The following is a 485,171-nucleotide window of genomic DNA, read 5'->3' on the forward strand; positions in this document are numbered from 1 at the left end:
TCCCACACACCTTTCCCCAGGTCAGGGGCATTCACTCTCCTCTCAGTTCCTGTTATTTTGGGAGGATTCTCCCTGGAGTCCACATGCTCCTGCCCCAGTCAGGCCCGTGTTGTCCAGGCCTGCTGCCCGGCTGCCATTCCCTTTCCTTCTCTCTTGTGTTGGAATCCTATTTCCTGGATCCTATGTATTTTTCTGGGTTTTCTCACTCATGTTGGGGAGGCATATCCCTCATCAGCTTCATGAGAAAGGCATGGTGGGTAAATTTTGTGAGACCCTGCATGTCTAAAAGGTATCTTTATTGAAGATCACAGTTGATTAATAATTTGGGTATTGAATTTTATGTTGAAAGCAAATTTCCACTGGAATGTTGAAGGCACCGTTTCTCTACCTTTCAGCTCCTGAGGTTGTGGTTTATGAGTCTGATGGCCTTTTTATTCCTGGTCCTTTGAAAGCCTCTCTTTCTCTCTCTCTCTCTCTCTCTCTCTCTCTCTCTCTCTCAGCTTTAAAGCTGCGCTCTTTAAACTATTGTACTGAAGTTTCACAGGTATGAGTATCTTCATTCATTGTGGCCCTTCACTTTGGAGATGCATGTCCTTGAATTCCGGAAAGTTCTTTTGAGTATTTCTTTGACCTCTTCCTCTCCTCCTTTTCCTCTGCTTACTCTCTTTTGGGAATTCCTGAGTGGGTTGATAGGTATCCTAAGTTTATCTTCCAATTTCCTATCATTACCAACTATTTCCCATTTCCTAGTCACATTATTCCACGCTTTAGAACAGATCTTCAACTAGGTCTTTAAAAGCGAGTGAAGTTCCATTACAATTACCACCTTTCTCAACACCCAGAGCAGCTCTTTCTAATTTAGTAGTGGCCTCTCTTGTAGAACCATTAGTTCTTGCTTAAAGGAAGTAATTCCTTTCCTTATCTCTCTGAGGAACAGTTTTCTTCTGTTTCCTCCCAATGCCTTTTGGCTTGTTTGAACTTTTAAAGTGGAGTCAGCCTTTCCTGGCTCCTCTAAAACCATTCTTAAGGAAATGGGCTTGCTATGTCAGCAGGTTAGGACTTAAACTGGGTAATCAATGTCCAGAAACAAAGCTCCCAGACAGGTCACCTATGTCAGGAGGAACGAGGCCCCACAGAGCCACTCCACGAGACAATAAACCACGGAAGCAACGGTGCCAACTCTTAGCCATCTTATTTCTCAAATTATTGCACCTACACTATTTAGTTCACCTTCGACCACCAGATTTGTTCTCTTTTCTTTTTTTCAGTACCATCGTGAACGTGAATGACATGGCTTGTGACATATGTGAATGCATAACATAATGACTAACATTTTTATATTCAACTGCTTATTGAGCAAGCACTTACTGAGTACCACTGTATGCTGCGCACTGTGCAGGGCACTGGGAAAAAACGCTCCAGGTCATGAACCCTGCCCTCCGGGATCTCGCTCTCCAGGGCAGTACCCACACTTCGCAGAGCCCACGAGCCTGGGAGGCAGCCCCTGAGAGTCCCATGTCACACATGAAGGATGTGAGGCTCAGGGGCTTCCCTGGTTTGCCCAAATGACACACAGCTACTTAGAGACCACGCTGCATCATGAATCCAGATCGTCTCCCGCATTCTATGCACTAACAGAAGCTGGAAGAAACGAGCCGTGAGAGGAGGGTTCAGAGGGACCAGGGAGAACCAAGAGGAGGTTGAGCTAGTCCGGGTTCCCTAGAGAAGCAGAACGGATAGGATGCTTAGAGATGCCGATGAGGAGGTTTATTCTAGGAATCGGCTCACGCAGCTATGGAGGCGAGAGTCCCACGATCTGCTGCCTGCAAGCTGGAGACCCAGGCGCAGGCAGAGTCTTTCAGTCCAAGTCCGGGAGCCTGAAACGGGGGGCCGATGGGGAAAGTCCCATCCGAGTCTGAAAGTCAGACCAGAGGCCCGGACATCAGGGAAGGAGAAGACAGTTCACTCTTCCTCTGCCTTTTCGTTCAATTTGGGGCTGAGCCCACCTGCCTTTGGGATTTACTCAGTTCACCAATTCAAATGCTAATATTTTCAAGATACACCCTCACAGACACACCCAGATAACGGTTTACTAGCTATCTGCCATCATTAAACCCAGTTAAACTGACATATAAGATTAACAGAAGCAAAGGGAAAACAGTTTCAAAGTATTTGCTCAGGCCCTACGCTTCCCCACCCCAGTTTACACGTTAGCAGGGACTAGCTCAGGGCAAGTGTCGGGGAACAGGGGCCACGGCGCATACTATGCTCGTTTTATAGCGGCAGGGAGCACCTCTCCATCTCTCCCAGCAGGGGATCCTCACCGTTGATTAACTTGCACACCAGACGCAGAGGGCGGCAACCCATGTGTCGGAGCCTTCTAGGGCACGACTCCCCAACCCCCACTGCCAAGGGAGGGCCAACTAGTGCCCCTCCGTTGTGCAAAAATGCAATGCGCCCTGACTCTGGTCTCCCAACCTAAGGCCCTGGAGCAGGAAATTCTGGAGCTACATTTTGCTAGAGATGGAGCAAGGCAGTGACAGATTGCAAAAACAGCCTCCGAGCAAGGCGTTGAGCCAAGTTTAAGAGCAAGAGAAGTCAGCCTCACACCAGCAATGAAAACGCAGAGAATCCCCAGAGGCCTAAAGTGCCCTTCTGGCCAGGCACTTCCTCCTCCCACAGGAGCCCTCTGAGCACACAGGTGAGAGGCGGCCCTGCCTCCCTGCAGGCTAGTGCAGCCTGGGGGGGAGGGAGAGAGGGGGACACAGCTCACCTCCCTTCACGGAGGGGTCAGACGCTGGCTTCCACTGGCCTTCCCCAGTGCACATAAATATGTGTCTTTAAACTGGAAACCTGAAACAAATTCTTCCTTTGCTGCTGGCTGCCATTATGTAATGTCTCACAGCGCCTCCCTGGGACTCTCCAGGCGGGCTCATTTACTGCCTTGGTTGCGCTTCCAGCTTTGTTCATGACTTCCAAGCTGCTTTCCATAAAGTTGAGCCATATGTACATTGGCTGCACTTGACAAAGTCTATACCTTTAAAAGTATGCATAGATCGTCGCCAGGCCAACGCTGAGACTGGCGTGCAAGGCCATAGATTGGATTCCTTAAAAAAAAAAAAAAAATGGCCACAGTTCAAGCTCATTAAAAAATGTTTTTGAAATATTTTTAAATTTACAGAAAAGTTACAAAAAGAGTTCAAAGAGTACCCATACCCATATACTCTCCACCCAGCTTCCCCTAATGTTAAGCTCTTATACAACCACAGCACAATTATCAAAACCAGACACTTCACATTAATATAATACTACTGAGTAATCGACAGACATTACTGGAATTTCACCAGTCTTCCTACTTCCTACTACAGTCCCTGTTTTTTAAACTAAACTTTTAAATTTTAGAATCATTTTTTTTAAATTTATTAAAAAATTGACAAGATAATACAGAGAGTTCCCATCTGCCTCCTAAGCAATATCCCCTTTTATTAACAGTTTACATTAGTATGGTACATTTGCCACAATAAATGAATCAAGGTTGATTCATTATTAATAACTAAAGCCAATACTTTATTCAGATTTCCTTTGTTTTTATCTCATGTTGCTTTTCTGTTCCAGGATCCCATCCAAAACATCACCTGACATTTAGTTGCCTGTCCTCCTCAGGCTGCTCTTGGCTGTGACAACTTCTGACTTTCTTTGTTTTTGATGACTTTGACAGTTTCCGGTATTGGTGAGGGTTTTTGCAAGCTACCCCTCTATTGCACTTTGATATTTTTCTCATGAGTAGACGGCGGCGGGGGGCGGGGGGGGGGGGGAAGGGGAGGGGGCGGTGCGGTATGTGTTTTTGAGAGAGACCACACAGGTGAAGTGCCTTCTCGTCACACTGTATCAAGGATCCAATAATGTCCTTTGCCTGGTCCAGGAGCCAATCCAGAATCCCACATTGCATTTAGTGTTTTTTTGCTATGTGTGGTGTTTGTTTGTTTTTTTTTAATCTATTTTTTATTGATTTCAGAGAGGAAGGGAGAGATAGAAACATCAACGATGAGAGGAATCGTCAATCGGCTGCCTCCTGCAGGCCCCACACTGGGGATCGAGCCCACAACTCAGGCATGACCAGGAATTGAACTGTAACCTCCTGGTTCAAAGGTCGACGCTCAACCACTGAGCAACGCTGGCCGGGCTGCATTTCGTTTTCATGTCTCCACAGTCTCTTCCATCTCTGAGAGGTCCTCAGTCTCTCATGACCTTGACAGTACTTCGGCGTGCTCAAAAGTGTCGCTTCATTTGGCTTTGTCTGATTTTTTTCATGACTGAACTGAAGTGATGAAATTTTGGTAAGAATGTCGGAGAAGCAGTGTTGTGCTTCCTGTCAGGGGTATGTGATGTCACTCTGTCTTATTTTACTCCTCATCACTTGGTTAAGACGGTATATGCCAGGTGTTTCTACTGTAAAATTACTATTTTCCCCTCATAATTAATAGCTTGGTGGAGAAACATTGAGATGGTATGAATACCCTGTTTATCTTCAGATTTTCACCAGCGAATTTTAGCATCCATGAATGAATCTTGCATGCAACAATTATTGCTGTAGTGTTCTAAAGGTGATTTTGCTATTTCCCTTATTTATTCTCTGTTAATTGCAATTAGGAGGATTCTCCCCATTAACTTACTCAGTTATTTGTTTACATAAGTATGGGGTCATGAATACTTATTTACTGTGTGGGTTTTATCCCAATACTCAAATTGTTTTAGCTTTGGCCATTGAAAGCCCCTTCAGGATGGGTCCCGGGTCCCTTCAACATGCTCCCATCAGTTTTTGAGCATGTTCTTACTTCCTGGTACACAAGGTGTCCTGGGACTATCTTGCATTATCCCTGTCCCAATGATAAAATCAATACTTTCTCCAAGGATTTTGGGTGTATTTTTTCAATTGGAAATCATTTTTAGAAACCAAAATATGGGCACTAGGTATGCTCATTGCTACTGGGTGCTGCTAGCCCTCTCATCAGACAGAGCTAGTAAATTTGTATGTGCATGTATACTAACACACATATACAGACACCTATGTTTATCTCTGTTATCTATATGTACCCGGGTTCTCTAGGCCATCTGTTCGTACTTCCACGCCTAATAGTAAAAGTTAATGGAAAACCAGCAACCAAGACAGGCCGGACAATTAAGTCCTTAGAGTCTTAGAGAATCCAGACCTGGGCCACTCTACCAGGTAAAGAATCCCAAGCAGCTGCCTGAGGGTGAGGGAAGTACTGAATGGGCAGTGAAGAAGGCAGTCACAGACATCAGTTACAGCCTCCGGGCTGGTTCCAGGAACTACAGTTCTATTGGCTTATTATACATGTGTTTATTTGTATGTGCTAACCATTTCCTTCCTCTTGTGTTTATTTCATACTAGAGGCCTGGTGCACGAAATTCGTGCACGGGGGAGGGTGTGTGTCCCTCAGCCCAGCCTGTACCCTCTCCAATATGGGACCCCTTGAGGGATGTCCGACTGCCCGTTTAGGCCCAATCCTACTGGGCAGTCGGACATCCCTCTCACAATTCAGGACTGCTGGCTCTCAACTGCTCGCCTGCCTGCCTTCCTGATTGACCCTAACCGCTTCTGCCTGCCAGCCTGATCATCCCCTAAGCACTCCCCTGCCAGCCTGATTGATGCCTAACTGCTCCCCTGCCAGCCTGATTGCCCCTAACTGCCCTCCCCTGCAGGCCTGGTCCCCCCCAACTGCCCTCCCCTGCAGGCCTGGTTCCCCCCCCCCCCACTGCTCTCCCCTGCAGGCCTGGGTCCCCCCAACTGCCCTTCCCTGAAAGCCCAGTTGCCCCCAACTTCCCTCCTCTGCCAGCCTGGTCACCCCTAACTGTCCTCCCCTGCAGGCTTGATCACCCCCAACTGCCCTCCCTTGCAGGCTTGGTCCCTCCCAACTGCCCTCCCCTCCTGGCCATCTTGTGGTGGCCATCTTGTGTCCACATGGGGGCAGCCATCTTTGACCACATAGGGGCAGCCATCTTGTGTGTTGGAGTGATGGTCAATTTGCATATTACTCTTTTATTAGATAGGATAAAAGTTGTTGATGTTAGCTTTACAGTTCAGTCTTTAGGCAACAGAATCTTCAGGGGGACTGTGGCTGGATGGAAGGAGTAACTAACCCAGCCGTCAATGGTCACAGTAACTGTGGGGCCTGAGTGTCACCTGGCTGGGAGGAGCAGAACTTCCTTTCTAAGATAAGCAGTTGTTCTTATTGGGTGGGATTATGGAGAGGTTTCGTTGTGGAAGAGTTCAAATGTCTGTAAAAGGGCGCATATAGCCAAAGGGATGGACTCTGCCTGTTATCAATGTATTGCCTCTCAAGTCCAAATTCACCCTTCATTCCCTGATAAGCAGAAATTGAGTTCATCAATTTAGTTTCCCTTGTCAGCTGGCACCAGGTTCTACATTGTCAGGAGAGGGCGATGGAGAGACGCTGCGGGAGGAAGAGGAAGACCTGGTCTCGGGTGTCCTCCTGGCAGCAAGAGTAGCTTTTCCAGCACGTGAAGTGCAGGCAGCTTCTTCCCTGTGCAGACAGCACCCCCGACGCCAGATTCTAGCCGCTGGCTCCTGCCACACACAGCAAGAAGCGCCAGTGCCCAGCAGCTTCCCTGGACCTCTGTCGGTCAGTTTCATAGCAGAATGCCACCTCCCCTTCCACACGAACAGCTTTCCTTACCCCACAGGGGGAGGATTTCTGGCAATTTCTGACAGCACAGCACCACAAGGACTTGTCTGTCATTTAGTGAGCCGCGCCCTCTCCAACAGGGTCTGGATCCACCTTGGGGGAGGCAGGCTCTTCCCTGGCTTGTCTCTCTCAGCCCTAAGAGGCCCGGTGCACGAAATTTGTGCACTGGGAGGAGGGGGGAGTGGGGGAGTGGGGGTGGTGGTGTGTGTGTGTATGTGTGTGTGTGTGTGTGTGTGTCCCCTCAGCCCGGCCTGCACCCTCTCGCAGTTAGGAAGCCCTCAGGGGATGTCCCACTGGTGGCTTAGGCCCGCTCCCCAGGGAGTCTGACATCCTTAGCGCTGCCACGGAGGCAAGAGAGGCTCCCGCCACCGCCGCTGCGCTTGCCAGCCATGAGCCCAGCTTCTGGCTGAGTGGCGCTTCCCCTGTGGGAGTGCACTGACCACCAGGGGGCAGCTCCTGCATTGAGCATCTGCCCGCTGGTGGTCAGTGTGCATCATAGCAACTGGTTGTTCTGGCATTCGGTCTATTTGCCTATTAGCCTTTTATTATATAGGATTCTTTAGCATTCTCTCTACTTCTTACCAGTCAATCCCTCATTTCTCCAACCTCTTGTTAAACTTTCCTTATTCAAAATACTGTGCGGTTTGTGTCTCCTAATGGGACCCAGACTAGTTTGCACATAAAATAGTTCTGAATTATAGTTCACTCCTCTGTGAGAGCCGTAGAGAGAACCAAATTTACTAACTAAACTACAATCTTTGTGTACAGTCCTTTTCATCTTTAGTCTCATAGTCTCTAGTCAAATTATTGTGTTGCAGAGTTACTTAGGTTATTTCTCGCCTGCCTCCTCCATACGGTTACATTATTTATTTGTTGTACACTTAGATTCCTTATTGTTGGTGTTCTGTTTTGGGGTTCCCTTCTAATCCTGGTTGATTTGAATGATTTATTTATTTTGGAGGTATGTGAATCCTTGCCTGGTTCCAAGAGTCCCAGCTACATAAAGCGTGTAGGTATACTCAGAGAAGTATTTTGGCATCTCATTCTCACTACCTGTTCCCATTCCTTCCTTCTTTCCTTCCCTTTCCCACCCCCTACCTTCTATAACTAACCAGTCTTCTTCTTAGCATCGGGTTTAATTTCCCTGGATTTCTTTTGCCAGTTAACACATGGGGGCCATATATGAATCCTAAGCCTTCTTAGAGGGAAAGACAGATTCATATTCCTCCTGTCCCTGCTTTGTTTGGAGCCCAGGGTGAGCCTTTCCCAAAGCTTATTAAAAAGAAATATTTGCTGGATCTGATGAAAGTCATGTTGGAAGGAAAATTGATCATTTCTATTAAAATAAAACATGAATAATTTCCAATTTCTACCCCACATCCATTCTACTTCTTGATATTTAATCTCAGCGGGGGTGGGGGGTGGGGGTGGGGGGCGTCACATTTGTGCACAGGTACAAACTTGTTTTCTGCAACATTATTATTATTTTGAATGGTGAAAAAGAAACAAAAAAGAAAAACAGAAATAGCCTTAATGTTTATCAATAAAGAAATGGCTAAAAACATAACATGGGCCTGGCAGGTTTGGCTCAGTGATTGAGCATCAACCTATGAACCAGGAGGTCATGGTTCAATTCCCAGTCATGGCACATGCCCAGGTTGCAGGCTTGATCCCCAGTGCAGGGCATGCAGGAGGCAGCTGATTGATGATTCTCTCTCATCATTGATGTTTCTATCTCTGTCTCCCTCTCCCTTCCTCTCTGAAATCAATAAAAAATATATATATTTTAAAGAAACATAATATGAAATAGCCAACCTGGCACGCTATCCAATGTAACAAGTTTGTTTGTTTTAATAAGGTAAGCTATGAGGAGCTTAGAAAAAGCATTTTTACAAAACCTCACCTGAGGATCTGTTTTGTTGTGTTTTTTTAGTATAGCAAAGGTGGAGATTTATTGAAGAACAAGTACAGACTCCCACATGGGGAGAGGGAAAGAGTCCCACAGAATGGACTCCCGCGTGGGGAGGGGGGGAAGGGTCCCCTGCTGTTGTTTTTTAAATTGATGTTAGAGAGGGAGGAAGGAGAAGGAAAGAGAGAGAAATACCGATCTGTTGCCTTCTGCATGCACCCCCACCGGGGACTGAACCCACAACCTTTTGGTGTACAGGTCAATGCTCAATCGGCTGAGCCACACGGGCCAGGGCCTTTAATACTATTTACGAAAAACCAACCATACCACATAATTAGGTGGGTAGGTATATATGTATAAAAATCCGTAAGAAAAAGGTTTGTAAGCATGTAGAGCAAACTGAAAATGTAATTTCATTTGGTGGGGAGGGGGGTGGGGAGACTGGGATTTGGGGGGCAAGGGTTTCAAAGGAACTTTTATTCGTAATGTGTTCATTTTTCAATATTAATGTGTTCACATATTATTTGTATAAGTGAAAACAGACAAATACACAAAATACTGACTACATTAAATCTCAAAACCCTTAAAAAGGGACCACAACCTATTGTGGAATCAGGTGACATACTCAAATGCTCAGTATCTGCTTTTCCTACACAAAATTCTGGAAAATGACAAGCCCCTAATTCTCCCTCTTCGATAAAATGTAAGAATCCTTTTCTAAACGTTGCCTGCCACGAAGGCTTGTTATCTGCTAATAAAACCAAGTAATGTAAGACAAGCAATAAATAACCTAGACTCTAGATGTACAGTGGACACCATATATCTACCACCTGCGATGTATAGTTCATATTTGGGCTAGTCCTGCTCTCTCAGGTTAGATCATTAAAATGTAAAACCCCGCTTCTCCTAATATACACTGTCTGCTTTGATTCTTTTCTTTGCTGAACTGCGGGGTGGATGTTTGACTTGAGGAGAGCAATTAGTGGCTAAGGACAGAGTCCCAGCATCCCAAGGCCTTTGCCTTCTATTTCAACCACTTGATGACGGAGGTGAGAAAGGAGACTTGACACTCCCACATCAAGGTTGTTAAATATTTACTAAAGATAAGAAGTATAAAAAATAACGTTAAGCTTGTTTTTAAGTTGTTTTCTTCTGGAGGAAAATAAAACTAGAATCTTAGCCTTATTTAAAAAAAAAAACAAAGCAATGGTTATGAATATAGTGAGCCCGAAAGCTGACTAAGCCACTCATCAAAGACAGAGACACAAGTACAATTAGTGTCTTGGGCAAGTTGCTCTGAGGATTCCGGCTAATCCCGAGACTTCCAGAGGCTTCGCAGGGAGAGCCCCAGTCCCGCCAGGGCACAGAAAGGCACCTCCTGCCGCTGCTCCTGTGTTTGTGTGTAGCCTGAGGTAAGGCCGTGCAAAATAAACAACGGAATTTTGCCCAAGCATCACATTCCCTTCTGGGAGGAAATGACTACACTCATGCTTTAGCTACTCTGTTTGGAGTATATTTTCTGGAACTTTAATTCTTAAATCCCCGAGCCCCTCCCCTGCCTTTTAGGAAAATTACTTGTGTTTTCTAACTTTCTAGACTCAAAGCTATGTCTTTTGAAAACCTTTCTTTGACGTAGACCATTTGCATAAACAGTAAAGAAATCCTCTTGAGTCAGATTGAGCTTCCCCGCATCGAGTTTAGATCGTGGAGACGCCTGGGATCAGGCTATTTACTCAGTGAGAACAGCGCGTTATAAGGTAGCATGTGACGTGCGGTGGGGTTCGACTTGTGCATGTGTAGAGTTATGTCTGCGAGGACACTAGTATCTCGGGGTGGTGGGATTGCTGGTGACTACTTTTTTTCCAACTTTCCTGTATTTTAAAATATTAAATATTGAGAATATATTATTTTCATAATAAAAAGGACATTTTCATCTTGAAAAACAACATGGGGGTGGGGGGGAGCGGATAAAATAACAAAAAGAAGGAAATGCAAACAGTTAACAGTCTGATGCACCAGGAGTGAAGTTAACACTCACACTCCTCAGTCTCAACGGCTGTCCAGCTCCCTACCCATGCCCTGCCCGGCCACCATCTCTTTTGGCCTCTCCCCCTCCTAAAGCCTCCTGGTCTGGACCTCCTGCCCACCTTCTTGCCTTTCAATAATCCTTTTTCCATAGAATAGCCAGAGTGATGTTCTTAAATTGGAAATCCGATCTAGATCTATAGCGCCTGCCACGTCACACTTTCAGTGGCTTCCAGTCACACTTAAATGAAAACCCAATCTCCTTGTCTCTGTCCTCAAGGCCCCACCGCTCTGGCCCTGACTCCTTTGTCTCCTGCCCCTTTTCCTTTTGCTCACTTTGTGTATAGTTCCCCCAGCACTCTTTCCTGCCTCAGGGCCTTTGCACTTTCTGTTCCCTGTGCTCAGACAGATCTTCCCTCCACTCCTCACATGGTCAGCCTCTGATTCTCAGATTCTGCAGGGGCCGGGGCCAGGGATCTGCATTTTAAATGTGTACTTCACATGATTCTCGTGTTGGAGAGTCCCTGTCCTCAAGCACTGGCTTTTGCTAAGTATCCAAGGGACAGTAAGTTCCAGAACAGTCTCTGACAGACACCTGGAGTGCTGTTCTTCTCTCTCAGGTTCTGTGAGGCCACATGGCTGCTCTGGGCCAAGATGTTCCTCAAGAAGAACCAGGCTGCGTCCGCTGGGAGTCTTCGGTCTCGAAGTTCCTCCACCAAAGGCCACGATGCTCACAAATTCAGTGTGGGCTGTTGCTTATTCATCTACTAATAATTTAAGCATAAAGTGCCTAGAACAAATTAGCCCTTCTTTTCAGGTGGGGTTTGGGGACTGAGCCAGGAAGCGTTCTGAAACAGGAATATCCACTTCCTGCCTGAGAACCGGTGCACTCTGGGGTTCACGGAGGACACACCGATGATCTTGGTCAGAGTAAGGGGCTCCCCTAGAAGGTACTGGAAACGTTAAGCAAACGTTCTCTGCGCTTATGCTAAGGGCAAAGCTCCTGTGCTGGGAGCAGGTCTATGGGAAGGAGGACACGCCCAGGTCTGCCCAGCCTGCCCACGAGGGCTTACAGCTGCTCAGAGGAACTTGTCAAAGCTGTTAGGGTCATTTTGCCTTTTATTGCTTTGAGGAATTTACCTAGTCATGCCCGGTGGGCACAAACAGAAGTCAGAACTTCACAAGTCGGCTGTGGCAGGACAAGCAATAGAGAGTCATTACTCCTTTGTTGGTCTCTCCTCTCTATGCTGCCTTTTAGGACTCCTCCCACCCCCACTCCCTAGAGTCCTAGGGGGGCCCTTTCTCTCCCACCCCAGGAGCTGGGCCTCCTTGTCAGATTCTGGGGTCAGGCTCTTTCTGCTGAGCTTCCTAAGTTAACCAGAGGTGAGCTGTGTACTGTCCGATCCATCATGCTCACCCAGCAGAGAAAGTCTGAGCAATGAAGAGAGAGAGCGCCAAATGACAGCATCCAAGCCTCCAGATCGAGATAGACCTGAAGCTAAATCCACTCCTAGTCTTTCCATGATAGGTGCCAATAAATCCCCTTATTGCTTCAATTCGTTTGAGCTCAGTTTCTTTTCTTGCAACAGAGAGAGGCCTAACGCACAGGCCCCAGGCTGTTTCTTTCATTATTGTTCCAAGTCTCCAAATAAAAAATGTGCTATTGGCAGAAAATCATCTTTTTAATGTAAAAGTGAGGCCAATCTCAGGACGTGGATGGGCAATGTTACAGTCTGACAGGGTGTGGGGCTTCTATAAATACTGGGCCAGACACAACCCTGCCATTCGCAGCTCTCTTGAAGCTGTTCCTGCGTGCGGGAGCAGCAGTCACTTACCGCCACCCGCTCTTCGAGTCCACACTGACACTTCCATTCCTAACCCTTCCTCCGGCCTTCCTCCCTTCCCCTCCTTGTAACTTCCTTTCCCGACATGAGAAAACCAGCCCCCATTATCCTTAACATATTCACTTGCTCAAACCTATAATGCATAGAAAGTAGTGCTGGAATTGCGAATCCATACCACTACAAAAAGCAAGCCTACCAACTAGAATTCAGTATTTGTTTACACTTCTTTATCTTTAGTCTGAGGCGATATAGGGAAAACACGGTGTGTGAAAATCACCCCTGCTCCACTTCAGTATGCTTGTTATTCACTTGAAAGAATATTGTTGCTTCTGCCTATATTCAAATTTGAGGTTTTCTTTCTCCCACGTACATTGTAAAACATGGAGACTTGCTTCTTTCACTTGGCATATTTTGGGGATTCACCCCTGTTTTTGTGTGCACCAGTAGTTTGTTCCTCTTTACAACCCAGTAGTAGCCCATTGTATGGATGCACCACAGTTTGTTTATCCATTGAAAAACATTCAGATTGTTTCCAGTTTTTGCTGACTATGAATAAAATGTCTATAAACATCTCTTGTACAGCCCTAGCTGGTTTTGCTCAGTGGCTAGAGCGTCAGCCTGCGGACTAAAGGGTCCCGGGTTCAATTCAGTCAAGGGCAAGTATCTAGGCTGCAGGCTCTGGTTGGGGCACATGCAAGAGGCAACCAATCGATGTGTTTCTCTCACATTGATATTTCTCTCTGTCTTTCTCTCTTTATTCCACTCTCTCTTAAAAAAAAATCAATGAAAAAATATCCTCGGGTGAGGATTAAAAATATATATATCTTTAAGGTAAATATCTAGAAGTAGGATTGCTGAATTATGTTTACCTTTGTAAGAAAATGCAACCATAGAACTCCTAGAAGAAAACATAGGTGGTACGCTCCTTGACATTGGTCTTGGTGATGGTTTTTGGATTTGACACAAAAAGCAAAAGCAACAAAAGCAAAAATAAACAAGTGGGACTAAATCAAACTAAAAAGCTTCTGCACAGCAAAGGAAATCATAACAAAATGAAAAGGTAACCTACTGAACGGGAGAAAATACTTGAAAACCATATATCTAATAAAGGATTGATGTCCAAAATATATTAAAAACTAATACAATTCCTTACCAAAAGAAAAGAAAACAAACCAAATAAAAACACACAGCCCAAGCAATGCAATATAAACAGGGGCATAAGAACTTACTAGACATTTTCCCAATGAAGACATACAGATGGCCAGCAGGCACAGAAAAAGGTGCTCAACATCACTAACCATCAAGGAGTTGCAAATCAAAATCACATGAGATATCATCTCACACATATGAAAATGGCTATTACAAAAAAGACAAGAAAAAGCAAGCGTTGGCAAGGATGTGGAGAAAAGGGAACCCTTGAACACTGTTAGTGGGAATTTAAATTGGTGCAGTCACTATGGAAAACAGTATGGAGATTCCTCAAAAAATTAAAAATAGAACTACCATATGATCCAGCAATTCCACTTCTGGATATTTATCCAAAGAAAATGAAAATGCTAATTCAAAAAGATATTGCACTCCCAGGTTCACTACAGCATTATTTACAGCCAGAGGCCCGGTGCATGGATTCGTGCACTAGTGGGATCCCTTGCTTGGCCTGTGGAAATCATGCCAAAACCGGCAGTCCGACAACCCCCGAGCGATGTAGTAGTGCGTCAGGCGGCCGGGGAGGAGCCCAAGCCCACTTATCCCAACCCTGCTGCACCTGCCACCGCCACCACTGGGTAGGCTCACTGCGGCTCCACTGAGGTCTCCACGCATTTGTCCTAGGGCGATCTTAGTGCGCCCATGACCGAGAAGCGGCCGTGGGCTCACACCCAGTCAGCCCCGATGCCATCCCGGTTGAAATGGGGGAGGGGCACGCAAGGGGAGTGTCTGCGAGAGAGGCTAGCACCGCTACAGTGCACTCGCCAGCCATGAGCCTGGCAGCTGGCACCCGTTGATCAGCTGAGCGGCGCACCCACTGTGTGAGCACACTGACCATCAGGGGGCAACTCCTGCATCAAGCGTCTGCCCCCTGGTGGTCAGTGCGCATCATAGTGACTTGTCAAATGGTCAAACGAATGGTCGGACACTTAGCATATTAGGCTTTTATATATATAGATAGCCAAGATATGGAAAAAAACCTAAGTGTCTATCGATGCATAAATGGATAAAGAAAATTTTATATATAATAAAACATTATCTATATATATGAAAGGCTAATATGCAAAGTGTCCCCACGGGAGTTTGACCAGGAGACCAGGAGTTCTATTGTTTGCTATGATGTGTGCTGACTACCAGAGGGCAGCGCAGAACAAAGGGAGGCCCTGGCCAGCAGCTGGAAGGAAGGCCTCGGCCAGCAGCCAGAAGGCCCTGATTGGCCCTGATTGCTGGCCAGGCCTAGGGACCCTACCTGTGCACGCATTTCATGCACTGGGCCTCTAGTTTAGCCATAAAAATGAATAAAATCCTAACATTTGCAACAACATAAATGGACCTTGAGGGCAATATGTTAAATTAAATAAATCAGAGAAAGACAAATACCATATGATCTCACTTATATGTGGAATTAAAAAAAAAACAACACAAAAAACCCCCAACAAACTCATAGATACAGAGAACAGATTGATGGTTACCAGAGGCAGGGGTGGGGAGGAACAAAATGGGTAAAGGTGGTCAAAAGGTTCAAACTTCCAGTTATAACATACATACATCCTGGGGATGTAATATACAGCATCGTGACTATTGTATATAATAAAAGGCTAATATGCAAATCGACCGAACTGCAGAACAACCGGTTGCTATGATGTGCAGTGACCACCAGGGGGCAGACGCTCAATGCAGGAGCTGCTTCCTGGTGGTCAGTGCGCTCCCACAGGGGGAGCACCTTTCAGCCAGAAGCTGGGCTCACGGCTGGCGAACGCAGCAGCCGTGTCAGTGCTAAGGATGTCCAACTGATGGCTTAGGCCCGCTCCCCACAGGGAGCCGTCAGTTGGACATCCCCCGAGGGCTCCTGGACTGCCAGAGGGCACAAGCCTCACTGAGGGACCCCGACAAGTGCACTAATTTCTTGCACTGGGCCTCTAGTATTTAATAATACTGTATTACTATATTGTATATTTAAAAGTTGTTAAGATAGGCCCTGGCCTGTGGTTCTCAGTGGTTAGAGTGTTGGCCCAAGCACCAAAGGGTCATGGGTTCTATTCCCAGTCAATGGTATGTACCTGGGTTGCAAGTTTGATCCTTGGCCCTAGATGGGGCATGTGTGGGAGGCAACTTGTTGATGTGTCTCTCTCACATCAATATCTCTCTCTTTCTTTCTTACCCTCCCTCCCCCCTTTCCTCCCTCCCTCCTTCCTTTCCACTCTTTCTAAAATCAATGGGAAAATATCCTGGGGTGAAGATTAAAACAACAAAAGTTGTTACAATAGAAAAATCTTAAAAGGTCTCATCACAAGAAAAAACATAATTTGTAGCTGTGTGGTGATGGATCTTAACTGGACTGATTGTGGTGCTCATTCAGCAGTACATGCAAATATTGAGTCATTATGTTGCATACCTGAAACTAATATGTTATATATCAATTATATCTTTTTTTTTTTTAAAGGAAAGAAAGGGGGTAAAAAAGTCTTTGTCAAATATTTCCAACATCTGAGTCATCTTGGGACTGGTGTTTGTTGATTTTCTTTTCCCATAAGATTGGTCAGACTTTTGTGGTTCTTTGTATGTTGAGTGATTTTGGATTGTATCCTGGCCATTTGAATGTTATGTTATATGATACTCTGAGTCTTATTTCATTCCTCTGGACACTTTTTTTAATCGTCCTGGCTAGATTCAGACTACAAGTTCTGATCTGCCTTCTATGGTCTGTGTTTTCAATGTCAATGCCTTTGTAGGCCTATCCTGCATGTTTGCCACCCACAGGCCAGGTGATATTTAGGCACTTACCTACCCTGTTGTTTAGTTCTCAAAAGCTTTGGTGTTCTGTGAGGATCAGATACATGCATGTGCAGCACCGGGGACGTCCAGGAGTTTGTTCACAACCTTGTGAGACAGTGGTTCTCAACCTTCCTAATGTCGCGACCCTTTAATACAGTTCCTCATGTTGTGGTGACCCCCAACCACAAAATTATTTTCGTTGCTACTTCATAACTGTAATTTTGCTACTGTTAATGAATCATAATGTAAATATCTGTGTTTTCCGATGGTCTTAGGCAACCCTGCTAGCGGTTCTCAACTTGTGGGTCGCTGTAGAGCCTAAGACCATCGGGAAACACAGATATTTACATTACGATTCATTAACAATAGCAAAATTACAGTTATGAAGTAGCAACGAAAATACTTTTATGGTTGGGGTCACCACAACATGAGGAACTGTGTTAAAGGGTCGCGGCATTAGGAAGGCTGAGAACCACTGTTGTAAGATGATCTTCTCAGGTGTCTGGTGATTTCACCCACACTGTCCTGTTCATAGGTGCTCCCCTTCTAGTCCTGGCCAGATAGCGCTTTTGTCTCCGTTCTTTGCTGTGTACTTTCTGTGACTGTATCTGCTTCTGTGGCCAAGAAAGGATAAGATATGGAGATGTGAGAGGAAAATGGGGAGGGGTGAATCTAATGGGATGTGGGGTGGTGGGAGTCACCAAGAGCTAGCTGCTGTGGCTGCTGGGCTCCTGCTGTGGGCTGGTGCCCCAGCAGGAGACAGAACAGCCAAAATGAGCATTAAATTTACCCAAAGGCACACAGAGGGGTTTTCAGTCCTATGGGGCTCAGTGAAGTGGAGATAGCAAGTCACCATCTGTCATACTTTGATTTGGGTTCCACATCAAGTAAATGGACTAGCAAGAAGCTCCCTGCCTTTAGAAGTAAGTGCCAGGCCCAGGTGATGCTATTTGTTGGGTGTGGTAATGGGGAATTGATGCCACTCTTGTGATGCATGATAAAATGCAGGGGGTGAAAGCACCTATTAACACTGATTAACTCAAAAGCTGACCACCAGCACACACATCCATTGTTCCCACCAGCACTCTTTAGCTAAGATGGGCTTTGTCTGGCTGGCTTCACAAGAGACCAATGCCATTACAGGAGACCAAATAACCTTATGTAGGCAGTGGCCAGATAATAGAGACGCTCCAGGTATTAGCCTGACTGCATTAGTTTGATTTGTACTACTGTTCACTTTGTCCTGGGCATTAATGGAGACAAAGGCTTGGAATTACAGGAGAGAGATAAGCTGTGGACGAGAGCCTGTGTGCTCTGAGGGAAGGATAATTCTATCTTGTGTTTTCATTTTCATCGTGTTTGATTTTTCCTCACAGTTAAAGTCCAGTCTCCTCCCCTCCCCCAAATATCCACATATTCTCTCCAAATTACCATCAATTGTAACTGATAAAAAAATTCACTGGTTCATTATTTTCTTTAACAAGATCAGCATTTATGGTTTAGGTTTTTAGAAATGATTTTAGGGGAAAAACACAATTGATCTTGCATATTATCTTGCTTCTTAAATATTCTTACATATAATGGGCTCAGTTCACAATATTTAATGATATTGTTATTAGTCTGAAAATGTAAAAGGATGTGTAATTACATTCATAGTTACTTCTTTAGTATTATAAATTCTAGTATTTAAATTTTTCTGACTTCAGTTATTTGTTTTAATTATAAATGCGTTATCTCTATTATAAAGTATTTCGGTTATGTATGACTTCATTTATAAACAAAATTTATTTCAGTTATAGACAAAATTGAATTTTATTTAAAAAATATATTTTTAATTCTCATCCAAAGATATGTTTCCATTGATTCCAGAGAGAGAGAGAGAGAGAGAGAGAGAGAGAGAGAGAGAGAGAGAGACAGGGGAAGGGGGAGAGAGAGAAAAACATCCATCAACTTGCCTCTTATTCAAAATAGTACGGGAAGTCCTAGTCATAGTGATCAAACAAGAAAAAGAAATAAAAAGACATCCAAATTGGAAAGAAGGAGGTAAAACTGTCATTATTTGCAAATGACATATTGTACACAGAAAACCCTAAAGAGTCCACCAAAAAACTACTTGATTTAATAAGTGAATTCAGCAATGTAGCAGGATACAAAAATAACCCAGAAATCGATGGCATTTTTATACACCAACAATGATCTCTCAGAAAGAGAAACTTAAAAAAAAAATCCCACTTACCATTGTGACAAAAAAATTAGGATACTTAGGAATAAACTTATCTAAGGAGGTAAAAGACCTGTACTCAGAAAACTATAGGACATTGAAAAAAGAGATAGAGGAAAATATAAACAAGTGGAAGAATATACCATGTTCACAGACTGGTAGAATTAGCATCATTAAAATGTCCATACTACTTCAAAACAATCTATAGATTCAATGCAATCTCTATTAAAATATCAATGGCATATTTCACAAATCTAAACATTTATATGGAACCAAAAAAGACCCTGAATAGCCACAGCAATCTTCAGAAGAACAAAGTTAGAGGGATCAACATACCAGATATCAGGTTATACTATAAAGCCACTGCAATCAAAACAGCCAGGTACTGGCACAAGGCATACAGATCAATGGAAGAGAACAGAGAACCCAGAAATCGTTCCAAGCCATTACGCTCAATTAATATTTGACAAAGGAGGCAAGAGCATACAATGGAATCAAGACAGTTTCTTCAATAAATGGTGCTGGGAAAATTGGACAGATACATGCAAAAAAAAAAAGAAAAGAAAAGAAAAAGAAACGAGACCACCAACTTACACCATATACAAGAATAAACTCAAAATGGATAAAAGACTTAAGTTTAAGTCGTGAAACCATAAAAATCCTAGAAGAAAACATAAGCAGCAAAATCTCAGACATCTCTCATAGCAATGCTTGCTGATACATCTCCTAGGACAAAGGAAACTAAGGAGAAAAATAAATGGGACTACATCGAAATAAAAACCTTCTGCACAGCAAAAGAAACCATCAACAAAACAAAAAGGGAGAACATATTTGGCACTGATACATCTGATAAAGAGTTAATATCCAAAATATATAAGGAACTCATAACAGAAGGAAGACGAACAATTCAATTAAAAAATAGGCAAAGGACCTAAATAGACACTTTTCCAAAGCGGACATACAGATGACCAAGAGACATATGAACAAATGCTCAAAGTCACTGTTCATCAGAGAGATGCAAATTAAAACGACAATGAGGTATCATCTCACACCTGTCAGAATGGCTACCATCAACAAGTGACAAGTGCTGGCCAGGATGTGGATAAACGGGAACCCTAGTGCACTGCTGGTGGGAATGCAGACTGGTGCAGCCACTATGGAAAACAGTATGGAGTTTCTACAAAAAATTAAATATGGAACTGTCATTTGACCCAGTGATCCCACTTCTAGGAATATATCCTAAGAAACCCGAAATACCAATCAGAAAGAATGTATGCACTCCTATGTTCATAGAAGCACAATTTACAATAGCTAAGACCTGGAAACAGCCCAAGTGCCCGTCAGTAGACAAGTATCACATGATCTCACTCATATGTGGAATATAAGTAACAAAATAAACTGATAAACGGAGTGGATCCAGAGACATGGAAACCTGGAGCAGAGTGAGGAATCTTGGAGGGAAGGTGGGAGAGGGTGAATGGGTGGGAGGTAATCAACCAAGGACCTTGTATGCATATATGCATGGCCCATGGACACAGACAATGGGGTGGTGAGGGCCTGGGGTAGGGGTGAGGGGCGTGGGGGGAGATGGCAAGGGCAGGCTGGAGGGGGTCAAGGGGGGGGGGGAATTGGACATATGTAATACTTCCAACAATAAAGAATTAAAAAAAAATAGTGCCTCACATTTTATATTAATGAAAGCAGTTCTTTATATACTGGAAAAATGGCCCAGTCTGGCAGTGGAGTCTTCCTTGGAGAACCTTTAGTGCCTCTGGTCTCCCAGTTACTGCCCTTGGGGCCCTTCTGACCTCCTCCCTCCCCATCTCAGCAATAGCGGAACAGAATAAGTGCAGCTCATTGCTGACCAGTTGTTGAGACACAGAGCTCTCTGTCCCCAAATGTGCTCTCAGCAAATGATTTTTAAGAGCTTCAAAATCTGAGTCATGCTACTTTTCCTCAGCAATAATATGCAAACTCCCTCTAATCTTTCTCATGCAATAGGAAAAAAAGAAAAAAATTCAATAAGAATCTTCTACTCTGGTTATCACTGGGACAGGAAAGGACAGAGGCATGGGAAAGAAAGAAAAGGGAAACAAGGAAGAATTCAATTCAAATGGGCAAAGTCGAAATAGGCTTTTAGGAGACAAAGTCAGAGCCCTCAAGCTAACATTTCAAAAAGAACACCCACTTTGGCCTTCCATTAATTAAGTGGAAAACAAATACCCAGATTTTCAGTGGTTAGACTCCTTTCTTGGGATGCTATTTAATTCTATTTGCATCTTTAATTGACAGATACAAAGCTGAAACTGGCATTCTATAAGGATTGTATTGCTATCTGGTGAAAAATTTTCACTGATTCATGCCAGAAATCAAGAGAAAATAAGATTTATGAATAAATCATATTTGGTAATCTATTAAAACATAACCACTCATCAAAATGCATTTGAAGGAAACTAATTGAAACAAGTCACACCTTTGTGCCATTCTCCAGATGATTTTACTTGAATTATTTTTGTAAATGTACAGTAATTCAGTTTGTGGAGCCACTTAATCACGAGTTTACTGATTTTAGCAAACTAATTTATTACATTAAATTTGCTCACTTAAAAAAATAGCTGGCTGTTTCTGAAAATGTTTATTAAAATATATAGAAAAAGCCTTTATTATATTTAAAAGTGCCCAAGTATAACAGGTACCATGATATAGTAACTATTTACAATATATTTTCAGAAAGTGACAAGGTTCAGATTAAATGCAGAAAATAAAACATCACATTTTAAAAACTTGGTATTTCCATTGGTTCTTCGTGTTCTGCAATTGGAAGATAATTTCACAAGTTTAGTTTTCTATCTATTCCAAGAGATTTGTGTTGAAGTTTTTCTTCACCATTAGAAACTGTGATTCTCTGTGAGACCTCCTCAGTTTGGCACGCCGATTTTGGAACCATATCTAAAATTAAGAAGAAATAAAATAGATCTCAGAAACATTATATCATTATTCTTAACTTTTCAATAATTAGGAATAACAACTAAATTTGAAAATTACCTGGATTCTGTCTTCCTCTAGATTCAATTTTCGAGCTAAGTCTTCTCTGATATCAATGCCAGGATAGCAGTTTACTCTAAAGACATTTTCCAACACTTCAATCTAAGAATAAGGAAATAGTTATTTAAAATGTTGCTTCTTGGAATGTCATTATAAAATGGACTTTAATTTGTATAGCAAAATAATTTCATTTAAATCTTGGACAATTATTTCGTATGTCTTTTTTTTTTTTAAATGACTACCCACAAATTGTTAAAAATGATACATTCTGTTGTTTCATTAATAAGACCTAAATTGAAATCCCAAAGTGAATGGGCTTTTGCTCAACAGGGTGCCAATTAAAGTCTTTGTATTATTGTTATTAGTTGAAAAAACTTCCCACCTGGTTTTGAGTAAAAGCAGTTCTTGGTCTTCTGCCTCTATACCAACTCAACTCTCTTTTCAAAGACAGTCTTTCTGAGGTTGAAAAGTAACTTTCATATTTCATAACTCTTTCTTCTGGCACTGGGTGATCCACAGTACAAGAGAATAAGAGCCCATTTGGAAGGCTTGGGACATGTAGACATAGGTTAACATCTTTCTCTAAAAACAGAAAAATAAACCCCCTCTTAGAAGTCCAATCCTACATTCCACAAAGTTCTATAAGAATTTCAGGAACTTGACTTTAATTTTTCTAGTGACATTCTTCTGCGTTTCACAGGAGACTTGACCTCTCATCAACCAAAAACCAAAAAGCAAATCAAAATGAAGATCCTGCCTCGGTGATAGAGGACCTTTAGGTCTCTGAATGCCATTTGTTTTTCGGTGAAAAAAGACTTAGAATATCTGCTGTGTCACATAAACACAGAGATCTGCAGGTGCCTGGCCTTTCCTGTGAGTGACCTCTATACCCACTGGATTCAAGGCTGATAATCTTTTTATTTCCCATAGGACTCAGCTGTAGATATTAAAAGTCCTAGATAGCTTAGTTATGTAACTGGATGAAACTGCAGTTTCTTTTTAACTCTAGGTAATATAAAATTAGAGGCCAGATTAAACTGTGCAAAAAAAATGAAAGAGTTTAAAACATTGAGCATACCTGAGGAGCTGCAGGTGTCTGCCCAAGGCCGGTGGGGTTTCATGGATGGAGCACCGTCTTTCTTCTGGTCCAGTCCTAAAATGCTCTCGATTGAAAAGGAGCAGGGCGAGGGTTTGCTTTCCCCAAGCCGAGCGCCCTCCCGAAGGCTAGGAGACATCGTCTCGTGGGCTGCACAGGTCGGCCGCTCTGGCCTCTGTGCACCTCTTGGCTGGCTCTGCCCCACACGTACAGGGCGGTGATCTTCCTGCAGGTCACGTTAGGGCTCTGCTGACAAGGGGGCTGGATTTAGAATGTCACTAATTAAAATCCCGTCTTAGAAAGTTTTAGCAAGTCAATGAACACCCGGTCAGCAGCTTGAGGAGTTAATTGTTTATTTGTTTGCAAAGTAATTAGCAACTAATGGCTACACCAGGGGGGCCACCTACAGGGACAAAATGTGTTATCTCTCCTAAGCAGAACACAGACTTAACTTTCTCAAAAGAAGTGATGCACAAACTAGCACTCCTCTTTTATTTGAAACCATTAATGCATAAAATCATGCTTTTATTCTGAAGTTTATACTTTCATGGACTCCAGTTACCTAAACATACAGGCAAGATAGGAAAGCAGTCAAGTAATAAATAATCTAATTTAAGTGAATTTCCTTCCAAAGAAATTGGAAAAAGTAATAATCTCTTAATGCTATTACGGTAATTCTGATGAAAATTCCTGTTTTTCATATGCATATGTAATAGTAAATGTTGTCAATGAAAGCACAATAGTATTTGGAGTGCAGCATACTGGAAAAGGTTGGCAATGTTATTAACACTGAGTGTAATTGTCTTCCAAGTGCCTGGATTAATTCATAAGAAACAGTTGCACCAAGTATTTTAAATAATTAATGAGAAAATTCCCTTCTTTCATCTTTTGTTTTAAATGAGAGAGATAGAAATTTATATAAAGATTCATATGTAACTATCTCCAAGCAATTTAAAAGCATGGCTTCAACCGAAAGGGAAGGATTTCTCTCACCATAGTTATTTCAAAGAAAAGAACATAGTGTACTGTATTTTTTTAAAGAAAAATTTCCCTCTGAGGGATTGGGGGGTTTCCATGAAGACAATAGGTTTGTGAAAAATAACCAAGAACAGAATGTTTTAAATTTGTAATCCTAAGAAAACTTGAGCCCTAGCTGGTTTGGCTCAGTGAATAGAGCATTGGCCTGCGGAATAAAGGGTCCCTGGTTCGATTCCAGTCAAGGGCATATGCCTGGGTTGTGGGCTCGACCCCCAGTAGGGGGCATGCAGGAGGCAGCCGATCAATGATTCTCTCTCATCATTGACATTTCTATCTCTCTCTTCCTCTCCCTTCCTCTCTGAAATCAATAAAAACATATTTTTTTTTAAAAAAGAAAACTTGAAATTAAGAGAGAAACATAGCTGCTAATTGGGAAGATTTTGAAGTGGCCGCTCCCTGCAAAAGGTACGGTACTTTCAGTTCTGTGCTCTGCTGCAGCCCTTCTCCCAGTCCCTTCCTGATGGTCAGCTTTATCATGCTTTTAAACAACTCCTGGACTTTTCCTCAGGAAAAATAGGCTGCTCGTAGAGGAAATAGCCTTTACAGGATGGAATTCAACCTCATCAGATTTTATCCCCTCATGATGTCATAAACATTACGGCTAAATTCTCCTATGCAAGCTCTAAGTGAACAAAAGATTCACATACCGAACATCAACAGGCACAGGTAGGATGGTGTGTAGATATACAAGTCATGCTGAGAACTGTCAGACAGACGTGAGCAGAGCAAGGACCATGGGCCAAGTACAGAAAGCCCAATGCCTAACAAGGGGCAAAACAAGAACCTTGCTCCAAGGTAACAGATCTTCCCCTCGCATATCATTGGTCATGAAGTTTAGACCCCCTGACCTTTTCCTCCCTAAACATAACATCTAGGCTTTAGTTGTATTTCAGCTCCAGGCCCAGAAAAGTAGCAAAACAGACAAGTGAGCCCGTGGCTGACCTCAGAACCAGCTCACTGACTGTGAAATGACCCCCTGCCTGGCATAGACCAAACAGTGGAGACCACGACCCTGAAGAGCACACCTGGAAAGCTGATGAGTATTCTATTGAGATATTCCCTGAGACCTCCCCTAAGATTTCAGAGAGAGAGAGAGAGAAAGAGAGAGAGAGAGAGAGAGAGAGAGAGAGAGAGGGAGAGAGATGCTCAGGACAAAGGCCCAGTGGGCACTCTCCTATCCCTCTCCTCTTCCCCCACAGGCACCTATCTCCTATCCTCTAAGGGAGCCCATGAGACTTGCAATCAGGGGAGCAATGGACAGCAGCAGCTCCTCCAGGCTACCCCCCTGACCCTGTCTCCAAGGCCCCCTTTTCTCTGACTTTTCAGTGAGTCCAAGCAGCCCAGGCTAAGCTTCCCTGTTCCTTCTTTTATGACTTTGCTTGTTTCACTGTCCTAAGTATATTTTTGCTGCCATCATGGACCCAAGACCATTTGGCTCAGTGCTGTGTACCACTTCCCTTTGGATATCTCCATCAACCAACACCTTTTCCTTAAATAAATTCAATTTTTCTTTATTCGCCATCTGAGAAGGCTACTTAGCCTGTCCAGCACCACTGACTTGAACCTTTCAGGAATGAATAAACTAGTAAACAATTATACCTAATGGAGGTTTTACCTATAGTAGATAGGCTGTACGAAAAAGGGGGTGAACTTAATCTGGGATGACTTGGAGGAAGAGAGACTTCATGCCCTTCCCAGATTCCTTTCTCTCCTCTAAAACATTCATTTATTCATCCATTCATTCGACAATTGGTTGAGTACCTACTCAGTACCAGAATAAATAGAATAGAATTTGTGCCCTCATGAAGCTCACCATGGTGCTGGGTGAGGTAGGGGTGGAAAGACAGGTAACGAACAATAGTAAATAAATAAATAAATTCATACATTAATTAGAAGAATGAAAAAAGGAAGCAGGTGAGCCAGGTAAGCTGGATCAACAGTGCATAAGGTGGGAAAAAGCCTCACTGAAACTGTGACCACCACAGAGTAATGCCTCAGAGGTGCAAGTTGAAAGGATGCTATAGCACATGCTGGAGTCACTCCAGTCCCCAATTTCTTCTTTATCAAGAGGACATTCCAATATTTTTATTTGTCTTGAGTTGATTTTATCTGGATTTACATGCCAGTTTATATATAGATGAGTTGATAAAAATCAAAGGTAGGAAAGAATTCCTCTGAAAATGGGGGTAAATGTTTTCTCATATATTCACTCAACAGATTTTTACAGAGCACTTAACATGTGCCAGACACAATTCTAGGTACTAGAGATCAACGTTGAACAACACAAGGTAATCAGAGAGTGATAAACTCATTAAAAGGAATAAACAAGGTGATGGTGATGAAACATAACAGGGGTGGGTGGATAGGTAGGTGGGGAGAGGGTCTTTAAGTATAATAGTTGGGCAGGCCTCCCTAAGGAGGTAACATCTTAGCCGATGCTGAGGATGAGAGAAAGTCAGCATGCCAAGATATTGAGAAAGAACATTCCAGTTTAGGAAACAGCAAGTACAAAGGTCTTGCAGCTGAAAAGCACTGGAATATTTGAGAAAGAAAAGGCAATAGCCAAAGGGAAGTGAGTGGTACCAGATGCTATTATTTGGAGAACCAGGCCGGGATAGAAAATGGATGGCTTTTATAAAAATCATGGTAATGAATTCAAGTGCAAGGGGAAGCCAGGGTAGAATTTTAAGCTGGGAATGACAGGATAATCTGAGCAGTTTTTTCCCCTCTTAATCCTAACCCGAGAATATTTTTTCCATTGATTTTTAGAGAGAGTGAAAAGGAGGAAGAGAGAAAAGGAGGAGGGAAGGGGGAGTAGGGAGAGAGAGACAGAGAAAGAGAGAGTGAGAGACATCAATGTGAGAGACATTGATTGGTTGCCTCCCACCAGGTATGTGCCCTGACTGGGAAATGAACCCTTCAATGCGATGCTCTAACCACTTAGCAACACTGACCAGGGTGTCTGAGCAGGTTTTACTCACAAAACTTCTGACATGAAATGTATATGGGTTTTCCATTCCAAATAATTCTCCCAATTCTCTGCAGACAACAACTGGGTGTCCTACAATTCAATTCAATTCTGACACTAACTACCAGGAGTTAGCACAAACCCCACAGGTTCAGTCCCACAAAACTGCATCCACTTCAGAAATCAGTCACAAACCCTAGGTGGCCACTTGTACTTCTGACCAACTGGCCACAAATCCAGGGTTTCCATGAGCCCTCCTCAGGTTCAATTATGTGCTAGAATGGCTCCCAAAACTCAGGAGGCACTTAGCTTAGTTTCCTGTTTTATTATAAAGGATAATAACGCAGAAACAGTCAAACAGAAGAGATGCATAGGACAAGGTATTGGGGGAAAGACACTCTCTGAGTCACCACCCTCCTAGCACCTCAACGTGTTCAGCAATCAGGAAGCTCTTTGAACCCAGTTGTTTTGTGGAGGTTTCATTACGTAAGCTTGATTGTTTAAATCATTGGCTATGGGTGATTGACCTCAATTTCTAGCCCCTCTCCTCTCCCCTGAGGTTAGGAAGTGGGGCTGAAAGTTCTAAACTTCTAATCAAGGTTAATAAACCTGGAGGCAGATTGATCAAGAACAAAAAAACACAAATTACCAATATTAGGAATAAAGAGGTGTATAACTACAGAGACCACAGACATTAAATAGGTAAAGGATTATGAACAACTTTATACCAATAAATTCAATAACTTGCATAAAATAAATATCTTTAAAAGCTATGATTACCAAAACTAAGGTAAGATGCAATAGAAAATATGACTAGTCAAATATCTATTAAAGAAACCAAATTGGCCCTGGCCAGTTTGGCTCACTGGTTAGAACGTAGGCCCGTGGATCAAAGGGTCGTGGGTTCAATTCCTGGTCAGGGGCACATACCTCGGTTGCAGGTTCTATCCCTGGGGTGTGTGTGGGAGGCAAGAAATCAATGAGTCTCTCTCATGTGGATGTTTCTCTCTCTCTTTCCACCCTTGCTCTCCCTCACTTCCACTCTGTCTGAAAATCAATGGAAAAAATATCCTCAGGTGAGGATTAAAAAAAAGAAAAAGAAAGAAAATTGATTATCAAATTCTTTCCCAAGTTCACTGGTGAAATTTATCAAATATTTAAACAATACCAATCTTATACAAACTCTTTCAGAAAATGGAACAGGTCCCTTCTAAATTTGTTTTATAAGGCCTGAATAACCCTGATAACAAAACAAATTATACATAAATATCCTTTAAGAACACAGACTTTTGCCCTAACTGGTGTGGCTCAGTGGATAGAGTGTCGGCCTGTGGACTGAAGGGTCCCGGGTTCGATTCCCGGTCAAGGGCATGTACCTTGGTTGCGGGCACATCCCCAGGTGGGGGTGTGCAGGAGGCAGCTGATGGATGTTTCTTTCTCATTGATGTTTCTAGCTCTCTCTCCCTCTCCCTTCCTCTCTGTAAAAAATCAATAAAATATATTTAAAAAAAAAAAAGAACACAGACTTTTTTTTATTTCCTCAAAATATTAGCAAATTGAGTGTAAAAACATACAAAGAGGATAATGCATTATGACTAAGTGGGGCTTTTCCAAGAAAGGCAAATTTAATATTTAAACATCAATCAATGTCATCCATCATATTGACAGAAAAAAAAGCAGTGATCACATTAACAGATGCAGAAAAATATTCATGACTTAAAAAAGTCTTTCAGCAAATTAGGATTAGAAGTAACTTCCTTAATTTGATAAAGGACATCTATAGAAATAATCAGGTAATATATATTTAATAGTGAAATATTGAATGCTTTCTCCCTAGGATTAGTAACAAGGCAAGGATGTTTACTTTAAGCATTTCTATTTAACACTATATTGGATCTAAGCCAGTGCAGTAAGGCAAGGAAAAGAAATAAAAGTCAAATAGATCAGAATGGAAGTAAACTGTCTCTATTCACAGATGACATGATTTTTACCAGAACAATTTTAAGAATCTATAAAATAAATTCATTAAAAAGTATAATGTCATTTATGTGATGTTCTAGAATGCACAAAACGAGTTTATATTGAAAAAATCAGAAGGTGAGGATGGACTAAATGGGAAGAATGAGAAAACTTGGGGGTAATGGTAGTATTTTATATCTTGCTCGAGTTTGGATTACAAAGATGTATACATTTGTCAATTCTCATTGATTGGTACTCTTCACTGTATGTAAAATTTTATCTATTAAAGTATAAGCAAGTATTGAACTATAGTTAATGATATGCATGCTGATGAGTTTAAGGGAGAAGTTGTTGATGTCTGCAACTTTAAAATAAAAAATAAATAAGATGGGTGGATGGATGGATAGATAAGTGATTAACATTAAACATCTATAATAATAAAAGCATACCTTCCAGACGAAGCCGGGGTTGCGAGGGCCGAGGCAGCCATGCAGCTACGAGGGCCGAGCCCCTTGCACGACTTTCATGCATCAGGCCTCTAGTTAATCTATAACTACAGACCAACAGAACTTCTAATGCAATGGAGTTTTCTAAGATAATGGAAATGTTCTATATCTGCACTTCCCAATATGGTAGCCACAAGTCACACGAGGCTAATGAGCACTTGAAATGTGGCTAGTGCAACTGAGGAACTAAACTTTAAATTTAACTTATTTAAATTTAGTTTGCCCACATGTGGCCAGCATAGACAGAGAACACTTCCATCACTGCAGAAAGTTCAGTTGGGCAATGCTGGTCTAGAAGTATAGAATAATGTTGAAAATAGTGATGATGAAAACAGACACCGCTCTTTTGTTCCTCACATGAGAACAGTGTTTCACCATTAACATAATATCTACAGTTGGTTTCTAATAAATGTTATTTATCTATCTAAATTGCTTTATAGCTTCTAAAGCATTTTAGCATAGTATATGTATTTAATCCTTTCACAAATCCTCCACTGTATGTAGCTGAGAAAACAGAAACTGAGAGTTCACTTGTAATTTACAGAAGTCACCAGCTAGCAAGTGGCAGAGTCTTGACTTGGATTTGCTGTTGGAAATTCCCTATTTTATAGACATTATCAAATCAAATAACAACCACTGTAACATCCTCACCAATGATCTCATGATATAAAGTGTACTGATCAGTTAAGAAAAAGGTTGTGAAACCTTGCAAATGATTTATCCTCAATATCTTTTAACAGTTGTTTTGATATGAGAAATACAAGTTTGTCAATTGACATTGAAGATATTTTAGGAATCATAAGTTATACAGTCTGTATTATAAACATCTACATGTACAAGATAAAAGTAAAAATTTAGAGGTTTATGTTTTATAACTTCTAAATCCACCCAGGTCTTTACCATTTATTTTCTAATTGTGTATTACAATTAAGTCCCAAATCATTAACATCAGGAAAAATGCCCAATGTCTTAGATGTTTTGGCAGAGATTTTTTTATAAATCAGCCATATAATTATTATGCTCACAATCTGTGAGCATAAGATGGAAATGCAATAAGCAAAGCTCTAATGACACTTGTAACTTATTTTTGCATAGGAATTACACTGTCCTATTTGAGACTGTCAGTATTTTTAAATGTTAAAATGTGTTTTCGAAAATAAAAGTTTATTTTTTACTGTTATACATTCAGTGTTTCCTAGAACAATGTCAAAGCAGACATTCAATAAATATCTGTTAAATGAGTGAACAAACAAATGGATGGATGGATGGGATTAGGAAGACGACATCTGCAAACTGGACAGGAAATGTAACTGCTGTGGGTTTACTATTGTTGCCATTGTTTTTTTTTTAATTTTTTATTTTTCAATTAAGTTTACATTCAATATTATTTTGTATTAATTTCAGGTTTCAGGTGTACAACATAGAGGTTAGACAATTATATACTTTACAGTGTTCCTCCTGATACTTCCAGTACCCTCCTGGCACCATACATAGTTATTACAATACTAGAGGCCTGGTGCGTGAAATTCATGCATGGGGAGGGGGGTTGTCCCTCAGCCCGGCCTGCGCCCTCTTGCAATCTGGGACCCCCCTCCAGGTAGGGTCCCTAGGCCTGGCCAGCAATCAGGGCCTATCCAGGTTTTCCTTTCCCTGGCTGCTGGCAGCTGGCCCCGCCCCTGCCACTGCTTGCCATCTGTGCGGTACTGTCCCCTGTCCCCTGCCACTGGTTGCCTCCCTTTGTGGGTGACAGGCTTGGCTGGCCTAGGCCTCCCTCTGCGAGATGATCACTGGCCGGCCCTGCACACCTGCCACAGCGTCACTGGCCAGTGGCCTGGGTCTCCCTCTTGGGGTGATCGATCATGGGGCCCCCAGATTGATCTCCCCGCAGAGGGAGGCCCTCCCACAGAGGGAGGCCTCACCCACCCTCCCTCTTTGGGGCGATCGTGGAGCCCAGCTCCCCACCCTCAACTGATCATCCGCCAGCTGGTGGCCTGGGCCTCCCTCTGTGGGTGATCATGGGGCGATGGTGGGGCCCCCCAACCAATCACATTGCACCCACCTTGGCTGGCCTGGCGCCAGTGCGTGTCTTAGCATGGTTGTCTGGAAGGAAAATGCAGGCCCTGCTGGCTGTGGGAGCGCACTGACCACCAGGGGGCAGCTCCTGAGTTGAGTGTCTGCCCCCTGGTGGTTAGTGTGCATCATAGAGACTGGTGGTTCCGGTCATTCTGGTCACTTAGGCTTTTATATATATATATGTATATATTATTGACTATATTCCCTTTGTTGTACTTTATATCACTGTGATTATTTTGTAACTACCAATTTGTTCTTCTTAATCTCTTCACTTTTTCACCCATTCTTCCAATCTCCCTCCCCTCTAGCTCTTAGTGTGTGAAGGTACTCCTAGTTTTCTGTGAACCAGTTATATATCAATCCAGGGTAATCCACAAATTAGAAAACATTATGGCAATCTGTAATGAAAATTTAATAAAAGTGAGATGCAGATTCACTTTAAAAATATGAGCTTGAAATTTAAAAATCTCGAGTCCTGTTAAACAATTCACATTTGTGGGACTCTGTTGTTACATTGTTGTTCCTTGTGACACAAGGGATCTTTCCCAGTGATTACAAGGTTTGGGAGAGTTCGGGCTGTTTCATACACTCTTCTATCTTTCCCAGCACCTCTCACAGTGCCTGTCACATAGGAGATATTAAATAAAGGTTCACTTTATTTGTAACATTTAAAAACCTTTCAGGCTTTATTCACAAATCTCAAGAGCACAGTTTTATATTTTTATATTTTCAAATCAGTTAAAATGGTCTTCAGTAAAATATGGTGTTTTGCACATAGCAAGCCCTTGATTTTAAAAATTGATATGAAGTAATTTGAGGCTTCCTGTCAAGATGGCGGTGTTGGTAAACATGGTACTCGCATCTTCCCACAACCACATCAAAATTACAACTAAACTACAGAACCACCATCATTCAGAACTGCCTGAAATCAGGCTGAATGGAAGTCCTACAACTACAGAATTATAGAAGAAGCCACATTGAAACTGGTAGAAGGGGTAGAGGGATAGAATGTGCTAGTCTGACATCTACGTGTGGCATATTTTTAATTGGGAGGGATGTTTTGGCTGCGGAGGTCTCCGTGAGGATCAAGGCATCCCAGTCCCACACCAGGTATCTGAGGCCAGGGCTGCAGTGCCAGGAAGAGTAGTCCCATAACTTCAGGCTGTAAAAACCAGTGGGGATTGTGGCTGAATGACACAGAGGCTACTGGAGTCCCAGGCAGTTCCTCTTAAAGGGATGGTGCACAAACTTACTCAGACTCATTCCCTCTGAACTCCAGCACTTGGGCAGGAGCTTGAAAAGATCCAGGGACACATGGGGAGGAACTAAACTGTCTGGCATCAAGGCAAGAATTGGGGGAAAGTTTTGTCCCAGACAAAAGTGCTGGCAGAGGTTATTGTTGCTTTGCTGAGACCTCCCAGATCCAGTACTGACAGGCATTTGCCATATCTGAGTCTCCATTAACCTGGCCCAGACTATTCGCCAGGCCCTGATAATTCCCTGAGACACTGCTCCACCCAAAGCTGTATGCAGTGGCTTTTCCATATGAATAGCCTGTCCTAGCTCAGGTTTCAGACTTTCCCAAAATCTCTCAAACAAGCAGCAGCTGGCATCAGTGTGCCCCATACCTCATGATAAGTGGCCCCAGGCCCGGCACTAGTAGTAACCTGCCTTGGTTCACAGCTTGGTCTCTCCTGGGCACCTCCAAGGCCAATAGAAGTAGCAGCCATCTGCAGATCACTCTATATCTCATGCTGGGTGGCCCCGGGCAGTAGCTGACTTTGCACCTCCAGGGAGTCCCCAGAGCCAGTGCATCCAGTGTTCATCTTCAGACCAAGCCAGATTACAACCCTACCACATCCATTAGCAACACACTCAAGGGGTAGATTTGGAGAGCACCAAAGCCCCACTGAAGCAAGTCTTGTACAGCATCTCCTGTACAGCAGCTCTTCTGCGGTAGTTGCAACTGGTCCTCATAGCCAATTGGCCTGGGACTCAATCCCTCCCAGTGATGCCAACAGCAATGAAGGCTCAACTACACCAGGATAGTGCACACAGCCCACACAGGAGTGCACCTAGAGTGCCTATCTCAGTGACTGGTGAGGCTGAGCCACTGGGCCTGAAGGACACCTACCACACAAGGCCACTCTACCAATTCCAGGAGACATAGCAGCTCTACCTAATACATAGAAAAAAAAACACAGGGAAGCAGCAAAAATGCGGAGACAAAGAAACATATTGCAAATGAAAGAACAGAAGAAATCTCCAGAAAAAGAACTAAATGAAATGGAAGTAAGCAAACAGACACAGAGTTCAAAACAATGGTTATAAGGATGCTCAAGGAACATAAATGAAAACTTCAAGGAACTTAGTGAGAAGATCAGTGACATAAAAAAGGACCAGTCAGCCTGGCCAGTGCAGCTCAGTGGTTGAGTGACAACCTATGAACCTACAGATCACTAATTTGATTCCCAGTCAGGGCACCTGCCAGAGTTGCAGGCTCAATCCCCAGTAGGGGGTGTGCAGGAGGCAGCCAATCAATGTCTCTCTCTAATCGATATTTCCACCTCTCTATCCCTCTCCCTTCCTCTGTCTCTAAAAAAAAAAACACACACACAAAAAAAATCAACACATATTAAAAAAATTATTCAATATCACAATAATAGAGTTAAATATGACAGTCTCCTTCAATTCTACCCATTTTTACTCCGAACCCACTGATTACTACTACTAACAGTTTAGTGCCTTTCCTTCCTGTCTTTTTTAAATGCCTTCACATAAATAGGTGGACACACACAGACACGTTTTTATCCACATGGAGTCAGACGTGTATTTTTCTGCTAGTGGTTCACTGCCCCCTACCCCCATCTTCGCCCTATGACACACTATGTCAGTACGTATAGCTCTATCTCATTTTCTACAGTTGCTTGGTGCTAGATATCAAATGGATGAATCATAATTTATTGAACAACACTCCTGGGCACTTAGGGTTGTCTCCATTTTAAAAAAAATCTAATCATTTTAGATGAAATGGGAGAGCCTGATTGGCATTTATAACATTGTTTCTAGGGAATAAATGTTATGGTTCTTATCAACTTAAAAACAAACTTTTGAGTCATAACAAACATTTGCTAAACTCCAACATATATCAGGGGTGCACTAGGGACCCAGGAGATGAGATGATTTCTACCCTCAAGAAACTCCTGATCAAGAAGATAGTAATTAATATTAATTTTGTGAGGTATGATTATGATTATATTAAAAATGCTCATAAACTATAGACAAGTTTAGTATAGACGATGTTAATTTTCCCATAATTTATATCACTAATTAATTCAGCTTCCTCAACATTTTTTCAAATCTTACTTCTATTAAAGGTATTTTTATCCAAAACCAGGTAAAAGTCAAAGTCCTCACAATAGGTCACAAGGTTTTACACAACGTGGCCTCCTCTTCCTCCCTCTTCCGAGTCAGACTTCTCCTGGCTCATTCCTCCCCTGTCACCTTGGTCTCTATGCAATTCTTGAAAACAGGCCAGACAACTCCAGCCTTAAGTCTTAGGGCCTCAGCCCTGGTGAGCCTATTTAAAATTGCAACTGCCTCATCTCATTTTCCCTGCTCTATTTTCTATAGCGTGCACCACTTTCTAAAATACTATACTTCTAAAGACTTACTATGCTTATTTTTTATCATTTTTCTTTCTTCTCACCATCCTCACAAGGGCAGATTTTTAATATTTTGTTCATTACACAGTAAATAGTTGTGGAATAAAGACAACCATTTCCTGAGGTAGTACTTTGAATCTCAAAACTAAATTTATAGCACCACCTAGTGCTTTTGGAAGGATGTGCTGATTAACGCTGATACTTATTTGCACTAGCCATGGTTTACTCAAATTCTCACTATTGTTTTTTTGTTGTTGTTTTACTGCCCTCTGTGGTTCTGTAAAAATTAAAATGTTTCCAATGATTAAACAGTGTGGAACACACTGACTTCTCTAAGGGCCACCTCTTTTCTAACCTGCCCCAGAATTCTAGTGGGGGTAGGAGTATCATTAAGTCTTATGTCTTTTAAACTTAGGGCATCTACTCCTCCCCATTGCCAAAACCCCAGAACAGGATAATAGTCTTTGTTGTTTTGGTACCTACAATTGTTTTCCAGAATATCAAAATACATATTTATTAATTTTTAAATTTTTGTTTTGGCTATAAAACCCCCTAAGTCAAAGTGATAAAACACTAGGAAAGATAATGGTAATGTTTAAAATAGTTTCAGGATTCTATAAAAGAATGAGCACAATCTTCTAACATAGGAAATATTGGTTTCTTTAGATATGAAAAAAGGGAAAAATTAAGAAAACGAAGCTGCCTTAAAAGCATTAAAATATTTAAGATTAAAAAATGAAATTAAGCTAATTTTTATTGAATGCTTATTGTACTTAGCACTATTTTGAAAACTCATTAATCATCTTCACAACCTTATAATGTAGGTTCTCTATATTAGGTCCCATTTTTCAGATGACGGAATGGAGACACAAAGTCACAAAACTAGTAAAGAGTACAGCCAGGAATCAAAGACGGCCAGGCTGGTCTAGGCTTTTATCCATCTCCCCACAGAACTGAGAAGGACTCTGCTTTGATTCAAAGTTCTTGGCCTGGCCAAATAAATAAATTTAGTAATGTCCTCTTCTTCCAAAATGGAATCAAACAGAAGCATATACAGTTATTCTAGGAATAAAGTTTTATTCTTTGTACAGCCAAGAATGCAGAAGCTACAGAATTTAAGGATGCTTGGCAAAGAGCAAAGGCAATATCAACATCAAGGTCAAAGGTGGAGGATGGTTTGCAGTGGCACAGTGAAGAATCTGTTGGTTCTTGCTGCTCATCCACCTCTTTTTGAAATCCACTCCTCAGGACTTTTGCGTCTACCCTCAGATTGCCCAAAGCTTTCCCCTATTTGACCACTGGTTCTAATGTTTTAAGGTGAATAGAAATGACTCAATTTCCCAAATTACCAATTAACATGCTCATTTCTTGGTTCATTTTAGCTGTATGTTAAGAAAACAACTGAGCCCCAGCCAGGTATCTCTGTTAGTTAGAGCACTGTCCTAATATGCCAAGATTGTGGGTTCGATCCCTAGGCAGGGAACATACAATAATCAACCAACAAATGCATGAATAAGTGAAACTGCAAATCAATGTTTTTTTCTCTCTCTCTGTCTTTCTTCCTCTCCCGTTCCTCTTTCTCTAAAATCAATTTAAAAATCCCACTTCTAGGAATATATCCTAAGAAACCCGAAGTACCAATCAGAAAGAATATATGCACCCCTATGTTCATAGCAGCACAATTTACAATAGCTAAGATCTGGAAACAGCCCAAGTGCCCGTCAGGAGATGAGGGGATAAAAAAAGCTGTGTACATTTATACCATGGAATACTATGCAGCAGTAAAAAGAGAATATCTTACCCTTTGAGACAGCATGGAGGGACCTGGAGAGGATCATGCTAAGTAAAATAAATCAGTCAGAGAAAGACAAGTATCACATGATTGCACTCATATATGTAATCTAAGTAACAAAATAAACTGATGAACGGAGCAGATCCAGAGACCTGGAAGCATGGAATAGAGTGCGGAATCTAATAGGGAAGGGAGGGGAGAGGGGAGAGAGGGCAGGTAATCAACCAAAGACTTGTATGCATATATGCATGACCCATGGACACAGGCAATAGGGTGCTGAAGGCCTGGGGCCGAGGGGAGGGGGCTGGCCGGCTGGAGGAGTCAATGGGGGAAAAAAGGGAACATATGTAATACTTTCAACTATAAAGAATTATAAAAAAAAGTTTAAGAAAACAATTACCTGTTAAAGTGAGTCCATTAACAAGTGATTTACTAGGTAACATCCAGAATTATTTGCATTATACATTATACTTTTAAAAAGAGTATGAATTCCTCAGAATTTCAGATTTATTGGGTCTTTCAGGGGATATGTGTGAAGACAAGGCTTCCCCTACTCTCCGAGTGATTCTGAAAATGGTGCCCCTGTCCCTATTCTCAGATGGAATCTAGGACCCTTTTCTTAAATGTTTACTTGACTCTTTAAATTTTCTGAAATACAAGGCTACTCTGGAACGGAAAATGGTTATTCTCCATTTTGGATGGAGTTTTTCAATATGTGCTTTGAGGATCATTTGCTTTGACTCACGTGGGTTAACTCCCACCCCGTTTCTGACCTCTGGCATCAGAATCTTCCAGCTGTGCTAAGAAATATGTATTCTAACAACCTTCCCCAGATGACTTGTATGACCTAGGGGGATAATTTTGAAAAGTAAAGTATCAGAATCATTTGTGTTGTTAGATTCTTTCCTATTACAGACCACAGACCAGAACTTGAAGGAGTATCATGTAAACACCTAATTATAAGATCAAATATAATTTTAAGAGACTAATAATTAACAAATCTATTTACAGGATTGTATGTCTTTTTATTGTAAATTACATGTATGAAACGTCTCAAAGAATTGTGTGGTGAATGTTGTTTAATCCTGCCTTGCCTTCCATAAAATTAACCAGCTGGCCAAAGTTTTTACTATGCTCCCCACATGTGAGTCTCCAGTAACCCCTGAGGCATTCTCTCTGAACAAGCCTCATTTCCTGTGTAAAGGGAACTGAGTTTGGTCAACCATACAGAATCTAGTTGATTAAACTTAAATTGGTTGTCAGAGGAGGCTGTAATTCTGCAGTTGTGGAGATGTTTTAAAATAGAAAATACAATAATCTTTTTGGATGAGCAGAGTAGTAGCCTAAAGATATAGGATCCAAACAGAAGGCCTGTTAAGATTCTTTTTAGTTTTATGATTTGACTAAACTGCCTCTTCATTCAATTGAATGTCAACTTGTTTTTTGTTTTTGTTTTTTTTTTAATCAGCAGAGCCCAGTAAGAATTCCTTGTCCCTCTTTGATAATATCGTAGCCTCTTGAGAATCCATTACAAAAATACAGTTTAGGTGCATATAACACACAAAGGAGGAAACCATTTAACTTGATGAGAATATCCCACCCAGATCCTTCAGATACCTAATAGAATTTTTCTCTGAAATTACTGGGTTTGGCCAACTGGCCAAATCTCTTCAATTAACACCCTAGAATTACTCTTCTTTCTTACACTTCGTTTTCACTTGTCACTTACTCTTGATTCTTGTCAATTGCCACTACCTTTCTTTTCCTTCACTTATAATCGAAATCACAGTTGCACCAAGAAGGTCCCTTACCTTGCAAGTCTTCCTCCGGTCGAGCCAGGTTGCATGCCGCTGTGCTGCCAGAGTGGAAAGAAATCAGGGAGGACAGACGGGTTGCTGAGACCTGGAGATGCTGTGGGTACATCTAAGCAGCTGGGAACCAGCAACGCTGGGTAAGAACGGACTCCGAACACCTTTCAAAAACTAAAGATCTCTGCGAGAGGGTGACTAGTTGATAAAAAAAAAAAACAATCTAAGGGGAGAGCTTTTAGTTCAAGTTTATAACATGAAGGACACTTCCGTGAAACTACTGCAAGTCTACCTGGGAAAACATTTAAAGCCTGATTTTATCCTTAAGAGATCGTGGGAAAACCTAGCATCAGTTGAAAAGTAACTTCCACTCCTGTCGCTGTATCTGGATTTGTTCCAATGTGTCAGCGGAACCAGGCAACGGATAACCTTTATGCTCAGCATTTCTTGAATGAAAATGGGGTGGACCGGTGGGGTGCATGGCTAGATGTTTAGGGGACACTGTGATTTGCCATTTCACCTGCGAGGGAGGAAAGCTCCTAACGCTACAGCGAACTAAACAAGGCGGCGGGAGGCCGATGGGGCGGCGGGGAGGTGGATAGGAGGCAGGCGTTCGAGTCCGGATCACGTCCTGGGAGCAGCGCTGCGCTCTTGTCCACTTACAACCAGGCCCAAGAAGCTCCTCAAAGCTCCTTCCAAAGCGTTCACCAAACGGAAGTGCTGATCAGTCACCAACATAATGGACTAGGGTATTCTGATTTGTAAAAGGTGTTTTCTTTGTGACTTTAAAGAAATATGGACGTCTAAATTGTGGCCTGTCAGTCCTTCAAGACCAGGTTAAGAATTGATGATTTGGCGACAAAGGCACACGTTTTAAGCTGAATGAACTGATATCCAAATGTCCAGAAAAATAATGGAGAACCTACTGTCCACGAATTAGCCGGGAAAGCCCGGTTAGTGACACGACTTCGGACCCCACAGACCTCCGGTGGCGAGCCCGGTGGTGCTGGAGCGGGGAGACGGGACGCTTCGGGGAGGGCTGGGAAGGTTCAGTTTGAGCAACTAAAGGGAAGGCAGCAGCCGCAGGGCCTCTGGCACGGTCTCTGACGAAAAACGGTGAGGGAGGACTAAAGCCGCCCCAAACTCCCCAGGGTGGTCCTCACTCGAGCCTCTGGTTCCCGAGACGCGCGCGGAGACGGGGGACGGCGCCCTACGAGTTACATCCGAGCGCGAGCGCGCACGGTAGGTGTCCGCGGAAGCTGGGCGCGCCGCCGGCGGGGCCCGCTCTCGCCGCCGAGCTCGGGGAGGCAGGGAAACCTCCCGGCCAGCCCGCCGCGCTGACAGGCGTCGCCGTGAGCCAATGAGCGCGCCGGGAGGCGGGGCATGGATACCGAAGGGGCGGGATTTCCCGCCTGACCGCCTGGCTCCTGGCGAGGGCGGCGCGGGAGGGCCGGCTGCAAAGACTGCGAGAGAGGGTGGGTCGGGGTCAGCTGCTGTGGGTGGGTCGGCGTGGGAACTGTGGGCGGCCGCCGCGTCACCTGCCGTTGCCCTCCCTCCGCCACGATGCCGGGGATCGACAAGCTGCCGATCGAGGAGACTCTGGAGGACAGCCCGCAGGTGAGGCGCGGGCGGCGGCGGGAGGCGAGGGAAGGAGCCGCGTGGGCCGATCCCGAGCCTGACGTCGCTGCGGCCGCAGGTGCCCGCCCCGGTCCAGGTGGGCGCCGCCGCCCCGTGCCCCCGCCCTTGGCGTGCCGCGCCCAAAGCCATCAAGGCCGGGCCGCCCGCCCGCAGCCCGCGTGGGCCTGCGCCGCTAGGCCGAGAGTCGCGCGCGGGGTCTGGCACCTCTGCGGCCCGGCCGTCACGTACGTTCGCAGGGCTTCGTTCTATTGACGAAAGGTGCGTTTTTATCGCCGTGATGGGCGGTGGTAAATCCTGATCCTGGGATTTTCTCCCCGAAAACCTCTTCCGAGAAAATCCCCGGGAAAGAACCCGGTAGACTCATTAGGTGATTTCTGAGCAAGCTGGGGAAAGAGAGCAGTGGTTTTTCCCCGGGAGATGCTGAAAGGCTGAGCATTTGCCCGTGTAGAGGAGCCCGACTTGGTCCTGGAGCCTCCCCGCCTGGTGTGCCCAGTGTCGTGGCCGCGACCGTGGCCGCTGTCACTCGAGCTGTGCACGGGCGTGTGATGGACCACGACTCCTGCGCCGCTCCTAGCAGACTTGGCCCTGAAAAACTCATCAAAATAAAGCCCGGTGTTGTGTGTTTTGCGCGTTGGGAATGCTGTTGCGAGTGCTTTAGCTGAAGACAATCTAGGAAAACAACCATTTGTTATGTTTTTAGCACTGAAGAATGAAATCAGCTATGTTAAAAACACGTTGGTGGGGGCTGTAACTTGCATAGAGAAATTTCATCCTTAAGCCTTACACAATAATTTAAGCTATTTAAGACCACGTTGATGGTTGGTTACCACTTAGAATGAAGACAATGTTCTTGAAATGTTCATTTGAACTACAGTTCCATGTATTTCATGTGTCTTGGCAGTTTAATATGCCCCTTGCCTGGGCGGCACGTCTGCCGTGCATTATTTTAAAATGAAAATATTTATTTATTTATTTATTTGAGAGAGAGAGAGGGAGGGAGGGAGGAAGGGGGAGAGAGAAATGTGGATTTGTTGTTCCACTTATCCATGCACTCATTGGTTGATTCTTGTATGTGCCCTGACTGGGGATGGAACCCGAAACTTTGGGCGTGTCAGGAGGACACTCCAACCAACTGAGCTACCCGGCTTGTGCCAACTTTAATTGCCAAGTTGAAATTGGGCTCTGATTGTGGAATTGATTTTGATTTTTCATGCTGAAAGTTATCTTCACTGGCCAGTTGCCTGCTGGTAATGTACTCTTATCAGCCAATACTGACACAAAGAGAAACCCACATCTTGGCTAGACTGCTAGAATAGCCAGTTCAAATTACTTCTGTAGTGTAAAGTTATAATCTATATCTGTTTCATACCCTTTGCAAAAATTATGTGAGGTGTACTGGTTAGGTGCACTTTGTCCTTTTGCTTTTTTATTATCTAAGACTCAACAGGTTGCCGTACCCTTCTTTTACCTGGCCTGGCTTGTACAGCCCATAAAGACATATACACAGCTCAAAATAGGCTGTACAGTGCCCTGGCCGTGACTTGTGAAGAGGATATAATCTCTTGACTTATTTCTTGAACTTTTCACACAATTAGTTTACCACTTGAGCATTAGTTTTTTTTTTCTTTTTTACAAGAATGTGCCACATTAGTGTCAGTTTTACAGTAATTTTTAATGAAATAGCCACATTGATATTTCAATTTCTAGAAGTGATCATTTTGAACTAAATAACATTTATTTGGGAAAATTAGTTGGGGACAACTGGGATTTGGAAAGGGAGGACACTTGTAAGTGACTCTTAGGGAGAACCTGTGGCAGAATGGAAAGTCCTGGATCTGGGATTAGGATATAGAGGTTTTAATCTTCACTGCCACTTAGTCCCTTCTGGTTTAGGGCAAGTTACTCAACTTCTCTGAATCACAGCTGTTTATAGATAGCTATTTTATTTTTGTACCTGGTTATAAAAATAATGTTTACTTCATAAAAATTGGAAGTACAGGAAAAAAAGCAGTAAAATGCCATGTACCCAACCGCAAACCCTGTTAATAGTTTACTTCCTTCTTTCTAATTTTTTCTCTCATACATTTTAATGTAATTGAGATTATGTTGTGTATACAATTTTTATTTGGTTTTAATTTAACATAGTTTAAGCATCTTCACATATTATTACATTCTGAATAAAGGAACTTAAAGGCTGCACGTTTCCTTAGCTGACTTAATAGTTGTCTTACTGGACTTTTAGACTTTTCCCCCCAAATTTTGCTTTTATATATTGGGCTGAGATTCATGCTTGGGCATAAATTTTTGCTCTCATTTGGGTTACTTATTTAGGATGGAGTCCAAGTAGTGAAGTAACAAAGATTATGGAAACTTTTAAAGCTCCTGATATGATAAGTTAGACCATTTGACCCTAATCATTTTTAAAATTTTAAAAAAATTGAGGCTTTTTTCTTTTGCATAATATGATACTCCTAGATTATAGTTGCACAGTGGTCGGCAAACTCATTAGTCAGCAGAGCCAAATATCAACAGTACAACGATTGAAATTTCTTTTGAGAGCCAAATTTTTTAAACTTAAACTTCCTCTAACGCCACTTCTTCAAAATAGACTCGCCCAGGCCGTGGTATTTTGTGAAAGAGCCACACTCAAGGGGCCAAAGAGCCGCATGTGGCTCGCCAGCTGCAGTTTGCCGACCACTGTTATAGCACATACTTATTTTCACATTTTCACATCTCTGTTAGCAAGATGCCTCTTACAGCTGATGATGTTTTACTTCTAATTGCCTGCAAATGTACACACCTGTCTTTCTCCTAGTGGCATGACCGACCAACTGCAACCTCTAAATATTAATAAACCAACAAATCAGTTTAATGACTTGAAGCATTACCATTCGTGTTTGTTGTTTGAATATATTCCTTTGATACCTGATGAGATGAAGCAAGTGCCACCATTAAAACCTGCTATATGGGCCCTGGCGGGTGTGGCTCAGTTGGAGTGTCGTCCCTTGCACCAAAAGGTGGTGGGCTCACTTCTGGTCTGGGTGCATACCCAGGTTGAGGTTTCCATCCCAGGTTGAGGGAGGCAACTGATCATGATGTTTTTCTCTCTCCCTCTCCCTCTCTCACTAAATTCAATAAAAAAAGAAAAAAACTTGCTGAATGGTATCTGATGAAATGGTTTGTAAGAAAATATGTATTGGGGACAAAAGTGGAGCGTGTTTAAGAAATATTTGTACAGAATAATAGTGGATGAGAAAACATGGATATTGATAACTGTGTCAAAAAGTGACTTACAAGAGTTAAACTCTGTGAAGAAATTTTAGGGTTACTAGTATATTAAATTTATGCTGCTGTGTTTGTTTTCCTTTTTATGTTTATAGGGGCATTATATGTAAAATTCTATCTAAAGGTGTGTTTTCATAAAATTTAAATTAAAAATTTCAAGACATTAAAAAACCTTAAATTATAACTTAATTGCCAGCATTGTTTTGTTTGTTTTAGTAGTATATAAAAATGGTGCAGCTCACAGTGGATGCCATCAGAGACTCAGTGAAATGGTATTGTATTTTTATAAGTTGTTAATTTTAAACAATCATACAGTGTTAAACTTGATATTTTAGTTTTAATTAGGGTACCTATTTCAACCCTCTTTGGGCTAAGATGATCTTTTTCTTTTTTTTGAATCCTCACCTAAAGGCATTTTTTTTCATTATTATTGATTTTAGAGAGAGAGAAACCAATTCGAGAGAGAAACATCAATGGGTTGCCTCCCATATGCACCCCAGCCTGGGATCGAACTGCAACCTGGGTATGTGCTCTAACTGGGAATCGAACCCGAAACCTTTTGGTGTATGGGACTGTGCTCCAACCAACTTAGCCACTTGGCCAGGGCAAGAGGACCCTTTTTTAAAAAAATGCTTTTATTTTTTAGATTTAGATTTAGAGTTGATTTTTTTTTAAGGGCAAGATGATTTTTTTAAGTGAGAAAGTTCACTATGATTGAGATTTAATTAAAAAAAATTTTTAAGCCCTAACTGGTTTGGCTCAGTGGATAGAGCGTCAGCCTGTGGACTGAAAGGTCCCAGGTTCGAATCCGGTCAAGGGCATGTACCTTGGTTGCGGGCACATCCCCAGTAGGAGGTGTGCAGGAGGCAGGCAGCTGATTGATGTTTCTCTCTCATCAGTGTTTCTAACTCTCTATCCTTCTCTCTTCCTCTCTGTAAAAAACAATAAAATATATTTAAAAAATTAAAAAATATTTTTATTGACTTCAGAAAGAGAGAGGGAGAGAGATAAAAACATCAGTGATGATAGATAATCATTGATTGGCCACCTCCTGCATGCCCCCCCGCTGGGTATCGAACCCACAACCAGGTATGTCCCCTTAACCAGAATCGAACCCGGGACCCTTCAGTCTGCAGGCCGACGCTCTATCCACTGAGCCAAACCAGCTAGGGCCAAGCTGATCTTTTAAATTTAGTTCCACTACAGGTTTTTACATAAATGTATTCCTTGAATTAGGATGATAATTTTTGGAGGAAAAAACAACTAAGTGACAGATTTTTCTTAAAAATGGCATAGCCAAGGCCTGGCTCAGATGTTGAGTGTTGACCTGTGAACCAGGAGGTTCAGTTTCAGGTCTGGGCACATGCCTGGGGTTGCGGGCTTGATCCCCCAGTAGGGGATCTGCAAGAGGTAGCCAATCAATGATTCTCTCTCATTGTTGATGTTTCTCTTTCTCTCCCTTCCTCTCTGAAATCAATAAAAATATATATTTTTAAAAAATGGCATAGCCAAACATGATTTTTTGATGCTTTTCTTTTTACATTTAAAAAAAAATTTATTGTGTTTTTTACAGAGTGGAAGAGAGAGTGATAGTTAGAAACATCAATGTGATAGAAACATTGATCTGCTGCCTCTTCCACACCCCTACTGGGAATGTGCCTGCACCAAGGTACATGCCCTTGATTGGAATCTGGGACCCTGGGACCCTTCGACCCTTCAGTCTGCAGGCCGATGCTCTATCCACTGAGCCAAACCCGTTAGGGCTCTTTTTACATCTTAAAATAGCACTTTGAGAGGTAGGAGTTGAGGTACTAGAGCTAAAAAATAAAAAAAATTCTGTCAGATCTAAATCTCTGGGGCATGGGAAGTAGAGGACTGAGAATGTGGACTTTGTATATTGGCATAATGATTTTGTGCTTTTTCCCAAAAACTATTCACTTAGCTTTCTCTTCTGAAAAGAGGAAGCTAAGACTAAGTTGATTTTTAAAAACCAGCTTTTAAGGTTGAGGCATTATTTGTAGAGTAAAATACAAGGTCATCTTTTAGATTTTAAGCTGCAGTTATGGCAATAGTTTTTGGTATTTTAATTCTTCCCTGCCTTTGAGATATAAAAAGCTTAGCATACTTTGCCTTGATATGCTGAGTTTCCTTGCCTCTGAAATCCTTTTTATTGACAGTCTTAAATTTACTTACAATTTTTCCCCTTAAAATGAAAAAATTTACATACTCATTGGAAAAAAAAGCCTAACAATATAGAAATGTATAAAGAAGAAGAAAAAGAATAACCCCAAATTTCGCACTCAGAAAAACATAGTTAATGTTTTATAGGCAATGCTGGAGAGGGGCACTATGGTATTATTTTTGGATTAGGATAGGGAGGGGTTTGGCACTCCTAGAAGATACCACAGAGAAAAAGAAATAATCATACTAAGTTACCTTGAAATAAGACATTTAAAGTATTTACACATGAAATACTATTAAATTAGCCTTGAATGTTTCTTTTGATTTGTTCTTAAGTTTAATTGCAGACTTTTTACTTCATAAAAGTATATCTTTGTTGTTCCTTCTAAAAGTTTGTGTGATGTATTTGGAAAAACCCTTTGTTTTAATGAAGTGAAACTGAGAACAAAGAATCCTGACATCTTGGCATTACTATCAAAAGAGAAAAAATAGATTAATACTCAGGATAATTAGAGCTCTGATGTTCTAGGATTTTTCCTTCCTTAAAAAATTTCCTTCTGATTAATGTAATGGTTAACATAAACTTATTGCTTTTATTTTATATAGACAAGGTCTTTACTGGGTGTATTTGAAGAAGATGCTACAGCTATTTCCAACTATATGAACCAATTGTATCAAGCTATGCATCGGATTTATGATGCACAGGTAACAAAGCTAAAGGCTGACTCCCTGCTTTTAAAAAATGAATCTTTAAGCACAGAGAGTGTCTGTATTGTTTACTGGTGCCTAGTGCTGACCTGGGCTCATAGTAATAAATACTTGTTGAATGGATGAATGAACATTATTTTGTATTACAGAGCTCACATTTCAATTACTAATGCATAGTTTGTAATACTATAAAAGTTATGAAGATTGAAGCTTCTGGCCCTCCTCCCCAAACCCAGTAAGGGCTTATTGAAACTTACTAATAGTGACATTGGCCTAAGATTTGACTGAAAACCCCATATTGTCACCCATATTTTCCCTAATCATGCTTTTGATCTTATGGAATACTTCCCTTTTTAAACAAAGGATTTGAAAGTATTTTGCCTCTGTTTTGTTAATAGAAGGTAATAAAAATTACTTGTAGCTCTGGGGCATAGAAGATGAATTTAAGAAAATAGAAATGACTAGATGCTTTTGTTGAACAGGAATAAGATTTGAGGCTTTGTTTATGAAATTTAATTATAAGCCTTAACAACAACCTGGGTTCTATAATAAACTTTCTTTGGGATTAATTAAGTACTCATTTTTCCCCTTTCTAATTTTCTCTTCTTTCTGGACTCACATTTTCATTATGTACTTAAAAGTTGTGATAGTTATTTTATTTTCTTCTAGTTGGTCTCTCAAATTAGAAGACCGATTGATATGTAAAGGAAATGTTATTTTTGTCATATTCATCACTGGAAAAAACCCTTTAAAAAAGTATTTCTGTTGCTGTATTTTATGACTAGGTTGACCACATTTTGGTTGTATGTTATTAAATACTTATCATGGACTAATATCAGTATCTAGAGAAAGGGATGATCAGTTTTCAATGTAGAATCTCTCAAGATTTTGCTAAGATATATACAGTTTATTCCTAACTTTAAAGCTTTAACAATATTTAATTTAATGCCTAGTTTTTATTAGTTAAAAACAAGCATGCACCAGGAACACTGCTGGTGTATATTTTATGGTTTGAGTTTCCTTTTAGTACTTTAATGGTAGTTCTCTTTCCAGTTATTTAGTGAGGGGTTTAGAGAACATGTACGATATTTTATGTTAAGTGATAAATAAAAATGGTGTAGGTATCTTTAACTAAAAGTTTTTCTTATCAGTAATGTCACATTAATTTGAATTAATCTTTTTTTATAGAATGAATTAAGTGCAGCAACACACCTGACTTCAAAACTTTTAAAAGAATATGAAAAACAGGTACTGTATATGAAAGTTTTAAGTGCATAATTTAAAATATGCAGTGATACCGTATCTATATAGTTAAGTAGAATTTCTCATCAAGAATCATAAACTTTTTAGAATTCACAGAAGTTAATTTTGATATGCCATTGAAATTCCTTCATAGCACTTATATCTAATTTTAATGACTTAATGTTAGCTACAGAGGTTATCTGATTGACCTCTTCTTTTTACTGAAGCTTGCTTAAGTTACACGGGTGGTTATTGGAGGAATTGGAGCTAAACACCAAATCTTTGAACTCCCAAGTATGGTGCATTCCTATATACCATGTTAATTGGTTGTTTAGCAGCATTATAATTAATGCTTACTATAACTATACTAGTTTATTAAAATGATACTTTTAGAGCTTATTCAAAGTTTAGAAGTTTTCTGAAGTTATTTAAAAATCTAAATTTCAATGTCATTCCCAAAAGACATACAGCATTGGTCCTTTACCGCATCTCTGTTTCTCACCTTTTAGCGTTTCCCATTGGGTGGTGATGATGAAGTGATGAGTTCTACTTTGCAACAGTTTTCAAAAGTTATAGATGAGGTAAGTGTTTATTTTATTTTGCTTAAATAAGTGGTCTTATAATTAAGTTATTCAAGTTGTTTAGCTTTTATTTGGAACTGTTATTATGATTATATGAGTAAGTCTCTATTAAAAAAAGATTACTGTTTAAAAAGGACCTTATTTCTTGGTGGCTGTCTTGTAAAAACAGTACTTTCTTTGCTTGATTAAAACAATTGTTTTCAAGGAATAAACATATAGATGTTTTCCCAGTCCATGTAACTAACATTCAGTGTTTCATTGTCTTATCTGATGAACACAGGGAGAGAAGAGGCTCTTTATGGTTTTTCTTTTTTTTGCCATCAGGCAACATTTTATCTTCCATTCTAAACAGCCAATATCAACCCTTAATTTCTCAAACTAGTCTTAGAACAAATAACTAAAAAAAGATTGGAAGTTAGGAGGAAGGAAGATGGTGAGCGAGCCCATAACGGTTCTCTACTAGTGTAGTGAAAACTCTTCTTTTCACATGCACCATTGGTCCTGTCTTTTCTAGTCTCTTAACTGGAAAATAATTTTTTGAAATATTTTAATAATCCATTATAGCAAAATATTGGCCTAGCAGATCAATATAAAGAAATATTTATAGGAAATGGAATTTTTTAAATTGTGGTAAAATATACATAACTACAATTTACTACTGGTGACTTTTAGTACATTCACAGTGTTGTGCAACCATTAGCACTGATATTCTAGAACACTTCTATCATTATCCCAAAGGAGACCCTGTGCCCATTAAGCAGTCACTTCCTACTCCTCACTCCCTCAGCTCCTGGCAGTCATAAATTTGCTTTCTGTTTGTTTGGATTTACCTATTTTAAATATTTCATATAAATGGACTCAATATAATTTGTGTTGTCTTTCACTTAGCAAAATGTTTTTAAGGTTCATCCATGTTGTAGCATGTATCAGATTGCATTCGTTTTTTTTGTTTTTGTTTTTTAATTGATGCCAGAGAGGAAGGGAGAGAGATAGAAACATCAATGATCCGAGAGAATCATTGATTGGATGCCTCCTGCATGTCCCCTACTGGGGGAGATCAAGCCCACAACCTGGGCATGTGCCCTTAGCCAGATTGAACCTGGGACCCTTTAGTCCACAGGCGGACGCTTTATCCACTGAGCCAAACTGGCTAGGGCCGCATTCCTTTTTTTTTCTAAATAAAATCTTGTATGAATATACAACCTTTTATTTATCCATTTATCAGCTGATGGACATTTGGGTTGTTTTCCACCTTTTGGCTAATGCAAATAGTATTGCTATGAGCATTCATGTACAAGTTTTTTGTTTTTTGGTTTTTTTGAACACCAGTTTTCAATTCTTTTGGGCATATACCTGGTGTGGGATTGCTGGGTCATATGGTAATTTTGTGTTTAACTTTTTGAGGAACCACAGCTTTCCACAATATTACATTACCACCAGTAATGTAGGAGGGTTCCAGTTTTTCCACATTCTCACCAACACATGAGAATGTGTTATTTTTATTTACGTTTTATTGTAGCCATTGAAGTGGTGTGGAGTCTCATCATAGTTTTGACGTGCATTTTCCTGATGGCTGATGATATTGAGCATCTTTTCACGTGCCAGTTGGCCATTTGTAAATCTTTGATGAAATGTCTGTTCACATCTTCCCCCTTTTCTTAATTGGGTTGTTTCTTTTATTACTTAGTTTAAGGGTTTTTTATTCAAGTTCCTTATCAGATACATCATTGGCAAATATTTTCTCCCATTCTGTGGATTGTCTTTTTTTACTTTTCTTTTTTAAAAATATAATTTTATTGATTTCAGAGAGGAAGGGAGAGGGAGAGAGAAACATCATGATGAGAGAGAATCATGGATGGGCTGCCTCCTGCACGCCCCACCCTGGGGATTGAGCCCGCAAACCGGGCATGTGCCCTGACTGGGAATCGAACCGTGATCTCAGCCACGGAGCCATGCTGGCTGGGCACTTTTTTACTTTCTTGATAGTATCCTTTGGTATACAAAAATTTTAATTGTGATGAAGTTTTAATTTATATATATTTTTTGTTGCTTATGTTTTTGGTTTCATATCTAAGAAATCATTGCCAAATCCAAGGTTATTCTATGTTTTCTTCTAAGAGTTTTAAATGGAATTTTTTTACTGTATATTTTATTACATAATATTGTGTTCTCTTATTATCAAGATCTTTTACTAGATTTTGTTTAATTTACACAACACTCGTTAAATGTTTCTGTTACTTGGCCTTTTTGGTTTTTCTTTTACTAGCTTAGCTCTTGTCATGCGGTACTTTCAACGCAGCTTGCTGATGCCATGATGTTCCCCATTACCCAGTTTAAAGAAAGAGATCTGAAAGGTATTGAAGTCAAGCTTATGTTTACTTTCATTAGCTATCAGAATATTAATGCCTGTAAAATGCATATTACTCTATATCTTAACCATTTCTGAATACAGCTGTGCCACATTTACTTTAATTAGTCACTAAACACTTATTGGAGCTAATTAGTACTAGGTGTTAAATTAGATACTGGGGAATACTGATATGAATAAGATGTCACTTCACTTGAGAAAGTCTAGAGAAGGATATAGGTAAACAGATAATTACAATACTGTTTCATAGGGAATGAGCAAGGTGTTGTGAAAGCTCAGAGGAGGGTGTCAGAAAGCTTCACCAAGGATGTGACATGAGCATTGAGCCATGAAGAGGAGTTGGCCAGGAGAAAAGAGTCATTCTATTAGAGGGACTAGGAAAAACAAAGGTATGGGTTGTAGAAATACATGGCTTGTTTTGAGAATGATAAGAAGTTCAGTGTGGCTGCAATACTGAATGTGTTGGGCATGGCAGGAGACAAATCTAGAAATAGATTAGTTGGGACTAGTTATATAAAGATGTTCCCCTTAAGTTTGTAAGGAAAGTGAAGCCAATGAAGGTCTTTTAAGAAGGAGACATATCCTTTTGTTTTTGGAGGGTGGAATAGAGTGAATTTCATGTCTAGGAGAATGGATTAGGAAGTTGTGAGAGTCCAGTGAGGTATGACCAAGACTTGAACTGAGACAGTGACATAGGAGATGGAGGTGTGTTTATGGGCTGGAGTGGCAGGAGGTAGGTGGTACTGACACAGCTAGCAACTCATCACTTAGTTGTTTATGGTGATTTTGCCCCCATTTAGCATTATTCAGTGATAAAATGAGTCTTACAGAATTGGCTCTGCTTTCTCATAATTTACAATCTTAGAAAATTATATAGACCTATTATTTACAAGATAGGTAGGTAGAATAAAACATTGAATTAATATATCAGTGGATGGTAAAATATTTAAATTATAATGGAATAAAAACAAATGTATTTTAGACATGGAGTTAATATTTGTGGTGATAAATCCTCAAGAATGGTCATTCTAAGGTCAAGAAACAAATCTCTTTTCTCAAAGGGGACTGAATGTCATAATTTTATTAATAAAATGTTCTTTACTTCTTATTCAACATTTGAACTTATTAGAGCCAATATAAAAATGAATTGTTAGATTCTGGAACAAAAACTATTTCTATATCTTAGAATTTACAGTCGTTTTACAATTTGTTCTTGTGTCATATTACTAATTTGTGGCGAGTAGATTTTCTGGAGTTGTAAAGTTGCTAATGATAGTAAATGTTCCATAGGCTAGCTGAAATACAGAGTGGCATTGTCACTAACAATGTCAAAGTATGAGATATTATTTGGAGTTTTAATTATAGCTTAAATGGCAGTTACTATTTTCAAAACAAAATTTAAGATATTTCATAAATATGCTACACTGAAATTATTCTTGAACTTTTCCAGAAATATTGACGTTAAAGGAAGTGTTTCAGATTGCTAGTAATGGTAAGCTCTTAATACTTTACAGTTATTTCTTGTTATGATGCATTTTTAAAATCAACACAAATCTGTGGCAAGATTCTATGCAATAATTGAAAAAGAAATGAACCTAATTAAAAGTTTAAGTGAACATTATTTAAATCAGTGTTGTTATTTAAGTTGTACTGTTTACCCTATAGAAAAATTTAATAAGAAATTAAATCAACTTTTGTGATTTGCTGTCCTCATAATATTAAAGAGGTGATATAATATTTTTCCTGCCTTGTTTTCCTATACATCCCACGTTTTCTTTAATGTATGTTTGCTATTTTGTATTAAAAATATTTATGTAAAATTTTAGTGGATTACAGTTTCCTTTGAATTAAATATTTTTACCAATTTAATAAGTAGAAACATACTTTAGGGGAAATTTGGGTAGGGGAACATTTGTTAAAAGATGCACATTTGAAGCCATTTAAAACATAAGTTTTGCAAAGTACTATTTTGTTGTTGTTAATAGTCATTTCTATTTTCCAGATCATGATGCTGCAATTCACAGATATAGCCGATTATCAAAAAAGAGAGAAAATGATAAGGTATAATACATATTTACTCTTTCAGTATTGCAATTAACAACTGTTTCATTAGGTGGTCTAGTTTTTCCTGTTTAAAATGCTGTCTTTACTGGGGTGGGGGTGTCAATTGGGAAAAAAGGAGACATGTAATACTTTAAACAATAAAAAAAAATGCTGTCTTTAGTTTTGTACATTGATTGCTAGCACATTCCCCGCCACACACACATACATACACATAAAGAGCTCAGGTGGACATGTGCTTCCTTTGACACTTGGGAGAGTGAAGGGTAGGAGGTAAAAATGTGGGAGTCATTGGAATATGGAATATTCTTTGTACTTGATTTGGTATTCTCAGGAGAGCAGGAAGAGAGAAGAACCTAGTATATATTACATAGTAGGTGCTCAGTAAATATTTGTTGTCTGAATACAAGAACTTAAGGGAACACACACATTTTAAGTGTAGGTGAAGGGAAACAAGCAAGTACAAGAGAGAAGGGATAATAGGGAGGGAACCAGGAGGAGAGAGTGGTATGTTGTAAACTGACAAAGTCAAAGACTAATGGCTAAGCTATCCTATCTGATAAAGAGGGAATATGCTAATTGACCCTCACACCATTGCAAAGATGGTGGCGCCCATAGCCAATAAGGAGGGAATATGCTAATTGACTGCCACACCCTCAAATATGGTGTGCCCACAGCTAATAAGGAGGGAATATGCTAATTGACTGCCCCACCCTCAAAGATGGTGGCACCCACAGCCACAAGATGGCAGCGCCCAGTCCCCTCAGCCCTGCCGAGGCAGCAGGCATGTGGCCGCTCCGTGTACCTGCCTCTGGAGTCCCCCAGTTCCCTCAACCCCCCAGCCACCCAGGGCCAGCCCGAGGCACAGGCAAGCCTTGGATGGCGACTGCCCAGCCACCCAGGGCTGCCCGAGGCTCAGGTAACCAGGGCTGGCCGAGGCTTGCACTGCCGGCAGTGGCAGCAGCAGAGGTGTGATGGGGAATCGCCTTCCTCTGATCGCCGGGTTGCCTCCCGCCCCTGAGGGATCCCGGACTGTGAGGGGGCAGGCCAGGCTGAGGGACCCCCCTCTCCAGTGTATGAAAACTCATGCACTGGGCCTCTAGTTATCAAATAATTAATTGTCTGCCTTCCTCTGTGTGGTATACTTTCTCTGGCATGCTTAGTTTATTGTACCAATCTTAGTTATATGCAGAATTCTGCTTTTAATGTGCTTTAAAATGAAGTGGTTGGTAGTAAAACAGGAAAACTATCTTAGCCAATATTTTGCAGGATTTCTAATATCTAAGAAAATAAGGGAGCAGTGCACAATTGCTGGTGATGTGCCTTTTTCCTTGGGTAGGCTCTTCTTCACAGCCACTACTGAAGATAAATTAAAATTAAATAAATAATAGTATTTTTAATTTTTTCACTTAAAGGCAAAGTATGAAGTAACAGAAGATGTCTACACTTCCAGGAAAAAACAACACCAGACCATGATGCATTATTTTTGTGCATTAAATACTCTTCAGTACAAGAAGAAAATAGCATTGTTAGAACCTCTACTTGGGTACATGCAAGCTCAGGTGAATTCTACACTGTGTTTTGGATTATAACTGCCCTAAAAACTTTATATTAAGTATGATATTTATGTTAAAAGTGAGGATATTACATTGCAAACTACAAATTACAATTTTGTGCCTATATTTAAAAAAAAGTAATTTAAAATTGTCATCAGGATGTTATTTTAAGGAAGTTAGGGAGAATGGTTTTCCTTGCAGATGAAGATTTCAAATATTTTATGGTAAGTGAAATTACTTACTTTGTATGTAGATCTTGTTCATCACAATTGAGGACAGCGAACAGAAAGCTAAATGAATTGTGTAGTTACACCTATTGCTGGAGCCTCCAATCATTCTCGTTTCATAATAGATCTGAAAGAAAAGTTTGAGTTTGCTTCAAGTTGCTTGCATACTTCCTGTGTTAAAAATATTAATGAACTCCAAAGTGTCCCAAGAGGTATGCATCAGGAAGGGGGCTAGAAAATTAAATCTGGGTAATATAAGATGAGATGGCAGCCCCCTATTTCTTCAAGTATGAATATTATTATTCCTCAGATATAAAACATTTTAATCTTTGTATTAAACATGAAAGTTTATCAATATGACTTAGCTGAAATGTCTTAAAACTTATTTTCCAATTAAAAAAATTGCTTACCATATGCATGTATCTATAATAATAAAAGTATAATATGCTAATTAGGCCGGATTCCGGATGAAGCCCGGGTGGTGAGGGCCGAGGCAAGCTGCTGTGGCTGCTAGGGCCCAGCCCCTTGCATGAATTTCATTCATTGGGCCTTTAGTTAATATATGAAAGAATGAACAGTGAAATTTAAGTTTATTTCTTCATTGGTTTCATGCCCAGTAGAAGTCATTGTAAACTACAACCTATTTTTACACAGATCAAATAATCCTTTGTTTTTTACTTATCATGCATCTTGGAATTTGTTTATATAATTTATTTAAGTATTTTGTTTGTGTATGTGGGTGTTTCTGTTGTTCACCCTCCCACTCTCACACCCTCTTGCCTCAGATAAGTTTCTTTAAGATGGGTTCTGAAAATCTCAATGAACAACTGGAAGAATTCTTAACTAATATTGGAACAAGTGTACAGAAGTAAGTATTTTCTTCCTAAAAATTGAAAATGAAGTTATGTGAATGATAAGTTAACAGCTAAATGTCATAATCTAAAAATATTTACCTTTTAATTTCCTGCCATGAGAGTGTTTCTTGCATGACTCATGGACACTTTTTTTTTCACCATCTTTTCCACAGAATCTGAACTCTGAATTTCATAATAGTATCAAATCTGCTATTTTATTGATTATAAACTAAGTTTTATGTCTGAATATAACAGACCCATGATAGTAATTATTCATAGTGAGTTATCTTCACGGTTACCTGAATTGTGCGGGATAGATGGGAGATCACTAAATAAATCTTGTTTTTCAAGCTATGAAAACTTAGAGAAAGCAGCTCTAATAAGGTTCAAAAGTCTGAGCTGTGATGTGCAATCTGAGGTAGAGAGGGAGATAAAAATGTTTTAAAGGCATAGGACAGAACAGTTTGAAAATTCCTCTGGAGTTAGGCATTGAATGTGGCTTCATTAAGTTTTTGAATTTAGTATTGTTTCCAAAATATCTGTTTTAAATAAAATGTAAACTGTTTTATAACATGTTCATGTTACTTTAACTACCCATACCACGGTTACTCTGTTTAAGAAAATACATATAAAACAAATTACAGATAAATGTGATTGTGAGGGGAGTACGTCGTTGTGGTTGGTAGTGAATAACCTGTTCTCTGTGCTAGTGTTCGCAGGGAGATGGACAGTGATGTAGAGACCATGCAGCAGACAATAGAGGATTTGGAAATAGCCAGTGACCCTTTATATGTGCCTGACCCTGATCCCACGAAATTTCCTGTTAACCGAAACTTAACCCGAAAGGCCGGATACCTTAATGCTAGGAAGTAAGAAAACTTGTTATTTTCTTATATTGTGTATCATTTAAGTTAGTAGCAAGCAAATATATAATTGATATTGCCTGCCAAATTGTTTTGATTTCACTAAAGGTTGGATCTTTTTAGTTAGTGGTATTAGTATTTAGTTGAACTTTTTGACCTATGGGGTACATGAATAATTTTCAAAAGTAATTATTTAGATATTTGTTGAATAATTTAGAATTATCTAAAAAGTGAAACCAATTTGAGTTTAAATCTAGCATAATGTGAATGCTATAAAATGTTATTTATCATACTTTAAAAATGTATGTAATTACACCATCAGGTCAAATTTTAGTTTTTACCTGAAGATAAGATAAAGCAAGTTAACCCTAGGAGTAAAATAAGTTATTTTCTTTTGAGTTTTGTTTTGAAAAGTTGAACTATATTTTTGAAGCATCATTATAGCAGCTTCAACTTAATAATTTCCAGCCTTGTTTTGGAAATATATGTACACCCACTCACATAAGTGGTCAGGTTACATGAATTTATTTTAGAAACTGAAAAACAGATATATTTTCTAGGCGCTTTGGTGCCTTTTTGCAAGCTGGTTCTTTGTGGTGTGCTTTATCTTGTGTCTGACTTATGATGAGATTTCATGTGCGTTGTAATTAAAGAGTGAATGTACTTTCTTCATTTAGTAAAACAGGCCTGGTGTCATCTACCTGGGACAGACAGTTTTACTTCACTCAGGGTGGAAACTTAATGAGTCAGGCCCGTGGGGACGTGGCAGGAGGCTTGGCCATGGACATAGACAACTGTTCAGTAATGGCTGTGGACTGTGAAGACAGGCGGTACTGTTTTCAGATCACCTCTTTTGATGGAAAAAAGTTAGTATTTTTCCTACTACTAATAAATTATGTAATATTTTAAACTACTGTTCATTCAGACATTTTATAGATATTTTAGGCTTGTTATATATTCAGGTAATTTTCTTATAGAAATGAGTTGAATTGTCCTTTCTGACCTGGTTAAATGATGTCTAGTATTTTAAGGTTACTTAAGTGAGGTCATATGGTAAAGACCTGTGATTTCATGCTGAGACCAGTCACTGAAAATCCTGCATGGGTGGGGAAGGCAGCACAAGTTAGTGTAAAGAGCCCCAACCTTAGAGTCAGAAAGTTCAAATTCTGGACCCACTACTTAGTGTGTGATCTTAGACAAGTTACATAACCTCTCTGAGCTTCATTTTTGTACATATAAGATTGGGGGGAGGTCATAATCCCTATTTTCTTAATTGTTAATGAAAAATTGAGATCTAACATATGTAATGTGTCTAGCATGTATTAGGTGCTAGCAGTAATAAATATTTCTAGCCCTAGCCAGTTTGGCTCAGTGGATAGAGTGTTGGCCTGTGGACTAAAGGGGTCCCGGGTTTGATTCCGGTCAAGGGCCCTGGTCCAGGCTCAGGTAGGAGACAACCAATTAATGTGTCTCTCTCACATCGATGTTTCTCTCTGTCTTTCCCTCTCTCTTCCACTCTGCCTAAAAATCAGTGGAAAATATCCTCGGGTGAGGATTAACAAAAAAATTATTTTATTTCAAGTAAATAAATATTTCTGATAAAATTACTTAGTCCATTAATGGTTACATGCCATTTTAAATTTTTCTGTTATCTTTGTATTAAATGAGAATCTGTAGAACAAATTTTTGAAAAGCATAGAAAAAAAGCTATGATCTCACCAGAGCAACAATAAGCTTTTTAGTCTGTTGCCTTACAATTTTTATTTTTTAATTATAGTTTTTAAATAGTTGAGGAAATACTGCATATGTAATTTGGACCTGCAGTCACTTATTAGAAACATTTTATAATGGCTACATTATAATCTACATAAGGATATATACCATAATTTATAAAATTTTTAAATGATAGATGCTTAAGTTATCTGCAAATTTTTCCTACTTAATTAAGTTGCTTTTGATCTTCCTTCTTGTTCAGAGCAACTCTGGGTGCCCTGAAAGTCATTTCCCCCCTATCTTTACTAGTATGTATAGTAAGATGTTACAGCTCAAAATGGTTATTTAATTTCATATTCCTTCTATAAACATATAATGAATGCCAATTACTATGTATCAGTTATCATGGTAGATGTTGGGAGTCCCTGTATTCACTTGTCAAAATTGTCAAAATGTTAATAACTCACTACATGTACTTACCTTTTTGTATTTTCAGTTTTTTTGCTAATGCTTAATATGATTTTCCATTTCACATTCCTGGTTTGATTCAAGATTAGTAAAAATACTTTTTCGCCGAAACCGGTTTGGCTCAGTGGATAGAGCGTCGGCCTGCGGACTGAAGGGTCCCAGGTTCGATTCCGGTCAAAGGCATGTACATCGGTTGCGGGCACATCCCCGGTAGGGGGTGTGCAGGAGGCAGCTGGTCGATGTTTCTCTATCATCGATGTTTCTAGCTCTCTATCCCTCTCTCTATTCCTCTCTGTAAAAAATCAATAAAATATGTTAAAAAAAATATTTTTTCCCTAACTCTTAAAACATGAACATCTATAGAAAAGCTAAATATCCTTATGTTACTGATTAATATATTGAAAACATTTTATTTAACCACTAGTAGCCCATTTGCAGGAAGAATCCTGCAAGCTGCCGCTGCGGTTGCATTGCGGCTGCCGTGCCTGCACCCGTGGGCTGCTGCGGCCCGCCCCGCTCCGCCCCGCCCCGCCCAGGCTTTCCCTCTGGCAGCCACCTTGCTTTCCGCTTTTCCTTCCTCTTCCTTCTAAGTGGTCTTCAGTCTTCACTCCTCCCTCCCTCCGTGTATGCAAATTAACCGACATCTTGGTTGGGTAATTTGCATACTCGCCCTGATTGGCCGGTGGGCGTGGCTTGGGCATAGCGAAGGTGCGGTCAATTTGCATATTGCTATTTTATTAGGTAGGATATTCAATGAGAAATAATAAAGAATGAAGTAAAATTAATGTTTTATATTAGGGTTGGTTATTTATATTTGAAATATGTGTGTCAGAAGGTTGAAATGGATCCTTAGTTGCAGTGCACCTTTGCTAGAGGCTGTCTTCTGAAAACTAGCACCTGTTTCTTTTTTGGCACATTTTGGCATAGATAGCCAAAGTTAAGAGTTGCTAAAATCTGAGTCCTGCTGCCTCTGGTGGTCTCTTTTTCCTAAGATGTTGGCTATGTGGGGTTTTCTTTGTATGTGTGTGGTTTTTTTCATACTGATTGATTTTATATGTACCTTTTAAAATAAAAAATTTAAAGTACTATTAAAAGTACTTTAAAAGAAGTTAAGGGTCCAATTTTTCTTTTTTTTTCTTCAGATCTTCAATTTTGCAAGCAGAGAGTAAAAAAGACCATGAAGAGGTAAAATTTTATGTAGTTAATGTTCTTTAGCAACATCAAGATATTTTGCTGATGACAAAACATATTAATATGTTCATTATAGAAGTTTGAAAAATTTGGGTTAATTAAAAAAATATTTTTAATAGAAGTTTATCATCCTTAAAAAACATTCTTAAGTTTCACAAAGAATTTATAGTTGGACCTCTGAGGAGAGAACCTTAGAGATCATCTCTCTACTCTCTTTTTAAAGGCTGCAATTCAGAAATGACCTTGTGACTGTTGCTTTCTGACAGGCTGTTAGTATCATGAGGTGACAGTTTAATTTATTCATTCCTCTCACCAACCTTCTAAGACAGTATTTGCTGCATTAAGAATATATAGTGGCAGAAGATTGGCATGGGATGAAGCAACTAAAGCTTAAAACCTTAGGGAAATGAAAGATAGAAAGTGAAAATTTGGGAATATCTGTTTTTCCTCACAAGTATTTTATTTTCGGCTCTATTTTTACTTGTAGTACACCAAATATGGAAGGTAAGTTATTATTAAGAACTGATACTTTAAAAACTGTCTTGAGAAATATTCTTCAATGAAAATGTATTATAGGTTGATTTTGAGCCATCTTAACTGCTATTATAATTGTTTTGGTGAAAGACAAGGTTACCGATTATGTAGAGGTTACATTTATTTACTTCTGGTGGAAAAGAATAGCTATTAAAACTTGGCTTTTGATCTCTGAGGAACACAGACAAATGTCTGCAGCATTTACCAAACAGAATATTAGTTTAGTTTAGTGAGGCTCATCAAGCACTGGAATTCTCAAGAGTGAAGGAGAGGGTGTGAAGCAGGGAGTTTTCTATGTTAATCTTTTATAAACCTGAAAGAAGAGAAGTATGTAAAATCTATTCACCAGGAATATATTTAGCTCCTAACTTTTTTGCATTGGTGTTCATAATGAGATCTGAGTCCAGGCTGTCTTGTTTGGTAGGGATTAAGGGGGAAGTAATATAAAAAGATATAGACTACTAAATTATAACTTCAGATTACTATATTTTTTAATTTCCTTGTATGAAATTTGGCATTTAAAAATAATAAATGTGTTCAATGTTCTGTTATAGCCTCAAACACTATACATATATATGGTTATGTATATAGGATGGTATTTATCTTATAAGAAAGATTATGTGTTACTTCTAATGAAATTTATATCTACTTCAAATATTGAGCATTCTCTTTTAGAAGAGAAGCACTGTATAAAAATATTAATCATATTCTTTTATTTTTCCCTCTTACAGTGGATCTGTACAATAAACAATATATCTAAACAAATATATTTAAGTGAAAATCCAGAGGTAATATTTTATTTTATCATATCTAGATCTGGCAAAATTAAATAATCATGTGGCTAATATAGCTTTTATTAATTAAGTCATAATTCTCAAGTTCTATAATCTTTTAATTTGCACTTGAATGAGTAGCTTTAATGTATCATGTATATAATGAGTATCTGGTCTTCCTGAACAATAAAGGTACTTAAATCAGCCAATAAACATATTTAGTGACCCCTGACCTTGTGTTTAGTGCTGTGTTGTGCACCATGGAGAAGGGTGATGGAGAAGAAAAATAAGCTTATGTGTATGGGAAGACAAAACTAAATCTTTATTTCAAAAAACAGTAGAAATTGAAAACATACTGTGATGACGAAAAGCTTAATATTTAAGAATGTTAAGATCAGTGTGGACTTTAGAGAAAACTGGAGATGATGGAAACTTGTACTGGGCAGGATTGGTCCATGATTTGTGGAAAAGAGAAGACATTGTAGATAAGAACAGAAACAAAAGCACAAATGTGGATATGCTATGAATCTAGCTGTGTAATTGGATTTGGAGGTTCTCGTTGGGGAATAATAGAAAACAGAAATGTGTGTTCAAATAATCTGGGATATTGAAATGCATTCAGTAGGTCTTGGGTGAGGTGGCCTGAGCTCAGCAGTGCAGACACAGCCATAGGTACAATCCAGACATACCGTACAGGCAGAGCCCAGGTGTGCAGAGAGCTCTGGAAGGAGTCAAGTGGATCCGTATTGCAGTATAGTTGGGAAAAGACTTGGCTTAGGACAGGAGCTGCCTGGCCTCTGCTAGTCTTGGTGGGCCCAGCTATGCTGTGAACCTAGGCACCTCCCAGGGCTGGGTGGAGGCTAATGATTTCAGTTGAGGCAGAGGGAGGACTAATTTCTCTAGACAGTCCTCACCTTCTAGGTCTTAAGCTGTTGGTGTAATGGATGATTAGATGGGAGTGTCTGGGGATATGTAGGAGTCCATTATCATAATTCAGGTATGAACTGAGGAAAGACAGAAGAAATAATGAATCATAGAAACAGGTAAAAAGAAATTGACTGGACTAGTTAGCATTGGGACTGATTAAAGGATGAAGGAGAGAAAGATGACTTCCAGGTTTTAAACCCAAGTGAAGGGAAAATTTTAGAAGAGTTCTGTTTTGTTTTTTTTTTTTTTTTGTTTTTAATCATAATGGCTTTGAGGTGCCTCTCTAACACATATGATTTAGATGCCTAGGGAAAAGTTTTGAACCAAATAAACAAACAGACCTCTAAAATATTAGTAATTTCTGACAGTTTTATAATAATCTTATGAGTTTAAGAAATCAGTGCTCACTGTAGAGAAGCCTTTGCTTTTAGTAACTTAATTTCCTACCAATCTAGCTTTTCCTTTCTGTTATGTTAGTTGAGCAACAAAAAATTAAAATGCAAATTAGATGACTTGTAATACCTCAGGAATACATTGAGAATACAATGTTTAGACTTGAAAAATTCAGGCTAATTGTACTTTCCTATCAGTGATTAGAACTTAAGTTTTAATTAATACTTTCTAGGTTATCCAGAATTATTTTATCTATATTAATGAGAAGAAATTTTGATCATTTTGTGGCATTATCTTAGTATTTTTGCTAACTATAAGACACAGAAATGTAAAAATATTTTGTGATTTTTTTTTCTAATGTAAATGCTATTTTATTTAGCTAGTGCTTTAAATAAAAGAATAAGTTTATAAATATTTCTTATGGAAAGCTTTCAATTTTTGGTCTGAAAATTATACATGATAATTTTATCAATTAATAAATGTATAGATATTTCTGAGCATAAATGTATTCTGGAAAATTATGAAAACTTCAGCAGCATAGTTATAATTTTATATTTTGTGACTATTTCCTACTCTTTATAAATTTCTTTATTTAGCGAATGTATTAAGTGTCTAGTATGCCAGACACTGTTCTAGGTGCTAGCAATACCAACTTAGTCCAAAAAATCTCATAGTTAAAAACATAAAAAACACACACCAGTATTTCCTGACCTATTTATAGGAGGCAAAAAATCAGATTCACTCCCCTCACATTTACAGGAAGTAAGAAAAAACAAGTTATAATGCTGCAAAGTTTATTATCTTAATATTAAGACAAAGTACATGGAACTACTTTATTAACTCCAATTTACATTTTATGTCTAACTCAGTTGGAAGAGTTATATTCAAACTTGTGGTTTTCTTGCTTTACTAATGTTAGTCTTTTTTTTTTTTAAAGGAAACTGCTGCACGAGTAAATCAGTCAGCTTTGGAAGCTGTCACTCCTTCCCCATCTTTCCAGCAGAGACACGAGAGCCTGCGGCCAGTGGGGTGAGTAACCAGACTGTGGGTTATTTAGAGAACTACATGGGGTATTGAAAGGGATAGTGAACACTTTGCTTATAGCAGTGCTGCTTAGATTAGTATGAAATAGTTCCCAAACAAAATGGAAAGTTACCAGCCAAGAGTGCTAAATAAAATGATTCCAAATTTTCTTCGTGTTTAGATTGAGATGATTTATGTTTTTGAATTTAATAATTGGAAAAAAAGAAGTCTATTATTAAATAAGTAGCTATGATTTGGGATTGTGTCTATTAAAATTTGTTCTATCCTTCTCATTGACTTACAAAGTTGTATTTCCTTATCTCATAGTTTAAGTGTTCAGTTTCCAAAAGAGAAAACTAAGTGTACCTTCTTGTTTCCTTTTGTGCTTAGACAATCTCGACCATCAACAGCTCGAACCAGCAGTTCAGGATCCTTAGGATCTGAGTCCACAAATTTGGCTGCCCTCTCTCTTGATTCTCTTGTTGCCCCAGACACCCCAATACAGTTTGACATAATTTCTCCTGTGTGTGAAGATCAGCCTGGGCAGGGCAAAGCCTCTGGCCAGGGAAGCAGGTGGGTGATGGCATCTCAGGGATATTGTGCTGTGGTCTGCGAAGTTTATGATCTCATTTCTATCTTTTACATATCATGTGCATCAGCTACGTTGTACCTTATTTAATTACCTAAAATCATTTTGATAGTTAGAGAAGAATCATGGCAGGTTTTTCTCTTTGTTTTCTGCCTTAGATAAATGAGTTAAGATAATTTAGTATTTAAAAATATTTAATTCCGAATTGCTCATTAGATCTTCATAGTATTTGCTATTAAAATTGCAGGAGAAAGCTGACAATCTTATCTTTAGGTCATGACAATATTTTTAAAATTCTTGAGAGTAATACACATGCTATAGATTTATTAGAAAATATTATCCTGTATCAGAATAAGAGATCTCCAGGAAGGTACTAAATCATGATCATACTATGAATTATTAATGAGCCATTTTTTGTTTATATAATGAGAAATATCTTTGTCAAAGCATTAAAATTTTTCTTTGGCTATGGATGAAGGAAACATGACTTAAGGCAAATTATTTATTTAGCAGGTTAGACACCTAATAAATTGATAATATATTAATTTGGGTATACATGGCTGTGATCAAGAAAAAGTAATTTCGCCCTGACTGGTTTGGCTCTGTGGATAGAGTCTCGGCCTGGGGACCGAAGGGTCCCGGGTTCGATTCTGGTTGTGGGCACATCCCCAGTTGGGGGGGGGGGGGGGGTGTGTGGGAGGCAGCTGATCAATGTTTCTCTCTTATCAGTGTTTCTGGCCCTCTGTCCCTCTCTCTTCCTCTCTGTGGAAAATCAATAAAATATATTTAAAAAAAGAAAAAGAAAAAGTAATTTAAATTTGATCACAGAAATATACTTAGCATCTGATATAATAGGTCAATCAGACATGTATTAGGGAGATAATTTTATGTTAACTTCATGCCAATGCTATTTTGGAACCACTTAGCTCTGTGTTTGCTTACAAAACTTACTTTGAATTGTACTTTTTTTCCTTCATGTGGGTGTGCAAGAGCCAAACACTAAAGAGGGAGGTAGCTTCCATCTTTAGGTAGCTTTTCTTGCATTGTTACATATGCCTTGAGAAATACAGGTTTAAAACTAGAAACTATTGAAATTATCAGAGTCAACTTGTGACATATACATAGATAACCTAAAAAGAGTTTTTTATCATCCCAGGAAAGGTCTGGCATTTTTCTCAAGTAGCCAAAATTGAAGCTAAATCAGCTGTTTCTCTGCCCTAGTTTTTTTAAATTCATGAACTTTTGCAACATGGTTTATTATGGTGTGTGTGTGTGTGTGTGTGTGTGTGTGTGTGTGTGTGTGTGTTTGTGTTTGTCTGTCTGTCTGAACTTCCAATCCATCCACATTTTCTAAAATGCAGCAACTTTTGAGTTGAGCCTATTAACTCAATCTGAGGGTTGGGCCTTCATCAGACTAACTTGGTCATCAGTAGTGTTCCTTAACAGGATGGGCTATTTTAGAATTTTATTTTAAATGTATGTACAAGGTTTCGTGATTTACTTTTTAACTCTGGTTTCAGTGATTGATAATCCTTCCATGTGGCTCACTGTAACTAACTGTTGGTTCATAATTAAAAAAAAATTTTTCAGGCGTACAAATCCATTTGGAGAATCTGGAGGAGGCACGAAATCTGAAACTGAAGGTAAAACAGATGTGCAATATTTTTATGTTTTAGAAATTCTAAACAGTAAACTGAATAATTTGTTGTTTATATTTGTTTTGCTGTATGCTATTTTAATGGTATCTTTATTTACTTCACAATTTTCTCTTTTTTCTCAACTTACACTTAAAGCAACAGAACTTAATTGGACTTAAGATTTTGTTATTCACAAAAAATTATAGAATATTATACTTTTGACCTTACAAAGTCTAAATGTATAAGATGTCCTTTAAGCTTTTCCAGTAGATGTTTCTTCTGGTACTGGAGCATAACTTCTTTTATTCCTTTTTCTAGTAGCTTTTTATTTTTATTTAATTTCAAACTTACAGAAAAGAATAACATAGGAATTCTTTTTAGCCATAGCCATCACTTAATAGTTGAAACATAATCTTTGCTATTTGAATTTAACACCTTAATTCTCCTGTAATTTGAACACTATAGTTAGGAGTTAGGTTGAATTTTTCACTGGAAAATCTAAAATGAGGCAGTGTATTTTAATTCTTTAGGTAAAGAAATGTGGGATTTAAAAATACATAATATACCTTGTTCTGTTGTAGATTCTATTCTTCATCAGTTATTTATTGTCCGATTCCTTGGTTCTATGGAGGTGAAATCAGATGACAATCCAGATGTTGTTTATGAAACAATGCGCCAAATCTTAGCTGCCCGGGCCATTCATAACATCTTCCGTATGACAGAATCACATTTATTAGTCACTTGTGATTGTTTAAAGTAAGTAGTAACCTTTCCCTCAAAAAAACTGTAGGAAAAATGTATATATAATTCCAGCCTAATTAAAATTTGTTCAAATATTTCATTATTATTATAGGTTAATTGATCCACAGACACAAGTTACAAGGCTCACGGTGAGTTCTACATGTTTAAAGAGTTAAGTCTCTTTGGGCATAAATACACCTTTAACATCTTTATAACAATCCTGATTCTATATATTCAGATATGGTAGTGTCAACTACAATTGGTCTTTAAAAGGCTGTTATAATTAAGTCATTGACTATCTCTCCTAAAATGTTACAATTGGACGTTCACGTAACTTAAAGAATCAGTGCAATTTGGTGTGATATGTAGTGTTTATCTGTAGCTAGGGAGTATATATCACTAAAGAAACGAATGGTAGGATTGCCCTGGCCAGGTAGCTCAGTTAGTCAGAGTATCATCCCGACAAGCCAAGGTTGCAGGTTCTGTCCCTGGTCAGGGCACGTACAAGAAGCAACCAATATACAAGAATGTATAAATAAGTGGAACAACAAATTGATGTTTCTTTCTTTCTCCCCTCCCCATCTCTCTCCCTCTTTCTCATTAAGTCAGTAAGTTTTTTTTAAAATTTTTATTTAAAAGAAGAAAATAATAAAAATAGGAATTAAAAGGGGAACATGATTGAGTTTATTTTACAATTAGCTACTTTGAAATAGTTGCAAGTATTTGCTTCTATGTAATAATTTCACAGTATAAACCACTTTTGTTATTGAATTTGACTTTGTAAAATGTGTTATGACTAATAAAACAAATTCATTATTCAACAGCCTCTTATTTTGCCTGGAAAGCCAAATCAAATAAGATATTATTTGTTCTTGTATTACCGTTCTGCTAAGAAAAAAAAAATTGGCTTTTATCTTTTATTTAGGATATTTTTATAGCAGCCTACGTTTGTGATATATAAGAGTGCTATTGTAGCCCAGCTGGCGTGGCTTCAGTGGTTGAGCATCAACCTATGAACCAGTAGGTCACATACCTGGGTTGCGGTCTCGATCCCCAGTGTAGGGTGTGCAGAGGGAATCTCTCATCATTGATATTTCTCTCTCCCTCTCACCTTTCCTCTCTGAAATCAATAAAAATATATTTTAAGAAAATTTTAAAAAAAGAGTACTATTGTAATGGCTTGGAAAAATCTCATGTTTGCCTCTGATGTTTTCTGTGGCAGTTTCCATTACCTAGTGTAGTTTTATATGCTACACACCAGGAAAATAAGAGGCTTTTTGGATTTGTTCTTCGGACATCTGGAGGGAGAAGTGAAAGTCATCTGTCATCTGTCTGCTATATATTTGAATCCAACAACGAGGGGGAAAAGGTACCTGACTTTTCAAAATGTGTCTCTGTTGTGAAATGCATATCATAATTAAAGTTCTTACTAAGATTTCTGGAAAACTCAGACTTTGCCCAGTTCAGCTGAGATGCTTGACCAAAGCCTGTTGCTCTGAAGAGAGCTGAGGGGATATATTGGGCCTTCTTAGTTCTTTAGACCTCTGTCTTTCTAGCCATTGGTAGCTGGTGCGATCTTCTGACCTCATTAATTTATCCTAGGAATGCAATAATTTCCATAACCAGCTATTTTTTTCAGATGTCTTCAGCTTAGAGTAGCATCAGCAACTGCTTCCTTTATTCTTTGCAGACCTTACTATTTCAGTCATGAATTTGAGATAATAAGTGCATTATGTTAAAAAGGTGACAGCCAGTAGTTGAAACAAACAGACTGAAGAAAATACACAAAGTCTTGGTTTGGGGCTTGGAACATTCTTAAATCAGCCCTTTTTTTTTTAAAGCAGTGTATTATAATGAGTTATAAAACTAGTTACATTCGCCATTTGGATACTTGAAATTATTAATTTGATAGGAGAACTGCTTAACTTTTTTTCTACTTTTCCCCCTTTTAGATTTGTGATTCTGTTGGACTGGCAAAACAGATAGCTTTACATGCGGAACTGGTAAGAGTCCAAGACACTTAATTATCCAAGAATGTTAACTAATGTAAGGCAAAATTTTTCATAATGACAAATAAAATGATTTTGCTAAATAAGGTTAACATTGGATACTATTGCTGATTTGGTATTTAGAATTTGGGTAAATGGCTAGCATAGAATGTAAATTTTTGGTGTTTTCTCATATATATGCAGAAAATAATTTGAAAAGTTACAAAGAATATTAATTGAAAAGTCTAAAATTTAAAGTTATTTCATACTTAATTCATTAGTTGTATTCATCTGTTCTTCAGGATCGTAGGGCATCAGAAAAACAAAAAGAAATAGAGAGAGTAAAAGAGAAGCAACAGAAAGAACTCAGTAAACAAAAACAAATTGAAAAGGTATGCAGTCCTAATATCTGGATCTTCTCTGATGTGATTTTTGTAAAAAGTTTCCTTAATTCAGCACTGACTTCATTCCAAATGAAGGTCTGTTTCTGCTTGCTCAGCTACTTCATAACCAGAGGACTCATAGCATAGCAGAAAAGGATGACATCTGTCTTCTGATACGATGTTTACATTATAGTTATACCGACATGAAGAGTAACTTGCCATTTAGCAAACATATCTGAACTTTCATGTTTCCATATTCCAGTGAAGGTTGTCTCTGGCAAAGCAGGTCTTTTGAGAAGCTGTGTCATATATACTTAACTGCCATTGATGAAATCTACATTGGCCTCTAGGGATGTATATATTATATATATACACTAGAGGCCCAGTGCACAAAAATCATGCCTGGTCTGCGCCCTCTTGCAGTCCGGGAGCCATTGGGGGACATCCTTAGTGCTCCCGCCACTGCCGCTGTGCTCACCAGCTGTGAGCCTGGCTTCTGGCTGAGCAGTGCTCCCCCTGTAGGAGTGCACTGACCACCAGAGGGCAGCTCCTGTGTTGAGTAGGATCGGGCCAAAACTGGCTCTCCAATATCCCCCGAGGGGTCCCGGATTGTGAGAGGGCACAGGCCTGGCCGAGGGACCCCACTGGTGCATGATTGAGGCTGGGGAGGGACGCGGGAGGTTGGCCAGTCGGGAAGGGACCAAAGGAGGGCTCCAGGACGTGTCTGGCCCATCTCACTCAATCCCGATTGGCCAGACCCCAACAGCAAGCTCACCTACTGGTTGGAGCATCTGCCCCCTGGTGGTCAGTGCACATCATAGCAACTGGTCAGTCAGTTGGCTGTCTTCCCCCTGGTGGTCAGTGCATGTCATAGCAAGCGGTTGAGTGGCCTTAGCATATCATTAGCATATTAGGCTTTGATTGGTTGAACAGATGACTGGATGACCAGACACTTAGCATATTAGGCTTTTATTATATAGGATAGTGTATAAATACATATATATATATGTACATATATATATACATATATATAAATACATATTATATATATATGTATTTATATACATATATATATAAATACATATATAACTATTAATTGCTACCAGGAGTGTCAAATCATTGTCCAATAGAATAATTTTAAGCTAGACAAATTTTAGAACAAAATCTGGAGAATACATTAGATAGGTGATACATGAGATTATAAAAGCCAGTTATGGGGTGTGGCATTGACAGCAGTGGAAAAGATAACTGGATATTTAATGAGAACAGATCAGCAGGAATTGTCAATGGAGTGATGTATGGACAAAGGAGAGGGAAGTGGCAAAGATGACACTGGAGTCAAGGCTTCCTGGGTAGATTAGGCTGAAGGAGGATGACAACTGATTTAGCAAGATAAACTGGACAAAGATGGAGAAGAGGGCGCAAAGAGGGAAGGCAAGGGATGTGCAGTGATCCATTAGAACGTTTTACTGTGGAGTATGGCGATAACAATGTCCTGAATTTGGTTATTGACCATAAAAATGGAGAAGACAGAAGTGTTGGCTTTTATAGGATTTATAGAATGGAACCAGAATTCACTTTGGTGCTGCATTTGTGGTTGTAGCCTTTCTTCTCAGTAAGTTGCCAGAAGTATGCATTATTTTACAACAGAAGGATTGAAGTGATTCTCAAGTATGTATTTTAACTGCATAGTTTTCCATTTGATTGCAAATAATTAACTTATATTTTCTTTTCTGTCTTTTCCACTAGGACTTAGAAGAACAAAGTCGGTTGATAGCTGCTTCCAGTAGACCAAACCAAGCCAGTAGTGAGGGGCAGTTTGTTGTCCTTAGCAGTAGCCAGTCAGAAGAGAGTGATTTGGGAGAAGAAGGAAAGAAGAGAGAGTCAGAAGCATAAACTTATCCTTGCTTTTGGTTGATAATTCTCCCCTTCACATTTATTGACAATTTCTGTGGTGAAATGACTCAAGGTAACAACTATGTTGAAATACCATGGAGGAGACTAAAGTTTATATTGGCTTGTTTGTTTTAACTAAATGTAAAAAAATAAGATTGACCTTGATGACTTAGGTTTGCATTGATTTCTTTTCCTCAAAAATAATATGCTATGCAGTAACATCAAATTCCATATGTCTAAAAGAAACCTGTTCATCTCCCTAAAGTAGATTGCTGAGGAATTACACTTGCTCAAGCCTTTTCCCCTTCAAATTGTGAATTTATTGTGACTGGCTACGACCGTAAGAAATCATTTGTTCTTCAGCTTCAGATATTCATGGTTACACTCCCTCTCTTGCATTAAGAACATTTTGTCGGTGGCACGCTCTCCCTCCCAGGACCACCGCTGCACCTTTCCCTTCTGAGCCCTCTTGTTCCCCCTCAAGCACACATTTCCTAAACTCGAAGGAACCCCAGGAGACTTGCAACCTGGGAGCATGGGCAGTGGCACCCCAGGCTAACCCCTGAACCTCCAAGGCCCCCTTTTCTCTGACTTTCCAGTGAGCTGACAGCCGCACCTGGGCTCACTTCTTTCACTGTGACTTATTTCTCAGTGAGTCCACACAGCCCTGCCGAGGCTGTCCCGTTACTTCTTCCGTCCTAAGCCCTTCCTGTTTCACTGTCCCCAGCTTTAATAAACGTACTCTCAAAAAAAAAAAAAAATTCTGTTGGTAGTGAGGAAGCTTTCGACTGAATAGGTTCAACACTCTTTATACAGAGAATTGTACAAGTTTGCAAATATTTTAACAATATTAAATGTGCAATAGAATTTTATAAAATAATTAGAAAAGACATTTTAGACTTAAGATTTTAAATTGTGGCAGGTGGTACGACTGTTGATTCAGGGTACTTTCTTGGATTGCTCACATTTCTCTGATGTACTACACCTGGTGCCATTGGGAAAGAAGCTTAAATGTCAGTTCAGTTACTGTTACAGCCCTGGGCATTTTATTATCACAGTCTTAGTTCTCAGGTTGGTACTTGAATTATTGCTGCAGAGCAGTAATGGTTAAAATAAGACTTTGGGATTTATAAAAAGGGATTTTTGTTGTTGTTGAAGTACATTTTAGATTAAGATTTAACATGTAAAGATATTGTTAAAGGGTAATACATTGTATTTTCTGCATTGAGTGAGATACTTTTTATTGAAAATCAAGTGACATTTCAAAAGTTCTATAACAATTATGTTTTCTGCTTAAAGTAAAAATCCCCAGAGATTAACTTAGAAAATGTAGTCTTCTAAATTTCAGATTGATACTCATAGTATTTTCATAATCCCATGTTTTGATAACATACTGATCACCACTTTATATCCACGAAGGCAAATAACTAATATAGGAGAATAGAATAAGTTGCACTAATTATTGTAAATACATATATTCTTCAAATGAGTGAAATGTCTCATTCCATGAAAGACTGAAAAGGAATTGAATGCTTGGAATAGGAGGGTTGACCAAGGAAGAATTTTAGCATGGTGTTAAGGTTAAAATGACATTTCTCTACTGCCTACTTCTATGTCAACAACTGATTTTTCTTTCTTTACTCAGATTTTTAACATTGCTGATAAAAATTATGTTCCTGTGTTTCATATGTAAAAGTATACGTAGACAAGTTATATTGAATGAACTATATTACAGTTACACATTTAAAATTTTCGAGAGATCAGCCACTAAGACTAATTTTAATTTTTAAAAATTATTTATTTATTTTTTTAATTGATTTTTTTTTTAGAGCAAGAGGAAGGGAGAGGGATAGAGAAATAGAAACATAAATGAGAGAAACTTCATCGATTGGCTGACTCCTGCATGCATCTTGCTGGGAATTGAGCCTGCAACTCAGGCATGTGCCAATGGGAGAGAGAGGGGGGATTGAACCAGTGACCTCTTGGTTCCTGGTGACGCTCAACCACTGAGCCACACTGGCCAGGTAAGACTAATTTTACAAGGGAAAAAAGCCTTTTTTTTATGTACAGTTAATTTTTAGTTCTGAATTAGAAATGGCATTTATTTAGTTCTTACAATATAGTGTGACTGTTTCACACTTTATGTACACTGTTTTCTGTATGAATGGGATAGGTGTTTATATATAAAGATCATGATACTCTTTTATCCATGTGCCAAATGGGAATTAGGATTACTTGACAATCATTGTGAAGCCTTATGTTACCAAAACATTTAGTAAAAAATAAAAAAGTAGACATTTATGGGATACTTTTTGAAAAACATTTTTTTATGCTTACTAAAGAAAATGCTTTCACAATAATTTGTGTATTGTTCCTTTTATAGAAGGTAAATTTTCTTCTGTGGTCAGCACTTGATTAGCCTTGCAAGTCATGCTTTTGGGACCTTTTTGAGAATTAGTAAGTGTTCTGTTTCATTAAGTCTTTTGTTAATACTATGAAGTTGTCAACTCACTTAGCTCAGATGAAATTTGTCACCCAACAAGGAGAGTGGTCAGCATTAGGAGGCAGTTTTACTAGGCTAGTGCTTTACCTGGTAGCGACATACTGACCTTTGTTAGCACTCTGGTCAGTGAGGTAGAGTTAAGGGTACTGGAAGGCATAGGGCTGCTGGACAGACTTATAGTTCCTTTTAAGTTACATTTTGATAGGAATTTCCACAATCACACAACCTGTCCATAAGTCAGACTAAAGCACATTCCAACACCCTACAGAAGTTATGTGTGGGTTTAATAATTTTAGATGATTCACCTTCTATTCCATTACTAGGACTGTATGAACTATTCCATTACTGCTGATATTTAAGCATCAACTTTAATAAACTCTCTTTTTGATTAAAGAAGGCTGCCCATGGGTTCCTGCATAATGTTAAACTTTATCTTTGTTACCCTTTGAAATCCCTTCTAGGGTTGGGATGCTTTGGTGTTAATTGAATTAGATTTTGGGATCTCTTACTCAGATTCAAACTTATACTTAATGTTTTGTGTTTTTTCTTCTTTTTAAGAAATTAACCAAATAGATTCTTTAAAAGGAAAAAAAATTAAGTCTACCTAATTTGCTATGTACTCTGCTACCTATATGAATGTACCAATGGTAATGAAGTCAATAAATAGGAAACAAGTTATTCCTTCTCCCTTTTAAAATGTTCAAAACTTGCTAATAAGGGACTGAAACCATTACCTTTATCAGAATCCCCAAAGTCAGTGTAGTTTTTGCCATGTCTGTAATTATTACTTTGTGATTAATTTCAAAAGAATTCTTAGCCTCTGCAGTCTAGAGATGGTAGATTTATTTTACCTTTATGCTTGTGCATAACGTTCTATGTAACATATAATCTTGGGTGGTAAAGTCATCAGTTAATTTTGACTTACATGTAGGAACTTGAAGTATTTAAGAGTTAAATTTTATAAATGCTGACAGACCCTAAGAAGCCATGTATTATATAAAACCTTCTGCCACCTGAATTAATAAAGGAAAATATCAACATTGGTTTTGACAGCAACCTCCTAGCATTCAAACTGTACTTTAAATTTTCAAACACACTGACTGTAGGAAGATTTTCATTTTATTACTTGCAAGTTTGGTTTTCTCTTCTTTCATGAGATTTTCTTCTTCTACATTAATAATACATAAAAATTTGAAACTGGAACTATATTATACTTTTTAACCAATTGCTTGTGGCTACACTCATGTAATTCAGTTCATATAAGAACTAAGTTATTAATCTCACTAACATGAGATTAAGTTATAACATGTGTATAACTGCTTTATATATTTGTAGTGATTAATTCTTATTTCACTGATGCTATTAATCATGCAGCACTGAATTCATGCTACATTTACCTTTAGAATTGGATTTGAAGAACTCAATGTAATTGTGGTATACATGTGGGGTGGAGAACTTGTTCATTTTGTCAAAACATATTCTCTGACAAGGCTTCAGAAACTATGCTGTTAGGAGATTTTTAATGTATAATAAAGTCCATGATTTTTGTACCATCATTTTTGTATGAAATATTTGACATGTTCTGAATTTTATTTCTCCAAGTAATTTCAAATGATGCTTATACATCTAGCCCCATTGCAATTCCCTAACAGCTAAAATGAAAAAAAAAAAATTGTCACTCATTGAAAAGTAATACTAATTCTTCACTAGTGACTTATTTATCTTTTAGAAAAATAAAGAGACTTCTTAGTAATTACCTTGGACATGTTATAGACAGTGTGACTATGTATACTTTCTATGTGTGGTTCTATTCAAAGAAATTCCTCTCGTTTAAAGGTTATTGTGTACACCAGCTTAAGTGTCTTGGGCCTGTAGTTGTAATATTACTGCATATTCATCCCATGTGCTCTTTAGAGTTTCCTGTAGCATTTACCAAGTTCTTTTCTGCTACTGGGAGTTTCTGTTCTTGTTTTGAATTTTATAAAATGTATATACACTTTTAGAAAGTCTGGGGGATGGGGTGGTGGATGGAATTAACTTTAGAATTATGATATAAGTGTATGTATCTCCTAAATATCTTCTATATATATAAGAGGCTAATAATATACAAAGTGTCCCATCGGGAGTTCAGCCAGGAGACTGGGAGTTCAATTGTTCGCTATGAAGTGCACTGACCACCAGGCTGTGGCATGGAATAAAGGAAGGCCCCAGCCAACAGCCAGAAGGCCCTGATTGGCCCTTATCACTGGCCAGGCCTAGGGACCCTACCCATGCACAAATTTCGTGCACTGGGCCTCTAGTATTTGTATATTGACATACATATAATTCACCAGTCACTTATAAACAGATACTACAATTTGATGTAAAATAATAAAATCTATGCCAGCTAGTTTTGCAATTTTTGAGAAACTGTATTATTAACTCTTTGCACTCGGATGTCGAGTGTGACTCGACACGGTTAGCAGTAGAATAAAGGAATAGAGAAAAGCAAGCGAGTGCAAAGGGTTAAAAAAAATTAAGTCTGTGCTTATTCAAGTAGTCTATATAGCCATGAATCACCACATGAGAAATATAACTTCAGCTCACCTAAGATGGACTGTATTATGCTAAGAAAGTATACTAAGACTAAACATGTAAATATTAGGCGGTAGCTGATTGGGCCTGTGGTGAAAAGAAGACTATGTCATCCTACCTCTCTGTGCTTCCTGTTGATGTGCCATCTCAATGCTACACAGCTGTGGCTGAGTGAATGTCTTCTATTTCCTTTCTCACTTTCCACACAGAAACTTGTACTTAACATACAGCATAGACAATATAGAAATAAAAATTTAAAACTAAGATCTTGTAACTACTTCTATCAGTGAGCCCCTCCTTATGTCCAGTACTGGTCTAGTGGGCTCAATATAGAAATGATAAGCCATAATCCATTTGAAAACACTTGTAATTTCTATTCCAGTGATCACATTAACCAATAAATGGTAACCCTTAACCAGGGTTTTGTGGAAAGGGATGTATTATTTCCCATTAAAAATGAAATTACAATTGAAGATTCTATTTTAATTAACCCACCTCACCTCAATACTAGACTCTACAGGTAAGCAGATACTAAACTGGCCTTGCAATCACATTTTGTAGTATATGTACTTCTCTATAAAAAGGATTGCTGTTAATCATCTTGCATTGTCAAAGGTACCATCTATTGAGCATGTAGAAATATGTATTCATACACTTAATATTAGATCAATATTTAGAATTGATGTATTTCAGTTAATTGAAATTTTTACTGTTTGGTCTTTTTAAACTACTTTTCAGAATGCTAGCCATTGATATATTGAAAGGCTATGTTCAGAGCAACTTTAAAACCTTTTGCACTCGGATGTTGAGTGTGACTCAACACGGTTAGCATTAGAATAAAGGAATCGAGAAAAAAGCAAGCGAGTGCAAAGGGTTAAAGAATGTAGACTGAAGGCTTTAGTTGCTAGGTAAAGTGAGAAATAGGAATCGTATAACAAGTCAAATTTTAAGGAATACAGCTAAAGAACTATACCTTTTCAACCAGAACAGTTTGACTACCAGGTTCCTGTGAAAAATTCTTGTCCATAAAGGTCATATTCTTTGTAAAGGACATAAGCTTTTAGACGATTGGGTAATGGAAGAAATGACATGAAGACAGGGCAGCGCAAATGCAGACGTCCCATACACTTCCGGATCTTTAGGCGGCACAAATGTTTTAGGGAACGAGGGTTTGCTAAAATGAGAGAGACAGATTATCCAAAAGGAAAAAGAATTGATTTTTTTTTTAAATGACTAGGGTTTAGTTAGCAAATGTATTTCATTATGCTTAAGCCATCAAAATTTTCATTTCCTGTGACAAAATGGGAATTTAATAGGGAAACAGCTTTTTACTTCTCACCCAACCCTTGTAGAGAATGATTTCAGAACCATGTCAAGTTAGAGTCCAAGGACCAGCAACTGCTATGGGTCTGGCCTGTGAGATCTGAAGTTCTTAAATCTGCCACCTCTCCCCAGTCCTGCCCCTCACAATCAGGCTAAAAACTGAAGACCACTACTCAGGAGGAAATTAAATGAAATTCTAATTTGACTTGGTTCTACTGGGACAGAATTTGGTTTGAAAAGGTCATTTGATATCTTTGCTTTTCTCATCTATGTTTTTATTGCCATTTCATACCTTTTAATTCCTCTTTCTACACTGTTACATAGGATTAGGATAAAAATAATACCTACCAATATAATAGTGCTAATTAAATATATTTACAAACTAACATTTTAAAGATAGGAATAGTATTTTTCTTGGTTTCATTAGGTCAAGTTTTTAATGAAGAGAAAAATATTTTATAAACAAGTAAGAATTCAATTAGTATTTTTGATAAACTTCTGCAAGAATGATACTCACTCAAAATATTATGGATTTCTGACCAGAGCCCCTGTTTCTGGAGCACAGCTTTCAACTTAGAACATAGCCGAACTTGATCAACATAATCAAGCATTACTCGAACAACCTTTCCAGAGAGATGTTGCAGCCATGACAAAGTTATTACTTCACAGAACTGAGGAAGAAAATCAGAACTATGAAAACTGAATATTTATTGTTTAGCATAGTAATCAAAAGAGCAGTAAGCTCAGAATGCAAGGTCTCAAGCTTCTCATTTATAAGCCAGGGTACTGAGCAAGAAAATCTATTTCTTAGCTTACTATTTGGAAAAATATTGACTATGTCTTCAGAGCTACGTGAGATGTAATGGAGGTGTGAAAGAGACTATTCTATAGTATCTATTATCCCCTCTGCTTGGCCACGAATAAAGGTTGTCTTTCATTTGTGCCGAGATGTGGCCACCTGGGTTCTAGCCAATGAGATGTAAATGGAAGTGTGAGCAACCCCCAGGATGCCCTGAAAGAAGAGCAAGGTGTGTGCTGTTCCTCTGCCTGCCTTCCTGGTGGCTGGAATGTGGATGCAGGTTTCTCTTGTGAATTTGTGGAGCTGTCCAATTAGAAGGCTATTTACTTCCTGGCCTTTATTTATTTGAGAGAGGAATGAGCCATCTTATTAGAGCCACTGTTAATTTTGGGTTTTCTATCATTTATAACCTCCCACCCTGTTACTTGAGGGATCTGATAGTTTCTATCTTTAATTCACATGGTCTTACAGATGTCCATGTAAGAAGTCGAGTAACACTATGTGAAAAGTCAGAAAATAATACAAGATATATGACTAAATACCAAATCCTAAACTAATCATAGCCTAAAAAATAATAAATCATACAATATTTTGTCTTTTACTTTTCAGAATTGATTCGAAGTACTTTCTTCACTCACTTATTTTCAGATGTTACTTTGTATTCAAGTGTCTAGAGTGCATCTACTGTGTGCTAAGCACAGATCTGTAAGTTGAGGAAAATGGTGAACAAGAGCTTACATTCATTTATTTGTGGGGGAGACAATCAGTAAAATTGAAAAAATTCAGAAATGATAAGTGCTATCAAAGAAATAAACAGTGTTAGAGTGATTAGGGACGGGAACTTAGACAAGGGCCTATTTGAAGAAGTAATGTTTGAAATGAGACCTGAAGGGTGGCAGGTGTGTAAAAGTGGGAAGAGCTCAAGTTGGAGGAAGGGAAAGTCTAGTGTGATGAAAACCAAGAGAAAAATGCCTCAAGGAGGGCATGATCAATTATTGTGATTCTTTTTTTTTCATCAAAAAGGTGACTAAAGAAAGCCATTTAATTAATTGTTAGTGCTAAAAGAGCCAAAAACCTAGGGGTGCAGGTATTGGGAACCCAGAAGCATTTTAGCTAGATAATTTACTCAAAGAAAAAGCATCATGTACACGAGACCACCTTCATTCTTGAAACATTGCTCAGATGTTGCTTCATTTGTGAAACTCCCTACGTTGAGTTAAATTACTGTGGTTTTTGTTGTTCTGTTTCTGTATCTTTTACATCTTTCTACTATTGTGTTTTTCCCATCTAAAATCCAACAATGCACTCTGGAGAGGATGAATGGAGTCTTCCCTAGTGCTATGTCAGGGCCACTGATAATGACAGTATAAGGTGATACAGCCAATACTGGGGACTCACCAGAGTATCTTTGATAACTGTAGATGTCCAGCCCTCAAAAGCATAGATACGATGAACTTTGTCTCCATGAGGACAATCAAAGCATCGTTCTGTGTCATACCCATAATTCAACAGCATCCTGAGCATGACTTCATCTTTCAGGGTGTATTGCAGTGCTGATGGGAAGTGTAACGGGTTGACTTTGCAGAAGTAATTTACGTTGGCCCCATGCCGTAGCAGCAGACTTATCAGCTCATAGTTGCCCATCCTTAGGGCTATCTGGAGGCAGTTAACTGGGTCTTGGTTAGGCAGGGCTCCGGCACGCAGAAGCAGCTTAACTGAAGAGAGGTCACCATTTGATACAGCAAAATACAAAGCTGACTTCCTATGGTCATCATAGTGTTTGCGAATTCTCTGATCTAGCATGAAATTGACATCAAATCCAGCCTGGATGAGAAGTTCAAGGCATTCAGGGTGTGCTCCTGCTGCTGCACAGTGAACTGGACTGATGCCACTCCGCTTTATTGCAACAAAATTCGTAACTGGAATCAAAATCTTTAGAGCTCTGAAAAGAAGTTCAAAGTGCATAAAAAAGAAAAAAATATTTTTAAAGATGCAGCTGGGTAGCTCAGTTGGTTAGAGCATCATCTTGATACGCTAATGTGGGTTCAATCCCAAGTCAGGGCACATACAAGAATTAACAAATCCACATTTCTCTCTCTCCATCTCCCTAAAAAAGATGCAGCATTAAAAAAAAAAAAAAAAAGATGCAGCATTAGCATGTTTACGATTGTTTTATACTAGCACTGGATGGTATTAGTAGTTCTTGATACCAAAAGCTCAGATACCAAGTAAAGCTAAATGAAACTACTGTCTAGATTACAAACTCAGAATTAGCCCAGGCAATGAGACTTGAGGCTCCTCATATTGCCTAAAGACCTGATAATAAAATAGTTTTATGTCTCTTCAGTGGCTACAGAATGTGCCTGACTTTACCACTTTCTAGGTCAAGAGTTTATCTTTAAAAGGGGTATTGGAGCCCTGGCCAAATAGCTCATCTGATTAGAGCCGTGGTTGGCAAACTGCGGCTCGCGAGCCACATGCAGCTCTTTGGCCCCTTGAGTGTGGCTCTTCCACAAAATACCACGGCCTGGGCAAGTCTATTTTGAAGAAGTGGCATTAGAAGAAATTTAAGTTTAAAAAATTTGGCTCTCAAAAGAAATTTCAATCGTTGTACTGTTGATATTAGGCTCTGTTGACCAATGAGTTTGCCAACCACTGGGTTAGAGCATCATTCCAATACACTAAGGTTGTGGGTTCGATCTCCAATAAGGGCACATACAATAATCAACCAATGAATGTGTAAGTGGAATAAGAAATCAATGCTTTTCTCTCTCTTCCTCTCTCCCACCCCCTCTCTCTCAAAATCAATTAAAAATAAAAGGGGAGGGGGGAAATAGATCAACGAAAGGACTTGTATGCATGCAAATAAGCACACCAATGGACACAAGATACTGCGGGGGTGGGATGAGGGCATGTGACAGGGAGTAGGGGAGGCTGGGGGAAGGTCAATGGGGAAAAAAAGGAGATATATGTACTACTATATGTAATACTTTAAACAATAAAAAAATTAAAAATATAAAAGGAAAAAAATAAAAATTAATAAAAGGGATATTGGAGTTGCAGGATCAGAGATGAAGACTATAAAGTTCCCAGAAGCTGCTCCAAAAAAGTAGCTATTACTTATTTCTATTATTTTCAATTATGTCATTGAACTTACGACAAGTGGCCTCTGTCGGCTGCCACATGAATGGGTAGGTGGCCTGAATTCTTAGGGACATTGGCATCAGCTCCATACTCTAGCAAGAGAGTCACGGAGTCTGGATTTCCTCCACGAGCGGCTTCAAGTAAGATGGAAGAAGCATCTGAGGCCTGGCCACGAGCATTAGCTCCTAAAAGGAGAAAGATTCTTGTTACGCTAAAAGTCTTTTCCACTGTATTGATTAAGCATTCTTAAAAACATATCACCACTACCAAAAAGCAGTTATTGAACAGCCACTTCAGCAAAGCACTAAGAATCAATGAAATAAATGTACCTCCTACTCAGGCAGTTTAGAATCTAGTTGGGGAGGAGGGAAATTGTGTAATCTCTATAAATAGGTTGGCTTGCAGAGTAATTTTAGAAGGTTTTTTTTTAACTTGGTAATTCCAGGAAAAATAATTGTATAAAAGGTTGTTTTATTTCCAGACCTGTTTACAAAAGCCCACCTAACTCAAAGCACACGTACATAGGATGTACTAACACTTCTGTTGAACTCTGCCATCTATAGATGCTATGGTGGAAAGGGTCCTTTTTTCTGTTTCAACTTGTTCTTAGGGAGCTGTTCATAGAGACATGAGACATAATTGTTTTTAGTTGAAGTTTTGGACTGCTGATAGTGAAAAGGACAAATTGTAACTCCCTGTATGGGAAGTGTCATGTGAGTGGTGGGGTAATAAAAGAGTGCAGGCATATCTCAGAGATATTGTGGGTTTGGTCCCAGACCACCATATTATAACGAGTATTGAAATAAAGCTAATCGTAATCTTTTTGCTGGTGGAAGGTCTTGTCTTCAATTTGTAAAAAACACAACATTGATGAAGCACAATTTAGTGAAGTGCAATAAAACAAGGTGTGCCCGTGTAGGTACAGGCAAAATGCCCTCCAGAAGATCTCAGGGCTGGGGTTGTGAAAGGAACAGGGGGTGAAGGAAGGAGAAAGGAGTTTGGGGTCAGCTGTGGAAGACCTCTTAGTAAAATGGGCTTTAAAGAAAGAGTAGCATTGGAATGGACAAAAGGAGAGGAGAGCATTCTGGGTACATTCACAGCTCCCATAAAAAGATTCAGTGACTTTGCCCTAGCCGATTTTCCTCAGTGGTTAGTGCATCAGCCCTCGGACCAAAGGGTTGCAGGCTCGATCCCAGCCCCGGTCAGGACACGTGTGGGAGGCAACCAGTTGTTATGTCTCTTTCACATGGGTGTTTCTCTCGGTCTCTCCTCCTTTCTTCCATTCTCTCTAAAATAATCAATGGAGCCCAGCCAGCTCAGAGGTTGAGAGTCGACCCAGGAACCAAGAGGTCACCGGTTCGATTCCCAGTCAGGGCACATGCCCAGGTTGCGGGAGGCAGCCAATCAATGATGCTCTCTCATCACTGATGTTTCTATCTCTCTCTCCCTCTCCCTTCCTCTCTGAAATCAATAAAAATATATTAAAAAACAATAAATGGAAAGAATATCCTTGGGTGGAGAGTAACAACAACAAAAAAGATGCAGTTACTTTAATTTAGGACAGACTCCATGGTCATTAGAATATAGTGCTTGCCCAAGGATCCTATTCCTAGAATACAAGAAGAAATGTCTAATAAACTTCCATGTAATGAGTCATTATGTACTAGTTCCTTTATTTCCACAACAATTTCTAAAGTTCACAACACCCTAAAAAGTAGATGCTAATATCTTCATTTTAAAGATAAAGAAACAGAGGCACATTGAAGCAAAGTGACTTCCCCAGAGATGCACAGCTGGTAAGCAGGGTAGTCAGGATTCATGTGCAGGTGGACCAGGCCAGGGCCCATTTCTCTGATACTATGTTGCTACTCAAGCAATGCAGGTTAGTAAAGTAACTCAATTTGGAATGAGGCAGATGTGGGTTCAAATCTTGATTCTGCCATTTACTAGCTATGTCACTTTGTGCAAATCACTTTGTAAGGGGGTCATTTAAGGGGAATGCTCACTCACACCTCACTTATGTCAACCAATACTGGTTTCTTTGAAGGGTTAAGGATTTAACATCTGTTGGCACTCCTCTTTCTTTATATTTTAATCAATGATCTATAGAAAAGGTTACTCTTTTTGTGTAAAGGATCCAATGCTGCCATTTTAGGATTTTCAGTAGCTAATTTTAACATATACTTCTTCCAAGTATTTATATTAGGCTTAAGTAAAATGTTAACTATTATTATTTTGAAGCTTTCCATGAGGAGGAGAACGCTTACTAGTTTGCCTATGGTAGTGTGCTGACGGTATAGAAAATCTTGCTTTGCTCTAGTCGGTTTGGCTAGACCAGGTGGGCCAGGCCAGGGCCCATTTCTCTGATGCCATGGTGCCACTCAAGCAATGCAGGGTAGTAAAGTAATGCGATTTGGAGTGAGGTAGGTTCCATCCCCTGCCCCCATCGGGGCACATGTGAGAGGCAACCCATCAATGTGTCTCTCTCACGTTGATGTTATTCTCTCGCCCTCCTCTTCTCCCTCCCTTCCCCTTCTTAGTGAGGATTAATTAATAAAAAAGAGAAAATCTTGCCTTTCTGCAGTAATATTTCCATGATTCCGGTGTGCCCACTTTGGGCAGCAAGTGCAAGAGGAGTGAATCCGTAGGAGCTCTGTGGGTCAGGGTGAGCCCCAGAAACCAGCATTAGTTTCACCAGGTCCCGTCTGCCCAGTCTGGCTGCTTCGTGGAGAGCTGTCCTCTCGTTGGCACACTGCAGATTGACATCCGCCCCGTGGCTGATGAGCAAGGACGCCATGTCGTAGGAGTTGTGTAGAACAGCTGGGGAATTAGAAGGGAGGTAGGCATGTGTTCAACAGGAAATTAAGGCCAGAGTGCCCCTCAGGCTTCTTGAGGAGCTCTTCCTATTACCCCCATGTGCCAGCACTTTGTGTTTGGAAACAGATTATAAAATGAGGTGTATATATCAAATAATATTAATAGTGTTTTATATCAATAGGCTATTTGTTTTTCTGTAAGACATGACCAATTATTCATTGTCTTACTGGTGGCTTATGTGGCTGAAAAACAGACACAAAACTTCCATTTATAATTTTTAAGTTTCAAGAGAATCGGAATGTCAGTACTCAGTATAGTCCTAGAAGTGCTTATAGCTGTTTTAAAAGTAGAAAAACAAAAGTAGCAATATTTAGGCAATTATTTTTAAGGTTACATTTTGTTAATTAAAATTCTCTAACTGGCTTTTCTGCATTTATGCTGTTAATCTTTAACCCTTCAAGATTCTAAAACACCTTAATTTATTCATCTCCATACCCATTTGCTAATTATTTGCATGGACTGAGGACTCTTTCGAGTGCCAGATGCTGATGAATTGAGCAGTATGAATTCTGCTCATAATAATGTGCCATAGAAAGGGCTCTAACTGCTCTAAGACTGAAATATAGAGTACCAAGGGTGCTGGGTCATTTTTAATTCATTGAGCCGCACTTAGTGTGCACTTTCATTCTGGAACATATGTACTTTGTTTTGGAAATCTTCTTCTTGACTTATTTCATTGATGATGTACTGCTTTCACCTGGTCTGGTTTCCTTCTAGCATTCCTACTATTTGTCCTTCTAGTTTTCTTATTTCTTTTTCTTTCCTATTTTCTATTTCTTATCTTTTTATCTGGGAGCTTTCCTAAATTCCATCTTCCAGCATTTGTTTTGAGTTATTTCTGCTATCATATTTTTAATTTCCAAGAGTTTTTTTTGTTTTGTTTTGTACCTTAGTTTTTTTTGGTAGCTTCTATTATTTCATTAATTTCTCTGAGGAAAATAATTATAATTTTCTCCTATGTTTTATTATCCCTAAATAATCTATTCCCGTAAAGTTGCTTATATTTGTTTCTTTTTTAAAATATATTTTTATTGATTTCAGAGAGGAAGGGAGAGGGCGAGAGAGATAGAAACATCAATGATGAGAGAGAATCATTGACTGGCTGCTGCCTGCATGCCCCACACTGGGGATCAAGCCCACAACTCAGGCATGTGCCTTGCTTGACCTGGAATCGAACCTTGATCTCCTGGTTCATAGGTGGATGCTCAACCACTGAGCCATGCTGGCCAGGCTATATTTGTTTCTTGAAGACTTTCCTCAGATAGTCCTTGGCTCTCTGCTCATGATTAAGAGTTGGGGACTAAAGAGCTGATTGGAAATTCTAAACATTGGGTGGGACTTGTGGATTGTGGTCTTAACTATAGGTTGATATGCCTAGGCCCTAGGCCATTTGTTGGAGAACCCCCAATTTCACTATTTTTCTTTCTTTCTTTTTGGAGACCAAATTCTTCAGAGAAACCTCCTTTTGGGGGTTAAAGTTCTGGCTGCCAATTTATGGAATCCTGGTCAGGATGAGGGCTGGGAGGTCTCAGCCATATTTGCTTAATTCCTCCAGTATTTTTAATCCAGTATTCTCACCCTTGCCTAATATCCCCCAGTGCAGAATGGCTCTGTTTAAACTATCCAGAGAATAAACCTACAGAATTTTGCTGGGGTAGGGGGTAGGAGATCTGTCCCAGCAGGGTGGATTGGGAGAAGTGATCTAGAGATCAGACTACTTGTTTCTTAATAGTTTTAAACCAACCCTTCTATTTTATTTATTTAAAAAAAATAAGTAAGATTCCGCCCTGACTGGTTTGGCTCAGTGGATAGAGCGTCGGCCTGCGGACTCAGGGGTCCCAGGTTCGATTCCGGTCAAGGGCATGTACCTTGGTTGCGGGCGCATCCCTGGTAGGGGGTGTGCAGGAGGCAGCTGGTCGATGTTTCTTTCTCATCGATGTTTCTAACTCTATCCCTCTCCCTTCCTCTCTGTAAAAAGTCAATAAAATATATTTTTTTAAAAAAAGATTCCTTTATTTATTTATTTTGTTTTGTTAATCCCCACTAGAGGATATTTTTTCCATTGATTTTTAGAGATAGGGGAAGAGAGGGGGAGGGACAGAGAGCTGATAGAGACACATTGATTGACTGTCTCCTGCACACACCCCAACCAGGACTGGGGATCAAGCTTGCAACTGAGGTAAGTGCCCTTGACCAGAATCAAACCTCGACCCTTTAGTCCAAAGGCTGACACTCTATCCGCTGAGCCAATCCTCCTATTTTAGCTGCCTGTTCTTCCCTATGCTCCATGAGGTAACTATTGCCAATAATTTTCAGGTCATTTGATAGAATTGTGTTTTTTTGTCTTCCCCCAATTTAAGATGTGGTTTTCTTGTCACTATTCATTCTCTAGTTGTTTTTTTTAAATGTATTTTTTTCTTTATTGATTAAGGTATTACATATGTGTCCTTATCCCCTTCATTGCCCCCCCCCCACTCCCGTTCATGCCCTCACCCCCCCTGGTGTCTGTGTCCATTGTTTATGCTTATATGCGTGCATACAAGTCCTTTGGTTGATCTCTCCCCCTTACTCCCACCCTCCCCTACCTTCCCTCTGGGGTTTGAGCATCTGCTTGATGCTTCTCTGTCTCTGGATCTGTTTTTGTTCATCATTTTTTTGTTGATTATAATCCACAAATGAGTGAGATCATGTGATATTTATCTTCCTTTGACTGACTTATTTCGCTTAGAATAATGCTCTCCAGTGCCATCCAAGCTGTTGCAAATGGTAGGAATTCCTTCCTTTTTATAGCAGCGTAGTATTCCATTGTGTAGATGTACCACAGATTTTTAGCCCACTCATCTGCTGATGGGCATTTAGGCTGTTTCCAAATATTAGCTATTGTACATTGTGCTGCAATGAACATAGGGGTGCCTATATCCTTTCTGATTGGTGTTTCTAGTTTCTTGGGATATATTCCTAGAAGTGGGTTCACTGGGTCAAATCATTCTGTAGTTTTTAAAAAATTACGTTTTGTTGTCTCCTCTCATGTTCTTCCCGTTCTTTTGTATCTTATCCCCATAAAACAATTACTTAACTATAATTTTAGTGAATACTCAGGAGGGAGCAAAATTAGGCATTTGTATTCAATCTGCCATCTTTATCTGATTTTATCTGGCTGCTTCTTCCTGCTCTGCTTTCTTGCACCAGAATTAACTGGCTCACTTAAGGCACCATGCAAAATTATCAGTGCCTAACCTGGCAGAGATTTGGCATCAGGCCACCTCACAGGCTGGTCTGTGGAGAGCTCCAGAGGGCCAGGTACCTATGTCTGATCCGCTGGATGAAGTGACAGAGCTGCAGCTATGGACAAAAAGCTGCCTTTGACACCTGTGGGCATGCAGGAGACTCAGAGCCACAGACTCTTCTCCAGAGACAATATGTTACTTTACCTGTAAGAAGAGGAGAATTGCCTTCAAAATTCTTGGCATTTGGATTGCAGCCATTGAGAAGCAGAAAACTGGCATTTTCTAAGAGGCAATTGCTGACAGCCAAAAAAAGTGGTGTTTCACCATTGTGGGTGGTTTTCTCCCACATGCTGGGTTTTGAAGCTGAAATAAATCCGTTAGACCACATAGGTTAAGATATAAAAATAAATGTGACATTTATTTCTCAAAAGTATCAGAGGCGTTATAAAGGGAGTTTACCTTTCAGGGTTATTTCCAAAATGTTCGTATTTAATTGCACTGCAGCCTTATGCAGAGGAAGCCAACCTATCTCATCTGCTTCATCAAAAGCAGAACCGTACTTGGTCAAGTGTAGCAATGCATCTTCCTCACCTGTTAACAAGTCAAATCAGAGCAGATTCACATTTGGCACACATACAGGGCAGCCTATGCTGCTCCAGAATTCTACCATCAGGGTTAGTATATGAGACAACGTAATTCCATCACCATCTTTTGTGAAAGACAGATTTAAATGGCACAGGACAAACAAGCAGTATGGCCCTTCCCCTATCATTCCATCCACCATGCCCTGTGAATACCCATCACCTTGTTACATCAGAAAAACAGCCCTGCCCACCAAGAAGCCCGGACTCTTTGCTAAATTGTTCTGAAGTGTTTTCTCCCAGGAAAGACCACACCAGACTCTTGACAGTCAGCTGAGGACCCCCTGGTGTGCAGCATTTGGGAGAAACCGCTTCCAGGCTTACAGAATGTAGACGGAAATCCTGCCAGTTGTCATCATCACCTCTACACAAGTTGAAGGGGATAGAATAGGAAGAGTACTTAACTGTCTCTATTGTTTCCACTATCTTCTTACAGTCCGTGCTCAAAAAGGAGTGGAAGCTGCATAGGAAAGAAAAACATGTAATTCCCCAAACTTAGGAAAACACTAAGATATCTGACATAAAACAAAAGGAAAAAGTAAAGGCAATAGTAGTTAACCAGGGATAACCTCATAGGGGAGGTAATGACTGAGGCTGAATAGAAATACTTCCAAAATGCAGTGGGACCCTCAATGTGTGCATTTGGGGAAACTCCTCTGCCACGTGTCCTCCCTTGTTATAGCAAAGATCACAGAGCCTGGATCAGAGCAAGCCCTTAATCATGTTTTCTGAACGGAATCAAACCTGCTAGGACTGAAATGTCACATTATCCCATGATAAAATTTAATGGCTACTCTATGTCAATGATTCTAGCCAAAATTATTATTTAAAAATATAGAAATTAATCCTGGTGTAAGTTTTAAACAATAATCATGGTCAGAATTTGGGCTAAGAAAACACTATTGGCAGTTTCTAAACTAACATTTTTATTGAAGTATCTATATATATGAAAGAGTAATATGCAAATCGACAAAACGGTGGAACAACCAGAACAACTGCTCAACTAGTCGCTATGCGGCGCACTGACCACCTCTCAGTCCCTCCCCCTGCAGGCAGGCACTGATCTCTCCATGGCGAACAGGGAGCCGGGGGTGGGTGGTAGCAGCTGCCGGCAGCCAGGGAAGATGGCCCTGACCACAGGCCAGGCCTAGGGACCATACCCATGCATGAATTTCATGGGCTGGGCCTCTAGTTTAAAAATAGTTTCAAAGGTCACTTATGAATACATTATTTTTAAACCTAGAAAATAGAGATTGCTACCTTCCCATTTTCTTTGATTATTCAGTGAACCCAACTTGAAGAGAATAAATTTCCTTAGACAATCTGTCCTACTTACAATGTGGTCAATTAAATTCTCTTAAGCATTTAAAACTGTACTTAGAGATTTAGTATGGTATTTGTTTTTTATGGCTGCTGTAAGAAATTGCCATACACTTAACTGGCTTAAGATAACACAGTTTATTATAGTTCTGCAGTTCAGAAGTATGGAATGGGTCTCACTAGGCTAAAACCGAGGTGTTGGTGGGATTGTGTTACTTCTGGAGGCTCGAGGGGAGAATTTGTTTCTTTGTCTTCTCCAATTTCTACAGGTCTCCCACGTTTCTTGGATCATGGACACCTTCCTCCTATCTTCAAAGGCACCGTCTACCCTGCCATCTCTCAGGTTGCCTCTCCTCTGCCTTCCTCTTCCATTTCTAAGGATCCTTGTGATTACATTGAGCCCACCTGGATAATCCAGTCAATCGATTAGCAATCTTAACTCCTTAATTCTCTATTGCAGTGACTTTTAACCTTTTTCATCTCATGGCACAGAAACTAATTACTAAAATTCTGTGGCACACCAAAAAATATACTTTTTGCCAATCTGACAAAAAATAGGCATAATTTCGATTGATGTACAAAACAATAATTAATAATAGTAGTAGTAATTACCTACCCTTTTTGCTCCATAGTGACTTTTTAAAAAATTTGGTGCCTATGCTTGTATATAAGGATTTCTGGTACCAAGAATTGACCAATCAGATGGAACATTATTCGTGACGTGACCAAAAAGTGCAATTCTATTATATGACTCATATATAGGGTGTGCCCCCAAAATGTATACACACATTTTGAATAACTATAAAGGCAGTATTTATTAAAATACATTTTTAAAATTGAGACATCAGCTGTTAAAGTGTGTATACATTTTTGGGGGACACCCTGTATGTCTGGTTCAAGTCAGGCATTCACACCAGATAGCTATTGTTGTGTTGGCTGTTGTAATTTTTTTTATTTGATACTGTAAGGGGCAAAAGGTGAGTGCTCCTGACTAAATAGTCAAGTATTGCATGTTTTTAAAATTCTTGCAGCCTGGCTGACATGGCTCAGTAGTTGAGCATTGACCTGTGAACCAGGAGGTCCTGGTTCAATTCCTGGGCAGGGCACATGGCCGGTTTGCAGGCTTGATCCCCAATAAGGAGTGTGCAGAAGGCAGTCAATCAATGATCTCATCACTGATATTTGTCTCTCTCTGCCTCCTGTCCTCTCTGACGTCACTAAAAATATATTTAAATAAAATAAAATTCTTTCGGTACATTGGTTGAAAATTGCTGCTCTATTGCCATGTAAGGTTACATATTTACAGGTTCTCGGGATTAGGATGAGGACCTTTTTTTTGGTGGGGGGCATTATTTTGCCTATCTCAAGTGTATTCTAATTTCCTAATTCCTTCAAGTGCCTGACCAAATCATCAAGCCTTCCTAAGTATCATATTCAAGTTTAATAAATGAAATTTGTAACTATAGTAAACTATAATTTCTCTAAAACATTTTATTACTCTTAATCAAAATCTCATACCTCTCAACTTAAAATCATGATTTCAAAGTCAATTACTCAATGAACTTAAAAAATTTTAATAACAATATTAATATAACAGATAATCTAACAAACCCAATTTCTTTACAAAACTTTATTTAATGACTATTTCTAAATTTAACACAAAAGTGTAGGATGCCTGGCTCTTCACTTACTAGCTCTGTAACCGTGGGTAAGTCTTAAGTCTCCTTATCTCTAAATAGGGATAATATTACCTACCACATCAAGAGGTAATGACAATTAGGATTTAAATGAGTTAATATTTATGAAATGCTTAAAACATTATGGCCCCATGAGTGTGTTACTTTTTAATTTTTATTTATTTATTTAATAGTTAGTTGATTTTTTTTTTAATATATTTTATTGATTTTTTACAGAGAGGAAGAGAGAGGGATAGAGAGTTAGAAACATCGATGAGAGAGAAACACCGATCAGCTGCCTCTTGCACACTCCCTACTGGGGATGTGCCCGCAACCAAGGTACATGCCCTTGACCGGAATCGAACCTGGGACCCTTGAGTCCGCAGGCTGACGCTCTATCCACTGAGCCAAACCGGTTTTGGCAGTTAGTTGATTTTTAAATGTTTTTTTAAAGAATATTTTTATTGATTTTTAGAGACAGAGGACGGGAAAGGGAGAGATAGAAATATCAATGATGAGAGAGAATCATTGATTGGCTGCCTCCTGCATGCCCCCAACTGGAGATTGAGCCTGCAGCCATGTGCCCTTGACTGGAATCGAACCCATGACCCTTCCGTCCACAGGATGACACTCTATCCAGTGAGCCAAACTAGTGAAGGCGTAAATATATTTCTTATTTATTTGAGAGAGAGGAAGGGAGATAGAGAGAGGTAGAAACATCGATGAGAGACATTGATTGGTTGCCTCCTGCATGCCCCCTATTGGGGATTGAGCCCAAAACCCAGGCATGTGTCCTTGACCAGGAATTGAACTGGCAACCTCCTCGTGCATGGGATGATGCCCAACCGAGCCACACTGGCCAGGATGAGTGTGTTACTTTAAAAAAATACTATAGTTTTGATGTACTTCAACATCCCTCTATCTATACTAATAAAAGGGCAATATGCTAATTAGACCGGGTGACCAGACATCTTCCAGATGTCCGACTTCCTTCCGGTTAGGGGGCGACCAGGCTGGCAGGGGGGGAGTTGGGAGGCGACCAGGCAGGCTGGCAGGGGGGCAGTTGGGGGCAGCCAGGAAGGCTGGCAAGGGTGCAGTTGGAAGGCAGCCAGGCTGGCAGGGGGGCAGTTAGGGGGCAATCAGGCAGGCAGGTGGGTGGTTAGGAGCCAGCAGTCATGGATTGTGAGAGGGATTTCTGACTGCCAGCTTAGGCCCAATCCCTGTGGGCCTAAACTAGCAGTCGGACATCCCCTGAGGGGTCTCTGATTGGAGAGGGTGCAGGCTGGGCTGAGGGATCCCCCCCTGCACGAATTTTGTGCACCGGGCCTCTAGTTTAATTATAAAATCTCTTGGGGTTAAAACACATTTATCCAGTTTTAACTCCATCAGGTACATAGGAGTCAACATCACAAACAAACAGGTTTATCACCCTTGAAAAACAATAGTAACTACTTAGGGGGTTGAAGTTGCTGATCAGCCAGAGAGCATTTGACTAGGTGGGCTCAGCTGCAGACAGCCCATTTCCAGGGAGATTTTCTTATACTATTGAGGTTCTTTTCTAGTGTTGTCATAACAGATCTCTAAATCCACACCCTTCAGAACCAGTCAGTCTCTTCTTCTGAATTTAAGTTTACATAATTCCTCCTTTTGATTTGAGATTAAAGGTTGAAGATAATTTTCTATGTGTCTTGGTTAGATTTATGTGTTTCCTTAGCCCCCCAAAGACAAGATGCACAAGAGTTCTCTAGCCTTTCATATTCTCATGTGTTTCTTCTTTCTGATTATCAGTCTGCATCTCCTGACCCTGATTTGCTGTTAACCTCCTTCAAATGTTTTCTTTTCTTTTCTTTTTTAAAGTATACTTTATTGACTTTTTACAGAGAGGAAGGGAGAGGGATAGAGAGCCAGAAACATCGATGAGAGAGAAACATCAATTAGCTGCCTCCTGCATGCCTTCCACTGGGGATATGCCTGCAACCAAGGTACATGCCCTTGACCTGAATCGAACCTGGGTCCTTTCAGTCCACAGGCTGAGCCAAACCGGCCAGGGCTCAACTGTTTTCTTTACTGCCTAATTAAATTCTAAATTATGTCCAAATTTTCCCTGTTTTGTTAGGCATCAACTGTCATAGATATTTTAAGTATATGTGCAGCTCCTTGGATTCTGACCCTTTCTCCTGTTTTTGTCAAAACACTAGTGTCAACTCTTGAGTACTTTTGCTACATTGGTAATGAGATACCATTACCTCTCATTCCCAGGTGCCTGCTGTGCAGTCCCTGGCTTGCGAATATCCTGTAAACTCTGTTGAATGATGAGTTGAATATCAAAGTCCTTGTCTAAGTCTTCATCACTGGTGTAATTATCCATATGAAACATCTACAGATTTAAAGTCAGAATGAATTAAAAATATTTTTCTAGTTGGGAAAACAGATTATCAACTGCTTAAAATTATACATGAAATTCAGAAAACTACAAAACTGATAGGATTGATAAATGAATAAAATGCAAAATTTAGAAAACAAGATATTCATTTAAAAACTTTTCATAGACTTATTTTTTGAACCACCCAGATTCAATATAAATTAGAAGTTTTCATGTGTAACCATTTACTTAAAGCTTATTCAGGAAAAACGACTTTTCATATGAAACTTAGGTCAGTACCATTGTAACTTTGGAAATGCTTATCTTCATCTATTTTAGACTTGACTTAGGAGTTTTTTTCAGTGATTATAACACTCACTCAAAAGAACATCTTTTCTACATTCAGTGAAAGTTATGCTGAAAAAATATGTTATTTAGTTAGTAAATATTAAACATGAACATGTTATAGGAATAAATAATACAACAAATAATAGGCATAGTAGTAGTACAAACCAATGTATTTTAGTAGGCAATATCTCAATTGTTTTAAAAGAACATTTCAGTTTTAGCATAGAATAAGTTTGATCACATACCAAAGACTTTTTACCTTCTGTTATCACCTTTAGGACAGCACTGGAGTTCTCACTGTTAAAGATTAGCACATCAGAATTTTCATTTATATTTAGGATCTCCACTCCGCTGTAATGACCATTCCATTAATAGCTTTACTATAAATACTTGATCATAAGACAGTCTGGCACGTTCCCCTTGTTTTTTCACTCGAGGTTTAGCTCTGTTTGGAAATATGATCTCTTTTCTTCACTGCTATATTCATCAAGCTTAGAGGATTAAACATTTTAATTCCATTCTTGGAACAAATGCTTATTTTGTAGGGGGATGTCCACATGACGTGAATTCATTCTCTTAAGACTCATGTACACAGCCACTGCAAAAACAGAATCAACTTTCTACTTAAAGAGAAGCCAAACATTTTGCTCTAACCAAATTATGAAAAGTGGTTGTTGTAATGGTCCTGATTCACTGGGTAGCTAGCTGCACCTACATTTTCTTTGGGTTACAGAGCTACAGCCAGAATATCCTGGGAATTCTAAGGAAGGAATTAACTCTACACAGGATAATAAAATTTTGTTTTCGTTGAACTGTTTTAAATTGTTAATGTATATTAATATTCTGAATGAAAACTAAATAAGAACAATATTAACTATTAAAAATAATGAGTCCACGTGGCATCTAAAATGAGCTATGAAGCTAGTGCCGAGAAGCACAAACCACTCAGGTGTGCAGGATCTCACTGCCTTTGTGCGTCCACTTCACTGCTTTGAGTTTCCTTTCCTTGCCTCAGGGATACTGTGAGAAATGAAACTGTTTAAAAGTATGACAGCCCTAACCAGTTTGGCTCTGCATAGAGTCTTGGCCTGCAGACATAAGGGTGCTATGTTCGATTCTGGTGAAGGGCACATGCCCGGGTTGCAGGCTCGATCCCTAGTAGAGGGCATGTAGGAGGCAGCCAATCAATGATTCTCTCCCATCACTGATGTTTCTCTCTCTCTCTCCCTCTCCTTTCCTCTATGAAATCAATAAAAATATATTAAAAAAATAAAACTATGACATAAGAGGCTTAGTTTTATAATTGTTGTAATATTTTCCTTATTTACTACCCACCTATGTATTTTAAATGTCTGTGTAGGTGAGCGAAAAGTAAACTATTGCTGAAGCTGAGGAATGACTTGACAACTTTGCAAAGGAATGTTTTCTGATATTAGTTCAATTTTATCCAGTTATTTTGCTCAAATCTCTTTTCCACATACATATCTAACTAAAAAAAGGAACAAAATAGAAGCTTCAAAAATTGTTATATGCTTCAAAGAAACATTTCTTTTATGTTTTCCTTCCCTAGGTGTCTGACTATGATCTCGAGTCCATCTATGCGGCAACCACGTGGGTAGTAGAGGGAGGGAGGAGGCTATAGGGGGGATAAATGATAATAAAAAAAGAAAGAAAGAACCATTATGACACACACACACACACATAAAGCTCTTTTCTTTTGAGATTTAATCTGAGCTTAAAGGATACCTCTTCAGTGGGGCTTTGCTTAACCAATCTAAAACACACACACACAACACACACACACACACACAAACACAAAACAACAACACACCACACCTTGAAGCTAACTATTGATTATACTACTGATTTTGGATTATCTGCCTAGTATTTGTCATACTTGGTTAATTGTCTGTGGTTGTTTTGTTCTTAGCATAACCACACTCCCCCACTTCCCTCCCCACCCCTGGCCTAGAATGCAAGCTCCATGGACAACAATAAATAAAAAAGAATCAACAAAGGTTGAATGAAAAAAAAAAAAAAAGAGTCCATTTAGAAGGCTGTATTCCAATCATGAGTGATATATCAGGGAGGAGACCTATGCAAAGACCTTTCACAAAGACCATTTAAGAATGATACCAAGATACTTGGTTTTATTATATATATATTTTGAAGTATGTGAAGACATGGCATTTTTTTTACTTCAGATATTTTGTTAAATTTGTCCAATTTAATCATCCAATTGACAAAGCAAAGCAACCCCACGCTTGATCCAGTGTTGAATGGGTTGATCCGTTTTTAACAACATTGCAATGACAAAGTTAGTAGAATGTCCTGTTGTGGAAAGAGTTCCTTTACGTTCACTTGTCTTGTAGAGGGGACAAACATAGGCATTCGACTTCTCAATCTGAGCCTTTTTAGCTTGAAAAAAAAGAAAATAAATATATTCATTTCATAAAGAGAAAAAGACCCAATGGTACTAAAAGAACAACTATCCTATCTAATAATAGACAAATATGCAAATTGACCATACCTCCGATACACCCACAAGCCATGCCCACAAGCCACGCCCACCATCCAATCAGAGCAAGTATGCAAATTAACCCAAACCAAGATGGCTACAGCCACAGAGAGCAAGGTTTCCTAGGTAGCAGAGGAAGCCAAGCTTTCCGCCTGCCCTTGCCAGGCCTAAGCCTCCACTCAAGCTACAAAGTTTCAATTATAGAAGGTAAACAAATTCAAACAAATGGCGGTAGAATGGAGCTTGAGAGAGCAGGCCAGGGTTGCCACCGGCAACAGGGGAAGCAAAGCTTTCCGCACACCCTGGCCGGGCCCACCCGCTTAAGGCAACAAAGTTTCAATTATAACCCCAACAGAAATGGCTGCCAGCCTCGGAGGGAGCCCCAGGCTTGGCTCCGCTCCAGGCTACAGTTTCAATTGTAGAAGGAAAATAAATTCCAGATACCAGGGCCTCTGCTTGGGTTGCCAGGGGGCGTGGCCGGCCTGAAAACCACCACAGGGCCCTCGCTCAGGCCGCCCCACACCCCAAGGGAACCCCCACCTGATCTGGGATGCCCTTCAGGGCAAACCAGCTGGCCCCCACCCCTGTACCAGGCCTCTATCCTATCTAATACAAGAGTAATATGCAGATTGATCATCACTGCAACACACAATATAGCTGCCCCCATGTGGTCAAAGATCCTGCCCCCATGTGGACACAAGCTGGCCACCACAAGATGGCCAGCAGGAGAGGGCAGTTGAGAGGGACCTGCAAGGGAGGGCAGTTGAGAGGGACCAAGCCTGCAAGGGAGGGCAGTTGGAGGTGATCAACCCTGCAGGAGAGGGCAGATAGGGCTGACCAGGCCGGCAGAGGAGGGAAGTTGGGGGCAAACAGGCTGGCAGCAGAGTGGTTAGGGGGTGATCAGGCTGGCAGGCAGAAGCGGTTAGGGGCAATCAGGAAGGCAGGCAGGCAAGCAGTTGGGAGCCAGCAGTCCTGGATTGTAAGAGGGATGTCCGACTGCCCGTTTAGGGATCCGACTGCCCACCGGGATCGGGCCTAAATGGGCAGTCGGACATCCTTCAAGGGGTCCCATATTGGAGAGGGTATAGGCTGGGCTGAGGGACAACCCCCCTCCGTGCACGAATTTCAAGCACCAGGCCTCTAGTCTTGTAATAAAATGGAAAGTGCTAAATCTAAGATTATGGTTATGATATTTGAACATTTGAAAGTTGATGTTGCTTTTTAAAGATTTTATAGTAGTTACTAGAGGCCCGGTGCACGAAATTCATGCACGGGAGTGTGTGTCCCTCAGCCCAACCTGCACCCTCTCCAATCTGGGACCCCTTGAGGGATGTCCGACTGCCCATTTAGGCCCGATCCTACTGGGCAGTCGGACATCCCTCTCACAATCCAGTACTGCTGGCTCCCAACTGCTCGCCTGCCTTCCTTCCTGATTGCCCCTAACCACTTCTGCCTGCCAGCCTGATCACCCCCTAACCACTCCCCTGCCAATCTGATTAATGCCTAACTGCTCCCCTGCCAGCTCGATTGCCCCTAACTGCCCTCCCCTGCCAGCCTGGTCACCCCTAACTGCTCTCCCCTGCTGTTCTGTTCCCCCCCAACTGTCCTCCCCTGCAGGCCCGGTCACCCCCAACCTCCCTCCTCTGCTGGCCTGGTCACTCCTATCTGCCCTCCCTTGCAGGCCTGGTCCCTCTCAACTGCCCTCTCCCGCTGACCATCTTGTGGTGGCCATCTTGTGTCCACATGGGGGCAGCCATCTTTGACCACATGGGGGCAACCATCTTGTGTGTTGGAGTGGCGGTCAATTTGCATATTACTCTTTTATAAGATAGGATAGTTGTGAAATAAGAAAGTGATTTCATAAGGTTCATGATTCTAGGTCTGGAGGACAGGAATTGATTTTAAGCTCTGGATCACTTACAGGCAAGAAAACACTCAAGAGGACTTGGGAGAGAAGGAGTAAGAGAAAGCGAAGGTAGGGAGGAAGGAATAAAATACAGCATAGATAATGGGGGAGATGATAAAAGAGAAACAGTTACTTAGAGCTCTAATACAAGAAACCCATAAATTAGAAGTTGAAGTTACTATTTGTTTTCAGCAGGTTATTACTAAGACAAACACAGCAATACTTAGCTACTCACAAAAGGAAGTTCACATTTCTCAGTTAAACTAGAACTGCATTAATAATGAAAATATTTGATGGTCTGGGTAGTGATTATGGGTGATTATTTTTCATTAATAGTTATTTGAGAATAAATACAGAAGAAATAGAAAACAAAAGAATGAACCTCATTTGTTTAGACTTGAGGAAAAATGATGATAGCAAAGGAGGGAAGGAGCAAGATGCTTTTCCAAAGGGACAAAACTTGGCTGCACCATGTGGCTTGCAGTGTCTACCCTTTGGGGCACCTGACAGCTCCTAGGCCTAAGAGTTTTTTATAGCCAGAAAACTCTAGCTGTTAGCTAGAGACTGTGTCAAGCCTATTTGTGTCTCTGAGAGATGTGCAAAGAAAGGCACTTGAGAATCAAAATATTGATGGGAAGCTCTAGACTCTGAAAAGTAGAAGTGTGGGGGAGGAGCAAAGAAAATGTTACATCCCATGGGATAAGAGCAAAAAAGAGGCAGAATGATATTCCTAAAATAATACAAATGCAACACACAAACGGAGGAACTATTTATTGTAATTGGACAAAATTCTAATAGGCTTGAGCAAAGACTTACTTGGGAGAGCAGTTAAAAATATCTATCATTATCCTCCCTAAAACCCTAAGAAGTTTTGTTAGAAGTATATTTACTTGGTTTTATCCATATGATAGGCATCAGGTCAAACAGAAGTTTGGGATATTGTTCGGCAAGTAATCCACTGTGAGGAGAAATTGAGAGACATTTATTAGACATAAGATGAAATTTGCTTCTCAGAAACTGCTACTTAGATAGTGGCTTTTAATACAAGAGAGAACCAAAGATAAAAGGGGAAAAAATGTAAAAAACAAAAAGAAATAACAACAAAATAAATCCAAGGAAGAGACAATGAAAAATTGAGAGAACCAAAAGAAAACTGTGCAAAGGCTATATGTACAAACAGTGGACAAATATCAATTTCTGCCATTTTTAAAGTGCTGTCCATGAGGCAGACACTGGCCTATAACATTTCACCCTCACAATGATCTTGTCCTCAATCCTATTCCAATTTCACAGGTAGAATGGCGGCTCAGAAAATGTGAGTACTTTTCTCACAGTAACACAGCTCTGAAATGCTAGTGTCAGGATTCAAATATAGATATGCCTATCTAGAAATGTGGCTTCTTTTCCCTATGCTACATTGTTTGTTTGCTTGCTTATTAGTTTGAAAGAAGAAAGAAAGAAAAAGATGAATACATATATAAAGAAAAGTTAAGAGAAATTTCATCACCCAGTAGAGAGATGAAAAAGAAGAGAGAAAGAGTCAAATGAACTATGTGCATCCAAGTCTTCTCATAGCTCTGTCTTAGAATGATCTCTGTAGAACCACCTTCTTGATCCTTAAGCGATTTTCTCTGCTTTGGCCTTTAACGTTCCCTTGAGAGCAAAGTCTAAGTCTGACTCTGAAAACAGAGGATTATGTTTATTAATGAATTTCCAGGGGAAATATGTTCTTCCTTCCTCTCTTACCTTATATATTTCAAACAAGAATAGCATTGCTGCCTTAGCCAGTTTGAGCATCAGCCTAGAGACTGATGGATCCCAGGTTCAATTCTGCATTTTATCAGGTTGTGAGCTTGATCCCCAATTGGGGGCCTGCAGGAGGCAGCCAATCAATGATTCTCCATCATCATTGATGTTTCTATTTCTCCCTCTCCCTTCCTCTCTAAAATCAATAAAAGTATATATATATATATATATATATATATATATATATATATATATATGCATTGCTTAGTTTCCCAAGCTGGAAATTCAGCATTTATTTTAAATATTTATTTATTATGTCATCCAAATACAAGAAAAAGTTTTCCATTTACCAGGAGAAATAATACTTCACTATCACTGTAAATTGTTTAAAAGTGAGGTGCTCCTACACTTTATAAAATGGAAGGTAACTGTTATAAAACAGAAGAAGTAGGAAAATGATGTCCATTAACTTCGACCACTGAAATATTAACTAAAAACTATTCAGAACCTAAAAACCACTCATCACTTGCCCAGCCTGAGTAATGATTTATGGCAAGAATTCTGATACTTATTACTTGACATATTCCCTAGAAGAGGCGTTTTGGTTGGGAGGAGGAGGGTCAGGGAGGAAGGCAGCAGGCAGCTTATCTGACTGAAGATTCAGCTACAATTAAAGAGATCTTTGCTTTGAAACTATGGACCTTGGTCTGTCCCAGCGTGCTCCATCGAGATATAATCCATGGATGTAAACTCCATCTTCTGGTGCTGTCTCGGATGTATCGTAAGGAATAACCTAAAAGTAGAGGCACACACTGGTAATGATCTCCTCTATAGATAACTTTAGTCTCATAAAGAAAACATTGGCTAAATCTTAAGAGCACATTCAGGGAAACTCTGTTATATTAGAGCTCCTTAAACTATAATTTTCAGTAAAGTGTAAATGTAAAAATGTATAATACAGTTCTTTGTGAAGCATTTTATCAAGTTTTACTGTACCTCATATTAATTTTTGCTAAAATAGAAAAGCAGCATTGGATTTTTAAAAGAGAATTTTTAAGAGTGTATTTGAACCAAAACTGACAACATATGCTGAGGAGCAAGATCTCAAATGCTCCTGGATTATTCAAATTGAATATTGAGATATATACATTTCTATTATATTATAGAGATAGTAAGACAAATATATACTTTCTTCATGAAATTCAAAGAATGAAAAAAAAGTCAAATTGTATATAATGGGCTATAAAGATATGAATTCTGCATATCCTCCTTGCTTAACTACATGACTTTGATGTAATGCTGTACAGTGCAATTTAAGAAGTTACTGTACCTCAAATTCATATCCTAGTAAATCAATAGGGATGGTATATTTTCTGGCATAATTCTGCATAGCTCCAGTTAAAAAGGCTTGGGTGAAAAAGAAACCAGAGAGCCAAAATACACAAGGTTTTCCTGAATCATACCAGTCCTGTAAAGGAAAAACAAAATGTTTATTTTTTCAACTTACACAAGTGTCACCTGACATAATTCCTGATTCTGGTTTTCATGTGTATTGCCCACAATTTCCATTACAGGACTCTCTTCCTGTCACCAAACACACTACTTATCTTGGCCCTCCTACCTCTTTTTCCTTCTAGTTACTCTTCTTGGAAAATTCTAACTCATTTTAACATTAACCTGTATAAAACAAAGTTTGAAAGATTCAAATTTTCTTCAAAAAGCCAAATATAAATTATTTAGGGGCTTATTTGTTACTTAATCCCACTCAAAAGCAACCATCTTCAGAAACATTGACTAAATATAGCCCTCATGTGTTGACTCCAGTTCCTTAACCTTCTTAAACTCTCTTCCTCCATGCCCATTGCCCTCACTCCAGTTTAGATATTCATGGTCTTTTTTCTCTATCAGTGTGTACTTTTTCTTGCTGCTTTTCTCTCTTCCTGCTAAACACATCTCTAACAATGCAGCCAGAGGATACCTCACCATGCATGGTTTGGATCAGGTTTAGCATCTTGGCATGATTTTTCAGTGACCTACTGCTATGCCACCAAATTAAAGTCTAAATACACCTTAATGTAAACACCTTAGTCTTCTGTTCAAGATACTTCACAATCTGGCACAAACCTGTATTTCAGCTCTATCCTTTTTAATTCCCTTCAAGCATCTTACGTTCTAACCAGAATGCAACATTTGCAGGTCTCTTCTTCGCACTGGGTGGACATCTGTTGTTTTTTTTCTACTTATCTTAAAGTGAAAATACTCTTAAGTACTTCTGGTGGATGAACCTTCCTACACTCTCACTCCAAGCTCTTCTGGCAGTGGTATTACACCTTCTGGAAGGCAAGGGATTCATTGCCTAGCCAATCATACCTCCAATCATAAGCACTGATTCAGGAATGGACATGTGACCCAATCAAAGCTAGAGATGCTGAGATTCTTGCTGGCACTTTGGAGAAAAGACTCACTCTCAACTCTCTATAAAGTTGTGAGGCTAGAGTTGCTGTTGCTATCATGCTACCATCAGAGGAGAATCTGAGAATACAGTTACCCCACAGAGACTGGAGCCAAGAGATGAAGTGCAAGAAACCAAGATCAGGTGACCATATTTGTACCCGAATTCAAACCCTGCCTGGAGCCACTTTACCACCTGATTTTCAACTACACAAAGAAACAAATTTTGTTTTATCTTATGTCAAAAATTTTACAACAGAACCCATCTAAATTACATCATGCCACAGCTATCTCTCTTAAATCTCGTCCTTTTTTTGTAGTGTCCAAAATCATTCATCCTTTAGACCCAGTTTGAATGCTACCTCACACAATAAACAAACTGCTTTCCTGAGCTAAAAGAACTTTCTCCTCTCTTTGAATTCTCAAAGCACTTTAGTCTTTTGTGACAGATCCCTTACTATACTGTATTAGTTTTTTCTTAGATACATATGCTATCTCCCTATAGGCTATTGGCAACTTGGCAACTTTGTCCAACAACAAGGTGCTTTGGACAAAGTGGAGTCTCAATTTACATTTGTTGACTGAACAGATGAATTAATAAAATGCACTTGTTCTCTGAGTGAGCAGCACGCTATGGGAAGAAGCCAGTTTTGCTTCCTGGAAGAGAACAAACCCCTGCTAGAGATATTAGAACAGTACAAGCTATCAGATCAAGAAGTAGAGAAAGAGATGGAGTTCGGCGAGGGCAAAAGATAGGCAGAACCAGCACCTCACACAGGGAAGCTGTAAGAACCCAGAAGGCAAGTGCTTAGAAAATTCCATTGCTCATTCCACAGCTTCATTTAGTCAAGAATGTCATGAGTGTCTGGGTGAGCTACTTATATACAACCTCTGAATTAGCTACCATTAACTGAGTCCTTTGTACAGACCAGGCACTGTGCTAAGAACTTTACATGCATTACCTCATTTAGTTCTCAAAATAACTCAATGAGTCAGGTATTTTCCTCCCATTTTACAGATGAGGAAACTGGGTCCAGAAAGATGAGTATCTTGCTAAATTTCACACAGATACTGTCAGATCCTGGACTTAATCTGAAATGATAGCCAGTGTGAAAAAAAAAAAGCTTAAAAAAAGATACAGGAAGGAGAAAGGGAAGATAAATAGGGTCAATGGTGGGAGAGAAATGAGAAAAAAAGGACAGGAAACTCCAGATGACTTATTTGCTTAATTTGTTAACTCTAAGAACGATTAAGAAGTGAAGTCAAGAGTCTAGGAGAAAGAAAGAGATGGGAAAATTGTGCAGCTTCTGTAAGGGTAAGGGAACAATGGGGGAGATCCATTCAGGGGAAGATTTGTGGTAAAGGGTGATAAAGTGTTCAATAATGAGACCTTTCTAACTCATTCAAATGGGATGATTTGAAGGGGAAATGCAAATTTCAGAAAGTAGAGAGTTTGATGTGAACTTTAATTGAATTTATCCTGGAGACTGTCCCAGCTGCCATCATGCCAGGACCCCTCTAGGGGACTAAGCTGAAGACTCATCAGGCCCTTCAGGAACAAAGCAGTATATACTGAAATGCAAGCAGTTCCAATAAAAGTTGGGAAATAAATTAGGGTATGAAAAAAAAGTCAAAGTGTGGCAAGGGGAGGATGGAATTAACTATGTCAGATGCTTTTGATAAGGGACAGAAAGAGACTGGTACATATAGGAAGAAGTAAAAGACATGCCTAGGAATCTCCCAGGGTTACACAAGCTCACTTAACAAATTAGCAAAGATAAAAATGAACACTAATTACTGAGAAATAGGCACTCATTCACTATTGATGGGTATATATATAGTTGAATAAATTTTCTGGAGTATGAATAGGTAATGTATATCAAAAGCCCTAAAAATATCCAAATGGAATCAATTAAAACATTAAAAGAATAAGGTACCACTGACCAAGAGGGATTTTTCTAGAAACACAAGAATTGGTTTACATTTGGAAATGTAGTGATATAATTCAATGCAATAATGAGCTAAAGAAGATAAAAAGTGACATCACCAGCAAAAAATGCTGAAAAGGCATTTGATAAAATTCAACAGTTTCTTATTTTACAAAAGAATAGTCCACATTTATTGAATGCTTACCACATATTGTAGACTGTTACACTATGAGATAAAAATGCCCATTTTATGGGTAAAGAAACTGAGGGTAGGAAGTGACAACTCTTCTAGAGCTTTAACACTTAAAACCACTATTCTGTACATTTTTGTTTGTTAAATATTAATCTACATAAAAAGCTCCTATAAATTAAAAATTGCTAAGTAGTCCAAAAGAAAAATGGCTTAGGAGATGAACAGGCAATTCACAGACAAATACAAATGGCAAGCACACATACCAAAAGAAGCACAAGCTCACGAATAAATAAAGAAATTTAAATTAACACAACAAGATTGACAAAAATTGAAAAGTGATGTCTGAAAAAGCCTGTCCCTTTAATCTTTACAAGCACTGGATATTTTATGATTAGCTTCTACAGTGAAACAAATAAAGTTTTTATATAATAAAAAGGCAACTGAACACTGAAAGGTCATATAACTGTGTGAATTTACAAAAAGTATTTTTGGGTCTTTCCCCACCCAATACCCATACATAAATTTCAACCATAAGATGGGAGTGAGCTGAGGAGTTAGTGAGGAAAAATAGCGCCTTGCTCTATGCTTGCTTTCCTGCCCTGAGCATCCTTTTAAGTGTATATTTGGAGCGGGAGTTGGCTGGGAGGGGGTGGTGGTTGGGTGGTGGGGGTGGTAGGGGGAGAGGTTGGGAGGTGGTGGGGAGAATGAGATTTCAAAGCATTCATCTTTTCCCTGGTTTTATGAGATAGAAACAACTGATTTTAAAACAATGCCCAGCCCGGATGGCGTGGCTCAGTGGTTGAACATAGACATATGAACCAGGAGATCAGGGTTTGATTCCCGGTCAGGGCACATGTCTAGGTTGTGGGCTCGATCCCCAGTGGGGGTTGTGCAGGAGGCAGCCAATCAATGATTCTCTCTCATCACTGATGTTTCTATCTCTCCCTCTCCCTTCCTCTCTGAAATAAAAAAAATAATAATAATAAAAAGAGACAATGCCCAATTACTGATAAATCCAAGCCTCAGGCTCTTTTGGTGATTTACCACAAAAGCAGAATCTTTGAAAATATAAATGTCACATATTACTTGGGTTTGAGTAAAGCAAAATTTTAATTCTCTATTCAATGCTTTGAAATATGTGTAATTTTCAATATTCTAAAATTTTGGTTAGATTACCATGAAACTACTAATCACATTCCATTCAACTCAGAGACCTCAAGTGACCATAGCCAATTTCTAATGTCTCCCCTTTATATATAATCTTTTACCTGTAAAAAGTCCAACCGGGCTAGAAAATCTGTGATGTAACTTCCTAGGGGCTTAAGACTTGGGTATGATCGTTGGGCCCATATTTCTGGAACTTTTCCAACAAGCAAACTTCCAGAGAGTGCTTCCAGTGCAGAATCCATTACAACCACACCCTTAATAGCTTTCTCGAGGTCCTGTAGAGTGCTACGTATAGTTTTAATTAAACTGCAAGGGAAGCAATTATGTTATCAACATATATGTGAAATAAATACAACATGGAATCTTTTCAGAAGAAATAGCAGGAATCTCATTCACAGCTTTATAAGGGTGTTTCCCAAAGTATGGTCATTTCTACTTGGCAATGTAAGGTTATTTTAACTTATACTTCAATGAACATTTTTCATTTTAAAAATAATAGTTTAAATAAAGTAAATAATACAACTAGTTTTTTAGATATTATTGCATAGTACCAGGCCAATTTAAGCAGAATGATTACTTAAATAATGTTACAGGTGACTTTTAAATGTGGAAAAAGTTATAAAAGTGTTATACAGTGGTTGAATTTGGGAAACTGCCTCAAAACATAAAGCTTATATTCATTTATGCACTTTTAAATACTCTGCTTCCACTCAGGCCCAAACTGCTAAGAATACTAAAAATACACCTGATGTCAGAGTTTTAGGCTAGAAGCCTAAATATACCTGATGTGAGGGATAATATGTTATTACATACAAGAGGCCCGATGCATGAAATTCGTGCAAGGGGCTCGGCCCTTGCAGCCCCAGCTTCGTCCGGAAGGACGTCCAATCTAATTAGTATATTATGATTTTATTGTTATAGATAAGTTCTTGTGATTACTTATTATATGTATGCTCTTACAAAATACTGAATTAATTAATGTTTTATTTTAAAAACAAGTCTGGAAACCCAAATAAACTCAGAAACACTTAGAAAATTCATGACCAAAACAATCTCCATTCCTTAAGCCTAGACTGAATTGTAGAAAATGCAATTTAAAAATTCAAAGCATATGTAATCTGTTTGCTAGTATGGGGTACCTAATCAACCTAGATTGTACTCAGGAAGAAAAACACGGTGTATATATATTAAATGGAAGAAAAATGTCAAAAGATGTCACTGCACACAGGCCATATTAATGCTCATTTCATCTTTAGTTTCTGAATAGACTAGTAATGGATTGATGAGAAATTCTAATAAATGAATATTTTTAACCAGATTTCTTTTTCATCATTATTTTTACATTACAAAAGATATCCTCACTTCTGAGGCAAAAGGTTATGCAGTTAAATTATGAATTTAAAAAGGGGGAAATTATAAAGAAATGGCAAGTTTTGATAATTTTTTTCTTAAAGCTTTAAGTCAATACCAACTTTTATCAACTTTCGTTGGTCACCTTATGGATCACTGGGGATATAGATCCTTACTTGTTAAATCTTTCCATTTCTTGTACTAACACAGTATTCATGCTCTCTTCATAGCTCACAGGATACTTCAATAGTGCTGCTTCAATGTCAAAATCATTTGGTAGCTAAGAGAATAGATTTTGAAGATCACATATTACTCTAGAAAAGTTTCATTCAGCGATAATACTAATAGCTAGCACTAAGCAGTTACTATGTACCAGCTTTCTATACATCATCTCTTGTTTTGTTTTGTTTTTTGTTTTTTGTTAATCCTCCCTGACCAGAGCTAGGCATCGAGCTTGCAACCGAGGTATGTGCCCTTGACCAGAATCCAACCCAGGACCCTTCAGTCCATGGGCTGATGTTCTATCCACTGAGCCAAACTGGCTAGGGCTCCATACATCATCTCATTTAATCCTTACCATTTCCTTTTAGGTGGCCCTTATTATATCCATTTACAGATGAGGCATTTAAGTAAAGAGAGGATAAGTAACTGCCCAAGGGTACACAGCCAAAAAATGATCTGTTTAAACCCACAGGTCTTTAACTCCCAAGGCCCATGATGCAGGACATAGCACTTTGCAGAAGATAAACATTTCTGAAAAGTAGTATAATTTCCTTTTTGTAAATTGAATCTTATTCGTATTGATAAAACTGATGTACCATTTCATAATTGTTTTATGTTGATTTCCAATCAATTATCAACTGGCTTCAAATAGCTTAGTTTATGCTATCAAATAAATAATGTGTGAATGTAGCAGGGTTCCAGGGCATAGGGAAGAGAAGGCCATCAAGTGTCTGATTTCTATGAGGCACCTCAGGGATGCTTGAGAAGTGATGAAGGGAACTTTAGGACTGATGATCAAGCTGCAAGACATTGGAATTCATACTCCTTAAGGGACAAAAAAGTTTCCTAATCAGGGAAGTATCAAACTAAAAAAAGTTGAGCTGCCCAGAGTTTCTCCAGGTGATGGTCCCTGGGTGTTGTTAAAGAATTATACGTCATGCTAGATGGTGTCACTCAAGGACCCTTTGGCTTAGTACAACCCCTTTACCCCATATAAGTCCCAGATTCCAGTGCCAAGTAACTTCCTGTTAGGGATTTTGTAAGTGCCACCACTCTGCAAGGGTGAGAACCTTCCCCCACAGAGGTAAACCACAGAAATGGTAAGGGGTCAGGGGTAAGAAAAGGCAAACAACAGAAGCAGCATTCCAGGGGTAGGGGTGGGAGGAGGCTGGTTTGCTCTAACTCAGGGGTCACAGGCATTGCTGCTCCACTCTCTTCTCCAGTGGCAGCAGCCAGGTGAGTAGGCTCCTAAGGAGTGATGTCAGACAAGGCTACCAACTGTGAGAGTTGAGGAGTGGTGCTGCCCATGGGCTTTCAAGGCAGATGGACTATGGGTCCGGTTCTGCTATGTCAGAGTGCCTAACACTGTGGCGATAATTACAGTATTTGCCTGAGAGAAGAATTGTGAAGATCTGTGCTTTGGGACCATGATGTTTTTTAAAGTTACATTACTTCTTTATTGAATTTAAGACAGAAACAAAGGTGAGAGGGCTAACTAAGAACAGTGGGTTGTATTATGGAAAAAAGAAAAAGAGTGCTAGCAGCTAATTCTGTGCCTCCTCACTTCCTAAGGTAGCCTAAAAACTATTCACTCCTTGATCCAGTAAGTTCAGACCATTTCCTCCATTTTTTAAAAGTAGGTCCATTAAAATTGCTCTGGCTGGTGTAGCTCAGTTGATTGAGGGGTGTCCCATGCACCAGGAAGTTATTGTTTCAATTCCTGGTCAGGGCTCATGCCCAGGTAGCAGGCTTGATTTTCAGTAGTGGGTGTGCAGGAGGCAGCTGATTGATGATTCTCTCTCATCACCGATATTTCTATCTATCTCCCTCTCCCTTCCTCTCTTAAAACAATAAAATATATATATTTAAAAAAACCTGTTTGTCTCTCATTGATGTTTCTATCTCCCTCTCCCTTCCTCTCTCTGAAATCAATAAAAACATATTTCTTAAAAGTAGGTCCATTATCTTTGCTTAGAAATGACAATAAACCATATATGTTCATTAGCTCATCCACAGCTATAGTTACTAAGAACTTACCATGTGCAAGGTGTTATGCAAAGTACTTTATTTATTTATTTACTTATTCATTCATTCATTTATTTATTTATAACAACTGATAGTCAATTTATTAAAAAGGTTGATTTAAGCCCTAGGTGCTTTGGCTCAGTGGATAAAGAGTCAGCCTGGAATTGAAGGGTCCCCAGTTGGATTTAGGTCAAGGGTACGTGTACCTTGGTTGCAGGCTCAATCCCTAGTCTTAGTCGGGGTGCGTGGGGGAGGCAACCAATTGATGTGTCTCTCTCATATTGATGTTCCCCTCTCTCTGTCTATACTCCTCCCTTCCACTCTCTCTAAAAATCAATGGAAAAATATACTTGGGTGAAGATTAACAACAACAAAAAAAAGGGGTGGGTGGATGGGTGTGATGTTGATTTAATTATCTACAGTGGTGACTTAAACCTGGACTCCTGACTCAATACTGATGAAAGCAATCAAGGATTGTGCAAGTCAATGAGTCGCTTGTGGATCTTCATCTGAAACTGATCCCTCCTCACAGACAGTTTTTCCTGTAGTGATTCTGAGAGCCTGGGCTGGCATCTGAAATAGTCCTTTCACTTTGAGATTCTTTTCCTTTGCTCCTCTGATCAAGTCGGCATGCACCTTCTCCAAAGATTTTACGTTGTGTCTGGTTAGAGTAATTCTAATTAAGTGAATCACCACCTCTGGTTGTATGGGTGTCTTTCCTGAATCTTTATTTTTCAAAAATATATTTTATTGATTTTTTACAGAGACGAAGGGAGAGGGATAGAGAGTTAAAAACATTGATCAGTAGGCCTACTGGGTATGTGCCTACAAGCAAGGTACATGACCGGAATCAAGCCTGGGACCCTTGAGTCCGCAGGCTGACACTCTATCCACTGAGCCAAAAATGGTTAGGGCATCCTGCATCTTTTTTTTTTTTTTGGAAAAAATATTTTACTGATTTTTTTACAGATAGGAAGGGAGAGGGAGAGGGATAGAGAGTTAGAAACATCTATCAGCTGCCTCCTGCACACTCCCTACTGGGGAGGTGCCCGCAACCAAGGTACATGCCCTTGACCAGAATCAAACCTGGGACTCTTGAGTCCACAGGCTGTCGCTCTATCCACTGAGCCAAACCGGTCAGGGCAGCATCTTGCATCTTTAAAAGCCTTGGCTGCAGAGCACTTTCCAGACCCACTTGCTCTTGGGCCAGGGTGAACAGCAGTGAGTCAGGAGCAGGAGCAAGCCAGATGGGGCTTTGCTGCTATGCAACCCAGACTTCTTTATTTTTTTTTTAATTTATCTTTATTGTTGAAAGTATTACAAAGATCTTCCCCCCACCCCCTATTAACCCTCTCTACCCTGCACCCACTCCTCCTGGCCTTCACCACACTATTGTCTGTGTCCATGGGCTATGCATATATGCATATAAATTCCCAGTTTAATCCCTCCCCACCCACCCCCTCTGTCACTCTGAGATTCACCAGTCTGTCCCATACTTCTTGTCACCACTTTACAGATCTGGAAACTAATGCTCAGAAAGGTAAAATATCTCACACAAGGTCATAATGCTCTTAAATGGAGTTTTCAGATTGCCATTTCAGTACCATTTTGATTTATATTATATTATAAGCAACATATTTTAAACAAAAATTACCTTTTGGAGAATATCTCTGCTAATTTCAAGTAGAATCTGGTCAGTACTTCCTGAGGATCCTGTCTGTTTGGAGCCTCCCTGGGTGAGAAGCAAGGACTCAAAGAGGACTTTTGTTTGTTGAAGATCTTTGGAGATATCAACATTTTCATGTAATCCAAATACCTCAGGGTGTTGAGTAAATGGAAGTTTCTACCAGAATAGATTAAGCAAGCATCACATTATCACTGGATACATTAATTCATAAGGTAGACACGTGCAAACCAAAAAGGATTAAAAATCAACCAACAACAATGAAATCAAACTTTTCTAATTTTCAATAATTATTAGAAACAAAAGATACTGAAAATTGATTGAAATAATAATATTCATCTAACCCTATACATTACCTTGGAATTGTTCAAGGAAAATCACACTAAAATCTAACCCTATTTTCAGTGATATCAGTTACCTTAATGAATTCAATGTAATCATTATAGGTGCCTTTGGGAGGTGCAAAATAGTTTCCACTGGGAGAAAATTTATAATGAGGGTTTTCAATTATGTGTGTATTATAAAAGTCAGCCAGCATGGTTAAGAGGAGACGTCTGTCCCAATCATCTGTCACTCTTCCTCCATAGTTACACTCCCCAGTCAGGTAAGAGATAGCTTCAAATGGAATTGTGTCATATTCATTTATAAATAACTGAAACAAATGAAACATAAAACAAGAAAAACAAAGTCTTTCACTTCATTTCTATTTTAAGATGACATTAAATATCTATCTATCTATCTATCTATCTACACACAGAAGTGGGGTTGAAAGAATCACTATGGGTTATCTTGGGTGACTTTTTGGAGGCCACATGTCATAAAGGCCCTGACCACAGCTAAAAAAACAGAAAAATATTAATATTCTGTGTTTGCCTAATTGGGCAAGTTCACTTCCTAGCTTCGGTTTTCTTAAATATAGGAACAGTACCAACCTTGCAGGGTTGCTGTGAGAATTAGAACATAAGTAATGTGCCTAGTTCAAAGTCTGAGTTAGTAGGAACTTCCAGTGGATATTTATTTATTTATTTATTTATTTATTTATTTATTTATTTATTTGGAGGGAGACTGCCGACCTTCTGAATGTCTCACACTGTGAGTCCTAGCCTCCCTTACAGCTAACGCCTAGGCCTCTGACCTGGGCTTGGCTCCTCAGACGCATCCATCCTAGACTGAACTAGGGTTTTAAGCAAAGAAGTAAGACTAGCAAAGAATAGGTTTTTTTAATGATATCAAAGGGCCTGAAGCAGACAAGAGTGTGTGGGGCAGGTATGTGAGCTGCAGTGTCTAATATTCAAGAAAAGTAGAGGCTCTACTCCTACCAGATATGATGTGACTCTGAATATGACTCTGGATGCCTTGGTTCTCCAGCCATCTTGGTGGTTCTGTGACCTGCCCAATATTCTTTCAATAAATTCCTTTCTACTTAAATTAGACAGCCTGTTTCTGTTGACTGATACAGCAAAATTGTAGATTTCACTGAGTGGAGAAGAGTAGAGGATAGTGAGGGCCTGTATAAAGCCAACACTGAGGAGGGCACTGAAAAAAGACAGGGTCCTTGATGACAACACTTTTGCTGAATCAACCAACTTCCACAGCCTGTCCTTCCTCTGCACTTTTTTAAATGTGATATAAGTGTCATTATGGTTTAAGCCAGTTTGAATTGGGTTTTCCATTATTTGTAGCAGAAGAAAAATCCAGATGGAGATAGTGCTTCATAAACCATAGTTGTAATTATTATTGCTATCTACCCACCCAGTAGTGATGTTGGGAGAATTAAGTTTTTCTAAGCAAAGGGCCTGATACACAGTTATCCTCCATTAGTGTTAGTTCCTTTCTAATTTTACCTGCAGTTGTCGAATACTGATGCGTAAGTCGGATTCATTAAATCCATATGGAATGTTCCAACCAAGAGGACCAAATTTCTTTCTCTCTTGTACGAGGGCATGAAAAAAACAAACTCCAAACAGCAACTTCTCCCATGCCTTTAATATAAAAATTATACAACAAGAAAAAATATTCTGATCATATTTCCTTCAGTTAAACAAGGGGAGTCAGTGATCTTTTTCATTGTAAGATCCTGTGATCATATATTGCTAAAAACTTGTACTTAAAAAATATTAATTTTATGACTTAATACCTCCAAAGCTAGACAAACTGCAATAATATTAAAGTTCATTAAAATGTAATGATTCTACCATTTACCAAAGTATTGGCTAATAATACCTTGGTATTGTTCACAGGTATTTATAACTTCAATACTTAACTGTTATCCTATAGACTAATTGGCATATGCTTGAGATTACAAGTGCAGGAGAATATGTAATTATTATCCTATATAATAAAAGCATAGTATGCAAATTGTCCCCTATACTGGGAGTTCTTCTGGGAGTTCGACCAGGGGGTGGTGCCGGCCAGTGGAAGGAAGGGAGTACCTGGCCAGCTACCACCAGCCTCTAGGGACCCTACCATGCACAAATTTCGTGCACTGGGCCTCTAGTGTTATGAATAAATACCAATACATAGTTTCTGATTTTGTGACTTTCCATTTGTAGATCATTTTTGGAAAACATATGTTTATTTACTTTCTCCATGGTAACTTCACATACATGTCACATGGGCCTCTCACTAAGCCTGTGATAGAACTCTGGAGGATGACCTCCTATCCCTTTGAGATCCCCACAAGTAAATTTCAAGTATGCTACACAGTCCGTATTTCAAGTTAGGCCATCTCAAACTTAGCTACAAATGCCATAAAAATCCATCCAGCTACTTTCATGTGATATGATAGTAGAAATTGTTTCTGTAATATTAAAATGAAAGTATAACATGGCTTAACTCAGTGGTCGGCAAACTCATTAGTCAACAGAGCCAAATATCAACAGTACAATGATTGAAATTTCTTTTGAGAGCCAAATTTTTTAAAGTTAAACTATATAGGTAGGTACATTGTTATTAACTTAATTAGGGTACTCCTAAACTGGCCTTTGCTAAAAATTCAAGGGGCCAAAGAGCCGCATGTGGCTCACGAGCCGCAGTTTGCCGACCACTGGCTTAACTGAATAGCTGTATTCTTGAAATGTTGTATATAAACCAAAGCTTATTTTACATATACTAGATGAATGCTGTGGTGATACATTTAATAGGGGAAAACCTTTTGTCAATGAGAGAAATCAACTAATTTAGGTGTGTTCTCCACATATTTTCATATAATGGGTTTCTTGAGGTGACAATTTCAAGTATGCTACACAGTCCATATTTCAAGAATATTCTAAAAACACTCTTAAATATATATATATAATCCTTTTCTGAAGGCAGCATTTCCCTACACCCCATATGTGTTTTTTTCCAACTGATCTCTAAATTACATTTTCCAGGGTACATTTTGTGAATAAACCCAAGGCGGCAGCAGGCTAATATCATAATCTACCTAAGGATGATATCGTCAACCCAGCATCAGTGGCATCTGCCCTTTGGCTTGTTTTCTATGATGTGGTGCTGGTCTGTGTTGACTCATCCAAATTCCTTAGCAATGCATATAAAGATTTTCACAGTCTTATTCCTATATTCTTTCCCACTCTTATCTCCCATCAGTCAAGCCAAAATAAGCTACTTGTCTTTCAACAGCTTTTTCATAATTCTGTGCCTTGAGGCATATTTTCTGTGCCTACTTCAAATGTCACTTCCTCCAAGAAGTTATCCTCAATCACACAGAAGTGGGAAGAGACAGAGTGATCTGGGTACCAACTCCCACCTCTAACACTTGTGAGCTATATGACTTAGACACTTTATTTGATTTGCTTGCGTTTCCTCATTTAAAAAACAAGGTTGTGATGATAATATATATATTATAGAGTTACGAGGCTTGTATATTCCTGCTGGTGTTCAATAAATATTTGTTTCCTTTTTCCCCTCCTTTCTTTGTCCTCCCATAATTCATAATACTACCATGACAATGGTTTCCAAACTAGTTAACATCTGAATTTCCTTTATTATTTGTTTATTTGTACCAGCTCCTGAGTTCCACTTTGGGCTTAATCAGAATCTCCACAAGAGGGCCACTGACATCTGGAACTTTATTAAGTTCTGAGGTCTATGGGGATTATGGTTAAGCTTGCCTTGCATATATTTCCCTTGACTAGGATGTAAGCTCCATGAAGACAGAGATTTTGATATGTTTATATGTTCACTAGAGGCCCGGTGCAAGAAAATTCATGCACTGAAGGGGCGGGTGTCCCTCAGCCCGACCTGCTCCCTCTCACAGTCTGGGAGCCCTCAGGGACGGGAGGTGACCCGGCAATCAGGGGAAGGCAACACCCCTATCACACCTCTGCTGCTGCCACTGCCAGTAGCACAAGCCTTGGCAAGCCCTGGTTACCTGAGCCTCGGTCAGCCCTGGGCAGCTGGAGGGTTAAGGGGGCTGGAGAACTCCGTAGGCAGGTGCGGCAAGGCCAGGCCCGCCCCCAGGCCGCACGCCTTCCTCCCTGGCAGGGCTGAGGGGACTGGGCACCACCATCTTGTGGCTGTGGGCGCAGCCATCTTTGAGGGCATGGCAGTAAATTAGCATATTCCTCCTTATTGGCTGTGGGCGCCACCATCTTTGAGGACATGACAGTCAGTTAGCATATTCCCTCCTTATTGGCTGTGGGCGCCACCATCTTTGAGATGGCGTGAGGGTCAATTAGCATATCCCCTCTTTATTAGATAGGATTACCAGTTCCTAGAAGAGTGCCTTACACCTAAAGTATTCAAGAAATATTTATTGGATGGATGAATTGATAAATGGATTGAAATACAGAAATGTATCCTTAACCTTAAGGGGCACACAGCTGAATATAGGAGACAGATATATAAACTGACAAATAACTAATATGTTATCATTACTAGATAATTTAAATGCCCAAGATGTCAATTTAACTGTGATTGTAAAGATCATATTTACTTTTAATAGCCAAATGATGATAGTTCAAATTATTGCTAGCCCAATGGTCATAAATTAGTCTTATCAAATGGCATCCCAGTTATTTCTGGGAGCCTCCAAAGGAGTTTCATATGTGCCTATAAAAAAAAAAACCAGTCAGCTACAGAAACCCTAGGGCAGTGATGGGCAACCTTTTGAGCTTGATGTGTCAAACTTCGCCAAAAAACTGAGCATAACTCGGGTAGTGTGTCACTTTGAGGAAAAAACATTATTTCGCAAATGTTTCATCCTCAGGAGCAGCAAATGTTTCATCCTCGGCATGCGGCCGCCTCAGCAGCCGTGCATCATCAGAAATGGCTACGCGTGTCAGTGCTGCCACGCGTGTCATAGGTTCGCCATCACTGCCCTAGGGCAACGGTTCTCAAAGTGTGCTTCCAGGACCATCAATATCAGCATTACATAGAGATGCATTTTTTAAGCTCTACCCCAAACCAACTGAGTCAGAAAATCTGGCAGTGGGGCCCTGCCAGATGAATGTGATACACATTGAAAACCAATGGTCACAGGGCAACCACAATCTTTTTCTTCTCTTACCCTAGCTCCCATTTGTTTTCACTACCAGAACAGTTGCTTGGTGAATAAAAATGATGATACAAGGCTAGGGTGCTATCTTTGGATGTTGTACTAATCTCAAAACTTGGGGTGCCCAATGATGTAATATAGGAGAGTGCTGCTTTTCCAACTCAGTACCATTCTTTATTTGGGTCATCTAAGCTTCAAAGCAGTTCTACTTGTGTTTGGAATCTTTAAAAATTTCCCTTCTCTGCTTCTGGCTCTCTCCTCTAATTGCAAAAGCTCAGACCCTGAGTGGGAATCAGACACCACACCTTCTCCATTCTTTTCATAGCTAAAACTACCAAGTATTCTCTTTTCCTTCCAGAGTTACAAACAAAATCATCATTCAGAACTAGGGCACACAGAAAGTACCAATAAGCAGAAACAAACTAGTTTGCATCCAAATTCAACCCTTTACCTTCAATATCCTTATTTTTCTCACTCCAATAAGCAAATCTGATATATAGCATACATGTATTGGAGGTGAGGGCAGGGGATTTCCCCCTTGTACTGATGTCTTCTGCCATGTGGAGAAAGTTCAATTAATGTAACACGCCTGAATTTTCTCCTTCCTTGTACTTATTCAGGAGAGGGGAGTGACCTATCTGATCAGTAAATTTTGAAAAAGTTAACCAGATATGCTTTGCTCAGCTTCTCCCTTTTCTTTCTTAGAAGCGAACTTTCTGCAGGAAGGAATTTTTCTGTTCCTCTGGGTAGATAAGTCTGCTAATTCTGGGTTCAGTAATATGAAGCCCATTTGTTCATAGACAAACTACATCTTCCAACTTGGTCTACATCAATAATTAAGGTTATAATTTGGTTCCCATGCACTTATACTTTTCCCTGTTTCTTAATTGGTAAGAATTTGGGCATGGAAAAAGAGTACTATTTATTGGGACTCCTCGAGTACCCGATACCATTTGCAAAACTGTTCTACATGGATACATTGAAAAGCATTATTAATACATCAAAACAGTATTGCTAAATTTAAGTTCCATGAAGGCAGATTTTTTTGGGGTTGTCTATTTTATTCTCATTGTTTTATATCTAGTACCTAGGACAGTACCTAACACACATACTGTATTTTCTGGCGTATAAGACGACTTTTTAACCCAGGAAAATCTTCTCAAAAGTCGGGGGTCTTATATGCCAGAAAATACGGTACCTGTATCCCCTGCAAGCTGCTGTCCCAGTGCTGGAGCTGAGAGTGAGTACCGTATTTTCTGGCGTATAAGACCCCCAACTTTTGAGAAGATTTTCCTGGGTTAAAAAGTTGTCTTATACACCGGAAAATACGGTATTTGTTGAATGAATAAATGATCTGATGATAAATGATCGTAACAAGCTATTCTTGGGTCTTAATTAAATACACTATTGGGCTTTGGTTTACAAACTAAGATATATTCATTTATTCAACAATATTTATCTGACTGTCTACTACTTGGAAAACAGAACACAAACAAACTATTGGGGAAAAATGAACATGATAGGTAAAATTTCTGTCTTAGAAAATGCCTAATGTTTAATATTCTTAAATAAAATATTTCTATTTCTATATTTTATCACTATAAAACATATTTTAAAAGTTCCAGAAGCTGAATATTACCAACTCCTTTCCATGGCATCCATGATAAAAATGATTATCAGAAACTGGATCAGTGAGATATGATTGGAGGAGATTTAGTCGAAGACCCGTAGGAGGTTCATTAGTCATTTTCACTCCGTTCTGTAGAATTGTTACTGGGAACTAAGACAAAATAAAACAGAGAGCATTACTCAAGATAACTAGCTTCAGTCCTAAAAATGCATGCACCAGTGAATTAAAAATGGGAATAAAAGAGACTCCAGAAATGTGTTTTTAAACCTCTTAAAATTAAGCATTTAAAGCGTGATTAAGATACACATGTAACAGATAATTAAATAAGTGTACTGAACTCCATAGGAAATAAACATACTTTTGGTGATGGATAACTTGTGAGCCAAAGCCTAAAGGATGAGTTACAGACATCAGGAGAAAAATCTTCACATATTTTTTCCAACATGGGCATCCAGGAGACAGCAAGGTGACAATTCTGTAGGCAAACCCAAGTTCCTTCTTCAATTGCTGCTTTAATCATTTTTGTTGCAATTGGTCCTTGTCCCTGTCCCAGTGAAATAGCTTGAAATTTATTTCCAGACATAGCTTTATCATTTGCAAATTTCAGCAGGCCTAAGTGGGCACCAAAAAAATGGTTTCATTGCTTACTCTAACATTATAAAATATGGCTTATATTTCAGTTATAGGTATTTAATTGGAAACTTCTAGTTACCTTTCCTTACAAGTACCGGATTTACTAACTGACTTACAGTCATATAAAAGTGGACATTAAGTATGATGATTTATTTATAATTTCTTTAAAGTTGACAGCATATACACTTACTGGCCATGGGATCTGCTCCAGGAGATAGCACAAAAATTAAGGGAATAGTGCAATTTGAATCCAAGTAACTCTTTGTCAAATCAAATGGTGGAGGCTCTACAAACTTTTTCCCTAGTTTGTCAGTTACATAATTTGTTATAGCTGGAGTTATCTGTTAAAGAAAGAAAAGATATGATCTTTAGAATAATTTTATTTCACATAACAACTTTATTATCGAAAACCAACAAAGAGTAAAATATGAGTTTAATGGCCAAGAAAAGCACACAGCATATCACAGACAATGCATAATATACCTAATGCATAAAAAGTGTCTATAAATTGATGGAACAAGACTAACAATCCAAAAGAAAAATGGGCAAAGAACATGAACAGTTCACAGAAAATGAAATAGAAATTGATTTTAAATACATGAAGAGATGTTCAACCTCATTCAGTATAAGAGACCACAAATTGTGCTCCTTCTTTGTCTCCTTTTGACAATAGAACCTCAAGTTTTCCCAACCTTTTTGTTCCAGCTAGATGTGGTCATGTATTAATTTTTGGCCAGACAAATACAAGTAGAAATTATGAGTGGAGCTTCCAGATCATATTTTCATATGGAAGCTCCCTCTTCAACAGATGTGGTGTTCATGAGCCAGCTTCATCTTGTGATAAGGACCACACTGTATGGGGCTTCTCTAGAATGAGAGAAGGAGCTTGAATCTCTGGATGATCTCAAGACCAGAGCTGGCCTGCCAGCCCTCAAGCATTTGCTCTGGGCTGTTTGGAGAGAGAGAAATTAATTTCTATTTTATTTAAGCTGCTATATTTTTGGTCTCTGCTACAGCAGCTTAGTCTATACCCTATACTCATAAAATACAAATTTTAACTATACTTAGATACCATTTCCATTGATCAGATTGTTATATCAATGGGACAAAAATAGCCTCTGTGTATTCATGCCTAGAGTGTTTGTTTCTTCAGGGCAAGCTGAAACCTGTTAGCTAAAAAGCTCACTAGCACCAAACTCAAATTTTTATGTATTCAGTTGTTTTAAACATAGCCCAAATAATCGTATTTTTAGCCATTTAGAGCCTACCTACATATTGGGCTTTGCACTGAACATCTACTAATCATCTATCCTATATAATAAAGAGGTAATATGTAAATTGACCATCACACCCTAACACAAGATAGCCACCCCCATGTGATCACAAGATGGCCACGCCCATGTGGTCACAAGATGGCCACCCTCATATCATCACAAGATGGCCAGCAAGGGAGGGCAGTTTGGGGCAAACAGGCCAGTGGGGGAAGTCAGTTGGGGGGTTATCTGTAGGGGACGGCAGTTGGGGGGACCATGCCTGCAGGGGAGGGCAGTTAGGGATGACCAGGCCAGCAGGGGAGTGGTTAGGGGGTGATCAGACTGGCAGGCAGAAGCAGTTAGGGGCACTCAGGCAGGCAGGCAAGCGGTTAGGAGCCAGCAGTCCCAGATTGTGAGAGGAATGTCCGACTGCCGGTTTAAGCCTGATCCCACAGGACATCCCCCAAGGGGTCCCAGATGGAGAGGGTGCAGGCTGGGCTGAGGGACACCCCCACCCAGTGCACGAATTTCATGCACCAGGCCTCTAGTGTGTGTGTGTATGTGTGTGTGTGTGTGTGTGTGTGTGTATATGTGTGTATATATACATACACACACACACAAACCTAAGCGACGATTATGACTGGTCGACCGGTCACTATGACATGCACTGACAACCAGGGTGCAGACGCTCAAAGCAGGAGCTGACCCCTGTGATCAGTGTGCTCCCACAGCAGGAGCACCGCTCAGCCAGAAGCCAGGCTCATGGCTGGTGAGCGCAGCTGTGGTGGCAGGAGCCTCTCCTGCCTCTGTGGCAGCACTACTTAGCGGCAGCAGGCGCAGGGGGAATGGGAGGAGCAGCTCCTCCTCAGCCAACCTGCTGCTTTGAGGGGATGTTGGACTGCCGGTTGCCTAAAGGGATCAGTCCGAATCTGGCATCTGACATCCCCCGAAGGGTCCAGGATTGTGAGAGGGTGCAGGCAAGGCTGAGGGACCCCACAGGTGCATGAATCTGTGCACCAGACCTCTGGTAGATAAATAAGCTCCAGGACATTAAGACTCCAACTGCTTTTAGAGTTCTGATACTGAGACTCCCACCCATCAGTGCTGCTAGGCAACATCACCTAGATATCACATGAGCCCCTCTCCCTTGGGAGTTTCCTTGACTCCCCCTCTCTCCCCTTAGAGTAGTGACATCTTCCCAACCCAACCCACTACTCCAGCCTTTTGACAGACTCCTGCTGTGAGAGACCTCTCCCTCCCTAACATGCAAACCTGTCAAAGCATCATCCAATGAAGTTCATGTGGGCTACTGCCACCTCATGGTCATATCTTTTTCCTTGATCAGCCTCCAAATTCCTCAGTCCCTCTCCATAGCTTGTCAAAAATTTGGAAACATATTGTGTGGGCAAAAGTATAGATAAATGGACATTTTCATCCACTGCTGTGGAAGAGTAATCTGGTTTAACATTCATGGAGGGCTATTTGGCAATATCTACAAAATTACAAGTGGGCAAATCCACTTACCCAGCAATTTTATTCCCATGACTTTATTCTGAGAGGGAGTTACAAATGTGAGAAATAACTTAAATATATATATAATTGATTTCAGGGAGGAAGGGAAAGGGAGAGAGAGATAGAAACATCAATGATGAGAGAGAATCATTGATCGACTGCCTCCTGCACGTCCCCTATTGGGGAACAAGCCTGTAACCCAGCATGTGCCCTGACCAGGAATCGAACCCTGACCTCCTGGCTCAAAGGTCAATGCTCAACCACTGAGCCACACTGTCTGGGCACAAATAACTTTTGAATAAGGTTGTTCACTGCAGCATTTATATAGTAGGTAATATGTAAATATTGTAAAGATTGACAATAGGAACTGGTTAAAGAAATTATGGTATATTCATATAATGGAATGCCATGCATTGTAAAGAAGAATGAGAAAGTTTTTAATGAACTGATTCGGAAAATAAAAATATGTAAAACAGTGAATGCTACCATTTGTATTAAAAATAAGTGGAGCCCAGCTAGAATGGCTCAGTTGGTTGAGCATCGTCCTGTGCACCGAAAGGTTGCCAGTTCAATTCCCAGTCAGGGCACATACCTGGGCTGTGGGTTCTATGCCAGGTTGGGATGTATATGGAAAGCAACTGATAGATGTTTCTCTCTCACATTGATGTTTCTCTTTCTTTCTCCCTTCCTCTCTTTAGGCATGTCCTCATAAATAAATAAATAAAAATAAATGGAAAAGTTACATGTATGCATATTTATATGTGCATAAAAGGATAACAAGGAGCAGATGACATTAATTGCCTAAGGGGAAGGATGTTGAATAAGTCAGAGATGAAGAGTGGAGGTACCCTTTTCACTGTATTCATATATTCATCTAATTCAAAATAGTGTTTCAGTTTTGAACCACACGAATATGTTACTTACTTATAAAATATACTAAAATAAATTAACAATAAAATGCTATTCATCAAGAAGATAAGAATGGACTGTCAGAAGAGAGGTCTGATTTAGTTGAGGTAAGAAGACTATCAAGGTGTACCTTTGTCATTATTCTATAGGTACTGAAAAGCCACTAAAGGTTTTTCAAAAAGGAGTTCACAATGATTTAGCAGGTTTTTATTTCTGCCTTTAATAATTTCCCATGAGCAATGATGAAATCTTTTTAATTCTTTTACCATTAATACCATGTACAGTTTTTACCTAGCACAGTAGGTTTTCAGTATACATTTTAAGGAAGGGGAGATGCTGAGAACACAGACCTTGCTTCCAGTAAAGGCCCCAAAAGGGCTACACTTTAGTAGTTGGAGCTAAATTATCTATTGAGTAAAGGCTATTCTCTACACCTGCCCTAACAAATCTTAAAACAATATTTGAAAGGAAAAATCTGAATTCAAGTAATTGAACTATGTAGCCAAAGGGGTTGGCAAACTCTTTTCTACAGAGTGCTAGATAGTTAATATTTTAGGATTTGTGGGCCACATACAATTTCTTCTATGCATTCTTTTTCTCTTTCTATTTAAAAATCTTTTGTATTTTCTTTGTCGTCTTCTTTTTAGAAACAACCCTTTAACATATAAAAACCATTCTTACCTCATGGGCTAGACAAAATTAGGTCATGGGCTGGATTTGGCCCACAGGTTTTGTTTGCTAACCTCTGAACTAGCAGAACAAAATTCAACAATCTTTAAAGGAAGATAACAATTCAAAGCAACCTTCTGGACGAAGCCGGAGCTGCGAGGGGTGGCGAGGGGCTGCAAGGGGTTGCGAGGGGCTGCGAGGGCTGGCAGAGGCAGCAGAGGCTCTGAGGGCCGACGGGGCTGCGAGGGCCAAGCCCCTTGTACAAATTTTGTGCATCAGGCCTCTCTCTCTCTCTCTCTCTCTCTCTCTCTCTCTCTCTCTCTATATATATATATATATATATATATATATATGTGAGAACTTTCTAGTATATATATATACTAGAGAACTTTCTAGAGATGAAACATATAGTAGCTGAATCAAAAAATTAATTGGATGGGATTAACAACAGATTAGACGTTACAAAAGAAGAAATCAGCAAACTTAAAAGATAGCAATAGAGCCCAGCTGGGTATGGCTCAGTGATTGATCATAAACCTATGAACCAGGAGGTCATAGTTCAATTCCCAGTCAGGGCACATGCTTAGGTTTTGGGCTCAATCCCCAGAGGGGGTGGAGGGGTGTGTGTAGGAGGCAGCTGATAGATGATTGTCACTCCTCATTGATCTTTCTCTCCTCTCCCTTCCTCTCTGAAATCAATAAAAATATATTTTTAAAAAGATAGCAATATAAACTATCCAAACCGAAGTACAGTGATACAAAAGATTTAAAAATAATTAACAGAGTATCAGTCATCTGTGGTATAATATCAAGCAGTCTACTGTATATTTAATTGGAATAATGGGTGGGTGGCTAAAAATATTTGAAAAAATAATTGCCAAAACTTTACCAAGTTGAAGAAGACTGTATGTAGATCTATGGTTTAAAGGAGCTCCATGAACCCTTTTGAGCATCTGAAATAAGGGTTAAAGAACCAAATAACAATAACATTAAACCTAGTACTTAAAAATACCAAATTATCTGGTTCCAAATGAGACATATTTGTCTTTTACCTTATCAGGTCTTAAGCACCGAAGAATTATTATTTTCTGTAGTTCATTTAGCCTCAGATTCATTGGTTCTGGTAAAACAGCACTGTGTGGCTCTTTACTGTCATATATTTTCTGCCATTCATCTATATATTCACAAAAATGCGATCTAAAGGAAAAAAAGCTTAATAGTTATTCTTTCATTGGGAAAAATTTAAAGAGACATTGCTGAGCCAGGAGATGAATCAAGACAGCTATAGAACCATTTAAAAATCACTAGATTACAAATTTATCCATCATTATTTAATGCTAAATCATCAAGTTTAAACAATTACCTGAGTCCTTGGAAGGCAGGAAATTCACTAGCACGACAAATTTCCTCCCAGCTTTTATCCTGTAACCAGGTTGGATCAGGATTTTTCTCAGCACTCTTAAGACTCACTCCCCCAGTTAAAAGAAACATAAGTTCCTGGTAGTCAATCTCTTTCTTTGCCCTGTATTCCCAAAACAAGAACTGTTGTAAATTGTTGATTTTAAAATTGAATAAATTTCTGCTTCTATAACTTGGATAAAACAAACAGAAATGACTTCCCTGACTGCTGTAAACAACTAGAAAACTAAAAAAAAAAAAAAAAAAAAAAAAAAAAAAGAATGAAACAACTGTTTTTGGAAATTATACAATAGGCAGTACAGGACTGAGATCCCTTAAAAAAGGGAGACGGATAAGGTGATTCTTAGGATTGCCTCAGCATCTTCCTGGATGCATATTCCAGAGCACAATGCAGAGAGCAGATGAAGCTCTGAGCTTGGCAATATTGCTGAGTTGAAGAGATCTCCATCAGGGTTAAGAAAGGCTGAGGTGACTGGAATATGTGGGCAAAATACCAGAGAGGAGGCAGATACATGGAAAAGGAACTCTGGAAACCTGCCTATATTTACTAAATTCTAAGCTGTGTGTGAGTTAGGTAAAACTCCAGGAGGCCTGGCAACGGATTTCTGGGGAGCTGTGGACTGAATAGCTACCAGAGCTCACACAGAACTAGAAATGAGTTTTTGCCAACTAGAGTTGAATCTTTATTCACACCAGAGGAATTCAGTGCAACATCAGAGGGATCACACCTTAGTAGTGAAGCTAACATAGCATTAGAATTAAACTGCCTTAAGAAAGCTAAAAACAAGCCTTGAAAGATAAAACTACTCCAGTAGTAATTTAATTACCTGAAAAAGTAAAGTCTAATGCTCTTTAAAGGAATACAAAAAACTCAGCATTGATCAATGTAAAATTCACAACATCCATAAGCAGGAGAAAAATGAGTCAATATGCACACAGAAGAGATAGTGATGATACAACAAGCAGACAAAAATGTTAAAAGAGCTATTATAAATATACTGAAGGAGTTAAAATGAAACATAAAGATAATGAAGAGAGCAATACAGTAAACCTGCAAACCTCAATTTAATGGATTTGGAACTTAACGAACAAAATTTCCAGTTTGTATGTCATATGTGAAAATTAATACCCAGTTAATTTAAAAGGCTTTTAACCAAAATTTGCTTAAAATCACCAGGTTATTTTTTGTTATTAATTCACTGTTATTCTTAACAAATTTTAGTGAATAGGCCATATATTGGAAAAATCATTGTAGTACTCTCATCAACATAAATAAACTAGAGGCCCGGTGCACGAAATTCGTGCACGGTGTGTGTGTGTGTGTGTGTGTGTGTGTGTGTGTGTGTCCCTCAGCCCAGCCTGCACCCTCTCCAATGTGGGACCCCTTGAGGGATGTCCGACTGCCCATTTAGGCCTGATCCCACTTGCCTAAATGGGCAGTCGGACATCCCTCTCACTATCCAGAACTGCTGGCTCCCAACCGCTCACTTGCCTGCCCCCCTGATTGCCCCTAACTGCTTCTGCCTGCCAGCCTGATCACCCCCAAACCACTCCCGTCAGCCTGATTGACACCTAACTGCTCCTCTGCTGGCCTGATTGCCTCTAACTGCCCTCCCCTGCAGGCCTGGTCACCCCTAACTGTTCTCCCCTGCTGGCCTGATCACCCCCAACTGCCTTCCCCTGCAGGCTTGGTCCCCACCAACCTCCCTCCACTGCAGGCCTGGTCCCCCCCAACTGCCACCCCTGCATGCCTGGTCCCTCCCAACTGTCCTCCCCTACAGATCTGGTCCCCCCAACTGCCACCCCTGCAGGTCTGGGTCCTGCCAACTGTCCTCCCCTGCAGACCTGGTCACCCCCAACTATCCTCCTCTGCCAGACCAGTCACCCCTAACTGCCCTCTCCTGCTGGCCATGTTGTGGCAGCCATCTTGTGTCCACATGGGGGTGGTCATCTTTGACCACATGGGGGCGGCCATCTTGTGTGTTGGAGTGATGATCAATTTGCATATTACCTCTGTAGTATATAGGCTATTACATATTTACAATATAGTCTATATATTTAAATCCAAGAGTCACCACTCATAAACTTCTGGGAATGATCAGCATGTGATCACATGTGTAGCATGACTTTCTGTAGCAGTTTCTTTCTTTCCTTTTTTTTTTTAAATCCTCACAAATGATATTTTTCTATTAGTTTTGGAGAGAGTGGGAGGGAGGGGGGGGAGAGAGAGAAATATTGATCAATGAGAGAGAGAGACACATTGATTGGTTGCCTCCTACACATGGCCCTGGCACTGGGGATGAAGCCTGCAACCAAGGTACATGCCCTTGACTGGAATCGAACCCAGGACCTTTCAGTCCACAGGCCGAGGCTCTATCCACTGAGCCAAACCAGCTAGGGCTCTGTAGCACTTTTAACACTTGCCAGCAGATGTTCCAAAGTGCACTAAACCACATAGGTGTTGTTTTTAAAATATATTTTTATTGATTTCAGAGAGGAAGGGAGAGGGAGAGAGAGAGACAGAAACATCAACAATGGGAGAGAATCATTGATCAGTTGCCTCCTGCAAGCCACCCACTGGGGATGGAGCCCGCAACCCAGGCATGTGCCCTGACCTGGAATTGAGCCCTGATCTCCTGGTTCACAGGTCGACACTCAACCACTGACACTCAATCACTGAGCCACTGATGCCAGGCCATCCATACTTACTTTTAATTACACAAATGTGTCTGCATAAGTAAAAACAGGTAAACTAATTTGTCAATTTTTTAGCATACACATTAAGAAAATCTACTTTATTATATAATGAACTTTTGGCTTTAATGGACACCCTCTCACCCAAATTAGTCCATTATATTGAGGTTTTACTGTATAGAAAATAATCAAATACTGTTAGGCACATTCTCTACCTTTCCTCTGCACTCCATTATGCCCTGCTTGTGGTTCTTGCCATCCAAGCGTTTTCCTATTAGTCTCATGTCAGGTTTAGCAAGCCATGACAATGGCTTTCAGTTTCCAGTAAACTGCCTCACCCAGTTTCCAGTGGACCACCTACAGGTGGCCTCCTGCACCTCCCGCCTCTCAATGGCACAGAAGATATAAAGATCCCACTCTCCCTACTCTTACTCACTTACACCAATATACAGGTCTCAGACCACTGTGAGAGAATGTAATAACATAGAGGCCCGGTGCACAAAATTTGTGCATGGGTAGGGTCCCTAGTCCTGGCTGGTGATCAGGGCTGATCTGTGGGGTGACCGGTGGGGTGACCGGGGGGCCCCCATTGGCACCCGCCTTGGCTGGCCTGGCACCTCCCACTTGCTGGCTGTGCCCCCAATGCCGCCGCCAGTCACCTCCCTCTGTGGGGCAACCAGTGGGGTGATTGGGGAGACCCCACTGGCACCCGCCTTGGCTGGCCTGGGGCCTGTGGGCTGGGGGAAGCTCCTGTGTTGAGCATCTGCCCCTTGTGGTCAGTGCACATCATAGTGACCGGTCATTCCACCATTCAGTTGATTTGCATATTAGGCTTCTATTATATAGGATTTCTTAAACTCTCACAACATCACCTGGCCTGGTTCCTATTGGCGCAGACCTAACAAATGAAATTTCTAGCCATAAAAAATACAAAATCTAGTGTGCAAGCATATGAGCCTAACCAGCGGTTAAGGACAACAGGGGGGTAGGGGCATGTATGGGGAGGGGTGTGGGATGGGAATGGGGGGATGAGGACAAATATGTGATACCTTAATCAATAAAGAAATTAAAAAAAAAAAACAAAATCTAAAAAAATTTAACTGATTCCCTTTCCCCCAGATGTACAGAACTTGAAAGGGTTCATTACTAGTAGACCTACACTATAAAAATGTTAAAGTTTCAGGTAAATGGAAATTTGGATATACATAAAAGAATACAAAGCTCCAGATATGGTAAATATATGAGTAAACATAAAAGGCTTTTTTTCTTTTTATTTAAGTATCTTTAAAAGATAATAGATTATTTAAAGCAAAATAACAATGTGTTGTGAGATTTATAACACATGTACAAGTAAAATGTATGACTTTATATATATAGTTTTACCTGAGATAGACAGTGAAAAGTTAAAAAGTATACTATAACCCTAAAGAAATCACTGAAAGAATAAAACAAAAACTATAGCTCGTAAACCAACAAAGAAGATACAATCAAATAATAAAAAATATGCAATTAAAAGAAAGCAGAAAATGAGGAAATGTGGAACAAAGAACAGATGAGCAAAACAGAAAACAAATTGTAAGATGATAGATTTAAACATAACTCTATTATCTCATTGAATGAAAATGGTCTAAGCAATTTCCCTAAAGTTAGTAATTATCATATTGGATAAAACAAGCAAGACATAACTACGTGCTGTCTACAGAAAAAACAGTTTAAGTATAAAGGTACAAATAGGTTAAAAGTATGGAACATATAGCCCAGTCAGTGTGGCTCAGTGGTTGAGCATGGACCCATGAACTAGGAGGTCACAGTTTGATTCCTAAGTGAGGCATATGCATGGGTTGTGGGCTTGATCCCCAGTAGGGGGCTTGTAGGAGGCAGCCAATCAATAATTCTTTCTCATCATTTGATGTTTCTATCTCTCCCTCTCCCTTCCTCTCTGAACTCAATAAAAAATATTTTTTAAAAAAGTATGCAAAATATATATACCATGCTATCAGTGTTCAAAATAAAACTGGAGAGACTATACTAATATCATAAAAAGTATATTTCAGAGCAAAGGGTATTACCAGGGATTAAAAAAAGGCCAAGTCAATTAATTAAGCAGATATGAAAGTCCTAAACATCCAATAACAGGATCAAAACACATAGCAATATTGACAGAACCACAAGGAAAAATCTCTGTAGAAATTCCAAACCTTTCTCAATAACTGCTTAAACAGGTAGACAGAAAATCAATAAGGATATAGAAGATGTATGGACCAGCTTGACTTACTTGCCTTTTATAAAAATTCCACCTCAGAACAGTAAAATACACATGCTTTGCAAGAGTACATAAACATTCAAAAAGAGACCACCTTCTGGGCCATATAATGTCTCATTGATAAAATTTCTAGAATAGGAAAAACTATGGAGACAGAAAGCAGATTAGTGGTGAAGGCTTGGCCCGTGGCGGGAATTGGGTTGAGGGGGAAGAGTTGGGAGAAAAAAAGGGAGACACCTGTCTCAACAATAAAGATTTTTTAAAAAATTATTGAACTATACATGAGTATTTTATAAACTTTCCTGTGTGATCTAAAATTTAAAAAACAAAAAAAAACATAAAAACACTAATACTATTGTAGAGAAATATACAGATAAAATCATGAATTAAGCAGAGCAGTCATCTTTAGGTATTAGGTATTCCAAGCAGGCTTTTAAAACAAATAAAGAAAAAGCAAGTAACTTACAGAAGGAGATTCGCACATAATAAAAAGGAAAACAACAGCTTGTCCTTCTCAAATAGTGATCGGCATATATTACAATATAAGTTGTATGTGAAGTGGTCATTTAAATATCGGAGGCGCTTTTCCAAGATTTTTGATCTGTTACTAAAAGGTTTTAAAAAAGAAAAATCTATTTAGTCAAACAAAACTAAGATAACAGTAAGTAAAATATGAATTAACATGCAAGTTGCTTTTATTTTACTGTTAAAAATATACGACACACACATACATACACACACACACACATACACACGCATATAAAACTGATGAAATCTGAATAAGCTCTCTGGATTGTATTAATAAATTTCCTGGTTGTGATATCTATAATAATAAAAGCATAATATGCTAATTAGACTGGATGACCTTCTGGGTGAAGCCGGGCTGCGAGGGAAGCCTGGGTCCCGGGTGCCAGAGGGAAGCCAGTGCCAGCAGCCAGGGGAAGGAAGGCCTACTCTTGCACGAATTTTGTGCATTGGGCCTCCAGTTGTACTATAGTTATGCAAGATGTTACAATTGGAGAAACAAGGTGAAGGGTATAGGGGGGGCCTTCCTGTACAATTTTTGTGTGTGTACAATTTGTAAATCTTTATGTAAAAAGCAGGGTATAAATTCTCTGAGAAAATGAAATATGGTTTAACCATCTCTCTATTTTCAAAATTCTAAATTTCTTTTTTTAAAATTTCTTTATTGATTATGGTGTTACATATGTGTCTTTATTGCCCCATTACCCTCCCTCCCTCTTGCCCTCAACCCCTGTGTTGTCTGTGTCCATTGGTTAGGCTTATATGCATGCATACAAGTCCTTTGGTTGATCTCTCCCCCTTACCCCTAAAATTCTAAATTTCATATTGTACTCTAAAATGACTGGAAACAATCAGTTAATTGAAACACACACCTACTGAATCTTTAAAAATAAAAATATTTTTAATTTATTTCAGAGAGGAAAGAAGAGAGAGAAACATCAATGTTGGGAGAGAATCATTGATTGGTTGCCTCCTGCACACCCTCCACCACAGGGGATGGAGTCCACAACCCGAGCATGTGCCCTGACTGGGAATTGAACCGAATTGAACTATGATCTCCTGGTTCATAGGTCCATGCTCAACTGCTGAGCCACGCAGGCCAGGCCCTACTGAATCTTTATTAGTGTGAGGATCTACGCTGGGGATGGAACTGTATGAGACAAAAAATTATAGCCAGGTCATATATTTAAGAGAAGAGAAAAACAGGACTAAAGCTAATCCTTCTATGTCTAAATCTTGTGTAAATGTGAAACAAAACTAAAAATAGAAAAGCTTTCTCTTTCTTTCTTCCTTTCATTCACTTTTCCATATTTTTAAATGTTCCACATGAATATTACATATTACACAAGTAATAAAAAAGAAATGGAAAGGATGGTGAAAATCCAACCAAAGAGTATGAATGAAGCTAGAGAAAGTTTACCTGTCATGAATAGAGTTGATATAAAGGTTCACAAACCAGGTAAGAGAGTACTGGTACATAGGATCAATGTTAGCCAGGTCTGCAATGCTAAAGAATAATACTGATGAATGTTTAGCAATAGGTCTATATCCTTCTCGAGACTCTGCTATTTTGAGTTCTGTTTTTTCTGCAATCTAGAAGAGGAAAATCAAAATAAAAAAATAAAAAAGTGTTTTAATTATATTTCTCATGTGATGAAGTTTATAGTTTAAAAAATAGCCACTTAACTCAATGACAAATTATAGAAGCATAGTTTACAAGAAAGGGTTTTATTATGTTAAAAGCTAGAAAGGGAAAAAAGGGAAGGGAAGGGAAAGAAAGGGAAAGGAAGGGAAGGGAAGGGAAGGGAAGGGAAGGGAAGGGAAGGGAAGGGAAGGGAAGGGAAGGGAAGGGAAGGGAAGGGAAGGGAAGGGAAGGGAAGGGAAGGGAAGGGAAGGGAAGGGAAGGGAAGGGAAGAAGGAAGAACTATGGAGGGAGGGGAGAAGACCAGAGGTTTACAGATTAAAATTGTGATAACTCACCAACCATCTCTGTCTTATTTGAGAAATAAACACCTGTCAATCTTTGCTTATTTTTTTGCCTGAATCTTACATGTGTCTACCACAGTCATTCACCCTCTTTAAATAGGTCAGAGATAGAGAAGGAGAGGGAGAGAGAGACAGAGAGCAAGTGTGCATGTTTAAGGTGCCAATACGTATGTGTACCAGAACCCAGCACCAAGTTTGGCAGAGTAGGTATTCAGAAATATTTGTTGGCTGATGGTTTTATACATTAAGAATACTTTTTGTCAACTAGCTTCTGATATGTATAACTTTTCTAGACTAGTAGGTTTGTAGATATTCAACTCCCAAAAAAAATTTCTCCAAGATAACAGCTCTTCAACAGACAACTCAATCTGATAGGTTAATATTCTTCAGGAAAAATGTGTAGAACACTTACAACCCACTTTCCCTCTTTGGAAATGCTAGCCACAGACTCTGCTCAATAAATATGCCTATGTAGTCATGTTTATATTGAACTAGAGGCCCAGTGCACAACATTCGTGCACTTGGAGGGGTCCCTCAGCCTGGCCTGGCCCTCTTGCAGACTGGGACCCCTTGGGGGATGTCCGCCTGCTGGCTTAGGCCCGTTCCCCAGGCGGACATCCCCAGGGGTCCTTAGCACTGCTGCGGAGGTGGGAGAGGCTCCCGCCACCACCTCTGTGCTCATCAGCCATGAGCCTGGCTTCTGGCTGAGAGGCACTCCCCCTGTGGGAGTGCACTGACCACCAGGGGGCAGCTCCTGCATTGAACGTCAGCCCCCTGGTGGTCAGTGCACGTCATAGCGACCGGTTGGTTTTTTGACTGTTAGGTCGATTTGCATATTAGCCTTTTATTGTATAGGATGATCCCATTTGTAGCTGGTTCAATCAAGTGGTATGGATAGAATAAGGCCCAATATAAGCTAATCAATTTTCTCTCCAAATGTTTCACCCTTTACGAGCCTCAGAAAATGAAGTCAGGTGGTACTGGGCATCAGTGCTAAAAGGTAATGGGACCAAAGTTGTTTTCTATAGGCCAGATAAATGTAGGAGGAAACAGACACAAAAGTTTTACAGAAGAAATTGGTCTTCAAGTGGAATAGAGAGAACAACACAATCTTAGAGAGAGGGGATGAGACAGAGATCATAGAAACTCAATGCTTTCCATTTATTCCTGAGGCTTGTACATACTTTGTATAATTGGGAAAACAAAATATCTCTTGCATATTTTTAATTTGAGCTTATTTGCGTGGATTTCTCTTTCTTGCAAACAAACTTTCCCTAAAATTATACAGTATTAACCACAATTAAAAGTAAATTTTAAGCCTCAATTTTGACTATAAAAAAGTAAAACAAAGTTATCAACAATGACATTTTACATAAGAAAGCATAATCTTAGTATTCCCGTTTAAACCTATGTTATTTAAAACTGATATTTTTTCATCCATCAGGGGACCCAGCCAGAAAGACATGATTTCTTAAATTTCTTTCTCTTTGTAACATAAAATACTGGAACCAATAAATACTTATATCTCCTTTCCTCTTTGAATCTTAATAAGAAATAAACTGATAAATTCTTCTTATCCTTTCTCCCATTTGAACAAACAGTGTAGTGAGGAGACAGTAAGTTGGTTCTGCTTTGATGGACAGGGAAGGAAGGGAGACATTATAGACTATCTCAGCCATGGTCCCCATAGGATATTACTTTAAGACTATTCTTTTGGCTCTTCTAAAATAAAAACAAGCAAAAAAAACCAAAACCTCAAAAACAACAATACAGAAAAACAGTACATCTGAACTGAAAGTCATTACCATCACTGTCGCACAAAACTAAACCCATCCCAAGGGAAAGTATGCCTATGCCTTTAAAAAAAGTCCTCCAGAGCAGGGGTGCATAGGGTGGGGAACAGCAGAAGGGTACTGAACAATTAGTGCAATTTCTATTTAGGTTTAAAAAAATTTTTAAGTTATCCTAATATTAAGATGTGCTTGATTCATTGGGTGGGTGGGCCAAGGAGGATCAAAAGTTCTGTAAATCAATATTAGCCTATAGAAGTCATTCTGTAATATTTTATTGTGTGCACTTGAGCTTCAACTACTGTTTCTGGACCCTAATTTTCTTAACTATCAAATATAAAAAATAACCAACAGTTAAGGCCTCTCTACCTATAATACTGTAGGGTTCTACTAAACATCCTATCTAATAATAGAGTAACATATAAATTACCATCACTCCGCTACGCCCACGATTGGGTGGCGGGAGGCTGGGGGGCGGGACTCGGGGTGGCCTATCCGGCCATTGAGAGGCACAGATCCACTGCCACTGAGGGGGCCTGCCGCGGACACCCAGTTGCGCCTCTCAACAGCAGGGTAGCCCCCCTCAGCAGCCGCGGACCATTAAAAGTGGGGGAGCTGGGTGCCTGTCCGCTGGTGCACCAGCGGACAGGCACCCAGATCCACCGCGAAAAGCGAAAGTGTGTAGGGGACCCTACACGTGCATGATTCAATCATGCACTGGGCCTCTAGTATATATATAATGTGAAATTACCATTTGGCTGTCATAGATAAAATTTGTAATAAATATTTATTCGTTGTAGATTTCTTATCTTCCTTCCTTCACCTGCCACTCCCAACTCTCATACCTTTCTCCCTGATGAGCAAATGACCAGGCAATGGCAGAAAAGCATTCTTATTAGTTCCTAAAACCACTTAAGGACCAATTAACCAGCAATTACCTCCACACACCTTAAACTTCAACCAGGAACAGAGACAAGCCAAATTCTCAAACTCAGTTTTTATGTGACAGTCAGTTACATTTGAATGAAACAGACTAGCTTGCCTTACCTATGCAATAATAAAAATATATTATGTTTTAGGTATTTTAACAGCTTTACATGTAATATTCATATATTAAAAATTTTAAGTGCTTTTCTCCAATTCAAAAATAAGGCATTAAATATTTGAAAAAAGTACAGATTTATAAAATGTGTATATTCTGTCATGAATTTTTAAAACTTTCATTTTAAATTTATTTCTCTATGTAAGATACTATACAGGTCAGACCAGGTTTTGGATAATTCAACAGTAAGAAATACTCTGTGAGTTAAAAATTAGTTTCTGTTTTTATATTTTTATGAATTCTTTTTCTTTCCCAGTAAGCCTAGTATAGCACTTTCTTAAGGCACCCGGAGCAAATCGTTAAGAATCAAAAGATTTCTAGAATTCTTTTTTCACCTGCTGTTTCTTTGTTATCTCATTGGACATCATTTTAGCAGAGTCTAAGACTTTAATTGCACTTTCATCTTCTAAAATGTTCCCTTCTGAAGACGACAATGTTTCCAAAATTTTTTTCTCTATATCTTTTAGCTGTTTCTTATTAGCTGCAGACTGAAGAATAAGAGCATTTCTTTCCTCTTCTAATTCTGGTCTAAAAGATAAAAACATGCAGTCTAAATTTGTAGTATTTTAGCTAAATTCATATTTAAATATTAGACATCACAATGTTATAGACACTTAAGTAATTTTGTAGACATGTAATACAAACTAAGATGATTAGTCTCTTAATCCTAACCTAAAATTACTTCCATTCAAATAATAACTTGAGAAATTTAAGCAAAAAAGCAATAACATGTACTGTGCTAAGTCTAAGAATATAGTAAGTTTATCCACATGGTGTAGCCAGTTATGTGAGAATAAGAACTGGAGAAGAACTAATGAACAAAAAAAATCCAGAGACATTGAAGCATGCAACAGACTAACATATTTCAGAGGGGAGGGGGAAAGGGGTATGAAGATATTAACCAATGAACTTATATGCATATATGCATAGCCCATGGGAAGACAATAGTGTGGGGAAGGCCTAGGGAGGGGATGGGAGCTGGATGAACAAAGTCAATGGGGGAGGGGAGAAGGGGGACATTGGTAATACTTTCAATAATAAAGATAAATTAAAAAAAAAAGAACTGGAGATGAAACTTTTTATTTATTCCTTGGCATCATCATATTCCATCTAATTTTAATTGTTTCTTCTATAATAGCAGATATAGAAAGGATGGCTTGTTGTACAACTGGCTCTGGGGTGGGGGCAGGGGCAGGCTGGAGGGGGCTAAGGGGAGAAAAGAGGAACATATGTAATACTTTCAACAATAAGGTTAAAAAAGAGAGAGAGAAAATCAGAAGAGTAACCTGAAAAAAAAATTATCTCTTTGTCTTTAACCTTTGGCTTTTAAATTATGATGGTTTTGGTGTGAGTCTCTTTGGATTCCTCTTGTTTGGGACTTTCTGTGCTTCCTGGACTTGTAAGTCTATTTCTTTCACCAGATAGGGGAAGTTTTCTGTCATTATTTCTTCAAGTAGGTTTTCAATATCTTGTTCTCTCTCTTCTCCTTCTAGCACCCCCATTATGTGAATGTTGGTGTGCTTGAAGTTGTCCTAGAGACTCCTTACACTATCTTCATATTTTTGGATTCTTTGTTCTTTTTGCTCTTCTGATTCAGTGTATTTTGTTTCCTCATATTCCAAATCATTGATTTGATTCTCAAAATCTGCTACTCTACTGTTGAATCCCTGTAAATTATTCTTTATTTCAATTAGTGTACGCTTAATTTCTGACTGGCCCTTTTTCATGTCTGACATTCTCACTAAGAACCTTGAAAGTCTTGATAAGTCCCTTGAAACTCTCATTAAGATCCATGATCATCCTTATAACCATTGTTTTGAACACCGTAGCTAGTAGTTTGCTTCCATTTCATTTAGTACTTTTTTGGAGATTTCTTCTGTTCTTTCATTTGTGACATGTTTCTTTGTCTCTGCATTTTGCCTGCTTCCCTGTATTTGTTTCTATGTATTAGGTAGAGCTGCTATGTCTCCAAGACTTGGTAGAGTAGCCATGTGTAGTAGGTGTCCTATAGGGCCCGGTGGCTCAGCCTCCCAGTCACGAGGACTGGGCCCTCTAGATGCACCCCTGTGTGGCCTGTATGTACAGTCTTGTTGTAGCTGAGCTTTGATTGCTGTTGGAGTCACTGGGATGAATTGACCTCCAGGCTGATTGGCTGTGAGGACCAGCTCTGTCGGTTCTTGGGCCTCTGATTGATATGTATGGGGCATGCTGATGCCAGATGCTGCTTGTTTGAGAGATTTCATGAATGTCTGAAGCCTGAGCCAGGACAGGCCATTCATATGGAAAAGCTGCTGCCCACAGCTTGGGTGGGGCTGAAAATTGGATGGAGCAGGGTCTCATGGTGGAGTGGACAGTGTGAGCCAGGCTGATGGAAACTCAAATATGGCTGCCAGTCAGCTCTGCAACAGGGGAGGTCTCAGCATAGGAACAATGACCCCTCTGAGCATCTCTGTCTGGGAGAAAGCTGCCCCTGAGTTCTTGCTCTGATGCCAGACAATTCAATTCCTCCCTGTATGTCCCTGGATTCCCCCCAAGCTGCTGCCCCAGCACTGGATCTCAGAGGGAGCAAGTTTATGTAAGTTTGTACACCAGCCCTTTAAGAGAAACTGCCTGCATCTCCAGCAGCCTCTGTGTCACCCAGCCATAAACCCCACTGGTTTTTACAGCCCAAAGTTATAGGAACTTCTATTTCCAGCTCTGGCACCTTGGGCTGAGGGGTCGGTGTGGGGCTGGGATCCTTTGCTCCTCCAGAAGGCCTCTGCAGCCAAGATATCCCTCCCGATGAAAACAACGCCTCATGTGGGTATAGGACCAGCCTGTTCCGTGCCTCCACCCCTCCTACCAATGTGCTTCCTTCCTTCCTTATCTATTTGTAGGACTTTCATTCAGCCATATTTCAAGTGTTCTGAGTGATGGTTGTTCTGTAGTTAGTTGTAATCTTGATGTGGTTGTGGCAGGTAACAAGTAGGCATTTAACTACACAGCCATTTTGGTTCTCCCCACAGGAAGCAATTCTTTACCATTAGCCCCATCACGTATATTTTTATCATTTAAATAATAACATATGCTATTAATAAAAAATACATCAATTATGAAGAAAATAGTAATAATTACCCATAGTCTTAGCATCTGAGTGATGATCACAGTTAATACTCTGGTGTGATCTTTCTCAATCTTTTCTGCATTCATCATTAATTTTTGTTTTTACAAAATATTACCCATACTGTATATAGTTTAGCATACTACTATTTGTTCTTATCCTAAGTATCTTCTTATTAATATCCTGTATATGTATTTAAACACATTTCTGATTTTATCCATAGCATTCCTATGGTGAAATTTTTTGGCTCAAACAATCAGATAGAAGTCAGAAATTATGGCATGTCACTTGAATCTTACTACCCTTATTAAGAGCCCAATATAACATGGTTGACTTATAACTTGCTTGTTATAGAATGGCTATTTTAAAGAATCATGTAATTATTTAATTTATAATAACAAGATATAAAATTTGACAAGGTTTTGAAATAATCACATAACAGAAGTATTAATGGCCTACAAGTATTTCTCTCTAGGCCACCCGGAAGCAGCTAAGAAAATACATACCTCTCCTTTGCGACAACAATACCTAATAACTGATCTTCAAGTCCTTCTGGAGTTATCATGAAATTGAGCAAAGACAGTTTTGTAGCTAGCTCTGGCATATAGTGTGGATTTCTCAGTTTTGTGGTGATATAAAACTTGAAATCAAAGGAATACTCAATAATGACTTCACCAAGCCTGATGCAATCAATGCCACCTGTATTTCAGAAAACAAATGAATAGTAAGTAAGCCAAAGTTGCATAGCCCCTCCCCCTATGTTAAGACCTTTCCCAGGTTACTAGTAATTTAAAGGAGAATACAGATGTGACAAAAGTCACAGACACAGAAGTAAGTAAACAGTTATACAGCAGGACTATTCATTCTGGGATAGTATAAGACATTTTCTCTGGTCATGGAGCCTTCTAATGAAGATACCTCTTGATGTTACTTCCTCTCTCAATTTTCAGAATCCAGAGTACTGACCATTATACAATGGAACCTCTTTCAATTTTCAATCGTGATTCCAAAGTTATTTGTGTATAACTAAAGCTCTTAAAAGTACTAGAGTTTGGCAAAGATAAAATTTTTATAAGCAGAAAAAATATGAGGTGGGCAATGTTTACTCCCATGGTCCACATTAACCATTACTACTTCTAATAATGGACTTTGTGTGGTCCACAGTCACACAATAAAGGAATTTCAGGCTGCCTTTAACTTTTTTATGTTCTCTACTGAACAACAGTGTAGATAACAGTGATTAAGGCAAAGAAGGGAGGGCAAAGTTCATTCTTGATACTTGTTCCAAATTTCATTTCATACATAACAAAGATACAGAAGTTTTGAGTTATTAACCTCATTATTAAATGTATGTGGTGGTTTTTCCTTCCTCAAAGATAAGCCTCAAAGATAACTATCATCTTTCAGTTCAACTAATATTAATTGACTTCTACCTTGTTTAAAAGTTTGTCTAAGTAGTAAAGGCTCCAAAGATGGGTCCAGTTCTTCACCAACATTTTCTAACAGAAGCGGAGTTCCAAACTGAATACAGTTTTCCAGGGTTCTCATGTAGTCTGAATCTGATAGCTTAATAACACTAAGCTGATTTTCTTTCTCAGAATTTTTGATCCATTTATTGGCTTGACCCTGGGGGTCAATCATTAAAGGCCTAGAATATAATAAGAAAAATTCTGAGGGGAATAAATAGATATTCATATTTCTTTAAAATTATATAATTTAAATAATCAACATCACTATCAATTTGTAAAAGTACAATGTGTTTCAAAAATATTATCAGTATTAATCTTCACAAAAGTCCTGTGATAAAAGAGTGAAAAAGGAGTTTTAGACTTATTTATTCTTTAAATTAAGAAATTTAGTCTCAGGGAACACTTTGATCAAGGTTCCATGGATAAAAAATACTTCAATGTCAGAAGTAGGATCTTGTGAACCTATAAGCTGTGCTCTTTCCAATATAACATAGCATCTTCAAGGTAATTTTAACACATGACATCTGTTAAAATAATATGAAAAATAATTCTACTTATTTGATAAAAATTTAAAGTAAGAGATCTACTAGTCTATAATGGATTTCTTCAGGGTATCAATAGAGTCATTCCCAAGTTTAGTCCAATATATATTTGAGATCTATTTAGAAATTTTTTCTCTGTAAGTATGATAAAGATTGTAATCAAGAACACATGATTCATTGTGTGCCTTCTTCTTCCTCAGTGATAATGCTGTCCTAGGTTTCTTTTGTATTCAGTACAGTGCATTAAATTATCTTTAAAAAATATTAACACAGCCCTGGCCAGTTGGCTCAGTTGGTTGAGCATCATCCCATGTACCAAAAGGTCATCTGTCAGATTCCCAGTCAGGGCACATTCCTGGGATGTGGGCTTGATCCCCAGCAGGGGGAATGTAGGAGGCAGTCAATAATGTTTCTCTTCCTCTCCCTTCTTCTCACTCTAAAATAAATTTTAAAAAAAAAATAGCACAGAAAGGGGAGTTTTCATCCCATGTCAATTTGGCTTTCTCAGACAGTCTCTTTCCGTTTTAACAGCTTGTAGGTATAAAATCTTCTTTTCCTATAAATAAGCTCTTTAATCAACTACTCCCAGATACCTCTATTCTATTTTCTTTCCTTTCCAAAAGACAAAGAAACCTAATACAGCTGCCTGGTTGTTTTCTTCCTCAGCTCATATTGTACTGAAATCCTACTAAAAACACCAAAAGGTCCAGACACTAGTCAAAATTTACTTTTAATATCACAGCAAACAGAAGAAACAAGTTCTGAAACTGAGAAAGTTATTTTACATACAACTGCTTAAAAGTTGCCTAGTAATTAGACTAAATGTATCAGGGTCCTATTTAAGACCTTTTTCTTTCTTATACAGTATACTAGAGGCCCAATGTATGAAGATTCGTGCAAGAATGGGCCTTCCTTCCCCTGGCTGCCGGCACCGCCTTCGCTCTGGCAGGAGCTGCCTTTCTGCCTTCCCACGCTGCTCAGAGGCCCGGACCACCCCAGCCACTCAGTGCCTATGTATGCAAATTAACCCACCATCTTTGTTGGGCTAATTTGCATATTCACTCCTGATTGGCTGGTGGGCGTCGCGAAGGTATGGTCAATTTGCATCTTTTTCTTTTATTAGCATAAATGCTTATTATTAGAAAAACACAGTATTTGTTCTTTCCATTGCAAAAAGTGACAATTTCTATAAATTGACATTTCAATGCTAATCAATATTCTTATTAATGTTTAAATCAATGTTCTTAGAATTGCAAAAGAGATTATTTTTTATTTTAAAACAAATCCAATTCCCACTTAATACAACTTTATGTAAGTATCTATACTAATAAAAGGGTAATATGCTAATTAGACCGTACATCTTTCGAACATCCTTCCGGACGTCCTTCTGGACAAAGCCATGTTGGTGGTGGCCTAGGCAGAGGCAGTTAGGGGCAATCAGGCCAGCAGGGGAGAGCAGTTAGGGGCGATCAGGCTGGCAGGCAGGTGAGTGGTTAGGAGCCAGTGGTCCCGGATTGCGAGAGGGATGTCCAGCAGTCCGACATCCCCTGAGGGGTTCCAGATTGGAGAGGGTGCAGGCTCGGCTGAGAGACAACCCCCCCCATGTGCATGAATTTCATGCACCAGGCCTCTAGTTACAAATATAACTGGAAATTGAGTTGTGTCCATCAGAGAGATAAGACCATGCCATGGTATTTGTAATCCAAGGACAAAACACACATTGTAGCTTGAGCAAGAGCAAAAGAAAAACTTAATTCCAGGGTTGGGGTGGGAGTCTTGGGTAGAAAAATGTCTTGGGCTAAAAACATTATACTGTTACCAACCTTTACCAGGAGAAGGGTGGGAAACTCCTGTTCAAGACCAACCACAGGTAGAAGGCAGAATTAAGCAGTCATAGAAAGGAGGGGAAGAAAGACTGAAAAAGTCATAGCCTGCACAAGGGTCTTCCTAAGACTAACAACCAGAATAACAGAGTCCCAGTCTTGCCCCCAAAACAACCTAACACAGAGTACATCCAGGAAGAGTAAAAATGTAGAGAGACACCCCCTATGTGTCAGGGGCATTCAGGTGCTTGCCTTTTTTTTTTTTTTTTTTTTTTTTTTGCATCTTTGAATGTGATGAAAGGTAAGGATTTAATTTATTTTTTAAAATAGTGATAGCCATTTACATCAGCACTGTTTATTGAGTTACCTTACCTTCCTCACTGATTTGTTTCGTTTTTAATATACTTTTATTGATTTCAGAAAGGAAGAGAGAGGGAGAGATAGAAACATCAATCATTAGAGAGAATCATTGATCATCTGCCTCCTGCATGCCCCACACTGGGGATCGACCCCACAACCTGGTATATGCCCTAACCGGGAATTGAACTGTGACCTCCTGGTTCATAGGCTGACACTCAACCACTGAGCCAAACCGGCTGGGTCTTCCTCACTGATTTGCAATGCAACTTTAATGTATCTCATATTCCAAAAAAAACCCCTGAAATTTTCATTATAGTTTTAGTATGTTTTTATTGATTTTTAGAGAGAGAGGAAGGAAGAGGAATATAGAGATAGAAACATAGATGAGAAAGAAATATCATTGATTGGCTGCCTCCTGCACATCCCCTACTGGGGATAGACCTCACAACCTGGGCATGTGTCCTGACCAGGAATCAAACTGATGACCTCTTGGTTCCTGGGTCGATGCTCAACTGCTGAGGCACATTAGCAGAGCTTCATTTTTAGACAGTGAGATATCTTATTCCACATTTTATTTAACATAATGATTAAGAACAATGATTTGGAAGTTAAATTGCCTGGGTTAAAATTCTAACTCCACCATTCACTAGCTCAGTTATCTTACTTTCAAATTACTAAATCGCTCTGGGTCTCAAGTTCCTCATCTGTAAAATGGAATAATAATAATATGTAACTCATAGGAGCTTGTGAGAACATAGGGCACTTACAATAGTAACTCATGAATATAAGAGCTCAGTAGTACTTATCAGAGTATGTTTGAGATATGGTCCCATGAAAAGACTATTAAAATTAGATGACAACATGACTGAATAAGCATTTATAGGAAACTATTTCTCAGATAAGAGTAATTTTCCAAAGTAATATAAATGAAAGGATAACAATAAAAAACCATTTGGGATATTCATATAATTATCACACTATTGATAGTAATTTTAAAAGGTATCCATGAAACTGCATAAATTATAGTATCTTGAAAATGGATAGAAATACCTAGTTAAGGACTTGCATCACTACTATTTGTCCACCACCCATAACTGAAATATCATTGCTGACATGTACACATCAGGAACTGTTCAATATTGAAATTGGGACTCAAAAGAACTGTTGGCCCAGAAAGAAACTAACTACAAACTGATTCATCTGCCTCTCAGCATAACCATTATGGCTTGTCTCATTTTCGGTTCTTATAAGTGTATTTCTTGTATCATATGATCTCATGCATCTAAGGGAAATAATGAACAACATAGACTGAAGAACAAAAACAGACCCGGTGACAAGGAAGCATCGATCAGACTGTCAAACCTCAGAGGGAAGGCAGGGGAGGGTGGGGGAAAGGGGAAGAGATCAATCAAAGGACTTGTATGCATGCATATAAGCCTAACCAGTGTTCATGGACAACAGGGGGGTGGGGGCATATGTGGGGAGGGGTTTGGGATGGGAATAGGGGGATGAGGACAATTATGTAATACCATAATCAATAAAGAAATTAAAAATAAATAAATAAAGCAAAAGAAAATATTATCATAAAAAAAGAAATACCTAGTTAAAATAAATACACTGAATAGCCAAAAACTAGAAATAGCCCAGGTGTCCATCAACAGGAGAATGCATAACCCATGATATATTCATACAATGAAAACCACTCAGCAACAAAAAATAGGAATATCATAGTGTGTAGAAGAAACCTTGCACAAAAGAGTATGTACAGTATGATTTGTTTATATGAAGTTCTAGAACAGTCAAAAGTAATGAATGGTGGAAAATAATCTTTTTTTAAAAGAACTCATGGAATGGTGTTCTTCAATTTTATGTATTACATGTAATGCTAATTTTACCTCAAAAGAAAAAGTATACTGAACTTTAGTTAATGATATACATGGATGAAGTATTAGGGAAATTACATCCATGTCTTCAACTTATGTTGAAACACATAAAAAAGTATGATTTGTCAAATGGATAGAGGAATGGATAAATATTTGATAAAACAAGAAGAAAAAATGAAATGTTAATTTAGGATCTAGGAAGTGGTAGCTATATGGGTATTTTAAAATCCTTGCAACCTTTCTCTATGTTTGAAAACAACTTTCAAATAAAATTACTGAAAAATAAATATATTTTATGTTCCTTACCAACGCCTGGAGTTATTAACAATCACTCCATTATCTATGGAGAATGTATCTGTTGGTAATCCAGCAATATTCCAAGCTCTAATTTTTACTGGATCACCCAGGGTCTTACTCAGTGAGAACTCCTCTGAACATGGGAATTTTTTCTCCTGTAAGAAATAAACAAATAGCTGATATTTTCTTTCTTCTTGTTGATCAAAATATTTTTAAAATTAAAATATTGATTTGTCATTAGATATCCTATCTAATAAAAGAGTAATATGCAAATTGACCATCACTCCAACACACAAGATGGCTGCCCCCATGTGGTCAAAGATGGCTGCCCCCATGTGGACACAAGATGGCCACCACAAGATGGCCGGCAGGGGAGGGCAGTTGTGGGTGATCAGGCCAGCAGGGGAGGGCAGTTAGGGGTGACTGGGCAGACAGAGGAGGGCAGTTGGGAGGGACCAGGCCTTCAGGGGAGGGCAGTTAAGGGTGACCAGACCTGCAGGGCAGGGCAGTTGGGGGGCACCAGGCCTGCAGGAGAGAGCATTTGGGGGGACCAGGCCTGCAGGGGAGGACAGTTAGGGGCAACCAGCCTGCAAGGGAGGCAGTTAGGGGTGACCGGGCCAGTAGGGGAGGGGAGTTAGGGGTGATTGGGCTGACAGAGGAGGGCCGTTGGGAGGGACCAGGTCTTCAGGGGAGGGCAGTTGGGGGAGACCAGGCCTTCAGGGGAGGGCAGTTAGAGGTGACCAGACCTGCAGGGCAGGGGAGTTGGGGGGCACCAGGCCTGCAGAGGAGAGCATTTGGGGGGGACCAGGCCTGCAGGGGAGGGCAGTTGGGGGTGATCAGGCCTGCAGGGGAGGGCAGTTGGGGGTGACCAGGCCAGCAGGGGAGGGGAGTTAGGGGTGATTGGGCTGACAGAGGAGGGCCGTTGGGAGGGACCAGGTCTTCAGGGGAGGGCAGTTGGGGGAGACCAGGCCTGCAGGGGAGGGCAGTTGGGGGTGATCAGGCCTGCAGGGGAGGGCAGTTGGGGGTGACCAGGCCAGCAGGGGAGGGCAGTTAGGAGCAACCAGGCCTGCAAGGGAGGGCAGTTAGGGGTGACTGGGCCAGCAGGGGAGGGCAGTTGGGGGTGATCAGGCCTGCAGGGGAGGGCAGTTAGGGGTGACAAGGCTGGCAGGGGAGGGCAGTTAGGGGTAATCAGGCCAGCAGGGGAGGGCAGTTAGGGGCAATCGGGCTGGTAGAGGAGCAGTTAGGTATCGATCAGGTTGGCAGGGGAGTGGTTAGGGGGTGATCAGGCTGGCAGGAAGAAGCGGTTAGGGGCAATGAGGCAGGCAGACAAGCAAGTGGTTGGGAGCCAGCAGTCCTGGATTGTGAGAGGGATCCCAGATTGGAGAGGGTGCAGGGTCTTCACAAGGGTCAATTTATATTCAAAATATGTAATAGAATTATAAATGTTTAAAAACAGCCATATATCCATATAACTGCCCTCCCCAGCCTAGCCTGTCCCCTCTCACACCCCTCCTTGCCCAAATTTCGTGCACTGGGCCTCTAGTTATTTAATAACTCTAAGGAACAGAAAATAAACACCTGAATTCAAAGTTGTACTATCTCGAGGCTATAAAGCACAGCATAGGGAATATAGTCAGTAATCTATAATAATCTATAATAATAAAAGCATAATATGCAAATCAACCAAACGGCTGAACAGCAGAACAACTGTCTGGATGTCCTTCTGTATGACCTTTCAGAAGAAGCCGGGACTGCAGCTGTGGGATTGAGACAGCCGCCGCGGCTGTGAGGGAGGGATCAAGGCAGCCACTGTGGCTGAAAGGGAGGGATTGAGGCAGCTGCCATAGCTGCAAGGGATCGAAGCACAGCTGGGAAGGCCTACTCTTGCACAAATTTCGTGCATTGGGCCTCTAGTATACTAATAACCATGTATAGTGTCAAGGGGGTACTAGACTTATTGCGGGGATCATCTGTAAGTTATATAAGTATCTAACCACTATGCTGTACACTTGAAACTGTTGCAATATTGAGTATCAACTGTAACTGAACAATTTTAAAAATTGTAAAGAGAAAGTAAAAAATAAAATATATTAGAAAAAGAAAAAAAAGAGAAAGTTATACTATGGAAGTACTTTACTGATTCAACAAGAGGGAAAAAAGAGACTTTATATTTTCAGTTATTTCCTCACTTCTCTGTCCTTATTATCATCTTTCCCCCCAAAATATCCCAACTTATACTTTGAGTGATCTAAAAAGAAACTTATCCTATCTAATAATAGACAAATATGCAAATTGACCATACTTCAGACACACCCACAAGCCACGCCAACAAGCCACGCCCACCATCCAATCAGAGCGAGTATGCAAATTAACCCAAACCAAGATGGCTACAGCCACAGAGAGCAAGGTTTCCTAGGTAACAGAGGAAGCCATGCTTTCCGCCTGTCCTTGCCAGGCCTAAGCCTCCACTCAAGCTACAAATTTTCAATTATAGAAGGTAAACAAATTCAAACAAATGGTGGCAGAATAGAGCTTGAGAAAGCAGGCCAGGGTTGCCACCGGCAACAGGGGAAGCAAAGCTTTCCACACACCCTGTCCGGGCCCACCCGCTTAAGGCAACAAAGTTTCAATTATAACCCCAACACAAATGGCTGCCGGCCTCAGCCTCGGAGGGAGCCCCAGGCTTGGCTCCGTTCCAGGCTACAAAGTTTCAATTGTAGAAGGAAAATAAATTCCAGATACCAGAGCCTCTGCATGGGTTGCCAGGGGGCGTGGCCGGCCTGCAAACCACCACAGGCCCCTTGCTCAGGCCGCCCCACACCCCAAGGGAACCCCCACCTGATCCCAGACGCCCTTCAGGGCAATCCAGCTGGCCCCCACCCCTGTACCAGGCCTCTATCCTATCTAATAAAAGAGTAATATGCAGATTGATCATCACTGCAACACACAATATAGCTGCCCCCATGTGGTCAAAGATCCTGCCCCCATGTGGACACAAGATGGCCACCACAAGATGGCCAGCAGGAGAGGGCAGTTGGGAGGCACCCTGCCTGCAAGGGAGGGCAGTTGAGAGGGACCAAGCCTACAAGGGAGGGCAGATGGAAGTGATCAACCCTGCAGGAGAGGGCAGTTAGGGGTGACCAGGCCGGCAGAGGAGGGAAGTTGGGGGCAAACAGGCTGGCAGCAGAGTGGTTAGGGGGTGATCAGGCTGGCAGGCAGAAGTGGTTAGGGGCAATCAGGAAGGGAGGCAGGCAAGCAGTTGGGAGCCAGCAGTCCTGGATTGTGAGAGGGATGTCCGACTGCCCGTTTAGGCCCGATCCTGGTGGGTGGGATCGGGCCTAAATGGGCAGTCGGACATCCCTCAAGGGGTCCCATATTGGAGAGGGTACAGGCTGGGCTGAGGGACAACCCCCCTCTGTGCACGAATTTTGTGCACCGGGCCTCTAGTAAAATATAAAATCATTACCTTGCACAACATGCTCCAATCTTCTGTACATGTTTGTCGAAAGCCAGAAGTAAAAGCACCAAGGTAGGCTATTACTCCTGCTGATACCAAGACATCACCAGTCAAATTTTCATATACTATCTGGAGGTCATCTGCAGCTTGAGACCATCTGTGAGATAAACCAAAGGTAAAATAACCTCACCATAGAGAATGATAGAAGACAGTACTTGAAAGGGCAAGGAACTTCTAGCCCAGATTCTATAACAAAAAGCCATGAAATGTTGGACACTTGCTTACCTATAAAATGAGATTAGATCCCTTCTTAGCTCTAGCATGCTCTAACACATATCTATGTTAAATAAATGACAATCCACCTTTCACTATCAGAATATTAGGTGCTGTTGTTATTGTTTTCAGAATTTGGCCCTTCAGAATAAGCAAAAACAAATGCCAACCCCCCCGCTCCAGCTCCCAGTGTTTTGCCTAATCATTTTCTTCAGGATGATTTAGTCTAATTGTTACAGGATAGGAGAGGTCTTCTCCGGTTGCTAGTGTGGTTGGATTTCTTGCGATATTCCAAGAAAAAATTTTCTAAGATTCATATGGGAGAACAAATGATTTTTATTTGGGTGGAATTAAATCCCTGAGTTTCCAAAGTCCCATTTTCCTTAGTCCAGTCATAGAAGAAGCGTAGCTGGGGACAGTATCTAGAGTTTCCTTTCCATATTGGAGCAGAATCAAGTCCAGTATCAGGCTAGCTTAGCTTGTGTTTCCCCACTGCAGTCCATTAGTCCATTATGTATGAGGTCCACATGGCTGTGGACCATACAGCGGATACAAGGAAGAAGGAGCAAAAGGAAGCACAAGCCAAGAGTCAAGTGTAACAAGAGAGAGAATTCCTTTGTTTAGGGGATTATGTATTTCCAAATTTTTGTGGGCTTGCAGCAATGATGCCATTCTGACCAACTTTCTCTGTCCCTAGGTTTTACTGACAGGCACCTCCTCTAGTCCCTGGTCACTCCAACTTTAGTGGGCATGTGTCTATCTTCCTTTTGTTCTGTTCCCTTCTACCAGTGCTTTGCAGGGAACATACTGATGGTTCCCTGGGGAGTGCAAAGTTGCAGCTTCCTGGTGAAGCTGCCTAAATGACATGCCCATAATGTCCGGCTTTCCCCTTTGCTCCTTTCCTATTATTAACAAACTAGGGGCCCGGTGCACGAAATTCGTGCACTGGGGGTTGGGGGTCCCTCAGCCCACCTGCCCCCTCTCACATACTGGGAGCCCTCAGGGGATGTCCTACTGATGGCTTAGGCCTGCGCCCCACAGGGAGCATACCTAAGCCACAGTCTGGCCTCCCATTGTGGGAGGCAACTGGGCTGTTCAGGGGAAGGCACCAGCCCCATCACCCCACTGCTGCAGCCACTGTCAGTCACCGCAGCCACCAAGGTGTTTTCATCAACACGGACTCCAGTCCCTTCACCAAGAAAAAATGACAACTTTCTTTAGGCATTTTCAAGGTGTGTCTTTCATAGGATATGGATTTCTTTATTTATTTTTTATCCTCACCTGAGGGTATGTTTCCATTGACTTTTAGAGAATGTGGAAGAGAAAGGGAAAGACAGAGAGAAACACTTTGATTGGTTGCCTCCTGCATGAGCCCTGATCTGGGCCCCGGCCAGGGAGGAGCCTGGAACCTAAGTACATGCCTTTGATCAGAATCAAACCAAGACCCTGCCGTCTGCAGGCTGAGGCATTATCCACTGAGTCAAACCGGCTAGGGCAGGAAATGACATTTCTTAGCCTTCCAGCAGTGGACCTTCATTTTTTTCTCCAGAAGTGTGGTAGAAAAACCCTAGATCACCTTTTTGGATTCTTATTACCCAATTACTAAGAATATTACCAGTGGCATACAGGAAGCTTAGCCAATGTGCAGTCAGAAAAGGTGTTTCCTCTATAGTTCACACCAATGGAGGGCTGGACCCTGCCTAGGCCTCTCTAGCTCCCTCTGATCACCGGCTAAGCCCCTGCCCAGGCCTGCCCAGGCTGAAAGCCTCTTGGGCAGGAGCGGACCCCCAGCTCCCTACAATCAATCACAGGGGGTCCGCTCCTGCCCAGGCCGAAAGCAGACCCCCAGCTCCTTGCCCAGGTGATCAATCGCAGGGGGACAGCTGGTGTACCAGGCCGAAGAAACTCCCAGCTCCCTGCGATCGATGGCAGGGGGTCCGCTCGTGCACCAGGCCAAAAGCCTCAGGTGGAGGCTTTTGGCCTGGAGCCGGAGCAGACACCCAGCTCCCTGCTTTCGATGGCAGGGGGTCCGCTCGCCACGCCCACCATCCAATCAGAGCGAGGAGCTGGGTGTCCACCACGCCCACCATCCATCGAAAGCGGGGAGCTGGGTGTCTGCTTCGGCTCCAGGCCAAAAGCCTCCAGCAGAGGCTTTTGGTCTGGTGCCAGAGCGGACCCCAGCTCCCTGCAATCTGTCACAGGGGGTCAGCTCAGGGAGCCTATGTATGCAAATTAACCGCCATCTTGGTCAGGTTTATTTGCATACTCGCTCTGATTGGCTGATGGGCGTGGCGTGGCTGGTGGGCTTGGCTGGTGGGTGTGGCTTGGGTGTAGCGAAGTTGCGGTCAATTTGCATATTACTGTTTTATTAGGTAGGATAGCTAATTACAATGGTATCATAGTGGTTTTAGTATTTATTGTTTCAGTGCTTTTTGTTAGTCTGCAATTTATTACCCAAATTATATTTAAGTTGTATAGAAGCTGATATGCTGTTGCTAGGGATAATATTTTTCCATTTAATGAAAACTTTGTGATGAAAGAACATTCCAAAACCATCAAATCTGCACTATAAACTCAAAGGCATATTACTTTATCATGCTAGTCATTCAACAAATATAATTAACTAGAGGCCCAGTGCATGAAAATTCATGCACTGGAGGTGGGGTCCCTCAGCCCGGCCTGTCCTCTCTCACAGTCCGGGAGCCCTCAGGGGCGGGAGGCGACCTGGCAATTGGGGATGGCTAAACCCCCATCACACCTCTGCTGCTGCCACTGCCGGCAGCACAAGCCTCAGCAGGCCCTGGGCAGCTGGGCAGCTGCCATCCAAGGCTTGCCTGCACCTCAGACCGGCCCTGGGCAGCTAGGGGGCTGAGGGGACTGGGGGACTCCAGAGGCAGGCGTGCTGGCGGGGCTGAGGGGGCTGGGCGCCGCCATCTTGTGGCTGTGGGCACCGCCATATTTGAGGGTGTGATAGTCAATTAGCATATTCCCTCCTTATTGGCTGTGGGCGCCGCCATCTTTGCAATGGCATGAGGGTCAAATAGCATATTCCCTCTTTATTAGATAGGATAAGTGAGGTAGCTGGCTGGCCAGTACAAATAAATAATTAGAATAAAACTAACTGGCATGGTTAGATCAAGCCAGTTATATCTTCTTTGAAATAAATTTCAACAGAGTGAGCCATATATCCATTACTCCCCACCCGCAACATTTTTTTCAGGAAAAATATGCAAAACTAGAAAGACCTGTACAGTGATTACACACCTACTCACCATTTAGATTAAAAATTACCATTTCCTGCCCTGGCCAATATGGCTCAGTTGGTTGGAGCATCACCCCATACACCAAAAGGTGATAGATTTGATTCCTGTTAGGGCACATACCTTGGGGCATGTGTGGAATGCAACAAGTCAATGTTTCTCTCTCACATAGATGTTTCTCTCTCTCTCCTTTCCTCTCTCTAAAGTCAATAAAAATAATCACTTCCCTTATTTGCTTCTCTTTTTAACCTTTTGCACTCGGATGTCGAGATTAAAATTACTCTTTGAATGTATCAATAATTTGAAATATAAAAAAATCCAAATAAATAAGTTTGTATGAAAAGAAACTCCAGTTTTTTATTCTACTGCCACGCTTTGTAAAATCTGGGATATTTAAAAAATTAAATCCTGAGTAGAATAAAGGAATCGAGAAAAAAGCAAGCGAGTGCAAAGGGTTAAACATTTGAAAGCAAGTTGCAAACAACTTATTTTGACATTGATATTCTGTTTGGAGAACCTTGGCCAGGTGCTTTGTAGAATGTCCCACATTTTCAACCAGCCATTTTAAAATCAATGATCATAATAAATATCCAAATAAAGTCACATATTCAAGCCTGATATTTTTATATGTTGCTAAAATAAGCAGAAATATGACCTTGATTTTTCTCCACCCAGTCCTCCAATTAGTTTTGAGGCTCTTTCAAGTTTCTTAGCACACAGTTCCACCTGATCTTCTAAACGAGCCTTTTCCTCAGTTTTTTCAAAAAATATATTTTGTAAGGTTTCCAAATGATGTTCAACTTCTGCCAATTCTGCTCTCTTCTGATTCAAAATTTCCATGATCTCAGCTAAGGACTTCTGAGCTTCTGTTAAACGGGCTTTCTTAGGAGCCACTACCTGTTTGGGAACAATAGATGCAGCTGTGATGTATACTCTGTAAAACTGACATTTATATAATTCTTTATAGATATTATGAATTTAAAACATGTATTATTATACATTCACTTGTTACTTATAATAAAAAACATATAAAATAAACATTTTGCCTTAAATCTTACATCTTTTTATACACAAATAAATTAAAGTATCTTTATATATTTTGTAAAATATATAAATCATTCTGAACTAGTACACTGTCATATGTAAAACAGATAAATTATTCTGAACTAACAAAATGTCACAATATGTAGCAAAAAAATGACACAATAGATACCAAAATGTCTCTAAATAAGTTGCCATTGAACAGTTGCCAAAAACAGAGAAAAATATGTAATAGAATTATAAATGTTTAAAATACATGAATATGCTTTTTCTTGTTGTTGGTTTTCATTTTTGCATTTCCAAGTCTGTGAATTTCTCAGTCAGGTGAGACCTTGATGTTCAATTTCACTACCAAAACTGAATTTTCCTCAACAAATCTTGAAAACCCACATTTTTGTTGAGAAAAAAAGTTCTAATTTTATTATGCTCATTAATATATCAAGAAAGGGGTTTGCCAAGCAATATAGAAACAGACTCATAGAAACAGAGAACAGAGGAGAGGAGGGTCAGGAAACGAGGTGAAAAGGTAAAGGGATTTAGCAGCACAAATTGATGGTTGCAAAACAGCCACAGAGATGTGGATTGCAGCATGGAGAATATATTCAGTAATGTTGAGATAACGGGGTATGGGGCCAGCTGGGTGCTTAGGGCAGCCAGGGACCACTCTGAGGAGAGCATAGTTTTCCAGCCACTTTGCTATACATCTGAAACTGGTGCATAATGAATGTAAACTGTGGTTGGAAAAAGAAAAAAAAGAATAGAGTTTGCAATTTTATCTTTGAGTGTATTATAAGCCATTGTTAGGAAGAATTTAGATGACCAAAGAGAGTATGTATATTTGAAATAAGGGACACCTAAGCCTTCTGCCATGAATAAATGTGAAGGCAAAGAGGGAAAAGGGAGGCAAGTTAGCAGACACTGAATGTCCCACTATCTCTTCTATTGGCTGAAATCTTGAAGGAGACATGTTAAATAAATAGATAGAAAGTAGGAAAATCTGCTTTCTACTTTTGACTTTGGAGGAGACCTTGCTGGATACCTCCCTTTAACAGTGAATTAAAATGGTAGTGTGGAGGGGTAGACTGGGAAGTCAGGAAAGAACCTGAATACTGTGGCTTCTGTGCTTAATGGAAAGGATCCAGAAGATTCTACATGTCTTGTGGGTTAAGAGCTTGCAGACCTGGTATGAGACTACTGTGGGGAGGGACAAGAGGCTCAATGGAAGAACATCCCAGATAAAATTAATTTTATTTATTTAACAGGTGTATACAGGTCTACTCCTGTGAAACTAACATTATTAGTAGTACCTACCCAATTGTTACAGCCTGATCACTCATTCTGTACTCTGAGTTTGTTCTAAACACATGTTACCATGTATTTTTACCTGCCTTTTTATTTATATTTCCTGCTTCCCTGGGTAGAATTCTGCAAGCTGCAGTGTTTTCCTGGTCCTCTGCTAGCCAAATTTACAAAATGCTCTTAAAACCATTCTCTGCTCTCCCAGGAAGTTGGCCCCAGGGGCTACTCCATAACAGGTTTCCTATCAATGCATGCCATTGCTTTAGGGGATCTTTCCATGCTCTGCCTCTTAACCCTACTTGGATCTTCTTACTTCTAACGCTTAGAATTAATTTTTTAATCTGTCACTTTGCCCTTGAAGCTTTAGATTTTTCTTTTTTTATGCCCATCCTTCATTAAACTCCAATTCTCTTTTGGCCCAGGTCCCAATGGGTACAGGTCAGTCTGGCCAATTTCAGTGGTCATCCCTGCTCCCACAGCACCAGCACTCACACAGCCCCAACCAGGTATGTCACATGAAAGTATTCTCTTCAGCTACTAGATACTCGATGTCTGATGTCTATGCTTTAGCAGGACAATTCTTTCTGGTAGCACTTTTAGGAAAGTCTTAAATAGCAAATGCATGCATAGATTTTAATTTCTGGGAATGTTTCAATAGAAAATGGATATGTTGATCCTCAAAATACCTTTGCAACTCTGTCATATACTTCCATAGCCATGATCCATTTACACAGACCCTCAGCTGCAGAAGAAGCCTTTGCAATCTTAGGGGGGTCAAACTCAGGGTTTGTTAAATAGTCACCACGAATCTTCTGCATAACATTCACCTACAAAACAAAGATTTAGATCTTAAAGTTTCAACATATATCGCACAATCATAAGGTGAAAAAGAATCACACATAGTAAAAATTTTTCGTATAAAAAAGTTATGTTGTCTTTAAAAACCAGTCAGTACTTCGAAATAATTTGAAAATAAGCATAATTATAGTTGAAATATAAGTCATTTTTGAGCAAAATATCCAAACTTGTTATAGATATTGAGGGAAAATATTTTTTCTAAAATAATTAAAAGACTTTTGTGGATTAAGAAAAGATGAAGACAAGAAGAAAGGACAATTAAACATTAATAAATAAACAAGGGTGCTGATGGAAAAGAATGCTTTATACTTTATCTCACATAAATTTGTGTATCTGATTAATAAATTATTATAAGAAGACACTTAAAATAACTTTTTCATGTCAATATTACACTAAAACAGTAAATTATTAAATGACTTTCAGTGGTTGGAAACAAGAGAGGGTCTATGCATTATGAGAATTCATAGAATAGTAACAAATACAATGTCCCTTTATTTATTATTTTAATCCAAAATGGAATATCTCCTTATGTTTTATATAGTATCACATAATATTAAAGATCTTATACATCTCAGCAAAGTTACATTTAGTAAAAAACAAAAAATTCAATGAAACTCACTGGAATGTTGTCCTTGTCATATTCTTTCAAATCTCTTAAGAAATTCATATCTCCCAGAAGTTTTTTGCTAGGTGCCCAGTAATCAAATATCTATAAATAAAATTTTGCAAACTTATTAAATATATAATTAAAGATGCTTGCTATAAGATTTTTCTTCTTGAAGTTTAAGATATATTTTCCAGAAAAACTATATACTGTGAAAATATTAACTTTTGTCTTCTTGGAAATAAAAGACTCCTCTCCCCAAGATCATATTATATATATATCAAATGTTTAAAATATGAACATGAGATTATACATTAAATTTATTATAAAAATTAAACATTGAAAGAGAAATGATACGTGGTATGTGATTGTTGTACATGAAAATAACTTTGTAAAGTAAGAGCCTATTTATTTTCTTTATTATCTCCAAAGAAGGATAGAATGAAAAAAAAACAAAACACAACACAACAACTCAATTCTCCAATTCAGGGATTCTAACCTAAGTATAAAAACCTAAAAAGAAAGTAAGTCTATAACTTTACTTTAGGATGGATGCTATGCCTTCCTTTTTAAAGGGATATAGCCTTGAATAATAAATGATCTATAAGAAGCTAACTTGTATTGTGAGCTTAGTGTTTGTGAAGCTTTATATATAAGAGCTTTATATGTATTAACTAATCTAATTCTCATATTAATTTTGTGAGGCAAGTACTATGATAACCCTCTTTTTTTCCTTTTATTTATTTATTTTTTGATAACCCTCTTTTTATAGTTTCACAGAGATTAAGCATTTTGCTGAAGGTCACATTACTAATGGGATTGGGATTCCTGAAGACAGGCATTCTGGCCCCAGAGCACATGCTTTTAACAACCTCTCTAGACTGTAACACAGCAGAATTTTGAATGCTCAGAAACAACCCCAATGTGGTTATATATCAGATTTTTGAGAATCCTGGCTGGAAAAGCTCAGGAATTCCAGTGCTCATTCAATCCCAACCCCATGAGATTAGGGAACCCTGCATAGGCAGGAAAGGAGATGGAATCAACTAGATCCACATTTTTCTGATGCCATACTACCTTAGTTTTGCTCTGGAATAAATATAGATAGTGTTTTCCATAATTGATTCTGAATCCATTCAATCTGGAAGACAATGTTTTTTTCCCCTGGACTAGGTACTATTGACATTTAATTTGACAGTAGTTGCTATAAAGTATTCTGTACATTCATGCACATGTTTTAAATCTGTTTCTAGTTATTACCTTTCCTCCAGTTCCTGAAGGATCTGTAATTTTTTCTGGTTTTATATCTTTCATGACACAAATAGCAGCCATAACTAGCTTAACACCAGATGGAGGATTCTTCATTGATTTCACAATTGTAATGTCAGCTGGCTAAATCAAAAGAAAACAGGATATCTTCAGAATAGTTTATTTCTAAATAATAAGCTTTTAAAGTAAAACATCAATTTTCATTTGAAATTGTAATTGTTTTTTGATTTGCATAACTATAATAAACAATATTAACACAGATTAACAGCAATGGTTCTCAAACATCTGGAAGATCATAGATCCTTATGAGAATATTATGACAGCTATAAACCCTCCAGAAAATATATTTTTGCACTTAAACACAAAATTTGTATATAAGCACACACCAAGCCTATACATGGAAGCCAGGTAAAGAACCCAAATTCAGACAAAGACTTAACTCTATATTTTCTTATATGTAATTAGAGGCCCAATGCATGAAATCGTACAAGAGTAGGCCTTCCTTCTCCTGGCTGCCAGCACCGGCTTCCCTCTGGCACCTGGGACGGGGACTTCCCTCTGGCTGCTGGCAGGCACCTGGGACCCGGGCTTCCTTCGCAGCCCTGGCTTCATAAGGAAGGTCATCTGGTCTAATTAGCATATTACACTTTTATTATCATAGATGCTAGAGGCCTGGTGCATGAATTTGTGCACCAGCAGGGTCCCTCAGCCTGGCCTGCAGGATTGGGCCAAAACCGGCTCTTCAACATCCCATGAAAGGTCCCGGATTGCAAGAGGGCACAGGCCAGGCCAAGGGACCCCACTGCTGCACGATCGGGGCTGGGAAGGGATGTGGGAGGTTGGCCAGCTGGGGAGGGACTGCAGGAGGGCTCCAAGGCATGTCCGGCCCATCTCGCTCAGTCCCAATTGGCCGGACCCCAGCAGCAAGCTAACCTACCTGTTGGAGTGTCTGCCCCCTGATGGTCAGTGCACGTCATGGTGACTGGTCAACTGTTTGCCCTCTGGTGGTCAGTGCATGTCATAGCAACTGGTCGACTGGTTGACTGTCTGCCCCATGGTGGTCAGTGCACATCATAGCGAGCGGTTGAGCAGCCTTAGCATACCATTAGCATATTATGCTTTGATTGGTTGAACAGATGATCGGATGACCAGACACTTAGCATATTAGGCTTTTATTATGTAGGATTAGTTTTAACCCCCTCCCCCAAAAATGTAAGAAGAGATAGGTCCCAATTCCAAACTTATTTTTAAAAAAGGTATATATTGTTATGACAGACACAACAGATTCACTTACTTAATATCCACTCCAATATCCTCTGACCTCTCTTGTAATTGCTAGAAAGCTAACAACTATATATTTTAGTTTCCCATGCAGCTAGAGTTGTGAGAGGTCATTCGGTTCCACCATCAGATCACTTGAATGATAAAAGAACTCACAATGAATAAGTGGGGAGATGGGCAGAGTGTGAGACATCTATTTTGCCCACATGGATTATAGTAGAGATGGTGTGGCTCTGTTGGAAGGCACTGCAAGCTTCTGACTCAGAGGGTCCTCTGGTAGACTATTTATGCAATTTGGCTTTGAATCATTCCTGACAGCTCAGCCTATGATCTGTTCTTCAGCTCTTCCAACAATTCTGTAATCCATTTGTAAACTTCCCGAAAAAGTACTATCAGCTTATACTAAATAGAGTCAATTCTCTTCTCTGCAACTGAACCTTAAGTCATATCAAATACAGTATTTGACACCAACAATGGTAAAAGCAACAGACTCACAATGAAATAGCTGGAGGGATTTGAAGACATTAAGAATCCTGTGAGTTTCAGAGAATGGAGTACTGAATGTCCATGATACACAGTGATAAAATAGTTACTTAGATTAATGCTCATGATCATCTACAATGGAGTGCTTATTAAAAACAAGGCTTTGTCAGAATAATTGACTGCTATGATAAACGTCTAAGGAGAAAATGAAGAAAGACCACTGGGTAGAATGTGGCCTTTAAATGTTCCAAAGAGCAGACAGGAAGAAAATAATAAGCTCAGGGTTTTTAATTCCTGACTCACAGCACAGTGAGAGCACTAGGGCATTTCTATAAATGCCCTGAAATAATCTCATGTCTTGCCTGGCTGGCATAGCTCAGTGGTGAGCATCGACCTATGAACCAGTTGAGGCACATGCCTGGGTTGCAGGCTTGATCCCCAGTGTGGGGCATGCAGGAGGCAGCTGATCAATGATTCTCTCTCATCATTGATGTTTTTATCTCTCTCTCCCTTCCTCTCTTAAATCAATAAAAATAAATGATAATAATCTCACATCTTAAAACTACAAGGCATCAGATAGAATTTGATCCTCTGAGATGCTGAATTACCCATAGGTTGAACTCATCATCTTGTCAGGTCTCTTACATAAAAGTTAGGGCACTGATTAGAAAAGAAGGCAAGTAAGTAAATTTAGTTTTTACTCACTACATTATTCTTTGTATTAATTTGCTATGGATATTGAAAACATTTTTATAAATTGGTAGTGGTTCATGGATTGTGGGCAGGCCAATTAGGTCTAGATTTTCTCACTAATTTACATAACAAATACTTAGAGCCCTAGCCGGTGTGGTTGAGTGGTTAGAGTGTCATCCCACACCAGAGGGTTGCGGGTTCAATTCCCAGTCAAGGGCATGTACCTGGGTTGCAGGTTCGATCCCCAGCCCTTTAATATTTCTTTAATATAAGCAAAGCAAAAATAGAGACACTTTTACCATAAATCCTTTCATTATTCTTTCCTATTGATTACAAAGGTTAAATGAATAAATGGCCTGAATCTCTGCCTAAAGTTTTAAAAAAATTTGCAATGTCTAAGTTGTAAATTGCAGAATTGCTTTTTTTTTTTTTTTTTAAATTGGATACAAACAGAGGAACCAAGATGGCGGCAAAATTAAACAACTAAACTGCCGCCTTGCACAACAATTTCAAAAATACAACTAAAAGACAAAACGTCTACCACCCAGAACCACTGGAAAGCTGGCTGAGTGGAAGATTTACAACTAAGAAGAGAAAGGAGCACAAACGCTGAAAAGCTGAGGTATGGAGGTGCGCGAATCGGGCTGGTGGCGGGCGACTGGGCGTGTGGCTTTTCTTCAACCCGAAGGGAGACAAGCTCCCAATCACTCTGAAATCCAGTTTCTGGGGACACTCGGGGGACCCAGACACCTACGGGGAGAAGCTGGACTCTCGGCCATCGGGTGGGAAAGTGAGAGTGACTTTTTTGCAGAGGTGCGCCCAGCAATCATTGTTTACTGCGCTGGAGCGCGGGGCACAGAGACCTGGAAAAGTGGAAAGGCAGAGACGGCTGACGCCAGCCATCGCCGTTTTCCACGCCCTAGCCTAGTGACGCCCTGAGACCCCGCCCCACCCTGAGACCCTGCCCCACACATTCTACAAACCCGCCCAGGCTCCACACAGCGGCTTTTGCATATAAATGGCCTGTTCTGTGGCAGCTCAACCAAATTAACTGCAGCTCCAGTCAGACTGCTCCAAAACTGCCCAAGCAAAGGAGGAGAAAACTAGTCCTTGCTGTAGCTCCTGCTGGGGGACACACAGTACACAAGGGTACACCAAGAGTGTCCACCTCAAGTAACTGGGAGGCTGACCCGTTGAACCAATAGGACACCTAGTACACAAAGCTACCCAACCAACTCAGGGAAGCAGTGAAAATGAGGAGGCAAGGAAACAGATCACAAACCAAAGAGATGGAGGAGAACAAGCGACTGGACATAGAGTTCAAAACCACGGTTATAAGGTTTTTCAAGAATTTCATGGAAAAGGCCAATAAATTCAATGAGACCCTTGAGGATATGAAAAAGGACCAACTAGAAATTAAACATACACTGACTGAGATAAAAAATATTATACAGAGACCCAAAAGCAGACTAGAGGATTGCAAGAATCAACTCAAAGATTTGGAATACAAAGAGGCCAAGGACACTCCTCCAGAGAAGCATGAAGAGAAGAGAATTCAGAAAGTTGAAGATAGTGTAAGAAGCCTCTGGGACAACTTCAAGCGTACCAACAGAATTATGGGGGTACCAGAAGAAGAGAGAGAGCAAGATGCTGAAAACCTATTTGAAGAAATAATGAACGAAAACTTCCCCCACCTGATGAAAGAAATAGACTTACAAGTCCAGGAAGCGGACAGAACCCCAAACAAAAGGAATCCAAAGAGGACCACACCAAGACACATCATAATTAAAATGCCAAGAGCAAAAGACAAAGAGAGAATCTTACAAGCAGCAAGAGAAAAACAGTTAGTTACCTACGGAGCTCCCATACGATTATCAGCTAATTTCTCAACAGAAACCATGCAGGCCAGACGGGAGTGGCAAGAAATATTCAAAGTGATGAATAGCAGGAACCTACAACCAAGACTACTCTACCCAGCAAAGTTATCATTCAGAATTGAAGGGCAGATAAAGAGCTTCACAGATAAGAAAAAGCTAAAGGAGTTCATCACCACCAAACCAGTATTATATGAAATGCTGAAAGGTATTCTTTAAAAAGAGGAAAAAGAAGAAGAAAGATAAAAATTATGAACAACAAATACATATCTATCAACAAGTGAATCTAAAAGTCAAGTGAATTCAAAATCTGAGGAACAGAATAAATTGGTGAACTTAATAGAATCAGAGGCATAGAATGGGAGTGGATTGATAATTCTCAGGGGGAAAGGGGTGTCTGTGTGGGGAGTATGGGAAGAGACTGGACAAAAATCATACACCTATGGATGAGGACAGTGGGGGGGAGGTAAGAGCAGAGGGGGGGTGGGAACTGGGTGGTGGGGAGATACGTGGGGAAAAAGGAGAAACAATTGTAATATGAACAATAAAGATTCATAAAAAAAATAATAAAAGCTTCTGCACAGCAATGGTGGGCAATCAACAGAGTGAAAAAGAATAAAGCCTGTAGAATGGGAGAAAATATTTTCAAACCATATATCTGATAAGGAGTTAATCTCCAAAAATGTAACAGGAACACCTACAATTCCAGAATTAAAAATAAATAATCCTAGTAACCTCATTTAAAAGTGGAGTAAGGACTTGAATAGACCTTTCTCCAAAGAAGACAGAAATGGCTATTAAGAGTAAATATTTTTATATTTGGGGAAAAAAAATTGGATACAAGCATTTTCTGGCTTTGGGCCAACAGAAGCATAAGTTGTTGGTGTTGTTTTTTTTTTAAGTAGTTATTTATCTTTTTAAAAAAATTTTATTGATTTCATAGAGGAAGAGAGAGGGAGAGAGAAAGAGAGAGAGAGAGATAGAAATACCAATGATGAGAGAGAAACATTGATCAGCTGCCTCCTGCATGTCCCCTACTGGGGATCGAGCCTGCAACCCAGGCATGTGTCCTTGACCAGAATCGAACCTGGGACCTTTCAGTTCACAGGCTGACACTCTATCCACTGAGCCAAACCAACTAGGACTAGTAGTAATTTAAATAGATTTTTGTATTAGATCTGAAAATGTTGCCTTTTTAATTGAAAACATATCAATATTTAAATTGTTAACAGCCTTAGGCTGTTAATTTTATGTATGCCATGACAGTGACATACAGTGGGTTTTGATACATGTGATACATGGAATATCGCATTGTGGTAAGGATTTGTCATAACAATAGATTGTTGTGTGCTGTTTAAATAATAACCAATGTATTAAACCAAAGTGTTGGCACACATTAGTACATTTTATGTAAGTTATTTAGAAGTTGCATTCTTTTCTTCATTGGATATATTTTTATGACATCATGAGAAGAAAACAAAGCTATAATAAATTGTCTTTTAAGAAAAATTAAAGTAACTTGGTCTCCGAGGATACATTTAATGTATTGAGAGAATTCAGCAGCCAAGTGTTATTACAGCACCATTGTGATAGCTCTCTGTGTTTTGTTATGAGTTTCTGTTAATCAACAATCTGTTTTTATAGCATAGTTTCTTTCAAGTTATGTTGTTAGAATATTCTGCTTCTGGGATCATGGCTTTTTCTCTGACACTATTGCATCTTTTTAATTCTTCCATAAAATATTTTTTAATTAGAAAAAAAAAAAGAAGGTAGAGAGTGGTCTGAATATACTGAACCACTATACTACACTGGGCCTCCCTAGTCAACATAAGCTATCTTTCTTGCTTCCTTTGATGAGGTTGTTCTGGTCTTGCCTAAAGTCTTATATAATTCTGGCCAGATAGTTCAGTTGGTTAGAGCATCACACGCCAAGGTTGTGGGTTTGATCCCCAGTCAAGGTAGTAGGTTTAATCCCCAGTCAGGGCACATACATGAACCAACCAGTGAATACATAAATAAATGGAACAAACTGACCTCTCTCTCATCACGGAAAAAAAAAAAAAAAAACTATATGAAGTCATATACAACCCACATCTGTATTGGAGATCTTTATGTTCTTCTGTACATGCATGTTCAGGAGGCTGCAGAAGGGTAGCTCCACATTATCTACATATATATCTATATATATAAAAGCCTAAGTGACCATTCTATTGTTCGACCGGTCGACCCGTCACTATGACATGCACTGACCACCAGGGGGAAGACGCTCAATGCACAGGATTGGGATCCCTCCTGTCTTGATGAGCCTTCAGGGATCGGGCTGAAACCAGCTATCTGACATCCCCTGAGGGGTCCTGGATTGCAAGAGGGCACAAGCCAGGCTGAGGGACCCCACTAGTGCATGAATCCATGCACCAGGCCTCTAGTTTAACATATGCCTTCTGGTCCATGTACAGAACTACTTTGACCTCTTGGAGTCTGTTTGTTCCATTTTCATTGGAATATCCTGAATGAAAATTATAAATAATATATGAAAAGCAAAAAATAATATAATATATCAAAGAGGAGCTGTTAAGAGTCAAATTTCAGCCCTGGTTGGGTGGCTCAGTTGTTTGGAATGTCATCCCATACATCAAAAAGGTTGTGGGTTCGATTCCTGGTCAGGCCTCATATGGGAGGCAACTGAGATGTTTCTCTCTCATATCTCTCTCTTTCTCTCTCTCTCTTTCTTTTATCCCCCCACCCCCCACTTCCTCAATCTCTTTTTTTAAAAAATCAGTAAAAACATATCCTCAGGTAAGGACTTAAAAAAAAAAGTCAAATTCAATTTGACTGGACAAAAACAATATAATATCATCCACTGAAATAAAACTACTCCTAATTAAACAAGTATCTGTACACAATTTTACTTTATTGGTGAAACATAAGGTAACTAATGCCAAAGCTTGCCTTTAGTGTATCCAGTGCAGAAAGAGCTGCTTCCAAGGCTGGAATCGCCTCAGCTAAGTCACTTTCACACTCATTTTTCAGAAGTTGGGCTTCTTCAGCCTTTCCACTGGCTATCTCTTCATCTAATTTCACAAACTTTCTTTTTGCTTCTACTTGTGCAGACTCTATCTCAATAACCTAAAGAAAAAAATAAAGACAATTCCTGAAACATTCTATTGCTTTCTCCCTTCTGGAGATAAAATAATGTTTGAAAAGTAGGGAATTTTGAAAGGTAGAAAAGCCCAAGGTAAAATGAGGAGAAATGCAAATACATGTAACCTAATTTGGTAATGGGCTTCCCCCTTCCCTTAAAAAATGAATGAAAGAAACCCGAAGAGATAGCCAATCAAGAGAAAAGGGTAAAGTCCCTAAGATCTAGTGGCAAAAATTGAGGCTTATTTTCTTTGTTAAAATTTATCCTTATTGTTGAAAAGTATTACAGATGTTCCCCTCCCTCCCCCATTGGCCCCCTTCATTCTTCTCCTGCCCCCTCAGTGTTATTTAGAATAGCTAAGATCTGGAAACAGTCCAAGTGCCCATCAGCAGATGAATGGATAAAAAACAACAAAAAACAACAACAAAAAAAACTGTGGTACATTTGTAGCTGTAAAAAAGAAGGATCTTTTACTCTTTGAGACAGCATGGAGGGACCTGGAGAGTATTATGCTAATGAAATAAGCCAGTCAGAGAAAGACAAGTACCACATGATCTCACTTATATGTGGAATCTAATGAACAAAATAAGCTGAAGAACAAAATAGACCCAGATACTTTGAAGCATGCAACAGACTGACTATATTTCAGAGGGAAGGGGTAAGGGGCCAGAAGAGATTATCCAAAGAACTTATGGACACAGACAATAATGTGTTAAGGCTTATTTTCAAAGCTAATTTTACATATTTCAATTGTCTTCTGACATCAATTAAAATAAACATTCACGATACTCTACCTGCATCATATGTGCATTTTCAATTTTAGCTTCCTCCAATTTGGGCTGTAATTGAACAAGCTCCAATTTCATTTCACCAACCTAAATAGACAATTCATCATTAAGTTTTCATAGTTACAATAACTACAGAAACCAAACATAGAAAACCAGAACTTAAATGTATCATAAAGTATTAGGGCCAGAAAATCTTAACTTTTTCTTCCAGTTCTTTACATGATAAAAGAAATAGTGAGAGTATGGCCAATTTCCTTTACAAAATATTTTATCTTCCTTGAGTATATGACAGGGCAGCAGGAGAATGCAGTTGCCACAGAAGAAATGCAGATAGAAAAGAAGGTGGCAGCTTGGAGTATCCCTGTTATACTATTGCTTACATTGAAATAATGCTAATAAGCATTAGAAGTACTTGACTCATTTTTTTAAAAAAACACCAATCTTTTATTTTGCCAGCCATTAAAATAAAAAGTCAACCCAGACTTCTTATATTCTCTCCAAATTCCAAAAAAATGAAGACTAAAACAAGATGTATCTGAGTCTGTGCGGTCTGGGTAACTTAGTAAACTTCTCTAAAACTCACTTTAATCATCTGTAAAATATAGATCATAAAAGTTTTTACCTCATGGAGTTGTTATGAGAGATAATTGAAGGAATACATGTGAAACATATAACACAGTGCCTGGCCCATATTATTTCTTACATTTCCTATTATATATTACCATTTTGAGCTGTCAAATGTACCTGAGATTCAGCAAAAGCTAGCTGGTCAAGCCCATTCACATATCTTTGTTTTGCTTCCACAACAGCTTGTCGCTTCTGAGTCAAAAGCTGTCGAAATGAGGCAATAAGTTCAAGATAAGAAGTAGCAGTAACATAGTTATGTCGTCCTAACTCCTGCAAGAACCTAAAAGAGAGGCAGATCATATATCTTAATATAAGTAATAGGCTTCAGAAAGTAAGAAGTAAATTCAACATAGCATTAACAACAAGCATTTAAGAATAAAGGTTAATTTTTAAAATTAAAAAAATTTATATGTTTTTATTGATTTTTAGAGAGATGAAGGAAGAGAGAAACATCATCAATTGACTGCCTCCTGCACACCCCCTACTGGGATTGAGCCTGTAACCTGGGCATGTGCCTTGACAGGGAATCGAATCATGACCTCCTGGTTCCTAGGTTGACGCTCAACCACTGAGCAACACCGGCTGGGCGAAGTTAATTTTATTTAGAGGATGCTGAGTAATTGAGTTCTAGAATTCTACACATAACCACATTCCAATTTCTTATCTACAAAATATCAAATAGCAATGATGTATTTAAAAAGCACAAATCAATAGATCTGTATCAAAGGTGAACTAAGCAAGAAAGATATAGGCCTTTTTACATGTTTCATAAGCCATGAAGATCTAACCCTGTAAGGGACCCAAGATATTGTGTAAGTATAGTAGGAAAGGGGATTGCAGATAGGATAGTAAGAATGAGTCATCATTCTTTGCACAAGTGTGTCACTTGTCAGCTGAATGGGGTATGGCCAAGAAGTATGAGATTACTACACATACAAACAGAAACAATGAAAGCAATGATGTTTCATGGCAAGTATGTAGACTAGAGCCCTCTCCTTGATGCAACTGTCCAAGCCAACCATGCTACCTGGATAGGCAATATACTCTATTCTATAGAGATATGAGCACTTGGGCTTATGCACCTTTGAAATGAAGATCTCAGAGATTAACAGAGGTAAAACAGACACTTTTGAAGTATCCACAGCCTACCAATCAGCTCCCTTTATCTGAGAACTTCCATTCAGTGCCCCATAGCAATGTTGGTTCTGTGAAAATTGCTATCCTAACTATAGCTGATCAGACCAGAGTTGGACACTGGAGACAAATGAGGCTAATCACATTTTGGAACAAATTTGGAATGGGGAGTTGGAAACAGGCAATCAGTCTCTGCCTATAGCTGGAATTGCAAGAAGTAAATTGAGAATTGAGAGGCAGCCAGTTTCCTCCATATGCCCTGGGAAGCAGAAAATTCAGTCTACAAAGAGAAAGAAGTAAGTAGATGCCCAGACAAAAGCAGGAATGAGAAATAGAGAAAAGGCAGTTCTGGTTTTAGAACGGCTTTCTAATTCCTGCTTCCAGTCACTTCTGAGACCCAGCTGAATTCTTTCCCTTAAGCTTTGTCAGACACCTCTGTATCTTTATGATAAAGTCCACCCCGTTTTTAAAAATATATTTTATTGATTTTTTACAGAGAGGAAGAGAGAGGGATAGAGAGTTAGAAACATCGATGAGAGAGAAACATCGATCAGCTGCCTCTTGCACACCCCCTACTGGGGATGTGCCCGCAACCAAGGGACATGCCCTTGACCGGAATCGAACCTGGGACCCTTGAGTCCGAAGGCTGACGCTCTATCCACTGAGCCAAACCGGTTTCGGCAAACTCCCCTTTTTTTGTTAAAGCTAGATCAAGTAGCTTTCTATGCAAGCTGAGGGTGTTTACTAATTAAGTAATCAGAGAGATCTAGAAAACATAGAAACCCTATTAAAATTTTGGACTTTCACAGAAAGAGATGTTTCAAAATATGACATTATTGTAATTTAAAAATTCATTAACCTTTCTGAAAGATCCATAATAGAAGTGTGAAAATGTTTGCAGATTGGAACTATCTCTCGTCGTTCAACGTCAGTAAGCTCCAGTGTCTCTAAGAATTTCACAGCTACAAGCTCAAGGGCATCTTCGGGCCATGGCTAAAAATAAAAAAAAGAAAACTTGTAAAATTTAAGATGAATATCCTACTCCATGTAAATTAAATGCCTTTCTATACGAGAATAATTTAGGGTTGAGAAAATTAAACCCTAATGGGGAAAACAGGATTAGGGGACTAAGGTCACAAGTAAATCTATGAAAGATCTAATTAATATGTTCATAAACTAAAATTAATACTTCAGAAAATTAACTGTAAGGCTAAAAGCAAGACACCCATGAAAAACACACAAGGTGACAAAACAAGCCAGAGGAAAATCATTTGGGCAAAAATTGAAAAAGGACCCCCAGTCAAATTTATAGAAAATATTCCTTTATTAACTTTTGGTAGAGAATATGTTTGTATATTTTCAGAAAACAACTCCGAGACCATGTGGATTCCAGCAAGAGAGGAATCGACAGGACTACTCCAGCCATGAAGACAGAAGATAAGCAGTCCAGAGACGGAAGACGCTGATGTGGCCTTCCCATACTAGCAGTTAGCAGCTGTGCATCACTGCAGATTGCCCAGGACCAAACCAGACAGAGTCGGACCTGCATTACCACCATTTGTCCACCATCCAGAACTGAAATGTCAGTGCTGACATGTACACATAAGGAACTGTTGGACATTGAAATTGGGTCTCAAAAGAACTGTTGGCCCAGAAAGAAACTCACTACACACTGATTCATTTTCCTGTCACCATAACCATTATTGCTTGTCTCATTTTCGGTTCTTATAAGTGTATTTCTAATAGCACATGATCTCACTCATCTAGGGGAAATAATGAACAACATAGACTGATGAACAAGAACAGACCCAGAAACAAGGAGGCATGGATCAGACTGTCGGGCCTCGGGGGGAGGGTAGGGAAGGGTGGGGGTAAAGGGGGAGATCAACCAAAGGACTTGTGTGCAGGCATATGAGCCTAACTGGCGGTTAAGGACAACAGGGGGGTGGGGGCATGTGTGGGGAGGGGGGTGGGATGGGAATGGGGGGACGAGGACAAATATGTGATACCTTAATCAATAAAGAAATTAAAAAAAAAGATAACATGAAAGGTCAATGATATCCTATATAATAAAGAGGTAATATGCAAATTGACCCTCACGCCATCACAAGATGGCTGCACCCACAGCGGAGGCGGGGTTCCCGTAAGAGCCTTAATGAGCAATCAGCAGGGACCTGAGGCTGTGTGGCACCAGGCCGGGGTGGGGGACCTGAGGTTGTGCCCCCAGCCCAGCAGGGCTTGACTGGGGACCTTGGCCGCACCCCTCACCCGGTGGGGCTTGACAGGGGACCTCAAGGCACGCCCCCGCCCTGGTGCTGGACCGGGGGACCTCAGGCCATGCCCTCCTGCCCGGTGCCAGGCCAGGGGACCTGAGGCTGTACCCCTTGCCCAGCAGGGCTTGACAGGAGACCTAAGGCATGCCCCCCGCCCTGGTGCCAGGCCAGGAGACTTGAGGCTGCACCCCTCGCCCAGCAGGGCTTGACCGGGGACCTGAGTCTGTGCCCCTGCCCAGCGGGGCTTGACGGGGGACAGGCCAGCTGGGTCTGGATCTCACCCAATGGGGGGTGGGGCTGGCCGGGTCTGGGTCTCATGCAATTTCAAGGCGTGTGTGGGTGGGCGGTGCCTTGACTCTGGGTCCTGTGGCACACCCCAGACTTTGACAGGAGGAAGATTTTCATATACATTTTACTAATTTTCTTTCATCTCTGACACTTCTATTATAGAGAAAGGGCAAATGGCAACATTAAAATACTAGGGGCCCGGTGCATGAAATTCATACACTGGGGAGGGGTCCCTCAGCCCAGCCTGCCCCCTCTCACATACTGGGAGCCCTCAGGGGATGTCCTACTGATGGCTTAAGCCCGCTCCCTGTTGGGCTGGCCTCCCTTTGTGGGAGGCGACCGGGCTGATCAGGGGAAGGCACCAGCCCCATCACCCCGCTGTTGCAGCCACTGCCAGTCACCGTAGCCGCCAAGGTATTTTCATCAACATAGACTCCAGTCCCTTCACCATGAAAAAATGACAACTTTCTTTAAGCATTTTCAAGATGTGTCTTTCATAGGATATGACATTTCTTTCTTTATTTTCCTTTTTATCCTCACCTGAGGATATGTTTCCATTGATTTTATCCCCTTCCCTCTGATCCCAGGCTTGGCCTCTGCCCAAGCCTAAAGCCTCCACCCAGGCTTTAGGCTTGGGAAGGGGTTCCCCCCAAGCTCCTCCGATCACAGGCTCGGCCCCTTCCCAAGCCTAAAGCCTCCGCCCCAGGCTTTAGGCTTGAGAAGGGGACTTCCCCGCCCCTCCAATTGCAGGCTTGGCCCCTTCCCAAGCCTAAAGCCTCTGCCTGATGGCTGGCTGGGAGTGACCTGGGTGCCAAGGAGGTTCCTGGGACCCAGGCATGTATGCAAATTAAGCACCATCTTTGTTGGGTTAATTTGCATACTCACTCTGATTGGCTGTGGGCTTAGCGGAGGTATGGTCAATTTACATGTTTCTCTATTATTAGGTAAGATTTCCTCTAATTAATTCCCTTTTAATGTGCACAAATTTCATGCACCGGGCCACTAGTTTTGCATATGAAAGCTATACTTCACTGCTTTCTTAACTCTTCCACTTGGGTGTATAGGCATCCCAAACTTAGTATGACAGTGGCAGAGGCAGCTAATTGCCCACCTAATATCTATAAGCCCCTTTTCCTTAGGATTCCAATTATATTCTAGACAGTAACATGCCCAGCCAAGAGTACATTTCCTAGACTTCCTTGCAATTCAGAGTGGATAAAGACATATACACAGTTGTTAGGTGGGGATTTCAGGAAAGGCTCTTTAGAGGGTTACATCGACGTGGCATGCATCCTTTTTGCCTTATTTCTCATTACTCTACTTCTTGCCTGGAACATAAGATGTGAAAGTTGGAGCTCCAACGTCCACCTTGGACCATAAGATGACTTTAAGATGGAAACTACATGCTAAGGATAGTAAAGCAGAAAAACTTGGGATTCTGGTGACTTTGTTGAGCCACAAAAGCCCCAGTCAGCTTACCTTCAGGTTTTTTTCTATATCAGAGGGAAAACTCTATGGGTTTAGTTTGGGTTTCTGTTACAAATAGCCCATCACAATTCCTAACATTATATCCAAAGCTAATCTTTTATTTTCTTCCTCACAAATTTACTTCTTTTCAAATCTTTCCTGTCTCCATGAAACGGTTCCTTTGCTCTTCGTGGACTATGTCAAGCATGTCCCTGCCTCTGGGCCTTTGAACTTCTGTTCACTCTTAACTAGGACTCTCCTCACCTAAGATTCCCTTTGGTTCACTCCTTCTCATCTCTGTTCAAATGCCAACTTATCAGCAAAGTCTTCCCAGAGCATTTTTTCTAAAACTTCATTCCTTCCTTCATTACACTTTCCCTTATCCTGAATTTATTTTTCTTGGCACTTGAAAGTATCTGATATATAATTATTTGTTCATTTCTTGATTTTCTGTCTCCCTTCTGATTAAAATGTAAAATCCATAAAAGCAAGGACTTCATTTTTCTCATCACTGTTATCTTTAATATCTAAAATAGAACTTGTCAATATATATTTGAAATATTTATTTGATGAAATTACTTATGTTAAATGAGTAATTAATCTTTATTTGCTTATTAGAATATTTTCCAAATTTCCTTTCACTTAGATTTAACAAGATGCTTGTAATTTTTTCCTTTGTAAGCAAATAATATGTATTTTAAGATCAATTTTTTCAATGTCTGACCCTCTTCCTAGTAAAATTCAAACTTTTTTGATCAAACACTCCATTAGTAAAAATGTTTTAAGCACAAACGGCCAATGTATTCATATTTATTAATGTATTATACAGGCATGGACAAAACTAGGTTTACAGTTGTGAGCACATGAAAGTTTATTTATGTATTACATATATTTCCATATGAACAACTTTAAAGCTACTTTTGCCCAGCCCTGTGTCCATATGGTTTTATTGTATTAACACATTTTTTAAACCTTAGTAGAAGCGTGTAAAGATTTATTATTAGTGAATTTTTGTCAAAGGCCAGAATAAGTGTCATATGACTTATACATCATTGAAAACATTACAAAAGTTTATCTTTGCATTCTAAGTGCTTAGTTGTTAATTATCCTGCAAATCATGAAGGTCTAATACTCTCTGTAGCAGTTAGAATGTTTATGGTTAAGACACAGTCTTACCGTGTCTTCAAGGGGGATATTTATAATAAGTTCAGAAGTAGGGTATTTCCAGGGTTGCTTAACTTAGAAGTTCAATCATGTCATTGAGGATCCAGTTTTTTTCTGGCTTTTTGCTCCACCATTCTCAGTGCATTTTATTTCATCCTTGGGCTTGTCCCAGAATGCTGTGGCAATGGACATTACATCCTCAAGCAACAAGGTGGAAAGACAGAAAAGGACCTTTTCCTACCATGCAATACTTTTTCATAGTAAAAAAAAAAACCAACAAAACAAAAAATAACAAAAAAAAACAACAACTTTTCCCCAAAGCAGACTTTAACTCAGGACCCTATTGGCAAGGAATAGGTCATGAACAGACACATTTATAAGCCACGTAACAGTAATATTGAGAGTATCAATATTGATTTAGACCAACTAGGAATCAATCTACATAAAGGGTGATTTCCCAAACAATATCAAAATTCTGTCAGCAAGGATGGGGTGGGTAGAAAATAACTGTTGATAGGTAACCAATAGTGTCCCCATGCCATCATAAGCTGATATTGCATGGCATGAGATACCCTGGGGATAAGATTTATTGTTTAACTAGTTGATATAACTCCATATTCCAAATAGCCTTCTGGAATTTATTTTTACCAGCATCTTGTCAGATCTTATTAAGTAGTCATTGGTTTTGCTTCATGATGTGACTAATAAAGAGCATAAGCTAGTTTATGCCATTCTCTCACTGTCCACTTATGATTACATCATATCTTCAATTTTCAGTTCACTACTGGAATCGCTAAGGTTATCTTACATATCATGCATGGCTATACAAATTGAGCAAGGGTGTCAATGTTAATCCATAGGAAGTATTTCATACAAAATGAATATTCCAATAATTTCTTCCCTTATTCTCTGAATTGTTTTGCCACCTCTGGTAAGTATACACCCCACTTTGGGGACTTGAGATCTATCAAAAAAGTCAATGCCTTCCTGATTATGTGACACACAGTGGTTTACACTCACTTCCTGAATTTCACAAACCCAGGCCCCAAACAATGCCATCAGTTTGTCTGACACAGGTTCTGTGTCCCCACAGCTTCATTGTAAATCTTTATTCCTCTCTGTTAACCACTTAACTTTCCTTATCTATTTGCAACTCCCAGTTCCTTCTTTTAAAAATGTTCCCCAGTAAGTAAGAATCACTTAGAATAGAAAGTCTCATGGTTAAAAAAAGATATCCAAAAGTAGTAGAATTGTATTTATAAGATTTCACAAAACTTATGGTAGGACAGGTTTTCTCTGTGTGTTTGGTTTTGCTTTGGCTACTTAATGAAAGCAGTATTAAGATATAGTTTGCATAAAAAGCAAAATTGTTTCACACAGCTTTTATTGCTGTATAAACACTAAAACATCACTAGCTGAAATAAATGTGCTATCCTCAAATGGACAGAGTTAGTTTCTCAAACATGCAATTGGCAAATAAGCAAAAGAGAATAAAACAGGTTAGTATCAGACATTTATTTTTAAAAGAAATTATCCAGTGATCAATAGTCCACATTCTATTGGACATAAAGCAATAAACAGAAGGCACCATAAGCTACTGTTCTCAAAAGCATAAATACTTAATTGTTGTATACAGGCAGTGACAATTTGCCTTAAGATTAAGTAAGGTGGCAGTCATCATTTGGTGCTGGCATGATCCACTCTAAATCATTCACCATACAGCCTCCAATTGTTTTGCTTTTCTAAAATAAGGATTAGCTAAATATATGTTAATCACCAAGCAGCATCTTTGGAATAAAACCAAATTCCTAGGCATATTTACAAATTCCTTTATAACCTGTCACTGACTTAAAGCTCCAACTTAACTCCTGCTGCCCTCATTGCCAGTCAGTTTTACCAAACTATATGTAGTTGCCTAAATGAGCCATGCCCTCTGCACTGTTATACCTTTGTGCATACTATCCCCATGTGATGGTTGATTTTATGTGGCAACTTGACCATATATTTGGTCAAACATTACTCTGGGTGTTTCTGTGAGGCGTGTTACGAATGAGTTTAATATTTATTTCCACAGAGTCAGAAAAGCAGATTGCCCTCCCTTCTGTGAGTGAGCCTCATCCAATCAGTTGAAGGCCTGCCTGAAAAGAACAAAAAGGCTGACCCTCCCCGAATAAGGGGGAATTCCTTTTGCCTGCCTGTCTTCAACCTGGGACATCAGTTTTTTACACTTGAACTGAAACATCAGCTCTTACTGGTCTCAAGCTTGCTGGCCTTCAGACTGGAACTACAGCTCTCCTGATCTCCAGCTTTCCAACTGCAGGTCTTAGAACTAACTCATCAGCCTCCATAATCATGCAAGCTAATTCCTTATCATATATATGATATATCTGACATAAATATATATATATATATGCACATATATTTCTTTACATACATGTACTAGTGTATATATGTGTATATACATAATACACTCTATTGGTTTCTAATATATCCCTCCTATATGCAACTAACACATTTTCATATGTCAGAGACTCCTAGTCTCAAGTACGACTTTTGCACATCAAGATTATGGCTTTTTTATATAATCATTACTGCTCATTTGCTGATTGCCTTTTCTGTCTTCTTGTCTAGTGGGTGAGCAATTTGTGGGGAACATGTAGTCTTATCAATCCCTGGTGCTAACCTATGCCTTTCATTAGAGTAAGTGATCAAGAAACACTTGCTGAATGTATTTTAATGAAGCTTGAGTAAGGTTTTCGTAAAATTCCAAAATATTTAGTTGCCCTCCCCCAAACAAAAAAATTACAAACCTGAAACCAGTCAATGGTACAGCAATTGATGAGGGATGGAAACTGTCTCAGGCGATTTCGAAAAGCATCTCCAATAGGGCTAAAGGCCACTACAACATGAAGATTATCTTTGCAGCGATTCACGAAGAAAGCAAACAGGGCTAAGGGGCTAAGTTCACCATGTTTATTGCCAGCCTGAGCTACAGGACGGACGCCCTAGGGAATATCAGAAAATAAAAAACTGAAAATAGAAATAGGTAAGCTGATAATGAAATTAATAGATATTAGAATATTAAAAATTTTTGTTACTCCCCTTATAAATACCTTTACATTTTTGTTTTCATACCAATAGAATAGCGTTAATATAGTTTGTACTTAGAAGACTTCTTCCAATTCTGTGATTTTATAATTTAAGAATGAATATCTGCCAATAATATGACATAAAGATATGAACAAAAAGTTCACCAAGATACAGTCAACATTGTCTTTAAGAGGAAAAAATCTAAAGCATCTAGTTAAAATGTTATAAAACATCCATATATGGTAATTTTATAAAACTGTTAAAAATAATGAGTTGTATCAATATAAATGTTATGGCAAGATCAGCAAGATAAAATAAATGAAAAAAAACCACACCAACAAATTGTGCAACAGTACATATGTGACGATTCCCTTTGTTAAATTAAAAAATATATCAGGTGTATGTATAAGCACATACACACCTTTTAATATATATTTAATATATATAGACTGATTTCAGAGAGGAAGGGAGAGGGTGAGAGAGATAGAAACATCAATGATGAGAGAGAATCATTGATTGGCTGCCTCTTGCACGCCCCCCATTGGGGCTCAAGCTCGCAACCCAGGCATGTGCCCTTGACTGGAATTGAACTCAGGACCCTCAGTCCACAGGCTGACACTCTATCCACTGAGCCAAACCAGCTAGGGCCATATACACCTTTTTATGGAAGCAATCACAAAAAAGTGTTAGTAGTGATTATTTTTGGTGAGCTGGACTTAAGGGACAGTGTGAGAGCGAGGCTTTTATTTTTTTATTTTGGACATTTTTCTTGGTTTATATCATTCTTTATTTCACTTTGGACATTCTTATGCTAAATTCTCTACCTTTATACTTATAATAGTTTCATTAAAACATGTAAATAGTGTTCGCTGGTAATGAGATTATGGGTCACTTGTAATTTTCTGTCTTTGTATAGGAAGAAATTTTATGTGAGGTTATGCATAATGGCTCCAGAACCAAACTTTTTTTTTTTTAATCCTCACTTGAGGATATTTTTCCATTGATTTTTAGAGAGTGGAAAGAGAGAGAGAAAGATAGAGAGAAATATCAATGTGAGAGAAACACATCGATTGGTTGCCTCCTACATGCCCCTGACCAGGGTCTGGGCCGAGGAGGAACCTGCAACCAAGATACATGCCCTTGACAGGAATAGAACCTGGGACCCTTCAGTCTGCAGGCCAATGCTCTATCCACTGAGCCAAACCAGTTAGGCAAGAACCAAACTTCTTGGATTCAAATCCCCAGCTTGCAATTTATATCCTACGTGACCCGGGGAAAGTTATTTCACCTCTCGGTAACTTAGTTTCCTCACCTTTAAAATGGGGAAAAAGAGTATCTATATCAGAGAGTTGTTGAGGGATCAAATGAGTTATAACTTAGAATAGTTCTTGACATAGGTAACTGTTTGCTTTTATTTTATATTCTACACTTCTCGTGTTTAAAGCACAAAAGGTTTTATAGTCAATAAAGTGTCTTATAAATAGATTAAAAAATTTTTTATATAAGGAGTGGTCACAATGATCATATATAATTTCCATTGTTATTACAATGAATTTATTTTTCAAAGAATTGTCTACTATAGTTATGTTCTACTTTATATCCATGGAAACCTGTAAATCAACACAGTCTATGCATTCTGATGGTAATTCTCAAATTATGATCACTATGATCAATGTCAGTTTATAAAAAATTATGTTAGGTGGTATACCTGCACCAAACAAAGTAAAGAAGTCACTGCTCCATTGAGAAAAATGTTGCAATAACTTAATTCTGCCAAGAGTGCAAATGGCACCATGGAAAAAGTCATCTGGAAATGTATGTCTGAGGCTGAGACTCTGATGAAGTCTGACAGATGTGCTGAGTCTTTAAGAGATGCCCTGTAGGTAGGGCCAGAGCCAAGGTGTACAGGTCAGTTATCAGGAATGAGGTTTAAAGTAAAATCTTTGGGGGATGAAATAAATGAAGTCCAAGACGGTCTTCGAAGTGGGATGCACAGGATAATGTACAGTGTAGAGAAAAAAATAATAGAACCTCTTTTATATTACCTTTTATATTTAAAAAATCAATATAAAGAAAACAAAAAACAGGGATACATTTCAGTATCCCTGAGTTCTGACCATGGCTATGTCCTTGTGAATAAATTGATATGATGTTCCTAGGCTTGGGTGGAACATGAAGAAAAGAAGTTCTTGAGGCTACTGTTGGATCATACAAAAAATAGTTGTGAAGCAAGTTTTGAAGCAAAATGACAAGAGGAAAAGATAAACAACAGCTAAAATGAGAAGGAAAGCTTAACAAAGCTTAGGAAGTCCTACTCCCCATGGTAGCACATGAGAGTGTGGGGGATGAGTTTATCGTACGTATTAGAAAAATCACCATTCTTTAACAGCCTTGGTCACATTCTTGACATCATCCAGATAAGAGTAGAGAACTTGGGATCTTTTTTGTTTTTCCTCCTTCTCCACTCAGACTACAAACTGGTAATGTTCCATTTACTGGAGGCTTTTTAAGTGTCTGACACTCCACTAAGGGCTTTATTTCACTTGATCCTTAGACCTCACAACAACCCTATGTAGGAGGTATAATGTATTTAATATTTCCATTCCATACAAGAGAAAAGCAGGGTGCTTGAATTACTAGAGTAATTCCATTTTACTCCATTATCACTGAAGGCTGGAATGAAGCATACAGGTGTGAGTAATGTATTCTGTGGGTAAAAGTAGTTGTAGTAATGAGAAAGGGGAAATTACTAGCAGAGATCTCGCAGGAGAAGTTCTTAGAAATGGTGGTGGAAGGGCAGGGTATCTGAAGTAGGGGTGCTTCACAATTGTGTTTTTTGTCAGTTTAATCACAAAGTATGGCACTCGGATATGTTGGAACTATTAAGACAAGTAGTTTTATTATGGGTTTTGGAAATTTTTAACCAGTGGTAAAACATAAAAGCTAACCAAGTAATGTTTCAAAGCTATATTTTCTCATATCACTGTAACCCTAAGACATGATTTGAAAAAACTCTTATCACTCATAAAACATGCTAAATAAGATAAAACTGATGAAACAAATTGCCATCATTATGAAAAAAGGAATTATAAAATAAAATTTTGTCTCACAACTATAGTAAAAGCAATTTAAAATTCACCAAAAAGATGAATTAAAATAATAAACTTAAAATTTTTAATTACCAACATCTTCTGCACAAGCTATATTTATCCTAAAGAGCAGAGAAAAAATTTCAAGCTAAGAACATTTCTATGCTGGGAGAGGCACTCCCTAAAAAAAAGTATTTACCTCCATCACTTCTTGTTTTTCATCTGCTGCAAAAATGTTAGGTACTTCTCCGGTATTGAGTACACTGTCGATATCCTCGAGGAAAGCTTCCTCTTTTATTTGAGTGTCCGTGATTAGAAAGACTGTCTTGTGGCCTCTCATGCCCACATTCCTTAAGAGAACCTGAAAATAACAATGTACTTAAAAGCAGATTGTGGTAGACATTTATCGTTTTTTGCTTTCTCTCTTCTTCTCCTTCTCTTGACAACAATTTCTGAATTTTAGAGCAGTACCTCTCCCCACATCTAGTGAGGATGTCAATCAGGGACTCCATTTTGCCCATCCCCTGGGTGGGAGACCCCCACCTGGTCAGAGTTTCTCAAACCTTAGACATGGTCACTAATTCAGAGGAAGCATACGATTTAAGTGAGCCCAAACATAGTCTTAATTGAGGGACAAAAAGGGACTTGAAAACAGAAAGAAGCTATCATCCTGAGATGGAGAATATAAAGGTCTGTAATTTAGAACTACTAGGGGCCAACAGTGTTGCCACATGGAATGAGTCTGTTGGAAAAAGAAGCCAAATGGAAGCAAGCAGGATATAGAAAGAGTAATTACTGAGGACTTCATTTGAGCCAGTAAATTCAGCCATGACAAAAGCCTATCTACCTCTGCACTCAAATCATGTAAGACAATAACTCTTTTGCTTAAACTAATTTGAGCTTTTTGTTTTGTTTTGTATGTCATTTGCAACCAAAGATTCCCAACTAATATAAAGATATGAACTCAGTGGTATGCTGGAGCTGACTTATTTGGGGTGGTAGAACTGATTGTTACAATTTCAGGAACTTGTAAGTAGATTGTTAAACACAGCAAACATTAAAAATTAAATTATATAAACTTATAATTAAATTTATATTAAAAACAAAGGTAACAAATACACTCCTAGTTTATTATGTTTACTATTACTTATGCTATGGAGGTTATTTAAATTAACTGTATTTATACAGTAAAAACCCATGTAAGGTGTTCAAATACATAACTCTTTACAACTCTGTTTTCAGTGACATCATGTTGATAGCTTTAATCATTCATGGTGGGAGTTTTTACACCATAGAAATTTGCAAATGCTACAAAAGAGAAGTTCCCCTTACCCTCCTGGAGAGTTGGTTGCTATACATTTGCCAGCATACCACTGATATATTTCAAGTGAAGACAATAGTATCACTACTTCTGCAAATAATTTTTAAAATAAAATTTTATGTTTATTTAAAAATAATATATTTAATGTTTTAAATAAGTTATACCACTTAAATAACTGCTGGATTTTAATATTATACAAAACTATCCTTTTTCACTAAAGCCATCTTCCAATATGCAAGCTGTTGAGATTTTAGAAATAATTTTCTATCATCAAAAGTAGGCAAGCTAGTTTTTTTTTAAAGTTTTGTCTCTAATGATGAGTTTTATAATTATTTTATAGTGTTACTTATTATTATTATATAAAAATAGAAAAATACAATATAAAGAAATAAATTTAACTTAATGCCATAAGTACCAGTATATTTAAAAGCCATATTGAAATATACAGTGTGTGAAACTGTTTCCAAATAGAAAAAGAATTAAAATTTCCAAAATACTAATTACATGCCAGGGATAATACAAAGAGCCATACATACATAGTATAATTTAATCACAATGATCTAGTGCCTTGACCAGGAATCAAACCCACAACCTTTTGGTGTATGGAATAACACTCCAACCAACTGAGCCAGGGCAACATCACATTTGATCAGGCAGAAGAAAGCATCAGTGTACTTAAAGACAAGTTATTTGAAATCATTGAGTCAGAGGAACAAACAGGAAAATGAATGAAGAGAGCGAACAGTCTAAGTTACTAATCAGATACCATCAAGTGGGTCAATAGATGCATTATTGGAGTACCAGAAAGAGAAGAGAGAAAGGGGCCAAGAACTTATTTGAAGACATAATGGACAAAACTTCTCAAATCTGAGGATATAAACAGATACAATAATCCAAGAAGCTTACAAACTCCACAAGGTAAATCCAAATAGATTCATACAGCAAGACATATTATAATTCAACTAGAGGCCCGGTGCATGAAATTCATGCACGGAGGGTGTGTCCCTCAGCCCAGCCTGCACCCTCTTCAATCTGGGACCCCTTGAGGGATATCCGACTGCCTGTTTAGGCCTGATCATGGTAGGATTGGGCCTAAACGGGCAGTCGGACATCCCTCTCACAATTCAGGACTGCTGGCTTCCAACTGCTCGCCTGCCTGCCTTCCTGATTGCCCTTAACTGCTTCTGCCTGCCAGCCTGATCACCCCCTAACCACTCCCCTGCCAGCCTGATTGATGCCTAACTGTTCCCCTGTCAGCCTGTTTGCCCCTAACTGCCCTACCCTGCAGGCCTGGTCCCCCTCAACTGCTCTCCCCTGCAGGCCTGGGTCCCCTCCCAAATGCCCTTCTCTGTAGGCCCGGTCGCCCCCAACTTCCCTCCTCTGCCGGCCTGGTCACCCCTAACTGCCCTCCCTTGCAGGCCTGGTCCCTCCCAACTGCCCTCCCCTGCTGACCTGATTGCCCACAACTGCCCTCCCTTGCAGACCTGGTCCCTCCCAACTGCCCTCCGTTGCTGGCCATCTTATGGTGGCCATCTTGTGTCCAAATGGGGGCAGGATATTTGACCACATAGGGCAGCCATCTTATGTGTTGGAGTGATGGTCAATTTGCATATTACTCTTTTATTAGATAGGATAGAGGCCTGGTGCACAGGTGGGGGCTGGCTGGTTTGCCCTGAAGGGTGTCCTGGATCAGGGTGGGGGTTCCCTTGGGGCATGGAGCGGCCTGGGCAAGGGGCCTATGGTGGTTTGCAGGCTGGCCACACCCCCCAGTGACCCAAGCAGAGGCCCCGGTATCTAGGATTTACTTATCTTCTAAAATTGAAACTTTGTAGCCTCGAGAGGAGGCCAAGGCAGGCCAGAGCTGCAGAACCTTGGCTTCCTCCATCTCCGGGGCCAACTCAAGCCTCCTGCTCTCTTCAGCTCAGTGGCTGCTGCCATTATTGTTGGGATTTATTTTCTATAATTGAAACTTTGTAGCCTTGAGTGGAAGCCTGGAGCGGCCAGGGTGAGTGGAAAGCTTGGCTTCCTCCATTGCTGGGGAAACCCAAGCCTCCTGCTCTCTCTGTGGCCGCAGCCATCTTGGTTGGGTTAATTTGCATACTCACTCCTTATTGGCTGGTGGGCATGGCTTGTGGGTGTAGCAGAGTGATGGTTAATTTGCATTACTCTTTTATTAGATAGGATTGTTGAAAGTCAAAAATAATCTTTTTTTAAATTTAATAAATCTTTATTGTTCAGATTATTACAATTGTTCCTTTCCCCCCCCCCATAGCTCCCCTCCACCAGGTTCCTACTCCACCCGCTGCCCTTACCACTCCCCCACTGTCCTTATCCATAGGTGTACGCTTTTTGTTCAGTCTCTTCCCGCACCCCCCACTCACCTTTTCCCCCAAGAATTGTCAGTCCACTCCCTTTCTGTGCCCCTGATTCTATTATATTCACCAGTTAATACTGTTCATCAGATTTTTTATTCACTTGGTTTTTAGATTCACTTGTTGATAGATACATATTTGTTGTTCATAATTTTTATCTTTATCTTTTTCTTCTTCTTCCTCTTCTTAAAGAATACCTTTCAGCATTTCATATAATTCTGGTTTGGTGGTGATGAACTCCTTTAGCTTTTTTTTTATCTGTGAAGCTCTTTATCTGACCTTCAATTCTGAATGATAGCGTTGCTGGGTAGAGTACTCTTGGTTGTAGTTTCTTGCTATTCATCACTTTGAATATTTCTTACCATTCCCGTCTGGCCTGCATAGTTTCTGTTGAGAAATCAGCTGACAATCATATGGGTGCTCCCTTGTAGGTAATTAACTGTTTTTCTCTTGCTGCTTTTAATATTCTTTCTTTGTCTTTTGCTCTTGGCATTTTAATTATGATGTGTCTTGGTGTGGTCCTCTTTGGATTCCTTTTGTTTGGGGTTCTGTGCGCTTCCTGAACTTGTAAGTCTATTTCTTTCAATAGGTGGGGGAAGTTTTCTGTCATTATTTCTTCAAATAGGTTTTCAGTATCTTGCGCTCTCTCTTCTTCTGGCACCCCCATAATTCTGATGTTGGTATGCTTGAAGTTGTCCCAGAGGCTTCTTACACTATCTTCAACTTTTTGGATTCTTTTTTTCTTTTCCAGTTGGGTGTTTTTTGCTTCTTTGTATTTCAAATCTTTGACTTGATTCTTGCGATCCTCTAGTCTGCTTTTGGGTCTCTGTATAATATTTTTTATTTCAGTCAGTGTATGCTTAATTTCTAGTTCATCCTTTTTCATATCCTTGAGGGTCTCATTAAATTTATTGGTCTTTTCTAGGAAATTCTTGAAAAACCTTATAACTGTGGTTTTGAACTCTATATCCAGTCTTTTGCTTTCCTCCATTTCCTTCATTTGTGGCCTCTTTGTCTCCGTATTTTAGCTGCTTCCCTGAGTTGATGGAGTGGCTTTGTGTGCTAAGTGTCTTAGCAGGGCCCAGTAGCTCAGCCTCCCCAGTTACCTGAGGTGGAGACTCTTGGTGCACCCCTTTGTGGGCTGTGTGTGCAGTCTTGTTGTAGTTAAGCCTTGATTGTTGTTGGTATCACTGGGGGGAGTTGACCTCCAGGCCAATTGGCTGTGAGGATCAGCTGTGTTTCTGCTGGGAGGGCTTCTGTGCTCAGCTTGGATGAGTCAGAGTCTCAGGGTGGAGCAGACAACCTTGGTTTCCCATTAGCCCCGCCCTAAGAGGCCTCTGGGTCTTAGCAATGGCTGTACGCACCTCTGGGAGAAGGCTGCTCTTGAGTTTCGCCCGCTACCAGACAGTCCAGTTTCTTACCAGAGCTGGATTTCAGTGCAGTCAGGAGGTTTTGTTTCCCTCCCAAATGAGAAAGCTAGCTGCACGCTTGCTGCCCGCCCTCTCCGTGCGCAGCGAGTAAGCCAGCCGCGTATTCAGCCGCCCGCCCTTTCCGTGTGCACAGGTCTCCGCACCTCCACAGCTCCTCTGAGTCTCAGTGTTTCTCTTTCCTTCTAGTTGTAGAATTTCCACTCAGCCAGCTTTCCGGTGGTTCTGGACGATGTCCACTCTGTCTTCCTGTTGCAGTTTTGAAATTGTTGTGCGAGGCAGCAGTATAGGTATTTACCTATGCCGTCATCTTGGTTTCCTTCTAAAGCAAGAATCTTGAAAGCATGTTCTCACATACAAGGGAGCTCCCATAAAATTATCAGCATATTTCTCAGCAGAGATCTTGCAGGCAAGAAGGGAGTAGGATGATATATTCAAAGTATGGAAAGAAAAAATAACTGTCAACCAAGAATAATGTATCTGGGGGAGAACTAAGAAGGTGGTGTAGGTAAATGCCTATACTCACCTCCTCCCACAACCACATCAAAATTACAACTAAACTACAGAACAACCATATTCAGAACCACCTGAAATCTGGCTGAATGGAAGTCCTACAACTAGACAAGTAAAGAAATCATACTGAGACTGGTAGGAGGGGCGGAAACAGGTTGTTCTGACACCCATGTGTGGTGTTTATTTTTTAATTGGAAGGGATATCTCCAAGGCCTCCCTTGAGAAGCAGGGGGTCCCAGTCCCACACCAGATCCCTAGCCCAGGTTTCCAGCACTGGGAATAGAAGTCCCTGTAACCTCAGGCTGTAAAAACCAGCAGGGATTGTGGCTGAGTGACACAGAATCTTCTGGGGTCCCATGTGTTCCCCTTAAAGGGCCCATGCATGGAACGTACATGGTCTCACTTCCTCTGAGCTCCAGCACCAGGCAGTGGCATTGGTGGAATTCAGGGACATATAGGAAGGAACTGGACTGTCTGTCACTGGGGCAGGAACTCAGGAGTAGCTTTCTCCCAGGCAGGGGTGCTTGCAGGGGTCATTGTTCCTTTGCTGGGACCTCCCCCATCACAGAGCTGACTGACAGCCATAACTGAGTTCCATCAGTGTGGCCCACACTGTTCCCTACACCCTAGTGATTACTTGAGACCCCACCTCATCCAATTTGTAGCCCCACCCAAGTTGTTTGCAGTGGCTTTTCCATATGAATTTCCTGTCCTGGCTCAGGCTTCAGACTTTGCTAAAGTCTCTCAAACAAGGTGCAGTTGGCATCAGCATGCCCCAAACCTATCAATAAGAGGCTCAAGACCCGGCATTAGCACCAGCCTTCCTTGTCTCACAGCTGGGCTTTATCTGGGAATTTCCTAGCTCAATATAAGTAGCAGCCATCTGCAGATCTCCCTGGAGCTCCTGCCATGTGGTCCCAGGCAGTGGCTAACTTTGTACCTCCTGAGAGGCCCAAGAGCTGGTGCACCCAGTGAACAGCTTCAGACCATACCAGATTACAACTCTACACCATCAACAAGCAACACACTCAAGGGGCAGACTCAGTGAGCACCAAAGTCCCATTGAAGCAAATCCTTCTCCATAGGGTGTCTCCTGTACAGCATTTCTTCCATTGTAGACACAGCTGGTCCTCACAGCCAACTCCCAGTGACTCCAACAGCAATCGAGGCTCAACTACAAGACTGTGCACACAGCCCTTAACCTTTTGCACTCAGATGTCGAGTGTGATTCGACACAGTTAGCATTAGAATAAAGGAATCAAGAAAAAAGCAAGTGAGTGCAAAGGGTTAAAGGGGCACACCTAGAGTGCCAAACTCAGGTGACTTGGGAGACTGAGCAACTGGGTCCTATAGGACACCTGGCAAGGCCACTCTGCCAATTCCAGGAGACATAACAGCTCTACCTAATGCATAGAAACAAATACAGGGAAGCAGTCAAAATTCAGAGATGAAGAAACATGTTACAAATGAAAGGAATGGAAGCAAGCAAACTATTGGAGACAGAGTTCAAAACAATGGTTATAGGACTTTAATGAGAGCTTCAAGCAAATTAATGAGAGCTTTAAGGCATTTAGTGAAACTTTCAAGGATCTTAGTGAGAATGTCAAAGACATGAAAAAGGACCAATCAGAAATTAAGCATACACTAACTGAAATAAAGAATAATTTACAGAGGTTCAACAGTAGAGTAGAAAATTCTGAGAATCAAATCAATGATTTGGAATATGAGGAAGCAAAATACACCCAATCAGAAGAGCAAAAAGAAAAAAGAATTGAAAAATATGAAGATAGTGTAAGGAGCCTCTGAGACAACTTCAAGTGCACCAACATTCACATTATGGGGGTGCCAGAAGGAGAAGAGAGAGAACAAGATATTGAAAACCTATTTGAAGAAATAATGACAGAAAATTTACCCTACATTGTGAAAGAAATAGACTTACAAGTCTAGGAAGCACAGAGACTCACAAATAAAAGGAACCCAAAGAGGCCCACACCAAGACACATCATAATTAAAATGCCAAGGCTTAAAGACAAAGAGAGAATCTTAAAAGCAGGAGGAGAAAAACCATTAGTTACCTACAGGGGAGCACCCATACGACTGTCATCTGATTTCTCAACAGAAACTTTGCATACCAGAAGGAGTGGCAAGAAAAGTTCAAAGTGATGAATAGCATAGACCTACAACCAAGATTATTCTTCCCAGCAAAGGTGTCATTTAGAATTGAAGGTCATATAAAGAGCTTTACAGACAAAATAAAGCTAAAGAAGTTCATCACCACCAATCTCTCTCTCCCTCTCTCTTCCTCTCTGAAATCAATAAAAATATATATATATTTAAAAATACCTTTTTAATAGATAAAAGCTGCAGGAATTCAATACTAGTAGACATACCCTTCAAGAAATGCTAAAGGGAATATTTTCTTTTAAAAAAATATACTTTATTGATTTTTTTACAGAGAGGAAGGGAGAAGGATAGAGAGTTAGAAATATCAATGAGAGAGAATCATTGATCAGCTGCCTCCTGCACACCCCCAACTAGGGATGTGCCCGCAACCAAGGCACATGCCCCTGACCGAAATCGAACCAGGAACCCTTCAGTTCACAGGCCGATGCTCTATCCACTAAGGCAAACCAGTTAGGGAAAGGGAATATTTTCAAGTTAAAAAAAAATGCTGGACAGCAATACAAAGCCATATGAAAATATAAAGTATAGAATATACACAAAAGAGAAGGGATCAAAGCATGTTCACTACAGATAATCAACAAAACACAAAGGAAGGCATTAAGAGAAAAAATAAGTGACAAAAAAGCTACAAAACTTAAAGAAAACAAGTAAAAAAATGCCAATAGTATATACACCCCCATGAGCAATTACTTTAAATGTAAGTTGGTTAATCTCCCCAAAAGACATAGCTTTGCTAAAAGAATAAAAATACAAGATCTAAAGTTATGCTGCCTGTAAGAGACTAATTTTATTTATTTATTTATTTTTGAAATTAAGGTTGAACAGTTTTATTTTTGTTAATTTCCACCCAAGGATATTGTTCCATTGATTTTTAAAAATTTTTTTTAAGGAAGAGTGGAAGAGAGAGGGAAAGACAGAGAGGAACATCAATGTGAGAGAAACACATAGACTGGTTGCCTCCTGCATGTGTCCTGACCAGGGCCCTGGTTAGGAAGGAGCCTGCAACCGAGGTACATGCCCTTGACTGGAACCGAAGATGGGACCCTTCGGTCCGCAGGCCAATATTCTATCCACTGAGCCAAATCAGCTAGGGCTGAAAGAGACTCACTTTAGACCTATGGACACACAAAGGCTAAAGGTGAAAGGATGGAAAAGATGTTCAATGCAAATGGCAACCAAAAAAGAGCATGGTGGCTATACTGATAGACTTTAAGACAAGATAGACTTTTAAGTCAAAAACTCTCACAAGGAACAATATACATTATATAATGATTAAAATGTCAATTCATTAGGAAGATATAATAATTATAAGTATTTATTCACCAAACAGCATAGCTCCTAAACTATGAAACAAACATTGACAGAATTGAAGGAAGAAAAGCAATGCAATCAATACCCCAACTTTCAATAAAAAATAGAACAAGCAGACAGAAGATCAATAGGGAATGGAGGATTTGAATAACACTACAAACCAATTAGCCCTTCGAGACATGTACAAAACACTCCACCCAACAACAGCAAAATACATATTCTTCTTAAGTGCACATAGAACATTCTCTACAATAGATCACAAGTTAGGCCTCAGTAGAAGTCTTAACATATTTAAGAAGATTTAAATCAGATCAAGTATCTTTTCTGATAACAATAGAATTAAATTAGAAATAAATAGCAGAAGGAAAACTGAAAAATCCATAAATACATGGCAATTTAATAACAAACTTTTAACTAACAAATAAGACAAAGAAATCATAAATGAAATCAGAAAATTTCTTGAAACAAATGAAAATAAAAACCCACCATATCAATACTTATGGAGATGCAGCTAAACAGTGCTAAGGGGAAAGTTTATAAACACTTTCATTAAAAAAGATCTTAAATGCTACCTTTTCTTTATGTTAACTTTTAGGTTGGAGAAATTTAGTATGTGAAGATCAGTGAAAATGAAAAAAGTCCAGCAATAAATATCTCCCTCCCTTTCTTTTTTACTTTGAGTCATCTCTCTTTGGGGGCCTGCAGAGTTATATACATGTGAGAATGAAAGCCCCAGTACGCATACTACTGTTCTATTGGTTACTGGAACAGCAAGACAGCTCCAAGGAAACTAAGCTCAACTTCAGGTTCCTCATCAGTAAAATACAGCGACAACTATACATGCTGCACTGAATTGTTATACCTAGAAAAGGAGATCATGTATGTAAAGCACTTACAACAGTGCTCAGCACACACAGTAATTAATCTATAGATAATACTAACATCTTCACCAATGTATTCAGTACATAGCTATACAGGTTGGCCCTCTCTTCACAGGTAAAAGAATGCACTGATATTATTTTAGACACTAGATTTTTCCCCCCCATAACTTTACCTTCATATCTTCTCTCCACTCATTCATACCATAGCTCTTAGAAATTTCTGGTTGGAATATCTGCATTTTTGCCATGGATGTAGCCAGACGAGTTAAAGATTGACGACCACTTCCTCCAAGTCCAACAAGCAAAGCATTTCCACCAGACTGCTTTAGAATTCGACATATTCGTGATAAATGTTCCAATACATACCTATAAAATGTCAATATTATACTTGAAAATATTAATGTAAATGTATATTTACACATAACTATTGTTTTACTTTCCTAGAAGGATAAACTGCTGTCTGATACCAATTTTAAAGAAGTGATCATAAAAAATGTGTGATTTTTCAAAAGCAATTATAATTGGATCATTTGACGCAAAGTAAAATTATTTAAAGTACAAATCAGGAAATGTAATATACAAATTATAGAAATAAAATGAAAGTGTAACCTCTTATACTGAAAGTACATTGTTATTTTTATTAAAACTATTTCTCTTAATTTTTTTAATAAAAGGATTTCTATGTGAAAAATAGATCAGTTATTCACAAAATAACAAATTCAGGAAAGATGGCCTCACTAGTAATTAGGGAAATTAGAGTTTACTAGTAGAGCCACTCTCCTTCGATTGGCAAAACTTACCAAGTCTGACAATCCTACCTATTGGCAAGGGAGAGGCACAATATAAACTCTTAAAAACAATAATCATTTTTGAAGGCACTTTGGCAAAGCTTAGTGAAATAGAAGATGCTTACATCCATGGCACAATAATTTTACTTCTAGGAATATAATCTTAGAGAAATTCTTACACAGGTACCCAAGGAGACATGAACATTCTAACTTTATTTATAATTGCAAAACTAGAAGGCACACAAAAGTCTATCTTAGAAGAATGACTACATTGTTACACGTATACAATGGAATACAATGTAGTAGTAAAAAAATCATTTTTTGTGTGTGAATGTTACAAACAATATGGAATAAGCCAACTTGCAGAAGAGTACATACAGTATGATACCATTTATATGAGTTTTAAACATGTAAAATAAAGTAATGCATATACCAGTACATATGTTTAGGAACACATATGTATTAAAAGTCTGAAGACACATGAGTTTTCTTTTACCCCTGCAGGGTTCAATGAGAATGCAGTGACAGAAGGATGGCTACAGAAGGGACTTCAAATAAATTGCTAATAGTTTATGTCTTAAGCTCAATTATGGGAACAAGGTTATTCACCATAGTTTTTCTTATACCTTTTTACACATTTAAAGTATTTCACAATAAATTTTTACAAGTAGTAATTTCAACCATTAATACCAAATATAGGTACCTAAAAATGACAAGATTCATTCTTGTTTTGTGAGTTTGATTATACTCATCCAAGCATTGGTCCACAACGTCACTAAATTTATTAATATTTGGAATTTCAATATAAACTCTGTCATCTCCGTCAAGGTCAGTATTCATATAGTCACCAAACATAAGATTTCTTAAGTCCTTTTCAGTTACCTATAGAATGAAAATCAACAAATTATAAAACAAATTATTTTTCTAAAATAAGTTTAAGAAAATATTATGTAAAATTTTGTTTTGTCCATGTTATAGGATGATTATCAATTACAGAATTCTTTTTAAACAATTAGGGTAGCCCAGCCAGAATTGCTCAGTAGTTGAACATGGACCTGTGAACCAGGAGGTCACGTTGGATTCCCCATCAGGGCACATGCACGGGTTTCAGGCTTGATGCTCAGTGTAGGGTGTGCAAGAGGCAGCCAATCAATGATTCTCTCTCATCATTGATGTTTCTATCTCTCTCTACCTCTCCTTTCCTCTCTGAAATCAATAAAAAATATATTTTTTAAAAGATAGGGTAGTAAATAATATAGTTGTGAAATTAATACCTGAAATTATATTATAACCTTGGAAATTTTTTAAAAAAAATTTTTCTGCCCTAACCGGTTTGGCTCAGTGGATAGAGCGTCGGCCTGTGGACTGGAAGGTCCCAGGTTCGATTCCCGTCAAGGGCATGTACCTTGGTTGCGGGCACATGCCCAGTAGGGGGTGTGCAGGAGGCAGCTGATCGATGTTTCTCTCTCATCGATGTTTCTAACTCTCTATCCCTCCCCCTTCCTCTCTGTAAAAAATCAATAAAATATATATATATTTTAAAAAGTTTTTCTATTTAAAAAAAAAAGTTTCCTCCACTCCCTAGAGCAGTGGTTCTAAACCTTTCTAATGCTGTGACACTTTAATACAGTTCCTCATGTTGGGGTGACCCCCAACCATAAATTATTTTCGTTGCTACTTCATAACTGTAATTTTGCTACTGTTAATGAATCATAATGTAAATATCTGTGTTTTCTGATGGTCTTAGGCGACCCTGCTAGCAGTTCTCAACCTGTGGGTCAGTAGGGAGAGAAAGAAGCATCGATGTGAGCACAAAATATTGATCGTCTGTCTCCTTCACACCCTTTACCAGGGATTGATCGAGCCTGCAACCCAGGCATGTGCCCTGACCAGGAATCAAACTGGTGACCTTTCAGGTCATGGGATGACAACCAACCAACTGAGCAACACTGGCCAGGACACTATTGTACTGTTTTAACTTAATGTTTTTAATCACTAAATATACTCACTGGTGCATTCTCTTTCCTCAAATGTGAAAAGACACTATCAAATGATTCTTTAAAGTGGTCCTTTATAACAACTTTGATTAAATTGAACAGCCAGTATCGATCCTCATCATTAATGAGGCGATCATAAAACACTCGAAGAACCTCATGCACGAACAGCCGGACCATGGTGTGCTTGCTCCCCACGGCATCTCTTTCAATGAGTAAGCAGCCCCGGATGACACGTGAAAAATCCCTCAAGTTGAAAGTGTAATGAGATTTTGTGGGAGTGGGCAAAAGATTTTCCATGGATTGTTTATATATCTGAATATGAAAGAAGCAACAAAGCAAAAATAATCAGCAAAGCCAGATAACAAATTGTATGTTATATAAAATATTTTATTTATCCTATCAGATTATATTAGCTTGGAAAATTAAGTAGTAATTTTCCAAGCTAAAATAGTAATTAAGTCTAGCATGGCATACATTTTTGTTTGTTTGTTTTAGCACACAACCAGGCATTATGAATTTGAAGGAACTTAATATTATCTGATTCCATCTAAGCCCAAAAAGCGACAATGCTTTTATTTCCCCGTTGTTATGACTGTCCCATTTAAAAGTAAATGATCTGATATTAAGTAGTTAACAAAAACTTTAGGAGAAAGTGAAATCAGGTAACTCGTTCTGAAGCATTCCAAATAAAGAGTAGGAGAAAACAATTTCCTTTTGACTACCACTGAATTCAAAACAAACCAATGAGCTCTCTCCCTTCCCTGCTCTTTCTTATTTTCTTTCTCCCCCTTCTTCCTTCTATCATAACTGGCTATATGCTGAATTCACCAAATAAAGTTTAATGTTTTCTTTAAGGAAGATAAATTAAATATTTTTTAATGTAGCCTGAAAAAAACAAATTAAATTATATTTTATTATATGTGTTATATAATTCACCTTTCTTCCCTAACCTCCACACTCGGTAGGTCTATAATGCTTCAAAGAGGGGGGTGGGGAAGGATCCTTTCTGTATCCCATTCTGCCTAACCAACTGCCCCCTCTTTTCAGGAAATGCCTGAAATACAAATATCAGATTTTATAATTAGAAGCACTTTTCTGTATCAGAATAAGTATAGTAATTACAATGTACATTTCTCTGTTCAGTTTCTCTATTTTAACCATTTCTTTATTTTCCATCAGAATAAGAGGAGAAGAACTTTAGAGAGATACAATGGAACAATTCTAGGGGGAGCTTTTTGCTTCTGGTTGCATTGACACCACCCCCTCTCCCTTATCAAGGCTCCTCAAAGCTTAGTTCAATGTGATTATCACTGATTTACCTTGAATACACTTTTTTTTTCCTTTTACCATTAGCAATAAGGCTGGTGCTGGCCTCAAGCAAAGGCAGATAACAAATACACTGAAGAAGTTAAGAGCTGCTCTTTGACCATATGGGTAGTCTTGTTTTTTGTTCCCACCCTTGTGTTTTCTTATACTTTTTTTTTCACTGCTAATCTTAAATTATGGGACCTGGCTAAAAATATATTTATAAGGTGTTTAAGTTTATTTTTTAAGACAAGGATGAAGAAATGGAGGGGAGAGAAGAGAAAATGTATAAACACCAGAGTGGGAACTTAACAATTAGGGAAAACCCACAATGTGGCACATACTTGTTCTGAGTGATTTCCTGGTAATAACCTTGTGGAATAGGTGTTATCTCCCATTTTTGTGATTTAAAAAATAAGTTTCTGGAAAGTCAAATTACTTGCATAAGTCCATATAGCTAGGAAATAGCATTCAAAGCTCAAACCCAATTAGTTTCTCTAATTTCAAAGCCTATGATCTTCCTATTCTCAAGCCTTCATAACAGCTTCTCTGACACTGAAGACCAAAGTAGATGTCTAAGGGAAAACATGTTTTAAAAAAATAAGTAAGGACCCAATGAGATATATATACTGAAATATTTTGTACTGTATTTTTTGCTCACCTCCATAGTCCCACTGACAATTTGGTTTCCAATTAAGAAGAACTCCGGAGGAAATTCACGAGTCCTAAGGTAGAACGCTACAATTGATGAGAAGATTCGGACCATTGTTTCATCACTAAAAGTATTAATGGTGCAGATGTTGAAATGTCGAATAAAACGGGGAGTGACTGGATTTCTTCCACCACCTGGAGGGCCCATGGCAGCAATCAGCTGTATGTCAACCAATGTGATTTTACTTGTGTCCTTAAGGTCATACCTTGAAAGCACATAAAAATTCAAAATGATCAGTTATAAAGCCAATAAGATGGAATGAAATGTAGATCTCCCTAGAAACTTAATCTGATTTTAGCTTCTCTAAAGGGAAGAACCTGAGATAATGCTTCGAACAGGGGAACTTTTTTAAAGCCGCACTCCATTTTTCCTTTCAGTGACACTGATTCTGCTGCCCAGATTCTGGGTATCTAAACTGTTCCTCCCTCTTGCCCTTACCTTTCTCTTCTCATACTCTTTTTTCCAATTTGACTCTTTGCTTTTCCTCTTCTTACTCCAAATCCAGAGCATGGATGAGATATCAATCTTGTTTATGGCTAGTCACAAGTAAGGTGACTATACATCCCCTTTTGCCTAGGACAGTTCTGGTTTGTGCTTGCCCTAGAGTAATTACTGACACTCTCCTTTTACTCTCAGAAATGTCCCAGTTTGAAAATAAATTATATAGCTATACCATGTACAGCAAAGTCCTGATTTCTTTTTCTCATCTCAAATCTTATCTTCAGAGAACATAAGAACATCTAAATAGTAACTACACACTTTTGTTATATAAAAAAGGACTCATTCAGGAGTAACAAATCTCCAAAGAAGTTTTAATCAGAAAGGGATAGCTAAATGGCTCGATTTAGTTGGAATCATTCAGTTGACCAAGTTCTTATTTCCAATAGGCCATTAAGTCCTTTAATATGGAAGTTCTTGCAAAAATCGAGAGAGGATGATAGGAGAAATCTATATAACTAGTACTTAGTCTAAGAGCACACTAGAAAGTATGAAAATATGATTTGGTTTATGGCAGCAACCATAATAGCTGTCATAGGGAACTGGCTAAGTAAATTATGGCAAGATCCATACAACTAAATAGTATTAAAAGCCAATAAAATAAATGAGGCAAATAGCATGGATGGGTGTTTAAGATAAATACTTAAGCCGAAACTGGTTTGGCTCAGTGGATAGAGCGTCGGCCTGCAGACTGGAAGGTCCCGGGTTCGATTCCGGTCAAGGGCATATACCTTGGTTGCGGGCACATCCCCAGTGCAGGTTGTGCAGGAGGCAGCTGGTCGATGTTTCTCTCTCATCGACGTTTCTAGCTCTCTATCCCTCTCCCTTCCTCCCTGTAAAAATCAATAAAATATATATATAAAAAAAGATAAATACTTAAGTGCAAATAAGTTGCAAAACATGTGTAACATGAGTATATTTTTAAAAATAAAAATGTATTTATAAAGAACAAAAACTTGAAGAGGGAATACACTATTAACAGTGATTATTTCCAGAAGACAGGATTCCAAGGGCCTGCAGTAATAACAAAAATGTACTTCGAAAATAGGACTTAGCTTCAAAATTAGTCTACCCTTGCCTTGAGATAAGAATAATGCTATATTGGGTTGGAGGAAGTACAGTTTTCTACGGAATTGCTGTTAAAATCAAACCATTTCAAAGATATAGTAGTCCCAAACAGTCACAGAAAATATAAAAAAATTAAAATGGTAGAAACACAGGGTGTTGATTATAATTACTTAGGTTGGAAACTACCCATAAATTCTCAGCCCTGGGGGAATGGTACTGTGAAAGATATAAATCTATAGATTATTTTGAAAATAACTGCTGAAAAGGAAATAATTTACTACAGCAGTGAATATATACATTGCCAATACTGGGTTATTAATCTGTTATCTAATTCACACATTCAGAGGAAAAACTGGTATAAAAAAGGTATATAAAAGTCTTCTAGCATGGGTTAGTGAGTGAGAGTTGACCTATGAACCAGAAAGTCATGGTTCCATTTCCTATCAGGGCATATGCCCAGGTTGTGGGCTTGATCCTCAGTGTGGGGCGTGCAGAGGCAACCAATCAATGATTGTCTCTCATCATTGATGTTTCTATCTCTCTCTCCCCTCTTCCTTCCTCTCTGAAATCAATAAAAATATTTTTTTAAAAATTATACTCAGAAAAAATATGTAAGAAGTAAATTTATAAAGAAAAAGTCTTACAAAATTTTCTGTATAGGAAAATAAGCAATCAGTTATTTATCTTTCATAAATAACTTGAAAAAATGTATTATTTTGCTCTGAGAAATTAAAATAGAAAAAGAGAATAAAAAACTGACTTCACCATGACTAATTAAGACTTCAATCAAATAGTTACCAATTCCCACAGTCAAAAAACTGTCGTAATAATTCAATAGGAGGTTGAGCTCCATATTTCTCCAATGTAGGCATATTCATGTCATCTATAAAAATTATACACTTCTTTCCCATAGGTGGTCCAAAAACTCCTTTGCGTCTTTTATCCAATCTAGCCATAATAATGTTCTAAAATATAAAGAAGAAGGTATAGTAGTTATACTTAACACCAGAAAAAATAAGGAAGTTAAGTCTAATTATGTAAGAAAATAATGTCAAGCAGCACCATGTGCATGTTTCTTTATATTTATTCACTTTTGGAGTGATATCAAACTTCATATTCAACATTAAAGAGAATTTATTGAAACCCTACAGTACTAAAAATTGTTACTTACATATTTGTATATTTATATTATACACACATGCACATATACACACAAAATATTTTCCTCATTAAATATCCTAACACAGCTATTAATTTTAACTTACTCAATATCTAAAATTACTAATCTAAATTTGTAAGATTTTTAGATAAAGGGAATTCTACAGGTTTAAAACAATGAAAATGAGTCCCACAGGTCAAAAAGAGACTGGACAGACATAAATTTAGGAATGGATGATAAAAATGGTGATTAGAAAAGGCCTCATGCAATACTTCCATGTTGGTACTTTTGCGGGTAAAGGGTGGGACGCATAGCTACACAATTCTTCTCACACAAGGTCTACAATAGTCCATGGTTTGAAATATATATCACAGACAGAGCTTCAATAAGCAGCAAATGCTCCTAAGGATCATCTAGGAGAGTCTAGAAAGTTCTCTCTCCTCTTTCTCTGCCCCCTCCCTTCTCTTATACTCCCTTCCCTAGTTAAGAAATCAATTGCTGCTTCTTCTTGGCATAAAATAAGATGACAAATCTCAATAATCCAGTATTAATGCAAATATGTTCTCTCAAATGTTTGTCCCAAAAATCTGACTTTTAAAACTTACTTGTAACGACAAAAATAAGTTTGAAGTTTAATTTTAATTCATAGAAAATTTGCACAGCTGCTCATTTAATATACAATTTTAAATACTAATCAAATAAGGCAAAACATTTAATAATTATCAACCTATGTTTCTGGCTTTAAACTAACCTGAACCTGGTTGGCACTGGTCCGTGCAGAGAAATTAACATAAAAAGGAAAATACTTGTCCTTTTCCAAGTGATTCATTAGCTTATCCTTCACATACACTGATTTTCCTGTACCAGTTGGACCCACAAAAAGCAGTGGCCTTTAGGAAAACAATGAATATATCATTCAAAAGGGGGGAAATTCAGAATACATTTCTACTAAGGGAAGTTAGAGTTATTGAAATGTAAAAATAATCAAATCAAATTCATCTAAAAACTCACATTTTAATCTATCGTTATATCACAAAAGACTGATAGAGTGAGTAACAATTGGCACACATTTTTGCTTCCTGTTACCAAAACTTTAGTAGTATAGTAAGGAACTATTATTTGAACAGATGTAACATTGCTATATGCAAAAATACTCATAAAACAATAACATGCTTAACTTTTCAGAAAGGAAAAGCAAAATTGGTCTCCTCAGAAAAATTATGTATTTGTATTTTTTAGTTAGAAGTACAGGCAAGAGGGTGCCGTGTGGAACAGACTAATGACATGATGACAAAAGATAGATTTAGGCTGTTTCACAGTTATCTCAATAGCATAAAGTTTGTGTGAGTAATAAAAAACAGTGAATTCTAAATCTAACAGTTATGTATACATGTTTAGCATTTTAGAATCAAGTCAGAATTACTAACTGAAAATACTTGTCTAAAAGCAAATTATAAGGAATTTTCTATTCAGTGGGCTCTCAAGCAGGGCTTCTCATACTTGAGTGATCATAACTAATTAGAAAAGTAAAAAAATCATATGAGTTTATATTCACAGAACTCTAAGGACTTCAAGTTTGAGAAATACTGAATCAAAAAATTAAATACTGTCACATTGCTTGATACTGTAATTTGGCACTATACAATACATAAAGACAAACACAAAACTAAGCAACAGCATTCTGTTAGAAGAGGTCATCTAAGTAACCTAAATTATGCTAATATGTATTACTTTTAAAAATTATCATTGAAGTATAAACATAAAACTAAAGTTCTTTTACAACTATAGTAACCCGTGAATTCTTCTATGTGTCCTAATCTGAATAACTCTTGCCTTCAGAAAAACTGTTTATTAAAGTAATTTTAATAAATAAAATACTGTTCTTAACTTGGGGTCTATGGATCAATTGAAGAAATTCTTTTTTTGTTTTTAATATATTTTATTGATTTTTTACAGAGAGGAAGGGAGAGGGAGAGAGAGTTAGAAACATTGATGAGAGAGAAACATCGATCAGCTGCCTCCTGCACACTCCCTACTGGGGATGTGCCTGCAACCAAGGTACATGCCCTTGAGGGGAATCGAACCCGGGACCCTTGAGTCCGCAGGCTGACGCTCTATCCACTGAGCCATACCGGTCAGGGCAATTGAAGAAATTCTTAAAGTATTCAGAGAATCTGTGAACTGGGATGACAAAAACATTATATCTTTGCTTTCACTATCCTTAATTAAAATGGAGTAATTGTATTAATAGTATCTGTGTGTCTGTTATCAGTAGAAATCATAGATATTATACTAAATATTATAATTGTTAATGACAACTCAATATCACTTATGCCATAATTTCTTCAAAATTATGACAGTCATCAGACTCACTACTGGATCTTATTTAATGTACTAGAGGCCTAGTGTACGAATTTATGCATCAGTGGGGTCCCTGGGCCTGGCCTGCGGGATTGGGCCAAAACCAGCTCTCCAACAACCCCCGAGGAGTCCCAGATTGTGAGAGGGCGCAGGTCATGCCGAGGGACCCCACCGCTGCACAAATGGGGCTGGGGAAGGACTTGGGAGGTTGGCCAGCTGGGGAGAGACAGCAGGAGGGCTCCAGGGCGTGTCCAGCACATCTCGCTCAGTCCCAATCAGCCAGACTCCAGCTTAAGCAAACCTACTGGAGCATCTACCCCCTGGTGGTCAGTGCACATCATAGTGACTGGTCGACTGATCAACTGTCTATCCCCTGGTGGTCAGTGCACATCATAGTGAGTGGTTGAGCGGCCTTAGCATATCAATAGCATATTATGCTTTGATTTGTTGAATGGATGACCAGGTGACCGGACACTTAGCATATTAGGCTTTTATTATATAGGATTCATAAAGAAGCACATGGCCCTGGCTGACATTGCTCAGTGGTTACAGCACTGGCTTCCATACCAGAGTGTTGTGGGTTTGAATTCCAGTCAAGGGCACCTAGGTTGCAGATTTGATCCTCTCTCTCTTCCACCCCTCCCTTCCACTCTCTGAAAATCAATGGAAAAAATATCCTCATTCCTTGGACAAGGGTTTAGTAAAAAGAAGCATATGTATTTCTACTATGGACCAAATTTGTTCAATTTTTAAAATATATTTTTATTGATTTCAGAGAGAGAGAGAGAGATAGAAACATCAATGATGGGAGGGAATCACTGATTGGCTGCCTTCCACACACCCCCTTACTGGGGATCAAGCCTGCAAACTGGCATGTGCCCAGACCAAGAATGAAACCATGACTTCCTGGTTCATGGGTCAATGCTCAACCACTGAGCCAAACCAGTCAGGCCCAAATTTGTTCAATATTTTAATAAATGTATTCTAATATGTGATTTCCCTATGTTTACATTACTCACTTATTCTGACAAATGTTTCATAGCACGCAAAAATTACCATACTAGAATTCCTCAGAATTGGCAAGTTCCTTCCTTGCCTAAGAAAGTTTTAAATATTAGGCACTAAATGCAAAAATGCAGCACTGTCCAGATAGCTTAGTTGGTTAGTATCGTCCTGATATGCCAAGGTTCAGGGTTTGATACCTGGTCAGGGTAGGTACAAGAATCAACCAATGAATGTGTAAATAAGTGGAACAACAAATCAGTGTTTCTCTCTCTCTCAAATGATAAACAAATAAAAATAAATAAATGCAAAAATGCAACTACAAAATAGGGATAAAATAATGTTCCCTCATAAGCTATTTTTTCTGTTTTTGTTTATTAAACAAGATAAAACTGTCACAAAATTCATTCAGATACAAGTTTTTTATAAACAACAAGCCATTATATTCATGCAAATTATGTAAGCTTCTCTCATTCAAAATAGCATTAATAATAAATCATGCCTCATGTTTTAAAAGAAAAATAACTACCAAAACGTTATTAAGGAAGTTGGTATGGATATGCGTATGGTACATGCTAGGCTTTTGATTCAGTTTCATGTACTCTTTTTTGATGTGTTCTTCTGATTCAAGTCTGGGTTTTGCATGTTCATCTTAAGTTATGAAGAACTAGAATAGGATATATTTGAAAAATGCTAAATGTAATGGAAGAATGTGGATCATAGTTAGTCTGACCTCAGGAGTACAGTGAATCTTTGAGTAGAATGCATACCTATTAGCAATAACATTGATTTTTAGTCTGTTACAAATAAAAGAAATACAAGGCAGCTTATGAAGCAACAAAGTATGATGGCAAACACTTTGAAATAGGCAATAGAAAACCTGGATTCTAGGTGTGCCACTAGAAACAGATGTCAATATGGACATGTCAATTAGCCAGTCTCCCAAGGAGTCAGTTATCTGAAAGTAAATGACCTTAAAGCTTACTTCAAATATCCTATGATCCTGTTAGAATGACACTGTTATGGTTAAAGTGTATGTTATAAGAATTTCTTACTTCGCATAGGTAATACTCAAATTCATTAGAAATGTATATCTAACTGTGTCCATTGTAGGGACTATGATATCTTGAATCTTGGTACGTTTATCTCCTAAATTAGTACTTTTAATTAATTCATTCCAATGGATCCAGCGACCTCGGTTTTTCAACTACAAGAGAAATAAGTTTCAAATATTATAACAATGCACTTGCTATCCGAAAGTTTCTTTTAAACACAGTTATCATATTTACTTTTAAAAACCTAATAGTCTTTCTGCTTTTTAGTATGAAATAACAGATTTCTTCAAAATAGGATATATAATATTTTTAAGTCATAAAGCAACTTAATAAACATCCATGAATCCACTACCCAATTTAAGAAATACATTTTTCTTTAATTTTCCTTTCCAATGATAATCTGAAGAACGTAGTGAAAAAGTTATCACAAATTTAACATACCTAGAATTTCAGATATTTTTGCATCTATGTTCTCTTAGCACTCCAATCTTTCCAAAATGCCTTGAAGATGTCCTTTGACATATATCAAGTATTTATTTGAGAAGCACTCTGATGTAACTCAAGTTATAATTTACTAAAGTTTGAATTAATTTTTCATATCCTATCTAATAAAGAGGGAATATGCTAATTGACCCTCATGCCATCACAAAGATGGTGGTGCCCACAGCCAATAAGAAGGAAATATGCGCAGCCCCGCCCACCTGCAGTCGTTACTGTGACACTGTAATGGACAATTTGCATATTACCTCTTTATATATATAGATTACCTAATGAACATAGATGCATAAATACTCAACAAAATGTTAGCAAACCAAATTCAAAATAAATTTAAAAGATTATATGCCATGATCAAGTGGGATTTATTCTTAATTTGCAAGGTTGGTTCAATATCCACATATTAATAAATATGATACACTACCTAAACAAGATGAAGAACAATGCATAACCCATGGACACTGACAGTAATGCAGTGAAGGCCTGGGAGGGCAGGGCAGGAGTGTGGTGGAAGAGGGGTTAATGGGGGGAAAGACAGGACATCTGTAATACTTTCAACAATAAAGATACATTTTAAAATAATGAAGGACAAAATGCATATGATCATACTAATAAATGCAGAAAAAGCATTTGACCAAATTCAACATCCATTTATGACCAAAACCATCAGCAAGGTGAAAATAGAGGCAACACATCTCAACATAATAAAACATGACAAGCCCACAACTAACATCATACTCAATGGTGAAAACCTAAAAGCATTTTTCTTAAGATCAGGAACAAGACAAGGATATTTATTTTCACCACTTTATTCAACACAGTATTGCAAGTCCTAGCCACAGAAACTGGACAAGAATAGAATAAATAATTTTCAAGTACACATGGAACATTTTCTAGGATAGATCACATGTTAGACTACAAAAGAAGTATCAGTAATTTAAGAAGACTGAAATATATCAAGCATCTATTTCAACCACAATGGTATGAAATTAGAAATCAATTATAAGAAGTAAAACGCACAAACACAACATCCAAATTAGAAAGGAAGAAGTAAAAGGCATCTAAGTTAGGAAGGAAGAAGTAAAACTGCCATTTTTTGGTAGATGACATGACACTATATAGAGAGAACCCTAAATAGTCCAGAAATATGTTGCATTTCTATACACTAATAACAAACCATCATAAAGAGAAATTAAAAACAAAGTCCCATTTATAATTACACCAAAAATAATAAAATATCTAAAAATAAATTTGCCGAGACCGGTTTGGCTCAGTGGATAGAGCGTCGACCTGCGGACTCAAGGGTCCCGGGTTCGATTCCGGTCAAAGGCATGTACCTTGGTTGCGGGCACATCCCCAGTAGGGGGTGTGCAGGAGGCAGCTGATCGATGTTTCTCTCTCATTGATGTTTCTAACTCTCTGTCCCTCTCTCTTCCTCTTTGTAAAAAAATCAATAAAAAATATTTAAAAATAAATTTAATCAAGGTTATATATGAACCGTACTCCTAAAATTGTAAGACAGTGAAGAAAGAAATTGAAGAAGATACAAATAATAGATGCATATACCATGCTCAAGGATAGGGAGAAGTAACATTGTTAAAATATCCATACTACACAAAGCAATCTATAGATTCAGGGAAATCCCTATCAAAATACCAGTGGCATTTTTCACAGAACTAGAATAAGTAATCCTATCTACATGGAACCACAAAAGACCCAAAGTAGCCAAAACAATCTTGAAAAAGAGGAGCAAAGTTAAAGGTACCACACTACCTGATATCAAACTATACCACAAGGCTACAGTAATAAAAACAGCATGATACTGGCTTAAAAACAGACACATAGCTCAATAGGATAAAATAGAGACCCGGAAATAAACCCAGGCCTATATGGTCAATTGATCTATGACAAAGGAGGCAAAAATATACAATGGAATAAAGACAGTCTTTTCAATAAATAGTGTTGTGAAAACTGGACAGATACATGCAAAAAAAAAAATAATTAGACCACTTTCTTACACCATATACAAGATAATTAAAAATGGATTAGAGATTTAAATTTAAGACCTGAAACCATAAAACAGATAGATGAAAACATAGGCAGTAAACTCTGACATAGCTCTTAGTAATTTTTTTGTTTATTTTTTATATGTCTCCTCAGGCAAGGCAAACAAAAGAAAAAATAATCAAATGGAGCTATAGCAAACTAGAAAGTTATTACACAGCAATGAAAACCATAAAAACACACAAATAGACAACCTGCTGAATGAGAGAAGATATTTGCCAATGATACATCCAGTAAGAGGTTAATATCCAAAATATATAAAGAACTCAAGCAACTTAACACCAAAAAGACAAATAATCTATATATTGATGGGACATACATATAATAAAAAATATTTCCCCCTAAAAAAAAAAAAGACAATCTAATTTAAAAATGGGCAGAGAGCCTGAAATGGAAAATAGCATGGAGCTTTCTAAAAAATTAGAAATATAATTAAAAATCTACACTAATAAAAGAGAAACATGCAAATTAACCATCACTCCACTACACCCACCAGCCAATCAGGAGCAAGTATGCAAATTAACCCACCAAAGCTGGCGGTGGCCATGGAGCTGGAGTGAGCAGGAGGGTTGGGTTGCCCCTGGTGATGGAGGAAGCCAAGCTTTCCGCCCACCCTGGCTGGCCCTGGCCTCCACTCAAGGCTACAAAGTTTCAATTATAGAAGGTAAATAAATCCCAGATACCTGCTTCCAGCCAGCCCTCGCCTCCGCTCAAGGAGGCGCTGAAAAAGAAAAGAAAAAAAGCCCCTTACCCAGGTTAGCCACACCACCATGGCCTGATCCCTGTAAACCGGCAGTAAGGACATCCTTCAAGGGGTCCCAGATTGGAGAGGATGCAGGCCGGACTGAGGGACATCCCCCGCCCCCATGCACAGATTTCGTGCACCAGGCCTCTAGTCAATTATAAGAAGTAAAGCACAGAATTTTTAAAAAGTGTGTTTTACTTCTTATAATTGATTTCTAGTTTCAGACATTATGGTTGAAATAGATGCTTGATATATTTCAGTCTTTTTAAATTACTGATACTTCTTTTGTAGTCTAACACATGATCTAACCTATAAAATGTTCCATATGCACTTGTAAATTATTATTCTATTTTTGTCCAATTGCTGTGGCTAGGACTTGCAAATATCATATGACCCATTTATGGATATTTATTCAAAGAAATCTAAAACACACATGCAACTCTATATTCATTGCAGCATCCACTATTTTCAATAGCCAAGATATGGAAGCAACCTAAGTATTATCAATAGATAAATGGATAAAGGAGGATATATATATATATATATATAATGAAATATTACTCAGCCATAAAAAAGAGGGAAATCTTGCCATTTGCAACAACATCGATGGACCTAGAGGATATTATGTTAAATAAAGTAAGACAGGTCTGACCCGAGTGACTCAGTGGTTGAGCATAGACCTATTATTCAGGAGGTCACAGTTTGATTGGTTGGATTGGTTGGATTCCTGGTCAGGGCACATGCCTGGGTTGGGGGTTTGATCTCCAGTGGGGGACATGCAGGAAGCAGCCAGTCAATGATTCTTTCTCATCATTGATGTATCTCTCTCTCTCTCTACCCCTCTCCCTTTCTCTGTAAAATCAATAAAAATATTTTAAAAAAAACAAACAAAAATAAAGTCAGAGTAAAAATTACAAATACCATATGATTTCACTCATATGTGAATTCTAAAATACAAAACAAACAAAACACAAACTCATAGATACAGAAAACAAACTGATGGCTGCCAGATGGGAGGGGATTAGGGAGCTAATTGAAACTATTTATTTAAAAGACATTTTTAAAAAATTAATTGCAATCTGTATATATAAAAGCCTAAGCAACTGGACGACGAGATGACTGGACGACCAAGCGACCGGCCAGTAGCTATGATGTGCACTGACCATTGGGGGGCAGATGCTCAATGCAGGAGCTACCCCCTGGTGGTCAGTGCACCCCACAGCGGGAGCACTGGTCAGCTGACAGAGGGGTGCCAGACACCGGGCTGACGGCTGATAAGCGCAGCTACTGTGGTGTGAGCCTCTCCATTGGACACTACCCTGCACATCAGAGAGGCAGGCGCAGTGAGGTCGGGATGAGCGGGAGCTGTGTGGTGCCCAGCACAGGCTCCCCCCCCCCCCCCCGCCGCCACCTGTTGCTTCACGCACTACTTCGTGCTGTGCAGGATCAATGCGGACAGCAGGCTGTAGCCCTATGAGCTGGCGGGTAAAGTAAGGCCGGGCTGTGGCAGCACAGAGGTCCACTGATTCCCACAGGCCAGGCCAAGGGACCCCACCAGTCCCGGTGCTGAGGAATTTGTGCACCAGGCCTCTAGTTTAATATATTAAGGCCTGGTTAACTTACTTGGAAAAGATCAGATCTATGAATAAAATCTATTAGAACACAGCTAAATCACATAGAGTGAAAAAGGTAAAGGGATTAAGAAGTACAAATTGGTAGTTACAAAATAGTCACGGGGAATGTAAAGTACAGCTTAGGTAATATAGTCAATAATGTTGTTGTAAATATGTATGGAGTCATGACCTATTGGAGAGATCATTTTGTAAGTTATATGACCACTATGCTGTACACCTGAATCTAATATAATACTGAATGTCAACTGTAATTGAAAAAACACCAGCAGTCACCCTCTCACTATCATTTTCTCCTTTCCAACAGCAACTACATTTAGCTCTTTAAGCTGGATATTTTGGTATTTTCCTCCAATTATTAAGGAATATGCTGTGTTATCACTCTTGATTTTTAATTTTAGAAATTATTTTATTGACTTCTCATTGTGACTAATGAGGATGAAACTCTGGTCATATTCTTAAAATTTGTTTTTAAGAATGGTTTTGTGGAAAGATTTCTGCATTGGCAATCAAGAGAACTAGGTTCAAGTCCTGACTCTTCTGGCCATTGCCTCTCTAGGTTTATTTCTTAATCTATAAACCTTGAGATTTAGCCAAAACCGGTTTGGCTCAGTGGATAGAGCGTCAGCCTGCGGACTGAAGGGTCCCAGGTTCGATTCCGGTCAGGGGCATGTACCTTGGTTGTGGGCACATCCCTGGTAGGGGGTGTGCAGGAGGCAGCTAATTGATGTTTCTCTCTCATCGATGTTTCTAACTCTCTATCTCTCTCCCTTCCTCTCTGTAAAAAATCAATAAAATATATATATAAAAAAAAAGAAACCTTGAGATTTAGGTAAAAAATCCCAGATCTTATGACTTTATTAAGAAAAATTTGCATGAATCAAATGATTATTCAAATGGTTACTGTTTAAAATAATCCTTTTGTAAATTATTTTAAAAGTGGAGAAAATATCTTAAATTTAAATCTGAAATTATAAACTATTCTTAAAGCAAGTTTATCTGTCTGTCCACAAGTCACAGGAGAAGAAACTAAAGAGAAAAAACTATAATGCTAACCACACAATTCAAAATAACTCTAGAGGAGAAACCAAGGTGGCGGCATAGGTAAACACTTGAACTTGCTGCCTCGCACAACCACTTCAAAACTACAACTGAAAGACAAAACGGACATCATCCAGAACCAAAGGAAGGCTGGCTAAGTGGAAATTCTAAAACTAGAAGGGAAGAGAAAAGCACACTGAGACTCAGAGGAGCTGCAGAAGTTAAGTGCAGAGGTCCGGGGCGCACTCGGAGAAGGCTGGCAACTGAGTATGCAGCTGGCTTTTTTAATCCACAGGGAGACACAAGCTCACAACTGCTCTGAACTCCAGTTCTGAGCGAGACTCTGGGAACTCAGACACACACGGGGAGAAACTGGACTGTCTGGCATCGGGCAGAACTCGAGGGCAACTTTCTCTCAGAGGTGCTTGCAGCGATTACCATGGGACACTGACACACGGGGGCCTCTTAGGGCAGGGCTGATGGGAAGCCATTGCTGTTTGCTCCACCCTGAGACCCTGCCCCAACCAAGCTGTGTATAGAGGCTTTTGCATATGAATGGCCTGGTCCTTTGAAATCTAAACTTACCTAACAAACTGCAGCTTAGTCAGTGAGACCCAGAACATCTAAAAGAAGGCCCAAGGCCCCACAGCAGCTTGCATTGCTTCACAAATGGGCCTCATCTGGGCACCTCCAAAACCCAAACAAAGAAGAGGAATCTGCAGATCTTTCCGTAGCTCCTGCTGGGTGGCCTCAGACAGAGGCTAAATTAGCACCTCCTTGGAGATCCAAGAGCCAGTGTACCCAGGGGTCAGAGTAGGGCCATCCAGATTACAACTCCTCAGATCCATAAGGGACACACTTGGGGGACAGACTCAGTGAGCACCAAAGCCCCACTGAAGCAAGTCTTGTCTCATAAGGGTGTCTCCAGCACAGAAGTTCTCCCTTTGTAGACACAGCTGATCCTCAGCCAATTGGCCTGGAGGTCAATTCCTCCCAGTGATACCAACAACAATCAAGGCTTAACTACAACAAGACTGTGCACACAGCCCACAAAGGAGTGCACCAAGAGTGTCCACCTCAGGTAACTGGGAGGCTGAGCTATTGGGCCCTATAGGACACCTAACACACAAAGCCACTCTATCAACTCAGGGAAGCAGCCAAAATGTAGAGACAAAGAAACAGGTCACAAACAAAAGAAATGGAGGAAAGCAAACGACTGGATATAGAGTTCAAAACCACGATTATAAGGTTTTTCAAAATTTTTCTAGAAACGGCCGATAAATTTAGTGAGAACCTCGAGGATATGAAAAAGAACCAACTAGAAATTAAGCATACACTGAATGAAATAAAGAATAATATAGAGATCAAACAGCAGACTAGAGGATCGCAAGAATCAAGTCAAAGATTTGAAATACAAAGAAGCAAAAAACACCCAACCGGAAAAGAAAAAAAGAATCAAAAATGTTGAAGATAGTATAAGAAGCCTCTGGGACAACTTCAAGCGTACCAACATCAGAATTGTGGGGGTGCCAGAAGAAGAGAGAGCGCAAGATACTGAAAACCTATTTGAAGAAATAATGACAGAAAACTTCCCCCACCTGTTGAAAGAAATAGACTTACAAGACCAGGAAGCGCACAGAACCCCAAACAAAAGGAATCCAAAGAGGACCACACCAAGACACATCATAATTAAAATGCCAAGAACAAAAGACAAAGAGAGAATATTAAAAGCAGCAAGAGAAAAACAGTTAGTTACCTACAAGGGAGCACCCATATGATTGTCAGCTGATTTCTCAACAGAAACTACGCAGGCCAGAAGGGAATGGTAAGAAATATTCAAAGTGATGAATAGCAAGAACCTACAACCAACATTACTCTACCCAGCAAAGCTATCATTCAGAATTGAAGGTCAGATAAAGAGCTTCATAGATAAGAAAAAGCTAAAGGAGTTCTTCACCGCCAAACCAGTATTATATGAAATGCTGAAAGGTATTCTTTAAGAAGAGGAAGAAGAAGAAAAAGGTAAAGATAAAAATTATGTATCCTAAGAAACTGGAAACACCAACATGAAAGGATATATGCACTCCTATGTTCATAGCAGCACAATTCACAATAGCTAAGATTTGGAAACAAGCTTAGGTGCCCATCAGCAGATGACTGAATCAGAAAACTATGGTACAACTACACAATGGAATACTATGCTGCCATAAAAAAGAAGGAATTCTTACCATTTGCAGCAACCTGGATGGAATTGGAGAACATTATGCTAAGTGAAATAAGCCAGTCAATGAAAGAAAAATACCACATGATCTCACTCATTTATGGATAATAAAGAACATTATAAACTGTTGAACAAAAAGATAGATACAGAGACAGTAAAGCATCAAACAGAATGTCAAATTACAGCGGGAAGGTTAGGGAGAGGTGGGGGAGATAAGAGATCAACTGAAGGACTTGTATGCATGCATATAAGCATAACCAATGGACGCAAAACTCTGGGGAGTGAGGGCATGTATGGGAGTGGAGTGTGGGGGGCAATGGTAAGATATGTACACATATAATACCTTAATAAAAAAATGAAGAAAAAAAGATAAAAATTATGAACAACAAATACATATCTATAACAAGTGAATCTAAAAATCAAGTGAATAAAAAATCTGATGAACAGAATAATCTGGTCAATATAATACAATCAGGGGCATAGAAAAGGAGTGGACTGACAATTCTTGGGGGGAATGGGGCGTGAGAGGTGCGGGAAGAGAGTGGACAAAAATCATACACCTATGGATGAGGAAAGTGGGGGAGTGGGTAAGGGCATAGGGTAAGGTGGGAACCAGGTGGAGGGAAGCTATGGGGGGAAAAAGAGAAACAACTCTAATAATCTGAACAATAAAGATTCATTTAAAAAATAAAAAATAAAAATAAACAAAATAACTCTAGAATTGGAACTCAGGAATTTTGCCTGCTGATCCAAAACTGATTTATAGCTTATTATAACAATAATTTTATATCATACCTCATACATGTAATCATATACCAAGCCTTTTTCATCAAAGTGGCATTCCCATTTACCCACAGAATCAGGCACTGGGTTGCTTTCAATTTTTCCCAGTATGATTGATCGTAGGAAAGAATCAAAAATAATGCGACCATTTGTATCACAACTTCCTCCAATGGACCAAATCAAAGAAAACATAAAGCAAGCCTGTTGGTAAAAAACAACAAGAAAAAACAGATAATAGTATGGTGACTGCCAGAGGGAAAAGGGGTAGGGGAAGTCGAAGAAGGGTAAGGGGGCATAAATAGTTATGGAAGGAGACTTGACTTGGGGTGGTAAACACACAATACAATATACAGATGATGTATTGTAGAATTGCGTGCCTGAAACTTGTATAATTTTATTAACCAATGTCACCCCAATAAATGCAATTAAAAATATTTAGTTTAAACTCATTATTTAAAAGAAAATTTTAAAGAATTAATTACAATTTAAGATATTAGGCCTGGTTAACTTGGAAAAGATCAGATCTATAAATAAAATCTACTGGAATACAGCTAAATCATATAGAATCATTTCTCTTGCAATAGTTATCTAAATTTAAAATGTCCATGCCAAATGATCTAAGAATTTCTCTTTTAGGACTTTATCCTGAAATATATTTCCAACTGTTAAAATGATATATGTACAAAAAATTTCACTGCAGCATTATTTGTGATAGCAAAGGAATAAAAGGAACTAAAATGTTCTTCAATTGGGGTCTGTTTAATTGGATTATGCTACATACACTGGAATACATGCAGCTGTTAAGAAAGAAGATAACTCTACTGATATGGAATGATCTCCAAGATATACTGTGAGAAAAGATGTAAATAAGTATAGATGGTATGCTAACATGTATAAAAATTTATATAGCCCTAGCCAGTTTGGTTCAGTGGAGAGAGTATCGGCCTGTGGACTGAAGGATTCTAGGTTTGATTCTAATCAAAGGGCACATGCCCAGGTAGTGGGCTCAAACCCAATAGGGGACGGGCAGGAAGCAGCTGATCAATGACTCTCTCATCATTGATGTTTCTATCTTTCTCCCTCTCCCTTCCCCTCTGAAATCAATAAAAAAATTTTTTTTAAATTTATACACATCAAAGTATGCATCAAATACCTCTAGCAGGCTACCTAGGCACTGGTAATAGTAGTTGACCTGAGAGTGGCTAGAGGACTGGTATGGATGGAAAACCTACTTCTGCCTTTCGAATTTTACTCAGTATACATGCCTTATTTAGTTTAAACATCTATCAAATATATTTTAAGAGGAAATTTTCAGCCAGGTATAGACCTATATTTGTCTAAAAATGATTCTGAACCATTAAAATAATTTTGGGAGTTTAAGTTTACCAACAGAATGAAAAATTCCAGGAAATATATAACATGAAGGTTACATAGGGAAACTATTCCTAAGATACTTTTATTTTATAGAAAGGTAGCACTGATATGTATGAAAAGATATTAAAAACTAATTCTGTGAAATGCAGTTCCAAACTTAGGGAGAAAAAGGGATATGAATAAATTACATTTCAAACATGTCTGTTCAATTTCTTTGAAAGTGGAGGGAAATAAAGACAAAGGGAGAGGGGAAAGGAAGAGATTATGGTTAGCAGGGAACCCTGGAATGTGAAATGTCTGAGGTAATTTTGTGGCAACAGATGAAGGGAAAACAACAGGAAGAAAGTGCCATTACCAGATTAGAAGAGAAGGTAGACTGAGTAAAGGAGATCAAGACTTTCAGGAATAAGGTGGTGGATGGGAAGGTAGCATACACCAGGGAAGAGAGCGAAACCCCTCTTTCCTTTGGCTCCCTCAGAGTGATGTTCTCTGGCTTTCTCTGACTTCTAGACATTAGCCATCCTGGACGACTGAATCCTCCCTACCCCTGTGCTCTATGGATTCTGCCAGCAATGCTCTACCCAACAGGTGTGTGCCTACTCTTGTCGTTTGTAGCCAGCTTCTTGCAGTCTGCATGCTGGTTTGATTAAGACAAAATCAATTCACCTAAAGTCCATACTGGATTAATATTAAGTCACCTTATTGTTTATCAAATTATGATATTTTATCAATTACAGGGTAGATTTGGTTTGTTCTGACATATTTTACTTTCTTTAAAGTGTTTTTTAAACCAAAATACCAGGTCAGGGCAACTTTAATGTCTTCAGCTATTCTTTCAGTGCTCATCAAAAACCAGTTCTGGATCTTACAATGTCATTCTCAGTACAAGTATCCTTTGTCAGAGGCATATTTTATTCTGTAATTAAATACCACATTAAGAATAAAACCAACCATAATCCAAACATGAAGGTGCTTGCTTGAAGGCTCATTTTCTACCACGTCACAGAGGAGTACTTCAAAGAGGCGTGTGAGAGATACAACTGCATTGCTATCACTTGTAGGAATCAGTTCCTGCAAAGTGAAAAAAAAAAAGATACTTTTCTTTCATCTTATTTAAAAAGCAAAAGAAGATAAATATTTTTAAAACTGATAAAAGCATATATGGTTTTCATAGGTGTTTATAACTTTTAAACATAAAGAATTTAAACTATACATGATAAATACATCTCTCAAATATTTTGGTTTAGCATATTACATAGTTATACGTAACATATTCTAAACTCTCTAAGAAATAAAAATTAGCTACTGTAAGAGAATAAACAGTGTTCTAGGGGTAGCAGAAATAAAGTCTCTAACTGCCATATATTCATTTATTTATTCAACAAACACTTATAAAAAACATGTTATACCTATATACCAAGCTAGGAGATATAGAACACACACTATCTGAAAAGTAGTGATATTGAAGTTAAATGGACAAAAGTAATATGGGGTGATACTGACAAGGCAGAGGAAGTACCAGGGTGGGGGAAGGCTACTAGAGTACTTGCGATAAACAATTAGCCCAGACCCAGGGAGGAGGTCAAGAAGGGAAGTGGGAGAGGAATAAATCAAGAAAGGCTTCCTAGATTAAGTAATAACTCAGCTAAATTTGGGGGGCGGGGAGAGAAAGTTAGGCAGGTGCTAAAAGGAAGGACATTCAAGGCAGGAGAAACTTTATATTCACAGAAATGGAAATAGAAGCAGACCCAGAATTAAGGGAATTTTGTAGGTTGTGAAAAATAGGTTGTGAAAAAGGAGTGGCAAGAAATAAGGCTTAAGAAGCAGAAGGGTATCAGATTCTCAAAGGCTTTGTAGCCTGTGGTAAGATTTCATGCTAAGAGGGTTACAATGGAGGATTTTAAGTAGGTGGGTAAATGGAATGAATTTATGTTTTGGAATCTTCAATCTGGTACCCGATGTAGACTGGACCAGAGCAGCTCTATTGTAATGATTCAAGTAGAAAATGATTAAGGTCAGTCATCTGAGAGATGCAAATCAAAACGACAATGAGGTACCATCTCACACCTGTCAGAATGGCTATCATCAACAAATCAACAAACGACAAGTGCTGATGAGGATGCGGAGAAAAAGGAACCCTCGTACACTACTGGTGGGATTGCAGACTGGTGCAGCCACTCAATGAAGAACAGTATGGAGTTTCCTCAAAAAACTAAAAATGGAACTCCCATTTGACCCAGTGATCCCACTTCTAGGAATATATCCCAAGAAACTAGAAACACCAATTAGAAAGCATATATGCACCCCTATGTTCATAGCAGCACAATTTACAATAGCTAAGATTTGGAAACAGCCTAAGTGCCCATCAGCAGATGAATGGATTAAAAACTGTGGTACAATTTCATCTCACGATAAAATTGTGCACCATATAATGAACCTAAAACAGTAATATTATAGTGCAAAAAATTAAAATTTAAAAGCCATCAAGACTACATTATAAAATTTTCAAAAGCCTCCTAACATTTAAATCAAAAAAGGAGAGGATAGTAGAGGAATATCATGTAAGGAAAAATATCCTGTAAGTAAATTACATCTAGAAAATTAATACTTTAGAAAATTAACTGTAAGGCTAAAAGCAAGACACCCATGAAAAACACACAAGGTGACAAAACAAGCCAGAGGAAAATCATTTGGGCAAAAATTGAAAAAGGATCCCCAGTCAAATTTATAGAAAATATTCCTTCATTAACTTTTGGTAGAGAATATGTTTGTATATTTTCAGAAAACAACTCTGAGACCATGTGGATTCTAGCAAGAGAGGAATCGACAGGACTACTCCAGCCATGAAGACAGAAGATAAGCAGACCAGAGACGGAAGACGCTGATGTGGCCTTCCCATACTAGCAGTTAGCAGCTGTGCATCACTGCAGATTGCCCAGGACCAAACCAGACAGAGTCGGACCTGCATTACCACCATTTGTCCACCATCCAGAACTGAAATGTCAGTGCTGACATGTACACATAAGGAACTGTTGGACATTGAAATTGGGTCTCAAAAGAACTGTTGGCCCAGAAAGAAACTCACTACACACTGATTCATTTGCCTGTCACCATAACCATTATTGCTTGTCTCATTTTCGGTTCTTATAAGTGTATTTCTAATAGCACATGATCTCACTCATCTAGGGGAAATAATGAACAACATAGACTGATGAACAAGAACAGACCCAGAAACAAGGAGGCATGGATCAGACTGTCGGGCCTCGGGGGGAGGGTAGGGAAGGGTAGGGGTAAAGGGGGAGATCAACCAAAGGACTTGTGTGCAGGCATATGAGCCTAACCAGCGGTTAAGGACAACAGGGGGGTGGGGGCATGTGTGGGGAGGGGGGTGGGATGGGAATTGGGGGACGAGGACAAATATGTGATACCTTAATCAATAAAGAAATTTTAAAAAAAGAAAAAAAGAAAAAGAAAAAAAAATGAAAATAAAAACTGTGGTACATTTACACAATGGAATACTACACTGTGGTAAAAAAGAAGGAGTTTTTACCATTTGCAACAGCATGGATGGAACTGGAGAGCATTATGCTAAGTGAAATAAGCCAGTCAGAGAAAGATAAATATCACATGATCTCACTCATTTATGGAATATAATGAACAACATAAACTGATGAACAAATATAGCTCCAGAGACAGAGAAGCAGCGATCAGACCGTCAAACCTCAGAGGGAAGGTAGGGGATGGTGGGGGCAAAGGGGAGAGATCAACCAAAGGACTTGTATGCATGCATATAAGCCTTATATTATAAGGCTAACAAATGGACACAGACAACAAGGGGGTGAGGGCATGAATGGGGGAATAAGAACACATATGTAACACCTTCACCAATAAAGAAATTAACAAAACAAAAAAAAGAAAATGATTAAGGTCAGAACAAAGGTTACTAATAGGTAGAAGTGGGTGATCAGAGGAACTGGGATGGAGAGAAGATGGCAAATGTAAAAGTTAGCAAGGAGGGAAAATCCATAGATCTTGGGGACTAACTGAATGTGGAAAATATGGGAATGAATTATAAGAATAAAATCCATCACTCAGAAGTGCATTTTGTATTATTTACAACATATAGTATTAGAGCTTTAAAATACAAGAACTGAAAAGTGACTTTATCTGTATATTTTCTCTATAAAGACATTGTACAGAATCTTCATAAAGTAGAATTTTTAATAGTTTTCCTTTAATGCAAAATATTTTTCCTATCTTATAAATAATATTTTAGGATAAAGAAATCTACTGAATGAATACCCCTTTGTCTTTTCTAGATCAATATACAGTGTGGGGCAAAAGAAGGTTTCTAGTTGTTCATATGAAAAACAATATAATAATTTATAAATAATAATACAATAAACTGTTTCACGTACTCACAACTGGAAACCTACTTTGCCCCACTCTGTATTTATTTATATGTAAGAAACAAATGTGTGTGCATGTGTGTCTGTGTGTATATGTATGTGATGGGTTGAATTTTGGTCCCCCAAAAGATTTTTTTGCCCATGTCCTAATTAATCCCATGGACTCATAAATGTCATCTTATTTGCAAAAAGTGTCTTTGAAGATGCAATTAAGAATCTCAAGATGAGGAGAATATTCTGAATTATTTGATAGACCTTAAATTCAAGGTCCTCGATCTTTATGAGTCACACAGTGGAGAGACAGACAGAGTAGAAAACCAGGTAAGCATAAAGGAAGAGACTTAGAGTTATATAGCTACAAGACAAATAATATCCGAAGCCAAAAGAAGCTGAAAGAGGTAAGGAAAGGCTCTCCCTTATAGCTTCCAGAGGAAGCGCGGCCCTGCTAACGTCTTTTTCTTTTCAATTTAATTTTTTGGAGTGACATTGGTTAGTAAAATTATATAGGTTTCAAGTGTATAATTCTATAGTACATCATCTGTATATTGTATTTTGTGTTCACCACCCAAGGTCAAGTCTCCTCTGTCACCATTTATCCCCCCTTTACCCTCTTCTGTCAGCCCCCACTTCCCCTTTCCCTCAGGTAATCACTATACTGTTGTCTGTATCAATAACTTCTTAAAAAATTTTTTTCTTTATGTTTTTTCTTAATCCCTTCACCTATTCATTCAGCTCCCTAAACAAATTTCAATGGGTCAGAGAACAATAGTGTTACCTTGCATTGTTTCTTACGAAGCTTTAAAGAGGGCCATATTAACCAGTCAAAAAGTCCTCTCAGAAGAGCCTGATGATCATGTTCCTGTAAAGGTCCCTTCAGTGAACTCAACCATGAAGACACAAGCGGTTCCCATCCTAATTGTGAGGGTTCCAAATAAATCATGCCACAGCGGCTTACAGTGGCGGGCTAGAGAAAAAAGGCACATTTTCTTTTTCTATTGTTGCTCTTATAGCAGTAGTACCTGTAAGTTATTTACTACTACTTTGCATGACTTATAAAGCCCTTCATGATCTGGCTCCTGTCTTTCTCAATAACCTCACATACTATTTGAACTATTTAAAGTTACAGTTCCCCAGGCATGCCTTGGTTCAGGTCTTTATATCTTGTCATGATTTGGAATGCCCAGCCCCAAACAATCTCCCTGGAGAAGTCTTACCTCTCAAAACCAGATCAAACACTCAAATGTTTTCCATACCCTTCCTGGGCACTCACCCCCTCCACATTCTTAGAGCACTTACATGTAGCTCTATATTGGGATTATTTATTAGCATGCTTCTCGTCTTCCCTAAATGAGCATACACTGTGTCTTATTCATCTTTGTATTTCTAGTGTCTAACTCATCTTCTGAAACATAATAAAAACACTTATTGATTAAATAAATAAATTAATAAACAAACAAACTACTGTTATAGTAAATTATGAACTTACTGAGGCCTGGGAAAGGTCCATTGCTTCAAAGATTAGGCTCATTTGAGGAGACATTTGAATGATTTCTCCACTCATAAGGCAAAGCTAAAAACAATTATTTTTTCAAATGTTTATGTAAAAATTTTTCAAACTTCTCAAATAAAAATGTATTTTACTTATAAGGTAATATATGTGATATGATGTAACAAGTTAATATGAATACTCATATACTCATATGAATACTCAGTATTAGATTTATCAATGTTAACATTTTGCCATATTTGCTTCTTTAAAAAAAATTATTTTAAAGATCATTACATACCATGACATTTTATATTCCAATATTCATCTAAAAAATAAAGTCTTTTCTATATCACCACAATATGATCACATCTAACACAATTACCAATAATGCCTTAATATCATCAACTTACCCAATATTCAGATTTTCTCAATTGTGCCAAAAATGTCTTTTCAACTGATTTATTAAAACCAAAATTCAATCAATGACCATGAATTGTGTCTGCTATGCCCCCTTGGTCCCTTTTAATCTAAAGTATTCCTTTTTAATCAAATATGTAAAATTAAATTTATCAACTTCTCCCTTTCTGCCAAACTCCTTTCTTGTTCATTATTACTAAAGCCATTCTGTCTTCTTAATATCTTTGGCTTCTAACTTTGGAATTATCAAGTTTTAATAACTTAATAATAATTATTAATTACTGATATTCCAAGTTAATTTCATTACTAAGTCTCTTAAATTCTTCCTATTCATTTATTTTTCAGTATTTCTTCTCTGCCTCTACCATTACAACTGTAGTTCCAGTTTTGTCCCTATCTAGTTATATGTCAATAACATGGCATTTAACATTTCTGAATCTGCTTATAAATAAATGGTCTAGACCTGGACTGTCCAATGTGTTAACCAGTAATCATATGTGGCTATTTATATTTAACTTGAGGCCAGATGCATGAAATTCGTGCAAGGGTAGGCCTTCCTTCCCCGGGCTTTCCTTGAAGCCCCGGCTTTGTCTGGAAGGTCGTCCAGAAGGATGTCTGGTCTAATTAGCATATTACGCTTTTATTATTATAGATTTTAACTAATTACATTTTTAAAAATTTAAAGTCAGTTCTTCAATTGTACTAAGCCACATTTCAGATGCTCAATATGTGAGTAAATACTCAATAAGCCACATGGAACTAGTGGCTACCTTGTTGCACAGTGCAGATATTTATATCATTGCAGAAAGTTCTATTGGACAGTGCTAGTCTAGAATACTATTAACTTTCCAACAGATTATTTCAGCAAACATTCTTCTACTTGCTAAAAATTTGGGAGGTAGAATCAGCGTTCTCCTCATACCCTCATGCTGTTTCTCAAATACTTCTACTCCACCCTCCAGTACAATCCTTGCTCTTTTGACAACCCCTGCTTGCTGCTGTCACTCACCAACACCCAATCATTCCCTCTCCCCCCTATTAGCTACAGCCTTCGGTACTTGGTTTAATCTTCTTTCTCCTATAACTCTGGCCTGATCCAGTGCTAAGTGGGGGAGCATCTCATAAAACTTGGACCCTTGACCACCTGGTCTTCACTTATTATCCTACTCCACTCCAACCATCCACTTATATACCTGGGGCCTTCTCTACTGAAACACTAAATATTCTAAAATACTAAGTTCGAGCATCCCAATTTCTGCCCACAGACTTCCACCCATCCAACTCTCTTGCTCATTAACTTATACCATACTTGCTCTTTATTTTCTTTTATGTTTTATTTTTTAAAGTATTGCATATGTCTCCTTTTTCCCCGTTGCTCTTCATTTTCATATCCCTGTTGTTCTCACTTCCTCCACTATTAAGCAACTTCTGTTCTTTGGTCTAGCACTTCTATCATTCTCATGCCAATATCTTTAAAGTCTTCCTGTATTTCCAGTCTGGCAACATTATTCACACACACACACACCCAAACCACTTACACTCTTAAAGAAAATCTCACAAAGGCAGACCTTGGCACTACTACTACTAATTCATGGTGTTCAACTCAATCAGGTTCTCAGTAACACTCTGGTATGCTTCTATAGTTTCCTAGGCAGCTCTCTTCCCCATTTTCCAAATGGCTAATTTAAATCTTCCCTTTTCTCCTCAAGTGTGCAAAGAAATAGGGCCTGCAACTTCACAAAATAAAAATAAATAACCAAAAAGATTTTTCTTCAAATTTCCACTATCAAATCCATACATTCACCTTTGTCTATATCTATCCTTTACTGCTCCTCTCTTATCCAATATGAAATAATCCTTCTACCTGGCTATGAATTCTTAGACTTGTCTCTGCTGGTTAACCCCTCTCTTGTGAATCATCACTGTATCTTCTCTGTTCCCTCCCCAATCAATATGACTAAATATATGAAAGAAAGAATATGAATAAATGACCAACCACCTATGATAAAGTACTAAAGTATATGTTTGAATGCTAATTAAATTAATTTGCTTGTTTAGTGGTATAGTAATTTCATGTAAATATGAAAATAAATTGTGGTATATTCATACAATAGAATATAAACACATACATAAAAAGAATCTAATCTAATAATAGACAAATATGCAAATTGACCGCACCTTCGCTACACATAAGCCACGCCCACCAGCCAAGCCACGCCCACCAGCCAATCAGGATGAGTATGCAAATTACCCCAACAAAGATGGCGGCTAATTTGCATATCAAGACAGCGTTGAAAGAAGCCAAGAGCTACAGAAGGGAGTAAAGCTTCGAAGAAGCTAGCAAGCCGTGGGGGGGGGGGGGAGAAGGGAGGAGAGAAGTCAGGGCCGGGGGCGAAGGGAAACGCAGGTAGGCTGGCCGAGAAGGCGGGGCGGGCGACAAGGGTGGAGCGGAGGCGGGGCCGGGGGCGAAGGGAAACGCATGCGGGCTGGCCAAGAAGGCAGGGCGGGTGACAAGGGCGGGCGAGGGGGAGGCGGGGCCGAAGGGAAACGCAGGCAGGCTGGAGGAGAAGGCGGGGCGGGCGACAAGGGAGGAACGGAGGCGGGGTAGAGTGCAGCAGGAAATCTTATTGCAGGATTTTTCCTGCAACAGAATGCTAGTAAATAAATAAAATGGAACTATAACAACATGAATATCACAGATACTATACTGACTTAAAGAAAGGAAACACTTAAGAGTATAATTCCATTCCATGAAGTTCAAGAACCAGCAAAACTAAATGATCACAGTAGAAGTCAGAATAGTTATTGCTCCTGGGGTATACTGATTGGGAAGGAACATGAGTTAACTTTGTAAGATACAAGAAATTTTAGGCATCTTTACCTAGGTGATAGTTATGTTGAAGCATCCATCTTATATAAAAACTGCTGTTTGAAATTTTAACCCTGATATTTTGGCTTCTGTAAATGCTTGCTTGCTTAAATAATAAGGAAAATAAGACTACTCCCATTTCAGAGAGGTCATTAAACCTTCCCCAGACGAAGTTATCAGTGCTGGCACCAGGCCAAGCCTTTGGTTGAGGTCTCAAAGCCCCAGTACATAGGGGCTCTTTAAGAACTTGCAAAGGGGACAGGAAAACCCCATTTTTGGGAGACAAAAAGGGTAAAAAGGTATAAATACAGGAAACTTCCTGTGTGACTTGGCCCAGAATTTGAGAGACATTTTCCTCTGGGCCCATGCGTAATAATAAATGTAACTCCATCTCTCTAAGTGTTGCTTGGTTCTTCTCTGGTTTTCTGTAACAATGTGAGGGTACACTTATGTAAAAAAACACATAGAATTGAAACTTAAAGTTTTATACTGTATGTATGTTCTCTCTCAATTAAAATAAATACTAGAAGTCTTCCACTTTCTAGTTCTTTTGTATATGTTATAGATTCTAAGGTAATATACCACATATAGCATCAGTTTTCAAAAAAGAATACAGTCCTTTTCTTTTTTCCTAAAATATTAAAGTTCTGAAGAAACCATAGGTCTACAGTTACTTTACAAATTATTATCAACTATTACATTACTATGCCTTCCTGCTAACATAGTAATTTATACAATATACTTTTATTCTATAAAAATTAAGCAAAGAATTTACTGAAAAAAAATTGTCATTGAAAAGACCATTTATAAAGTTATGCAATTCTCTGCATCATTTATTTCAAATATACAGTCCTAGGTGATTAGTTGTTGAACTTACAACATGCTTTGGCTTTTAAAAATTGTGGTAAAAAAATACATTAAAGTTATCATATTAACCATTTTTAAGTTTATAATTCAGTAGTGTTAGTTATATTTATATTGTGCATGTCTTGTTTTTAATCGTGATGATTTTACCTTTTTATTATCATCCAATACTGTGTTCATGCTCTCTATCCACAAAGTGTCAATGGGACCATCAAATACAACCCATTTCCGGTCAGGTGTTTCTGATAAGGCAAATTCTCTAAAAGTGTTAGCCACAATACCATCAGTCCACTGAGGAGGAAAAAAGGAAAAATTGGAAAGCTTCCTATATAGAACTACAAAGTGATTATATGAAAACATTTAAAATCTCTTGGTTTAATGTGCATTGTCAATAAGAGTTGAGAATGTTTATACTATACATTACCTCATGAGATACTGGGTCAAACTGTCCAAAAAGTTGGCCCATAGTAATGGATTTGGGGTTTACAGTCCTATAAGTGACCTTTTCTTCCTCTCCATAGCCACGTTCATGCATAAGAGTTAGAGTATCAGCCAGCACATGCAGAACTTCTGTCTTAGCAGCAAAAGGTTCTCCTACTAACATAAAACTATTAAGGAAGAGAAGTAATTATACAATAACTCTAAAAATAATAGTCAATTAAATTATTTGCCTATATAGTGGTATGTAAAATTTTACCCTAATTACTACATATAATTTTTTAAATCATATGAATTTTTCTCAGACATGAGTAAAATACACTTAACTTCTGAACTGGTTGATCTCTAAATCAAATTCTGTACATTAATACCATTATCTACAAAAGAGAATACCATAAAAATCTTCAAATGAAAATTTAATAATTGTATATTCTTAAAATAAATTTAAAATGTTTTGGGTCCTTCTAAGGAGAGGAGTAAAGATTCTCTTTCCTCAAGTCTTCACTTGCTATAGTAATTATTAGTGCTCTTAGCCAAATACTTCTGAATCTCCTGCACATAGTGGGATTCCTCACTTTCTGTGGAAGTAACAGGTGACTAATGAGTAATAAGTGGAAATGATGGGTGTTACTTCCTAGCATGGGATAGATAATTGCCAGAGAGGGACCTTACAGAGTTCTCTCTTTTCCCTCTAGCACAGCCATGACCTACAATGTAGAGATGGTGGCTGTTCCAACAGCTTGGCACCCTGTATAATTATGACGAGTAGAACCTCCCTGTTAATCTATGATAGACACAGCATGAAAAAGAAATAAACCTTTGTTTCCTAAGACACTAAAATTAGGGTGCTGATTGTTTCTACAGAATATTCTAGCCCATCCTAGAAAGGGGAAGGTATTCTTGCTATAATAAAAAAGACTAAAATATGTGGCATCAGCTTAGAGGCTAGGCCATGGGTGGCAAATTAACTGTTATCAAAGGCTAAAAGATTGTCAATTAATGTTATGCAATGATTTGGTAAATTTATCACTTGAGGTTAACTGGAAGACAGATAGTATAACTAATAAAATTATAGTTTTCAGAGAAAAGGATAGTAAACAGAGTATTAATATTATATAATGGCCATTGATAGCTGCATTTAACAAGGAACCACAATAAAGAAATAAGCCCAGCAAAAAAAAAAACAGGCAGTTTTCAAGCAAGAATGAAAGAGAATAGAAAGAGTCCAGAAATTCAAGAAACCTGCATGATTGAAAGAGGCTATTTTTTTTCTCATCCCCCATTGGTAAAAAGATAAATTGAGAAAATCTTTGAACAATAAAGATATACTCAGCCTGGCATCAAGGATCATATCAAGGGTAGGGCCATTGTATCACTTTATTAAAACCTATGAAAAATTTATATGGTTCCCAGTAATCATTTCAGGAGGATAAAATAGTTCTGGGAAAACAGATTAAGAATGTGATCCTCTGTATTAAGCTTGATAGGTTAAAGGATACTAAAAGGAAGTTCAGAAACGTATAACTTAAGGACTGTAGTTGTGGCTACTGGTACATAGAGCTGTAGGTAAAAAGCTTATTGTTTTTGAAAGTTTACTGACAAAGAAACCATGAGTCTAGGCTAAAACACATGTGAATATTCAAGACTTAAAAATGATCCTTGGGGGTCCTGGCCAGTGGCTCAGTTGGTTGGAGTGTCGTCCCGTACACCAAAAGGTTTCGGGTTCGATCCCAGTCAGGGCATATACCTAGGTTGTGGGTTCGATCCCCTTCGGGACACATACAGGAAGCAACTTCTTCCTTCTTCTCTCTCTAAAATCAATAAACATATCCTCAGGTGGGGAAAAAAAAAGATCCTTGGGTATTGGATGCATAAGGGTTGATTATATTAGTATTACCTCTATTTTTGCTTGTTTGAAAAATTACATAATACAAAGGTTGTTTCTTAAAAAATCCTGCCTTTAAAATAATAATGATGTTTGAGACCTCAACTTTCTATAGGCGGGGAGCAGGCTGAAAACATCTCAACTCCAAGGACATTTTCTCTATTGTCAACTTCACATGTGACCAGGAAAGAAAATAGAGATGAAAAGACCTCTCAGAAGGTCAAACCAAGGTCCACAGAAAAGTTAACTGGAAAGCCCCTCACAGGGAGAATAAAGCAAATATGGAACCAGGTTTTATGGGGTTTTAAGTTTATACAATTGGTGGGGGAGGCTGTCTAAGGAAAAAATATATATGTAATTATAAATACAAAATGTCCACAGCCACTTTAATGACACACTATATAATAACTTATGACTCCTTGGAGGGGCCCTACAAGTGAGAGGTCCTGAAGTTTAAACTCCATTAGTTTCACTCAATCTGTCTCTGGAATTGGGACCCCATATGCCCACCTGGGTTTCAGAATTCCTACCGGTCAGTGTTGGCTATATCTCCTATTTGTCTTCTATTCTTCTACTTCTGAAGGAGAGTGTTTGCTCTAATAATCCTGTTCTGGTAAACCCACTTCTATAATATTGGGTGTGTAAAGGGCAGATAACTTGTCTTTCTAGTTCCTAGGCGTCTGGATCAAGAAGAACAACTTCCAAATTTGAAACAGAAACTATCATGCATCATCTAGATATCCTGAACTTTGAGTCTAGTTCATTGACTGACTGGAACTTTTAGGTTGTCTTCTGGAGAAGGAAAGAGTGTATTTTGTGAAGGAGATTGAATAACATATTTGATGATCAAAAGGCAAAGTTGTGTTTATCATTAGTGCTATATCACTGAATGAGCCTTACCAATCCTTGTTGGTCATGTAGCATGAGAAAGAAATAAACTTTTGTTTTTAAGCCATGGGTATAGGATTAGGAGGTGGAAGATGTTTCCTCCCTAGCTACCTAGCATATGAAGTTTGCTGAGTCTTTTGATGCACAAATTTAGTTGTTTTAATAGCTTAATTTAAAAATAACATCTAACACTGGCAGACAATGTTAATCTATAATCTTACCCATGTCTAACAATCATCATTTCATATGTCTGAATCATTTTTTCTATAAAAAATTTCACAGGCTGAAGATTGTGTACTTGGCAGATTTCATGAGCACATTCCAAAAATTCCTAAAATAAAAGAAAAATGGAATGCATTTCTATAAAATGGTATTACACTATAAATCATGTCATACTTATAAATGTAGACCTTTTATTTACAAATAAGAAAACTATCCTATATAATTAAAGGGTAATATGCAAATTGACCTTAACAGCGGAATGACCATAACAACCACTTGACCAGTCACTATGAGGCACACTAACTACCTCTTGGTTCCTTTCCCCAGCCGGCAGGCTCCGATCTCCGGATGGCAAACAGAGAACCGGGGGTGGGTGGCGGCAGGGGGCGGGGTCAGCTTCGGCAGCAGGGGAAGATGGCCCTGATCGCAGGCCAGGCCTAGGGACCATACCCACGCACAAATTTCGTGCGCCCGGCCTCTAGTCTTCTTATATTGATAAATTATTTCTTAAAGCTTTATCTTTTTAATTGAAAGGAGGAACAGAATTAAAATACTTTAATATTATCAGTATTCCCCATTAGAAGTTATTAAAAATACTAGAGGCCTGGTGCATGAAAATTCATGCACTTGGGGGAAGAGGGTCCCTCAGCCTAGCCCGCACCCCCTTGCAGTCCAGGACCCCTCGGGGGATGTCCATCTGCTGGTTTAGACCTGCTCCCCAGGAGATTGGGCCTAAGCTGGCAGTCAGATATCCCTCTGACAGCCTGGGAGCCCTCAGGGGATGTCCACCTGCCAGTTTAGGGAGCGGGCCTAAGCTGCAGTCAGACATCCTTAGCACTGCGGAGGAGGCAGGAGAGGCTCCCGCCATCTCCGCTGCGCTCTCAGCTGTCAGCCCGGCTTGTGGCTGAGCAGAGCTCCCCCTGCGGAAGGGCACTGACCATCAGGGGGCAGCTCCTATGTGGAGTGTCTGCCCCCTGGTGGTCAGTGTGCATCATAGTGACCAATTGTTCCTGGTCATTCTGCCATTAGGGTCAATTTGCATATTACCCTTTTATTATATAGGATAGCACTGGGTATATGCTACATGACACAATTCCTTTTAATAGTGTTTTCCAGAATTTTACTTTGGATAGGCCTGTGGTCGGCAAACTGCGGCTCATGAGCCACATGCGGCTCTTTGGCCCCTTGAGTATGGCTCTTCCACAAAATACCAAAGCCTGGGCGAGTCTATTTTGAAGAAGTGGCATTAGAAGAAGTTTAAATTTTAAAAATTTGGCTCTCAAAAGAAATTTCAATCGTTGTACTGTTGATATTTGGCTCTGTTGACTAATGAGTTTGCTGACCACTGGGATAGGCTATAGAATAACATGCCAAACAATCCTTTATACTGTACTAACTAGAAATAAACAGAGAAGCTAAAAAATATCCATAAGTATTTGAAGATACAGGAGCACTTTGAATACAAATAAGTCTAAAAGAATTAAATTTCAGAAAGGAATGAGCCTTTCTTAGGTGAATACATCTCAACAACTAATTTTGCCCCTGGGAGCATTTTTTAAGCGTGAATATAGATGTTAGTGGATTGGATCTGCTATAGGCATAGGGACTTTGCTGAAGTATGGAGAAACCAACAGAGATTTTAATGGTCATGTGTGACAGATTTTAATCTGGAAGAGCCTCAAGTGCAAAGCTTTTTCCTCTGCTTTTGCTGAATAAGGCACATAAAGAGAGAAATTTCCTTAGTCTTGGGATGTACATCCCAAAATTCTGCTAGAGGGAAGGCCCTATAATACAGGACAATTCTCATTCTTAAAGACATTTGAAACCAGAGATAAACTGAAGCTTAACAACTCTGCAACAAAACTCTGACTTAGACTCTGGCTGGCTTGGCTCAGTGGTTGGAGCATTGGCCTGCACAAGGGAACTTTGAAAGACAAAAAGCAATTGCCATGAAGCATAATAAAACATTTCCATTTGTTCTGTCTTCTTTTATAATAACAACAAAAAATACAATGCAATATAAAAAAACACAACTTTACACTTATGCAAGATTTAGGCTGCTTCAATCAAATGTACCATCATCACAAATACAGTAAAAGCATCATCACCTCAGTTTCTAAGTCTATACTTAAATTATTCCTTTATTTTAGTAAGATTTCAAGTGGGCATTATATGCCTATTTATCTCAAAGAGTGTCAAAATTTCCAACATTCCTCCTATGAGCTTAGGCTCACAATGACTAGAAGTTCATTTGATTTTATCATATACAACCTAATCCCTCCAGCTGCAGTAGCTTAAGTCTAAGAATGATATGATGTATGTGTGTATAACCCATTGTGAACAATCCTACTTAACTACCATTTGTTTATTAAGGCATACAATAATAGCAGTTAATTCAGTTCCAGGTTAAATAAAACTGCAATTCCTGAATTTGGTAAAAAACTAAGGATTATGGATTGCAAAACAGTTCTTTAAACTCATTTACATGTTTTACATGTTTGGAATGTGCCTTCACTACAGAGTACTGTAATGCAGACCACCTACTTGCTGTTTTTTATTGAACAGACCACTGCCTTCCCTTTCTTAGCATGAGAATGTTTACTCAATTTAATGTCTTGATTTTACATAATATATCATCAGGAATGGTCATTACACTGTCTCAAATTTAATCTGTCCATTTGCTTGTAATCAAAAGCATATCAGAAATCTGTTAGTCCAGGTAATGAAACACTCCCAAACATCCAGTTTTACTACTGAAGTCCTAGTAATATTTTTCAAACTGGAATCTATGGATCCATGAGTCTATTTCTGTATTCACAGGAATGCAAGAACTCTCCAAGAGAATGGTAAGATTTTTATTTCTAAAAATCATATTAGCATATCCTGAATCATCTTGATAATTATCTGTGGTATAATACAAAAAATATATATGGTCTTTGACACCTCCCCCCTACCTGGCACAGAGCTCCTACAACCCTTGGAATTTCTTGAGTCTTTTGTTATTCACAATGAGCCCTTTTCAATCACACCTGAGTTTACTTAGGTTAAGGACACTAGATAGCCTCAGCATGCAACTAGTCACCAGAAAGACCCATTGATTAGAGAGCTGGACTTTCATCTCTACCTATCAACCTTTGAGGAAGGAGAGGTAGAGGGCTGAAGAGTGAGCTCTACAAAAACTCTGAATGAGATTCAGGGAGCTTCTGGTTTGGTGAACACACCAAGTTGCAAGTCATGGAAGCTCCACTGCTGCCACTTTCCCATCCCTTGCCTTGAGTTGTATCCTTTATAAAAATGAGTAAATATAAATAAACTGTGATTCTGAGTTTTGTGAGCTGTTCTAGCAAATTATCAAACCTGGGAGGCGGGGGGAGGTCGGGGAAACCCCTGAAGTATAGTGGCCTAGAACTTGAGACTGCTATTAGAAGTGAGGGATAATTTTATAGGACCAAGCCCCATTCTGGAATCTAAAAACAATTCCAGGTAGTTAGTGTCAGAACTGAATTGTTGAACACCCAGCTGGTGTCCAGAGAATCAGAAAATTGGTTGTTGGTTGTGAAAAATACCCTAGAATCACCATAATCTGATACTGTCATAGGACATATATTAGTATTTGAGTTTGAAGATTAAAAACAAAAGGAGGCAAAAAGTAAATAATGCTTTAAGTCAAGTGATAACTTAATGATATAAAAGCTCAAATAAAAAAAAGATTTCACAGTAATATCAATAGAAAGAAGGGGTGAAAGAGTTGAATCATCATATGGCATAAAGTAGTTTATGATTAAAGTAGAACTCAAATCAATCTTCACTGTATATTTTACCACAGAAACTACCATAATGTAACAATTTAGTTTTAGCCATAAATCATCCATCTCATTAAATTGAGATTGTTTTGTTTATAATTAATTTTGTTTTACTTTATATTATGTAATAGCTGTAAATAGCATATAGATATCCTATATAATAAAACCTTAATATGCAAATCGACCAAACGGCAGAATGACCAGTTGCTATGATACGTATTGACCACCAGGGGGCAGACGCTGAATGCAGAAGCTGCCCCCTGGTGGTCAGTGCACTTCCACAGAGGGAGCGCCACTCAGCCAGAAGCCGGGCTCATGGCTGGCAAGTACAGTAGTGGTGGCAGGAGCCTCTCCTGCCTCCGCTGCAGGCAGGCAGTAAGGAGCGAGGGGTCCAGACTGTGAGAGGGTGCAGGCCGTGCTGAGGGATCCCCCCAGTGTGTGAAATTTCATGCATTGGGCCTCTAGTATCTGTGTGTGTGTGTGTGTGTGTGTGTGTGTGTGTGTGTGTGTGTGCCTCTTATAATGTCTATAATTTAAATGAATTGGAACTATACACAGTTTGTTTCCTTTTTTTAAAAAAAGAGCAAGCATATTATTTAAATTTGAGAAACAAATCCTTGTTAACTATAAGATGTTTTACCACTTTCAGCTTAGCATATTTTTTTACCAGCTGAAGTATACAACAATATTATAGTATACATAGTATTATTAGAAATCACAAGATAGAAAATATAATACTTATTCTCTTACAATAATCATTATCTTTGACCTGAACCTTGTTAACTCTAATATCATATAACGGAAGGTACTAGTAAAATTTACTCATTTTCATATTAAGGTGACCAAAATAGGGGTTTATCCTCCAAACAGAATGATTTCACCCATTTAATAAAACCTTGTAAACTATTAAGTCATCAGATAAATTTGTTTGCAGAGTAAGTTATTCTCAGAGGTTTACTTACATGATAGTCAGCTTCAGGAAGTTTAATGCCAGGAAATAAGTCACTAGTTATTCCATTAAATAAGGGTATATCATGTGATAAAAACTTTGGTTCATTTACATCTTTAATTGATCGAAGAAGCTAAAAGCATCCAAAAAGTGCAATATTAATTGCCAGTATTTGCCCTCTCCTCCCCCATGCCCAAAGTAAAAGTTTATTTTACATTGTTCCGTGGAATCCCCATACTGAAAAGCCAACACTATGCTTATCGAGCCAAAAGGTCCTTGCATTTACATAAAATATAATGAATAACATAACCCTAAACTATCATTTCAACCTCTTATAAAAAGGCTCAAAGAAAGAATTCTCGTTTTTGCCTATTTATAATTCCTGATCAACCGCACTAAAAAAAAACACTATCTTTTACTCAGGCTTTCTTTCACAATGTATGCATTTAATACTTACAAGTATATCTTCGTTTTCATTTGGAAATTTTAGTTTTAGGTTGCCAGCAGCCACTAAGACGGCTTTCACTGCTCGCATTCCATAGTCATAATGAAACTGCGATGAAAGCTGCTCTGAGCAAAGCCTATAGGTCATTACTATCTTCACAGACAGAGGTTTTGCATTCAAAAATCCATAGGAGTAGAGGGAGATTTCTGCTATGAGGGCATAGTTTGGAACCATCATAGCCACTGTTCTAAAAAGAACCTGAAGTATATAATAAATGAAATATATTATTTACATAAAGGAAACTTATGCTTAATACTAAGCATAAGCACCCAAAGATAATGTGTTGATATTCAAGTTTATTCCCCCAATGCAGCACCTTTTCATTAACTTTGTAATTTTTCACTAGCACTTGAATAGTTTTGTGCCCCTTAATTTTTTTTAGACACCTAAAAGAGTTTTTGGAGGTTTACCATGCAGAAAATAGAAAAGAGAAATTACAAAAACATGTGAGAAAATATACCTTTTGAGTGGGTTATGCTATTACTTTTGATGAACAAATTTACATTCTTAAAAAATATTACCTTAAGATTGTCTGGCAATTCAGAACGTCCTGCATAGCCAGGATTCATGGTAATAGCTACAAAACAGTTGGGATTGAGTTTAAGTTCTGTCCCTTCAAAAACAAACACATCCAGCTTCTGTTGAATGGCTCTCTGAATGCAAAGGATCTGTTGAGCTACCACTGACAACACTTCCAACTCAATTCGATTAAATTCATCAAAGCAAGCCCAGGCACCAGAAGAAGCCAATCCTTTAAAAAACTAAGGACCAGAAAAAAGGGAAATAATGTTTCTTAGGAAAAGGCATCACTTGTTAAAACAAATATTTAACCTTTTAAGTCAAAACTGAAAATTAAAGTTAATAAAAGCCCAAGGATATAAACAATGTCTTTATCTCTAAACCCAATGTTCACGTAATGCTTAAACTACATTCAAATAATGTTTAACTAAGTTTGCTTCAGTTTATCCAGTTAGACCTAGCTGCAAGTTGGTAACATTGAAAATGTAACTTTACCTTTCCCATTGCTAGATAATCTAACCCATCTGAACAGTTGAACACCACACACTGTACAGCAAGAGCTTTAGCCAAGTCCTTGGTGGTTTCCGTTTTTCCTGTGCCGGCTGGCCCTTCTGGAGCACCTCCAAGATTTAAATAGAAGGCACCTATCTGAAAAGAAACATTTATGTGAAAAGAAATCCATGCTTAACTGAAAACAACAACAACACAGATAATCACTTCCAAAATGGATTTAGTTTTAGTTGTAACTTCAGAGAGGCAGTAATACAATTATATTTTTCAGTTAATTTTTAGCACACAATTTTCTAGCTGTACAAAAAATAAGCAGTTTATGGAGTTCAAAAAAAGTGAAAATGTATCAAAATCTCCTTATCCTTTAATACTTTACATATACAGTATTCCATTTGGCTTTATAAACAAAGAAAATCTAGCCTTGAGGTGTTATAATTTGGTCAGAAGTGGCTGTGGAGATGATTATAGAGTCCCATAATGACAATCTCTTGGCTAGCCTCAAAGAGAGTACATATCTGAAAGTGGGTGTTATGAATGGGGGCCCATCAGTTGGAAGAGAAACATATGACCTATTATATAATTTGATCTATGATTCACCCTGGCTATTGATCCTGATACTCTTGGTATGTTCTCTATTCCCATAACACTATTCTATACTTCTCTTACCAGTAGTATTGCTTTCTACCTTGCCTTACAGTTAATTTTGTAGATTTTTTCCTTTCACTTAGTCTTTAAGTTCAATAACCGCAATATCAGCAGTATCTGAATGCTTTCTGGGTTTCCACAATGACTGGAACAGTGGCTGAACATTTTTAGAAGCACATAGATTACAGTCAACTCTCTAACTATGAAGTTTGTTTCATAAAAACCAATATGAGAGTTTGTAAAACTTAACTCCTTTTAGGAGAAATAAAGTTAAGGGACACATGATTGTACATATGGGGAAGCAGGAGGTTTATGGGAACTCCTGTACTTTCTACTTAATTTTATTGAGAACTTAAAACTGCTCTTTTAAAAGACTATTTTAAAAATAAATAAACCTATAAAATAGTATTTTTACATTTACTAAAATAAAACAATAGACATCTAAATAAAGGCAATATCAATGATATTTTATCTATCTTAAATTTATGATAAAAGCTACACTGTTAATGTCCATTCATTTGATTGCTTAGAAACCTCTCCCTTTACAATTTCAAGAAAATGCTTACAAGTATGTTCCTTTTATTATAGACTAGTGTCCTGGTGCATGGATTCATGCACATTGAAAGGAAATTAGTTAGAAGAAATATTTTAATATCACTATTCACTCTTTTTCTGTAATAGAAGTGTCAAGCAAATTTACGACCAACAATGACAGATCAAAATACATGCGTGCAATTGGCTCCAGCAAGAGCTTTATATATATTGCACATGCACAAGTCAACTTAGCCTTTTATATATAGAGAATAAACTTGCTTAATTAGACCTGCTTTCTGATTTAGCTAAACTTTTTCCAGCCCAGTGAAGCACCCCAACTTCTCTTTCAGGTAAGTGTCAGCAACACTGCAGTAAATATCAACATGAAGCAGATTATTATTGTAGATCACGCAGGGAGAACAAAGAGTAAAATATTTAACTGTAGCAGTGTTTGACTATATTCTGTGCAGTGAGAAAACCTGAAGTCATTGTCAAGGTCCACCGATTCTTCTTTTCAGTTAGGTCAAATTTCTAAACTTTCAAAGTCTCCGTTTTCCAGCTAATAAAAAGAAAACAGAATTCTACTGTGTCTCTTATGTACCTGCTCCAGGACTTCTGTGAAGATCAAATGAGATGAAGCACAGGAAAACATTTCACAAACATTTGGTTGAACTGTGAAATGTTTGTACCTGGCTATAAAGCAAGTCGTGTTCCTGGGCTGAAGAAACTGCAGGGAGGCTAGTTGCTAGGGAAAGGAAGCTGGGTATTGCTACATGACATCATCACCCGGCACCCACAGTGACCGTTTTCAGGCTGGGCTGGGCTATGGGCCACATTTTGTGCCAGGGGGTCTTAGCAGCGTTGGCTGCAATTTGGTAGGGTGTTGCTCCGGGGTGGTGGCAGGGCCTGTGTCCCACTTGGGGGAAGCTGAGTGTTGGTTTGTTGGCACCAGGTCCTTGGTGCTGTTTAATTTTAAATGGCCAGTGTGTGTCATGGCAGCTTCTGTGTTGAGCGTCTGCCCGCTGGTGGTCAGTGTGCATCATAGCTACCAGTTGGATGGACACTTAGCCTTTTATATATATACTAGAAGCCCAATGCACGAAATAAATGTATGGGGGGGAGGGTGTCCCTCAGCACAGCCTGTACCCTCTTCAATCTGGGAGCCCTCAAGGGATGTCTGACTGCCCGTTTAGGCCCGATCCTGGTAAGACTGGGCCTAAATGGGTAGTCGGACATCCCTCTCAGAATCCAGGACTGCTGGCTCCCAACTGCTCGCCTGCCTGCCTTCCTTATTGTCCCTAACTGCTTCTGCCTGCCAGCCTGATCACCCCCTAACTACTCCCCTGCCAGCCTGATTGATGCCTAATTGTTCCCCTGCCAGCCTGTTTGCCCCTAACTGCCCTCCCCTGCAGGCCTGGTCCCCCCAACTGCTCTCCTCTGCAGGCCTACCTCCCCTCAATGGCCCTTCCCTGCAGGCCTGGTCGCCCTCAACTTCCCTCCTCTGCCGGCCTGGTCACCCCTAACTGCCCTCCCCTGCAGGCTTGATCACCCCCAACTGCCCTCCCTTGCAGCCTGGTCCCTCCCAACTGCCCCTCCCCTGCTGGCCTGATCACCCACAACTGCCCTCCCTTGCAGGCCTGGTCCTTCCCAATTGCCCTCCCCTTCTGGTCATCTTGTGGTGGCCATCTTGTGACCACATGGGGGCAACCATCTTATGTGTTGGAGTGATGGTCAATTTTCATATTACTCTTTTATTAGATAGGATTAGAGGCCTGGTGCACAGATTCATGCACCAGTGGGGTCCCTCAGCCTGGGCTGCACCCTCTCACAATCTGGGACCCCTCGGGGAATGTTGGAGAGCTGGTTTCGGCCCAATCTCCACAGGCCAGACCAAAGGACCCCACCAGTGCAAGAATCCATGCACTGAGCCTCTAGTATGCATATAAGATTTTTGCTTAATCTCTTCTCACAGTCCCCCCTCCCCCCTTCCCTCTGCGATTCACCAGTCTCTTCCATGTTTCCATGCCTGTGTGTTGAGCATCTGCCCCTTGGTGGTCAGTGCACATCATAGCTACCAGTCGAATGGTCGAACAGTTGCTGAGGCTTTTATATATACCTACACAGGTATATATAAAAGCCTAGCGACTGGACCAGTGGAACAACCAGAACAACTGGTGGCTATGATGCACACTGTGGCACCCAACCATCCTGATCCGGGCCCCGATCACCACCACCCTCGCCAGCTGCCCTGGCCCCCCAATCAGCCCCCAACCCCCTGATTGGGGGCGGGGCCAGCTGGCCAACCGCCCACAGCCCCTACCCACCGCCAGCCTGGCCCAATGGGCCCCCATCGGGGTGGGCCAGCCAGACCCCATCTGTGCACGAATTCATGCACCAGGTCTCTAGTCCTACATAATAAAAGGGTAATATGTAAATTACCATCACTGCGTTACGCCCACGATTGGGCCAGCGGGAGGCGCAGGGGGCGGGACTCAGGGTGGCTGGGGTGGCTGGGGTGGCCGATTGGGCCGGCAGGACGCTGAGCTCGCGTCGCCAGCGGCAGTGAGAGCTCAGCATCTGTGCCATGGCTGTGCTGCGGCACAGAAGGGGCCTCTGGGGCAGCGAGCCCACGTCCTCCTGTGGACCATCAAAAGCGGGGAGCGAAAGCAGGGGAGCTGGCTGTCTGTCCGCTCCAGCACCAGGCCTTTCGAAAGCCTCCACTGCGCCAGTGGACAGACAGCCAGCTCCCCCGCGATCGAAAGCGGGGAGCTGTGTGTCCGCTCCAGCACCAGCAGACCCCCTACCATCAAAAGCGGGGAGCAGGCTGCTAGCAGTGTCCGCAGAGTGTGCTAGGCTTTGCGGGGCAGTAGATATGGCCTGGATGGCAGGTTAGGCCTAGGGGACCCTACACGTGCATGATTTAATCATGCACTGGGCCTCTAGTAGATATATAAAAGGCTAATATGCTAAGTGTCCCTCTGCCCGTCCAACCAGTCACTATGATGCACACTGACCACCAGGGGGCTGATGCTCAATGCAGGAGCTGCCCAGCTGCAGTGACTTGGCAGTGGCGGTTCTCAAGTGATGCACCCAGGAACCAGAGAGGAGGAAGCCCAATTCCTCGCAGGGCCATGCAATTCCACCTTTGGCCATGGGTTATGTTGTTGCTGAGGCACTGTCGGCCCTGAATCTGGTTTACTGCACACTTGCATTTGTATTCCACACCCTGTACGACAGCAACTTTGCAGAGTGCCCTCTCGCACTCCTGGACCCCTTGGGGGATGTCGGAGAGCCGATTTCAGCCCGATCCCCTCAGGCCAGGCCAAGGGACCCCACACTGACTCTGCAGACACCCTTTGAGCCACAGCGCCCCCCAGGTGCAGCCGGCAGGGGAGGGACTGTAAGAGGTTGGGTCCAGGGAGTGTCTGGCCCATCTCGCTCAGTCCTGCCCCATCGGCCACCTTCTAATTAATTGCCTTTCAATGTGCACAAATCTGTGCACTGGGTCACTAGTATATAGATAATACATATCCTAGGAGACTTCTTTTCTTTTTCATTCTAGTGTTGTATTCAAGTGCTTAATGTGCTTTTGATTTTACAACTTCCACCTTACAAGTATTCACAGCTTTTGATTTCTCTCAGGTCCCATATAGGACTTGGAAGCTTGAGATTCATTTACTCAACAAATATTTAAAGAGTAATTATGCACTTGTTCGCACTAGAGTAGAAACCAAGACAGACATGGTATCTGCCCTCAGGTAGCTTCTTGAGTAATGAGAGGGTTTGGTGAAACATTTTATTGTAGATGCACTAATATACCCAGATTCCCTTTACTGACCATTGCATCCATCCCCCACTTGCTCTCACCTGTTCTTTTCTCCTGAAATTGTTCTCAACTAATAGAAGCTACCTCACTGGCAAATGCTGATAGCTCACTTACACCCCTAACCCTAGGATGACCCATAGCCAATGGCTATAAAGGTATATAAAAGCCAGCCCCTTTGCCTTAAAGTGTGGTACCTTTGTGATGCAATTCATGCTCCAAAACTCCCTGTGAGATCAGGCTAAGGATATATATCCAATGAAATCACATCTTTCCTTAGCTTTCGCCTGTTTTCCTCACCTCCTTACAGATTTATACTAAGAGCATTCTCTAGTAAATCATTTGCCCAACAATTGTCATTTCATTTCTGCTTCTAGAGTACTCAAATCAAAGACACTTTAATTTTACTTACTTTACTTGGTGTTTCTTGATGTTCCTCCTCAGTTTCCAGATTGGGTTGTGAGATTTAGCAAATTTAAATATAGGATGCCCAGTTAAATTTTAATTTCTGATAAACAATGAATAAATATGTACCATACAATATTTAGGACTTATTTATACTAAAAATTTGTTTGGTGTTTATTTAAAATTCAAATTTATCTGGGAGTCCAGTATTTTATCTGGCAACCCTGATCCTAATGTTTCTATTTTAATAGTCATAGCTCTATCTTCCATATCTTCCCACCAAACAAAGACCTCAGGGCCAACTCCCTATGTTTCAGGTCTCTCCCTCCTATTCAACAGAACTAACTTGGAGTTCTAAGGCCCAACTGTACTTTCCACATCTTCCTGTCATCTCTCCCAGAACTCCACTGCAAAAACTGATACTGTTTTCCAAAGTTTTGATTTTTCTCTTTAAAATCTTCAGTATTTTCCTTTTTCTATTATCCCCAATGGAAGTGACTCATGATTTTCAAACATTAGAATTCAAACATGCTTGTATTCTACAAAAGCACCCAGAATTAAGTATTCATTATGATAATTTCACACAAAGGAAATTTGGAATTAGAAAAAACTAGCTGTATTCAACTATCACCAATAAGAGAATAAAATGAGGATAGCCATGTTAAATTTGGACAAAAAAATATGACACCAAAAAGTAAACTTTAATGTGTGAATTAAATAATTTAAATGCATACCAATGTTCTGTAACATCTGTCAGTTAGAGGAGTAATGACAAGTCGAGGTGAGTTGCCAAGATATTCATAAGCATATTTAACATTGCAATTAATGATGCGAACTCGAGCATTCTCATATTCCCAATAATATCGAAGCTGAGCAAGCCACTGGAAATCTGTTTCATGTGAGACACCTAAAAAGAATAAAGTAAAACAAGATACATGATCCTAAAATAGAAATAATTTTAAAAATAAGTATTTTATAATCTTTTATAATAGCAAATATTAAAACAATTCATGTTTTCCAATATGTAGAAAATATCATATAAAATAAATTCTATAGTATACGTATAGTATAAGTCTTTGTTGCTAGAAGTTATTGATATTTTATCTTTGACATTAAAGAAAAAAGTCACGTACCCACATCAATCATGTCCATGACCACATCTCTAGCATGGACATCAATAGTAACCAAAGCGCCCAGAGTAGTCCTGGTCTGCTTCGATAGTTTTCCTCTTACCAGACCTACAATATCATTTAGTTGATTCTGAAGTTCCTTATAGTACTTCTTTAATCCCTACAAAATAAAAAAGCAATTAAACTAATGTCATATAGCACCTAAAATATGTGTTTTATATATTTATTCTTATACAAAACAATTCTGACTTCATAATATACCTCAATGGAGAAATGAATTATAGAGTGATTTTTGTCTAAGCCTAGTATAAAATATAATAACAAGTTCTCAAATTTATACTAATAAAAGCCTAGGTGGCCCTCGCGCGTGACGTCGCCAACAAGATGGTTGCCACAAGATGGCCACATGCACAGTGGAGGCAGGGCCCAGCGGCTGCTCCATCTGGTGAGGCTTGGGGGTCCCGCGACTCCATGAGGCATGGAGGAGGCCAGTCCCGGTGTCTTCACTGCCTCACGTGAAGGAGGTGGGTCGTGGCAGGGGAGGGTAGTTGGGGGAGATCGGGCCAGCAGGAAAGGGCAGTTGGAGGTGATCGGGCCAGCAGGGGAGCAGTTAAGCGTCAATCAGGCTGGCAGGGGAGCAGTTAGGGGGCAATCAGGCTGGCAGGAAGAAGCAGTTAGGGGCAATCAGGCAGGCAGGTTAGGAGCCAGTGGTCCCGCATTGTGAGAGGGATATCCGACTGCCAGTTTAGGCCCAAACCTGCAGGGATCAGGCCTAAACCGGCAGTTGGACATCCCCTGAGGGGTGCCAGATTGGAGAGGGTGCAGGCTGGGCTGAGGGACACCACCTCCCATGCATGAATTTCATGCACTGAGCCACTAGTAATTATATAATTTTAATGCTACATGCAGAAATTCAGGGGAAGATTTGCTTTAAAAATAACAGATAAGCTAACTAAAAAACATAGCATATAGAAAAGAATGTTACTTAAAATCAAACAATGCTTTACCTTTGTCCCATCACTTATAACTTCCTGTGTCTCAGAAGTCCAGAACATTTGAGAAACACAAAGTACAACTTGTCCAGGCCACTCTCGAACCCAGTCTCTTCTTGCAGAGTCTGGATAAGCCTGAATAATAAAAAAGCATTTCTAACTTTAAAAGATTTCTAAAGGGAAAAAAAAAAAAAGCTAAATGTCTAACAACAACAGAGAAGCAAAATATTTGTTACATTGTAGGCTAGAATATCATATAGTAATGAAAAATGTTAGGTGACTATTTAAAATACCTAAACATTTTTTATAAATTGTTATTATATTTTTAAAATATGTATATAATTTTTATCTTCTTTTGCTGTGGCGAGTTGTCAAGTTTTACGAATAGAATACATATTACTTCTGTTAGAATACATATTACTTCTATTACAGAAATTAGACTGTAAAAAAATAAATCAGCCCAGCCAGTATGGCTCAGTTGGTTGAGCGTTGTCCCGTGGACCAAGAGGTCACTGGTTCAATTTCCAATCAGGCCACATGCCCAGGTTGTGGACTCAATCCCCAGTGGGGAGCATGCAGAAGGCTGATGATCAATGTTTTTCTCTCATCAATGTTTCTATCTCTGTCTCCCTCTCTCTCTAAGAAAATAAAAACATCTTTAAAGATAAATAAATAGCCCTAACCAGTTTGGCTCAGTGGATAGAGGGTTGGCCTGCGGACTCAAGGGTCCCAGGTTCGATTCCAGTCAAGGGCATGTACCTTGGTTGCGGGCATATCCCCAGTAGGGGGTGTGCAGGAGGCAGTTGATTGATGTTTCTCTCTCATCGATGTTTCTAACTCTATCCCTCTCCCTTCCTCTCTGTAAAAAAAAATCAATAAATGTATTTATAAATAAATAAATCAGTCTAATAAATTATGTAAAAGAAGACTTATACAATTTAGTGGAAAATTGGCCTAGTAGTTAGAGCCCTTGTATTATTAATCCATAGCAATTCTAAAAATTTGTATGACCAGAGTATATCATTTGAATAATCATATATAGGGTGGGGCAAAAATAAGTTTACAGTTGTTTCTATGGAAAATAATATAATTACTAAATAATAATAATCTCTGTGTTTAACATGCTCACAATTGAAAACCTACTTTTGCTTCACCCTGCCTGTATTTTGTTCAATTATATTGAACCATCTGGGCTTTTGACTTCAAAGTATACTTTCATGTCTTTCTAACATTTTTATGTATTTAAAGAGATTTGGTGGTTTAAAAAATAACTTAATTCAAAAGTAAATGATAATAGCAGATCCAAATGATAAAGTGGAAAAAAAAACAGCTACAGAACAAAGTTTGAAGTTGATGCTAATAGAAACTATATATTTAATACATCATCATCTTTAATATAACACCATTTTCAACATGCTTTAGATATAAACCTAAAGCTATATGTGTGTGTGTGTGTGTGTGTGTATTATTATTAAAATACCTTTTGATTAGAAATATTTAGAAATAAATGCAAATGACAAGCTAACCTAAGTTCAAAGAAGGATGATTTTCAAGGAATGGATGAGTCATTGCTAGGTACATAGAAAATACACTTCTATATTTATTAAGGAAATACTTGATGGGAAATGTTGATTCTTTCCTATGTGTTTTAGTTTGTTTAGAGTCATAACTAGGAAAAAAGAGAGGAAAAGTCAATATTTATCTATAGGAACACTGAAGCTGAACATAATATCCACTGTAAGATTATGAGCTTCCTGAGCTCTTGGTAAAGGAAAAAGGATACCTCACTCACATAAAGTGAGTTGCTGGATATAAGGCTACAATGCCTTTTTAAATGATTTTTTTTAAACTACACAACTGTTCCTTTGTGGTCCCCCAAAGCAGATATATACTGAAATTTATCATTCAAAATTAGGTTAACTGGATTAGCATAAGTGAGGTACATGTACTGCTTAGGTGTTATATTTCTTTCAAATATACATCCTCCTTTAATGTTAGTTCAACTCATTTCAAGTTTAAAGTTTTTAGGTAATTAAGTGTAAACCACAGTAAGTGAACTAGATCATGCATTTAATACCTGATTTTGAGTGTTTTTTTCTGATCCCAGGGCCTTTACACAGGACACCAAGATGGTCTTCTATTTGTTCTTTACCTGGTTAATTCCTACTTATGCTTTGGTTATCAGTTTCAATTTTACTTCCTCTAATTATCTATCACTAGAACTACCACCCCCATTCTAAATTATATACACTTTATTATTATTATTGTTTTGTAGCACATAATCACATATTATCATTAATTCTTACTAATATTAATTGTTAGAAACAACAAAAGAGTAAATAAAATAATAAATGGTTGTAAATAGTAAGAACTTTAAATATTAACTTACTGGTACCCATTCAAAACCTCCTAAAAGAAAGCATTTAGAATATCAGGTATACATTAAATCCTAGGAAACGTACCAGCCTGGCTGCAGCAATCACATCATGAATACTCCGGAGCATTAAATCTTCCACTTGAATGAGCCACTTTTCCACAGCACCTCGTGCTGCAGACGTGGAAATAAGTGAAATCAGCTCCACGCGCTCACCTTCAGAACTATACATGGCCTTAATGTCCAAATTGGGAAGGAACTCCAGTTTAGCAATGCCCTCAAAGCATTTTTTTAAATGAGGCTGAACTCTAAGTGGATCTTTGGTCTCTGACAAAATCTCTAACATTTCATCGTTAGATAAGAAGAAAAAACTAGACAAAAAACATGCAAATACAAAAGCTTTAGTTATAATTCATCACACATCAGAAAGTGCTTTCAAGTATAGCTCAACTGATTATCCATCATACCGAGGGAAGAAAAGTCGTTTTTTTTCAAGATATGCATTAAGCCCTTTCATAATTTTCTCCAAAAGTTCATTGCAGTTCTGTAGTTTTTCCAATAAACCTGTTAAAGAAGTAGCAGCAAGAACCTAAAAGAAACATACGCATTCAGTTCATCACTTGTACACTAGATATAATTATAAGACCTAAACATTAATCTATGTTATATGTCAAAAAGGTGTATGAAAATTGTCATAAGATTTTTTGTCAGGGGAAATTATTAAAATTCAATAAACTATGAAAACCAAGATGGCGGCATAAGGTAAACACCTAACTGTTGCCTACCACAACAATTTTGAAACTACAACTGGAAAACAGAGCGCACACCGTCCAGAACCACCGGAAAGCTGGCAGAGTGGAAAACCTACAACTAGAGAAAAACAGAGAGGGGGACGCTGAGCCTCAGGAGCTGTGGAGGTGTGGAGATCCGTGAGCGCGGAAAGGGCAGGTGGCTGAATACACGGCAGGCTTGCTCGTAGCGCGGAGAGGGAGGGCAGCAGACGCTGCGTGGCTAGCTTTCTCGTTTGGGAGAAAAACAAAACCTCCCGACTGCACTGAAATCCAGCTGCGGTCGGGGAGAAACTGGTCTGTTTGGCAGCGGACGAGGCACGAAAGCTGCCTTCTCTCAGAGGCTCCCAACCATTGATTAGGGCACGGAGGAACCGGCCCTCTTAGACCAAGTTTGTCTGCGCCATTCTGAGACTCTGCCCCATCCAAGCTGAGCACAGCCCTCCCAGTGACTGGATTTCTTGTTCGGGAGAAAAACAAAACCTCCGGTTTGCACCGAAATCCAGCCCCAGCTGGGGAGAAACTGGTCTGTTAGGCAGCGGGAGAGGCTCGAAAGCTGCCTTCTCTCAGAGGCGTGCAGCCATTAATTCAGGCACGGAGAAACCGCCCCTCTTAGGGCAGAGCAGATGGGAAACCAAAGCTTGTCTGCGCCACCCTGAGACTCCGCTCCATCCAAGCTGAGCACAGAAGCTCTCCCAGCGGAGACACTGCTGATCCTCACAGCCAACTGGCTTGGAGATCAACTCCCGCCAGTGATACCAACAATCCCAACCACTCTGAACTCCAGTTTCTGGGGACACGCGGGGGACCCAGACGCCTACAGGACTCTCGGCCATCGGTCGGAGAGTGAGAGAGACTTTTCTGTCGGTGTGGACGACACCAGATTTCAACCACTCTCATAAGGGACACATTCAAGAGGCAGACTCAGTGAGCACCAAAGCCCTACTGTGTCTCCAGCACAGCAATTCTTTCGTTATAGACACAGCAGGCCCTCACAACCAATTGGACCGGAGGTCAATTCCTCCCAGTGTACCAACAGCAATCAGGGCTTTTAACTACACCAAGACTTTCCACTCAGCCCACAAAGGGGAGTACCAAGAGCGACCACCTAGGGTGATTGGGGAAGCTGAGCTATCGGCCCCTATAGGTCACCGACCACACAAAGCCACTTCATCAGCACAGGGAGGCAGCCAAAATCCAGCTGTGGAGACATCGAAGTATGTCACAGGTAGGAGAGATAGATGAAAGCAAACTAATGGACGACACAGTGTTTAGAACCATATTTATAAAGTTACTCAAGAATCTTCTAAAAACCGCTGAAAAACTTGAAGAGACCTTCAAGGACCTTAATGAGAATACCAAAAAAATGGAAAAGGACCAGTCAGAAATTATGCATACACTGTCTGAAATAAAGAATATACAGAGTAGACCACCGCACCCAAAGAGTCAAACCAAAGATCTGGAATATGAGGAAGAAAAAAACACCCAACCAGAGAGGCGGGAAGAAAGAAGAATCCAAAAGTGTGAGGATAGCATAAGGAGCCTCCGGGATGGCTTTAAGCGTACCAACATCCGAATTTTTGGGGTGCCAGAAGAGAGAGAGCAAGATACTGAAAACCTATTTGAAGAAATAATGACAGAAAACTTCCCCCACCTGGTGAAAGAAATAGACTTACAAGTTCAGGAAGCGCACAGAACCCCAAACAAGAGGAATCCAAAGAGGACCACACCAAGACACATCATAATTAAAATGCCAAGGGCAAAAGACAAAGAGAAAATCTTACAAGCAGCAAGAGAAAAACAGTTAGTTACCTACAAGGGAGCACCCATATGACTGTCAGCTGATTTCTCAACAGAAACTATGCAGGCCAGACGGGAATGGCAAGAAATATTCAAAGTGATGAATAGCAAGAACCTACAACCAAGACTACTCTACCCAGCAAAGTTATCATTCAGAATTGAAGGGCAGATAAAGAGCTTCACAGATAAGAAAAAGCTAAAGGAGTTCATCACCACCAAACCAGTATTATATGAAATGCTGAAAGGTATTCTTTAAAAAGAGGAAAAAGAAGAAAAAAGTAAAGATAAAAATTATGAACAACAAATACATATCTATCAACAAGTGATTCTAAAAATCAAGTGAATTCAAAATCTGAGGAACAGAATAAACTGGTGAACATAATAGAATCAGAGGCATAGAATGGGAGTGGATTGATAATTCTCAGGGGGAAAAGGGTGTCTGTGTGGGGGGTATGGGAAGAGACTGGACAAAAATCATACACCTATGGATAAGGACAACGGGGGGGAGGGAACCAGGTGATGGGTAGATATGGGGGAAAAAAGGAGAAACAATTGTAATAATCTGAACAATAAAGATTTATTAAAAAAAATAAAAATAAATAAATAAAAATTAAAAAACAAAAAAATAAAATAAATAAAATTCAATAAACTACAACTCTTCTAGTCCAAAATGCTAGTTACAAATGAGAAGTTATGACTGTCATGCATATTTTCATTTATCATATACTTTTTTAAAAAGTGATGTATCTACTAGTATTTGAAGAATCTATTAGGTTGGTGTGTGATACAATTTTTACATTTATAATTGTCAACTACAAACTTAACAATTTAGACGTATGAGTTGGCAAACTGCATCCCATAAGCTAAATCCAGCCTGCTACCACTTATTCTTTTTTCAGTTTTATGAAGTATAATTAACAAATAAAAATTGTATTTAAGGTGCACAACTTGATTTTTTTATGTATGTATACATCGTGCTGCCAGTTTTTTTTATGGCCCACAAGTGAAGAATTATTTTTACACCTTTTTGTTTGTTTCTTTGTTTTGTTAATCCTCACCTGAGGATTTTTTTTCCATTAATTTTTTTTTTTTTTTTTTTTAGAGAGAGAGTGAAAGGGAGGAACGGAAGGGGAGAGAGACACAGAAAGAGAGAGAGAGAAACATCGGTGTGAGAAAGACACATCAATTGGTTGCCTCCTGCATTCACCTGGACTGGGCCGGGATCCAACCTGCAATCCAGATTCGTGTCCTTGACCAGGAAACAAACCTGCGATCCTTCAGTGCATGGACCAACACTCTAACCACTGAGCAACACCAACCAGGGCTGTTTTTACAGCTTTAAAGTGTTAAAAAATTAAAATAATATTTCATGGCACACAACAATGTCAGGGTCTATAAACAATTTTACTTAGCACAGGCACATCCATTAAGTTACGAATTGTCCAGTTGCTTTCTCACTACAATGACAGCAGAGTTGTCTTGTTAGGGGGAAAAAGAGAAAAGAAAAACTGTGTTTCACAAAGCCCAAAATATTTACCATCTGGCCTTTTTCAGAAAAATATTTCTGACTTATGATCTGTAAATCATGTCTCACAAAGGATCTAAAGTCAACATATAAGGCAAAATCCTTGTGACTCATAAATATCAGTATACTGTTTACTCTCAGTAAGTTCAGCACAGCTACTTTTTCATCCAGCATTGAAACAAATTCTTAAGTTGAATACTAGATTTTTTAAAGTGGACTTTGCATAATATGTATATGAAAAATGCATAGTATGTCTTTCAATATTAGACTCACACTAAGTAAGGTACTATACTCACTAGGAGAGAGATAACAAATGCAACCAACTAAGGAAACCTCAGATTCTTTTTTTCCTTCACTCCCAAGCATATAGGCATTGAGTGGAATCACCTGCACTATTCTCTCTTCCATTTTATTTTACTATTTATTTTACAAGAGGAGGGGAACAGTGAGTTAAATGTACATGTGAAGTAAGTTACATGTAAATGTGAAGCAGCTCTACCATCCGATAAGTAGTTAATATCCAAAATATATAAAGAACACATATAACTCAACACCAAATAAATAATCCAATTTTAAAATGGGCAGAGGACTGAACACTTCTCCCAAGAAGACATACAAATGGCCAACAGATACATGAAAAGATGCTCAACCTCATTAGCTATTAGAGAAATGCAAATCAAAACTATAATGTCCTACCATCTCACACTTGTTAGAATAGCTACTACCAACAAGACAAGTAATAACAAGTGTTGGAGAGGTTGTGAAGAAAGATTCCCACTGCTGGTGGGAATGTAAACTGGTACAGCCATTATGGAAAAGTATGGAGGCTCCTCAAAAAATTAAAAATAGAGTTACCATATGACCCAGCAACCCCACTTCTGGGTATCTACCCGAAAATTTTGAAAACATTTCTTTGCAAAGGTATATGCACTCCTATATTCATTGCAGCATTATTCATGGTGGCCAAGACTTGGAAACATCCAAAGTGTCCTTTGATAGAGGATGTGGTACATATATACAATGAATACTACTTAGCCATAAGAAAAGATGAATACTGCCATTTGCAACAACATGGATGGAACTTGAGAATATCATGCTAAAGTGAAATAAGTCAGTCAGAAAAGGTAAGAACCATATGATTTCACTCATATGTGGGATATAAAACTGAAAGCAACAATGAATAAATAATAAAAACTCATAGACACACACAACAGTACTGTGGTTACCAGAAGGAAGGGGTTTGGGGGTAGTAAAGGGTAAAGGGGGTCAAATATATGGTGACGTCTGGAAGATGATTTGACTTTGGATGGTTGGCACACAATGCAACATACAGAGCATGTATCATAGAAATATACAGTTGAAACCTATATAATCTTATTAAACAATGTCACCCCAATCTGATGTAAAAGAATTACAAGTAGTATATCTTATGAATTGAAAAGTAAAATTGCTTTAATGCTTTCTTACATTTTTCTGAACTTTACAGTTTTTATACAATGAGCATGTTTTTATTTTTTTAATCAGAAAAAAGCCAAACGCTTTTTTAATAGCCCAAAATAAAGGTTCCCCTTCAATTGTAAGAGAAAAAACAAATACTACACCTTTGGATCTTTTGCACAAAACTTCATAACATCTCTCCAATGTCTGTCTACTGTCTGAAATTGACGTCCTTCTTCTGGCATCTGTTGCATGATATCCTCAGAGCAAAAAATGGGCTCCAAGTATAGCCATTGAGCTTGTACTTTTAACCATTCATCAATCGTTTCTTGTATTCGAATCAAACGGTCCTCCCAGGCCTTAATGAAAAACATAGTGTACTAAATTCCAGTTATTAAAGAAAAATAATAAGTTATAGCAATAAATGTGTATTTAAATTTTACTGTTATTTTTAAATCAATGCACAACAGCCCAAGATCACTTATGGGTGTCTCATAGGGGTTTAGAAAAACACTAGGAGGTCTGAAGTTTTCCTAAATCATTGGAACTCATAATTGGAAATGACTGTAGTTATTTAGACCAATTTCCTAATCACTAGGTAAACCATCCCACATCCAAAAGGCATCCAGGAATATACCCTGATCTACATCAATGGTTATCAACCTAGGGGCTATTTTGTCCCCCATCCCAAGGAACATTTGACAATGTCTGGAGACATCCTCATTTGTCACAACTGATGGGATGAGGGTGCTACTAAATCTAGTTAGCAGAAGCCAGGGATGCTGCTAAATTTCCTACAATGTACAGGACAACCCTCACAACAAAGAATTATTTAACCCAAAATGTCTTTAGTGCCATGTTTAAAAACCCTGATCCATAGCAACACAATTTGGGAAAGGAAAAAAAAGTCTCCTTACTCTCACAGGTCTCCAAGACTCAGTAAGATATTTCATTAGTTGAAGTCATTCATATAATCTCTCTTTGGTTCTTAAATATTCGGCCTAAGGTCCAATATGTCAAGAGATTAGACCTCACATTTTATTTTTTTTAAAGCTCTAAAAGAGCTTTTAAATTTATCTTGTAAATTCTACCTTGTTAGACAAGAAATTTCTGCAAAAGACATACCAGGAAAGTCTAGGTCAGCCTGATTCATGAGAAAATGTGCAGCATTATGTCCTTTTGGAAGAAAATAACTCTGTCTACTCTGAATATCAAGAGCCAAGGTCTTTCATAAAAACACCATCTATACTTAAATTAAAACCAGTCTACCTTGGTTGTTTTTTTAAATATATTTTTATTGATTTCAAGGAGGAAGGAAGAGGGAAAGATAGAAACATCAATGATGAGAGAGAATCACTGATCAGCCACCTTCTGCATATGACCCATAATCCAGGCATATGGCCTGACTGGGTATAGAACCCTGACCTCCTGGCCCACAGGTTGATGCTCAACCACTGAGCCACCCTGGCCAGGCCTTGGTTTGAATTCCAGCTCTGTCATTTATTAGCTGGGCAAACCTCCTATGCTTTGATTTCCTTATTTATGAATACAGATAATAAAAGTGCCTATGTTAAAAGTCTGCTATGGAAATTAAATGGGCTGGTAAATGTAAAGTGCCTAGAGCAGTATAGTTAAAAACCAATAAATACAAGGGGAAAAATCCATTTGTTGTTTGTATTTTTCCTGTTATATATAATCCCAGTAAGAATTTTGATACTATCTATAAAGGTGTTAGTTATCATAATTTGTTTGCTTTCTGTATTTACCCACATCAACTATAAGGATCCTATATAATAAAAGGATAATATGCAAATTGATCAAACGGCAGAATGACTCGTCGCTATGATGTGCACTGACCACCAGGGGGCAGACACTCAACGCAGAAAATGCCCCCTGGTGGTCAGTGCACTCCCACAGGGGGAGCGCCACTGAGCCGGAAGCCAAGCTCACAGCTGGCAAGCGCAGCAGCGGTGGCCAGAGCCTCTCCCACCTCTGCAGCAGTGCTAAGGATGTCCAACTGATGGCTTAGGCCTGTCAGTCGGACATCCCCCGAGGGCTCCCAAATTGTGAGAGGGTGCAAGCCAGGCTGAGGGACCTCCCCCGCCCAGTGCACAAATTTCGTGCACCAGGCCTCTAATATTAAATAATCTTATAGTCTCAAATATAACTTTTTTCTCAAGTGAAAAATAATTCATTAATTATTCTAACAGACCCTCAAGATAATTGTTCAGAAATATAATTAAAGCATGGTATACAGAACTTCACTACAAATTAAAAGAACATGGAACAGGGACTAGTCTGTTTAATGTTAGAATTAATAATACCAACTGTTTTCCTTCCAAGTCTATTGTTGTCATTGGAGAATTTTTTTTATGGATTTCAGAGAGAAAGGGAGATAGAGAGATAGAAACATCAATGATGAGAGAGAATCATTGATTGACTGCCTCCTGCACACCCCACACCTGGGATCAAGCCCACAACCTGGGTATGTGCCCTGACTGGGAATTGAACTTTGACCTCCTAGTTCATAAGTCAATGCTCCACCACTGAGCCACACCAGCTGAGCAGGAGATGATTTTTTTTTAATAAAACATAATGTGTGCTTTTCAAAATCATTAGAATTAATGTCTCAGATCTGTTCTATACAGTTCCACATGAATTTTTAAATATCTGTTCCTGCATTTCTCTAAAGCTATCCAACAAACTGACTTATTTCCACAAGAGTATCTATACTAATAAAAGGGTAATATGCTAATTAGACAGGACGTCTTCCTGACATCCTTCCAGACAAAGCCACAGTGGTGGAGGCTAAGACAGAGGCAGTTAGGAGTGATCAGGCTGGCAGGGGAGAGCAGTTAGGGGTGATCAGGCAGGCATGCAGAGTGGTTAGGGGCAATCAGGCAGGCAGCAAGGTGAGCAGTTAGGAGCCAGCGGTCCTGGATTAGAGAGGGTGCAGGCCAGGCTGAGGGGCGCCCCATGCACAAATTTCATGCATCGGGCCTCTAGTATATGTAATAAGATTGCAATTTTTGCAAATGACCAGGAGCTATCCTGTTTAACATACCTTGATCTCTTTTTCAAATGGTTTAATGAAAGGTGATCCTCTCATTGTCTGAGTTTTTATAATTTGATCATCAAGGAGAGCCTGAATCTCATCTACTGAAGAAAGAATACAGACTCCAGTTTCACGATATAGACTTATATGAAAAGCAATATCATCCCAAGTTCCCATCATTGTATGCATGGCCTTCTCTAATGAAAATTCCTAAAATGGAGGAAAGAATGTGATTGTGAAAAAAAGAATCTTATTTACTGTATTGACTTTCCCTAATAAATTCAGTAAGTATATGCCTTAACATAATCTGTGGCTACACTTTAATTAAATTAGAAAAGTTTTTAAAATAATTTAAAAATTCCTATAAAGAATGATGATGTAGTTTTAAAAATGCATTTGCTGCCGAAACCGGTTTGGCTCAGTGGATAGAGCTCAGCCTGCGGACTGAAGGTCCCAGGTTCGATTCCGGTCAAGGGCATGTACCTTAGTTGCGGGCACATCCCCAGTGGGGGTTGTGCAAGAGGCAGCTGATCAATGTTTCTCTATCATCGATGTTTCTAACTCTCTATCCCTCTCCCTTCCTCTCTGTGAAAAATCAATAAAATATATTAAAAAATAAAATAAAAATAAAAATGCATTTGCTATGAAAACTTGTCAGTACTAAAATAGACAATAGAATAGAATACCCCCTGGGCTTCCCCTAAAGTATCCTTTCTCCAGTCTATAATCTGAAGATGTTTTCTGAGTATTTCACGAACCCTAAAGGACTATAGTTATTCTGCTAGAATACATACAACACATAACATGCCACACACATTCACCCAATATTATTAATAGAAAGATTACTATATATCAAGATTAGCATATCATCCATGCATATCAGAATGTGGTAGAATTAAGAAGAGGTCAAATGAGCCATTTCTAATTTAGATTCAGTAGAACGAAGTAGGAAGTGTGTATGGGGGGGAAGAGTGATCTATCACTTTCCCACATCTCCTCCCACTGCTAGCCAGTGCTATGCATTCAATCACAACAAAACCACAATTATTTGATTAACAAACTCATTAAATAAAGTATTTCAGTTGATCTTCATGTTCACCTTGCTTGCACCTGCACTTATCACTTCAAATTGTTCCAAGTATTGTGAAAGGTTTAATTTTAAAACTTTTCTCAGTGTAGTTCCAGAGTCTGGAGTCAAGTCATAGCCTACAATTTCTGACATCTGCTTCCAGTGACGTGCTCTCATTCCTGGATTGCATAGGATGGATACAGTAGGGATATTTTCCTAATGGTAAAAATATAAAAATGTGTCACTTAAAATTATTTAATTAGCAGTGGTTCTCAACCTTTCTAATGCCACGACCCTTTAATACAATTTCTCATGTTGTGGTGACCCCCAACCATAAAATTACTTTCGTTGCTTCTTCATAACTGTAATTTTGCTACTGTCAATGAATCATAATGTAAATATCTGTGTTTTCCGATGGTCTTAGGCTCTACAGCAGCGGTTCTCAATCTGTAAAGAGTATTAAAGGGATAAAATAGGAAAGGAATACACAGAGAGAAGCAGAAGGATTGATAATCTAACTTTAAAGCAGAGGGAAGGGTTAATGGGTGTTCATTTTCTTGTTATACTTTATAAGTTATATACATTTTACATATATTCTTCAAATATTATGTAATAAAAATGTGTTTTTAAAAAAGAATACTTACTTATTTTTTCCTCTTCCCAATCCAATTCTGGTCACCTCCTTAGTAAAGCCTTATCTGTTCTTCAAATGGCATAATTAATTGCTCCATGTTCTATTCTCTCACAGGATACTGGTATCCTCTACCTAAGAATTTATTCATTATGCTTTGTATTACAACCAGTTGTTCATAGTCTATTTCTCCTACCATGTTGGAGACCCCTGAGGGTCAAAAGTCAATTTGTATGACCCAGATGATGAAAGTACTGAGCTAGAAGACTCTAGCTAATTTCAATATCCTAGACAATTGAGTAAAATATAAATAAAAAAATCATTTAGTTTGGAAAGGAAGAAGTACTAGTAAAACTATCTCTATTTTCAGATGATCTGATCTTGTAAACAGAAAATCTTAAAGAATTCATTTAAAAACTGTGAGAACTAATAAATGAGTTCAGCAAGGTTGCAGGATACGATATCAATTTATAAAATTCTATTGTATTTCTATAAACTAGAAATAAACAATACAAAATGTAAAGTAAGGGGGAAACCCCAGGTATAACAGCATCAAGAAGTATAAAAGAAGTATAAGACTTATACACTGATAATTACATATAGTTTTTAGAAGAAATTAAAGAAAACCTAAATAAATAGAAAGACATTCCATGCTCATACACTGGAAGAATTAATGTTATGAAGATGGCAATACTTTCCAAGTCCATCTATAAATTCAATGCAATCTCTATCAAAATCCTGGCTTCATTTTTTTTAATCCTCACTCCATATGTTTTTGGTGTGTATTTTTAAAATTGATTTAAGAGAGAGGAAAAGAGAGAGAGAAGAAAAAAATACTGATGTGAGAGAGAAATATTGGTCAGTTGTCTTCTGTACATGCCCTGATCAAGGATCAAACCCACAACCTAGGTATGTACCCTGACCAGGGATCAAACCCGCAACCTTTTGGTGTATAAGATGATGCTCCAACCAACTGAGCCACCCAGCCAGAGCCCCAGCTACCTTTTATTAACGTTTAAAATGTATTTTAATCCTAGCCGGTTTGGCTCAGTGGACCAAAGAGCATTGGCCTGCAGACCAAAGGGTCCTGGGTTCGTTTCCAATCAAGGGCACATATCTTGGTTGCAGGCTCCTCCCCAGTGAAGGCATGGTCAGGATTCATGCAGGAGGCAACCAATTGATGTGATTCTCTCACATCGATATTTCTCTCTGTCTTTCTCTCTCTCTTCCACTCTCTCTAAAAATCAATGGGAAAATATCCTCAGGTGGGGATTTAAATTTTTTTAAATTAATTAATTCTTAATTGACTTCTGATGCCAAGTTGGTTGACTATAGGAGGAAAAGTGTATAAAATAAGAGGTTACAGTTAGAGCTTAAAAAGAGTGTAGGAGCTGGGGGAAAAGTCCTGGAGACTATATTTGTCTATTTTTTTAAAGAAAGGACTGAATACATTTTCCAGACTCTTGAGTTTAATTTAAGTCAAAGGGTCATCTCAAAGGCAAGTGAAACAAACAGCAAGACATTGAGGTGGCTCGGAAAAGAAACTGTGGAATTTTATGGAAAGACTAGAGGACCGGTGAACGAAATTCGTGCACGGAGGGCGGGGTGTCCCTCAGCCCAGCCTGCACCCTCTCCAATCTGGGACCCCTCGAGGGATGTCCGACTGCCCATTTACGCTCGATCCCACCAGGCAGTCAGACATCCCTCTCACAATCCAGGACTGCTGGCTCCCAACAGCTCGCCTGCCTGCCTTCCTGATTGCCCCTAACCACTTCTGCCTGCCAGCCTGATCACCCCCTAACCACTCCGCTGCCAGCCTGATAGATGCCTAACTGCTCCCCTGCCAGCCTGTTTGCCCCCATCTTCCCTCCTCTGCCAACCTGGTCACCCCTAACTGCCCTCCCCTGCAGGGTTGATCGCTTCCAACTGCCCTCCCCTGCTGGCCATCTTGTGGTGGCCATCTTGTGTCCACATGGGGGCAGGATCTTTGACCACATGGGGGCATCCATATTGTGTGTTGGAGTGATGGTCAATCTGCATATTACTCTTTTATTAGATAGGCTAGAGGCCTGGTGCAGGGGTGGGGGCCAGCTGGTTTGCCCTGACGGGTGTCCCGGATCAGGATGGGGGTTCCCTTGGGGCATGGGGCAGCGTGAGCAAGGGGCCTGTAGTGGTTTGCAGGCTGGCCACGCCCCCTGGCGACCCAAGCGGAGGCCCTGGTATCTGGAATTTATTTACCTTCTACAATTGAAACTTTGTAGCCTGGAGCAGAGCCAAGCCTCCTGCTCGCTCCGTGGCCGACAGCCATTTCTGTTGGGGTTAATTCACCTTCTATAATTGAAACTTTGTAGCTTGAGTGGAGGCTTAGGCCTGCAAGGGCAGGCGGAAAGCTTGGCTTCCTCCGTTGCCTGGGAAACCTTGCTCTCTGTGGCTGTAGCCATCTTGGTTGGGTTCGATTGCATATATGCTCCTGATTGGCTTGTGGGTGTGGCTTGTGGGCGTGGCTTGTGGTGTAGTGGAGTTAGGGTCAATTTGCATATTACTCTTTTATTAGATAGGATATTTGTGGGCCTAATTCCGGGTCAAGGGCACATATATCTCAATTGCAGATTCATCCCTGCCCTGGTCAGGATACTGATGGGAGGCAATCAATGTGTCTCTCTCACATAGATCTCTCTTTCCCTCCCTCCCTCCCTCTCTCCTGCCTCCCTTCCTCCCTTCCTCCCTCCCTCCTCCTTCTTAATCTCTTGAAAAGTCAATGGAAAAAAATATCCTTGGGATTACAACAAAACAAAAAATCATAAGATCATCTAAATAGATTCTGAAAAAGCATTTGACAAAATTCAACATCCACTTGTGATAAAAAATAAACTCAACAACGTGGGTATGGAGAGAACATATCCCAACATAATAATGGCTATATATAACAAACCCATAACTAACATTATACTCAATGGTGAAAGCTGAAAGCTTTTCCCCTAAGATCAGGAACAAGATATGGATGCTCACTCTCACCACTTTTATTCAACACAGTATGGAGGTCCTAGCCACAGCAATCAGACAAGAAAAAAAAAGGCATAGAAATTGGAAAGGAAAAAGCAAAACTATCACTATCTTCAGATAACATGAAACTATATATAGAAAACCCTAAAGATTCTAACAACTATTAGAATACATGAACTCACTAAAGTTGAAGGATACAAAATTAATATTCAGTAATCTGCACTTCTGTACACTAATAAAGAGAGATTTTAAAAACAATCCAATTTACAATTGCAAAAAGGATAAAATGCCTAGCAATAAATTTAACCAAGAAGGTAAAAGACCTGTATTCTGAAAACTCTAAGATATTGGTGCAAGAAACTGAAGATGGCCCTAACCTGTTTGGCTCAGTGGATAAAGCGTCGGCCTGTGGACTGAAGGGTCCCAGATTTGATTCCGGTCAAGGGCATGTACCTTAGTTGCAGGCACATCCCCAGTGGGGAGTGTGCAGGAGGCAGTTGATCGATGTTTCTCTCTCATTTATGTTTCTAACTCTCTAACCCTCTCCATTCCTCTCTGTAAAAAATCAATAAAATATATTTTAAAAAAAGAAACTGAAGATGATAAATGGAAGAATATACTGTGCTCGTGGATTGAAAGGATAGTTTTAAAATGTCCATATCACTCAAAGCAATCTACAGATTTAATGCATTCTCTATCAAAATACCAATGGCATTTTCCACAAAACTAGAACAAATAATCCTGAAATTTATATAAAACCACAAAAGACCCAGAATTGTCAAAGCAATCTTGAGAAAAACATAGTTGGAGGTATCACACTCCCTGATTTCAAACTATACTAAGATATAATCAAAACAGTGTGATACTGTCCCAAAATCAGACACATAGATCAATGGAATAGAATTGAGAGCCCAGAAATAAACCCTCCCTTATATGGCCAATTAACATACAATAAAGGAAGAAAGAATACAAAATGGGGAAATTACAGACTCTTTAATACATGGTATTCAGAAAACTGAACAGACATTTGCAAAAAATTAATCTAGACCACTTTCTTATACCTTATACAAAAATAGAGGCCCAGTGCATGATTGAATCATGCACGTGTAGGGTCCCCTACATGCTTTCGCTTTCGATAGCAGGGGAGCTGGGTGCCTGTCTGCTGGTGCACCAGGCCTTTCGGAAGCCTCCAGCTCGGTGGAGGCTTCTGAAAGGCCTGGTGCCGGAGCAGACAGGCACCCAGCTCCCCCGCTTTAGATGGTCCGCGACGGGACGTGACCTCTCTGCCCCAGAGGCCCCTTCTGTTTCGCAGCACAGCCATGGCACAGACACTGAGCTCGAGCCGCCGCTGGCGACGGGAGCTCAGCGTCCCGCTGGCCCAATCGGCTACCCCGGCCACCCCGAGTCCCGCCCCCTGCGCCTCCCGCTGGCCCAATCATGGGCGTGGCGGAGTGATGGTAATTTACATATTACCATTTTATTAGGTAGGATAATCTCAAAATGGTTTAAAGACTTAAATGTAAAACGTACAGCCACAGAACTCTTAGAAGAAAACATAGGCAGTAAACATTTCACATCAGTTTTAGCAATATTTTTTTGGATAAATCTTTCTGGACAACGGTAACAAAAGCAAAAATAAGCAAATGGGACTACATCAAACAATGAGTTTTTGCACAGCAAAGAAAACCATCAATAAAGCAAAAAGATAACCTACTGCATGAGAGAAGATATTTGCAAATGACATATCTGATAAGGGGTTAATATCCAAAATACATAAAGAACTCATAAACTCAAGATAAAAACAAAACTATCTGATTTTTAAAATGAGCAGAGGGCTCAGCCTGGTTGTGCTCAGTGGTTAGAGTGTTGGCCTGTAGACCAAAGGGTTGCTGGTTCAATTCCTGATCAAGGGCACATACCTTGGTTGTGGTGCGATACACAGCCCTGATTGGGGCTCATGTGAGAGGCAACCAATAGATTTGTCTCTCTCATTGATGCTTCTCTCTCTCTCTGTCTTCCTTCCCACTGCCCTCGCTTCCACTCTCTCTAAAAATTAACAAACAAACAAACAAATAAATAAAAAATGGGCAGAGGGCCTGAAAAGATATTTCTTCAAAGAAGACATACAGGTGTCCAACAAACATATGAAAATATACTCCACATCACTAACCATCAGGGAAATACAAATCAAAACCATGAGATATCACCTCATACCTTTAGAAATGGCTGTCATAAAAAAGTTAACAAATAACAAGTATTAGCAAGAATGTGGAAAAATGGGAACCCTTGTGCACTGCTAAGATTATAAATTGGTGCAGCACAATGGAAAACAGTATGGAAGTTCCTAAAAAACAAATTCGAAATGGTGACTCTGCAATTCCACTTCTGGGCATTTATCTAAAGAAAACAAAAACACTAACTTAAAAGGATATATGCATCCTTTATATTCATTGAAGCTTTATTTACCTCTAGTGGCCCAGTGCACGAAATTCATGCACATTAAAAGGGGATTAATTAGAGGAAATATTTTAATATTGCTATTTTCCCTTTATAATAGAAGTGTCAGAGATGAAAGAAAATTAGTAAAATGTATATGAAAATCTTCCTCCTGTCAGAGTCTGGGGTGCGCCACAGAGTCAAGTCCCCGCTCACCCACGGCACCTCAAAATCATGTGAGACCCAGACCCAACTGGCCCCACCCCCATTGGGCAAGATCCAGACCTGGCCGGCCCCACCCCCATCAAGCCCCACTGGACGGGGGCGTGCAGCCTCAAGTCCCCCATCAAGCCCTGCTGGGGGGGGTGCAGCCTCAGGTCCCCTGGCCTGGCACCGAGTGGGGAGTGCAGCCTCAGGTCCCCCAGTGCATGCCAGGCAGGGGGCGCAGCCTCAGATCCCCAGTGCACCTTCAGGTCCCCCGGCCCGGCACTGGGGAGGGGGATGCAGCCTCAGGTCTCCCGTCAAGCCCTGCTAGGTGGGAGGGCAGAGCCTCAGGGCCCCCATCAAGCCCCACTGGGCGGGAGGTGCAACCTGAGGTCCCCCGTCAAGCCCTGTTGGGAGGGGGGCATGGCCTGAGGTCCCCCGGCCTGATGCTGGGGCAGGGGGTGCAGCCTGAGGTCCCCTATCAAGCCCCACCAGGCGGGGGGGCACAGGCTCAGGTCCCCTGCCCCGGCCCAGCGCCACGCCACCTCAGGTCCCTGTTGATTGCTCCTTAAGGCTTGTTATAGGAACTCAGCCTCCACTGTGGGTGCAGCCATCTTGTGTTACAGAAACCCGCCTCCACTGTGGGCGCCGCCATCTTTGTGATGTTGTGATGGTCAATTTGCATATTCCCTCTTTATTAGATAGGATAGCCAAGATATGGAAGCAACCTAGGTGTCCATCGATAGATGAATGAGTAAATACTCCATACAATGGAGTATTATTCAGCAATAAGAATGAAGGAAATCTCAGAATTTGTAATATGGACCTAGAGGATATTGTGTTAAGTAAAATAAGTCAGACACAGAACGACAAATACCAGATGATTTCACATATGTGGAATCAAGAAAACAAATGAAGAAAGAAAACAGGAACAGGCACAAATACTGAGAACAAATTGATATTGCCAGAGAAGATGTGGGTGGATATGGATGAAAAAGTGAAGGGTAATAAGAGGTACAAACTTCCACTTGTGAGATATATAAGTCACGGGGATATAATGTACAGCACAGGTAATACAGTTAATAATATCATAATAACTTTGTGCAGTGACAGATGGTTAATAGACTTATTGTGATGATCACATTATAAGGTATATAAATATAGAATCATTTTATTTATACATCTGAAACCAATTTAATATTAATATATGCATAACCCATGGACACAGACAACAGTGTGATGAAGGCCTGGGGTGGGGGGCAGATGAGGGCTAAAAGAGGTCAGTGAGTGGGAAAAAGAGGACATCTGTAATACTTTCAATAATAAAGATAAATTTTTTTAAATTAAAAGAAACTGATTTAATATTGTAAGTCAACTATATTTTAATTTTTTTAATGGGGGGGAAGGAAATAAAAGGCTTGTGGCATACTCTTTCAATGTCATATGAGGTACGTGCCACCTATGGAAAATTTAAATACTGCATATTGTTCAACTCACTGTTTACTACCTAAAGTCCCAGATTTTGTAAAATTACATGTTGACTTATAGCTTTTTATCCACTATAGATGCAAGTAACTTATAGCTAATTAAAAAAAAATAACTTCAAATGGTATAATGGCAAATTGTTATGGTATATTATCAATACTACCAATCTTTCCTTAACATTCCTTTATTAAATTGCCTGTAAATACTCAGCTCCTCAAATGTTCTTTGAACAAGACTTACCATCTTACTGGTTCTCTCATTAATTAATAAGTAGGATAAAATATTTGACATGTTTATTAATAAAGTTCTTTTTTAAAATTGGAGAACCGTAGAATATCCAACTTTTAATTTCAATTATTAAGGGCTTTGGTTTTTATGCTAAGCGAAATAAGCCAGTCAGAGAAAGGTAAATATCACATGATCTCACTCATTTGTGGAATATAATGAACAACATAAACTGATGAACAAAAACAGATCCAGAGACAGAGAAGCATCGATCCGACTGTCAAACCTCAGAGGGAAGGTAGAGGAGGATGGGGGTAAGAGGGAGAGATCAAACATAAGACTTGTATGCATGCATATAAGCCTAACCAATGGGAACAGACACCAGGGGGGTGAGGGCATGAGTGGGAGGGTAGGGGGGCAATTGGGGAATAAGGACACATATGTAATACCTTAATCAATAAAGAAAATAAAAAAAGGACTTTGGTTTTAACCTTCCAGTATTATTACCATCACCTGTTTTTGCTTGCCATCAGATTCCCCAGGATTCATCAGAACATGATAGAACAATCACTCAATAAGTATTGATAAATAAATAATTTTTAACACCTATAAAGTAGAAAGAACATACTCTCAAAGTGGATAAATTTAGCTTCATTAGAAATTCATTATTTTCTCACTCATGAAAGAAGCTGAGAGAAGTAATGCCAACCTGTGTGGAGAGCACTTCCTTATGAGGCTGGAGAGAAAACAAAAAGACTAATTCTATTCAACTGCTCAACAAGTATGTAAAAGCTCTATATACAACGAGAAAAGGCCTCCAAGACAAATTAATCAAAACAAAGGGGGAAATAGTACTTATAGTGTGATATATTTTATGTAGAAAGATGAAAGGATAAAAAAATCACATTGTTATATGTGTAACAAAACTGTGGAAATATACAAAAGAAAGTAATAACACTGGTAATCTGAGTTACATGGATGAGAAACTTTGGAAAGAAACTTTTCAGATATATCTTTTTCTATTTTTCAAACCATATAAATACATTAAACATTGAAAATAAGTTTAAATAGTTACTTAAAAAAATTTTATACAGCTCATGGAATCCCAGAGCACTAGACAGACAGACACAATACTCAAAATCCCAGAGTTGGCACTCAAGTACATTGACTGTAGAAACTTGGCACTACATTGGAACTACTGTCATTGTTGCCTTGTGAAGGTGGATGCAATATTAAGTGTCATAAAACTATTATCCTCTCTTTATAAATGAGGTGACTGAGGTACAAGAGGCTATATATGTAGAATAAACCTAGGTAGTGTGATATAAACCTAGGTAGTGTGACTCCAAAACTTGCCTAATTAAGTAATGTCACAGTGTTGCTTCCCTTAGTATAGGCTAACTGGTCTGTCCTATTAATTTTTTTATCCTCTATATCACTGCAGCTAGTTATTATAGTTTTTATTTTTGTTAAGTATTGTTCCATGAGGAATTCATTTTGATGACTTCATCAGGAAAGAACAAATCATGGATTCAGGAATAGATCAAGTTTTCTGGATTCACCTTTGGTTTTGCTTCCAAATCTATTTCTCTTCATTAACACTTGATGATGTGAAGAGCTCTCTCTTCCAGGGCTTTAGAAAATACCATTAAGTGTGTTCATACCTTAAAAACTTTTATGTTCTCCATTACTGTAGAGCACATATTAATAGTAGGATTCTCTTTTGGTTCTTCTTCAACTTTCTCTTCTCCCAGAGATCGTCTTTTTGCTAACTTTCTTTTTTCTTGTAATTCCTTCTTCAGTTTCATTTGGAAAAATTTCAGTGTCTTAAAAATCTCTCGGGAAAATTCATCTACATCAGCTTCCATGCTTTCCCCATTAAGATCCAAAAACCCTCCATCCATCCACCTGAATAAAAAGAAAAAACCAGTATTAAACTCAGAAACTTGGTGTTTGAAGGAACCTTAGGGGTTCTGTAGGCTAGATCTCTCATTTTAAAAGAGAAACAAATGAGGACAAGAGTGTTAACAGGTTTTCTTAGTCACACACATAGAGCTGATGGTAGAGAGACAAGATTAAAACCATAAGTTCGGCTATCCTACATGGCTAAAATATGCACCAGACTGCAAATGGATAACTAATAGTATCAAAATAAAGTGTAGATTTGACTCCATACTTCTAATTTTTGGTGTGAACATTCGTCAAATTAACTAACTGCATTAAAAAAGGAATCACCTCTGGAAAACCTAAGTTATCCTTTAGATATTATATGCATTAGTAAGCTTAGGTAGATATTTTAGCAACATCTGATGCTTCTCCTTTAGGATACTTGGTTCTTTTTCAAATTAATAAATAAGTCCTACTTTAAACACTTAACTAACAAAACCAAAAAAATCAATATGCTATTTTATAAAATCCTTTTACATCATTTGCTTTATTTTTATGGCATTACCAGAAATTACCGTTTTTCTGTTCGTTGCCACTTCAAAACTAAATTAAAAAACTTCTGATAGGGCTCAATGTTAACTTTCAATTTATCCAGTTCAGGATATTTTGTCAATTCCCACTTGAAAAGTTCCTCTTCTTTATTAATAAACTGAACTGCTTCTTCAGATTCTTGAATACGTTTTTGCAGTTGTCTTACATCGGTCACATACTGAAAGCAATAATTTTTTATCTCAAAAAATATCCATGTAATTTTATATAGAAACTTTAATTATCAACTTCACAACATTACTATGACAGCAAAAACTATGGTTATATCTTAGAAAACAAAGCCACAAAAAAGATCATATAAATAGTATCAGTTTTAGGCCTAAGAGTCAGGCTCTTGCTTGCTATGGTAAGGACACATTTTTCTTAAACTTATGTAAACATGTCCTGTATTAATCTATGAACCAGCCATAACTACTGTCTTATCCTATCTAATAAAGCAGGAATATGCCAATTGACCGTCACGCCCTCACAAAGATGGAGGTGCCCATAGCCAATAAGGAGGGAATATGCTAACTGACTGCCACGCCCTCAAAGACAGCAGCACCCACAGCCACAAGATGGCGGAGCCCAGTCCCCTCAGCCCCCCAGCCGCCTCTGGAGTCTCCCAGTCCCCTGCATCTGGAGTCTCCCAGTCCCCTTAGCCCCCCAGCCGCCCAGGGCCAGCCTGAGGCACAGGCATGCCTTGAATGGCGGCTGCCCAGCCGCCCAGGGCTGCCCGAGGCTCAAGTAAGCAGGGCCAACCAAGGCTTGCACTGCTGGCAGTGGCAGCAGCAGAGGTGTGATGGGGGCGTTGCCTTCCACTGATTGCCAGGTCACCTCCTGCCCCTGAGGTCTCTTGGACTGTGAGAGGGGGCAGGCCGGGCTGAGGGACGCCCCGCTCCAGTACATGAATTTTCATGCACTGAGCCTCTAGTATATTTATCAAACCTGTTGCATGCGGTCCAGTTCTGCAAATTCTGCAAACTCTTCCATGCGGCGTGATTCCTTTTCTAGTTCCAAAATCAGTTTCTCTCTCTTGGCTATTAGCTCATTTTCTTTTTTATGTTTAGCAACTTCAATTATCTTTTTAAAAGGCAATTAAATCATGTTAATTATTTTGTTACAGAGGAGTTATCAAATCAGAAATCTTAATGCTTTGTTTATTCATAACTATTAAAGAAGCAAAAACAAAACACTGACTTATATTAAAATGCAAAGAATAATAAACCATACAAAAATTTTCCTAGATTTCCAAAGTGACTGTAACAATTTTTATTTATTAATCAGATATAATTTCACTATTTTATCGATTCTAGGATAATAATTAAAAAGCTACCATTTATTATCTACATTACCACAGGTATTATTATTATTCTCATTTCAGAGATGAAGAAACCTAGGCTTACAGAGGTTAAGAAGCAAGTCCAATGTCATAAAACCGTAAAAGTCAAAATCTAGATTAGAACTTAAGTTTACCTGACTTTTCACTACTATAATACCATCTCACTTTCCAGTTTAGAAGAAACTGGTTTACATTAGAACTTTTCAAAATCTAAACTATATTCAGAATCCTGACTCTGCTACTTCTTATCCCTGTGATATTGAACAAGTTATTTAACTTCTCTGAGATTTATTTTTCTCCTCTATGAATGAGGAAAATAAGATTACCTGGGATTTTTGTGAGTATTAAGTTATTTAATAAATGGAAAAAACTTAGTGTAGTACTTACTATTATTATCGAGTTATATCATAGTTCTGACTTATTTAACATTCATCTCACTTCTTACTGTGAGTTAAGCCTAACAGCCTGTCCTAAGCCTGCAGGGCCATAAATGTTGCTAGTCCCAAACTCATATTGACACATGAAGTTACTTTTTAAAGGTAGACAGCAAGTATGTATGAAAACTGAATAAACACTGTGCTTAAAATGTCAGAAAATAAAATATATACTGAAAAATATATTTACCTCATCATTTTCATCAAAGACGGGATTAATTTTCCAAGGCCATAAAAGGACAGTTGAATTCAAAGCTAAATCTTCTTGAGGAAATATAAAAACATCTAAAAAGTAATTCATTCGGCGTTTCGATTCCTACAAAAAGAAACTCCATGTGTAATACACCATATAGAAAATTTAAGGCAATATGAAAGAGAAGAACCAACAACTTCTAATACTCTTTCAAATTTCAATTTGTCTCAGATTAATTGATATTTTATATCACCCAAAATCAGATCAGTATTTTAGTAGCTGCAGGATTTATTTGACCTCAAAACACACAACTGCAGACTTCTATACAAAAAATAAAGCTTTAAAAAATTTTTACTTGCAGATGATTTAATGTAAGATATTCTTGTTCCTCCTTATACGTGACTAAAAAAGGTGACCAAATATATAGCAAGCCTTTACTGTAATTTTGATGCTAAATAATTTTATATATTTTATTCTTATGTATTTGATTTTTAAATTTTTGGTAACAAAGATTGTAGCATTTTTATTTTGTTATACAAAATAAGTAATGTTACCACCTTTTTTGCCTATAGTTAGTCGACTCTACAGGAATTGTCCAGAAAGAATTTAGAGATGAATGGCAAAGGAAAAAACAAACAAACAAACGAAAAACACACCTTTAAAACCAATAGATTTACCTGAGTAGAGAAGTTGAATATTTTTACCCCCTATAGCTTTCATTGATCCATATGCAGTGCTGTAATTTTTAAGACTTGAAATATAGATTCAAAGATGAATTGAAGGTTTTTGGTTTAATCCTATATAATAAAAGCCTAATATGCTAAGTGTCTGGTCGTCCAGTCATCTGTTCAATCAAAACATAATATACTAAGGCCACTCAACTACTTGCTATGACATGCACTCACCATGAGGGGGCAGACAGTGGACCAGTAGATCAGTCGCTAAGACGTGCACTGACCACCAGGGGGCAGACGCTCCAACAGGTAGGTTAGCATGCTGCTGAGGTCTGGCTGATCTGACTGACTGAGACAGGCTGGACACGCCCTGAAGCCCTCCCATGGTCCCTCCCTGGTTGGCCAACCTCCTGTGTTCCTCCCCAGCCCTGATTGTGCACCCGTGGTGGGGTCCCTCAGCCTGGCCTGCACCTTCTCACAATCTGGGATGAAGGACCACCCTCCTCCCCCAAGTGCATGAATTTCGTGCACTAGGCTTCTAGTACATATATAATATATATAATGTACAAAATGCATGATATATATATTATACTAGAAGCCCTATACATGAAAATTTGTGCAAGTGTAAGCCTTCTTTCTCCCAGCTGCCGGCACCAGCTTCCCTCCAGCATCTAGGACCTGGGCTTCCCTCCTCCGGCCTCTGGCAGGCACCCGGGAACCAGGCTGCTTCCCTCCTCCAGGCCATCCACAGGCACACAGGACCCAGGCTGGCTTCCCTCGGACTGCCCACAGGCACCCAGAACCCAAGCTGGCTTCTCCTCCCACGTCCCCCCCAGCCCTGGCTGTCAGGAAGAACGTCTGGAATGATGTCCAGAAGATGTCTGGTCTAATTAGCATATTATCCTTTTATTATTATAGATTCCATGTAGAGGTATAACCTAATAAAGTTATTCCTGTAATTAATTATATTAATAACAGAAAAGAATTTTGATCACTTCAATGAATGCAAAAAATATTGAATAAAATTTAACATCCAATCATAGTAATTTAAAAAATACATAATAAAAGAAAACTTAGTTATCTGATAAAGGTACCTTTTAAAAAACCCTACAGCAAATGTCATACTTAATAGTGAGTCTTTGAAAACTTTCCCTTTGAAGCTGGGATCAAGATGGCTGCTATTCAACATTGTGACAGAGGTTCTAACCAGTCTGTTATAACAAGGAAAATAAAGTTTTGGAAGTGTGTAACGTGATGAGGACAAACCCAAACTCTTATTATTTATAAGTTACATAATGGTAAATTAAGATATTTCAAAAAAATATTCAAATTCCAAAATGGTGGCAGAGTACGTGGAAGCTATGCTGACACTCTCCTAGGACCAAACTGGAAATACAACTAAAATACAGAAAAACCACCCTGAAAAATCAACTGAAGCCTAGCTGGAGAGAACCCTGATAACCGAGGATGGAAAGTGGAGACCACATAGACCAGTGATGGCGAACCTATGACACGCGTGTCAGCACTGACACGTGTAGCCATTTCTGATGACATGCGGCCGCTGAAGCGGCCGCATGCTGAGGATGAAACATTTGCTGCTCCTGAGGATGAAACATTTGCGAAATAATGTTTTTTCCTCAAAGTGACACACTACCCGAGTTATGCTCAGTTTTTTGGCGAAGTTTGACACACCAAGCTCAAAAGGTTGCCCATCACTGACATAGACACTGGTAGGAAGTGTGGAGACTTAAAAGGGCTGCCTGGGCTCCCATAAACAGAAGGTGAAGTTCTAGAGAGATATCTCAGCTGTGGGTGGTTGCCACTGAGAACTCTGGGGTCTAATCCCCAAATTGGGCCCCCCAGCAGAGAGCACCAGAACTGAGAAAGGTACCTACATAACATTTGGCTGTGAAAAGCAGCAGGGTTGCTATCTGCCAGCGAGGTAGGGCTAGAAATTCAGGCACCCTCTTAAAGAGCCAACAAACAAAATTTCAGGTGCAGCGACTCCCTTGGGTTCTGGAAGAGAAAGGGCTGAGTGGACTGAAGCTGTGTGAGGAGAGTCCAGGGTTTCAGGCTCTGGGATTGGAGCTTAGAGGGTGGCCATCCCATTTTCCTGTGCTGAGTCATTCTTTCACACTGTGGAAGATACCTTTCTCTGGTGGACTTTTGCTATCCAGGGTGTGTTTGCTTGGGGAAAAGTCATTGCCCCACCCTATTGGAAGACCTCTTGCCTCACCCTGTAGTTGATAGCTTGAGGCTAATCAAGACTGAGTATCAATTGAACTACAGGCACAGGCAGATCTCTGGAGGTTTAGGTCTTTGACTGATCTCTTTCTGTGCCCTGAGCTAGGGAAAACAAACCATGGTATACATCTTGGTCCTTTCCAAAGGCACCCAGCACCAGAAGAGGGAGCCCACAAGCTGTGTATTCCTGATAGCTCCAAACAGGGTACTCAGGGCCAGTCACAAACAGTGTGCAACACTGTCTTGCACTAGAGACTGGGAGTCATAGCAGATCTACCTAATACACAGACACAAACACAAACAGGCGGCCAAAATGGGGAGACAAAAACAAACAAACAAAAAACTACTCCCAAATGAAAGAACAAGAGAATTCTTAAGAACTAAGCAAAATGGAGATAAGAAATTTGTTAGATATAGCGTTCAGAATAGTGATTGCAAAGATGCTCAACATCATGAGTAAAGATATAGTGACGACAAAAAAAGACCAGTCGGAAATAAAGAATGTCTTAGCAATAATAAAGAGCACATTGGAAGGAATACACAGCAGATTAGGGGAAGCCTAGGATCAGGTCAGTGAATCAGAAGACAGGGTGAAAAAAATAACTCAATCAGAGAACCAAAAAGAAAAAACAATTAAAAAACAAGGCAGCTTAAGAAAGCTGTGGGACAACATGAAATGTAACAATATTCACATAATAGAAGTATCAGAAGGAGAAGAAAGTGAGCAAGGAATAGAAACGTGTTTGTAGAAATAATAGTGGAGCCGAAACCGGTTTGGCTCAGTGGATAGAGCGTCGGTCTGCGGACTGAAAGGTCCCAGGTTCGATTCCGGTCAAGGGCATGTACCTTGGTTGCGGGCACATCCCCAGTAGGGGGTGTGCAAGAGGCAGCTGATCGAAGTTTCTCTCTCATCGATGTTTCTAACTCTCTATCCCTCTCTCTTCCTCTCTGTAAAAAAATCAATAAAATATATTTAAAAAAAAAAAAAAAAAAAAGAAATAATAGTGGAAAACTTCCTAACCTAGTGAAGGAAAAAGTCACACAAGTTCAGGAGGCAGAGTCCCAAGCAAGGAGAACCAAAACAGGCCCACACCCAGACACACCATAATTAAAATGCCAAAAATTAAAGACAAAGATAGAATCTTAAAGGCAGCAAGAGAAAACCAATTTATTACCTACAAAGGAGATCCTATAAGGCTGTCAAAAATTCTGCAGGCCAAAAGGGAATGGCATGAAGTATTCAAGGTAATGAAAAACAAGGATCTGAAACCAAGATTACTATATCCAGCAAGGCTATCATTCAAAATAGATGGTGAAATAAAGAGCTTCCCAAACAAAAAAAGGCTAACAGAGTTTATCACCACAAAACCAGCACTGCAAAAAATGCTAAAGAGACTGCTGTGTTGAGAAGAAGATATAAAGAGAAATAGAGAGAAACATAGGCATACAGAATTAAAATGGCAACAAGTACCTATCAATAATAACCTTAAATGTAAATGGATTAAATGCTCTAATCAAAAGACATAAGGTAGCAGAATGGATACAAAAACATGACCCAATTATAAGCTATCTACAAGAGACCCACCTCAGAACAAAAGACATACACAGGATGGGACAAAAATTTCCATGCAAATGAAAATGAAAAAAAAAAAAAAAAAAAAAAAGCTTGGGTAGCAATACTCACATCTGACAAAATAGACTTCAAAATGAAGGCTATCACAAGAGACAAAAAAAGGTCACTACATAATACTGAAGGGATCAATCCAACAGGAGGATATAAACTTGGTAAACATATATGCACCCAAATATATATATAAAAAAATTTCTACAGGACTTTAAGGGAAAGATTGACAGCAATACAGTCATAGTAGGGGATGTTAACACCCTACTGGCCTCACTGGATAGATCTTCCTGACAAAAAATTAACAAGGAAACTGACTCTAAATGACACACCTGATCAGATTGATTTAATTGACATTTATAGAACATTTCACCCCAAAGCTGCAGAATATACATTCTTCTCAAGTGGACACGGGACATTTTTAAAGATACACCACATCTTAGGACACAAACAAGTCTCTACAAGTTCAAAGAAGATTGAAATCATATTAAGAATCTTCTTAAATCACAATGGAATGAAATTAGAAATCAACTACAGTAAAAACACAAAAACATTCAAACACATGGAGGCTAAATAAAATGTTTTTAAACAATGCATGGGTTACCAATGAGATCCAGAAAGAAATCAAAAACTTCCTGGAAACAAATGAACACACAACAATCCCAAATCTAAGGGACACAGCAAAAGCTCTTCTGAGAGGGAAGTTCACATCACTACAGGCCTACTTTAAAAAACAAGAAGAATTAATAATAAACTATTTAACCCTACAATTTAAAGAATTAGAAAGAGAACAAGAAAATCCCAGAGAACATAGAAGGAAGGAAATAATAAAGATTAGAGCAGAAATAAATGCCATAGAGACTAAAAAACAAAAAATAAATGAAACCAAGACCTGGTTCTTTGAAAAGATAAACAAAACTGTTAGCCACACTAATCAAGAAATAAAGACAAAGGACCCAAATAAATAAAATCAGAAACAAAAGTGGAGAAGGAACAACAGAAACCACAGAAATACAAAGGATTGCAAGAAAATATGATGAACAACTATATGCCAACAAGCTGGACAATGTGGATGAGACTGACAAATTCCTAGGAAAAAATACAATCTCCCAAAAATGCATCAGGAAGAAACAGAAAACCTGAATAGGCCAATAACAACTGATGAAATAGAAGCAGTAATCAAAAAAATTCCCAGCAAACAAATGCCCAAGTCCACGGCTTGGCAGTGGCATTTTACCAAACATACAAAAAAGAACTAACACATGTATTTCTCAAACTATTCCAAAAAATTCAAGAGGAAGAAACACTTCCAAATTTAAAAAAATATATAAATTTTTATTGATTTCAGAGAGGAAGGGAGAGGGAGAGATAGAAACATCAATGATGAGAGAGAATCATTGATTGCTGCCTTTTGCACAACCCACACTGGGGATTCAGCTCGCAACCCGGGCATGTGCCTTGACCAGGAATCAAATCATGATATTCTTGTTCATAGGTTGATACTCAAGCTGAGCCATGCTAGTGGGGCACTTTCAAGCTCTTTTTATTAAGCCAGCATTATCCTAATTCCAAAACCAGATAAAGACACCAAAAGAAAGAGAATTATAGGCCAATATACCTGATGAACATAGACCCTAAAAGCCTCAACAAAATATTAGCAAATCGGATCCAGAAATATCTTAAGAAGATCAGGAGAGAAATCAAGATGGTGGCATAGGTAAACACCTGAACTTGCTGCCTCGCACAACCACTAAAACTACAACTAAAAGACAAAATGAACATCATCCAGAACCACAGGAAGGCTGGCTGAGTGGAAATTCTACAACTAGAAGGAAAGAAAAGCACACTGAGACTCAGAGGAGCTGCGGAAGCAAAGTGCAGAGGTACGGAGGCGCGCACGTGGAAAGGGCTGGCAACTGAGTACACTGTTGTCTTTTTCAATCAGGAGGGAGACACAAGCTCCCAACTGCTCTGAACTCCAGTTCCGGGTGAGACTCTGGGAACCCAGACTCATACGGGCAGAAACTGGACTGTCTGGCATCGGGCAGAACTCAAGGGCAGCTTTCTCTCAGAGGTGCTTGTAGCGATTACCGTGGGACACTGAGACCCGGGGGGCCTCTTAGGGCAGGGCTGATAGGAAGCCATGGCTGTTTGCTCTGCCCTGAGACCCTGCCCCAACCAAGCTGTGTGCAGAGGCTTTTGCATATGAATGGCCTGGTCCTTTGAAATCTAAAATTACTTAACAAACTGCAGCTGAGTCAGAGAGACCCAGAACATCTAAAAGAAGGCCCAAGGCCCCACAGCAGCTTGCATTGCTTCACAGATGGGCCTCATCTGGGCACCTCCAAAACCCAAACAAAGAGGAATCTGCAGATCTCTCCGTAGCTCCTGCTGGGTGGCCTCGGACAGAGGCTAAATTAGCACCTCCTTGGAGATCCAAGAGCCAGTGTACCCAATGGTCAGAGTGGGACCATCCAAATTACAACTCCTCAGATCCATGAGGGACACACTCAGGGGGCAGACTCAGTGAGCACCAAAGCCCCACTGAAGCAAGTCTTGCTTCATAAAGGTGTCTCCAGCACAGAAGTTCTCCCATCATAGACACAGCTGATCCTCACAGTCAATTGGCCTGGAGGTCAATTCCTCCCAGTGATACCAACAACAATCAAGGCTTAACTACAACAAGACTGTGCACACAGCCCACAAAGGAGTGCACCAAGAGTGTCCACCTCAGGTAACTGGGGAGGCTGAGCCACTGGGCCCTATAGGACACCTAGCACACAAAGCCACTCTATCAACTCAGGGAAGCAGCCAAAATGCAGAGACAAAGAAACAGGTCACAAATGAAAGAAATGGAGGATATAGAGTTCAAAACCAGAGTTATAAGGTTTTTTAAGAATTTTCTAGAAACCGCTGATAAATTTAGTAAGACCCTCAAGGATATGAAAAAGGACCAATTAGAAATTAAGCATACACTGACTTAAATAAAGAATAATATACAGAGATCCAAAAACAGACTAGAGGATCGCAAGAATCAAGTCAAAGATTTTGAAATACAAAGAAGCAAGAAACACCCAACCGGAAAAGAAAAAAGAATCCAAAAATATGAAGATAGTGTAAGGAGCCTCTGGGACAACTTCAAGCAAACCAACTTCAAGTGTCTGAATTATGGGGGTGCCAGAATAAGACAGAGAGCAAGATATTGAAGACCTATTTGAAGAAATAATGACAGAAAACTTCCCCCATCTGGTGAAAGAAACAGACTTACAAGTCCAGGAAGCGCACAGAACCCCAAACAAAAGGAATCCAAAGAGGACCAACCAAGACACATCATAATTAAAATGCCAAGGGCAAAAGACAAAGATAGAATCTTGAAAGCAGCAAGAGAAAAACAGTTAGTTACCTACAAGGGATCACCCATACAACTGTCAGCTGATTTCTCAACAGAAACTATGCAGGCCAGACGGGAGGGCAAGAAATATTCAAAGTGATGAGAAGCAAGAACCTACAACCAAGCAAAGCTACTCTACCCAGCAAAGCTATAATTCAGACTTGAAGGTCAGATAAAGAGCTTCACAGATTAGAAAAAGCTAAAGGAGTTCATCACCACCAAACCAGTATTATATGAAATGTTGAAAGATACTATTTAAGAAGAGTAGGTAGAAGAAAAAAGTAAAGATGAAAATTATGAACAGCAAATACATATCTATCAACAAGTGAATCTAAAAATCAAGTGAATAAAAAATCTGATGAACAGAATAAACTGATGAATATAATAGAATCAGGGGCATAGAAAGGGAGTGGACTGACAATTCTCAGGGGGAAAGAGGTGTGGGGTGTGCAGGAAGAGACTGGACAAAAATCATACACCTATGGATGAGGACAGTGTGGTGGGAAGGTAAGGGCATGAAGTTGGGTGGGAACTGGGTGGAGGGGAGCTATGGAGGGAAAAAGAGGAACAACTGTAATAATCTGAACAATAAAGATTTATTTAAAAGAAAGATCATACACCATGACCAAGTGGGATTTATTCTAGGGATGCAAGGCTGGTATAATAATCGCAAACCAAGAAACGTGATACCTCACATAAACAAACTGAAACACAAAAATCACATGATCATGTCAATATAAGCAGAAAAAGCATTCAACAAAATCTAACACCCCCTTTTTTATTGTCTAAAGAATTACATATGTCTCCTTTTTCCCTGATTGACCCCCCCCCCAGCCATTCCCACCCCAGGCAAGCCCCCACCACTCCAGTGTCTGTGTCCATTGGTTATGCTAATATGCACGCAAACAAGTCCTTTGGTTGCTTCTAACCCCCATACCTCCCCTGCCATTTGTCTCTGGATCTATTTTTTTTTTCATCAAATTATGTTGACTATTATATCCCACATATGAGTGAGATCATGTGATATTTATCTTTCTTCAACTAGCTTATTTCGCTTAGCATCCAACACCCATTTTTGATAGAAACTCTCAGCAAAGTGGGAACAGAGGGATAATATCTCAACATAATAAAGGCCATATGTGACAAACCTACAGCCAACATCATACTCAATGGGCAAAACCTAAAACTCTTTCCCCTAAGAACAGGTACAAGACAGGGATGTCCACTTTCACCACTCTTATTTGACATAGTGCTAGAAGTCCTAGCCACAGTGATCAGACAAGAAGAAGAAATAAAAGGCATCCAAACTGGAAATGAGGAAGCAAAAGTATTATTATTCACAGATGACATGATATTGTACATAGGAAACCCTAAAGACTCCACCAAAAAAAACTACCAGAGTTAATAAATGAATTTGGCAAAGTAGCAGATACAAAATTAATATCCAGAAATCAGTGGCATTTTTATATACAAATAATGACTCTCAGAAAGAGAAACTAAAAAAAAAAATCCTAGCCTGGCCTGTGTGACCAGGAGGTCGTGGCTTGATTCCTGGTCAGGGCACACGCCCAGGTTTTAGAATCGATCCCAAGTGTGGGGTGTGCAGCAGGCAGCTGATCAATGATTCTCTCTCATCATGGATGCTTCTTATCTCTCTCTCCCTCTCTGAAATCAATAAAAAAATATTTTAAATATATATTATTGATTTTTTTTTTTTTTTTTACAAAGAGGAAGGGAGAGGGACAGAGAGTTAGAAACATCGATGAGAGAGAATCATCTATTAGGTGCCTCCTACACACCTCCTACTGGGGATGTGTCCGCAACCAAGGTACATGCCCTTGTCTGGAATTGAACCTGGGACCTTTCAGTCCACAGGCTGACTCTCTATCCACTGAGCCAAACCGGTTAGGGCAATAAAAATATTTTTTAAAGGAATTCCATTTACCATTGCAACAACAACAAAACGTATCTAGAAATAAATTTATCCAAGGAGGAAAAAGACCTGTACTCAGAAAACAATAGTACACCGAAGAAAGAAATAGAGGATGATACCAACAAATGGAAGCATACCATGTTCATAGATCAGAAGAATTAACGTCATTAAAATGTCCATACTATCCAAAGCAATCTTTAGATTCAATGCAATTCCTATTAAAATATCCATGGTGCCCTGGCTATTGTGGCTCAGTTGGTAGGGTGTTGTTCCATGCACTGAAAGGGTCAGGGCACATTCCTGGGTTGCAGGCTCGATCTCCCAGCAGGGGGTGTGCAGGAGGGAGCTGGTCAATGTTTCCCTCTCACATTGATATGTGTGTCTCTCTCTTCCTCTCTACCTTCCTCTCTCTAAAAATCAATAAGAAATATTTTTTAAAATATTTTAAAAATAAAATACCAATGGCATATTTCAAAGATCTAGAAGAATGTTCTAAAAATTTATTTGGAACCAGAAAAGACCCCTAATAGCCTCAGCAATCTTGAGAAAGAAGAATAAAGTTGGAGATATCACAATACCTGATATCAAACTATACTATAAGGCCACTGTAATCAAAACAGCCTGGTATTGGCACAAGAACAGGCATATAGATCAATGGAACAGAACAGAGAGCCAGAAATAAACCCACACCTTTATGGTCAATTAATTTTTTACAAAGGAGGCAGGTGCATACAATAAATGTTGGAAAAGTTGGACAGGTAATACAAAACATAAAATAAAAGTAGACCACCAACTTACACCATTCACAAGAATAAACTCAAAATGGATAAAATACTTAAATTGAGAAACCATAAAAATCCCAGAAGACATAGGCAGTAAAATCTCAGACATCTTGCAGAGCAATATTTCTGCTGATAAAACTCCAAGGACAAGAGGAACAAAGAAAAAATAAACAAATGGGACTACATCAAACTAAAAAACTTCTGCACAGCAAAAGAAACCATCAATAAAAATGAAAAGGGAGGCCTGGCCAGTGTGGTTCAGTTGATTGGAGCGTTGTCATGGTATGGAAGGGTCACAGGTTTGATTTCCTGTCAGGGCACATATCCAGATTGCAGGCTTGGTCCCTAAGTTGGGTGCATACAGGAGGCAATGAGACAACCAATTCTTTCTTTCTCTCTCTCTCTCTCTCTCTCTCTCTCTCTCTCTCTCTCTCCCCCCCCCCCTTCTCTCTCATCTGCCTCTCTCTCTCAAACCAATGGAAACATATCCTTGGGTGAGCATTTAAAATTAAAAATTAAATAAAATGAAAAGGGAACTCACTGTATGGAAGAACATATTCAGCAATGATATGTCTGATAAGGGGTTAATTTCCAAAATATATAAAGAACTCCTACAACTCAACACCAGGAAGACAAACAATCCAATATAAAAATGGGAAAAAAACCTGCATAGACACTTATCCAAAGAGGCCAATAAACATGAAAAAATGTTCAACATCACTAATCATCAGTACATGAGTAGATAAAAAAACTATGGTAAATTTATACAATGGAATACTATGCGGCTTTACAAAAAAAGGAACTCTTACCCTTTGCAACATCATGGATGAACCTGGAAATTATTAAGTGAAATAAGCCATTCAGAGAAAGACAAATACCATATGATCTCACTTATATGTGGAATCTAATCAACAAAATAAACTGATGAACAAGGTAGGGCTGGAGGCATGGATACATGGAACAGAGAGGAGAGGGGTTGGAAGCGATTAGTCAAAGAACATATCCTATATAATAAAGAGTTAATATGCAAATTTACCCTCACGCCTTCGCACAAGATGGCCACCCCATGTAGTCAAAGATGGCCACCACAAGATGGCCGGCAGAGGAGGGTAGTTGTAGATGATCAAGCCAGCAGGGGAGGGCAGTTAGGGGCAACCAGGCCAGTAGGGGAGGGCAGTTAAGGGTGACCGGGCTGGCAGGAGAGGGAACTTGGGGCGACCAGGTCTGCAGGGGAGGGCAGTTGGGGGTGACCAGTCCTGCAGGGGAGGGCAGTTCAGGGGGGACCAGGCCTGCAGGGGAGGGCAGTTGGGGGTGACCAGGCCTGCAGGGGAGGGCAGTTGGGGAGGACCACGCCTGCAGGGGAGGGCAGTTAGGGGAGGATCAGGCCTGCAGGGGAGGGCAGTTGGGGGTGACCAAGACAGCATGGGAGGGCAGTTGGGGGTGACCAAGTCTGCAGGGGAGGGCAATTGGGGGCAACCAGCCCAGCAGGGGAGGGCAGTTGTGGGGAACCAGGACTGCAGGGGAGAGCAGTTGGGGGTGACTAGGCCTTCAGGGGAGAGCAGTTGGGGGTGACCGGGCCAGCAGGGGAGGGCAGTTGGGGGCAACCAGCCCAGCAGGGGAGAGCAGTTGGGGGCAACCAGCCCAGCAGGGGAGGGCAGTTGGGGGGGGACCAGGCCTGCAGGAGAGGGCAGTTGGGGGCAACCAGGCCGGCAGGGGATGGCAGTTGAGGGCGACCGGGCCTGCAGAGGAGGTCAGTTAGAGGCGACCAGGCTGGCAGGGGAGGGAATTTAGGGGTGACCAGGCTGACAGGGGAGGGTAGTTAGGGGTGACCAGGTCAGCAGGGGAGGGCAGTTGGGGGTGACCAGGTCAGCAGGGGAGGACAGTTGGGGTAATCGGGCCAGCAGGGGAGCAGTTAGGCGCCGATCAGGCTGGCAGGGGAGTGGTTAGGGGTTGATCACGCTGGCAGGCAGGCTAGCGATTGAGAACCAGCAGTCCCGGATTGTGAGAGGGATGTCCAACTGCCGATTTAGGGATCAGGCCTAAACCGGCAGTCCGATATCCCCCGAGGGGTCCCAGACTGGAGAGGGTGCAGGCTGAGCTGAGGGATACTCCACCCCAGTGCACGAATTTTGTGCACCAGGCCCCAAGTATGCATATATGCATAACAATAATATGTGAAGGCAGGGGGAGGGGAGGGAGACGGGAAGGGCAGCGAAGGCTGGGTGCTGGGAGCAAAGAGAGATTAATAGGGAACATCTCTAATAGTGTCAACAATAAAAAAAAAATCTAAAAATAGCATACATATGTGTGAGTGTGTGTGTGTGTGTGTGTGTGTGTGTATCTGCTCATACATACGGAAAAATAATTAAATTTGACTTCACATCATTCACAACAATAAAATTCCAAGAGGACTGAAACCTAACTGAAAGGCAAAACCAAACAGGTTCTCAAAAAATATACAAGAAGCCCAGCTGGTGTGGCTCAGTGCATTGAGCATCGTCCCATGCACCAAGAGGTCACTGGTGCAATTCCAGTCAGGGCCCATGGCCTGGTTGCATGGCCCAGTAGGAGGCGTGCAGGAGGCAGCCAATAGATGCTTCTCTCTCATCAATGTTTCTATCATTCCATCTCCCTTCATATCTATCTAAAAATCATAGAGTGCAATATAGGTGACTAGGTATATAATCTTGTACTGGGCAAGGCATAAGCATACTACCAAATGTAGAAACTATAAAAGAAAAAATTTAAATCTATGCTGTTTAAGGATGTATGTATAGTTTTTGGAATTAAAGGAAAAATATATGTGATTACTACAGAAACCAAGTGGGAACCTCTAGGAGAGAGAAGTAGCTATAATCACAAAGCCATACTCAAAGTGCTTCTGGGTGCTGGTTTCTTGACCTGGGTGGTGGTAACATAGATGCCTAAGTTTTAACTATTTACTAACTATATGTTTATCATATTTCACAATGAAAAAAGCTATTTTAAAATATGTAAATTAAATATTCTTACCTGGATTCTTAAAACCAACTCCTGAATTCCAACAGTTCGGGCTTTTTCCACATAAGCTATCAGATCCATCATCTCTTCTGTTGTCTCAGGGATTTTTAATGCATGTTCTTTAATTGCTTCAAATTCACTGCAAATACTAACATAATACTGTGCTTTACTATAGTTATGGTAATGAATGCTGTGTTATACTCAATGAATATATTGTTATGATTACTATAAAATAGGAACTGTGATATCCTAAAAATAATTGGTTAATTCACTAAGATATCTTAAAATATTTAAGCATAACTTACCTAGTATAACTCAGCACTATAAAATTAACGTAACATTTTCATATAACATAGAGCATATTTTGGATCAGGCCCTAAATCTAAATCCTGCCTCAGCTATTACTAGCATTGTGAACTTAGGCAAATCTCTGAGGTTTAGTTTTATATATATAAAATAAAGTGAATAACATTAATCTTACTAGATTGTTGTAATATAACAACATATGTAAAAGGGCCTAGTACATAGTATACACTAATCCTATCTAATAAAGAGGGAATATGCTAATTGACCCTCACGCCATTGCAAAGATGGCGGCACCCACAGCCAATAAGGAGGGAATATGCTAATTGACTGCCCAGCCCTCAAAGATGGCAGCACCCACAGCCACAAGATGGCAGTGCCCAGTCCCCTCAGCCCCGCCGGGGCAGCAGGCGTGTGGCAAGGCCGGGCCTGCCCCCAGGCGGGCCCAGCCACTCCGTACACCTGCCTTCAGAGTCCCTCAGTCCCCTCAGGCTCCCAGCCACCCAGGGTCGCCTGAGGCTCAAGTAAGCAGGGCTGGCCAAGGCTTGTGCTGACGGCAGTGGCAGCAGCAGAGGTGGGATGGGGCATCGTCTTCCCTTGATCGCTGGGTTGCCTCCCGCCCCTGAGGGCTCCCAGACTGTGAGAAGGGGCAGGCTGGGCTGAGGGACTTCCTCCAGTGCATGAATTTTCATGCACCAGGTCTCTAGTATGTGTATGTGTGTGTATGTGTGTGTGTGTGTGTGTGTGTGTGTGTGGATATATATATATATAGTCCTCAAAACTAGCCTCAAACAATAGCAAACAAACAAACAAAAAAAAAACAGACCAGGACTGGCTGGTGGGGCTCAGTTGGTTGGGTAGTGTCCTGAGCACTAGAAAAGTGCTGGTTCAATTCTAGGTTAAGGGCACATGCCCTGGGTTGAGGGCTCATCAACAGTAGGAGGCAGCTGATAGATGTTGCATTCTCACATCAACGTCTCTCTCTTTCTCTCTCTTCAGAGAGGGGTAAGGATATCCCTCTCTCTGAAAAATCAATAAACTATTTTTAAAAAGAAAGAAAGAAACCAGATCAATGGTACAACAAAGAAACCTCCCTGGAAGGCAGTTATGGAGAAAAAGTTGTAAGTACTTATATTTTAACTAGAGGCCCAATGCACAAAGATTCGTGCAAGAATGGGCCTTATTTCCCCTGGCTGCCGGCAGCGTCTTTGCTTGGGCCGGAGCCGTCTTTCTGCCTTCCCACGCTGCCCAGAGGCCCTGAGTGGCTAGGGTGGTGCGGAATGCCTGACAAGCATCCCACCCCGCCCCCAGCTGCTCGGCGCCTGTGTATGCAAATTAACCTGCTAGCTTTGTTGGGTTAATTTGCATACTCACTCCTGATTGGCTGGTGGGCATCGCAAAGGTATGGTCAATTAGCATGTTACTCTTTTATTAGGTAGATCTTTTGTTTTTAAACAAGTGTTATTATGAGCAAAATATATCTTTTAGCCCAATACTTCTAAGTTTGGCAATAAATTTCACTTACCATTCATTTTCGTTTCTATGTTTTGAAGCTATGTCATTTAGTAATATATTTGCAAAGGCTCTTGCTTTATTTGTTAGGCCTGTCTTCAAATCTTCACAATCCAAACGAACCATAGGGAAATGAACCCACTGAGGTAAAAGCATTATTTCTGAGGCAAGGTTGAAAAATTTTTCTATAAACTTAAAAAAGCACACACAAAATAATGCTTAGCATTTTAAAATTCATCAGTCATTTTATATTACAGTATTGTGGTATAGTATTATAGTGGACTTCTTAATTATATAATATAAATGTAAACTCATTTCTTTTTGCTAATTGATTAAATTTGTCCCCTTTGTTGAATAAATCTTTTTTCACCTGTCCTTTCACTAAGGAATTTGCCAATCTACCAGTAAATATCCAATATGGTGCCATTTATAGCATCGCTATCAAAAAATTTCAGACCCTGGCTCAGTTGGTTAGAGCACTGTTCCGATACACCAAGGTTGTAGGTTCAATCCCAGTCAGGGCACATTCAAAAATCAACCAATGAAGGCATAAATAAGTGGAACAACAAATCGATATTTCTTCTCTCAATATTCTCACATTCACTCTCTCATTCTCTCTCTCTTTCTCTCTCTCTCTCTCTCCCCGCAACCCCCATTCCTCTTTCTCTAAAATCAATAGAAAAATTAAAAATTTCTTAAATAAAAATTTCTAAAAGTGAAATTTCTCTCAGTAACTATTAAAAAAAAAACAACTTTCGCCAAAGTCAACTCATCTCTCTGTTTAGAAACAAATCTATATCATGTGGTAATTTGTGTAGCTAACAAATATTTGCTTGAGCCATACCTGATGCCTCACTGAAGATTCTAATGCAGTCTTCAGGAAAAGAAATATAAGGAATTTTTGGTTTTGACCAAAATAATCCAAAAAAGAAACATTGTGTTCTGCCATTACCAATAATCTAAGATAATGGAATTTATGCAACTTCTTAATACCCAGACACTGGGATAATTTTTAAAAATTAAACAAAGTAATACAAAGAAAATCTAACAAGTTATGTTGCATTTTGTGAAAGTGAAATATACCTGCCAACTTTGGGCAACTTTGACTTAATTCCATATTCCATCTTTAATGTTGCCTCTCTATCTTCTTACCCCATCTTCATCCCCCACCAAAATGCCCCATTCCTTTTTTTTTCTCCTTAAAGAGACTTTCCCTCTACTTCTCTCTCTCTCTCTCTTTCTCTCAAGGCTACCCTATTTCTCTAGTCTCCATCCATTTTCGTTTCTATGGATGAGATTAAAGTTTTCAGTGTTTAAGAGAGCTGAGAATAGTAATTACTTCAAAGACTACATTGAGCACCTGCCTGGTTCTTGGTTGGAAACATAGCAAAGAGACTAGAAAGAGCTGATGGACACTGGAAAAGGGACATATATTTTCTTATTCTCAAGTACTATCATCTAGTTTTTCTGGGATGTAATTAACAGATATGGAAAAGGAAATTGGCTGGATCAAAGAAAATGTGGTACACTGGAAACACAAATGTCCATTTACAGTAGAAAAGATGGAATATCAATACAATGAAGTGCTATGCTATAATAAACTATGACTACATGCAAAATATAGCATACAAACTGCAATTACAGAATGTCTAGAATTGACAAAGAAATGCAGGGATATATACTAAACCGAAAAGCAAAATTTAAAAATACATTTTTATTCATTTCCTTCCTCTCTGAAATCAATAAAAATAAATATATAGAGATAGATATTTGAAAGATATTAAAATAAATAAATCATATTTATACAGTGGAATACTACTCAGCAATAAAAGGAAGAAGTTACTGATAGATACAACAACATAGCTAAATCTCAAAAACTTTACATTAATAAAAGAAACCAGACACAAATGAGTATGTATGTATGATTTCATTAGAAATGAAAAACCTATAGTTACTGAAAGTATGTCAGTAGTTGCCTAAGGTCAGGTTTAGGGAGAACTGACTGGGATGGCATATAAGGAAACTTTCTGAGGTGGTGAAAACATTTTATATCTTGATTCTGGTGATAGTTGCATGGGTGCATAATTTTGTAAGAACTCATTTATTCAATTAAAATGGGTGCATTTTATTATATGTAAACCAAACCTCAATGAAGTTGATTTTTTTTAAGTTAATAATTCTTGAAATTAATCAAGGATGGAAAAGGGAATGGATTGATGAATAAATATGTGATTAAGCAAACACAGTAAAATATTAGCATCTAGGTGGAACTCTTCATAAAATTTCTTCAACTTCTCTGTATGCTTAAATATTTCATAATAAAATGTTGAAAAATTAAAATGTCTATATTGTACTTTATGAACAAAATCTAAACAGTCAATAGAAAGAGAGAAGGTGAAAAAGCATAGTTTTAACCAACAGAACAAGGTCCCTTCAAAAGGTAGGAATCTTTTCTCATTTAATTACTTTTTCCCCACTGTTTCTGGAATTATCTTTTCCCAACTGCTTCTGGAATTATCATTCTGAAACTCTGATCCAAGTATATTACTTCAATGGCTAAAAACCTCCAAAACAAAGTATAAACTCATAAGTAAAGATACTTGAAGAATTTCACTTATAGCTCCAACTTACATTTCCAACTTCATATTCTTTTTTTTTTCATTTATAAATGTATTTTTATTGTCATTATTACAGATATCTCCCTTTCTCCCCCATCCCCCCTCTCCTCACAGCCCCTACCCACCCCCAAGGTCTTTACTACCCTATTGCCCATGTCCATGGACTGTGTATATAAATTCTTTATCTCTTCTCATTCCCCCCTACCCCACATTGAGCTATGTCAGTCTCTTCCATGCCTCCCTGATTCAGCTAAATCCACCTATAATCATCTACTTCAAAACCTAGCTCACTTACCACTGCTTTTAAAAACCTTTACCAATTTCCCAAAGCAAAAGCAATCATTTCCTCTTCTGTGCTTTCACAACACTTCATCCATATCTGTATTCCACTACTTATCTCAATATTTCTACTAATATGTCTAGCTTCTAGGCCAAGTATGAGCTCCTGAGAACAATGTTAGTGTATTATTTATTTTTACATCACCAAAATCTTGCTAGGTTTCTGAATGTAATGAAGAAATTTTTGTTGAATCAATTACTGAGTAAATGGAGAGGGGGAAACCTCGCCATCTTGCAAGGGAAGGAGGATTTTATTGGAGGCCTGATTTTCCACAACAACGGCGAACACTGAACAGCTGTGAGCACCAGAACACGGTCCCCAATCGGCGCAAACACACGGATTCAAAGGAACTCTTCACTGCACCAAGGAAAGGTCAAATTTTGCCTGGGATAAGGAGAGAGAGAACTACATAATCAGACATCCAGAGAAGAGAGACCATGGGGAGACAAAGAAACACCCCATAAGAAAGAAAAGCAGGCATCACCAGAAAAGGAAGTAAACTAATTAGAGGCAAGCAACCTATCAGAGAAAGAATTCAGAGAAATGGTCATAAGGTGGCTGAAAAGAATGGAAGACAAATTCGACAATATGAGTAAGAACTAAGAGGAAATGAAGAAAAACCAAGAAGAAATGAGTTCTTTGCTGCTGTAAAGAACTCAATAGAAAGCATCAAAAGTAGACTAGAAGAAGCAGAGGACTGCGTAAGTGAGCTAGAAGACAAGATGGAAAAAAATACCAAAGTAGACAGGCTTCTAGAAAAAAAAATTAGAAAGCAGGAGGAGAGCCTAAGGGAACTTTGGGACAACACAAAACAAAACAACATCCGAATAACAGGGGTTCCAGAAAGAAAGGAAACTGAGCAAGGAATAGAAAACCTGTTTGAAGAAATGATGATGGAAAACTTCCCTGATATAGGGAAGAAAAAACCCATATAAATCCAAGAAGCTCAGAGAGTCCCAAGCAAAATGAACCCCAAAAGATCGACGCCAAGGCACATTATAATTAACCCTTTGCACTTGCTTGTTTTTTTATCGATTCCTTTATTCTAATGCTAACAGTGTCGAGTCACACACGACATCCGAGTGCAAAAGGTTAAATTGGCAAACACCAACGACAAAGTAAGAATCTTAAAAGTGGCCAGAGAGAGACAGAAAGTTACATACAAAGGAACCCCCATCAGACTAACAACTGATTTCTCAACAGAAACTCATCAGGCCAGAAGGGAATGGAATGAAATATACAAAGTTATGCAAAGGAAGGGTCTGAATCCAAGAATACTGTACCAGCAAGGCTATCAATCAAAATTGAAGGTGAAATCAGGAGCTTCACAGACAAAAAAGGACTAAGGGAATTTATCACCACCAAACCAGCAATGCAAGAAATGCTAAAGGGTCTGCTGTAAAAAAAAAAAAAAAAAATTAAAAAGAAAAAGAAAGAAAGAAATAGGAAGCAAAGAAGGAACACAGGGTTATAGAATAAAAATGGTGACAAATAAGTACCTATCAATAATAACTTTAAATGTAAATGGGTTGAATGCCCCAATCAAAAGACATAGGGTAATGGATTGGATAAGAAAACAAAACCCATATATTTGCTGTCTACAGGAAACCCACCTCAGAAAAAAAGACGCATACAGACTGAGAGTGAAGGGATGGAAAAAGGTTTTCCAGGAGAATGGAAATGAAAAAAAAAAAGGTGGGGTAGCAATACTTATATCTGACAAATTAGATCTCAAAATGAAGGACATAACAAGAGATAACGAAGGCCACTTCATAATACTAAAGGGAGCAATCCAACAAGAAGAAATAACTCTGGTAAACATATACGAACCCAATACAGGAGCACCCAAATACATAAAAAAAACTCCTGGAAGATATCAAAGGAGGGATTGACAGCAATACAATCATAGTAGGAGACTTTAATACCCCATTATCACCATTGGACAAATCCTCTAAACAAAAAATTAGCAAAGAAACATCAATCCTAAATGACTCACTAGACCAGATGGAATTAATTGACATCTTCAGAACATTTCACCCCAAAGCCACAGAATATACATTCTTCTCAAGTGCACATGGGTCATTTTCAAAGATAAACCATATGTTAGGACATAGGCAAAGTCTCTCCAAATTCAAGAAGATAGAAATCATATCAAGCATCTTCTCAGATCACAGGGGCATAAAACTGGAAATCAACTACAATAAAAACAATCCAAAGAAATCAAACACATGGAGACTAAACAGCATGCTATTAAACAATGACTGGGTTACCAGAGACATCAAGGAAGAAATAAAAAACATCATGGCAACAAATGAAAATGAAAGCACAACAATCCAAACTCTGTGGGACACAGCGAAAGCAGTCCTGAGAGGGAAGTTCATAGCTCTACAAGCCTACTGCAAAAAATAAGAAACAATGGTGATAAATTACCTAACCCTAAAACTCAAAGAGTTAGAGAGAGAGCAACAAGAAAAGCCCAGTGTAAGCAGAAGGAAGGAAATAATAAAGATAAGAGTGGAGATAAATGACATACAGACCAAAGAAACAATACAAAATATCAACAAAACCAAGAGCTGTTTCTTTGAAAGGATAAACAAGATTGATGTATCTCTAGCCAGGCTCACCAAGAAGCAAAGAGAGAGGACCCAAATAAACAAAATCAGAAATGAAAGAGGTGAAATAACAACAGACCCCGACGAAATACAAAGGATTGTTACAAAATACTATGAACAACTCTATTCCAACAAACTGGACAACCTGGAGGAAATGGACATATTCCTAGAAAAATACAACCTTCTAAAACTCAATCAGGAAGAATCTAAACAGCTCAATAGGTCAATAACTATGGAAGAAATTGAAGCAGTCATCAAAAAGCTTCCGGCAAACAAAAGCCCAGGGCCAGACGGCTTCACAGGAGAGTTTTACCAAACATTCAAGGAAGAACTAAAACCTATCCTCCTCAGACTATTCCAAAAAATTCAAAAGAAAGGAACACTTCCAAACACCTTCTATGAAGCCAGCATCACCCTAATGCCAAAACCAGATAAAGACAACACAATGAAAGAGAATTACAGACCAATATCCCTCATGAACATAGATGCCAAAATCCTCAACAAAATTCTAGCAAATCGGCTCCAGCAGTACATCAGAAAGATCATACACCATGACCAAGTAGGATTTATCCCGGAAATGCAAGGATGGTACAATATCTGCAAATCAATAAATGTGATACATCACATAAACAAATTGAGAGATAAAAATCACATAGTCATATCAACAGATGCAGAAAAAGCATTTGACAAAATCCAACACACTTTGTTGATAAAAACTCTCAACAAGGTGGGAATAGAAGGATCATACCTCAACATAATAAAAGCTATATATGATAAACCCACAGCAAACATCATACTCAATGGGAAAACACTAAAACCACTTCCCCTAAGAACAGGAACATGACAGGGATGCCCACTCTCACCACTCCTGTTTGACATAGTACTGGAAGTATTAGCTATTGCAATTAGACAAGAAGAAGAAATAAAATGCATCCAAGTTGGAAAAGAAGAAGTAAAGCTGTCCTTATTTGCAGATGACATGATATTGTACATAAAAAACCTGAAAGACTCCATCAAAAAACTAATAGACTTAATAAATGAATTCAGCAATGTAGCAGGATACAAAATTAACGCCAAGAAATCTATGGCATTTCTATACACCAATAGTGAACTTACAGAAAGAGAGACTAAAAAAGCAATCCCATTTACCATCACACCAAAAAAATTAAGATACCTAGGAATAAACTTAACTAAGGAGGTAAAAGACTTATACACGGAAAACTACAGGACACTGAAAAAAGAGATAGAGGAAGACGTAAACAGATGGAGGAACATACCATGTTCATGGATTGGTAGAATCAACATCATTAAAATGTCCATACTACCCAAAGCAATCTATAGATTCAATGCACTCCCCATTAAAATACCAACAGCATATTTCACAGACCTAGAAAGAACTCTCCAAAAATTCATCTGGAATAAAAAAAGACCCTGAATAGCCACAGTAATCCTGAGAAAGAAGAATAAAGTAGGAGGGATCTCAATACCAGATTTTAAGCTGTATTACAAAGCCAAAAATAAACTCAAAATGGACACAGGACTTAAACATAAGACGGGAAACCATGAAAATACTAGAGGAATCCACAGGCAACAAAATCTCAGACATATGCCAAAAGAACTTCTTCACTGACACTGCCCCTAGGGCAATGGAAGCTAAAGAGAAAATTAACAAATGGGACTACATCAAAATAAAAAGCTTTTTTACAGCAAAAGAAACCATCAACAAAACAACAAGAAAGCCCACACTATGGGAGAAAATATTTGCAAATGCTATCACTGATAAAGGTTTAATCTCCAACATCTACAGGCAGCTTATGCAACTTAATAAAAGGAAGATAAATGATCCAATAAAAAAATGGGCAACGGACCTAAATAGAATCTTTTCAAAAGAAGACCGAAGGAAGGCCAAGAGACATATGAAAACATGCTCAAAGTCACTAATTATCTGAGAGATGCAAATCAAAACGACAATGAGGTACCATCTCACACCTGTCAGAATGGCTATCATCAACAAATCAACAAACGACAAGTGTTGGCGAGGATGCGGAGAAAAAGAAACCCTCATGCACTGCTGGTGGGAATGCAGACTGGTGCAGCCACTCAATGAAGAACAGTATGGAGTTTCCTCAAAAAACTAAAAATAGAACTCCCATTTGACCCAGTAATCCCACTCCTGGGAATATATCTGAAGAAACTAGAAACACCAATCAGAAAGGATATATGCACCCCTATTTCATAGCAGCACAATTCACAATAGCTAAGATTTGGAAACAGCCTAGGTGCCCATCAGCAGATGACTGGATCAGAAAACTGTGGTACATCTACACAATGGAATACTATGCTGCCATAAAAAAGAAGGAATTCTCATCATTTGCAGCAACCTGGATGGAATTGGAGGACATTATGCTGAGTGAAATAAGCCAGTCAGAGAAAGATAAATATCACATGATCTCACTCATTTATGGATAATAAAGAACATTATAAACTGATGAACAAAAAGATAGATACAGAGACAGTAAAGCATCAAACAGACTGTCAAATTACAGGGGGAAGTTTAGGGAGAGGTGGGGGAGATAAGAGATCAACCGAAGGACTTGTATGCATGCATATAAGCATAACCAATGGACGCAAAACTCTGGGGGGTGAGGGCAAGTATGGGAGTGGGGTGAGGGGGACAATGGTAAGATATGTACACATATAATACCTTAATAAAAAAAATTTTTTAAAAATGAATGAGTAAATGAATGACTAAAAAACTATGAGGTAAATCTATAAGTTTACTAAAATGATGTTTTGAATAAATTCTACTAACTTTAATTGAAGCATTTATTTTCTAGAATAAAAATATTATAATTTTTAAAGGATATTCAAAAGGCAATAATGGAAAACAGAATTATCACTTACCTCTGTGTATTCATCAAAAGTATGATCTTCTGCCTGAAAAGTCTCTATCATCTCAACTGCAGTGCCATCAAGGAGCCAATTATATTTTTCAACTGAAAATTAATAATCTAATTTAAATATCAATAATACCCTTTTAAAAAGATAAGGCTTTTTTATAAGATCATGGAATGGAATAGCCTATTCAATTAATTATTGTTATTCATTGAGTATTAACATACTAGTACATTAATAAAAATTGAATAAAATAGACTTAAGCAAACCAGGTTAAACACAGATGTTTTAAAATAAAGATAAAAGTGTATGTAATGATCTTAAAGTAATCCTATCTAATAAAAGAGTAATATGCAAATTAACCATCACTCCACTACATCCATAAGCCATGCCCACAAGCCACGCCCACAAGCCAATCAGGAGCAAATATGCAAATAAACCCAACCAAGATGGCTACAGCCACAGAGAGCAAGAGGGAGGCTTGGGTTTCCCAGGCAATGGAGGAAGCCAAGCTTTCCTCCTGCCCTTGCCAGCCTAGGCCTCCACTCAAGGCTACAAAGTTTCAATTATAGAAGAGAAACAATTCCAAACGGAAATGGCGGCAGCCATGGAGCTGTAAAGAGTGGGAGGCTAGGGTTGCCCCCGGCAATGGAGGAAGCCAAGCTTTCCGCACACCCTGGCCGGCCCAGGCCTCCGCTTAAGGCTACAAAGTTTCAATTATAGAAGATATATAAACCCTAACAGAAATGGCTGCTGCCACGGAGCAAGCAGAAGGCTTGGCTCCGCTCCAGGCTACAAAGTTTCAATTGTAGAAAATAAATAAACCCAAGATACCAGGGCCTCCGCTTGGGTCGGCCAGGGGGCGTGGCCAGTCTGCAAACCACCACAGGCCCCTCGCCCAGGCTGCCCCACACCCCAAGGGAATCCACACCCTGAAACGGGACATCCTTTAGGGCAAACCAGCCAGCCTCCACCCGTGCACCAGGCCTCTATCCTATCTAATAAAAGAGTAATATGCAGATTGACCATCACTCCAACACACAAGATTGCTGTCCCCATGTGGTCAAAGATCCTGCCCCCATGTGGACACAAGATGGCTGGCACAAGATGGCCATCAGGGGAGGGCAGTTGGGAGGGACCAGGCTGGCAGAGGAGGGAAGTGACCGGGCCTGCAGGGAAGGGCAGTTGGGGGGACTCAGGCCTGCAGTGGAGAGCAGTTGGGGGGGACCAGGTCTGAAGGGGAGGTCAGTTAGGGGTGACCAGGCCTGCAGGAGACGGCAGTTAGGGGTGACCAGGCCTGCAGGGGATGGAAGTTAGGGGCAAATAGGCTGGCAAGGGAGCAGTTAGACATCAATCAGGCTGGCAGGGAGTGGTTAAGGGGTGATCAGGCTGGCAGGCAGAAGCGGTTAGGGGCAATCAGGAAGGCAGGCAGGCGAGCAGTTGGGAGCCAGCAGTCCTAGATTGTGAGAGGGATCCCACATTGGAAAGGGTGTAGGCTGGGTTGAGGGACAAACCCCCCCCCCTCGTGCACGAATTTCGTGCACCGGGCCTCTAGTTTAAGAGATAAAAATAAGCCAATTAATATAAGATTTTGCTTAAGATATCAAATAACAATTATCCATCCTGACTTCATACACACTTGAGAAGACTATAAACTTGAGCTGCTATTCTTATAGATTACTTTGCTTTTACCCTTAATTTAACTTTCTTCTTATTCCAGCATTTCTTCTTTCTACCTTTTGGCTTTATCACCCTGATCCAGTTAGCATTCTCTCTTTGGACCAGACAACAGAATTCAATTGTCTTAACTTTGATCTTTGATGCTGCCAACAGCTATGCCCATGCTAACTTCTGGCTCTCCCTGCTCTTTCATGACAGCTCCAGACAACCAAATATCAGACAAATTCTAGTAAAAATAAAATGTCATCCTTTTATAATAAAAGGTATAATATTAAATTTATCACATATACCGTATGTCTCATAGTGTTGTCTTGCACCTTCTAAGTTACGATGTACTGCCACCTTTAGCACATTAACTGCCCACTGTAACACATGTTCTGGAAGTTCTGTGTCAAGATTTACAGCTGGTGAAGTTGCTGATAGCCAAGAGGGTACTGATTGGACATTCTAACATAAATAAAAATGACAGTTTATGAAATAACTATCTATGTAATTGGTCTACTAGTATATATGTAGATCGAATATTTTTGAACATTCTTTTCAGATTTTAGTGACCCAAGAAAAGACAACTTGATGCAAAATAATGATTTAAAGTTGTATAGTTTATAATCCTATATAATAAAAGCAAAACATGTAAATTGACCGTACCTCCACTACACTAACCAGCCAATCAGGAGTGAATATGCAAATTAACCTAACAAATATGGTGGGTTAATTTGCATACACAGGCGCCAAGCAGCCTGGGTCCTGGGAACATCCTCAGGACCCAGGCTGCTCCTAGCCTGTAGGCCCGCGTGTAGGCCCTGAGCAGCCAGGGTCCCAGAATGCCCCCAGCCACTCCAGGCCTACCGGCACAAGTGCCAAGTGGATGTTCCCACTCTGCTGCTGCTTGCATGTGCATCGGTGCCAAACGGCGGCCCAGGTCCATGCCCATCAGCCCAGCGCCCACAATGCGGGGCTGCCGGCCTGGGGGCATGCCCCCAGTGGCAGTGGCCACCGCAGCCTGGGTCCACACAACCCCCAGCCGGTGCCCACAACACAGGGCTGCCGGCCTGGGAGGTGTGCCCCCTCGGGCCGCAGGGACATGCCCCTAGCCCAGTGGTCACAACACAGGAGGTCCTCTGTGCATGAGCTGCAGAGGAAACACCTTTTCTTTTTAAATATATATATATATATATATATATATATATATATATATATATATATATATATATCTTTTTTTTTTTTTTACAGAGAAGAGGGGAGAGGGATAGATAGCCAGAAACATTAATGAGACAGAAACATTGATCAGCTGCCTCCTGCACACTCCCCACTGGGGATGTGCCCCCAACCAAGGTACATGCCCTTAACAGGAATCAAACCTGAGACCCTTCAGTCTTCAGGCCGATGCTCTATCCACTGAGCCAAACCAGTTCTAGAGTAAACACCTTTTCTGACTATGCATTGGCTAAGCTCCCTGTACACCACCACTTGCAGTGCTCTTGGTAACTTGGGTTATAAGAATCCAAGAAGGTGATCTAGGGCTTTTCCACCACACTCCTGGAGAAAAAAATGAAAGTCCACAGCTGGAGGGGCTAAAAAATGTCATATCCTGCTCTAGCTGGTTTGGCTCAGTGGATAGAACCTTGGCCTGCCGAACGCAGGGTCCAGGTTCGATTCTGATCAAGGGCGTGTACCTAGGTTGCAGGCTCCTCCCTGGCCGGGGCCCAGGTCAGGGCTCATGCAGGAGGCAACCAATCAAAGTGTCCCTCTCACATTGATGTTTCTCTCTGTCTCTCCCTCTCTCTTCCACACTCTCTAAAAATCAATGGAAACATATCCTCAGGTGAGGATAAAAGAAAAAAAGAAAGAAAGAAATGTCATATCCTATGAAAGACACATCTTGAAAATGCCTAAAGAAAGCTGTCATTTTTTTATGGTGAAGGGACTGGAATCCGTGTTGATGAAAACACCTTGGCAGCTGTGGTGGCTGGCAGTAGCTGTAGCAGCAGAGTGATGGGGCTGGCAACTTCCCCTGATCAGCAGAGGGAGGCCAGACTGTGGCTTAGGCCCGCTCCCCTCAGGAGGAGATCCCCTGATCAGCAGAGGGAGGCCAGACTGTGGCTTAGGCCCGCTCCCCATCAGTAGGAGATCCCCTGAGGGCTCCCAGTCTGTGAGAGGGGGAATGCTGGGCTGAGGGACAACCCCCCCAGTGCACGAATTTCATGCACCAGGCCCCTAGTCTAACATAAAATTTAAGTTGGGTTAGTTTTCTATCATTCAACAAATATTTATTGAGTAAGTATAATGTCAAAGTGACTATACTAGAAAGCTCTAGAAAAAAACAAACATAACTTGGATCATGTACTTAAGTGGCTAACAACTCAGTAGGGAAGTTGAGACATGCATAAAAATGTCATAACTACAATAAGACTTCTAAAAGCAAACGTTATCTTCAACCAGAAGACTTTCTCCAAGACAAAGCACTTTGTTTTAATGTAAAATGACTTGGAGTATGGAAATAAAGAGTTGTTACATTTTATGTATATAAATACTTTATGGAGCTTCAACTCAATTTAAAATGTTGAAAAAGAGCCATATAAAAAAACCTGATAGATAAGGATGAAATAATACCTGCAGAGCTTCAGCTATTCTCTCTACCAAACCAAAAACAACATCTTCCAAATCTTGAAAGGTAGGGTAAAATTCCATTTTATCTTCATCAAATGTCAATTCCATCTTAAATATTGGCAGCCCTCGTTCATCTTCTTGGTCAAAGAGTTTTACAAATCCTTCTACAGTTCTCTTTAAGAGATCCTTTATCTGCATGATAGTATAAATTACTATTAATTTTAAAATACAAGTTCAACCTTTAACTAAAATAAGTCTATAATTGAGTCATTCTATCAATCCATTTAGTCCTGAAAATTATCTTCATTCAGCACGTATGTTCTTTTGTTGTTGTTAATCCTCACCTAAGGACATTTTTTCCATTGCTCTTCAGAGTGGGAGGGAGTGAGGGGTGGGAGAAGAGAGAGAGAGAAACATCGATGTGAGAGAGACATCCACTGGTTGCCTCCCACACACACCCCAAACAGGTGAGGGGAGTAAACCTGTAATCCAGGTATATACCCTTGACCAAGAATCCTACCCAAAACCCTTAGGTATGTGGGGAGACATTCTAATCACTGAGCCATGCCGGCCAGGGCTCTTTTTTTTAATCCTCACCTGAGGATATGTTTTTATTGATTTTAGAGAGAAAGGGAGAGAGAGAGAGAGACAGACAGACAGACAGACAGACATTGATCAGTTGCCTCCCATTAGCAACTGACCCAGGATCAAACCCACAACCTAGGTATGTACCCTGACCAGGAAATGAACCCACAACCATTTTGGTGTATGGGATGACACTCCAACCAACTGAGCCACCAGTCAGGGCAGCACAATATGTCCTAAATAAATGTAGTCTAAAATAATAAATGAAAAAATATATGCAAACTTTCATATTTTTATAGAATATCAACAATCTTAAAATGACAACTCAGAATCTTCCACACTCTAGTAATTTTGCCCCTGATATAGAAAACATTTCAGAAGTCCAAACAACATGGTGAAGACGGAGGGTAGGGGAGCCCTGACCCTGAGGGTGAGGGTGTCATGGGATGACATGCACATGGGGTGAGGGGCATTGGTAAAGATACAGCTAGCTGCTATTGTCACAAGAGCAAATAGTTCAATATTCATAAATTTTTTGAGCCCATTACTAAACCTTTGGATGCTTGAAAATCATCATGGTGGGAATATTTATGCCATGGAAATTAGCAAACACTACAAATCAGAGTGGTTGTTGTTGTTTCTGGAGAGCCAAATTTCCAGCACACCATTTGTTTAGGGTGAAGCTACTGGAACTTAGAAATGTGCACAATACATGACCAAAGTATGAATAATCTATATATATAAAAGCCAAGCACCCAGCACGCTGAAACGACTGAACGACTGGAATGACTGGTCGCTATGACACACTGCTGCCAGCCAGCCAACCGGCTGGATGGGAGGGGTGGTTCCTCCCCTGTCTGGCCCTGCCCCCAATCAGCCCCCCATATGCTGATCAGAGGCAAGACTGGCCAGTCAACCTCCCGTGTCCCCTCCCCCCAGCTGGCCTGATCCAATCGGCCCCCATCAGGGCAGTCCAACTGGACCCCACCCATGCACAAATTCGTGCACTGGGCCTTTAGTGTATTCTTATCATTAACCAACTGTTTGGAAATTTACCCAAACAGACAAATATAGATCTAAATGATCTTCAAAATGTTCCTCATCTTGCCTGGATGACATGGCTCAGTGGTTGAATCTCGACCTATGAACCAGGAGGTATTTTGGGGGGGACTTTTCAAAAATTTATTTATTGATTAAGGTATTACATGTGTCCTTATCCTCCCATTACCTTCCCAACTCCCCCACTCATGCCCTCACCACCACCAACCCATTGCCTGTGTCCATTGATTAAGCTTATATGCATGCATACAAGTCCTTTGGTTGATCTCTTTCCCTTAACCCCACCCTCCCCTACCTTCCCTCTGAGGTTTGACGATCTTATCGATGTTTCTCTGTCTCTGGATCTGTTTTTGTTCATCAGTTTATGTTGTTCATTATATTCCATAAATGAGTGAGATAAAAGACACTCCAACCAACTGAGCCACCAGGCAGGGCAGCACAGTATGTTCTAAATAAATGTAGTCTAAAATAATAAATGAAAAAATATATGTCATCCTTATCAGGTTTTTTATCTTTCTCTGACTGGCTTATATTTCACTTAGCATAATGCTCTCCAGTTCCATCCATGCTGTTGCAAATGGTAAGAACTCCTTCTTTTTTACTGCAGCGTAGTATTCCATTGTGTAGATGTACCACAGTTTTTAGTCCACTCATCTGCTGATGGGCACCTAGGCTGTTTCCAAATCTTAGCTATTGTGAATTGTGCTGCTATAAACATAGGGGTACATATATCCTTTCTGATTGGTGTTTCTAGTTTCTTGGGATATATTCCTAGAAGTGGGATCACTGGGTCAAATGGGAGTTCCATTTTTAGTTTTTTGAGGAAACTCCATACTGTTCTTCATTGAGTGGCTGCACCAGTCTGCATTCCCACCAGCAGTGCATGAGGGTTCCTTTTTTTTCCGCATCCTTGCCAGCACTTGTCGTTTGTTGATTTGTTGATGATAGCCATTCTGACAGGTGTGAGATGGTACCTCATTGTTGTTTTGATTTGTATCTCTCTGATGATTAGTGGCTTTGAGCATGTTTTCATATGTCTCTTGGCCTTCCTTCTGTCTTTCAAAGAGTATCTATTTAGGTCCATTGCCCATTTTTTGATTGGGTTGTTCATCTTTCTTTTGTTAAGTTGTATGAGTTTCCTGTAAATGTTGGAGATTAAACCCTTATTGGTGATAACATTGGCAAATATGTTCTTCCATGCAGTGGGCTTTCGTGTTGTTTGTTGATGGTTTCTCTTGCTGTGCAAAAGCTTTTTATTTTGATATAGTCCCATTTGTTTATTTTCTCTTTAGTTTCCATTGCCCTAGGAGCAGTATCAGTGAAGAAATTGCTTCGGCATATGCCTGAGATTTTGCTGCCTGTGGATTCCTCTAGTATTTTTATGGTTTCCCATCTTATGTTTAAGTCCTTTATCCATTTTGAGTTTATTTTGTATATGGTTTTACAGTATGGTGTAAGTTGGTGATCTAGTTTCATTTTTTTTTTGCATGTATCTGTCCAATTTTCCCAACACCATTTATTGAAGAGACTGTCTTGACTCCATTGTATGTTCATGCCTCCTTTATCGAATATTAATTGGGCATAGTGGTTTGGGTTGATTTCTGGGTTCTCTATTCTGTTCCATTGATCTATATGTCTGTTCTTATGTCAGTACCAGGCTGTTTTGAGAACAGTGGCTTTGTAATACAGCTTGAAATCTGGTATTGAGATCCCACCTACTTTATTCTTCTTTCTCAGGATTGCGGCAGCTATTTGGTGTCTTTTTTTATTCCAGATGAATTTTTGGAAAGTTCGTTCTACGTCTGTGAAATATGCCATTGGTATTTTAATGGGGAATGCATTGAATCTATAGATTGCTTTGGGTAGTATGGACATTTTGATTATGTTGATTCTATCAATCCATGAACACAGTATGTTCTTCCATCTGTTTATGTTTTCCTCTATCTCTTTTTTCAGTGTTGTGTAGTTTTCCGCATATATGTCTATTACCTCCTTAGTTAAATTTATTCCTAGGTATCTTAATTTTTTTGGTGCGATTGTAAATGGGATTGCTTTTTTAGTCTCTCTTTCTGAAAGTTCATTATTAGTGTATAGAAATGCCATAGATTTCTTGGCGTTAATTTTATATCCTGCTACATTGCCGAATTCATTTATTAAGTCAAATCATTTTTTGATGGAGTCTTTAGGGTTTTCTATGTACAGTATCATGTCATCAGCGAATAAGGACAGTTTTACTTCTTCTTTTCCAATTTGGATACCTTTTATTTCTTCTTCTTGTTTGATTGCAATGGCTAGTACTTCCAGTACTATGTCAAACAGGAGTGGTGAGAGTGGGCATCCCTGTCTTGTTCCTGTTCTTAGGGGAAATGGTTTTAGTTTTTGCCCATTAAGTATGATGTTGGCTGTGCGTTTGTCATATATGGCTTTTATTATGTTGAGGTATGATCCTTCTATTCCTACCTTGCTGAGAGTTTTTATCAAGGAAGGGTGTTGGATTTTGTCAAATTCTTTTTCTGCGTCAATTGATATGACTATGTGGTTTTATCTCTCAATTTGTTTATGTGATGTATCACGTTTATTGATTTAAGATATTGTACCATCCTTGCATCCCCAGGATAAATCCATATTTATATTTAAAATACCAAACTAATTTTAATAACATTATCACTTAAAATACATAAAACATATTTACCTGATTTGACATAAGTGTCGAAACACAGTTATAAAATGAATCCAACTTTTCAGGTTTAATGCCTTCAAGAGCTTCCTTCTTGGTAAAAAGATTTATAACCTTTGGATACCATGTGTTCATTATCTTCTCTTCTGCCTTCCTAGCTTGTATTGATAGATCATTTTTCAGTGATTCGCAATCAATTGGGCCTTTAGCTCTATTAGGAGAAAAATAAAAATGATTTTAAAGCAAATGATAGATACTGGTCTTGATATGTAATTGTTGAAACAAATAAGAAATTTAAATTTTTTTGAAATCTAAAGAAAAGTTCTGAAGATTTATCAACGAGTTTTAAAATTTATATAGTCAAAAATATAAAGACTCAAACAGGAGACATTCACATTTTAAATTTTAATTAATAAATATCGCTTTTACCTAATTCCTGTTAAGTCCAGCAAAACTGTATTAGCAAATGTCTTGTAACCAAGGTCCAGTAACATGTTCATAATTGGATGAACAATGTGTAAATTAGACAGTATTTGATTTCTTGCCTGCACATAGCTACCATGCCAAGGATTGGAATAATCCAGGCCTCTGGAAAGCAATACACCATGTTAAATAGAATTCAAACAATATACTCTTAATTTTAGGAATAATATTTATGACATGGAATTAATATTAAAGAGAGAAAACTGGGGATTGAGAAGAGGGAAATGTGGTCAGCCATGGAAGCCTTAGGAAATATGCATGTAATAAAAATACATCAAGATTTTGAAAATGTATTATCTTCAGAGAGAACAGAGATCATTTAAATTTTTTAAATTAAATTATTGGAGTAACATTGATTAATAACATGGTTTCAGGTGTACAACTTTATAATACAGCATCTGTATATTCCATTGTGTGCTCACCACCCTAAGTCTAGTCTTCTGTCACCAAATATTTGACTCCCTTTCCCCTCTTCATACTCCCCCTACCTCTTTCCCCTCTGCTAACAACTATACTGAGAACAGAGATCATTTGTAGGCAAGGAAGGCTGATGGGCCAGGCATGAGTACCCTGCTAACTTCCACTGTACTCTGGCTCAGTTACCTTGGACAGAGATAAATCAACTGGGGAGAAAGGATGGAGAAATCTATTTGGCATACACCGAGCTCACTTAGTCAAATTGAATTGTGCATCCATATAAATTCCCCTAATTGTATAGACTAAAACTAGATAAGTACAGTATAGAGGATACTTTGGGGAGAAAGAAAAAAACAGCAGTGGTACTATTTTTTTAGGTATGTTCAAAATACCTTTGAGTTTCACAGCTGTAGACTTAAATATAAGATCAGTTTATTTTCTTTTTCTTAAATATTTGTATTGATTTCAGAGAGGAAGGGAGAGAGAGAGAGAGATGGAAACATCAGTGATGAAAGAGAATCATTGATCGACTACCTCATGCCCCCCACTGGGGATTGAGCCCACAACCAGGGCATGTGCCTTGACTGCAATCGAACTCAGACCTTTCAGTCCGCAGGCTGACGCTCTACCCACTAAGCCAAACCAGCCAGGACAAGATCAGTTTATTTTCAATCTATTATCAAAACCTAAGTGCAGCACTGTTTTTAAAATAATTTACTCACACAGGGAATTCAGGTAAAGGACCTCCATCATCTTCAAGCCAGTTAACTGGAGGTTTCACAAGAACACTCTTCACTAAAATACATATATGTATTAATACTTCTTGAAAACCCTTTAAAGATGATCAATAACATTTTGATCCAAGATTTTACAGAGAACAAAATGAGAATCCATCAACTTGGAATTTCATAATTTCAAAAAAATGTTTACTAGGATAGTCCTTTTGTTGATATACTCCAATAAAGCTTATAATCTTTAAGCATGAACCCAGTAATCATTCATAATATTGATACATACTTCTAGACTTTCCTCTCATTTTAGTTTGCTTCAGAAATAGTTTTTTTCTGCTTAGTTTATTTAAATAAAACCATAGTAAAATATTTTCTATAACTCAAATCAAAGTTTCTAACTCTTAATATTGAATGGTACAGTTTACTGTACATTAAAATGAGTATAAGAAAAAATCCCTTTACTAGAAACAAAATCACACTTTTGATACTACTTTGGCCTTGATATTTGTAAATCACACTTTTGATACTACTTTGGCCTTGAATGTAAATTCAAATATAATACAGCTTCAGTAAGTTCTCAGTTTTTCTCTTTCTGTCTACTGAAAAGTGCCTGGCATGGCATCTTAAGAAAATTTATTCCAATAAAAATTGCAAAGGTTAAATCCCTAACAAATATCCCCAAATCTGTTAATATTATCTTATAATCCAGTACATAGTGCAGCAAGAATTATAAAGAAAAAGTGCAAAATTAAAAAGCTATTTAGCTAATCCTATCTAATAAAAGAGTAATATGCAAATTTACCATCATTCTGCTACACCCACAAACCACGCCCACCAGCCAATCAGGAGTGAGTATGCAAATTAACCCAACTAAGATGGCTGCGGCCACAGAGGGAGCAGGAGGCTTGGGTTTCCCAGGCAATGGAGGAAGCCAAGCTTTCCATACACCATGGTGGGCCCAGGCCTCCACCCAAGGCTACAAAGTTTCAATTATAGAAGATAAATAAACCCCAACAAAAATGGCGGTGGCCACAGAGCAAGCAGGAGGCTTAGCTCCTCTCAAGGTTACAAAGTTTCAATTACAGAAGATAAATAAATCCCAAATACCAGGACCTCCGCTTGGGTCGCCGGGGGGCGTGGCCAGCCTGCAAACCACCACAGGCCCCTCGCCCAGGCCGCCCCACGCCCCAAGGGAACCCACACCCTGATCCGGGACACCCTTCAGGGAAAACCAGCTGGCCCCCACCTGTGAACCAGGCCTCTATCCTATCTAATAAAAGGGTAATATGCAAATTGACTGTCACTCCAACACACAAGATGGCTGCCCCCATGTGGTCAAAGATCCTGCCCCCATGTGGACACAAGATGGCCATCATGGGAGGGAAGTTGGGAGGGATCAGGCCTGCAAGGGAGGGCAGTTGGGGGCGATCAAGCCTGCAGGGGAGGGCAATTAGGGGTGACCAGACCGGCAGAGGAGGGAAGTTGGGGGCAATCAGGCCAGCAGAGGAGGGCAGTTGGGGGGAACCCTGGCCTGAAGGGGAGAGAAGTTGGGGGGGACCAGGCCTGCAGGGGAGGGCAGTTAGGGGTGACCAGGCCGGCAGAGGAGGGAAGTTGGGGGTGACCAGGCCTGCAGGGTAGGGCAGTTAGGGGCAAACAGGCTGGCAGGGGAGCAGTTAGGCATCAATCAGGCTGGCAGGAGAGTGGTTAGGGGGTGACCAGGATGGCAGGCAGAAGTGGTTAGGGGCAATCAGGCAGGCAGGCAGGCAAGCAGTTGGGTGCCAGCAGTCCTAGATTGTGAGAGGGATGTCACAATCCCGGTAGGATCGGGCCTAAACAGACAGTCAGACATCCCTCGAGGAGTCCCAGATTGGAGAGGGTGCAGGCTGGGCTGAGGCCCCCCCCACCCATGAATTTCGTGCACCGGGGCTCTAATAAGAACATAAAAAGTTACTAAAAAATGGCCTTAACTTTCAAATATTTTGACATTATAGGCTCAAAATACTTAAATAAAAATATTTAAGAATACATATTGCTAAATATATAACATGCATTATTCATATTTCTGCTTTTTAGCACGGGAGCAAAGGTGCTATATATTACTTACCCAAATACCTCTTCGTGCTTTTTTCAAAGTCACTTGACACCTCACTGATGAGACTTTGAAGGAGTTCTTCTCTTTTTTTCCCTTGCTTTAAAGACTCAGGTACCAGCATTAACATGTGATCCAGCCATTCCTGCTGAATAGGTACTATAGGACTACTTTCTACACATTGCTTCATATAAATATAGTTCAACTGAGAACATAATAAGAAAAAAGTAAATGTTCTAAATGAAGTAGCATTTCAATGTAACTACTAAGCTCTGTTCTCAAGACAAAATTTTCCTTGAGAATAAAAACACTAGTATATTGCAAAATAACATATTTTCAGAATACAAAGATTTTAACCCAAAGTACAATCTACAGATACCATTTTATATTCTTTATTTATGATGAATTCTCACCTAAATAATGTTCTTGGTATATTTCTCCTTTTCTCAAGGCAAAACAAAGACCTTTTATTATCTAACTTCCTTCATTCAACTAATATTCACAAATTCAACAAATATTTAGATATTATTCCAAATGCTAAAGATACAGTAGTAAAAACAAAACATATAAAGATCATGCTGTCTTGGAGATTATATTCTGGTACAAAGAAGTATAGTATAATTTCATAAATTCTCCCCTAACAGTGAGTAGTATAACAAAAATAGACACAAACAAATAGAAAGACAACACTAGATCTTGGTGAAGACATTTTAACATTATGAGAATTTCAGTTTGTGCCAAAGTTAATTTAATGCAATACTAATATAAATATCTACACATATTTTTATGGAACTAGTCAAGTTAAGCATAGAATTCATGTGGAAAAATAAACATGTCAGAATAACCAAGAAATCCCTGAAAAAGAAAACCTACAAGGAAGGACTAGCCCTAGGAGACATTAAAATCTACACTAATAAAAGAGAAAGATGCAAATTGACCATACCTTCGTGACACCCACCAGCCCCTCAGGAGTGAGTATGCAAATTAACCCAACAAATATGGTGGGTTAATTTGCATACACAGGTGCCAAGCGGCCAAGGGCGGATGCTTGTGCCATCGCCATGGCGACAACGCAGGTGTTCCGTACTACCCCAGCCGCTCCAGGCCTCTGGGCAGTGTGGGAAGATGGAAAGGCAGCTCCGGGCCAGAGCAAAGGCAGTGCCAGCAGCCAGGGGAAGGAAGGCCCATTATTGCATGAATCTTCATGCATCGGACCTCTAGTATACTATAAAATTTCTTTAATTAGAACAGTGTAGTACAGGTGCATGAATAGATTAACCAGTGGTAAAAAATGGAAAGTCCAGAAATAGGTCCAGTCCACAAGAAATTTTAGTATATGGTAAATGTGGCATCTCAAATCACTGGAGCAAAGATGTTGTTTCTTTTTTTTTATTATTATTGATTTCAGAGAGGAAGGGAGAGAAAGACAGAAACATCAATAATGAGAATCATTGATTGGCTGTCTCCTTCATGCCCCTTACTGGGGATTGAGCCTGCAACCCTGGCAATTAAACCATGACCTCCTGATTCATAAACCACTGAGCCACACCAGCCAGGCCAAAGATGAAGTACTGGGATAACTGGTTAGCTATGTGGAAAAAGATAAATGTAATCAATACCTTACACTATACACAAGAATAAATTCCAAATAGTTCAAGAATTTAAATTAAACAGTGGAACTATACAAAGACTAGGGAGAAAAGAATAAATTTTTCTATAACTTGAGTGTATAGAAAAATTTCTATTCTTCAAATTCCAGATACAAAAGGGGAAAAATAATTGAAAAATTCTGACTACATAAAAATGTTTGCATGGTGTAAAAAAAAGTCATAATATAAAGGTCAAAAGACAACTGACAATCTGGCATATTTTCAATATATATCTCAAAGTATAAAAAAATACTTAAATTTAGTGAATGGATGAACCTTAAGAACATTATGCTAAATGAAATAAGCCGGTGAAATATAATGAACCTAAAACAGTAATATTATAGTGCAAAAAATTAAAATTTAAAAGCCATCAAGACTACATTATAAAATTTTCAAAAGCCTCCTAACATTTAAATCAAAAAAGGAGGGAATAGTAGAGGAATATCATGTAAGGAAAAATATCCTGTAAGTAAATTACATCTAGAAAATTAATACTTTAGAAAATTAACTGTAAGGCTAAAAGCAAGACACCCATGAAAAACACACAAGGTGACAAAACAAGCCAGAGGAAAATCATTTGGGCAAAAATTGAAAAAGGATCCCCAGTCAAATTTATAGAAAATATTCCTTTATTAACTTTTGGTAGAGAATATGTTTGTATATTTTCAGAAAACAACTCTGAGACCATGTGGATTCTAGCAAGAGAGGAATCGACAGGACTACTCCAGCCATGAAGACAGAAGATAAGCAGTCCAGAGACGGAAGACGCTGATGTGGCCTTCCCATACTAGCAGTTAGCAGCTGTGCATCACTGCAGATTGCCCAGGACCAAACCAGACAGAGTCGGACCTGCATTACCACCATTTGTCCACCATCCAGAACTGAAATGTCAGTGCTGACATGTACACATAAGGAACTGTTGGACATTGAAATTGGGTCTCAAAAGAACTGTTGGCCCAGAAAGAAACTCACTACACACTGATTCATTTGCCTGTCACCATAACCATTATTGCTTGTCTCATTTTCGGTTCTTATAAGTGTATTTCTAATAGCACATGATCTCACTCATCTAGGGGAAATAATGAACAACATAGACTGATGAACAAGAACAGACCCAGAAACAAGGAGGCATGGATCAGACTGTCGGGCCTCGGGGGGAGGATAGGGGAAGGTGGGGGGAGGGGGGAGAGATCAACCAAAGGACTTGTGTGCATGCATATGAGCCTATCCAATGGTTAAGTTCAACAGGGGGTGGGGGCATCTGTGGGGAGGGGTGTGGGATGGGAATGGGGGGATGAGGACAAATATGTGACACCTTAAACAATAAAGAAATTAAAAAAACAAACAAACAAACAAACAAACAAAAAAAAACCGGCAAAAACACCTGCATGTGGCCCACGGGCCATAGTTTGAGAACGCCTGTCTTAGTCCCTTGTTGTTACTCATAGTCTTTTTTTTTTAAATCTCTGACACCTAGCATGTGACTAGCATACAATAGATTCTCAATAAGTAATCATCATTACATTAGTACTAGAGGCCTGGTGCACAAATTTGTGCATATTGAAAGGAAATTAATTAGAAGAAATATTTTAATACCACTATTTGCCCTTTCTCTATAATAGAAGTGTCAACCAAATTCATGATCAATAATGACAGATGGAAACACACCTGTGCAATTGGCGCCAGCAAGAGCTTAATATATGTATATAAACTTGCTTAATTAGACCTGTTTTCTGATTTAGCTAAACTTTTTCCAGCCCAGTTAAGTATCCCAGCTTCTCTTTAAAGTAATTGTTAGCAACAGAGCCGTAAATATCAACACAAAGCAGATCATTATTGTAGATCACGCAGGGAGAACAAAGGGTGAAACATTTAACTGTAGCAATGTTTGACTATATTCTGGGCAGTGAGAAAACCTGAAGTCATTTTCAAGTTCCACCATTTCTCACTTCTTTTCAGTCATGTCAAGTTTCTAAACTTTCTAAATCTCCATTTTCCAGCTAATGAAAAGAAAATAGGATTTCACCGAGTCTCCTATTTACCTTCTGTGAGGATCAAATGAGATGAGCACGTGAAAATGCTTCACAGACATTTGGTTAAAGTGTAAAATGTTTGCACCTGGCTATAAAGCAAATCGGGTTCCTGGGCTAAAGAAACTCCAAGGAGGTTAGTTGCTAAGGAGAGGAAGCGGGTGGTGCTACATGACATCATTACCCGGCGCGCACAGACACCGTTTCTGGGCTGGGCTGGGCTGTGGGCCACATTTTGTACCATGGCATCTTGGCAGTGTTGGCTGCAATTTGGTGGGCTCTCGAACGGGGTGGTGGCGGGGCCTGTGTCCCACTTGGGGGAAGCCAAGCGTTGCTTTGCTGGCGCTAGGTCCTGGCGGGGCCTGTGTCCCACTTGGGGGAAGCCAAGCGTTGCTTTGCTGGCGCTAGGTCCATGGTGCTGTTTCTTTGTAAATGGCTAGTGCACATCATGGCAGCTCCTGAGTTGAACGTCTGCCCCCTGGTGGTCAGTGCGCATCATAGTGACTGGTCAGACAGTTGGAGGGACACTTAGCATATTAGCCTTTTATATATATACTAGAGGCCCAGTGCACGAATTCGTGCATGGGTGGGGTCCCTCAGCCTGGCTAGCAATTGGGGCCATCTCGCCCAGTCCCGATTGGGGCTGGCCGGCCGGGGGGAGGGACTGTGGGAGGTTGGATGTGGGAGCGCACTGACCACCAGGGGACAGCTCCTGCATTGAGCATCTGCCCCCTGGTGTTCAGTGAGCATCATAGCTACTGGCCAGTCATCCAGCCATAACGGTCGCTTAGGCTTTTACATATAGAGATAGATTAGATGCATTTCCTTTGTAACTGTCATTTTGAATTTTCTTTCAGTTTTTTTGAATAACAACCGTAATATTTAAAATGAATTCCCAAATAACAAATGCCAACAATATAACTCTTAAAACCCACATTGCCATCTATGACATGCTTGCTCCTTTGGGCAAAGAAAATGAAATCTTTTTCTAAATTTCTTTCTTTTCAAGAATTGCACTTAGTAGGTGGTCTTAGAAGGAGCTACTTTGTAATAGTTTCTTTGAATATTTTCAAAACAATAAATATAAAAAATTGAACTCACTCCTTTCTTTTTAATTTCACTGGTCATCTGTCAAAAGCAAACAAAAAGACAATTAAATCAAGTAGAAATTTTTAAGTGATTTAATTTTTTAAATACTAAAGTATAGTTTAAAATATATGTAATATTCTTTAAAATACTAATTATATTGAAATTGACTTAAAATAATTAAGAATTAAAACAGCATTAAAATAAAGTTTTTAAAAAGAAAACAAAAACTTACGATTGGAGGATCCTCTGGCTCTGGTGATAAACGTGTTCTTTTACTTAGTGTTTTGTCTAATTTTTTTTTGGCTCCCTCAATTCTGAAATATGTAATTTAAAAATGTATGTATCTCTTGAAGATAATAACATTAGGACATATTATTAAAACATTACAATTTGAACATTTTTTCAACTATACTTAAAGAAGAGAGACTCAAGAGTTCTTTATCTTACCGAATTTTCTATGAGAAATAAATCCCCAAAAGCCATTACCAATGAGATCTTAATTTTCCAATTATTCATGTGTAATGTAAAAGAATGAGACAAAAATCAATTTTTTTTTCAATTATAGCTTATTGAAAATTTTTAAAGTTCATCCTGATGCATTGTGGGCCTTTATATGTATTATCTCTCTTCATTACCATCCTTCAGAGAAACTTTCCCTTACCCCTTATATAAAGTTGCACTTCCTTCACTATCATCCCTTTCATCCTCACTTACTTTGATACATAGCACTTAGCACCACTTGACATAGAATATGTTTTATCCATTTCTATCCCCAGTGCCCAGTAGAGTACCTGGCATAGAGTAGGTGCTCAATAAATAGTATTTAATATACAAACTTATCACCCATAAAATACTCCTTCATCTGTAAGTAAAGTTACATCATCATATAATCCATCACCAAATATGTATTGAATGCTTATGTTATTCAAGACACTTTACTAGGTTTTATTAAAATACTAGAGGCCCGATGCACGAAATTCGTGCATGGGTAGGGTCCCTAGGCCGGGCTGGCGATCAGGGCCAATCTGTGGGGCAACTGGCGGGGCAATCAAGGGGGCCCCCACTGGCACCCACCTTGGCTGGCTTGGCACCACCCGCTCACCGGCCCGCTCCCTGCCACCTCCGGTTACCTCCCTGTGTGGTGACCGGCAGGGCAATCGGGGGCCCCCCGCTGGCACCCACTTTGGCTGGCCTGGGGCCTGCAGGCTGGGACAGCTCCTGCACTGAGCATCTGCCCCCTGGTGGTCAGTGTGCTTCATAGAGATTGGTCATTCTACCGGTCAGTCCGCCATTTGGTTTATTTACATATTAGGCTTTTATTATATAGGATTACAGCAACAAATCTCAAGGAATTTAAACGGAAGTGATAAGTAGATAAAAACAGAGTGCATGGTATGGGACCCTGATGAATCAGAGGAGGGAAAAGTTCACTTCCACCTGGAGATATCTGTAAAAGTTACAGGCTACAAAAACAGGTTAGTATATGCAATGAGCTTCAAAGAAAGAAGAGGATTTCAGGTAGAGATGTGGTTTTCTTGGGTAGATGGATCTACAAACACAAAGACCTCAGAAATAGAAAGGCCAGGAAATGAACAAAGGAAAAAACAGGAGTAGGAAATTGTCTAATTTTCCCAGAGTTTATGAGACCAGATGAAGGTAAGTTTGGAGAAGTGGATTGGAATATCCAGTCAAAGGCCGCAAATGTCAAGCTTTTTTACTCAATAGACAATGGAGAATCACTAAGAGTTTTTGAGCATAGGAACATTAGGAAGAGAAATCTACCAATTTGGAAAGGCTATATTCACTGCAAGAGATGGCCAAAGTAGAGAATATGCAAGGAAAATTAAACAGATTTGAGAAAAAAAATTGGAGGATATCAAGCATACCAGGAAGGAGGAAGAACAACAATTGAAGGAGGTAAAGGAGATATGATTAAAGACAAGAAGAGAAACAAAAGGAATTTTGAGGAAAGGAAAGGAAATTAGTTAATTTTTGAGAAAAGGAAACCATAAAATCACAGACTGGTAAACTCCATAAAGACTAGAACCAGCCAAAACCGGTTTGGCTCAGTGGATAGAGCGTCGGCCTGCGGACTCAAGGGTCCCAGGTTCGATTCCGGTCAAGGGCATGTACCTTGGTTGCGGGCACATCCCCAGTAGGGGGTGTGCAAGAGGCAGCTGATCGATGTTTCTCTCTCATCGATGTTTCTGACTCTCTATTCCCTCTCTCTTCCTCTCTGTAAAAAATCAATAAAATATATTAAAAAAAAAAAAAAAAGACTAGAACCATGTCTGTTTTGCTATGTATACCACTTAGATAGTGTACAGTAAGGTCAATGAATATCTGTGGAATGATCAGAACAGTGGATTTGGAAAAGATCTCACATGTCTAATTCAGTACTAATGTATGAAGACTCTAAAAAATATCAAATTGAACCCCAAGTGGATGAGGGGGATAACATTCATCACTTTCTGCAGTAGCCCAATTTATTGTCAGCTAGCTCATATTCTTAGAAACAAATTTCTTATGTTGAGTTGTAACCTTGTAACTTATATTCTCTGGAGCTATTTACAAAATGTCATATCCTTCTTATTTGCTATCCTCCCAAAACTTAATAATACCTATCCAGTTCCTTCAACTATTCTTGTCAAAAAAAAGTTACTATTTATGGTAAGCTTATTATATTCTAGGTATTGCCTTAAGGTCTTCATATACGTGGACCTCATTTAACTCTCACAAAAATCCTAAGAAGTGAACACTGTTCTAATCTCCATTTGATAGATAGTAAGATGAAGATCAGTAAAGTACCTGACTTGAAAAATTCACATGGCTAATAAGCTGCAGAGATGGAATCTGACCTGAGGCCTAGCTGATGCCAGAGTCTATACTCTCAACCATTAACTGAATTAGCTTCCTTCAAATGAGATCGTTTCAAAATTCCTCACTCCTCTTTATTATGGTTTATCAGTGTCTCATGTCCCTCTTTTTTTTTTTTTTGTCTGTAACGTTTCATTTCTTTTATTTAAATAATATTCTATGCAAGAGGGGCAAAAAGTGAACCTGAGTTAATTCTTTGCATAAAGTAAACAATTCTTCCTCTATGAAACTCTGCTCTTCCTTTTCAAAAAATCTTTTCAAAAAACATAGAACAAAAAGGAAATTAATAGCACTTTAAGGAGACTTATACTTCCCTCTGTATTTCATCACATATTGCAAAAATTAAATGTGATCATAGAAGTGGAGGTTCTAGTTGGGCTAATAGCAATAAGCATCTAATAAACTGTCCTTTATTTCCTTTTACAATTAAAAAGTATTTCAACTAAATTTGACATTCAATATTATTTTATATTAGTTTTGCAGCATAGTGATTAGACATTTATATAATATACAAAATGATCCCCTCAGTAAGTCTAGTACCCACCTGGCACCACACATCTTACCTTATAATAGACAAATATGCAAATTGACCGCACCTTCGCCACGCCCACCAACCAAGCCACGCCCATCAACCACGCCCACCAGGAAACCGTTGCAGGGAAGCTGGGGTGCGGCGGAGCCCAAGGCCCGGAAAGCCGCCCCAGGCTTTCCGGGCCTTGGGCGCCAGCGGGGTGCCTGCTCCGATCGCAGGGGCTCGCTCCTGAGATCGGGTAGCAGGGACGCTGGGTGCAGCCGAGCCCAAGGCCACTGCCCAGGGCCAAGCCGGGACCCTGAAAGAAGGTAGAAGGCGGTGGCCACAGCCAAGGTCTGGGTCCCCGGTGCCGGCAGAAAACTGGTGCAGGCAGCCAGGTGAATGAAGGTCTATTGCACGAATCTTCGTGCAAACGGGCTACTAGTAGTTATTATATTATTGACTACATTCACTATGCTTTACATCCCTGATCAGCATCCCTCTTAAAGTATGATCTCAGAATTTCAGATGTTGTTTGACCAGTGCAGAGTGAAAAATTTCTCTCCCACATTCTACATTTATTTTTTAAATATATACATGTAAATAAAATTTTTTATTGATTTCAGAGAAGAAGGGAAAGGGAAAGATAGAGAATGAGAAACATCAATGATGAGAGAGAATCATTGATCAGCTGCCTCCTGCATGCCTCTACCGGGGGTCGAGTCCACAACCCAGGCATGTGCCCTGACTGGGAATTGAACCATGATCTCCTGGTTCATAGATCTATGCTCAACCACTGAGCCACACAAGCTGGGCAAGACATTCTACATTTATTGAAGAAGCCTGAGACTAAATTAGCCTTTTTGAGTAGCCTTATTTCCCTGTTTAATCTTATTGATCCTGACAAGGCTAAAATTCCAAAGGCTTTTGCACAGGAAGTAAAAAAAATGGGCCTGGAATATTGTACTTCCTCTTTTAACCATCAGGGCCCAGACCAGACTTCCCTTCATCCATCATTATCTCCCTAAACAGCCTACCTCTCGTAATTGATATTTTCAAGGAATTTGCCTTATATTTTGGTATGCTAATTGGCACTAGCAGTCTAGCACTGAAATTATCCCAACATAAATATGCCTAACTTCCCTGAGTTAATATATAAATGCCACCCCCTAATACAGCAAAAAATTCCTGGAGTGTTTTCTCCTATTGTTATAAGCAAAAAGAGCTAGGAAGAATATATGGTGAGCCTTTTTCAGTCTATCTATTTTTGCTTTGTGTGGTAACAATAAAAATAAATAAATAAACAAAAACTGGACAATTTTAAAGGACTGTGTGAAACACTACATGCAGTGAAGGAAAGGATAGTCTGAATAAAGAGGAATATAGTAAACAAGGAAAAAATGGCTCATTCCCAGGACTCTGGAAAGCTACAAAATGATTTTGGCTCAGCCAAATCTTTCCAGAATCTGATCCCAACAGGGATCCCTGTTCTGCCCTCATTCCTGGAACACTAGTCACAGACTTCACCCACCTACCTTTGTATCAGGGAAGATTACATTCCTATTGCCTAACAGGTAGAGGTAAGCAAGGAATGGAGAATAACAAAATCCACAGTCATCCAGAAAAATGTGTTTCTAATGTAAAAACTTTTAATTCCAAATACATTTTCCCAAATAAAACTCATGGCAATTCTAATATCAGCATTATACAGCACTCTGCTTCAGATTTTTTAAAAATTGTTTAATCCTTACCCAAGGATATGTTTTTATTTATTTTAGAGAGAGGAAAGAGAGAAACATCAATCAGTTGCCTCCAACACACACCCCAACTGGGAATCAAACCTGCAACCTAGGTGTGTGCCCTGACCAAGAATCGAACCCACAACCTTCTGGTGCATGGGACAACACTCCAACCAACCACGCCACCTGGCCAGGGCTGCTTCAGATTATTTTGAAGCAGGATTTTTTATTAAGCACCCAAGTGAGAAAGGTACTGCATATAGATCTGTACAAAGCACCATAAAGGTAAAGTTCCTTCTTTAAAATGTCATTCAATCACTCACTCATTCACCAACAATAACATGCCAGACACTGAGCACTTTGTGTTGAGATCTCTGTCCTTGAGCATGTCAAAGTAAAGTAGAAGACAATGACAACTAAGAAAATAAACAATACATTATGTTATAACACATTCTCCCCTCTCTGCTCATGACATCCTGAACTTCTGCTTTATCTCCTGTCAAATTGGAGGCATTTCCTGAGTCTATTTGCTTAGGTTGGCCCTTCTCTATCCAACATCTAAATATTATAATTCTTAGAAGGCTTAGTCCTAGGCCTTCTTCTCCTCTCAATATTCTCATTCTGCTGACTCCTAAATTGGTATCTCTAGCCTAGGCCTCTTCTCTTATATATCCAACTGCCTAGCTAACATATTTCCCCTTAGATGTCACATAGCACCTCGACTCCTAAAAAGAATCATTGCTTTTTACCCCTCACCCCGCATCATCTCCTGGACTTCCAATCTGCTATACATATGAACATTACCATCCACCTTGTTACCAAAGGCAATCCAGTAGCAAGTCCTATGGATGCAGGCTCCAAAACATATCACCTGTAAATCCACTTCTCTGCTCCTCCATTGTCTCCAGCCTTATCCAAACTATAGAAGCTCTCCTCTATGCTACTATCTGGTTTCCTTATTTCCTTCTATTCTTGCCCTCTTCCCTCCACCTCAGTCTATTCCTAATAGCCAGAGTGATATTTTTAAAGTGTAAGTTGGATTTCATGTCACTTCCCAGTTTAAAACATTTCAATGGCTTCTACTGCATTTGAAATGGTATCTGAATTCCTTTTCATGGTCTGCAAAGCCTTTCACAATCCATCCCCACCTTTGTCTCCATATTCACCTGATACCACTCTTCCCACAGCCCTTGATACTCTGGTGACATTGGCCTTTTTAACTTACTAGAACATACTAAAAGCATTCATATTTCAGGGCTTCCATGCTTGCTATTCCCTTTGCTACAGTGCTGTTCCCATGGTTATTTAAATGACAATTTTAGATTCTATACTTCAATAGCATTTCCACAGGCCTTTCCTGAAATGTTCCTGGCCTATCACACTCTATCCCACTATCTTATTTGTTCATAGTACCGACGTACATATAAAAGGTTAACATACTTTTTAAAAATATATATATTTTATTGATTTTTTTACAGAGAGGAAGGGAGAGGGACAGAAAGTTAGAAACATCAATAAGAGAGAAACATCGATCAGCTGCCTCCTGCACACACCCCACTGGGGATGTGCCCGCAGCCAAGGTACACGGCCCTGACCGGAATCGAACCCGGGACCCTTCAGTCCGCAGGCCAACGCTCTATCCACTGAGCCAAACCGGTTTCGGCAACATACTTTTTTTTTTTTTTTTAACATATTTACTATCTGTTTCCTCCCACTAGAACATAAGCTTCTTAAAGATACAATTCTTTTTGTGTTCCCTATAGTCTCCCCAGTAGCAAGCACAGCAGCTTTGTAACAATAGGTACTTAATGTCTGCCAAATGGTGTAAGAGTAATATATCTAGACAGGGTTAAAGATGCATTAAGGGGATTAGGAGAAGTCTTTCCAAAGGTGGTGATCCATAAACTAAGCCTTGAAGAACTAGTGTAATTCAGGCAGACAAATAGTTTCCAGTGAAGTAAACTGCAGGAAGCAACTGTGAAATTTATTTAATTTTTTATTTAAAGATTTTTCTCACTGATTTTTAGAGAGAGAGGAAGGGAGAGGGACACGGAGCAGAGAGAGAAACATCGACATGAGAGTAAAACATTGATTGGCTACCTCCTGCATGCCCCTACTGGGGATTGAGCCCACAACCCTGGGCATGTGCCCTGAATGGAAATCAAACCAGCAACCCTTTGGTGCATAGATGATACTCAACCAAGTGAGCAACATCAGCCAGGGCTGAAATTTATTTTTTACTAAATTATGAAAAATATAATATACTAGAGGCCCAATGCACGAAATTCATGCAAGAGTAGGCCTTCCTCGCCCCGGCTGCCGGCACTGGCTTCCCTCTGGCACCCGAGACCTGGGTTTCCCTTGCAGCCCCAGCTTCATCCAGAAGGTCCTCCAGAAGGACATCCGGTCTAATTAGCATATTATACTTTTATTATTATAGATTCCTGGTACTGCTAGTTCAACATGACAATGTGAGAAAGTGAAAGGTTTTAGAGTAAGAATAATACTTAACTCCTAAGGAACCCCCATCTGTATTCTGTAAGTCTACTGAAATGTTGAGTAGAGTCTTAGAAATGAAGTGGGTAAAGGATCTCTAGTAATACATATACTAATATTAGCTAATATACCTTATAAATTTGGATTTAAACATGATTAGATGATTGATAAGCTAATAAAAATATAAATCTAAAAAAGTTATATAGATCAGTTTAATTGTAAGGAAAATAAAATTTGCAAAAATTAGCAACAATATGATCATTAACAATGTAACAAACAGTAAAATTTAGTCAGTTGCAAAAATATGTATAAATGAGGCAAATCAAGAAGGGAAAGAGAATTCAGAAAGAGAAGCAGAAATCTACCAAGAGAAATTTCCCATTTTATACTTCAGTGTTAGGTTAGAATCGTACAAATAAGCTCACTGTCTTTTTTTTCTTAGTTATCCCCAAAAAACGACAGAGTCAGGTACCTAGGAAATTCCCAGTAACTGCTAAGTTAAACTGAAACATCCTTATCACAGCTTTTGGTGAATGGTTTTAATTTCCACTATATTGGAGAGGAAAGGACAGGATGTTGGACTATATTTTCTTTTGTAGGTAAAAAAATTTAAATACAAGTAGTTTCAGGATATATCATTAAGACCCTGGCTGGGTGGCTCAGTTGGTTTGAGCACCAGGATTTTGAGCTCAATTCCTGGTCAAGGCACATTCAGAAAGCAACCAATGAGTGCATGGATGGATAGAACAGCAGGTCGATGTTTCTCTCTTTCTCTAAAATCAATAAATTAAAAAAATTGTTTTAGGTATCTTAATAAGTATTTGTTCAAATGCAATGTTATTACTAGAGACCCAATTACTTGGTTTTACTCTCAGGAACCAGTATGATCATAATATATAAAGAGGAGGAATCGTATGGTGCTTAAAATATGTGAACCCTAGAACCAGATTGTGTGACCTTGGATAAGTTATTAACTTCTCTGTAACTCAGTTTACTCATCTATAAAACAGAGATAACAGTAGTACCCATCTTATAGGGCTGTTGTGAGAAATATAGGTGAAGTGATAAAAACAATGCTTAGAGTAAGCACTTACAATACATCACTCACTGTCATTATGATTACTTTTCTATTGTTTTCCTAATTGAACTTTAAGATGGTATAAAACTGTTTATGAAACCCTACATAGTTAAAGCTTTTTATTTTTAAATTACTAGATAAATTAAACATTTTAATATGGAAAATACTAGTACTTTGAGGTACAAGAAGAAAATTTAGATATTTTTAATTTGATTTTAGAGGAAGGCAGAGAGAGAAAGAGAGAAACATCAATGAGAAAGAGAAACACCAGAAGAACACAGATTGGCTGTGGATCAAACCCGCAACCTAGGCATATGCCCCAACTAGGAATTGAACCCACCACCTTCTGGTATATGGGAGGAGGCTCCAATCAACTGAGCCACATGGGCCAGGGCAAAAATTTAGGTATTTTTATAACCTTGAAGTAGAAAGAGATTCTTTTATAAAGATGATGTCAAGGACAGAAATAAAAAAGGAAACATTTAAAGTTCTTGGAAATTAAAAAAATTAAAAATTAAAAACAAATTAAAAATTGGGAGAAATATATTTGACCAATTATTTTGGTAAGTGATCCTATATAATAAAAGGCTAATATACAAATAGACCGAATGGCAAAACAACCGAACATCCGGTCACTATGACATGCACTGACCACCAGGGGGCATGTGTGGAACATGGTGGGCATCGGCCACAGTGGGATGGTCGAGCAGGTGAGTGGGGGCACCAGACCATGGCAGGGCGCTGGTTGCTGTCATCAGGATGAGCCTCTAGTAATTCCTGAAAATTCTTTGCTTCTGCGCACCGAGGTCCCACCTGGCGCTCACACCTGCCAGCACCTGCAGCAGGTGCCCAGCACTGGTCCTGATTGCTCAGCGCCATCAGCGGGTGCAAGCAGCGGCTGCCAGCCCTGATCACCCCTGAGGGCTTCTCCACCTCCCCCTGGTCCTGAGGGGTGATCAGGGCAGCAGCCGCTACTCGCACCCACTGCTGGCACCAGCCGCAATCGCTCCGTGCTGTCAGCAGGTGTGAGCGGGGCCGATGCCATCAGCACATGGGAATGGCAGCAGCGGGAGCGGGCTACCAGCAGACGGGACCAGGGCCATGGTGGGAGGGGCTGGGCAGGGGTGCAGAGGATGGGCCAAGACCTGCCCCTGTGCCTACTGCAGCCTCATGGCCCACAGTTCCTTTCAAGGTGCACGAATTCGTACACTAGGCCACTGGTAACTGTATAATAAGCCCTGAAAGAAAAATGGTCCATGGACATGATAGAGAGTTCACAAAGAACTAATCCAAATACTCCCAAAAATATGAAAAAAGTTCTATCCCAATACCAATTAGGGAAGAGCAAGTACAATATCAAGGAGACTTTATTTCCCCTTTTTTACCAAAGATGATAAAACACTAATACCCAATGTTGGCAATGGTATGGGGAAGAGGATGCTCTTTAATTCATTGCTGACAGAAATGAAAATTCACACTTCCCAGGGCAATTTGGCAATATATGAAAAATGTATACCTTGTTTCTAAGGTGTGTGTAAGAAATTAGATATAAAGGTGTGTGTAAGAAATTAGCTACTGGGATATTTATCACAGCACTGCAAAATGTCCAGAGAGGATTGATTATATACTTTGTGGTGTAAAGATAACAATGGAAAACAGTCATTAAACATGATGTGATGGAAGTATACTTACTGACATAAAAGAGCTTCACAATGAAATGAAAATACAAAATTTATACAACAGTAGATTAAGCATGGGTGTATAAAGCTTTTTATGAAAATACTAGTGCCCCAGTGCACAGATTCATGCATATTGAAAGAAAATTAATTAGAAGGTGGCCAGTGAAGTGGGACTGGGCGAGATAGGCCAGACACGCTCTGGAGCCAAACTCCCACTGTCCCTCCCCGGCCTGCCTCACCTGGGGTGGTGCTGTGGCTCGAAGCGCGTGTGTGGAGTGAGTGGGGGTCCCTCTGGCAGGTGGGGTCCCTCGGCCTTGCCTGTGGGGATCGGGCCAAAACCGGCTCTCCGACGGGATGTCGGACCTCCCCTTGAGAGGTCCTGGATTGCAAGAGGGCAGTTTTCGGGTGACACACCCCGGAATCGGGCTCCCTCCTCTCTGGTTCCATGATGCGTCACCTGAGAACCACCGCTGCCAAGTCACTGTAGCTCTTGCGTTGAGCCTGCCCCCTGGTGGTCAGTGTGCGTCATACCTACCAGTCGGTCAGATGGTTGGATGGTTGCTTAGCCTTTTATATATATAAATGAACACAAAATCATTTCACTTGAATTCTAAACAAGAATTATTTACTAATATGCTACTTACACTAACTGATTAATTGTCTTCTTTTGCTCCTTGGATCTTCTATACTTCAGAAGCTTACTTTGTGTTGGTGTATCCACACCTATGTCTTCAGGAGGATGAACAATGGGAGGTAACTTCAAGTTCAGAGCCTCCTTTTCTGCTGCAATGGCAGCTTTGTTTGGATCTGACATCTTGGTCTCCTAAAGATTAAAATACTCTATAATCTGAGGAGAAAAAGTCCATAAAGCCATTATTGTAAAAAACTAGCCTCTATATATTGATAACATACCTTATATATCAATACCCAAAATTCTAGGCCTTTTTATATCTTCCTTCTAAGTATGGTATTAGTCTTCATGGCAGTTGAGGCACTCTCCCTCCCGGAACACGCTGGTGCCTTTCCCTACCCCCTCCTCGTCCAAGGCACATTACCATTAGCTTCCTCACTCCCAAGCTCCACGGGCCCTTCCTTTACCTCTATAACTTGTTTCCTAAGGCCATTTCTTCCAGGAATTACTTTTTCTACCTCTGTAGAAAATACATTTTCTACCAAATAAATGTACTCTTACCAACACACACACACACACACACACACACACACACACACACACACACTAAAAGAAAACAAGAATGGCAGTTGAAATAAATGGGCAGGGATTCTCCTGTTAGAGTTTTAACCATCCACTTGCTTTGAAAAAATGAAAAAAATCACTTCCAGGTTAGGGCTTCGGTTTCCTCAAGGATGAAATTACAGTTCTAAAATTTTCTGTTCAAATTTCCCCTAAGATGCAAATCACAACAACAAATCCAGTTGTTGAGGTATAATCTCTCTCCCCCCAAACCAATTTAATATCACTAATATTTAAATATCAATGTCGTATCTTAGTTTTGCTACCTTCCTAGAAAGTGATATTATAATAAAGCAAAAGTAAATGCTGGACAATTAACTGTGATACCAACTGCATTTACCGCAGATTCCCACAGAATTTGGAGATTCCTGCCATGAAAAAGAAAGTATTTCTGCAGGCATCTATTTGGTGATCTCTTGGCTTTAGAGAGGGGTGAAAAACTGAAGACAAATAAGTACCTGTCTCTTTTTCACTACTTCCCAGCTTCACAAATAAGAGGGAAACGTTCAGTGAGCTTCTCTCCTGGCGAAACTTCAGGAACCCCACTGACTCCCGACTGCCTGCCGAGGTAGGCAGTAACCTGCCACAGATACAAAGTTGTCAGTCGCCATAGAAACTGTCCCTCGCAGTTGGAGAGATTGGGTAAAGGTTGCCTGGAGAGGCAGTTGCTGAGCTGCGACAGATTAGGACTACCTGCCACAACAATAATTCATTACTCAAGTAAATGGAGGGTGCTTGAATGAGTTTTTTTTTTGTTGTTGTTTTTTTACCTGTCTTCCTTGGGAAGGAGTCCAGGGAATCAGAATCTTCAAACTGTGGAAAATGGCAAGACTGGAAATTTGGATCTGTTAGAAAATAGATGTAAACACTCGCTTCAATTGAGGATCGAGTGTTCAAGTGTCCCCATAGTAACTTCTCTATAAATATTGTAACTAATCAGCAATATAATTTATTTTGTTTCTACATTTGGTATTTATTTATATAGCACTTTTTCTTCAGGAAATCACTGGCAAAAAAAAAAAAAGGTTAAGGTGTGTAAATTTTATGAGTCTGCTTGGAATCAGAAATGTGAAACTTTGCTATTTGAGGCTGCACAATGGATATTCCATCTTAAGGATAATAGCTTAAATACTATGTGCACAAATAAATGGGGGGAAAATAAGTCCTGGGGGTGTATTGATGGCCTATTCATTCAACAAATACTAGTATTTGAGCATCTATTTGCCAGTCACCATAGTATAGGCTACACTGTTGTGGCTGGCACACAATAAGTCCTCTATGGGAGTGACTGGATAAAGAAGATAAAGGGATTAGCTAAAGAACATATTTGCAAACCCCATGGGCACAAGACAATAGTTTGATGAAGGCTAAGGGAGGGTAGAGGTGGACAAAGGGTGGGGAAAAGGAGGACACCTGCAATTATGTCAACATTAAAATTTTTAAATAAAAAATAGCTTAAAATAAATAAAAATGTTATCTGAGTGAGCGATAACAAATTAAATGCCGTATTTTCCAGCATATAAGACGACTTTTTAACCCAGGAAAATCTTCTCAAAAGTGGGGGGTCTTATACGCCAGAAAATACGGTACCTGTATCCCCTGCAAGCCGCTGTCCCAGTGCTGGAGCTGAGAGTGAGTAGTATACTTGTAGCTTGTAAAAGCAATCTATCTTTCTGTAGAAAACAAAATATTTGTATGTGATGGTTCTTTGACATATCCTTACAAAGACTAAAGGGAGAACAGCAGTCTTTTATATCCTAGACTAGATGTATCTTCTCCCAGTTATTTAATCAAACACTAATCTAATAGTGCTGTGAAGAGATTTTTGCAGATATAATTCAAGTCCCTAATAAATAAGGAGATTTAGGTGGGCCTGACTCAATCCGTGTAAGTCCTTTTAAAAAGACTTAGCTCTGACCAGTGTTGCTTGCTCAGTGGTTAGAGCATCGGCTGGCACACCAAAGGGCTATAGATTCGATTCCTAGTCAAGAGCAGGTACCTGGGTTACAGATTCTATCCCTACCCCCAGTCGGGGTGTGTGAGGGAGGCAACCAATCGATGTGTCTCACATAGATATTTCTCTCTCTTTCCCTCTCCCTTCAACTCTTTCCAAAAATCAATGGAAAAAAATATCCTTGGGTGAGGATTAACACACACACACACACACACACACACACACACACAGGCTTAGGCATTCAAGGAGTCTGACTCCAAACAGAAGTTAAGTCTACAATCACTCACCCTCTCTGGATTTTCCCTTCCCAACAGCCTGCCCTACAGACGCTGGACTTGCCTAACTAGCCTCTACAATTGCAAAAGCTAATTCCTTGTAATAAATTCATATATATATATGTACATATACACACACACACACACACACACATATATATATACACACACATACATACATATGGATACATATAGAGGACATATGTAATCTCCTGGTTCTGCTTCCCTCATTAAACTCTAATACAATGCATACCTGTTTTAACAGCATAATTTATGTAGGCATAATTTACATACTCTAAAATTCACCATTTTAAAGTATACAATTCAATTATTTTTAGGAAGTTTATATAATTGTACCATCATTAACAAGGTCCAGTTCTAAAATATTTCCATCTTTGCGAAAAATTTCCTTGGGTCCAGCCAGTGTGGCTCAGTGGTTGAGAGTCAAGCCATGAACCAGGGGTCCACAGTTCTATTCCCTGCCAGGGCACATGTCTAGGTTTCGAGCTCAGTCCTCAGTAAGGAGCACCTGATCAATGATTCTCTCTCATCATTGATGTTTATATCTCCCTCTCCCTCTCCCTTCCTCTCTGAAATCAATAAAAATATTTTTTAAAAAGTTCCCTTGGGCTCATATTCACTCAATCCTTACTTCCACCTCCAGCTCCAAGCAACCACTGTTTTGCTTTTGGTCTATATAGACTTGCAATTTCTGAACATTTCATATAAATGAAATCATATATTATGTAGATTTTTTAAAATTTAATAAATCTTTATTGTTCAGATTATTACAATTGTTTCTCCTTTTTTCCCCCCGTATCTCCCCACTACCCGGTTCCCACTCCCCTCTGCCCTTACCTCCCCCCGGCCCCACCCCCCGCTGTCCTTATCCATAGGTGTATGATTTTTGTCCAGTCTCTTCCTGTACCCCCCACACAGACACCCCTTTCCCCCAGAGAATTATCAATCCACTCCCATTCTATGCCTCTGATTCTATTATGTTCACCACTTTATTCTGTTCATCAGATTTTTAATTCACTTGACTTTTAGATTCACTTGTTGATAGATATGTATTTGTTGTTCATAATTTTTATCTTTACTTTCTTCTTCTTTTTTCTCTTTTTAAAGAATACCTTTCAGCATTTCATATAATACTGGTTTGGTGGTGATGAACTCCTTTAGCTTTTTCTTATCTGTGAAGCTCTTTATCTGCCCTTCAATTCTGAATGATAACTTTGCTGGGTAGAGTAGTCTTGGTTGTAGGTTCTTGCTATTCATCACTTTGAATATTTCTTGCCACTCCCTCTGGCCTGCATAGTTTCTGTTGAGAAATCAGCTGATAATCGTATGGGTGCTCCCTTGTGGGTAACTAACTGTTTTTCTCTTGCTGCTTGTAAGATTCTCTCTTTGTCTTTTGCCCTTGGCATTTTAATTATGATGTGTCTTGGTGTGGTCCTCTTTGGATTCCTTTTGTTTGGGGTTCTGTGTGCTTCCTGGACTTGTAAGTCTATTTCTTTCATCAGGTGGGGGAAGTTTTCGGTCATTATTTCTTCAAATAGATTTTCAGCATCTTGCTCTCTCTCTTCTTCTGGGACCCCCATAATTCTGATGTTGGTACACTTGAAGTTGTCCTAGAGGCTTCTTACACTATCTTCAACTTTCTGAATTCTCTTCTCTTCTTGCTTCTCTGGAGGAATGTCCTTTGCCTCTTTGTATTCCAAATCTTTGAGTTGATTTTTGCATTCCTCTAGTCTGCTGTTGGGTCTCTGTATAATATTTTTTATTTCAGTCAGTGTATGTTTAATTTCTAGTTGGTCCTTTTTCATATCCTTGAGGGTCTCATTAAATTTATCGGCCTTTTCCATGAAATTCTTGAAAAACCTTATAACCGTGGTTTTGAACTCTATGTCCATTCGTTTGTTCTCCTCCATTTCTTTCGTTTGGGATCTGTTTCCTTGCCTCCTCATTTTCGCTGCTTCCCTGAGTTGGTTGGGTAGCTTTGTGTACTAGGTGTCCTATTGGTTCAATGGGTCAGCCTCCCAGTTACCTGAGGTGGACGCTCTTGGTGCACCCATTTTTAGACTGTGTGTACAGCCTTGTTGTAGTTAAAGTCTTGATTGTTGTTGGTGTCACTGGGAGGAATTGACCTCCAGGCCAATTGGCTGTGAGGACCCACTTTGTCTATAATGGAAGAATTGCTGTGCTGGAGACACGTTTATGGGACAGGACTTGTTCCAGTAGGGCTTTGGTGCTCACTGAGTCTGCCTCTTGAATGTGTTCTTATGAGAGTGGTTGAAATCTGGTGTCGTCTCACACCGGCCACTAGATACACTAGTGTCTGGATCTCCAATGGGATGCAGACAGCTACTGTCTGAGGCCCTCCAGCAGGAGCTCAGCAAGAACTACAGTTTTCTCTTCTTTGCTTGGGCGGTTTTGGAGCAGTCTGACTGGAACTGCAGTTAATTTGGTTAAGCTGCCACAGAACAGGCCATTTATATGCAAAAGCCGCTGTGTGGAGCCTGGGCAGGTTGGTAGAATGTGCGGGGTGGGGTCTCACGGTGGGGCGGGGCGGGCTCTCAGGGCATAACTAGGCTAGGGCGTGGCAAACAGCGATGGCTGCCGTCAGCCGTCTCTGCCTTTCCACGTTTCCAAGTCCCCGTGTCCCGTGCTCCAGCGCAGTAAACAATGATTGCTGGGTGCACCTCTGCAAAAAAGTCACTCTCACTTTCCGACCCGATGGCCGAGAGTCCAGCTTCTCCCCGTAGGCGTCTGGGTCCCCCCTCGTGTCTCCAGAAACTGGATTTCAGAGTGATCGGGAACTTGTCTCCCTTCGGGTTGAAGAAAAGCCATGCGCCCAGTTGCCAGCCACCAGCCCAATTCGCGCGCCTCTGTACCTCAGCTTTTCAGCGTTTGTGCTCCTTTCTCTTCTTAGTTGTAAATCTTCCACTCAGCCAGCTTTCCCGTGGTTCTGGGCGGTAGACTTTTTGTCTTTTAGTTGTATTTTTGAAATTGTTGTGCGAGGTGGCAGTTTAGTTGTTTAACTTTGCTGCCATCTTGATTCCTCTCCATATTATGTAGATTTTTATCTGGCTTCTTTCACTTAATGATAATTTGTTTGAGGCTCATGCATGAAGTTCATTCCTTTTTATTGCTGAACTGGTAGCCCTGCACAGGAATCCATGTGCCAGTAGGTCGCTGCCACCCTCCTGTAGCTCCCCTCACCCCTCCCTCATAGCTTGCTGCCCTGCCCCCTCCTGTAGCTCTCCACCTTCTACTTGCTTGCTGCCCTGCCCCCTCCTGTAGCTCTCCACCGCCACCCGCTTGTAGTTCACTGCCTCCTGCAGATCCATGATCCAGTCGTTACACGGTCGGTCGTTACTCCTTACGGAGTAATGGATAATTAGCATATTCCTCTCTTATTATATAGGATAGTCTTCCATTATAAGAACATATCACATTTGTTTATCCATTCACCAGTTGATGGACATCTGGAGTGCTTCAGTTTGGGGCTATTATGAATAATACTGCCATAAACATTTGTGTACAAATCTTTGGGTGAACATACATTTTCATTTCTCATCAATAAAAGCATAGAGTAGAACTGCTGGGTTGAATGGTAAGTCTGTGTTTAACCTTTTAAGACACTATCAAACTGTTTTTCAAAGTGTCTGAAAGATTTTACATTCCTACCAGCAAAGATTTTCTATGTTTTCTTCTAGTTTTAGGTTTTTTATTTTGATTTATGATCCAGTTAGAGTTAATATATGTATGTGGTGAGAGGTGTGGATTCAAGTTCTTTTTTTTTCTTTTGCATACATATACAATTATTCCAGTACTATTTGTTGAAAATTGTTCTTTCCCTCACTGAACTGCCTTTGCATTGTTGTTGGGGAAAAAAATAAATTGGCCATAATTTCTGTACACTGATCTTTATGTCTATCTTTATAGATCACACTGTCCTGATTAGTGCAGTGATGGCTATAGTTTTAAAAGTGGGTAGTATTAGTGCTTTAACTTTGTTATTTTATAAGAAGAAGTAATTTGAGGGAATGGAGGTAGCAGGAGGTGGAGGAGGTTATAGGGGGGATAAACAGTGATAGAAGACCTGACTTGGGTGATGAACACACAATAGAGTGTACAGATGATGTGTTGTGGAATTGTGCGACTGAAACCTGTATAATTTTGTTAACCAGTGTCACCCTAATAGATTTAATAAAAAGAAAAAAAGGAAGTACTTCTTAATATTCTAGGTCCTTTGCATTTCCATATAAATTTTAGTATTAATTTATCAATGTCTGTAAAAGAGGCAGCTGGAATTTTAATAAATCTTTTGCTTTGAAGGAAAGAAGAAATATGTTAACTAACTAAAGATATTTAATTTGAGGCTTAAAAATCCTTCCTTAAAAGCTCTATTTCCGAGTTTAAGGGTTAGAAATATTATTTATAAGAGCAGATTATTTATGAGAGCACTTATGGATATGACACCAAAATGTGATTCTCTAATACTACACAAAAAGTTTCATCTACTTCTTTTTAAAAAAAAATATTTTTATTGATTTCAGAGAGGAAGGGAAAGGGATAGAGAGATAGAAAGATCAATGATGAGAATCACTGATTGGCTGCCTCATGCACGCCCCCTACTGGGCGGGGGGGATATCAAGCCCACAACCTGGGCATGTGTCCCTGGCCAGAATCGAACCTGGAACCCCTTAGTCCACAGGCCAAAGCTCTATCCACTGAGCCAAACCAGCTAGGGCTCATCTACTTTTTAATAGAAAATTTGAAGATGCTATGTTTTATACTATGCATTGTTTATTTCAAAATTAAAAAGGAGATTACAGGAAAAATAAATGAGTTCATATGTTTAAGAGTTCTTAATGGAGCTAAACTGTGATAGGTTTCACCTAAGTTCTTTGATTGAATTTTTTCAAACTAATTTTTGATTGTTGTTATATACTAACATTATACCTTATACTAAATGATATAGCTATTTCATATATTATATATACAATGCAATACAGTATAGTATTATATGATATATGTCATCATTATAAATTATACAATCACCAGTTATATTTAATATGAAATATAGTAAAATATAAGAAAGAAATAGAATAGTTGGTGGGAGCCGAAACCGGTTTGGCTCAGTGGATTGAGCGTCGGCCTGCGGACTGAAAGGTCCCAGGTTCGATTCCGGTCAAGGGCATGTACCTTGGTTGCGGGCACATCCCCAGTGGGGGGTGTGCAAGAGGCAGCTGATCGATGTTTCTCTCTCATCGATGTTTCTAACTCTCTATCCCTCTCTCTTCCTCTCTGTAAAAAATCAATAAAATATATTTAAAAAAAAAAAAAAAAAGAATAGTTGGTGGGAGTGTAAAGTGGTGCAACCACAATAGAAAACACTATACAGGTTCCTCAAAAAATTAAAAATAGAACTATTATATGATCCAACAATTCTACTTCTGTGTATATATACAAAGAAAATGAAATCACCATCTCAAAAAGATCTCTGCACCTGCATGTTAATTGTAGCATTATTTATAATAGCCAAGACATGAAAACAACCTAAGTTTAAGCACTTATTGATAAATGGATAAAGACAATGCAAAATATATAGATACAGTTAGATAGAATATTATTCAGCCATAACAAATAAAGAAATCCATCTTGGGTGGTGGCTCAGTTAGTTAGAGCATCGTCCCATGCACCAAAAGGTTGCAATTTTGATTCCCAGTCAGGGCACATACCTAGATTTTGGGTTCAATCCCTGGTAAGGGCACTTATGGGAAGCAACCGGTCAATGTTTCTCTCTTACATTGATGTTTCTCTCCCTTTCCTTCCTCTCTCACTTAAATCAATAAAAACATTTTTTTAAAGAAAGAAACTGAATTCATAAATACAAACAAAAAACAAAAAAACAGATTGGTGGTTGCCAGAGGAAGGGGAAGGTGGCAGGGCAGGGGAGTGCAAGAAATGGTTGAAGGTGGTCAAAAGTAGGAAATTCCTTCATATTCAGTAATGTCATTTTAATGATTTGCTTGTGCCTAATCTATTAAGTTTACAGTAATCTAACCAAACTAAACATAATAAAATAGCTGATTATGCTGTTGATTCTCAAAAAATAAAAATATAGTAAGAAGTTCCAGTTATAAGATAACCAAGTTCTAAGATGTAATGTATACGTAGTATGGTACTAAAGTTCATAAACTGTATAAACTGTACTGTATATTTAAACGTTTCTAAGAGAGATCTTAAGTGTCCTCTCACAAGAAAAAGGTAAAAAATTTTACCTGTGAAATGATGGAAGTTAACTAAACTTATTGTGGTAATACCTGTTTATACATATAACTAATCATTATATTATATACCTTGGACTAATACAATATGTCATTATATCATCATAAAACTGGAAAACTTAAAATTTTTTAAAGAAATAAATAGAAGAGTTTGGTCCCTTAAATATAAAGCAAATAGAGCAAGTAGCTCAGTGGTTTTGATCTCCGGTCAGGGCCATGTTTCTCGTTCTCTCTCTCCATTCCTCTCTCTAAGTCAATAAACAACTAAAAATTTTAAAAGCAAATGAAAATTATTAATTTCTTTTTGTTAATCCTCATCCAAGGATATTTTCCTTTGATTTTTAGAGAGAGTGAAAGGGAGGGGAGAAACAGAGACAGAGAAACACTGATGTGAGAGAGACCCATTGATTGATTGCCTCCCACACCTGTCCCAACCAACCATTGCCAGTGATTGAGCCTGTAACTGAGGTTACAGGGGTTGAAACCGGGACCCTTCAGTCCGAGGACCAACGCTCTATCCACTGTGACCAACTGGCTAGGACATTTTTAAAAGATATGTTTTTATTGATTGGAGAGAGAGAGAGGAAAAAAAAAATCAATCAGGGGCCTCCCACAAGCCCCTCACTGGGGACTAAGCCCACAACCTGCACATATACCCTGACCAGGAATCAAACTCTGACCTCCTGGTTCATGGGTCGAAGCTCAATCACTAAACCACACCAGCCTGGCTATTAAATTTTTAATATATTAGGAAGATTACCCTGAAGTGATATCAGCAGGTACTACTCACAATTTCTGTGTGCTATCACTCAAAACTACAGTATCACGTTGACCTTAAGTAAAAAAAGATAGAAGTATATTCATGATCTATGCTGTTAACTGACGTTATTAACCAAAGGCAATCACAAGAAACTAGTCTGTATACACTAATCTTTGCAGATATATGTGCAAGTAAAAGAATAACCCCATTAACCCTAATTTTTGATTACTGAAAGTTAGATTGTGTTTCTTGGTAAGGACTGAAAATGGATGAATATAGATTTCTACTAGCCCCTTCTTTTGGTATCAGGGAAAGCATAGTATTGGTTCAGTCTTTTAGTCTCAAATTTTAATTATATTTATTATGTATATAATTATGTTGTAATTTAGCCTCATAAACATATATATAGCTTCAAACACACCATTTATTATGTATTATTTTCAAATTAAACTTTCTATGGCAAGTTGTGGCACTTTCGGAACATTTTCAGGTACTTTCTCTTTAAAGAATTGACAAAAGATAGTGAAAGGTACTGAACTATGGTTATAATACAATCCTATTTGTGTAAAAATGTGGAAGGGTATATGTTCATAAATATTTGTGTATGCATATGTGTCAGGGGTAGAAAGATTACTTTTTCACTATAGGTATATTTTAATCTTTCAAAAAATTAAAAAAAAACTAAAAGAAATAACTATGATACTTCAAGACATCTGTCTCAAAACCAAGATTAATACTGATACTGGAATAAATTAGATCAGCTTGCTTAAAGGAAAAGTTACATTTTCTAATTGGGTGTTTATCTTTAAGTAAGTTAAGATTGAGTTGTGCAAAGTTGTATGAAGGAAATTGCTGGGGACAAGAAAAATGCCATGTTAATATTGCTACATGTGGGTGCTATAAACTGGAGTACTAAGACTTATTTTCTTTCTTCCTTAGGTCGGCCAGTTGATGTAATGTATTGACTTTTATCCCTATATTGTAACCCTGGACTACATAAATCGTCAGTATCCAGTCACCCATGGGGGCCGGGGAGGGCAGGAACAGAAATTTCCAATGGCTGCAAAATTCAGCCTCCTTTAGAACACAGTTCCAACAGTTTATTTTCCTCATGGTAAGCCAGGGGGAAAGGTATGGTTTATTATTAAACACCCAATAAACATCCTACTTGTAGAATAAGGTAGTATATACAAATAGATCCTTTGTTCAGAAAAGACTTCTCAATTGGTTCTTTGAATTTTCAAGGGCTTCTTCCCCCCTGCCCCCCATTGAATTAGTCACAGAATAACAATTATATTAAACACAAAAAAATCACTGTTTTTTGAAATACTTTCTTCATTAGGCTTTCAGTGAAGCTAACTCAGTTCTCCCTCCTCACTGGCTATTCCCAGTCTCCTGTCATTTACTCAGCAATGTCTGTGTGACCTTGAACAGGTAACATCTCTTCGGCCTCACATCTGAAGAAGACATTTTTAGCAAAGTCATCGCTCACTAAGTGAGAACTTACTACGTATTGTTCATTGTTATTAACTACCACAAAGCTCGGCTCCGCGCGTCGGCGCTGGCCCGGCCTGAGGCGAACCCGCCACACCTCGGAAGAGGACGAGCGGCGTCGGGAACGCAGTGGAGAAGACTGAGCAACGCTGGCCACGCCCGGAGCCCGACCGACTTTCCGGGCGGAGCTCCCTCGCTCTCGCGCAGTTCAGCCCCAGACGGCGAGAACGGAAAGCCGGAAAGCCGGCGGTAACGGCTCAGGCGAGGCACCTCCTCCTTCCGCCAGGGGAACGCGTGACACCGCCCAGCCACTTCCGGCGTGGTGCACCTTTCCTTCCATCCTCTAACTGCACTTTCGATAACACCATGGAGTCTAATATTTCCCTTTGGCGCTTCTACATTTTCTCAATTTCCCCTCTTTATGATTCAACTTGAAGATAAAAATTAATCTTGGAGCTATTAGAGACAGACGTGGCTACGGAAAGAAAGGAGCTCGTGAGCGGCCTTGGCGAAAGTGCTTGGCGGGAGCACGTCCGCCCTCTCCTCACCGGCCGGAAGTTGCGGGACTGAATGAGTCCACGAGCTGGTGGCGGCAGCAGCTCTGTTAACACCTGAGGCTTAGCGGCCGCTTGTTGTGTCTGCCGCTGGGCCACCAGGTTCATGTGGAGGCTCCCGGGCGCCCGCGCCGCATTTCGTGGGGTCCGCGCGGCCGTGGAGAGACACAGTCGGGCGGAGCCGGCGGTGGGCTCGATGGAGCGCGCCGTGGTGCGCTGTGTGCCCTCCGAGCCTAAGCTAAGCCTGTCGTTCTCGTTGGCCGATGGCAGCCACAAGAACATGCAGCGCGACCAAAGCGAGCCGCTGGGTCGAGTCCTCAGCCGGATAGCCACCAACGCCCTTAAAGGCCACGCTAAAGCGGCCGCGGCCAAGAAGAGCCGAAAGAACCGGCCAAACGCAAGCGGCGGCGGAGCATGTGCGGGGCCTGGGTCCGAGCAGGCTGCGGCCTGCGAGCCCGTGGTGAAGCTGTACTACCGGGAGGAGGCAGTGGCTGAAGATGTGCTCAATGTGGATGCCTGGCAGGACGGTGCGGTGCTGCAGATCGGCGATGTCAAGTACAAGGTGGAGCGCAACCCGCCCGCCTTCACCGAGCTGCAGTTGCCACGGTACATCATGGCCGGCTTCCCGGTTTGCCCCAAGCTCAGCGTCGAGTTTGGGGATCCCGCCGGCTCCCTCTTCCGCTGGTACAGGGAAGCCAAACCGGGATCGGCAGAGCCTGAGGGCGGGGCCCCGTCATCATTGTCTCCCTCCTCGCCTAATACTAGTTGGACGAACACGGGTGTGGACGAGCGCGTCTACACCCCGTCTAATGCCGACATCGGGCGACGTCTCAAGCTTCATTGCACCCCGGGCAATGGGCAGCGCTTCGGACCCAGCCGGGAGTTGGAAAGTGTGTGTCTAGTGGAGGCGGGGCCCGGCACTTGCACCTTTGATCACCGGCATCTCTACACTAAGAAGGTGACGGACGACGCTCTCATCCGCACTGTCTCCTACAACATCCTCGCCGACACGTACGCCCAGACTGAGTTTTCGCGGACCGTCCTGTACCCGTACTGCGCCCCTTACGCCCTGGAGCTCGACTACCGTCAGAACCTTATCCAGAAGGAACTCACCGGCTACAACGCCGACCTCATCTGTTTGCAGGAGGTTGACCGCGGCGTGTTCACGGACAGCTTGGTGCCAGCCCTCGAGGCCTTTGGGCTGGAGGGCGTGTTTCGAATCAAGCAGCAGGAAGGCCTAGCTACTTTCTACCGAAAGTCCAAGTTCAGCCTCCTTAGCCAGCATGACATTTCTTTCCATGAAGCCCTGCAGTCCGACCCACTTCACAAAGAACTGCTGGAGAAATTAGTTTTGAACCCAGCGGCCCAGGAGAGGGTGTTCCAGAGATCTTCCGTCCTTCAGGTGAAGTAGCTCCGCCAGTCTCTTTACATACTCATCCATTTTTTAGGGTCCTGGAAAGGGGGTGTGGGTGGGGTTGCTTCTAATTGAGTAAAACCATCCAGATTTTACTGAAAGGTGTTTGCTCTTGTATCTACAGCACAAAGGTTAACCGTCATTCGTTCATTGAGCAAGTACTTATTGAGCATGCTGCAGGTTGTGCCTTGAACAACACAAACAGGGACTTACTTTATTAGTGCTTATAACCTAGTGGGAGAGATACATGCTAACTACAAGAATAATGGTAATAGCTAATATTTTCTTACTACTTGCCAAGAACTGTTCGGACACATTTCTAACGTACTTTAGTGTCTGACATGTTTTACAAAGTACTCCATAAATACTAGCTATTATTTTAATTTTTGGTTCATAGTAATCCTGCTATTCCCATTACTTAGATATTAGCCTTCCTATTTTGTAAATGGGGAAATGGCCAAGTTTACTTAACCAAGTTCATTAGTCCTGGGTAGCTGTCCTGGGCATCAGATGGACTGTCACAGTACTCATGTTCAAGTAACCCTTATAGTAGCCTCACACTGTTAGCACTGCCTACCTCTTCACCTCACTTCATTCCTCACGTAGAGTACAATACGATATTTTGAGCGAGTTCACATTACTTTTATTACAGTATATGCAGTGTTACATTCTGTTTTATTATTAGTTATTGTTAATCTCTTACTGTGCCTAATTTATAAATTAAACTTTATCATAGGTATATGTGTATAGGAAAACATAGTGTATGTATAGGGTTTGGTACTTTTTGTGGTCTCAGGCATCCATTGAGGATCTTAGAATATATCTCCCATAGATAAGGAGACACTACTCTATTCAAAAACTTTTAGCCCTGGCAGGGTAGCTCAGTTGATTAGTGTCATCCTGATAGGCTAAAGTTTTGGGTTCCAACCCGTCAGGGCACCAACAGGAATCAACCAATGAATGAATAAGTGGAACAACAGATCAATGTGTTTTGTTTCCTCCCTTACCCCTCCGTCTTCCTCCTCTCTCTCCTTAAAATCAATTTAAAAAAAAAACAAACAGCCTAAACCGGTTTGGCTCAGTGGCTAGAGCATCGGCCTGCGGACTCAAGGGTCCCAGGTGAAGGGCATGTACATTGGTTATGGGCACATCCCCGGTAGGGGGTGTGCAGGAGGCAGCTGGTTGATGTTTCTCTCTCATCGATGTTTCGGGCTCTCTATCCCTCTCCCTTCCTCTCTGTAAAAAAAATCAATAAAATATATTTTAAAAAACAAAACAAAAAAAAACAACTTTTAACAAAAGTTAAATTTCACAGTTATGATTATACTTCATCAGTATGGGAAGGATATAGAATAAAATGTTATTTCATCATATAATCTTAGATAAAAAAAACATTCAGGAGATTGTCAGATAACAACTGAAGTCTTGACACTTTCTGTATGTTTTAGGTTTCTGTTCTTCAGTCTACAAAGGACTCTTCTAAAAAGATATGTGTTGCTAATACCCATCTCTACTGGCATCCCAAAGGTAGGTTTTATTGGTTTTCACAAGTGACTTAAACATGGTAACTTAAGGTCAATAAAGCTGTTTTACACAAATATATTTTTTTCTTCAAGTTTTATTGAGATATAATTGACATACAGTACTATACAAGTTTAAGGTGTACAACATAATGACTTGATTTGCATACATTGCAAAACGATTACCACAACAAGCTTATATAGATATCAAAAAAAGGTGGTGTTTTATTTTTCTTGTGATGAGAATTTTCAGGATTTATTCTCTTAGTAACTCTCAAATACCCATACAGCAGTGTTAACTATACTCATGTTGTACATTAAATCCTCGGTACTTAGTTATAACTGAAAGTTTGTACCTTTTGACCACCTCTATCTAATCCCACACACTCACACACACAAATACACATCTTGAATGTCACACAAATGCTGTAGTTTGTGAGTTTCTTTCTTTGCTTTGTTTTGTTTGTTTTAACTTAAAGGCAACTTTAAAAGGTACTTACATTAATGTTTTTTATATTCATAGGTGGGTACATTCGTCTCATTCAAATAGCAGTAGCCTTGGCTCACATTAGACATGTCTCATGTGATCTGTATCCTGGCATACCAGTTATATTTTGTGGGGACTTTAATAGTACCCCATCAACAGGAATGTATCATTTTGTCATCAATGGCAACATTCCAGAGGATCATGAAGACTGGGCTTCCTATGGGGAAGAGGAACGATGCAACATGTCTCTTACCCATTTCTTGAAACTGCAAAGTGCTTGTGGTGAACCTGCTTACACAAATTATGTTGGTGGCTTTCATGGATGTCTGGATTACATTTTCATTGACTTAAATGCTTTAGAGGTTGAACAGGTGATTCCACTACCTAGTCATGAAGAAGTTACCACCCACCAGGCCTTACCTAGTGTTTCTCATCCCTCGGATCACATAGCACTTGTATGTGATTTAAAATGGAAATAGATTTGTGTTTAATGGAATTTAAGTCTGCTTTAATAAGAGATATTTAATATGAATCAAAGTTTATGTGTAACCTTCAAAGAGGAAAACTAGACACTAGGTTCTTAGTTCTTACCCTACTAGTTGTTTTAATGTCTTCATTACATGACTTCATCATCTTTGCATAATATAGTTTCTGTACTCTTCTCCTCCCTCCCCCACACTTGGAGGAAAAACAAATATATTTATGACTGGCAGGGAACATTGAATTATTGTGTACATTTTATAAATACTTTTTTTTTTAGCCTCGCTATTAAGAATTTTGTAAAATACCATTTGAATGATGCTATAATTTTTCTATCATAACATTTCCAATTGAATCATGTTTATATAATTAGGGGGGAATGCATACAAGTTAAGGTGAGAGGCCTAAGTTCTGATATGTGAGAGGAATAACATTAGGGCTTACCTCTACCTCAATTTGGTTAGCAATTTAATACAACTTGAGAACTTTAACAAAAGATTAAAATATTGTTATTGCTTCTCATCTTTCATTTTTCAATTAACATAGTTTCATTCTCTTGTTTTTGGGATTTTAGCTGTTAGTACAACTAAATATGGTACAAATGAACATATTCATATATTTTTTACTGCAGCTCATTTTAACTTTTAGGATGCAAGCACAATTTAATATTCAAAGTGAATAGCAACAAAGTAAACTTTAACCCTTTAAGTACTCTTGCCCATGAAAAGTGTTCATAAATTAACAGAATGTGACCATGTGATACTAGAAAATACAGCACAATACATTATGAGAAACTACTTACTGATGTGGGCTTTAAATTTTGGATGAACTATTGAGCATTTCTATGTTAGAAGTATTTTTGAAATTGTTGGTTTTATAAATAGAAAAGGGAGCAGTGTGGCTTTTGAGGGTCTTGGAAATAAACATCCTTTTATAGGCTTGAGCATTACAATTTGAGTTGCAGGTAAACATTATATATATAATTTATATACTGTAAAAAAAATTTTAATATAAAGCCAAACTTTCTAAAATTAGAAATTACAGTTTTACTGAATGGTATCTGGCCTAGTGTGGTAACCAAGCTTTTCTAACTCAATTATCACCATACCTAATCTGTAATGCTTTAGCTGTTGTTTTTTTGATGTTTGGGAAAACTGTAATATTATCTCATTTCTGCATTTAATTTCCAGCTTAGATATTAAAAGCCCCTCCATTTCAAGAAGAGCTCTTTCCACAGTTCTGAGAGCCTTTGTTCCAAATTCTTTCATTTCCTTCTTCTTAAACCCAACACTATGAGAACTTTACTCTTGATAAAGTAGCCCATACTTTCATATTCTGTTCACTATCCATTGTATTTTTAACTCTTAGTTTAGTAAGTTTGAGAATGAGAAGGTTTTACATGCACTTTAGATTGAACTTTGAAGTACTTAAAAGTACTTGAGGGGGAAAATTAAGGATCTTTTTTACAAAAAGCTATAAATGAAAAATTGATGTTACCAAATTGTGCTTTCCTAAATAACATTTTTGAGAGCATTTTAACATCAGTTTACAAATACATAAATATTAAAGCCAGAACCTGATTCTTTTGAAAAAAACTTTTCTTTTTAAAATTTGGTTTTGGTCTCCCTTCAAATAAATATGTTGACAGGGTCTTACAATAACTTGAGAGAAAACAAAAAGCTTGTAAGCAAAAAGTTGAGAAACACTTTGAAAGAAAAATTATAACATGATATACTCATGCCCAAGAGAAAAACATAGGTCCTATATTAACAACATGGCTAGCTAAATTGAACTCTGGTCAGAAAAACTCTATAAACACTTATAAAACATTCCACATCTGGAATCTTTAAATTTTTTATTTGCTGACTAAACAGTGTGATCAGATAATATATAAGCATTTCAGAATATTTGAATATAGAATATTATTAAGTGCCCATACTCTGATTAAGTCTTCAGTATACAGATAGGTTAGTATGATTTGGGAGTCCAAAGGTAGGGAACACTAAAAAAACAATAAATATCATACCAAAATTTCCTTGTATTCCAGTTAGAATAAAGCATCATTCAGAAATGTTTGTGTTTAAAGCCATCTTTGTGACTGAATTTTTCAATTATATTTGGATTTTTAGTACATTTAATTTTAATAAAATATGGAAAGTAACAAACTATGGTGAACCACACTTTAAGATGTCATTAGTTCTTTTTAAAAATATATATATATTTTATTGACTTTTTACAGAGAGGAAGGGAAAGGGACAGGGAGTCAGAAACATCAATGAGAGAGAAACATCAATCAGCTGCCTCCTGCACACCTTCCTACTGGGGATGTGCCCAAAACCAAGGCACATGCCCTTGACTGGAATCAAACCTGGGACCTTTCAGTCCGTAGGCCAACGCTCTATCCACTTAGCCAAGCCAGTTAGCCAAACCAGATGTCATTAGTTCTTGCTGTAGGAATGAAACAATCTAAAATTTTATATTGATTATAAATAACTAAGAATATATAGGACACATCCTGTTACTGAACTTTTGCACAGTTGCCACTTTAGTATACACTGGTAATTCATAATTCATTAGCAAACATCATTCCTGGCTATAATGTAACGTTCTTACATTATAATGTAAAATTATGAATACTAATATCTGTTTCAAATTTCCAAGAATTTCACTGGGTGAAGACTTTTCTGAGAGAATTAAGACCTGATTATCATCAGAATGTGGTGATTTCAGACTGGAGGTAGATCTCTGAGGAACATAATACAAGAGAGAGAGGTTCCAAAGAATACTGTGGTAAGAGCTCCCTGGTGGAAAGTGACACCTTTAGATCTCATATTCTCCAGCTATGAAATACAGGCAGAAGTTGCCTACAAACTAGTTTGAGACAAAACCAAAACACATACATATTGAAGGGTAAAAGTTTGCACTACTAGTTTATCACAAGTCCCACATGGCAACTCAATAGGGAAAATCTTTCCTCTAAAAAAATAGAAGCAACACTGGTTTTCTAAACATCCCAAAACATTTAAAAAATATATATATATATTATTGATTTCAGAGAGGAAGGGAGAGGGAGAGATAGAAACATCAATGATGAGACAATTATTGATTGGCTGCCTCCTGCATGTCCCCTACTGGGGATAAAGCCTGAAACCTGGGCATGTGCCCTTGACCAAAATCAAACCCGGGACCCTTCAGTCTGCAGGCCAACTCTATCCACTGAGCCAAACCAGCTAGGGCCAAAAACATTTTGTTTTAAAATTTTTAATATTTTGTTCAATATAGTACTAGAAGGAAATGCTATCTAGATTTCATTTGGGAGATGAAACAATTCAAGAGCTTTAACTGATTTGGGTAATATTCCAATGCATAAAGCCTCGCTTTATGTGAAGGTCCATGCTTTAACTTATTAAAGGTATTAGAGCTGTTTTGGGGTGGCTTTTGAAGTACTAACTTTAGAATAACAATACATTCTGAGATGACAGTACCAAAGCATTTTAAAAATATATATTTTTATTGATTTCAGAAAGGGAGAGGGAGACAGAGATAGAAACAATGATGAGAATCATTGATCGGCTGCCTTCTGCACCTCCCCCTCACCCCCCTCCACCTCCCCACTGGGGATTAAGCCTGGGCCCCAACTGGGAATCTGTGACCTGGTTCATAGGTCAACACTTAATCACTGAACCACCACAGCCAGGCAAAAGCATTTCTTTTAATTGAAGTGAAATTCATATAAAACCAACCATTTTAATGTGATTCCATTTCATTTAGTATATTCATGATGTGGTACAACCATCATCTCTAGTTCCAAAACAGTTTCATCACCTCTAAAGGGAACCCCTTATCCATTAAGCAGTCACTTCCTACCCCTCCAGTCTTGGCAACTACTAATCTGCTTTCTGTCTCAATGGATTTCCCTATTCTGGATATTTCATATAAATGGAATCATATAATATGTGACCTTTTGTGTCTGGTTTCTTTTACTTAGCACAAAGTTTTTAAGGCTAATCCATGTTGTGTCAGCACTTCATTCCTTTGTACGGCTGAATAATATTCCATTGTATGGTTATGCCACATTTTCTTTATCCAAATGGACATTTGGCTTGTTTCCACCTTTTGGGCATTTTGTGAATAATGCTGCTGTGAACATTTGTGTACAAGTTTTGTCTGGGCATGTTTTCAATTCTTTCAGTTATATAACTAAGAGTGGTTGCAGGGCCATGTGGATATTGCGTTTAACTTTTTGAGAAGCTACCAAAATGTTTTCCACAGTGGCCACACAATTTTACATTCCCACCAGCAATGTATGAGTTTCAATTTCTCCATATCCTCACCAACTTATTTTACATTTTAAAAAATTTAGTCATGGAAGTGGATGTGAGGTGGCATCTCTACCAATGCATTTTAAACTTGCTTAGTCCGATCAGTTATGTTGTTGCAGTCATGAACTAGATTATTCACAATGGATTATACAACCCCCTATATTTTTTCCAGAGAACTCCTCATCTTCAGCAATTCCTACTTTTACAAGCTTGTGTCAAGCTAGAAAGGTCAGTCTTGTTGCTTCTTTTAAAAAGATTTGGGGAGAGAAACATCACACACACACACAACTCCAAAGCCCTGGAGTATAAATAAATTAGAAAGAACTAGAAGTCTATGATAAAAACAACAACAAAAGTAAGTCTACTTCAGTGATTTCAGAGAATAAATTTGCTTACTAATGTTGGCTTTTAAATGCTTTAGCCAGGTTCCACTGTTACCCACCACTCTTAAAATCCCAATTTAGGTACAGAGTAGAAGCAGATGGCATGAATGCCTGAATACTAATTACTGAGAAAACAGCTGTCTATGGCTGAACATACCTTACCAAGTTGTAATACATAATCATAAAAACAGACTACACTTTGATTTTTAAAAACCTTACATTTTGAAAAGAAATCTTAAATTCAAGATAAACTTAAAAAAAAAAACCATATTGAACTAATATGACTCTCAAAATTATACTATGCCTGGCTGGTGTGGCTCAGTTGGTTGAGCGACCACCTATGAACCAGGAGGTCATGGTTTGATTCCTGGTCAGAGCACTTGCCCAGGTTGCCGGTTCCATCCCCAGTAGGGGGCGTGCAGGGGCAGCTGGTCAATGATTCTCACGATGTTTTTATCTTTTCCTTTCCTCTCTAAAATCAATTAAAAAATAATTTTTAAAAATTATAATATGTTCTATTTCAGGATTAACTTATCAGTATACAAGTCCTTTTTCTATTATGGTTTTTGCTTTAAATTCTATTTATTTTTTAAAATATATTTTTATTGGTTTTAGAGAGGAAGGGAGAGGGAGAAATAGAAACATCAGCGATGAGAACCATTGATCACTGCCTCCTGCATGCCCATAGCTCCACACTGGGGAATGAGCCCACAATCCGGGCATGTGCCCATACCAGGAATCCAACCATGACCTCCGGGTTCATAAGTCGATACTCACCCACTGAGCCACGCCAACTGGGCTGCTTTAAATTCTATTTATATAGGACAAACAGCTATCATAGCTGTTTTTATTTCTTGTTTGCCATGTAAAAATGTGTTATATTGTGAATAGAATGTTTTTTCCATTTTATTGCAAGCTAATTATTTGCAATTCAGAACTTTTTGTATTTTTATAGCCAGCTATATTACCAGGCTCCCTGGATAATTAGAATAGTGTATTGTTGTTGTTTTTTTCAATTTTAGTTTATAGATTTCACTTGAGTCTTTAGCAATAAAGGAAAGAGAATTTATCTTTCCCAATATTTATACCGATCATTTTATTTTATTGCTATGCTATTATTTGTTGAATTATAGTGATTGCAGACTCATGCTTTGGTCATGATTTTAATGGAAGTGGCTTTAGAATTATTTTTATTCTTTTTTGCTAACTCGTCCTTTATCATTTAGATATTTTTTATTTGAGGATTTTTATTTTTTATTTTTTTAATACTTAGAATTTTCACAATTTTCAGGATGTGGTTTAATCATGACAAGTCTATTAGTGGTGATCACATAGTGATATTTTCTTTTTTTAATTTGTTAATGGAAATGATTTCTCTTATAGATTTCCCAATATTGAACCTTGTTGTACTTCTATAATAAATTCTACTTGTTCAAAGCGTAAAAAGAAAACCAAAAAAGTATAATATGGAAAAAATATTTTGTTGTTAGCCATCTTCAGTGTATTGAATCATATGGAAGCCAAGTGTTAAAAATTAACATTTTATATATAAATGATAGTCTTTAAATTGCAGACCTTAAAAATACTAAATCTTTTCATTCAGTTGGCTGCAATCCCTCAATATAACTAGTAATTAACAGATGGATTCATGCTGCTAACAAACTACTTTATCAAAGTCCATGTTCAGTCCTAGCCAGTTTTGCTTAGTGGATAGAGCGTCAGCCTGTGGACCAAAGGGTCCTGGGTTCAATTCCAGTCAAGGGCCCGAACCTCGATTGCAGGCTTCTCCCCGGCCCTGGTCGGGGCTTGTGCAGGAGGCAACCAATCGATATGTTTCTCTCACATCAATATTTCTTTGTCTTTCCCTCTTTCTTCCACTCTCTAAAAATCAATGGAAAAATATCCTCAATTTTCAAACTGAATCATCTCTATCTTCTGTTCATTTTGCATTGATTGTATGTCAAAGGGTTTATATAATGCAATCCATTTTGCCCAGTACTCACTTTAATGATATCCTAGAATGTTACTGTATTAAAATATTCCTAGTTTGCATTTTTGGTGATTTCATCTCATTTTGTTCTATAATTGAAAATGGTTTAGTAGGGAATTGCATAGCCTTTATTTAGTTGGCTTTCTTATATTGGATGACCAATATACAGACTTTTTAAAGTATTGCCTATAATCTCTATTTCCCCTGTGGAATAATTTGAAGAAATGGTGTATCCAGAGATACAATTATTTAGAAACAGCTGGCCCTTCCTCAGAAAATCTGAGTGAAGTATATTGTTTTAAAGGATATCAAACCAAAGACTATTTCTGAAGCTATAGAATGTTTAAGTATTGCAAATAACATTCTTACATTACTCTTTATTACATACCTAAAGAAATCTGGCTTTTTGCATCCTGGCTTGTGTCCTTTTTCTTCTAAATGAAAGAACCCCATGATGCTTTGGCTTTTCAATCCAAAATTGATCTATTTTCTCTTTAAGGACTTTTTGCCCCTGCAGGTCAACTGAATTGGCAAGGATTGGCCCCAAAAAGAAACCCCATACTCATCAATTTATCAATTGATGGATATTTGGATTGCTTCTACTTTTTGGCTTCTATGAATAAAGCTGTACATTTGTGTACAAGTTTTTGATTGGACATGTTTTCATTTCTCTTGGACATATATTTAAAAGTAGAATTTCTGGACCATATGGAAAATGTTTAACCTTTTAAGGAACTGCCACATTTATTATCCAAAGCAGCTGCACCATTTTGCATTCCCACCAGCAATGTATGAAGTTTCAAGTTTTTCCACATCACTTTTTGATTACAGCTATCTTTATATGAAGCAGCACTTCACTGTGGTTTTAATTTGCATTTCCCTGATGGCTAATGATGTTCAGCATCTTTTTTGTGTGCTTATTGGCCAGTTGTATATCTTTGGAGCTCATTTTAAAAACTGAATGTGGACATGCAGATGGCCAATAGAGACGTGAAAAAATGCTCAACGTCATTAATCATCAGAGAGATGCAAACTAAAACTACGATATTACCTCACACCTGCCAGAATGGTTACCATCAATCAATAAAAATTGCTGGCGAGGATGTGGAGAAAAGGCAACACTAGTACCCTGCTGGTGGGAATACAGATTGGTGTAGCTACTATGGAAACCAGTATGGAATTTACTCAAAAAATTAAAAATGGACCTACCATTTGACCCCATGATCCCACTTCTAGGAAGATATCTTAAGAAGCCAAAAACAGCCCTGACCGGTTTGGCTCAGTGGATAGAGCGTCGGCCTGCGGACTAAAGTGTACCAGGTTCGATTCCGGTCAAGGGCATGTACCTTGTTTGCGGGCACATCCCCAATAGGGGGTGTGCAGGAGGCAGCTGATCGATGTTTCTCTCTCATCGATGTTTCTAACTCTATCCCTCTCCCTTCTTCTCTGTAAAAAATCAATAAAACATATTTTAAAAAAAAGCCAAAACCACCAATCAGAAAGAATACATGCACCTCTGTTCAAAGCATTATTTATAATAGCTAAGATCTGGAAACAACCCAAGTGCCATCAGTAGATGAGTGGATAAAAAAGCTGTTGTACATTTACACAACGGAATACTATGCAGCTGTAAAAAAGGATGTCTTGCCCTTTGCGACAGCATGAATGGACCTGGAGAATATTATCCTGAGTAAAATAAACCAGTCAGAGAAAGAAATATCACATGATCTCACAAGTGAAATCTAATCTGTATTTATAAAACACTAATATGCAAATAGACTGAAATGGTGGAACCAAACAATCTAACAACTGGTTGCTATGACGTGTGCTGACCACCAGGGGGTGCGCACAGAACATGGCGGGCGTCGGCAGCAGGCAGCAGAGCGTGGGACATAGCAGGTGTCGGCCGCAGCAGGATGGTGGAGCAGGTGAGCGGTGGTGCCAGACCAAGGCGGGGTACTGGTTGCTGTCATCGGGACAAGCCTCTGGTGGTTACTGAAAATTCTTTGCTCCCGCACACTTCGGTCCCCCCCACCCCCCGGCATTCGCACCTGCTGTAGGTGCCAGCCCTGCTCGCACCCACTGCCAGCGCCTGGCACCGGCCCCAATTGCTCGGCGCTGTCAGCAGGTGCAAGCCCCTCAGGGCTGCTCCACCTCCCCCTGCTCCTGAGGGGTGACCTCTTGCACCTGCTGCCAGCAACGACCCCACTCACACCCACTGCCGGCACCAGAGCCGCCGCTCACACCTGCTGCATTGGTCCTGATCGCTTGGTGCCATCAGTGGGTGCGAGTGGCGGCTGCCGGCCCCAATCTCCCTGAGGGCTTCTCCACCTCCCCCTGCTCCTGAGGGGTGATCGGGGCAGCAGCTGCTGCTCACACCCACTGATGGCACGGCCCTGCTCGCACCTGCTGCTGGCACCAGCCCCAATCACTCTGCACTGCCAGCGGGTGTAAGTGGGCTGGCGCCATTAGCGCATGGGAGCAACAGCAGTGGGAGCGGGGCTGCTAGCAGACGGGACCAGGGGCCGTGGCGGGAGCGGCCAGGCGGGGATGCGAAGGATGGGCCGAGACCCACCCCTGTGCCTGCTGCAGCTCACAGTTCCTTTCAAGGTACACGAATTCGTGCACTGGGCTCCTAGTGAACATAATAAACTGACAAACAAAATAGGTCCAGAGGCATGGAACAGACTGACATATCTCAGAGGGGAGTGAGGGGAAGTGGGGACAGGGGAGATGGGAAGAGGGTAATCAAAAAAATGTATATACATATATTCATAACCAATGGCCTGGGAGAAGGGGGGGTAATTAGGGGACATTTGTAATACTGTCAACAATAAAAAATAAAAATTGGGTTTTTTTGGGGGGGTTGTTTAGCAGCCCCCCCCCCCTTTTTTTTTTTTAAATCATCATTCCCTCATCTCTTCAGGGATATCTGGGAGGCAAACATGGCTTAATATACATCCTTAATTAGTGACACTCAACCCAGCCTAAAAAAAAAGAACCACTGCCAGCTAAGTACTAGCCAGTTCCTGAGAGCCAGCTCCCTGCCTGCAGATGGCAGTGCTAAGCCCCAGGACCCCAACTGAGTACTTAGATGACCAATATAATTTAAAGCATACAGTGCAGAAATCCCTGGCAAGCTCAGTAAGGCAGGCCCCTGACTCAACTGTTCTGTATTCTGTAAAATACAAAAGACTGCCCAGCCTGCATGGCTTGCGCATCCAGGAGGTCATGGTTTGATTCAGGGCACATGCCCCAGTTGCAGGTTGAATCCCGTGTGGGGCGTGCAGTAGCCAGCCAATCAATGACTCTCTCTCATCACTGATTAATGCTTCTTTCCCTCTCCATTCCTCTCGAAAATAAAAAATCATATATATTTAAAAAATAAATAGCCCTAGATGGTTTGGCTTAGTGGATAGAGCATTGGCCTGTTGACTGAAGGATCTCAGGTTTGATTCTAGTCAAGGGCACATGCCTAGGTTGCAGGATCAATCCCCAATAAAGGGCATACAGGAGGCAGCCAATCAATGATTCTCTCTTATCATTGATGTTTCTCTCCCTCTCTGAAATCAATAAAATACAAAGTATCTTGTAGGCATATATTTACTAGTACAGCTGCCTTAATTTTTTTTTTTTTACACTATACTAGGATAGAATGAACCACCTCAGTAACTTCTGAGGCTAATACATTTCTATCACCACAATTACTTTAGCAAACCTGGTTCCCTTCACTTCTGCAACATCAGCCTTAATTATTCTTTACCTGAGTCCAGATTGTTGCTTTTGCTATTGTTGATTTCTCACAATCTTTGTTACTAGAATATAACCACTTAGACATTTTATAGTTTGTGAAAATAACTAAGGTAAAGGGGTCTTTGCCTAAAAGTAATACAGTAAGAAACAAAAGCAGCCAAGTAACCTTCTGGTAGTGGTAACTTCCTTTAAGTTAGGCACCTGAAGGACATGCCACAATGTATATGCTAAGAAAAATTTATCAAGAATCCACTTGTGCTTAAATAACTCTCAGGAGTAAATTTTAGAACCAAGTTCTAAATCAATTTGATGATATTAATACAGCCTTTAAAGTAAAATATGGAGATGACCATAATGAGATTAAGAATGTAAAGCTAGTATTTCATTCCTAACATTTTCCTAAAAATAACTAAGCAGATTATAAACAAATCCTGTATGGGAGAAGTTCTTGGTGTGCCAATACTATCCCAACACTACCAGTAACTGCTGAACCGTGAAAAAGGTCAACTGCTGGTAGTAGACTGTTTCTAATCACTTACTCAGACTTCAACCTTCTGAATAGTTAATCAGACTCTGGACCTGGTTAATTTTTCCCTATAAACAGATCTTCAGATAATGTTCGTGCAGATTTACCAACCATTTATTCTTTATTAGTCAATATAAGTTTTCATATTAATTCTACCAGTTGGTAATTCATATTTACATTAAAGAAACATGTAACATGACACCAGAAAGCATAAGCACTTGTTTCCAGTGATGTCAAAAGTGACTTTCAGCACTAGCTGGTTTGGCTCAGTGGATAAAGCGTCAGCCTGCAAACTGAAAGGTCCTGGGTTCAATTCTGGTCAAGGGCACATGCCCAGGTTGCAGGCTTGATCCCCAGATTCCCCCCTCCTCTCTCTCTCTCCCCCTTCCTCTCTGAAATCAATAAAAATACATTTAAAAAATAAAAAATATGTTAAGAAAAAAAAGTTACTTTCACCTCCATGACCAAGAACCATAAATCCACATTTAAGAAAGTTTGTTCCGGGATTTCTGATTTCTGGTCCTGCATGTAAGAAGCTTGAAAGGTGCCACTCTGTCCTAACAAGTAGTAAAAATTCAACAAACTGAAAAATCAACAACTATTCTTAGATTCAAAAGAGAAATCTCACAGGGCAAACCAGTGCCCCCGCCCCCCAAATTGGAGAGACCAACAGGTGAAGAGTCACAACTTAAAGGAGCAAAAACCTCTGTGGGAACCATTGGCAGGTAGGGAAACCTGAACAGTAATTAAGGAATTGCTGGAGGCTCAGTGTGGACAATTGAAAGCTTAAACTCCAAGGGAACCCAGTCATTGAGGGAGGAGAGGGTCACACTTCTGAGTTTTACTTTCTGGATTTCTGCCAAATTCTTAAAAGAATATTGGAGAAAAATCCCCTCATGCTTCCAGCAAGTTGGGGGGGGGGGGGGGGGAGGGCGTGAGGAGAAAGGAACCATCCTATATAATGAAAGCCTAATATGCTAAGTGTTCGGCTGTTTGACTGGTCACTATGATACACACTGACCACCAGGGGGCAGACGCTCTGACTGGAAGGTTAGCTTGCTGCTGGGGTCCGGCTCTTCAGGACTGGACGAGATGGCAAACATGCCCTGGAGCCCTCCTGTGGTCCCTCCCCGGCCAGCCAACCTCCTGCGGTCCCTCCTCGGCTGGCCCCAATCGGGACTGGGCAAGATGGCTCTGATTGGCCCGATGGGTGAGACGGGCCAGACACACCCTGGAGCCCTCCCCAGCCCTGATCATGCACTGGTGGGGTCCCTCAGCCTGGCCTGTGCCCTCTTGCAACCTGGGACCCCTTGGGGGGAAGCCGGAGAGCCAGTTTCTGCAGGCCAGGCCAAGGGATCCCACCGGTATAGAAATCCATGCACTGGGCCTCTAGTTTTAAATAATGCCAGAACATCCCTGTCTTAACAATGTCTGCCCTAGTGAGAAACTAACCAGACCCTAATTTCCAGGGGTCTTATCAGAGCCTAAATGACCAGCCAGCATAAGGAAATACTCAAATCCAGCCCACTCTAGCCCTCCTGTCCCACCTAAGGAAGAGGGAAACAAAATTGAGAAACATGTAAAATTCAGTCCAGAGACTGAGACCTACTCATAGAACTATAGAATGCTTCCTCTACATCCACACCTTACCATATCATTACAAAAGGCCTATTTATAGCAGTTCCTTTTACCTAGGACATCATGTCCAGTGATTAAGATTATAGGACATACTAAAAGGTGAAAAACAGTTTGCTGAGAGAGCAAGCATCAGAACCAGAATCAGATATGGCAGGGATGACAGAATTACCAGACCAGGAACTTAAAACAATTATAATGATATTAAGGGCTCTAATGGATAGACAATATACAAGAACAGATGGGCAATGTTAGCAGAGATGGAAATTCTAAGAAACAAACCAAAAGAAATGCCAGAGGTAAACATTGTCACCAATGGAGAATGCCTTTGGTGGGCTTATTTACAGACTAGAAATGACTAAGGAAAGACTCTCTAAGTTTGAAGACATCTCAACAGAAACCTCCAAAACTAAAATGCAAAGAGAAAAAAAAATAGACCAATAAATCAATAAACACTAACCCCTAAACAGCAACAACAAAAAACCAGACTACCCAAGAATTGTGGTATAACTACAAAGGGTGTAACATATATGTAATAGGAATACCAGAAGAGGAACAGATTATTTGAAATGACCGAGAATTCCAAGTAAATGTCATGCACATAAAAAAAATTTAAAAAACAACACACACACACCAAGTAGAGTGCCAAAAAACCTACAACTATGCATATCATTTTCAAACTACAGAAAAATCAAAGGAAAAAATCCTAAAAGCAACCAGAGGAAAAAATACCTTACCTGTAAAGCAAAGAATTACATCTAACTTCTCAGAAACCATGCCAGCAAGAAGAGAGTAGAGCGAAATATCATAAAAAGGAAGGGGAAAACCTTTACAAATGTACAATTTTGTACCCTGCAAACTTATCAAGAGTGAAGGAGAGATAAAACAAAAATTGAGGGGATTTGTTGCCAGTAGTCCTGTCCTAGCGTTAAAATAAGTTTAGAAAGAAGGAAAACGACACAAGTCAGAAACTAAATTGATCTAACAGGTAAGTTTGTTCAAAAGAACGACAGCAACACTGTAACTATGTATGCTTATGTGTACGAGAAGTGAATGACTGCAATGATACAAGGAACTGGGAGGATTAGGGTTATTTTATTATTAAGGTACAGGCATACCACAAAGATAATTGTAAGTTCTGTTCCAAACCACTAAAATAAAGCAAGTATTTCAATAAAGTATCTTTTTATATACTTACTAGTGACCCAGTGCACAAAATTCGTGCACATTAAAAGGGGATTAGAGGAAATAATTTAATATTGCTATTTGCCCTTTCTCTATAATAGAAGTGTCAGAGATGAAAGAAAATTAGTAAAATGTATATGAAAACCTTCCTCCTGTCAGAGTCTGGGGCACACCACGGGACCCAGAGTCAGTGCCCACCCACCCACATGCACCTCAAAATCGCGTGAGACCCAGACCCAGCCGGCACCCCTCCATTGGGCTAGATCCAGACCCGGCCAGTCCCACCCTTGTCAAGCCCTGCTGGGCAGGGGGCATAGCCTTAGGTCCCCTGGCCCAGCGCCAGGACGGGGGTGGGGTCGGGAGGGCATGGCCTGAGTTCCCCCGACCCAGCACTGGGGTGCACCTTGAGGTCCCCCGTCCAAGCCCAGCCAGGCAGGGGGGCGCAGCCTCAGGTGCCTTGGCCTGGTGCTGGGACAGGGTCATGGCCTGAGGTCCCATCAAGCCCCGCTGGGCAGGGGTTGTGGTCTGAGGCCCCCCGGCCTGGTGCCGGGGTGGTGGGAGTAGCCTGAAGTCCCCTGTCAAGCCCCACCTGGTGGGGGGCACGGCCTTAAGTCTCCTGTCAAGCCCTGCCGGGTGGGGGGCACAGCCTGAGGTCCCCTAGCCCAGCACCAGGACAGGAAATACACCTTGAGGTCCCGTCAAACCCTGCCGGATGGGGGGTCCAGCCTGAGGTCTCCTGTCAAGCCCCATGGCAGTTGGGGAGGGCATAGCCTCAGGTCCCTGCTGATTGTTCGTTAAGGCTCCTTAAGGGAACTTGGTGTCAGCTGTGGGTGCAGCCATCTTTGTGATGGAGTGATGGTCAATTAGCATGTTCCCTCTTTATTAGATAGGATTTCAAAACATTTTAAAATTTCTCTAACCTTCTTGTCTTATTTAGAAGTGTTTTTTAATCTCTAAGTGTCTAGGGATTTTCCAGCTTTCTGTTTTTGGTTTCCACTCATTTGTTGAAACCAAACAAGTACATAAAAAGATGCTCCACACCATATGCCATCAGGAAAAGGCAAATTAAAATGAGGTACCACCACACACTTAGAATGGCCCAAATCCAGACACCCTCAACACCAAATGCTGGTCAGGATGTCGAACAAGAACTCTCATACACTGCTGGTGGGAATGCAAAACGGTACGGCTATTTTGTAAGCTCGATAGTTTCTTACAAAACTAAACACTTTTACCATTACAATCCAGCAATTGTACTCCTTCGTACCCAAAGGAGTTGAAAATTTATGTCCACACAAAAACCTGCACATGACATTTATAGCAATTTTATTCATAATTGCCCAAACTTTGAAGCAACCAAGGTGTCCTTCAGTAGGTGCTGGACACATAAAAAATATATGTATTTTAGCCGAAACCGGTTTGGCTCAGTGGATAGAGCGTCGGCCTGCGGACTGAAGGGTCCCAGGTTCGATTCCAGTCAAGGGCAGTACCTTGGTTGCGGGGACATCCCTAGTAGGGGGTGTGCAAGAGGCAGCTGGTTGATTCTCTCTCATCGATGTTTCTAACTCTCTATCCCTCTCTCTTCCTCACTGTAATAAATCAATAAAATATATATTAAAATATATACATATATATTTTAAAAGTACTGCATATGTCAACTAATTAGGACAGTGATGGTGATTTTGCTTGCATCTATTGCAAAGCATTAAAATGGATAAACAGCGGTACACGAGCTATCAAGCCATGAAAAGACATGGAATATACTTAAATGCATAATAACTGAAAGAAGCCAATGTGAGAGGCTACATTTTATATGATTCCAACTATACAACACTCTGGAAAAGGCAAAACTATGGAGGCAGTGAAAAGCAAAAAACCTCTTTGGATTTCTTTGGCTTAACGAAAACAAGTAATAATGTAGGTCTTCTGTTAAAATCTAAGTGGCATAACACCAACTTTTGGAAAGCAGGAGATACTGTGTTAGAATCTAAAATCATCGGCTAAGCCGAGACCGGTTTGGCTCAGTGGATAGAGCGTCGGCCTGCGGACTGAAGGGTCCCAGGTTCGATTCCAGTCGGGGGCATGTGCCTTGGTTGCGGGCACATCCCCGGTGGTGGGTGTGCAAGAGGCAGCTGATCGATGTTTCTCTCTCATCGATGTTTCTAACTCTCTATCCCTCTCTCTTCCTCTCTGTGAAAAATCAATAAAATAAAATAAAAAATAAAATAAAATAAAAAATAAAATAAAATCATCAGCTAAGCTTTCACCTTAGGAAATTAGAAAATGAGGAGCAAACTAAATCCAACCTAAGCAAAGAAACAATAAACCAAGAGTAGAAATCAATGAAATTGAAAACAGAAAATCAACAGAGAAAATCAACTAAACCAAAACTTTTTTAAAAAGACGAATAAAATTGATGAGCCTCCAGTCTAAGAGGATACACATCAGAAATGAAAATTGGGATATCACTAGATTCCATAGACTTTAAAAGAAAGTTTGATCTCAGTAAATGTTATGAAACTTTACTATGTGATATAATTCTGTACATATGCTAAAGAAAAACTGGAAGTCTCAGTGAATGAAACACTGATGATCTGGAAAATTAAGATAACATTTCACTTAAATTTTATTTTCAATCAAGAATATATAAGGTGAAGGGGAAAAACCCACAGAAACAAATATGCTACAAATTATCAAGATACATCACAGAAAAGCAACCGAGTGGTTAGAAAATAGACAATGGGGAATATTATGGACTTTTATAAAAAAAAGCTTATTGGACACAGATAGAAAACAGATAATGGTTCTATCCTCAACTCTGCTGCTAGTCAGCCTTTAAGAGAACTACAATTCCTCTTGTTTCTCTATTGACATACTTAATTATTTGCCAGAATACTTTTTAAATCTAGGAATATAATCAATTGTTCTATGTATACTAGAGGTCACAGAGACCTCTTATTGATTGACCAATACTAAGTTTAACACTTGTGTGAACAGTAAGCATTAAATCTTTTTTGTTCTTAATCCTTACCCGAGGATATTTTTTTCCACTGATTTTTTGACAAAGTAGGGAAGGGGAGAGAAAAACATCGATGTAACAGAGACACTGATTTTTTGCCTCACACTTGCCCCTAATAGGGCTGGTGAATCAAACGTACAACCCTGGGAACATGCCCTTGACTGGAAATCACTGGAGATCGAACCTTAGACTCTTCAGTGTGCAGGCAGATGCTCTAACCATTGAAAGTACCAGCCAGGACAAGAAATGAATCTTGATAGTGTAAAGTATTTCATAAAAAGTTCTACATATGGCCCTGGCTGGTTTTGCTCAACTGGTAGAGCATCAGCCTACGGACTGAAGGGTTAGGGTTCCATTCCGGTCAAGGGCACATGCCCAGGTTGCAGGCTTGATCCTCAGTAGAGAGTGTGCAGGAGGCAGTCGATCAATGATTCTCTCTCATCATTGATGTTTCTCTCTCTCTGAAATCAATAAAAAAATTATATTTTTAAAAAGTACTGCATATGACAATTAGGACAGTGATAGCGATTTTGCTTGATCTATTACAAAAAAACATAGGGAAAAGCATTTAGGTATTATCTCTTAATTTACACATTTTTCCAAGTTTACTCCTATTTGGAAAAAAAAATTCTCAATTTGATTTAAAAAACTAAAAAAATATGAAGTAAAATTTTCGGGGTAAAATACATACCAAGTTAATGCTTTCTTTAAAAAAAATAAAAAATAAGCGGGGTGGAGGGGTGAACTCTTGCTAATCTTTTTTAAAAACCCATTTCGTGATAATTAAGCAATTTTAGTTTCTTAATGCAGTCATTTCCAACAATGGTAGCAGAACCGCCTTACAACACAATTGACATTGTATGAATTTTCTTTACTCCCTTTCTTTGACTTACTTGGCTTAATTTTAAAAATTAATACAGTGGTATTTAACTGTGATCCTACACTGAACCTACTGAAGTCTAATATCTCTTGAGCTCCATAAAGCTACACATAATATACTAGATCTTAGTTTTAACCAACAAGAAATGATACATTTCTTATGTGGAGAGAAGACAACTCATCTGGCTGGCTAGGAAGGTTGCACTTACATCAAAATGACAGGTTAAACACAGGCTTTATCCCAGTAACCTGTTTGACAATCATCAACTGCTTAATTCCAATTTCTTTTCACTTCAACCAGGACTTTTTGTTGTTGTTAACAATTCAAAACTATACATTATTTTACAAGCATGTGTTTGGTTTTGAAAATAAAATTTCAATCCACAAATTTACCAAAATCTATGCAAGCCATTAAGAATCATAAAAAAGCAAGGTTTATAAAATACAAAGAACTTTAGACTATATAGACTAAAACTAAGTTATTTATAAGGTTACCAAGTGGAGTCCCTAATAACTTAATATAGTTAATGAGGTATATACCTTTATTGCCTTATTAACAAAAACTTACGTCACATGTAATCTCTCTGCAGTTCCGAAATTTGTAAAGCTAAAAAGAAAAGTGCTGTGAACTTTTTTCTTCTATGTAGAAAAGCAACATCACTAACAGTCTATGTATTCTGCCATGAAACAGCACTTACGTACAGTGTCAAAAATGGTATTTTATCAAATAAATCTAAATTTTAAAAGTTGCTTCCCCACTCTGTCATACACACGATAGCAACCCAAACTTAATTTTCAATTTAAACAATTAATAAAATTCACTGGGATCTGTATTATTATTCAGTGTCAAGTATATAAATCAACTTTACTAAATAAGAAAATCCATTTCAAACATCTTTAAAACTCAAAAAGAACACACACAATTATATATTTTATCATTTTATTAGGAATAATTCCAAATGGGTTATGAAGAAAACTTATTCATTTGAGTTTGATGAGTTTTCCAAAAACTCTTAATGAAGATATGTTCACCAATAAACAATAAAACATCAGCAGAACTATCATATACTGGGCAAAGAGTCAGGCTGATACCAAAAGCAACATGCAACATAAAAAAGATACAATATAAAGAAAGACAATCTGCTGGGTATTAAAAATCATCTCCATATGAACTCTTTGCTACCAGCATAGAACTAATTAGCTATTGAATCCAAACCACACCAAGGTAAGCTTGGCTGATGGAAGCCAGGAATCATAACGGGGGGAGAGGGGGGAGGAGTAATAAGTTCCTCAGTGCAAGAGATCTCAATAGTGTTTTGGAGCATTTCCCTGGCTGGTACAAGCAGTATTAGAAAATCTTTTTGGCAAGGGAGGAAAATAAATACAAATGGAATGCTACATTTTTATTTTTAAATCAGCAGACTGTCCCAGGAATGATAAAGGTATCAGTAAAGTAGCAAGGGGATAACTTTAAAACATTATTTTCTGTGGGCTCAAAAAACATTTAAAACGGATTTATTTAAAGGTGTCACAATAGCTAAGTCCAGGCATTTAGGCTTAAGGGAAGTAAAATTAAAAGAGGGCACTTTTTCCCCTCCAAGTTAAAGATAATTTCTTTAAAACCAAGCATATTGCTAAAGTGCAACATTATACTTGGTAAACAATAATTGGCAACAAAATAAGTTTAAACGCTGTAATATTCTGCCCAAACCAGTCCCAGATACTGTTTAATAACCAAGATGCAAACTAATTTTGTTGTAACAAGCCTAGACAAATTCTATCCAACATGTCCTTGATTAGATATCCAGTTTCATTTAACGTTTTGAAAGCTCATTTGACAGCCAGTCAAGTCCCTCATACAGACCAGTTCCTTGTGTAGCACAAGTGGCTTGAACATACCACTACAAAGAAAAAAAAAACAAGAAAATATGTGATTAACATGAGACTATGTATAAGACAGTTTAAAATTTCTGAATCAGAAAATTATTTCCCCCAATTGCTCAGGGGTATTAGTCAGCAGTTTCCATAAACGTACAGAAAAAAAAATAAGAAAACATAAGCCTGGCAGTGTGGCTCAGTGGTTGAGCATCAACCCATGAACCAGGAGGTCACAGTTCCGTTCCCGGTCAGGGCACATGCCCAGGTTGCAGGCTCCATCCCCAGTAGGGGGCGTGTAGGAGGCAGCCAATCAATGATTCTCATCATTGATGTTCTATCCTTCTCTCCGAAATCAATTTTTTTAAACAAAGGAAACAAAATACATAAAGCCATAGACATAAATGAGTAAGTAGTGTTTTACATCTCAAATGATTACTTTTATATTTAATGATCTCAGTAACTGTATATTGGGAGTTCTCTCATAATTCTTGCTTCTCAAAAAACTCCTCTCACATTTAAAGCTACTACTTCTACCCACACATTAAATTTAACCAACTATCTACTCCTTAATCTAAAAAGCACATTCATGGGAAGATTAGTAACCAATAGACTACCCACCTATTCCTTATAACCCTCTTATTTCCCATTTTTTAAAAATAAGTTCAGAATATAGGAGGCAAAATGTTTAGAGTACGGTCTTGTTGATATTTTTAGAGACATGCTTTTCAGATAATTTCATTATCTTTAGTCTTACGCATTCCAAAAAGTTCTACTTTTTAAAACTGGCAATGAATCGTTTCTCTAATAACTATGTACTGCCATGAAAAATTACAAATACAAAAAGACTTACATTGCAACACCACTGAAAGTATACAATGTTGCCAAGTATTACTTGAATATCAAATACCCCAGAAGGCTGGGAAAAGGCATAAATTTGTATCATAGCATGGAAAACTGGTACCCTTTACAGTTTATTTTATTTAAATCAGCCTGGAACATCTCAAACAGTCTTTACATTATTGCCACAGTACAGTATTTGCCTTGCTGACAAGCTAATGAAAATCTATTGTAAAGCACAAGCCCCACTAATAGTTTGTGATATCATGTTTACATATAAAACTGCACGTTGTGTTTTGCCAATATTTAAATCGCGGATACTATCTAATAAAAGAGTAATACGCAAATTGACCGTCACTCCAACACACAAGATGGCCGCCCCCATGTGGTCAAAGATTGCTGCCCCCATGTGGACACAAGATGGCCTGCGGGGGAGGGAAGTTGTGGGTGATCAGGCCAGCAGGGGAGGGTAGCTGGGAGGGACCAGGCCTGCAAAGGAGGGCAGTTAGGGGTGACCAGGCCGGCAGGGGAGGGCAGTTAGGGGCAATCGGGCTGGCAGGGGAGCAGTTGGGCATTGATTAGGCTGGCAGGGGAGTGGTTAGGAGGTGATCAGGCCGGCAGGCAGAAGCGGTTAGGGGCAATCAGGCAGGCAGGCAGGCGAGCAGTTGGGAGCCAGCAGTCCTGGATTGTGAGAGGGATGTCTGACTGCCCGTTTAGGCCCGATCCCTAAACGGGCAGTCGGACATTCCTTGAGGGGTCCCAGATTGGAGAGGGTGCAGGCTGGGCTAAGGGACACCCCCCCACACACGAATTTTGTGCACCGGGCCTCTAGTATAAAATAAGCTGTTAGAGAGGGAATATTTCTTGTAATTTTAAATTCAAAACTTAGAAACATCGATGAGAAAGGAACATCATCTATAGGCTGCCTCCTGCATGCTCCCTACTGGGGGTTGAGCCCACATTCTGGATATGTGCCTTGACCGGGAATCAACCAGCAACCTTCTTGGTTCCTGGGTCAACACTCAACCTCTGAGCCATACCAGCCAGGCACCACACAAGCTTTTCATATTACGATACAAAACAATATCTAAAATATGGCTCCTAAAACCAAATTACAAATTATTTGCTGCAGTTATTTAAAAGATATAGAATTTAAAATACCAATAATTTCTTAGTATTACAATTTACACATAGGAGTTTCCTACATATTTATCAATACTAAACATTTTGAGGATAAAGTTAACAAACATTAAGTAAAATAAAGATATTTAAATCTTTGGATCCTTAACAAATATTTATTAAAAGTTTAAAAAATGAAGAAGGTATCAGCATTTTTTAAAGTAAAACTGAACATATTTATAACAGTATGAAATAAAGCCTGAAAGGGGTCATATTTGTGTAAGCAAGAGTAAACTATAGTAAAATAATGTGTTCATTATCTGCTTAAAGGGGACAACTAGTGAATAAATTTTTAAACTAAATACTAGCTAAAACAATTATCCTAATAATTCTAATAGTCAAGAAGTTCATATAAACCAAATACTTACTGTTCTGTTACGAAGAGACTGAAGACCTAATTTATCTGTCATTTCACTGATGGCCATAGCATTTGGCAAATCCTGTTTATTTGCAAAAAGCAGCAACACTGCATCTTGCAACTCATCTTCCTGAAGCTGAAAATAAAAGCTAAGACATTAACAACTGTAAAACTGGAATTCAATTATTGTAACAACTAGGTAAAACACTGTCTTCCTATATATATTATTAAATATCAACCCAATTTCTCTACATAAAGTTATGGTATTCCTACAACTTAAATCTCTTATCCTTCAGTTGTTGTGGGTTTTTCCCCAGTACTTATATATATTTTATTTGTAAGTATGCCTTTGCTATTTTTTAAATACATTTTTTATTGTTGACAGTATTTCAGATACCTCCCGTTTTCCCCTGATACCCCTTTTCACCCAGCCTCTACTCCCCGAGACCTTCATCCAAACTACTGTCTGTGTCCAAGTGCTATGCATAGAAGTATTTAAGTTCTCAGGTTTATCTCTTCTCATCCTCCTTCCTCTCACCCTGAGATATGTCAGTCTGTTCCATGCCTCCATCCTCCAGTCTTATTTTGTTGGTAAATTCATTTTGTTCATTAGATTCCACAAATAGGTGAGGTCATGTGGTATTTGTCTTTCTCTGACTGGCTTATTTCACTTAGCATAATAGTCTCCAGTTCCATCCATGTTGTCTCAAAGGGTAAGAGACCCTTCTTTTTTACAGCTGCATATTTCATTATGTAAATGTAACAGGTTTGTTGTTGTTGTTAATCCTCACTCAAGGATATTTTCCCATTGATTTTGGAGAGTGGAATGGAGAGGGAGAGATATATAGAGAGAAACATCACAATGTGAGAGACATATCCATTGGTTGCCTCCGGCACATGCCCCAACCTGGCCGGGGGATCGAGCCTGCAACTGAGGCAGATGCTCTTGACCAGAATCAAACCCAGCACCCTTCAGTCCGGAGGCTGACAATCTATCTACTGAACCAAACTGGCTAGGGTGTAACACAGCTTTTTTTAATCCATTCCTCTAATGGGCATCTGGACTCTTTCCAAATCTTAGCTATTGTAAATAATGCTGCTATGAACATAGAGGTGCATATATTCTTTCTGATTGGTGTTTCAGGGATTTTAGGATATATTCCCAAAAGTGGGATCTTATCCTTCAGTTTTTAAATCCTGAGCAAATAATTATATGCCTTCAAGTAAAGCAAAACTTTTTCAAGCCAATCATGCTATACTCCATTAAGGTAAAACATTTATTCAGCCTTCATGATCATCCACTGAAGGTAAGACTGGCAAGGACAAGAAACACGTATGGCAATAAATATTTATGACAGGATCTTATGGTACTTAATAGTAGAACTATTTAGATAATGATTCTTTTTGGACTTTTATCCTTTCCAGCCAGCTGGACTAGACAACAGTGGGCCAACAATACAATGATTAGGGTATTAATAATATCATAAAAAACGCAAGAATATCACCAAAAGTAGAAAGCCCATAAAAATGAGGTTCTGATACATGATACAATATGAACCTTGAAAACTTATGCTCAGTGAAAAGTAATGAAAATTTTAAAAATTAACGAAAGACCACATGTTGCATGACTCCAATTATATGAATGTCCAGAATAGGCACAGGTATATAGAGACAAAAAGAGGATTAGTGGATGTCAGAGCTGGGGGGCAGGGTAGAGTGGGGAAAGGAATGGGGAATAAATAATAAGTGTTCTACGGGCCAATGAAAATGTTCTAAAATTAGACTGTGGTAATGGTTCTAACATTTTGTAAACTAATAATCACTAACTTGTGCATTTCAAATGAGTGAAGTTTATGGTATGTTACTTTTATCTCAAAACTATTTACAAAAAGAGTAGAAGGGGTGATATGTAACTCATCAGACAAAAACAAACAAACAAACAAAAAACACCACAGCAGTTACTTAATTACACATACACTGACAAAATGGTTTTACAGATTGCACTTGTTTTAGGAGCGATAAATGAGAATTAAGATTTCATTTCAGTAATCGTTTATGGCCATAATTTGAAACCATGGCAAGTTTCCTCAACAACCCCACCCTGCCCTGGCTTTTTAGCAATACAGACAAATGATAACATTAATTCAATACATTGCCAGGCCAAGGTGCCACTGGCAACCAAAATCCTACCTTCTCCGGGATTCTTTATCATGGTTACTATTACAAACATTTCAAAGTATACATTGTAGGCACAATATAGAAAAAACTAAACCAAATGACCTTAGGAGCAAGGAATCTGAACCAGCATCCCTCCCATAAAGTATCAAAACTACAGATTTTATACCTATAAAATAAAAGACTGGACTAATGTAAACATCCTCAATCAGAGATATGCATCAAAAGCAGTCATGGAGCATTCTAAAAACAAGCTGGGCTTTCTAAAAACAGCTAGCCTACTGAAGTAGTTTCTCTTCTGTGTGTTTTTTTTAAAAAAGCTCTATAGATTTTTATGTGCATTCTTTTTTTGATTAAAGTATCACATATGTGTCCTTATCTCCCCATCTCTCCCCCTCACACCCCACTCATGCCCTTACCCCCCTGGTGTCTGTGTCCATATATGCATTCTTTAAGAACCTATGATTGCCGAAACCGGTTTGGCTCAGTGGATAGAGCGTCGGCCTGCGGACTCAAGGGTCCCAGGTTCGATTCCGGTCAAGGGCATGTACCTTGGTTGCGGGCACATCCTCAGTAGGGGGTGTGCAAGAGGCAGCTGATCGATGTTTCTAACTCTCTATCCCTCTCTCTTCCTCTCTGTAAAAAATCAATAAAATATATTAAAAAAAAAAAAAAAAGAACCTGTGATGATAGTTCTTTCTGCCCTGAAAAGTATCATTTGTGTAATCTAATCACAGTTAAAAATGTGCTAATCACTAACATCACCACTGTTACCTAGGAAAAAATGCATCCTGGAAATCACAAATTAAAAAAAAAAAATTCTTACCATTTTTTGCAGCTCTTCAGCTCCTTCCTGAATTCTTTCACGATCATTGCTATCTACCACAAAAATAAGACCCTGAAAAAAATTGTTTAAGAAAATGAGTTAAATTTAAAGGACACACTAAATATGAAACACAAGTATAAGCAGCAAAACCATATCAAAAGGTAAATGTTGAGAAGAAAATGTCCCATTATTTAAAAAATAGAAAAAGAACAGGGCTCTAAGTCCTGAAAACAAATTTGAGCACTATTTTTTACTTCAACATTTGAAATTTTATTTTAAATCAAAAGAAATGACACTCTTAACCAAATGAAATCTTTTCTCAGTTGCGCTAAGACTAAATTACCCCATTCTATTCCTTCCCTGTGCCCTTGCATGTTTAAGTGCAGATAAGTTTAAGTAACAAAATGGCTGTAAGTGGGGACAAAAGGAAAAAAATAAGCCAAAGATTCATAAACTTACTAACTGAACTTATTGAAAGGAGTACAGTGTTTAAAAAAAAAAAAAGAGGAAGAGGCACGTTACAGCAGTTTTTCTATGCTTCATCCGGAAGTTAGCCTTGCTCCAGAATGTTGCCCACCAACTCAATCAGGGTAAGGAAGTTTTAAGCAAAATATATCTAAAATTCATGGTTGACTTGATCAAACAAGAAATACTTAATAAAAAGGAAGGTAGTAATTATTCTTAAAGATATTCACAAATATTAGAATTTTATACTACAAAAGAAATGGAATTGGGAAGCAGTTCGTTGAATTAAGACTTTTCTAAAAAATTTCAAATGGGAAAATATAAGTTTTCAACTTGGAGGGCAGATTAATTTTATAGCTTTATTAAAATATATTCCTAGTAATACAAGTGATTACTTTGAATGTTCTCACAACCCTGATCACAGAGTATTTATGATCATTTGTCACTTTTATCACAAACTGTCTTGTGTTATTACTTATGTAAGTAACTAGATTAAATCCACGGAGGACGAAGGCCTACATCACTTTGTATTTACTCCTAAGTATTACATTGAGTTTGCCAGGGTACTTAATAGTCATTTTAGGCTATGGTTGTTAAATGACACAATATCCTTTTGATCTAGCAACTTTCAAACCCATTTTCTTTATATCTGTTAGAAACCATCCTTTTTACATACATTTTTTAAAAATTGATTTTAGAGAGTAAGGGAGGAGAGAAACATCAATGATGAGAGAAACCTAGATCGGCTGCTTCCTGTACATCCCCTATTGGGGATTGAGCTTGAAACCCATGCATGTGCCCTGACAGGGAATAGAACCCTGACCTCCTCTTCATAGGTTGATGCTCAACCACTGAGCAACATTGGCCGGGTGGAAACAATCATTTTAAGCATCCTAACCTTTGAAAAAAACTTTTGGTACTATGAGAGCCAGTATGCCATAGTATAAAGATACCCAAATTCAGATGTCAGCACTACTTATTAATTATCCCCCCTAGAAGAGTTAATACCTCTAAAATGATCTACTTTTTTTCTGTACTATCAACCCATTTTTATTGTTTTAAAATATAAGTAATGCTATCAGTCCCAAAATAATATGATTGAGAGGGAAAATTATTAGAAATAAATTGTTAAGTTATTAACTTCCTTGGACAGCCTAGAATCAAGAGTGTAGAAAAGTAAAATTCTAAAGATAAGTCTGGCTATTATAAGATTACTTAAATGGCTAAATATTTATTTAATTGTTTAGAACAAAATAATTGGAATTATCTAGTGAGGGAAGAGGAATTTACTACAATAAACACTGTGTCCTGGATTGTTAACACAAGTTAAAATCATGGCATAATTAGTTTCTTTTAAATTTTATAGCTGAAAGAACTGGTCAGCAGTTCTTTCAACTATAAAATCTAGCTATAACAGCTTAGCTGTAATTATTAGGTAACACATAAAGCTTTCTCCAGCAGGCATGAGGTCCCTAGGAAGAAGTACTTGGACTTTTGATTTAAGGTAATCCAAAGAGGTCAGGGATGGATCTAATCTCAAATTAAGACCTTGTAACCAACTTGCGCAGGCTGGGAGGCCCCTAAAACGGGCATGGCAGGGTATCTCTTTGATAAGCACACCCTGGGAGATGGTGATGAGAGCTAAGCCTTAGTCTGGCTTCCCACAGCCACAAGTCACCAAAGCAGTACATGCATGTTGGAGTTACCTTCCCTTTTCTATAACTTGTACCAAATCATTCATTCATGTCTTTCATTTGTACCATTCCTTCAAATAAAGTAATTTGGTACCCTCCCCCCCCCAAAAAAAATCTCAAAGTAAACTACCAAACATGCTAAACAAATCTAGGGATAAAACCAGGGCTACCCTTGGTTAAAAATTATAAGGCTTAAGATTAACAAAGTTTTACTTCACACATAATTTTACTTCAAAAACATGTTCCCTAAATGAAATACCTATGACTTACTTTAAAATAATCCTAAAGGTGAAGTACATTAGAGGAGTACTGATTAAATATAGCCATATCCTAATAATTTAAGTTAATTAATAGATATACGGGAGTTTATTATGTTACTCTCTCTCCTTTTGCGTATATTTGAAAATTTCCAAAACAAGATTTATTTTTAAAGCATGTGACTCATCAAAATATCTTTTCTAACCACATCTATGCTAATGAACAGAAAACATTCTAATTTTTTCAATATATTTGTATTGGTTTCAGAGAAGATGGGAGAAATAGAAACATCGATGATGAGAGAGAATTATTGATTGGCTGCCTCCTGCATGCCCACTACTGGGGATGGAGCCCGAAACCCAGGGAATCAAACCATGACCTCCTGGTTCATAGGTGGATGCTCAACCACTGAGCAACCCGGCTGGGAACATTCTAATTTTTAAATAAATAAACAAGCTACTTACTTAACAGGACATACTACTTAAACCTGGTTGCTAGGGTATTCACTGCCACCTGGTGGCAATGTACCTCACTTGTATACAATGTTATAAGCTGGAGACCAAGAATAACTGCTATCTACAAATCTTAAACATATGAAGTGCTTGTTAACATCGCACATTACTTTGGAAACACAATAGAGTTGGAAGCAGGTTAAATAGAAATGTAGAGCAAGAACCAGCTCTCCAGTCTTAGGTAAGTCATTCCAAGCTTCAGTTTTCTTACGTATAAGAGTAAGACCAGAGCAGTGATTTTCACGAGGGAGCAATTTAGGTTGTTGCAAATGGATTGGGGGGAAGGAGGGTGCTGCTACTGGCACCTAGTAGGTAGAAGCCAGAAATGCTGCTAAAGATCCTACCATGTGAAGGAGAGCTCTCCCTTCACCCAACAACAGAATTTTTCTGCCTGAAATGTCAACAGTGCTGCTGTTGAATTACTCTGTACTAGAGCCTTGCTCCGCAAAGTAAGATCTCAAACAGCAGCATCAGAACCACCACCTGGAACTTGCTAGAACAGAAACCTTAGGTGTTACTTAGCCAGGCCCTAGTGAATTGATCTGTATTTTAGTAAAGACCCAGATAATGAATAGGCACATTAAAGTTTGAGAAGCATTACTAATGCCTAGTTTATATTCCCAGAAATTCTGATTCAAGTGGTCTGGAGTTATGATCAGGATTTTGGGATTTTGAAAGCTCCCCAAGTTACTCTAATGTGCAGCCAAATTAAGAACTTCTGCTCTAATGACTCTTCCATGTGTTATTTATATACACTACACAGTAATATAAAACTATCTTACAAATTAACAGGGCAGATTAACCTTAATATATTTTTGTAATGCTTTTTTTCCTTTAGAATATTTTTTAATCCTCACCTGAGGATTTATTTTTATTGATTTTGAGAGACAGAGAGAGAGAGAGAGAGAGAGAGAGAGAGAGAGAGAGAGAGACACATCAATGCGAGAGAAACATCAATCGGTAACTTCCTGTGCACACCCCAACTGGGAATCAAACCTTTTGGTGTAGGGAACGATGCTCCAATCAACAGAGCCACTCTGCCAGGGTTGTAATGTATTTTAGTAAAGTAAATAATTAACTGGGGTAAATGAAGAACGACTGTCTTACATTCATTAAAAAACTATGACAGAAAGTTATACATATCTTCCTTTCTAGACTAAGAATGAAACCAATAGAACTACTGCTGAAACAGCTAATTCAATCTTGAGAATAACCCACATACTTAAAAATATTACTATGACAGCTATGTAACTCTTCCACCCTCAGTAACTTAGCCTCAAAAGCTTAAGAGTTCACTGATGAATATGGCAGTGATAAGAAGAATGCCAACTCATATAGTAAACACCAACAGCCAGTTAAACAGTAAATATTAACATAAATTTTAGAGCATGAAACCTATAAAGAAAAGTTATAAAAAATGTCTATCATTCCTTACCTGGGTATTCTGGAAATAATGCCTCCAGAGAGGCCTTATCTTATCTTGGCCACCAACATCCCATACTGTGAAACAAATATTCTTATATTCTACTGTTTCCACATTAAAACCTACAAAGAGAAAAACCAAAAAGACTGTTGTGCACAATGTCATTAAGAAAATAAACCCCTTTATTGTGGAATTATCTCAGAATTGCTTTTTTTAAGTCCCACTAAATAATCAATAAACTTAAAAACCTAGGAGTTATAATGATGAATGCATGTTATTGTACATCTGTTTAGACAGAATGTACACCAAAAGTGAACCCGAAGGTAAACTATGGACCTTGGGTGATTATGATGTGAAAATGTAGGTTCATCTATTGTAACAAATGTATCACTCTAGTGAGTGATGTTGACAATGGGGGAAGGGATAATTTGGAATACCTCCCAGTTTTTCTGTGCAACTAAAACTGCTCTAAAAACAAAGTCTTTAAATATAAGGCAGTTTCAAAATTGAGCTCTATTCTATTTCATTTATAATAATCACCTGTAAACTTTCTTACCAATGGTAGGAATGGTGGTGACTATCTCCCCTAACTTCAGTTTATACAGAATGGTCGTCTTGCCAGCAGCATCCAATCCAACTAGAAAAGACATCACAGGTTTTAAATCTAGACCAAAAGCACACACTAAGAAATTATTTTGCAACAAATATATAGTTTGAAAGCTCAACTTGACTGGACAAGGCACAAATGAGTTAGAAATAAAATTACCTCATTTCTGATTTCCAAAGGCAACACTTTCTACAAAAAAGTGTTGCCTTTTCACTTTTTCTTTCTAGACCTAAAGAGAGAGCATGTAGTAGTGAAGAGAAAATAGTATCTGGCTGATTCAGGCAATAATTTCTAGATTTGCTTTGCCACAAACTAGTCAAGTGCCTTTAAACAAGTCACTTTAGGAAACTAAAGCCAGAGGAATTAGCTATAAAATAAGGACACTGGATCAGATAATTTATGATCTCCAACTCAAGTCTGTATTATTTCTATGACCTACCATTTTAAAAAACACAAATTAGAAGTTGAATCAGAGAACACATAAGAACAAGTGAATAAAGAACTAACTTTAAGATTAGTAAATTCAATACTATGTCCTAATCTCTTTAAATGACTTCCAAAGGAAGATAAGGCCAATTTTACTCTCTTACGTTCATTTCAACGTCAAATGTGCAGAAATGAGAACAAAAGACTGGTTAATATGAGTTGTAAAATGACTTTATCATATTCATCTCCAACACATGTCTAAATTCTTAAAATGCTTCCTTGAGGCATATACAAGTGTGGAAGAATGTGCTTGGTTTCTGGAAAAAAAAAATCATATTAAAACAAGAAGTCATGCCCTGGCCTATTTAGCTCAGTGGATAGAGCATAGGCCTGCGGACTCAAGGGTCCAGTTTTGATTCTGGTCCAGGGCATATACCTTGGTTACAGGTACATCCCCAGTGGGGGTGTGCAGGAGGCAGCTGATCAATGTTTCTCTCTCATCGATGTTTCTAGTTCTCTCCCCCTCTCCCTTCCTCTCTGTGGAAAATCAATAAAATATATTTTTAAAAAGAAGTCATACCACTTTATTACAGTGATAGTGAAGAACAAATTAAATGCTTATTTTTAAGTATCTCTCAAAACCTGCATATTCTACATTGTTTGCTCAAGTCTTCATAAATGGAAGGTCAGTATCTAATAATCTCATTGAATGTACCATTGTTTTAAGGATATCACTCACATTTGGCCACTTGAATTTCCACATTACCACAGATTTTGAAATTCAACCGAGTGCTGATTTAAGCAAAGATGTTTTTTTAAAAATTTAAATCAAAGCAATACTTGGCACATGAAACCAATCCTATTAAGTTTTAAAAGAAAACCAGAAATCACCTCACCTATCTAATCTACATTCCTGTGCAAGTAAGTTCCATTTTGATCAGTTACTTCAAAAACAGAACTAAAGGCTATAGGCAATTCATACTCCTACCCTTTCGGCTTTGCTTCCTATAAAGCAGGGATGGGGAACGTCCGTATAAGGCCCTCAAAATTATTTGGTCTGGCCCTTCCAAGGCATTAGGGATGCATTAACTTAGCAGAAGTTGATAATTTTGTATGGCCCGTGAATTATGTTATAAATACCCAAATGGCCCTTGGCAGAAAAAAAGGTAGCCTTAAGATTTCTCTGGAAACTCTGACATCTTAAGCCTTCTTATTTCTGTGTCCTCTAATAAAACTGTGGTCTCTACTTCGTCATACTGGGATTCAGGTTTATTCTTTCCAAAATACTGACACACTTACTAGACAGAGTGAGCAGCCCACTCTCAGCTCTCACTCATGGACATAAGAAAAACCAACTATTACCAGGAAGTGTTTTGTTTTTTGAGTATGGAACATTACCAAAAAATTGAAAACATAACTCGAAAAAAACAACAACACAAATCTTCAGCAACAATACAGAAAATGGGAATAACATATAATCTTTTCATTGTTCAAAAAAGCTGTCTCTTGAGAGCATAAATGCCACTCGTGATTCTGATCAAACTTTAAAATAAAGCAAAAGTCCCCTTTAACTAAGTCAAATATGATTAGGTACAAGTCAGAAGACTTGAAATTGAGACGGTGATTAGGAAAAACACTTGAGTTAGAATTTGAGAACTATGGCACATGCCACTCCTCATTGGGGTCCAAATGAACCTTATTACTGCCATTTAAAAACAATGTAAAGTCAAAAATTTGACAAGGAATGGGAGAAAACCAGAACAAACTATGATTATATAACTACTTTAAGTTCTAGTAATCTAATTTTTATTTTAATAAAACCTTTATACCTGCCTGTATGCATAATTACTATTCTACTTCCATATTGTTAGATTTTTTTTTTGGGTAACACAATAAACACGTGTTAACTTTCATTATAAAAAGAACAGCCCTAGCCAGTTTGGCTCAGTGAACAGAGCGTTGACTGGCCGACTGAAGGGTCCTGGTCCGATTCCGGTTGAGGGCATGGATCTTGGTTGTGGGCTCGATCCCCAGTAGGAGGCGTGCAGGAGGTAGCTGATCAATGTTTCTCTCTTATTGAGGTTTCTAACTCTCTATCCCTCTCCTTTCCTCTCTGTAAAAATCAATAAATATATTTTTTTAAAGAAGTTTACAAAATAGTGCAACCACAAGGATTTTTAAGCAACCACAAGTTATTTTTAAAATAAAAACTATGACAATATTTAAATGACTTGCAGCCACACAGAAGTTTCTAAAATCACGAAGATATCTTTTGAGTTGAACCCAAAATGATAGTGCTATATATATATGCAAACCAAAAGTTTTTTAAAAAGATATTTCTATTGAAGATTTAAGATGCACACATTAATGTTTACCATCATTTAAAAATCATTATACAGGTCTTTACTCATGTTGGTCTAACAATATTGTGCTATTTTAATAATTTCTTAAGTTTGTACTTCTTTAATGTTCCAATGTTTGGCAATGTGACTTCTCCACAAAATGAAAACTATAACCAATTTTTAACTAGCCAAGATAAGACTCTAATCTGTACAGTCCAGTTATGTCCTCCCTCCCTCTCACCCCCATAAACAACTCACTGTATTGAAAGATACACTGGAATTACTTGTTCTCCTTAACTGGACCCACACTTGGACCAAAGTGTTAACAGCAGCAAAACTAACCCCAAAAATCTTTGTCAACCATTAAAAAGTTTGTCTACCAAACTGTGGCAGCAAGAAATATTTATATTTTAAATTAAACTAGATTTCAATTATCTCAACTTGGAGGAAAAAAACAGATGCAGAAAGGAAAAAATTGGGAAGAAAAAAAAGTAAAATTTCAGATATTTTTCTTTATTGTTTCCTTTATCTTTCAAATTTTCTTACAAAGAAGCTTGAAATACAACTTCATAATAATTTAACATTGAATGTTTACTGTGTTCCAACCATATCACTAGGTGATTCCATCCATTTTTATAATTTAAACCCCACAATAACCCTCCATTTTTCAGATGAAGCATCTGAGGTTCAGTAATGCCCCCAGAATCACAGGAATAATAGAGAACAGGTAATTCAACCCTTGGATCTTGTGGAGAAATTAAATCCCTCATACTAGTGGGAATGTAAAATGGCATAGCTGCTTTGGAAAACAGTTTGGCAGTTCCTCAGAATGTTGAACATAGTTAACATGACCCAACAATTCCACTCCTAGGTATTTATTTACCCAAGAGAATAAATAACATATGCCCACACAAAAACTTACTCACAAATGTTCCTAACAGTATTATTTGTAATAGCCAAAAAGTGGAACCAACCCCATTTCCATCAAACAACCCCATTTGAACAAAATGTAGTATATGTATACAGCAGAATTATTGTTCAGTCATAAAAAGGAATGAAGTACTGATACATGCTATAATATGGATAAACCTAGAAAACATGATGCTAAGTGAAAGAAGCTAAACACTAAAGGTCACATATTGTATGACTCCATGATACAAAATATTCTAAGTAGACAAACCCACAGAAACAGAAAGTAAAATAGATGAGAGGTTGCAAGAGGAATTGGGGGATGGGGCAATGACAGACATTTTGGGGGTATGGGGTTTCTTTCTGGCCTGATGGAAACGTTCTAGAATTGAGAGTAGTGATTGTTACACAACTTTGTGAATATACTAAAAACCACTGAACTGTACATTTTAAAGGGATGAATTACATGTTTTGTGAATTACATCTCAATTTTTAAATTAAAAACACCTAGACTGATGCCAGAGCTCTCAAATAGTATTTGTACACTGCCATTTCTGCCTTTAGATTCTTCTGGTGGACACTATATTAATATTTTATCTAATTACTCAGAGTTTGACCATCAGAGGATCCTTTCTCCTAAACCTCTCTGGTCACCCCCACCCCGCCCCCCAATAGTCAAAATGTAAGGGAAAGCAGAACTTAACTGGTATTAGCAATCTTTTAGAACAACATTTTTCAGCTTTTCAACAGTCAAGAAGTTGAAGTTCAAAGAATAGAATTAGTAATTCCCCTAAGAACACATTGGTGGTTTTCAGATGTAAACAAAACGTGGGGATCATTTACTGAAATTACGTATTATCAGATCAAGCTATGTTGACCCTACGGAAAATAGCATAATGAAGGGCTACAGGAGATAAAAGTTGGAAACTCTGAATTTAAGCTCGTATTAGTTACAGGAGTTATTTCTCCTTGCAGGGAAAAAACTACTATGATTGACGGATTTCTGTTAATCTTAGTTTGTTACTTTAAATCTGATATTGTTTTTAACTAGTTTACTGCAAGCTGTAACTTCAAACACCTTTTTAAATTACTTGAACTTTTGGGAGAATGGATATAGGAATAAAATTTAAAATTCTCCACAGTAATTTGGCAAACCAGTATCTTTTTAATTCTAATATTTTAACAGAGGCAGACATCTTGACTATTATTTATGCTTTCACTCAAAAAACTGAGCAAAAATTTCTAAGAATTATCAAACTTCCAAATCACCTATTTCTCTATCCATCATAGGGTTACACTTCATCTGATGAGTTACCATAAAAGTTGTTCTTGTGACTGAAGTATTTTTAATCAGGGAACCTAATTATCCTGAAATTATAATACAAAATAATAGCAAACCTGAGTAATAAATGAATAATGCCAAATCATTACTTCTATGCCCTGCACAAATGCACAAAGTTAAATACTTTTCCTCTTCCATTTTCTTTCCATCATTTTTGAGGAGTAGGGGAAGAAATGCTCCCCTAATATAGTAAAAATAGTACAGTACTTATAGCATTAATTCTACTATTCTTTTCCCTCTTAACTTGTAGCTATCACAAAGATTAAGGAAATGAAGAACAGCAATTTACTTCCAACAATCTTCAGGAAAAGGACCAAACATACATTTCCAGGAATACAAGGTCGTACTAGTTCATCTCTTTAAGGAACAGGCTGAAAATTAATTTATCACAGTCCAAAGTCCTCTCATTGACTTCCGATACTTTTTTAGACTGCCATTTTTCAGTGACTTTTAAAGCCTAAATAACATGTTTGTCCTCCTAAATTCCATCTTCAAAAATGAAATCCAAGAAACACTGTGAAAGAGAAGATATTTTGATTCTCCTTTGTGAGTGATTCATTAACAATTATTCCATGAATTGTGAAGAAGTTAGAATTTTAACAGAGAAGTTAAAAAAAGAACCAAATGTGTTTACCCTTAATCTTAATACACCTTGAAATATTACTGAACCTTGCTTTCGAAAACTTTCAATGGTACAACTTGAAAATAAAACCTTTACCCTTTCCACTCTCTAGAAAACAAGGTAATGAACCAAGTTTCAATTTTAAAGTTAGAGGGGCACCTTTTAGCATTATTGGGGTCCATGGAGCTTAGCTACAATGCAGATTACCTACAGTACTACGGGGCCAAGGGGTTCACTCAAATGACAAGCCCCTCCTCCCTCAGATGGGCGAAAAATGACTGAAAAAAGCAGGTTTTCAAACGCCTATTTCCCAGAAGAATTTAAAAAGAACACCTTTGTAATTATTAAGGCTACCCTAAAATTAAGCGTCATAAAGTTCAGTTACTGAAAACTTGTTATCGGCTTAAGAAAATTACTTTCTGAAAGTTTTTCCCCCCATTAAACCTAGCCAGCTGGGCTACTAAAACTACGAATAAAAAATCAGTTTGAAAACCAAAAAGAGTGAATCAAACACTTTTAGTGTTTGAGAGTGGCTCAAAGAAACATATTCATGAAAAACTCAGTTTTCAGGGCTACTAACGAGGAAAAGAAAAAATATGAAGCGGAACCCAGCGCGAAGCAAAGTTTAGCGAAGTGAGCACAGAGGACCCGGGTCTCTCCTGAAACCCGGGGTGCTCCCGTGCCACCGCGCTGAGCCCGGCCACTTCCGCCCCGGCCAGCTCCGGGCTCTCGGCGACCGCTCGCTCACATACCAATGGAGTGTGCAGTGTGTACACGGGCGGAAAGGGGGAGGAGGGGGAGGGCTGGAGTCGCTCTGCCTTCCTCCCGACCGCTGCCCACACCCACCCGGGGAAGAGGGGAGCCAGATCGCACTCTCAGAAGGGGCCCCGCCGGTATCTCTCCAGGCTCTGCGAGATCCCAGGTCGCTGCCCCCATATCTCCGCCCAATCTCGTTGGCCTTTCAATAAGATCAAGGAGAGGAAGCCAAACGCAGGACGAGGAAACCTTGCCCACGCCGCTACAGGGCCTCTCGGACAGGTCTGGGACGACCACCCACCCTTCACCCCATTGTTCCCCCTTAAGAATTCCTCCCGACCCCCAACCGCCGCCCCTCCCCCACCACGGCGAAATGAGGCAAAACCAGGCCCCGACGCCGCCGCCGCAACCGCAGAGACCGGCGTTCCCCGACCCCCACCGGGCTCGGGCTCAGCTCTCGGTCGCTCACTCACCCATCAAAATGCGCATCTGCTTCTTGCCGAAGAGGCGGGAGAAGAGGGAGGAGATGGTGAGGCCCATGGCGGTAGTTGCACTCGCGATGGGCAGGAGCAGAAGGGGTTTGGAGCTTCCCCCGGCCTTCTATTTTCACGCTCCCGGCAAACTGAGCGAGAAGGAGAGGAGCTAATGAAGAAAGAGGGCGGCTCGCTAGCCGGCGCGCCGGGCGACGCTCCGGGACCGGAATCAGCGGGGCGCGGACCTGCTCGACGACTGCCGCGGCAGCTCCGGCTCTAGTGTTAAGGCTTCGGCTGTGCCACGTCACTCGGCAGCCGCGGCGACTCCGGCAGCGGCCCGGCCCCTCCAACGCGGACAGAATCGCGTCACCGCCGGCCCATCCCCCTGCGCTTCCGGTGCTGCCCGAGCTACTGCGCCTGCGCATGGTACCGAGCGGCCAGCTTTGCTGACGTGCATCTCCAGTCGCCGCCACCTCCGGGACGTGGCTGCAGGAACCGGGCGAGGCCAGTTAGCAAGGCGTACTGGGGGACAAAGTCCCACAATGCCTCGCTTTGTCACTTCCAATCAGACTTTAGGGAGACCCTTCCGCCTGATAAGTGCATCCTGGAGATTACAACCCTTGCTTCCGGAAAGGTGGGTTGTGCATTGTGGGTTAGGAGGTAGTTCACTTCCGTTCTTTATGCCTTTTGGGCGTCGTCCTCCAATGCAACGCGTGTTGGGGATTCCCCGGTCCCACCAACGAACACGTTGCACGCGCTGGACCAGACTCATTCCCTAGTGGACGACGAGCTGGCGGAGAGCCTGTGGCAACCGCTGAGGAAGCTAGTTCTAGCCGCTTCAACCCCCCAGGCGAGGTCATACTGAAGATCCCTAATCCTAGGTCAAGACAAGAGAACTCCTATTTTCAGCAATTATTCAGCTTTTAAGAGAAGCCAACAAGGAAGGCTTACTTTTACTGTCTCCCAGAAGCATGTAAGATTGATTCCTTATGTTGAGGAAGTGGGAAGCCTTCTCACTTTAAAAATATTTATGATCTTAATGTTTTCCTGATTCAAAATAAGGCATACGTCTTGTGAAAAAAATGTATGAAAAAACAAGTTCCCGGTAATCTACGCCACTTCCCACATAGACCCCAACTGTTTTAGCAGTTTAGGATGCTCACCCGTTCTAAAGATGTTTCAATTTTAACTCCCTTGGAAGTACTTTCTTGACTGACTAGATAAATCACTCCCACTCAAAGAATCAAAACCGCTCTTCATAGTTAAGACTTGACTTTTAATATTACCTATTGACAACCCTTTTGCCCACTTGTCTAAAACCTTTAAGAAGGGGACATCTGAAATACTTTCAACAATAAAGATAAAAATTTTAAAAGGAAGTTTAAATAAACGATCAGTTATGAGAATGCAAATCAAAACCACAGTGATATACCAATTTGATACTAAATAAGGTGGCTAAAATAAAAAGATAACTAGTGTTAAGAATGTAGATAAATCAGAACCCTCATACACTGCTGATGGAAACATGAAATGGTAAAAGAACTTTGGAAACAGTCTGGCAGTTTCTCAAAAAGTTAAGCATAGACTTTCCATTTGACTCAGCAATTCCACTCCTAGGTATATAGTCAAGAGAAATGAAAACGTATGTCCATACAAAATCCTGTACACAAATATTCATAGCAGCATTATTCATAACTAGAGGTCTGGTGCACAAATTCGTGCATGGGTGGGGACCCTCAACCTGGCCAGCAATCTGACCAGTTGTGGGGAGGGACCTCGGGAGGTTGGCTGACTGGCCCAATCAGGGGGCCAGGTGAGGTTGGGGCAGGGGACATGGGAGGTTGGCTGTGGGCACACGCACTGACCATCAAGGGGCAGCTCCTGTGTTAAGCGTCTGCCCCTGGTGGTCAGTGTATGTCATGGCTACCATCCAGTAGTGAAGGTCTCTTAGGCTTTTATATATATACGAGAAGCCCGTTGCACGAAGATTCGTGCAATAGACCTTCCTTCACCTGGCTGCCGGCACCAGTTTTCCACCGGCACCAGTTTTCCTCTAGCACCTGGGACCCAGGCCTTGGCTCTGGCCACCCGCCAATCAGAGCGCCTCCCACTGGTGCGATCGGCCACCCAGACTCCCGCCGCCCGTGCCTTCCGCCAGCCCCATCGGTCCCCGCTCAGCGGCACTGCGGCTGATCGCGCCGGCGGGAGGAGCAGGGAACGGGGACTCGTGAGTCCCCGCTGCCCGTGCCTTCCGCCAGCGCGATCCGCCACCCAGAGTCCCGCCGCCCGCGCCTTCCGCTGGCCCCATCAGTCCCCCCTCAGCGGCCACCCCGAGTCCCCGCAGCTCGCACCTCCTGCCAGCGTGATTGGTCACCCAGAGTCCCGCCGCCCGCGCCTTCTGCCGGCCCCATCGGTCCCCGCTCAGCGGCGTGGCGGCCGATTGCGCCGGCAGGAGGCACGGGGGGCGGGGACCACAAGTCCCGGTCCCCGCCCCCCGCTCCTCCCGCCGGCCCAATCGGCCACCCCAAGTCCCTCCCCCCGTGCCTCCCTCCGGCCCAATCGTGGGCGTAGCAGAGTGATGGTTAATTTGCATATTACCCTTTTATTATGTAGGATATAGTAGCCCAAAGTGGAAATGACTCAAATGTCCAACTAGTGAGTAAACAAAATGTAGTACATTCATACAATGAATATTATTCAACAACAAAAAGGAATAAAGCACTGACATATACTACAAACTAGATAAGCCTTGAGAAATTTATACTAAGTGGGGAAAAAATCTAGTCACAAAGGACCACATATTCTATGATTCCATTTGTATGAAGAGTTCAGAGCAGGCAAATCTATGGAGACAGATTTGTGGTTGCTTGGGGCTAGGAAGGATGGGAGGCTTGGGGATTACAGCTAAAGGGTGGAGGGTTTCTTTTTGAGGTGATGAAAATGTTCTGGAATTGATGGTGGTAATGGTTACATGGCTGTATGAATTACTGGAACTAGTGAATTACAAAATTTGAATGAGGAATTGTATGGCAAAGTTGTTAACCAAAAAATAAAATAATTTTAAAAATATTTTTTTTTATTGATTTTTTACAGAGAGGAAGAGAGAGGGATAGAGAGTTAGAAACATCGATGAGAGAGAAACATCGATCAGCTGCCTCTTGCACACCTCCTATTGGGGATGTGCCCGCAACCAAGGTACATGCCCTTGACCGGAATCGAACCTGGGACCCCTGAGTCTGCAGGCCGACGCTCTATCCACTGAGCCAAACCGGTTTCGGCAAAAAAAAAAAAAAAATTTTAAAAACAAACCAAAAGGCAGGACTCTAGTCTGTTTTGTGTGTGTGTGTTTTTTTAATCCTCACCCAAAGGTGTGTGTGTGTGTGTGTGTGTGTGTGTGTGTTGTTTTGTTTTGTTTTGTTTTTGAGAGAGAGAGAGGAAGAGGGAAAGAGAGAAACATCAGTAGGAGAAATGTCCATCCGTGGGTTGCCTCCCTGGTAAGCGCCCTGACCAGGGATGAATCCACAACCTAGGTATGAACCCTGAATGAGAATTGAACCCGCAACCTTTTTGATGAATCACAACATCCAACTGAATCACCCAGCCATGGCTAGTCCGTTTTTATATTTCATTAGCAAGGCGTACTGGGGGACAAAGTCCCGCAATGCCTCGCTTTGTCACTTCCAGTCAGACTTTAGCGAGACCCTTCCGCCTGATAAGTGCATCCAGATCCCTGGATTTGGCACACCATGACACTCATATATGGTTAAATGATAGAGGGTTGGTAAATAAACTATAGTATATCTATTCTATGGGATACTATCAAGAATTAGAATGATGTAGAACTATAAATTCTAATGAAAAGATCTCCAAGATACAATTAGTGGAAAAATCCAAATAATGACAGTACTGTAAAGTAATATAAAAGTGTAGATTTCCCCGGGTGTATGTGTAAATGCACAAGAACTTTGAAGTAGAATCTGTAACAGTGATAGTTAGTGGTTACCTGTTTAACCTGTATAGAGAGAGGAGGGAGCCTTCCCAGAGCCTGAGGGAACCTGGTTTGGGAGTGGTAGTCAAAAGAGAGCTTTATCTGTACTTTAAAAATCCACTTTATTAAGCCCAGCCAGCCTGGCTCAGTGATTGAGCTATGATACAGGAAATCACGGTTCGATTCCTGGTAGGGGCATATGCCCGGGTTGTGGGCTCAATTCCCAGTGTGGGGCCTGCAGGAGGAAGTTGGTCAATGATTCTCTCATCATTGATGTTTCTATCTCTCCCTTCCTCTCTGAAATCAATAAAAATAAAAGTGGGTATTTAAAAAAAATCTACATGTATTAAATTTACATGCAATAAAGTTCACCTATTTTAAATATACAATTTGATAAACTTTAACAAATGTATATAGTAATGTAGCCAACACCAGAATCATGCTATCAATCATATCTATTGCCCCCCAAAAGTCCCTTCATACTCCTTCATAAGTCATCCTCACTTCCAGCCCGAGCCCACCATTGATCTGCTAACACTGTATCTTTGCCCTTTCCAGAATTTCATATAAATGAAATCATGTGGTCTTTTGTGTGTGGCTTCTTTCTCCTAGCATAATGATTTTGAGATTAATCCAAGTTATATCATACATCAATAGTTTATTTTTCTTTTATTGCTAAGTAGTATTCCATTGTGTGGAGATACCAAATTTTTCTATTCATTCACCAGTTGATGAGCGTTGGATTGTTTAAAGTTTTGGGCTTTTATGAATAAAACTTTTTGAACATTTTGGTACAGTGTTTGTGCATCTGTATTAAATTTATTTTTACAAGATGAATTTACCAATGCACTACTTACATAATGTAAAAAGTAATCTTCAAATTTGATGAATGAGTTAATCAGTCTTTGACATATATTCTTCCAGATTTTCCTCTCTGAAATACTAACATCTTTATATAAATGTTAATGGGATTTTACAGTGTGAAGTAACTCCTTTTACGATTTAATAATATACTGTGGACATTTAAAAATATCAGTACTTTAGATTTAACTCATTCTTTTTAAGGGCTGCATTCCATTGTATGCCTGTAAAATAACTTATTTAACTTATCTGTCAAATTGTGAAACATGTATACTCTTTGATTCAAAAATTCCACTTCCAGGAATTTGATGTAAGGAAAATTTCCCTCAAGTTTGCTATGTGTTACTTGTAAGAAGTTCATTACAGAATTGTTTGTAATGGAGAAAATTGGAAGCATCAATCTTTTTTAAAAAGTAATATTTAAATCTCCCTTTGTTTCCCTCACTGATCACTAGCCCAGATATTCTAATTTTGCTTTTGCTTTGCTACATTTCATAAATTCACAATGATAAATTAGGAGAGAAATTAGACCCATTGCCAGGATAAAGATTTAATCTTTTTTCCTAACAGTGGCATTCTAGGTGTTCTGTAGTTGCTTGTTCCAACTGGTGCATTCTGCAGAATGGGGTTGAATAAGAAAAACCTGCAAAGTTCAAAAAGAGTAAGCTGTTTTGTATTGTTGACAGCCTGTTAAGTAAAGCTCCATTTGGTAGAACTACCCTTTAGAAACTCATTTCTCAGTAGTGACCCTGGGCAATCCAGAGCAAAAACTTCTTTATTCAGGTGCATATAAGATAAAGCTATTTTGGACTCTACAATGAGTTTATCCTGCCTTTTTTAAAACTTTCCAAAAATTAAATGTAATTAAATATACAACATTTAAAGAACACCACCAAGAAAATGCAAAGGGAAAGCAATCTGTTTTCTGCACTTACACTTTTAAACTGTTTAAGCAATTTAATAGAAATGTTTATTACTGGGGTGAAGCAAAATACTATTTATTTTGTAATAACTTAAAGACTCGCAATTACCTGAGAGACCCCCACATTTTCCTAGTTAATCTTTTGTTGTTGTTGTTGTTAAATGCAATTACAGACTGTCTCCCTTGAGAAGAACCTTCCTTTGTACTGGAGATACATGTGAAGAGTTGCTTAACAGTTGAGTAACTTAAAATTGCATTTTGGAAGCTTGCTAGATTTAAAAAAAAAAAAATCTGTAGTCTTTAAGTAGCCTTTATGTTTTCAGTTTTATATAGAAGTCCTTAAAATAATTTTTTCAGTTTTATATAGAATTCCTTAAGACAATTTCAAACTGACTCTGTTTCTCAAGACAAATGAAAATGAATCGCCTTCTTCTAAATTTTCATTCATGTTTTCTCTTTACTTAAGTAAAATAGATGGAAAAAACTCTGACCTCCACCTCTAGCTTCTAAATCCTAAACCAAAAATAAAAAGATAAAATAATTTTTCAGATTTCCATTTAAGAGGTGCTACTTATTAAGTGGCCAATGGAAGTTATAAAACAGGATGTCAATGGCCAACTAAAATGTCTCTATGGTAAAGATAGGGAAAGTCAGGGTCAGAGAGGTTAAGTAACCTGCCCAAGGTCTCAGATAATAAGCAGAACTGAGATAAGAACCCATGTCTTCTGATGTCAGTACCCTTAACCATTATACTTAATAATGCTTTCTTATTTTTTAAAATGAGAAAATTGAGTCCCAGAAGGGGGGAAATGCTATTGTTTATTAATCACTTGTCATGTACTAAGTCCTATACTTCATTTAATCCTGACAAATTTGAGGAAAATGTTATGTTAAAGCATGTTATGTTAAAGCTCATAAATAACACACTACACTAGGGATATGTTTTCATCATCCAATTTTTAAAATCTTTATTGTTGAAAGTATAACAGATGTTCCCTTTTTCCCCCCATTAACCCCTCCCTCCCTCTCTCTCTCTCACACACACACACACACACAGCCTCTACCATACTATTGTGTCCATGGGTTATGCATATACGTATATAAGTTCTTTGGTTAATCTCTTCCCACTGCCCCTCCACCCCCTACTCTCTGAGATTTGTTAGTCTGTTCCATGTCTCTGGATCTATTTTATACATCAGTTTATTTTGTTAATTAGATTCCACATATTAAGTGAGATCATGTGATACTTGTCTTTCTCTGACTGGCTTATTTCGCTTAGCATAATACTCTCCAGGTCCGTCCCTGCTGTCTCAAAGGGTAAGAGATCCTTCTTTTTTACATCTGCATAGTATTCCGTTGTATAAATGTACCACATCTTTTGTGTATTTTTGTTCCAGTCCTTTAAATTTAATAATGTAATGTTTTTGTTGATTGTTTATGTCCCATTCAAATTAGACCTTGGGCAGCTTCTTAAGTAAACTGTAAAACTTCTTTTGACATTTTCAAAGCACTTGAAAGTATGTGTTCTAAAATAGTGCTAATATTTACTAGCAACAATAAATGTTATTGAACACTTACTATCTGCCAAGCATTGTACTTATATCCCATTTGATCCTCTAAACAATTTAATCCATGTCATTTCCTTTGTTCTCTGCAAGAATTACTCAGCTGTTTCTAGTCCACTTGTTGTATAATAGTGTAATTTTTGCCCTTATTCCCCACCCCACCCCAACCTTTGTAAACTCCATTTTTATCTCATTATCTGACAACTTATCACTGATCTTGTTTAAAGTTCACGTTCTCTGGACATTGTTATTTACCTGCAATAGTGAAAGAGTATCTGTGCTTCTATGAAGAGTCTTATCCACCCATTTTCTCTCCCAGGAGGGGAGTGGTATGCGAATTCCCTGAGTCTTCGGTTTTGCCCAATCTGTTACTTCTCAGACACTTAAGCCTCTGCCATGAGGTTAAGACCTGCCCCTAGTTTCAGTGCCTTTTACTAGTTCTTTATTTTAAAAGTTTTGTTTATTCCATTTGATATTGTGGGAAAGTCTGTATAACTGGATCTATGCCCTCATCTTTCCTAGGAGGGTTTTATTTGCTTTTTAATAATTTGGGTAAACACTGCTAACGTGGAAGAGTATAAAGTCTGCCTGACTTGACTAAGTCAACATTCACCTACTTCCCTAATTTAAAATATTCCCCCTTAACCTGTTTTAGTTTCTGGCAGGAAACTTTTTAAAAACAAGGAATATAACTCCTTGACTAGTTTCCTTCAAAGGATTCATAGCAATCACATTCCTAACTTCCAGAAGAACTGGTACTCTGTTTTTTTTTCTGAATTCTTTAAAGCAGAATGATTTTATAATGGGAATATATCTTGAGGCCACTAATTCTACTAAGATTTGTATTTACCATCTAACATTTATAATAGTTTCATGGCTAGAGAAATCATTAGATAGGTTAAAGCTAAAAGACAACTTTGTACCATAGCAACATTAATGAAATAAGGTCATTTTACAAATTCTTCCTCTCCTTGCCCAAATCTCCCATCTGTACACATGTTTGAAATGTCTTACAGTAATTGAAATGTTTGACATATTTTCAATGCTACAAAACACAGAAATCAATGAAAGAAAAATACCACATGATCTCACTCATTTATGGATAATAAAGAACATTATAACCTGATGAACAAAGGATAGATACAGAGGCAGTAAAGCATCAAACAGACTGCCAAATTGCAGCGGGAAGGTTGGGAAGAGGGGGTAGATAAGAGATCAATCGAAGGACTTGTATGCATGCATATAAGCATAACCAATGGACGCAAGACACTGGGGGGTGAGGGCATGTATGGGAGTGGGGTAGGGGGGCAATGGGAAGATATGTACACATGTAATACCTTAATCAATAAAAAAAATTAAAAAACATAGAAATGAGAGGATTTACAAACAAAAGTGTTTTTTTCTCCAAAAATTAGATTTACTGACTCATATAATCCTGTCTTCATGGCGAATGATTTATAATGTTAGTGAATAATCACCTAACATTAAATTTATATATCTATATGGTTCTTAAACTTTAACATGTATCAGAATTACGTGGAGGGCTTGTTAAAATCATATTGCTGGACTTTTTGCTTCTAGTCAAGATCAAGTTACATTGACCAGATTTACCTTCTCACATAAAATGAAAACAAAACAAACCAAATAAAAGATAAGAAACAATGATTTTTGAAGACAGTGAACACCAGGCAGTGCAGGGCAATGATTCCTAAAGACGGAAAACAAATGCATTGAGCCCTTAGCCTGAGATTGCCTGTTTACTGCCCCAAGAATGTTTCTAGGCCACAGCATAGAAAGAGGGAGCAGAGGGGGAGCTTGGTAAACTCTGAGCTGACAGTCTGGGGAAACCAAACTTTAGGAGAGAATTACAAAGAGAATAGCATAGAAAGAAAAACCCCTGTACAGAAAGAAATCTGCAGAGGGCTCCCCTGAAAGATTCAGCAGAGAACTGGTTAGTACATGCATATGAGGAAACTACCCAAAGCACAGAACCATAAGAAATAATCAAATGGAACAGTGCCCAGGCTTGGTTGGGAACAATGCCTGTTCCCACCAGCCAGACTGAAAAAAACTCATAATTCATGGGACAGTGGGTAGAGTACTCAAGAAGGTCTTGCCTCAGTAGTGAAGAATAATTAATTCTAGACTGAGCACTGTTTTGGGCCTGACAAAATTAACTGCAATCTAGAACAAAGCTCAAGAAGATGTATAAGAATACAAAAATATCCAATACCCAACAAGGTAAAAGTCTAGCATCTTACCTAAGACAAGGCATGCAAAGAAGCAGAAACACATGGCCCATAATAATGAGATAATCATCGAAACCAACTCCGAACCGACACAGATATTATCTCAAGCAGAAACATGGAAGACATAAAAACAAACCAAGCTTTTAGAAATAAAAACTACAATGTCTGAGATGACAAATAACAAATGGAATTAATGGCAGACTAGACAATACAGAGGGAAAGATAAATGAACTTAAAGGCATAGCAATAGAAACTCTCCAAAATTAAATAAAAAGAGTAAATAAGAAACATGAAAAGCATCAGTGAGCTGTAGTTCCTCAGGCAGTCTAATACATGAGTAACTGAAAGAAGGGACGGACAGAGGACAGAAAAAGTAACCTGAAAAAATAATGGCCAAAACATTTCCAACTTTAATGACAACTATAAAACTGTATATCCAAGATCAAGAAACTCAGTGAGGTAAAAGCCCAAGAAACATAAATAAAACTATACCAAAGCATATTATTATCTAATAACTCAAAATTAGCGATAAAGAGAAAAATCTTAAAAGAGCCAGAGAAAAATAGACTTATTAACTAACTACCTAGGAACCAAGATAATATGACATACTTCTTACTGGAAATATACAAGTAAAAAGACAGTGGAGCAACATTTTAAAATACTGAAAAAGGGGGACAGCCTAGAAATCTATATCCAGCAAAAACACATTTGAAAAAGAAGGCAAAATAAAGATATTTTCAGACCACAAAAGTTGAGAGAATGCATTGACAGCAAATCTGAACTACAAAATATGTTAAAAGGAAGTTCTTCAGCTCTAAGGAAAATTATACCATATTGATCTATGCAGAGAAATAAAAACACTGAAAAGGTTCAATATAAGAACGTATATGCAAGAATTTTTCTTACTATTTAAAACTTTAAAAAATTAAACAAAAATAACAATGTATTATGGAATTTATAACATGTAAAACTCATGAACAAGAATATAAAGTCTGCAAAGAAAAATAAGAACACTATTGTACATTCTTATTCTATATATTAAATGGCATAATATCACTAGAGGTAATCCGGTAAGTTAAAAATGTATACTATACTACAAATCTTAAAATAATGAAGTGTTATACCTAGTAATCTCACAAAGGAGATATGACATCATAAAAATATTCTATTGGTTCAAAATAAGTCAGATAAGAAGGAAAAGGGAAATAAACAGAAGATAGGACAAATAGAAAACATAGCAAGATAATAGATTCAAATCTAACCATATCAATCATATTCATTGTAAATGGTGTAAATTAAAAAGCAAATTTTGTCTGATTGGTTAAGAAAGCAAGAACTATATGCTACCTACAAGAAAAGTTTTTAAATATAAAGTCACAAATAGGTTAAGAATAAAGCGATGAAAAAGCTATGCCATGCTAACACTAGTCAAAAGAAAGCTGGAGTTCTATTAATATCACACCAAGTAGATTTCAGAACAATATACAAATCTACAATTATAATCAAGAGATTTTACTAACCTCTAATTAGAACAAGTAGGCAGAAAATCAGCAAGGGCAGCCCTAGCCAGTTTGGCACAGTGGATAGAGTGTCAGCTTGAAGATTGAAGGATCCCGGGTTTGATTCTGGTCAAGGGCACAATGCCCGGGTTGTGGGCTTGATCCCCAGTAGGGGGCATACAGGAGGCAGCCAATCAATGATTTTCTCTCATCATTGATGTTTCTATCTCTCTCTCCCTCTCCATTCCTCTCTGAAATAAATAAAGAATATATTTAAAAAAAGAAAATCAGCAAGGACATAAACAAACTTGACCTGTCTAACCTTTATAAAACATTCCACCCAACAACAGCAAAATATACATTATTCACAAGTGTACCCAGAACATTTACCAAGATAAACCATATTCTGGGCCATAAAACAAAACTTTATAAATTTACAAGGATTCAAATCATAACAAGTATGTTCTCAAGCCACCGTGTAATAAAGTTAGAAATCAGTAACAAAAACATTTTGGCACCTGGCTGGTGTGGCTCAGTGGGTGAGCATCAACCTATGAACTAAGAGGTCACAGTTCAATTACTGGTCAGGGCACAAGCCTGGGGTTGTGGGCTTGATCCCCAGTGGGTGGCATGTAGGAGGCATCCGATCAATGATTCTCTCTCATCATTGATGTTTCTATCTCTCTTTCCCTCTCCCTTCCTCTTTGAAATCAATAAAAATAAAAATTATTTAATTTTTTTTAAATTAGAAGATATACAACTATTTGGATAAGTAAATAACATTTCTAAATAATCCATGGATCAAGGAAATCCAAAAGTAAATAAGGTATTCTGAACTGAATGAAAAGAAATATAAAATATCAGAATTTATGGCATGCCACTAAAACAGAACTTAGTGGGAAATATTGCAGTCTACAAGATCAGTATAAATATAAACTATCTACTAGTATTTTGAACTGAATAGTTGAATGAAAAATTGAAAGCTGAAGTTTTAAAAAATGGTATCATTTATAGCATCAAATATACAATAGGCTGAGGGATAAATTTGACAGATGTGAAAGATTTTTATCCTGAAAACTTTTTGTATTCAGAAATACAAAATATTGCTAAAATTAAAAAAGACTTAAATGGAGAGACATACTTTGTTCACGCACCAGAGAACAACATTAATTTGTTACCCCAATTTACCAATAGGTTTAATACAATCACAATCAAAAGCCAAGCAGACATTTGTGCAGAAATTCATAAACTTCTTCAAAAGACACATGAAACTGAAAAAAACTCACAATTGGGAAAAATCTTTGCCAACTATATATTTGAAAAGGAACTTGATACATAAGAAAATTCTCTAAACTCAACCTTTAGAAATTAAACAACTCAATATTTATTTATTTATTTATTTATTTATTTATTTTTTTAATATATTTTATTGAGTTTTTACAGAGAGGAAAGGAGAGGGACAGAGAGCTAGAAATATCAATGAGAGAGAAACATCGACCAGTTGCCTTTTGCACACCCCCTACCGGGGATGTGCCCGCAACCAATGTACATGCCCTTGACCGGAATCGAACCTGGGACCTTTCAGTCCGCAGACTGACGCTCTATCCACTGAGCCAAACCGGTTTCGGCGACAACTCAATTTTTAAAATGAGCAAAATATATTAACACTTTACCAAAGAACATATACAAGTGACTAATAAGCTCATGAAAAAAATGTTCAACATCACAGGTCACTGGAAAAATGCAAATTAAAATCTCAATGAGATAGCATTATAAGCCTATTAGAATAGCTAAAATTAAAAAGGCTGACCATACCAAGTGTTGGCTAGGATGTACAGAAACTGGAACTTTCTCATACTCAGCTGGTGGAAACAAATTAGTACAAACACTTTGAAAACATAGTTTGGCAGTTTCTTTAAAAGTTAAACATTTACCTACCATATGATCTAGCCATCCCACTCATATCACTCTAGGAATTTCTATGGTAAGAGGATATATATGATCCATACAAAGACTTGTACAAAAGTGTTCACAGTAGCTTTATTTGTAACAGCCAAAAACTAGAAACAACCCAAATATCAACAGGTGAGTAGATATTTGTGTTATCTATCTATCTATCTATCTATCTATCTAAAAGCCTATATGCTAAGTGTCCGACGACCGTTCAGTTGACTGCTCAACCAGTCACTATGACGCTCACTGACCACCAGGGGGCAGATGCTCCGACTGGTAGGTTAGCTTGCTGCTGGGGTCTGGCTGATCGGGACTGGGCGAGATGGTATCATGTTAAGACATGCCCTGGAGCCAACCTCCCGAGGTCCCTCCCCGGCCTCTAAAATATTTCTTCTAATCAATTTCCTTTCAATGTGCACAAATTTGTGCACCGGGCCTCTAGTAGCCATATAAAAGCAATAAAAATAATGAACTGTTGGTACATGCAACATGAATGAATCTCAAAATCATTATGCTGAGTGAAAAAAGACTGCTCTCTGCATTGAGAGCAGCTCTCCTGCCACAGCCCTTCATTCCCTGAAAATATACTCCGTACCAAATTTATCTCCACCTCCTCCCTGGTCAGGAGCACTTCTCAGCTGCTGAGCCAACCACTCTGCAGCAGTGCTGAAATGATCTGAGACACTAATAGATGAGAACCACAGGAGTTTGGCAGCCTCCTATCTCCTGACCTCACTTTTCCCACGTATCCCTAGCCATAACTCCCAGACCAGCGCCATCTCAAGGGATCTTAACACAGCAGCCGAGTTCACTACGACTGCACTGCCCCAGTAGGAGTGGCAGGCTCTGGGTCTGGGCCTGGAACTGTGTTTGGGAGCCTCTGCATTGGTTCTGCCAGGAACTCTTCTCTGGAGCAACAGCTTTTCTCCTACACCATTCTGGGCTTTGTCATCTTCTAGAGTACATGGGGCTGTTTTTCTTGATGGTAGTCTTTTCCATCCTCTTTGCCATGTTAAGAAGCCCTTTGCACCTTCCATAGTTCTTTATCCCAAGTTTCATGTGCCCTGTATGTTCCTTTTCCTATCATTCCTAGGCAGCATAGGAAAAGCAGATGGCTCTGGGTTTGACAGAAAGAATGAAATATTGTATTATCAAGAAGGGGGAGGAAGCCATAGCCGGTTTGGCTCAATGGATAGAGCATTTGCCTGTGAACCAAAGGGTCCTGAGTTTGATTCCGGTCAAGGGCATTTACCTTGATTGCAGGCTCCTCCCTAGCCTGGGCCCTGGTCAGGGCGAATGCAGGAGGCAACCAATCAATGTGTTTCTCTCACATCAATATTTCTATCTTTCCCTCTTTCTTCCATCCCTGAAAAAAAAAAATCAATGGAAAAATATTCTCAGGTGAGGATTAACCAAAACAAAACAAAAAAAATCGGGAGGAAAAGTCAGACCAAAAAAGCACTGTATGATTCCATTTATGTAAAACTCTAGAAATAAAAAACTAATCTGTAGTAACAGAACACAGATCAGTGGTTTTGGGAGGAGGCAGGAAGGAGTGCAAAGGAGCAGGAGGGAATTTTTGAGGGGAGACAAATATGTTCTTATCTTGACTGTGGTGATGGTCTTATGGGTGTATTCAAATGTTAAAACATCAAACTGTGCACTTGAAGTATGTTCAGTTTATTGTATGTCAATTATACTTCAATAAAGCTAGTTTTTAAAAATACAAATTTCTGGATTCTATCACCAAAGCCACTAACTAAAAAATATTTACCCATTACATTAGATTAAAACCAACATTTTAATAGTTTCCTACTGAAATCTAAAATTCAATTCACTTAATAGTAAGTATGACAATTCTGGAATATAAAGTTACTATTTTTCAAAAAGTATCTCAATCAATCTGAAGCAATTTATATTACAGCTAGAGGCCCAGTGCATGAAAATTCCTGCACTGGAGGAGGGGTCTCTCAGCCTGGCCTGTCCCCTCTCACAGTCTGGAAGCCCTGAGGGGCCGGAGGCGACCCAACAATCAGGTAATCAGGGGAAGGCGATGCCCCATCACACCTCTGCTGCTGCCACTGCCAGCAGCGCAAACCTCAGCCGGCCCTGGTTACCTGAGCCTCCGGCGGCCCTGGGCAACTGGAGGGCTGAGGGGACTGGGGGACTCTGGAGGCAGGCGCCCCAGAGGGGCTGAGGGGACTGGGTGTTGCCATGTTATGGCTATGGGTGCCACCATCTATGAGGGTGTGGCAGCAATTAGCATATTCCCTCCTTATTGGCTGTGGGCACCGCCATCTTTGAGGGCGGGGTAGTCAATTAGCATATTCTCTTCTTATTGGCTGTGAGCGCTGCCATCTTTGCAATGGTGTGAGGGTCAATTAGCATATTCCCTCTTTATCGGGTAGGATATACTCAGACTGGTGGCTATGAAAAAACATGAGACAGGAAATAAGATGAAGGATTCACAAAGTTTAGCTTTCTAATGGCTAAGCCTAAATGGTATTATGACAAAAAATAAATGAGAAGGCAATAAACAGAAGAACCCAAGCCTAGTAATGACGCTAGTAAAATGGAATGAAACCTATGATTACTAGACAACACTAACCTTAATTTGGAGAAAGTCATTCAAGTAATGGGTAGCAGAGAAAGGTTGGTGTTCAAAGCAAAGAAATAACACTGGAAAATAAGATACATTAGAATTCTACTGCCATCTTTTTCCCCCAACATTTGTGTATACCGTAAGAAGCCCTTGTGATAGGCAATGTTATCACTGCAAAATAAATGTCAGAAACCTATTTCATTAACCAATCATCAAGTTAAAACTTGCTTTTCTAAAATTGGTTAAATTTTAGGAATCATGCTCAGCCAGCGTGGCTCAGCGGTTGAATGTCCACCTATGAACCAGGAGGTCACGGTTCGATTCCTGGTCAGTGCACATGCCCAGGTTGCAGGCTTGATTGATTCCCAGTGAGGGGCATGCAGGAGGCAGCCAATCAATGATTCTCTCTCATCACTGATGTTTCTATATCTCTCTCCCTCTTCTCTGAAATCAATAAAAATATTTTTTAAAAGAAAATTTTAGGAATCATGATTCTGTATCTTGTATCAAATAGCTTTATCTATTTCAAACAAACAGGAAATTGTAATTAGAAAATTTTTCTAGATGTTGTTTTATTAACAAATGCCAATTTCTATTTGTATAATAAACACCACAATTCAACCAAGTTGTAAATGGCATATAAATATATTTAGATATATGAAGCATTATCAAATTACTCAAAATTTAGTCATTATTGAGTTAATATATTTTGTTATTTAAATAACATTTATCCATACTTAGAGAAGCTTTCTGTCTTACTCAACTATCTGTTTTTAGAGGACTAATCTTTGCAAGTTAGTAAAATTTGGGTATATAAAAACAAATGAATTGGTATGAGCAAGAGAAAACAAAAGGACAATATTTTAATGGCATCTTTTAAATATACTAAAACATTTCATAGTATCCTTTGAAGGATATTATCCAGTAACTTTAAAAAGGAGTGATATCCAATATATTTTATTATTATTATTTTAAAATGTTTTTATTGGTTTTTAGAGAGAAATGAAGGGAGAAGGATCGAGACATAGAAACACTGATGAAAGAGGAGCATCATCATTTGGCTGTCTCCTGCAAAACCCCCACTGGTGATCGAGCCTGCAACCTGGGCATGTGCCCTGACTGGGAATTAAACTGGCAACCTCCTGGTTCCTGGATCAATGCTCAACTGCTGAGCCACACCGGCCATGCCAATGTATTTTAATATCCTATCTAATAAAAGTAATATGCAAATTAACCATCACTCTGCTACACCCATAAGCCACGCCCACCAGCCAATCAGGAGCCACCTGATTTGCAAATAAACCCAACCAAGATGGCTCTGGCCATAGAGAGCAGGAGGGAGGCTTGGGTTTCCCCAGCAATGGAGGAAGCCAAGCTTTCCACCTGCCCTTGCCGGCCTAGGCCTCCACTCAAGGCTACAAAGTTTCAATGATAGAAGATACATAAATCCAAACAGAAATGGCGGCAGCCACAGAGCAAGCAGGAGGCTTGGCTCTGCTCCAGGCTACAAAGTTTCAATTGTAGAAGATAAATAAACCTCAGATACCAGGGCCTCCTCTTGGGTTGCCAGGGGGCGTGGATGGCCTGCAAACCACCACAGGCCCCTTGCCCAGGCCACTCCACACCCCAAGGGAACCCCCACCCTGGTTCGGAACATCTTTCAGGGCAAACCAGCTGGCCCCCACTCGTGCACCAGGCCTTTATCATATCTAATAAAAGAGTAATATGCAGATTGACCATCACTCCAACACACAAGATGGCTGCCCCCATGTGGTCAAAGATCCTGCCCCCATGTGGACACAAGATGGCCACCACAAGATGGCCAGCAGGGAAGCGCAGTTGGGAGGGACCAGGCCTGCAAGGGAGGGCAGTAAGGGGTGACCAAACTGGCAGAGGATGGAAGTTGGGGGCGACCAGGCCTGCAGAGAAGGGCAGTTGGGAGGGGCCCAGGCCTGCAGGGGAGAGCAGCTGGGGAGGATCAGGCCTGCAAGGGCGGGCAGTTGGGGGGGGATCAAGCCAGCAGGGGAGGGCAGTTAGGGGTGACCAAGTCGGCAGAGGGAAGTTGGGGGCGACCAGGCCTGCAGGGGAGAGCAGTTGGGGGGACCGGGCCTGCAGGGGAGGGCAGTTAGGGGAAAACAGGCTGGCAGGGGAGTGGTTAGGGGGTGATGAGGCTGACAGGCAGAAGCGGTTAGGGACAATCAGGAAGGCAGGCAGGTGAGCAGTTGGGAGCCAGTAGTCCTGGATTGTGAGAGGGATCCCAGATTGGAGAGGGTGAAGGCTGGGCTGAGGGACACCGCCCCCCCCCCCCAACCCTGTGCACAAATTTCGTGCACCGGGCCTCTAGTTAATAAATAAATTAAAATCCAAAGAGTGGTATCATAACTTGCCACTTTTAGAAAGGAAGAAATAAAAGTAATTTGAGATTTAAAGTTAGAAAAGGTGGCAAAGGACAATCTAACAATACCTAGATTATTAAGCTAAATGTTTTTCATCAGGACATTTCATAATCAATACATTGATAAGAAGACTATGAGATCACTTAGTTGATCTGTCTGTTATTAAACTGGACTATTCACCTGTTCCTAGTGAAGTGAACAAAAAGAAGGTTTTCATTTGAATTTAAACAAGTACTTTAGAAAGTAAAAGGAATCACATAATACTCATTTCATTTACAGTGCATTTTTTTCAAGCTTTCCAACCTTACTCAGAAATAACACAAGATATTCAAGTGTTTTAAAATCAAAGGCCTTTAATTCAGTTTTCAGTAATGACCATAAATGCCTTCACAAAACATCTTTATCACTGAAAACAGAAGGCACTAGGCATTACTTAACACCCTGAAGCAGTGATTTCTTCTGATGCTGGTGGAGATAAACATTAAATGGCAGATTTTAGATCTTAGCAATGTCTCTCAAAAAAAAAGGGGGTGGGGTGGGGGAACAACTCTGAAAACCACACAAAAAATTAAGTTACCAGTCAGTCTTTCTCAGGTTCCCAATGAAATTTTAAATTATTTTTTACAAGTAATTCGAAATTAATAGATAAACCAGGTTAAGTATTATAGGATTTTCAACATTTGTTCGGTTTTAGTTAAATATAGTAAATATAAAGATAATTATTATGCTACTTGGAAGCCTTTGATACTCTTTAGCTATGCAAAATAAACTTGAAATGATACATCTGTAGTGGTATAATTTAAAAGATCCTTGATATGACACTAACAACTTTCAAATTCTAGTCACAAACTGCATATAAATTGTGATATTATTAAAATACACCTTTTGAAAAATAAGATGACCATTTATACCTAAATAAGGTTCCCAGAAAGATATGAAATTTAAAAGTAGTTGCCTTTTCCATAAGGATAATTGTTGTTTCACAAAATAACTCATATGATCTGAGGCAAATGATTTATTTCAAATGCCATATTCGCTCTATGACTTTGAGGTATGCTTCAAGAGACTGTATAAGACCACAGTTACAAACACAAAGAGCCTTTCTTGGATAGAGAGTGCACTTAGTAGTTATATTAACAGAAAAGGATAGCTTCTGAAGCCATTTCTTTTACAAACACAGTTTGGATACTTAGATGGTAATTCAAGATGCAGCTATTTACATATGTGCTATGTCATGTGTGCCTTAAAATATTGGCTTTTGCAGGACACTCCTATTCAAACACAAACCAAACAACTTTGGTAAAGTAAACCAAACTATGATCTTCTATTTTTGGCAAGGTAGTAAAAACAAAACAGAACAGAAATAAACAACAAAATAGCTGTAACAGTGATTCAGGCAAAAGTTCCCATGTCAAACACAGTAGAGTAAGTGTTAATGAAAAATATAAATTCAAGGGGGAAAACCCTAATAAAAAAATAATGCTGAAAAATCAATCTTATAGTCACTCAAATAACTACCACATAAAAGGTTTATGAATGCCTTTAAAATAAGACTAGCTCAATTTAAAAATAGCTGATTATGAGGTTTATTAGAATGTTTTTGAAAAACATCCAAGCTAATTAACTTAAACAGAAACCAATTAGTAAAGGGTAAGAGGAAATTAACTCTTCCATAATTAATATTAGATGCCTTCTTGCCTTTGGAGAAACTAATAAAATTAAATTTGAAAATAGTATAGAAAATAATGAAACGATACCTACATGACAATTGGGGGAGGGGGGAGGAAGGATACCATGCCACTACTAAACATGATGGGAGGCAAAAAACATGTTTTTAAGCAATTATTATGCAAAAGTATGTCTTATATAATTACATATCATAATTAAGAAAAAGCTTCAAGACTAGCAGCCAGGTTTTGTGAAACATGTAGGACAACGGAAGGCACTACAAAAGCATTAGTTACTTCTAACTACAGTCAGACAGTTCAGTCCTTGCCTTCTTCTTAAGAAGGTAACCAGTGTGAATGTTATTTTTATATCCCCCTGAGTTTTAACATGATTGGGCAAAACAGCACCAATTTAAAAAAATATCTGCAATGCCAGCACTGCAGTTTAGAATCACTTATACTGATGGTCCCACAGGTCTCTCATAAGAGCACTTTAGAACATGATTAAAAATATAGAAATGCCTTTCGGTGTTTCAGGATTAAAGTGGAACCACCACAGATATCCATTTTTTAAAATAATGCACTAAAACAGTCAGTATAGTCTTTCTACCCTGTAGCTAGCATTACGGCTATTTTCCACTCCAGGAGATCTCTTTTGTCGTCCAGCTGAAATGTCAGTGTGCTTCATGATGCACGCACAGTCCTTTCTGGCTGGAAAAGCCTGGCAAATGTCATGTCATGCTTGTTTTGAGCAGGATGCTTTGTAGGTCCTCTGGCAATGCTAAGATAATTGCGTCTATGTGTCCCCGTAACTTTTCCATAGTTTCAGGTTTCACAGGTAAATGCTCTCGATCAGCCTGCAACTATACAAGAAACATTTGGAAGCATTTAAATTATCCTCTGAGTCTGTATTAATACATTATATTTTCTAAATAAACATTTTTAATGGTCTAATGATTTGGACACTTCAATCAGAATTTACAGAAACTGTAAAAAAAAAAAAAAGAACATGCCATTTAAACAATATATTGTTTGAGCTTAATAAAAGACTTCCATGTAAATTGATAATACTTAACGCCTATCATGTGGTATTAAATATAAGTGACAATGATTTTGTAGAGCACATTAGACTCCATGTAAATACTTTTAAAATATAGGTGACGGTCCATGATGTGACACAGATGTAACCTTTTTATTTATTTTCTATTAATTTATTTTATTTATTTACTTTAGAAAGAGAAACAGCGATTTGTTGTTCCACTTATTTATGCTTTCATTGGTTGATTCTTTTAAAATTTTTTCCCATATGTTTTTATTGATTTCAGAGAGAGGAAGGGAGAGGGAGAGATAGAAACATCAAAGATGAGAGAGAACCATCTTAGGCAGAAGTATATCATTATGATCTGCTTGAGATATCAAGTATTTTCAGTCAAGTCTACTATCAATCTCAAGTCCTCTCATTTAAAAAGATTACATCTGTGCCTAGCCAGGCAGCTCAGTTGGTTAGAGCATCATCCTGATACACAAAGGTTGCAGGTTGGATCTCCTGGCTGGTGTGTCTCAGTGGTTAAGTGTCTAATCATGAACCAGGAAGTCACGGTTCGATTCTGGGTCAGGGCACATGCCCAGGTTGTGGGCTCGATTCCCAGGAGGGGGTGTGCAGGAGGCAACCAATGGATGATTCTCTTTCATCATTGAAATTTCTATCTATCTCTCCTTCTTCCTTCCTCTCTCTGAAATCAGTAAAAACATATGGGGGAAATATTTAAAAGAATGAACCAATGGAAGCATAAATAAGTGGAACAAGTCGATGTTTTTCTAAAGTAAATAAATAAAATAAATTAAAAATTAAAAATAAATAAAAAGGTTACATCTGTGATACATCATGGACTGTCACCTCAAATGCGAAGAAAATATCTTCACAGATCTTTGGCTGTTTCGGCTACATACCAGCTTACTTTTTAGCTTCAATACAAGGTCTACTGTTTCTACTTCTGTGTGTTTCTGGGTCCAGAGAAGTAAGTCCTAGAAGAACAAACAAATCCCAAATCAGTTAAGTGCTCAAAATAATTTTCAAACCACTCTATTTCAAAAGATAAGACTCCTGAGAAGGACAGAAACAAAAAAGAGAACAGGGTATTTATCCCAGATACAGCATGACAGCACAAAAATAATTCTGTACATGATATTCTAACAATGTTAATTAGATAATTTTCAACATTAGCCAGAACAATTATTGAATATTTGTCAGTAAAATAAAATGTAAGAACCTTTTTTCTAAGGTAGCCCTTTTAGATCAATCACGAAAAAACAAAACTGCAATTCAAAATACAATCAGTACTACCTACCCCCACTAATAGTGAATATTTTAATTTATAAGGAACATTGGCTAAAAAATGAAGATAACTGTGAACATGAATATAATACTGGATATAAACTTTGTATCTTCAAATAAGCTCTTACTGGACTTATTTATGGTTGTCTGCAACGTACTCCTTCTCTTAAAATCACAATCACTGTGAGTTTATGATTAGAAAGTTAATACTGAGGCTAGCCCACCTCAAACTAAATACATATGAAAATGAGACTATCCTTTGTATTTTCACTTAATTTAAAGTAGTCTAGTATTATATTATAGAATATAAAGTCAGTCCAAATACAGGGAAAAATTATTAATAGTTAACTGCAAGAGGTTAATAAGGCATGCTGGAAAAAATATGGATCCTGACTCCATCCAGTGGTATGCTGGTAAATATTTAACAACCAAAAAAAGTCTATGGTTTGTAGCATTTGCCAATTTCTGTGGTATAATACTCCCACTGTAGCCAATTTTAAACTACTAACCTGAGATCAGTGAATGCAGAGCAGGGAAGAGATGTACAGACAGCTCTTATGAGCCAATGCAAGTGGGCTTTAGCTCACTGCTAACTCCCCTACTTAGCAGTAACGTGATCTGAAGCAAGTCACTTAACTTAACAATCCTCAGGTGTCCCATAATGCAGATCATAACACACCTACTTCAATGAACTGTTATGAAAATTAAGAGAGATTTTCCACATAGAGCACCTTACACAGTCCTAGGCATATAGCACAAGAGTTAGCTATTACTAGTTATATCCTTCTAGCTTCTAAGGATAACTTTATATTTTTTTTCAATAAATGTTAATACCACACAAACATGCAGTTCTCTAACCTCTTTACAAAGAGCTTCTAGATGGAGTGCCTCCAATTTCTGGGTCATTTCCTTCCGCCGGGTCTTGAACCAACCATCAAAATTTGGGGATTTTAGAAAATGCCTATAAAAATCAATTTTAAAACAGCAAAGTTTGATTATAACTTACTTCCTCTCTTCAATACCTTTCCTACCTATAGCTGGAAGAACCATGTGAAACAATGCAATTTTGAATAAAAGAATATAAGTTCAAGTCCAGCTTTTTGTTTTTTCTTGTCAAAAACAAAGCTGGCCCTGACTAGTTTGGTCAGTGGATAGAGCGTTGGTCTGTGGACTGAAGGGTCCCAGGTTCGATTCCGGTCGAGGGCATGTACCTTGGTTGCGGGCACATCTCCAGTTATGGGGTGTGCAGGGGGCAGCTGATCGATGTTTCTCTCTCATCGATGTTTCTAACTATCTATCCCTCTCCCTTTCTCTCTGTAAAAAAAATCAATAAAATAAAAACAAAGCTGTACAGATGGGTAAAAAAGACTAACCGGTAAAGTCCAATCCAATCGCCTTTTATTCTAGAGGTCAACTGAGGTCCTGTTTTCTCAAGTGTTTTCATAAATTCTTCTGGAAGAAATTGTCTTAATTGGGGTGGACTCTATAAAAAAAGAACATACTATATTTAAAAATTAAAAATGTATATGGTCAAAGAAGTTAATTACAGTTAGAGAACTCAAAAAGGAATTTAATTTAATATATTTATACCTTCCATGGAGAAATACTTTTCTGCAAAGGCATTAAGCTTGCCACATATCTTTCCTAAAACCAAGAAAAAAACATCAATCAAGTTAGTTGTTCCAGAGAGTCTTCAAAAACGTTTATTAAATAGACCAACTTAAAAGAAATGGGTTTCCAAGTTTTTCATCATATGGTCTGGATATCAACACCACCATTATTCCCCATAGTGGTAAAGTTCAGAATGAAGAAGTCAGACTTTCAATAAAAATATAAATTTTAGATAATTCAAGGAACTACACTTTAGAAAAAAAAAACACATTTTTTATTGATAGATTTTAGAGAAAGGAAGAGAGAGAGAAAGGGAAACATTGATTTGTTGTTTATGCATTTATTGGTTGCTTCTTATATGTGCCCTGACTGGGGATCGAACCCACAATCTTGGTATATTGACAGCCAATAAGGAGGGAATATGCTAACTGACTGCCACACCCTCAAAGATTGCGGCACCCACAGCCACAAGATGGTGGCGCCCAGTCCCCTTAGCCTTGCCAGGATGGCAGGCACACAGCAAGGCTGGGCCCACCCCCAGGCGAGCCCGGGCCGCTCCGCGCACCTGCCTCCAGAGTCCCCCAGTCCCCTCAGCCCCCCAGCCACCCAGGCTGGTCCGAGGCACAGGCAAGCCTCGGATGGCAGTTGCCCAGCTGCCCAGGGCTGGCCCAAGGTGCAGGCAAGCCTTGGATGGCGGCTGCCTAGCCGCCCAGGGCTGCCTGAGGTGCAGGCAAGTCTCAGATGGCAGCTGCCCAGCTGCCCAGGGCTGCCTGAGGCACAGGCAAGTCTCAGATGGTGGCTGCCCAGCCGCCCAGGGCCACCCGAGGCTCAGGTAACCTGAGAACTCAAATTTTTAATATGTTTTTTATTGATTTTTTACAGAGGAAGAGAGAGGGATAGAGAGTTAGAAACATCGATGAGAGAGAAACATCCATCAGCTGCCTCTTGCACACCCCCTACTGGGGATATGCCCGCAATTAAGGCACATGCCCTTGACCGGAATCGAACCTGGGACCCTTGAGTCCACAGGCCGATGCTCTATCCACTGAGCCAAACCAGTTTCGGCTCAAATTTTTAATATGTTTTTTATTGATTTTAGAGAGAGAGGAAGGGAGAGGGATAGAGAGAGGAAAAAGAGATGAGAGAGAAACCTGGGCTGGCTGAGGCCTCTTCTGCTGGCAGTAGCAGCAGCAGAGGTGTGATGGGGCGTTGCCTTCCCCTGATTGCCGGGTCACCTCCCGCCCCTGAGGGCTTCTGGACTGTGAGAGGGGGCAGGCCAGGCTGAGGGACCCTCCTCCAGTGCATGAATTTTCTTGCACCAGGCCTTTAGTTTAGCTGGAACAACCGAATGACCAGTCGACCGGTTGCTATGATACACACTGACCACCAAGGGGCAGATGCTCAACATAGGAGCTGCGCCCTGGTGGTCAGTGCACTCCCACAGCCAACCTCTGGTGGTCCCTCCCCCCCTGCAACCAACCACCCATGGTCCCTCTCCCCCGCCAACCAATCACCCATGGTCCCTCCCCCTGGATGGCCAATCTCCTGCAGACCCTCCCCCCAGCTGGCCGGCCCCCCTAATGGGCCCCGATTGCTGGCCAGGCCGAGGGACCCCACCTGTGTACAAATTTGTGCACCGGGCCTCTAGTTTATACCATAAATGTTTATAGAGTGCTACCATATACCAGACTGAGTAAAAGTTCATGAACAGACAGGTAAGAACCGTTATAATGGAGCTACAGTTTCATGGCTATCACATCAAATTGTGCTCAAGAAATAAAATCAAGTCCTTGGCCAGATAGCTCAGTTGGTTAGAGTATCATCCCTATATGCCAAGGCTCCAGGTTCAATCCCTGGGGTCAGGGCACATACAAGAAGCAACCAATGAATTCATAAATAAGTGGAACAACAAATCAATGTTTCTCTCTCTCTCTTTCTCTCAAATCAATAAATAAGAAAAAAATCAGAGAAAGAAGCTATAGGATAACCTATTATGGCACAAAATGCAACAAGTATATAACATTTTACTGCAATTATATCATTTAAGATATTCACAACAACCCTGAAAGGTACTTAGGAAAAGTGGAATTAACCACATTTTACATATTAAAAAATTGAGGGTAAAAGAAAGAAAGTGACTTCCCAAAGTTACACAGTTACAACAAGAATAGAGAATACAGGCCTTTTGTAAAGGACTAAAATTTTTAATATGTTTTTTATTGATTTTAGAGAGAGAGGAAGGGAGAGGGACAGAGAGAGAGAAAAAGAGATGAGAGAGAAACATCGATTGGCTGCCTCCTGCACGCCCCCTACCAGGGATCAAGGCTGCAACCTGGGCATGTGCCCTGAACCAGTGACCTCTTGGTTTACAGGTTGATGCTCAACCACTGAACAACACTGGCTGGGCTAAAGGGCTCTATTTATTATTATTATTATTATTATTATTATTATTACATTTATTGGGGTGACAATGGTCAACATGAACATATAGGTTTCAGGTGTGGGTTTCTATGTTACAAGATGTGTATATTACACTGTGTACCCACCACCCGAGTCAAATTTTCTCATCACCATATATTAGGAACCCCCCTTTTCCCCGACCCCCTTCCCCCTGGCAACTACCATGCTGCTGTTTATGTTCACAAGTTTCAGTTTTATATCCCATATATGAGTGAAATCACATGGTTCTTAGCTTTTTCTTTCCTTTTTTTTAATTGTTGATAGTATTACAGGTATTTCCCATTTCCTCCCCTCCCCTTTGTCCTACTTCTCCCAGGTTCTTAGCTTTTTCTGACTAACTCATTTTATTTACTATAATGTTCTCAAGGTCCATCCATGTTGTTGCAAATGGCGCTATTTCATCCTTTCTTATGGCTTAGTAGTATTCTATTGTGTCTATGTACCAAGTCTTCTTTATCCAGTCTTCTATTGCAGGATACTTTGGTTGTTTTTATGTCTTGGCCACCGTGAATAATGCTGGAATGAATATAAGGGTGCATATATCTTTGCAAATACATTATATTGAGGTTTTTGGGAGGGAAACCCAGGAGAGGGATTACTGGGTCGTACGGTAGCTCTACTCTCAATTTTTTGAGGAATCGCCATAGTGGTTGTGCCAGTCTACATTCCCACTAGCAGAGAATGAGGGTTCCTTTTTTCCCACAACCTCTCCAATACTTGTAATTGCTTGTTTTGTTGATACTGGTCCCTCTAATAGCTGTGAGGTGGTATCTCATTGTAGTTTTGATTTGCATTTCTCTAACTGCCAGTGAGGTTGAACAGCTTTTCATATATTTATTGGCTGCTCATACATCGTCTTGGGAGAGGTGTGTTTTCAGGTCCTCTGCCCACTTTTTGATTGGGTTGTTTGATGTTGAGTTTTATGAGTTCTTTATATATTTTGGAAATTAAACCTTTGTCGGAGCTATTGTTTGTAAATATCATCTCCCATCTGGTTGGCTGCCTCTTTGTTTTGTTGTCAAGTTTCTTTTGCTGTGCAGAAGCTTTTTAGTTTGATATAGTCCCATTCATTTATTTTGGCCTGTATTTCCCTTGCCTTTGGGGTCAAATTCATAAAATGTTCTCTATAACCAAGGTCCATAAATTTGGTACCTATGTTTTCTTTTATGTAACTTATTGTTTCAGGTCTTATATTTAGGTGTTTGATCCATTTTAAATTAATTTTTGTACATGGGGACACACTATAATCCAGTTTCATTTGTTTGCATGTGGCTTTCCAGTTGTCCCAGCACCATTTATTGAAGAGACTATCTTTACTCCATTGTGCGTTTTTGGCTCCTTTGTAAAAAAATATCTGTCCATATACCTGTGGTTTTATAGCTGGACTTTCTATTCTGTTCCATTGATCTGTGTGTCTGTTTCTCTGCCAATACCATGCTGTTTTGATTACTGTAGCTCTGTGGTATAATCTGAAGTCAGGTAGCATGATACCTCCAACTTTGTTCTTTTATCTGATGATTGCTTTGGTTATTCGGGGTCTTTTGTGGTTCCATACAAATCTGATGATCTCTTGTTTTGTTTCTTTAAAAAATGACATTGGGATTTTGATGGGGATTGCATTAAATCTGTATATAGCTTTGGGTAATATGGCCATTTGAACTATGTTGATTCTTCCAATCCATGAACACAGAATATTTTTCCATTTTGTTATGTCTTTTTCAACCTCTTTTAATAATGCTTTGTAATTTTCAATATATAGGTCTTTCACATTCTTTGTTAAGTATATTCCTAGGTATTTTATTCTTTTGGTTGCAATTGCAAAAGAAACTGTTTTTTTTCTTTTTCTAAAGTTTTATTGTTAGTATACAGAAAGGCAATGAATTTTTGCACACTGATTTTGTATCCTACAACTTGACTGTATTTATTATTTCGAATAGTTTTTTGGTGGAGTCTTTAGGGTTTTCTACATACAGAATCATGTTGTCTGCAAAGAGTGACAGTTTGACTTCTTCCTTCCCTATTTGAATGCCTTTTATTTTTCTCTCTTGCCTTACTGCTCTGGCTAGAATTTCCAGCACTATATTAAATAAGAGTGGTGAGAGTGGACATCCTTGTCTTATTCCTGTTCTTAGAGGAAAAGCTTTCAGTTTTTCACCATTGAGTATGATATTAGCTGAGGGTTTATCATAGATGGCCTTTATCATGTTGAGGTACTTTCCTTCTATTCCTATTTTTAGTGTTTTAATCATAAATGGATGTTGTATCTCATCAAATGCTTTTTCTGCATCTATTGATAAGATCATATGATATTTATCCTTCCTTTTGTTAATGTGGTGTATTACACTGATAGATTTGCATTATGCTGAACCATCCTTGTGCCCCTGAAATGAACTCACTTGATGGTGATATATTATTTTTTAGATGTATTATATTCGATTTGCTAGTATTTTGTTTAGGATTGTTGTATCTGTGTTCATCAAAGATATTGGTCTGTATTTTTCTTTTTTTGTGTTATCTTTGCCAGGTTTTGGTACCAGGATCATAGTGGTCTCACAGAATGTGTTAGGAAATATTGCCTCTTCTTCAATTTTTTAGAAGAGTTTGAGGATAGCTTTTAAATCTTCTTTGAACGTTTGGTAGAATTCACTGGTGAAGTCATCTGGTCATGGACTTTTATTTTTGGGGAGGTTTTTTATGGTTGTTTCAATTTCCTCACTACTGATGGGTCTATTTAGATTTCCCAATTCTTCATGATTTAGTCTAGGAAGGTTATATAATTCTAGGAAGGTATCCATTTCTTTTAGGTTATTGAATTTATACTCTTTCATAATATTCTAGTATAATCTTTTGTATATCTATGATATCTATACTTTTCTCTCATTTCTCATTTTGTTTATATGGGTCTTTTTCTTTTTTTCCTTAGTGAATCTAGCCAGGGGATTGTCAATTTTATTAATCTTTTCAAAGAACCAGCTCTTTATTTTACTAATTTTTTGCATAGTCTTTTTGTTCTCTATTTCATTCAATTCTCTTCTAATTTTTATTTCCTTTCTTCTGCTGACTTTGGGTTGCTTTGTTCTTCTTTTTCTAGTTCTTTAAGATGTAATGTTAGGTTGTTTAAGATTTTTCTTGTTTCTTGAGAAACAGCTCTAACAATATAAACTTCCCTCTTATTACTGCTTTTGCTTTATCCCAGAAGTTTTGACATGTTGTAATGTCATTCTCATTTGTTTTTATATATCTTTTGATCTCATCTTTTCTTTCTTGACACAGTCATTTTTTAGTAGTATGTTGTTTAATCTCCATGAATTTGTAGGTTTCTTTACTTCCTTTTTGCAGTTTACTGGTATTTCTAATTTCAAGACATCATGGTCAAAGAATATGCTTGATATAATTTCAATCTTCTTAAATTTGTTGATGCTAGTTTTATGACCCAACATATGGTCTATCCTTGAGAAGAGTCTGTGTACACTGGAGAAGAATGTAGAGTCTGATGTTCTGGGATGAAAGGTTCTGTAAATGTCAGTATGTCCATTTGGTCTAGTGTTTCATTTAAGGCTGATATTTCTTTTTTTTTTTTAAATATTTTTATTGAGGTATTATATGTGTACATATCTTACTATTACCCCCCCACCCCACACCCACACACGCCCTTTACTGATTTTCTGTTTGGTTGATCTGTCTAGAGCTTTCAGTGGAAAATTAAGATCCCCAACTATAACTGTGTTTTGATCTGTTTCTTCCTTTAGTTCTGTGAGGAGTTGTTTTAAATATTTTGGTGCTCCCTGGTTGGGGGCATATATTATGTTTTCTTTATGTAGAGTCCCCTTTATCATTATAAAGTGTCTGTCTTTGTCTCTCGTTATCTTGAAATCTATTTTGTCAGATATAAGTAGCTTTTCTGTGGATGTTATTTACTGGCAGAATCATTTTCCATCTAAAGGGCTCTATTTTTTATTTTTAATAATCTTTATTGTTGAGATTATTATAGATGTCCCTCTTTTTCCCCCCATAACTCCCTTCTACCAAGGGCTCTATTTTTCATCACTAAACACAAGAGCAGACAAAACACACACCATAAGATAAAGTTTTGGTGAATGGGAAAAACATTCATATTCTCTTCAACAAATCATTAAATTAAGCAAATGTATATATTAACTTACTAATGGAATGATGAAGCTTTGTGTCAACTCCAAGAAATAACGTCGCAGAATAACGCTTTGAGCCTCAGAAGGACGTTTCTGTTGTACACCCTTAAAAGAGAAAACAATAAGAACCTATAGTCTAGTATCAGAGAATATAAAATAATGGATAATTATAGAGTTCAACTGATACATGAAAAAATATACACATATATATAGTATCTATATATATAAAAGCCCAGCAACTGGAACGGCGGAACTACCAAAATGACCGGTGGCTATGACGTATGCTGCGGCAGCCAACCGGCCTGACCTGGGCCCTCATCACCCCTTCCCCAGCCAGCCCGGCCCCCGATTGTCCCCCAACACCCAAATCGGGGGCAGGGCCAGCCAGCCAACCACACGTGGCCCCTCCCCCCAGCCAGTCCACCCCACCTCTATTGGGGGCAGGGCTGGCCAGCCAACCACCTGCGGCCCCTCCCCTTGGCTGGCCCTGCCCCCGATTGGCCCTCCTTTACCCCAATCAGGGGCAGGGCTGGCCAACCAACAGCCCCCCCGCAACAAACCCAGCCCAATGGGCCCCCATCGGGGTGGGCTGGCTGGACCCCAACCGTGCACGAATTTGTGCACTGGAACTCTAGTGTGTGTGTGTGTGTGTGTGTGTGTGTGTGTGTGTGTGTGTATATATATATATATATTTAACTTGATATAAAACAAACCCTATAACTTCATCTTGAAATAATTTCATCTAAAATTTATTATACAATATACTGTGAAATAAAATCCTTAGAAAAAAACATGAACTATTCACCGTACTTAAAAATATCAGTTCACAACAAAGACTGTATTTATTTCATAACTGCTGTATCAAACAATTTTTTTTACAATTTATTTATTGTAAAAAAATACTATTTACATTTTCCAAAAAAGGCTAACTATACTGCATTAGATGCTAAGCTACCTCATGGCACAGTCCACTTTTTCACTATAACTTCCAAGTATCTGGCACTAGTTTGTAGTTACACCTGCTCATTAGTTGCTGCTACTGTAGTCTCCTGATTTTTAGGAAGCATTGGTTCAAAAGAGAGACATCATTTCACAGTATCTATATCAGTGATGGGCAACCTTTTGAGCTTGGTGTGTCAAACTTCGCCAAAAAACTGAGCATAACTCGGGTAGTGTGTCACTTTGAGGAAAAAACATTATTTCGCAAACGTTTCATCCTCAGGAGCAGCAAATGTTTCATCCTCAGCATGCGGCCGCCTCAGCGGCCATGTGTCATCAGAAATGGCTACACGTGTCAGTGCTGACACGTGTGTCATAGGTTCGCCATCACTGATCTATATAATAAAAACCTAAGTGACCGTTAGGGCAGAACGACCTGTCGCTATGATGGGCACTGACCACCAGGGGGCAGACACTCAATGCAGGAGCTGCCCCTGGTGGTCAGTGCACTCCCACAGGGGGAGCGCCGCTCAGCCAGAATCCGGACTTGCAGTGGTGGTGGCGGGAGCCTCTCTCGTCTCCATGGCAGCGCTAAGGAGCATTGAGTAGGCGGGCAGTAAGAAGTGAGGGGTCTCAGACTGCGAGAGGGCGCAGGCCGGGCTGAGGCACCCCGCCCTCCAGTGCATGTATTTTGTGCACCAGGCCTCTAGTTATATATATAAAGCACAAATTGCCTAGTTATATATTACATAACTGAATAAAGCAATTTAAATTAGTAATATGAGCAAATAATTACCTTCTGTAATTGCTTTATGATCTCTTCATCTCTATTTAGATATGGCTTATAAGAAGTATAAACTCCTAAGAAGAAAACAAGGTAAGCAGTAAGTTTTTATTTTTTAACAAGTGCCCAATATGTATATATTTTTAAATTAATAAAAGTTAATACCAGGTTTAGAATCCAGAGTCTTTAGGTTCTTCAATTTTTTTACTTTAACCTGCTTAGGAATTTCACCTGAAAGATACATTAGAAAGATTCTTAGAATTATTCAAATTTCACATCACAAAACTGAAATTTTATAAGATTAATAATCTGCTGACTATTACTTAGTCAGGGATATTGTAGCTAATGTATTCTTCCTAAAATCAATTAATATTCAAAAGTTTGCCCTAGCTGATTTGGCTCAGTGGCTAGACCGTCGGCAGATGGACTGCGGGGTCATGGGTTCAATTCCAATCAAGAGCACATACTTCAGTTGCAGGCTCGATCCCTGGCACATGTTGGGGCATATGCAGAAGGCAACCAATTGATGTGTCTCTCGTCTCTCTCACATAGATATTTCTCGCTTTGTCTATCCCCTCCCATCCTCTCGCTCTAAAAAAAAAAAAAAAAAAATCAATGGGAAAAATATCCTTAGGTAAGGATTACTAACAACAAAATATATATATTCAAGAGTTTATAACTGGTACTTTAAAACTGGCTAAAGACAATACTGATTACAAGATTACAGAAAAAATTTGTGTAAATTACATACAATAGGTACTTGATCTTTTATTAATGTCTATTATTACTTAAAATGTTCCCTTTTTGTCACTTAACTTGTAATTTAAAATATTTGTATTAAGTACATAATATTGAAAATTTATATTTTTGCACTGGTTGTACCTTTATTATTTATGTGCCAATACACATAAAATACCCTTTAAGAGTAAATGGAATTCAAGTAACTCCTAAATTAGAATACAGAAGTATTTAAAGGTCCCCCCACACACATACACACCTCTGCTTTTGCACTGTAGGAACTTACACTGCCACCAGGTGGTGATAGCGTATGCCACAACCCCAGGTTTGATTCAAAGGTGAACAGGACTCCTGAGCAGGGCTGCTGTGAACAAACAATTCCTGCAGCATATGCAGTGGGGTTCTAGCCTTAAGGTCTAGAGAAGCTACAATCTAAACCACCCTTTTACCTGGCAGAAAAATACCTCAAGATAAACACTTAAAAGTGTCATATGCACATGAAATATAACAGGCTTTCTTTCTCTTTTCCTTTCTGTAGCCTTTCCTTCCCCTCCCTTGGTCCTAGGTCTTTTAAATGGCAACTTTACCTGCCTGAAGAGACTTTTTCAGATCAGCAAGAATATTAGCTGGCAAGATATCATAACAAAATGAAAAATTCAGGAATGTCCAGTGAGGAATGTCAGAGGTACCATTAAATTATCTAGATGTATAAAACTTCCAACCGCAGAATGCATGTATTCATTTAAAAACACCTTTGAAACAGCTACCCTGGCTCTTTCCACCATCTTGGAGCTGGTGGAGGCCTGCTGGGAACAGGACTTGTAAAACGACAAGTATGTCTGGAAGGCTGTGGTCCAAGGCCATGACTGCTGGATATAAGTAGGCTCTCTGGAACCAGAGTGAGCATACCATTTTCTTAAAATTAAAGGTGTTTATGCTCAAAATGAAACTGAATTCTATCTGGGCAAGAGACATGTTTACATGTACAAAACCAAGAACAACATAGTGACTCCTGGTGGCAAACTGAGTAATCTGGGGAAAGGTAACTCATGCTTATGGAAATAGTGACATGGTTCATGCCAAATTTGGAAGCAATCTTCTTGCTAAGGTCACTGGACACAGAATTCATGTAATGCTGGACTCCTTGAGAATTTAAATTTATTGAAAAGAAAACAAGTACAAGTGGATTTGTTATCTTATTTAAAAAAGAAAAAGCCACCATGAGCTTATTTTCTTAAGGAAAGCACAACCTTTTGATTACTTCTTTAATCAATATCAGCATTACAGAAATGTATAATACTTAGTAAAGTGTTGGAAATCCCTTTTTAATTGGCCTATTTACAAAAAGTAGCTTGTTTTTGAGGTTTCATTTTGCTATCATTCATTCCATGTTTATAACACTAAGTACGTTTTTTTGATAGGAGGAATGATGGTTACACCTGCATATTTTAGTGAGAAGTTATGCTCTTCTTCAAAGGCCCTTATTCAGATTGCCTTAAAGAAGACGGCCATCAACATATTTAAAAAGTAACCAAAAAGTAAAAACAAAGGGGAAGAAATAAACCTGCTCAGCCACATTATATATTAAAAAGCAGAACACCGAGTTTATACTTTACCTGCTGGTTTAAGGTCTCCTATTCGAATAATGTGTGGCCAGTGCTGAAGTGTTTTTGCAAAAAAGGGGTTGGTTACTCCTAATATGACTGAGGGCCTACATAAAAACAAAACAAAAATGAGGTGAGAAAAAGATGAATGTTCCATCAGTGAAGAATAGTTTACAATTTCTTTTAAGTGAACCATAAATAAATTATCTTTTCCTTCATTCAATGTATCTACACTAATAAAAGAGTAAGATGCAAATTATACCTTTGCGACGCCCACCAGCCAATCAGGAGTGAGTATGCAAATTAACCCAACAAAGATGATGGGTTAATTTGCATACACAGGCACTGAGCGGCCGGGGGCAGGGCCGCACCACCCCAGCCACTCGGGGCCTCTGGGCAGCATGGGAAGGCGGAAAGGCAGCTCTGGGACTGAGTGAAGGCCAAAGGGCGGCTCCGGCCGGAGCAAAGGCAGTGCCAGCAGCCAGGGGAAGGAAGGCCCATTCTTGCACAAATCTTCATGCATCAGGCCTCTAGTTACATATAAAGTACATGCCAGATACCATGTTTAACACTAAGCATATAAAGATGAAAAGACATAGTTTTTCTAAAGCACACAGTTAAAAGGGATACATACTGAATTATGATGCCAGAAATGATAAAACAGTGAAAAGTGGTAAAAAAATGTACAATAATTACAAAGGAGACATTATGTCTACCATGGGATTAAAGGACGGCCTCATCAAAGAGATGACATTTGCACAAAGATATGAAAGATGAGTAAGAGTTCTTTGCCAAATGGATAAGAGTAGTAAAGGTGCTGCAGGAGAATGAATAGTATGTGCAAAGCAATGAAGTGAGATCATGATCTGTTTGTGGAACTACAAATAGTTCAGCATTTCTAGAGCACAAAGTAGAAATAAAAGTAGCTGGGCAGATGCTGGCCAGATCATTAAGTACCAAGTTAATATGCTAAGAAGTTTAGATGTTATCTTGTAGGCAAATGAAAGCTTCTGGAGAACTGAGTAGAGCCATGCCACATGAATGAAAATGTACTTATTAGAAAGGCTACTCTATGGAAAATGTAGAAGATATCCTATAAGGAGGGAAGAGGTTTGAGAAAAATCAACAGCCAATATGAAAAGAGACAGGAGGACTGGGAAGAGAGCTTTGGAAAGATTAGGATGATGAATTGACAGGATTTGGTAAAACTTGATGTACACCCTATTAAGGAGAAATTTATGACAATTTAGGTTTTGATAACTAAGCAAAAAGTAATAGCATTCATGAAAATAGTAAGAGGCTTGGGATTAGGGGGGGGGGAAAGGAAACAAAAAGAATTAAGTTTGAACATGTTTTGTTTTAGGTGACATTAGATGTTCAAGTAGCAAACGTGGTTAAAAAAAATAAATAAAATTTGGATATATAGGTCTGGACCTTATAAAGATTTTGACTAGGAAGATAAACTTCAGTCCTTGGTATAGAGGTGCTAACGGAAGTCGTGAGTACAGAAACAATTATTAGTATGAAATCAGAATCCAGAACACAACACTGAAGAATACCAACATCTAAGAGGTTGGCAGAGAAAGAAAAGTCTGCACAGGAGAGTGAGATGCACCACCAGAGAGCCAGGTAAGAGTAGTATCAAGGATTAAAATATTTTCACGGTCAACAGCTTAAATGTTATAAGAAAGGGAAAATGGGGCAATACAGTACGTACAGGGTCAAGCAGTGAGAAGGGCCTTACTGACTTGGGCAAGAACAACATCAGTTGAGATGGAGAAATCAACATGCAATTGACTGAGAAGCAACCAGGAAACCAAGAAAAGGAGATAGTAAACAGAGGTTTTTATTGTTATTCTAGAAACTTAGCTATGAAAAGAAGATGAGTAATAGAGCAGGAGCTAAAAGAGAAAGAATAAGATAATTTTCCCCCTTTTACAGACTAGGAAGAATATTCATGTTTATATGCTAATTCAATGAAGAGGAAGAAGAAAAAGGAAATTATAGAGCAAGAAGAGATAACTGATACTACAAGAGATCCTGAAGTGTGAAAAGAAGATAGAACTGACAGTACAGTTGGATGGCTATTAATGACAATATATCTCCCACTAATAAAATGAATCATTCAAAGAAAATAAGATGCTGACTCTGGAAATGTGAACCAGCAGTTCCTTAAACCTTACTTTATAAAATCAGTCTACCAATAAGTTCAAAATTTAAACTTTTAAATTATTACCAAAAATGATTCTGCAGTTTATAAAGGTAATAATTGGTTAATAAAAGTTTCTTTGTTTACTTACGGGGCTTGAGTACGAGTAGTATATTCTTTGAATTCACTATCATGAATAGTGAAATAAGGTCGGAAGTCACTGAAGTACTTCAATGGAGAAATACAGCTGTGGAGCGAGAACAAGTAAAACAAAGGACACAGAAATTAAAGGCCCTGCTCAATAAGCATAAAGCATCCATATACACAGTATACTCCTAATGGGATAATGTATCTATTTCAATAAATGGCAAACTCATTTCAGGAAACTAGAAACCAAATGGAAATACATAATGGGAAAGGGCATACTGAAAGAACATTGGACTTGGGGCAAAAAATAAGGTGAAATTCTGATTCTATCATATGCCTTTTACTAGACACTGACCATTCACAAACCTAATATTTTTCAGGTGTCAACTTTGTGTATGTCAGGGATTTTCAACCTTTTTCATCTCATGGCACACATAAACTAATTACTAAAATTCCACGGCACACCAAAATATATATTTTTTCTGCTCTGACAAAAATAAAAAGGTATATATTTTTTTCAAGTTATAAGAGAAAGTTTATTTAGAAAGTTACAGAGGTAGTAGAAGCGAGCCAGCTGGGCTGCATAGGCTCAGGAAACAAGTTACAGAAGCAAAAGAAGGGACCTTGAAGCTTAGGAGATGGAAAGGCAAAGGTAACGCACCTGGGGGACGGGGCGGGGGCTGGGTGGGCGTGCTCCTGAAAGGAAGAGCACTGGTATAATTTTGATTCATTCACACTGAATGGCTATAGGTGTATTGGCTGTTGTCATTTTTTAATTTGACAATCGAAGGGTAAAGAGGTCAGTGCCCCTGACTAAACAGTCAGGTATTGCATGTTTTGGCACATGGGTTGGAAACCACTGGTGTAAGTAAATGAATGTGCTTGTTGCTCAGAAAAACAAGAACATGGTTGCAGCCTTCATGAAGCCTGATTAATTTTCTCATCCATAAATTGGTGCTATAGTAAGCACTAACTTCTTTGTGTGGATCAATGCAATAAGTGTACCAGGAAATAACAGATGGGAAAGTGCTACAACTATCACCATTATGAACCAAATGTACTCACTTAACAAGTGCCAATACAGTCTCCGAAGACTCTGAAGGTGATGGTGCCATGACCACAAGGGGCTCCCCCAACAGCACCAGTTCCCAAAGCATCTGACTATGAAAGAAAACTGGGAAAAAACACCTGAAAGGTGTTTACACAGTAGGAACATTGTTATTTATCCAACTTGTTAAGTTCCCATGTAATCATTCTAAACACTTCACATTGAGCCCTGGCTGGTGTGTCTCGGTTGGTTGGGTGTGTCCTGCACTGAAAGGTTGCCAATTTGACTGGGTTGCAGGCTAGCTTGGGCACATGCTTGGGTTGCAGGCTACATCCCCAGTAGTGGGCATGCAGGAGGCAGCCGATCAATATTATCTCTCACATCAATGTTTCACTCTCTCTCCCCTCTCCCTTTCTCTCTCTCTCAAAATAAAATCAATCATATCTTTAAAAAGAAAAAAGGCCCGATTTTTATAGTTTTGCCTTTTCCAGAATATTATATAAATGGAATCATTCAGTAAGTAGCTTTTTAAAAATCTAGCTCATTTCACTAAATATAATGCTTCTGAGAGTCATCCATAATATATCAATAGTTCATTCTTAATCCCTGAGTAGTATTTTATGCACATACACATATCTCATTTTGTTTATCCATTTACCCACTGATGGACATTTGCATTATTTCCAATATTAGGCTGGTATGTAAAGCTGCTATAAACACTTGCATACAGGTCTTTGTGTAGGTATGTTTTAATTTTTATTGCATAAATACCTAAAAGTAGGGTTACTGGGCTGTGCCAGGGCCAGTATATAAAACAAATCTAGCATATAAAACTAATAATCTTTGAAGCAGTATTCCATGCAGGTCACACACACACACACACAACCAATATACACACACACAAAAAAAATCAAACCAAAACTCACTGTAAGTCTTTCACATGACTTCTGATTATATGTATTAATATTTAGTAACTGCTCATATATAACAGTGGTTTCTCAAGCTGGGCTCCACATGAGAACCACCTGGGAACTTGAACTTGGGCACCAATTCAAAGATTCTTACTTAGCTGCTCTGTGTAAAGTACATTGGTACTTTTTCCTTTTTTCTTTTTTAAGTGCTAGATTATCTGCACTTAATTTTTAGTTTTGCATTTTTGAAAAGTTTCAAACATACAGAGAAATAAAGATAATAGTGTAAGAACTCCCTTATATGTATCATCTTGTGTTAACAATATTTTGCTATTTTTGTTTCATTTACTTTTTCTTATTGAATGAAGTACTTTAAAATAAAACACAAACTTCATGACATTTCACCTCAAAATACTTAAAAGTGCATCTCTAAAAAAATAAGTGCATTTAAAAAAATGTAATCCTCATTGGGGGATATGTTTGAGTTTAGAGAGAGGGAAGCGGGGGAAAGATGGAAAAAGGGAAACATCGATCGGTTGCCTCCCATACATGCCCCACACCGGGATCAAACCCGGCAACCTAGATATGCGCTCTGACCGGGACTCCAACCCACAACCTTGCGGTGTAAGGATGCTGCTCCAACCAACTGAGCCACACAGGCCAGGGAATAAGTGCATTTTTTGTTTTTACATCATTACAATACCAAAGCTTGTAACATGCAGTCAGGGTGAAGCATGATTATTTTCCAGTTTTTTTCTACATTTCATATATAAACATTCATTTTCTAAAGAAATTTAACATCACAAAGCAAAAGCAGTTAAAATTTTTTTACTCTTTACCTGAAAAGATCCACTTCATGAACAGTAGATAAAACAACAGATATGTGTGTGTCTGCCTGAGATAGAAAAGAAGAAATAGAGATGTCACTAAAATGTACAGAAATTGATTTTTAAAATATACCTATTTATCTCATGATCAAAAAACATATTGCCCTATCTTTTAAGATTCTCTTCCTCTAGGAAAAGCCACAGAAAGTGGATCTGACCCATCTCCCCTAAAACAGCAGAAGATCAAGAAAACACAGATTACATGGTTAAAGCACTAATTTAATGGCCAGACGAATTCACGACTGTATAAAATACTACCATAATAATATATGATATATATATAACAGGCAAAATTAGCTTTCCTACTGCTCTCCATTTTTATTCAATTCAAAGAACAAAGGAAGTGCTAATATACTACTTAAAATGTCTCAGATGAAAAAATTCAACTCCACCCTAGAACAGATGTAGCTTTGAGAAAAATGAAAGGCAATCATAACTACAGAATCCTTTTGACTGAGTTTGCTAAGACCAGAAGTCTGCTGACCACTCTATAAGAGGCTTTTTAGAATTAAATCTTGCTGAAAAAAATATTTACTTTCCCCTTGTCCTCACAATTACAGTATAAATTCTGAGTTCTCAACAGTATCTACCAGAGAAAGAACAAGAAAAATATCTGAGAAACATTAGGAAGTTTATTGTCAATTCATTAAAATATTATTTAATAGAATATTTCAGTAATATTCAGAAATATATCATAAATCCAAGACTGCATTTGCTAGTTTAAAATGTCTGTTAAAGAGACTCTATGTGCTGGTTTATTCTACCACAGTACCACACTACCTGCACTATTTGAGTTGTTCCAGGTTTGTCATGACATGTGGGAATCCGTACCTTAAAGAGAAAGAAGAAATTAACCGTGGTAACAAAAGAATGTCCTTTATATTATTTGCCAGTCCCACCACAGACGAATCAGAAATGCTCTATCCTGCTGCTAAAAAGGTACACTTAGCACTACCTAAAAAGCCATAAAAACAAGGTATTTATGTCAGATTAAAAACTGAAGTCACATTTATTTTCAGTCACAGCTAAAGGTAAATGTATCAAGGTCTCCACATTCCCATACACACAGAAATCACTAAACCAATGAGAAGCAGATGTGCTGAAAAACAGAAAAGGGACATCAACTTTATACCGCTTCCAGTTTATTGTTCCAATCTTTGCTGCATTAATATACACACACCCAAACACACCCTTCCAAGCTTGCCAAACTATGGGATAAATCCCATAGGAAACCATGAAAACTCAACTCAGGGCTACAAGTACTACTTTTGATGACTTCCCAGGGAAAAAAACAAAACAGAGAAAAGAGCACATTTAAGAGAGCATTGCCAAAAATAAGTCCAACAAGAAAATTAAATGCAAAAGCACTTAGAGCACATTCATACAAAGCCTGAGAGCAAAATGCGAATTCATTTTAGAAAATGAAGGAAAGAAAATTTAATAGGAAACAATACTCTAGGATGGACATGTTTGGTCTGATATTACATATTAAGAAGATCATTTAAGACTAAAGAACAATGGCTTTCCTAATTTCTTTTAATTTTTTAGTAATTCATACTTGATCCTACAAGTATGTTGCAATACCACCCATCTCTGGAGAGCCATAAAGTACCAGAATTCTAGGTGGCATTTATATGCACATGTATTATATAAAAACTAGAGGCCCAGTGCACGAATTCATGCACTGGTGGGGTCCCTCGGCCTGGCCTGCACCCTCTCACAATCCAGGATCCCTTGGGGGATGTCAGACTGCTGGTTTCAGCCGGGTCCTTACAGGCCAGGCTAAGGGACCCTACTGGTGCACGAATCCATGCACCGGGCCTCTAGTATGCATATAAGATCTTAGGTTAATCTCTTCCTGCCTTCCCTCCTTCCTCCTTCCCTCTGAGATTCATCAGTCTGTTCCATGTTTCTATGCTTGTGCATTGAGCATCTGCTCCCTGGAGGTCAGTGCGCATCATAGCTACCAGTCGAACAGTCGCTTAGGCTTTTATATATATAGGAGACTAGAGGCCCGGTGCACAAAATTCATGGAAGGGGGAGTCTCTCAGCCCGGCTTGCACCCTCTCCAATCCTGGACCCCTCGGGGGATGTCCGACTGCCTCTCGCAATCTGGGACTGCTAGCTCCTAACCACTCGCCTGCCTGCCTGCCTGCCTGCCTGATCTCCCCTAACTCCTCTGCCTGCCTGCCTGATTGCCCCTAACCACCTTTGCCTGCCTGCCTGATCGCCCATAACTGCTCCCCTACCAACCTGATCACCCCTAACTGCTCCCCTACCAGCCTGATCACCCCTAACCGCCTCTGCCTTGCCCCGCACCTGGGAGCCAGGATTCCCTCCTTTGGCCAATCATAGGCACCCAGGACCTGGGCTTCCCTCCTTCTGGCTGGCCGCAGGCACCCAGGACCTGGGCCGGCTTCATCCGGGCCAGCCGCAGCTGCAGGGGACCACAGGTGAGCGGCTTTGCCTGGACCGCAGCCGCAGGCACCCAGGATCATGGGGCAAGTGGCTTGTCCCTCTCCCGGGCTGCAGGCACAGGTGCAGCTGCTGGTGCCTGGGACCACAGGGCAGGCGGCTTGTTCCTCTCCCGGGCCACAGCCTAGCTGGTCCCCATTCCTCTCTCCCCAGTGTTGAGAGTCTGAGCCTTTACGGCATGAGGGCATGACAACCATTTGCATATTAGCTCTTTATTGTATAGGATGACCCCTTCATGCAAACCTTACAGGAAGATGGGACTGGTGCCCCTGTTGTGTGACTAATGGTTCTGTGCAGCAGGATGAACTGGTATCTCTGTAACTCCTCACATAAAATAAGTAAACAAGTGAAGGCAATAACAAGACTGGATGTTATTAGGAAGTTAAAAAGCAAAACTCATGTGTGAATGCTTACAGATCCTCTAAAAATGAAACAAATGAAATATAAGCTATTACCTTCATTACCACCCCCATAATAGGCAGGTATAATGTTTTCCCTGGCACTGGGGCAGGCCATCGATCAACATCATTACAAGCTGTAAAAACATAATAAAATTCTTCCTTAGTATAAATGGAAATATGAAAATATAAAAAATAGCATATTAGATTTTAGAACTCTACTTTCTATAGGGCAGGACAAATATACTGGGAAGGTTGGAAGAAAAGAGGTAAAAGAAAAATAAAAGCAGTGAAAATATCTTACATTTCACTAGAAATACACCTCTACTAGGATAAAATTGGTTAATATACTTTTTAAAGCAACCAAATAACAGGTTTAAAAGAGTTTTTCTGTTCATTTATTACTACTAAAATTAGCTACAAAAGCACACCACTTGGCAGGGGCCTTCTTTCTATACCGAGCGACATAAGGATTTCTGTTTAACAGTACTAAGTATCAGAAATGTTAACTCAATATTTGTTTATTATTATCCTATGGTGCAAATGGAGATAATAAATGATAGTTTTTGGTGTTTTTAGGTAAAGATGCAGAAGAATAGTTTTACATCTCTCTCCCACCATAAAATTCTTAACTAAATTTTTAAAAGGTCAACTTCATTATTATCAGACCATTTCCAGTAAAATTTTTAAAACTCCTTCATAAAGCTACTTAGGTCACACAATGTTTAACTTACCTGCTTCCAAATAAGGTTTGCTCTTTTCAAAATACTCTGGTGCTATCTGTTTGAGTACAGTGTGAAAAAAATGAATATAAGGTAGTTTGCTGATCAAAACCAAGGACTGGAGGGAAAAAAAGAAACAAGGTGTTGTTTTTTAATTTCCTAATGATTATAATTTAAGTTTGTCATTTCTTACATCAGCAATTACTAACAATCTAAATTCAGCAAAAAGTGTGGATTTTGAAAAAGGCTTTTACAGTATATGGTTAAAAGGAAACATAAAACTATAATCGCAGAATACAAAAAGTTTTAACCTTATTACTACACTTTAAGAGCATAAAAAGCACATTGACAGATTTCCTTCTTTCCAGGAAAAAGAATTTCCTATAAACAGACTAACATCATGGATAATTTCTAAAGTCTAGCTACTACTATCATTAGCAAAACAATATCAGGAATTAGCTAGATAAATTATTCCTAATAAGGAAAGAGCAAATTGTGATACTTTTTCAAACTAAGACCTATAACTGTTATATTTTATTTTTTATTGAGTTCATTGGGATGACATTGGTTAATCAAATTAAGTGGGTTTCAGGGATACAATTCTATAAACACATCATCTGTATACTGTATTGTGTGCTCACCACCCCAAGTTTCCTTCCATTACCACTTATTCACCCTTATCCTCTCCTATCTCCCCCCAATATTTTAGAGTTCAATGGTCATAGCCACATACTTAGAAATTGTGGCTTTACAGTTTAATCACTTCAGATACAGATTATGTTGATCTTATTTTTTAAATCTATTTTTCTTGAAAATTATTTTTTACTTTTCCATCCAGCATCAATTACTGGTCAGGGCATACTCTGGTTACAAAAGGTAAAGGTGCGTTCCATTAGCTGGGACTGACTTGAAATCAACTGATTTTTTTTTTTTTTAAGAAAGTAAAAGATTGTACATTTACAGTAAAAACTATGCCTAGATGTTGCTAACGTATATTTACTGACTCATCAAAAAAGTATTAGTTGTAACTATATTATAATCTGTTTATTCTTTCCCTTATTCTAAAACGGAAAAATTAAGTAGATTCTGCCTGTGGCTCAACTGGTTGGGTGTCATCCCGTGGACCAGGAGGTTGCTGGTCAGGGGCACTTGCCCAGGTTGCAGCTTGATCCCCCATAGGGGGCCTTACAGGAGGCAGCTGATCAATATTGTGCTCTCACATCGATGTTTCTCTCCCTCTCCCTTCCTATCTCTAAAAAATCAATAAACTATTTTTAAAAATTAAGCAGATTCTTCTGGCTTTTGACAGTTTCATAAAAAACTGTAACTTATTGTCAGGAATATAGTACAGAGATAGCATAAAGGTGAAATTCAATTGCAGATAAAAATCTAGGAACATATGTCTATAATCTAAAAAATACACAAAGATAAAATATAAATTTTAGTATGTTTAAAAATAAGATATCAAAGACTTTAAAGACTATTCATTCTGCTGGTTTCTATCTTTCTAACCATATTATAAAAATATTTTTCTATTATAGTGTATCTGAATATTACCTTTTGAAAATAGCCTCTTTTTAGAGTTTTGTCTCGAACTTGTCGGAAATACACATATCCATAAAAATAAGCAGGATCCTTCTATGAAAGAAGTGACAAATGAAAAATATAAATATGTGTAGCCATCCTTTAATATTAACATTAGGTTCATTTATAAACCCGAACGGAGTCATGAGGTATACACAAAGAACTAGTTATGCTTTTCCACCAACACAAACAACAATCATGACAGTAATAGCCAGATAAAAACCTGCTAACTTGCCCAAAGATGAAATAATCATTAATAAAGTCATATTTCCCCCTATAACTTACTGTTTATGCTCTTTATTCATAGCTATACTAGTTAAAGGGAGTTATGAACAATTAAATTGTTCTTCCCCAATGCTTTGTATAATCTTTTAAATCCTGCCTATACTTTTGCATTAGGGGCCAGTCTTAGTAAAATGAAGTGTCCTAATGTAAAATTTAGAGAGAGGCAGAAACCGGTTTGGCTCAGTGGATAGAGCGTCGGCCTGTGGACTCAAGGGTCCCGGGTTCGATTCCGGTCAAGGGCATGTACCTTAGTTGCGGGCACATCCCCAATGGGGGGTGTGCAGGAGGCAGCTGATCGATGTTTCTCTCTCATCGATGTTTCTAACTCTCTATCCCTCTCTCTTCCTCTCTGTAAAAAATCAATAAAATATATAAAAAAAATAAAATAAAATAAAAAATAAATAAATAAAATAGAGAGAGAAAACAAAAGGAGTTAAATGCCAATCTGAATCTTATGTAGCCAGTAATGTTTTTACCCAATAATAATGAAACATTGGAATGTTTATCAACATACAATTAGGAAGGTAATTACATTCCAAAAAACGTAGGAAGTTTTGACATCCTAATGGAATAAATTTTGGTCTGGTTCCTCATTTGATATTTTTTAAACAAATACTTATCAACTGACCACATACTTTGAACAAGGCATTGTGTTAGAGAAGATAGAAAGATGCATAAGACACAGTTCCTAAAGGATATCATAATCTAAGAGGGATAAGGAAAGTACAAAAATGACCATTATGGAATAGGAGGGCAGGTACCATGAAGAAAGCACAAAGTGTTACGAAGAGGTCAAGGGGGAAGAGATTATCTCTGACTATACAGATCAGTAAAGATTTCATGGAGACATCTAGTTTTGAATTGGGCAATGAAGGATGGATATGTTTAAACAAAGACAAAGACATTCCAGGTTTAGGAGTTCCAGCAAAAACATACAGAAAAATCCAAGCTATCCCAGAATAAAACCAAGATAAAAGTAGTTTATTTAGGCTAAAATATGGCACATGTATAGAAAGGGTAATAAGTTGGAAACTAGAAAGGTAAAGGCCTTATTTTGGAAGGTCCAGAAAGTGAGGACAAGAAAACAGTACTATCATTAGCTCTTTATTTATTAAATAATAGGTAGTCATTTTAGATTTTATTTATTTTTAGATAATACATATTTACATTTTAGTGGGAACACTGTGTAAGATACATTGCGTTGGAATATCTTTGGGCAAGTTTCATATCCTCAGTAGCCCTTAATTCCCTCATCTGCAAAAGGAATGCTCTCAGAACACTACAGAGATTAATGAGATAATATATGCTTACTGATACAGTGAACCTAGAACATAAAAAGGTCTAATAAATGTCGTGATTATTATCATCAGTTGAAAGAATATGTTAATAGTGAAAGCAGAAGGTCATGGAAAGGAATAGATAGCTACAAGAGACATTTCAAAGGTAATACCTTTGGCTAACTGGGAGAGGGTTCCTGTCATTAGTGAAACCAGTTAGGTATACTGTAAATGCTGATTTTAGGCAAACTATGTAAAGTTCATATTGGATGTGCTGATAGGACACATAGATGGAAATGTTCCTCACACAGAGATGCAAGTGTGGGTACAAAACAGAAATGTATGCTCTGGAATAATCGGAATTGTTAACATTATTTTTAATAAACAATAATTTTAAAACAAAGCTCATTAAAATATCAAAAAGGGAATTATAATTCTATATCATAAAGTAGGTAGGGATTACCACAGGGAATCTTTAACTCTGGGTGATATTTACTGGTATAATACTACCCTATCTCCACATCTAAACAAGAAGTTATTTCCCAGCTGGTGTGGCTCAGTGGTTGAAGGTCAACCTTTAAACCAGGAAGTCATGGTTCGATTCCTGGTTAGGGCACATATCGGGGTTGCAGGCTCGATCCCCAGTGAAGGGTGTGCAGGAGGTAGCCAATCAATGATTCTCTCTCATTAGTGATGTTTCTCTCTCTCCCCCTTCCTCTCTAAAATCAATAAGAATAAAACTTAAAATAAAATTTTAAACCAGGAGTTATTGCCGGGTGGCTCAGTTGGTTGTTCAATCAATCCTTAGTCAGGGCCAGTACGGGAAGCAACTGATTGATGTTTCTCTCTCACATCGGTTTCTCTCTCTCTCCTTCCTCCCTCTAAAATTAATGAACATATCCTCGAGTGAGGATTAAATATAATAATAATAATAAAATAAACAAGGATTTATTAACAAATGAAAGAAAATTACTTCAGCATTCTAATCAATTTCTATAACTCCCAATGGGCATTACATTTCAAGAACAGTAACTTTATAAAGTCTCTTTCACTCACATATTGAATCTATATGAATCAGATTCAGGAAATTCAGCAGTGTGATATAACAACAAAACAAAAGCAAAATGTTTATGAATGCTATAAGAAGTAACTGAGTTTTAAAGTTTCCTCTCACACAGACATTCTTTTATTACTACTTTTCCAACCTTTAAGTAAACTGGTAAATCTTTGTCAAATTGATCCAGGAAACAATGCAGTGACACCCTCCTCCCAGAAGATTGTCGAAATCTAAAACAGAACTGGGTATCTCCAAGACAACCTAATGAAAACAAAAATGAATAAATTTAGGATAGCACAGCATAACATTTACTTATCCAGTTTCATCAAATGTTAGAGTGGCAGAGGTCCTAGCAATCATTTAAATCCATTCTATCGTGTTTTAGAGAAGACAAAAGAGATCCTGACAGTTCAAGTGACTTGCTCAAAGCTATCTTCACTGGTTAGAGGCAAAGTCATTAGCAAAACATGCATCTTAAGTCCTGCATTATTTTTCCTATTCCATTTTCCCTATGGAATTAAAAGTATTTAAAACTAGAGGCCAGTGCATGAAATCATGCAGGAAGGGTCCATAGGTCTAGCCTCCTGCGATAAGGGCTATCTTCTGCCCATTCGCCAGTCCCCAGGCCAAATGCGGCCTCCGCAGCCAGGCTCTCAGGCCATTGGGATCACCAGCTCATTCCTAGCTGCTCTGGGGCTCAGGCCTGCGGGAAAGCAGGTGCGGGCGACTTCACCTCCATGTGCATGTGCCAGGCCAGCTGCTGATGGACCGCACTGCCCGTTCGGGGCCACTCACGCCGCCGGTGCTGCTGCTGGCGCTTAAAGTGCTGACAGAAGCTGTGGGTGCGCCTGCGACCTACCCGCCTTGGCATGAGCAGCCTCAAGCGGGCAGCGCACTCCATCAGCGGCTGGCCCTGCGCACACGCATGGAGATGAAGTCGCCGGTGCCTGCTTTCCTGCAGGCCTGAGTCCCCGAGCAGCTGGGGATGAATTAGTGATCCCAATGGCCTGACAGCCAGCCCGGTCCTCCCGCCACCCACCCCAATTCCCCCGTTCACCATCACTGATCCATCAGAGCCTGCAGGCTGGGGGCAGGGACCAAGAGGTCAGCCATTCAGCTCACTCACCAGTCCCCAGTCCCGCCCCACCGCCGCTCGCGTGCCAGGAGGGGGGGGGGGGGGAGAGGGACAAAGAGGTGGTAAATGGCCCCTCATGACGACTAGTCGAGCGGTCATTCCGGTCGTGATGCTTATGGCCTCTGGCCTTTTATTATATAGGTTGTTTGCATGTAATGCAGACTCACAAGCATAATAATGAGCAAAAGAAGCCAAATACAAAATAATACATAGTTCAAATCCAATTGTTTAAAAAAAAAAGCAGGCAAGCCTGGCCAGTGTGGCTCAGTGGTTGTGTCGACCCATGATGAACCAGGAGGTCATGGTTGAATTCCCGGTCAGCGCACATGCCCAGGCTCAATCCCCAGTGTGGGGCATGCAGGAGGCAGCCGATCAATGATTCTCTCTCATCATTGATGTTTCTCTCTCTCTCTCCCTTCTTCTCTGAAATAAATAAAAATATTTATTTTTAAAAAGCAGGCAAGATTATAGACTTTAGAGATGCATGGTTGGGTGATCCTACCTAATAATAGACAAATATGCAAATTGACCATACCTCCGACACACCCACAAGCCACGCCCACTATCCAATCAGAGTGAGTATGCAAATTAACCCAACCAAGATGGCTACAGCCACAGAGAGCAAGGTTTCCTAGGTAACAGAGGAAGCCAAGCTTTCCGCCTGCCCTTGCCAGGCCTAAGCCTCCACTCAAGCTACAAAGTTTCAATTATAGAAGGTAAACAAATTCAAACAGAAATGGCGGCAGAATGGAGCTTGAGAGAGCAGGCCAGGGTTGCCCCCGGCAACAGGGGAAGCAAAGCTTTCCGCACACCCTGGCAGGGCCCACCCGCTTAAGGAAACAAAGTTTCAATTATAACCCCAACAGAAATGGCTGCCGGCCTCGGAGGGAGCCCCAGGCTTGGCTCTGCTCCAGGCTACAAAGTTTCAATTGTAGAAGGAAAATAAATTCCAGATAGCAGAGCCTCCTCTTGGGTTGCCAGGGGGCATGGCCGGCCTGCAAACCACCATAGGCCCCTTGCTCAGGCCGCCCCACGCCCCAAGGGAACCCCACCCTGATCAGGGACACCCTTCAGGGCAAACCAGCTGGCCCCCACCCCTGTACCAGGCCTCTATCCTATCTAATAAAAGAGTAATATGCAGATTGATCATCACTGCAACACACAATATAGCTGCCCCCATGTGGTCAAAGATCCTGCCCCAATGTGGACACAAGTTGGCCACCACAAGATGGCCAGCTGGAGAGGGCAGTTGGGAGGCACCCGGCCTACAAGGGAGGGCAGTTGAGAAGGACCAGGCCTGCAAGGGAGGGCAGTTGGAGGTGATCAACCCTGCAGGAGAGGGCAGTTAGGGGTGACCAGGCTGGCAGAAACGGTTAGGGGCAATCAGGAAGGCAGGCAGACAAGCAGTTGGGAGCCAGCAGTCCTGAATTGTGAGAGGGATCCCAGATTGGAGAGGGTACAGGCTGGGCTGAGGGACAACCCTCCCCCTCCGTGCACGAATTTCGTGCACCGGGCCTCTAGTAAAACTATAAAGAAGCAAGAAACTTATTACTGTAAGAATCAGGGTAGTGGTTACTTTTGAAAGGGGAGGGAAACAGTGTTTGGAGGAGACATAAGGGGTTTTTGAAGTACTGGCAAAGTTGTATTTCTTGACCTTGTATGTGTTTTATATTTCACAATGAGAATTTTTTTAAAAAGGCATAATACAGCCAAGTCAGGAAGAGCTCAAGTAATAAACTTACTATTTTAATTAAGAATAACTTTTTAATCTTTAATCATTTTAGGAAACCTCTTAAAACATGTAAACGTTATAACTAAAATGTCAGGTAATAATTACAAAAAACTGAATATTCTAAAAAGTCAGATGAAGTAACCTGTCACTCAAATTTTTCCCAGTTACTATATTTAAAATTAATAGGATTACGTTAAATATGAAATGTGCTCAAGATTTTATTATTACTTATTATTATGCACAGAAGTACTTTAGCACATGAAGTTCTTAACAAAGGAAATAGAAACTTTGTAATATGTTTAAGTTTTCTTTCTAAAGAAAATACACTTTATTATAATTCCTTATGAAGTTAAAAACAGAGGCAGGCCCCTCTAAATAAAGAATTATAAAACTAAGGACCATTCCATTAAAAATCAAATAATCTCAAACACTGAGAATTTAACATAACAAATAGAATCCTCAAATGGCATTCCCACTTCTAACATGCAGTCCTCCTACAGTCACAGTTATAGAGATTATATTAGCTTCTGAATTCTCAGGTGGAGAAAGATAACCCATGTGATATTTTGAGTAGCAAAAACTGATCATTGCTCTTAACTTTCTGGTTGATCTTCTCTCCAATGTATAAATTTACTATTCCTGATCTTTGGGGGAGCACCTTGTTTATCTGCATTATTTCCATACTTATTCTTACAAGAGCTGGATGGCGGGGACAGCACAGGGCACAGGTACTGCAATTTCAAGAGTGGAGAACATTGACATAAAGATGATTTCACACATAAAAAGACGATCCCCTGAACCTCAACTCTAATGTTACAATCAGAAGGATGATATCGAAACTTGATATTATGAAAATCCGAGGTTAACAGGACACTGATCTCCCAGAAATACTACTTCAAGGGCCATAAATAGATCATTTTCAATTGCAGTTGACTTGACACTGGCCAGGAACAAAGAAGGGCTGCATTGTACATACACTGGTGTTCTCCAGGGCAAGTCCAAATCAAATTAAAAAGGAAGTACAGCCCTCCTAACACCAGAAAAACCTTCATCTGACCAGAGCACCAATATGTTTTTTAAAAAGCAACTCAGTGCCCTGACCAGTGTGGCTCAGTTGGTTGGAGCGTTGTCCCATACATCAAAAGGTTGTGGGTTCGATTCCCAGACGAGGCAAATACCTAGGTTGCAGGTACACTGAGAAGTACACACTAATTTCTCTGAGATCGTGATAATATAGATCGGGAAAATGCAATGGATTTTAAGAAAGAGATATTATAGCATCTAGAAAATGTAAAAAATGCTAAGCTTTGTGGAAGGGAAGTAATGAAGCTCCCATAGCCTTAAATTCCTACCCACCTGGTTCCATTTCCAAATCATGCTGTGAGAACTTTCCAGCTGCACCCAAAAGCTATACAGAATTGGTCAGGAGGCAAGTTTACCAGGTCAAAAAGGCTTTAATAGTGTCCTTATGAACTGAGGTAAATGGTTCCTATTTTATTTTCAGTGATCTGCCCATTCACATATGAAAGATTACTAAAGAAATATCAACTACTGCTCTAGTCCGTTTGGCTCAGTGGATAGAGCGTCAGCCTGCGGACTGAAGGGTCCTGGGTTCTATTCCAGTTGAGTGCACATACCTCTCAAAGTGTAGTCCACAGACTGATGCCAGTATATAAATCTTGCTACTGATCCATGATGAATTGAATATCCAAACTGAGAATAAGTATTTAGGAACTCTTACAGAAATTTGATATTGTCATGACAAATCTGGACTTCATTTTTCTAAAAATTTATTTAAACTGCATTTTATAAAAACATTGGTCCACTAGATTGGAAATTTTTTAAAAACCCAACTGGCTGCCCTAGCTGGTTTGGCTCAATGGATAGAGCGTCAGGTCATGAACTGAAGGGTCGTGGGTTTAATTCCAGTCAAGGTCACACACCTCAGTTTCAGGCTCAATCCCCAGGCTGGTTGGGGCGCGTGCAGGAGGCAACCAATCCAAGATTCTCTTTCACACCGATGTTTCTCTCTCTGTGTCCCTACCCTGCCCTTTCACTCTCGCTCTAAAAAGCAAAAACAAACAAACAAACAAAAAACACAAAAAACACCCTGGGACAGAACCAAGATGGTGGTGTAGGTAAATACCAATACTCACTGCCTCCAACAACCACATCAAAATTACAACTAAAATACAGAACCCATCATTCAGAACCTCCTGAAATATGGCTGAATGGAAGTCCTACAACTACATAAGTAAAGAAGAAAGCACATTGAGACTGGCAGGAGGGACAGAGGTGCGGAACAGGCTGGTCTGGCACCCACATGTGTCATTTTTTTAATTGGGAGGTATATCGTGGCTGTGGGGGCCTCCCGTGAGAAGAGATCCCAGCCCTATATCCGACCCACAGCCCAGGGTTCCAGAGCTGGGGAGAGAAGTCCCCGTACCTTCCGGCTGTAAAAACCAGTGGGGATTGGGACTGAATGACACAGAGGCTGCTGGAAACCCAGGCAGTTCCTCTTAAAATGCTGGCACACAAACTTACACAGACTCACTCCCTCAATGCTGGGGCAGCGGTTTGGGGGGATCCAGGGACATATTGGGAGGACTGGATTGTCTAGCATCAGAGCAAGAACTCAGGGGTGGCTTTCTCCCAGACAGAGGTGCTCACAGGGGTCACTGTTCTTATGCTGAGACCTTTCTTATCGCAGACCTGACTGGCAGCCATATCAGAGTTTCCATCAAGCTGGCTCAAATTGTTTATTCCTCCCTCGTGATTCCCTGAGACCCCCCACCCCATCCAATCTGCACCCCACCCAAGCTGTTTGCAGCAGTTTTTTCATATGTATGGTCTGTCCTGGCTCAGGCTTCAAACTTTCCTAAAATATCTCAAACAAGCAGCAGCTGGAGTCAGGGTGCCCCACATCTATCAATAAGAGGCCCCAGATAAGGCACTAGCACCAGCCTGCCTTGTTTCACCTTTCCTGGGCACTTGCAAGGCCATACAAGTAGCAGCTATCAGTAGATAGCTCTGTAGTTCCTGCTGGGTGACCCCAGGCAGTGGCTGACTTTGCACCTCCCAGGAGGCCCCAAGCCAGTGTACCCGGTGAACAGCTTCAGACCATATCAGATTATAACTCTACACATCCATAAGCAACACACTCAAAGAGCAGACTCAGTGAGCACCAAAGCCCCACTGAAGCAAGTCCTGCTCCATAGGGCTGTCTCCTGCACAGCAGCTCTTCCACTATAGTCACAGCTGGTCCTCACAGCCAACTGGCCTGGGGGCCAATTCCTCCCAGTGACCCCAACAGCAATCAAGGTTCAACTACAAGACTGTGCACACAGACCACACAGGGGTGCACCTAGAGTGCCCAGCTCAGGTGACTGGGGAGGCTGAGTCACTGGGCCCCACAGGACACCTACTACACAAGGCACTCTACTCATTCCAGGAAACATAACAGCTCTACTTAATGCATAGAAACAAATACAGGGAAGCAGCCAAAATGCAGAGACAAAGAAACATGTCACAAATGAAATAACGGAAGAAATCTCAAAAAAAAAAAAGAACTAAATGAAATGGAAACAAGCAAACTACTAGATACTGAGTTCAAAACAATAGTTATAAGGTTTCTCAATTACCTTAATGAGAACTTCAAGGAACTTAGTAAGACAAAGATCTTAGTGAGAACATCAAAGACATGAAAAAGCACTAGTCAGAAATTAAGCATATACTAACTGAAAAAAAGAATAATTTACAGGAATTCAACAGTAGAGTAGAGGATTTCTAGAATATGAGAAAGCAAAAACACCCAATTAGGAGAGTGAAAAGAAAAAAGTATCCAAAAATATAAAGACAGTGAAAGGAGCCTCTGGGACAACTTCAAGTGTACCAACATCCCCATTATAAGGGTGCCAGAGGAGTAGAGAGACAGCAAGAATTGAAAACCTATTTAAAGAAATGACAGAAAACTTCCCCTACCTAGTGGAAGAAATCTTACCTAATAATAGACAAACATATAAACTGACCATACCTCTGCTACGCCCACAGCCAATAACGAGTATGCAAATTAACCCAACAGAGATGGCGGGTTAATTTGCATATGCAGGCACGGAGCAGCCGGGAGGGGCAGGATGCCTGCTATGAGAGGGAGGGGGGCGGTGGAGGGAGCTACAGGAGCGGTGTGCTGGCTGGGAGCGAGATCTTGCAGGCTCCTGGGCGGCCCGGGAGTGAGGACTTGCAGGCTCCTGGGCAGCCCGGGAGCAAGGACTTGCAGGCTCCTGGGCGGCCAGGAGTGAAGCCAGGGGAAGGAAGGCCTATTCTTGCATGATTATCATGCAATGGGCCTTTAGTAGACTTATAAGTCCAGGAAGCACAGAGAGTCCCAAACAAGAGGAACCCAAAGAGGCCTACTTTAATCATAACTAAAGTGCCAAGGGTTGAAAACAAAGAGAGAATCTTAAAAGCAGCAAGAGAAAAGCAGTTAGTTACCTCCAAGGGAGCACCCATATCACTGTCAGCTGATTTCTCAACAGAAATTTTGCAGGCCAGAAGGGAGTGGCAAGAAATATTCAAAGTGATGAATAGCAAGGACCTACAACCAAGATTACATTACCCAGCAAAGTTCTCATTTTAAAACTGAGGGTCAGATAAAGAGCTTCACAGACAAGAAAACGCTGAAGGAATTCATCACCACCAAACCAGTATTACATGAAATGTTGAAGGGCATTCTTTAAGAAGAGGATGATGATAAAGAAGAGGAGGAGGAGGTGAAGGAGAAGGAAGAAGATAAAAAATATGAACAATAAAATGCTAATGAATACATATCTATCAGCAATTGAATCTAAAAATCAAAATAAACAAAAAAGGAATCTAATGAACAAAATAAACTGATGAATAAAATAGAACCAGAGACATGGAAACATGGAACAGACCGATGAATCTCAGAAGAAAAGGGGGAGGGGGCAGAAAGAGATTAACCAAAGATGTTATATGCACACTAGAGGCCCGGTGCACGACATTCTTACACTGGGGGAGGGGGGTCCCTCAGCCCGGCCTGCGCCCTCTTACAGTCCAGGACCCCTCGGTGAGCATCCCCCAAGGGGTCCTTAGCGCTGCCATGGAGGTGGGAGAGGCTCCCGCCACTGCGCTCGACAATGTGAGCCCCACTTCTGGCTGAGCGGCCCCCCTGTGGGAGTGCATTGACCACCAGGGGGCAGCTCCTGCTTTGAGCATCTGTCCCCTGATGGTAAGTGCGCATCATAGCGGCCGGTCGTTCCACCGCTTGGTCGATTTGCATATTGGGGTTTTATTATATAAGATATGTACTACCTATGGGCATAGACAATAAGGGTGGTAAAGGTATGGGACCGGGCAGGAACGGGTGGAGGGGGGCAATCAGGGGGAAAAAAGGGGACATCTGTAATTCTCTCAACAATGAAGATTTTTTTAGAAAAGAAAACCCAACTGGCCTTTTAACACAGATAGTGTGAGAAGCATTGCTTTAAGGACTAGGAAGTGTAAAGCACATGACAATGTCCCTGCTATTTATAGAGAAAAAATCTGCTGAGACAAATATTGTCTGCATATTTAATCTATCCAGAGCAAGGATTAATCCTTCGCTTAAATTCATCATTATTTGAAACTTTCTCTACTATTGCTGACTTTTCTCTCTGGACATGTTTAAAATATAGTGGTTATAGTCCTTGGCTACCCATTATAGTTTAAACCTTAGGAACACTTGTATCTAGACAATGTTAATGGTAAACAATAAGGAGGAAAAATAAAATCTGACAAATATTTATAAAAGAGTAGGCATACTTCAAATGTAGGCTCCTAAAGATAAAAACCATTCAAATGGAACAAGAAATCAAAACCTAAAAACAAACCAATTTCTAAAGACATGAAATCTAGAGTGTATGTGTGGGTACGGGATGGAGGAAGTAGAGGATTGGCAAATCATTCTATCGGGAATTCCCAAAGCATTCTTTTTTCCTATTCAGCATACCAAAGTCTAAATGTTTTATTTTTTAAAGTGTGCACCCTGGAGCCCTGACCAGGTGGCTGCATTGGTTGGAGTGTATTCCCATACACCAAAAAGTTGAGGCTTTGATTTCCAATCAGGGCACATAAGCTTGATTGCAGGTTCTATCCCTGGTCAGGGTGCATTTGGGAGACAACCAATCAATATTTCCTTCTCTCTCTCCCTCCTCTAAATCTATAAAAACATATCCTTGGGTGAGGATTACAAAAAAGTGTGCATCATGGAAACGAACCCTACGCTTTCCTAAAGACTGCTCTACTGTGCCTAGATTTCCTTTCATAACAATAAAAGCTATTTTGGGAAAAATTAAATCCATTTCAAAGTTGGCACAGTAATCCCAACTTCCATTTAATAAAACACTTAAGTGAAACAAACTCTTTGGATAATCACAACTGAGAACACTGATCTTAAATACACATAAAACTCACAATCTTTTGGTGTCTCGAGTAATATTCATCTGTTAAGAGAGCAAACTGTCTGTTTTTAAGATCTCTTGTCAATTTTACTTCTAAGTGCCAATCATAGTTTGAATAAAATAAACCACACTTCATTTGATGTAGAGCTTATTAAAAAGGTTTTATAAAACATCAGTAGGTCACTCAAATGCCTGAAATACTGATCAAATTCTGATTTACACATATTTATACTGAGTTTAACTTCCAGTAAGAAAATGAGGTATGGAAAGACCTATTACAAAATTAGAAATGAAAAGGCTATCTGAACACCATATAATTAACTCGATGCTCATGTAGAGATATGAAAAAGAAAGAAAGCCATGAAAACCAACTATTATCTGAAAGAGAAGAAAGTGTAGTAGAACCTGCTAGAACTCCAATCACATAATCAGCTCATCCTGCAATCCATACAACTCAGCTTACCCTGAGTCCTGCAAGTTCAATCCAACATTTACTACATTCAGAATTACATGTGTGGACTTTGTAGGCAAAACTTAATAAAAGATTCTGATAATTCCAAGTCAGAACAAATGCCCTACTAGGATCTCTCAAAGGCATCTTTTTATTTTATTTTTTACAAAATAGCACTTCTCTTTTACATATGTCATGAAAGCTCAGTTCCAAATATATAGGAAAAACTCTGGAAGCATTTATAAGGAAAGGAAAAAAAATTAAATGTCAAATCTCCCAAATCAGATTAATTAAACTAAATTAACAGAATATTAGAAGTAACCTCAAAAGAAAAGGAAACTGGAGTGTCTTTGCTTCATATAGGGTTGTCTAACTGTGTGTGGTCTAAGAAGTTGAAAGCTCTGGTCATTATAAGCCTGAAAAGCTGTTTTAAAAGTGAAACACGAGAAGTAACTTGAAAGATTTCAACAATTAGAGAGAGTTTGAGAGATCAGCAAAATCATGTTAAAATAATAGCAAACACTTATATGGTGTTTTCTACACACCAGACACTATTCCAAATACTTTCCATATATTAACTCACATATTGGGTGAAAATAATTGATGGTCATGGTTTATAACCAGATTCACCTGTTGTGTTGGGTTTTATTTAACTCAGTGCTTTTACATAGTTCTTGGCAAGCTCTCAAACTCTAAACTAAAAGTAAACTACTTATTATAAATCCCCAAACAAAACAAACAAAAACAAAAGAAAAAAATCCCCAAACATACCAATGTTGCTGATTTTCAATCTCTTCCCTATTTCAACAGTTTATTTTTCCTGGATGTTTTACCTCATTATAGTTATTTTAAAAGTTGAACCAACTATAATCAACAAGACATGACTAGACATCATAAAGCTAGGAATCTAAATCACTGACCTGTTAGGCTGCAACAGCTGGCATTCTAATATGCTGTTTCAATCAATTTTCACATATTAAAGTAAAATCAGTATTCTTAGTATAAAATTCAACAGAAACACCACATGAAAAATAGTTACCTGAATTTGAATCTGGAAAAGACAAATAGCAAATATTGGTTTTCTGAAAAAGAAAACAAAAGCTATATATGTTGACACACAACACACACCAATAAAAATAAAAAATTACAACAGTAAACTATACAGAGCAATATTTTTACTTACTTCTTTATCAGTAAGTTTGGAATGCTGAGGATAAATTACCTAGGAGAAAAAGAGTTAAATTTTATACATAAATATATTGAGTGTATATTATAAACATTAGTAGGTACTTTTAAAATACTAGTTGGCTATTGTCAAATAGTTTCAAGAAATAGTTCACAAACTTGAACAATGAAACATGTGAGAAATTGGGAGAATTGAGTAGAACTTATATTAGGCCAAAAAAACAACACCTTTTTGATTCAAAGTTATCTCTAAAAGATTGGTGAAATCTTGAGTTATCAAGAATAATTTACTAACTGAATTACCAATAACTCAAAGCTTAATGAGTCTTTTCTTTGGAAGCCTAAAACCTAAAGAGAAATTGATCTATCAGTTGGTATCTACTTCAAGCAAGAATAATTTTCAATTGATTCCAAAAAGTAGCATAAATTACTAACTTCTTATTAAAAGAAAAATGAAAAGGAAAAAATAATTATCTGCAGTTTAAGAAATTTCAAAGTCCATCTCTCACCATAAAACCTATCCCACTTCCCTCCAATTTCTTTAAATAATCATTCCATTTTCCTAGATAGGTCGTTTTAGTGTCTGCAGTAATCAAAGCCACCTTCTGAGGGAAAATCATAGCCCCAGCAAAGGAAGGAAGACTAGCTACTGTGGGAACCAACACTAGTAAACACCAGATCCAAGGGCACCCACCCTACAAGCCAATTATCTGCCTGAATCTGGCTGGGTGTGAAAATACTGCCCATAAGAGTATCAGGGCTCCAGTGGACTAATCCAGATTCTCTTGGGAATGTGAAGAAGAGATGGGATTAGGAGCAGCAGGTTAGCTGGAGGCTGACAACAAAAAGGAGAGAAAACAATACAAAGAGTAGCTAAATTATGTTAATGTTGGGTTGCTAATGTGGGAATCCATGACTTCCACTTCTGGAAAATCCATGAGTTCTTCCATTCCCCAGAGCTGCTGAGAGCCTGAAAATCTTCCCTTTCCAGAAATAACATATAGTAATATCATATTATAAACCATATTAAAGTAGATTCACATATTTATTTCATTTATTTAGTTCTTACTATCATAGACAAGGCCAGTAGTGGTATCTCCATTTTACATATAAGAAAACTAAGGTAAAAAAAAAATATATGGGGAGAATTAATACTTAATGAGCAACTTCTGGAGTTTTTAATTTTCACAACCCTGTCAATACTCCCCCCATCTTTACCAAAGAGGGAACAAGTTCAAAGTAGTTAAATAACTCTCCCAAAACTTATCTATGTAGTAAGTGCCAGAGCTAGGACTTGAATTTAAGTTTGATTCCAAAGTATACAAGCCACCATTCCTCACTGCTCTTATAGTAGTGATCATTAACATGCAATCACAGCCCTCAATCCAGGTCTATGGGAGGGTCTACAGAGCTAGTAGATTACATGAAAACCACCCACCATTCCTGAAACAGAGAATAGCATATTCTCTCTACTTACCCTGCTTTGTATTCCATGTACTGCCCAACTTTACTTAATCTTTGTCTCCACAATTCATGAAGTCAAGAACTGGTCTTTTTTGTTCACCACTCTATCTTGACGCCCAGAACAATCTCTGCTACACAGTAGACACTAAAGTATATGTCTTCCATCAGTGGATATACCTTCAAGTTAAGTCTATTCAACTAAGTATTTTATATGTAATTCATTATGTGTAGATACATTTCCCTTGAGACTATTTTACTTTGTTCCCTTTAAAGCAGAAATGGGATGCTTAAAACCTATTTAGCCATATTTTATGAAAATCTCATTGCATTTAAGTTACCCTGGAGTTTTCTGGTCTAAAACATATTGGTAAGCTTAGTGACCTATAATAGCTTAATTTTAGCCTCTAAAATAAGTTTTATGTAAGTGCCCTTCAGATTTTTATTTCCTGCGATTAAAATATCCACTCATGGATAGAGCGTCAGCCTGTGGACTGAAAGGTCCCAGGTTCGATTCCGGTCAAGGGCATGTACCTTGGTTGCAGGCACATCCCCAGTAGGGGGTGTGCAGGAGGCAGCTGATCGATGCTTCTCTCTCATCGATGTTTCTAGCTCTCTATCCCTCTCCCTTCCTCTCTGTAAAAAATCAATAAAATATATTTTAAAAAAAAAATAAATAAAATAAAATATCCACTCAAAAGTAAATACACAGTTTCTTTTTCCTTTCTTTTACATAATCACAGTGGTTCTTTTGGACTTTGGTTTCCTATGGTTTAAATATCAGCATGACAATGTAGAAAAAGATGTCGGTATGTTTTACCTATATAAGAGTACCTTAAATATATACAACATGTGTATATATGTCTATGTATGTGTATATTATAAGAAGTTTATATAGCTATATATATTTAAGTAAGCTAGAAGGATATAAGAACTATATAAGCTATCAAAAACTGGTTGTAGCCGAAACCCGTTTGGCTCAGTGGGTGGAGCGTCGGCCCACGGACTCAAGAGTCCCAGGTTCGATTCCGGTCAAGGGCATATACCTTGGTTGCGGGCACATCCCCAGTGGGGGGTGTGCAAGAGGCAGCTGATCGATGTTTCTCTCTCATCGATGTTTCTAGCTCTCTATCCCTCTCTCTTCCTCTCTGTAAAAAATGAATAAAATATATTTTTAAAAAAAACAACTGGTTGTACCTTTTAAAAACTGGTTGTACTAGACCAGTGGTCGGCAAACTGGTTGTACTAGACCAGTGTTCGGCAAACTGCGGCTCTATTGAATAATGAGTTTGCCGACTACTGAACTAGACTCTCGATTCCAATAATTACACGATGTTGTTGTTCCTTGTGATTAAGCCCCTATCCCAGTGGTCGGCAAACAGTGGCTCGTGAGCCACAGTTTGCCGACCACTGTACTAGACTATTAAACAGAATTCTAGAAATTCATTTCAATGTACTCTTTTAGGGCTACCCAGTATTTTATTTTGAAACAGATATATTATTCTAAAAGTAACAGTGTATTATTATATGCTATAGAATTCCAAATGTCCACTCTGTACTTAATAGAAAAGTTCATACTTGATTTGATTTTAAAAACCTCAATTAAACTCCCTATCTAAAAAAAAGAAAAGTAACCATTGTCAAGTAGCTTGAACTGCACAAATGTCAGTTACTAGAATTATTTTCTATGTATATACTTTATTTCTTGGGGGGTGGGTTTAAATATAAATTTGGGCAATCACAGTTTAGTCAGTTAGCTCCTGACACCTATAAGGAAATTAATCGACTATCGTTTAGCCCCAGTATCTGGAGATGCCTCTCGCTTGAAGTTTTCTTTCTCCACAGCTCAAGCCCAGGCATCTCTGTCCCCCAGGCCACTTGTATTCCTGGGAGGCATCAAAGGGGGACACAGAGCGTCAGCTAATGTCATCCTTGTTCTGTTACCTATGATAAGATAGCCCATGTTATAACAAATAAGAGAAAGATGGCCAGGTAATAAAAAAAAAAGTTTTATTTCATAGAATTACTATTAAGGCCTAAAAATGATGACATAGCATATATCTTTTACATTATGATAAAACAGGAAAACATGTGCCCCAGAAAAAAATGCATACGTACTGAAAAACAGTATTATAAACTGTTTTAAATGGGGCTAGTCTCTTTAAAGATATGTCTACTTGCCACTTGCCCTGGATACCCTAACATTTCCACCTCAGTAGGGGAGTAATCATATATTGTTGATGAAAATGTGAAAATGCAGCCATAGTGGATAACAATTTAGTAAACATAGTTACCATATGACCCAGCAATTTCACTCTTAGGTATATATCCAAGAGAAGTGACAACATGTTCATACAAAAACTTGTGAATGACTGTTCAAAACAGCATTATTCATAATAACCAAAAAAGTAGAAATAATCCTTATTTCCATCGAATGATAAACAGATAAACAAAATGTGATATAGTACATCCATACTCACTGTTAAATGGTCTACCCTCCCTGCTAGATTGATATAAAATTCAACCATAGAAAGGAATGAAGTACTAAATACATACAATGTGAATGAACCTTGAAAACATTATACTAAGTGAAAGAAGCCAGACACACAATATCCATTCTTATGAAATGTACAGAACAACAGAATCAGAAACAGAAAGTGAATTAGTGGTTGCTAGGGGCTGACAGGGAAAAGGTAATGAGTCATAACTGAAAGAAGATAAGGGAAATTTCTGGGGCAGTGATAATAGCCAGGGTTTTTTTAATCCCATGGTAGTGTCATGGTATGTTCACTTTATAAAAATTCATTAAACTACAGATGTAGGATTTGTGTACTTTTCTATATGTTATACTTAAATTAAAATATTTATTTAGTTATTTTTAAAGTAGAAAAAATGACATCACAGTATTAGGACAGGCTGGGCCTCAGTCTAAGATTCCAGCTCTCTCAAGATTGAAGGTAAATTATGTCACAGAAAAAGCTTGATCAATTTGAATATGAAATGGACAGTGAAGCATTTCTCTCAAAAAAGAATAAAGTTTATATGTAATTGTCCATGTTTTACATCAGGCATCTTAGTAAATACAAAAACATAAAGTACTTGTGAAAGGACTAACTGGACAAGAGAATGTCCCAGATTATCTCCAGATTGGGATTATACAATTTCATAACAGAATTAGAGATCAGTAACACCAAAGAAGCCTTTGTAAAATCTGGGAGCCTAAGAAGCTCAAGAGGACACTAAGGCTTTAATTCTCAAATCACAGAACTATGAAGTGCTACTGGTTCACAAGGGAACTTAAAGGCTATTATTAGTACCTTGAATATCCTCCTATCAAAGTACTCACTGTTAAATAGCCTACCTTCCCAGCTAAATTGCTGCCTGATGAAGAGGGAATGATCAAGGCTTTATCTCTAGAACATATCAGTGCCCAATAAATACCTGCTGAACAGATGGCTCAATGAGACAGTACAGCAACATACAATTACACATAACACCCATTTCAATTAAAAGAGTAAACTTGCTGATGATCAAATACTGGGGCTACGGATCACTCAGTTAAAGAGTGAAAGAAACAACCCTTCACATGTCTTTATCCTTCTCAGAAAAATAAACAGAAACTGCTAAGATAAAGAAAATTGGTCACTACTCCAGGCTCCACCCTGCTTAGAGGATAAGGGGGAACAGGCAATGACTCAAAAAAGCAGAAGTTGCCCAGCTTGCGTGACTCAGTGATTGAGCGGCAACCTATGAACGAAGAAGTCACCAATTCTTGTCAGGGCACATGTCTGGATTGTGGGCTCGATCCCGTGTGGGGCGTGCAGGAGGCAGCCAATCAATGATTCTCTCTCATCAATGATGTTTCTATCTCTCTCCCTCTCCTTTCCTTACTGAAATCAATAAAAAATATTTTTTTAGCCCTAACTGGTTTGGCTTAGTGGATAGAGAGTCGGCCTGCGGACTGAAGGGTCCCAGGTTCGATTCCGATCAAGGGCAGGAGGCAGCTGATCGATGTTTCTAACTCTCTATCCCTTTCCCTTCCTCTCTGTAAAATCAATAAAATATATTTTTTAAAAAATATATTGTTTTTTTTAAAAAGGAAACTACTAAATATCCAAATTAAGCAAAATGATTTAATAAATTATGGTCCATAAAATTATGTTTATGAAGACTCTTCAATGATCTGGCAAATTGTTTGAGAATGTTTATCAATAAAAGCAGACTTTTACAGTAGACTGCTGCTCAGCCCATGCTTTTGAAAGTGTCTCCTTCCTGCCTTCTGCAGAAGTGAGCTTAAGTAGCCACTACTGTTACTGAGACCCTGTCTCCTGATTACAGCTCAATGAACAAAACAGAGAACTTAACCCATTCTGAGCCAATCGGATATTCCACTACTTGAGTTACACTTCAGTGTGATTCCAGAATACAAGAGTAGAGTGGCTAAAATCAGTACCAGGGCAACCCAAAGTCAAGTAGAACCTGGGAGCTGAAACTGTGACACTTGCAGAGGAAACCACCCTCAGCATGGAGAATGGAACAAGACATGCAAAGAAAAGCAGAGACAAAAGACCACACAGCTCCAGAAACAAAGGCAAAGAAAGCCTGGGGCTTTCCAAATTCCATAAGGTTCATTCCTGTTTCCTGTAAGTGTGTTCCAAAAGACTCCTCACAATCAATCCCTTTTTGCTTAAATTTATTCTACAGGGTTTCTGTTACTAACAATCAAATTAATCCTTGACAGATACAAAATTATGTAAAGAAAAAAAAAGCATTAACAAAAATGCCAAATACTGATAGCAGTTGTTTCTTAATAGAACTATGAGTGATGTTTTCTAGTGTTTATAATTTTCTTTCTTGCCAAGTTTTCAACAATGAGCATATTATTACTCAATGCGGGGCGGGGGTGGGGGGGGGAGGAACTTGAGTAAGTAAGGCAATTCTGCATTGAGATAATTAAGGCTTTTCTAGATAATCAGATAATTTCAGATCTAGAAGTAACAGAGAATATTTCAAATCCAGAGAATTTCAAACCTATTCCACAGGACACTTAGATTCTCTGATGATGCTTCATGGCCACTTCAGAGGGGGAAAAAAGAAGCTAAGTACACCTACTGCAGTCTGTACCTTTTGCCGGCTCTTCTAGCTCCAAAGACACTCTGCCCCCAACTGTCTCCTTCACTCAGACAAGGTCCCCCCCACCCTGACATTTTGTGCAACAAGGTCTTCAGCTGATTGTATCAGAGTGATAATCTGCCCCCAACCACTCAGGTCTTCAGCTGATTGTATCAGAGTGATAATCTGCCCCCAACCACTCAGGTCTTCAGCTGATTGTATCAAAGTGATAATCTGCCCCAAACCAGGCCTGAGTACCTTCCTCTAGTGTTTGGAACAAGAGTGGCATTCACTCTCCATTGAAGTGGCTGAAAGGGGCAACTTCTCCACCATAAATATCACAGAAGTAGAGGAAGTCAGTTTGCAGGGAGCATGAAGCATGAACAAAATCCATAAAACAAGAGCATAAATAAGATGTGTGCTTGGTTCTGGGCTCTAGCCATTTTCTGAAGCCCCACCAGGTTTGTAGGTTGGATATCTTAAAATACCTTTGTGGCCTTACAGCAAGTCCCCCTTTCTGCTTGAACTTAGTTTCTGCTGCTTATAACAAAATATACACACACAGGCACCATTTCAACCGGATTAGCCAGGTCTTTATTTACAGAGGAAAATATTCCCCTACTTAAAAAAAAAAAAGGAAAAAAAAAGTACTGATTCTAGTAACTCAACTTCATCTTACAAGTGAGAAAACTGAAGTTCAAAGGCCTCATTTTCACAAAGCAAAAAGTGAGGGTTCTTCCCATCAAAAATGAAAAAGGGACTCTCGCCCAGCCAGTGTGGCTCAGTGATTGAGCAAAGACTTATGAACCAGGAGGTCACAGTTCCATTCCCAGTGGAGGGTCGTGCAGGAGGCAGCTGATAATGATTCTCTCATCACTGATATTTTTCTCTCGCCCTCTTACTTCCTCTCCAAAATCAATAAAAATACATTTTAAGAAAGAAAAAGGGACTCTCAATGCTTACATAGGCCTTACTGGGTCCCAGGTACTATTCCAAATGCTTCGCAAGCATTAACTTATCTAATTCTCACAATGCCACGACAAATGTACCGTTACCCTGTAACAGAGGAGCAGCACCAGGCTCAGACAAGCAAAGTAATGCACCCAAAGTACATAGATTAAAACCAGCTCTAGAATCTAGAGTTCCTGATCAATATTCTATACTGTCACTTTAGTAGAGATTTAAACTTAGGTGGCAATGTTCATGCATTTGTTTAAAATCTGCAAATGGTATTTTCTGTCTTGGCAGAACAGATTCTTAAGTCTCCCAGGCCTAATATTCAATGACTGTTTTTTTATAGCACAGTTAGGTTCTAGGATATTATTGTCCAAGCTTAGTTTTTACCTATTCTTTAACTAATTTCCCTTTTGAGTCCCCATGGTTGTGCTTTATCGGAAGTAGAGATGGGCTACTATATGTTACTTCTCCAACACAATTCTACACTCACCTTTTAAAAAAGTATGTATTTTTATTTGTTTCAGAGAGGAAGAGGGAGAGATGTAGAAACATAATTAATGAGCGAAAATCATTAATTGCCTGCCTCCTGCACGCCCCTACTGGGGATTGAGCCTGCAACCTGGGCATGTGCCTGACCTGGAATTGAACCATGACCTCCTGGTTCACAGATCTGAGCCATACCAGCCAGACTACACACACCTTCTTATCCCATTATAGCCACTCCTCCTGTCCATTTTTGGCCTAGGTATGGCCATAATACAAAGGTAAAATACTATGTGTTTTTCAACTATTTTGCTATATTAGTTTCTAATTTGTGTTCCTTTTTCTTTAAAAGTGGCAAAGTGCAATATTCTATGTTTCTCAGGAAAACAAAACAAAATTGTTGTGTTGCATCTCAATGTATTTATCTGTCTTTGGATCCTTCATTAGGGAATCTTCCCCACTCTCATCCTACACCTTCTAAAATCAATGGTTCTTAATCTAGAGACAATGGACTATAAGGTCCATAGATAACCCCCAGAAAGTACACAGAAACAAATACATAATTTTGTATTAGTAAGCATTTTCCTAATGGAGAGAGTTCATGAAATTCATCATATATTTTTTTAAAGTTTCAGAATGCAAAAAAACATTATGAATAACTGACCTAAAGAAAACTCTGCAACAGCACATACTATGGAAAATGAAATTCAAAATAAGACCTTTAATGATCCACATTTTTGTAGCACCTTAATTATGCTAAGTATTCTTTATTTGGTCAGAAAAACATATTCATGTTAAAAAGAATGTCCCAAATGATGAAAGTCCCAAAAGATCTCCTTTAGCTATATAAAAATGTAATAAACTACAACAACCCAAACCATGGTTTTCTGGTTAAATTGTAGTTTGCTATACATATAATTTCAGATTAATGTGTCAATATAGTCAATAGATGGTTTATAAATCTCTTCTTCAAATTCTTTGAGAACCAGTTGTTTATATCTCAATAAGATAAAGAATTGTTCCTGTACTCATTCATTCTATCAGCAAGTATTTATTGAACACCATATGTGCCAGGCACCACATCTGGCCCTATCTGCTACTGTGATTAATTCTGGGTTCTTCCCTAAATAATAGTCTCATTCCACAAATATAGTTTAGAGCATATCGTTCATATTTGCATGCCCAGCAACCAGCATAATGCCTAGATCTTTGTGGAAACAGTGTATGGAACTACATAATGATAAAACGTAAGAGAAGACAGGCTGAATACAAAAGCAGTATCTTCGAATTAAGAAAAACCTCCCTGGCCAATTTTCCTAGCCAACTCATGTCACTGAAGTAAAAATGAGATGGTGCGCTAAAATGGCATCACGACAAAAAAAATAAAAAAAAAATCTCAAACATGCATCCTTCTGATAATGTTTTTCTTGGACACATGAAGACAAGCAATCTCTTATGCTACATAAAGTACCCTAAACAATGTAAAGAACAGATTAAGATTCAAAGGCCTTTCAATAAGGTGCCATAAAGATAGGAAACTTGACAGATTCACAAGCAAAAGATATTCCTTATGTTCTTCTTCATATTAGTTTTCAGGCCAACTGCTTCAGAAGCAACATCAAGAAATAACAGAAGGGAGGAAAATGATAAAATGCATGCTATGCATTTCGGCTCAGGCTCACTAAAATGCTCTAAGAGTTACTACTGTGAATGACCAAAACAATCTCTTAGTCTAAAAAAAGTTTGTTGTAGGAGTCTTGGCTATTATATTTCACCATATGTCAAGGGCATTGTTTGCTTCTTGGAAAAGTCCCAAACATCCTGCCTGTAGCCTCCTCCAGGTGCCGCTAACCATTTCAGTTATTCTGGTAACAGCGGATTAAAAACATACACACACACACACAAACAAAAAACAGCAAGTGTTTAGGAGGGGCCTTGAGAGAACTTTTCACCCCTAGCCGCAGCCCAGGATGCTCCCAGGGGAACTGCCAATAGACCGCAGCCCGGCCCGAGGGGCGGAGGGGCGGCCAGCCACGCCCAGATGCGCGGCGGCCGGGGTCCAGGCCGGCGGGCGGGCCCGCAGGCCACACACTCTGCAAAGGCCGCCCAGGTGCGGACCCGGACAGGGCGGAGGGACAACGCTGCGGCCGGGCCTCACCTCCACGGCCTGGCCCAGCTCCAGGTCGAAGCCCACCACACACACGCAGTGCAGCCAGGCCGAGAAGCCGTCCCAGCGCAGCAGGCCGCGGCCATCGTCCTCCTCATCGTCCAGCGGCGCGGCTGCCGCCGCCGCCGCCTCAGCCGGCGCCTCGCGCTCCTCGGCCGCCGCCCCCGCCTCCTCCAACGGCCCGCGGGAGCTGGGCCCCGAGCTTTCCAGGCCCCGCAGAGCCATCCACCGGCCCCTAGCTGTTCGCGCCGCCTCCACCGCGGAGCGAGCCGCAGAGCGCGCTCGGTTCTGCGCAGGCGCGGCCGCCGCAGCTGCAGCCGCGGGGGACGGGCTCCGCCGGGGCGAGACCGGAACCCACGTGACCCTGGGAGCCCAGCTCCGCGCGGGCCCGCCCCCTGCACCACGCGGACGTGGGGACGTCACGCTGGCGCTTGACTAGGATTAGGAATCCTGCGCTGGCCGCCTTGTCTTACAGCTCTTCGAGACTGACGGGTGGTTTATGAGTCCTGGTACCCTCCTTCGCAGTCCAGCGACTAAGGAATCCCGGTTCATAATTATAAGGCATTATTAAATTAATGGTAATGGTAACAAACATTGAACACTTATTCTGTGCCAGTTGGTGTGCCAAGCAACTACTTTACAAAGACCACCTCCCTGAATCTTCGCATCATGGCTAGTACGTAGACCTCATTATTTATTTCTTTACAGATAAGGAAACGGGTTCTGAGAGGTTGCATGACTAGGCCAACAAGTATAACTCCGATGCCAGCTTAACAGTTCACTCCAACAGTCTGCTGATTTAGGAGTTCTGAGCCTTCACTCAGCTTTTTCTCTTGACTAAGGCCCCTCCCACCTTTCTTGGCTTGGATCCCTGTGAGTCACTCAATACTCACACAACATCTCCAGACCTTTCTGGAACGGCAGGTTGGCCTCCACAGCAACCTACGCATCACTCTTAGCAAGGGCCCCGTTTCAGGCAGCGTTGTATTCTCAGAGACTAGTACTGGGCTGGGCACCCAGGAAGCACGTGACTTGCTCAATTGAATTGTTACTGTTGGTCCAGCATGATATTACTGACTAGGATTTATTCAGCACCTACTATGCTAAGTATAAACGGCACAGTGAAAGTAAATAGGAAACACAATAATACCCCAATTTAAAAAAATGCGTCATAAACAATGGATATTAATTATATTATTTAAAATATAATTTTTAAAAACAGCACCCGTGTTCGTGCCTTTACACACATTATTCCATCTAATCCTCCCAACAGCCAAAAAAGGCAAAACCTATTATTATTATTCCCATTGTACTGATAATGGCTTCATGAGATGACAGTGATATCACAGGCAGTAGGTGGCAGAACAAAAATTTTAAACCCAGGTCTCTGACAGCCAGAGCTCCTAAGCATTTTGCCACACTGCCCAGTCACATCTACCCCATTTAGCAAACATTGTTCTGTCCACATCCTTATGATTTTTATTTGAAGTAACTGTTAGCATCCCTGTTTTCAAGAAGAGAGTCAAGTATCCTCAGCCATCAATGGTAATGTTTGCTATAGACTTTCTTTAGGACATAAGATGAACTAGTGCAGTTTATTCTTAGCATAGTGGGTGCTGAATAAAATAGGAATAATCATTTCCAGCCTGCTAACTTCACCGATTTTCGGGAAGGGCCAGACTATCCCAGTGCACACATTTTACTGTATGTTACCTCATTATTAACGATTAATGAACTTTAAACACCAGCTGTTCCACAGAGCTGGTTGTTTGACATGTGGATACAGATTGCTATCCCCCAAAATGCTGCTTTATAATTTTGGATTAAGAGTAATCTTATCAAAATATAGTTTCCTGCAAACAACATATTAAGAAGAGCATAGCCCTAGCCAGTTTGGCTCAGTGGATAAAGCATTGGTCTGTGGACTAAAGGGTGCCGAGTTTGATTCCGGTCAAGGGCACATGCCAGGTTGCACTTGATCCCCAGTAAGGGGCTGGTGCAAGAGGCAGCCAATCAATGATTTTCTCTCATCATTGATTTTTTAAAAATATATGTTTTATTGATTTTAGAGAGGAAGGGAGAGGGAGAGAGAGATAGAAACATCAATGATGAAAGAGAATCATTGATCGGCTGCCTCCTGCACGCCCCCTACTGGGGATCAAACTTGCAACCCAGGCATGTGCCCTTGGCCGGAATGGAACCTGGGACCTTTCAGTCCGCAGGCCAATGCTCTGTCCACTGAGCCAAATCAGCTAGGGCTCATCACTGATGTTTTTATCTCTCTCTCCTTCTCCCTTCCTCTCTGAAATCAATAAAAAATATATTTTTAAAAAGAGGAGCATAAATTTGATGAGAAAGAAAGCATAGCAGGGCTCTAAAGAATCTTAAAAGTGAAAAAAAAATCATTCAGTTAGAAAAAAACGCTACTAAAACAAAATTCACAACCATCAGGGAAAACAGAAAAGTTCCTATGGATTTTTTGCCTTCCAACTTCATAACTGATATTTGCTGTTAGCATCAATTTTAACATAATTTCTGTGGTTAATGCTTGTATGGGGTCTAAGAGAAAAAGCAGTAATTTTTGTTTTTGTTTTGTTTTGTTTTTTACTTCTTGAGGTTTCGTTATTAGAACCTTTGAATGTGAAAGGCGCTTGGATCAGGTCATCTCTCCAAACCTCCCATCCTATTCATGAATCGTCTGAAGTTCAGTCATCCGGCCACCGTCCTAACACCCCTTATTAAGGTATTGTCACTACCTTACAAAGCTGCTATTTTCTGGATGTTCAGAAGGGCTAGAAAATTATTCCTTTTATGGGGACAAAATCAGCCAATTTGTAATGTACACCCACTGGCTTAAGTTGTGTTTGCTGAGATTCCACAGAGGAGTCCAACTCTTCTATACGATAGCCCTGCGAATATTTGAAAATGGTTATCCCACATCCTCATGCCTTCTAGTTTCCAGGGTAAACTACTTCAGTTCCTCTAACTGTTCCTCAAAGGATATTAGTTTCTAGGCCATTCATCATCCTGTTGCCCAACTTGGGCATACTCCAACTTTCCCACATCACTCTTAAAATGCAGTGCCCAGGAGGAAACACCATCCTCCAGGTGTGATCTGACCACTGCAGAGTGTACTCTGGGACTATTACCTTACTTGTCCCAGCCACCAGCCTTCTATTAATGCTGGTTCAGATCACATTTGCTTGTTTTGGCAGCCAGGTCACATCACTGGCTCAGGTTGCATTTACTGTCAACTAAAGCCCTGGGTCTTTTTTCATTTGAGGAGCGCTTAAGTCAGGGTAGGCTGCATTAGCCAAGAGCATGACTGGATTCATGGCTCTGCTGCTCTTCTAATATTACCAACAACATTGAGCACAGGATTAAAAACATGCCAGACTTCCCTATTCATTCCTAACCAAACTCCTGGCATTTCAGCAATTTTTGTAGTTTAAAAAAAGAAGAAAGAAAGTAAAAGAGTGTGAGCCTTAGATAATGGTATGAATTGCCATGCCAAATCTCTGGGCTAAGTTTTACCAAAAGGACCTGAAGGGAGTCCAAATACCTGAGATATCCACCTACTTGGGTAGCCAGAGGACTTCCCTTTTGCTCTAAAGCTAAATGCTACTGCAGCTGCTGGGCCATAACCACACTTGTAATGGAGAGAAAATACACAGAGAAATGCACAGAGGCTCAAGTACCAATGTGTTATCAACAGACAACTAAATTTACTACCACATGCCTCTGAGAGACAAAATGCTCAAATGCAGATTTTGAAGGGAGGGTCCAGGCAAAGAAGACAATAAAATACACTGTTTGGTGGTTCCTTAATAGTGCTTGTGAGAGCTTAAAAAAAAAAAAGAAGGTAAAGAGCATATATATATTTTATCGGTTTTAGGGAGGAAGAGAGAGAGAGAGAAAGAAAAATCAATGATGAGAGAGAATTATTGATTAGCTGCCTCCTGCACACCCTCCACTGGGGATCCAGCCGGCAACCCAGGCATGTGCCCTAACTGGGAATTGAACCATGACCTCCTAGTTCATATGTTGACACTCAACCACTGAGCCACACTGGCCGGGCAAGAGCTTTGTTTTTTTATATTTACATTCCTAATATCTATATAGTGCCTGGAACATGGCAGACACTCAGTAAATAGTTAATGAATGAATCAATACACTAAAATAAAATCTCTAATTACTGTTCTCCTATTTGATAGAATTTTTCTTTCATGGTCAGTTGTATGAACACATGAAAAGTTAACAGAAATGTTTCTTAAATGTACTTCACTTTTAGCTTATGAAAAGTAAAGACAGCAACACCTCAATTATTTGAAGGTTACTTTTCCAACTATCTGACTCTGTAAGTGCCAGGGGGCAGTTTTAATAGGCTTACTACCAGTTGAAATGCAAAACAGAAAAGGTAACCAGTGAAATTTATGTTCTTTAATCAGAGATGTGAGGCCTTTGCTCAGAAATTATTTTGTCTGAATTTACACATAATTCTAACAGATATGCTTGTCAGGTTTCCCAGACTAACCAGCAAATAAGAAGAGTAAAGAGGCTGCTTGAAGCTAAGCATGAAAAGAGCAGAAAACAGAAGGCTATAGGTTAATAGAATGGAAGGAAATAAAAAAAGGAATCAGAAAATAAAAGCATTCAGAAGGATACACAGTAAACTATTAACAGTGGTTGCCCCATGGGGAATTGAAATGCTGGGAAATAAAAGTGCTGGTGAATAGAAATAGGGAACTTTGCTTTTTATTTTACACAATTCTGTATTGTTTTATTATTTAGAAAGAACATATATTGCTTTTGTAACTAAACATTAAGTGATAACAAAGGTGTCCCGGCTGGGTGACTCAGTTGGCAAAAGCATACACCAAAAAGGTTTCAGGTTCAATTTCTGGTCAGGGTACATACCTTGGTTACAGTTTCAAACCCCAGTCAGGGGGTATACGGGAGCCAACTAATTGAAGTTTCTCTCTCCCAATAGGGTTTCTCTCTCTCTCTCTCTCTCTCTCTCTCTCTCTCTCTCTCTCTCTCTCTCTCTCTCTCTTCCTCTCCTTCCTCTCTCTCTCTCTTTAAAATAAATAAAAACATGTTCTTGGGTGAGGATTTAAAAAAAAGAGATAACAGGGGTGTAATAGAGTTGCATAGCATGTGAAAAATTGGAAACCACCTAAGTATCCAACAATAGAGGATTGACTGAAAAAATATCATGTATCCATTCAATAAACTGTTATGCAATCATTAAAAACGTCATAGAAGACAATTTTGTAGCAGAAAAAAATGTTTAAAGTAGAAAAAGGTAGGTCATAAAATAAAATATAATAAATGATTCTGTTTTTAGAAATTATTTGCAAAATAAAAAAACACGAGTTGATAAAAAATATCTTGACAAAGGAGTCATTTTTTGTTTGGAATCAAACATTTCCTTTATTCTTAATATCTATGTAACTAGCTGGACACCTGGGTAGTTGGGAGCCAGGGCTCTGCCGCCATCACCACCATGAATGATCAGCAGCTGGACTGTGTCTGGGACTTAATGAGGCACCTGCCTCCACAGCAAATCGAGATTGACCTGATTGGCCTGGTCCCCAGTCTAAGTGAAGATCTGTCTTCCATTGACCAGACACTGAAAATCGTCCAAGAAGATGGTGGGAAAGGATTACCTTTTGTGTGATTACAACAGAGATGGGGACTCCTACAGGTCACCATCTATAGGAGATGGAAGACGGGGCATGCCTTCTGCTCGGGTGAGAAAGCTGGAGGTGGAAGCCAACAATGCCTTTGACCAGTATCAAGATCTGTATTTTGAAGGCGGCATCTCATCTGTCGATCTGTGGGATCTGGATCATGGCTTTGCTGGGGTGATCCTCATAAGAAGGCTGGAGATGGATAAAAGAAGATCAGAGGCTGCTGGGATTCCATCCATGTGGTGGAAGTGCAGGAGAAACCAATGGCTGCACCACCCATCAGAAGCTGACCTCCTCAGCGATGCTGTGGCTACAAACCAACAAATCTGGCTCTGGCACCATGAACCTCGGAGGCAGCCTTACAGATGGAGAAAGATGAAACTGTGAGTTACTGCTCGCCACACATCGCCAATATCGGGCACTTGGTAGAGGATATGGGAAACAAAATCCGAAGTATGCTGAATGAGATCTACTTTGGAAAAACAAAGGACATCATCGATGGGCTGAGGTCTGTGCAGACTTTTACAGACAAATCAAAACAAGAAGCTCTTAAGAATGACTTGGTGGATGCTTTGAAGAGAAAGCAGCAATTGTAAAACCTCTGCTTCACCTTAACCAGACATGCTATGCACTCCTTAGATTCCTTTCTTACACAACTCTGCTCCCTTCCCTTGTCCCTTCCCTCCCTGACAGGTCACACAGTAACTTGTGTCACTGACCTGCATGGAGCCATCATACCCTGAGAATAAAGCTGATAAAGACCTGTCTCTGTCTCCAAGGCCTGCTTTCCCCACCAGTTTTGCTATCAAAACTCAGTGTTTCATAAAACCCAAAAAAACCTCAATGTTTCTGCCTGGCCGGTGTAGCTCAGTGGTTGAGTGTTGTCCCAGGAACAAAGAGGCCACTGGTTCAATTCCTGGTCAGGGCTGCAGGCTCAACCCACTGTGGGGGTGGGGAGAGGGGCATAGGAGGCAGCCAATCAATGATGTTTCTCTCATAGATATTTCTATCTCTCTAACCTCTCCCTTCTCTCTCTCAAAAATAAAAAATCAATAAAAACGTTAAAAAACACACACTTGCCACACCACTGTGATTATACATTATATATATGCTTCCTGATAATACTGATCATACTACTAAAAAAAAAACAACACACCTCAATGTTTCCATATTGACTGTATGTATTCTGTTTGCCCAGCCCCATGTCCCCACCACCACCTGTTTATAGGCATAAAATACACTGACTCCCCTTTCCTCCCACCTTTTAGTTACATTGGTATAAAAAAAAGTAAAACAAAAAAATTATGAAATAACTGGAAATCTGATTCCACATGTATTTGGGAGTTGCTTGGGGTTGGGGGGTGGGAGGACGGGACAGCTCTGGGAGAAAAGAGAGGTGACCCTCAGCATTGTCCCACATCGACTATCCCCTGTCCCACCGAGAGGAAGTTGTGGGGTGTGCAGGGTGGGGCCTTCAGACCCATCTGCTCTTCTGGCTAGGTGCTTTTCTGTCAATTTTTGTGGAATGTAAAAGGAGTTTTTTGTTTTATTCTGTTTTTGTTTTTTTCTGTAAAACTTTAAAAAAATCTACATCTTATACTTGAGCTTCCATACTTAAAAAAAAAAAAGGAAAACAAGAACAAAAGAGAAATAAAAAGAAACTGGGGTGCAGTTAAAAAATATATCTGTGTAACTAAAAGATATATATATATATATATGTATAAAACAAAACAGTTGAAAATGAAGAGAAAGAAATTAAAAGGTTTTCACTAATATCTTTGTGGCAGAAACTGCAATGTCACTGTGATGGTTAATTTTGTGTGTCACCTTGACTGGGCAATGGAGTACCTAGATATTTGGTTAATTATTATTCTGCATGAGTCTATGAGGGTGTTTCTAGGTGAGATTAACATTTGTACTGGTAAACTTGAGTAAAGCAGATTGCCCTCCCCAATGTGGGTGGGCCTCATGCAATCCATGGAAGCCTGAATAGAACTAAAAGGCTGAGTAAGGGAGAATAAGCTCTCTGCCTGAGTGTCTTTGAGTTGGGACATTCGTCTTCTGCCTTTGGACTCAGACTCAAACTCAGGTTTCCTGGTTCTCAGACCTTTGGACTTGGATAGGAACTGTATACCATTGGCTCTTCTGTCTCCAGCTTGCTGCTTGTAGACCATGGGACTTCTCAGCCTATACATCTTTTTATTTATTGATTTGAGAGATAGAGGGAGGGAGGGAGGGAGGGAGGAACGGGGGGGGGGGGGGGAGAGAGAGAAAGAGAAACATCTATTTGTTGTTCTAACCATTTATGCATTCGCTGTTTGATTCTTGTATATGCCCTGACCAGGGATCAAACTTGCAACCTTAGTGTACTGGGACAAAGCTCTAACTAATTGAATTACCTGGCTAGGGCCTATACATCTTTTTAGAAACTACATAAATAATCATCAATAGAATGTTAGTTGAAATAGGGACAGTAAAAGCCATTCTGGTGAAATCTCCATGTTATTGGACAGTAGATAAAAAGGTCATCCTTGTTAAAATGTGACCAGAGAACTTGGCTGAACTATATTTTAGTGTTTTGTAGAAAGTAAACTTGCAAATTATGAAACTGGTTAGTTAGCTCAGGTGATTTCTACACAAAGTGTTGAAGGAGCAGTTGGATTCTTCCTGATTGCTTACAGTAAAACACAGGAAGAGAGAAATGAATTGAAGAAGGAATTGTTAAGTGAAAGTGAACCAGAACTTAAAGATTTGTAATAGTCTCACTCTGTTCATACTGTAAAAAATAGGAAAGGTTGTTTTGAAGAGAACATTAAGGGTGTGACCAAACAGGTTGATAAGGAGGTTAGTATGGGTGTGAACCGTAAACCTTATCATCCACCCCAGCAGAAAATGAAGGAAGGCTGTCAGACTTCTTAGATCCTACAGGACTGGACTATAGAACTATACAGCTGAAATGTGTGCTATTCTTTAAGAAGAAGGAAAAATCACCACAAATAGATCATCGGGGCTGCCTCCTCAGTTTCAAGGAGGGGAAGGGTGTGTGTGTTGGGGGGGGGGGGGCGCGGTATGCGCGCTCTGGGTGTGTTTTGTGGCTGTTGATTCAGATTCAACCGTCCAGACAGCAGCCACCTGCATACAGCCTTGGGGGCTGGGGTGGTGGGGGTGGTAGACAACAGGCTTTGGGTGTACAACCCTACCTGGCAGAGCTGTAGAAGCAAGACCACTCCCCCCTCCCCTCTCCCCCCGTCCCCCCCTCCCCCAGTAGGTCTGGAAAACAGTGCATTGAACCAAAAAGGATTTTTCTGAAGCTTCAAGATCTAATGTTATTTGTCTTACCAAGTTTTGGAATTGTGCAATCTGACAGCCTTTTCTTCCTTCCAATTTCTCCATTTTGGAATGAGAATGTTTATCCTTTGCCTGTCCCACCATTGTATTTTTGAAACACATAATGTATCTGGTTTCATAGAATCACAGCTGGAGAGGAATTTTGCCTCAGGATGAATCATACCTCCCTGTAGCACCCATATCTGATTTAGATATTTAGATGAGATTTGAACTTTAGACCTTTGAGTTAAAGTTAAGATTCTTTGAACTATTAAGATTGAATGAATGTATTTTGCATGCAAGAAGGACAGGAATTTGGGGGGCTGGGAATAGAATGTTGTAGACTGATTTTATATGTCACCTGCAAATTTGTATGTTGAAGCTGTAACACCTAACATGATGGTATGTGGAGCTATAATATAATTAGGTTTAAATGAGGTCATGAGGGTGGGGCCTCATGTGACAAGTTTCCTTATAAGAACTCCCTCTCTCTCTCTATCATGTAAGGACATAGCCAGAAGGGGGCCATTTGCAAGCCAAGAAAGAATGCACTCACCAGGGAACCAAATCAGCCAGTACCTTGATCTTGGACTTCCTAGTCTCAAGAACTGTGAGAAATAAATATCTATTGTGTAAACCACCCAGTTTTGGGTATTTTGTTATAGCAGCTCAAACTGACCAGTCACCCAATATCCATTTAACTCCCTTTTCCTACCATTACAGCCTGGTTTAATTCGGGGTGGTACTGAGGTAAACTAAAACACTGTATTTCTCAGCCTCCACAAAAGAAATATGTGACCATATGATGAATAAGATATACTAGTATGTAGAAGTGTTGATTAGAACATCTGGTTATACTTTTTTTATTGTTTAAAGTATTACATATAGTAGTACATATATCTCCTTTTTTCCCCCCATTAACCTTCCCCCAGCCTCCCTTACCCGCTGTGGCATGCCCTCATCTCCCCCTTCCCCCGCCCAGTGTCTTGTGTCCATTGGTTGTGCTTATATGCATGCATATAAGTCCTTTGGTTGATCTCTCCCCCGCCCCCATCCCCAACACTCCCCAGCCCATTATAACCTGATGAACAAAAAGATAGATACAGAGGAAGTAAAGCACCGAACAGACTGTCAAATTACAGCGGGAAAGCTGGGGAGTGGTTATACTCTTTAAAACACACACAGAAAGCCTGGCTGGTGTGTCTCAGTGGTTGATTGTCGACCTATGAACTAGGACAGTGGTCGGCAAACCCCGGCTCGCGAGCCACATGCGGCTCTTTGGCCCCTTGAGTGTGGCTCTTCCACAAAATACCACGGCCTGAGCGAGCCTATTTTGAAGAAGTGGCGTTAGAAGAAGTTTAAGTTTAAAAAAATTGGCTCTCAAAAGAAATTTCAATCGTTGTACTGTTGATATTTGGCTCTGTTGACTAATGAGTTTGCCAACCACTGAACTAGGAGGTCATGGTTAAATTCCAGTCAGGGCATATGCCCAGGTTGCAGGCTTGCTCCCCAGTAGAGGGCGTGCAAGAGGAAGCCGATAAAGGATTTTCTCTCACCATTGATATTTCTCTCTCCTTCTCCCTTCCTCTCTGAAATCAATAAAAATATTTTTTTTAAAAAAACATACAGAAAAAAATAAATACAGCAAGCAGTTCTTGTCCTTTTGTACTTGTCTGCTTCCTTCTAATGCAAACCTGAACATGAACGCCAAAATTAAAGCAGCCATTTGGGGGCCAGGAAGAAAATACCAGGAGACTTAGCATTCATAAAGCACCAAACCAATGTTAGCAACAACCTGCCTCTGGACTTCTTAAAAAGTAACCCTTATCTGTTTAAGCCACTGTAGTTAGATCTGTCATTTGCAACCAAATGTAAATCATAACTGACATGAGTTTGCTTTTTCATTAAGATGTTTACCATATTCACAGCTATATCAGAAAGCTCAAATGGTAGGTAGACATTAGAAATGAATTTGTGTTTAGAGTTGATTTCTCAGTTAATCTTTTGTATATAAACAGACTTAAAATAGTTTTAATTTGCATAACAAGGACTTCTTTTTTGTTAATTTTGTTGTGGATTCCCACTGTTCTTTCTTGCCCATTATCCATTGTACCTTTTTCTGCTTAATAGTCCTGAGTTTTCCAACAGGGAGCCACCCTACCATCTTTCTAAGTCAAAGAAGTTCAGGAGGAGGTAAATGCTACTTGTGGACACCAATCTGGGCACATAACCCAGTCCTAGCGAATCAGTGTACACTATATTCCTGGAATAATAATGTGCAGGCACATCCCCATACACAACCCAATCAAACAATGAAACTCAACTCTGGAAGTCATTAGAACTGTTTTGAAAGAAACACTGTCCTAACACCAAGATTAGAGGATAGAATATAAGCTTGGAGCTGTTAGCGAGTAGCCATAAGTGAAGAGCTGGCCTCAGATTTAAGTCAACAGAAAAAAAAAAAAAACAAGCAAAAGAAATGGAAAGAGTTAAGACTAAGTCCTAATGACGTCATTCAGCTCTGGATTCAGCCAAGCCTGAACTTTTCAGATACATGAGTCAAATAAATTTTCCATTTTTGGATGAACAAGTTTGAGCTAGATCTTCTGACATTTGCAACTATAGAAGTCCTAACTAGTAATGCTAACTAGTCCTGATTCGTTACATTAGCCTTTTACCATGCCAAGTGTTCATAGGAAATCTTCCCTGAAGGTTATTTACCAAAAAGCAGTATAATAGAAAACTAACATAATGCTTCTGGGTTTTTATATTATAAAATAAACCATAAATCATTTTGTAAAATAGGGGATATTATCATTACTATAATATAATTATTATCACCTAGCTAAAGGATATTTATCTCACCAAAAAAGCAAAACAATTATTGGAAAATAATCTTCAAAACGAAACAAAACAACAAATAGTTCAACACATTCTCCATTCCTTCAAATATTTATTTAACTTGTAACAGTTGCAGTGTTAAATTGTGAGGAATAGCAGACTGAATATGAAATGTTTTTAGGACCTTATAATTTAGCACAGCAGACAAAACATGAATGCTCATAACAGTTATATACCATTTTCTAAGAATTAGAGAATAATAACAAATATCTAGGGAAAGTGTGAAAAAAATCTGTAATATTATTAGAGCTGGTAAAGAGATTAGAGATCCAGCAATTCTTTGAACACATAGTTGAGGAAATTGTAACTCAGAAAGCCAGTGACTTAGTTCCCATAGCAAGTTAGTGGCAATGTCCCACTGGAAGCCAGAACTCCTTAGACACAGTCCAACATTCTTTCTTATTACCCCACCCTACCTCTGCTAGGAGAAGAGCAAAATACCAAGAAGTTTTTCAAACTATAATTTTTCTTCTACAAAACCTAACATGGAGACTCTCAGAGACCACACTAAAATAAGCTTGATTCTCTTCTTATCATTTAGAGGCAAAACAGCAAGGCTCTGCATCATTTTGAGAATTTGCCTGCAAGTTTCTGTCATGGATTTTCTCTCACTGACTTTTGTTTTTATTAGTCTAACCTTGAAAGTGCAGCAACACTGCCTGAGAAAAATCCAAAACATCTTGTTTTAAACAAGTTTGTTCTCTTCTGTATTCTGGGCAAACAGATGGAGTCTGATAGCTAAAATTAAGAGTTACCTAACTAAGTGAAACTGACTCCAGGAAGTCTTCCTTGGTTGATTTCCCATCTGGGCAGTGCTGGCCTGCACACAAGAGTACGCCACTGCAAATTCTATTTTAAGAGTTTTGGCTAAGGAAAGTAAAGGGACTATATTGATTCCAAACTAGGACTGCTGTCTTTAGGCTCCTTATTATCAAGAATTTACGAAGAAGACTAATTCTTACTAGAAATACTTGCCATGTTTTTTTCAGTGTTGCCAAGATGGCAGTCGCCTATGAATAATTTGAGAAAGTGGATTAAAAATTTGGTTTCAAAGAAAAACAAAGTCAGAGGACTCATATTCCCTGATTACAACCCTTACTACAAAGCTACAATTATCAAAACAGTGAGACAGGGCCACACAGATATATAGACCAATGGGATAGAATGAGAGCCTAGAAATAAATCATTGGTCAATGGTTTTCAACAAGGGTGCCAAGACTATTCAATGGGAAATGGATAGTTTTTCCAAAAAATGGTGCTGGAAAAACTGGAAACCCACATAAAAAGAATGAAGTTGGATCCTTACCTTACACCATGTATAAAAATAACTCAAAATGGATCAAAGACCTAAACTTATAAAGTTGCTAGAAGAAAACAAAAAATAAGCTTCATGGCATCAGATTTGGCAGTGATGAATATAACATCAAAATCACAGGCAACAAAAGAAAAAATAGGTAAATTGGATTTTATCAAAATTAAAACTGTGCGTTAAAGGACACCATCATCATTGTGAGAAAGCAACCTACAGAATGGGGGGAAATATTTTAAAATTATTTATCTGAAAAAGGATTAACATCCAGAATATACAAAGAACTCCTACAACGCTCAACAACAACAACAAAAACCAATTCCAAATTGGGCAAAGGACTTGAATAGACATTTCTCCAAAGAATATACAGATGGCCAATAAGCCCATGAAAAGATGATCTATATCACTAATCATTTAGGAAATGCAAATCAAACCCGCAATGAGAAACCACTTCACACTCATTAGGCTATCTATTACCAAAACAAACATACAAAACCAGAAAATAACAAGTGTTAGTGAGGATGTAGAGAAATTGGAACTCTTGTCATTTCTAGTGGGAATGTTAAATGATACAGTCACTGTGGAAAACAGTATAGAAGTTTCTCAAAAAAGTAAAGATAGAATTGCCACATAACTCAGCAATTTCACTTCTCGATATATACTCAAAAAAATTGAAAGCAGGGAATCAAACAAATAATTATACATCAGTGTTCATAACAGCACTATTCACAATAGCCATAAGGTGGGAACAGCACAAATGTCCATCTACAGGGGAATGGATAAACAAAATGTGGTATGTACATACAATGAAATATTATTCAGCCTTAAAGAGGAATAAAATTCTGATGCTTATTATAACATGGATGAACCTTGAAGACACCCTAAGTAAAATAAGCTAGACACAAAAAGTCAAATATTATATGATTCCACTTATATTAAGTGCATAGAGTAGTCAGACTCATACAGACAGAAAGTTGAATGGTGGTTGCCAGAGGCTGGGAGGAAGGAATGGGAAGTTTGCTTGTTTGCTTTTTACTGGTCATTTTTCACCAATTTCAAATTTTTATTCTCTGCTTTTATTTTCATCATAAATATACTGATCTTGTAATACTTCCAACACTTTTTCTACATTTGCACTTATGATGATGTAGGATTAGAGGTGCCAGATTTAGCACATACATTTTTTTTGGTCTCATCAATTCTTTTTTTATTATTATTAAAGTATATGTGAGAGGATAGTTAGAAGCTAGGAAAATTCCTGGGGTGGTGGAATAGGAAACCGAGACAAGAAAATTACATAAGGACCAACAGTTTGGGCAGCTTGCAGCCAGCTTGCAGTAAGACCTTACCTTCCCCAGCCTAGGACACTTGAGAGCAAATAGTTAATCCTCTCCTCCTATCCAGAGAATACATAGCTTAAATCACTCTGGAACAGCTAAGGCAGGAGTGGGGAAGGCGGAAGGAAAAAATGGGAGTTTATCTCACTCACTGAACAAAGAAGTCAGCCTCCTTGGGACTTGCCAAACAAGATGACCGGGTGTGTATACAAACATTCCAAGAGAAGCCACAATAAAGTAAAAGGGGGACTTTGAAACCTAATCTGCTACCCAAGATACCCAGCAGAGTAACCTTGAAAACTATAGGACAAAGGGAATAAAACCCCTGGAACCAGGAAGCACTCAGATTAGCTGAGTGGCCCACTTGTACTATATGCCAAGTTTATTAATAAATTTGCTTGTCTTGCTTCCTTAATAAATTCATTTGCTTTGCTTCAATGCTGCTGTCTGGTGTCACTTGTTTGAAATCTTTCTTGGGAGCCAACAAGAACCAAGGAGGAGACAGGTCTCTCCTTCCAGCTCAGGGGGCTGTCCAATAACATCTTTTCTGGTGCTGATAACAGTATAGTTGGTATACAATATTATATTCATTTCAGGTGTACAACATAGTGATTTGACATTTATATACTTACAATGTGATCACCACGGTAAGTCCAATAGCCATCTATCACCATGCAAAGTTATTACAGTATTATTGACTATATTCCCTGTGTTATACACTACACCCACCATGGCTTATTTATTTTATAACTAGAAATTTGTGCTTCTGATTTCCCTTCACCCTTTGCACGCATTCTCCTTCCTCCTTCCCTCAACAAGTTTATTCTCCTTATGAATCTGTTTCTATTTTGTTTTGTTTGTTTAGATTCCACATGTAAGTGAAATCATATGATATTTGTCTTTCTTTGTCTGATTTACTTTACTTAGCCTAATATCCTCTAGGTCCATCTGTGTTGTTGCGAATAACAAGATTTCATTCCTTTTTATCACTAATATTCCATTGTACATATACACTCACCACTTCTTTATCTATCGATGCACATCTAGATTGCTTCCATATCTTTGCCATTATAAATAATGCTGAAATCAACCTAGAGTGGTGCATATATCTTTTCAAATTAGTGTTTTCATTTTCTTTGAACAAATACCCAGAAGTGGAATTGCTAGATTGTAGGGTAATCCTATTTTTAATTTTTTGAGGAACCTCCATACTGTTTTTCATAGTGGCTGCACCCATTTACAATCCTACCAACAGTGCCCTGGCTGGTTTGGCTCAGTGGATAGAGCGTCAGCCCACGGACTGAAGGGTCCCAGGTTTGATTCTAGGCACATACCTTGGTTGCAGGCTTGATCCCCAACCCTGGTCAGGGTGCATGCGGGAGGCAACTAATCGATGTGTCTCTCTCACATCGGTGTTTCTCTCTGTGTCTCTCCCCCTCCCTTCCACTCTCTCTTTAAAAAAAAAAAAAAAAAGGAAAAAATATCTTCGGATGAGGATTAACAAAAAACAAAACAAAACAATCCTACCAACAGTACACTGAGAGCTCCCTTTTCTCCACAACCTTGCCAACATTTGTTGTTTGTTGCCTTTTTTGATAATAGTTATACTGACAGGTGTGAGGTGATATCTCACTATGGTTTTGATTTGCATTTCCCTGATGATTAGTGATGTTGATTAGTGGATGTTAAGTATCTTTCATGTGTCTGTTGGCCACCTGTTGTCTTTTTTATAGAAATGTATGTTCAGGTCCTCTGCCCATTTTAAAATCTTTTGATAGTTTGTTATTAGTGTTTAGAAATGCAACAGATTTCTCAATATTAATTTTGTATCCTGTAATTTTACTGAATTTATATATTAGTTCTAATAGTTTTTTTGGTGGAGTCTTTTTTTTTTTCTCTGATAATCCTCACTCGAGGATATTTTTCCATTGATTCTTAGGGAGAGTAGAAGAGAGAGGGAAAGACAGAGAGAAACATCAATGTGAGAAAAACACATCGATTGGTTGCCTCTTGCACGAGCCCTGACCAGGGCCCATGCCAGGAAGGAGCCTGCAACCAAGGTACATGCCCTTGACTGGAATTGAACCCAGGATCCTTTGGTCCCCAGGCAGATGCTCTATTCACTGAGCCAAACTGGCCAGGGCTGGCAGAGTCTTTAGTGTTTCCTATATATAGTGACAGTTTTACTTCTTCCTTTCCAATTTGGATGCCTTTCATTTCTTTTTCTTGTCTGATTGTTGTGGCTGGGACTGCCAATATTATATGGAATAAAAGCGATAAGAGTGGGCAACTTTGTCTTTTTCCTAATCTTAAAGGAAAAGCTTTCATTATTTTTTTATTTATTTATTTTTTTTTAGAGAGAGAGGGGAAAGGAAAGAGAGAGAGGGAGAAAGAGAAACATCGACCTGTTGTTTCACTTATTCATGCATTCTTGCATGTGCCCTGACCGGGGATCAAACCCACAACCTTGGCACATTGGAATGACACTTCAACCAACTAAGCTATCTGGCCAAGGCAAAAGCTTTAATCATTTTCACATTTAGTATGATGTTAGCTGTGGGTTTATAATATATAGCCTTTATTGTGCTGAGGTATGTTTCTTCTATACGCACACAGTTGAGAATTTTAGCATAAATGAATGTTAAATCTTGTCAAATGCTTTTCTGCATTTATTGATATAATCATGTAGTTTTTATCCTTCATTTTGTTCATGTGGCATATCATGTTGATGAATTTGCAGATACTGAACCATCTTTGCATCCCTGAAATAAATCTCAATCATGGTGCATAATCCTTTTCATGTATTTTTAAATTTGATTTGCTAATATTTTATTGAGAATTTTTGCATCTATATTCAATAATGGCCTGTAATTTTCTTTTTTGTAGTGACTTTGTTTTTTGGGGTTTTTGTTGTTGTTAATTATCACCAGAGGATATTTTTCCATTGATTTTAAATGGAGTGGAAGGGACAGAAGCTGGGGGGAGGTGGAGACAGAAAGAGGAAGAGAGAAAAAAAAAGAGAGAGAGAGGTGAGAGAGTCACATCAATTGATTGGCTCCCACACATTCCCTGACTGGGGCTCGGTTCGAACCTGCCACCCAGGTACATGCCCTAGACGGGTAACTGAATCAGAGATACTTGGTGGGTGGGCCAATGCTCTAACCACTGAGTCACAAAGGTTATGCTGGCCTCATAGAATGAATTTGCAAGCATTCCTTCTGTTTTAATTTTTGGAATAATTTGAGAGGGAAGTTATTGTTTAATTGGTATTAAGTTTCAGTTTGGGATGGTGAAGAAGTTCTAGACATGGATAACAGTGATAGTTTGTACAACAATGTGAATAGACTTAATGCCACTGAATTGTATATTTAAAAATGATTAAGATGGTAAATTTTATTTTACATGTATTTTATCACAAAACATTTTTTTGGCTTCAGGCATATAGGTACACTGAAAATCATTTTCAAGAGCCAGGCTTACTGATTTATAGGATTTTTTTCAAACACTAATATGTACTTTGGGCTTTCCATTCATAAATATTCATTGACAACTTGCTGAGGTTACAAAAATGAACAAAACATAGTAGAGCATATAGTTTTTGGTGGAAACAGGTAAAAAGAAAGTAAACAAGCAAATAACTTAAATAATGATAAATTATGGAAAGCATGAAGAAGTAAACATTATGATAAGATGAAGATTAATGGGTGTGGGGAAGACCTACTTTAGATGGATCTGATAGATAGTGTATTAGTCTTCTAGGGCTGAGTAATATAATAAAAATAAACTTTTGGTTTTTGGCCCAGGTTCCTAGAATACAGTCACTAAAAGCTTTGGAATCTCTGGAGAGATGATGAGTGTCTTTTGAATGCTAATGAGATCACTGGTTGCTGGGAGCCCCTAGACAATTTCTGGATGGGGGGGGGGGGTTGGTTGGCAGAAAGACCTAGCCATGATTAGAAGAATGGAACTTTCAGCAGTACTTTCTGATATCAGGGGGAGAAGAGAGGCTGGAAATTGAGCTAATCACCAATGGCCAATGATTCAATCATGCCTATGTAATGAAGCCTTCATAAAAACCCCTAAATGATGGGGCTTGGAAAGCTTCTGGGTTGGTGAACACATGGAGATGCTGCAAGGGTGACAAACCTAGAGAGGCCATGGAAGTTCCTCAACTTTTCCCCAATATCTTGACCTCTTTCATTTGGCTGTTTCTCTGCTGTATCTATTATAATAAACTAGTAATTGTAAGTAAAGTGTTTTCCTAAGTCCTGTGAACTGTTCAAGCAAATTATCAAACCTGAGAAGGGAGTTGTAGGAACTCCTGTTATGTAGCTGGGTGGTCAGAGTACAGTTGACAACCTGGGACTTGTGACTGGCGTTTGAAGTGGGGACAGTCTTGTGGGACTGAACCCTTTAACTTGTGGGATCCGGTGCTAACTCCAGGTAGATGGTGTCAGACTTGAATTGAATTGTTCAACAGCCAGTTGGTATCTGGAGAGTTGGAGAATTGGTTGTTAGGAGGAAACGTCCACAATTCAGTGATAGAGGTATTGTGAGTAAAAATAGTTCAGAGGTTGCCACCACAAAATAAGCAACAGAACTTTATTTTCTCACAGTTCTGGAGGCCAGAAGTCCAAGACCAAGGTGTCATCAGGGGTGGTTTCTGGTGAGGCCTCCCTTCCTAGCTTGTAGACATCTGGCTTTTTGCTGTGTACTCACATGCCCTTTCCTTTTTTTGTTAGATCCCTCTAAAGTAGAAAAGGGGACAGAGAGATCTGGTGTTTCTTCCTCTTGTTATAAGGATAACCTTTATGACCTCATTTAACCTCCCTAAAGGCCCTGTCTCCAAATATAGTCACATTAGGGTTAGGGTTTCAAGTATAAATTTGTGGTCAGGGGTACATATTTAATTCTATAGCAGATGGATGATCAGAGAAAGCCTTTCAGAGGAAGCAACATTTCCACTGAGATCTAAAAGCTATAGGATCTTGTTATGGGATAAGCCAGTGGAAGATCACTACACAAAGAAGAAATATGTACAGAAATATAATGTACATTTGTTATACTGGGAATATTGAGTTATGATGCAGAAGAAAAGAAAAAAACAAGTGAGATAAATGAAACTCATAAGATGTAGAGGTAAGTATAGACAAGTAGTAGTGAGTAGAACACAGGTATGTTAAACATAAATAGAAAGGAATTAAAGGACCAAGAGTAATATTCGAGAGGCTCTAAATATTCATGACAAATTAAATACATATGAGGATACACTAAATATATATGATCACTTAATAATTATGAGGTCTTAATCCAGCCACTCAGTGGTAGTAACTATTCTGGTCCACGTGTCCTCTGCCCCAAACACATAAACTCATAGTCCAAATAAAGCCCATAGCTGTACAGCAAGGTAATTGGCAAGCTACAAATATTAGCCAGGTGTATATTTCTCTGTGTCTTTCTGATAGAGCAAATGTATGTTACTGGTCCAAGTCATCTTCTGTCTGTGGGCTCCCTTTTTAAAAATATATGTATTTTATTGAATTTTTACAGAGAGGAAGGGAAAGGGATAGAGAGCCAGAAACATCAACCAGCTGCCTCCTGCACACCCCCTACTGGGGATGTGCCCGCAACCAGATACATGCCCTTGACCACATGCCCTTGACCGGAATTGAACCTGGGACCCTTCAGTCCACAGGCCGACGCTCTATCCACTGAGCCAAACCAGTTAGGGCTGTGGGCTCCCTTTCTTAACCCTCAATTGTGTTCCATTGACGGAGAAGACTGATGTAGCAGAGAGATTTATATACAAACGATATATAACCCAGGATTTAAGTAGTGTGATCCTTCCACCTCTCTTATACCCTTACCTAATAATATACCTGTCTCATTCCCTTTGCTTTGTGCTGTGGGTGTTTTTTTTTTGTTTGTTTGTCTTATTTTGGTTAATCTTTACCCAAGAATATTTTCCCATTGATTTTTAGAGACAGTAGAAGGGAGGGGGGGAGACAGAGAGAAAGAAACATCGATGTGAGAGAGAGACATTGATTGGTTGCCTTACCCTTGTGCCTCGACCAGGTCCGGGATCGAGCCTGCACCCGAAGTACATGCCCTTGACTGGAATCGAACCCGGGACTCTTCAGTCCATGGGCTGACGCTCTATATAAGCAGTTTAAGCATTTTAATTTGATCTGTGAGCCCTTCTGTTCTGTGACCTTTGGGATAGCCTGCCTGATAGTATAATTTATGTTTACAAGGTAATTTCCCATAGAACAGAAGGCCTTAATATGGGAAAATCTCAATGTGTTCTAGAATTGCACTGCCCAACAGGGTAGCCATTTGACACATGTGGCTATTTAAATTTAAATTAATTAAAATTAAAAAGTCATTTCCTCAGTTGCACTGGTCATATGTCAGGTGCTCAAAAGCTATGTGTGCTTGGTGGACATCATCAGACAACTGGAGAGTGCAGAACATTTCCATTATCATAGAAAGTTCTGTTGGGCCATGATATTTTAGAAATTTAGAGGCGGCCAATATGGCTGGAGGGTGACTCTGAGGAAAGTGGCGAGAGATGAATTTGCAGGGAAAGTGTCAACATCACAAAGGGACTTCCTCTTTTTTCTCCTTATCACTTTCTGACACATTCACCCTCCATTTTATTCATAAAGTCTTCCCTGACTGACCCTGCCCTGACTATACTCCTTAGTCCCTCTCAACCAAAACATTTAGTGTTTTTTTTTTTTTTTCATTAGATTCAACAAAAAGTGAAATCATATGGTATTTGTCTTTCTCTGATTGGCTTATTTCACTTAGCATAAAACTCTCCAGGTCTATCCAGGCTGTCACAAAAGGTAAGATGTCCTTTTTTTTTTTTTTTTACAGCTGAGTAGTATTCCATTGTGTAAATGTACCACAGCTTTTTTATCCACTCATCTACTGATGGACACTTGGGCTGCTTCCAAATTCTGGCTATTGTAAATAATGATGCAATGAACATAAGGGTGCATACCATATGATTTCACTTATGTGGAATTTAATGAACAAAATATTAACAGACTCATAGATACAGAGAACAGACTAACAGCTGTCAAAGGGGAGGGGGTTTGGTGCTGGTTGAAAAAGGTTAAGGGATTAAGCAAAACAAAAACAAAAAAACTCATAGACACAGACAACAGTATGATGGTTACCAAAGGGGGCCAGGGGGAGGTAGAAGAAGGTAAAAGGGGGATAAATGGTGATGGAAGGAGACTTGACTTTGGGTAGTTAACACACTATATAATATGCAGACGATGTATCATAGAATTGTACACTTGAAGCCTATATAATTAAACAATGTCACTCCAATAAATTCAATAAAAATTTTAAAAAAGGAAACAAAAGGGGCAAAGAAATAAACATTTAGAGTAGGTGCCATATAATTTAGAGTTTATATATATATATCAGGACTCTCTTGGTTGCAAGTGACAGAAAACTCAAGTAAATTTAAAAAAAAATCCTCACTGGATATGTTTTCACTGGTATTTTTTAGAGAGAGAGGAAGGAAAATCGAACCTGCAACCTAGCTATGTACCCCGACTGTAAATCAAGCCCACAACCTTTTGGTGTACAGGACACTGCTCCAACTAATGGAGACACCTGGCCAGGGCTCAAGTGAATTTATTAAACAATAAAAGGAAATTTCGTGTTTGGTGTAATTTAAAATTTTAGGGTGTATCTTCTTTTATTGAGGTTCTATTCAAAGTCTTCAATAGTGTCATCAGGATTTGGTTGCTTTTCATTTCTGGGTTCTACCTTTCACTGAATTGGCTCTATTCTCAAGCTCTCCCTATGTGATTTCTCTCCTCACCCCAAATAAGGCTACAACTTTACATTCTTTCAGGTTCAAAGCCAATGAAAAAATAGAATTTCTTCCTGGACATTTTCAAGCAATTCTTGGAATTCACCCTTTTGATCTTGAATTGGTCATACCCATTCCAGGATCAACACTGTGGTGAGCAGGATTCTGGATGCTGGCTGGTCAGATCTGGGTCACATGCTCCAACCCCAGAACTGGGAGTAGAGCCCAGTCTGAATCAGGTGGACTCAGAATGGAGGAAGGAGAGTTCCTAAAGGAAAACTGAGATAGGGTTTATCAGGAGGAACACTGGTAGGTAAAAACAATCTATGACTACCATAATTTAAGTAACCTTATGAACTGCTTCATAACATGCAGATATTTCATCTATATTTTTCTAAATAAAATTAAATTTGGTACTTGTTTCACCTGACATTCTCTTTTATTACATAACGTTAATGACCAATTTTCAGGTATTCCTCCCCACCTGGAAGCATAAATAAAGTATGGAATCCAGCCTTAGCTGGTTTGGCTCAGTAGGTAGAGCATTGGCTCTTGGACTAACAGGCCCCGGGTTCATTGCCGGTCAAGGGCACATACCTCAGTTTAGGCTCCCCTGCCCTGGTTGGGGTGCGTGTTGGAGGCAACCAATAGGTGTGCCTCACTCACATTGATGTTTTTCTCTGTCTCCTTCTCTCCCTTCCACTCTCTTTAAAAATCAATGGAAAAATATCCTCAGGTGAGGATTAACCAAATAAATAAACAAACAAACAAACAAATAAATAAAGGAATCCAGGGAAACTGAACCAAGAGCTTTGGCCTTGGTTCATCACAATAGCTTGGAGATATTCACTGCCCTTTTATTTCCCATTTGAACATGAGCAGATCGACTGAGGGCATCTACTCTCTTTAAATTACTGGAATTTTTACTGCAGATCTCAAGGCTAAATGGCTTAATGTTGAGAGGCCAGGCATCCATACTGGTGGTTTTGCGTCTCCCAGGACCGAACATATGGGATCAAAGCTCATGTCTCTATTAGTTATATACTTATATACTCTTTTATAGGAATTGCTACAGTTTTACATGGGTAGGATTTTTCTTCCAAGTTAAACTGTTTGTTTCATAATTTATTTTTTTGTATGCCTTACTTTTCTGAGCATAGAGCATTGGCCCTAATGTGTACTCTAGAATAAATATTTGATAGATAAAATACACAGTTTCTACCTGGAAAAATTTACAACTGGCCAAGGGTACAACCAAGGAGAGGCCCAGGTATAACCACAAATCAAGGAAGAGTAAGAGAACGGAAATGAGGAAAGGAAGCACTATAGGGGCTCTAAAAGCACAAGATATGATCTTAGTAAGAATTCTGAAAAGAATACATAAATATAGGCTTACTAAAGAATGCCCTGGAGTCCTTTTTAAAAAATAAGTTTTTATTGATTTTAAGGAGGAAGAAAGAGGGAGAGAGAGAAACATGGATGTGAGAGAGAAACATCAATCAGCTCCCTCCTGCACACCCCCTACTGGGGTTGGAGCCCAGAGCCTGAGCATGTGCCCTGTCCAGAAATCGAACCGATGACCTTTTGGTGTATGGGATGATGCTCAACCTACTGAGCTACACTGGCCAGGGCATGCCCTTGAGTCTTAAACCTTTTTGAGAAAGATAAGGATAATTTTATTTTTGACTTTCTAATTTTTTTATAAACAGGATTTTAAAATCTAAAACAACACTGTTGGGATGGATGAAGAAGTCTGGAATACATTTTATTCTCTCTTGATACCCTCTTTATTCAGATTTAAACTGTGGAGTTAAATTTAATAATAGTTTTATATTCAACTGGGGCTGCCATTTTTGCACTCATTCTGCTCGACTTTCATGTCAATGATAGGAGCCCTTGATATAGTCTGTAGCAATACAGAAGTAGACCAGCAAACTGCAGGCACAAAGAACCTTTTTCAGTACTTGTTCCTACCCCCCAACTCCCAGGCTCTAGAGCAGTGGTTCTCAACCTTTCTAATGCCGCGACCCTTTAATACAGTTCCTCATGTTGTGGTGACCCCCAACCATAAAATTATTTTCGTTGCTACTTCATAACTGTTCTCAACCCACAGGTTGAGAACCGCTAGCAGGGTCGCCTAAGACCATCGGAAAACACAGATATTTACATTACGATTCATAACAGTAGCAAAATTACAGTTATGAAGTAGCAACGAAAATAATTTTATGGTTGGGGGTCACCACAACATGAGGAACTGTATTAAAGGGTCGCGGCATTAGAAAGGTTGAGAACCACTGCTCTAGAGAATGGTATAATAAAGTCATTTTTAGCTATGTGATATCACAAGCTGGTGAATAATATACCTGCTATTTCCCCCTTCGTCTTCCCAGGTGCTTTTCAAATAGCATTGACTATGAAACTTGCTATTCTGATACAAGATTTTGGTGATGAGGAACACAGTGACTTAAAGAAAGCATCAGACATAAGAAAAGCATTCTCTTTTATTACATAAGAATACTAAGAAGCAGAGAAATAAGCATTAAATTATTTGATAGAAGCATTTACATTTCATTTATATATTAGTGACTGATAACTAATAAAAAAAATGAAGTTCTAGAATGCTATGTGCATATTTTTTTAAAAAGAGGTACCAAACAGCACTTATGTGATATCTCTTGCAAAAAATAGCACTTGCAGTAGGGTCATCCTAAATTACTGTATTTCAAATAACCCACTGCAGGCTGGTTGAGGGAGTGAAGTCAAAGCTGGAAAGAGAATTCAGTCCTGAGAAGCGGGAGCTAGGAAAGTCAGAAACTGCATTTGTTTCTGCAGCCAGGAGTTCTCTGATGGTTTGTTGATGGTTGGTATGTATCCAGATTATAGTTGGAAAAGTGGTTTGCAGTGCTCTTCCTCTAAAGAGTCAGATTTAGTAGATGTAAGATGGAGGCCAAGAAATCTGCCTTGTTACCAAACCCTCTAGTTATTCAGATGCAGATGATCTGAGGACTGTACCCTGAGGAACACTGCACATTCAGAGCAGTCACTGCTTCATATTTTCTATATAGAAGGTAGAGTGTGGAAAGTTCTCTAGTGGGGAGGATTGCTAAGGGGACTTGTCCAGGAAGTTTGTTTAGAAAGTGCACACCCTGTATCTTATTTGAAGTGATGTGGGGCTCCTGAAGGACACTGGTGCAGCTATTGGTTAAAGGATGCTGAAGAGTAGTGCTTCTTAAACTTTAATGTTCACACAAATCACAAAGGAGCTTGTTAAAATGCAGATTTTAATTCAGTGGAGCTGGGTAGGGGGGCATGACCTGAGAGTTCTGTATTTCTAACAAGATCCCAGCTGATACCAATACTGCTGGTCCCAGGAATAGCAAGATTTTAACTGGAAGTGGAGTTATGTAATGGAATGAGCTATGGTCAGAAATTGCATGCGAAGTGAAAAACCAAAACATGAAACATAGCCAAAGTCTGAAGAAAACTTAACCCAAAGGTTAAACAAATTAGAATCATGAAAGGGGATATAGCTGACAACTCAGACTTGCTAAGGGTGAATCCCCAAGGCTCTGGCTCTCAGCCTTTTATTTTCCACCCACATGGAGCACGTTTGATGTCAGCATGAAAAGAGGGGATCATAGATAAGGTCACAGGCTGGGTCCTGAAAAAATCCAGCAAAATTTCTTAAAGAAACATTGTTTTCTCTGATTAACAAACCTACCTCCCACAAGCTAGAAAATGCAACTTTGCAATACAGGGTAACTGATTATCACCACAGAAGTTCCAAAAACCAAGATCTTATCTTCCTCTGCTGAAAATTCTGGATGGTTCTCTACTCTTACTAGACAAACTCAGACTTCTGAGCTTTGAGTTTAATTTCCTTCACATTCTGACCCCTCCATACATTTACAACTCTATCTCTTATCAATATGCACTTACTTTTAGTGCAGGTCACACCTGCCTACAGGGTATTCCCTACTGTAGGCCTCTACTCTAGTCGGTTCTTTGCTGGAATGCCCTTTTTAAAATATACTCTTCAAAGACTAGTTTAAACATAATAACGATGATGATGAAACACAAATCTATATTTATATAGTTCATACTATTTGGTAGGCCAAAAAAATTCTCAGAATGAATCCTCAGTCCAACTCGGAACAATACGATTATTATGATAGGCCATTCATTCAGAAAATATTTATTGTGTGCCTAATGTGTACTCTAGGCACTGAAAAACTAAACAGACAAGTTCCTTCCTTCAACAGGCTTATATTCCAGTTTTAACATACAATGTTGGTGATAAGTGTTGGAAAAAATGAAGCACAGTATAGGGAGACTGATAGAGATCATTGTTGGAGTAAATACCTGAATGGAGAAAGCTGTTACTCTTGATAATAGCTGGAGGCAGAGAAAAAAGCAAAAGGCATACCTGACCTTTTTGGCAAGGGGAGAGTGACTGAAGAAGAGGATGACTGGAGTTGAGGTTAGAGAAGTGGAGGAGGTGGGGCTAAATCATATAGGAGGTCTTTGTAATTTAGTCTAAAAATTTTGCCTTTTCTTCTAAGTTAAATGTAAAGCCATGGTCCTTTTTTATTTCTATCACCATTTATCCCCCTATACCCACCTCCACCTCCATCCACTCCTCCACCCCCACAATCACCACACTATTGTCTGTGTACATGAGTTCTTTCTCTTTTTTTAATTTTTTACTCAATCCCTCCACCACCACCACCACCACTCCTGCCCCTGAGCTATCAACCTGCTCTCTATCTGTGAATCTGTCTCTACTTTGCTTATTAGTTCAGTTTGTTCATTAGATTCCACATATGAGTGAGCCATGGTCCTTTTAAAAGACTCATGGACTATTGCCTTGAAAATTGACCACAGGGGGATAAGGACAGAATCAGGGACACGTGGTAATAGGTTACTGCAAAGATCCAGGTGAGACATGATGGAGGCTTAGCCCAAGGTAGAAGCAGTAGAGGTGGAGAGAAGTGGTCAAATTCTGGATCTATTTAGAAGGTTCAGGAGGTAGAAGATGAGTGGGATTGAGAGAACAAGAGGAGCTAAAGACAACTAAGTTTTTGGCCTCTACAATGGGCAGGATGGAGTTGCTAATTGCTGCTATCTTATAGATAAAGAAGTTGAGGTTTAAAGAAATTATGTAATTCCTCCAAAGTCAACTGTTCAGTTGTCTGTTACAGGTTTATCTGAGTAACTGAGTGATAGATCTCCTTTTTCCCATCTCCTCAAGAAAATAGCTTTTGCTAATGTAAAGACAGCACTGAGACTGGGGATTTCCATGTGTCTTCCTCTCTTGGAGCATCCAGGAGAGGACACGACTCAGGTTGGGATGGCTGCAGGATGCCTGAGGGACAGGTCTAAGCACTGAGACCCTGGAAACAACCCTAAGAGTCATGGGCTGCTTTGCTCCAGAGAGTGGAGAAGACAAAGGAGGAGGATCAACAGTATAACCCCAATCCAGTTTCCCATTACCACTCCTAGCCTAGAGGTCTTGTAGAGTTCACTTCAATGAGGAAAAGAATCCTAGAACTACCTCTTGTCCACCTTGATGAGTGAGGGCTCTGAGCCATGTTTTATTTGAATGAATGAAGAAAATAAGAAAAATGACAGGGATATGCCCCCATGGCATTGGTAATTAAAGGAAAACCTTGGAAATGACCTAAACGACAACATGGAAATGGTTGATTATATTATGGTGTTTATATGCATCTGTTTAGAAAGCTGGAACAGATCTGTACATATAGAAGTGGAAAGGTCCACACATGTTGCAAACTGAAAAGATCAGTTTACAGAACAGTATGTAGAGTATGATTCTGTGTTGGTCAAACCATGTGCACACATATATATGTACAAATATATGTATGAAGGGACGGTTGGAAGCAAGTTCACAGGATGTTAATAATGCTTATCCATGGCCAGTGAGGTTTATGTAACTTATTTCCTGCTTTTCTGCATTAACTGAATTTTCAAAAATGAGCATGTCTCAATTATGTAATCAGAAAAAAATGTTTTCTTCTTAGAAAAAAACATCTGCCTAGAATTTTACAACTTTACTTTTATGCTGTAAAGTTGTTTTATCTAAAGCTAAACTTAAAATATTCATCAGATATTTTGCACCTTAGAAATTTTTATTGAGCCTCCATTTTCATCAATTAAATGTTGAAAAAGTTAAGTACATTAAGTGGTGCCTGTGCTAACCATTAAATACTCTGGTAAAAACACTCAGCTCCATTTACTCGTTTTTAACATTCCTTGAACTTTCTTGCTAACAAAAATTAAGTGGTTCTTTATTAAAACCACAGTTATTTCCACAAATAAGATGACATGAATTCCACTGATGCTACTTTTTTTCCTGAGGCAGAAATAGTTTTAAAACAACCAAAGGAAAAGGTACTGTTCAATGTCTGGGACTCTCTTGATTTATCACAATGATTCTTCTTCCCCACTTGATTACAAAGCTATATGATCTGCAGGTTACTTTTTAAAATCTTTGAAATGCTAATGCTATAGACACTGTACTTATTTATATATGTAATATTTCTAAATATGTAGTTCTAGATAAGTAGATCAGTTCAAATTGGTTGAATTCCAAGTCTTAGAGTGTTGAGTTCTAGCTATACTTAGGTGTTAGAAATGAAAATCACCGTATTAGTTGAAAAACAATTTCAAAGAATTAGATGACTATTGACAATGAAATCAAGAAGTGTTCCATGCCTGTAAAATACTCAATAAGGAAATCAAGAGCTCTGCCACACCTGTTGAATAAAGGAAGAGGTTTTATTTTCTATTGTTCACAAAAAGCAGGAAGAGGAAAAAGGGGGAGAGGAGGAAGTAGAAGATCATGAAACTGATACAGATATACTGGAAAACAAACAAAAGCAAAATTTAATTTGAAAAAAATGTAGAATAGTAATACAGAAATGAAGTGTAGATGATGAGATATATTAGCGGTGATAAAACAAGTTGATCTAAAAAGGAAACATTTGGGGGAGGGTGAGTAATTTTTAGACTTTGCCCTATCTTTACACCTTTATATCTACTTAGTCATCAGGTTCTGCCAATGGGTGAATCCTCAGCAAAACGGGAAGATATTAAAAAATGGTCTTAGAGTTACTTTCACTACCTGTACCAAGTTCTAATTCATTCCTCTAATCCTATCCCAAGTTCTTATTGTAAATTTTATTTCTAAATGGATTTGCTATCAGTGAAAGATAAATCTAAAACTCTAAATTGTATTTAGATTTCATTCCACCCATGGAATTGTTTATGTTTTAATGAGGGATGCTTGCATGAAAAAGCCTTCACAACTTAACTGTCCAACTTTAGCTTGACTTTGCTCCCTCTTGGGTTCCATGCCAGGCCAGGGTTTCTAGTTGCCCACTATACATGTTTACCCGAATGTCCCATAGATCACTCAAACTCACCCCCTCAAAACTTGCTCCTCTTCCCGGATCCCACATCTTCCCTTTCCCTTATCCCTCACATTTAAAAAATTATACCTCCTAAAAGTCTTCTGAATCCATTCCTCCTTCTCTGTTCACTCTACTAAGTTCTTAGGCCTTACTTCAGTCACTAATCATCTCTCATCTGGACTTGCAGTAGCTTCTAAATTGTCTTTCTGCCTCCAATCCATCTTCCATTTGGTCATCATTCTAAAATATACAATTGATTATGTCAGTTGCCTGCTTAAAATTTCTTCAGTGGCTCCTCATTGCTGTTAGGATAAAAAAATAAATACATGCACATGGCATATAAGGTGCTTTGTGAGCTGGTTTCTGTCTACTCTTCTAATCTCTACCTCATTCTTTAAACATACTGCACCTAGTCATGCTGAACTAATTGCTGTTTTTCAAACAAGTCATGCTCTCTTATTCCTGGTCTTGTGTACAGGCTGTTCCTTCAGCCTGAAATGACTCCCCTTTCTCTACCTTATATCCACCTGCACTCTCCTACTCATCTTGAAGACTCAGTTCATGTCCCTTTTTTTCCTGAAGATTTTTTTCTGACCAATTTAGGCAATAGTTTCATATAGACATTTATTCTATATAATTTATAGTATAGTGTTTTACTTATTGCTGTATAACAAATTATTCTAATATTTAGTGGCTTACAACAAAATAAACATTAACTTCTCATCGTTTTTATGGGTCAGGAATATGGAACCTCTTGTCTGGGAAATTCTGGCTAGGGGTTTCTCATGAGGTCCAGTCAAATGTCAGCTGGGGCTGCAGTCATCTGAAGGCTTGAATGGGGTTGGAGGATCCACTTCCAATGGCTCACTCACATGATTGGCAAACTGGTGCTGGATGGGCCTTTCCACAGAGCTACTTAAGAGTCTTCAAGAGATGAGTGACCTCCCCCAAAAACAAGCAATCAAAGAGATTGAAGCAGACGTTGTGAATCCTTTACTACTCTTGGAAGTCACCTCCTCTAACCTCCACCATACTCTGTTGTTCACATAGATTAGCCATGATTCATTGCGGGAGAAGACTAAATAAGGACACGAATACAAAATGTGAGGATCATTGGAAGCCATCCTGAGATTGACAGTGGCATACAGAGTAACAAAAATATATCATACCTTACTAGCTTACTTTTAATGTTGACATTAAGTCCTCACAGCCCATTTCCTAGAAATAGCAAGCTCTTCTTCTTTGTATTTCCGATGTAGCTCTTATGTTCTCAGGAACAGTTTCTCCTATTCTGTCCCAATTGTCTGGATCTGCTACAGCCCTGCTGTTTCTCCCTATGAGGATATAGCTCCATTGGTCACCACTGTCTTGCACAGATGACTGTCACCATTGCTTCTACCACTGACTTTGGGAAATGTGTGATATTTCTCCAAGAATGTGAAACAAGCTCAAGAGCACAACTGAGTCCACACTGTGATTGTTAACAAGTTGTTTCAGATGGCCTGGGAAATACCAGAAAATAAATGTAATGGATAGGGTAAGTTACACTGTTATTAGCAGTGCCTACTCTGAGAGATCTGCAATCTAAACTTACCCTCAGAATGGCTCAAAAAAAGGTCCTCTGGAAACTCTACTACAATCAGATGATGTTCTCTTGTCCTATGTCCTACAAAAGACAAAGTGCAACACATTCTGTCATCAGTGCAGTTCATAAGCTCTGGGATTTTAGTTTTTAAATAACAACACAGGTGGAACTCAACAATCCATTCCATGGCATGCTGGGCCAAGCACTCTCCATGTTTAGTTCACAGCCTCTCTTCCAGCACTGGTGGAAGAAAATAAGCCTGTGCACTCTCCCAGCATTCCTTTCCATCCAGTTCCATGACCCTCACCAACAACTGCTGAAAGAATAGTTTTAGATATCTAGTAATGCATAAGCCTAGGACAGTCTAAATCCACACTTAGGGAAAAGCATTTCCATATAGAAATCATAGGGGCAGAAAACTACCGAAGGACATCTTATTAACAGCTTGAAGCATCTACACTTGCTTTAACTTAATTATTTCAAGTATTCCCAAGAACTATACATGAGTGATTGTTTTATATTTACATAGTCCAAGAGACCACTTCAAGGTGTTTCCCAGGACTAAGGAAGAGTTAATACCAAAGGGAAACTGGATCCTTTGCTTTTAGATGGTAGAGTTTCCAGCTGCTTGACTCAAGGTTAAAAAATAAAATCCGGGCTTCCGCCAGCCTGATTATATCACCTGCTGTAATTACTTCTTGGAAAGCATGTCTCCTCTTCATTAGAGAGCCTGGAGATCAGACATTAAAAATGGGAAGTGAAAGAGATATTAAAGGTGTAAATGATTCCTAGAGATAGAAAATATAATGTCAAGCACATGTCATATGGAAACAGTGGGCTGCAGTAAAATGACAAGAGATTTTTTGAGTCAGACAAATGTAGGTCCATTATGTAGTGGGTGCTTTTCCTGTGGGGAGGTAACTCAGACTTAACTTCTCTGAGCCTTGCTTTCTTCACCTGTAAAATGATGGTAACAAACTCTACCTCACAGGGTTGAGAGTTAAATGAGAAAATACATAATCAACCTCTAGCAAGCAGGTAGGCAGGTTGTGCTCCAGGTACAGCACTGGGTACTGGGAACAGATTGGTGAACAGATAAAAATGAGTCACTGTTTCACTGAGATTCCAGTCCAGAGGGAAGGCAGGCATTAAACAAAGAACTACTTAATTACAATGGTAATGAATGCGATAAAGAAGAAGCCTAGGGTATCACAAAAGGAGACCTGACCTAATTAGGTGGTAGGAAATGAGTTAGTGACACCAAAGGTAGGGAGCCTGGATTAAGGGAGGGCATGCCAGGTTTCAGTTGGAACATTCTAGGCTCCTGGACGGTGCTCATAAATGGAACCTGCTATTTATTGTTATTATTTATTCAATAAATATTTATTGAGTATCTACCATGTGTACTGTGTTACTAGGCATACCGAGGATACAATAAATATGTGAACTTGAGCAAAAAGCTTAACTTTTTGTGCTTCAGTATGTTCATATGTAAAACAGGAATATTAATAGTACACCTCTTTACTACTTTTTTGAGGATTCAATGAGATGATGTATGTAAAGTGTTTAACAATGTTTTACATAGGAAGAAGATGAAATGTGCTAGTAATATTATTATTGTTCCTTAGTCAGGACCGGCAATATAATTTATAGGGCCCAGTGCAAAGTTAAAATGAAGGGCTTCTTGTTAAAAAAAATTATTAAGAATTTTAATACTGCAGCAGCAGAATATTAAGTGTGGGGCCCTGTGTGATTGCCCACAATCATGAAGATAGCCCTATCACTAATTATGTCATATACATGTATTTATATAGCTTACCAATCCAAAAAGATTGAATTTTTCTGGGAGGCAAATTCCAGAACTCAATCCATTAAATTTAGTTTGTAAAAATAAAATATAAACATATTCAATATACCAATAGGTGATTGGTGCTTATATATTTCTCAACATTTTATTATGAAAAAAATTTAAATAACAAAATTACAAGAATTTTATAGTGAACACGGGTATATATACCATCTAGATTCTACAATTAACATTTTTAAATTGTTGACAGTTTTATAGATGTGTCCCATTTTCCCCCTCTTTGTCCCTCCCCACCCAGCTCCTGCCCCACCCCCAGGCCTTCACCACACTATTGTCTGTGTCCATGGACTATGCATATATGTATATAGGTTATTTGTTAATCTCTTCATGTCTCCCCACTTCTCTCACCTCTAAAATCTGTCAGCCTGTTCCATGCATCCATGCCTCTGGACCTATTTATTATATCATCTTTATTATATATCTTTCTACTTATCCAGTCCTCAAATCATCCATTAATCTATCTTTGTTTTGGTGCTTTTCAGAGTAAATTTCAGACATCAATACCTAAGGTCCAATTTGTTGTTTTTTTTCTTTAGATGTAAAATTGACATAGAGTAATGCACAAATCTTAAGAGTAAATTTGCTGAATTTTTCAATAGGATCCTTTATAAGTACGTAGCTTCAGCATTTTCTTACATGGGTATATAGACTATCTTGCAGACTCTAAATGAGGAAAGGCAAGTCTAGTATACTGTGGTGCAATCAACAAATACTTATTGCGTCAAAGAGTGAAACTAGGGAAATCATTTTATTGTTTTTTAAAAATAATTTCAATGTGTACTCCAGAAAAATGTAAATAATATGAAAAAAACACAAGAGAGGAAATTAAAAATCATCCATCATGAAAAAATAAACATTTTATTTTTAAATATATTTTATTGATTTTTTACAGAGAAGAAGGGAGAGAGATAGAGAGCTAGAAACATCAATGAGAGAGAAACATAGATCAGCTGCCTCCTGCACACCTCCTACTGGGGATGTGCCCGCAACAAAGGAACATGCCCTTGACTGGAATCGAACCTGGGACCATTCAGTCTGCAGGCCGACACTCTATCCACTGAGCCAAACTGATCAGGGCAGAAATAAACATTTTAAATATTTGATGAAATTTCTCCCAGATATCTATCTATCTATCTATCTATCTATCTATCTATATATATATATATATATAGTGACCTATGTATAAAATGTGATAAAAATAGCAAACACATGTATAATCTGTTTCTATCACTTAACAATATGCAATAGATGTTTTCCTTATGAATAAGTATAGAGTGGAATCATCATTTTACTGGCCCCATTAGATGGGCATACCATTCTTTAATTAACCAGTTACCTACCCATGAACATTTAAAATTGTTTGCAAATTTTCAATATTATCTGCAATACTGCAATGAACTTCTTTGTACATATATCTTTCTCTGAAATATGTAATTACTTCCTTAGGATAAATTGTTAGGATTAAGTTTACTGGGTTACAACCTCAGTACTTTTTACATGCTGCTTTATGACACTAACATGCCTTCCAAAAAGGAGGCACCAATTTATATCCTTAAGTTTTAAATTCTTAAAAATAGAAAATAAATGTTTGCTTCATCTTTTTTTCTTTTAAGATATAAAAGGGAGAAACACATGTAGGGCTAATATGCCTAGATTTAAACCAACAAGCATGAACGTATATAGACGTGCCCCTAAAAGCAAATCAATCCAGTTGAACTCTATTCTGTAAACAATTATTAAGCACCTGCTATATGAAAAAATAAGGCTAGCTGTTGAGAACAGAAAGATGAGAAGCTATGGACTCAATATTCAGAATCCTCACATTCTTATAGGACAATTTCCTTGGCTACGGTGATTTTTCTTTACCTAAGCCTACATGGTGAGGATTTACTATTAAAGGGGCACTGACTCCTACATTAAATTTGGTAAAAGTCAAACTACATAGATGAAAAATCTTTCTCCCATCCTTATTCCCCAATCCATACCCCTTCCTATTGTTCCCCTCTACGAAGGTTATCACTGTTTCTGACTTCTTGTATATTTTCCAAGAAAATACTCTGCATATACATATACAGGCATGTGCTTGAGCATGCAAAAACATAAATTACCCACTCATTGCTTATTCATTCAAGCTGTTTTAAAAATACAATAGTATTATACTTATAAATGATTACCTTGGAGATTGTTACATTATCCATTCATATAGAGTTGCTTCTTTATTTTTAACTTGGAGATTGTTCCATAGCCCACTCTTAGGGAGCTGCTTCATTCTTTTTTTAATCCTCTACACAATTTTCCATTGCATGAATATATTTCACCAGTACTCTATTTTTTTAAATATATATTTTATTGATTTTTTTACAGAGAGGAAAGGAGAGGGATAGAGAGTTAGAAACATCAATGAGAGAGAAACATCTATCAGCTGCCTCCTGCACACCTCCTGCCTTTGAATGTGCCCGCAACCAAGGTACATGCCCTTGACAGGAATCAAACCTGGGACCTTTCAGTCCGAAGGCCTACGCTCTTTCCACTGAGCCAAACCAGTTAGGGCTTAATCAGTACTCTATTGATTGACCCCTAGGTTGGTCCCACTATTTTGCAAATACAATCCTGAAATGAATACCCTTTTATTTTAATTTTTAAATATATTTTTATTGATTTTAGAGAGGAAGGGAGAGGGAGAGAGAGATAGAAACTATAGAAACTTAAATAATAGAGAATCATTGAGCAGCTGCCTCCTCCAATGGGGATAGAGCCTGCAATCCAGACATGTGCCCTTGACCGGAATCGAACCTGGGACCCTTCAGTCCATAGGCCGATGATCTATCCACTGAGCCAAACCAGCTGGGGCATGAATACCCTTTTAGACAGTAAAATCATTGTGAAATAAGTGACTTTGTGAAGGTAGTAATGGTTGGCTTCTAATCAAATTAGTAAGTACTTGGTAGAGACTGGGTATAGATGAATATTAAAAGTACAAAGCGTTCAATATATATGCTGTGTCTGAAATATGTTCCTCCAAACAAAAGAAAACCATAAAAGCCAACAGGAAATTTCCACCCACTTAGTCAGACTCCTTGGGAGGAATAAATAGATAGGCCTTATCCAGTGTTCTCCAGGTCCACAGTAGAGCTTTGTCACATTAATAGTGAAAAGTTTTTTGTATAGTCCATGCTTTGGCACAAAGAACTTCCCCTAGAGAGTTTGGATCTACCAATATAGACATACAAATATTCATTTGTCACACAAATAATTCATCAAAAGGCCTTTGGACATGCAAGCGGAGGAGCATGTTTCCTTTTGCCCTGCCCATTGACTTTTTTTTTTTTAAACTTCATTTTGAAATAATTACACTTAGAAAAAAGTTTCAAGAAAAGTACAGAGAAGTCCCACACACTCCTTATTCAAATTTACTATTTTTTAACATTTGTCGACATTTCTCTCTCTCTCTCAAGTTTTCCCCCTGAATTATTTGAGAGTAGGTAGCATACGTAATGCTCCTTTACTCCTTGACACCTCAGGTGTGTTTCCCAAAAACAAGGATAACCCATTGATTGGGGGGAAGAGGGGTCGAGGAGGGAGGAGAGATCGACCTGGCTACTTCCTGGCTACTTCAGCTGACCTTTTAGAGCAGGGATCCTCAAACTTTTTAAACAGGGGGCCAGTTCACTGTCCCTCAGACCGTTGGAGGGCCGGACTATAGTTTAAAAAAAACTATGAACAAATTCCTATGCACACTGCACATATCTTATTTTGAAGTAAAAAAACAAAACGGGGGGGGGGGGAGGGAAGGGAAGAGGGGGGGGGGAGGAACTGGGTGGTGGGGAGATATGTGGGGAAAAAGGAGAAACAATTGTAATCTGAACAATAAAGATTCATTAAAAAAATAATAAAATAAAATAAAATTAACCTCGAAAAAAAAAAAAAAAAAAAAAAAACGGCAAAAACACCCACATGTGGCCCGCGGGCCGTAGTTTGAGGACGCCTGTTTTAGAGAATCATGGACTTTAAGAGTTAGAAGGTACCTAAAGGTGTTTAGTTCAATCTTTCTTTTACACACAGGGAAACCCAGAATTAGCAAATGAGTCAGCCAAGGTCACATTGCCAGTCTCTGGGAGAAGATCTTTTATTCTGGCTCTTTACACTCTACAAGGCATTAGGGAACATCTGGTCCAAACTGTTCAATAAATTTTATAAATGAGGAAACTATGGCTCAGAGAAAGTTTGATTTGTCTAAGATTACATAGCAAGTTACCTGCCTGGATTCCATTGGCAGCTATACCTCTTTGCTAAGAGGCTTAAGGAGAGGACTGATATTCCTGAATGAATACTCAGTGAATAAGCTAAGTGAATATCTAATATTTTTGCCTGTCCAGCAGCCCTTCCCCCTCCTTCTGGCAAGAGCTTTGGGAAACTATCCCTCTTCCATTGGATACAGAGTTAGTGGGACTGTCCTTCAAAGGGCCTTGCCCTTTTGGCCATGAAATGGGCATGTAACCCAACCTAGGTCAGTGGTCTCTGGGTATTGAATTTTGAGGAGAGGGTCTCAAGGATTGAAAAATGGTGACTGATTCTTCTTAAAGGTGGTGCCCTGAAGAGGCTGTTATTGGCTTTTTTTACTCAGCCACTCTGCTTCCCATCCACCTGAGACTTGCTTCTTTAGTATTTATTTTCATTCTCCCAGGTACCCCAATGTGCTTTCAACAATTTCCACAGACTTAAATTGACCTACATTCTGTTGCTTGCTAGACCAGGACCGTAAATAATAACAGCAGACTAGAAAAAAATTTCAGAAATGTTTGTCCAAGCAAAACTGTGACTTAGGTTGCATAGAAAAAAGTTGGGCCTGAGTATACCCTTCCTCCAAGCTTAGTGTGGAAATGCTTTTTAGGCTCATCACACTGCTATTCAGTCTACTTTCACACTCTAAGAAGTGACTGTTCCTGGAAAAACAGAGCAACCTTTCTGTTAACTGTAGCTCTTAGAAATGTCTCCAGCATGGGGACACCACTTAGTCAGCGGTTATTTTAAATCCATTTTCCCCAAACTGCCCCATCTGGACTGTTAAGAGTGTTGAAATACAATCTGACTTGAGCACAAAGGCACAGGGTGGGCTCCCTGCCTGATTGACTCCAGGGCCTACTGCCAGCAGGAAGTGAAGACACCGCTCATTGTCTTTCCTGACCTCCTGAGAAGACTTTTGGAAGGAAGTCACACATATGCAAGAATGGCATTCAGACAGTGTAGTCTGAATCTGCATCCAGGAAAAAAATCTTCATAAAAGTCTAATCAACTACAGAGGTTCCCAAGCTCATGCTGAAAACAGCTTTTCCTCTTAAAAAAATTACTTTAATATTATTTAAAACTAGAGGCCCAGTGCATGAAATTCAGGGCCGATCTGTGGGGTAACCGGTGGGGCAATTGGGGGAGGCCTCTACTGGCACCCCCCTTGGCCAGCCTGGTGCCACCTGCTCGCTGGCCCAGCCCCCTGCCACCGCCACCGGTCACCTCCCTCTGTGGGGTAACTGGTGAGGCGACTGGGGGGCCCCCACCTTGGCTGGCCTGGGGTCTGTGGGCTGGGGGAAGCTCCTGAGTTGAGCGCCTGCCCTCTGGTGGTCAGTGTGCATCATAGTGAGCGGTTGTTCCGCCCATCGTTCCGCTGTTTGGTCGATTTGCATATTAAGCTTTTATTATATAGGATAATCTAACTATATGTTATCTATATTATTATTTATAATTTAATATTTTAAAAATATTATTACATAGCAGTTTAGTTTCTCATTAGCCACTCATGAACCAGATATTTGTATAGCCAAAAATTCAATTATTTAACAAATTTTTGTGCCTACTATGTGTCACACTGTATTAAGTACTGGAGAAATAATAGGAAGGAAAATCAGGCAGGGTCCTTACTCTTACAATGCTTACAGTGCAGAGGGAAAACAAACATTAATGAATATGTTATCCTCATACCCTATTACAAATTATTACTAGTTCTATGAATAAGAATAGTAAGTTACTTTCCTCAAAACAAATAGTTCCCATAATTCTAATGAATTTCTTAAAAGGACTATGGAGCAATCCTTCCTCTATTCCATTAGCCTATAAATGGTCTGTAAATATACATATCTCCACAACTCTGGTAAAAAAGAAAACAATAAAAAACTATAGGTCTAGTGCCCCTTTTAGAACTAAATATAGGGATTCTACCTTTATTTTCTCATTGCATTAATTATGAATGTGTACAAAGGCACATAGAAAAGAAAAATCACTCAGACAAAATGTCCTAATGGATAAAAGACCACCACTTGAAAGGCAAATATATATGGGGAGATAATTTATTTTCTATTGTTGCTGTAATAAAATACCACAAATTTAGTGGTGTAAAACAACACAGATGTATTATCTTAAAGTTTTATAATCAGAATTTTGACAGTGTCTCACTAAGCTAAAATCAAGGTATTGTCAGAACTGAAATCCTTGCTGGAGACTCTAGGAGCAGAATACTGTACTTTCCTTGCCTTTTCCAAAGGCTTCCTTCATTCCTTGGTTCTTTGCCCCCTCCCTCCATCTTTAAAGTCAGCAACATATCGAGTCCTCATATCACATCTCTCTGCCCTGACTTCTGCCTCCCTCTTCCACTTTTAAGGACTCATGCAATTAAAAGTGGCTTCACCCAGATAATCCAGGATTATCTCGCCAGCTCACATTCTGTACCTTTAATCATACCTGCAGAGTCTCCTTTGCTTAACATTCATTGGTGCTGGGGATTAGAACGTGGGTGTCTATGAAGGATCTTATTCTGCCTACCACAGAAGGCATGGAAATGTTCTTGTTAAGAGTGAAGAAAAGCAGAGATATTAGTACTTCATTCTGTGGGGATAAAGCAATAAGTACAAGGTGATAACATTTTTCTCCATTGCACCAAACTGCTTACAGTGGTAATCTCCAGGCAGTGGAACTATGGGGTAATTTTTATTTTTTCCCATAAAATAAAATAATTTAAAAAGAAACATATTGTGGCCTAGCCAGTGTGGTTCAGTGATTGAGCGTCGACCGATGAACCAGTGGAGGCAGGGGAGGAGAGGAGGGAAAATTGGGGGACATCTATAATACTCTCAACAATAAAGATTTAAAAAATCCACAACTTTGAATCAAGGAGGGATATATATGTATTCTCATTTTTATTTTATTACAATTTTTCTGTACATTTGAAAATTTTTATAATAAAAAATTATAAAGTGCATAATTTTATATTATTCTCATTGTTTTCAAGCACAACTTCAGCATCTAACTAGAGGGGATGGATAAGTTACAAAATCAAGGCAAGTTTTTGCCCTGGTGGTGTAGCTAAGTGGTTAGAGTGTTGGCCCACAAACCGAAGGGTCTCCGGTTTGATTCCCGGTAAAGGGCACATACCTGGGTTGCAGGTTCAATCCCTGGCCCTGGTTGGGGTGAGTGTGGGAGGCAACAGATCTATGTGTCTCTCTCACATCAATGTTTCTAAACCCCCTCCCCGCCCCCCCCCCCCTCCCTCTCTCTCTCTCTAAAAATCAATGGAAATAATATCCTCGGGTGAAGATTAACAAAAAATAAAATAAAATAAAATGCCTTCCCAGAATTAAAAAAAAAAAAAATCAAAGCAACTATCTTTGTCACTGATACCAAGTCCTATAATTAGATCCCAGGAAATGGAGAGATGAACCCACCTGGTTTTACTTAAAAAGTCTCAAAGATCTCTGAGAAATTCTCCAAAGTATAGCCATTTGATGAGGTGCTATTGACCATTATCAATGACAGTGTTGTAACATAGTAGCAACAATGCCTTTCTCTAAAACAAAAGCTCTAATGGAACTTACTACAAGGAAACAAATAATTATATTAAACAACAATGATTCAAAATGTCATAGTTTTCCCAGAACAAAGAATATACTTAAAATACACTTTTAAAGTCACTAAATGAATAAATCCACCATATAAACAATCTCTGATGTTTCAATTGGATATTTAACTAAGTTATGTAAAAATAAACCCAGATATACCAATAAAAATTCAGAAAGAAAATGCCTTAGGTGGCTTTCTGACCCATCCTTTTTTTTATTAAACATTTGCTGCATTCCAAGTAACATTCTTAAACTGATTATTAAAAGCAAGAGAATACTTTCAGTAATCAAAAGGGATCTTATAAGAGTGATAAAAATAAACATAATTTCTTTCTTTCTTCTTCCCCTTCCCTCCCAGAACTGGCTTTTTGCTATTGATATAAAGTATTTGTCACTTTTAGGAATAAGGTTGCTACTATTCATTTTTCCATTTCTAATAAATAATATGGCTTTTTTTTTTTTTTTAAAGGGAATTCCTCATGTGGCTTAGAAAAACATCTGGAAGGATATAGCTCACAAACTGATAACAGTGGTTAGCTCTGGACTGAGGATTTGTGATGAGGCAAGAGAGGACTTTTACTTTTCTTACTTTGCTTATTTGAATATATGCAATGAATATGCATTAGTTTAATCAATTCCCCCCCAAAAAAATCAGTAAATTTTTTAAAAATATATATTTTATTGATTTTTCACAGAGAGGAAAGGAGAGGAACAGAGAGCCAGAAACATCGATCAGCTGCCGAGAATCGAACCTGGGACCTTTAGGGGAAGGTTACTTCGTTAACCTGGGACTTTAAGGGAAGGACCCTTGATGGGAATCGAACCTGGGACCTTTAAGTCCGAAGGCCGACACTCTATCCACTGAGCCAAACCGGTTTCGGCAGTAAATTTTTTTTTTTAAAGAAAACAAAACAGCCGAAACCGGTTTGGCTCAGTGGATAGAGCGTCGGCCTGCGGACTGAAGGGTCCCAGGTTCGATTCCGGTCAAGGGCATGTACCTTGGCTGCGGGCACATCCCCAGTAGGGGGTGTGCAAGAGGCAGCTGATCGATGTTTCTCTCTCATCGATGTTTCTAACTCTCTATCCCTCTCTCTTCCTCTCTGTAAAAAATCAATAAAATATATTTAAAAAAAAAAAAAAAGAAAGAAAACAAAACAAACACCTGCATGTACTTTAGATCTAGCGTGATGATTTAGGATCCGTCACTTAATCTCCTTGGGTCTCAGTTTCCCTATTTATAAAGTGGGATTAATATCACTCAGAGATGTCATGAGAAGAATGCCTTACCACATGGCAAATACACATCCAATAAAGGTTCCTTCTCTGAGCCTCGGGTTCTTTGCCTGTAAAATGAGGGAACTAGATTAGTTGTCTGTGATCCTTTTGAGAATTAATATTCTGATACCCTCTTTTTATGTTCACAGAAAAAGATTGCTAATTGAAAAATAAATGTCTTTACTTGTCTTCAGGTAATTATTTTTCTTTTATTTCCTGTAGAAGCAGGAAACCAAAAACAGATGAGCAGTAACTCTGGAATGTTTGGGCCACTCCACCCTGGGCACCTGGGAAATGACAGGGTATTTCCATTCATTAGAATCTCCCTGATGAGGAGAGCCTTGCTTATTGGGAAAAGGATCAAACGTAGTTTTAGTAAGCCAGTGTGAGCCATTAAAAATATTATATACTCTCAATTTTAATCTTTGACTATTCAAGGCCTCCTTTTTAATTAGTTTGCTTACCTATATTTGCAATCCAGATACTCTGCGAAAGCAGTTATGCAAGTGTTCCATAATTCATTACATCAAATGTCATTGGTTAAAGTCCAATGAGATCATTATCACTTAAGGAAGGGTTGCATTTTCAATGAGTTTAAAGATTTGTCTCCTACACAATTGAAATTCTAATAATTGCCTGTCTTTCATGGTACCAGGGAAATAATTTCACAATAATTCTCTCTTTGCTTTCCTAAGATTGAAAAGTAGCATGGTTCATAGCAGTAGTAATAGTTATTTGTCTATTTAAAAAGATAAAAATAGAAAAGGGAAAGAAAGCTACAACATTGAGGAATACTACCATTCCAAATTTCTCAAAACATGGTATGTTTTATATTTAATTAAAATGTTGTATGGATACAGAATCATAAAGAGGAACACCCACATGGCTTAGAATTCTAAATATCTCTTGTATGAGATTTCTTAATTTAAGCCTTTTCTGTGCTTGCCGAATACCAGTGGGTGAAGAACGCCTTCAATGTCGTTTTTGGCATTTCCAGCTCCCTGCATAGCTTGGTAGGATTCTTTACCCTTCCAGGTTATAGCAATCCCAAATTTTCTTTTTTCTTTTTTTTTAAAGTTGAAGTCCAACTTGCAACAGAAAGATTTTCTAGCCCCACCTCCCCAAGGCTTCCCTAAATCCTACATCCAAGGGCCCCAAACCCCAGTGCCCTTGGGGTCACAGGGGGAGTCCTGGTCTGGGAAATACATGGGCACTGAGTGTAGTGGAACTGTAGCCAGGAAAGGAAATGCTTGACCACATGGGGATACTCTCTTGACAGGTCATGTCTTTCTTCTGGATCCCGATCAATATAAAAAAGCCAGAGGGTCTTGGTGGGTGGGTCTGATGAGGGAATCTCAGAAACAATGAATTGAGATGGTGGAGGGAACCAATGACCACAGCCTGGGTAACCCTTGAGGAGTTTCCTGTTTCTGTGTCTAATTGCAGCATGGACAGATGTGTTGGAGGCTGAATATTCTAGCAGAGAAGCCATGCTGTTCCCAGGACCTTGGAGATACTTCCAAAGGCAGCCAGACTACTCACCCATCCCAAATTTTCTTGCAGAAAAAATGCCTATTCTGTTTGTTTAATTTTAAGAGGTATTATAGTAGAACTGATTATAAAGTGACACTTTTGTTTCCATATTTATGAACAAGTTTCTATATATACAAACTAGAGGCCCGGTGCATGAAAATTCATGCACTGGAGAGGGGGTCCCTCAGCCTGGCCTGCCCCCTCTCACAGTCTGGGAGCCCTCAGGGGTGAGAGGCGACCCAGCGATCAGGGGAAGGCGATGCCCCATCACACCTCTGCTGCTGCCACTGCCGGCAACACAAGCCTCAGCCTGCCTTGGTTACCTGAGCCTCGGAAGGCCCTGGGGGGCTGGGCCGCCGCCATTCCAGGCTTGCCTGCACCTTGGGCTGGCCCTGGGCGGCTGGGGGGTTGAGGGGACTGGGGGACTCCGGATGCAGGCTTGCGACAAGGCCGGGTCCCACTAGGGGCAGGCCCGAACTTGCCGCCTGCCTGCCACCCCGGCAGGGCTGAGGGGACTGGGCACTGCCATCTGGTGGCTGTGGGCGTTGCCATATTTGAGGGTGTGGCAATCAATTAGCATATTCCCTCCTTATTGGCTGTGGGCGCTGCCATCTTTGTGATGACGTGAGGGTCAATTAGCATATTCCCTCTTTATGAGATAGGATTAGGGATAATACAACTTGCTCCTTACTGTATGTGGAAGGCTGGGAGAATTCTTACTATCCTATGTAATAAAAGCCCAATATGCAAATTGTCCCCTCAATTGGGAGTTCGACCACTCACTATGACGTTTGCTGACCACCAGGGGGCGGCACTGAACATAGCAAGCGTGGTGACACGGCACTGGCCCCATGGGCCCCATGAGAGCGGGACCGCAGGAGGATGGTGGAGCAGGTGAGTGGGTGGAACCAGGCCAAGGCAGGTGCCAGTGAGGCCTGGCGCTGAGGGAGCTGGGCGGGAGCCTGATTGCCCTGCTGATTGACCCGCAGATGGTGACCAGCGTCCATTACAGAGAAAGGGCAAATAGCAATATTAAAATATTTCTTCTAATTATTTTCCTTTCAATGTGCACGAATCTGGGCACCGGGCCACTAGGCTAATAATAATAATAATAATAATAATAATAATAATAATAATAAAAACTAACATTCTTTGAATACCTACTATTTTTTTAGGCATCATGGTAGGCACTTTGTCTTTCATGATCTTATATAACCCTAATAAGACTCTGTGAGGTGTTATCTCCTTTTTTCAAATGAGAAATATGAGACTTAGAGAAGCTAAGTAATTGACCATTTACAGTGCTGGTAAATGTGATGTAATATTTGATTCTGAAACTTTGATTTTCACTACTCTACTTTGACCTTCTAGGAGAAAGATGGAAATGTTCTGAAATCCATTGGGTTGCCTCCAAGTCCTTCGGCAATTGAAACCACACTTTTGTGTACCTCTCCTTGACCCCCATACCTCATGCTCCAGTAACACAGACTACTAGTAATTCCCCTAAAGTCCTGTCATCTCAAGTTTCTGGGTTTTGTTTATGTTTTCTTGGCCTAAAATTTAGTTATCCCTCTACTACCAGTCTAGCTGGCCTACTCCTACTAACTTTTCAAATCTCTATTTAACCTATTCTATCATGCTTCCATTACTCTTTTTTAAAATGCTTTTTTAATTTTTCAATTACAGTTGACATACAGTACTATATTAGTTTCAGGTGTACACCCCAGTGATTAGACATTATATAACTTACTAAGTGATCATCCCAATATATCTCGTACCCATCTGACACCATACATAGTTATTAGAATATTATTGACTATATTCTCTATGCTGTACTTTGTATCCCCATGACTATTCTGTAACAACCAATTTGGACTTCTTAATCCTTTCACCTTTTTCACCCATACTCCCAAACCTCTTCCCATCTGGCAACTGTCAAAATGTTCTCTGTATCAGTGAGTCTATTTCTGTCTGCGCCTTCATTTATTTTGCTTTTTAGATACCATTGTTGATGGATATGTGTTTATTGCTATTTTATTGTTCATATATATATATATATATATATATATATATATATATATATATATATACTATAGGCCTGGTGCACGAAATTCGTGCACGGAGGGGGGTTGTCCCTCAGCTCAGCCTGTACCCTCTCCAATCTGGGACCCCTCAAGGGATGTCCGACTGCCGTTTAGGCCCGATCCCAGGGATCAGGCCTAAACGGGCAGTCGGACATCCCTGGGATCGGGCCTAAACGGGCAGTCGGACATCCCTCTCACAATCAAGGACATCCCTCTCACAATCCAGGACTGCTGGCTCCCAATTGCTTGCCTGCCTGCCTTCCTGATTGCCCCTAATCGCTCCCAACTGCTTGCCTGCCTGCCTTCCTGATTGCCCCTAATCGCTTCTGCCTGCCAGCCTGATCACCCCCTAACCACTCTGCTGCCAGCCTGTTTGCCCCCAACTTCCCTCCTCTGCCGGCCTGGTCACCCTTAACTGCCCTCTCCTGCAGGGTTGATCACCTCCAACTGCCCTCCCTTGTAGGCTTGGTCCCTCTCAACTGCCCTCCCTTGCAGGCCAGGTGCCTCCCAACTGCCCTCTCCTGCTGGCCATCTTGTGGTGGCCATCCTGTGTCCACATGGGGGCAGGATCTTTGACCACATGGGGGCAGCTATATTGTGTGTTGCAGTGATGATCAATCTGCATATTACTCTTTTATTAGATAGGATAGAGGTCTGGTACAGGGGTGGGGGCCAGCTGGTTTGCCCTGAAGGGTGTCCCTGATCAGGGTGGGGTACCCTGGGGGTGTGGGGCGGCCTGAGGGGCCTGTGGTGGTTTGCAGGCCGGCCACACCCCCTGGGAACCCAAGTGGAGGCCCTGGTATCTGGAATTTATTTTCCTTCTACAATTGAAACTTTGTAGCCTGGAGCAGAGCCAAGCCTAGGGCTCCCTCCGAGGCCCGAAGCCATTTGTGTTGGGGTTATAATTGAAACTTTGTTGCCTTAAGCGGGTGGGCCTGGCCAGGGTGTGTGGAAAGCTTTGCTTCCCCTGTTGCCGGCGGCAACCCTGGCCTGCTCTCTCAAGCTCCATTCTGCCGCCATTTGTTTGAATTTGTTTACCTTCTATAATTGAAACTTTGTAGCTTGAGTGGAGGCTTAGGCCTGCAACGGCTGGCAGAAAGCTTGGCTTCCTCTGTTACCTAGGAAACCTTGCTCTCTGTGGCTGTAGCCATCTTGGTTTGGGTTAATTTGCATACTCGCTCTGATTGGATGGTGGGCGTGGCTTGTGGGTGTGTCGGAGGTATGGTCAATTTGCATATTTGTCTATTATTAGATTTTATATATATATATATATATATATATATATATATATATATATATATATATATATATATATATATATATATATATATATATATATTTAAATCCTCACCCAAGGATATTTTTTTCATTGATTTTTAGAGAGAGTGAAAGACAGAAATATTGACGTGAGAGGAACACTTCAATTGATTGCTTCCTGCTTATTCTAAATGATAGCTCTGCTGGGTAATCTTGGTTGTAGGTCCTTACTTTTCATCTCTGAATATTTCTTGCCTGCAAAGTTTCTGTTGAGAAATCAGCTGACAGCCCTATGGGAGCTCTCTTGTAACTAACTGCCTTTCTCTTGCTGCTTTTAAGATTCTCTCTTTGGCTTTAACCTTTGGCATTTTAATTATGATGCGTCTTGGTGTGGGCCTCTTTTGGGTTCATCTTGTTTGGGACCGTCTTCACTTCCTGGTCTTGTATTTCTATTTTCTTCACCAGGTTAGAGAAGTTTTCTGTCATTATATTTTCAAATAGGTTTTCAATTGCTTGCCCTCTCTTTTCCTTCTAGCCCCCACATGATGCGAATGTTGGTATGCTTGAAAATTGTCCCAGAGGCTCCTTACACTATCTTCATTTTTTAAAGCTTATTTTTGCTATTCTGATTGGATGTTTTTTGCTTCCTTATATTCTAAATTGCTGATTTGATTCTCAGTTTCATCTACTCTACTGTTGATACTCTATAAAATATTCATTTCAGTTAATGCATCCTTCATTTCTGACTGGTTCTTTTTATGGTTTCCATGCCCTCTTTTATTCGGTTGAAGTTTTCATTAAGTGCATTGAGTATCTTCATAACCAGTGTTTTGAACTCTGCATCTAGCAGATTTCTTATCTCCATTTTGTTTAGTTCTCTTTTTCTGGAGTTTTGTTCTGTTCTTTAATTTGGGACATGTTTGTCTCCTCATTTTGGCAGCCTCTTTGTGTTTGTTTATATGTATTAGGTGGAACTGCTGCATCTCCCAGGCTTGGTAGAATGTCTTAATGTAGTAGGTGTCCTGTAGGGTCGAGTGGCACAGCCTCCCACATCACCTAAGCTGGGCACTCCTGTTGTAGTTGATCCTTGATTGCTGTTGGCACATCAGTGGGAGGGATTTACCCCTGTTGGCTGCAAGGACTGGCTGCAACCACCTACTACTGTGCAATATCAGCTGGGCAGAGGCCCACCCACATAGCAGGTCTTACTTCAGCGCACCTCTGGTGCTCGCTGAGTCTGCCCCTTGAGTGAGTTACTGGTTGAGTGGTGCTTCAACATAGTCTAAGCTGCCCCCCAGATGTGTTGGCTCTGGGGGTCCCCCAGAAGGTGCAAGCCAAGGTCAGTCACCACTTGTGTCCTGCCTGGGACCCGCTGGCTTAAGCTACAAGGCAATCTTGAGATGGCTGCTATTTGTGCTGGGTTTAGGGGTGCCCAGGAGAGGCCAAGCTGTGAAGGTTGGCTAGTGCCAGGCCTGGGACACTTAGCAAGAAGTACAGGTCATGCTGAGTCCAGATGCTGCTTGTTTTAGAGATTTGTTTGTTTGTTTGTTTTAGAGATTTTAGGAAAGTCAAGCATTAGCCAAGATAGGCCATGCTTATGGAAAAGCCACTGGAAACTAAGCTTGGGTGGGCCCATGAGTTTGGTTGGGCAGGGTCTCAGGGAATCACCGAGGTAGGGTGATCTATGATAATCAGGTTGATGGAGACTCAGATATTTCTCCCAACTGCCAGCTCTGTGCTGGGAGGGCTAATTAAAATAATGATGGCCTCTGTCAGTCTGGGGGAAAGGTGCCCCCATCTCTCACCCTGATGCCAGGCAATTCAGTTCCTCCCCATACGTCTCTGGTGCCTTTCCAGCTGCTATCCTAGAGCTGGAGCTCAGAGGGAGTGAGTCAGAGTAAGTCTGTGCACAGGCCTTTTGAGAGACCTCCAGCAGACCTCCATTTCACTCAGCCTCAATCCCTGCTGGATTTTATAGCCAGAAGTTATGGAGACTTCTCTTCTTGGCACTGGAACCGTGGGCTTGGGGGCCTGGTGTGGGGCTGGGACCCCTTGCTCTCAGGGGGGACCTCCGCAGCAGAGATATCCCTCCCAATTTTTATCTGCCACATGTGGGTGTGGGACCAGCCTGTTCCTTGTCTCTGTCCCTCCTACCAGTCTTGATGTGGCTTCATCTTTAAATCCCCTTTGTATGACTTCTATTCATGTAGATTTCAGGTGTTTCTGAATGATGGTTGTTCTGTAGTTTAGTTGTAATTTTGATGTGGTTGTGGGAGGATGTGAGTACTGTATTTACCTATGCCACCATCTTGACCGGAAGTCCCATTACTCTTGATATACTCATTATGGCAATGATCTTTTTGTGTCATCATCTAAATTGTGAGCAACTCAAGGGAGTCTTTTTGTTTTCATTGTTGTATTTCCAGGGCCTTTCAAAGTATCTGTTTCCAAGTAGGCATTCAATTAAATATTTATAGAATGAATGAATGAAAGAATACATAAATGACTTATAAATTGATGTGGAGTACTCTTTAGAAATGTGTGCAGAAACCTGTATTACTTTATTGCATATAAGCCTAAAAGTTAACTGAAATGAAAACATTTCATCCCCTTATTTTATTCTTTCCTTTATTTTTATTTTTTTAAAATTATCTTTATTGTTGAAAGTATTACAGATGTTCCCTTTGTTTGTATGTTGTTGTTTTTTTCCCATTGACCCCCTCCACCCTGTACCTGCTCCTCCCAGGCCTTCACCACACTATTGTCTGTGTCCATGGATTATGCATATATGCATATAAATTCCCTGGTTAATCACTCCCCTCACACCCCCCGTAACCCCCACCTTCCCTCTGAGATTTGTCAGTCTGTTCCATGTGGTCCTCTTATTTTAAAGCTTTTCAACATATCCTTATTTTTCTCTAGAATAAAGTATGTTGAACACAGTTCAATAAATATTTGCTGAATTAATGATGTATTTAAAAAATATACAAGTTCTTTATAATCTAGAGCATATTATTTTCTCCAGACACACTTTGTGCCACTCTTACTTTATCCTGTAATAATGAGTAACAGTATATAATTTTCATTCAAGTATTAAATATTAGGAGCTGGGCATATTGGTCCACTGTTTCAAATAACCTTATTCCTTTTCTTGATAGTCCCTCTTTCTTGGAAGTTATGAAGCTATTCATCAATTATCATATTTATTGTGGTTTTCTACTCTCCTTCCTTCCCCTAGAAGGCTGCCCCTGACCCCCTTTTTATGCTTGCCTCCATTTTTTTTTAGCCCTGGTCATATCAAAGTAGTTATCTCTGTGTTTGTCATCCATCTATATCCCCACCCCTATTCCATAATACCCATATATGCCCTCAGAGGGCAGAAGTTGAGGTTTTGTTCACCTATGTGTCCCCAGGGCCCAGCACAAAGGT

The 485,171-nt window shown here is 39.3% G+C and overlaps 7 protein-coding genes, 1 non-coding gene and 2 pseudogenes across 17 annotated transcripts; 4 read left to right on the forward strand and 6 right to left on the reverse strand.

The window, feature by feature from the left end:
- Positions 1-21,192: 21,192 nt before the first annotated feature.
- Positions 21,193-39,869, reverse strand: HESX1 (HESX homeobox 1). 2 transcript variants are annotated; one of them, XM_008146315.3, is made up of 5 exons: positions 38,662-39,869; positions 22,832-23,095; positions 22,136-22,335; positions 21,754-21,855; positions 21,193-21,657 (listed from the first exon to the last, which is right to left on the reverse strand). In XM_008146315.3, the coding sequence occupies exons 2-5, from the start codon at positions 22,986-22,988 to the stop codon at positions 21,559-21,561; spliced, it is 558 nt and encodes a 185-aa protein (XP_008144537.1). In that variant the 5' UTR covers positions 22,989-23,095; positions 38,662-39,869; the 3' UTR covers positions 21,193-21,558. The 2 variants fall into 2 exon arrangements, with proteins under 2 accessions (XP_008144537.1, XP_054585425.1); XM_054729450.1 differs by having other exon boundaries at positions 22,832-23,098.
- On the forward strand, positions 39,822-74,537 carry APPL1 (adaptor protein, phosphotyrosine interacting with PH domain and leucine zipper 1). 6 transcript variants are annotated; one of them, XM_054729449.1, is made up of 22 exons: positions 39,822-39,900; positions 46,369-46,467; positions 47,659-47,718; positions 48,222-48,293; positions 50,560-50,647; positions 52,112-52,153; positions 52,664-52,722; positions 54,138-54,284; positions 55,291-55,373; positions 56,070-56,228; positions 56,900-57,088; positions 59,546-59,588; positions 60,860-60,916; positions 63,159-63,250; positions 63,635-63,817; positions 65,424-65,476; positions 66,052-66,226; positions 66,324-66,360; positions 67,434-67,580; positions 68,164-68,214; positions 68,502-68,591; positions 70,332-74,537. In XM_054729449.1, the coding sequence occupies exons 2-22, from the start codon at positions 46,423-46,425 to the stop codon at positions 70,476-70,478; spliced, it is 2,019 nt and encodes a 672-aa protein (XP_054585424.1). In that variant the 5' UTR covers positions 39,822-39,900; positions 46,369-46,422; the 3' UTR covers positions 70,479-74,537. The 6 variants fall into 6 exon arrangements, with proteins under 6 accessions (XP_054585424.1, XP_008144536.1, XP_028008584.1 ...); XM_008146314.3 differs by lacking the exon at positions 39,822-39,900 and adding an exon at positions 40,118-40,275; XM_054729448.1 differs by lacking the exon at positions 39,822-39,900 and adding an exon at positions 40,331-40,554.
- Positions 74,538-76,550: 2,013 nt separating this feature from the next.
- ASB14 (ankyrin repeat and SOCS box containing 14) lies at positions 76,551-92,930 on the reverse strand. Of its 2 annotated transcripts, none has more exons than XM_054729746.1 (9): positions 92,809-92,930; positions 87,981-88,026; positions 87,385-87,526; positions 87,130-87,288; positions 83,396-83,641; positions 80,835-81,006; positions 79,076-79,619; positions 77,396-77,549; positions 76,551-76,729 (listed from the first exon to the last, which is right to left on the reverse strand). In XM_054729746.1, the coding sequence occupies exons 1-9, from the start codon at positions 92,928-92,930 to the stop codon at positions 76,551-76,553; spliced, it is 1,764 nt and encodes a 587-aa protein (XP_054585721.1). The 2 variants fall into 2 exon arrangements, with proteins under 2 accessions (XP_054585721.1, XP_054585722.1); XM_054729747.1 differs by having other exon boundaries at positions 80,835-80,991; positions 83,384-83,641; positions 87,385-87,518; positions 87,970-88,026.
- A 2,568-nt stretch (positions 92,931-95,498) lies between these two features.
- On the reverse strand, positions 95,499-325,053 carry DNAH12 (dynein axonemal heavy chain 12). The gene is made up of 74 exons (XM_054729795.1): positions 324,831-325,053; positions 313,404-313,606; positions 302,612-302,693; positions 302,392-302,418; positions 297,627-297,816; positions 295,514-295,586; positions 294,321-294,479; positions 293,907-294,102; positions 289,574-289,762; positions 287,251-287,407; positions 285,290-285,381; positions 276,829-277,007; positions 275,013-275,148; positions 261,353-261,478; positions 260,335-260,469; positions 259,374-259,567; positions 258,576-258,819; positions 248,958-249,143; positions 247,868-248,068; positions 244,968-245,162; positions 239,721-239,842; positions 239,342-239,624; positions 236,895-237,014; positions 235,891-236,047; positions 235,492-235,664; positions 229,336-229,488; positions 228,843-229,082; positions 228,274-228,519; positions 227,830-227,949; positions 223,064-223,173; positions 220,056-220,239; positions 219,782-219,922; positions 215,479-215,562; positions 214,768-214,956; positions 210,535-210,654; positions 208,222-208,410; positions 199,230-199,381; positions 195,563-195,701; positions 194,451-194,617; positions 192,036-192,291; positions 190,082-190,381; positions 188,776-188,954; positions 187,458-187,650; positions 177,475-177,636; positions 173,907-174,101; positions 166,764-166,897; positions 164,888-165,050; positions 164,150-164,230; positions 163,163-163,339; positions 155,874-156,005; positions 154,629-154,718; positions 153,838-153,978; positions 151,467-151,708; positions 147,288-147,435; positions 143,831-143,976; positions 138,881-139,095; positions 137,954-138,146; positions 134,683-134,875; positions 130,890-131,062; positions 129,411-129,551; positions 123,932-124,090; positions 123,621-123,765; positions 118,416-118,566; positions 117,951-118,204; positions 117,602-117,742; positions 112,307-112,444; positions 110,881-111,114; positions 110,433-110,621; positions 106,708-106,811; positions 105,283-105,487; positions 100,773-100,910; positions 100,144-100,235; positions 98,587-98,654; positions 95,499-95,690 (listed from the first exon to the last, which is right to left on the reverse strand). The coding sequence occupies exons 2-74, from the start codon at positions 313,571-313,573 to the stop codon at positions 95,500-95,502; spliced, it is 11,883 nt and encodes a 3,960-aa protein (XP_054585770.1). The 5' UTR covers positions 313,574-313,606; positions 324,831-325,053; the 3' UTR covers position 95,499.
- A 303-nt stretch (positions 325,054-325,356) lies between these two features.
- On the forward strand, positions 325,357-336,572 carry PDE12 (phosphodiesterase 12). Of its 2 annotated transcripts, XM_054729459.1 has the most exons (4): positions 325,357-326,746; positions 328,207-328,285; positions 333,740-333,795; positions 336,440-336,572. In XM_054729459.1, exons 1-4 carry the CDS (start codon positions 325,451-325,453, stop codon positions 336,464-336,466), a joined length of 1,458 nt encoding a protein of 485 aa, XP_054585434.1. In that variant the 5' UTR covers positions 325,357-325,450; the 3' UTR covers positions 336,467-336,572. The 2 variants fall into 2 exon arrangements, with proteins under 2 accessions (XP_054585434.1, XP_008144534.2); XM_008146312.3 differs by lacking the exons at positions 333,740-333,795; positions 336,440-336,572 and adding an exon at positions 328,802-330,467.
- Positions 336,573-339,578: 3,006 nt separating this feature from the next.
- On the reverse strand, positions 339,579-339,705 carry LOC114233326 (small nucleolar RNA SNORA66). The gene has a single exon (XR_003619478.1). It is a non-coding gene; the product is annotated as a small nucleolar RNA SNORA66 (small nucleolar RNA).
- Positions 339,706-348,325: 8,620 nt separating this feature from the next.
- ARF4 (ADP ribosylation factor 4) lies at positions 348,326-366,298 on the reverse strand. Its single transcript, XM_008146311.3, has 6 exons — positions 366,020-366,298; positions 359,099-359,179; positions 358,555-358,664; positions 354,191-354,262; positions 351,200-351,325; positions 348,326-348,838 (listed from the first exon to the last, which is right to left on the reverse strand). The coding sequence occupies exons 1-6, from the start codon at positions 366,084-366,086 to the stop codon at positions 348,752-348,754; spliced, it is 543 nt and encodes a 180-aa protein (XP_008144533.1). The 5' UTR covers positions 366,087-366,298; the 3' UTR covers positions 348,326-348,751.
- A 3,382-nt stretch (positions 366,299-369,680) lies between these two features.
- On the forward strand, positions 369,681-380,095 carry LOC129147174 (ATP synthase F(0) complex subunit C2, mitochondrial-like; annotated as a pseudogene).
- A 4,292-nt stretch (positions 380,096-384,387) lies between these two features.
- DENND6A (DENN domain containing 6A) lies at positions 384,388-434,716 on the reverse strand. 2 transcript variants are annotated; one of them, XM_054729953.1, is made up of 20 exons: positions 434,413-434,716; positions 424,240-424,278; positions 424,096-424,138; positions 413,429-413,541; positions 410,635-410,715; positions 409,090-409,195; positions 408,413-408,492; positions 406,263-406,313; positions 405,435-405,490; positions 403,702-403,824; positions 402,641-402,736; positions 400,353-400,447; positions 398,164-398,229; positions 398,011-398,075; positions 396,291-396,380; positions 389,647-389,700; positions 389,430-389,539; positions 388,915-389,017; positions 387,672-387,746; positions 384,388-386,584 (listed from the first exon to the last, which is right to left on the reverse strand). In XM_054729953.1, exons 1-20 carry the CDS (start codon positions 434,644-434,646, stop codon positions 386,453-386,455), a joined length of 1,812 nt encoding a protein of 603 aa, XP_054585928.1. In that variant the 5' UTR covers positions 434,647-434,716; the 3' UTR covers positions 384,388-386,452. The 2 variants fall into 2 exon arrangements, with proteins under 2 accessions (XP_054585928.1, XP_054585929.1); XM_054729954.1 differs by having other exon boundaries at positions 386,519-386,584; positions 387,680-387,746.
- A 238-nt stretch (positions 434,717-434,954) lies between these two features.
- Positions 434,955-441,164, forward strand: LOC103290451 (F-actin-capping protein subunit beta-like; annotated as a pseudogene).
- Positions 441,165-485,171: the final 44,007 nt, after the last annotated feature.

This window comes from Eptesicus fuscus, chromosome 18 (assembly GCF_027574615.1).
Source record: "Eptesicus fuscus isolate TK198812 chromosome 18, DD_ASM_mEF_20220401, whole genome shotgun sequence".
Taxonomy (NCBI): Eukaryota; Metazoa; Chordata; class Mammalia; order Chiroptera; family Vespertilionidae; genus Eptesicus; species Eptesicus fuscus.

Coding starts and splice junctions, on each gene's coding strand:
- HESX1 (XM_008146315.3), bottom strand. CDS start 22,988: ATGTCTCCTAGCCTTCGGGAGGGCGCTCGGCTTGGGGAAAGCAAACCC. Junction 22,336..22,831: donor AGACACCTGCAGCTCCTCAG/GTATGCTCAATG, acceptor TTCTGTTTTTAG/AGAAAGATGTTAACCTATGT. Junction 21,658..21,753: donor TAGAGGAAGACAGAATCCAG/GTAATTTTCAAA, acceptor TCTTAATTTTAG/ATATGGTTCCAAAATCGGCG.
- APPL1 (XM_008146314.3), top strand. CDS start 40,222: ATGCCGGGGATCGACAAGCTGCCGATCGAGGAGACTCTGGAGGACAGC. Junction 40,276..46,368: donor CTCTGGAGGACAGCCCGCAG/GTGAGGCGCGGG, acceptor TATTTTATATAG/ACAAGGTCTTTACTGGGTGT. Junction 68,215..68,501: donor TAGCTTTACATGCGGAACTG/GTAAGAGTCCAA, acceptor TCTGTTCTTCAG/GATCGTAGGGCATCAGAAAA.
- ASB14 (XM_054729746.1), bottom strand. CDS start 92,930: ATGGATAATTACACCAGTGATGAAGACTTAGACAAGGACTTTGATATT. Junction 81,007..83,395: donor GGAAATATTACTGCAGAAAG/GCAAGATTTTCT, acceptor TTCTCCTTTTAG/GAGCTAATGCTCGTGGCCAG. Junction 79,620..80,834: donor GCCGACAGAGGCCACTTGTC/GTAAGTTCAATG, acceptor ACTTCTTTTCAG/AGCTCTAAAGATTTTGATTC.
- DNAH12 (XM_054729795.1), bottom strand. CDS start 313,573: ATGTCAGATCCAAACAAAGCTGCCATTGCAGCAGAAAAGGAGGCTCTG. Junction 106,812..110,432: donor GCAGAGATATTCTCCAAAAG/GTAATTTTTGTT, acceptor CTATTCTCTTAG/CTACCAAATGATTTTGACAT. Junction 100,911..105,282: donor CCCGGTTGGACTTTTTACAG/GTAAAAGATTAT, acceptor TTTCCTTTACAG/GACTGGTATGATTCAGGAAA.
- PDE12 (XM_008146312.3), top strand. CDS start 325,451: ATGTGGAGGCTCCCGGGCGCCCGCGCCGCATTTCGTGGGGTCCGCGCG. Junction 326,747..328,206: donor AGAGATCTTCCGTCCTTCAG/GTGAAGTAGCTC, acceptor TGTATGTTTTAG/GTTTCTGTTCTTCAGTCTAC. Junction 328,286..328,801: donor TCTCTACTGGCATCCCAAAG/GTAGGTTTTATT, acceptor TTATATTCATAG/GTGGGTACATTCGTCTCATT.
- ARF4 (XM_008146311.3), bottom strand. CDS start 366,086: ATGGGCCTCACCATCTCCTCCCTCTTCTCCCGCCTCTTCGGCAAGAAG. Junction 359,180..366,019: donor GCAGATGCGCATTTTGATGG/GTGAGTGAGCGA, acceptor TGTCTTTTCTAG/TTGGATTGGATGCTGCTGGC. Junction 351,326..354,190: donor CTGAAGAGCTGCAAAAAATG/GTAAGAATTTTT, acceptor TTTTATTTTCAG/CTTCAGGAAGATGAGTTGCA.
- DENND6A (XM_054729953.1), bottom strand. CDS start 434,646: ATGGCTCTGCGGGGCCTGGAAAGCTCGGGGCCCAGCTCCCGCGGGCCG. Junction 405,491..406,262: donor GAACAACTCAAATAGTGCAG/GTAGTGTGGTAC, acceptor TTTCTATCTCAG/GCAGACACACACATATCTGT. Junction 402,737..403,701: donor ACTGTATTGGCACTTGTTAA/GTGAGTACATTT, acceptor CTCGCTCCACAG/CTGTATTTCTCCATTGAAGT.